Below are 454,917 nucleotides of genomic sequence, written 5' to 3'. Positions count from 1 at the left end.
GTGTAATTGATGGAATTCGAAGCAGACGGTAAGGGCAAAGTGTTTGCCTATGTTCATAGATGACGAATCCGCAATAAAAATTTGGGCCGTCTGTCCGTCTGTCTGTCACGTCGATATCTTGAGTAAATCAAATCCGATTTCAAAATTTTTTTTTTTCCCTGAAAGATAGTCAAAATAGTGAGGCTAAGTTCGAAGATGGGCGATTTTGGGTCGACCCCTCCCGAGCTGGGGCCCCATAAGTGATTTAACGTTTTCCGAAGATATCTCTGGACATTTACACTTGTAAGTGATACGTCAAATGAAAGGTATTTACAATACCGATCGAAGAAAAAAAAGTTTATGGAAATTGGATGACCGACTCGTGAGTTAGACCCCTTGGTGTGAACTAGGTACAGGGCGGCAACCCGTTTTTGCTTGAACGTTGGCCAAATTTGAACGGATTTAGAAAGATTTTGCTTTCTGAGATAGGTATTGACCGTACCAATCAGGGGAAAAAAGTTCATGAAATTCGGTTCACCGGAGCGTGAGCTAGGTCTCTTGGAGTGAGCTTATATGAGGCTACTCGGCCGTAGAGTGAATGTGGTATTTTTTGTTAATATCTCAAGTAAAATTTGACCAAATTTCATGAATTTTTTTTTGTTTGAAAGGTACTAACGAATGTAAAGCAGCCGTACTACTTTAAACCTCCTAACAAAATGGCCGTCGGCCGCCATTTTGGATTTTTGTAAAAACAATATAAATCGGTGAAAATAATTCTTACAAAGTTATTGATCAGTGGGAAGTGATTGGTTATGTGTGTGTGGTGTTTCAAGGATCCCAAATATGGATATCTATATAGTATATTGAGCTAAATAACGGTATAGATAGTTATTTTGAGCTATATACTAGCATATTTATCAGTAAATTGTTTATTTATAGGTAAATATAGGTTAATATAGGACTGAGGAAATTGTAGGTCAATTTGAAATTTGTGTTACGTTTGAAAGGAACATCGTACGGGGCTTCGTAATTGCGCTATGCGCAATTTTTAAGACGTACAAATTTCATAAGAATATTACTTTACCGACGTTTACGGGAAGAGTAGGGCTACGGACGAACTAGGGTCACGTGCGCAATAGATGTACGGGTTCGTATGGGGCTCAGTCGCAGCAAACGCTCCGACTGTACTGACGGCTCGTTTTTCTAGAATTTTGCGGTAACATTTTTGCTTTTATAATTTTTGCGTACAAGCGTAGAATGCGCCACCTACATCCTTAGACTAATCATTCGTCTAAGTCTACAACGATATCAGTTGTTTTGAAAGTATGATAAGGGACTTGAGTCATTTTTACTCTTTTTAGTGTATTCGAGTGATGATGTCATTGAAATTTATATTTTGTTTTTTGTCTCACTAATCACTTATAAACGCATCACAATTTGGGACGTATAACTTATAAACTTACGGCTTATAAACTTTTGACACATAAACTTATGAACTTATAACTTTTACCTTATTAGTAATCGACTTATAACTTATGACTTATAACCACGTGACTTATAACTTATAAATTCGGATTTATATGTCGACTTATAATTATATGTCATTTGCGCAAACTCTCTATTAAGGTTTACCAAAAATGCAGCGTAGCCTTTGCATTTTACATTTAAAATTTAGAAATTAGTCAACTGATGGAACTGCGGGAATCGACCAAGAAAACCACCTTTTACACCATTATTTCAATATTTTCGAAATTTGTTATAATTCCTTCAAATTGGAGTGTATTGTAGAATCTCCAGATTAGGGAATGTAATACCGGTGTTAATGCCGGAAAACCTGAATACCGGTTTTGACCAAAAATACCGGTATAAATACCGAAATATTAAAAGTATATTTTTGTTGGAAAATTTTAGTTTTTGTTTGCTTATTTGGCCTGAATACATATGTAACAACAAATTTAAAAGCTTTTATTAAGGACGTTCTGGGAATTTTAATTAATTACAAAATATATTTTTACTTCGCGCCGTTTGTTCTTTGTTTGAAATATAACTCAAGTTTAAGTCGGAATGCTACGCTGAAACATGTAAAGTTTGATCTGTTTGCTAATCTCTAATGTGTTGTCAGATGTATCATTTCAGACGTGATACAAAAACCAAAAGCTGCAGTGATTTTGAGAGAATTTGTTGTACCTGTCATTATTTATGTTAGGTGAAGTTTTCGTCTCACAATCGACTTTTTGTACCTAAAACTATATTTGAAATGAACTCTAAATTACTGTGAAACGCAAATTCGAAACGAAAATTGATGTACAAAAATAGAAAGTGTGTTGAATCTATTACTTCAACCAAATTCATTATTAAGTAATGTATTATCGCTTGTCACATGGCTTTCAATATCACACACTTGAGTGAACTTTTGGACAAAAAATTCTTCAATTTCTTTCCTAATTATCCTATCCTAATAATTCCTTCAGTACAGTTTATAAAGACCATCTTTGAGAGAAAATTAATAATCGTTGGGCTACCCTTCTAAACTCTAATTCACATGGTAAGCAGTTCAAGTTACACTCACGGAATTTTGAAGACCGACACATTATCTGTTTTGTGTTTTACTGACTTTTTCTAAATTTTGCATGTAGGGGAAATCAAAAAACCAAGCAAAACTCACAAACAGAAAATGTGTCGGTTTTCAAAATTCCGTTCGTGTATTAACTTTTCAATGAAAATATCCTAAAATTTCAACTAATTGTTCAGATTTTTGTGAATGAGGGCTCGTTAGAAAGCTCTAGCCAAGAACTGTGGAAATGGATAAAGCTTGAAGCGAAGTCAGTGAAAGTCATTCAAATATTGCTCCGGTAGAAGAATTCTTTGAATATCACACATTCTTTTTGATGGAAGAGGAGCACCACACACAAAAAATATCTTTCACGTTCAGCTCCACTGGAGATTCTGCAGTACACTTCAAATTGAAGGAATTGTAATAAATTACGAAAATACTGAAATAATGATCTAAAAGGTCGTTTTCTTGGTCGATTTCCGCAGCTCCAGGTGCATGATTCCACAAACAAAGGAATAAGGTGCTATTTTGACAGCGTCAAAACGAAGTTTGTTTGCTAGAGAGGGTATTGCTTAAAACCAAATTTCATTGCTACTTTGGTCATTACCTCCGATGATATTTAGCAATCAGTCATATGTTTGGTTATTATATACTGTTACTAAATGCACACTGTACGTACATCAAACCTATACAATACTATTTAAGCGTGTACGACTTAAGCCAACCAGAAGTTAATTCTTATTTAAACAGAAATTTTCATTTTCCAACGAATCTTATTTATTAACCTTCCAACTGCGTATCGTAGGTAAAAAGTACCTATTTAAAGTTACTTTCTGTGTGATGGGTCTGATGTATGTACGATAACTATATTGTAAAAGGTCTCAGTTTCACGTATATAGTCGTACTATCAAGATGTTTAGTTTCGTCGTCATACTTATCGTACTCTGCGTATATCTCAGTTACGTAGTTTTCGATCGTTTTCAAAAATTACAACAGTTAAAAATACCGAACTATCGATTCACAAATTATCCCCTGTGCATCGATATGATCTACACCCTCATCAAACTGGGCATTTCAACCCCCGAAGAACGATTCACAATTATGGCTGATATTTGCTGTCAGCATCCGGATCTAACGAAACTATGGCTGGGACCTAAGTTGGTGGTGTTTGCCAACCACCCACAGCGAATTCAAAAAATTCTTTTGTCTCAAAAATGTGCAGACAAATGGGAAATGTTCTATTCGTTTATGGAACGCGAAAATGGACTCATCTCAGCACGGACGCATTTAAAGTGGAAAGAACATCGGAAATTTTTTAACTTCTGCTTCAGTCTGCAAAGTATTGAAAGTTTTGTGTCATCATTTGCACGGTGCGGTGACGATCTGTGTGATACGTTGGAAAAAGAAGCTGAGTGCATGGAAATTGATTTTTTACCGCTGGTAAAGAAGCTCACATTCAACATGGTATGTGCAACTGCTTTGGATATGAGAGCAAAAGATGCATTTGCTGATTCAAATTTTGAGAATATTTTCGACAGCTTTGAAACGTGAGTGAATCAATCTAATACTTTCTATTCAGCGAAACTGCGAAACTTCGCGCCGCGTCATTCACAATAATTGAAAAAATGACACATTTTGTATAGGAAAAATGTCACTTTGTGGGTTATTGTGAATGATCTAATCATAGTAGGCACTGCTTCCCTTTTGTAAAGATCTTCTTTTCTTGTATGAGTTAACACATACAACACAAAAAATTCTAAGCGGCAGCTCTTATCACTAAAGCCTCCAAATTTGGCACCAGTGTTCATGCTGGAAGCAGTGCTGTGAGTCCATTAATACAATGATTTCAAAGGTACGACATCAGGATTGATGCAATTGAGGCGGATTTGCTATTGTTGTAAAAATGTTCAACTCAAAACTTTAAATTTTCAAATTTGGCCATAACTAGTCGCATTAAAATTGACCTTTGAATAATAATTGGCATGAATTCGATCGATTATTGTTATGCTACTGTGCCAATACAGGTTTCTTTAAATGTTTATTTTCTCAATGAATTTATTTGTGGGTAGAAATCGATACCAACAAATTATCTGTACAAATTTTCCAGGACCGAAAAAGCTCTGAACTACAAAATTGAGATACCCTTCCTGTATCCAAAAACTATTTACAAATTGACGAAGTTACGACGCGAAGAGAAAAAAGCACAACATGTGTTGGACGCATTTCGGCACAGCATCATGAATAAGCGGCGATCAATTATGGATGCTATGGAATCGACCAACAACAACGACTATAAAGGTAACAGAAGAGTAGTACTGGTGGATCACATCATCCGGCACGAGAACAACTTTACCAGCAAAGAAATCCTCGATCATGTGTTGACCTTTATAGGGGGCTATGAAACAATTGCAAATGCCTTAGCACACTGCATACTGTTATTGGCAATGCATCCAAAAGCTCAAGGTAAATTGTTCGAAGCTATCCAAAAGTTCATTTCTTCGGACGATGATGCAAATAACTCGGTAATTGTCAATGGTATAGAATATCTCGAATGCGTGCTACGAGAATCTTATCGACTGTTGCCCGCTGTGCCAACCATTTTAAGGGAAGTTACCGATGACTTTGAAATTGAACCGGGCTTAGTCATACCGAAAGGTGTTCATTTAGTCATAAACATTTATGCATTGCATCGTCAAATCAATATTTGGGGATCGGATGCGAATGAATTCAAACCGGAACGCTTTGCTCCGGAGAAAGCAGACGATCGTCATATATTCTCGTTTTTACCGTTCTCCGGTGGGTCAAGAATTTGCATTGCGAATAAATATTCCAACATTGCGATTAAGATGACGATCGTTAAACTGTTGAGAAGGTTCCATCTGAAAACGACAATGAAAATGGAAGACATTAAGTTGAAGTCTTACGTGTCATTGAAACTTTGTACAGAACATTCCATTTCGCTGGAACGACGAACACACTAAATTCTCAGCTCTAAATCCAAATTTGAGTGCAATAGATATATCGGAATCATTTTCTATCAATGTCCATTTCCATCTTGTTGTCAGATCACTTTTTACCTACGTTCCCTGTGTTTCAATGAGGACAGAACCGTAAACTCGGGGAAATAATTTGGCTCAAAAACGTGAGGTACTATGTACTATGTACTATCATGTGCCGATGCAAAGATAAACTCGAATCCACGCCATTAGTCGTATAAATCTATACGTCAGAGAGAGATTTTTTCTCCTTTGTTACGATCTGTCAGTTTTTCTATTTTGCGTTTTAGGATGGAAATGAAAACTAAAATTGAGATATCTTTGCTCTTTTAAGTGGTTTTTCATATTTTTTTGGATCAAAATGTTTTAAAATGTGTTTGAAATCGATTGGCATTAACAGATTGTGTGAAAAAAAAATTTCTACTTTATTAATTTGTTAATGTCAATCTATTCCAAACACACTTTAAAACATTTTGGTCCAAAAAAATATGAAAAACTACTTAAAACAGCAAAGATATATCTCAATTTTAGTTTTCATTTCCATACTAAATCGCAAAATAGAAAAACTGACAGATCGTAACAAAGGAGAAAAAAGCTCTCTCTGACGTATAGATTTATACGACTAATGGCGTGGATTCCATCTCCGAACTGATGCATAATGAATGAAAGTTAGGCTCATTTCACTTCAAGTTTTTTTAAAAATAAATTCCTCACTGAACAATTGTTATTGCTCCATCCAAAGCACCTAGCAGGGTAATAGAAAAAATTAAAGTAGTACTTTAATCGAAGTATGCGAATATTTCCATGCCTTTTTTTCTTAATGTCATTGAAAAATTACCGTTAATGGTGTTATTGGTATCAAAATACTACTCTATTTGACGTGTAAAAACCTCTATTATCCTGCTAGGTGCTTTGCTCCATCATGAATTGGTACCATTCACTGGTAATTAAAGCAAATAGTTTCCCAACACTTCGCCAGCCAGTAGTAAATAGATTACGTAAGTTTAAATCTTCCTAAATTTTCATTTTATCGAGTAGGAAGTGTATTCTATAAATTAAAGCAAATATGTCACGGTGAACTGACATTACATCGTTGTAACAATTTATTCTCCAGTTTGAAAAGCCATGAATTCCGAATACTTTGATGTAATAGCTAAATGAAATGAAACAAGAAATTAACAACAGCCAATTAGCATCATGGTGATATGTTTACTTTCCTTGTAAAGAAAATGCACTTACCTTTTTTTAGTTTTTATATTTGTAATTTTTAGTGATATTTTCCACCAATAAAATTCATTTGTAATAAATTATCAACACTAATTTATTAATTATGCTAATCGCTGTTTACGATAATATCACTTTACATATCAATGGGACAGACGAAGTTAACGAAATTTTGCCAAAAGCTGAACTTGCATAGAGCGTCTTTATTGGTTGAGTTAAATCACGACAGAGGAAAGTTAACCAGGCAGGAGCGCTGATTTGACTAGGGACCTGAATAATCTAGTAGCCCTATATTTTTTGCGAATAAAATTTTTCAAGTTATGTCAGTGTTCATTGAAGAGGCATCGGCACTTTTTCCTACCCGAAAACTGTCGATGTATCTCTTATATCTCTCATATAAAATGATCCGAATATGCTTCAGAAAGGTAATATGGACTTTCGCCGTTGGAATTGCGGTCTTACATTTTCCAGAAATTAATAAAATTTTAATAAAATAATGAAATTAAAGTACCTCTGTTTTGAGCTAAAATTTTCACAAAACTGCTCACTTTCCTCACAACACCAAAAATATCACAACACAAGAGCGTATATATAATATAGAAAAACTGCCACTGATTCGGTTTGAATTGCGGTCACAAATTTAAAAAAAAAATCTTCAAATTTCACAAATGTTAAAAAACAAACTTCAATAGGCTTAAGCATTATCAAAATATAATAAAATGGCGTCACACTAAATCGAATCATTTCCGAAAAATGATTTCAAAAATGATGTCATTTCGATTTAAATGCTACTTTCAGTAAAGGGGACATATTTGCCAAATTTTTGATCTAAATAAAAAAATAAATTTTTTATAATTTAAACGATTTCAGCCTTTACCAGTGCTGATTACCAGTGCATACATTGTAGAAGTTGATTTCAGCAAATAAGTAACAGAAAATCTACATATTTTAGTCAAAATTTTGTGTGTTCAAATTTAAATTATTGCGCTTTTCCGAATTTCTTAGTTGTTTTGAGTTGTGATCGTTGGATGGAGCAAGGATCAATTGTTAAGAAGAATCATGTTGGAGTGTGTCTTAGGAGGAACAATTATGCCTCTTAAGTTCATTTTCATGCAGTGTATTAGGTCCCTTATTTGACGTTTAGAAAATGAACCGCTTCTGCCTGGTTTATTTTACTCTGCCGTGGTTCTATTGCTTAAAAATTTGGCGAACTGAATGAAGCTGACTGAAAATGCATCATACATTGGTAGCTTCAAATGTAAAATTTTTCAAAATATTTTACAACTGTCTGTATACGTTCTCTATAATTGAACGGAGGACAGATCACGGCAGAGTAAAAGTAAACCTGGCAGGAGCGGTTCATTGTTGAAAAGTCAAATGAGGGACTACGATAATTCAGGTCCCTAGTCAAACAAGCGGTCCTGCCTGGGTTACCTTTACTTTGCCGTGAGGACAGATACATGCATTAAGCTCTATACGTGACAGTTCGAAGGAAAAGATTGTTTTGGTTTGAAATTCAATCTTTTCCAAGTGTTTTATGTGTGAAATTTTAACGTGTCATAGACGCACGCATATTAACAGTTTTACTATTCAAACTATTACTTCATTTGATCGAAGATTTTCGGAGATTGTCAGAAATCTTTTACTTAATTTGTTTTGAACATGCTTTTTGCTGTATAACACCTCATAGTCAGAGGTTGTCACTTATTATTGCTGTCGCTGTCGATAACAGATGAAAAGTCAATTTTCTCCTTGCTGATAAATTATGTCTGTGAAGTACCTGCGAACTTGAACCTGCGAATTCTACATTATAGTCCAGTCGTTGTGACGATCATTTTACATGACTTTCTGCTGATGAAAGTTTTGAGAATTCGCAGGTTCAAACCTGCGAAAAAAATTCACAAGTTCAAATTCGCAGCTTCACACCTGCCAAAAAACCAACGCAGAGCCAAAAGGAAAGCTGGAAGGTCTTGTTAAAAATTCGCAGGTTCCAAATGAAAATTAGGAGCTTTGGTTAAAAAATCGCAGGTTCAAAATGGAAATTGGGAGGTTTAGTCAAAAAATCGTAGTTTTAAACCTTCGGAAAAAATTCGTTCGTTCACACATTTGGATTAATTCGCAGGTTCAAACCTGCGAAAAAAATTCGTTGGTTTAAACCTGCGGAAAAAAATTCAAAGTCGCAGTCTTAAACCTGCCAAAAGACCATCGCGGGACCAAAAGCGAAGTTGGAAGGTCTGAATTGAAACTTTTTTAAACATTGACAACCTTGTTGCTAGCCTCATCGTTATCATGCCCGCACGTTAGTAAGCGGGCGTGACACAAGTCCACTACCAAAAATGTTTTAACAAATTTTTTTTGAGGACGGCGGAGCATATTAGGATATCTGGAATCTAGGAGTCCATACGAGTTCAACGAGCTATCACACAATCACACGTTACTGCAGCTTCAAAATTGGCCGAGATATTGAACTTCGAAATATTGATGTTTGTATGAAAATAAGCAAAATTTCGTTTTTTCAGATAACTGAAATCGCCTACGTTAGTTAGTTACTTAGTTCCTATGGAAAAGTGGATCCAGCAACTCCTAAACGTTTCTATAGATTTTCCTTAAATTTTGGTTATAGGCAATAATGGCCTAAAAATAAGAATGGAATTTTCAAAAGTTGGAAAAAACCAATATCTTGGGAGCTGGAGCTCTTCAAAGTCTCCATATAACTGCCATATAAAAGCCAATTTATATGTGTGCGTGTGAGTTGTATATTTTGTTGCATGATAAGGATGGTAATGTGGTGAATGTGTTGTTTTAGGATGTATTTCTTGTAGGGAATTGTTGGGATCATTAAGTATTAACTTTCACTAGGTCGGTTCCTAAATTTTGGGATGACAGGTGATTCCTCTGGCACTACCTAACTTCCATCGGATTTTTTCATGGATTTGGGTTATATTCGACATTAGTGAGGTGTTCCAAAGTTGGTTCTTAAATTTTGGAATGACAGATGATTCTTCTGGCACTTCCTAACTTCCATCGGATTTTTTGATGGATTTGGGTTATATTAGACATTAGTGAGGTGTTCCAAAGTTGGTTCCTAAATTTTGGGATGACAGACTATTCCTCTGGCACTACCTAACTTCTATCGGATTTTTCGATGGATTTGGATTATTTTCGATATAAGTGAGGTGTACCAAGATTGGTTTCTAGATTTTGGAATTCAGACTGATTTATCTAGAATTTTTTAATTTCCATAAGGTCTTTTGATATTGTCGAAATGACATACTTACAAAAATGGTGATATCAGTCAAAAAAACCCTTAAAGGGTAAATGTGCCGCAAGTCCTTTATCTTACTTACAAAATAACGGATATCGCTGAGGGTGACGCATTGTGCGTCGTACGCAAAAGTTTTATCAACAAAAATTGACCCAAAAAATTTGTGAAAGAAAATTTTACAAAAAGAAATTTGCGTCACAAGTGGCAGATAATTCGGTTTTCTTCCGTTTAAATTCTTTCAGTACATTTTTCAACCATTTTCCAAACAATACGTTCCAATGTTGATAAAACTTTTGCGTACGACGCACAATGCGTCACCCTTAGCGATATCAGTTATTTTGTAAGTGAGATAAAGGACTTGCGTCACATTTACCTTTTAAGTCCAGAGAGGACATGTTAAGCCGGCACAAAAATTTGATAAGTTCAGTGGTACAAAATTTTTATTACTCAGAATGTTCTCTTTCAAAATCGTAATTTTGTGATCAACTTTTCACCTGTTCTATCGGAACCTACGCATCTTTAATCTTTCAAAAACTGCTTGTGTTCAAATACCGCATAGGTCAAAGATAGGTCAAAGGACATTGACAATTATGTTCTGCGAGCAGTGAGTGATAACATCATCAAAATCATGCTCGCTTAATTTCAATAAGAATGTCCTTATATGTAATACAACCCTGTAGCGAAGTAATAACATATGCCATGATCTTACTTCATTCAAAATGTCATGTTTTCAAATTTTTCGAGCTCGCGCTTACAAATTAATAGTATATTACAGGAGAGACCATGTAAATGGTCAATAGACCGTGTGAATATAAATAATTTATTTTTAATTGATTTAGATTATTATTCTGTAGAACAAAAGTGTAAACAGAATATCTGAAAAATGTATGCTTGATTTTATATCTCACTTTAAAAGATGTAATTTGAATGAAATTAAAGGGATATGCGAACCATTCTAATTCATTCTAATTGGATTCTTACTAAGATTCTAATAAGTAAGATGGCATCGGGATGGCAACAATATTTTTCAATAATTTCTACTAAAAAATTAAATATTTTTTTCAATGGTTTTCATAGTAAATCTTCTTTTTATATAAATATGAAACTTTTTTCTCAAAATCGCACACGGTCTATTACAGTAAGCGCAGAGTTTGTAATATTTTATTACAGTTTTTATGTCAAAGTTGACCTGTGATGAGAAATATCTGTTCATCCCATCACATCATCGTAGAGGCATACTTACCGACTTAACATTCCATCTCATCATCATCAGACTCCACTTTTTGGTTGAATGAAAGTAATCAAGCAATCTACCGAAAACATGTTTTTCTTCGACGAAGGCTTGATATTACCAAGGCTGTAAACTTTGGACCTCAAAGTTTACAGTATTGGATTTTACTCGCTAAGAATTTTTTGGTAATGGAATGGAACTTCACGGTAATAGAATGTATTTTCAAATGAACATGCAAATTTTTTTCGCTGGCTCAAACCTGCCATTTTTTTTCGCAGGTTTGAACCTTCGAATTTGGAACGCGCGAATTTTAACCAAACCACCCGATTTCAGACCAAAACCTGCAAATTTTGTGTTTTTGTTTTTCGCAGGTTCAAACCTGCGAATTCGGAACATATGAATTTTTTACCATAAATACCAATTTCACTATGGTTTTTCGCAGTTTAAAACCTGCGAATTTTGTATTTTGCAGTTTCAAACCTGCGAATTTTTTGTAATTTCTAAAATCACTAAAAAATCATGTAAAATTATCGTCACAACGACCGGACTATAATGTAGAATTCGCAGGTTCAAGTTCGCAGGTACTTCACAGACATGATAAATTTAGCCTGTTTTTAGGCTTTGTAACAGGTATAACTCAAAATATTTTTTTTTCTGGTAATGTTTCTATTTCTGCGTCCGCCATGGTAATACCTTTCCAATGAGCTATCACAAGACAAGTTTATAAATAATTCGGCAAAAAAAAAACGTTTTTTTCATATTGAAAATTGTGGAAAATCGGACTTCGGCGAAACTTGATGACTCACAAAACTCGGCCAGCAAACTTTTTCATTTTTTTTCTTTATTATATGTTAGAGTGGACCTCATAGAAAGATAAAATGCTGTTTTAAGGTTGAAAAAAAATTTACAACCTGGTCGTGGTGGTTTTTAGAATGGGAAAAAATCAACTACTCGAAAATTTTCAAATTTTGATTTTTCGCCGACTATGTCGTGACGATAGTGATTTCTCATTTATTATAGATCGTCTTCCAGTTACGGTACTTTCACTTCTTTTTCGTTAAATGTTTTGTTCATTCATTACCTTGTATGAGTTTTTTTTTTAACGTGGATGTCAAACGTACTTTTACAAAGTTTGTATGATTGTTGGTTTGGTCAAGGCAGATGGTACATATAATGTGGAGAAAATTCCCTTCAGACAAGCGGCCTAGCACGTAAGTTTGATGCTACCTCAGTACAGATGGCACGAGTGTCTGTTCCATTTTTATTTTTAAAGACGGGAGGATATAGCGTTTGTATCGAACTTTCGTGCGTGGTAATCTGATTCGGTTGTATATAAGATTACCTGCATACTATATCCACCTTGGGTTAGGTTGCTTCACAATTACAGAGCTATGTTCGTTAACGAATTTTCTTCCACACTGTAATTGGCGCCATCTATGATGTATTAGCAGCAGCAGAGCTTTTGCAACCACGTTCTTCCAATCAACACACCACGCTCAAGCGTATCTTATTTTCGTAAGATAGCACATAACATAAATTAAACAAATATTAATAGATTGTGGAAATTGTTATCGTCACTACCGCAAAAATCAGCTGTGGCACTGCCTTCGAGTCGGTCTTTTGAGATACGAAATTTAAAAATCAAAATTATTTGTTAGGAAATTAAATTTTCGATGAAAATATTTTTCGGTGAAGTGACAGAAGTTAACGACTTGCCGACAGCGTCAATCATTGAGAGTCCTGTGAAATAGTGCTCAAAACCACAATCTATGCTCTCAACATTTTTTCTGAATTAGAAAAGTGGATCCGCAACAGTATAACTGTTCTTTTAGTCGTTTCAATTTTCTTTAAAAGAAATTTGCAATTTTTTTTTTATTAAATTATGATTTGTGAGTAAAAATATTAGGTTAATACAACAGCAAAGATTAAACTTAACTAAAACTATACATATTGTACAAGTACCCTTTTCCGCATTTCTTTTTTTTAAATTGAACCTAAAGATAGTATTTTTTGAAGCATTTCCGTCGTGTTGGCCAATATTATCACCGTGACACCATTTTTTGACAAATAGTCAAAGCTGTTTAAGTTGGAATCCATAAAAACGCACGGAGTCTCAATTTCGGGTGAATTCGAGTGCAGCCCACGTTCAGTTATGATTTCAAACGAATTTTTGCTTATTCTTTGTGATCGGCTGAAGGTTTGTAGTTTTAGTGATCATATACTTTGGGTTCCAACTAAATGTGTGCATCATGTAGCCTACAAACATAATAAGATATTAATTGTTTCTAAGTTTAAGTAGCAAATTGTCTCAAACCTATCCTTGCCCATCAACATTAATGGGACAATCTGTAGTGCGTATGCTAGTTGTTAAATAATAAAACAAAATTCTCAGTAAATAAAATGGTGATGACATTGTAAGATGACTTCGTTTTGCATGAGGTTCTTTTCGTCAAATTGGCTTTTGGAAGTAAGTTTTATTAGCTGAAACGAAAGTGAAAAAAAAACATTCTTTTTGAAGGTATCAAACCAAGGCAGCCTTGCGAATTTCATTATGCATCTCAAGCATTACAGCTCTTGACAACTGTCAAAATAATCTTCAATAATTAATGCTGGTGGTGTGTTGTAAATACAGCATTTAAAAAAAAATTGTTCAACAATTTAAAATACATCATCTATGTGTCGATGGAAGGAACATGTAAATGACAACTGGTTTCAACGGGTTAACATGAACAATTAACCAATTTGAGAATCCTTTCCCTTAAAAGAACATTCCCTCGAATTCCATGCGACTATAACTTTTTAATCACGCTCTCTCTGGCTATCTATAGATACAAGATACATAAAATGGAGGCCAGCACCTTTTATTTTAAGTACGATGGTTGTGTAATTCGAATTCAAGGACCTTTTTTTTAAAAAAAAAATGACAAGATACGGAACAGATTTTTGCAGAATTCTAACCTGGACATTGACCAATGGCCAATATTACAACAACCTTTTTTTGTTGACCCGTACAGGGAAGTAAATACACGCTCTAAATTTGTATTGCTGAGTTAGCCTAGAGTCTCACCTTTCCAACGATAGCAAACATGCTGTGTTTCAACATGGACCAATAACTTTCATACGGACTTAAGGGCTACCTACATAAAATATAAAATAAGGACTAGCTTAAGTCCGTAAGAAAGTTATTTGTCCAAGTTGAAAGACAGCATGTTTGGTATCGTTGGGAAGGTTACACCAAAAAAAATTAGATTTTGGATGTACATTAAAATCGCCGAATTTTAACGGGTAACTCGTAGAAAGTAAGCAAGTAAATGTACAATTTGCGGATGAGTAAACCATTGCTCTCATCGTGTTTTTGGTAGTTTTATCCGTACATCGATGTGATCGATGTACACTTGATCCGTACACTGCTGTACGATTAAAAGACACAACCATGTTACTGGCTTAATCAATGGTTCACTTTGCTTTTCAACCGTACATTATAAGCTGTTCGAAAATACATTCACTCTTCTCAGCAGCCCGTTAGTTCAGCTAGTACGTCTGAGCCTGGCAAGAGGTACCGGGTTCAAATCCAGTGCAGACCGTTTTTTTTTTAATTTTAAACATTTAAACGTCATTGCCTGTCTGACATTTACTGTACGTTTTAAATGTACATAGTGTACGGATAAGTAAACCATTGGTCTTATCGTGTTTTTGGGCAATTGAAACGTAGAACTTTTTTTTAGGTGAGGCTACCTCAGCAATACAAATTTAGAGCGAAAAAAAATTGAAAAAATCCCAAACATAGAAAAATTCGTCTATGTCAAAATTTTGCCATACACTTGATTTTTTAACACTTGATTCTTACACCCAAAGAAATCAAATTTTGGATGTACATTAAAATCGCCCAATTTCTACGAGTAACCAGTAGAAAGTACGTTTTGTATGTACAATTTACGGTTGAGTAAACCATTGGTCTTATCGCGTTTTTGGTGGTTTTATCCGTACGTTGATGTACACTTTATTCGTACATTGTTGTACATTTAATCTGTACTTATTATGTGACAGTTCAACTGTCACAGTTGCAATTGTGATTTCTATATTTCAACCAATTTGACCTCATTCCGCTCCTCAGATATCTTTTTTTCAATTATTTTCGACAACAATAATTTTTGTTGGTTGAATTAAAAATTAAATGAAAATGTTAAAAAATAATCTGACGCGGGTTTGAATCGAAATTACGCAGAATTCACGCCGTAAGTGCGGTCGAAATTCAAAATGGAAAGTGCGGAGGTCTTTCTAACGTAGCGTCATTTTCATACAAGGAAGCGTTGAAATGTATTTTTCGGTTCACTTTTTCATCGAATCGTTCACTTAAAATTCAAATTTTAGGCATACTTACGGCGTGAATTCATAACTTTGATCTGATGAGGCGGATCAAGGTGATTGATAAATGAAAGGTTGCTCATAAAATTTGCAAATCGGGAAATATTTAAATATGAAATAAAATTTTTACAAAATCTAGAAGTACAACCTACATTTTGATACGTCGTATCTGAAACTAAACAAGAATAGACCGGCTGAAGCCTGGTGAGGTCTTTTTTCATTTTTTCTTTTCAATTTCTGTTTACTACTCGGTACTCATTCAAGTACCACTTTGGTATTCAACTACCAAATTTTGGAATTATAAATAGGCAAGCGAGCCGATTAATTTCATCAGTCGGTGTGCAGCTCTCAAACAGTAAACATATCTACAACATCCGTATTAGTCAACTACCACTTTGGTAGTCAACTACCACTTTGGTAGTCAACTACCACTTTGGTAGTCAACTACCACTTTGGTAGTCAACTACCACTTTGGTAGTCAACTACCACTTTGGTAGTCAACTACCACTTTGGTAGTCAACTACCACTTTGGTAGTCAACTACCACTTTGGTAGTCAACTACCAAATACTCGATTTATAAATAGACCAGCAGGCCGAATAATTTCGTCAGTCGGTGTGCGTCTCTCGAGTAAGAAACATCGTTGCTGCTATATAGTTTGGGGGTCTAACTACCAACAACTACCAAATTGCAATGTCTGCTATGAGCGATCGGTTACCAGAAAACAAATAATAATTGATTTGCCTTGTGTTGGTTTGCTCATAGTAGCATTGCAATTTACCACCGTGGTAGTCAACTACCAAATATTTGAGTTATAAATAGGCAAGCAGGCAGAGTAATTTCGTCAGTCGGTGTGCGTCTCTCGAGTAAGAAACATCTTTGCTGCTAAATATTTTGGGGGTCCAAGTACCAACAACTACCAAACTTTCAAATTGCAATGTCTGCTATGAGCGATCGGTTACCAGATAACAAATAACAATTGATTTGCCTGGTGTTGGTTTGCTCATAGTAGCATTGCAATTCTAACTTTTATCAATCACATTTGATTTGTGACACAGACGGACGGACGGACGGACAGATGAAGTGCCCACAATAGGTCTTTTTTTCCTATGGAAAAAAGACCTAAAAAGCACCACTGTGCCAATCAATTATTTACTTTACTTTACTTTTCAACCGTCAATTAGAAGCTAGTCGAAATACACTTCGATTCTCTCAATGACCTGTTAGCTCAGCGGGAAAGTCTTAGCCTGGAGTGCGAGAGGTACCCGGTTCAAATCCATTGAAAACTTTATTTTTTGCTTGTAATATTTTTTCAAAACTAAAAAACAGATGATATGATATGATTGTATCATTACGAAGCACTAATCAGCTTTGATCTATTTTAAAATAGACAAATAAACGTCAAAGTCTATATGACACTTACTGTACGTTTTAAATGTACGTGGTGTACGGATGAGTAAATCATTGGTCTTATCGCGTTTTTGGATGATTAAAACGTAGAACCTTTTTTTGGGTGTAATCACGGGGCTGCCCTCTACTAAGATCAATAATAAAATTTCATGTGCCCGACATATCAGGTATGGACATTTTCAAGCTCACCGTGGTTTGTGTTCGAACACGAAGCACTGCCAAGTGATAATTGAAAATCTCAATAAAAATGATACTCAGAGCGTTGCTAGAAGAAGCTGTGTTAGGGTGTGTTGAATCTGATTTATGTTCATCTATATTTAGCTATACACAGCTGTATTGACCTATATTTAGCGATGTCTACTTGTATGCTGTGTTATTATATATCTATATATAACACTTCGGACGAGGCTAACGCGAGCCTGTTTACATTGGCAGTTTGAATGAAGAGATTTAAGGATGCATTAGCATTGTCTTTTATGGACAATTAACTATTGCGTGCAGCGTACACCCTTCGTACGGGCCACTTTTTATGTTTAAAATGAGGACCTAAAAATCACAAAGATATAGAAAAGACTCCCGACATGGGATTGGTGCAACTGAGATGTTCGATTCAAGATCTAAACTATTCAGTGTGCCTCTGTTTAATTAAGTGTGCTCAAATTTATGCTGATTGTGTTGCATGCACCAAATACTAGTTCTATGAAAACATCTCTATGTTGGCGTCTGTTGTTATTAATTTACAAACGGTTGCTGCCTTACTGTCCACCACAATCGTTTAAAGTTCACTTCGGATATGCTTTGAAATTTAATCAAGTAAACTTAATCGATATTTACACCAAAGTGGCTGCATAACATTTATTTATTTTACTCACGAGATACTTTTGTGTGTGGGGATCCGTTCAATGAAACCCCTTTTTCACACATAACGAACATCAAAGAGAATGTGTGGCAGCAGAAAATGTAAATTTGATGTAAAGTTACAAATACCGATGCTGTATAATACTGCGGAACAGTGGATAAACATTTGAAGTTGAATGGACGACGAACAACTGGTGGTAAAATTGGTTACGGAAATGAATCAACTTTATAATTAGCGAATAATGATCTCAAACGAAAAATAATTCAAAAACTCATTACGTTTTTCATGCCCAGCCCACGCAACATCATTTCGGTACTAGGAAAGAGAAGCTTTGGTATTCGAACTTTGAACCAACGAAATAGTTGCTAAATTGCGAAACACTGGAGCCGAATTATTTTCTTAGTTGCTTTCCTGTTAAACCAGGTATTAAGACAGGTACACTGAAAAAAAAGATTACGTCTGACACGTATAACGTACGGTAAGGAAGTTATACACCAGACACGTATGCGTACTAACACACGACACGTATTTCCATACATAGTCATTGTATACTATACGATGACTAAGGTAATAAACATGCCACTCGTATTTTATACAAGACGTATGTATAACAATACGAGTCGTATGTTAAGCATTCATACGTGTCTGGCGTATAACTTCCTTGCCACACTTTATACGTGTCAGACGTAATCTTTTTTCTCAGTGTACAAGGTACAATGTGGCTTAATATTAGTACACTATTGACCATAGAGTTATACTCGAGAGGTGGCATGGTGGCGCTGTCGATCAAAGGAAACCACAAAAATATGTGGGAAACCAGACATGTTGAAATAATAACAGCGCCACCTTGACATCGAGATTTGACGAAATATTTTCAAAGTTTTCTACGAGAATTAATATTAAAAGACGCACAGTGGACTGAAGGTAGTCCGAATGCATGTATTCGTATGGCCGTGCAGTTTTTTTTTTTTAAGGAAATTACTCACCAATCTATGAAACGTAAAATCCAACGTCGTTGGTAATTTCTTTAGCTCTAAGTTCACTGAAAGAGTCCTCTTCGAATCGAATCCGACTTTCATACGAGGGCTGATCATCGATGAAATCCAGTGGCTCATCGAAATTTGTTTCCAAAACACCTGACGGAAGCAGCACGGTTTCCGGACTTCGTTGCCTGCATGTTGGTACCACATCCGACAGTAAAATGGAATGGTCTAACGGACTTCTGAATCCATTAAGTTGAATAGAGTCGCGCGTTACCAGCGATGGACAGTTGCTTCTCGTGAAACTGGATGTGAGTAGTGATTCCTGCATGGTTTCGGTTCCATTGCATGTGGTCTCGGTGTACCACCGTTGACTACCAGAAATGCACTTTAATCGACCCAACGGTGTCAAACAGGGAATTACTAGTTTAAATTCCTTCCTAAAATTGTCGTTCAGCCAGGCGTACAGTATAGGGTTGTAACAGGTGGATGACATTGCGATACTGTGTGCAATGAAGAAGAGTACATTGTATACCTTCCATTCGTGCGTGTTCAGGTAAAAGTCATTCAAAACATTGACAACGTTCAATGGTAACCAGGATAAACCGAACACTGCAACCATTACGATTAACATTCTATTCGTTCGTCGCTTTCGATCCCGATCGACTTCCTCTTTTTTCGTTGTTTTCGCGCCCGGCTTCATTCTCGCGCGATAATTCAAACGAACCGAAACACAGACATAGCAAAATGTAACTATAGCAAACGGCAGCAAAAATTGCAGTGTTGTCGTTATGGATCCGTACACTCGGCGATAATGTTCACTAGGCCAATCCTCTTCACAATAATGCTCATATTCACCGGTGAAATTCAGTTGGGCTACTTGCATATACAGTCCATACGGAAGGGTTAGCATCAACGATATCATCCAGATGATAAGGATGATGACTATGCAAGCAATGACTTTCATTCGCTGCTGGAACGGATAAATTATAACAAAGAATCGATCGATAGCGATAGCCATTAGCGTCAACGTTGATGTATACACACTGACTCCCTGTGCGTATGGTACTAAATGGCACAAGATCGTTCCGAATATCCACCGTCTCAAGAACGTATAAGTCGGCGTAAATGGTATGGCTAAAATACATAGCAGGATGTCGGAAAGTGCTAAGTTTGTAATGAATAAATTCGTCACGGACTGCATTAAACGATTTCGAAATACTACGAAGCAGACCAGAACATTACCGAAAACTCCCATCGTAAAGATGAGGCAGTACATTACGATGAAAAACGTTTGGACCATTCGGTTGTGAATGTAATCCAAATGAGTTGTGTTTGATATCTGCAGTTCAACACCTTCGAAGACAATGTTCGGTTGTACAGTGGTGTAACGCGTGCTGTCATTTACCACAAAGTTTAAATTAGGTGATGCGGTCGTATTCATTCTGCTCGTGTTGATAGTTTTATTTTTTTTAAATTAAGTTAGAATGTTCATTCACGCCATCCACGTTATCAGAGCACTTTAGCATTAGGCACTGGAAATAGTCTTTTAATAAGTTTGAAATTTTTATACTCATGGTTTTGTTAACTGAATAGAAATTTCAAAGATCTAAGCTGTCGCCGATAATCCAGTTAGCGATTCAGACACTGTTCGACTTGCAATTTACTACCATTAGTCAAGTTATTTACGTTTTTACATTATCACATTTTCAGAAGTTTATCCTTATCAAATGTAATGCATTTTCATATAATTACACTTCTAGTACATTTCGTCATAAAATTACTAATGTCAACGATCCAACTTCATTGCTATGACATTTCATGAGTATTTACCAGAGTGAAGTTAGAGTCAAACCACATCGAAATTTTCTGTGGTGAAGTGACAGTTTTGACATTGACATTTTTGACGTTGTCATTTTTGACATATGAAATTTTTTTGTCATAACCTCAATTGAAAACGTGGACTGAACACAAAACTTGTCTTTAAACAATTAATTTTGAGTAATATTACAGTGTTATCGAGGGTTATCGTATCCTTATTGTAATATTTACGATAATACTGTAATGTTATTCAAAATTAATTGTTTTAAGACAAGTTTTGTGTTCAGTTCACGTTTTCAATTGAGGTTATGACGAAAGTTTTCATATGTCAAAAATGACAACGTCAAAAATGTCAATGTCAAAACTGTCACTTCACCACAGAAAATTTCGATGTGGTTTGACTCTTATTTCATCAAAAAATAGAGCGCAAAGAATGAAGTACTGAAAAAAAAATGGTGGCGCCTCTACAGGTCAACAGGGTTTTTCTGCAATAGAATAATGTCTACTGATTTGTTTTCAGTTAGCGATTTCATTTAACAAAACTCACCCACCATTCAATGATATTCTTTGATAGATGAGTTTGTTTAATGAAATCGCTATTTCCTCCAAGGCTGTGCACTTTGGGGAGGTCACGCAGATGCAGATACGCGGGTTACACACCACGTTTCATACAAAAAATTCACTACGCCATACAAATTAGATTTTGGTGAATTTGTTTGTATGGAAAAGGTGTGTTCCCGCGTATCTAATAAAATGGCGATCTGCGTGACCTCCCCAAAGTATACAGCCTTGATTTCCTCCGCTCCATACAAATTCTGACATTAGACCATACCTAAAGAGTATACTCTCATTACATATTGGGTCGTTCGTTCAGTACTTTGGAAATTACAATTTTTTTGCAATTTCCATTTTTTTCCCGAGTTAAACACATCGTTTTTAATAACAAAGGCTGGCGAAGTTTCAGCGGAGGGGAGAAAATGGCTATTTTCGCTCCTGCTTTGTGAAAAAGTATTATTACTCCGTATGGCATAAAAAAAACTACTCCATCCTTTCGTAGAAAACTTAGAGCTTGTGAACTGAATTGAGCTTGTAATGTTTTTCGACGGCAGTAGGTACGACGCTCAATATAATACTGTAAAGCTTCGCATCACCGATTCCTTTTTACCATATAAAATGTCTCCCCTGTATTCGTTACTAACTAATCACCCACACATAAATTGAATCACTGAATAATGCGATGCGTAATTATGCTTTGCTTAATTTGAAAGTAAATTCGCCATCATAGCAAAGAATATCAAATATCTTGTCTAATAGTGAACACATGCAGTGCTGTATTTATAAAGCTTCCAAAATGGAAGGAGGTACATTATTCTGTGTGTAGTGTGTACCAGTGTACCATCCAATCATTTTCATTAATTAAATTCAAGCAAACATTTCCACGTACTTTGATTAGCATAATGAGTTTTCTTTTAATACATTTTCAAAATGACCTACGAATGGCAGTTGATTTTGATCACTAAAAACCAGACACCACCGTTTGGGTAGGACAGGTCCCTTGATTGAATTTTTTTCGGTAGATTTTTGAAGTTTTAGTCAATATACCTCAATTGATTTTAATCTTAAAGGGGCCGCGAATCTTAAGTTTTGCTTGTTTAATTTGCTATAATCGACCCTCACACAAGTCCTTAAAGTTTAAGTTGCTTCGCTCTGACCACAAAACGAGGAAAAATTGGGAATTATTTGCAGACCAGTTGGTTTTCAAACTTATCCTGAGGAATGCAAATTTTTGACATCAATCGTTGGTAAGATCTCATCAAAGAATCATTGCAGCGTTTTTATTTTTGTATTTTAAAGTCGGATTAGCTCAGTTTTTACTTATTTGTTTCATGGTTAAGCTTATCGAACGAAGCTCTAAAATCGATTGTAATGATTTTTAAGTGGACCGGGAGGCTATAAATTCGCAATGAATGCGATTAGCCACTTTATTTTTCTGTCGATCAAAATCCCTTACCGACTTCCATCGTTACATTTTGTAACAGAACATCATGTCCGGAGCGATAGCGGAGGACTTGACGCAGTCTAACTTCCAAAAAAAGAACGAAGAAATTTTTTTGAGACGCGGCAACTATGTATAGCCGAACATTTCAGTTTCTGCCCTTTGGCCTGTATCACCACAAAACCTATTCTATCATATTCTCGCTTCAAATACGAGCAAAACGAGCTATCACTCGACTATGTAAATTTAAAATTGCCGGAGATACATCGTTTTGAAGTTGGTCATTTTGATAGAAAATGCACCAAATAAAACGTTAATTTGGTGCATTTCAAACAATCAAACAATCAAAATCTTTCAACTTACTCTGTATGTTTCTATCTATCTGTCTATCTGTCTATCTATCGACGGTCGATCTCGGAAACTAGTCAGCCAATCTCCATGAAATTTTGCAGGAACCTCAGGGTGGGCATAAAAATGAAAATGTGATACGCCATTACCCCAGGAAAAACCAGAATTTTGTTTTATTGGCCAAAAAAATCTGCGTCGCAAAGTGGCAAATGTTCAGGAACAGACCAGCAAGAAAATTTATCTGCCACATGCGACGCAGATTTTTTTGGTAAAATTTTGGTTGTTTCCAGTCAAATTTTTTTTGGTAAAAATTATTTGGCAGATGATGAAAAAAACTAAGCCAGCTTGTTTGAACTAAAATTGAGTGTACAATTTAATTTTTGCGTAACGAAGCTGAAAGCGTCAACTCTAGCGATATCCTTCATTTTAGAAATTGTACTTCAAAGACTGCGTCACACTTTTCTCGAAGAGATTTTTGTTGGGATTTGACACAACTACAGGTTTTCTCAATTTTTACTTTAAATTAATGTCCACTCAATGGACTCCACTGATTATGTTCACACTTTGAAGTATAAGTTAATCATTTAAAATTTAGGACTCTTAACACATGTTACTGCAATTCAAGAAATTTACAAAAGAGATTCTAATTCTAAGCAATTATACAACCCTTTTTTACTTCATTTCATTGGACGGCAAAGTAAATTACTAAAGATATGTAGAATCAGACGATAATTAAATTGGAAATCGAATAAGAAAAACTTTTCATATTGAACAAAGAACTAGTGACCGACTACCTCTGTTCCTGTTGCCACATTATTCTTGTATATTTAGATGCATTTTTATGACGAATGAAATATTCAATAGCAGAAAAACATCTAGCATTAGTGTAGAAGAACATTGCCTATCGAATAGACTAGTTACCGACGTGACTTACTATGTTTTCTATGTTTTTTCTATTTACTATGTTTGGTGATTTAAAATCAGTATAACAAAAAAATCATGTTCATCGCAGTATCTTTTAGATTTTTCCAATTGAATGATTCATTTAAAAAAATTAAACCACAAAAAACGTTAAATTTGTTCACACGCCGACTCAATATTCGGTTCCGTTTTTCAATAATTTTCTTTTCCGTTTTTCGTCCTATCAACGCGGAAAGCAGACTTTAACTACTCATGAAATATTTAACCATTTTTCAAAGTGTGAGAAATCATGATGTGTTATGATAATTCTGGCACGCTATCGGCATGCGTCAAATTTGTTGCGAATCTATTGTCGTTGCTTATGTTTTAAATTTGTATCATATTCTTCATTCTTCGTGCTCTATTTTCTGCTTTCACTCGGTAAAATCTCCATGAAATGTCATAGCAGTGACTGAGGCTGGGTCTTAGGGCGCTCTCATTAGTAATATCGACCTTTATGACAGGGAAATGTTCTTTTGTTCAAACTTGCGGGAAGTTTCAAATAAAGGAGAAATTATTTTGTATGAGCGTTTGACAGTTCCCGCAAGTTCTTCGTTCAAATCAAATTTCCCCTTCAAAACACTTCTCCGTCATAAAGGTCTATCCCGGCAAAAACTCTTTCAGAGCAAAGTTGGACGCAGTCTACAGTCTATAGGTGTGATAACTTCTAAAACAAGTGATATCGCTAGAGGTGACGCTGTCAGCGTCGTTACGCAAAATTGATTTTCACAGCCAATTAATTGAAATTAGCTGGCCTAGTTGTCCAAACCATTCGACAATCAATTTTTTCAGGAAAAAATTTTAACCAACAGAATTTTGACTGAAAAATTTTCAACAAATTACCAAAAAAAAATCTGCGTCGCAAAGTGGCAGATGCTCACGGACAAACCTACGAGAACTTTAATCTGCCACATGCGACGCAGAATTTTTTTGGTAAATTTTTGGCTGTTTCCACTCAAAATTTTTTTTTGGCAGATGATAAGATAAAACTAAGCCAGCTTGTTTGAACTAAAATTGGGTGTAAAATTTAATTTTTGCGTAACGAAGCTGAAAGCGTCAACTCTAGCGATATCATTCATTTTAGAAATTGTACCTCAAAGACTGCATCACACTTTTCTCGAAGAGATTTTTGTTGGGATTTTGATCGTTTGGAAAAAGTCAATTTGGTGTATTTTGTATGAAACATGACAGATTTCAAAACGATGTATCTCCGGAGCACATACGGATTTGCATGGCGCCACCTCAAACGAACTCATTTCTAGTGGAAATTTGCAAGGTTCTGAAAGAACAGGTTAAGACACCCACGAGGGCGGCTGACACACAAATTTTGATAAATAGATGCTATTTATTGAACATACTCATTACAGATTGTTTGAAATGTCAACTTGAAGAAAAAAAAAAGTTTTTATCAGGTTGACATTTCAAACAATCTGTATTGAGTATGTTCAATAAATAGCATCTATTCGTCAAAATTTGTGTGTCACCGCCTTCGTGATCAACGCAGATGTGTCTTAACCTGTTCTTTCAGAACCTTGGAAATTTGCACTAGAAATGAGTTCGTTTGAGGTGGCGCCATGCAAATCCGTATGTGCTCCGGCTAGAACAAATTTGAACGTTTGGCCATACCTATCTATTTACTTTCATTGCAGTTTACAACATGCATTTCCCTATATACCTCAAACTTTATATAAGTTAAGATTCTACATAAGATGAGTATATATACACAGTTTGTGAAAAATTTCTGACAAATACTTCAAAAATGCAAAATAGTAATCAAACGAGCCGTCAGAACAGTCGGAGCGTTTGCTGCGACTGAGCCCCGTACGAACCCGTACATCTATTGCGCACGTGACCCTAGTGCGTCTGTCACCCTAGTTGAAGTCAAATTATTAAGAAATGTGTACATATTACAAATTGCGCATAGCGCAATTACGAAGCCCCGTACGACGTTCCTTTCAAATGTAACACAAATTTCAAGTCGACCTAAAATTTTAATTTATTGAGAGGCCTAAGGCCTAGTTACGGCCTTAGTCCAACGACCCAAATTTAATTTTTTTTCAACAACATTCTATTCGGCCTTCGATTACCTTCCAAATGAAACAAAAATTAGGAAAATCGGACGAGATTTACTCGAGATATATGCAAAATACACTTAGGGCCGTGTAGCGGGCTTAGTCCAAGGACCCAAATTTAATTTTTTTTTCCAACAACATTCTATTTGGTGTTCGATTACCTTTCAAATGAAACAAAATTTAGGAAAATCGGATCAAATTTACTCGAGTTATATGCAAAACACACTTAGGGCCGTGGAGAGGCCTTAGTCCAAGGACCCAAATTTTAAATTTTTTTTCAACAACATTCTATTCGATGTTCAATTACCTTTTAAATGAAACAAAAATTAGGAAAAACGGATGAAATTTACTCGAGTTATATGCAAAATACACTTAGGGCCGAGTAGCGGCCTTAGTCCAAGGACCCAAATTTAATTTTTTTGAACAACATTCTATTCCTCGTTCGATTACTTTTCAAATGAAACAAAAATTAGGAAAATCGGATCAAATTTACTCGAGTTATATGCAAAATACACTTAGGGCCGAGGAGCGGCCTCAGTCCAAGGACCTAATTTTCAAACATTTTTCTCACCACATTCTATTCGGTATTCAATTACCTTTCATATAAGACAAAAATTAGCAAAATTGGATGAGATTTACTCGATTTATATGCAAAATACACTTAGGGCCGAAGAGCGGCCTCAGTCCAAGGACCCAAATTTAAAACGTTCTTCGCCACATTATATTCGGGCTTCGATTACCTTTCAAATGAAACAAAAATCACGAAAAAAGGATGAAACTTACTCGAGTTATATGCAAAATACACTTAGGGCCGAGTAGCCTTTCACTTCTAGGGCTCTAACTCACATACCATTCACCCGATTTTAATAAACTTTTTTTTCCTGGATCGGTATTGACATTACCTATCCTTTGCCGTTACATTTCCAACGTTTTTTTTTGCCATAAATATCCCCAAAAGACCTTAAAGCACTTAGGCGGCCCTAACTCACGAAGGGCCGACCCAAATATGCCCATCTTCGAACTTAGCCTCACTATTTTGACTATCTTTCAGGGAAAAAAAATTTGAAATCGGAGATTTGATTTGATTTACTCAAGATATCGACGTGACGGACAGACGGACAGACGGACAGAAGGACAGACGGACAGACAAATGTTTTATTGCGGATTCGTCATCTATGAACATATGCAAACACTTTGCCCTTACCGTCTGCTTCGAATTCCATCAATTACACACGGCATCGTAATCCTATAAGCCCCTTCGTACTTCGTACGGGGCTAAAAATGTTGACAAACCTGATATATAAACGCTAATTTTTTAAGATTTTTCATGGGCTTAGGATCTGTGTATGTACATTTGATGTCAACAATTTCCGTTGATACATTTTTATGCTTTTTTCACCGAGTCGGTCTTTTGAGATATTGTTCGTGTGAAGTGACAGCAGACCGACTTGGCGACATCCTGTGAAATCAAATCAACTATCTATTCAATGTCAACGTCTCTGTTTTCTGACATGTCCATATGATGCACAGAACGTTCCGTTAAAAATTAAAGTCAATCTTAAGAAGAAGAAGAAGAAGAAGAAGAAGAAGAAGTAAAATGACATTTTAGTTGTTCCGTACCATCTTCAAGTCATTTAAAATTTACGCTTTTATTGAAAACATAAATAAAAGCTTTGATACATCCGAAGTCTCCATCGTTTAACTGTGTGTTACACCTAAAAGTATCTAAGGGGTGCCGTTAAAAACTTCACAATGGCTGATGTTATGGATATATTAGATCTGCAGCAGCCTTCTTCGGAACTAACCAAAGGAGCTGTACTGAATAGCCGGAAAAAAGCTATTTTCGACCGGTGAGTTCAGAGACCCGAATCATTTTTTTTAAAATAATTAATTCTTTGTCAATCTATAGTGCGAGAGCGGTCAGACGGCCGGACGGAATGAATAGGGAAGTGTTCGCTCTTATGTACAATGACAACAAAGATGCACCGCCTCTTCTACCCACGGACACTGGTTCGTATTTATCGACAACTAACCGTGTCCTCTTCACATTTGAATCGAAAATGTATTCATTTCAGGAGCCGGTTACAAGCAAGTGAAGGCTCGCCTCGGCATGAAGAAGGTGAGAAAATGGGAATGGGAACCATTTACGAATCCTGCACGAAAAGACGGTGCTGTCTTTCATCACTGGCGCCGTACATCCGACGAACCGAAAGAATATTTATTTGCTCAGTTCAATAAGCAGCTGAACATTCCAACGTACACAGCGAACGAGTACAATACTCATTTGAAGTCGAATCCGATGAAATGGTCCAAACCACAGACGGTTGGTGTCGATTGTCACCAGAGATGACATAGCGTCCGAATGTGTTTTACGAAAATTTCCAATTGCAGGATCACCTGTTTGAGCTGGCATGCAAATTCGATCTGAGATTTGTCGTTATGGCCGATCGGTGGGATCGAGCGAATCATGGCACGAAAACGGTGGAAGATTTAAAGGAAAGATATTACGAAGTCTTGAGCATCTTAAACAAGGTGAGTGCGACCTCGAAGTACACTGATGCGGAAACTGTACTCCGGAAATTGTGTTTCACGCTTTTCGTTCCTAGGTCAAAAACACCGGCGATAAAAAGGCGTACCCTTATGATGCCGAGCACGAACGGAAACGGAAAGAACAGTTGACGAAGCTTCTCGTTCGAACACCGAAACAGATCGAAGAAGAGCAGATGTTGGTGAATGAATTGAAGAAGATCGAAGCACGCAAAAAGGAACGCGATCGCAAGACTCAAGACCTGCAGAAACTCATCTCACAGGCCGATCAGGTTAGATAGAACGACCAGAAAAATGAAATTCATTTTCGGAAGTTGACCGTCCAATCTTTTAACTTACAGCAAGGCGATCCGGCACCGACCCCACCCAGCAATAGAAAGCAGGACAAAAAATTGAATAAGAAGAAAATACAGAATCAAATTCGACCGTCGCGTGTGGATTCAATGGTTAACGTATGTCCTCATTACTCACAGTTTCGTTGAGAATTGCGCAAAAATTTTCCAATTCCAATTATTTCAGCTGGAAAGTGCTGGAATTAAATTCAATGACCTCCGTGGCACTGGTGTATCACTACGTTCGCAGCGTATGAAATTGCCAGCAAATGTGGGACAAAAGAAGACTAAAGCCCTTGAGCAGGCATTGATCGAGTTCAAAGTTGGTAAGGAAACATTTCTGAAAGCAATCGGGGCCACTGCGTGCCGTGCACTTGGCTAAAACCCTGTCCCATGTTCTTCATGTGTGTTCATTGTGTCGTCGCTCAATTAAGCTTGGATGTTAATTCCTTTCCCAGATCCAGCACCGCCACCGACTGATGAAATCTGTAATGTTTTCAATGAGCTTCGATCCGACATGGTGTTGTTATGCGAGCTACGAACCGCCCTCGCCGATTGTAAATTTGAGCTCGAAAGTTTGAAGCATCAATTCGAAGCCGTTTGCCCGGGTAAAGTGAGTATACCGTCGCGAATAACCTTATTTGCCAACCGGGAAAAACCCGATTTCAACACACTTACCTTTCAGACCTTGAACGTTCCGCTCTCATTGATCAACACGCCGGACATTAAGCAGGAAATACTGGAAGAGAGTATGAGTGTTGACGAGTTGTCCCAAACGCCGACAATGTGAACAATCATCTTGTTCTAACGTGAAGTGATGGAGAAATAAAACCAATAGTCTAATGTGACACGGCGCTGACGCTTTTATTTCATAAATTTCGGTAGGATTCTACATCTGTCCCATCGGTGGTGGATTTTGGTACATTGGCGGCCTTGGTGGCATAACGTTCGGCATGCCAACGTGTAAGTTGCGAAGGTTGGGCGGAGGCGGTGGAATCATTTTCGGTGCCTCTAATCGGAATGAGAACTGCAGGAAAAACTGTTTCGTGTCCCTATTCCAATGTGTCCAGAATTTGCCTTCCGTCTTCTCCACTTCTCGGCTGGGCACCTTGAACGCAATCGTTTCGTATGGTTCGGCTGCAAATAGCAAGTACTGCCACTTACGATCTGGTGGCTCCATTTTTTGCTCGTAGGCAGACATGAAACGATGCCGCGGAATGATGTTGTCGGATATTTCCGGATAATCGATTTGAAAGAGCAGACTCTGTTGTCCGGTTTCAGGGCATCGTTGCTTGGTCACTCTGTATCCTGGTCGTCCGATTTTCACGAACTTCTTCGGTTCGACTCGCGGCTTCTCCGGTTGTAACATTGTCGGCGCTTCTTTTGCCTCTTTTGCAGCACGTCTAGCCAAATTGGCTTGATGCTTTTTGCCTTGTGTGTGGGCCAAGTAACTGCCCTCATTATTGTGCAGCGTCAGACACAGTTTGCATTCGTACGAACCCAAGTGGTTCTTCATGAAGTACGGATCTTTGTTCAAGTCGATCGTTTCCAAGGCCAATTGTCGCAATCGTTCACGACGATCTCGATTCGTCTCTGACCATGATGCAACGCCTCCTCCACCGGTTTTGCCACCGGCACGATTTTGGAAATCCATTTCGTTGGAACTGTTAAAGTAAACGTTTAGTTTCGAGGTTATGTTTGACGAAAGTTAAGCAGAAGAATATAGTAGGAAGCGATGATCTGGTAGAAGGGAAATACAATTTGGGGCAAAAATCAAGACACTCACCAAAACCGAGGACTGTAGTCACTGCAATAATGAAATTAACAATTCAGGTGATGCACAACAAACAAGAACGAGTTGACAGCTGACTCTTATTTTTTTGGTACTCTAAAATGTCACGATGCTATTCAACTCATATGAACAGAACAGACAGAACAAAAGGGTCTAACTATCACCATATTGTAAACACGGAAAAATGTAAGTGCGCCAAAAGTTCAAAATCAAAAGCGTCAGAACCAAATCAAACGCAATTGAGAAGCAGAGTTTCTCAAACTCATTTTCCCCCCTAATAGAAAGTTATGATGAAAGAGAAAGAAATATTTTGACACGATCCCCAAGACAACTTTGGTCCTCTCGCTCTCAACGTAACATGTTGAAAGAGAAAGCAATATTTTGATAAGTACCCTAAGGCAAGTTATAATTAACTAGTCTTCGGTTCTCTCGCTCTGATCTTAAAACAGTCTATACTATTTTTTCAGAGAGTTTGATTGTTAGAGAGAGTATTGCACCAATTGCACCCAATGGGCCTGTTTCAAGGTCATTTGATCTGTCAAAGTGTCATCCATAGCTTAGAAGAATTATTCATTGATAAGGATTTCATACTGTAAAATGAATCTTCAACATCAGTTTGTATAACATGCATATTTCGTACGATTTTACGTAGAATTTTACACCAGCACAGCGTTGGCGTTTTTGGTAGTTGTCCGTTTAGTATTTTGAAAATTCAGTATCAGGAATGTAACAGTACATGACGTCCTTGTTTGGAAATTTTTATTTTGCCGATTAGGAGGTTTATAATCCCTCATGGCATAATAACAATCTCCAAACAATTACGTAAGGTATTTTACTTGCGAAGCCGTGCTAAAATGAAAAACGATGTGCCCCTTGCAGAAATTTAATTTTTGCAGGGTGCGGCAAGTAAAGTTTTGTTTTTATTTGATGTTCGGGACAATTTATCATTAATTTACTGTAAAAATATTGTGCAGACGAGTGTGGCTTAAGACGAGAAAAGGTCTCAACTTCCAAGTGTTTATTTTATGAATTGTATCAAAATAAGGAAAGCCGATTTCAATTTTTTTTTCCTGTTTTTTTTTTTGTTACAGTCTTTAACATTTTAAATGTCTCACTGTCAAATGTTTCTGAGAATTTCATTGTGTCATTGCGAATTCACAATGACATTCTTTGAAAAAAATTACAGTGAGATATTTGAAATGTTAAAGCCTGTATTATTCTCTTAAATATCAGAAAATAAGATGACCCTTTCATTTTATTTGGAGAAATAGGGCCTAAATTAGGATATTCGAGATTTCTAAAATCTGTAAAATATGTGAAACCCGCTCTTTTCCACATAACTTCCACGTAGGCTGTGACGTTCGCAACAATATATTCGCCCATTGAACTCGAAATTTATATTGAAAAACGTGAGTGTTGCCAACAGAAGGAAAAAAATTTAAAGAATTTTGAGGGGTAATTCGAAAATATTGTTTTTGGCGGAAGTGTAATTATTCAAATTTGTTTGCGTTTCCGGTCAAACAAAATGATGAAATAATTTTATTTTTGTATGTACTTTCATATGCCATCGTTAGAAAACAACTTCTGGCATTGTCTATTGTGTGAATTCGAAAATATTTTTTCACGAAAACCTATCGTGTATTTATTAATCCATTGGAATAAATCACTCTTTTTGGAGTACACTTCCGGTCTCTGAATGTTTCCAACTTCATCCCCAAGGTAATCGTTCCAATATTTTATTTTTTTTGAAATTCAAAAGATTTGTGTTTTAAAAAAAATCGAGTTCTTCGCGCTAATTCGCCCACCAATTCTCAAACTATGAAATATTTCGTATCGCCCAAAACCACTTACAGTGGAGGTGTGACGGTATCGGGTAATCTGGCACACGAAGCAAAAATATAACATTCTTAAAGTCCATTTTTTGCAATCTCGCACACGCAAATTTAATGCTATAAATGTTTGTTAGCTCTGCCATCAACTTAATTATTCCTTTTACGAAATTTTAGTGAAGCAAAATTGTGTGCGAGTTCACCTTTTACGCAGTTGAAAATTCCATTATTTTTGCACCGTGTGCCAAATTACCCCACGCCGGTGTGACGCAAGTCCTGTTATCCGCTTACAAAAGAACTGATATCGGTGTAGTTGACGCTTACAGATTCGACACGAAAAAAGATATGCGTCACAAATGGCAGCTGATGAGGAAAGCACGCGAAAGTTTAATCAACAAAAATTTTACCCGAAAAATTTTAGAAAGAAAATTATAACAAAAAAAATGTGCGTCAACAAGTGGCAGATGATTCGGCTTTCTTCCGTTTGAATTCCATTCTTTAAAGCAATATATTTCACAATTTTAAAAATTTTCCTCCCTCAACATCTTCAACTTATGACGCAATTTTTTTTGTTATAATTTTCTTTCTAAAATTTTTCGGGTAAAATTTTTGTTGATTAAACTTTCGCGTGCTTTCCTCATCAGCTGCCATTTGTGACACAAATCTTTTTGTAAGTGGATAACAGGACTTGCGTCACACCTCCACTGTAAGTGGTTTTGGGCGATATCAGCTCTTTTGTAAGTTGTGATTTTTTAGAATTTGGTCGCAGAAAATAGACAACCATATTGTGCAGTTTGAACGAAAATATTCTTCTTAGAAAACTATATGACTTTCTCTTTCATCTCAACCTTCCAGTGTTCATTTGACGAAAATCGAAAATTTTACTAAATTCAAAAATTTGACGAAAATTAAAAATTTTACGAAATTCGATAATTTGACGAAATTTAAAAATTTACCAAAAATTGCAAATTTGACGAAAATCAATAAGTTGATGAAAATCGAAAATTTGTCGAAATTCAAAAATTTTACGCACTTAAAACGCCCCTCCAAGATAAGGGACTTTTTAGGGAAACCACGAAACACGCATCGACTATAATCTAAAACTCTATAACTTTGTCTTTTTCTTTTATACGACGAGGTTTCTATGTGCCATATTTTCCGAGTTGTGGCTGACATAGCTCGCACTTAAAATACTCATAGCTCCCAAATGATCGATTCTTGGAGAAAACCATCAAACACGTGTGGACTAGAGTTATGGGTCCTATAGTTTAATAGCTTAAAACGCTCATAGCTCCGAAATTATAAGCTTTTATGAAAATTCCTTCAAATTAGTTTCTTAGAATTACGTCCTTGACATATCCTGAAAATTTCAGCCGAATCCATCGGTAAATTCAAAAGTTTCGTTGTAACAAAGTGACAAAGGGACAAAGTGACAAAGGTTGGTAAAATGCATCAATTTCAAAATGTATGAAAATCCATTTCTTCATGCAAATTTCTACAAATTTTCAAGTTTTGAAATTTAATATCTCGGCCAAATCTTAACCTTATGAGGCGTGTGATAGCTCGTTGAACTCGTATGGACGCCTAGTAGATTACGAATAAAATAAGTGGGGGGAAGTAGGAGCGGAGGGGAAAAAGTTAAAAAAAGTTGTGTATATATGTTCCTCAGTCCTACGAAAAAAAAAATTTCGTCAAATTTTTCAGTGTGAACGGACTTGCGTCACGGCCCTTCACTAACGTAGGGCCATGATTTGATGTCAGATGCACAATTTTTACGTAATTTCCAGTCTATATAATACGTCTAAGATCCATAGAGCCATAACCAAAAAAATTATTGTCGACAAATTGAATTTTGACATCTTTCACGGCGATGCAAACCAATTTTATTTCATTTCTAGTACATTTTGTCACGAAATTACTGCTGTCAGCATCGATCTATTTTTTTAACCAACTTCACTACAATGACATTTCGCTAGAGTGAAGTTATTTTACAAGAAAATAGAGCACAAAGATTGGAGTAGTGGAAAACTGTTGTGCCTCTACAGCCTCTAAACTGGAAAAACACATTTTGTGTAATATTAAAATTTAATACTTATTTACTTATCAATTTTAGGCCTAAAATAAACCGTCCACAACAGATGCGTGTACAACTTTTCATGTTGAGGACCTAAATTACGAAAACCTTCGTGCCCCCGACTACAGCAAAATATTATCTCTCATTGTAACGGCCATCGTCTAATCTCTAAACATTTGAGCGCCAAAACATAAATCTGTCAATTTCATTTTTCGATTTAAATGTAAATTTATTCCATGTCCTTTGATGTTCGAAGAATTTTATCAAAATCGTTTTTAAAGTGTAATTTGTTTGCGTTTCTTTTAATTGAAAAACCTTCACGCTAACATAATGCCGCGAAAAGTAACTGATGATAGCAATTTTGTGACCTGGATTGGTGAAAAAATTGAGAACGATAATGGTGTTGATTGCTACAGGTAAAGGAATTCAAATTGAATAAAATCGTGTTTAGTCTTTGGGCTCATTTTTATTTTGTATTTCACGTCTGTCATGGTATTAGTCGGTCGGGCAATCTAAATTCGTAATGTTACGTATAAATACACAACATCAACGCGCACATCCGACCGACCAAATACTGCTGCATTTTTATTAAATTCTTTTTTATTGTTTCATATTCGACTGTAGTGTAGAGTGCTATTTCATACACCGCGCTCAGTACAGTGACTTAGATCCAGCTGTGGAAATTGTTGATAAATTTTTGCGTATGTTTCTTTTGCTGTTGCAGAAAATGCATTGTAAATGAGTTCGTGTTGACGATCGGTGACTTTGTGTATGTTTCCAATCCCGACCAACCGAATGCAAAGCAGCTGGAAATCGTCAAAATTACACATTTATACGAAGTCCTCGATCCATTAGCTTTTGACTACAAATATCAGGCTGTTGTCGAGTCGTACAGACGGTAAAGTGTGCCAGCAGCTGGATACATTATCACGCAACTAACCAATCTTTACATTCAGGCCACAATCGCTATCCGATGATCTGGCGAACGACGTGCAGGATCTAGATTCCAGTCGTGAAGTTATATATGCCCCGGTCGATATTCCATTCTCGTTGCCATTAAATTCGGTGCGTGGTTATTGCAAAGTTATGTTTTCGGTACCGAGCCAGAGCGTAGCAGATGCGATGACCAGTTTGAATATACGAAACAAGCGACACGTTTACATATGCCGCTACAAAATTGTGAAGCGAAACGGGATACTGTCGCTGGTCGCCATTGACGATCAACATGCTGAAACACCGTCAAAGTTGACCGTTTCACCAATTAAAATTGTCAACCAAAATTCCATCCAAAAAGTGTCGAAGCTGTGTGAACAGGAAATTGAAAATGTTTCCGCATCCGATTCAGAGCTGGATGACACGACGTCGACTAAGGCGTACAAATCGCCAGCGAGTCATAACATTTCGTTCGGAGCGAGACGAAATTTGAATTCTAGTCTGAATGATGCTGGCGCTGACATGATGGGATCGATTGTGGTGACCCCACATCGGAAGAAAGATGAGCTGAAGATGACGATTAAGGTTACGCGAAAGGAAGATGTGTCGAAGAGAAACTCATCCAATACCCCGCTTAAAGCCATCCAGTACAACAACAACGAACTGGACAATTTATCGAAGAGACAATCAGCAACAAAGCGTCGATTACAATCTGGATCGCCGAAATCCCTTTCGTATACACCGACCAAAACACCGAAACGAATTGGGGATCAGTACGGAACGCCGAATCAAGAGAACCAGCTAACTGGCACGCCGAAAAGCATTTTGAAACCGTTTACCATTCGTCTTAGTCGCAGTGGGTGGATTACCTTTTGCTTTACTTTCACCATTAGTTCAATCATTATTCTCCTTCTTTCACAGCAATCGCGAGTCCTCGACGAAGCATATCATTTGCATTAAATTCGCGAGACACCGTTACATCGCCCACTACAGGAGAAAATGTTATTGCATCACCATCTCCCAAAAAATCTCCGCTGAGACGATCCAAGAGACGTTCGTCTATTCACCAGACAAACCTTGCCGAATCCCCACTCGACACCAGTTTTATGTGGCTTGAAGACTCAAATTTTGGAACGCCTGAAAAACAGCCACTAAAAACGCCGAAAAGTGCTAGCAAGGCGATTAAGCAGACGCCGACGAGAACACCGAAAATGACCCCCAAAAAATCACAAAATCGAAACGCACAATCCAGTAGATCCCTCGACCTCAATGACCACGACGAGTCACCAAGATCGATTGACGAATCGCTGGATGACACAATGGAAACTCCACCGAAAAGAACGCGTAAAACGCCGAAAAAGACGCCGAGCAAAACTCCCAGTAAGACACCAAAACGTACGCCATCGACACGGATCAGTGCAGTGGAACCAGTTATTGGTGAGCGAAAAAATCCGATTCGTAGAGATCGGTCTGACGTTCAGCTGGCGAAGGAATCACTGCATGTGTCAGCCGTACCGAAAACTCTACCGTGCCGCGAAAATGAATTCCGTGACGCGTACAAATTCATCGAGGGCAAAATTTTGGACGAAAGCGGTGGGTATGTACACACACATCATTCCCTTCGGACACCGAATTGTTCTTTACTTGACTTTTCAATTTTAGTTGCATGTACGTCAGCGGCGTGCCTGGAACGGGAAAAACAGCAACCATCACCGAGGTTATCAGAACATTACAACTCCAGGCGAAGCAGAAGAAAATCCCCCAGTTCGAGTTCATCGAAATCAACGGAATGCGACTGACCGAGCCAAGACAAGCGTACGTACAGATCTATCAACAATTGACTGGAACGAAAGTGACCAGCGAACAGGCACATTCGTTGCTCGACAAACGGTTTACCACTCCGAACTTGCATCGTAAAACCACCGTTCTGTTGGTAGACGAGCTGGACATACTGTGCAATCGACGGCAAGATGTCATCTACAATTTGTTGGATTGGCCGGCGAGAAAAGCTGCTCGATTGGTCGTCGTAACGATTGCCAATACGATGGATCTACCGGAACGGTTACTGATGGGACGTGTAACGTCACGACTGGGCTTGACTCGGCTCACCTTCCAACCGTACACACACAAACAGTTACAAGAAGTTGTGCAGGCACGATTGACCGGTACGAACATTTTCGAGAACGATGCAGTTCAATTGGTTGCCAGGTGAGATTTGTTGTTAAGAGTTTGGTGTGCTCGGTTCGTGACTCGAATGGATTCCGTTTTTTCATAATTCAGAAAAGTTGCGTCGATATCAGGTGATTGTAGACGTGCACTGGACATTTGTCGTCGAGCTACAGAAATTGCAGAGACTGACTGTAGCGGGAAACGGGTCATGGTTTCAATGTTGCACGTTCAGAAGGCTTTCAATGAAATGATTACCAATCCTAAAGTGCTTGCCATCAAAGGATGTTCGAAATATGAGAAATTGTTTCTGCAGGCTGTTGAAGCAGAGGTAGGTTGCTATAATTATGTTGTGCATCAAGTTAGATTAAAAGCGATTTGCCAACGATGAATTATAAAAATTACGGCGCTATCGTTTAGGTGATACGAACCGGCGTTGATGAGACTGTACTGTGCCAGGTGTATCAGCAATTAGAGTCGATTTGTGCGCTTAATGGTGCCAGTGTACCTGAGCCAGGTCAGTGTGAAAACTCACACAATTGCGGAGTATGTTTGGTGATAACTCTTAATTTCTTTTCTGTAGGAATTGCTTTACGGTTGTCATGTCGATTGGGCTCGTCACGACTGCTTATTTGTGAGCATTCTAACGCTTCCATTCATCAAAAAATTATGTTGAATGTTACTTCTGACGATATTTATTATGCGTTGCATGTGAACACTGAATGAATAAAAATTATGTTTTTTAGTCCTACTGCGTTCTCGTCTTTAGACTGTACAACTCAAAACACTTTCGCCACCCACCGAAAATGTCACAATTTCGCTAGCATATCGTTGGGTCAATTCGACTGATGTGATTCCATTTTGGATGTACAGTTGCTTAGTGCTCAGTTGAAGTGAGAGCTCTAATAATCGAAAGGTGGTAAGTTACGACAAACTTTTAAGAAAAGAGTGTTCACGGAGAGGCAGAACCTGAGGGAGGTGCGGGAAAACAGGAAAAGTAGGAACGTATGCAGTTTGGCTTGCTGTATCGCCAATAGCTACTGTTGTATGTACAAAACCCAATTTTCCTCAAAATTTAAAATTTTATTTCGTCTCGTCAATACCTTTCATTTGATGTATCGCACACAATTTTCGACGCTTTTAACAAAATTGCACCAGGAATTAAGGTTATCTCAAGTGAAAATTTTACGTTGCTTGGGTCTGCTGTAACCTTGGAAAGTTTTCGATGCATGGCAGCCAAAAAGCTCGAACTATTAAAGAATACTTTCGAAAAACGGCCAAATCTAAACATGCACGTTGCATATTTTTTGCTAAAAACAAATGCCCAAATTGGTATAATTTCTAAGAACATCACCGATATGGTCCTTCAACTACATTATAAATGAAATGGACGAACATTTAAAAAGCTGCATTGAGTCAATGTTGAATTGGAATTTAAATACAATGGACACAATTGACACTGCCAGTCTCAAAAGGTGGTCTCGGTTTAAGACGCATCAAAGATATATGTTTGTCAGCTTTCCTAGCGTCAACTTTCAGCGTGTTGCAAGTCGTCAAATCAATCTTATCAATAGACAGTGACGATTTTGAAATAAGCTGTGTAGAAGATGCTATCTCTGCTTGGAGACAATCAAATGCTGAAATTCCATTAACACAACATCTACCGATCCAAAAGAAATGGGACGAACTGAATACAAACAGAATCAACACTTTCCAAAATGAAAACAAGTCAAGGTTCCTTGCTCTTCAAGAAAAAGAATCGAATCGAATTAGCTTCAAGCATATCCATCGCCGAATTTAGGGACATTTTTGGACAATTCGACGTTTAAAGTTGCAGCAGCTTTACGCCTTGTGATAAAAATCTGTGAAAGCCATAAATGCAAATGTGGAGAAATGGCAGATAGTTATGGTTTTCATGCTTTACGTGCGCTGGCGTACATCCAAGGCATCGAGAGTTTAATAACATCATCTATCGAACTGTAAATACTCTAAACATCCCTGCATTCATCAAGGGAAAATCATTATTATGGGATGCAACATGCACCGACACACTTTGTCCGTCAAATATCAAGTCCACAATGCGAGTCGCAGGTTCTGCAGCGGAAAAAGCTGCTCGTCGGAAAAGATATCTTTACAGAGAAATGATCCCAAATTATCATTTCGTGGCCATTGCTATAGAAACGATGGGGCCTTGGTGTAAGGAATGCAAAAAATTGATTGAAAAACTTGCTTCTATGCTGAACGAAATGACAAGCGATCCAAGGAGCAGTAAATATTTAAAAGAACGGATATCTATCGCGTTACAACGAGGGAATGCAACCAGTATTTTGAATACAATGCCAGAAACAGAAAAATTAAATGAAGTTTTTTCATTATAATATTATCTGTAAATTATCGATTGAAAATAAATAAATAAATTGTAAATTTGAATAAATAAAAAAAAGATCGAATCAACATATCCAGAGATATGCTTGAAAAACAACGTGTAGGCGACTGTTTTGAGACCCAACATAATAAAATGCGAGTTTTACGTTGTTTAGGAAGTGCTCCAAAACAGCTACAGAAGTTTGGAGTCAAGTGTTTTTGTTTTTATTTGTTTTGCCTGTTTTTCACTAGTTTTTCAAGCATATTTTTGGATGTTTTCACTCAAAAATCGTGTGTGATATGTCAAAATGGAAGGTAATGACGAGACGAAACCAAATAATTAATTGATATGAAAATCGGGTTTGTCGATCCGTAGTTATTGGCAAGAAAGCAAGAACAAGAATAGACCGACTAAAGCCTGGTGAGGTCTTTTTTCTAATTTCTGTTTGGAACTACCAACTACCAACTATTATCAGATAACAGATAGCTCACAGTTAACATTGCAATTCGAAAATGTGGTAGTTAGTTGGTAGCTGACTACCAAGTTTATAATTGACTACCAAACGTAATATCTAGGACAGAGATTTTTACTATTCGACCGACTGACGAAGTTATTCTAACTGCTCGCCTATTTATAAATCGAAAATTTGGTAGTCGGTAGTTTTGTAGTTGTGAGCTGGATTGACATTCAAAATTGCAAAGCCACCATGAGCATATCAACACCAGGCAAATAATAATTATCTGTTATCTGATAACCGATAGCTCACAGTTAACATTGCAATTCGAAAATGAGGAACTACCAGCATTAGAGTTAATTAGCCTGGTGTTGATATGTTCATGGTGGCTTTGCAATTTTGAATGTCAATCCAGTTCACAACTACCAACTTCCAAACTACCGAATAACACAACTACCAAAACTACCAACTACCAAATTTGTTGAACAGACAGACAGACAGACAAAGCGCCCATAATAGGGTATTTTTTCTAGAAGAAAAAAGACCTAAAAACTGCATATTTTCCTACTCCGTCAAATTTAACTGATCTGTGGGTCGTGTAAGTCCAGTTTAAATTTCTGTGTAATTCCTCTCACTTCGACGTGTGTTCCACTGATTAGTTAAAATTAACTGGTCAGAAATCGCTCGCCGTGATCACTCTTTACAGTGTTAAAAGAGCGTAAAAACAGGGGAAAAACCAGTTAATTTAACTGTTCTCGATGTCAAAATTTCGACTCTCTTCTAACACTGTATAGTTAGCGTGATTCTTACTTGTATGGAAAATTTTTTTTGTCGATATTTGGAAATTACATACCATACAAAATATTGTGTTGGTATATGGAACATTTTTCTGTATGGACACGATTAAAAAAAAAAATTTTAGTGGTCACGAAAAATCACCGAAGTTTGTATGGCCTACTATGGGGGAAAATTTTTTTCCATACAAACTTCGACGATTTTTCGTGACCACTAGAAAATTTTTTTAAAAATCGCGTCCATAGAGAAAAATGATTATACCTAGGGGAAAAGTTCGAGAAATCGAAACTTTTTTTATAGAAAAAATATTTATTTCACCATGAAATCCAGTCAGTTTGACAAAATGTGTAAAATTAAGCACCCCTATCGAGGCATGTAATACTATTTAAAAAAAAATTAAATAGAAGCAAGTATCGAGATACAAATTTCAATCGTCGATGTTACTGGCATCTATCACCGTCCTTTGTTGCTTTCTGTCGTTTTCCACATTATTCATCACAGCAATACCCTCTCTAGCAACCAAACTACTTTTATTAAGGTGGTGAAAGATCAAGTAGCCTTTGGAATTTACATGTACAGTACAGCGTAGTCAGTCAAAGTGTAGAATAGTGTTTGTAGAATACAAAGAAATAAGGTGTGAATTCGACACAGAGAGCTGAGAGTTTGTTTGCTAGAGATAGTATCGATCACAGCAAAGATGACTTATCTGATCGGAAACTGTACTAGAACAATTACACAAGAAAATTGATAAGCGACTTTCTTCTGCTCTTCCGAAAGACCAGATACTTGTCCGAATTCACCATGTCCGGAAAATCCAAATACTCGGATGTTGCTCGGAAATATTGTATGGAAAATATCACTCTCCGACGCCGTGTACTCAGAGCTGTAATTTACGTGCGGCGAATGTTCAATGCACGATAAAAGAAAACAAATCGTGTTCTTTGTCGGATCGGTTATGTCGAATGGAATGGAGTCACGAAAACTGATCATCGAATTTCGAATCTGCTCATCGGTCATATCCTCGATGATGGTGCTGGCGGCCATTACTTCCGAATCTGCCCCACTAAACACCAAGCCGGCACACTGAATTTGAGATGTGTATGCATCATCGTCAAATGAAGCTAACGAATCCATTACGAGCCCACCGAATGCAACGCAGTTGTTGTGGTTTCTTTCCTTGCACACAGAAAGAATTTTGGATAATTGGGCGCGGGAGTGCGATCGAGAAAAGTACAAAATGCATTTTACTGGATCTTTGCGTCTAGCGTCGGCATCCGTCAGCGTCACGAGTTCTTTCAAACTTTTGAATACGTGTATACTACGGTTGCCGCGCTGTGTGCCGAGCAAGATATATGCTAGTCCGCAATTACCATCAAATTTATTGTGATGGACCTCATACACATGGTTATCGATTGAGCCACAAATGGCTGTTTTGGATAGAACATTCAAGACGGTACAATCATGCGGCAACTTCCTTTTGAACCATCTCGACCACATTTGGTGCTCACGACTTTTTACATTACCAGTCAATAGAAAAGCAATTTTCGGACGAAAGTGCAATTGATTAATTAATTCGCAAAACTTTTGTTGAGCCACATGAATTCCCAAGTGTACTGCGGCTCTTGCACCACTTTTAGGATGTTGAAGAAAGGGTTCTGTAATGTTATTCAATCGGTACAGTAAACATTTCGATGCCAAGCCATTCTTTCGACGCTCCAATTCGAGGATCGATAGTTCTCTTAATGCTCGACAACTTAGTGACAGTTTGTAGACATCTTTGTAAGTAAGATAGCTCATAATCTTGTCCATAACGATCTGAATGGAAAACAATGATTCAAAGTCAGTTCCGTTGATCGCACTAGAAAAAAAAATAGTAAATTGATTCGGTTGCGATCAACCATCGACTGTCGCTGACATACAAACTATTTCCAGCTATTTCGTTGGTATCATCTGCAGTATGATCATTTTTGGTTCCATTATCAGACGATTGGAGATTGCCAAAAAGCTTTTTTCGTTTAGCTTGCTTTGCGCTCATTTCGCATTCAAATGTGTGATGGAATTTCTCTTAAAAATGAAAAAGAAAATAGTTAGATAATTAAGCTGTTACAACGGATATAATTTTAGGCAATAGGACATGGATCTGATTGACATTTTCACCACTGGGCAGCAAATTTTCTGAGTGTTAGAGTGTTACGATCAGACCGAGAAACCCGAAGACCAGTTTAGTATAACTTGTCTTGGGGTAGTTGTCAAAGCATTTGCTTCTCTTTCAACATGTTATGATGTGAGTGAGAAGACCAGTTTATTATAACTTGCCTTGTGGTACTTGTAAAATATTCAGCTATGGGAACAAGGATGGTGCTTTTGTTTCAGGGTAAACTAGTATGAATTGTACTAGAAATATAAGAGAATTATACGAAAATCTATTACATTTGCTTTTTTGTTTCTAAACTGCGTTTTCCTATTGTTAACGAAAACAAATGAATATGGTTTGGTAGAGTTGTTCCCTAGAGAACTAGAAACATCATTTCGACCCGCTGACTGATCACAAAACTGACTAGTTCATAAAATTCCCGTGAATATTGTGTGGCAACAGATTTTTCGATCAATAGATATACACGATAAGATACCATTTAAGACACTCAAGAGGGACCGAACGTAAACATTTATAATGATTGCCTTTTAGGGGAAAAAAGAGTTTTCATTTCACACAATCTTTTTTGCGGAACTATAACCAGATGCTTTTACCCAAGGTTGTAGAGAAGGTTACACTCATACCGCCATTATTTCACTAGAGCCGTTTCGCAAAAGAATTCGATAACTTCAACTGCTCAAAAATTTAACAAAATTTCTACTGAAATTGTCTTCTTTCTTATAAGAATTACAACACAGTTACGCAGAGCTTTTTCGATAACAATCACAGTAACCTTATATTAAACTTAGCCATTACAATCTGCTTCGAATTCCATTTGTTACAAAGCAACATGTTGATCCTAAAGTATAGTTTCCACTTAAAAAGAGCACTCCGTTTACATGACAGTAGTAAAATTGAACAAAAGAACTGTCACGCAAACGGAGTGGAAATTAAATTTATTTCAATTTTTTACTCCGTTTACGTGACAGTTCCTTTGTTCTATTTTACAACTGTCATGTAAACGGAGGCTAAACGGAGTGCTCTTTTTAAGTGGAAACTATACTTAATAAATAGTCCACCAGTACCTCGTACAAACCAAAGTATATAAACCACTGAAGGTAATGCAGACCCTCAGCGGATCAGAGTTTTCACGTATCCAAACTTTGAGGTATGTTTCCTGTCCATACAATACATATATTTACAATGTTTGTACGTATGTGTATCGATATACAGTAAATTCACCTCAAAGTATGGATACGTGCTTAACTGCGAATTTGCATTACCTTCAGTGGTTTTATGTACTTGCCTCGTACGGGGCTATAATCATGTAATGTACTAGCACTACGCTTCTATTTCCCATTAATGGGAATCACCGTCTACTGTCAAAATGTCATAATCAAAACGAAAATTTGTACAAATCGCAGTCCACAACAGTGTTTGTGGTTGTCATTAAAGTTGAGTCACCACTGAGCTGAAATAGTTGCGATGTCGTCGTCTAACTTAAGAGAACTGGAAAATAAAATCGGGTATTTCTTCAAAAATCGGAGTATTTTAAAAGAAGCCACAACACACAGCAGTCTCCGGACTGCGAATCCTACCGTAAAATATTTCGAGCGATTAGAGTTTTTGGGTGATACTGTCGTACAAATGGCGATTACCGAATACCTGTTCAAATCCATGGACGGTGCTAACGAGGGAACTTTGAGTATCAAAAGAGCCAAACTGGTAGGCCGAAGCAAGCAAACCGAAATCGCCAATCAGCTACAGCTGAGTCACTACATAGACAAATCACCTGGATTACAGGAGAATTTCAAACGATACGACCAATTCTTGGAAGCGATAATTGGTGCAGTGTATGCAGATGCTGGATTCGGTGGACAAGGACTTGATGCGGCAAAATTAGTTGTTTACAAATTGTGGAAACTTCAGCCAACTAATACCAATGTTGAAACGAATTGTACTGTCATGTAAAGGATTACAGTTTTATTGATAGATTTTGTATTCACTTTCCCGTGTCATTGCACGTAGTTTTTTTTAAATACTTATTATAGACCGAATTGGCATTCATTTACCGAATTCAAATTGTCTCCGAGTCGTAGCAAAGAGTTTTTGTTCTGGTCGATAACTAACATTGATACAAAGATTTGTCATTCAAACTAACAGCATACAGTGTGATCATATTATATTTCTAAAATGGGTTCGTGAGACGAAAAAGAATGTAAAGTAAAATAATTTGTAGATACCTGGTATTGCAGAAAAAATCACTTACAAAATTCGAAAATAAATCAAAACATCTACACTGTAGATTCTACAGCTGTCACTTTGTTTACTTCTCGCACATCCAGCATGTGACATTTCGAACATTAGAGGTGTGTCGATGGGCTTAAATTTTCCAACCCGACCGGGTCAGTAGTCGCTATAATTCGTTTTGAAAAACCGAAAATTTATGCTCAGTGGGGATACTCATTTTAAAGACGAGAAACGCCAACCAGCAAGGAACCTTCTAATAGTGTGAAGATGCTATAATTGATTGGGGTCGATAACGGCACGTGGGAAATTATGGGAGTGATGAATGAAAGTATATTTTGTATTAATAACTTTAGACGATTTGTCGTAGCAAGTTAACGATGCCTCCACCATCGCGTACTTGGATTGGTGATCGGAAAAATCATCAACTTAAGAAAATTTAATGGGACAAAAGATACAAAGGCAGAGTAAATCAGCTCTTATTCTTTATAAACAGCAGAGAGACCACGTTTTGAATGTGAGTTCCCATGCAAAAATTGACGAATTCGACGCGTTTATCGTGCCAGGCGTCTTTCTGACATACTCTGATGCCGTACTAAGGTAAAACTGAGGTAAAACAATGGTCTGCTTGATAACATATTTAACGCGACATGAAATTTAAGATGATTTGACATTAGCCGATGTCGCATTAACTCGTGGATTGTCAAAACAAAAGTTGATAAACATACTGTCACCAAAATATTTTTTGTTGTCACCATAAAACACTGAAATACGTGGGATGCAGTGATGCAGTCTAATTTAGTTGAACTGGAAAATAAAATCGGATATTTCTTCAAAAATCCGAGTATTTTAAAAGAAGCCACTACGCACAGCAGCCTCCGAGCTACAAATCCTACCATAAAATGTTTCGAGCGATTAGAGTTTGTGGGTAGTACGGTCGTACAAATGGCGATTACTGAATACTTGTACAGATCCATGGACGGTGCTAACGAGGGAACTTTGAGCAGCAAAAGAGCCAAACTGGTAGGCCGAAGAAAGCAAACCGAAATCGCCAATCAGCTACAGCTGAGTCGCTACATAGACAAATCACCTGGATTACATGAGAATTTCAAACGATACGACCAATTCTTGGAAGCGATAATTGGTGCAGTGTATGCAGATGCTGGATTCGGTGGACAAGGACTAGATGCGGCAAAAATAGTTGTTTACAAATTGTGGAAGCTTCAGTCAACTAATACCATATATGCTAATACCAATGTAGAAACGAATTGTACTGTCATGTAAAGGTTTACAGTTTTATTGATAGCTTCTGTATTCATTTTCCCGTGTCATTGCACGTTGTTTTTAAATACTTATAGACCGAATTCAAATTGTTCCCAAGAAAAGAAAAGAATGTAAAGTAAAATAATTTGTAGAACAAGATATTCTGGTAATGATGGTTCCAATGGCATCCGAAATGCGGATGTCCAAGGTACTGACGCCTTGAAGTCCGTTGATGACCAAGCTGAGTTTACTGTCGAAGAGTTGTTGTGTTTGGTCAACTTAGAGAAGAGCAAGGCACACAGTGACGATGACGACGTACCTGAAAAGGTCTTAAACGACGTACCTGAAAAGATCTTGAACGGCGTACCTAGAGAGACCTCGAGTAGTGTGCATTTAGGCAAACCCGAGAAAGCCGAGAGCGACGGTGGAAAGAATGTTGGTTCGAACAATGGTGTCCCGTTGCGTGGAAATTTCGATGGAAAAGAAAACCGGTCCGAACGTAGCCGGGTCCGTTATCGTCGCCCTAGAGTGAAATTTCCCTTTACCGACAGTAACGGGAGGAATTTAGTTCGTCGTCGCGACGGTCTGCATGCGCAAACTCCGTACGGAAATAGGAGTTCTTATGTCGGTCAGAACCCGTACGGTAATCGAGATTCGGAAGGTCGTTTGGGTTTTGCGGGCTACGAGCGTGATGTCCGTGGTCGTCTGTTTGTTAGGCGGCTGGATTATTGACCCATGGGCTCATCATCTCTTTGTTAAGGTGTGGATCTTTGTGAAGACTTTTCTCTTCTTAGTTTCAATTTTCTTTGATTTTCTTAGTTTCAATTTTCTTGTAGTAGCAACCGTTGAAATTGTGTTGAGAATAAAATTTGTTCGACGATGAGTGAGTAGCCTTTTACTTTTACTTTTACTTTTGGTGTTCGTTGTCAAGCTGAGAAAAGGATTTCTGTTCTCGTGACTGCCTGAACCAGAAGTCGTGCTGTGTCTGATTTAGATCCGTGTCTGACTGTTTTTCTCCGTGCGTAAGTTTGAGCTCGTTGAGGTATCAGCGTTTGTTTAACTAGATCTCGACTTTAGGAATTGGTGAGATTTTTCGCGACGAAGCTGATAAGAGAAGTGAGTCTGAAAACCGGATTGTTTCCTTCACGAGAAGCGAAGTGAGGTTTTTCCTGCTGTTTGCGTGCGTGTGTCCAGCTTCGTCCATCTGTCCGGCTATTGATTTTGGCGTGCGTTATGAGTGAGACTGAGGTGAGAGATTTTCCTACTTTTTCCATTATGACTACCTTTTTCCATTGTAACTGCGTTTTCCGTCTGACATGGAGTTTGTCATATGTGTTTTTTGTATCGTTGTTGTGCGTTGTGGTGTCTTGCTGCTGAGGAAGAGACGATCAACCGTTCGATCGAAATTTCTTATTAATGTCATTTCGGACGTACGTCCAAATATCCTGACATTTTACACACTTCTCGTTCAATTGTACATGTCCCCTGTATCGATGGCACATTTAGGAGACCTCTATGGACTGTTTGCCACCGACTGATGAGTAGCAGTTCCTAGAGCTCCTAAATGACGAAACAGGTTGTCTCTGTTTAGAACTTGATTTTATCAAGATCACCTTCTCCTTAACGGAGTCCCATGTATAGGCTCCAACGAGAGTTCTTGTTTGTTACGTTTGTCTGAAGCTACATGTCATATTATACTTGAATGGTCCGTTGCCAATTTGCAACGTTAAAAAACTGAGTGAATTTGTGCACTCCTTGACAGGTTTGTTCCAAGTAACTGTAAACACGAACTTTGACAACCCGAACAACGACAATTTCATCCATAGCAACGTCGCTTACGTTATATTTCATACAAATCGAGCAACGTCGCCTACGTGATTTACACAGAGATATTATTGAGGTTATGGTTCTGTGGATGAAATTTGACAATTCATATGGCCTTGGAACAAACCTATTGCATAAAAAATCTCTTACAAGGTTTGTTCCAAGTAACTGTAAACACGAATTTTCATTGGTCGAACGAACACGATTTCATGCACAGAGATCGGTTTTTTCCTCCGATTTCCGGTATGCGCTTTAGCAAAAAATTTTATAACCTGTTTAAAGGGAGATCGTGATAATATTTTGCAAAATCTTTGAAGAGAAAGATTGATACTCATTAATGATGTAAATGTTATACAATCAATTCTAGGTAAATAAAGAAACTTGAAACTTGAACTTGAATTGATGAGGTTATGTCTCTATAGATGAAATTTGACAGTAATTTGACAATTCGTATGGCCTTGAAGCGCTTGAAACAGACCTATTCGGGAATAAATCAAAACATCTGCAGCTGTCACGCTGTTTACGCCTCGCACATTGCGTATGTGACAATTCGATTGAGGTGTGTGGATGCCGTGGATGCAAGGTTCCGAAAGAACATGTTAAGACAACTGAGTTGATGACGAAGGCGGTGACACACAAATTGCGTCAGCGGCTACGAAACCGAATCCCAAATTTTCCTAAAAAACATTTTCTTCAAGTTAATTTCAAACACAATCTGCAGATATATGACGACTAAGACACCGTTTTGACGTTATCTCTCTGACAATCTGTACTGAGTGCGTTTATGTATTTCGGTGTCACCCACCTGCGTCGCTGTCTTAACCTGTTTTTTCAGAACCTTGTGTGTCTAGAACAGGTATGGTCGATCGGCGAATTCGTTTTAAACGCACTCACATTATATGTCAAAATAATATGAAAATAAGTGCGTTTAAGTACGAAAATCAAATTTTTATGTCCTCCGGGCGGACAATAGACCATACCTGTTTTACACTTTCATTGGTGTGGATGTGCCAGAATTTTCCAACCCGATCGGGTCCGTATAATTCGTATTGGAAAACCGAAGATTTAGACTGAGTAAGAATTTGGCGAATCAACACAACGCTAAATTATAGCCTAAAGTGCGTAAAAATTAAATATTTTCAATGATAACTTTGTATCCGCGTCCTTTCTGGAGAAAGTGAGTCCATCGTTTTGTGTCGAGGAGAAGTGTTGGCTTTGAGTAAAAATAATAAATATTTGTTGTGGTGTAACCTACTACGCAATATTTCACGAAAATTGGCAGAAACTTTGACATTTCTCGCATAAGTCTACATCACCTCAAACATCTATCATTGTACTCAAAGACAACACATTTTGACACAAAATTATGGACCCACTTTTCAAGGACGAGAATACGAAGTTATCATCGCAGAAATATATTATTTTTTTCGTACAAATTTAGGCTACAATTTAGCGTTGTGTTGATTCGTCTTAAAGTTCATAGAAGTCGTTAGCCGAACGGCCGCTAACTTTAAATTCAACGGTAAAGTGAACAATAACAATAAATTCGCACTTGGTTACCGTTCGCTTTACCGTTGAATTTACAGTTTGCAGCCGTTTTGCTAACGACCCCTAATAGGCCAACCAGCACGATCATAACGCCTTCATTTAGCGTGAATATGCTGTAATCGGTTCGGCAAGACAAAAGATGCAAAGGCAGCGTAGACCACCTCTTGTTCTTTTTTAACAGCAGAAAAATCACGCTTTTAATGTGAATTCCTATACAAAAATTGTCGAATTCGACGCGTTTATAGTGCCAGGCGACTTTCCGATATGCGATGATGCCGTACTGAGGATTTCATGTCGTGGTGTCTAAGCTGTTGAGGAGGTAAAACAATGGTCTGCTTGATAACATATGTAACGCGACATGAAATTTAAGATGATTTGACATTAGCCGATGTCGCATTAACTCGTGGATTGTCAAAACAAAAGTTGATAAAAATACTGACACCAAAATATTTTTTGTTGTCACCATAAAACACTGAAATACGTGGGATGCAGTCTAATTTAAGTGAACTGGAAAATAAAATTGGGTATTTCTTCAAAAATCCGAGTATTTTAAAAGAAGCCACCACACACAGCAGCCTCCGAAGTGAAAACCCCAACATAAAATATTTTCAGCGATTGGAGTTCTTCGGTGACACGGTCATACAAATGGCGATTACCGAATACTTGTACAGATCCATGGACGGTGCTAACGTGGGAACTTTGAGTATCAATAGAGACCAACTGGTATGCCGAAAAAAACAAAACGAAATCGCCAATCAGTTACAGCTGAATCGCTACATAGACAAATCACCTAAATTAAGTGATTTGAAGCGAAACGACGAATTCTTGGAAGCGATAATTGGTGCAGTGTATGCAGATGCAGGTTTTGGTGGACAAGGACTTCATGCGGCAAAATTAGTTGTTTACAAATTGTGGAAAATTCAGCCGAGTGATTCAAAGTGGAAACCAGCATTTTGGGGGCTGATGCTTCTTGTAATTGCATGCTGTGCGGTCAGTAGTAATTTTTTTACAAATTTAGTTGTAGGTACTACTACGTTGATTCTGTGCTTTTTTTATGTGTATGTTGTTTGACAATACTGTGTGGCAGTGTAAATAAATACGAAGCACTCTCAAGTACGTAGATGTCGCGTTTTTTTAGTCGGTTCTATATTTTACATAAAATCATCGTTGAAAATAATGGTAAGTTGCAGAAGAAATGAGATGTTTGCATTGTACCACTGATTTTATATTGGCGTTCAAAATTTTGTTTGTTAACAAAACTTGTTGATCTGCTGGCATTGAAAAATTCTAATTAGCGTTTTTTTGACTACTAATTATGCTTAAAATTATCCCATAAAAGTTTTTTTTTATAAAGTCAGTAGGAACGCAAATCACTTTTTTGACGAAATTCCCCGTAACTAGAGGGTTTGCGTTACCTTCAGTATGTTTATATACCTTGCATTAAACCACTCGAAAACCAGTGCTTCCACCTACGTAATAAACACACACAACGCCAAAACACAATAGATTTGGAAAACTTTCAAATTTCATTCATAGCGCCATAGCCTCATCATCGATGAAATCATCTTCGTTCCGCTCGTGAAAATCCGTGTTTACAGTTATTAGGAACAAAGAAATACTAAAAGCCTATTTTCTTGATGGGACGATAATGATACATAGGTAGTTCTGAAGCGATTTTAAGAATCGATGAAGAATGCAGTTCAATATGTACATACCAGTCGGCCTATAGATGACCTCTTCGGTTGACTATTGGCAGTGTGATCGCATACCACTATTTGTATGCAAACTTCGGTCTGCATGCAATTTGAAGTCATTGTTCCCTTTTCATTTATTGATTTCAAATAAATCAAAACACAGATAGAAGGAGAGAGAAAGAGAGAAAAAATCTTTGAGTGCACTACAAATAACTCCATAAACCAGAGAGTCAAGCTTTAACTGTTGAAACGGAAAAATCAGTTTTCGTGTAACGGCAATGCATAGACATCAATGGCGTCAGCAGACGAGTCGATATTTTCGCATACAATTCGATCTCGTATTGAGGTTTCATCATTGACCCGACAATTAGAATGGAATCCGACATCGACCAATTCAACTCCGTCGATCTCGAAAAGAAAGAAATTTATGAACCATGTATCCCGTATTTCAGCACAAACTATAACATTGCTAATATAGAAGTGATTGGGCTGTACATCGGTGCCAGAGGCACGTTGTCGAAGTGTTTTGTGCAATTTTTAAAAGACTTTAAGATCCATCTGTCAGTGATAGAGACAATAGTATCCGTCGCTCTGAAGGTCGGAAATTTGATTTGTAATCAACATTTGTACTCTTAAACATTTCTCCTGAAATGTCCACGGATCCGAATCCATGTTTCATGAAAAATTTTGTCTAGAATACTGAGTCATTAGGCTACTTTGTGTAAAAGCAGTGTCAATAAAGTCTTTATATATAAGAGCTTTAACTGTTGGAACGGAAAAATCATTTTTCGCGTCAAATTAAAGTCTCACATAAAGATTTTGAAACTCTTTACAACGATCCGAATTCTGAACGGTTACATAGAAAATGCTCATGGAAAATTTAATTAAAAACTTTTAGTAACGTTATTTGAATTTGAAGTCAAGGAAAATGAAAGAATTGTTCGAAAAAAAATACTTACTTGTAGAATTCGTTTCTGCATTTATCAGGAATTTAATAGTCATTTGTGCACCTGTTTTGGACGATTGATTTTTGGAAATTTCGCGGAATAAAGCGAAAGTGCCTTAAATCAACCGTCCCAAACAGGTGCACATGTGAGTTTTCATGCAAAGGGCCGGAAACCCGAGAAAATTCGAAAAATTCAGCCCCGAAGCATGAAAATAAAATTCCGCTTTTGTGAGGTTAGCTATGATTAGTTTGCAGGTTTGCACACAAAATCGTCCGAAACCGAGGAGATTTATCGGAATGTAAAGGAACAACACACTGAACAAATCTTTCTCGTTTGATGATTACCTGCAACCGTAACATATTGGTCTGTCCCAAAACTGTCAAAAACTCATCGACAAAGAGCCATAGAGCCATAACCAAACTTATAGGTTTGTTCCAAATAACTGTAAACACGAACTTTGACAACCCGAACAATGACAAAGATATGATTCCTCTGGCACTTCCCAACTTTCATCGGATTTTTCGATGGATTTGTGTTATTTTCGATATTAGTGAGGTGTTCCGAGGTTGGTTCCTAAATTTTGGGATGATAGATGATTCCTCTGGCACTTCATAACTTCCATCGGGTTTTTCGATGGATCTGGGTTGTTTTCGATATAAGTGAGGTGTTCCAAGGTTGGTTCCTAAATTTTGGGATGACCGATGATTCCTCTGGCACTTCCTAACTTCCATTGGATTTTTCGATGGATCTCGGCTGTTTTCGATATAAGTGAGGTGTTCCAAGGTTGGTTCCTAAATTTTGGGATGACCGATGATTCCTCTGGCACTTCCTAACTTCCATTGGATTTTTCGATGGGTTTGAGCTGTTGTCGACATGAGATGCTTACAAAACTAGTGACCCTTACCCATAAACTTCCATAAGAACTGATATCCGCCAAAAAACCCTAAAGGGTGAAGGTGTGACGCAAGTCCCTGTTTCTACTTACAAAATAACTGATATTGCTGAGGGTTACGCTTTCTGAGGCGAAAGTTTTATCGACAAAAAATTGACCCAAAAAATTTAAGAAAGAAAATTTTAGAAAAAATTGGGTCACATGTGGCAGATGATTCAGGACATATTTTTCCCTGTTTTAACTATTTTCCTAACATTAGTTTCCTCAACATCTGCCACTTGTGACGCAATTTTTTCTAAAATTTTCTTTCTTAAATTTTTTGGGTCAATTTTTTTGTTGATAAAACTTTCGCCTCAGAAAGCGTCACCCTCATCAGTTATTTTGTAAGTAGAAATAGAAACAGGGACTTGCGTCACACTTTCACCCTTTAGAGTTTTTTGGCGGATAACTGTAAACACGAACTTTGACAACCCGAACAACGACAATTTCATCCACAGCAACGTCGCTTGCGTGATATTTCATACAAATCGAACAACGTCGCCTACGCGATTTACACAGAAATATTGAAATTTGATAATTCATATGGCCTTGGAGCAAACCTATGTTCCAATGTTATTTGAGCTGTCAAAACGTCATCCATAATCAAAAACTGACGTTATGTTTTGTGGATGCTTTCGTTTTCGTCGAGTATCCCGTTTTCAGCATGTCAAAAATCGTTTTTCGATGGAACAGACCTGTTATCTCCCAAACCTATGCCTTCGATTCTATCACGACAGAGTAAAGTTAACCAGGCACGAGCGCTGATTTGACTAGGGACCTGAATAATCTAGTAGCCCTACATTTTTTGCTAATAAAATATTTCAATTTATGTCAGTGTTCATTTGAGTTCATTTTCATCCAGTGCCTGCCTGGTTTATTTTACTCTGCCGTGATTCTATTGTTTCTTTTTACGTCATTAGTTTCTCTATCTGAATCAGTAGCATTTTTCCATTTTGGGTCCATTTTTTTGATAAATTTAATTTTGGTTGAGGATCAACGCGACGAGACGAGAATTTTGTTCCAGTAGAGCTACACACATTTTTTGGCAAGATTACCCTTATGGAAACGTTTGCTCCTAGACAAGACCAGTATTTTCGGTACCGATTCTCCTACACAGTCGTCTGACAATATCTCGGTATAAATGATACTTAGAGATTTGCTGCGAAAATGGAAATGCCCTCTTATAGTCATATAGGTAAATATGGAGATATATTGCTTATAAATACGTAGAAAAAAAACTTCAGACTTTCATCATTGCTGAAGCAACACGGTGAGCTTGAAAAAAGTCTAAATAAAAAAGTCGTTGCATACGAAATTTTTTTATGGATAATTATTTAGGACCATGCGACGAATTTATATCAATAATTAACAAAAAAAAAGTTACCGGTACTTTTTTGAGAAAAGTCAATTTGAAAATATTGCCAGCCCTACTGAAAGTTTTTGACTTGTGAAAGTCAATATATTTTGATGCCACATTCACCACTTGATAGCCTCACGTCTTACCTTTACAACGACACCTCATTTTCTCTTATCCGAACTGCATAGACCATGCAATTAGAGCTGAGCCACCAATAATTGGTCCTACTAAAAATGTTATTAAATTGATCAAGAAAGTAATTTTTTTACTCTATTTTCTTCGGATTTGCGTATATTTTTGTACAATACGTTAAATATGTTTGATTATATCCATTACTATTGCTTGCCAGTTTACGATTGAGCAAATTCTCAGTGGAAATTCTCGAATGCCTAAAACATTTTGTCGAATACTGTGACGCCAATGGGTTTTTAAACTGTTAATGCATGCATGTGGTTGATGGGAGGCTTTACAATCACAATAGCGCGAAAAAAATAGTGTTTAGAGCGAGCGTGGTAAATTTCTGCCATGCATAGAAGTTTACTGAGGAAAATTGATTCTCACGAAGAGAATCGTGAAAAAATGTGTTTATTTTGTTTAAAAAAAGGGACGGACTAGAAAGCCCAATTTTACAAACACTATGATAGGTGGAAAGGTGGAAATATTAGTTGGTCTTCTATCCATGGCAGAAATTTACCACGCTCGCTCTAAACACTATTTTTTGCGCGCTAATGTGATTGTAAAGGCTTCCATCAACTACTTGCATACACCAACGGTTTAAAAACACATTGGCGTCACAGTATTCGACAAAATGTTTTAGGCATTTGAGAATTTCCACTGAGAATTTGCTCAATCGTAAACTGGCAAGCAATAGTAATGGATATAATCAAACATATTTAACGTATTGTACAAAAATATACGCAAATCCGAAGAAAATAGAGTAAAAAAATTACTTTCTTGATCAATTTAATAACATTTATAGTAGGACCAATTATTGGTGGCTCAGCTCTAATTGCATGGTCTATGCAGTTCGGATAAGAGCAAATGAGGTGTCGTTGTAAAGGTAAGACGTGAGGCTATCAAGTGGTGAATGTGAAATTGACTTTTCTCAAAAAAGTACCGTTACTTTTTTTTTGTTAATTATTGATATAAATTCGTCGCATGGTCCTAAATAATTATCAACGACTTTTTTATTTAGACTTTTTTCAAGCTGACCGTGGCAATTTTAATAGAAGAAAATGTAAAGTAAAGACAATTTTAAATGCAGAGTATGCAGAATAGTTTCAAGTAGCACGACTATTATGATGGACAACTAACTACGGCCTACGTACGGATTCCTTCTTTGTTTTTGGGTTCTTGTTTCTTTGGGTTTACACTTTCGATTCAAAGTCAACTTTAAAGTGCAGTTGTTTCTTTGGGTTTACAGAAATAAATACAGGATTATGTTTGCTTCGTTTAATAACTATTCAAAACAATTTTTTTAGTGGCAGTTTGAATTGTGACTTTTTTTTAAAGAATCGTTAGATCAAACTCTCTAATTTTGACCCACGCACAATTAAAAAGATTTTTCACTGTGAAGCCAGAACCAGAAATTTTTGTTTAGAAGAAAATGTAGACCAATATTATGTTGGAGTTATACAATTAATATAACTCGTTCCTAGAACAAGTCAATCTCTAATAAACGTTCAAAGTGTGAACATCTGAGTTCTATTAGAAGTCCGGAGGAGGAGGTCAAGGTAGCACACAATGGTCAAGATGACACATGATGGTCATGATGGCACACAATGGTCAAGATGACAAAGGTGGTCAAGATGACAAAGATGGTCAAGATGACAAAGGTGGTCAAGATGACAAAGGTGGTCAAGATTACAAAGGTGGTCAAGATGGCTACTATTGGGTTCATGTACGAGTTATATGAATTGAGTGGTAGTGTTGGAGTCTTTTTGGACACGCTAGAATATTAGCCAAATGAAATGAATATCAACGTAGTAGACTTAGAATTAGGTATAAATGCGATGATTTGTTCATGGAACAATTCACTCTCTAATAAATGTTCAAAGTGAGAACATCTGAGTTTTATTAGAAGTCTGGATTGGAATCCGTGAAATTCCAACATATTACCACAACACTGCTCCTATAGCATTAATATCGAATGGCGTCACTATTGGATTCTTTAGTGATAAGAGCTACAGCTTAAGAATTTTTTGTTTGTATAGCTTATAAATGGACAGTCTTTCGCATAAAACGAAAACAATTCATCCATCTTTACAGAAGAAACATGGATTTCATTTCATCAACACTGGAATATTTTCGATATTATTGCTAGGAGCCGTGCTATGCCGTCTTGGCTTCACAGTAGTAAAAAGTCGATTCAAAAAATGCTATGGGTCAAAAACAGTTCACTCAGTCTTACGATTCCTTTTGATGACAAAAACAAAGCAGCAAAACAGACACATATTAGAGACTGCATAACATTCATTAACTTTTTGGAAACGTATCGTGCAAAATATAAACTTTTACGAAAAAATTATTGTGAGATCATTCTCGAGAACGAAGAATGCCATTTCCATTTACAAACAACATGGTTAAATTCATTTAAAAAAAATGGTCAAATCCAGAGTTGGTCATTGTGAGCGGGATGGTATTTTCTTTCTGTAATACAGCTCATGATGGAATTACAATTTATACGATTGCCGGAGTAGCAGATCAAAGTAACCGTCATGATCGATGGAGGCACTTATTCCTGAATAGTAATTTAAGAATTCTTCATGTGTTACCTGTAAATAACATAAAAAATTAAATAAAGATGAAATCCGACAACACCGTCTCGCCGTTGTACCTTAGCGTCTACATCACCTCCCTCTTCGAAAGTTGATAAAAATTTCTTCAAAATTGTTTCCTCTGTTGCTTCGCCACTGACGTACAAAGGATGATGTTTCACTGAGTAGACGTTCCTTAAAATAAAAGTGCGTTCATGTGATTTAGAGTCTTCCACTGGCCGCTTTTAAAATATGTAATTAAGAGACACGATGACCGGCTTTTCGTGCTATTCTAAGTATGTCCGAGATCGTCTCACAAACACTGTCAAATGAAATGATACATCTTTGATGGCACTACCTACGACCGAGTGGAACTAACTCGTAAGTAAATTAATAGTCTTCGCTAAAATTGTGGCATACATTTGTGTGTGTTTCTTATTTCCATTTTTCATGACATCTTTCCTGATCACATTTCCTGATCACATCTTTTCATGATTATCCCTTTGGATACGTGTTAGCTTTCAAATAGAAAATGCATTTTGTTGCAGCAGTTTGACTAGCTGGTCTAACTGCTAGGCCAAAATCTATTTTCATGCAGAGGGCCGGAAACCCGAGAAAATTCGAAAAATTGCCCTCATTTTCGGCCCCGAAGCATGAAAACCAACGTTTTCGTGCGGCTGATACGGTGCTCGTCATAACCTCACAATGTGTACGCGTACCGTCGAAAAAATAGTGACAGCTGGAACCAACAGAAATTCACGACGAATATTTCGAGAACATACTTCGGTGAATTTTTGGACGCTGTGAGCGGAATTTCTTTGCGAGGAGACATTAGGAAGGCTTGGCGAGATTGGTACTTTTCTCAGTGGTGTGTCACTGCCAGGACTCTTAGCTGCTTTGCCTCACTCGCCAGCTTTAGCTCTCGGCTGGTTCATGGTCTGGACACGCTGTCATTTCGCTTTTTGCACCGAAGGTCCTCGTCTCAAAGGTGGCTCGTCCGTCAGTCTAATTTGGAAGTAAGGGCTTTTGGGCTAAATAGTGGTAAAGTTTGGCGGTTGACCTTTTGGTGGCGTGCTGCTGGGTGGCGCGTCTGCATGGCTCGGCTTTCATATTGGCCCATTTCAGAGAAAGCTTACGTTCGAACGGGCTAGTCTTATAAAATATGAGACTGGACCAGGTCAATATCGTGCGGAATGTAAATCACAGGCTTTATCAATCCCAATGACAAGGACTGTGATTCGGGCGACAATGTTGCCTTACTCGCTGTCATTAGTGTAAGGCCTAAGATGTGAGACACAGCTGTCCTTCCAGTGGCTTTCTAGAATTTACAGTCTAATGAAACGAGGTTGACGCCAGTCACTCTTTGCTTTCTGCCCTAAGAATTAGCTATCATTTTGGTACCTAATCATAGTGATCAGTTTGCTCGCCTGGAGTGATTCGTGTAGAGCGTAAGGCATTAGGTTGAGAAGGAGATGAGGTCCTGAAAAGGGCTTCAAGATTTTCATGATGACAGGGTAGCACAAAGGATCCCATGATCTGTGTGCATTGATCAGAAATGATCACCCTAACTGATTAAATCTAAATGCTTTTCAGCAAATCTTAAACTCTGGAGTCCCAGGTCAACAGATCATTGTCAAATAGCGGTTGTTCCACATCTAAACCAAGTGCCAATTTCGTCCAGCTAACCGAGCTAGCAATTTTTTCAAACTTTGATGTTAGCTGGACGAAAATGACAATGGATTTGACATCTCAAACGACATTAAATTGACAACGATCTGAGAGTGACGAAAGTAACTAACAAGAATAGACCGGCTAAAGCCTGGCGAGGTCTTTTTTCTAATTTCTGTTTGAAACTACCAACTACCAACTATTTGACCTACCAAAACTACCACATTTTCGAATTGCAATGTTAACTGTGAACTATCGGTTATCAGATAACAGATAATTATTATTTGCCTGGTGTTGATATGCTCATGGTGGCTTTGCAATTTTGAATGTCAATCCATCTCGCAACTACCAACTACCAAAGCTACCGACTACCAAATTTCCGATTTATAAATAGCCGAGCATGTAGAATAATTTCGTCAGTCGGTGCGTAGTTCTCGAATAGTAAAAATCTCTTCCCCAAAAATTACGTTTGGTAGTCAATTATAGCCTTGGTAGTCCAACTACCAACTACCAAATTTTCGAATTGCAATGTTAACTGTGAGCTATCGGTGATCAGATAACAAATAATTATTATTTGCCTGGTGTCGATATGCTCATGGTGGCTTTGCAATTTTGAATGTCAATCCATCTCGCAACTACCAACTACCAAAGCTACCGACTACCAAATTTCCGATTTATAAATAGCCGAGCATGTAGAATAATTTCGTCAGTCGGTGCGTAGTTCTCGAATAGTAAACATCTCTTCCCCAAAAAATTACGTTTGGTAGTGAATTATAGCCTTGGTAGTCCAACTACCAACTACCAAATTTTCGAATTGCAATGTTAACTGTGAGCTATCGGTGATCAGATAACAAATAATTATTATTTGCCTGGTGTTGATATGCTCATGGTGGCTTTGCAATTTTGAATGTCAATCCATCTCGCAACTACCAACTACCAAAGCTACCGACTACCAAATTTCCGATTTATAAATAGCCGAGCATGTAGAATAATTTCGTCAGTCGGTGCGTAGTTCTCGAATAGTAAACATCTCTTCCCCAAAAAATTACGTTTGGTAGTGAATTATAGCCTTGGTAGTCCAACTACCAACTACCAAATTTTCGAATTGCAATGTTAACTGTGAGCTATCGGTGATCAGATAACAGATAATTATTATTTGCCTGGTGTTGATATGCTCATGGTGGCTTTGCAATTTTGAATGTCAATCCATCTCGCAACTACCAACTACCAAAGCTACCGACTACCAAATTTCCGATTTATAAATAGCCGAGCATGTAGAATAATTTCGTCAGTCGGTGCGTAGTTCTCGAATAGTAAAAATCTCTTCCCCAAAAATTACGTTTGGTAGTCAATTATAGCCTTGGTAGTCCAACTACCAACTACCAAATTTTCGAATTGCAATGTTAACTGTGAGCTATCGGTGATCAGATAACAAATAATTATTATTTGCCTGGTGTCGATATGCTCATGGTGGCTTTGCAATTTTGAATGTCAATCCATCTCGCAACTACCAACTACCAAAGCTACCGACTACCAAATTTCCGATTTATAAATAGCCGAGCATGTAGAATAATTTCGTCAGTCGGTGCGTAGTTCTCGAATAGTAAACATCTCTTCCCCAAAAATTACGTTTGGTAGTCAATTATAGCCTTGGTAGTCCAACTACCAACTACCAAATTTTCGAATTGCAATGTTAACTGTGAGCTATCGGTGATCAGATAACAAATAATTATTATTTGCCTGGTGTTGATATGCTCATGGTGGCTTTGCAATTTTGAATGTCAATCCAGCTCGAAACTACCAACTACCAAAAATACCAACTACCGACTGAGAGCTACCAAAACTACCAAATTTGTGGAACAGACAGACAGACGGACAGACAGACAGACAGACAAACCGGCCATAATAGGGTATTTTTTCTAGAAGAAAAAAGACCTAAAAACTAAAATAATTTTACTCGAGATGGGTTTAAATGAGCTTTTAGGTAAAACGAAATTAAACGATGTCGCTCATGTCTCACTGGTCTCTTAAATGCAATGGACCTTTTGCGAACTTGCAGCCTACATTTGAGTGGAAGAATATTCGTTTTTTGATGATTTCTTTGAACTAAAATCGTTTTTTGAAAAAGTTAAACCATCAAAGCACGTAAACAACCAATACTTTTCATCCTAAATTTAGGCTAAAAATTCGGAAAGGTTCAATTGCTCTGAAGACGAATCAACACAAGGCTAAATTGTAGTCTAAATTTGTTCGAAAAAATAATGCATTTGCGATGGTCCCACGTTGTCCAGAAAGGACGCGAATACGGAGTTATAATTGAAAATATATTTATGTTTTTGCGCTCAATTTTTGACTACAATTTATCGTTGTGTCGATTCGTCTTAACGTACGGCGAGATCCTTTCACTTACTTTAAGTCATCGATCGTAACAACTCCGTCACCAGTTTTATCTAGTTTCTTAAAGCACTGTTCAATGACCGAAATTCGAGCTTGATTCATCGGAGGCTAAAATGAAAATATTAAACAGTTTTTGGTCGTTCCTGTCGGACACTGTGAAGACGCACTCTTAATTGAATTAAAAACTCGGTCATGTCTATCGACCCTGAACCGTCTGCATCAAATTCATTAAATATATCCGTTGATTCTTCGACCGAGCAATCCATTCCGGTGTCATCGAGTCCTTTGATAAATTCTTCGAGCGAAAGTTGCTTGTTTCCATCATCATCCATGCGACGGAATGCCCTAATCAAATCTGAATTCAATTTTTCGGCGAATTTCTGTTGCATGAATAACAAGTGAAACTCGGTTACCTGCCTAGGCCGTATATTCCAGTAGCACCACGGGCCAGACACAATAGACGAAGTTTTTCTATTGGCTTTTTATTTTTACCGTTTGCCAGTGCACGACGGCTTTTATTCACCAAATCCGATTCGTTTTGTGTCATTGAACTAGTTGGACGATTTGCAATCTAAAATACATAAAGGAAATGTGGTGAATTCCGGGTCTAAGCTCATTCATTCACTCATTCATTGTTGTATTTGATGCTTTGCGGTTGGGTGCCTTAAGGCCGAAAACATGCTAGCAATTTTGCGTTGATGGGATCGACAATTATGCTGCGTTTTTCATTGCAATCCGATATTCACCATAGGCTAAACATTGGAAAACGCAGTATAATTGTCGATCACATCAGCGCAAAATTGCTCGTGTGACATGCAAAAATCCACCATAAGCATGTACAAATATTTAAGTTTGCCTGGATTATATAACAGCCGGATCCTTCCTTGCATTCAAAATGCTCCCCTATAAACATTCATTTGACCTGAATTTAATGAACAGAAATTTCTGTTAATTGAATGGTAAAAATCAATCAATCATTGCCACACGATGTACGAATAAAAATCAATTATCCCTGAATCGAGCAATGAAAGGTGCTACAAATTTTTGTTGTATTATCGAAGTGAATGAAATCTGGGTCAATCGATGATACCAATCATCAATGAAATGTTTGGATTTTATATTCTGCTATAAACTCTAATGCGTGTGTGTCTTGCGATGTAATAATACGCATAAATCCATAAAAATTACAATAAGTTGACACGTTTCGTTTTAAACAGGCCCATCAGTTTCTTCTTCCCATTTGTTCAACATAATTTTAAGACGAATCGACCCAACGCTAAATTGTAGTATCCTTTTCTGCGAAAAAATTTATTTTCGCGATGATAACTTCGCGTCCTTTATGCGAAAAGTGGGGCCATCGTTTTGAGTCACGAAGTGTTGGCTTTGAGTAAAGTTAATAAATGTTTGTGGTCGTGTAACTACAAGAAAACGTAATAGTTCACGAAAATTGGCACAAATTCTTAGTTTTCTCGTACAGTGAGTAAATCTCTAAAATGTTTGATTTCAGTATATTTAGCTAATCCTTCTGTCACATCTTTTGACAGCTTTTTACGTTTTAGTACGTTTTCTCTCCCAGTAGCAAAAACCCAATCCCAGCAAAAAAAGAAACTATATCGAATGCCGCAAATGCATTTGAAAACGAACATTCGGTGAAATACTTTTTTATCACACCAAATGTTTATCATTTTATACAAATATGTTCATCATTATAATAACATCGGTGAAAAAAAAAACCTAATTTTGTCATGCAAAAATATAGATAAAAATTGACAAAATTGCCGACCACAAAAATATGTCGTCGATTCTCATGCATTTTTTATGCATTGCAAAAGAAGACAGGATCAAGCAACGTAATATTTTGTCTCACATAAAAGTTCAACTTTCTTGTAAGACAAATATTACGTTGCTTGTTCCTGTCTTCTTTTGCTATGCATAAAAAATGCATATAAATCGACAACATATTTTTGAGGTTGATAAATTTGTCAATTTTACTTTTGTTTTCGAGATCTCAAAATTGTTTCTTCCCCCGAAGTAATCCATGAATCGTCTGTATTCAATTCTGTTTGCATTCAATGCAACTTTTTCTAAATCAACTAATCAAAAGTAAAAGATGCGAATGTGGAACGAGGACTCTTTCACTTTGGTACAATATAAAATAGTACGGTAGACGTTCTTCCCTTACACTTATGTACAAAAAGGAAGCCCCCCGGTACTTACTACATTCACAAAACCTTTAATCACGAATAAAATAGCACGACTCGTGCGAATTACGGCCCTCGCTTCGCTCTGGCCGCAAACTTCACACTCGTAGGAGTTTTAAAGTTTTCTGTTTGATTGTTTTTAGTGTCATTCCACACATTTGAATAACGATTCAGAAAATGGTTTTTCATAAAATTTTATAAATATTTTATGTCATCACGTGAAGTCTGCTACTTTTGCCCGTGATAGCTGACTATCCCTGACTATAGCCAACTATCACCGTGATAGCTGACTATCCCTGACTATAGCCAACTATCACATGACTATCCCTGACTATAGCCAACTATCACCGTGATAGCTGACTATCATGCGTGATAGATGGATATAACTAAGCCACAAAATCAAATTCCATCAAAGTAATCTTTTTCGATTGATTGAATTTCCAACAGAGTAAAATACTGTTTTTCTGGAATAACTTCCAGATCCTTAATCTCACATAGCCCATCTTCGAACTTAACCTCACGAATCGAATTATGCGTCGATTAAAAAATAAAATTAGTAATTGGTTAATAATTACTCAAGTTATCGTGTTTACCAGCAAAATATTGGGACAAATGGGATAAATAAAACAATTCCGTTTTTCATAACATTTCATACAAACATTTTAGGGTATTTTCCGGCATAAGACCCTGACTTACAGTCAAGGGAATTATTTATAATCCCTAAAAATAGGCCCTGCTCAGAACAGATCAGATCAGTTTTTTCTCATTTAAGGTTGCATTTTTGTGAGGAAAGAAAGAAAAATCCTGTAAGGTACACCTACGCCAATATACTTAATCACATGAAGCAATTGAATAACACAACCGATACACATGAATCACATACATTATTGTGTACAATAAAAATGACACACACAAAATGAATCACCTTCAACGATATCCGTGAAAACATCGGATCTGATTTTACGACACCAGTCAGTGACAAGTTCAATATTTTTTTAGATGACAAATCTTGAACGAACAACAGACTCTCTGAATTTTCTTTGAATTTATTCCACTAATTTCTTTTGGTATTAATACGAAACGTAAACCATTTCGAATCATGGTAATGCAATGATTGATTCAGTTCATTGCTGTGAATCAGATGTAAAAGAAAAAGAAATAAAACATTCCACCATATAACAAGGACTATCGATCGTTTTGTGAAAAGAAAATCGATTCAAAGTAAATAATAAATTGGTTTTGGCGTCTAAGCTTTACAGTAGCAACAATACCAGTTGCATGAAATTCCATTCGCAGTTTTTGTAGTTGAAACTACTTAAAAATAAAAAGTCACGTCAATCCCACTTAAATAGGACTCAGATGGGAACCCTAGCCGAATTTTAAGTGTGTGTGTGTGTGTGTGCACTGCACGGTTCATGTCATTCTACACTGACAAAAAAGTTTTCAGATTATTACCTCTACCTGTGACAGATAATCTTTCCCCAGGTAATGTAATTTCTCATACAAAAACAGCATTACCTGTCACAGGTAACGTGATTTTTATATGAAAATTACATTACCTGGGGACAGAACTGTCAACGTTTTTCTCAGTGTATTTATGTAATCTTTGACTAGGTCAGCAGTTACAGTAGAAATTGTAAGGACATGTTAGGGTCCTCTTTTGGGAGAAGACGAAGAAATGAAGTTACTTTGTACCAATTTGAAATAATATGTTGTTCATTCAGTGTCTGAGAAATGTGGAAGAATTCACACAGTTGAATTCATTTCCTTTTATCATGCGAAAATAATAAAATAAAAATAATTTTGCGTATGTACATATATATCAGTGTATCTCCTTCTATTGTAATTATTATAAAACTTATATTTAGCATTAGGTTCGTTATTTCTAACTGATTGGGTGTATATGACATGGCACGTTAGTTTAATGCACAGCACACACAATATACCAATATATCGTGTTAACCTCTGTAAGACCTTTTTCATTAATAAAAATTTCATGTGGTTACAATGGTAGAGAAAGGTAATTGCTCCCCAAACACGATAATATTCGGCTAACAAGTTTTGACGGAACTATGTCATGTGGATGGTAGTATAGGGAGTGGTATGGTGGTGATTTAATTTATTTTTCTGACTAAAACGCCCTTAGTATTAGTTCATTTTGGGTTAAATATACAACTTATACATTTCAACGTATTATATACGCACAGAATTCAAAGAAATTATTCACGAAAATTTTCAATTTTTTCCAATTTTTGTATAAGCATCAAAATCAATAATCTATTCTATTGTTGTTTGAATCCGAAGTTATTAAATTGTGATAAAAATGAAGAGTACAATCCAGGGCGTAGATTCTCGTAGCATTCGTAATATTAAGAATTCGTGATTTGACAGTTGCATGTACAAAAATCCCATAAGAACTGTCAAATTGCGAATTCCTAAAGTCATGCATGTTTCGATAATCGGCTTATTTTTAGGAATTTAATTCCATACAATTCCCTACAGTAGACGTCAGTGAACTTTGTAAAAAAAAATTGATTCACCAGTTTTCCAGCTGGTCTACTCATACAAATAGAACTGCTCATATACGTATTTATAAATGTGGACTAGTTACACGCACGCACGATTTTCCTTTTATGAGTGAACCAGCTGCAAAACAGCTGAATCAAATTTCTATATAAATACCAATGACGTTTACTGTAAAATCTACTTTTTTAGGAATTATATTTCTATAAATAGGCCCTGGTACAATAAGAACATTTAAAGAATTCGGTTTTTCTAAACGCCTTGTCCTCGGCCGCAGTCGTTACACTTAGTCAATCTTATATAAGTAGAATTTATAGTATTTATATCATTAAGAGCAATGGACCCTTTGCAAATTTGTAGCCAACATTTAGGCGGAAAAATATTCTTTTTTTTTGAGGATTTCTCTGAACCAAAATCTTTTTTTGAAAAGGCACGCAAAGACGTGTTACCTTTAAAGAAATAATTGGTTGGCAGGTTATGTAAATTTGTGTAATCTGGACAGATAATCTCCAAGTAGATTAACTTACAGTTTGTTCATTTCATTTTTACACAGTTTTAGATATGTCAGAGTTTTAAATGTACCCAGTCAATTAAGTTCTTCCCAAATTATGAATTTTTGGCGCAAAATTTAAAATTTCTATCGCGAATTCAAATATTGCGCAATTTGGGAAGAACTTAATTGACTGGGTACATTAAAAACTCTGACATATCGACAATCTTTAGAAACTGTGTAAAAATGAAATGAACAAACTGTATGACTCACAAACCAAATTTTCCTTTGAAAGTAACACATTTTTGCTTGCTTTAATCGTTGCACTTTTTCAAAAAAAAGATTTTGGTTCAGAGAAACCATCAAAAAACGAATATTTTCCGACTAAATGTAGGCTACAAATTTGCAAAATGTCCATAGCTCTAAAACAGAACGATTAATATTATTAAGATGCTTATTAAGCATGGTCTCTGGTGACCCATTATGCCGTTGGGCGTGCCTGACCAGTCTCATTTTTAACTTGTAAGGTACTTCTTCCAACAAAAATTTCATTTATTATGTGACGGCTATACACTTGGCTACCCTAGCGCTCAAAACCAAATGTCGTGTGGAACCAATGTTTTCAACAATATTAAAATTTTTTAGGATTTTGTTTGTATCGCATATTTTAACTCATGTAACGAAAACAAGTCTTCTATCTTTACAAAAGAAACGCAGTACCTACTGTGAGTTCATCAGCCTCCTAATATTTTCTATATTTATGCTAGGAGCAGTGCTGTGTAAAAATGGAATTTCGACGAAAATTTTCCCTAAGAATTCTACTTCTTAATTCGAAGTTATTTCTCCAATTTTAGCAAATTTGCAGTGCATTTCTATGGCTCAAATGTCTTAAAAATTCGAGGTTTCGTATAAATAAAAAATGTTATTGCTGGGTTAATTATTGTAAGTACTACATGCTTTAGGTTGTGCCTGTTCCAATTGAGTCAAGATTTTTCTAGCTCATAAATAAGAAAAATTGACAAAAACTACTGCAACAATTTATAAATCCACCTCTGCAATGGAATCTATTCAATTTGCTTTCACTTTTTGTGAACAAGCGCAGAAATAGCAAAATTATGTCACTTTTACTGCATTTGAGGAAATTCTTTGTAAATGAACTAAACCGAAAGCAACACCCATTTTGCTAGGCAATATCACCATAAAGTTAACCAGTTTTGTTGCATTTCAAGATTCATTTTTTCAGATTAAAGAGCATACATGATCCATCCACACACATCATTCTCTCGTACCACTTGTTGACTCTCTAATAGAATAGCGATGTCACACCGAAAGGAAAATACTTGAAATAATTTTCCAATAGACATTAATCTAATTATATTCACTGCTTGTCGACGTAGACAGTGAGCACATTACCAATAAAAAAAAACACAGAATTTCCACTCACCTAACAATATGAATGGGAAAATGTTTTCAAATTTTTTTTTTCCGTCAGCTCGTAGTCACTGGTATGGTTGTTGAAATGATTCCGATTCAAAGGCTGCGATCTTACTGTGTACACGGTTTAGTCACGTTGAGGAATAACAATTTTTGGTAACTGAGTATATAATAGACACAGCGAACAGACAAGGAGTATTCTTTCAGTGACGTCGTGTTTTGTTTCGATTAGAGTTGAAAGAGATGCGCTATGTGTTTCCGGGTATTATAGACATTATATGTACGGAAAAGAGGGTGAAATAGAAGAAAATTGAATCACGATATAGACAACATGAATTATGTTAAATAATATATTGGCATCGCGTTGCGCATACACCTCGATTACAATCATATTGAAATTGTTTTGCTGTTAGTTGTCGGTAACGTAAATCTAGATAACGATTTTGGAATTTAGTGTAATCAATTGACAAAAGCATTGAATAATGCAGTGCCCGCAACCCGGCAAATTATTCCAATTGTATACCAAATACAGGCTTATAGGATCAATCATTACAATTATACTATTCCGGAATCACACGTTACTGACATCACCATCCTACCCTCAGAGTATACAAAGATCAAGCCCAAATTCAAGTTAGCAATTACATTTTACTGGGACGTGCGGGAAAACAGGAAACGCATGTCCTTCAAAGACTTTTAAACACTCAACGAGCCGAATCAAAATATTCAATTTTTGAGAAAATCGGGTTTGTACAATAGTAGCTCTATTTGCCTCAGGGCTAGAGAAACAGTATGTTTTGCGTGTTTTCGCTTGTTCTGAATTCTTTTGTTCTATTTCTAAATGTGTTGAATATTAGGCTCGTAGATCAATAGCCATTGTGGCCGGAGTCAACAAAATAGCCTGTTTTGTGTGTTTTCGCCCGTTTTCTTTAGTTTTCATCGGATAACTTTAGAACAACCAGCATTGATGTGCTATTATCGAGGCTATTATGTCAAATGATAGATATTGCCTAGACCAATCAGAAAATCTATGATCTTTGAAAATTGGGCTCGTGGCGAATTTACTTTTTTGAGAAATTTTCTTACGTACATCGTCAGATGAAATAATTGTTGTAAATAGGGTTAACGATGTGAAAGTTGTTGATGTAAAATGGTAAAAAGGGTAATGGTAATCATCAAAATAAGGACAAATACAGTTCTCGATTGATCAAACACAGGGGCTCAAAGGACACAATCAAAACTTACATGTATTTACGAACGAAAGACATTACTAAAAAATATCGAAATACATTGAACTCTGTACCACGAGTCCAGCAGTAACCCGTCAGTCCGCAAGTCTACAAATGCATGCTAAGATAGTCGAGACAAGCTTTTCCAAATCCCGCAGCCGAGTTAATTCTCCTCACACTGACAGGCAACGAATTGTAATCAGAAACTGTTCTGACGAAAAACGAGCGATTATATTGTACAGTGAGGTGCCTTGGTACCAAAAAAACATTACTACGCGACGAGCTTCCGCGAGTCAGCTTATCAAATAAATACGGTGGATTTTCTGATTTGACAATGCTATGTAACGCAGAGCAGCGCCGGTGTCTGATGTAGGTCATCAGAGACCAACCAAAAATCTTATTTACATAATCTCGAGTGCTGTCATAGCGTCTGAACCCATACACGAAGCGAACACAGGTAGAGAAAGCTTTTTCGAGTGACTTAACTTCAGCAGCGCTAAGGTTGGTAGAGTAAACACACTCGCCATACGTGAAAGCCGGCACGATGAGGGTCTTGACCAACATCAGGCGCATTTTCGTTGAGAAAAGGTGACCGTTAGGCCAAAGGCTACGAAGCCTCGAGAACACGTTAGAGCATACCACTTTCACCTGACTCTTGAAAGAGAGTTTCTTATCCATGAGGAGGCCGAGATTCAAAACTTCATCCATATACGGTATTACGATACCATCATACGCGGAAACAATTGGGTCTTCAGTACCGCATCACTCAACTCAGAAAAAACCATTGCATGAGACTTCTTCGCGTTCAACGAAAGGCGATTCACACGTGCCTAGCGACTCACTGCATGCAGATCTTGGTTCAGCCTGAAAACAGACTCATTCAGATGACTCCTCTCAAACGAATCTATTCTATAGAACAATTGAACGTCATCAGCAAACACGTGGTGTGCAACCGCCCTCAAGCACGCTGGCAGATCATTGATATACAGCGAAAGAAGTGGGCCCAGGACCGAGCCCTGCGGTATACCAGACCTGTTGTGCAATGGCTCTGACACGAAACCATCAATGCTGACACACTGGTGTCGATCAGCGAGGTAGCTTCTAATGAGACTTACAGCTGAAGTCTGAAAGCCGAACCCAACAGACAACTTAGAAAGGAGCCTAGAGTGATCAAGAGAGTCAAAAGCTTTGGAGAAATCGAGCAGCACCATAATCGTGAGACGCTTCCTCTCAAATGATTTTCTGATCTCGTCGGAGACATGAAGTAACGCAGTACTCGTACTTTGTTTCTCCCTGAAGCCAGACTGATATTTGTCAAGTAAATCATTTGAGTTGAGGTACGCAACCACCTTCTCCTTCGCTAGAATCTCAAACACTTTTGATAGGCAAGGGAGAACACAAATCAGTCTAAAGTCATTTAATCCCCGAGATCTGCTCTTCTTATGAACCGGTAGCACCTTTGACAGCTTCCAGACACGAGGTACAGCAGATGACGTGAAAACGTGCAGTTAACAATGTGCGTCAGCGGAGGCAAGACGAATGGCAAGATCATTTTAACAAACATCAAAGGGACTCCGTCAAGTCCAACCGAATACGACTTGAGTTAACAGCCCTTTTATCCAGAAAAATCCTGATTTACAGGAGGTTAATAAGATGTTCGAAGTCTCATTGTAAGAGTTTTAGGAGATTTTAAGAGGTATGAGAGAGGCCTGTATTTGCGTACGAGAAGAAAACCTAATTCTCCTGTCAAGTTTGACAGTATAACAAAAGAAAAACTTTAATTATGTCTCATTCGCGTTGCAATGATGCCGTAAGAAATACTAACGTCTAATTTTTGTGCCATTTCACAGCACTGCTACTAGCACGAACATAGAAAATATTCGGAGGATAATGAAATCACAGTAGCGCACTGCGTTTCTGTTATACAGATAGATGATTTGTTTTCGTTGTATGAGTTAAAACATACAATACAACTCAGGCGATTTCACGACAATTCTGTAGAGTGGCGTACCATTGCGGTAATGCAGTGCGGTGTTAATGTAGACTCACACATGGAGACATTTTTAGTCGACTCCTGTCATTAATTTATTTTAGATTATTTGTCAACTTTGTCGACATGTTTCAAAATTCGGAGTTATTGATTTGTGAATTTATATGCGTTAAGATGATGTTGACTAAAATATGCGTCTTTCTCACTAAACATTTCAAAACATTTTTCAGCAAACTTACGACTCAAACTGTCGCATAGCTTATTCAGCACCAGTACAGAATTAAAATTTGCGAGTAGGTTTCGATCTTAAATTAAGAAGTGCGACTGTAGTGATTTGTGCGATTTATTGTTGGACGATGCCATGATCACCTACGCCTACACTTACGGTGGTGAACTCTATATCGAAGACGGCTGGACAGAGTTTAAAAAATTCTACGAGTGTATGCAGAAACACCCGCCGAATTGTTCGCCGAGTACTACGAAATTTTACAGAATAGACCTGAGATTCGACGTATACTGTCATGGATGCACAATGTACAAAAATATCTACCAACTCCGCTTAATGTCTACCGGAATGATACAAAGGTGTGACCGTTCAAAATTAATCCAAATGCAACAAATGTTCAACGGTCGAATGTTGGCATTGAAAGCTTGATTGTATCAAACGAATCCAAGCGGAACAACAAACAACACGATCGTCAAGCAATTATAGTATTGCACAACAGAGCCGTAAAGGTCGAGATGAAACCTTATTGCCCGTAATCTGTCATTCAAACTTGGATTAATCTGGTCAGCAATTGTTACCCGGTTCCCTTATCGGTAGATTGAATCGTGCAAGTTAATTACTGATGCGAAACCAATTCATATTTCGTTTCAAAGTGAAATTCATCGAAGAGGACGTCTCAGTGGAGACGGCAAATACAGCTCACCGGCATGGTTTAAGGACAAAGTGTTGCGATGACACTATTATGCGAATTCTTCGAATTAAACCATTCGTTCACTCAAACTATTATGAAGTCGGCCTAATTGAAAGTCCTTATTTAATAAAATCCTTTACGACATGCTCGTGTACGCATATCTTCGGCGCCAATTACATACCTATACTGAAACCGAGGTCCCAGTGATATCAGTATTGGAGAGGAGAAGAGTAAAGTGCTCGTCCAATTTCACATTTTTATTAAGGATACCGATTTCTGCTTGTCGTCTTCTGAAATACAATGCATCAGTAAGATTGTTCTGCTAATATCCCGTCGCTAGAGGATTTTGATCTCACTTCTACAATAACGTGAACTTAAATTTATGTGAATGGAAGCTATTAAAAAATGCCAGAAAACACATTAAAGTTTCGGTTTATTCAATTAATCTTCAATGACACAATCTACATATAAACGAGGCGAAATTTACTCATTTTCATATGGGTTGGGGCGACACACAATGTACTTGTTTAACCCAACACTCATAAATAAATACTTTTTTTCGATTTCAGTGACGTCTGCAAGAATCATTCGCTTTGTAGATATGACCTTGTCTATGTGGTGGATACTTTCGATGACTTCGTATTCTTGCAACATTACACAAATCCGTCCGTTATATGAAAAATAGTACTTGGCTGTTCCAATCATTCCGCTTGACAGTCCGATGAAATAGTCGATCGATCGCTTCGGCCGAGTGTACATCACACTCGTGAAAATGAGTTTTTCGTACCTGATCCGCTTATGAACGGATAGCGAAACATTGGAAAAACGCAAAACTGCCAGCAAACTCACATCAAAAACACGCCGCGACGATTCCTTTATATTGACCGGTTTTCCCAGCAAAATTTTATTGTTCTTTTCTACGTCTTTCGTACCGTCATCGCCGAAGGTTATTGCTTTGCCGAGGCAATATTTTGTCGAAATTTGATGCAGTACATCGGTTGTCCCAACTACCAATTTTAGCAGGCACCCGTTGTTCCGTTCGAAGGGGAACGCCGAGTGACACCACAACGGCCCCAATTCACGAACGGATTTGGCCATGTGTTTCACCATATGGACAACCATTACCATACTTTCTTTTCCGAACAGTTCCTGGTGCTGCTTTGCGAACAGATGAAGCATTTCTTCCGCTTTATCTACCTCTTCATATGTGATGATCTTCTGCAGTAATATATATACCGCTGCAGAAAAAAGCCGCAGATGTTTTACGTACTTATTCGGTACAGACCCAGGCAGGCACACCGGCAAGTAGAATAACAACATTGAACGATGTTCACTCGCCTTGAAATTCGGCAGTTGTGATAGTGGTCGGGGCTTGCGAATGATGCTCGAAGTCGGTTTGATATTGACGATTCTCTTGCTAAGTGCCTTTTTTTTCGCCGGTCCAATGTGATACTCCTTCTGAGAGTATTTCGGATTGAAAAACAAATCCATCAATCGCTTCTCCACACCGATTAGACACAAATGCATGTACTCAACTGATACACTCCAAATAATGTTGAAGTGTTCCAAGCCAACCAAGGGTGAGACGCCTGTTAAACGAAACAAGGTTGAAATTCTCTTTAATAAGGATATAAAACAGTGACTAACGGAGAGCACTTATAAGTGTTCTAATAACAACTAATAACACTAGGCAACAGAGGTCATGTACACGGATGATGACATAGTGCGTTTAATTGGTCTTGGTGCCCTTAATATGGAACACACCTCCGTTCGTCCCAGTGACGTCTGTATAGAGACGTAACTCACTCGAATACATGACAACGAAAGTGCACCGATCCGGTCGGCCGTTGGTGTGGTAAGGTATTCGGACCTCCTGAGTTCAAATAACAACTCCATCTCGATCATCTATCCTTGGTTCAGACCGGAATTTTTTTTTTACTGTGTGGGTAAAACGTTTTTCGGTCTAAGCCACAGATAGGTGATTGAGACCAATGGAGTTGTTATTTGAACTCAGGAGGTCCGAATACCTTACCACACCAACGGCCGACCGGATCGGTGCACTTTCGTTGTCATATATGCGAGTCGGTTACGTCTCTTCACAGACGTGACTGGAACGAACGGAGGTGTGTTTCATATTCAGGGCACCAAGACCTATCCAACGCACTATGTCACCATCCGTGTACATGACCTCTGTTGCCTAGTGTATTAGTTGACGATCATTACGTATTTCAACTTTAACTTTAGGTTTCCGGGGTCTACCCCAGAGTAGCACATACGTTATGAGGGATTTTTAGCCCCGTACGAAGTACTGGGGGCTTATAAGATTAATATGCCGTTTGTAACATGTCGAATTGGAAGCAGCCAGTAAGGGCAAAGCATTTGGTTATGTTCATAGATGACAAATCCGCAATAAAAAAAATGTCCGTCCGTCCGTCCGTCCGTCCGTCCGTCCGTCCGTCCGTCCGTCCGTCCGTCCGTCCGTGACCCCTCTAGCTAGAGTAAATCACAACCTTTTTTCAAAATTCTTTTTTTCCCCGATTGGTATGGACAAAAGTAAGGTCAAGTTCGAAAATGGGCATGGTAGGGTCGGCCCTTCCAGAGCTAGGGCCCTATAGGTGTTTTTCAGTCTTTCGCCGATATCTACCGAAATACGCACGCAATACCTGCTTGTGATATATCAAATGAAAGGTATTGACGAGTAGAACAAAGTTGCTGAACATTGTTTTTGGGTAAGATGCAATGTGGGCTTGTTGGGATGGCTGAAAGGTCGTTACTCGGCCCTCAGTGTTTTTTGCACATAAATCGAGTAAATCTCATCCGATTTTGCTAGATTTAGTTTTTTTTTATGAAAGGTAATTGAATACCGAAAAGAACGTTAAAGTTTCAAATTTGGGCCCTTGGACTGAGGCCGCTACTCGGCCCTAAGTAGTTTTTGCACATAAATCGAATAAATCTCATCCGATTTTGTTAGTTTTTGTTTCGTTTCGTTTGAGAGATAATTGAATACCGAAAAGAACGTGGCCCTAAGTGTTTTTTGCACATAAATCGAGTAAATCTCATCCGATTTTGCTAGATTTAGTTTTCTATGGAAGGTAATATAATACAGAAAAGAACGTGGCGAAAAAAGTTTCAAATTTGGGCCCTTGAACTAAGGCCGCTGCTCGGCCCTAAGTGTTTTTTGCACATAAATCGAGTATTTTTCATCAGATTTTGCTACTTTTTGTTTCGTTTGACAGATAATTCAATACCGAAAGAAAATTGGGATAAAAAAAGTTGTAAATTCGGATTCCTAAGATTACATCGTAAACTTTTGTTTTATACTTGAGAAGTACTTCGTACGGGCTTTTGTAATTGCGCTAAGCGCAATTTTAAAGATGAACGCTTACAGTTTACAATTTGCAAAAATAGACAATGATGTCAAGTACGCAATAAGGTTACGGAAGCATTTTGATATCGGACGAATAAGGGTTACGGGCTTATTAGGGCTATGGACGTATAATGGTTTCGGACTAAATAGGTTTACGGGTCGTACGGGGCTCAGTCGTAGCAAACGCTCCGACTGTTCTGATGCCTTGTTTTTTTAAATCTCGCGAGGTATTTTATTACCGTTAAGAGTTGCATGCAAAAAAATATTACAGATTCAGTGCGGGACCCCTCTAAATATTGGGAAAGATGAAATTAGGAGAATAAGATTTCTCCATTTTCAAACAAAGACAAAACTTCAAAAACAACTAAAACAAATGAGAACAGATGGTGGAGCTAAAGAATTGAGTCTAAAACAAAACTGTGACTATTAGGCTGACCTTACCCTTTATTCCATCGATCGATTCCTCGCCGCCATTTCCAGATGCAGTCAACATTTTCTGTAGCGTCTCAACTTCATTTCTCAGCTTGACCGGGTCGTCACTTTCAGTGTATCGTACACCATATTTCGGTTTCGTTGTTTTCCCTGCATTAGACTCAGTTTTGGCCTTCGGTTTCTCGATAACAACTTTTTCTCCAGCAATTTCACAATACGAACATGCGAAGTAGCCTCCAAACTGCTTTATCTCCTGGAGTTTACTTTTTGCTGGCAGGTCCACGGAGCAGTGTGTAATAATTGGCTTGAAATGGTACATTTCACGTTCAATTTCCATTGATATCGGGTTCTTCTTTAAATTGTTTAATTCGTCGACCAAAGGACGTAGGTATTCATGAAAAGCAAGTTCTTCATCGCTCTTGCTTTTGTGGTAGTACAGTCCGTTCAAAATTATGTTTTTTGGCAAAAATCGGCAATGCGGCGGCAAGTAATTCTGCATCAGCTGTACTGGCCAAACGGAAAACGAATTCGACTTGAACTTGTTTGCCCCATCTACATTCAGACACAACGATAAAATGTTTATATCGGAGGCTTCGTAATGTTGTAAAACTTGTTTTAAAATGTTCCCGTCGCGTACATCTCGATATGCTTCACAGTCCTCGGTATCGCAACGTATGTTAAATTCGCATATCTCTGCCCAATTGTCTTGAACACTTTTCAATATTTGTTGTTGCACAGGTAAGATCACGAAAAAATTAGTCTCGTTCGTTTTTAACAGTTTATCACAATGTATACACTTCAATCCTTCCTTCTGATCAGCTTCAACTTTCGTACTTTTTTTGCAATTGTCACATTTAATGAAGAGAAAAATGGTGGGCAAACTGTGGCTTTCCCAAAACTCCTTCATTAGCTGAACTTTTCCCGGAGGAAGTTTCTCATAGTCCTCAAGACGAGTGTTCAATAACTTGATCCAATCCATCAAACATTCCAAACTCATGTGATGCTGTAAGTAAAGGCTAATTACTTTTTCAAGCAAAGCACCGTCATCATCGCCTTGAGTCAGTCGAACGTTTTGTGATATATTTTCTTTGTCAATGCCGGGAATATCCACACTTTCTAAAAGAAGTTTTAAATAATAGGTTTAGGTTTGCGGTAAATAATAATTACAAAGTAATAACCGAAAATGGAATCCATTGAAACATGCACTGAAGAATTTGTCGAATCCATTTTAAAATCTTATCAAATCAATTCGAACTTTCAATTTCAGTAAAATTGTATAACTGTCAAGCACTGCGTTTGTAAACATCTTCATAGGCTTCATAGTAATGTGTTTTCGTACAGGTGGTATTGGTAGTGGTATTTCGGTACAACAAGTGTCGACAACTGCATAACGCGCAAAAACATCGTTGATGCTAGACGCACATTGATTACGGTGAAAAAAAAAATCGAAGCAACAAAATGAAACGAGCTGAGAAAAAGCAAATTGATTCAAAAAAAAATCTCAAACAAACTAATACGTTCAACAAAAACAGCTCAACATCAAAAATAAACGCTTATTTTAAGCCTGCGACAAAATCTTTCGATGTTGAAGCTGTAACCAAGGAGGAACATTCGGATGGCCACAAACAGTTCTACATTCAAATTCTCAAGGAGAAACTCCAAAGTAAGAATCCCTAAACTTATTCAGAGATTGTGTTTTCCGACTCCGATCAATTTTTAAATTTTGTGTTTGAGACTGTGTCATGAATAGATATGAGGTTATGTAATCAACAACAACAGAGTAGGTTATTTTATTGCAGGCATTATCGTTGATAATATTTACAATTTGACCAAGGTACAATTGAGTATTGCCATATGTAACCGAATAAGGCAAACGCCATCTCTTAATTTCTTTAAAAAACAACAAAAATTGCATAGAAACTCGGGCCATCTGTTTACAGATGTGCACTATATTTTGAGAAACGCAAGCAAATCACAGTCTACCATTTCTAGAAGCTTCAGTAGTATCGAACTAATATGATGGGCATTACCTTCAGTACCTTGCAATTGACATCGTGAATACGACACGGACTTTGATTTTTTGATTGTTATTATGGGATATCGAAGAGGCAGTAATCACCCATTACAGAGTAACTGTCTTTGTAATTTTACTGAATACATTTTCTTGTCTGTTTAAATTAAGCAATCAACGGAAGTGATGGCGCCGATGCGAGTCCAACGGATGGTGCCTGTAGTGATCGGATTGAAAAAGAAATGGATAACGTGCAAAGTCCAGGTGTCAAATGCTGCGAGTGTGAGGACAAGCGAAAAAAATGCACCGCATGCATTGCGTGGGAACAGAAATACAAAGACCTGAAGACATTGTATTTGCAGCTCACCGTGAATTTTTCCGAGCTAGACATGAAGCACAAGAACCTGTTGAAGAGAGTAACTGACAAACATGACCTCAATAATGGAAGCTCGACTGCCGTTTCAACTGCAGGTTCAGCTGCAGTTTCGACTGCAGGTTCAGCTGCAGTTTCGACTGCAGGTTCAGCTGCAGTTTCGACTGCAGATTCAACTACAGTTTTGACTGCGAGTACTGTTGAAAACAAAACGGACATATTCACACCAGGCGAACAAAAATTTTTGGATTCCATTGGACTCGAAAAAAGTAAGGATTCCACTTTCGTCCTTCAGTGTCTCCATTATCTTTACAAAGGCAATCCAAATGTATTGGCCACCAAGTCGCTATTCGGCACCAAAGATTCGATAAAATTTACAAACGATGGGGAACGAGTACATTGTCCGGGAAAACAACCAATCACTCCAACGAAAGCAATCCGAATCAAGCAGCTATTCATCGATCGTATTTCCAAATGTGATATCAACTCAGTCGAGTATGGGGAACGAATGAAGGAAGCATATGTTAACAAGCTGCTGGCTTCCGGAATTAAGAATATGTCGAAATAACATATTGGCAGCGATAATTTCGTTTTTTTACTAGTGCGATACAAGTACGGAGTTGTAAGGATGTAATAAGACCTAAGATGGGTAAGCGAACTTAAAGTAAATAAAGACAATCTGAAATGGATTTAGAATTCACTGTTCAAAAGGCATTTTTACTAAAGCTTAGGATATCCTGAAAGCGTCTTGCGGCTTAAAATTCTGAAATCTTTAATAGATCCGAGATTCAAAACTTTACTTTACAGAACGACATCCGACAAGTTGCTCGGTCCTTTTTATATATTAATCGAGTTGCACACGTATTATGGTTTAAAAACTAATCAGAGTAACAGTTCACCACATTAGAAAGGAATTGAACCGTAAAAAAAAGAATTTTGAAAATTAAGATCTGGATAACAGTAATAACAATATTAAAAATCCATTGAACCGAATACTCCGACAAAATATTATTTATGCCACTCACCCGAGTAAAATTAAAAGTCTCAAAAGTTCGAAAAGAGACGTCTCACGGTCTCAAATCCTTTGGATTGTGAGACGTGACACGTCTCTTTTCAAGCCTTTGAGACTTTTATTTTTATTCGGGCAGCATCATAATATGCAAAATTTGCAAACTTTAGATGCCTCGAGTACCTGCGGTCTCGAGTGACGAACTACACATCTACTGCCTAAAAAAGCATTCATCACTCGGTTGTATGAATAACTATTTCGACAGTTTTTTAGAAAAACTTATCAGGTAAGGTTCACTCAAGTGGTAGGATGTCGGATGTTTTTCAGTGAACAAAAACAATTTACCACCCAACTTATGCATTGTCATTAGAAACATAATAGCTAAACGGTCGATATGAAATTTCTTGTCTGCATTTAGTGCTGCTCATCTATTCGAAGCTATAGGACGTGTTTGTACGATTTCCTTACAAAACAACGATGGATTTCTCCGATGTATATTCAGATATATCACTAAGCAGCATCCTGGGTAATTTGCTCAATTATTGTGATCGAATTAAATGATATATTGATTCCGCCCTTCGTTTAATATCAATAGAAAGTGATGAAGATGACAGTGATCGGACGAATGGTCCGAATTCGACAAAATCATGTAAGGCATGCGAGAAACAAGTGGTCGATAAACGGAAGCTCGAAAAAAAATTTAAGAAACTGAAGAAGCGATATCTGGATTTGTGCGTTCGTTTCGCCGATTCCGAAATGAAGTGTAAAGAGTTACAGAAAGCCAATGGTGAAAAACCTCCGAATACTCCATAATGGAGGTTGAACGATTTTTGACAATTTATTGAAATAAACCGGTCCAGCGTGAAACTTCTGTTTTATTTATTTGTGTGTTCGGGGTAGCTACATAGCTATTTCCATGTTGGCTCTGTATTTTATGCAGAATGATTTTGCTTATCGCATCAAATTCGAGCAATAAAATGATATTGCGTTCTTCAGGCTTAACAAAGACAGTCAAAAATATGCTCAGACATGTCTGCCGTAATTTTTATAAGAAACAACTCACCGGGTTTTAACGATAGAATTTTGTTAAATCCGCTTGATTTGCTTCTCATGAAAATTACGACAGATGTGAACATCTCGTAGTAAAAGTATTCATCCTTCACGTTTGTGTTTTTCCGTATTCTCATCAAATTATGACACCTTTCGACTGTCTAGCGTTGACATATAAGTCGATAAAACAGAACTTCAGATTGTTTTCTCCAAACTCTCCACTTTTTTCAAATGATGGCAAAGTGGAGGTCACTTATGGTGCGTAGTGGTCACCGAAACGCTTGAGAAACAATCCTAAGCGGTAGCTCGTATCACTAAAGTCTCCAAATTTGACACTTGTCAATTCAGTGTTCATGCTAGTACAGTTGCTGCATGTTCGCCTGATTAATCGACCAAGCCGCATATTTTAGGTCGATCCACAAAGCGACATTGTCTCATAAATTAATTTGAACGGAAATTGTGACTTAGGACGTTAAATTTTAAAATTCAAAATTTCGTATCCGTATCGTACGGCTTTCTTATTACACACGGCTCTGCTTTATTCTGATTCCATTAGTGGTAACACTGTCTATAATATCTATTGTTCAGTTTACACAATACCACATGTCATGTCATAACAATACGTGTAGCCATAATAGATAGCGCAAGATTCTTCTCCAGCCGAAATTATAGAAAATTATTGATTCCGCGGTTGTACGATCTGGTGGAGAATGGAGGAATCCATCGACTTACGTGAGATTGAGCTTGTTGACGGGCAAATTATGAATATGGAAGATACGGACGGAAATTTGGAATCAATGGAGAATTGTGTATTCATTTTGTATGACGAAACGGATCAAGGTGCCGAACTTGATGCCGACGCGGTCATTGAACAACCAGATGAAAATAAAAAACCAAAGAAGCGTCGAGCAAACCTGACCGTGTTCAATGAATCCCAATCAACAAAACGGAAAAAACGAAACGGCAAAGCGGGAATTGACAAGCATTGTAAAACAGGTGTGTAGTGATACAGTGGTGAATTTTCATTCAATTTATTTAACACATTATTAACAGCTTGAAAAAATTGACAAACAACTCAACAACAAAGACGACAAACGCGCAACGATCAATTTTGTGGCAACGTTTAACAGCTTCCAGTCGAACCGTATCAGTACATTCAAATACCCCTCAGAAGCCGAAATCAAACCAAAGTTCTTGGACTTCGACGGTACCATGTCTGCCGTCAAAGTTGCTGTTCAAGAGGCAATGAGTGACTACTTTCCACAAAAACAAGTGGCGGCAACCGTCACCGCTCCGCTGGACACTTCAATCGATTTTACAACTCCCACAAAGACCATATCAGCGTTCACCACCATCCCATCTCCGGCCAACGAAAGGAAATCGTTGCCCACATCTTCAAAGAATCTTTGTGGGAGAAATGCTTGTTCGTTCGGAAAAAAAATCAGAAAGCCAGTCTGGGTCAAGTGCAGCTACGATGGAGGTGACGGAAAAACGTGCAGTTATTGGGTACATGCGGCCTGCATTGGATTTCCAGCTCTAAAAGAGGCCGACGCGAAATCATTTGGTGCATGGCATTGTCCGGATCACACTGAATCATATTTTAAACGCAAGTAATTTATTGGGTACGAATGATTGAAATAAACAGTTTCGAATGGCAGCTGGTAAGTTCTTCAATTCATCAAATTTCGTCCTCTTCATCATCGACAAGGTTGAACACTCGCCAGTATGTTTCTTTAAGTTTCTCTTTATCTGATGCTTTCAATTCCAAATTTATATCCTTTTGCAAGTCTTTGGATAAGTACTTAGCAATGGTTTTTGTCTCCGATCGAAGTTTTGTCACTCCCCAGCTATTAACTTCTTCTTCTTGATTGTCGTTTTTAAAAATTGAAATATAACTACCAACAGTAGCTTGCCCGGTCTTCACGACACCCTCATAGAAATGTTTTCGGTTCGATTCGGCTAGCAGTTGGCATCGTAGAATGGAATTGAATGGTTTGTTACCCTCTCGAATGCCCGGTAGAAAAGATATTTCCTTCTTTTTCGTGAGGTCTAGCATTCCATGGCGACGGAATAGGCCTCTTGCGGCTCGTTTTTCGAGAGTGAAATTTAGTTTGTGCTGGCAAGATGATGTGTGAAGATTCAACCGCTCTTCCACGTTTTCAATTATCTGTGTGTAGGTGAATCCAAATTATTGATGCGAAAATTGACAAATTAAGTGAAGAGTAGTGATAAAACTAACTTTGTCAAGTTTCTGCATTGACGCAGAAGCAGCCTTCCATTGTTCGCCAGTCGGAACTCCATTTCTGACGACAAAACTTTTCATTCTTCGATTTCGCTGCTCCAACAAAAAGTCAACACCCTGACCAACTTTACTCCCGGGAATTACCATTGACTCCCTATGTACTGCTTTTCGTATGGTTCCTGGCATTTGAATCAACTCTGCCACATCCAGGCAATTGATAAGTTGATATTTTGGGTGCCGAAACGCGTAAAACAAGCCGGATCCCTGTTCTCTTGCTTTTATAGCAACATCGAAATTGTTCTTACGAACTCCTCCACGGAACAGCAAAATGGAAAAACACCAGTAGTAGGCAAACTGAAATGCCGCTTTAGCATTTTCATTATGGCATTGATTGATTTGTTCGAAAAATCCTTCAACCGTAGGCTTCAGTTGAGGTGTGTTTTTCCGACATAATTCAATGTACGAGAACAGAAGCTCATCTGATAACGCCTCAAATGTGATCTACAACAATTTCAAAGTTAATAGAATTTAAGAGATGAAAATGATCTGTTTAGTTGTTACCTCAAGTATTTGCCAAGCTTTATGATGATCTGTACAATTTTCGACACACCACTTAGCTTTCGGTGTGTGAAATCCTAACAGTTCTGTCACTGGTTCCAGATACAAAGGAAACCAACCGGAAAATAAGGATTTTACCATGTTCATTTCGTAGTGACCTGCACCTATAAAAATATTCGAATGAAAATCAAAATAACCAATCAGAAGAGACGTTGTACCGGGTCTAAGAAGTATGTTATCGAAAGCTCTTCTCAGTTGGGGCGGGCTCGGCTGACCATGTGATATTTGGTAATGATTCGGTATATTCTTCTCCATCAGCACTTCATCGCAAATGTGGCCATAGACCGATTTACGGATAATTTCTTGCGCCAAAGAAAACGGAACTCCATCAACAACTATTGTGACCCATTTTCGCTTGTCAGATAAAGCCACTTTCTGAATATGCTGCAGAACCTCACGAACTGTATCGTAGCTGTTGGGATTTACCAGCAGACACTCCTGATCATAAATTTTGCAGAAGCTTGGATGTTCCAAGATATCTTCGTATGGCATGCCGCAGTTGTCTTTTGGTGGAAATTTAGAGTGGTCATCGACGTAATCCTTTCCGTTTTCAGGCATAGTCGACTCAATGTAAGTTATTCGGCGCTGAACAAACTTTACCAAATGTTGATTTACAAGCTTCAGAGATGACGATGTAAACTGTTGTAATTTGTGGTTTAGGGCTGAAGCGTCGTTAGGAGATATTTCGTACATCAGAGGAAAATTCATAGTTTTCTCTTGTGGGTTGTCGGCATCTAACAATTCAAAAGCTGCAAGTGAAGTGACTGCACTGATCTTGAACTTACAGTCTAATTCAACTCTATGAGCTTTTGCCATAACTTGATTGTTGTCGAATGCAACAACAACATATCCATCTTCTGGGAATTTCGGTGGAATTTTACTAATTTTCTGAAGCGCATGTTGAAGTGTGGTGCTGGTGCCACCACCGGTTACAGTTCCATAAATTTCGCATACTCTTCTTGAGTTCGACAGAAAGTACATGTATAGCATCTCGGATAACATTTTGGCCGAAGTGTAATTCAGATTTACGGCTGCAAAAATCGTCTCCATGGCATGAACTACCAAACGAATTCTACAGTTCTTGATTTCCTCTGTTTCCGTTCGCTTGCTGAAAGCAATAATAACGGGCATTGACGAATGTTGAAAAATGCAATTACTTCAAAAAATTCAACAGTAATATCTTTGTAAATAGCTGTAAGAGGGAAGAAGATTCATTTGTGAGCGTACCTTACTCCGTTCATCAACCCAATTAAAATATTTTTAAGAGGTGCAAACGCATTTTGCCAGTAAGACTGATATGTCATGCTCTCCATGTCTTCTAGCCGGTTACCCAAATTGGTTTTGTTCAGCTGAGCGACATGCTTGTTAGTAATTGGAGACAAACGCTCCCCAACAGCACGCATAAGTTCGTTTAGCTGATCGTCCGTCATAGGCATGGTTTTAATTTCAGCTAACAATCTGTCGAATTGATTGTTTGAACTTTTAATTGCTTGAGGCGATGGAGACAAGCAATTCTTAGTGTCAGCAATATTATCATTTTCGATCAAATCGTTCAAATGTTTGCAACATGCCAGGCAAAGTTTTGGTGTCGGTTTCTTAAAGCGACTCAAATTTGGCTGGTTGAGCAGAATTTTGAGTTTATTAAACAAATCTGCTGTGACATGGTCATAATTATTTAGCCGGATAAGATGCTCCGCTTGCGCGTTATATTTGTACTGCGCTGATTTATGAATAGATTCTTTCAAGAAACAAAACTCAGATTCTTTATCATTTGACGACATTTTGACTGATTATAATTTTACAGCACCCGAGCAAACGTTCTTCGCTTATAAGTCAATTATTTTTTATAGAAACACTTCGTTTTACTAGTAAAGGAAAAAGAACTAACTTTTGAGAGAAAGAAAACGTTTCTGAAAGTTTGGCTATTTTAACTGTTATGTACGGTGTTGCGACCTGGTCGCACGGTGAAAAGTACGTCAGACTTGCGACCTGATCGCACGGTGAGTAGTACTTTGCCCATGTCTACTGAGTTCATAATATGCGCGTATATATTGATCTTACGGTATCCTGGTGTTAACATCTACAAAGGGATAGTAAAGTCTTTTGATTTGCACTGTTCTTACAGTAATTTATGCTTTGAGTGGAATTTCGGGATGTGTTTTTGAGAAAGTCGCTCCACGAGACGGCTTCAGATTTATCGCTTATGTTAAATGTAGCTAAATAAAGCGACTTCCTAGTACATAAACTATGCGACGAAGTCGATTATTCAGGCGGTCATGCAGCAACTGTAGTAGCAGAGCTGTGGCCATTTATAAAGTTCTGAATTTCAAGCAGGGAAAGATACAAAATCATTCTATCTGTCCGTGAAGGCAATAACTTACCGTCCATTAAAACAATGTGGAAATTTGCAACAACAACATTCATTATATTCACCTCATTGGATAACAAGTTTTGTTTTTGTTAAGTTTATTTTTCAAACTTAGAATATTCCATTCACGCAGGACCAGCTTCGTACTTTGAACTTTTTGTTGATTTTTTAAACCTTAGCAGTAACACTTATAATACACGTAAAATATCACTTTTATGCTAATTAACTTCATTCCGAAATTTGTGAATGCAGATGAAACATAGTGGGGCTACGACAACAGTTTGTCTTTTTCCACGATAAGACCTTGATCTTTGTTCTTCGTCAAATTGGTGTCGAAGTTTTGCTGTTTTTTTGTTTTGAGAGTTGATGTGCGACCAGAAAAGTAGTCTTCGATTTCTTGTAGCGTTTTTCCTTTGGTTTCAGGAAGATACAGATAGAAGAAAACGGTTCCTGTTGAATGGAAAAGTGAATCAATTATGCTTCTAAGAGTGAAGTCTATGGTCTCGAAGACCCGGAATTCGTGTCAGAACTTTCATTGTGGTAGTACTTCAATTGAGTACTAAATTTCGTATTTTTGTCTGGCTTTACTCACCCAAAAACGATATGCATCCGTACATCATAAAAACCCCGTGTTGATAGAGAGCATGTGCCAGAAAAGGATACGTTTTAACGACAATGAATACGAAAATATGGGCCATGCATGTTGTCATTCCGCCAACAGTGCCTCGTACTTTTAGGGGATATAATTCGCCGATCATTACCCACGGAACTACCAAAAATCCCAGTGTACAAGTTATGGTGAAAATGAAAATGCAAGCGACTGGAAACCACGTTACACTCGGTTCAATTGGCGGATCAGCCGTCTTCCACTGATGAAGGAAGTAGAGATATACACCCAGTCCAATCATTGTCACACCACATCCAATACCTGTGGAGTTAAGGATAAACTTAGTTTGGCGATTTTGATTTTGGCTTCGTTTTTGGATTTACCGGAAATAAATGTGAGCGTCCGGCGTCCATATTTCCTCATAGCTATGCAAGCGATTATTGTAAATATTAAGCGCACAACGCCCAGCATTATCGTGCAGGTGGTTTTGTTCATCGTAGTGCCGGTCTCTTGAAAGATCTCAACAGCGTAAAATGTTATTGTATTCACGCCGCTGAACTGATACATCCCAAAGTATATAGTAAGGATGGCAAACGGTTTCAACGTGGCCGGGCTCAATAGAGCCGATAATGTGTCTCTAGCCGACGATTTTCTGGAAGCATAAACCAATCAAAAACGTTTATCTTCGGTCCGAGTTACTAACCAGAAACTAGAGATTTGTCTCTGATTCGGGGTTAGCAAAACGAACAGTTAAAAAAGCAAATTTACTTTGAATTTGCTTTGGCTTTGTTAACGGAAAGTTGCATTTGATCCACCTCCCTCTGAACATTGACCGTCGATCCACGCAATTTGGCCAAACACTTAACCGCTTGCTCCGGCTTCGATTTCGAAACCAAATAGTTGGGTGACTCCGGCATGAATAACATGCAAATCAACGCTAGCAACGGAATGATGGTCGACACGCCCGATAATACTTGCCATGTGACAAATGACCCGACTGTGTACTGAAACAAGACACCCAGACTGATTCCGACCGATGCAAACGCTCCCAACATGCCACGCAGATGTGGTTGCGTAACTTCGGATGTGTAGACACGACATGGTGCACCGACTAAACCACTACCAAAACCGACCAGGACTCGGCCAATGTAGATCATTGTAATATCGGACGCAAATGCTATCAGTAGCCAGCCAATTATCAGCGGTATTTCAATCATGATAAGAGTCTTCTTCCTTCCTAATCGATCCATCACATAGCCGCTAAGTAAGCACCCGAACGGAGTGCCAGCCGAGGAAAGCGATGCTAGAAACGTGGAGAAGTAAAATGGGTATTTATTAAGTGTGAATCATAGAAACGAATGAATGAAGGAACGACATTAAAGTGAAGCGTCTTACACGGACGGGTCTAAAAGCATTTTTGATGACAATTTACATGTACTCTTTTTTGGAATATTTCTTGGATTACCAATTTATTGTCCAGAGACAGTCTCAGAACAATGTAAAGTCAGTCAGTGAAATTTCAGCATGAATTTGCGTCAGGTGTTTTTCGGCTGATCCAGACATAGAATCATAACTGTTTATAATTGTTTATCCGGCTGAAGCTGCTACACGCACACAGACATTGTAGTGGTAAAACCGTATAAAGACGTATAAACAGTTTTAATTGTTTGTGTGGATCAGCTGAAAAACAGCTCAAGCACATTCATACTGAAATTTCACTGCCTCTAACTGTAGCAACCTCTTCGAGCAAAGAAATTGTGTCACGAGCCCATTGTTTCAATCAGTTTCAAATAAAAATTGTATTTCGTCTTACGCCAACCAGCATATGTGTTCTGCGCTTCAATTGACCAATCGAATTAAAACTAAATTCGTTAAATTCATCTTCTTAAATATTCCGCGGCTTGTGCAATGACTATTACTTATAGTGTTGCGTCTAACCGAGACATATTAGACAAATTAAAACCAAACGGATCGATGATGCTAATATTTCCAATGCATCCAAATGACAATATTTTGTCGGTTTAATTAAACTGTTTCACAATTTGTAACGAAAAACCACTTGCTGCAGCGCGCACATCAATTGTAACGTTTGTTTAAAAAGTAAATTAACCATTTCTCATTCTATTATTAGTGGCGACCATTTGGCTTCTATTTTTGCTTATCATATTTGTTCGCTCTTGTTTAGACGACACAACTGTGACCAGTCATATATGGTGTGTATCGCTAGAAATGTAAATTTTCATAGTGAAATTGATGAACAATTATGCAAATGATTGCTATTACTTTGAAATTCGATAGGAAAGCAAACCGTTTTTCAATTTTCTTTGCCAATGACAAGGTACATAGTACGTATATGTATATGTAATGCATACAACGAGACCAAACAAACTAATTGCGATAATAATACCGACCGACGTAAGGACATGCAATTAGACTGTGAAATATTAGCTATTTACTCGTGAAAAGTTGTAATAGTTCTTGGTATTATAGAATGCCTACAAATAAACTAACGAGAAAAGAGTGACGCAGTCCTTGTGTTTCAACTTCTATAATAAATGATATCTTTAAGAAAAATAGCGACACGCAAATTGCAGGTCCCAAAGGAGCATTTTTTTAATATTGAAGCTGAAAGCGTCACGTAGAGCGTCATCATTTCTTTTAGAAGTTAGACAAGAGCTGCGCCACTCTTTTCGCTTTAGAGGTTTTGTTGGATGCAATGAAAACATCGAAGAAACCGAAGAAAGATGAGAAATGCCAGAGAAATCACATCGAATCCCTAAATTTAGGAACCACCATGGGAGCAGGTTACTTATGTCGGAACTAATCCGAAAACATCGAAAAAACCGAAGAAAGTTGAGAAATGCCAGAGAAATCACATCGAATCCCTAAATTTAGGAAACACCATGGGAGCATGTTACTCGTGTCGGAACTAATCCGAAAACATCGAAAAACCCGATGGAAGTTGAAAAATGCCAGAGAAATTACCTCGAATCGAAAAATCTAGGAACCACCATGGGAGCAGGTTACTCATGTCGGAACTAATCCGAAAACATCGAAAAACCCGGAAGAAGTTGAGAAATGCCAGAGAAATTACCTCGAATCCCTAAATTTAGGAACCACCATGGGAGCAGGTTACTCATATCGGAACTAATCCGAAAACGTCGAAAAACCCGATGGATATTAAGCAATCAAGTCACATCCCAAAGCCTAGGAACCATTCCTCACGTCCAAAATTTTCGTCCAAAGCTACTTTATGAACGCTATAGCGAAGTTCTCGCTTATAGAATTGTTGGTTCTCTCATAATCGATGAATGACACCTGATTGTCGTGTTTCGGATTTTCCACCCATTTTCTTATCTGAACTGAAATGAGTTTAAGGCTATAGATTGTTGAGAACACTGAATCTATCGAAACACTTGAAAAAAGGCTTTCTATTCAAAAATAGGTCAAACTCGGGTATGGATGACATGCTCGCCATTATCTTTTTCCATTATAGTTTTTAAATGTTGATCGGAGAAGAAACACTCTCATTGCAGCCAGCACGTGATCGTTATTACACATAGATGCACACAGTACACAATCTTTTAATCGCAATCATGGGCCAATCTTATTATTCCAATGAGAGCTTAGCTACAGCTGCGCGGCTAAAAATAAGATTACTTATACTCTCATGAAATCACATCGTGACACTCATCGATTGTTTTTGCCATTGTTTTATTGCACTTTTGATGGCACAATTCAAGATATGGCGTGGTAGTTATCGCTTTGTATTTTGTAGATAAATTGACCGAAACGTAATTGATGACGCAAAATGAAGGTTAGTTAAAGATTCAGAATTTTATTCGTTTTCCTTCAATGGGCTGGGAGTAATTTGACTTTGGATATTAAACTCGATGTAATCTTTTGCAGTTTTAAAATTGGAAATGTGTAGAGCCACTTCAGAAATATTGACCCAATGATTACACGAATCGTATCGCAACGCGAAAACATTTAGTATTCATTTTATCGAATTGTTGTTTTTGAAGTGGTTACTGTATTTGTGCGGAGCTGGGAGCATTGAAGTATTTATCTGCAAGCGTTTGTCCAATTAAATTATATATTTTCATTTCAAGGGTGATTGAAGAAACGCGTTTAATTGTTTTGTTTTGTTTTTTTTTTATTTTCTTATTCCAGCGAAAAAAGGTATTTTTATGGCAGGTCCGGTGATATCAAAAAAAATACGGAAAAAATTGAAAAGTCATATCGTCTGCACTTGGAAAATATTTTGAGACCCTTGCTTGCAAAGAATGTGAACTATCACACGTGTGTAACACGGCGAGTTGGAATCCCTGAGTAAATGTAAACTGTCTGTGGATGCTCATATCAGACAAACTCGTTAGCAAATTAGCTATTTCAACTCGCTAACGGTTAAGAGCCATCGATGCTTTGCTGAAAAGCATACATTTGGACGTTTTTTTAAACTAGGCCCCACCTTATGGGTGGGTCACGTCCCTTGACTGACTGACTGATATTTTCTCAATAGATTTTTGTAATTGTTCCAAAACTATCATAGATTGATCTTGATCAAAGTAGCTCTTTGTCTTGTTTTGTCATAAATTGTTCGCTCCTTTTATTTTATTGAAAATCAAATTTCAGAATAAACAAAGGGAGCTTATTTTCAAGGTTCTCAACCTTGCTTATTTCTACATTTCCAAAAAAAAAGATGCTTCGATATTACTGTGTCTGCTAAAAGACTGAATAAATTTAAACTCGTGTGAGTACGGCCCTCGCTTCGCTCTGGCCGCAAAGTTCACACTCGTTGAAATTTTCTAGATTATAAGACTTTTTTAGCAAATAATTCTAAGGGAATATTTTCGTTCGACAAAGTTGTCGAATCAGCGTAGCTGAATGTTTCAAATGAAACGTCAAATATTTTCGATGTTCTACTGAAAATTGGCCCTATTTGCTTATGAATAAGGTATGCAACTCGTGTGCAAAGTTCACACTCGTTAATTTTTTTTTCTAGACAGCAAGCTTTTTCGGAATAAATCGCAGATTATTACTCCAGTATTTCGATTAACGAACTTAGCCCGAGTTATTTCAGTACAAACGTTTTTGGAAAGCTGTCGAAAATTACTAATATTTTTTTAAAATCTGTTTAGGATTACTCAAGCTATCGTGCTACCAAGCGACGCGACAAAAATTCTTTTGGGAATATCTCTAAGATCAATCGTTCGTCCTCAAAATTAACCTCAGGAATTTAATTCCTCTTTGAATAAAAAGAAGTTTTTGGAAATCCGTTAAGAATTACTCGAGTTATAATGTTATCAAGCGATAACTCAAAAATTCTTTTAAGAATATCTCTAAGATCACCCGTCTGTTATAGACCATCTTCGAAATTAACTTCAGAAATTTAATTCCTCGTCGAATAAAAAAAATGGAAATCTGTCGAAAACTACTCGAGTTATCGTGGAATCAAGCGACACAACAAAAATTCTTATGAGAATATCTCTAAGATCACCCGTCTTTTATAGTTCATCTTCGAACTTAACCTGAGGGATTTAATTCCTCGTCGATTAAAAAAAAGTTTTTGGAAATCCGTTTAGAATATCTGAAGTTATCGTGGTAACAAGGAATGAACAAAGTGTGACAAACATTTTCTGTATGTAAGGTTTTTGGTCATACATTCCATGTATTTTCAATCATAGTAGTGAACATTGTGTGACAAACATTTTAGAGTGTTTATCATTCGTAAGACCCATGACTTTCAGTCAAGGCAATAAGCAGCGTTTCTCAAACTTATTTTCTCCCCTAAATCGATTTTTTGAGAGAGTTTGGATGCTAGGGAGAGTATTGGTCAAGGGAATAACTACCCCGAATGTGTTAGTTTTCAACAGAAAATTGATTTGGTTGTAGCAGTTTGACCAGCTCTAAGGAAACTAAGCAGTTTATGAAAATTTAGTTAAATTGATGACTTTTCTGAGAGCTGATCAAACGACTTCAATCAAATCTATTTTTTGTTTACAGCTAACACATTCGTGGTTGTTATTGCGGTCAAATATTTTTTAGAAAGGATTCTGACGAAAAGATATCATCAAAAATGAAATACGAGTCGCACGAAAGTATGCTACAATTTTAACTAAGCATCGACGCCTCTTAACACACATAACATTATGCAAGAGACGTTATAAAATAATCAAAATAATTACTTACCAACCCAGGACTCTTGTGTATCGTCTATCGGAATAAGTGAGTCTTTGGCTTTCAATTGTGGAATAACAACGGCACTAAATCCAAACACCAGACCCGTATTTATTGTACCTAAGTTAGCTATAAAGGCTGCAATGACTTGTCGCAACGCTTTCCCTCGTGCCGCTTTATCCGGTTGCATTTCGACAATCGGACTAGTGGCTCCATTTGTGTCCGTTTTGATCACTGTTGGTGTTGACAACGTGCTAACGAGAAACCGTGATTCGTCGCTGAAATTCCGATGAAAAGAGCATAAATATTCAACGTTTTCTTCAATAGAGTTTTCGTAAAAACATGATCCTTGAGAGCACTAGAAGCACTATTAGCATGGTCTATCATAAATTTTCCACAATGTGAGCATGTTAAAGTTTAGGAAGTATTTGACACTGCTTGGAGAAAATAGAGAATGAATTAAATAGTGTCTTCAATCGAAATAAGCGGAAGAGAACAGTGTTCATATTTGCACAAAGAAATCACCAGAAGTATAGACTATTCCAGGGCCCACAAATTTATTGATCAAACCGAAATAATTATTAATATTCCGAAAGTAATAAACGATGAAAATGAAAAGAAATTTTCCTCTGTTTTTGATTTTTGTAGAGCGTCAATAGATTATCATAATCTGTCACACCAATTTCAAGTGTTTTAAAAATACTTTTCATTTCTTACATTTGGTTTTCATTGTTCAGATGATAAGCTCAAGGCTGCCTCATAGTGCAATCATGATGTATTAACGAGTAAAGTTAAACGTAAAAAATTGAACCTAGTATTAAAAGCCGAATTACGAGACGATGTGTGATTTGCTAAAGTCTATAAGAATAACAGTTTTACTATAGAAACGATTACTTCATTTGATCGAAGATTTTCAGAGATTGATTTCAGAAATCTTTTACTTCATTTGTTTTGAACATGCTTTTTGCAGTATGTAAGACCTCATCAGTCATAGCTTGTCTTTTATTATTGCTGTCGTTGTTGATAGCAGATGACATCCGCCTACAACAGGTTATGATATATTATTCTCCCTTTTAGGTCCGTGTGAAATACTAAATTAGTACTCGTATAAAAGCTTAACGTGTCATTAGTAACAATTGGACTTACAAACTGCGAACTAGGAGTAAGTTCAAATCGTTTACCTATTTCTATAGACATCAAATATACTGAACGAAAAAGAATCACTGAAAGCACAGCACTGATTCTATATTCTAACATGAACATAGAAAATATTGGGAGGCTGATCAAATCACAGTGGGCACAGCGTTTCTTTTGTACAGAGAGATGACTCGTTTTAGTTGTATGAGTTAAAACATACAATACAAGCAATACTAAGCGGTAGCTCTTATCACAAAAGCCTATAAATTTGACACTTGTCAATTCAGTGTTCGTGCTAGGAGTGCTGTGCTGAAAGGTAATCGCTGAAATTGTTAGGTGAGGAAACTCATTCGAATCGGACCCAATTGTATGTAGGAACTCAAAGTGGCCTATATGTTTGTAATTTAGATTGAAAATCAAAAATAAAGAATCTTACCCAGCCATTTTTTTTGTAGAAAATTTATATTTAAAAAAATCTAGTCACAGCGCACAGCAGTTAATGTATTCGGTTATGCACCAATAACTGATATTTAATGTTTTCGAAAAATTAAGTACTTCGATGATTTGTCAATGTTGAACAAAATAATATCACAGAAACGTTCAATTAACACACCACACACAGTTTATAATCCTCGTCTTTGTACATTTGTTTCAACTGAAATTCACTTTCAGTTCGATCATGAAGTAATTTTTTCTCGTTGTGTCGATTTTCTTTATCATGTTTTCCTCTTTGGTTGAATGTGCTTTAGTTGAACTTATGTTGTGATTCCGAAAATAGCCAAAAAAGCGATACACAGATTCAATGTTTTGCACTTGAATGTTTATTATGATGAGAAAAAGAAAACGAGTTTTGTGAGAACGATTTATACGAAAAATTGGCTTCGACTTAAAACGATAAAACAAGAAAAACTTTGAGAAAATCTTTACTTTTAGTAGTAATTATTTTCCGAATCGACCGGCATACCGCACAGCTGAATTTTATTTAATTTGAGTATAATTCAAACACGGTCATTAATTTCTGTCTCGTTACAACGGTTCCTTATCAAGTACTTATCAGCATAATTCGTATTATTGCCTTTCCTGATAACGAGCAGCAACAATAACAGTAAAAATGTCTTTCTATTTAACTTGATATGATGGTCGTGTGCGTTTCTTTCTTACTTTTCAGTAGCGTATACGTATGAAAATGAGCGTTCGATTTCCACTTGTTCATTTAATAATATTCAATTCTAATTTCCACTTTGGTGTAAATTTCTAAAAAACGAAATAGTATCTCGCCTTTACTGTACTAATATTAACACATGCCACCGTCGGTCATCGTGCAAAATACAAATTCAAAACCAAAAAGACACAAAACTAAAAGCACAAAACTGAGGATGATATGAGCAACAGTTTGATTGTAAATAACTGATTGAAGTGAGTGCTCGGCTTTCTTATAAGTAATTACAAAGCTGAACAGTTTGGCTGTATATTATTCAGTTCAATGATAATGTTAGGAAAATTCTGTTCGGTGTTGTTTAATGGTCAATTCTGTTGGAAAAAAGTTTTGTCCCCTCTCCTTGTGCATTATATCAGCCTGAACATCATGTGCTTAGAACTATATACACGGTTCGTCGTTTCGGTTTTTCATGTTATCCGATCGCGAATAATTTTTCGATGTTCGTTAATCGGTTTTTTCGGTTATTTTACGTGAACCACTCACTCTATATGCTAATAAATAAAAGTTCTCAGTTTGCTGATAACGAGAATGACAATTTGTTTATACGAACAATTTCTGATGAACGTTTCATTATGGGTTTTGATTGTTTGCGGGTGTTCGTAAATGACGACCTCTCGATATTGCGGTGTTGCACTTTATGTGTGCAATGGTGAGTGTACGTAGCAAGTTGTTACTTCGCGAGAGTTAACGACTTTCGTACCACACTATACTTTGTCAGACCGTGTAAACTGCAGAGGTCTAAAACGACCGTTAGAATCTATCTTAATTTGATCGTATAACAATCAATCATTCGTCTTTGATACTACTACAGGGCTCGATAAGACTTAAGAAAATACTGCAAAATGCCAACAAAGAAATCTGGAACAACTGATTCATTGTGGCTGATGAAGTTAGGGCGTTCCAAGAGCTATTAGAATCAGTAAAACTAATTGTTAAGGTTTTTACCCTAAAATAAAGAGTGTTCTGTGACAAGATATTATTGCGGGTCCCTTACAAATCAAATATTTTTAACTTAAATTTTCTGTTTATACTAAACTATGCGGTATTACGTGCTGGTATAACGGAAGACGGCCATCTGGATTCACATGAAAGTGTGTAGTCACTCTCTAATTGAATGCGTAATCGACAGTGTTATTAAAGCAAATATTTTTATAATTTTTTTTATCGCTTGTTTTTGAAATTGTTGGAATCAAATGATCGAGCAATTCATGTCGATAAAAATTTATATTTTCCATAGCCAATTGAACGTTGGAAACAGAACCAATTTTCTAAAAATAGTCGTAAGCGATAAGATGGGCCACGTTTAGAATTTCATTTATTATTATCAACAATAATTACAGCTCACGAATTCTGAAAGATGTTACTAATCGCCGTAGAATGAACCTACTAAAGGCTACGCAGACCTTTGGTATAGTTATAAAAAAAGTTAAATTTAATTTTTTATATCTGTGATAAAACTCCATACAGAAAAATATTTGTAAGGCAGTGCCTCTAGCAGTCATAGCAGTAATTTTTTCTACTGCAATGCAAGATACACTCTCTGATTGTTCTCTCACGTAGGCAATTCTCATTGTTTGATTGGCTTGGTTTTTATCCTATGCTTTCTGCATTATTTTAACACTTTCAAATGGAAGCTCTTACCACGTGATGAAAAAAGGTCATCTATTTACGTCAGCCAAATGCCGGTGGTTTAAATCTTACCAAAAAATTTATTTTTCTAACACTTCATTGCTAATTTTAGAGTGCCACGTGAGCAATTTACATTTTTTTTTAAATTTTCGGTAAGTATCTGATTAGCACGAACCGGAGAGGTACGTCTTGTTTACAGACTTTCGGATTGGTCCGTTTAAAATTGGTGCACATGGAGTCTAACATGTGAATTATTCGTAAATATTGTCCAGACAAATGACTGCATGCAGTATTACACATTGAAGATAACTTGTATGAAAGTTTCACGTACGTAAGATTGTGATCGCTTTGAAAGAAAACGATATATGAGCTGTTCAACACTTGATGCTTACTGTCAATGCGAAGTATTGGTTATCTTACCTGTTGTAGTTAATTTTTTCAGATGCATCAAGAAAACGATAGCGAAACGATATACCTCTTCCTCTTCTTTGCAAACTTCTTTGCCCATGACTAATGTTTTCGAAGATTTTCTAGTCATTTAGACTTTCAGGGTCAGCGTGGTCAGCCTTAAATATTTAATTTAATTTATGAATGGGATATGGTCATTGATCGTGACCCATTGATATCACGTTCGCAATTTGGTTCTTCAATTCTTGTGATATCCCGTATCACTGTTGTCGTTTTTCACCAATATTGTGAATATCACCAAAGAATGAGTAATCCATCGAAATATTTTTTACATGATTTTGTTTTCTCTAGGGCCGAAAGTGGCTTATTACACACCTATAGGGAAAACAAGGAATTTGGTTTAAGTTTCAAAAGCATGGAATAGTACATTTCGTACCTAGGACTAAAAGTCTTTTTTAGCGTGTGAGAAGTTTAATCGAATACGCTAAAAAAAGACTTTTAGTCCGTGGTACGAATAGTATTTTTCATATTGGACGGAGAAAAAGCACTTTTCGGGTCCTAGGTATGAAATAGTATGTTGTGTTACAAGTATTGTAATGTCGATTTGTTCAGCACTGTGCTGAAAAAATCTCATTACAATACGTGTAACACATCATGCTTTGTGCCAACCGAGAATTGAAGTAGACAAAAGCACAAAAAATCCTAATTTTCATTGTAAACAATCACTCTTCAAATTTGATCGATCATATTGCTTTGCATTTTCATACAAATTCCATATCAGCACTGCTTTGAGTGTTGAAATATCCCCAGGCGCGCCGACTTCTAGGTGGCAATGGGTGCCAGCGCACCCATCACAATTTGGTCTCACTTTGACTTTGTCGCAGTCAATACCAACAATTTATATGAAGTGTGTTTCTTAGCTTTTCATCCAATGATTTTAGAGAAAATATACAACCGATCAACCGATGAAGTTTTTTGATCCGAGGCGAAGCCAATTTTCTTTGTACAAAATGATTAAAGTTGAAAACTTGACCAGCATTGTAGTGCAATCATGAGAACAGAGCAGGAACTTCCTTTTATAAAATTGTTCGGAAAGAATGATTTTCCTCATACTGCGATCAACTTCCATTTTCCTGTCGATCAATTCCTCTTTTTCTTGTGATGAATTCCTTTTTTTCCAGCGATCAGTATAAACTCATGTCTACAACTATGGTCAATGCTTTCAGAAACCGTCGTAAAAGTAATAACAAAATGTTGAAAAGCCTTCCATAAATTATTTTAACTTTTCATTTGATTCTCTATGGTTGAACTCCAATCAAATGATTGATTTTATGGAACATGTTTATTTGAAAGTCACTTTATAATCTACCGTTACAGCGATAAATTCTTTAAATGACCGTCTTCTTCTAAATCACTTAATTCTCCAACTACTCTCATTTCTCCATAACGAATATATAGAGAAATGAGAGAAGAAAGAGAAATAAGAAATTTAGAAAAGGCGCTCATTTAGAGAGAGTACCGCTGTAATAATTATTGTAAAAAATATAATAAAAACACCCGAAAAACCCCCATTGACTTAAAAAACACCCTTCACCAATTCCATTTTTTAAACGAGATTTTATTGGAATGTTGGCATATTTGGTGGAAAAAGCCTTATATTCGAAAGCTGTCATAGGGTATAGCTACATGTGCTGTGGTATTGTTGCTTGGTGATAGAATCAATAGTTTAAAAAGCACTGACTATGGCAACGACAATTCATCGATAACGAAAACTATTCCATCATCCACGCGTCGTACTGTTTGTTATTATTATAAATCTGGTTATTAATATTTTGATGATATATTTTGTACCATCAAGCGAGATACATAAAAATGTTGTTGGTACATATTTATCACACTCGCATGTCAATTTGCACCTTTTAAATGTTTAAATTTTATTTTTCAATATTTTTGCTAATGTTCGACATGACAGGCAATTATCGACGATTATACCATACGCTTCACTAAATAATATTTGTTCTTTTGCTTTGCTCAACCAATTATAAAATGGAACTCTTTTTGATTTCTGAAAATAGAAATTTAAAAATTTTCTGATTTTGTAAACAAGATCATTCGACTTTTTAATACAGATATTCGTCTTCCGAAGGGTATCGATAATTTTGCCATTCGACAGAGCTTGTGTTGACAAGAAGTTATATGGGCTGTCTGAAGATTAGTTTATAGTTCCTTATTGATACATCATGATCAAAATATCGCAAGCGCAATATACAAAAGGTTTCACTTCTTATTGACAAACAGTGAACCAAAGATTACATCCAGAAGGGTTGACCTTTGAAACGAAAATTCAACTTTAGGTTGTCTGAAGATGGGTACCGAACAAAAGACGCGAGATCAACACCTCGCGAGATTTTTGACATTAGGGGAGGTCAAAGGTAGTCTATATGACTTCTTTGGGCCACACACTATTTTTATACCTTGTGCATTAATCAAACTCTGCAAAAAAAAAATGCGCAACCCGAGGCGAAGCTGAAGCTGACAAACGAACGCCGTGGGCGTATGAATGAATCATTTTAACCACATTAAGAGTACGATGTGTAAGGTTTACCATTTTATGTACTTCATATACTAAGTATTCTGTTATCTGTGTGTTATACTAAGAAGAGACTTCCCAGTAAGATCTTCATTTTCTAAACCGTCACATTAGTTCGTAAATATATTCCATTTCGGTTCTGAAAAGGGTCTCGACTAGAAAACCATTTTTCGATCAATAACCATGGTTTCGTTAATTTTTTACCATCCAATTTTCATGTAAACATTTCTTTTAACAACTCACTGTATTTGGTGTTATCTGTCTCGAGTTTTATTGTTTGTTTAATTAATCCTCATGGTGTGTGTATTTGAGTTTTATTTAGCAACCACCAAAATACGTAACATATATATTTTTGCAAATACGGTAAATTAGTACGAATTTACAATTTATTTACTTGCAACTTTAAATTTAGATAAATTTGATGAGGTTCAGCTATGAACATTTTTGTAAACGGGTGCTTGGGATGCCTATGCTTTCATAACATCTTTAGCTATAATTCAATAAAACTAAGATGTTTGTTTACAGTCTCGGAATTATAAGAAGTAACAATCGACGCTATTCATTCCACTCCGCATGCATTACCAACGTTACGACATTGACGTATGAAAATGTGTTATAAAGTGTAAATCGCATGTGGAATGAATAACGTCGATTGGATTGTAATTGTTGAAAATGTAACTTCTTATAATTCTTCCACCGTATGTGCTCATCAAACAAAATGGCAATTGAAGTTTACCTCACTTGTCGCCCATTTCGCTGAGTTACAAACGTATAACAGTGAACTGAGTGGTCCTTGTACTTCGTACCGGTTTCAATATTCTTTAGAGTATTTTGTTCATTCCACAGATACCTACGTTACGTTCTAAGAAATTTGTAAAATTCAACAGAAACAAAAGAACAAAAAATGTCTTTTGAAATTCTGTTGAATTTACATCAATTCTGAGAATGTGAAATGTATCTGTGGAATGAGCAATTTAATAGGTATTTTCAGTCACCTGATCTTCTGCTCTGATTGATTTATGACGACTATAGGAAAAATCAGCTGGATCTAACTATATTTTCAGGTGATAAAAATTCCAGAGACGTGATAACAGACGACCATCTCTGATAACATCTCTCTGGTAAAAATATCCACGAAATACAACAGAAATAAACGAAAATCTATTCACTAGTTTTACATGACAACGCATTACCGAGCTGGAGTGTCGCAACCCGTTTAATATCCCAATCTTGGCTAAACATACGAATTACTACTAGTTTGAAATGTATGTACCAATGTACCATCCCACCATATTATGTCAATATGCCAATCATCAGATTTTTTTGTGCCAATTGATAAATTAAACGTCTCACTCAATTTTAGAAATTTTATTTTAGCTGTGATCATTTTTCTTAATTATTAAACAATATGATTAACAGCAATTAATCCATCTCCTGCAACAATTAACTTTAGTTGGTGCGTGTGGGTAACTAAAATTTTAAATTTGAATCTAACTAAAATACAAAATTTGATATGCAAAATGTATATAGCTCTCTCTACCTGCCTCTATCTCTCTCTATCTACTAAATAACAAGGAATTGTTAGTTAATTTTACTCATGTTTTACTATAATTTGTTTTCCACTCCTGTATACATTCATCCGTGCTGTATCATACATTACCATCGTCACAAATGCATGGTATTCAATATTTTTTCTAAATTAACGATTCCGGATCATATTGCACCTTTAAATGAACAGTTTTACGAAAATGATGTTCCGTTTATGATGTAGTGGTACTTGCCGATGCCTGTTCGTTTTCGTCATTAGATGGAGAACGTTTCGGAAGCGATGCATTCAACTGTCTAACATTCATGGTGGAACTCTGTAAGTTTTGTTTTTAAATTAACGAAATGAAATCAAAAATCCAACAAAAGCTCTACAGCGAAAAGATGAAGCTTTTATCGGTGTCTACAACACTTGTTCAACTATTAGTAACTAAAAAATATAACGATATGTGCGTGCACAGCCAAACTTAACGAATTAGCACACACGGTTCTCGTGGGGAAAATTCCACGTTAAACATTTGATTGGTTTTTTTTTTGCCGACTAATAGGCTGTTAGAAAAATCAGAATTATTTGATTGCTGTTTTATGCGGTTAGTGAAGATACAAAATGACATAAACTATACGAGTTTCAATTTGAAACAAGGCATCAGAACAGTCGGAGCGTTTGCTGCGACTTAGCCCCGTACGACCCGTAATCCTATTTTGTCCGTAGCCGTAATACGCCCGGAACCCTAATACGTCTACAACCCTCTAATGCGTCTGTTACCAAAATGCAAGTCAAGTTGGGCATGGTCAAATTTACTGAAAGTGTTCATTTGTAAAATTGCGCATAGCGCAATTACGAAAGCCCGTACGAAGTACCTCTCAAATAATACCAACAATTTACAATATTATTTTAGAAACCCAAAATTTTTTGCCAACTTTCTATTGGGTATTCAATTATCTCTCAAATTTGAAACTTTTTTCGCCACGTTATTTTCGGTATTCAATTACCTTCCATAAAAAACTAAATCTGGCAAAATCGGATGAGATTTACTCGATTTATGTGCAAAAAACACTTAGGGCCGAGTAACGACCTTTGAGCCCTCCCAACAAGCCCGTGTTGCATCTTACCCAAAAACAATGTTCAGCAACTTTGTTCTACTCGTCAATACCTTTCATTTGATATATCACAAGCAGCTATTGCGTGCGTATTTCGGTAGATATCGTCGAAAGACTGAAAAACACCTATAGGGCCCTAGCTCTGGAAGGGCCGACCCTACCATGCCCATTTTCGAACTTGACCTTACTTTTGTCGATACCAATCGGGGAAAAAAAGAATTTTGAAAAAAGGTTGTGATTTGCTCAAGCTAGAGGGGTCACAGACGGACGAACGGACGGACGGACATTTTTTTTATTGCGGATTCGTCATCTATTAACATAACCAAATGCTTTGCCCTTACTGTCTGCTTCCAATTCGACGTGTTACAAACGGCATATTAATCTTATAAGCCCCCAGTACTTCGTACGGGGCTAAAAATCAAGACTGGTAGAATGAACTACCAATGGTAGTTACAACGTCCTCAACCTTAACTTGAAATGTGGTGAGACACAAAAATGTTGAAGATGAGCTGGATCAACTTTTCAGTTCGATGTTTACGTCGGTTCGAAATAGTAGGGCATATATTTATGCAATCTGAACGCATAAACAAGGTATCGCAATAAATGTGAGGGTCGTAGCACTTAATGAACGACATTTACTGAAAGATGAAATAAAATTAAGATTGTCCTAGCATCGGTTAATCTTTAAGAACACGGTATTATATCGTCGTAGATGCACACCTATTACTTCGATATTTCAATCTTCTTATGTAAAGTCTCAGGTTTATGGAATTTGCGATGGAGACAAATCGGCTACTTATTTCCAAGAGCCGATGAAGAACCGTTAGGGGCCATTCACAAATTACGCACTCACCTAAGGGGGAGGGGGGGTCAGAAATCAGACATTTTTATATGAAAAACGCGTGCGGAACGGGGGGGGGTCAAAAATTTACCGTCCACCGCGTGCGTAATTTGTAAATGGCCCCTTAGCTGCTTAGAAAAATTTCCGACAATAAATTGGAAAATGATGGCAAAAGCATCTTAATGTGTTAACCCTCGAAATGAAATTTCTACCTTTTTTCCCTAAGGGTAACAAATAGGCACCCGCAACGAAACATTTATTCAGATGTTCGAATGCGTTGATTAGATCAAGTAAAACAGCTCAAGCGCTATAACTGAACCACTTTAACCAAAACGTGAACCTCTACAACTTTTGCCACTCTTTGGATACATATTGGCAAGTGTACAATTTTTGATTGTTGACTTGCTTTACCAAAGTTGGTTTGGAAAGCAAGCTCTTTCAGGCGTGTTAATTAATGAGAGGACTCACATGCTCTGTGTACAGTATATTTCCCTGTTCAAGTGTTTACCGAATTAAATTATTGGGAGCCTGGGCGCCGATTCTCGAATCATTCGTAATTTTAAGAATTCGTCATTTGACAGTTCTCATGGGATTTTATACATGTACCTGCCAAATTACGAATATTTGGAGTTACGAATATAGAGAATCGTCGCCCTGAGCTCTATCTCTATGTTAGACATTAGAAGCAAACACATTATGTCCATTTTCAAATGATTCCACACCGACCCACACTCAATATATTCTGTCAAAAATAATATGTTTGTCAGATCCGGTTGTAGTGTTAATCTTTACTCGGGTCCAACCTACTAAACACGTCCACTAGTCATTACAATCAACGTTGTATCGAGTCACTAAAACGAACAGCGCATTCGGTCGATCACTCTACCCATCTTCGGTTCAGAATGCAGACAATTCCAAGACAAAACACCAAAAAAAAAACAGCGTGCAGTCGGTTAAAAGAAATTAAAACAACAAAATTATAACTTTTCACAAAATGTTATTTAAATAAAATAAAATCTTTGCTAAACAACATAAAGCAATCACACTAAAACTATTAAAATGTAAAATTTAACATTTTCGTCCTACGATCAAAATGATAAAAAATTCGAAAGGAAAATAAAAACAGAAAAAAAAAATATTAACAAACAACTACCAGCACTACGTCTAGGCAATTACGGGTTTTTTCTTTTTTTGCTTTGTTACCTGATTCGACCAATCTCCTGTGGGAACAGTAGCTTTATAGAAACGGCTACTAGTTTTGTTAAATATTGGCAATAGCTCATTGGCTTCATCGGAAAAGGCCTGAAAAGTAAATGTAAGACGCAATTTTTAATGTGACCAATGCATAGGAGTTTATAATAAAATTCTATAAAATTAGTCGACAACAAGTCCACTTATTTCCATTTGACCATCTTAAAACCTCGAATCTGTCCCAAAACTCATTAAAAAACATAGCTAACGCCGACCCGTACGAAACACCTATTCGTATCAAAAGCCTTTAATGTGAAACTCTTCATTTCTCTTACTTCATTTTCTTCACTGCTGAAAAACTATTCTTCCTTTTAAATCACTTACATTATCCACTCTTTGCCTTGTTATCATATACAATTAAATTGCCGGAGGCAATATAGACAGCCCCGTACGAAGTCAACTTTCATAAATTCCCATTTAAACAGCTATTTACCGCTATATTTACCTATAAATAAACATTTCACAGAGGAATATGCTATTATATAGCTCTATATGCCTGTATATAGCTCAATATAGGTGAATATAGATATATATAGATGTCCATATATGTAATGCCTGAAACACCCCACAAACGTAACCAATTACTTCTCTGTTAACAGAAACTCTCTAAGTACCATTTTTCACAAGATATTTCACTTTTAATAAAATCCAATATGGCCGCCGGCAGCCATTTTGTTAGGAAACCGAAAATAGTACCGACGCTTTACATTCGTTAATACCTTTCAAACAAAAAAAAATCATGAAATTCGGTCAAAATTTACTCGAGATATTGACAAAATACTCCACGTTCACTGTACGGCCGAGTAGCCAGATAAGAGCTCACCCCAAGAGACCTAGCTCACGCTCCGGAGAACATAATTTCATAAACTTTTTTTCCCTGATTGGTACGGTCAATACCTATCCAATAAAGCTAAAACAGACGAAATATGTTCAAATGTGGCCGACCTACAAGCAAAAACTGCTTGCCGCCCTGTGCCTGTTTCACACCAAGGGGTCTAACTCACGAGTCGGTCATCCGATTTCTATAAACTTTTTTTTTGTCGATCGGTATTGTAAATACCTTTTTTTTGACGTATCACTGACAAGTGTAGTGCTTAAATGTCCGGAGATATCGTCGAAAAACACTTAGGCACTTATTGGGCCCCAGCTCCGGAGAGGTCGATCCGAAATCACCCATCTTCGAACTTAGCCTGTCTTTTGACATTATCAAACGAGGAATAATAGATTTTTATTCAGACGGACAGACGGACAGACAAACAGACGGACATTTTTTTTCACTGATTTGGCATCTCTAGACAACCACAATAGGTTTCCCCTTACTCAGGGAGTCCAATTCGACGTGTTACAAACGTATGCGTAAACCTATAAGACCCCAGTACTTCGTACGGGTCAAAGTTAGTGCAATTCCACCCTACAAATCATCGGTTTTCAGGACATTTGATGAAAGTGATACAAAAAATTGTCCCTTTATGGTGATTTCGAAATTAGGTTCCAAACAAATATTTTTTTTATTTTTCTTCGGTGCAGAACATTATTATAAGATACTTTGCTTCGTATTATATGCCAAAAAAATGTTTAATTTTTTTTATAGAACACGCAAAAAATCATGAAAATTCGAATCGGAATACACTCCGGAGTGTATTTCGTTTCGTCAATTCGTTTTTTTCGTTATTTTTTGGGTTTTCAAAATGGTTTATAAAAAAAAGTAAACATTTTTTTGGCATATAATACGAAGCAAAGTATCTTATAATAATGTTCTGCATCGAAGAAAAATAAAAAAAAAATTTTTGTTTGGAACCTAATTCCTACTGAGCCGTAAGCCGTAATGTTAATTTTATGGATGGACTTGCAGGTAAAACGGGTGAAGAAAATTTAGACAAAAATTCGGTTGACATCAAATCTATTTTCATTCTTTTCAACGCCATGTCTATTTGCAAGGATCGCTAAGCTTTGAAAACAATTATTTAGCGCCGCAGACTATTTATGGCATTAGACATAGGGATGATCATAACGCCGTTCATATCTTTAAAAGTATTGGGTGCTCGAAAATCGAAAATCCGGTTTCAAAAACATCAAAAAGCGGGCTTGGTTTTTAGACGAATCAACAATTCAACATACAACACTAAATTTTAGTCTAAATTTGTGCGATAAAACAATGTCTTTACAAAAAAATTCTTCGAAGCTTCAAATGAGGCCATCAAAAACCGAAAACTTGCACTTTTCTTACAAAAATTTCTCCAGTCAAACGAGCCGTACAGGCCGTGTGGGGTGTCATTAGAAAGGTAATTGCATGCACTTCCGGGGCAAATAGGGTTTTATTGGGTTTAAACCCGTTTCGTGTACCTCGAGAAATTTCTGTAAGAAAAGTGCAAGTCTTCGGTCGAAAACTTCAACTGCACATATCTCAGTTTGGATGAATTTTAAACCCAATAAGTCCCTATTTGTCCCGGAAGTACATGCAATTACCTTTCTAATGACACCCCACACGACCCTGTATGGCTTGTGTAACTGGAGAAATTTTTGTAAGAAAAGTGCAAGTTTTTGATCGCCTTCACCAGCCACACAAACTTCAAAGAATTTTTTTGAAAGTAGTTTTGGCTTCTGGAGCCTTACTGGGCACATATAAAAAATTCCAATAGAAAATGCGCCCGATTTCGGTCTTCTGTTTTTACAGAAGAATCCCTCACCATCGTTTTGTGTCAAGTTTAGAACAAGATTTTTGTTCAGAGAAATCACCAAAAAACGAAAATTATCCCGGCTAAATCGATGCTTCTGTGTTGTATTTTTGTATTTTTGATATCCTTTCAGAAATAAATGTCTTACTTCACCAGTAATGCAAATCAAACACATAATCAACCTGTAATCGCACTTACGCGGTTTAGCCCACCGTATTTAACAATGAAAAGTGGGAGGAGCTTCCCACTACAGTTTTTCAATTCAATTCAATCGTTATTCGTCCAAAAAATGTCACGACGTCTTACGACCGAATTCAACACATTTTGAGATTCAGCTTTGTCCTTATCAAAACTTTACAACAAATGAAACAATCAACTCTATCGTGGAGAACATTTGCTAAGGAAGCGTAATAAACTGAAGGGAAAACGACGAAAACCTTCATTCGAACGGTTGTATGAGAACCGTTTTCAATATTTTCTGTTTTATTAAAAAATTGAAGTGTTGACGACACCCAAACTTACCTTCAAGTATACAATGGCGTCCGTTCCGTAACCTTCACACGAAAACAAAACGAAATCGCCATGCAAGTACCGTGCATACAGTCGGGATAATGGAAGACCATATCCGTATCCTAAAAATTTGAAAACGAAAATTTGAAAGTTGCACACCTAATGAACTAACCGAATATTACCAGCTAACGGGACTGTGTGCATCTCCGATTTTGATGGTTGCGGTGCTGTACTGTACATGTACTTGAAAATCTGATCAACTTGTGATCGTGGAATGCCGCCGCCTCTATCCGATATTTTAACACAAATGTCTTCGCGACCTCTAACCACTGTCACCTCCAGCGGCGGTATGTCTTCCAAATTTTGTCCATGATGTTCCATCACAGCTCGCATGGAATTCTTGAATACTTCAAATAATATGTGATATAAATGCGATGGCACGTATATCATATGAATCGGTCGATTTCCTTCCAGTTCGTTGTGTTGGACTAATTTCATTTCAGGACTAGCCAGGTAATATTGATCACAGAGAAATCGTGCACTTTCATATGCATCCAATACGACCGACGACGGATCACACATTGGATCGATGCAGCCGATGTGTCGTCCTTTCTGTGGTATTTCACTGAATAAAAGCGCTGCGGGAAAGAGAAATGTAATCGACACCGTGTTAATACGTAATAGAAAAACATTTATTACTGTGCTGGTTAATCAACATGCGGATGCTGATCCGGGACATGTAAAAGCGGTCAAGGAAATATTGGATTGACAGTTCCATCGGTGAGTCAATTTCACGGGATTCTTTCAATTCGATTACACCCTGTGCCATCGTCTGCACCACATCTTTATGTCGATCACGAATATGATTCAGATCTGAACAAAATCTGTTTTCGAATGCAAGATAGGATGAGACATTTTCCTAAAAATGATTAGAAAATCGTCTCGAAAAAGTTCATACGTTTCAAGCGTGCTGGGTGTTAGTTCCATATTCTCGTATCGGACCACCTCTTGGAAACTTTGTTCGTACCATCGATTAACCAATCCGACAGATGATGTGTGAAGTAAACTATCTGGTAGTAATGCAATTTCTTTCATAATATTAGCAAGGCGTACAGGCAACTCTTTTCGAAGGAATATGAAGGACTTCTTCTCGCACGCATTTAAACCTGTAAGAAAATAACAGGGTGATTAGCAAAGAGAAAGAGGGACAGAATGACAATGGTGAAAATAAATGTTTATAATAGTTAAATGGTCGATATATAATACGCTTTAAATTACAGCAATAAATAGCAATTTTGTATTGTTTGCTTAGTAATTATGATGTTTATGGACAACGTTATTATTATTCCACTTAAACGGTGACTCAAACATAAATATTTGTTACAGCATGTCGACATTTTCAATTCACACTTTTCAGTCTAACCAAACCAGTCAGATTTGATTTTTTTTTTTTAAATCGAAACTGACTTTGCATTCCATACAACTCATACCCTTCGGGGAGTATTGATACATGAATATTTTGAAGAAACACTCGTGTCAAAATCCTACCCACCCACCAATACATTCTGCTCAAGGCTAGCCGAATAATATATAATAATATGATCAGGTCAAACCTGAAAGGCTTCCCGAAAAATTCGTGTCATTTTGTTTTTAATTAAATTACCGAGATCAAAGTTGTTTAACGCAAGGTTCTGAAAGAACAGGTTAAGACACCGACGAAGACTGGTGGTATCAAATTTGTTAAACGGACTCATTTCATACTGTACGGAAAGTCAAATTGAAGAAAACAATTTTCTGTGTAAAGTTGAAATAGATCAAGAAGCACCGGGTTTCAGTGGGTTTTGAAATTTATTTTTTTCATGTTGCATATATTGCAGTGTCAAATACTGTCCAAGGTCTTAAATTTTGGCAAGCTGAAGTTCTTTTTCACCAAGCAGTCTGCGTAACAGCACATGGGGCAACGTAAAAAAAACAAAACCCATCAAAACCGGTGGCGATCCACTTATCAAACGGACGTTACATTAACAATTAAATCGCTTTGATATCAAAATTATGGTTTTTTTTTTTGAAATTGTACGATCAAGGCTTCAAATAAGCCTCATAACGTACTTTGCACCTCGATTGCATAAATAACTATTATTATCGAAATCATGGGCGCGCGTTAGCATAGCGCCCGTGACGCAAGTCCTATTACTAGAAAAAATTTCAAAAATGAAATTTTGTGAGTAGATTCTAATCGTCATTCTAGGACATTCCAGAAAAAAAATTTGGGGGGAACGGGCCTCGTTTGGGAGGTAGGGCTTCTCGAAGTTCCCATAAAGCCCCATATAAGAACACCTTCAAGTGTGTGTGTGTGGACATGTGTATGGTAGAACAAATTGGTTCGCCTTTGGTAAGCTCTGCTCACCTCAAAATTTCTTCCAAACTTTATTATTTTTAAAATTTTTCAAATTTTTTAAATTTTTTAAATTTTTCAAAGTTTTCAAATGTTTCAAATTTTTCAATATTTTCAAATTTTTTTCAAAATTTTCAAAAACTTTTCAAAGTTTTCAAAATTTTTTAAAGTTTTCAAAATTTTTCAAAATTTTTCAAATTTTTCAAAAATTCTAAACATTTTTAAAATTTCAAAAAAATTTTAAAATTTCTAAAAAAAATTTAAAATTTCTAAAAAAATTTCAAAATTTTCAAAGTTTTTCGTACAATTTTTGCGTACAAGCGCAGAATGCGTTTTTGACTGATACTAAATTCGTTTTGACATTAATTGTGAGCGGCAGCTCTTATAACTAACTGCTGATTTAGATAGCGATGTAAAGTTAACAAAGAATTTGTTTTCTTTTCAGCTCTTTTCGCTTTGTTATAAAATGTCAAACCTGCTTTTGCTGCTAAATTTTCTCTATTGAAATGAATCAATCAAAGAAAATTAGTTGCAAATGCAACGTTGACATTTTATGACAATACGAAAAGAGCTGAAAACAAAAGAAATTTTTCGTTAACTTTACATTGCTATGTAAATTAAGGTTAAGAGTCACCCAACTATAAATGCATCATGTGGACGAAAAAAAAATGGAAAACGTAATCATTTTTCGTTGTAAATAACAATTAAATTTTCCAAATCGCTTAAATCAAGCAGCAACTCGAGGGTATTCTTTCATCGTATCGCACCTTATCAATGTGTTTTATCAGTGCGGTATCAGCATTTCGGTTATATTGTACAGATAGGAGAATCTTTTTTTTTATTTTCATTGAAACGATTAAAGTATCGTTAACCACGTACTGTTTGTTAATCATCAAATACATTATAATCCATTCAATGCCACTAATTACTTTTCATTTTATAGGGACAGTGTGTCTGATACAACTGCGAAAAGGTCTTGTATGTCATACCCCACTTAACAAATACTTGTTGTACCTCGACCACCAGTCGAATGAATAATGAACAATGATTTATAGCGGTGAGTGTATTCAAGTATGTTATTGTTTGATTGTCTCAGATATCGAGTCTTTATTGTGACATTATACAGTTGGTTGTTATATCTATCAGCTCCGAAAAATGGATCGCACCAATGAACTTTCTGAAGTTTTATTTCTCAAAAGATGAAAGATGTTGTTGCGTTGTAAATAATGGCAGTGTTATCTTTACAACCACACGGTAACAATTCCCCAGATTAAGTGAATTGTTGTTCAAAATATGTGGTAGGGTATTCGAACTGTATAAAGTCATGACAATCTCATGACAATAGGGTAGGATAGCATAGCTGGATAGGTACGTATAGATTATGGTATCAGGCGAATAACTAAACATTCAACGCATTTCTTGTTTGTTCGATTTGATTTAACAAGGCGTAAATAAATTGCATATTGCACATCACACTACGAAGGAAACTTCATTGCGTCATGGCGCAGCTGCAACAGACAAGTGATAATTTTTTTTTTTTTTTATTTTAATCGAATATCCAACACAGCAGCTCGATGGATCGGTGAAAATAAATTTCAATTTATACTTAGGTTCCGTATGATTATAGGCATGAGAAAGAACGAATTTCCTCATATTAATTGGCAGTGACAAAGACAATGACGTCAGACGGAAAATTCCAAGGAAATGTGAAAAATACAGATTCGCATGTCTTTCTATATATAAAAATGAAATGAAGATGTGCTCGTCCGTCCGTAAATAACGTATAATGTGGTGTTTTGTCGTGGAAGCCCCTTTCTGTATGGGATACCCCACCAATAATACGTATGATAATCGCGATAGATAGATATGTGAAATGTAGATTCGTAGTGGAATTGAAGACTAAATAATTACTTGGCAGCCTACCTCAACAGAAGAAACATAATAACGTGAACGAAAACAAACAGTTTCGAAGGTCAACAAAACTTCACTGGACTCTGTACTAACACCGTTCGTGTAGAAAACACGAACGTTTTGAATTTTATTCAAATTATATTTGCATCGTTCTTTTTATCTCGAGTTAAACATAGAGCAAAGAGGTGAAGCATTTGACGTCAGTTTAATATTTTTTATTTTTTTTACGTTTGTAAGATCTGAGTTTATTTTAGAGACTGTATCAGGACTTATTTACTCTTTATTTAATTTGTAGAGAGAGATTGTATGTCTATCTACAATAAAACACGAGATGTGTCTTCGGCCGAAGCCGGGAATGGAATGAATTGTATTTCGAATGAACTCTGTATATAAAGGGAATGCAAAGGCAACATGATGCAAATCAATTCAATGGCAATTTTTGATGAATGCATATTGTGGAATCACCACAACTTTTTAAGAAGTCCACTGAATTTTCCTTTTATTAAAATGTGCAGAGTGGTTCACTATATATGCAGTAATCGAAGACCGTTATGACTATTATCAGTAACACTAGATCATAATGGCTAGCGTGCTGTTTATATGCAATACTTATATCCCAACAAAAATCTCTTCGAGAAAAGTGTGACGCAGTCTTTGAAGTACAATTTCTACAATGAATGATATCGCTAGAGTTGACGCTTTCAGCTTCGTTACGCAAAAATTAAATTTTACACCCAATTTCAGTTCAAACAATCTGGCTTAGTTTTTCTCATCATCTGCCAAATAATTTTTACCAAAAAAATATTTGACTAGAAACAACAAAAATTTTACCAAAAAAATCTGTGTCGCAAAGTAGCAGATTATCAGTAACAGACCAGCAAGAAAATTTATCTGCCACTTTGCGACGCAAAGGTAAAATTTTGGTAAAATTTGGGTTGTTTCCAGTCAAATTTTTTTTTGGTAAAAATTATTTGGTAGATGATGAGAAAAACTAAGCCAGATTGTTTGAACTAATTAGCTGTAAAATTTAATTTTTGCGTAACGAAGCTGAAAGCGTCAACTCTAGCGATATCATTCATTTTAGAAATTGTACCTCAAAGACTGCGTCACACTTCTCGAAGAGATTTTTGTTGGGATATCAGTCGTTTTAGAAGTGTAGTCAACACTGCTTTTTACAACAGTTTACAGCTCTAATTCAAAAATTTGACGAAAATCGAAAATTTGACGAAAATCGAAAATTTGGCGAAATTCGAACATTTGACGAAATTTGATAATTTCACAAAATTCGAAAATTTGACGAAATTTGACTAAATTCGAAAATTTGACGAGATTCGAACATTTGACGAAATTCGAAAATTTGACGAAAATCGAAAATTTGACGAAATTCAAACATTTGACAAAATTCGAAAATTTGACGAAAATTGAAAATTTGACAAAGTTCGAAAATTTGACGAAATTCGAAAATTTGACGAAATTAGAAAATTTGACGAAAATCGAAAATTTGACGAAAACCAAAAATTTGACGAAAATCGAAAATTTGACGAAATTCCAAAATTGGACGAAAATCGAAAATTTGACGAGATTCGAACTCTATCTGCAACCATTCAAGAAATAGCTGACCCACCCATTTCCAATTTTTGCCATTTTACACATATGCTCGTAAAACTCTGAGCTAAAAGATATTAGTCCTTTCATCCTACGCTCGAGTAGCTCAAACCTCTAGCTCAACCGGATCTGCACCAATTTTTCTAATTAATTTTTTGTTCGATTCGTGTGGCGAATACCTTTCATTTGATGGGTCTCACGCCTCAGTAGGTTTCAATACAGCTGAGCTACAGCCGAAAACGCGTTCCCAACCCTCGAAAACCACGCTCAGAAACCACTTTGAGGCCAATAAAACAAAATTCTGGTTTTTCCTGGGGTAGTGGCGTATCACATTTTCATTTTTATGCCCACCCTGAGGTTCCTGCAAAATTTCATGGAGATTGGCTGACTAGTTTCCGAGATCGTCCGTCGATAGATGGATAGATAAATAGATGGAAACATACAGAGTAAGTTGAAAGATTTTGATTGTTTGGGAAAAGTCAATTTGGTGTATTTTCTATGAAAAGTGACCATTTTCAAAACGATGTAGGGTAGGCGTACCAGTCCTCGGACACGACCCAATGCTCGAACACTTTGACATTGAAAGTAAAATAATTTACTTCAAGCTCGAAAATATTGTGGATGACTATCCTTCAGTTGTAATTTATAGTTTTCACTATCGATTGATCGTAAAATTGGATTCACTAGGAACACTGTGTAATTTTAATCATTGAAACAGTGGCACCACATACTGAAAAGTTTAATTTTCTACCTGAAAAATAGTTTGTGGGGTGATCAAAACACTTCTTTTTTCTAGTTGAAAATTACTTATATTGGCTTTGTTTTTGAGATTAATTAATGTTCAATTAAATATTATTTTCACTCAAACACGATTATAAACAATTATTTCTACTGTTTTTTGGGTGTTCGGTTGATACAAACATGATATTTGGTCTTGATTCAGTAGTCGGACTATATGGAAAACATATGAAGTGTCAAATTCAACATATGCCATGTTAAATACACCGAAAATGGTACCAAAATAGTGTGACTCAAAAATGCTTTGTAAATTGTAATTTAAACGGTTTTATCTATTTAATTTAGTGTTTTCACTTCATTTTTAGTGTATTTGAATGATTAACAATTGACTTTTCTTGTTTTATTGAGAAAAATCCGTGAAATTATTTAATTCAATTAGCGTCCGAGCATTGAAGAAGAGGTGTCCGAGCATCGGAAAAAAGTGTCCGACTATTGGATTTTCATGTTCGGCCGAATGAAAGTGTTTATTAAAAATAATTCGGAAATAAAAGATTTAATTAGTGCAAATAAAACGAATCTTAATTAAATTTGTGACTGTTGGAAAATACAATCTTTCCAAGATAATAGCTTGAGCCTTTATAGCACTTAATTGAAGTCGAAAAAAAAGTTAATCGTCCGAGGATGGGTACATCCACCCTATCTTCGGCAATTTTACACCTACATAGTCGAGTGATAGCTCGTTTTGCTCGTATTTGAAGCGAGAATATGATAGAATAGGTTTTGTGGTGATAAAGTTCAAAGGACAGAAACTGAAATGTTCGGCTATACATAGTTCGGCTTTGGACGGCAGGCAATAGAAGTCCGTGGTTTCTGTTTCTTTAACAGTTTACCATCGGCATTACGTGACTCGAATAGCGTAACAGCGTTCAAGCGCGATCTGAAAAGTCATCTATTCGATATTTTCCGATCATCTCTTGACTATGTCTTCAGTTGGTGAAAGTACAACTACGTCGTTTCTTGCGCTTAGACGCTATTCTGCTTTGGCTAGATATTTTTTTCCCCTGTTTTCTATTTAAACGAATTTCTAGTTTTAATTTTAATTTTAATTTTAATTTTAATTTGATTCATTTGATTTAGATATTTTTTTTTCTTTTTTGTTTAACTAATTTCTTAGTTTTTTTCGATTTATTGAATTAATTTTTGTTTGTTTTTTTTCGTTTTATTTTTCTATGTAATTGATTGATTTATAATGGATTTAATTCTAGTTGATTGAGAGTAGCATTTAAATGATTTAAAAGTAAACATGTACAGGCTCTGAGCCTTCAATGTTTTTGAATGGAGAATAATAATAATAATAGTTGCCGCGTCTCAAAAAAATGACTTCGTTCTTTTTTTGGAAGTTACCCTGCGTCAAGTCCTTCGCTATTGTTCCGGACATGTTGTATGATCATACACTGAGTTCCATAACTTGAATTCACGTTCAAAGTTGCTAAGGGCTGTACACTGACAGTACCTTATCGAAATAAGGCAAATTAAATCTCTCTAACTAAACAGAAATGTTTTTGCCACCTAGAAATATCATCGTTAAATGTTTTCAGAAGCGTATCGAAAATGTGTGTAAGCACACAAAGGAATGACGAGTCAAAGAAATAAGAAACAATAAAATCCATAAGCAAATATTTTTGCCAAATTCAGCAATTTAAATTCACAAAACAACTCAAGCTTCGTATCTGTGAAGTGTTTTTTTTTAACGATTTACGTCCATCATAACACGAACCGAAGAAAAAAATTCCATTAAATGATTTGTTTTTGTTTATATATTTTCAGCGAAATTCTTTTTTAATCTTTCATTTCGCATTCATCCAGTTGATGGCTCTGTTTTACAAAGTTAGATAGATTAGTTTTATCAGAAATATTACAACATAATTATAGAACCAGAATCACTGTTTACAAGGTCTTGATGATAGCGCTCCGTTTTCGTTTTCGTTGACACCCAATGTATGAATATACACATGTATAGGTACTGTACCTCTACTATGTAGTCGAATTGATTTATTTTGTTTTGGTTTTTTGATGATTTTTTTAGAGCATCACTTGATATTTATAATCATATGGACTATACTAATACGTATCTCTATCGTTCGAATTGCATGTTCAATGAACTATAATAGTGTTAATGGTGATAAGTGAAGTATCACATTCCATATGTGTAAGCACAAAACTTTTGTTACTGATTACATAAAGAGTCAAACGCGAGAGAAATAAATACAAAATGTTTAGTAGTTTACAGTTAGTATATTAAGTAGCCCACTGAAATATTAATTACTTTAGTTATCCTTTTCACCTTTTCATGGACCATTTCATGCACCCATTCGAATGACGTTCGCGTGTTTTTTTTCTGTTTTTCTATATTTTCCTTTTGGTCACAAGTGATTTTCATATCAACTTTTTGTCACTGAGTGACAAAATGGATTTTCACATACACTTTTGTCACTCTTTCTGAACCACTAACCGTAAACAAAACTTCTGCTCTGACCAAATTTCGAACCCCCGAGAGACCCCGAGCTTATCGAGCAACACCTCTAACCATTTGGCTATTGAAAAATATAAGCATTTTTGAAGCGCACATAAAAGCACTCTACTTGATCGTTCATACATTTTTTCGTTCATTCAGTGTGCATTCAAAAGTTCGCTTTTCGCACCTCGCTTCGCTCGTTTGATAACATAAGGGGCCATTCACAAATTACGCACGCTCTTAAGGGGGGTTTGACAAAAGCGTACGCTTCATACATTTTTGAAATTTTCTCCATACATTTTCGCGTGCAAGGGGGGAGGGGGGTCTGAAATTTCGAATTTGGTGCGTGCGTAATTTGTGAATGGCCCCTAACATCTGGTTACAAAACCAACCCCATTTCTCAACTCGTTGCATAAATTACTATTATGCTACCCGGTGATCAATGCCTTTTAGGTACAAGATGTGTGCCGCAGGCCGAGTGTGACAAAACACATCGTGTGCCTAATGAAGCATTGATCACAATGTACATCGTTTTTCTCAAAAAAAAAACCAACGAAATTTTCACTTTTCGTCACTGTGTTGCACAACTACACTGTCCAATAGATAAGCAGCCAATTCAAATGGTTTAAGTGTAATTCATATAAAAGCAACCAGTAAAATGTTTCAATTAACTCAAGTATTACGGCTGATCAGTACAGTCATCATAATTGAGGTCATAGCAGACAATTCGCTATCGCTATCTAATAATTATTTATGTTGGCTGTGTTTAGGGAATGTATTTCTTTCACAGTTTGCATCGCTAAAATAAAAATTATTACCGAGATACGTACATAATCCTCTAAATGTAGACTAACGTAGAAATTCAATGGTAGAAGTTGGTTAAGTAATGGTGTGAAAAAAGAGGAACCACAAAAATGTGACCTTGCACCTTACAGTAACTTATGCGTGCTAAATTCTCGTTGGTTGAGATAAAACTTAAATTCTAGGAACGACTGCGACGTTTATATATATCTACTAAACTGGTTTACTAATCAAGTTTAAAATATTAGTTTTTTAAAACTTACTTTATGATTCTAAGACAAGCTTCATTAAAAGTCAAGATATGCATATTATGAGAACACTAAACGCTAACTAGGATATGGGTCGACTTAGTATTGAACCGCTAATTTTAGCTACACATAGCAAAGCGGAAAGCGAAAGAGGCCTCATTCAAATTTGTATTTTGTTCTTCTTTCAAGTTTGACAGGTTACAAAAAAAATGAATTAGGTTTTTTTCGCGTTGCTATGTGTAGCGACGTTATTAACGTTATTAAATATATGATAGAAGCATGATAGAACGCCTTTGACATTTTCAATATTTTTTTTGTTCAAAATTTTAAGGGGTATGGAATACCGGAATCAGTTTCATATTGTTACATAACGTGCTTATAAACCTACAAAAGATTCGATTTCAGTTAACGAATTGACCAATTAAACGCTTCATAAAGGGGCCATTCACAAATTACGCACGCACCAAATTCGAAATTTCAGACCCCCCCTCCCCCCTTGCACGCGAAAATGTATGGAGAAAATTTCAAAAATGTATGAAGCGTACGCTTTTGTCAAACCCCCCCTCCCCACTTAAGAGCGTGTGTAATTTGTGAATGGCCCCAAAGATGAACTTCTGAATATGTCATTAGATGTCATTCGAAAAATAACAAAATCACAAGTTTACAAAATCATGGACCAGATCTGTCTGTTCATCAGAAAATTGAGGACGCCAGCTTTTTTGGACAAAAACGATAATGTCCAACTACTGTCCATACATCACGTTTCACTTAGACCAACAGGTCTACCCAGACTACTTGACACCACTTTCAAAAATCTACCAAAAAATACACGTATATGGAAGTTGTACGAGTGCACAATACGGTATCAGAACTGATACCATGGAATAGGAAGAATTTTTTTATCTGAAGATTCTGGGAAATCACAAGGTTTCATTTATCTGAAGTACCATGAAGTACCATCACAAAATTCGCGATATCTCCAATCCAAAATTACAGAAAAATAAATCCATTATTCGAGTTATCTGAAGATTCCATGCAACACAACAGTAAAATAAAAGATTTAAGATATTTCTGCTTGCAACGGGTAAATCCATTACGTAAAGTACCTCAAGGTTCCTTGGGTTGGGATGACGCAAGTTAATCTTGCCAAAAATTTATGGAACGAGTGGATTTTTAGCGATACTCAGTCAAATGCATGGCGATATTATGTGACAGGCCGAATGTCCACCTGATTTTCTGTTCCTTATCATTTCCTATGTAGACTGGTTCACCAGTGGTTTTATTGAAGCTAGAAATCCTCTAAGGCCTCATGAGCAGTTTTAAGTGCAATTACCTTTCTCTTTGAGATCTCTGTGTAATCCCAAGAGCAAGCTAAATTAAAAACAAGAGTGACAATATTTCTTAACAAAAAACTAAAAAGACACTGAGATACCGCGTCTCTATTTAATTAGCAAATAACATCTGTTTCCCAGTGAATTCATTCCATTAACTTACTCATATTTGCATTTTGTACAACAACCAGACAATTCGAGACTCATAAATAGAACGACATTGAGAATTTTTTTTATTTTTTTTTATTTAGATTCGAGTTAAATGAATGTAATTGAGTGTTATCTACTATAAATTGTAATTGCTATTTATTGTTTTGATGTGCCAGGCGTTCACTGGAAGTGTGCATATGTTTGAATAACATTTTTATAAAAGTTTTTACAAAAAAAACTGTGCAGTCGTGTTGTAATATATGCACTTAGATCAATGAAAATTGCATATTTATCTAAAGAGAACATTATTACATTGCATAACACCAGTCAATCAAATACAATTTAATGCAAAGCGGAAGGTATATGTTGATCTTACTGAACAAGAACCTCGCTGTCGCTCGGAATATAATTCTCTGTTTGCATTGTATTCATGACTTAATGAGTATGTTAGAAGACATGTTCTTTAATCTACTATTAATATCTCACCCTTAAACAAAGGTGCAAACATATAAGAGGCGATCTGGTTCGATAATTATAACAACGAGTGTGGTAGATATTCACAATTTTCTTTTTTGTTCACGTGGCCCGTTTCTCCCTGTAGATTGCAGATCTTTTGGGCGCTCTAATCCGTAGTTTTTTGGTCTAAATTGAGTTTGACATGAGTGCCAAATTATTACCTCGAAAAATGTTTGTCCCAAAAATTGTATGAAATGTTAAGAAAAACGGAATTGTTTGCCCCAATATTTTGCTGGTAAACACGATAACTTGAGTAATTATCAACCAATTACTTTTTTTTTCTTTAGTCGACGCAGAATTCAATTTTAGAGGTTAAGTTCGAAGATGGGCTATGTGAGATTAAGGATCTGGAAGTTATTCCAGAAAAACAGTATTTTACACTGTTTGAAATTCAATCAATCGAAAAAGATTACTTTTATTTTGTCGGTTAGTTATATCCAACTATCACGCATGATATCACGAAGCTGGCTATCACCAACTATCACGGGTGTGATTCGTCGTAGATGGAGATGGACTTACCTCACTAAGCACTCAACAGAACGGCACTGTTGTCGAGATATATAGCAAATGGGATGTTGTTGGAAAGCTGAGGCTACCAGCAAAACAAAGTTAATCAGTTTGGTTCCGAAAACTTATCATGAATGTAACTTCGGTGTCGTTGAGTTTCACAACTATGGTCAAATAACAGAAAAAAAACTTTGGACCACTGGAAAGTTGCTATTTAAAAAAAAAAATTAAGTAATTTTTTTGATATTGGTAGAGCTAATGTCCCTCTACTTGTACAACTAATTACCACCTCTGTGTCTCAAGTGCCCTCGCCTGTAGAACCTTTCAATGATCGTCATTTTCCAACTTTAATGAGTCGCCACCATCCTATCTTGCACCCACTGGACCAATTTTTTGTACTATGACCATTAGAATTCCATACCCTATCGATTGCAACCCCAATCAATTCTATCGCACCCACAGAGTACTCTAGGGAGCCTTGGTCCGGATGCTCCAGACTGTACTGATAAAAATCAAAAAATTTTGTGGAACGTGGTTCAGGGTCACGAACAGACTAAGAGTATCGAAAAATATCAAATTTGCGAAAACATGTTTAATTAAACTCCTCATGGGTCTACATAGGTCTACACATCTTGGGTGGGTCAAGGGTCAAGTCCCAGCCTCTTGAAGTAGTTGCAAAAAGTAGTTGCAAAAAAAAACGGAGGATGGCAACGCTGCAGTCAGACTAGAATGTAGGCTAGATACGTTTTTTAGCAACTACTTCCGCAATAACTTCAGGATTTTGGCTAAAACACTTAAATAGTTGCAAAAGTAGTGGTTAAAATATTGTTTTACAACTACTTTTGCGTATCTGGTTCAGCAACTAATTTTCAAAGTACTTTTGCAACTACTTTTGCTAAAGTGGTTGCAGAAGTAGTTGCAAAAATTTAAGAACAGATTTTGTAACAGTAGTTGTGAAGTAGTTGTTAAATCTGCAGGGCGATTAAAAACTCACCGTAGGTGAATAAAAAAAGCGGGGGTCCAGGGGGCGGCAGCCCCTTGGTATAAAAAAATAATTTGTTGTTGTCACATAAACACACTTCAGCCAAAGTAGTCGCAAAACTTTGAAAACTACTTTTGCCTCTACTTCGGCCAAAGTGGTTGCAAAAGTTTGAGAACTGCCTTTACCTCTACATCAGCCAAAGTAGTTGCAAAACAATTTTTTTGCCACTACTTTTGCAACTACTTCAGCTTTTTAGCCCATATCTTGAAGTAGTGGCAAAATGATTGGCAAAACGTATCTAGCCTACAATCTAGCATTGACTGCAGTGTTGCCAGACTAAGTTTTTTTTTGCAACTACTTTTACAACTACTTCAGCGGGGTGTCAAGTCCCTTGACGGAATATTGATTTTAAATGAGTTATTAATTTCACTTACAGCCTTGCAATTTTGAACGAGATTGGCGAAACATGTATCGTACGATATAAAACATTTCTGTACCAAAGTCAGACAGCCCAACAATGCACTGAAAATTTGACGACTTTCTGGGGAAATGACAAAATAGTAAGGATTTAAAAGGTACTGGCTTGTTCTCACAAATAACACATTCACAATAAAATCGAGTAAAACTCCTCTGCCGTTGTTATCAACACTTTATGTGAGCCCAGCGCTTTGATCATGAAAAGACCTACTCATCGGAAAAGGTTTCTAATTTTTCAAATCATTTTAGTTATTATACGTATTGGGTCGACAATCGCCCTTGACCAATTATTATACATTCATATTGCGTGATTTAGAATTATTCATAGACCCGATGCCTCACAGCTCATTTATACTTTCCGATTATTTTGTTAGTGTTCAATATTAAATGACCAAACAGCATCAAATTATTGGATTTTTTTTTTAATTTTCAATTTTGCTTCTTATCAAACTTACCAAAGTCAATAAACTGTTTGATTGACATCGGAGTTGGGTTGTACTGCGAATAATAATCCAAGAGTTTCTGGATGTTGGCACTGGTAAATCTAACTGGAAATAACCGCATTGTGGCAAATTTTATGCAATTTTTTCTTCTTCAAAATCTATTTTGTCACTCGCTTCAGCTCGAACTGAGTCTTGTCACACCGAACTAAACAAATAAATTTTTCTAATTGAAATATTCTATCAAAACCTAACGATTCTTGCACCAATTGCGTATGTTATGACGTTAAGATACAATTTTCCATTTTTTTTAAATATCTCATGTGTCCTCAAAAACACTTCACCGCGAGCTGATTTGATGATTTCAATCGAATATGGGCTCTTCAAAATTGTAACACAATCGACTCGGCCGTCAAACACTTATTAAATCGTAATATTAACAACCGACTGCGCTTTGATAATCAAATCCAATGAAAAATAAATTTAAAAATTGACTTTCTTTAGCGGAATGGAAATCGACCCGAACGGTGGTTCTTGACAGTATGTGAATGGAGATGTGAGTTAATATATGTTTTGAGATTGTTTTGGTTTTGTCAATTGCGCAAATTTATTGTAAAAAAAATCGTCCGATAAAAACAGAATCCATGTTCATGTGTCAACTGTTAAACAGTGTCATAACTGTGTGAATCCTGCTCGAGAAGAAAACACTATTATGTTCACTGAGTTACTCAATTACTTCTTTTAATTACGTGCAAACAATTGCTGTTCAACTTCCTTCATAAATTATGTTTATTGTCCTATGTATCACTCTTGGAATTTGCAAATTAATTAAGATGAGTACTCTCCTAATTTTAAATTAAAATGTAAATATGTAAAAAAAAATTGATGTGACAGTGTAGGCAGTGTATGTATCATTCTGTTCTGTAGTAGTAGATTTCAATTTCATTTAGATGTAACTGGCGCGAACTTTCAAATAGCAAAATCAATTGTAAAATCTTTAAGCTGAAAACAAACGAGACATTGAAAACGTGTTTTGGTCCTAGTTTTCATTGACAAATGCAGCAATCGTAATTTTCGATAGAGAAATTTCTAACTTTATTTGACAGTTGCGACAATTTCGTCATGAAAACAAGGACCAAAACATGTTTTGAATGCCTCGTTTGTTTTCAGCATTACTTGTGGCAGCCCTGACAAGGGTGCCTTCACGATTAACTACAATGGTTTAGATATTATTATTATATTCTCTTCTATTACATATTCTCAACGCCCTTTTTTAAATGCCGGTTGCAATAATCACGACGATTAGAGACTTATTTGGTCTGAGTTCTAATTTTAATTCGTTTCAGATCTTTAGTTAACCAATATTTTCAAAAATACGATGGAACGAGACCACATTGTTAATAAAGTGATGAAGAAATCATAGCATTCATTAGTGAGCACTAGTACTTTCAGAGAAAAGATATCCAGATGGCTTTGCATCTGGCGTACCGACGAATGCCATCTAGGTTTCAGAGATAATGCGAAATTTTCAAGTTTAAAGTTAACTTATAAGAGAAAAAACCGCAATCTCTTGATCATCTTTTTGAGTTCAATTTTTATTTGTCGGGTAGAGAGGGAAGGGAAAATCTGTATTCACACGATTCACACTAGTCAAAATGAAAATTTGGAAACATGGACGTATATTGTGCTTTATGTGGCTAAGTAATGTAAATTTGTAGTTTACATGATTAGCGCATCATTTACATTGCTGTAACACGAAAAGCAAATAATTGTAAGGTTAGGTGACCTATTTTTGGAGAAGACATTCTTCAAATCGACTTTCCACCGCGAGCCATGATGACAGATAACTTTCCTTCATTTGACCAAAAATTTACAATCGCTTTGAATAATATATTGGACATATCCTTTTGTTTGAAACTTTGTACTTAACCTTGTGTGACTGCAGACAGTCATTCCCGTCGGTTCGAGCTGTAACCATCACACTTGGCCGAATAAAAAGTTCCAAACAAGGACGAAATCTACTACTTCTTTTCCAAGGAACTTCAACGCCGCTAATGTATATTTTTCTGTTATATAGGGCGCTTAAAGTGACCGACTTCTGACTAGGTTATTGCAACTGGTCTCAGAAAAACGATAGAAATCGCGTACAAATTTATTTTGTTTGTAAACAGAGTTCGACTCTCAATTTTATTGTTCATACATGAATTTTTGACAGCTGAACCCGATACAAGATAAATCTAACTGGTTTCCCAGAGAGTTGCTAAACAGCCGTCATATTAGCATCTCTCTGTGATTTCCGCTCTCCTTAAACGCCCTGCACAAATTAATGAACTAGTACTTTTCAGCAAACATTTCAAACGTTTGACATTTTGTACGTCAGCAACTTTTGAACCATCTCTCAGTAGTGCTTATTTTTACCGGTTTCTTAAAGAGCAAACATTAAAAGTTTAATTTTACTTCCAATGTCTTCAAAGAAATTTAGTTTAATTGCAGCTGCATGTGAAAACATGGGAATCGGTTCCAAGGGCAGCCTTCCTTGGCGACTGAAGTACGTAAAGATCAAAATCTTAAACTTATCACATCGCCACAACGTATTTGACGGTGATAAGAGTGGTCGTAAAGTTTATTTAATTTTTTTTTAGAAACGAATTGAAATATTTTAATCAACAAACAACTAAAACGATCGATGGCAGTAAAACGAATGCGTTAATCATGGGACGAAAAACTTATTTCGGAATACCAGAAAGTAAGCGACCTCTACCCGGCCGACTGAACATTGTCTTATCGACGACATCGACCCAATCGGATTATCCAAGTGAGGTGTTGCTGTGTAAAACTTTCAACGAAGCCATGGAAAAGTTATCCGACCCAGTGCTGTCTGAAGGCATCGAAAATATTTGGATTGTGGGTGGTCACACTGTGTACAAAGAAGCAATGGATTCACCGTTGTGTCATCGGGTGTACCTAACGGAAATTATGGCCACATACGATTGTGATGCGTTTTTCCCAGCGATTCCTGCCGATTTCCAATTGGTGTCCAACGACGATGGTTTGCCGAGCGACATTCAGGAGGAGAACGGTATCAAATACCAGTACAAAATCTATGAGAAACTGTGACAATGTTGAACTTCAATTCCAATTTTCTTTTAATAAATACTTTTCGCTTCTACACACAAAGCCTATTCGTTTCAACTCTTCGTCCCATCGGGCTGTTCCTTAGAATTTTTGTCATCTGTCTCTCCAGTTGCCGCTTTCATTAATTCGTACAATTGAACGACTTGTTCCTCTCTCAAATCGTCCAACTTGTTCACCGGTAAATATTCACCGACCTTCTCTTTCGGCCTGCCTTTGATTCCGAGTCCAAGTTGATGAGATAACTGGACTGCATAGTTTGTCCATTCGACTAAAAACACTTGAGCCTCGGCTGGATTACAGGTTTTGTGTCTCTTGAACTCGTCTTTGGCATAACTGTTTCCTAGAGGTTGCAGTTCGACGGGAAGGCCTACAAGCGAGATTTTTTTATCAAGTTAAATAAGTGAAATGTGTCGGGATAAACCCACATACCTCTATGTAATCTGAGAATCGTTTTGTACAATAAACGGACTCGCTGATCATGACGAAGAGTCATTGTTATGTTTTCACGATATCAGAAGTTTAAAGATTTACTTTCGATAGATGTGACTTTGTAATCAGCTGTTTTTTTTTACATTGACTGTCAATAAACGTAAACATTACGTACGTAAGATCTCGTTACGTAATGGACAGCATTCATAGCCATCGGCGCAAAATGTACGTATGGTAGAATTGTACAAAAAATGTTCTAGTACAATGTGTTATTTATGCAAGCGATGCTGTATGATGTTGTATTATCGCACTGGATAGCCAATCGGCTTCGTCTCGAAAATATACCAGTATGACCAGTATACACTCCGTGTTGCATGCAACGTTATTTATTATTTATAAATCCGATATAACAACGCACTCCAAGAACAGGCACGAAAACAGATGGAGTGTGTTGGATATAATCGTTGTAGCAGAGGCGCCGACTTATATTTTGGTTGTTGGGTGCTTGCTTTAGGGGTCATTTATAAATCCCGGTAATATTTCTTTTCTAATATATCTACTACTGCTCTCAGTGTCGCCAGAGCAGAGGCGCCTCAGATGACAAGGAAGCAAGTTTCATTCAATTTTCTGTTCGACCGGGCAAGAGCTGGTTTGCCCTGGTGTAGTCGAGATCTCTGATTGTCTCTCATGTCCTAAAATATCGTTTTTTCAAAAAATTCATTTTAAAAAAATACTAAAGTCAAGTTGCGCCGCAGGCGATTTTTTTTAGATTTGCACAAGGAAACTGGTCAGTAATGCTTTGCGATCAAAATAAGTTGGGCACTTGATTTTGTTCCATACCTCACATCCCCATCCAACTTCTCTAAAGGCTACTGTTTCGAATCACTAGGTTTAATGATAACACAATCAGTCAAAAAACCCTTAAAGGGTAAATGTGACGCAAGTCCTTTATCTTACTTACAAAATAACTGATATCACTGAGGGTGACGCATTGTGCGTCGTCGTACGCAAAAGTTTTATCAACAAAAAATTGACTTAAAAAATTTGTGAAAGAAAATTTTACAACAAGAAATTTGCGTCACAAGTGGCAGATGATTCGGTTTGCTTTCGTTTAAATTCTTTCAGTACATTTTTGAACCATTTTCCTAACAATACTTTCCTCAACATCTGCCACTTGTGACGCAAATTTCTTGTTGTAAAATTTTCTTTCACAAATTTTTTAAGTCAATTTTTTGTTGATAAAACTTTCGCGTACGACGCACAATGCGTCACCCTCAGTGATATCAGTTATTTTGTAAGTAAGATAAAGGACTTGCGTCACATTTACCCTTTAAGGGTTTTTTGACTGATATCACCACTTTTGTAAGTATGTCATTTCGACAACATCAAAAAACCTTATGGAAATTAAAAAATTCTAGAGAAATCAGTCTGAATCCCAAAATCTAGAAACCAATCTTGGTACACCTCACTCATATCGAAAATAACCCAAATCCATCGAAAAATCCGAAGGAAGTTAGGAAGTGCTAGAGGAATCATCTGTCATCTCAAAATTGAGGAGCCAACCTTGGAACACCTCACTTATGTCGAATATAACCCAAATCCATCAAAAAATCCGATGGAAGTCAAGAAGTGCCTGAGGAATCATCTGTCATCCTAAAATTTAGGAACCAACCTCGGAACACCTCACTTTTATCGAAAAAACCCAAATCCATCGAAAAATCCGATGGAAGTTAGGAAGTGCCAGAGGAATCATCTGTCATCCCAAAATTTAGGAACCAACCTTGGAACACCTCAATTATATCGCAAATAACCCAAATCCATCGAAAAATCCGATGGAAGTTAGGAAGTGCCAGAAGAATCATCTGTCATCCCAAAATTTAGGAACCAACCTCGGAACACATCACTCATGACGAAAATAGCCCAAATCAAAACACTTTTTCCAACATTTACCAATCATAATTCATAATTACTAGCTGAAAAAAAATATTTCTTTTCACACACACACACACACACACACACAACACACGCTGTTATATGGCATTGTATGGAAACTTCCGGGAGTCCTAGCTCCCAAAAACGCTTGCATACCCCCATTTTTTAAAATCTTATTTTGATCTAGGGCCCGAGATTGACCTATAACCAAAATTTCAGGAAAATCGTAAGAAACGTTTAGGAGTTACGAAATCGTCCTTTTTCATAGGAACTAACTAACTAACGTAAGCAATTTGAGTTATCTGAAAATACGAAATTTTGCTTATTTTCAAACAAACATCAATATTTCGAAGTTCAATATCTCGGCCAATTTTGAAGCTGCAGTAACGTGTGATAGCTTGTTGAACTCGTATGGATTCCAAGATTCCAGATATCCTAGTTTGGGGGTCGTTGGAGTTAAGGGGGAGAAGTAAAAAAGTTGCTGTAAATATGCTCCGCCGTCCTCAAAAAATTTTTGTTAAAACATTTTTGGTAGTGGACTTGCGTCACGCCCGCTAACTAACGTGCGGGCATGATTCTACTCTATAAATCTAAAACAAATCCTATTCCGAAAAACTGTTTCGTTTTATCGATCGCTCCGTTGAAATGGATCCAGAGACGCCGACTTGTGTTTGGGAGTAGTGGTGCTCATACAACAAGCGAATCTGGGAGTAGTGGTGCTCTTTCAAGTAAAACTGGAAAGATGTAGTGGTGCTCATCATTCGAGTAGTGGTGCCCGAGCCTCGCTTGTCCTTAGAAGTCGGCGCCCCTGAATGGATCAGACAAGTCAGCGAGGATTGATAAGTCAGCAGTTTAGTCTCACAGATAATCAGTGTGTCCGGTTAGTTTTACAGATATTCAGAGCGTCAGGTGTGTGAGGCATCCAATTGAACTAATAGGAAAAGCCACGAGGTCTTGTTTCGAAACATCCAGATTAAAGATTTGAGACAATGAGAGTACTTTCTCTAGTCGACTTTGATCAGAAAATTTCGCTCACTGATTACAGAAAATCAATGTCAAATTGCTTTGCTCCCAACAAATCTCGTTGTTGGCTGCTTCCGCACCCAACGCTACCTAGAAGTCGGCGCTCGGGGCTTGCCGATGTTATCATATGAGCGAATGCAAGACAACAGTAGTCAATAATTTCCTATTTATCCTTCTAGATAAAAAATAGTGACTGTTATCGGTTTCTGGTTCTTCTTTAAAACAAATATTTCAGTTAAACTTTCACTTTTATTGATTCGTTGTCGAAGTATAATTCTTTGTTAACAGACATTACAAAACACGTCTTAACTACTTCAAATACGTACAACGAGTGACCTAACTCGTCCAAAGCAAATTGTACATAGAAAAAATTTCCCTATTTTCAGGGTTGTATAAACTAGCCATAATTTTGCAGAGAAATAATTTCCACATTTCTCCCCGGCGAATTCATGAAAATTCTAAAGAAAATTTTAATCAATGAAATGGCAAAAGCTAATTGAATTCAAAGCTAATTCAGGTCGATTAATAAAAAACTTAAAACAAAAATCAAATTTCACGTCAACTTCATCAGTAATGAAAGATAAATTTCAGTTATCAAAGAGACAAATCTTTGTTATCGGACGACGGTATGTATTTTTTGCAGTACGGACATCAACGACTCTAACTTGTCCATCAATTCCTGGAAAAACATTTGCAATAATTCCTCTTGGCCATTGACCTCTCGGTTGTTTATCGTCGACCATATAAACCAATTCGCCAATTTGAGGGTTTCTTCCTTGACGATACCATTGAGTTCGCTTTGTTAATGTTGGCCGATATTCTTTCACCCATCTGATCCAAAACAAATCAGCAAGATGTTGAGAGGCTCGCCACTGTTTCTTCAAAATCAAATCGTTTTTGTCGAAAATGCCCATCGGTGCTGAAGCTGATGATCGTCCAATCAAAAAATGGTTCGGTGTGAGCGTTTCCGGTTCATTCGAATCGTTAGACAATTCCAGCAACGGACGTGAATTGACTACATGCTCCGCTTCAGCCAAAAGCGTGACTAACATCTCTTCGGTGGGATGAACGGAATTCAATATTGCATAAAATGCCGTTTTGATGGAACCAACTAATCGTTCCCATGATCCGCCCATATGGCTCGCCGTTGGTGGATTGAAATGCCAGTCAATACGATGAGTTGTCATTGCAGCACGAATTTTGTCTTGGTCAAGGGCCTCCAAAACGGCTTTCAATTCGTTGTTAGCTCCTCGCAGGTTCGATCCATTGTCCGAATAAATTTCTTTCGGACATCCCCTTCTCGCAATAAATCGACGTATTGCCATAATGCACGAATCAGTTGTTTCCGATGCTGCCACTTCAATGTGTACGGCCCGTACTGTGAGGCATGTGAACAATACACCGTAACGTTTGTGTAATTGTCGTCCAATTTTAATCGTAATCGGACCAAAGTAATCCATGCCCGTGAAATGAAATGCGGGATTTCCACCTTCAAGACGTGGTCCTGGTAGCTGACCCATAATCGTGGGTTGTGGTCTTGCCTTAAGAATCTTACATTTCCAGCACTCGGATCGAATCTTCTTCAGTGTAACGGTAGCTTTCACAATCCAAAATCGTTGCTTTATCTCGTTCAAAACGGTGTCGTGCCCAATGTGGTTATATTTCTCATGATAGAATCGAATGAGTAGACGAGCATAACTGTCTTGACGATGAAGAATAATTGGGCGACGCTGGTCAATTGTAGAATTCGGAAGTCTATCTGCTCTACCACACAAACGTAAAATTCCATTTTCGTCAAGTTCTGGCGACAAAGTGTAAATTCGACTATTCGGATGTACCAATCGTTTTCGCAATAAATCAGAAATTTCTTGGGCAAAACTTCTCTGTTGTGAATGTCGAATCCATTTCATCTCAGCGTTGGTCCATTCATCAACATTCAACGTTGCTGAGAAAATTTTATTTCGGTTAGGATTACAGTTATTTATGTACCTCAACATCCAAGCGGTTGCACCAATCAATCGACGCCAGTTAGAAAAACGTTCGATTTGCGGCAATGCGAATTCAACCACTTGTACCACTTGACCCACATTTACGACCTCCATCCAATTTTCAACTTCGTTTGATATTCTTGCATCATTTGATTCAGGCCATTGTGATTGATCTTCGTAAAGGAAATCGGGTCCACTGTACCAACGGTGCGAGTTGACGAATTCCACCGAACCAAATCGTGTGCCGTCATCAGAAACGTTCATTTGCGTCGGTAACCATCTCCAATTCGCCTGATCAGTGAGTTCCCAAATTTCGTTCAAACGGTTTGCGACAAATTGCTCATATCGTCTTGTTTGAGAATGAATCCAATACCAAACCGCCATCGAATCGGTCCAATAGTAGCAATCATCGAAATGCAATTCATGTTCTTCCAGAACAAACTTGGATAATCTGCTCACTATCAGTGCGGCTTGCAACTCAAGTCGATGAATATTTTCGTCCGTGACCTCTTTCAACGGTGTGACTCTAGTCTTCGCTGTGATAAATTTGACCTCGACCTTTTTACCGACTTCGATTCGCATAAATGCGATAGCACAATACGCTTGACTGCTCGAATCTCCAAAGATGTGTAACTGTAGACTATCGTAACACTTCAAATTCGGTGAATAACAGCGATCGATTTGAACACTCCCAATGTTTTTCAAATTTCCGAGGAAAACTTGCCAGTCGTTGTTGATGCTTTCTGGTATTGGCTGATCCCAACCAATTTTGGTTTTCCAAATGTTCTTCATAATGATTCTGCCAGTGATGACAAAATGTGCAACAAAGCCCAACGGATCGTAAATTGAACTGACAATTTGCAAAACTTCCCGTTTCGTAGGTACTCTATTGCCATCCAATAATTCTTTGTCGATTTTCGCAAAATTTCCACTAAACGTGAAAACATCCTCATCTGGTTTCCATAGAACACCAAGAACTCTTCCAGGAATGTTTTCGTGGGCCAATGTCACAACAGAATTCTCTTTCCGACGAAGATTCTCAGGAATTGCTGCCATGACTTCTTTCGAAGAAGATACCCAGTTGCAAATTTCAAATGATCCTTGTTCGTGAATGAAAATGACTTCTTTGATTACTTTCACTGCTTCTTCAACCGAAAACTTGCTGTCCAGGTAATCGTCCATGTAATGTTTGTTGATAATGGCATTCACTGCTTCAGGATAATCATTTTCGTATCGTTTGGCATTTAGATCTTTGACGTAGATTGCTGCAGATGGAGAACATGTTGCACCAAACATCATTACTGCCATTTCATATTCGTCGGGTTCATTATTCCTCTCTCTCCCTCGCCAAAGGATTTTTTGACATTTGACGTCCGATTTGTTTATCAAAACTCGATGAAACATTTCTTTAATGTCACCAATGAACCCAATTGTGCCTTGTCGAAAGCGAAAGAGTACTCTCGAAAGCAATTTCAAAAAATCTGGACCAGATACTAGGTTGTCATTCAGACTTGTGCCATGAGATTTCGCTGCAGCATCAAACACAACTCGAATTTTACCTGGTTTCAACGGATATTTAACTGGGAAATGAGGTAAATACCAAATTCGATCGTCGTGTCCTTCTGTCTTGTCAACTTTCCGTAAATATCCTTTATCGATGTATCCATTGATGATGGCTTCATATTTATCGAAAAGTTCTGGATCTCTGTCGAATTTTTTTTCCAAATTGAGCAAACGATGGTAAGCATTCATTCTGCTTTCTGGCAACACAACATCAGGATTCCGCCACAAAAGTCCAGTTTCCCAACGACCACCAATATTGTGAGTTGTCGTTTCCAAAATCTTCTGAGCTCTCTCATCTTCCTTGGAACGAGTCGGCTGATCATTTATTCCACAATCGTTGATAATCATAGAAGATTTCACCAAAGCGTGAAGGTCCTCGTCAGTAATTGTATTTACGTTGATCATTTTTACTGACATTTCTGGAACTTTCCTTCCGTCATTACCGCTGATTGTCCAACCAAGCCAGGTCTTCGAAGCAATTGGAGTATTTTGAGTGTCGTGCAGTAATTGTCTCGTTACTGTTAGCAAACAATTATTCTCGCCTATCAATATCTCCGGACGAACATCGGTAAAGCTTTCAAATTCGACATCCCTTAAGTATGGCCATTGAGCGATCAATTTCTCTCGATTGATAGTTTGCTGAACCAAACATAATTTCTTGGCGGTCTGAGCACCAATCAAGCTGTACGTTTTGGCTCCATTGAAAATTCCCCTGATGCTCAAATTGACGATTTGTGAATCATTTTCCGTCGAAAATTCACCATTTGGCCACTGAAGAATTATTGGACTCGAGATTCCAGTAACTCCCAAACGATCGACCAAACTTGATGTGATCAATGTTGATTGCGAACCATTGTCCAATAAAGCATAAGTTTTGACTTCTCGACCGTTGAAACACACAATTACAGGCAAAATTCTCAAATTTGTCCGATGAGATGATTGCACAGTAGCCAATGTTATGTTGTTTTGCTGCTCAACTTTGCCTTCCACTTTCATCTTGTTGTGTAAAACCTTGTTATGGTTTCGTTGACACCCATCGATTCCACATTGATATAACCTGGTACAGTTGTTTGCGTTATGACCAGTCATTAGACAAGAAAAGCACAATTTCTTTTCTTTTATCAAATTCCAGCGTTGCTCAATATTCTTGTTCAAAAGTACTGCACACTGCCAAGGCTTTTGACATGAACCAGAGCAAAGGCGACAATTTCCAACTGACGATTTTGGTTCCTCGTACTTTGCAACCGTGTTCACAAATCCTTTAGTTTTTGTAGCTTTCTTCGAATTTTCCGGTTCAAATGAAACAGGATCCAACATAAATCGACGGCTAGCGGCTTCAGCTCGTCTTTGCATCCAGTCACTAAAGGTTTTCATTGTTACGCCTTGTTTGTCCACGACGTACTCCGACCACAACAAACACAAAGTTGTTGGGAGTTTCTTTTCTAACTCACTGAGCAACATAGGATTGCGTAAATGATCGTCTCGACCTAAATCCTCCAATGTCGCAACCAGATTTTGAATAACTGTCGCATAGATGACAATCGATCTTGGTTTATCTTCACGCGGTGATGCGGCTTCGGTTACTTCCTTTATTAGTGATTTAATGATGTCCTCAGGTCGACCAAATCGACGTTCCAAGATTCCCATCACAGCTTGTGAATTGTTCGGTGACACCAAAAGTGATTTAACGGCAGTAAGAGCATCTCCTTTTAGACATTTTCGTAATCTAAAAATGTTTTCTTCGCCGGTATAAAGGCACGTCGCTGTAGTCCTTTCGTATTGACTCCGAAACAGCAGCCAATCTTGAGGATCACCATAAAAATTGGGCAATTCTTTCCCAATAACTTGTCGAGCAATTAATCTTGTCATTATATCTGTGCTGTTACTTGGCTGTTGTGATAACGGCTGACCAACGTTTGAGGTTGGCGATGGTAAAGCACAATTCGATGATGTCAATCGTTGCCGTGGATTAGAGTTGTACGGTGTAGATTGAGTGAATGTAGACCCCAATGTTGGACGATTCTGAAGCTGACCAAGTCCGTATTGTCCAGAATATCCATCGTTTGGACGAAAATGTACTGATCGTTGGTTTCTGTAATCCGTGGTGCTCGATGGGGCATTCTGCAATTCGACTTTCGTCGAGCCCTGAACATCACGCGAGTTACTTCCACCAACTGGTACAGATTCTTTTCCAATTGAACTTACGTCCCATTCACGTTGCTGTGGCAAACCAGTAGACTGACGAAAATTTACCGATCGTTGGCTTCTGTAATCCGTGGTGTTCGATGGGGCATACTGCAATTCGACTTTCGTCGAGCCCTGAACATCACGCGATTTACGTTCACCAACTGGTAAGGATTTTCTTTTACTTGAAACACCAGTCGATTGTTGGTTTGAAATAATTAGTGAATCTGAATCTTCAGAATGTTCACTGTCATCGTCAAGATATTCCAGCTGGTTGCCATTTTCAGATTTCGAAAAATCATTGAGTTGTTCTCGTTCATCAAAAACTTGTTCGCTCGACCGAGCATCACTATCTCTGTGTATTGCCGATGCAAACCTTAATTGCTTCCGTAGTTGTGGAGGTGTTGCAAATAATCGACCTCTTCCCAATCCTAGGGAAAACGTTGCATTTGCATCAAATTCATTTTGAACTAATTCGTTTGTTGACATAACGTTCGATGACAAAGCTTTCCGTGACAAAGCTTTTATTGACATTCCCTGATGTCTTAGTTCGTTTCCTTCGTTTCGATCAATTTGATCACTGACGCCACCTTGCGCCAAAGCTATCAATCCCGGTTGGTACGACTGATATCTTTTCGGAGTGAAGCCCAAAAATGGCTCACGAGAGCTTTCATGTAAAGCTTGCGGCTGGAACACGTTTTCCGCCATTTCGTTTCTTTTTTCGTGAAATTCAATTTCACGCAATGTTCTCGATATTTCCGAAAGTGAATCCTCCAATCTACTTTTCTCGCGAATCAACAACTCTTTCGGCGATAACAACGGTAAATTGGCACTTTCATCTTCACTAACAATAGCTTCGGCCATTTTACACAACTTTGCAAAATGCCGATTCACTTCACTTATGTATGGACTGTATCAAAAATTTACGTTAATTTGTATTATCCGGCTCGAAGGACCAAAATGTTATCGGTTTCTGGTTCTTCTTTAAAACAAATATTTCAGTTAAACTTTCACTTTTATTGATTCGTTGTCGAAGTATAATTCTTTGTTAACAGACATTACAAAACACGTCTTAACTACTTCAAATACGTACAACGAGTGACCTAACTCGTCCAAAGCAAATTGTACATAGAAAAAATTTCCCTATTTTCAGGGTTGTATAAACTAGCCATAATTTTGCAGAGAAATAATTTCCACAGTGACGTCACAACATGATGTTGCGTCCTTAGACTAAATAGACTGGGCCTTCATATGTAAAACATTTTGTTCTAGCGCTCTATTTACTTTTGTAAATACGAAATGTCTAATGGTGTGAGTACCATAAACTTATAGTACCTACTCGAAAATCGGCACGAACGTTGATTCGTATGGATTATTTTTCAAATTTTGTTTTACGTTCGTTCGTCGTATGAATGTGTTGGTGTATTTTGTGTATGTTATACAGACGTATCGATTTACTTTAGCTTCAGTTTTACGTCTACGTATTGCCGGTCTATATCTATTTAGTCTAAGGTCATAAGTAAAAAAGCCCGCAGAGCCTAATAAAGTACTTTGCACCGAGACATACAACGATGGAGCATAGGCATCTAAAGTTTGGAAATTCGGCACGTTATGGTGCAAAAAATAGGTCTGCTAAATAACCTCAGGCTAAATTGCAGTTTAGTGGAACAACCCCGATTTGGACGAAAGTAGATGGGATCGAAAGGGAGAGGTCCCCTGATGACGAAACAACGAGATTTGGGGCGCGGAAGCCCCTCCCTGAGCCGCCAGGGCCCTCCAAAGTTTTCACACTTTTTCCAATTTTCACGTGTTTTTTTGACGGAATCGACAGTAGAAGGTCCATTGATGACAAAACAACAAGAATTAGGAAGCAATAGCCTCTCCTGTGGCCGCCAGAGCACTCCAAAATTTTCACACTTTTTCGAATTTTTGCTTTTTTTTGAAGGAATCGACAGCATGAGGTCCACTGATTACAAAACAACAAGAATTGACGCGCACGAGGTCCTTCGAAAGGTGTCTCGCCTCTCAGAAGAAATTTTCCTTGTACGAAATGCCTAAGACTAAAGCTTACGACGCCACGAAAACAACGAAAGACCAAGAACCCTCTACTGCCACCGACTCAGAGACGGAATAAGAATATAATGACTGCAACTAGATACATTCGTAATTTCATTGCAACAAGGGCATCAGTACATATAAAACACAAAAAATGACGAATCCGTATAAAAGACGCAAAAATTCGAAACACTGTGAAAATTTTGGAGGACCCTTGCGGCCAGGGGGAGGCTATTGCTTCTTAATTCTTTTGTTTTGTCATCAGTGTCGTTTCCGTCAAAAATTCGAAAAAGATGAAAAACTTTGGAGGGACCTGGTGGCTCAGGGAGGGGCTTCCGCGCCCCAAATCTGGTTGTTTCGTCATCAGGTGACCTTCCCCTGTCGATCCCATCTACTTTCGTCCAAATCGGAGTTGTTCCACTAAACTGCAATTTTGCCTGCCTAAAACAATGTAGGTGTGCCTCAGATGTCATCAACTTTTGCAGCTGTGGTCATATATCAGAGAAGAAATTTGCAGACTAATACGGAGAGAGTTACAAAAAGCATTTTTTTCTCAATTTTTAAACTTAAACGAGTCTCCACCAGCTTCTCTTGGTAACCATTGCATTCCCTACCGATTACAGCATCAATCGGTTCTCAATCGCTTTCCTCGCAGTCTATAAGCCGCGGGTTCCACTGCACCGAATACTATCCAAAAATTAAATCAAATTTGGCTGCACATGTTTAAATGCTCTAAGTGAGGAAATCAACTGCTAAGTCAATGCATTTAGAAAATCAGTATTTATTCATTGCTTTTTCGAAGATACAATCATAGGTATACTCCATTGATGATACATGATGGCATTGACTTAAGCGTTACACTTATCGGGGCAATTGTTTTCGCAAATATCACAAAGTGATTTCTCGTCCGTATTGTAGAAAACTCTAGATTTGCGCGCTGAAATAAAAAATAAAAAGTTTAATGAAGCCGCGAATTGGGAACAAAGCAGGTCAAAAACTTACTCGTATCGTAATAATCGTAGACTACAATTGCAGCCGGTTTCTGATGCGCAACCTTATGCGTTCGTATGGCTTTTATTTGTGGACAAATTTTATCAGCGGTCAAATGCTCAAAATACAAGACGATTTGCGTATCATCATTTCGTGTCTCCAATTTCTTAACTGATTGTGTCCACTGCAAGGCCTGTCGTTGATCTGCATCGAATTGATAACCACTTGGCAAGTCAATTTCCATTACAGCCATATTCGATTCACTGGCACCATCATCAGCGGCAGCGTTGGGTATGAATGCTACGCATGCATCGAATTCCAATGAGCTCGGATATGTGATTGGTTTGACGTTAGGCTCAATGGTGAATCGGGGCAAAGCAGCACTTTCGTTGACGTAGTACTTGTACGACAATGATAACAATGTGAAACCAGTACCGTATGCCTTGACATTGATCTTGCGCACCTGGCTCGGTATTTGGAATTGTTGAAAAACTTGGGCGTTGCCGGAATTTACTTCGATCGCTGTACTGTTACCATCATACGTTAGATCGACTTTAACGTCGTTGTCCGTTGATGAACCAGTCACTCTTCCAGCAACAGTGGCAATTGCTTGTAGTCCAACAATGGTATCCTGAGTAGAATGGAAACCACCGCGTTCATTACGTTGAGCCAAAAGCCACTTCAACACAGGCACCACATCGTCGGTACGATCGGCAAGCAAATTAGCCAACATAGCGTAGCCAGTGATTTCTGTGTCGATTGAATTTGGATAGTACGTCGCCCCTTCCGACTTTCGCGTGCTCCAGTATTTCAGATCCGATTCGGTTATAACTTTCGCATTCAAATCGCGTAAAACTCCATCTTTATTCGAGTCCTTAGCCAATTGTAGGGCATACGCAGCCAAACTGATGGAATACACATCGTCCAGAACGTCTAAATGCTTAACAATGAATTCGGTCGCTCGTTTGATATTGTCTTCGTAGTCGGGGAACGCTTCCTGATTTTCGAGGAATGCGATCAAAGTGTAGGCAGTTAACGCAACATTTTTATCTCCGCCGCCTTGAATCTGTCGATGAATCACGTCTCCGTATTCGGGGAAACTGCCGTTTTCTGACTGTGTCACATTCAGGAAATTTAATGCCTCGTTGATGATACGTGGTTCGATGTCAATATGCTTGGACGCCTGTTGGAACGATCGGGCAACGAATGCAGTCAGCCAGGTGCTGCCTCGGCGATCTTGTTTTCCGAATGCACTGAACGATCCATTGTAATGTCGATAAGCCAGCTGTCGTTGATAGCCAATTTCCAGATTTAAACGCGTCCTCTCTTCCAGATCATCGCTCAACTGATTGATTGCTTTCAAATAATTTCGCACCACAATGTTCGGTACAAATTTCAACATGTTCTGTTCACCGCAACCACTTGGCATGTGAATCAAGCGACCCAAATTCTTGACAGACGGTCCGAGAAGATCGCCCACAGCAGTTACTTGAATGAATGTCGAGTCGGGTACGGTATGTTCAGGTAAATCGACAGTAAATTCATGTTCGACGGCCGTTCCATCATCGGGTAGATTTAACAGAAGCGCTTTGTTTGCGTATTGCGGGACACCCTCTGGCGTTACGAGTAAAATTTTCTGAATTCCATCACCAGCGACCGCACTTTCGACAACGACTTTAATGGTTATTTGGCCCACCTTAAGTGGTCGAATCGAGAAAAAGAGACCGGAAGCGTCTTTGGACTTTACCGATACCTGTCGTTGGCGACGATGATCAGCATTCACAATTTCATTGGCTTCGTCATTCAGATCGACAAACTCGAATTCGTTGTCTTCATTGAAAAATGTTACGTCCGCATTGACCGTTGAGTCCAAATAATTGAAAATAGTCACCGGAATCGACAGAATTTCGCCTCTTTTTACCGAATACGGGAGACTCACTGCCAAGAAAAATGATTTGAATGTGGTCATTTTGGTCGGTTCTTTGGTTAACCCGATGCCGTTGTCCGAATTCAGCGAAAATGCCGTTATCACCCAGGACGTGATTGTATCGGGAACACGTTTTGTGAAGTGTTGTTCGCCGCTTTCTACTTGAACGCCATCCCAAATCCATGTTTCCGGAAAGTCTTTACGCACAGTTACACCAGCCGACTGGCCATCATTCGATATTGATTCCTTATGTACAAAAGCAGCAGAGGAAAAGGCGGAAACCTGCGGAGGTCCAGGGATTCCAGCAGAACCCATACCACCTCCAAATCGTACATAACTCGGCGTTGACTGATACGTGATTTCCTCAATCGGTCTCCGTATAAAATCCTTCACATTGCTCAGGACAAACATTCCAGCATTTTCGATGGTTGAAATTTCCTGCGACCAATAATATCGCTGATGGTAGTGGTTTCTTCGATGCTGCACCGCATTGTAACGATCCAATTCACCCGTAACATCATCAACCGATATATCATTTCCGGTTCTCAGCAATAAGACACTTTGATCAACGGCCAACAGTCCAACATATGAGTTCGGTGCAGTGACAATTTTCAAGTCATATTCCATGCCCGGTTCCGTTTCGTTGATGGCCGATTCCAAAGTAATTTGATTCGGGAGCTTCTTCTGGAGGAAAACAGTTCGGGACGCCGTATTCACATTGCCATCGTCGCGTATTGTGTAAACGACCACTTGTACGTTCGGCACCATGTCGAAGGTTGTGGTAAAATCGAATTCAAAGTTGGTTTGGTCGGGAACGGTTTGGGAATTTGAGATGAGAATATTGCCGCGACCGAACACTTGATAGGTAAAATGTTTGATCGGAACTCGTGACACCAGTTGCATTTTTACAGTATCACCAACGGAAACGCTGTAGACAATGAACAAACAAAAAAATTGAATTAGAATGGGTCACGCACACGATTCGAACAGAATCGGAACAAATGAATGCAAAAGGGTGATTTGTTCACACAACGTTGTACAAGCAAAAGTGATCATTCGATCATTCATCGCAATCGTCTCAGTCATTTGTTTTGAGTTACATCACAGCTCTACTAGCAGTGCTATGGTTACGTTACATACATGTTTGTATACAAAAAAGGGGCTACTCACTCTGTGTCATTTGTTTTCAGCTCGAATTCTGGCAACGTGGCCTCCTTGCCGTGATAAATCGATGAAGTGAAATGTCCCAATCCTTCAGCATGATCTTTATATTTTGCCATCAGATAAACGGTGACCTTTCCCTCCGGAAATACGAACTTCACATTCGCCACACCTTCGCTATTCGTCTGTACCGTTTCTGATCCAACACCGTCTGCTGCACTCAAATCGGTGCTCCACCAAATTTCCACCGGTTCATTTCGAATCGGTGTGCCATCGTACAATTGAACGCGAATATCAAATTCGAACGGTTGCCCATCGAAATATTCGTAATGGTACGACTGCTTGACAATGCTGTATCGGAATCGGTGCACCTGAATTCCCATCGATTTCGACTGTTTACGCCCGGTGAATTCTTCTTCCAGCGTACACTCCAATTGAATGTAATTCGAATTCGCATAATCCACTTCCAATTCGTCGACAATGTCAATTTCAAGTGATCCTTTCGTCGTCACTTTCACCAATTTATTGACTTGTTTGCTGTTCCAATTGGCCGTACAGTTGGCCTCTCCGTGAACAGGTTTCCCGAACGTATATTTTCCACGAACATTCGCACGAATCATTTTATCATTGTAGAGCACATGTTCCGGTGTTTCAACGAACACCTCGAATGTTGGCAAAACATACTCGCCCACCTCAAACGAGTGTGACTTTTCCTCACTTCCGCTGATAAATACTAATCTCCATTGACCCATAACTGGCGATTCGGATAACGGGAATTCATTCGTGAAAACACCGTGAGCTGTCGACTGATTAGCATACAATTTTATACGATTTCCGGCTCCATCGTAGACATTCACTTGTAACGTATCGATCAGGTCATGAGCTTTTGTATCTTTATCGATGACGACAACACGGAACCGAACCAAATCTCCCGGTTTGTACAGGGCCTTGTCGGTTTGTATCAAAAATGAAAAATACTTTTCCGACAAAGTGAGATCAGTTTCGTTGTGGAAATCAATTTTGTCGATGCCATCAGCAATCAATCGATAAAATGAATTCGGTTTCGATACAAACGTACTAGTCTCAAATTCAACCAATTCGGTGGTCCACGGTTGCACGGTAACTTCGTGTACGATTTCGGTTTCCGTCTCGTTGGACTCGTGCACCAATTTCAAACGAACGATCGCAGGTTCAGTAGTATTGTGGACGCTAACGCTTACGTAATATGGCCGATGATAACTGAGTTGTTGGGATCCAATGATTGTGTACAGACTAAAGGCGAAAGTAAATTTAGGAAAAAAAAATTGATTAGCTTCGGTTATCAGTAGCAAGAAGAGAAAAAAAAATTTCGTCGATTTAATTTTAGTCTTAGCCGCAGACGGCCATCGAACATCTATTTTCTTCCGAAGAAATAATTTTTTGTATGTAAATCGATTGAGATCTATTGAAAAGGCAGTCAAAAGTTGTGAGAAGTACGGGTGATAAATTATGCTAAGCCCAAATAGTGGCGGCGACACGTTAATCTAATGGATCGTTACTTTTCGAGAGGCTTTGGACTACTTAACGGCAGTTTTAACACTGTCTAAATTGACATTTTCGGTAATTTTGAATTCTGCGGGGCTTTCAGAGTGTAATTGTTTAGTCATTATTTCCACAACTGAGATTATGGACCTTGCCTTGTCCGCAATGTTCAATGTCAGCGGTCATATCGACGGAACATTTTTTTCAAAAACAAATTTTCTATTTTTATACACCCTGAATGGTCATTTCAAAAACAAGTTAGTTCTCTAATCGTATCTACTGCAACCGGTCAAATGCCAAATTTATTATCTTCAAAAAAAACTTACCCGGTCTGAGTTTTTTCAGATGCTTGCACAACAATCAACAATATTAAGACGGCAAAGACCGTTAAATTCAATGCCATCTTCTTTCTGCTTAAGTTTTAGGATAATTAAACACAAAACTAAAAAAAACACAAAACGAACGAAATCTGCGATGTAACCTGTTAGTTGAACAGATCACGACTGAACATAATACCCAAAGAGATGCTGTTTTCTAATCAAAACTAGCATGACATTGTAGAGTAGTACAGCGACTTGCGGGATTTTAATTTTGGAACAATTTGTGGTTTTCGGAACGAAACTTGGTTGTTTGAATTATTTGTGTAATTATTCTCCTCCTCTCCTAATATTGTGGCGAGGAAATATTTATTTTGCCATACAAATTATTTGCAATTCAGCATGTTTTATGACTTCAGTAAATTACGTCCTTGTTTAAAATTTTTATTTTGCCGAGGTAAGGGCTGCAATCACTCCGTAATCACACACAATTCTGCACAATTACGTAAGCTTTTTCACTCAGTAAGCTTTCATTGCTCATGTCAACGACTTATTTTCAGAGATGTAGTGACTAAGCTGCGTATATCAATCCACGCCATTAGTCGTATAAATTTATACGTCAGAGAGAGCTTTTTTCTCCTTTGTTACGATCTGTCAGTTTTTCTATTTTGCGATTTAGCATGGAAATGAAAACTAAAATTGAGATATCTTTGCTCTTTTAAGTGGTTTTTCATATTTTTTTGGACCAAAATGTTTTAAAGTGTGTTTGGAATCGATTGGCATTAACAGATTGTGTGAAAATATTTTTTTTTTATTTTGTTATTTTGTTAATGCCAATCGATTCCAAACACACTTTAAAACATTTTGGTCCAAAAAAATATGAAAAACCACTTAAAACAGCAAAGATATCTCAATTTTAGTTTTCATTTCCATACTAAATGGCAAAATAGAAAAACTGACAAAGGCAATACTCTCTCTACCATCCAAACTCTCTCAAAAAATCGCTTTAGTGGGGAAAATAAGTTTGAGAAACGCTGATTTTTAATATGGTTTCAAAACAACAACAACAACACGAGGGAACAAAGTAGCAGTGATTCATAAACGTATTTACCACCTTAATAATTGTAGTTTGGTTGCTAGGGAGGGTATTGACAAAGGAGAAAAAAGCTCTCTCTGACGTATAAATTTATACGACTAATGGCGTGGATAATGTGTATTTTATTCAACGTATTTTATTCCAGTTCAAGGCAACGATTCTCGTATTTTCATAACTCATAATATTCTTAACTTGACAGTTGCGCGTATAAAATCCCATAAGATCTGTCAAGTTACGAATTCTTAAAGTTACGAAATCGGCGCCCAGAGTATCAAACAAATCAGGACGCCGATTCTCGAAATATTCGTAACTTTAAGAATTCGTAACTTGACAGTTCTTGTGGGATTTTATACATGCAACTGTCGAGTTACGAATGTTATGAGTTACGAATGTTTCGAGAATCGTCACTCAATATTCAATTTTATAAAGTGTTTTATTTCTGACATTTAGCAAAGTTTTGGCTGTGGTACGCCATTGTTTTCGTGTCAACTTAGGACACAATATATTTTGAACACAGTTGAGTCAGTGTTATAACGAAGTGAAACACTCCATAAGAAATAATGTGAAAACAAAGTCTTTTCACGTTCGACAACTTTATATGTCTTATATATGTGAACCTGAATATACTCGACTATAGAATATTGGAATATCCACAGTGATATAACACTGATCTTTTGACTTTGGCTTTGAGTAATTATTTATTCATGGAAATAAATATGTATTCAAACACCGATCAGCATGCTGATGAGAGATTATAATAATGTGAACAACTACATATTCCGGAGGGGGACCTCACGTCAATTTTTCTCATTCTTTGTGGCTTTACACATCATCATATTACTCTAGCCGGTTGTGTTAGCATTTTTGACGAAAACAAATAATGAAAATTTATGATCATTTTGGCAACATGAATCTAGTGAAATTTGGCCATTAATCCATGGCCTTAGGGTGAATAGTCGAATCAAAAAAGTGTCTTTGCCAAAAATAAAAAGTCACTAAGAGCGTCTTTGTTGATTGGTAACAACAAAACAATCGCTCCAGTTAGGCCGAAAGCACACCGGCAATTTTGCGTTGATGTGGTGATATCGAATTACAATGAAAAACGCAGCATAATTGTCGATCCAATCAATGCAAAATTGATTGGGTTTTCCGTCTTAGGATATTGCTTCTTTTATTTATTTATTTATTATTACTCTGTTACAATTCATAATTGAATAAAAGAGTTTACCATATTGCTTCATATCTCGCTTCTATTATACAAAATTACATTTAAACAGCTGGAACGATTATTTTGTTATTTCCAGTGTTTCAAGATAGAGCAATGAAGCAACCAATGTAGGTAGATTCTCTAAAGCACAGCACTGCTACTAGCACGAACACTGAATTGATAAGTGTCAAATTTGGAGGCTTTAGTGATACGAGCTACTGCTTAGGATTGTTTGTATTGTATGTTTTAACTCATACAACGAAAACAAGTAATCTATCTGTATAACAGAAACGCAGTGCCTTCTGTGATTTCATCAGCCTCCGAATATTTTCTATGTTCGTGCTAGTAGCAGTGCTGTGTCTAAAGTTTATGGTTTTCTTTGAACGTCAAAGCTGTCATTACGAGTACAATTATGTTATTAAAACTCACAAATAATAGAGCTTAATTCAATTTGAAAATGTGATAAGAATTTGTGGTACACTCTTATATGTATGAAAGTTTCCCCTTCACAACATTGTTACTTCTTTGAATCGCCTTATCGAGTTATTGTAAATAGTTGGTGGGCTTCATATTCACTTTTTACTCAGTTTTAATTCCAAAATAGGAATCTTAGCTATTTGATCACAATTCAACGAGTATTTAAACAAACAAAATTGACATTATTTCTATGACGTTAATGCTTGGAAAACATGACTCATGCAAACATGTTGGGAATCCCCCAATCATCATTGTGATGATAATACCGTAACAAAATTGTTAAGCTAAATAATTATAATAATTAGCCGTGTTTCCGAAGATAACGATTTGTTTCCATCGTTTCAAGCTACATTAACAAACACGCAGAGTAAAAATTCATTATCTCTATGGTTACTAACGGTAAACCAAAAGTGTTGTATTGTTGTATTTTAGTACAAACATTTTTGAAATTAGTCGGGAAACAGCGACTTTTTACAATTTATTTTGACAAATAAGCTTATTTTAATAAAATAATTCTTCTACAACATATGACAAAAACACAATTTTATATTTTTAAAGTTGAAATGAAAATCTACAAACTCACATCAAATTGATACAACAATCGGCAATGTTATAACATGGCTCCGATGTGCCTTTGTTATTGTTTATGTGCCTTAGTAAATGAAGCTGCTTCGCGCTAATTTCGGCAGCTCATTTTTCATGAGAAATTGTTTAGGTTATGATGTCTATGGATGAAATTTGACAATTCGTATGACCTTGCAACAGACCTATAACAGACGTGGTTGTAATCAAGGCTGTATACTTTGATCATTCATACATTCGGGGCAATTTGTAGACTGTATTTTTTGCGTTGCAATTTGGCAACGGGCTACAAGCAAATATACAAAAGCTCCGACGGTGGCACAACTACGAATAAATTTTCAAACATCAGAAGGACAAGCAAGGGCCTAGCAGACAGTCACTAAAAACAGCGTTCTCCCGTAAATCATTTATCGAAACAAAATAAATTAGAACAAACAACAGTCTCCTTTCTGTAATTTTATTAACAAATGGAAAACGTACTCTTTTGCACAACTTTATTGATAAAACACATCCGCATCGACAAATTAAGAAAAAATGGGGGAAAATGGGTCATTCGTGGGGATAAGATACACTAACGAACGGATGAGAACAAAAAACGAACAGAGCTGTAGCTCTTCCCTTTCCCATGGGTCAGGGTCACGTTGAAGTGAAAAATTGAAAATTACTTTCAAAGAAAGGAAAGGTTGGCTGTTTTGACTTCGAGAACTAGCGGCGGAGCTTTGTATATTTGCTTGTAGCCCGTTGCCAAATTGCAACGCACAAAATACAGCCTTCAAATGCCCCCCCCCCCCGAATGAATAAATCTTTGTATATAGCCTTGGTTGGAACAAATTCGATTTTTCGAAAATGGACTTTTTCAACGAACGGAGCCTTTTTTTCTGACACAATTCCTTGGACGATTAGTCCGTTTTATCTAACGTTTATAACATTTGGTAACTTTTGCATCCAGAAAAGCATTCAATATTCAGTATAAGGGGATGACATTTTATTTAAAAAAACTGCCTTCACTGCACAATAACTATTTATTTCATCGTATTTTTTCTTACAAATTAATTGGGGATTTTCAATCATATTTTCAGTAAAATCAATGTCAATCTAAAGTGATCTGAATCATTATCCATATTGTGAAGAGATAAGCCCACAACCATAAAACTAGTATTCAGAGTACATCGGTCTGCAACGATATTTTGTGTTATTTTCCTTACTGTAGTGATAGCGTTCGATATCTCCGTGCTCTAATGTGGGCCACATACACTCGCAGCCATTGGCTATACGAAATGTTTCCAACAACCAAGTGTCGCTATCTGGCGGTCTGTGAGTAACGTGAATGTTTGCATACCTTTGAACACAGTGAAAGCCGGCCACTCCACATACCTTTTTAATGTTGATAGAAAGTTTAGGTTTTATTTATTAACATCACAGCCTGTTAAAAAAAGAAGCAAGAGACAAACGACTATGCAAAAATGACAAAACACAATTTTTCCATAAAAAGTTAAAGAAATCAGAAATAATGGCTACATCGATTGGCAACTAGAGATGTGCGGGCCGCCCGAAATTCACCTACCCGACCCGGCCCAGCCCGGCCCGACCGGGCTTGGGTCCGGGTTTCAAAAATTAGTCGGGCTCGGGCGGGCTCGGGTTTCAAAAACAAAGGTTCGGGCTGGCCCGACTTTCTTCGACTTTTAAAAAAATGTGAAAACTTAAACAAAAATTTAAAGAAAAATTGCAATACAGTCCGAGCGTAAGCTTACTTTCAAGTGTTCGATAGATTTGTGAAACTAAATTATTAGAGAGTTTGCACAAATTACGTATAACTTATAAGTAAACTTATAAATCAGAATTTATAAGATATAAGTAAGTCAGCTATAAGTTATAAGTCTTGGTCTTATAAGTAAACCATCTATAAAGTGAAAGTTATAAGTTCAGACGGTTATAGGTCAAAATTATGAAGTCGAAACTTATAGAGATAAGAAGACAGTGGATCATATAGAGCAATTAAACTTTAGGAACCAGCCTACAACGACGTCAACAATCCCAAAAATAAAGAAGTCAACTCACAAAATCATGTAAAATCCATCAAAATGCTGAAGTTCTTGGGCTGACAAGAACTTACGTAAAAAATCTGAGACATACCATCGAAAATGATGGTCCTGACTCTGTTGGCAGTTACAACTCTTCACGATGAAGAGCTATCAAAGCTTCGGAAGTTTGGTCGGCAAGTTTATCCCTAAAGTCAGAAGAATTACACTGAGCAAATTATTTTTCTTCGTTACCTATTCCTAACTCTTCTCAGGCCAAGAACTTCAAGATTTTGATGGATTTTACATGATTTTTTGAGTTGACTTCTATATTTTTGGGATTATGGACGTCAGTGTCAGCTGGTTCCTAAAGTTTAATTACTCTTTATGATCCACTATCTTCCCATCTCTATAACTTTGGACTTTTATACCCTTTCTTGACCTATAAACTTATGAACGTATAACCTTCACCTTATAGGTGGTTGACTTATAACTTATGACTTATAGCCACCTGACTTATACCTTATAACTGACTTGCTTATAACTTATAAATTCGGATTTATAAGCTGACTTATAAGTCATACGTCATTTGCGCAAACTGTCTATTATAACGATAGGTAACCGAACGATTTCCACTTGTTAGGCGCGCCAATTTTAGGTTTTTTAGCTCATTAAAAAAAATACGGGCCGAGTCGGGCCGGGCCGGGCTTTGCTACAAAATTCTCGGGTCGGGTCGGGCTCGGGCATTAAAAATTAGTCTGGGCCGGGCTGGGTCGGGTTTTGAAAATAGGTCGGCCCGCACATCTCTATTGGCAACTGCATTTATTACTCGAGTGGTTGATGTAATCATCGTAACCAACCTCACGCAAAATGACTACATACCTTGTTATCATGTTGGTTATAGGTTTCGTCCTGATCCTTATATGGATGAGCACATAAATATTCGTCAATTGTTTCTGGTCGATATTCGGATCGCAAATCATTTCGGATTCTTCGGGTTTTCCTTATAGTGCGACAAATTGGGACGAAGTTCTTCTAAGTGCAAAGCTCCAATTAAACTTAATTTATACTCAAGAGATTGAAGTCAAAAACTTTTGTTACGTTTCCCACACTAAGCTTCCCATTTGAAGAACGAAAAGGCGGTAGAAGTGGTTGGAATTCTCGATTGTTAACACTGTCTAGCAGATAGGCTGTGTCCTTTTCGTAGTATTTTCCCGGTCCATAGTTTTCAGCTGCAAAATTGTCTGCATCTGGTGATCTCATCTCGTACGCGTCAATATTGTATTTGTTTTTACTTCCACCATCTTTCATCATATCTTGAAAAAATATTTCGTCTGGTTGATACTTTGCTGATAAGTCCCAGTTCGACTGATAGGTTTTCGATTGACTTAGAGGCATATCATTGCTATTGGCTAGACTGCTCGTTCCAGCAAGTATTACTAGTACGCTCTGCAATATACATTTTATGCTGTTTAATGAGACGAAAAAGGAACGTAGATAGTAAACCTAAACTGGGGCTGGGCTCGAATTTTATTATTTCAACACAATTTTTCATGAATATTAAAATGATCCAAAAACGCTTTGTTTTTGTCTTCGTATAAGGAACAACACGATTTAGAAAGAAAATTTTACAAAAAAATTTGCGTCACAAGTGGCAGATGTTGATGACTCTATTGTTAAACGAAATGGCTGAACCAGGGAAAAATATGTCCTAAAAAACGGCATTCAAAAGGAAAACGAGCCGTCAGAACAGTCGGAGCGTTTGCTGCGACTGAGCCCCGTACAAACCCGTACATCTATTGCGTACGTGACCCTAGTTCGTCCGTCGCCCTACTCTTACCGTAAGCCTACTGCGCCCGTAAACGTCGGTAAAGTAAAATTCTTATGAAATGTGTAGGTACGTCTTAAAAATTGCGCATAGCGCAATTACGAAGCCCCGTACGACGTTCCTTTCAAAAGTAACACAAACTACACTTCCCACTGATCAGTGATTTTGGAATTATCATTTTCACCGATTTATATTGATTTTACAAAAATCCAAAATCGCGGCCGACTGCCATTTTGTTAGGAGGTGGAAAGTAGTACGGTTGCTTTACATTCGTTAGTACCTTTCAAACAAAAAAAATTGAAATTCGGTCAAAGTTTACTCGAGATATTAACAAAAAACACCACATTCACTCTACGGCCGAGTAGCCTCATATAAGCTCACTCCAAGAGACCTAGCTCACGCTCCGGTGAACCGAATTTCATGAACTTTTTTTCCCTGATTGGTACGGTCAATACCTATCTAATAAAGCAAAATCCATCGAAATACGTTCAAATTTGGCCAACCTACAAGCAAAAACGGTTTGCCGCCCTGTACCTAGTTCACACCAAGGGGTCTAACTCACGAGTCGGTCATCCAATTTTCATAAACTTTTTTTTTGTCGATCGGTATTGTAAATACCTTTCATTTGACGTATCACTTACAAGTGTAGTGCTTAAATGTCTGGAGATATCGTCGAAAAACAGTTAGGCACTTATTGGGCCCCAGCTCCGGAAGGGTCGACCCAAAATCGCCCATCTTCGAACTTAGCCTCACTATTTTGACTATCTTTCAGGGAAAAAAAAAATTTTTGAAATCGGATTTGATTTACGCAAGATATCGACGTGACAGACGGACGGACAGACGGACGGACGGACGGACAAATTTTTTTATCGCGGATTCGTTATCTATGAACATAGGCAAACACTTTGCCCTTACCGTCTGCTTCGAATTCCATCAATTACACACGGCATCGTAATCCTATAAGCCCCTTCGTACTTCGTACGGGGCTAAAAACCGAATCATCTATCACTTTGTGACGCAACTTTTTTGTAAAATTTTCTTTCCAAAATTCTTTCTAAAGTATAGTTTCCACTTAAAAAGAGCACTCCGTTTAGCCCCCGCGTTCATGACAGTTGTAAAATAGAACAAAGGAACTGTCACGTAAACGGAGTAAAAAATTGAAATAAATTCAATTTCCACCCCGTTTGCGTGACAGTTTTTAGCCCCGTACGAAGTACGAAGGGGCTTATAGGATTACGATGCCGTGTGTAATTGATGGAATTCGAAGCAGACGGTAAGGGCAAAGTGTTTGCCTATGTTCATAGATGACGAATCCGCAATAAAAATTTGGGCCGTCTGTCCGTCTGTCTGTCACGTCGATATCTTGAGTAAATCAAATCCGATTTCAAAATTTTTTTTTTCCCTGAAAGATAGTCAAAATAGTGAGGCTAAGTTCGAAGATGGCCGATTTTGGGTCGACCCCTCCCGAGCTGGGGCCCCATAAGTGATTTAACGTTTTCCGAAGATATCTCTGGCCATTTAAAGGCTACACTTGTAAGTGATACGTCAAATGAAAGGTATTTACAATACCGATCGAAGAAAAAAAAGTTTATGGAAATTGGATGACCGACTCGTGAGTTAGACCCCTTGGTGTGAACTAGGTACAGGGCGGCAACCCGTTTTTGCTTGAACGTTGGCCAAATTTGAACGGATTTAGAAAGATTTTGCTTTCTGAGATAGGTATTGACCGTACCAATCAGGGGAAAAAAGTTCATGAAATTCGGTTCACCGGAGCGTGAGCTAGGTCTCTTGGAGTGAGCTTATATGAGGCTACTCGGCCGTAGAGTGAATGTGGTATTTTTTGTTAATATCTCAAGTAAAATTTGACCAAATTTCATGAATTTTTTTTTGTTTGAAAGGTACTAACGAATGTAAAGCAGCCGTACTACTTTAAACCTCCTAACAAAATGGCCGTCGGCCGCCATTTTGGATTTTTGTAAAAACAATATAAATCGGTGAAAATAATTCTTACAAAGTTATTGATCAGTGGGAAGTGATTGGTTATGTGTGTGTGGTGTTTCAAGGATCCCAAATATGGATATCTATATAGTATATTGAGCTAAATAACGGTATAGATAGTTATTTTGAGCTATATACTAGCATATTTATCAGTAAATTGTTTATTTATAGGTAAATATAGGTTAATATAGGACTAAGGAAATTGTAGGTCAATTCGAAATTTGTGTTACATTTGAAAGTAACGTCGTACGGGGCTTCGTAATTGCGCTATGCACAATTTTTAAGACGTACAAATTTCATAAAAATTTTACTTTACCGACGTTTACGGGAAGAGTAGGGCTACGGACGAACTAGGGTCACGTGCGCAATAGATGTACGGGTTCGTACGGGGCTCAGTCGCAGCAAACGCTCCGACTGTTCTGACGGCTCGTTTTGTTCTATTTTACAACTGACATGTAGACGGAGGCTAAACGGAGTGGTCTTTTTAAGTGGAAACTATACTTAAGTTTTAGTTGTTAAAATTTTTGTTTATCTCCTGTAATGTCATAATATTCACAATTTGAGTGTCACTTTTAGAATCAAAATGGGCTAGATTTAAACACGTCATTCACAGAACGTACGTTTATTAGCTGAAAATTTCGATAAATGGTCATTTGCGCACGGCTAACTTCGATAATTTCTCATTTATTCACTGAAAATTGACAAATTCTTGACAGTATACTAGATGTGTGTTTAATTTGTGGGGAATATGTATGAGTGACAGCGTCATGGCGTGTTTATGTTTCAGTTTTTGATTTTTGAAATTTGTTTTTTATGGTGATGATGACATTACAGGAGATAAAACCTTGTTCCTTTCACGGTAGTAAATGGGGGTTTTGCGCACACGATGTGTTGCCGAACTCGCTTCGCTCGTATGGGCAATCTCACATCTAGTGCGCAAAACAATCCCATTTACTACCTTATTATGAAAATAGCTATTATAGGCGTCACCTACAACGATATGAGTTATTTTTTAAGTCAAGACGCGAGGGCTTGTGTTACCTTCACCCTTTAAGGGTTTTTTAACTGATTAAGTATTAATCCTGGGCTAACAGTTACAAAGTCATAAACGTGATCGTCTAGCGATCTGTACATTTCTAATAAGGACGGTGTAAAATCAATAGTTTCCTAGTCTACTGACCCTCTAAAATTTCATTTTAAAAGGGAAGAGAATAGAATGAATGCTTTTGTTTTCCCTAGAGTAGAGCTGTGCGGGCAGCCCAAAAAATTGGCCGGCTCGGGCGGGCCTAAGTTTTTCGCGCGCGACATTGGGCAACTAAATTTCGGCGGGCATCGGGCAGGCATCGAAAATTGGTCGGTCGTCGGATCTTTTTTGGATACAATTCATACAAAGAAGGAACAAACAAATTAAATTCGACGAAATACTGCGTAATGATTTGATAAAATTGCATAAACAAGGCCCCCAGTCACAGCTACTGAACAATTTTGGTACTATTTTGCTTGTATTAGTATTATTGGGCGGTCATCAGGCGGGCGCCAAAAACTTGAAAAGAAAATGGGCGGGCATCGGGCGGGCGTCAAAAAATTGTCAGGCGTCGAACGGGCGGGCATTTATTTCACTGCTTAACATCGGTCACGGGCGGGCGGGTATAAAAATTAGGTACGCCCGCCGAGCTCTACCCAGAGTCGAAAGTGGCTTGTTTCACACCTAGGGAAAACAAGAGAATTGGTTTAAGCTTCGAAAGCATGTAGAAGCTCCTTAGAATTACTATTTAGCCTACTGGAGCTACTCTGCATTAATTTAAATTTTATGTAAAAATTGCGATGAAATAAATAAATGAAATGTAATGTAAAATAAATCACAAAACTCAGGATAAAAAATGAAAACTCATGTCTTCGTGTGATTTTTGACCTCAGCTTCGTCTAGTTTTATATGCTGCCTACTGGGGACGAAAGTTGAAATATGTAAGCCCAATGGCCGAAAGTGACAGAAAAATGCCAAAGGGGCGAAAGCGAAGTTTTCAATGACACAACTCGGGATAAAAATGAAAAGTCTCGTTTTAGTGTATTTATTGACCTCAGCTTCGCCCCGGATCAACAAAATTCACACTTGTTTTTTCACTCTCATTCAAAATGATTAAAACAGCACTTTCTGAAAAGAATTGTCAAAAAGGACATGTTTTTGAGAGATTTTTTGCCAGCTGTTTTCATGATTGATCGTTGTTTTCATTTGTCGTTCTTAAATTAAAACGACATAAATAAACAGTGCCAACCTCCACTTTGGAGGAGTGTTTGTTTATATGGAAGACGTGCTTTACCTAATAGTCACCAATGGTCACCTCTGGCTACAAACATCACTCTTATTGCAATTTCCTATTTTATGCCCTCGGTAAACAAATAACTGTCCTTTCGCTTCGTCGAACACACTGTAGCTTGTTATATAGAATATAGGACGTGAAAGCCCGAATTTGAAACCGTAAGACCATCGACAAAAACAAAAGTGGCGTGCTTTAAATGTTGCTTAGACCTTTTTGTTGAAATTTTAAGTAGATTTTATCAAGAACACTTACTAGTAATACAACAAATATCATTATAGCAGGGGGTTTTATTCAAACTGCTAATCACTTTTAGTTAAAAATTTAATTTTATTTAGCACTAACAGCCACTGCTTCGTTATTAATGGTCATGTTCGACTCGAACAATTTTCCTTGATACTGAGATGCGGCACATGCGAACATTTGCCTTTTATAGTAAACAAAAGATGTTTACGAAGTACAGGAGTCTTATATATTTACTATCCCGTTTGTACCACGTCGATTTTGAATCCTTGAGTAAAGGGAAACGGTTGTCTAGACTTGGTTTATACTCGGGCAGATATGTTAGATGAGGAAAAACAAGAAAGATGTATGTCTCTCCGCACCTTAACTTCAGTAAAACACCATCAATTTCGATGATTTTTTGTTGTTCCTCGGACAATTATAAATTTGATAAATTTGAAGATAAGCAAAATCTGCAGAACTATGCAACAACGAGAGTAATTTCAAGCAAAATTGGGCTACATAGCCGTAGAATGATATGTAGCGATATGCAGCTAAATATAGTGGTATAAAGCTTTATAATAGCTATACGATAACACTAACTTCGGACAAGACTTTCGTACCTTTCGTACGGGGCCAATTTTTATGTTTTTAATTAACTAATTGTTAAGAAAAGACAGAATTGTCTAAAGCTCTCAAAATAATCCTTGCTGATCTCTTCTGTAAAAAATTATGGACGAGGAAAGTGTTTTTTTTACAATTATTTATAGACTGGTTACATCCACTCGAAATTCCCGAGGCGAAAAAGAAGCGTAAAAATGAAGGTAAACATCGACAATATTTGACATTTTCAATCAATGAAGCTATAAATAATTACTTCAAAATCATAATAGTAGATTATGTCAGTTATTAACGAATTTACTTTGTTCTGAGCACCCCTAAAAGGAAACCACAAGACAACTTGTTTTGTCTTTATTGAAAAACAAGAAATCCTATTTTTACAAGGGATCAAAACAGTAAAAAGAAAAGTTTTTTTTTCAATTACTTAAATGTTGTGAATTTGTATTTGAACGGTCAAAGATTAATTTAAAATGCTCGCATATTTACCAAACATAACCTAACAGTAAAACTGTTAAAGGCATTTTCTTAAAATTGGAAATGGAGGATATTTAATAAGGAATACAAAAACTGTTGCGTACACTTCGAAAAACACACAAGAAGCCATCTCCATCATTTGTACTTTTGACAAGTGAGGTATTTTAATATAAAAAAATTCTGGTAAAATTGCTGTCGAATCAAATCAACTAAAGTGAGATTACGTTTAAAAGTACCGTACACTGAGGATGATCTATTTTTGCGTGTGTTCACACATTTTTGAGATTGATTTTCTGAGTGATATCGCCAAAACTTGAACCAATTTTGGTGAAAGTAAGTACAATGGTTCGGCGATCCAGACAAGCTATAGCTCGTTTGAATCGTCTTTTAATTCTAGGAAATAGGGATCTTTTACTTTTTCGATTGGTATCTCTATCTCGAGCTATCACCAAAAAACTTTTTACACCACCACCCCTTGACATGATAAAACTTTTCACGTGTTCATTTCGAAAATGGGAAACCAACCGAAAAAGTATAAGATTCCTATTTCTTAGAATTGATAGATGATTCAAACGAGCTATAGCTTGCCTGGATCGCCGAACCATTGTTTTCAAATTTGTTCAAGTTTTAACGATATTTCTTTCTTCATAAAAAGACTGCTGTCACTGTATTTATTTATACGTTCTTTAACAAAATTAGTTTACAAATAATGTATTTCATTTAAATCCTTTGAATGTGGTAATGTTCCTAAAATGGACGCAACATTGCCACGTTGAATAACCAACCCTAATCTTTGAATTAGGTAGTTCTTCGCTCGTTTTTCGTATGTTTTTTCCGTAATTCTGCTGCCAATTTTTTTAATTAAATCTAAACCGCATTTGCCAATCACGCCAGAGGTTTCCGTTGCAATCGGAACGAATATGAATTGGCGATATCACTCAAAAACGCAAGGCAAATATTATTCAAAATATCTTCTAAAAATAAACAATTCTCTGTGGACTACTTTTTAAAATTTCATTTGTTATAACTTTGGCAAATGAGCCACATTCTAATTCCTCCAGAAAATTCTATACTCGACAGACTGTTTTAGTGCCGTTAAAATTTAATGTGTGCAATTATGAATTTGGCTAGTTGTTTCAAGCAAATTTCGATTTTTAATTGGCAGAGCCGGATTAACACGATGGGCTTTAGGGGCTTAGCCCGTTGGCGCTGGATAAAAGTGGCGCTGGAAAATTAATAATGAATCGTGTTTAGTTTACTGGTTTCATTAGAATAAACTACTTTTACCGATATTTTAAAAAAATTTGCTTGCGGCGCATTTATGTCATCTCTTAAAAAGATAAGGCATCACAGTTTTCACATTTTCTTGTTTGGAAATTCCTGATAGCCACTGTATCCAAAATACTGGGAAATCAGGAAAATTAAACTTCAAATTCTTGATTGGAATTTTATTTCCGATAAGAAAATCAGTTTTATCATCGGGAAATTTCAGCTCTCAACATACTCGTTTAGTAGTAGCATAAGTCATTTAGAGGTAATATCATGGCAGGATGTAAAATTGTTATTCAAAATCAATCCAAGATATCTGCTTGCCTCAAAAAAGGTTTTACTTATCGACGAATTTTGTGTAAGGCTAACCATGAAAGAAAATAAAGTTGCACACGGAATGTATAGTCTTGAAAGTTTCTTGATGGAAAGATTCTAAAAATTCTTTGCTCGCTTCGCTCGCGGTTACTTTCTCCTTCCTTTCACTTTTAAATGAATATCAGCAAAATGAAAAAAAAAACTAGGCCCACCTTATGGGTAGGCCAGGTCCTTTCACTGACTGAATTTTTCAATCAATTTTTGCGATTGTTATAAAAATATCATAAAACTGTTGCACTTTTCGGGTCCTAGCCTAGGTATGAAAAAAAAATCGAAATGATTTCTGGATTATTACTTAAATACTTTCCATTAACGAACCTAGCCTCAGAAATTTCAGTCCTCTCGATTCGAAAACTTTTTTGGAAATATACATTCAGAATTACTCGAGCTACCGTATTATCAATCTTCGAGACGAAAATTCTTTTGACAATATCACAGAGTTCACCCGTTCCTTTATAGCTCATCTTCAAACTTAACCTCAGGAATTTCATTTCTTGACGATAAAAAAAATGGAAATCCTCAAGTTATCGTGTTATCAAGAGACGAGACAAAAATTCTTTTGGGAGTATCATAGAGATCGCATCGCCCGTCCGTTTTAGACTATCTTCGAACTTAACCTCAGGAATTTAATTCCTAGTCGATTAAACGAGCCATCAGAACAGTCGGAGCGTTTGCTGCGACTGAGCCCCGTACAAACCCGTATATCTATTGCGTACGTGACCCTATTGCGTCTGTCACCCTACTTTGACCGTAAACCTATTGCGCCGGTTAATGTAGTTAAAGTAAAATTATTATGTAATGTGTACATCTTAGAAATTGCGCATAGCGCAATTACGAAGCCCCGTACGACGTTCCTTTCAAATGAAACAAAAATTTCAAATAGCCCTAAAATTTTAATTTATTGAGTATAAATACACATAGGGCCCTAGTACCGGCCTTAGTCCGAGGACCCAATTTTTTTTTTTCAACTACATTCTATTCGGCCTTCGATTACCTTCTAAATTAAAAAAAAATTACGACAAACAGATGAAATTTACGCGAGTTGTATGTAAAATACACATAGGGCCCTAGTACCAGCCTTAGTCCGAGGACCCAAATTTATTTTTTTTCAACTACATTCTATTCGGCCTTTGATTACCCTCCAAATGAAACAAAAGATACGGATAACGGATGAAATTTGCTCGAGTTCTATGTAGAATACACATAGGGCCCTAGTAGCGGCCTTAGTCCGAGGACCCAAATTTATTTTTTTTTCAACAACATTCTATTCGGCCTTTGATTACCTCCCAAATGAAACAAAAATTACGAAAAACGGATGAAATTTGCTCGAGTTATATGTAAAATACGCATAGGGCCCTAGTAGCGGCCTTAGTCCAAGGACCCAAATTTAATTTTTTTTTCAACAACATTCTATTCGGCTTTTGATTACCTTCCAAATGACACAAAAATTACGAAAAACGAATGAAATTTACTTGAGTTCTATGTAAAATATACATAGGGCCCTAGTAGCTTTTCACTTCTAAGGCCCTAACTCACGGTCCACTCACCCGATTTTAAAAAACTTTTTTTTCCTGGATTGGTATTGACAATACCTATCATTTGCCGTGTCATTTACATTTCCATCGTTTATTTTGCCATAAATATCACCAAAAGACCTTAAATCACTTAGGTGGCCCTAACTCACGAAGGGCCGACCCGAATATGCCCATCTTCGAACTTAGCCTCACTATTTTGACTATCTTTCAGGGAAAAAAAATTTTTTGAAATCGGATTTGATTTACTCAAGATATCGACGTGACGGACAGACGGACCAAATTTTTATTGCGGATTCGTCATCTATGAACATAGGCAAACACTTTGCCCTTACCGTCTGCTTCGAATTCCATCAATTACACACGGCATCGTAATCCTATAAGCCCCTTCGTACTTCGTACGGGGCTAAAAACATTTTTGGAAATCCGTGGCAAATTACTTAAGTTATCGTTTTATCAAGGAATGAGCAAAGTGTCACAAATATTTTAGGGTGTTTATTATCCGTCAGACCCATGACTTTCAGTCAAGATAATTATTTACGCCCGAAGTAAAACTTATCTAGGGTACAGAATGTTGCAATCCAGTTTACGTTCTTATTACCATTTCTCCTTATTAGGATATTGTTAGGATATCGACACTAATATTATTCGTTTATACGTTCACGAAAAGTAAAACCCATATTTTTGTAATTGGCGCTCGAAAACTAATAGCCCCGTGGCGCTGAAAACCTTAATCCGGCTCTGTTAATTGGTATTCGATGTTGACGTTGTATCCTTCTAACGTTCTCACATCAAATTATTGGATTGATGATTTTAAATCTACCCTCGCCTCGGCTGATTTTATGAGCTTATTGATAAGTTATACTTCCCAGAGGTGAACCCACGAAACGAAAACATTGATTCGCCACACCATTTTCGAAAGCAGAAACAAACTTACAGTTCGAATGTGAAAAGTTCGCTTTTATCCCCATCACGGGAGAGAAAGTGCTGCTTTCTCACTAGAAATGACATTCGACCAGTCGTCAAGAAAACGCAATGTTCTCAGACCTATTGAGCGGAGGAAAATAAGGCAAAACACAAAATGTGCATGAAAAATCAGAATAGGAAAAACAATCATTTTATTAACCGACTTTTCCCTGCTGTTGCAATTATAGAAAATTGTACAACAAATACTCGCAAATGAGATCTACAAACCCACACACGAAATGCCTCCTCTCTCCGATATCCGCTGTCGATAATCTAATATTTTTTAATTAATGCACTCAATATTTTGTAATAAAGCTACACCGAATGACAATAAATCCAATCGAAACAATTTATTATTATCGTTAGCCCTGTAATGGTACATCAGCCGTGGATAAATTTGTTGCCCCAATTAAGCAGGTAGTTCCTTGAACAATATTACACGATGTCGGGATTAACCACTTAATCGGGTGGAAAAAGAATGTGTCGTAGATAAATGTATGTATAATTTCGTGTATACAGTTCAAATCCGCATTGGCAAACCAGACAGTCTCGATTTTGAAAAAAAAAGTGTAAATGTTAAAATTACCTTTCTAATATCGTCATATAACATGGGGTATGGTTGATAACAGAAAATTACCATAAGAGTGTGCTAATCCCTTGGATTTTCTACAATTGTTTCATTTAATTAAAAAAAGCTGATATAAAGCATGGATATTCATTCGGAAAACGACAGTCGATTTTTACTATTGTTCGCATTTTTATTAAAGTTTCATCGGACGAAAAGGTTTTCATTTATTCCAACGCAAAAAAAAACTAAAACAACAACAGAAAACGTTATCCGTCTCCGGCGCATAACAAATATTTTTTTATTTTAATTACGTGAACTATAATACGAACCAATTTTTCCATATATGAATGTGAACGAGAATTTATGGTTTTAAAAATTTAGTTTTCTTTTTCGTTTCGGATTTTTCATATTATTTTTATGAGCTTTTATGAGCTTTCTTTTTTGCTCGTGGTGAACAATAAGAATTTATCTGATCTGTGAAATTGTTTACTAATTCAACAACAACAAAAATGGATAATGTTTTACGATGTTCAATCATTTTGGTAAGTTAAAAAAAATCCTCTGTATATAGTCGAGCGTATCGTTTATTATAGTATAGGTACGTACGTTAGGGTGGGTCGTATTTTCATTTTGTTTTTATTTTAAAATGCCTGGCCCCAGGCTGTACTCAGAATTGACCAAGGAATCCGAAACAGCAAAAAAAAAATTTAAAAATTCATTTTTCCCTTGCCTCTTGGCTGATTTTTGATTTTTGGGGTAGTAGCATGAAATTGCACACAATGTTGACAGATATCTCGGGCAGTTGGGAACAGAAGACATTGCTGCTAACTGTAGTGAATAGCTGAGGAGTCCAGCTATGAAATACCATAAGAACGTTGTTGTTCTTCGCCTTCACTCGGGCAGGGTAACTCTGTCAGTGTTCCCAACTAAGACTTTTCATCCAAAAATTTCAACTTTATTTGCAAACAAAATCGGCAAATGACGACATAATGCATCGTGTGAGGTATGTCTGAACAGGTAATCTCATAGAGAATCCATTGCAGAGAAGTTTTTTGATAACAAGTTGAAAAAACTCATAGGAGCTTTGTTTTTGAAGCCAAAAGTTGGCAATTTTTTGGTAGAATGAAAAAGTCAAATGAACAAAAAAAGCAAATTTTGAAATTTTTTGTCGAAAAGTCTTACTCGGGAACACTGACAGAGTTACCCTGCCCGAGTGAAGCTGAAGAACAACAACGTTCTTATGGTATTTCATAGCTGGACTCCTCAGCTATTTTATACAGTTAGCAGCAATGTCTTCTGTTCCCAACTGCCCGAGATATCTGTCAACATTGTGTGCAATTTCATGCTACTACCCCAAAAATCAAAAATCAGCCAAGAGGCAAGGGAAAAATGAATTTAAAAAAAATGTTTTTGCTGTTTCGGATTCCTTGGTCAATTCTGAGTACAGCCTGGGCCAGGCCTTTTAAAATAAAAACAAAATGAAAATACGACCCACCCTAACGTACGTTCGGTACGTTCCGTATACTTGATTGATTGAATGATATTTTATGGCAATGACATAATACGACAAAGTGGAATAATGCTGGGAACAATATGGATTTAACGTTCAGAAAAGAGTGTCTGCAAATTTCGGAATTTATTTCATCAATGGGGTTGAACTATTATTTTTTGAGTGGATTGGTTTTCCTTCGCTATGAAACTGTACGGAAAATTAGGGTGACTCTGAATTGAAAGTTTTAAGTAGCGTGCAAATAGGACGAAAAAGAGCTGATTGTCTATGAAACCATTGCCATTACGCCCATTTGGGTATAAATGTTTATTAGCATTTGACGATCGATTATTTTGAATGAAGACATGGCAAGCAAATTTTTGTTGACGTAAATCGAATGTGTGGAATTAGGTGCTTATAAACAATCAATAAATGAATTTGAGGATATTTCGGTGAATTTTTCTGTTGAGGAGAAGTGGGATTTTCTGACTTCAAAATTGAGCTCAAGTCTTGAATGTCGCAAAGTTTTGGTTCTGGAAAATGTTCATTTAACGACTGTTTTACAGAGCTTTATAAAATTGTAACGTCAATTTGCGGGAAATCTACTTTTGTGGGAACTCAGGAAAAACTTTAAAAAATATAGGAAAATCTTTTCCCCAAAAAAGTCCCTTGCAAATTGATAATACAACGATTCGCAGGTTCGCTTAGGAAATGCTTAAAATAGTGACGGAAAGACTAATGATATAGACCAAAACGGTACCGCACCTAGTTATACTATTGTACTGAATACGCTACCTCAGTACAATAAGAACTTTTCTGAGCAGTTATTTGATCACTTACACTTTATTGATTAAAAGATCACTTTTCACAAGTTGTTGTACAAACCCCGTCGTTGTCGTAGCATGATTTTTCTGTCGTTCAATGATTACGTTCATTAAAATTTCATTTTTTTTAAATTAATTTTTATTCCAAACTATAGTAAAACTGGTAAAAAGGAACTGAATGTCGTAATTTTATACATTCGTTTCTATCTAACTAACTACTTTCAATATCATTTCAACGTTATTCGACTGAAAGTGTCATCAAATCGAGATGCGGTTTGATTTGTCAACGAAATTCCCGGTGATATTTTCATTCAAAAATATTGGCCGCAACGAATTTTTGGCACATGTTTCTTGACCAGCCAATCTTTTTCAGTTCCTCGATACTTTTTAATGGTCCTTTAACGTTCCTAAAACCAACAAAAATGTAAAATTAATTTTAGATTTTTCAAGCGCTTTTAATCGATGTGCAAAAGACAAATAATGTGTGCAGGGAGTTGTTTGTCGAACTACCAACCAGCTCTGTGATTTGCAATCATTCAAGCTCATCACGGCACTTGCCAATAAGTAAAGAAAATTGCACGAACGACCGACGTAAGATATTCAGAGAAAACGTGAAAAACGAGTTGATGCTGCATAACAGATACGCGAGTGACGATCGAATTCCATAAAAAATATTCATCTCTTCATAGAGGACCAATTAGGTATCTAGTATGAAACGTTTGGTATAATTTCGACTCAACAAAAAGTACTCAGTGTGGGAGCCGTGAGAGAGCGAGCTGTCAAGTAAACAAAGCAAAAATTTTAAAAAATTCTATTTTGTCTCTCACACGGAGTACTTTTTTGATAAGTGGAAATCAAGCCTTAGGTTTCACCGCTTATCTGGAATAAAATGTCCAAGTTGCATGAGATGCAAGATTTTGAGAGAGTAAGCCTATGAAATTCTCACACAAAATCGTATTTTTTCACGCATTGTTAAGCGTGGATAGGAGTTGGCTCATCCGTTTACATGACAATTACACAAATTCCAGTGAATCGAAATGAATTTTTGAGAGAAAACTTTGTACTCAACGGTGACAAAATTAAATCGTGTAAACGGAGCTTATGCGATTCGTGCATTAGGCAGTATACAGTGTTAACGGAGAGAGATTTCGGATAAATTTAACTGGTCTCAAGGACAATGTCAAAATGACAATAGCTATGTAGCTATGAATATGCTTGTTGTCGTTGCTGGAACCTACTAATTACATAATGTGAACGGACTTGAGTCACGGCCCTTCACTAACGTAGGGCCATGATGATGCAAATGCATAACCCAACAAAAATCTCTTCGACAAAAGTGTGACGCAGTCTATGAAGTACAATTTCTAAAATGAATGATATCGCTAGAGTTGACGCTTTCAGCTTCGTTACGCAAAAATTAAATTTTACACCCAATTAGTTCAAACAAGCTGGCTCAGTTTTCCTCATCATCTGCCAAAAAATTTTCACCAAAAAAATCTGCGTCGCATGTGGCAACCAAATTTTATTGCTGGTCTGTTCCTGAACATCTGCCACTTTGCGACGCAGACTTTTTTGGTAAAATTTTTTGTTGTTTCCAGTCAAATTTTTTTTTGGTGAAAATTATTTGGCAGATGATGAGGAAAACTGAGCCAGCTTGTTTGAACTAATTGGGTGTAAAATTTAATTTTTGCGTAACGAAGCTGAAAGCGTCAACTCCAGCGATATCATTCATTTTAGAAATTGTACTTCATAGACTGCGTCACACTTTTCTCGAAGAGATTTTTGTTGGTATATCAGTCGTTTTAGAAGTACTTTTTAGAACAGTTGTAATTAAAAAATTTGACGAAAATCGAAAATTTGACGAAATTAAAAAATTTGACGAAAATCGAAAATTTGACGAAAATCGAAAATTTGACGAAAATCGAAAATTTGACGAAATTCAAAAATTTGACGAAGAAAGTAACTCTATCTGCCACCATTCACAAAATAACTCTAAAACTCTAATTGACCCACCCATTTCTAACTTTCGACATTTTTCACATATGCATGCCCCTCTGTTCTACTCGTAAAACTCTGAGACTTTGCCGAATAAAGTAACTCTCTATCTCTCAAAAGCCAAAAAATATTAGTCCTTTCATCCTACGCTCGAGTAGCTCAAAATTTGGTCACTCTGACCACTCTAGCTCAACCGGATCTGCACTAATTTTTCTAAATATTTTTTTGTTCGATTCGTATGGCGAATACCATTCATTCAATGGGTCTCCCACCTCAGTAGGTTTCAATACAGCTGAGCTACAGCCGAAAACACGTTACCAACCCTCGAAAACCACACTCAGAAACCACTTCGAGGCCAATAAAACAAAATTCTGGTTTTTCCTGGGGTAGTGGCGTATCACATTTTCATTTTTATGCCCACCCTGAGGCTCCTGCGAAATTTCATGGAGATTGGCTGACTAGTTTCCGAGATCGACCGTCGATAGATAGATAGATAGACAGAAACATACAGAGTAAGTTGAAGGATTTTGATTGTTTGGAAAAAGTCAATTTGGTGCATTTTCTATGAAAAGTGGCAATTTCAAAACGATGTATCTCCGGTAATTTTAAAGCTACATAGTGATAGCTCGAGTGATAGCTCGTTTTACTCGTATTTGAAGCGAGAATATGATAGAATAGGTTTTGTGGTGATATAGACCAAAGGGTAGAAACTGAAATGGTCGGCTATACATAGTTGCCGCGTCTCAAAAAAAATTCTTCGTTCTTTTTTTGGAAGGTAGACTGCGTAGTCCTCCGCTATCGCTCCGGACATGATTCTCAATAAATCCGTAAAACCTAGACCGTCCATTCAGTACGTTTTGTAAGTCGAAGTTCCCTTGTCAATAAGGTGACGGCTTTTTTGTTTGACTCTTACCTGTAGCTAAGAATTTGAGCAGCTGTTTTTATGCCAATTTTCGACAACTTTTGCAGGTCCCTTTCATTTCCGGTGTTGAGTATTTTCAAAATTCGTAGTCTGTCATCGGTTTTTTTCGGTTTCGATTTCAATTTTTCGCCAGCTCCTGTGCCTGTAATTCAAATCGAATTTTGGATGAATCACCCGCTTGCTTCAAATAATAAAATTCAAACCTACCAACTGTTCGAGTAACTTTACCGCGTTGCACTGTGCTCCTAGTTTCGGCCACAGCTTGACGCTTGCTTGGCTGAGAAATGCAACGCTGCTGCGGTGAACCGATGCGATCAACAATTATACGTGGTGATAACGGAAGACGATGATGTATACTACGGTTGGGGTTCCTTTTCACCGCTGTGCTCATCGGAAATTTGTGGGATGTGCGTGTCGGAGTTTCACAGAAGTGAGTGTAATCCACTGGTGACTGCACTTGCAGTGGTGGACGAGTTCGGTTGATCATTTCAACGGCGTATCGAGTGCTTTCAAAATCGCATGCAGGTGCTACCTTACGGATAATTAACTTTCCGATCGGGGTGCGTACGTTATCAACAGGAATCCTTTTTGTAATCTTCGGTGAATCAATTATCGTCGTACTGCTTACCATATCTTCTATTGCCTCTTCACTGTTCTGACGCATAGATTCGTGCCGAGCGTTGATAGCAAGCTTTCCACCCAAAGCCGTTCCAGGGAACGAGTCACACTTTCGAACAGTTTCACACTGGCTGGCGTTTCGCTGCATGGTTTCCGGTGTTTCCGAATGGACAGTACTTGTGTCGATAAATTGCTCGTCTACGTTGAACAGTATCCTATTTTCTAAGTGGTCGTAATTCATCGCCACTTTTACGGCTGGATCTAAAGCTTTCACCGGATTGTTTGCTGAACTAATCAAAGCACTCTGTTCGACAAGATCATTCAGTTCGGCTTCCAAGCAACTTGATGAAATCATATTTGGATTCGGTTCGTTGGTATCCATATCCCTGTCCGAAACTGCTTCAGTGTCTTCGACTACGGTTGACAGCATTGGAGACTGAATCAATGTTGCTGTTGAAGCAGGGCAAAACGATACATCAATGGATGGATTTTGAACGTTCAACCTGACCTTCAGCTGATCAAGCATCTCCCTGTTGAAGCCATAAAAAATTAGATTTTTCTTCTCCACATTTTCGCCCATCTAAACGTACGCAATTGCTGCTCGATTGATTTCTCTGCCGTCGGTCATTTCATCTTTGATTACATCCTCCAAGGATTTCACAATATTCAACACATCGTCTTTATCGGGCGGAAAGGTTGACTTTCGGATTGACCTCACTGCGTGCGACGAATCAAATCTATGGTAGTTGGCATCCTTGGCCATCGACGCTTTATTCCAATTCACCGATCCGCCAGATCCCATTCCAGTTTGACGGGTCGCAGCAGATGATGCTACGTTGGTGCTGTCAATGAGAATTGCTCTAGAATTCAATTTATAAATGCAGAGAATCGGGCACGAAGACATACCTCTTAACACCGACTGTGCTGGTACGGGCGTTTCGACTGGATGATAAGGTTGCCCTTTTCGCCTTTGGGTTCAAAACTGACTGTCTCGTGGTGGTGGTGAGTCTTCTCTTTGAAATCGAATTCCCGAGCGTTGATTGACTCGTCTGGTCACTTGTCAATCTGCTCGATAGCGACGCCCTAGTCTGTCTTGTAACTAATGGTGATTGTTGTTTCATTGACCGAAAAGATGAATTTGGCGTTTGATGGGACGTCTTGACCGGTGTGTTTGATTTCTAATTTTCCAGCTTTTTAAACGGCTGAGGGCTGACAATGAAAATGATCGTTACCTGAAATTCATCGATGATGGCATTCAATCGAGGAGTGATCTTGATTTGTTTGGCGTCAGCCACGAAATTTAGCGTTGACAACGTTTCACCATAGTCCCTTTGGAATGGGCTAACGCAACCCAATAATGTCACATAGCAGTCCTCTTTCAACGAGCCTGCAGATGGAAAAGGCAACAAAGAAAACATGTTAAACGAAAACTACAAGGCCGTACAACATGACTACCTCGCAAAATGTAGGTGATGAGTGAGTCTCTGAATGGTATATGCTTAGCACCACTCGACATAGCAACAAATACTCGTTTGAATGCTGACAAACTTTCATTAATACTTTTGCCTTCGGCATGCGCCTCGCCTATGGTACCGGTTTTGCGCACACCCTCCGATCCAGCTAAATCGACAAAATTGATTAGCGATTCCCTTTTAGTGTTCTGGCTGGACTCGATCCCAAGATAAATGGTAAACACTGCATGTGAACGGGAGCTGGCCGAATTCATTTTGGTACCTCGTACACGTCGATTTTTCGTACCTTGTACCAAAGTGGCATTCACTTCACATTCATTTTGCACCAATTTCTTGGTCGGTTCGCACGCTCTTTGGTCTGTAGGAGAAATAAATTCTTCAAGAAGCAGAGTGAATGAAACATTCGGAATGATTGTGTTCTTTCCGTTAATGAACGCGGTGTACAATGGTTCCGTCGCTCGGCTGTGTTTTTTGCTTTCGGCATGGAGGAGTGAGAGTTAATACAACTAGGGACAACACATGCATGACACGTCAACCAAAGCAAATAACACCGAAACTATGTAACCGACAACATTTGGCTATTTGAACTTGAAAAATGTTCAGGCAGCGACAGATCGAACAACTTCTGCATTTCAACAGTCAATTTACCCCTTTTGTAGAGTGCTTCCTGTGGATTTTGTACCAACAAATCAAACACCTGATCGTTGTACACTTCCACAAAAGAAATGAAGACCTGGACGGCCTTGCCACACGAGAAAATGGAATTCAGGGCGCGTCGAGTCATTCCACTGTTGTCCGAATTCATCTACGATAAAATGGCGAAAAGGGAACACGATTCCATTTATTTGGCATTCCGTACATTCGCAGTATTTTGTATCTTACACTTGCGTTGCTTTCGAATCCCATCGTGTATGTTTTGCCGCTGCCAGTCTGACCACTTGCCAAAAACGTACAATCGTAGCCTTCCAACGATTTTTTAACCATTGGCTCCACTAAAATTTCGTAGACTTTTTTCTGGTCTGGAATATTGATGACATGGTCGAACGTATAGAGTTTATGTTGACTGCCAAAGCTAAGTATCTATTTCCAACGGAATCCAAAATCCATTAGACCGTCAACAAAATGCAATTTACTTGACCTACTCACTTTGTCATTGACTTTTTCAAGAATCGCTCCATCAGCTGAAAGGCGCCACCTGATTGCCGTTCTAACGTGTTCGTTTTCTTTCATCGTTCAAACTATAAACGAAACTGACCAATACTTAGACCATCTTTTCTTTACGTAACTTTTTTTCTTCAAAGATGTCCAAAATTGACACCCTCACGATATCAAGTTGTCAGTTGACTCTGCAGACCAATAAGCATTCATAGAAACGAAAGATTTTTCGGCTGGGAAATGTACCAAGATTCTAAAGGAACAAGTTGTGAGTGACAAGGTTCAAGGTAATGAACAAAAACACAGACACGACACATTCATATCTCAATACAGTTTATCAAAGGCGGCACCGAAATTCGTGTTCGTTATTCGCCTAGTCGGTTGGCCTGTAGAGGCGTCACAATTTTTTTTTATAGTACTTCATTCTCACTGTACTATTTTTTGGTGTAACAACTTCACGTTGATTCATTCCCATAAAATGTCAGTGACAGCAGACTTTTGATGAAGAAAAGTACTAAATTGTAATAGATTTTACCCTTAGTTTCTAAACTCCATTCTCCTATTGGCCAATGTAGTTGAGTAGAGATGGCGCTGAATCGTCTCCGTACTCTGAAGTAAAAACATCAATTTAACTTTTGAGTTTCGTTGAACGTTTTGATTAAATTGCTTTCAAATCTTTAAAAAAACGAATCACCATCACTTCAATAGAAGATCGAAATTATCAGAAATAATTCTATTTATGTTTACGAACAATGATTTCATTTGTTTAGTTTACATCAGATTACACTGACGAGAACTGACAGGAGTTACGCCAACGACATTCATATATCATTTTCATTATATGTTACTCGTCAGCATAACCCCACTTTTCGTTAAGTTGTCATTAACGTCAATCAATTAACGTTAACTGCGTACAAATCTATCGTTCAATTCATTCGAAATGTCTTACAGTAAATCACACAGTAAATCTATTGACTTATAACAACATACTGTCAAGCACCGAAGCTGACTTTGACATCACCGTTAAAAAATCTGTTCTGGTGCTTGGCTCCCATCTATCGTCATTTGACTTTGACTTAACAAGCGTCAAATTTGGAGGCTTTAGTGATTGGAGCTGCCGCTTACGATTGTTTGCATTGCTGTTGTTTCTAATTACATACAAATTTTGTGAATGTACAGGTAATGCTACACATTTTTTGCAATCACTTTGGACTTGCGTCAATAAACCCCATTACGAACACGAATTACAAGGTCATGCGAGAAGAAAATCGTCTGGGTTCAATCTATTCAAATGAACGGGGCGATTGGGATCTAGCTCGGCTGAAATCGTAAGTGAAAATTAGTAATTAGCTAAAAAAAACTCGATTCCAGTAGTTCCAAGGGCGCTGTTATTAACCACAATAGGTTTCTTCCAACGTACGGTAAAAACGAATTTTGACAGGCCGAAAACAACCGACCGTCATCCACAGAAGCAAACATAACCACAACTTAAAACTTCAAAGTGAGGTTGTGTTGGCTTCTCTGTGGACGACGATTGACATTTTGAATGACCTTGGAAGAAACCTATCACTTAAGGACAACAGGCCTAACCGCAGCCTAATTGCTTGTCTCCAAATGGAGTCAGCCCACTTATCCCAAATGAGTCCATTTATAAAAGTTCGCAAGAAATTATGCCTCCATCTGTCGGTGAATGACAGTTTTACGATTAAGGGGCATGGTCGTTATTGCGGTCGTACATTTTTCAAAAACGATTGTGGTAAAAAGATAAAATACGTCACACACCAATGTAGGCTTTAATTTTACCGAAGCATCCATGCCTCTTAGAGGAGTTATTATGTAGAAACCATTTTCGCTCATAACTTGGAAAATCTGAAATAAACAATGGTTAACCTTCATGGATGGTCTCGATCCAATCAATAGAGAAAAAATCTGACGAACGAAAGAGCGTTGAAAATTTTAATTCTTTCAAATTTTCATAGACCCAAAATTGTTGGTAATTACGATTTCGATGATTACAATCATGGTGGTGAGGAGTTAGACAACAGTGTCCAGTACTACGACGAAAATACTCAAACTATGGACAACGATTTTAATGAGAATGACTACACAGAAGACGAATCTCTTATGTCAGCTGACAAACGGAGCCGTCATGCGGTGCGTATATTTTTACTTGAATGGTCAAATGTTACAATGCTTTTTCTTCTGAATTTTTCTGCAGCAACGTCAGAGTAAGAAGAGGACGGACAAAATCGTAGATCTGTGTCCGACCCGTGGTGTTCCCTATGCAATCACCGAGGATTGGAAAAAACGAGGTTTTAAACTTCAAGATGGAAGGAATTATACGGAAATAGTTTGTAACCATACCACTACGCATGATGCCTACGAGAGACAGTACAACAGAGTCAGTATACTCAGTATTCATCTTTGATTTGATTGTGGAATTTAATTGCAATTTTGTTCGGAATCCACTAGATTTGCTATTCATTAGGAAGGACCTTTGAATATGGTCAAGGAACGCACTGCTTTCAGCGTTACATCAGCAGAAATATAGATATTGAGTCAGTTCACGACAGTAATAATCGTAGATTCTATACTCAGGCATACTTTCGGCAAGGTTGCACCTGTGGATGGGCAACGGATGAGCTTGGATTGATTGACGATTATCATTCTGAAAAAATGTTAACTCTATGTTCAGAATTAGGTGGCCGAGCTTAACGTTGAGCTACTTATTGTGTTTGTAAAAAAAATTATTTATTTTTCGTGATTAAACATTGAATGTGAAAATAAACAAACAGAAATGTGTTGAATCGGCGTTGGGATTTAACAAAGATATTTGATATACCGTCAGGATACCGCGGGAAAAGTATCACCTGATTGTCAAAACTATCTCAAAACTATTTGAAAAAATTCCGCCAATTGAGCTGTTAAAGCCAAGGTTCTGAAAGAACAGGGTAAGACACCCACGAGGGCGGCTGACACACAAATTTTGACAAATAGATGCTATTTATTGAACATACTCATTACAGATTGTTTGAAATGTCAACTTGAAAAAAAAATAGTTTTTTACAGGTTGACATTTCAAACAATCTGTATTGAGTATGTTCAATAAATAGCATCTATTTGTCAAAATTTGTGTGTAACCGCCTTCGTGATCAACTCAGATGTGTCTTAACCTGTTCTTTCAGAACCTTGGTTAAAGCGTCATCCATAGAGCCATATGGAACAAACCTATAATTAGTCGTCAGTAGTCAGAATCTTTCATTATAAAGATAATTTGCCCCGACAAATGAAATAGTTATTTGTTCAACGAGGGAAGAGAAACTTGAAGAGATTGCATTTTCTCCGGTGACGTGTGACCCTCGATACACTCTGGCAAAAACAACACCCTCGAAATGTAATTTCCAACTTTTTTCCCGAGGTAAACACAATGTTTTTCACAACAAAGGCTTCCGAAGTTTCAGTGGAAGGGAGAAGATGACTATTTTCTCGCATGCGCTCTGAAAATTAAGCTTTTAATGTTGGAATATTGTCACTTAACTGTTCCGACGTTACAAACGAAATAAGGGGCCAAATAACCGTTAAAAAATATGTTCTGGTGATTGGTTTGCAGGGCATTGCTACCACTTATAACCGTTGATCAAAGCCATCAGATGACTCACAATGGTTGCACTCTTACCTGGCTCAATCACTCCTTCCGTTAACACTATATAGTAGAGTGGGGCATATCACTTTTATATTTCCATTTGTAGTGAGTGCGTGAACTGTACGAATTTAAAGTCTTTCATAGTTGCAATAATCAAATGTTGTTCTAATAGCTATTATTTGCAAAAATTTATAATTGTGCAGATTAGAAGAAGCTAACAAATCTATTTTTTAAGGGATAGAAGAGGATTTGCTGCGTAGGTCATTGCCGTAAATCCTTGTTTTTATAGTTTTTATTCCAAAAACGTTCGAAACAAAGCAATATACGATCCAGTGGCTCTCATAATCTGCAAATGAAGTTCAAAACAATTTTAGACACTCATCGGATCATCGTCGGTTCGTCGGAATTACCGTAGTAAATGTTTGCAAAGACGATTCAAAAAACGGCACAACTATTCCACACGGAGTCTGGGCCCGTAAGATAATCAAACCAATTAGACGTTGATTACGAATGTCCAGTTTGTACCAATCCAAAAAATAGGCGGCTTCACTTATATCAAAACTCTGGAAAAATCGCTGCATTCAGCAATCAATTTGTTCTTTTAAATGTCTAACCATAAGTTACAGCCATATTGAGAATCGTTCCACCCGCACAAAATATAAGAAGCTGAGTCAGCGCAGCTATACCATAGCAAATGTAAAGAATGGCTTCTGCGTCCTTGGCCTATTTTTTGTTTGTTGAACAAACGAACGTATTAATAAATGTATCGCAACTATTGAGGAAGTCAGATTGAAATTGAAAAGAACATCAAATTTAAATGTTATTTTAGTCGCGTCTAGGCAAGGCTGTATACAAGGTCACGCAAGAAACAGATACACTTGTTACACACCACAGTTGATGATAAAATAGCCGATTTCATACAAAAATTCACCTCTTGTGATGATTCTTGTCGTCTTGATGATGTGGTGAATTTTTTTTACATGTAAGATCATCAGACGTGGTGTGTTCCCGCGTATCGCGCGTATCTAATAAAATGGCGATCCCCCAAAGTATAAAGCTTGGCGTCTAGGCTATAGTGTGATTACTATTCTACTATTCTATCTAAAAAAGTAGTTTAATATAGAAAAACTGCAAAAATCGTCTCGTATTTCCAGAGTCGTTTAAGGCGAGTACACAGTTCCTGAAAAATGGTTGAAAAATTACTGAAAAAAGCAAACGGTCCCAAACGATCCACTGGCTGAAAAATGTGTGGAATTACCGTTGAAAGTTACCAATTTATTTACAAATACATTGATAACTTTGGAGAAATACCAACAGCACACACCCAGAAAAAGAAAATTCAGACAATACTCCGGGTATGTGTAAAATTTCTCGGAGAGGTGTAATATACTTCACTGACGTATATGATACATGGACACTGTTTTCTATACGTGAGACCTATTGAAAACGTAGTTACGTATTTCGGTTGTTTAATTTCAATATTCATGTGTTACGTATTGTGGTGGTGTACGTGGAATGTGAAACTTACTAGTGGGACGGAAGTTAAACCCTCACCACGTATGTTAAACGTATACAGTGGATGTTTGTCCTAAACAACGAATTTGCATCATATTGATATTTCGTAACACGAAGAAGATAAACGACAAAAAAAAAATTTTGTAAATTAAAAAAAATTCTCAACAATATTCTTTCAATTTTTATGAAGTACCTAGTTTCATTTCGTAATCATCTCAAAAAGTTGTTTAAGTTGAAATTATCTATAATTGATCCAAGTCCACAACTATCTTGCCACCAAGTCGTAACTAATTCTTCATTCTTTATGAACTTAAATTCAATTATGTTAAAAAAACGTTGTCATCATTGTTTATGTGCGTATAACGTGATCTAGGTAACTTATACGCCCCACACGTTTATGGCTTTCAAAGTACGCTGCAACAATAAGAAATGTCAACTAACACTACTGTATTGCAACATTAGAAAGATCGTTGGCTCATGATCCAGAGGTACCCGGTTCAATTCCCGAAGCAGTTAATTTTTAATTTGTAATATTTGTTACCAATAACTTCTGAAATGTATAATAATTACTGTCAACTGTTAATATGGTGTCTACCGTAGATGAATTCAATAAAATTTATATTTTTAAATCTTTGTGGAAGAGAAATACGTCTCGCACGTATTATATTCGAGCCCGCTGTATAACCTTACCACACTTTTTAACAGGGAGAACGAATGATATACGCATAGCACGTAGGAAATTTTGCTCAGTGCAATATTTGTATACCATTAAAATATAAATGGGTCACTTTTGACTGTTAGTCCACACATTTTTCAAATATTTTTCAGCCAATGGACCGTATTCTATTTTTCAGTTATTTTTCAACCATTTTTCAGGAACTATGTACTCAGCTTTAAAGTATGGTTTCCACTCAACAAAAAGTACTCCGTGAGAGGGCGAGCTGTCAAGTAGACAAAGCATGGAGTACTTTTTTGGTAAGAGGAAATTAAGCATTAGGAAAAACGTTGTTCCTAACGAATACTAAAATTATTTGTTGATCAAATTCGATTCCAGCCCTGTGACATTAGAAAAATTTACAATTTAGTGACAAAAAGTTATTCAATTGGATATTTAACAGCCCATGAAAAGTTGACATTCGACATCAAAATACTAAAATGTGCTCCCAGCATTTTTGTAGAAAATATTCGAATGACGATGAAATAGCAGTAGGGTGTATAAAATTCGACGACCGGTTTTAATTGTTTGACTTAGTAAAACATACAATAGACATATTCAAACAAGAAGTTCTAGATGGTTACTTATAATTTCCAACTTGGCGTGGGGTAATTTGGCACACGGTGCTAAAACAACGCATTTTTCAACAACGTAAAAGGTGAACTCGCACACGATTTTTTTATACCAAAATTTTGTAAAAGGAGTCATTAAGTCGATGACATGGCTAAAAAGCATTTGCAGCAATAAACTTGCGTGTGAGAGTTCACCTTTTACGTAGTTTAAAAGTGCGTTCTTTTGGCACCGTGTGCCAGATTACCCGATACCGTTTCTATCACTACAGTTGACAAACAAACAATCTTATGGAATAAAAAATCGGAAACCAAACTCTCTGTTCGAATCTGACTCACTCACTGTACTAAGTATGACTTACTAGTAGTAAATTGACAGATACACAGCACAGCACCAAAGCTGCTGATACAAAATGGGAAAAGATGTTTACTAAAAAGAGTTCGACCATATGATCGTTCATTTGAATTGTTTCCTGATGCTGACGAATCAGTACTTTCAATTTCTTGTTGAGTTCTTCATTTTCCGCTTTCGAATATTGAATCGTTCTCTCATTCTCGACTGATTAAAAAAAAAAAAATTGGCAAAGATAAAAAAACCCAAAACTGAACACATTGACAAACCGGTCTGCTGATCCTGAGTCAGTTGATCGAAATTCCGTTTAAGTATTCGAAATTCAGCCGATATATGCAAGCAAATTGCTACAAAAATTCCGTCCATTCCAGCCAAACCGAAGCAGCAGATTGTACCGGTTGAGCTAATGAAAATGTATGTAAATGCGTAAATCGGGTCTGCATACTCGTCGAACGGATATCTGTTAGAATTTTAGCTCGAGTTACTTTTTAATGACTCACAGCTGCTCACTGCTTGAGTACTATGACCATATTATGTCCACAATAATACTTACGCAGACTTGAACGGCATAGCCCGAACAATTTCTTTACCAGTATAATATTGCCGAACCATCGTTCCAAGTGGTCGAAGAGAGTACCCCGTGCTGGCCGTATTCGAAAAGCATATTAGAATCATTGCAGCCACCATAGCGACTCTAGTTGCTCGCAGATTTTCATATGATGATTCTGGTGATTTGTCTGCGAAGCTTTAAAATAAGTTGGCTCTTAATTTTCACGAATAGAAACAGCTGACCCTTTATCCATTTCTGTTTGATATCATTAAGCATTTTAGCCACTTCCGATCTGGTAAGCAACAGCATGATAAATTTCACTATGGTTACCCCTTTTGTCAGCGCTGGACATAAAGCATCCAATGCTAACGGTAAATTGTTTACATGTGTGTAGCTAAATGATACCTCAGCCGCCACTCCCAGTGCTAGAATCGTCAAACTCAGTATCGTAAACGGTAAGACTCTGAGGCTTAGCAATTTATCATGAGGCCAGTATCCAAGTACACGTAATGCAAATCGTGGTACTCGCAAATATTCTTTTTCGATTTCTTGTTCATCTAATGGCTTATCGGTGGGCGATGGTAGAAAACCCATGTCACTCAATAGCTGCTGGATGTACAGTGAAATTAAATTTGAACTCAGAAGATAGTTTTATAGAAAAAATTTCGGGTTTTATGTTGTGCTCGTTAAACATTCACCTCTCTCGTCAAGGCTTAAAACTTTACTTTGTTTGGAACACGTTTTATTCTGTGTCTTGAATTCTAAATATTTAATGCGGTTCTTGCCGGTAAAGTAAAAACTTTCATTGCGTACATTCTTTGTTCGGTCATATTAATGTGTGAAATGCGACAACCGTTGGTTTTAATATCATGTCACTTTCGTTTCAGGTTGCGTGAATCAAAAAATTCTTTAAAAGGAAATGAGATAAAAATTACGCTATTTCGGCGGAACCAAATGCATGCGACGCAAAAATCTAGAATTTTTTTACAGTGTGAAATTCAGGCTTTTAAATTTGTTTCAGGTATAAGGCAAGTCAATCCAATGCTGTATATGAGGAGATTATACCAATCGCTATTTTTTCACTGGGCCGTATCGCAAAAAAAAACTTGGCGGCTATCGCCGATATCGATGAATCTAACGTCGTAACCTCCAAAGTTCTGAAAGAACAGGTTAAGACAACCACGAAGGCGGGTGACACAATCCAAAATTTTCGCATTAAACGTGATAATATCATTCTAAAATAGTGAAAATAGGATTTAGGCTGTTAGAATGAATTTTTTTGTATTTGTTCTCTCTCTAAATATTCTTTACTATGTGTTTCTTTGACTAATAAAAAATACATTCGTCGAGTCTCTACCCGCGCGTGTTTGGTATCATTTGAAAGTAGAGACCCGCAGCAACGAGGTCTGATATGTTTTTCGCTTTTAAGCGGGTTTGTGGCGGCAACGGAGCCAATGAAAGTTCTCCGCAGTAGTAACATTTTCTCAATTTCTTGTCACACCCTTGGACAGCGACGGCCAACGGCTTCCGTAGTATCGTTGGACTCCTGGTGGACTGCTCTCTACTATCCACAGTCAAACTTTTTTGGTCGCTGATGTCCAAGAGATTCCGAAGCCGATAACCGCACACTGTATTTCGAAGTCTAGCGCTTCCACACACGGACCTTTCGACCCTTTTTGGGTATGTATCGCACCGTCTTTCTAAGCACAACAAATAAATCGTCTGTTTATTGGCCAGACAATTCAACTTTAAGTTCACAAATAATTTTTTTTCAACATACGACACAGCAAACTTTTTCAACTCTGCTGCCAAAAATAAAAAGACAACAAGAAAAAAGCTGTTCCACAAAATTGTCAAAATTGGCTTGAATTTGATTTTCATAAAAGCTAGATGAAGATTTCGCAGATTCATTCTTAAGTTCCATTTTACATATAAACTTCGCAGCCGTTGACGCAATTGTGTGTCACCGCCTTCGTGATCAACTCAGGGTTGTCTTAACTTGTTCTTTCAGAACCTTCATAACCTCAACATACAAAAATTCGATTATACCGTGCGTGCAACTACTTTACCCGTATAGACAAGTATGAGTGGAACAGCGTATATCATTCGTGCCCCCTGTTAAAAAGTGTGGTAAGGTAGTTATACAGCCGGCTCGAATATAATACGTGCGAGAAGTATTTCTCTTCCACAAAGATTTAAAAATATGAATTTTATTGAATTCATCTACGGTAGACACCATATTAGCAGCTTATAGTAGTTATTATGTATTTTAGCAGCTATTGATGACAAATATCTCAAATTAAAAATTGACTTCTTTGGGAATTGAACCGGGGACCTCTGGATCATGAGCCAACGATCTTTCTAATGTTGCAGTACAGTAGTGTTGGTTGACATTTCTTATTGTTGAAGCGTACTTTACGCCATATACGTGTGTGGCGTATAAGTTACGCATAGAACGTTATAAAGTATCGCACATAAATAATTATATGTCGTTTTTTAACATAATTGAATTTAAATCGACTTGATGGCAAGATAGTTATGGATTATCAAAATGCTTATAATCAATTTCAGATAAATCCAATTTAAACAACTTTCTGATTATTTTGTTGAGATTTCTCTAATTTACTAAAAAACAATTTTGTAACTAGTTGATCTTCTTCGTGTTAAGAAATATAAATAAATATGATCCAAATTCAATGTTTAAGACCAGCATCCACTATATACGTTAAACATACGTGATGTGCGTTTAATTTCCGTCCCACTAGTAAGTTATTCACATTGCACGTACATCACTACAATACGTAGCACATGAATGTTCAAATCTGACAATCGAAATACGTAACTACGTTGTCAACGTGTCCCACGTATAGAAAACATTGTCCATGTATCATATATGTCAATGATGTATATCATACCGTTTCGATGAATTTTACACATACGCGGAGTATTGTCTGAAGTTTCTTTTTCTGGGTGTATGTCTAAATTTCTTTGACGTTATATATTTCATTATAAGAAGCATGTAGGGCTGAGCACCTAGTCAGTTTTTAGGAAAACATTTTTTACCTAATAATTCGCGAATTTAGGCCACATCTTGTCTATCCAGTCCGATCTGGTCTTTTCCTATCGAGATACTTTTGAACTACAAGAATAGTGGGATAATCCATTCTTATGAATTCAAAAGGGGTTTCACCGTACGCCGGAAATTGCTCATTAAAACAGTCAACGCAATCGTCATACACATTTTTTTATTTGAAATTACTTTTCATAATCGAATCAAAATTTGACACTACCACGTCGTGATGTTGTTCCACGATTCGGAGAACCTGTGGTTGTGGTTGAAATGTATTTTTTAGTTGTCGTTGCCTTTGAAGTGGTTGTTCTAACTGCCGTAATTCCTTTGCTCGTTGTTGATGGTAACTTTAACTGCACCGGCTTCACTTTGTCTTGTTTCGCTTCGAACGAATCACAATTAGTAACGTTTTCGGCTCCATCGCATCCATTAATCAAATCGTTAAATGCATTCCCTTCGCCACAATTGTACATCCGTGGTCTTCCTTCCAAGCAAACGAAATATTTTTGACAACTGTTCGGTGACCGATAAAATCGAATTTCAGCCTGTCCCAAGCCAGCAACTTTTGGTTCGGGCGGGCAACTAAATCCTAAGAACTTTTCGGCATCACAATCGGGTACTTGGTCGGGCCAGTCACAACGATATGTCTCTTGATTGAAAGCCAAACCATCGGGACAGTCGAAGGTGTAACCGCGACCATCAGCACAGTTCATAAAATGGCCGCAATCGGTGTCATCTCCCAGACGGAAATAACCAAATTGATGTGGGCATTCTTCTGTGGCCTGAATGAAAAACAAAGAGCTTGTGAACATAGAATTTAGCGGTGTCAGATGGGAAAAACAACGGAAATATTTATCACATCAACGCACTTCAAGCAAACATGATCATAGTGGACAGCTGCCAAATGTTTTATAGTTGTGAGACACATTGTCAGGTTTCAGTACCCTGTTCAAAGTATTACTCATGCTTGATGGTTGATTATACTAATTTTTACTCAATGTCGATGCAATGTAATGTCTTTGCGATTTTATTATTGTCAAAGTTTAAAGCCAAATCAAATATACTTTAAGGTTGATGTTAAATGTAAAGTTATTCTACTGCTACTATTATCGTCGGCGGTAATATAAATTGTTCGACTTACTTGAGGTGGTTGAAGTTTTCCTCTAGATGAACAATCAACGTCTATCGGATATTGACAAGGAAATGTGAACAAATCAACTTTGTCATTGAATACCAAACCATCCGCACAAAGTTTCTCTTCAGGCTCACCGTCTCGGCATTCCACATATGCATCGCATTGTCCAGCTACAGTATAGCGACCATTCTTCTCTTCACATTTTCCATTGAATGGCTTCGCCTGTGGAGCTTTTTGTTCAACTTGTTTTTTATTAGAAGATTGTGGCTGTTGTGGTTGTGGTTGCTTTTTCACTTGTTCTTTTGAATTAGCCGCATATCCTGTTACGATAAAAGAATAATTCTATCAAATTAAAGACCGATCAACACTATGTCTTAACGTAACATTCTTTTTCTTTGACCTTTTCAGGTGTAGACAAAAATAGAAAAAAGTAAAATCATAATCACCAAGCCGTTATTATGTACAGTATATAAAAGATAACCTCGAATCAATTTTTATGCAAATTTTCGTTAAATTTTAAAATGACAAAAATGTTAAACGATGAAAGCGAAATTTGATGTTTTTCTACGAAAAAAAATATCTCGTTTTTCGGCTGAATAGGTAAATAGTGTCAAGTTCTTTTTTTAATGGTATAATATAACATAACATGGGTCTACTGATTACCATAGAGTGAAATTGGTTTCGTTTTTTTTTTTTGTATTGCTATTGATGTGAGCTGCAGACCTTCTGAAGCAGCGCGTGGAGCAATCACCTTTCCGGAAACGTTTGTTCGCAAAGTTTCGAGTTATTTTGGAATGAAGTCTTAAATTCTTGTTATCAAACAAACAGGAACGGCGACAGAATTCGTCGAAAAAAAGTGGATTCGTAGCTCATCATCCTGAAGAGCTCAGCTTGGAATGGGGTTGAGAGTGACAAAAAATGTTAGTGTTTCAGAATGTTTTGCAGGAATAATATGGTAATATTCTCCTTCCATTCGTACCACATGTAGAATTTTGTGGATTGGTTTTTGGGTTGTCTTCTCGACTTTTGAATATCGAAGTGTCAGTATGCTGCCTCCAATGGAACTCTACAGATTTAGAAATTCAGGATGGTGAGGGATTTTTCAGATTCGTTTTTTGGACGTTTGTCATTATGGAGGTGGTAGTCGGTTGGTTAATACAGAGCAGTTGACTCAAAAGAAAATGCAATGGGTAACGTCATCAATCTTCGACTTAAGGCCTTTATACGAAGACTCAAAAAATACTTCCAAAATTACTGTCTCAGTCAAAAATCTCTAAAAGTGATTCCAAAACAACCGATAACGCACACATTTTATCAAGAAAATCCATGTGGAACTTGTGGCCAAATTTATTTAGGTGAAAGCATGACATTCGGAAAGTTAACCATTGCAAGACATGTACACAACATCAATTGGAACGAAGGAAAAATAATAATCAAAGATTAGGAAAGATTAGGAGAACTTGGGAAAAGTCAAAGCAAGTCTCGCTATACAACAACGCAGGAAACCATTAATTAATCCCAACAAATATTTTAGCAATGCATGGACTCCAATAGTCCCAAACATTTATGATTTTGCTAGGTAGATGATTCGGTTTTCTTTCGTTCAAATTCTTTCAGTACATTTTTCAACCATTTTCCTAACAATACGTTCCTCAACATCTGCCACTTGTGACGCAAATTTCTTGTTGTAAAATTTTCTTTCACAAATTTTTTGGGTCAATTTTTTGTTGATAAAACTTTTGCGTCACCCTCAGCGAGTAAGTAAGATAAAGTACTTGCGTCACATTTACCCTTTAGAGGTTTTTTTGACTGATATCAACACTTTTGTAAGTATGTCATTTCGACAACATCAAAAAACCTTATGGAAATTAAAAAATGCCAGAGAAATCAGTCTGAATCCCAAAATCTAGAAACCAATCTTGGTACACCTCACTTATATTGAAAATAACCCAAATCCATCAAAAAATCCGATGGAAGTTAGGTAGTGCCAGAGGAATCATCTATCATCCCAAAATTTAGGAAACAATTTTGGAACACCTCACTAATGTCGAGTATAACCCAAATCCATCAAAAAATCCGATGGAAGTTAGGAAGTGCCAGAGGAATCATCTGTCATCCCAAAATTTAGGAACCAACCTTGGAACATCTCACTCATGTCGAAAATAACCCAAATCCATCAAAAAATCCGATGGAACGTAGGAAGTGCCAGAGGAATCATCTGTCATCCCAAAATTTAGGAACCAACCTTGGAACATGTCACTCATGTCAAAAATAACCCAAATCCATCAAAAAATCCGATGGAAGTTAGGAAGTGCCAGAGGAATCATCTGTCATCCCAAAATATAGGAACCAACCTTGGAACATGTCACTCATGTCGAAAATAACCCAAATCGATCAAAAAATCCGATGGAAGTTAGGAAGTGCCAGAGGAATCATCTGTCATCCCAAAATTTAGGAACCAACCTTGGAACATGTCACTCATGTCAAAAATAACCCAAATCCATCAAAAAATCCGATGGAAGTTAGGAAGTGCCAGAGGAATCATCTGTCATCCCAAAATTTAGGAACCAACCTTGGAACATGTCACTCATGTCAAAAATAACCCAAATCCATCAAAAAATCCGATGGAAGTTAGGAAGTGCCAGAGGAATCATCTGTCATCCCAAAATTTAGGAACCAACCTTGGAACATCTCACTCATGTCGAAAATAACCCAAATCCATCAAAAAATCCGATGGAAGGTAGGAAGTGCCAGAGGAATCATCTGTCATCCCAAAATTTAGGAACCAACCTTGGAACATGTCACTTATGTCGAAAATAACCCAAATCCATCAAAAAATCCGATGGAAGTTAGGAAGTGCCAGAGGAATCATCTGTCATCCCAAAATTTAGTAACCAACCTTGGAACATGTCACTCATGTCAAAAATAACCCAAATCCATCAAAACATCCGATGGAAGTTAGGAAGTGCCAGAGGAATCATCTGTCATCCCAAAATTTAGGAACCAACTTTGGAACATGTCACTCATGTCAAAAATAACCCAAATCCATCAAAACATCCGATGGAAGTTAGGAAGTGCCAGAGGAATCATCTGTCATCCCAAAATTTAGGAACCAACCTTGGAACATGTCACTCATGTCGAAAATAACCCAAATCCATCAAAAAATCCGATGGAAGTTAAGAAGTGCCAGAGGAATCATCTGTCATCCCAAAATTTAGGAACCAACCTTGGAACATGTCACTCATGTCAAAAATAACCCAAATCCATCAAAAAATCCGATGGAAGTTAGGAAGTGCCAGAGGAATCATCTGTCATCCCAAAATTTAGGAACCAACCTTGGAACATGTCACTCATGTCAAAAATAACCCAAATCCATCAAAAAATCCGATGGAAGTTAGGAAGTGCCAGAGGAATCATCTGTCATCCCAAAATTTAGGAACCAACCTTGAAACATGTCACTCATGTCAAAAATAACCCAAATCCATCAAAAAATCCGATGGAAGTTAGGAAGTGCCAGAGGAATCATCTGTCATCCCAAAATTTAGGAACCAACCTTGGAACATCTCACTCATGTCGAAAATAACCCAAATCCATCAAAAAATCCGATGGAAGTTAGGAAGTGCCAGAGGAATCATCTGTCATCCCAAAATTTAGGAACCAACCTTGGAACATGTCACTCATGTCAAAAATAACCCAAATCCATCAAAAAATCCGATGGAAGTTAGGAAGTGCCAGAGGAATCATCTGTCATCCCAAAATTTAGGAACCAACCTTGAAACATGTCACTCATGTCAAAAATAACCCAAATCCATCAAAAAATCCGATGGAAGTTAGGAAGTGCCAGAGGAATCATCTGTCATCCCAAAATTTAGGAACCAACCTTGGAACATCTCACTCATGTCGAAAATAACCCAAATCCATCAAAAAATCCGATGGAAGGTAGGACGTGCCAGAGGAATCATCTGTCATCCCAAAATTTAGGAACCAACCTTGGAACATGTCACTCATGTCGAAAATAACCCAAATCCATCAAAAAATCCGATGGAAGTTAGGAAGTGCCAGCACGGTGTGCCTTAACCAACTTTAAATGGAAGTGTCGCACCACATCGGATTTTTTTTGCTAATTCAATAGGGGGAGGTAGACTGGTTACAAAAATAGCAATAATAAGAAAAACGGCTGGGAGAATTTTTTTTGCGACCACTTTGAAGTCATTTTTCCATACATTTTCATGTATTTTATGAAAATGACAAAAATGTTTTTTTCGCCAAAATACGCATTCACAATTTTTATCATTAAAAAACATTATTTTTAGCAAAAAATTCTTCTACAGTATGCATCTAAACATTGAGATTTCGTTTATACAGCTTTTTGGATATATCAAATTCTGCTGGACATGAAAAATAAATTGGGTATATAAACGAAATCTCAGTGTTTAGAGGCATACTGTAGAAGAATTTTTTGCTAAAAATAATGTTTTTTAATGATAAAAATTGTGAATGCGTATTTTGGCGAAAAAAACATTTTTGTCATTTTCATAAAATACATGAAAATGTATGGAAAAATGACTTCAAAGTGGTCGCAAAAAAAATTCTCCCAGCCGTTTTTCTTATTATTGCTATTTTTGTAACCAGTCTACCTCCCCCTATTGAATTAGCAAAAAAAATCCGATGTGGTGCGACACTTCCATTTAAAGTTGGTTAAGGCACACCGTGCCAGAGGAATCATCTGTCATCCCAAAATTTAGGAACCAACCTTGGAACATGTCACTCATGTCAAAAATAACCCAAATCCATCAAAAAATCCGATGGAAGTTAGGAAGTTTTTTTTAATTGAATTGAAATCATTTATTTAGCTTCAGCTATTAATACACAATAATTTACATAATATCACAACAAGAAAATTTGACAAACAATTGTTTTAAAGACAATCATAATTTACACCTGGTATATCACCTGTAATCGCTCAATAAATTAGGCCAGAGGAATCATCTGTCATCCCAAAATGTAGGAACCGACCTAGTGGCAGAGGCGCCGACTTTGAATTCGTTCATGAAGGGCTCATGGGGGGCAAAGAGCACAAAATGATAAAAAAATTGTGAAAAACCCTAGGAATTTAAAGAAGTTTTGCATTGTCATGGGGGGGGGGCGCCCCCCTCGCCCCCCTATACTCGGCGCCACTGCCTAGTGGAAGTTAATACTTAATGATCCCAACAATTCCCAACAAGAAATACATCCCAAAACAACACACACCATTTACCATCAATATCATGCAACAAAATATACAACTAGCTCCCAAGTTATGAGTTTTTTCCAACTTTTGAAAATTCCATTCTTATTTTTGGGCCAATATTAGCCCATAACCAAAATCCAATTTTCCACAGGAACTAACTAACAAACAAACAAACTAACTAACTAACTAACTAACTAACTAACTAACTACCTAACTAACTAACTACCTAACTAACTAACTACCTAACTAACTAACTAACGTAGGCGATTTCAGTTATCTGAAAAAACGAAATTTTGCTTATTTTCATACAAACATCAATATTTCGAAGTTCAATATCTCGGCCAATTTTGAAGCTGCAGTAACGTGTGATAGTTCGTATTGATTCCTAGATTCCAAATATCTAAGTTTGGGGGTCGTTGGAGTTAAGGGGGAGAAGTCAAAAAGTTGCTGTAAATATGCTCTGCCGTCCTCAAAAATTTTTTGTTAAAACATTTTTGGTAGAGTACTTGCGTCACGCCCGCTTACTAACGTGCGGGCATGATGAGGCAATGATATGCAGAGATTTTTGGTCTATTGTTTAAGAAACGAGCCATCAGAACAGTCGGAGCGTTTGCTGCGACTGAGCCCCGTACAAACCCGTATATCTATTGCGTACGTGACCCTAGTGCGTCTGTCACCCTACTTTGACCGTAAGCCTATTGCGCCGGTTAATGTAGTTAAAGTAAAATTATTATGTACATCTTACAAATTGCGCATAGCGCAATTACGAAGCCCCGTACGACGTTCCTTTCAAATGAAACAAAAATTTCAAATCGCCCTAAAATTTTATTTTTTTGAAGGGCCTAGTATCGGCCTCAGTCCGAGGACCCAAATTTAATTTTTTTTTCAACTACATTCTATTCGGGGCCTTTGATTACCTCCCAAATGAAACAAAAATTACGAAAAACGGATGAAATTTGCTCGAGTTGTATGTAAAATACACATAGGGCCCTAGTATCGGCCTCAGTCCGAGGACCCAAATTTAATTTTTTTTTCAACTACATTCTATTCGGCCTTTGATTACCTCCCAAATGAAACAAAAATTACGAAAAACGGATGAAATTTGCTCGAGTTATATGTAAAATACACATAGGGCCCTAGTAGTGGCCTAAGTCCAAGGACCCAAATTTAATTTTTTTTCAACAACATTCTATTCGGCCTTTGATTACCTTCCAAATGAAACAAAAATTACGAAAAACGGATGAAATATACTCGAGTTATATGTGAAATACACATAGGGCCCTAGTAGCGGCCTTAGGCCAAGGACCCAAATTTAATTTTTTTTCAACAACATTCTATTCGGCATTCGATTACCTTCCAAATCAAACAAAAATTACGAAAAACGAATGAAATTTACTCGAGTTCTATGTAAAATACACATAGGGCCCTAGTAGCATTTCACTTCTAAGGCCCTAACTCACGGTCCACTCACCCGATTTTAAAAATCGCATTATTTTCATGAAAAAATTAATCTGTAGGCTCTAAAGATTAATTATAACGTTAATTTGCGTATTTTCATTTGTAATTATTTTCCAAAACTGATAAATAATGTAGCTGGTCAGGTACACCTGCACGGTCAGCTATACCCTCGCTTACCTTATATGTGCTTTCATGTGCATTTAAGAGTACGAAGACAGATTTTGTTAAAAACTGAGAGTTCCATTCTTCTCCCACGTCCACATATACTCACATTGTTTTTGGTTTACGATTGATAAAGTAAAATAACCGAATAAATACAAGTTATCAAAGTTATCAACCGTTTTATGGGTATACAAAAAGAGATAATAGGAGACCTTATCGAAATCTTGAGTGTGACAACCAATCACGACAAGACACAACTGATACTGGCTGGTAGCCGGTAGCCACGTCACAGTTAATAAAATAATTGCCTCTTTTTAAATCAGTTTCTACGAAGATTTCTATTAGAGCATTACTCTTTACGAAAAAAAAATGAACCCGAAAGTAGCTGTGGTTTTCTTGGCCGTCCTCGGTTTAACAATTGCCGACGACAGTCTTTTAGACTTAACGGATGCTGACTTCTCCTCACGTATTGCTGGCATTAATGCCGCTATGGTTTTGTTCTATGATCCTTGGTAAATACTCATTTGTGTCTAGTGTAGTGTCCAATTTCAATTTTTTTCGACAAAAAATATTCCATTGAATCATATATAAATAGGTGTCCATATTGCCCCAAAGGGAAAGAAGAATTTGAAAAGGCCAGTGAGGCTCTACGAGGAACAAAACAACCATTTCTTTTAGCTACAGTAAACTGCTATGAAAATGGCAAAGAAACGTGCTTAAAGTACTCAATTGAGATCGAAAACGATCCCATAATAAAGATATTCAGAATGGGCGAACTGAGTCAACAATATAATGAGGCAGAAGACGCGGGTATGTGAATAAAAAATCGAACCGCAAAAAGTTTCAGTTTTTCACGAGTCACGAATTTTCACTCATCCTATCCATTCTGTTACTGCATTAGTTTACAAATTTTGGTAACTTCCATACAATGTTTCAATTTCCAGCCGGTATTGCAAAGTTCATGAAAACTCGTTACGGTGTTGCCTCAACTGAGCTGCTAACTTTGGCAGAGACTGAAGAATTTTTGAAGGCAAAAGAACCAACAATTCTTGCCTTTTTCGAAAAGGGCAATGACCTCGAAACATTCTACTTCAAATATGCCGGACACTTTACAGGGGACTATCGTTTCGGACATTCAAGTGCAGATGAAGTTTTTTCGAAGTACAACGAAAAGTATGAAATATTGGACTTCTGGTCGAAAAAAAATTAGATTTTAAGAGCAATTTATAGTCTACATTTAGGCGGGAAATTTTTCGTTTTTTGATGATATCTCTGAACCAAAATATTCTTTCTTTGAAAAAGTAAAACCAATATAGATAGCGAAAATATGTTACTTTCAAAAGAAACATTGGTTTGTGAGTCATAACTTAATCCAATTAACGCCGTAAGTGTGCCTAAAATTTGAATGTCAAGTGAACCGAAAAATACATTTGAACGGATCTTTGTATGATGCTGCGCCAGAAAGGCTTGGGTTAGAAAGATTTTGAATTTCGACCGCACACATCGTGAATTGGAGCAACCTGTGCAGGTTACATAAATTTACACAATCTGCGCAGATTTCTCCAAGTGGGATAAGTTATCCCCCGAAAACCAATTTTTCCTTTAAAAAAAAATGTTCAGAGAAATCATCAAAAAACGAATATTTTTCCGTCCAAATGTAGGCTACAAATTTGGAAAGGGTATGTTGCTCTTTAAGACCTGACTAAGTAAATTTTAAAAACCTGACTATGATGATACCGAAAGCAGTCAAAACGTTTTTTTTTTATTTCAGAAATTCCATTTTGCTCTTCCGTGCTCCTCAATTCCACAACAAATTTGAACCGAATTGGGCTACCTTCAAAGGTGACACGCAAGAAGAGCTAACAAAGTTTATAAAGAAAAACTGGTATGGACTTGTCGGACACCGAAAACCCGACAACATCGGCGATTTTGAACATCCGAATGTAGTTGTCTACTACACGATAGACTATGTGAACAACGCGAAACAAACCAATTATTGGAGGAATCGGATTCTTCAAGTGGCAAAAGACAATACAGATTATAAGTTTGCTATCAGCTCGGACGATGATTTTGGATTAGAGTTGCTGAGATTTGGCCAGACCTATTTAGGGGAAGAACCTCTCGTAACAGCGTATGATAAAGACGGCCGAAAATTCAAAATGACTTCTGCATTTTCGTGAGAATGTTCCCATCGACACTATTTTTCTCAACTTAACATCCTTTGATTTTTCAGCGTCGAAAACTTGAAGCAATTTGTCCTGGGCGTCAAACAAGGAACAATTGAACCGTTTATAAAATCTCAAGCGATACCAACCGCAAACGATGAACCAGTAAAAATAGCCGTAGCCAAAAATTTCGACGAAATCGTGATCAATAATGGGAAAGACACTTTCCTCGAAATCTATGCACCGTCGTGCGGGTATTGCAGAGAATTGAAACCAGTTTTCGATGAGCTTGGTGCAAAAATGATTGACGAAGATGTGGAAATCGTGAAACTCGACGGTGCAAACAATGAAGTACCGGTAGTCTTCCAATTACAAGGTTTTCCGTCACTGTACTGGTTGCCAAAGGATTCTAAAAACAAACCAATTATGTATGTGGGAGGCAAGACTTTAAATGCATTTATCGAATACATTGCTGAGCATGCATCCAGCGAACTGAAGAATTTCGACCGAAACGGCAACATCAAGAAAAGTGAACTCTGAATGGTAACGTCCGTCACAAGGCAGGGGAGAGAATTCAATGGGACTAGATAAATTTGTCATTCGTAATTTTAGGATAAGTTCTTTACTTTTCGAATAATTTCAATTCTACTAAGACCATTCATTGTTCGGCACAATCAATCATACAAAATGATGTAAATACAAAAGTTCGTGTAAAATGGTTGCATATAAAGTTGATCGTTTTTTTCAATTTTGATTTGAAATATAGACTTTCATAGCGAACATTTGAATCATTTTTGTATAACTTTAATGAGATGTTTAACGTATAATATCGAGCTTATGCTTATGACCTGCGAGGCGGATTCGAAGCAACATAAATTAGTAAAATCATAGCAACAATTGTCTAGCAAAGTAAAAAATTATGACTTGTTCCAAAACAACTGATCGTCAGCCACAGAAGCAGACATATAGCCCCAACTTCTTTCGTTTAAACTTCAAAGTGAGGTGGTGTTGCGGCTTCAGTATGGATGCCCAATTGACGATTTGACTAATTGATTGAATTAAAATCCCAGAGTTCTAGAACTGGGAAGATGCTGGACCATGTGGAGTGTTTGAATTTTAGGAACGAGTACTCTACCAGGACAATAATCCTAAAAGTACCAAAGGAAACCCAAAAAAATTCAGGTACGTCCTATAAAGCTTTCAGTTCTAGAATTGAAAGCGGAAGAAAGAGGCCAGGACTATACGGGTTTGTAATTCTTCCTTATTTAACTTGACAAATGTAGTTCTTTCAAGAAATTCCTGAAAAACCAAAAACATGTGACACTTCCAACGCTCTTCCTAGCTATATCCTATCAGGATAATAAGCTAAGATGTGAGGTATTATTGACGAATCATGAAATTTTGGGTACTTTGTGCTGGAGAACTTTTGAAAGATCCAAATCCAGAACACAATCAAAAATTACATTGAAAAGTCGCAAAATTCCAGAGTTCTGACTTCTGACTGGTGGACCCTCTGGATGAGGAACTGGGGACATCACATACAACAGAAACAACTTTCTGTGTCACAACAGCAAGTTTCCTAAGAAAATAAAAATTTAACTTTTGTGAAAATCTTGAAAATTATTATTTTTTCATTTCTAGCATTATAATGGTAGGAAAGCAGAAAATCGGTTCCAGATCCGCTACCGTTAAAGATATGAAAGAGTGTGATACCTTATTTCCATAGAGAATTTAATGACGAACAATCCTTCTGAACATCGTTTCTTTGTAAAAATTAAATTTCACGAGTTATCTCATTTTGAAACTCAACCAAGAACTCAACTTTTTTTCTGACATTTCATAAAAGCTCGGAAAATGAAAAATTTGGAAAATCAAAGTGACACAAAAAAAACTTTGGACTTTCCTCTTTCATTTGAGCTATATATAGCTATGGTAGGAGTCATGACGGCTTCACAATAATTCATCAAACGTATCTCTGCACCGTAAACTTTAAAGAGGTGTGAGGAGAAGTGAAGGGGCTAAAATTTTGGGCTCCACATCGCATTAGACTCTCGAAGTCCATATTTACCGATGGTCAAATTTTCAGACCTTTGTCACAAAATGCACTATGCAATCGCTAAGAACCCCCACTAAGTAGTCGAAAAATCACGATTTTCAATGGGCGATATCTTCGAAAGGAAGCAACCGTGGAAGTTTCGAATTGTTGATATTGACAGAGGGTGAAAAGCCCTATGCACCACTAGTAACTAATTTTTTAGATGTTGTCTCTAATGGCCAATTTTTGACCATCTTTTTTTTGCAACCATCGGCGAACTTCTAGACTGCTGGAACACTTCCAACGTCATTTTTTTAAATTAAAGTATGTACAGTTGCTTAGCCCTAAGCTTAAGCTTTGTAACGATACCAAACATGATACGCATCGGTCGTGACGCGTACCCTTTTTGTTAGATTTTTTGTAGCGAGATCGCTCTACGACGAAATTTACAAACGAATCTAAAATTTCGATGTCGTAACTCAGCTACTTCTTTTGTTCTTGAATGATTTTTTCGTGTTAACAGACAACAGTTGAGTGTCGAAGTCGAAGAAGTCAAATATGGCTGATTTTGGTGTAGGCACGGCAGAGTAAAAGTAAACCTGGCAGGAGCGGTTCATTATTGAAACGTCAAATGAGGGACCTAATACACTGTATGAAAATGAACTCAAATGAACACTGACATAAGTTGAAAAATTTAATTCGCAAAAAACATAGGGTTACTAGATTATTCAGGTCCCTAGTCAAACAAGCGCGCACTCCTGCCTGGGTTACTTTTACTCTGCCGTGGTGTAGGTCATTATTGGGCTTATGCGGAATTCTGGTTTCTTCTAAAATTCAATTATTAGAAGCTATTGTATTTAAAGCGATTGATAAATCATTGTTGGCTCACTAAAAAAGACTTAAGGCCAGTTCATGGTCCCATATATCGCAAAAATGTATGCGAGTATGAACTGGCCTTCTTTAAGGCCAGTTCATGGTCCCATATATCGCAAAAATGTATGCGAGTATGAACTGGCCTTCTTTAAGGCCAGTTCATGGTCCCATATATCGCAAAAATGTATGCGAGTATGAACTGGCTTCTTTAACAGTTATTATATATGTATGCGAGTATGAACTGGCCTTCTTTAAGGCCAGTTCATGGTCCCATATATCGCAAAAATGTATGCGAGTATGAACTGGCCTTCTTTAAGGCCAGTTCATGGTCCCATATATCGCAAAAATGTATGCGAGTATGAACTGGCCTTCTTTAAGGCCAGTTCATGGTCCCATATATCGCAAAAATGTATGCGAGTATGAACTGGCCTTCTTTAAGGCCAGTTCATGGTCCCATATATCGCAAAAATGTATGCGAGTATGAACTGGCCTTCTTTAAGGCCAGTTCATGGTCCCATATATCGCAAAAATGTATGCGAGTATGAACTGGCCTTCTTTAAGGCCAGTTCATGGTCCCATATATCGCAAAAATGTATGCGAGTATGAACTGGCCTTCTTTAAGGCCAGTTCATGGTCCCATATATCGCAAAAATGTATGCGAGTATGAACTGGCCTTCTTTAAGGCCAGTTCATGGTCCCATATATCGCAAAAATGTATGCGAGTATGAACTGGCCTTCTTTAAGGCCAGTTCATGGTCCCATATATCGCAAAAATGTATGCGAGTATGAACTGGCCTTCTTTAAGGCCAGTTCATGGTCCCATATATCGCAAAAATGTATGCGAGTATGAACTGGCCTTCTTTAAGGCCAGTTCATGGTCCCATATATCGCAAAAATGTATGCGAGTATGAACTGGCCTTCTTTAAGGCCAGTTCATGGTCCCATATATCGCAAAAATGTATGCGAGTATGAACTGGCCTTCTTTAAGGCCAGTTCATGGTCCCATATATCGCAAAAATGTATGCGAGTATGAACTGGCCTTCTTTAAGGCCAGTTCATGGTCCCATATATCGCAAAAATGTATGCGAGTATGAACTGGCCTTCTTTAAGGCCAGTTCATGGTCCCATATATCGCAAAAATGTATGCGAGTATGAACTGGCCTTCTTTAAGGCCAGTTCATGGTCCCATATATCGCAAAAATGTATGCGAGTATGAACTGGCCTTCTTTAAGGCCAGTTCATGGTCCCATATATCGCAAAAATGTATGCGAGTATGAACTGGCCTTCTTTAAGGCCAGTTCATGGTCCCATATATCGCAAAAATGTATGCGAGTATGAACTGGCCTTCTTTAAGGCCAGTTCATGGTCCCATATATCGCAAAAATGTATGCGAGTATGAACTGGCCTTCTTTAAGGCCAGTTCATGGTCCCATATATCGCAAAAATGTATGCGAGTATGAACTGGCCTTCTTTAAGGCCAGTTCATGGTCCCATATATCGCAAAAATGTATGCGAGTATGAACTGGCCTTCTTTAAGGCCAGTTCATGGTCCCATATATCGCAAAAATGTATGCGAGTATGAACTGGCCTTCTTTAAGGCCAGTTCATGGTCCCATATATCGCAAAAATGTATGCGAGTATGAACTGGCCTTCTTTAAGGCCAGTTCATGGTCCCATATATCGCAAAAATGTATGCGAGTATGAACTGGCCTTCTTTAAGGCCAGTTCATGGTCCCATATATCGCAAAAATGTATGCGAGTATGAACTGGCCTTCTTTAAGGCCAGTTCATGGTCCCATATATCGCAAAAATGTATGCGAGTATGAACTGGCCTTCTTTAAGGCCAGTTCATGGTCCCATATATCGCAAAAATGTATGCGAGTATGAACTGGCCTTCTTTAAGGCCAGTTCATGGTCCCATATATCGCAAAAATGTATGCGAGTATGAACTGGCCTTCTTTAAGGCCAGTTCATGGTCCCATATATCGCAAAAATGTATGCGAGTATGAACTGGCCTTCTTTAAGGCCAGTTCATGGTCCCATATATCGCAAAAATGTATGCGAGTATGAACTGGCCTTCTTTAAGGCCAGTTCATGGTCCCATATATCGCAAAAATGTATGCGAGTATGAACTGGCCTTCTTTAAGGCCAGTTCATGGTCCCATATATCGCAAAAATGTATGCGAGTATGAACTGGCCTTTTTTAAGGTAAAACCGTGTTTTTGTTTGAGCCATGCGAATGCTGTACCTGACCATGTATTCAGCACAAATCTTCTGCAAGATAAAGAGTCGATACAAGGAACCACAGCTTGTCAAGGACGGTCTTGACGCATATATGAATATTCCCATAAGTGATTGTCTTCTGTCAGTTTGTCGCGCATGCACACACATCTTGTGTGTATTGGGGTATGTTGAAATATACTATTTCTGTAATAGTGAGAGTGTGTTGGTGCATTCCTTCCCAACCGTTACTTTCCTTCTCGACCGTTTACTTTTCCTACCGATCGATTCATATCATAGCTCACCAATACACTCTCACATATACAGAAAAATAATTTACTGACAGCCCATTCGAACTTCTTTTAGAGAACATTGCTAAAGTAAGTATTTAATTGGTAAGCTCCAGCCGCTACATCCATTTTAGCCTGGCTAAATCGTGATTGACTTTACCCTGTCACACCATTTGTTCATTTTAAATTGTTCCCCACATTTACCACACTACTAAATAAAACGAGTCGGACTGTATAATGACCTATGCTTGACGACGTTTGTAGCTGCAAAGACTGTGGCATTCCGATAAAAGACGATACATAATAAATTCAAATAAATAAATTCTCGTCAAATGAATCACGTAATGGAATAATGTTTTTTCAATTTGTTCTTTTAAAATGCTTAACTATATTATACAAGTACAACACAACTTGACCATTTTATAGAAGAATTATTTATTGTTGACAATAATTGCGCATCTGAATGCTAATTCTGTTACCTTACGTTACCGCTATATTATTTCCATCCAAAACGCTCAAGAACCAAACATTAAAATCGGTTGAGAAATGAGGATGTAGGAATTGTGATCAGAAAATTGATGGAATTTAGTTTTTTCCTTAATGTGAAGTGAATAAAATCACCGAGGAGGAATTATTGACCACAGTAATTAACATCTAGAAGTGCCGCGGTGTTATCTCTCTTATTTTAATAAGTGGGACTTAACAAATAAAGGAATTTTCATAAAAAATTTGGTATAGCTCAGTTGAAATAAAATCATTTAATCCAAAGCGAAAAGTTTAGTTGAAACAATTCCAACAAACATTTCCAACACATCCATAACATTTCGATCTGAGCATACGAAATTGGTTTTCCACACCCCCCCCTGAACAAAAATAAAGTTTTACCGAAAATGCACCCAAAAATTGATTGCTGTTCTAAATAGAGGGACCCTAGAGGAGTTCAAAACGATGGTCCGTTAAGCTGGACCAGATGCTTCCCCACAACCATACAACTAAGGAAAAAATTGTATAGGCTTTCTTTAGTAGTGAGGGAAAATGGACTTTTCCTCCTTCGTAAAGGGAAACGTCATACGTACTACACTCGGGAAATAATTTGATATTTCGTATCACGATGCGTAAAAGTACCTCGGGCTAAAGCCCATCTGGAAATATCAAATTCCTTCCCTTGTATAGTAATATACTATTCTATTCAAACGAGTGAAGACTGAGACGATCAAACACATTCAATGCACATCGTGTATTTTATTGAAGATGCTTCGTTTACTTCGATCGAAATGTTTTGTATGGCAGCGTTTCATTAGAGGAGCAAGAAGAAACATCTATATTCAAACAGTATATTGAACTTATTGTCTAAATTATTCATTAAACAAATGTTTTCTACATGTACAAGAATGCAATACAAACAAATGCCGAGGCAATACTCTCTCTAGCAAGCAAACTCTCAGCTCTCTGTGTCAAATTCACACTTTATTTCTTTTTATTCTACACATACTATTCTACACTTTGACTGACTGCGCTGTAATCTACATGTAAATTCCAAAGGCTATTTGATTTCTTCACCACCTTAATAGAAGTAGTTTGTTTGCTAGAGAGAGTATTGGCCGAGGTGCCCAAGAAACATTTATTTAATGAATAATTTAGACGATATGTTCAATAAATCTACTATTATTCACCAAATGATTTTATTTCAACTGAGCTATACCAGTCATCCCTACTAAATAAAGAAATTAATAGCTCGACGGCAATTTTAGGTGACTGTGATCGCATTCTTTCTCAATTATTAATATTGCTTTTCAATTTTATGCTGGTGCTGGGCAAGGTAAATAAATGGGCCGCCCATATATTTACCTTGGGGCTGGGTAGATTTTCGAGAACGCGAAACCCAAGATAAGTACATGGGCGGAAGGTGATGTCATACATAACCGAATCAGATGTGCAGTGGCACGAAAGTTTGCTATAACTGCCATCTCTCCACTTCATCAAAAACACAAAATTGCTTAGAAACCTGGGCCATCTGTTTTGTGATAGACACAATACTTTTGTGAAACACAAGTAAATCATAGTCAACCATTTGACAAGAAGGTGTCATTAGCATCGAACTATTGTGCTCTTCCGCGCGTCTGAATGGCATTACCTCCGCCCATTTATTTACCTTGGCGAAACCCAAAAACGTGATGATGGTACACTTTTGGTAAATGATACTAGGTTTCCCATTTCATCCCACAATTTTCACACTTCAATTATAAATTATAAAAAATTGATATTTTGTCACGAGAACAATTGCCACAATCTATGCTGAAGAGGCAATTGAGCCAATATTCGAAACGAAAAAATCTATTATCTTTGAATGGCAAAAAGCAATAAAAACTTTCTGTCTGAACTTATTTCACAAATTTCATATGCTAAAGTAACGAAAAACCAATGTGTACAAGGAGCTGCAAGAAGTCGAAACAATTTCTAATTATCATGCGAACTTCTTCCACTTTTTCCCCAAACAAAGAAGTTTGTTAACTTTTGAATGATTCTAATTTATATCATCTCTTAGCGAAATATAGGTAAGGTAAATGATGGAAAGTTGACCTAAATTGACAAGACCAAACTTTGAACTTGAATTTCTCATCGATTTTGGAACTATGTTACATTGAAAGATTTATCTTTTGTTTACATAATTAACATAAATTTTATTAATTATTGAAGATTTCGTTTAACAAAGTTAATTAATTTATAAAAATGCAGAGTTAACCTACGTGAACCGTGAGTTATCCGATTTCATATAAATTCAATAAATCGTGAATTGTCCTATATACAAACATCATAAGACAACTCGCGGTTTATTGGATGGTAAGTTGACCGATCATTTTTTCTTCATACAAATTTACACGGACAACTTAAGATCACTTTTCCACTAGGTCAACTCTCCATCATTTACCTTATTGTATATTGTGTGTACATATAACAACGTTCCATGCTTGCTACATATTTGTTTCACTATTTTCAGCATAAACTTTCCGTATTGATTTTGGTTTTCATTTTCATTTTCTATAAAACGAGTTGCAAATGCTGAACTTTTCCACCTAATCCAATTCTGAACACAAAAAAAAAGTTTCTCAGGGTGCTGTGGAGATGAAACACTCGTCGAATGCATCTAATTTAATTTATCGCTAGGTTTTTTTTTTGGAATTAGTTGAAACTCGGAAATACCATTACACAGCCAGCGGATTAGACCTTTTTCTCCAACTTTATTTCAATCAATCAGTAAAATGTTGAAAATAATGAGTGCATTTCAATTTGCTGGTTAAAAATGGGTTAACTTGAGCTGTTTGGTGAAGTTTGCTTAACATTTCAATTGAACCTTTTTAGCCCCGTACGAAGTACTGGGGGCTTATAAGATTAATATGCCGTTTGTAACACGTCGAATTGGAAGCAGACAGTAAGGGCAAAGCATTTGGTTATGTTCATAGATGACGAATCCGCAATAAAAAAAATGTCCGTCCGTCCGTCCATCCGTCCGTCCGTCCGTCCGTCCGTCCGTCCGTCCGTCCGTCCGTCCGTTTGTGACCCCTCTAGCTTGAGCAAATCACAACCTTTTTTCAAAATTCTTTTTTTCCCCGATTGGTATCGACAAAAGTAAGGTCAAGTTCGAAAATGGGCATGGTAGGGTCGGCCCTTCCAGAGCTAGGGCCCTATAGGTGTTTTTCAGTCTTTCGACGATATCTACCGAAATACGCACGCAATAGCTGCTTGTGATATATCAAATGAAAGGTATTGACGAGTAGAACAAAGTTGCTGAACATTGTTTTTGGGTAAGATGCAACGAGAGCTTGTTGGGAGGGCTCAAAGGTCGTTACTCGGCCCTAAGTGTTTTTTGCACATAAATCGAGGAAATCTCATCCGATTTTGCGAGATTTAGTTTTTTATGGAAGGTAATTGAATACCGAAAATAACGTGGCGAAAAAAGTTTCAAATTTGGGCCCTTGGACTAAGGCCGCTACTCGGCCCTAAGTGTTTTTTGCACACAAATCGAGTAAATCTCATCCGATTTTGCTAGATTTTGTTTCATTTGAGAGATAATTGAATGCCGAATAGTATGATGGCAAAAAATGTTTCAAATTTGGGCCTTTGGACTAAGGCCGCTACTCGGCCCTAAGTGTTTTTTGCACATAAATCGAGTAAATCTCATCCGATTTTGCTAGATTTAGTTTTTTATGGAAGGTAATTGAATACCGAAAATAACGTGGCGAAAAAAGTTTCAAATTTGGGCCCTTGGACTAAGGCTGCTACTCGGCCCTAAGTGTTTTTTGCACACAAATCGAGTAAATCTCATCCGATTTTGCTAGATTTTGTTTCATTTGAGAGATTATTGAATGCCGAATAGAATGATGGCAAAAAAAGTTTCAAATTTGGGCCCTTGGACTAAGGCTGCTACTCGGCCCTAAGTGTTTTTTGCACACAAATCGAGTAAATCTCATCCGATTTTGCTAGATTTTGTTTCATTTGAGAGATTATTGAATGCCGAATAGAATGATGGCAAAAAAGGTTTCAAATTTGGGCCTTTGGACTAAGGCCGCTACTCGGCCCTAAGTGTTTTTTGCACATAAATCGAGTAAATCTCATCCGATTTTGCTAGATTTAGTTTTTTATGGAAGGTAATTGAATACCGAAAATAACGTGGCGAAAAAAGTTTCAAATTTGGGCCCTTGGACTAAGGCTGCTACTCGGCCCTAAGTGTTTTTTGCACACAAATCGAGTAAATCTCATCCGATTTTGCTAGATTTTGTTTCATTTGAGAGATTATTGAATGCCGAATAGAATGATGGCAAAAAAAGTTTCAAATTTGGGCCCTTGGACTAAGGCTGCTACTCGGCCCTAAGTGTTTTTTGCACACAAATCGAGTAAATCTCATCCGATTTTGCTAGATTTTGTTTCATTTGAGAGATTATTGAATGCCGAATAGAATGATGGCAAAAAAGGTTTCAAATTTGGGCCTTTGGACTAAGGCCGCTACTCGGCCCTAAGTGTTTTTTGCACATAAATCGAGTAAATCTCATCCGATTTTGCTAGATTTAGTTTTTTATGGAAGGTAATTGAATACCGAAAATAACGTGGCGAAAAAAGTTTCAAATTTGGGCCCTTGGACTAAGGCTGCTACTCGGCCCTAAGTGTTTTTTGCACACAAATCGAGTAAATCTCATCCGATTTTGCTAGATTTTGTTTCATTTGAGAGATTATTGAATGCCGAATAGAATGATGGCAAAAAAAGTTTCAAATTTGGGCCCTTGGACTAAGGCCGCTATCGGCCCTAAGTGTTTTTTGCACATAAATCGAGTAAATCTCATCCGATTTTGCTAGATTTAGTTTTTAGCCCCGTACGAAGTACTGGGGGCTTATAAGATTAATATGCCGTTTGTAACACGTCGAATTGGAAGCAGACAGTAAGGGCAAAGCATTTGGTTATGTTAATAGATGACGAATCCGCAATAAAAAAAATGTCCGTCCGTCCGTCCGTCCGTCCGTCCGTCCGTGACCCCTCTAGCTGGAGCAAATCACAACCTTTTTTCAAAATTCTTTTTTTCCCCGATTGGTATCGACAAAAGTAAGGTCAAGTTCGAAAATAGGCATGGTAGGGTCGGCCCTTCCAGAGCTAGGGCCCTATAGGTGTTTTTCAGTCTTTCGACGATATCTACCGAAATACGCACGTACGTTTTTGGGTAAGATGCAACGCGGGCTTGTTGGGAGGGCTCAAAGGTCGTTACTCGGCCCTAAGTGTTTTTTGCACATAAATCGAGTAAATCTCATCCGATTTTGCTAGATTTAGTTTTTTATGGAAGGTAATTGAATACCGAAAATAACGTGGCGAAAAAAGTTTGAAATTTGGGCCCTTGGACTAAGGCCGCTACTCGGCCCTAAGTGTTTTTTGCACATAAATCGAGGAAATCTCATCCGATTTTGCTAGATTTAGTTTTTTATGTAAGGGAATTGAATACCTAAAATAACGTGGCGAAAAAAGTTTCAAATTTGGGCCCTTGGACTAAGGCCGCTACTCGGCCCTAAGGTTTTTTTGCACATAAATCGAGTAAATCTCATTCGATTTTGCTAGACTTAGTTTTTTATGGAAGGTAATTGAATATCGAAAATAACGTGGCAAAAAAAGTTTCAAATTTGGGCCCTTGGACTAAGGCCGCCACTCGGCCCTAAGTGTTTTTTGCACATAAATCGAGTAAATCTCATCCGATTTTGCTAGATTTAGTTTTTTATGGAAGGTAATTGAATACCGAAAAGAACGTGGCGAAAAAAGTTTCAAATTTGGGCCCTTGGACTAAGGCCGCTACTCGGCCCTAAGTGTTTTTTGCACATAAATCGAGTAAATCTCATCCGATTTTGCTAGTTTTTGTTTCATTGGAGAGATAACTGAATACCTAATAGAAAGTTGGCAAAAAATGTTGGGTTTCTAAAATAATATCGTAAATTGTTGGCTTTATTTGAGAGGTACTTCGTACGGGCTTTCGTAATTGCGCTGTGCGCAATTTTAAAAATGAACACTTTCAGTAAATTTGACCATGCCCAACTTGACTTGCATTTTGGTAACAGACGCATTAGAGGGTTGTAGACGTATTAGGGTTCCGAGCGTATTACGGCTACGGACGTATTATGGTTACGGACGAAATAGGATTACGGGTCGTACGGGGCTAAGTCGCAGCAAACGCTCCGATTGTTCTGATGCCTTGTTTATGGAAGGGAATTGAATACCGAAAAAAAGCGTGGCGAAAAAAGTTTCAAATTTGGGCCCTTGGACTAAGGCCGCTACTCGGCCCTAAGTATTTTTTTGCACATAAATAGAGTAAATCTCATCCGATTTTGCTAGTTTTTGTTTCATTTGAGAGATAATTGAATACCCAATAGAAAGTTGGCAAAAAATTTTGGTCTTCTAAAATATTATCATAAATTGTTGGTTTTATTTGAGAGGTACTTCGTACGGGCTTTCGTAATTGCGCTATGTGCAATTTTAAAAATGAACACTTTCAGTAAATTTGACCATGCCCAACTTGACTTGCATTTTGGTAACGGACGCAGACGATGGTTGTAGACGAAATAGGATTACGGGTCGTACGGGGCTAAGTCGCAGCAAACGCTCCGACTGTTCTGATGCCTTGTTTTAAATGAAATTCAGCGGTTCTGTAATTTAAGCTGATATCTCTTTAGTTTATCTATCAGTAACTTGTTGGTTAGTGTTCTGAATACCACATGAGGACCACCCGAGTCGTAGCTGAGGTCGAGAACACATCGTATGCGAGAAATTTCAGTTTATGCTGGAAATATGATTCTATGCTGCGATTATTCACTTTCATGGAATTTATACACGTAAATTAACGCATTACATAATAGCTATTTTGCTAACTAGTTAGTTAATGGGGTTATTTTAAGCACTAGACGTGAGAGAGGCGAATTAACACAATTCTAGTCAAAAGATTCGTTATTTTCATGCAAAAAACACATCGTAACTTTTACCAGTAGAATCCGTGAGAAAATATTAGATTTGCGCACGGACCTGTTAATGCCAGTGTGTAAATTACTACATTTAGATACTGAAACAGTGATATCAATTATGAATATTTATTGCATTGCGGTCTATATATCGACATTAAACACTGTTTTTCGGAGTTAACAAACATTATTTTTCTCAATTATTCCATTGATATGACGTCAATATTATTTATCTAGGTAAATATATCCTACATTAATATATCGATAAGTTGATCGTTTCCGCAATACAATAAAACATTATAAGGTACCAGTGAATATACCACGCACTATAACTCTTCTGTATATTACACGTACACTCGTTACACTCGTGTTTGTGCAATATACAGAAGAGTTTTAATTCTTGGTATATTCACCGGTACCTTAATGTACTATTTCACAGTAGATAAAACATTTTAAACAGCTCAAAATCCCAAACTGAATAACAACCAAACGTTTAGGTCACACAATATTGAGCAACTCGCCATTCGGAACTTATGAACGAAAAAGAACAACAACATATAATTCACCTTCGTAGGCCAATAATCCCAAGCAAAGTATTGCAGCAACTGTTATCCTTGACATGTCATTAATGTTTCTCATTTAATTTTAGTTTTACAAAAAAAATGTCACAACACGTAAGGTCTGGTGGACCGTTTCAATTTTTTGTTTTAAACTTTAAGATTCGCTTTAATGTATTTCTGTGAATGATTTTTGCACTTTAATTTTTAAAGATTCACATCACACGACGTCTGTTCATTGACTAAGTGCTAAAACTTTTAACATTTGAATCTTACATCGAAAAAGAAGATTAACTGGTATAATAACACATAAATATACGACTTTGATATATCAACAGTAGTTAAATATTGCACAAGACCTTTTCACGCTGCTCCTCTTCGCATTGTTGTATGTTAATGCGAGACTCATGTGTCGTATAATGTATATCAGTGCTAAAGATTGATCATTATATCTCACTCTGCTATGTAAGAACCTGTCGTAGGTTCATAATTATATAATGTGTAAAGTAACAGTCGGGCTTTCTTACCCCCTTATGGTGTTGAGGAATTTCGCGTCGCGTCATTCACAATAACCCACAAATTGACATTTTCCTTATACAAAATGTGTCATTTTCTCAATTATTGTGAATGACGCGACGCGGAATTCCTAGCAGCCTCACGATTCAGCCACTACAACTTTTTTTTACACAGAAACGAAACTTCGTCTATGATCGTAATAGCTATTTTGCCAACTAGTAAGTAAATGGGTTTGTTTTATGCGCTAGATGTGAGTTTCGGCAACACATCGTATGCGCAAAACAGTCCCATTTAAATGAAGCACCTACTACAATCCGTGCGTAACGGACCTGTCAATTTACACATCCATATGTGTAGCAATATGAATCATCTACTCCAACGGAGTGTATAATCTATGTACTAAGTAGATATTGAACCAGGGGTACCATACCAATTATGAATATTTTGCCAATAAACTGAATTGAAACTGAAATGTTGAGCATCCGAAATTTTCATACTTCAAATGTTCATAAAGGCAGTGGTATGTGCTTGTGTTTGTTTATACCAGCACTAGAGATGTTCTAGGATGTTCGGTTCTATTTTCATTCTACGTATAATTCGCTAAATGTGTACATGATAAAATGCATAAGACGAATGGATATTTCTGTTGGATTATGGAATTCTTATTTGATTGACACACTGTTCATATGCTCACTTTAGTTCGATCTGTGTAATCATATGTCAATGTTACGTTGAGAAATAAAAGTTCTTCTTGTTTGTACCTCCACCGGATAAAGATCGTCTTTTATTTCGCTGTGCATAATTCACAAATCTCACAATTTCAAACCTATTTCTAGAGCGAAATGAATATTACCTAGCGAATTGCTTAAGATTTTTGAAAGCCATAGTGAAAAATAGCCGCGCTGCTAATGATACACTATAAAATGGTTAGGAAAAATTTAATCGGGAAAGATTTTCCGGCTATAGATGAATTCACTTGAAAGTTGTAACCATATAACTGATTCTGTTAAAATCTTATATCGTTATAACTGATTGTTACCTGGAGGACTCATGTATGGATCTATTAGATTGTCAATGTAAACTAAAGTTGCTTATTAATCTGAAGAACTGCATTATAATTTATTTACTTGACTGTCTACCTTTAAATCTTTAATAATTTGAGAATTTGGTACCTACCAATTAATAACGATTTTATTTTTTAATTTATTGCCCGCACGGTAATACATGTGACGCAAGTCCTATTAGGAGAAGTTTGGGATCAGCCTAAATAAAAGAGCTCTTGCACTTTTGGGTGAGTAAGGTCTCATGACTAACGAATTTCAAACATTCGGTGAAAAACATTTTCCTATGATTTTGTTGATTTTCCCGTTTCTGATTTCTAACTTTTTAAGTCAAGGGAACGAACACAGTTTACATTTGCAGACTATGAAATATTATTACGGTACGTGGTAGCTCGATGGGTGAATAAATACTCGAAGCAAAGCCTGAATTTCTGCTTCTACACTTGGTAAGACAAAACCTTGGGTTGCTTCCTGCACAAATATGTTGATGACTGCTGAGTGAACAGCGTAGACTGTATGGTCAACATTATAGTATATTTAATAAAAGAATTAATAATTTACAATTTCTTTCAAAAACTAAGCTACTTAACGGCGACGTACGCCATCTTTACAAGCTGCAACCTGTTCCGCGGGAGCACAATCATTAATGACCTCATCGAAATAGCTTCCCGGTCCACAAATATTCAGTCTTGGTTTCCCATCAACGCAAACAAAGTATCGTTGACAATCGTCTGGAGCAATGAATGATTGGACTTCGTTACTGTCGCCAGTTATCTGCTCGGGACAATGAAAACCTAAGAATGCTTCAGCATCACAATCTGGAGCATCGCCTGGCCAAACACAGTTGTGCGATTTCGGATGAAATGCTAAACCATCACCGCAATTTTTCCGATGTGCTATTCCATTCTCACAGTCAATGTATGTGTTACAGTGCGCCGAATCACCAGTTCTGAATTTAGCAAATTGGTGTGGACATCTACTGGATGGCTACGATGATCATTTTGTTTAGTATTCAACATATCAATCAATTTTGTGGTTGATGTTCAATTACCTGTGCTGGCTGAAGGTTTTCACGACCTGTACAGTCCACTTCATTGGGATATTGGCAGGCATAGTCTCGTAAACGTGTCTTACTGTAAAACATTAATCCGTCTGGACACAATTTCTCGTACGCTTCACCCTTTACACATTCAACGTATGCATCACATTGACCCTCTACCATGTATCTTTCATCTGGTCCATTACAGACTCCCGGAAAAATTCGAGCATTTGTAGGAGGAACGGCATTTTCTTCAGCAAAGATTTCTGGAAAATTTTATTTTTATAAATAATTGGAGTGAACTTTGAAGTGTAATCTTGCCGATTTGCTTAAACTGAGCAAATTAGATCCGAACTTATTTAGTCAACTACGAATTATTGTGAAAGATTAAACATAATTTAAATGCAGGAACACCAAAGTCATTCGGAAGCAGCTCATTTACAATTATGCAGATTTAAAATGTTCATTTGAGTTACACATTCACACGCCAAAGCAACGTTTTATCATTATCAGGCAAGTGCAATCATACATCGACATTTGCCTTACAGGAGACAGTGCCGATCAGATGATAGTGTTTGCCTTACGAGAGAGAAATTTTCCGTTATTTGCACGTCTTTTACAGTTGAAAACTTATTGTATTTAATACAGTGTTAAAAGAGCATAAAAGAGAGAAAAATGACCAGTTGCTTACGTCAAAGTTTGTGTGTAAAAGTCCAGTTAACTTGGAGCAAACCGGTTCATTTAACTGAGCTCGATGGCGGGTGAACACCCTTTTTGTCATTCTCTTTTAACACTATATAAACCAATGCGAGATATACACGAAAAATTCCAATTTTTCTATAAACTTGATGGAAATTCGATAGAGCAATTTTTTTATTAGAAAATGTTTTAAGTCCTATAAAGGCTTGGTTTATACATCGAGGAAACGAAATAATTCGACAGAAACTATTATGATACGTACTGGATCAGTGGTGTAATTCGTGTAATTTTTTTTTGTTTAGTCTATACCAGGCTCAAATATCAATTGTTATTATAATCAATTTATTTACCAACACTGCATGCAATCGCTAAGCAGACAAATGTTGGAACTACGTTATACATGATCGTATCTTCAATTTTTCACACTATGAACCAATGTTATCAAACCATCAATTTTATCTAAATTACTGTTCACACGCCGACTTTCCAGTTGAGACTGATCTTTTCAAATCCATTATACTTTTACAACATTGGACATAACTTTGTGTTTAGAATATTAATTAAAATCCGAAAACTTAAATAGAAAAAATATTTCCAACAATTTATTGCCGGTATTTTTTGGGAGAATTACATCGAACCAATGATATTCGTCGAAAGAAAACTTGATTTTGAATTGAATCATCATTTGGCCTTGAAACGATCTATTTTGGCCGTGACATAAAAGAAAAAGTGTTATGGATAACACGTTAAACAAGAGAAAACTTATCTAACATGAGAAATGCGCATAATGTTATCATAATGCAGACGTGACGACCGATACAATCCGATATAATGATTGCTTCAGCGGATGGTTATGAAATTTTGTCAACAAAATGTGCGAAAACGCTAATGATTAATTATGTCGATATTCAAAACAGAGTGGATGCAAATGATATTCGCAAACAATTTTTAGATTTGTTCGGACATTTACTCTTCTTTACAATCTCTTCTCAGCAGTGTTAGAAAATTGCAGATTGGCGACGGTCCTAGGGCGTAACAAGTCGGAATATGTGCAATCGACAGCGAAAATAAAGTTCAGTCAGGTCTTTCCCAAGATAACCTTCTTTAGCGCACGTTTGATAGATTTTGGATAATATTAATCAACTTCGAGCGCTGATTTTCGGATTTTTGAAGAGTATGGTATGTATACCCATCGAATCCTTGCTTCATTATGAGTTCAATGAGCTACATCTCGTCTCTCGCGGAATTGTTGTTTTCGTGGTAGAGTAGAGCTGTTTGAAAAATCGGTGGTTTTCAGGTGGAAATTTTTTCACCCTGATTATCTCGGGTAATAAGCGGTCGATTTCGTTCAAATTTTCGGGGATTGTAGTGTTAGATTAGGCCGATCACACAAGACAAACACGTCGAATCGTTGGCTGTACTTTCTTCAGTGACTGTATTGACAAAAATGTTTTTCTGACCAGTGACGCCTGCGAGCATCAGCGAACCTGACGGTTGAGGGATCCATTGGATGGGAAAGACTCGCTACTTCCTAAAAGTATAAAAACTTGGCTGTAAGAGATGTAAATCTAGATCTAAAATGTCACTTAGTACTCCGAAGAAATTTCGACCGGTCTGTCGACCATACGAAGTACTGGGGGCTTATAAGATTAATATGCTGTTTGTAACACGTCGAATTGGAAGCAGACAGTAAGGGCAAAGCATTTGGTTATGTTCATAGATGACGAATCGGCAATAAAAACAAGGCATCAGAACAGTCGGAGCGTTTGCTGCGACTTAGCCCCGTACAACCCGTAATCCTATTTCGTCCGCAACCATAATACGTTCGTAGCTCTAATATGCCCGGAACCCTAATACGTCTACAACCCTCTAATGCGTCTGTTACCAAAATGCAAGTCAAGTTGGGCATTGTCAAATTTACTGAAAGTGTTCCTATTTAAAATTGCGCATAGCGCATTTACGAAAGCCCGTACGAAGTACCTCTCAAATAAAACCAACAATTTACGACATTATTTTAGAAACCCAAAATTTTTTGCCAACTTTCCATTGGGTATTCAATTACCTCTCAAATGAAACAAAAACTAGGAAAATCGGTTGAGATTTACTCGATTTATGTGCAAAGAGCACTTAGGGCCGAGTAGGGGCCTTAGTGCAAAAGCCCAAATTTGAAACTTTTGTTGCCATCATTCTATTCGGCATTCAATTATCTCTCAAATGAAACAAAAACTAGCAAAATCGTATGAGATTTACTCGATTTATGTGCAAAAAACACTTAGGGCCGAGTAACGACCTTAGGCCAAGTGCCCAAATTTGAAACTTTTTTCGCCACGTTCTTTGCGGTATTCAATTACCTTCCATCAAAAACTAAATCTAGCAAAATCGGATGAGATTTACTCGATTTATGTGCAAAAAACACTTAGGGCCGAGTAACGACCTTTGAGCCCTCCCAACAAGACCGCGTTGCATCTTACCCAAAAACAATGTTCATAAACTTTGTTCTACTCGTCAATACCTTTCATTTGATATATCACAAGCAGCCATCGCGTGCGTATTTCGGTAGATATCGTCTAAAGACTGAAAAACACCTATAGGGCCCTAGCTCTGGAGGGGCCGACCCTACCATGCCCATTTTCGAACTTGACCTTACTTTTGTCGATACCAATCGAGGAAAAAAAGAATTTTGAAAAAAGGTTGTGATTTACTCAAGCTAGAGGGGTATTTTTTTGAAGGGCCTAGTATCGGCCTCAGTCCGAGGACCCAAATTTAAAATTTTTTCAACTACATTCTATTCGGCCTTTGATTACCTTCCAAATGAAACAAAAATTACGAAAAACGGATGAAATTTGCTCGAGTTATATCACAAGTGTGCGGTGAAAATGGACGGTCGTGTTTTTCTTTTCGCTCCGCAATTTTTGTGAATTTCTCGGTTTATTTGGGGTGAAAATTGTTTCCGAGGGATGTGAGTACGATTTAAAGTTAGCTGGAACTGTCCAGTGTGTGAATAATGTGAAGTGTGAGCGTGAGTGCTGCGTGCATAGCCGGTTGAGTCGGTATTTGGCGCCGTGACAATGCGATGCAAAATGAGTGAACTGCACAATGCTAAACGCTGAAATTGCTACGGTATGGTATACGTTCGCCCATGGCATCGAAGCGAGATGCTGACGGATGTTTTGTGGAAGGAGGAATGATCTTTCTAACATGTATATTGTATGAAAACTGACCCCTCGACCCTACGTAAGAATCATCTCGAGCAAAGGCTCCGGCGAGCGGTTCATCTCCCTGCTGCCAATCTTCGGGTCTACGAACGTTGTTATTACCGTACCCGTAGGCCCGTCGTTGGCTAGAACAGTCGGCTTTATAAACGGACTCAGGTAACTGGACGAATACAGGTAATTTAATGAATGCAGTGGGATGACAAAGCAGGTAACAGGTAAATTTTCCTTGCGGCATTATATTGTGTCGGACTGTATTGCAAGCCTATGAATGATATATGCAAAAGTAGCTAGTCCAGTCACTTAGTCCGGCGACGGTGATTGTTGTTAGTCTTAAGTTTAACACATTTCGGATGGCGGTCCGGCGCTGTTCAATACATCGATACGATGTACACACAGAGTAACAAAGTATTGAACAAGGAGGGCAAAAAGGGGGATCCAAGTGGGTCATTCCACTGTGAGTGATTCAACGTTCAAGCTCTTCCGGAAAGACCAGAGGGTCCTATTCGAAATGTGCAAGGTCAAGGTCAAGGTGAAATTTGCTCGAGTTATATGTAAAATACACATAGGGCCTTAGTAGCGGCCTTAGGCCAACGACCCAAATTTAATTTTTTTTCAACAACATTCTATTCGGCCTTCGATTACCTTCCAAATCAAACAAAAATTACGAAAAACGAATGAAAAATACTCGAGTTCTATGTAAAATACACATAGAGCCCTAGTAGTGGCCTTAGGCCAAGGACCCAAATTTAATTTTTTTTTCAACAACATTCTATTCGGCCTTCGATTATCTTCCAAATCAAACGAAAATTACGAAAAACGAATGAAATTTAATCGAGTTCTATGTAAAATACACATAGGGCCCTAGTAGCATTTCACTTCTAAGGCCCTAACTCACGGTCGACTCACCCGATTTTAAAAAACTTTTTTTTCATGGATTGGTACTGACAATACCTATCATTTGCCGTGTCATTTACATTTCCATCGTTTATTTTGCCATAAATATCACCAAAAGACCTTAAATCACTTAGGTGGCCCTAAATCACGAAGGGCCGACCCGAATATGCCCATCTTCGAACTTAGCCTCACTATTTCGACTATCTTTCAGGGAAAAAAAATTTGAAATCGGATTTGATTTACTCAAGATATCGACGTGACGGACAGACGGACAGAAAAAATTTTTATTGCAGATTCGTCATCTATGAACATAGGCAAACACTTTGCCCTTACCGTCTGCTTCGAATTCCATCATTACACACGGCATCGTAATCCTATAAGCCCCTTTGTACTTCGTACGGGGCTAAAAAGTTTTAAATTTGCGTCCTTGGACTAAGGCCGCTACTCGGCCCTAAGTGTTTTTTGCACATAAATCGAGTAAATCTCATTCGATTTTGCTAGTTTTTGTTTCATTTGAGAGATAATTGAATGCCGAATAGAATGATGGCAAAAAAAGTTTTAAATTTGGGCCCTTGGACTAAGGCTGCTACTCGGCCCTAAGTGTTTTTTGCACGTAAATCGAGTAAATATCATCCGATTTTGTTAATTTTTGTTTTATTTGAGAGGTAATTGAATACCCAATGGAAAGTTGGCAAAAGATTTTGGGTTTCTAAAATAATGTCGTAAATTGTTGGTTTTATTTGAGAGGTACTTCGTACGGGCTTTCGTAATTGCGCTATGCGCAGTAAATTTGACCATGCCCAACTTGACTTGCATTTTGGTAACAGACGCATTAGAGGGTTGTAGACGTATTAGGGTTCCGGGGGTATTACGGCTACGGACGTATTATGGTTACGGACGAAATAGGATTACGGGTTGTACGGGGCTAAGTCGCAGCAAACGCTCCGACTGTTCCGATGCCTTGTTTTTTACCTTTTTAATTTACAGAGTTTCTTGATACCTCAGCTTTCCAAGCAGCCGAGTTTCTCAGACCTTGGGTCACACCGAGGGGCAAACCACTCAATTTGCAACTCTTTGCAACTCTTTTTTTTACGTGCAACTCCAATGCAACTCTTTTTTTCACGTGCAACTCTTTTTCTGTGCAACTCTTTTGCAATTCATTTGCAACTCTTTTCGTATTTATTTATTTATTTCATCCAAAAAATGTAAAGAAAATCAACAACATTTGTTAAAAACAAAAACAAAATGGAAAAACATTAAACGTTCCTAATAGAGATATTGTAAAATGCCGATATCGATGTTCCTAAGTAGCGACAAAAATATTCAATGGAACCGATAAGGGTAAAATTTACTACGATTATCGGTAAATTATCGGCAAATCCCATTGATTTCAACGATGTGGATTGCAAAATCAATGGGCGGGCATTCAAATTCAATTTTTCTCATCTTGATGGTTCTACTTTTGTCAAAAACGTGCATATATTCAAGGCACTTCAAGCATGAGCAATACTCTCAATAGAGCACTTAAAGTGGACAGAGTATCATATAAATTTTGGCACTGTAAAAAAATTTGGAAAGCGTTTCTATACAAAATAGTACTCTATGTGGCAGGCTGACAGCTGTCACTCAAAACACTTTTGCTTGAAGTGCGTTAATTTGATCAAAGAATTTTGCAGTGGTGAAAGAGAATGTAGAAACTAGTGTGCCCTCATCGAGCTCACTTAAATGAACTGGTTTATTACTAGTAAACCGGACTTTTACATACAAATTTTGACATATCAAGACTTGTTGCTTTCGCTCTTTTAACACATTAATAAAGTTCAGTGAACAGTGTTCCCTAGTTCAAGTAATCGTTTGAATAACATTTATTATTTATTTCTTCCGCGTGCAACTCTTTTTTTATTCTCGAATGCAACTCCTTTGCAACTCATTTTGAGCGTGAAACTCCGGTGCAACTCTTTTTTTTCGCGTGAAACTCCGATGCAACTCTTTTTTTTCGCGTGCAACTCTTTGCAACTCTTTTGAGTGGTTTGCCCCTCGGGTCACACATCGATATAATATACTGTAGATAATGAGACACGAAGAACGAAATTTCGGAAATTAGCACACATAAAAGTGCAAAAAAATCGAATCACAACATAAAACGAAGAGAAAAAGGAAATTGAGAAATGCAGAGTTTCAATTATTTTCAAATATTTGTATGACATTATTTCGCGCGCTTTCTCAAAACGTAAGTTACGTTACACATACATCCATGTGATCTTTCCGCATAAAATTGCTTTGACATTACTTATCTACCCTATATTATATCGAGGCGGTCACATTATGGAACAGTTTGCTGTGCCAAAAAAAAAACTAAATTCAAATGAGAGCGGTTCACCAAAGTATCGGTTGGTCACTTTTTACCAGAAATTTTCGTTTTCTACTTGCAAAAATGGAGAATTAAAATGAAAAATATTGTTTTTCCGATTGTCTCAGATTAGATTAGACGTTGGTGGTATAAATCCGTGCACAAAAGCTTCCGTTGAGTCACAGTAATTTTTAAGTAAATAAAATATTTCGCTTAATAGTTTGAAAAATAAACGTTACAAAAGACTCGATGCTCAAATTTGGTTGTTAAAGAATTTCAAACTACAGTCATGAAACCCCTAAAAGCGTCGCCATGGTATGCATCTCTTGATTTTATTAGTCCACTGTGTTGCACACATTGAATGCATTATGATTATGTGTGCTAAACAAATACGAGATCGAGAAACATGACAGCACATTTTAAGGAGTTCATGACTATAAACAAAAATAATCCACAGACAATATACGAAAGATGCTGTTTGACAATGGAAAATATTCGTCTGTTTTAATTTCGTCTCCATTTCTTCCCTGTCGAGTTCTTGATCATGATCAGCCTTGCATAATATGCAAGTAACATCTCAAATTTCTGTTTTGACATTTTGTGAAAATTTGATTTCACAATATACAACCCAACACATATTTCAGAATGTTCCGAATTATAAATCAATTTCGATTATCGAAGATGAACGAAGAGAAGAAGAAGAAGAAATTTATGAGAAAAAATTCAATTTAAAGTCACATCAACTGTTTGGTGACACCAACCGATAAATTCTTATAACCCAAACAACTCTTTCAATTTAAACTCGTTAACTTAGTACATAAAATATTCGTTTATATTTATTTAAATATGTTTCCCTTTACTTTACCACCCCTAAGCAAAAAGAAAAGAAAGGAAAATGTCTTTTAACCCGGCATGACAAACTGAAGGCCATTTTACTGGCAGACCATTTTACATAAATTTTGTTACACTCCCTTTCGAACGAAATACGTTCCAAGAAAATGGATGTAGTGCTCTCAGGGTTAGGTATACAAGTTAAAAAGAAATATACTAAAAATGATATCAAGAATTTCTTTATTATTTCTTCCTTTCCTATAGTTGTTATGATTGTTGTTGTTGGTGTTGTTCAATTTAGTTATTTAATTTTTTTTTAAATAAAGTGCGAGAATTTAAATATTTTTCCATATTGCATGAATATAACGGTAATATTGTACAAACATTTGAGGAGTGAAAAAAGAAAACATAAAAATAAAATAGAAGAAAATTTCATCGGTTCAAAGTTTTTCTTTTTCCTTTCTGCAACATACAAACAGTAGTATATTATATACAGAAAAGTCCTTATCAGTGTGATGTCGTTTATTTATACGTCCCCATAAATATGTCAACTAAGCGAAATATTGTACATTATAGATACCAATATATCAAATTTCAGAAATAAAAATATTTTTTTCTGGCATAAGGGTGAAAACTGGTTGGTCTTGACCTCAACCGAAACGAAATACAAGTCAACGCTGGAGGGGAGTGCAAATAAATCAAAGAGCATATTAAAGACGTTGTTTTCGTTTCCAGCTTTATCACCACAGTCGTAAAAAAATCGCAGCTCTATATTTGTCTTGTACTTAGGGGAGCTACCAACCATCTACCAATCGAGTTATGATGGATGCGCACAGAGCCAGTATAACGTTTCCGTATTCCACTCTCTTGAGAGATAGAGAGAAACTGATAATTCTCTCCCCGCTTTGCGCTCCTACTATTTTGCACACGCAAAAACATACGACGAAGAAGGGGTTGCCAATAGAGATGCTGACAAATGAATATGATACGGATCCTTGTACAGAAGCATAATAAATGGGAAAATTGGGACTGGGAAGGAAAAAGCAATGCAAGAAATTTTTAAAATGAAACCATCATACTCCTGGGGTGTTTGTTGTATTATGCTTCCCAGTTATATATATATATATGTCGATGGAATTCGTTATTGTGTGTCGCATGTCGGTGACGGAATTTTTTAGCCCCGTACGAAGTACTGTGGGCTTATAAGATTAATATGCCGTTTGTAACACGTCGAATTGGAAGCAGACAGTAAGGGCAAAGCATTTTGTTATGTTCATAGATGACGAATCCGCAATAAAAAAAATGTCCGTCCGTCCGTCCATCCGTCCGTCCGTCCGTCCATCCGTCCGTCCGTCCGTCCGTCCATCCGTCCGTCCATCCGTCCGTCCGTCCGTCCGTCCGTCCGTCCGTCCGTCCGTCCGTCCGTCCGTCCGTCCGTCCGTCCGTCCGTCCGTCTGTGACCCCTCTAGCTTGAGCAAATCACAACCTTTTTTCAAAATTCTTTTTTTCCCCGATTGGTATCGACAAAAGTAAGGTCAAGTTCGAAAATGGGCATGTTAGGGTCGGCCCTTCCAGAGCTGGAGCCCTATAGGTGTTTTTCAGTCTTTCGACGATATCTACCGAAATACGCACGCAATAGCTGCTTGTGAATATCAAATGAAAGGTATTGACGAGTAGAACAAAGTTGCTGAACATTGTTTTTGGGTAAGATGCAACGTGGGCTTGTTGGGAAAGCTCAAAGGTCGTTACTCGGCCCTAAGTGTTTTTTGCACACAAATCGAGTAAATGTCATCCGATTTTGCTAGATTTAGTTTTTGATGGAAGGTAATTGAATACCGCAAAGAACGTGGCGAAAAAAGTTTCAAATTTGGGCCCTTGGACTAAGGCCGCTACTCGGCCCGAAGTGTTTTTTGCACATAAATCGAGTAAATCTCATCCGATTTTGCTAGTTTTTGTTTCATTTGAGAGATAATTGAATGCCGAATAGAATGATGGCGAAAAAAGTTTCAAATTTGGGCACTTGGCCTAAGGCCGCTACTCGGCCTTAAGTGATTTTTGCACATAAATCGAGTAAATCTCATCCGATTTTGCTAGTTTTTGTTTCATTTGATAGATAATTGAATGCCGAATAGAATGATGGCAAAAAAAGTTTCAAATTTGGGCCCTTGGACTAAGGCCGCTACTCGGCCCTAAGTGTTTTCTGCACATAAATCGAGTAAATCTCATCCGATTTTGCTAGTTTTTGTTTCATTTGATAGATAATTGAATGCCGAATAGAATGATGGCAAAAAAAGTTTCAAATTTGGGCCCTTGGACTAAGGCCGCTACTCGGCCCTAAGTGTTTTTTTGCACATAAATCGAGTAAATCGAGTAAAACTTTGTGGCCTTATGTGGTTTTTGCTCATAAATCGAAAATATTTCATCAAAATTTGCTTTGTTTCGTTTGACAGATAATTCAATACCGAAAGAAAATTGATAAAAAAAAGTTGTAAATTCGGATTCCTAAAATTACATCGTAAACTTTTGTTTTATACTTGAGAAGTACTTCGTACGGGCTTTTGTAATTGCGCTAAGCGCAATTTTAAAGATGAACACTTACAGTTAATTTGCAAAAATAGGCAATAATGTCAAGTACACAATAAGGTTACGGAAGAACTTTGATAACGGACGAATAAGGGTTACGGGCTTATTAGGGCTACGGTCGTATAATGGTTTCGGGCAAAATAGGTTTACGGGTAGTACGGGGCTCAGTCGCAGCAAACGCTCCGACTGTTCTGATGCCTTGTTTTATTGAATTGTTGAAAATATAGTTTGATTCGATGGCCTTTGCATGTCATTGAAGAGTCAGTCGGTCATTTTGAAGAGATAGGCTTTTTTACATTTATTTGGTTTAGATAGTTGTGATTGGTACAATAGACTTGTATGTACGTAAATCTAAATAAGTTAAGATCCACCTGAGAGGTAGATCTATCTATCAACATTACGATTGGTTAGTTTGAGTGGGTAAGTCCTGTCAAATAAGGTCAACTGCAAAGAATACGAAAACCAAATTAATTCCAGTAATAACTCAGAGTAACGTAGATTCTTAGATATTAGTTTTAATTTCATAGATCATTTTCATGACCTTATAAACGTCAGACACGATCCCAGCTGTCAGACATGTCGAAACATATCGAATGAATTGAACGAACGATTTTTGTGTAAAAACCAGCAAATTGAACGCAGTCAACGTCAATTAATTGAGATTAAGGACTACTGGACGAAACATTTAGTGGGGTTACGTTGACGAGTACCGCAGGGCCTATTTTTTAGAAACATCGTTTCTAAAGTTTCTTGAGTTTCTCAAAGTTTCTTAAAGTTTCCTAAAGTTTCTTGAGTTTCTCAAATTTGAGAAACTTGAGAATCAGGAAATTTCAATTATTGTTTATTATGAAGAATTCAGCTAAATAAACACCAGACTTTATCATAGTTGAATGATTTCAGTATATTGTCGAAAATGCATCATACCACTCATTCTGCTTTGAATTTTAGCTTCTACTGTTCTTCGTTTATGCACAGGCTTTTGTAGATATAAGTTTAGTTTAATTCATTCATGCATTCAGCTTAATTTTCACTGAAAATGTCGAAGTGTACGTCTAGAAGTGTTACGATTTTCGACTGTAACTTACATTATGCTTCTCATTCGTCAAAGCTAAGTTGAAGTAGTACATTTTTGCGTGTAACTCGTGCAATATATAAGTTGGCCAATGGTCTTATACTGGCTTAGCTCACACATTGTCTGAATGACACAGAAAATTGTGCACTAGGAACTCACATTTCATGGATGAATGGAACAGTATGTAAGTTGTCATAGCCTTGGTCTTTATAAATAGAACTATTTTTGATTTCTTATACTTTTTAGATCGTATTTGGCTTACACTATTAATTTTAGGCGATTTCGCGAAAACCGTGAGATGTAAAGTATTTTGAACTATCGAATTTTAGGCTTTAGAAGAATTTTCAAACGCCATTTATTGAAATGGTGAAGAAATTAGGTCTTTACTATTTCTTTCCAAAAACTCAATTTTTCTTTGCTAAAAAATAGTGGGCAAGTGTGGCAAATCCAGTTCTTGGATAACGAGTCAGAAATGAAATTGGTTCCTTGATTAATGTTTTACGCAAAAAATTATGTATTAAAAATCGAAAAAACTTAATTCTGCTAGCTCGGTGGACATTTTCCATTCAAAAATTTTATTTAATACACAAACAATTCTGTGCTAAATTGATAGAAGCGCCACTGACTTCGTGATTAAGTTGAAGGTTTTCAAAGACGTGCTAAATAGAAAGGTGTTCGCGTTCTAGGGAGACGCGATTTTGACTAACCTGCCCAGAAGGAGTAGCGAGTAGCGTATCAGGATTGAATACAGTGAATCTCAATTATCTCAAATTATATTAATTTCACATACAATTGTATCAATAATCTTTAATTCATTGCAAATCTTTCACACGAAACGACAAGTACTTATTTTAGCTACATCGCTTATCATTAGCTTGTTCATCGTGGAATCACCACAACAATATGCATTTAAGATGTACATTTTAAGAAAAAAATGAATTTGTGCTTTCCAAAGTAACAATACCTAGATTAGTGGTGCACTCGACTTTTTTTTTTAAATATCACAGAATTCTAGGTAAATAAAAAATATTTCTGTGAACAGAAAATGTACAAAATGTGTATGTAATGTAATTTATGTTCACCCCAGTGCAATGATTCAAGAATACGAAGTTGTTTTTCGATATTGTCCACAAAAGTTAAATCTTACTTACACGAAAAACAATTAGGAAGAGATCTCCTTACTAGATATTTTTAATTTAAAATGAAAAGTTTCCTAAATTTCTCAAATGTTTCTGAAGTTTCTTTAATGTTTCTTAAGTTTCCCAAATGTTTCTCAAGTTTCTAAAAGATTCTTAAGTTTCCAAAAGTTTCTTAAATGTTTCTTGAAAGTTTCTAAAAAATAGGCCCTGGAGTACCGTATAATGAAAATGATCTATAGTCAAAATATTTTCGCACCATACCACTTCGGACTAGAATTAGCAAAGTCGTTTCATGGTATATAGGTATTTGAATCGTAAAATATCGTTATGACACATAAGTGTGATGGCCACGAGAACTCATTTTCAGTAAATTATTCATGGTTTGTTGAACATCATTACAGGACATCATTAATCATTGTACGAAACTAATTCTCTTTTTAATTAATAACAGGATAACTACACCGAGTCGCGATACGATTGAGACAGAACAGAAGAACATATCACCATCCCATACCGAACAACCATACAGACAACATTCATCTTCCTATCCAAAGCAGAGAGTAAAATTCCGGAAAATTTCTCTCAATTTACCATCCATCAACAGCAATCGACCATGGACCGTGCTGAATTTTCTCGCAAATTTTCCACAGCAAACATAATAAACAGCCACGTATACATACGCTTTTGGTTTTTGATTCTTTCACCGAAAATACTCTTCGTCGGATGGGGATTTTTTTTTGGTATATACATTATCATTCCCATTTCATTTCAACCGTTCTACGTACTACACACAGCATTCAAGTTTCAGTTGCATCCCATACGGCGCTTAGTATCGTTGGATGGACGGTGATACGGACATATATGTAAATTGTATGTGGAATATCACTGAATTTTTTCGGGGTGTGATTTCGGCTTCTAATCTAAATCAGTTTAGCAAAGGGGAACGCGGTATATAACCCAGTTCGTATAATATAACATGTCCAAGGATAATTGTGTGCGGTGGCTGATTGTTTTCGTTTAAAAAGGATATTTTAATGAAAACATGTGAAAAAAATGTACAAAAATGTTTTCGTTAAAATAATTACTCTTGTGGTATGCATTGTATAAATATACATACGTGTTCTTACTGACAAAATACACGCAATGAACTATGGTACTAACAATAAAGTCAAACCAGAGTGAATTTTAAGAGGAAAATATTATGAATTTTTCTTTTCGCTCGTCTATTCGCATACTCTTGTTAACCGAAAGTTCTCATTAAGACGAGGATCCTCATATTAAAAGCCAGAACATAATAGGGAAGTTTTTGTTGTTGTTGTTGTGGTGTATTATATTGGCTGTGTTGTTCCACTTACGTTTCGGGAACAAGAAGAAGAAGAAGTATTTCTATTTATTTTTATTAAATTCCATAGCAAGTCAATAAATATGATTTATGTTTTGTGGTGTGTTTCTTATGCCTCTATCCATCGTAATGACTAAAGTGTAGTGTACGCTTTTTGTGGAGTACATATATGTGTGTAAATAATTATGTGCGGTTTTCTATGGTTTAAATTTATTTAATAAACTCCCTCACATATTGTACATGAAACGTGGAACTATGTTTGAAACAACACGAGCGAATGGAGTTTTAAGGATATTTAACCATCTTCTAAGGATAAGCACATTAATAATAATTGGATGCCCGACAATGAATAATGGTTCGTATATGTTCTTGTGTGCGAAATGCGTCATTAAGCGTCAGAATATAATAAGTTTTTTTTCTTTCTTCCTTCGGTTCGTTTTCTATTTTACATCTTACATTATACCATATACCATATAGTACTTATATGTGATGCTTAGTTTTTTATATATATCTTTCTCGCCTTACACATTACTTTCATATTTCTGTAAAATGTACATTTTTCATGATATAGGCCGTAGGGTGTTTCAACTTTTTTTTGTTCACTGCTATTCCACAGTTTTATTTTGCAGTTCTCCTATTATACACCAATTTCGAACGTTTTTTCTTGATTCGTAATATTTACTGGGCAATATGGACACAATACTAATCATACTGATACTAAAAATGATTTTCGATATGGGCCGCTTTATATGAGATGAGATTTTAGACACCGTACAGGAATGGCATTCTTCCATGGGACCATTCAAATAGTACACATACTCACAATCTCACCGAAAAGACGCCCGCTTCCCTTTTCCACGATTGTGGAAATTCAAAGGCAGCCTATTCTTAGCCGAAAAGCTGGCGAATGAATTTTGATCGCACGAAAAAATCTGACTTTCGTTTGGTAAAAGTTTGGTCGAAGACATTTGTTGTGAGAGATGGAATTAGTAAGAGATGGAGCAGGGCCTATTTTTGGATTTTTTTTTTTTATTTTTTCCCAAAATTCCCAAAAATTGCCAAAAATTTCCAAAAACTGCGAACGTCCAAAAACCGAATTTTGTTCCATCATTTCGAACTGTTTTGCCAACTCCTGAACTCAGCCTTGCGTTTTAGCTGACTCTGAATTATTTTGTTTGATTCTTGACACTATCAGCTTTCAAATGAAGTCGAGCATGATTAATTAATAAGATGAGAGCGTCAATAATCAAACAAAATCATTGAGAGCCGGCTAAAACACAAGGCTGAGCTCAGTAGTTGCCAAAAGAGTTCGAAATGATGGAAAAATTCGGTTTTTGGGCGTTCGCAGTTTTTGGCAATTTTTTTGGAAATTTTGGAAAAAATTTCCAAAAAAAATTCCAAAAATAGGTCCTGAGATGGAGAGATACATTTTGAGATTTTTTGGAGTTTTAGGAGGTACCGGTACTTAGCTAAAATTGTAGTCTACATTTGTGTGCCTCATATTTCATTTTTGATTATATCTTTCCATCAGAATCCTTTTTCAAAAATGTACGACCGCAATTCTGAGCACGAATGTATTAGCTTTCAACAGAAAATACATTTGGTTGTAGTTGTTTGACCAGCTTTGAGAAAAGTGAGCAGTTTGACGAAATTTTCATAAACTACTCACGTTTCTCAGAACCGGTCAAACTGCTACGACCAAATGTATTTTCTGTTAAAAGCTACCAAATTCGTGGTCGGAATTGCGGTCATACATTTTTGAAAAAGGATTCTGATGGAAAGATATCATCAAAAGTAAACGGAAATCCAGTCTTTCAAAATCTAAGTAAAACTATTAAAGTAAGCAAAAATTAGTTACTTTTAATGAAAAAATTGGTTTGTGAGTTAACCCTATTGGAGAAACCTGTGCAGGTTACATAAATTTACATAATTTGCAAAAGTTTCTCCAAGTTGTGACTCACAAACCAATTTTTCCTTTAAAAGTAACATCTTTTTGCGTGCTTACTTAAAAAAAAAGATATTAGTTCAGATAAATCATCAAAAAACGAATATTTTCCCGCCTAAATGTAGGCTAAACATTTGAAAAGAGTTAATTGATCTTGAGTGATTCCCAGTGCATGATAATCCAAAGTATCGTAACATGGAAATACTTAATTGACTAGGAGCATCGAAGACTTTTACAACTTCAAAAAATCTCAAATTCATTCACTGCTAACAAAAAACCACTGTAAATTCTGAAAATCATTTTCCTTGTTCAATTTGATGATTTAATTATTTTGTTGCCTGTCCCCTCCGAAAAATTCGTGTTACATGTCAATTTGGCCCCCAGTAAAAGCAAGTCTTACATACGGGATTTGTTGCTATTTGTGTCCTATGCGAAAGTAGATTGTGTCCAATTTGTGTCCTAACTGAAAATGATATTACATGCATTGAATGTCATTGAATGAAATCCATGTGATCACTGGTGAAAACAGTATACATTGGGTGCTGCTTGGTAATTCATTAATTCGGAATCAATTTGTGATACGAGCCGAACTCACAAGTGTGTTTTAAGCACCAAGGTTTGAAAGCTGTTATTTTGCCACGGGTAGTTGCATACCTCGCTTCGCTCGGATATGCAAACTCTACCCTAGGCAAAATAACAGTTTTCAAACCTTGGTGCTTAAAACACACTTGTGAGTTCTCGAGTTCACAAATTGATTCCGAATTAATGAATTACCAAGCAGCACCCAATGTAATCTACTATTTCAATAATATATTACCAACAAGTTCAATCAAGCATATTTTAAATGATCCGATTGCAACAAAATACATAAACATTAATAATGACATTTCGGGAAAAAAAAAACAGCTCAACTTTATGTGCTTTCCCAAAGGGTAGTGTGAAAACTTTAATTGATTATTACTCTATGGACAAAATTCTATAGTTTCTGGATTCTACATGTAAAACTACAATATACCTATACTATAAAAATAAAGTTTTTATCAAATTTCCCCTCTGCTGAAACTTCGGAAGACCTTGTTGTGAAAAACGTTGAAAATTGTAACCACGCTCTACAACACCCTCGAAATGTAATTCCCGACTTTTCTTCCCTGGAAAGAAGGATATTGATTTTTTATAGGGCTTGGCATGAGTTCAGGTTCCTTATTCACGCCTGCGGTCGAAATTCAAAATCTTTCTCACGCAAGTCTTTCTAACGCAGCGTCATTTTCATACAAGGAAGCGTTGAAATTTATTTTTCGGTTCACTTTTTCATCGACTCGTTCACTTAAAATTCAAATTTTAGGCACACTTACGGCGTGATTTAACCTGAGGCTAGGGTACCTAAATCCAATCTGACTGTAATTTGACTTATGTAATTTTGATCTAACATAAAACTTGTCACTAATTCTGATTTTTTTTCAACCAGCAAATTTTTAAAAGTTCTGGTTCGGAGAATCATGAACAAAATGAAACCCAGGTTTGGGGTGAGTTTAGGTGTAGTGCTATATATTACGTTTGGTGTAGCGCTACGATTTCAATAGAATTGATGGAAGAACGTGGTAGCATCAGTGTTGGAAAATACTTCAACAATACAAAAATGGTATTGAAATTGTATACTCACGGAATTCACATTTTCTGTTTGTAGGTTTAACTTCAGTTGTTATTCACTTCGTTCGGGCTACAACTCGCTAAATTGCCTAAAATCTACCACAACATATACGTAAATAACTATTTAATGCGTGCGGCGTGAACAACTTTATTTTCTCCACTCAAATGCGGTAAGAAGATGGCGTTTTGTTGACTCTCTCTCTCTCTCTCTCTCTCTATGTCTCTGATGACAGTTCAAGTGGGAAATTTTTTTATTTTCTAGTTTCTCCCATGGGATGAACAAGAGCTTTTTCTTTACTTGTAACTGTCGCTTTGTTTTGGTTTTGAAAATGGTGAAGCAAACTGACGCGGATAAAAATGGTTATTTACTTATCTGTTGCGGTATATTTCAGGCAATTTCGCTAGTTGTAGCCCGAACGAAGTGAAGGCGACAGCGAAAGTGCCAATCTGAATACAACTTTTCATGCACATGGACTAAATTACGAGCAATATTCTGAAATTTAGTTCTCTGGCATGAAAACGGTTATTGACGCCACGGACGAATGAAAAGTTATGTGTTCACCTCGGGCCGCAAACTTTCGCTCTTGTTAGAAATTTCCTATTTTCTCCTCTTGGTAAACAAATAACCAATTTTGGTTTGACGTTATGAATAGTATCACAAAGGACTACTCAGTACAAATTGTACAAAATAATTTTTTTTGACTAGATTTTAAATAAAATTCCGTAAACCCTGCTTAAAAAGCCGACAAGTCATCTCTGTGCGCGTACACAAATTAGAAAACGGGAGTTGTATATTTCTCAATCATTATTCTGGAAAACATTTGAATTCTCAGTATAATCATTAAAAAAAACAATGACAGAAAAAAAACTCTGTTTCTATACGTGTGACGTGCGTCTAACATTTAGGAAAGCTTTTTCCGTTTATCATCTTGACATCCCTTGTGGCGACTGTGTCTATATGACATAAAGGCTCAGTCGGCATTTCTGTAACCAGAAGTTCTAATAAAAAGCAATGTGAGAATGACACCACGTGTCCACCGACCAAAAAAATATATCATAAAATGGATGTTAAATGGAAATGTGTACTGTACGTACCGTACATACAAAAGCAGTTTGTAGCATTTATTTCGATTGCTGGAGATGAGGAGCTAAAATAGGGGTGTGTGTACGTAATTTTTTCGACCGAAAAAAACGTCTGTTTCATAATTAATTACACATTATAAAGGACTAAATTAATGTTTTATATTTGTTCAAAAATTGCAAACTATGAAACCATGATCAAAATTAGCTATATGTTTCATGTCGAAGCAATGTACCTACTACGCCATCACAATTAATTTGATAATCACTGGAACAATGTTAAGCGTCATGTCCATGCATGCATGCATTATGTAAACTAATTTAAATAATTTGGGCGATTTGACGCAAACTTTAATCACTGAAATGGAATTTATTGAGTAGCCCTTTGTTTTCATTTAATTAGGAAATTCAGTATTTTATAATGCATCTGACCACTATACATTGTGAAAACCGGAAAAATCTACTTCTGGAAAATTTACAAAGTAAAGCAGACAATATCTTTTGTTTTGATAATAGATTGTGGATTTGAGCACTATTTCACAGGACCCTCAATGATTGACGCTGTAAGCAAGTCGGTCACATCTTCTGTCACTTCACCGAATGATATTTTCATGGACAATTCATGGACAATAGGTTTGTTCCATATGAATTGTCAAATTTCATCCACAGAACCATAATCTCAATAATGTTTCTGTGTAAATCGCGTAGGCGACGTTGTTCGATTTGTAAATATGACCAAAAACGTAAGCGACGTTGTTGTGGATGAAATTGTCGTTGTTCGGGTTGTCAAAGTTCGAGTTTACAGTTACTCGGAACAAACCTATGAGGTGTTAAGGAATCTCGCGCCGCGTCATTCACAATAATTCACAAAGTGACATCTTCCTTATACAAAATGTGTCAAAATGTGAATTATTGTGAATGACGCGGCGCGAGATTCCTAGCAACCACCTATGATGATCGAAAATTTAATTTCCTAACAAATGATTTTGATTTTTAAGTTTCTTATCTGAAAAGACCGACTCGAAGGCAGTGCCATCACTGATTTTTGCGGTAGTGATGATAACAATTTCCACAATCTATAAATTTTAAATCACTGATGTAGAGGATGTAGACGTGATAGTCCAGCCCACTGTGTCGTTTCGCTCGTTTTAAGTTGAAAGTATGGCTAATAGTGCGGCACATTTCCATAAAATCGTAAAAGTTAAAAAAGTGAGTCAGTGGAATACCTGGATATATATCTAAATAGACATACAGCCAAGGACCCAAAAACCAATTTTTCCTTTTAAAAGCACGTTTTTGCGTGCCTACTTTTCTCCTCGAGGTCAACACATAATTTTTCACAACAAAGGACGCCGACGTTTCGGCTGAGGGGAGAAAATGACTATTTTCTTGTCTGCGTTGTGAAAAGACTTCTTTCACTTAGCTGATGAGTTAATTCGTACCGATTAAAGTCGGTCGTAAAGAAGATAACATCATCAAAGTTATCTTTGACAGGATTAACTGATGAGCGACAAGAGTTAACGTCAGTAAATGAAATGTAAGCGCTCTGGAATCGGCTATTCACTCTCAAGCCATAATATTTTTCGAATTAATTTTCTTATTTATTTCGTAATTTATTTTTCGTTTACTGTGTCATAACCTCCCCAAGATTCCCGAGTAAAAATAAAAGTCTCAAAGGTTCGAAAAGAGACGTCTCAAATCCTTTGTATTATGAGACGTGAGATGTCTCTTTTCCAACCTTTGAGACTTTTATTTTTACTCGGGTTCACAGCCTTGAATATAATGACTTGAATATCATCTGTCAAATCGTATGGAAATATTGCATTTTGGTCATATGTCACTCATATTGTGTGACAGGGCCAATAATTCCCTATAATCATTTTTCTTTGAAATATAATTTGTCATAAGACAGAAAAATGCTTCATTACTGTCTTGGTCAAAACCAAGGTTCTTTCAGAACCTTGGTCAAAACCGGGTTTTCGCATTTTTCTGATCACAAGTGAACAAATTGAACCGATGCGTGTGAGAGGCGTTCCTCGCTTTCGGCTCAAAATACAACCTCCCCACACCTCTCAACAAAAAGTGTCCCAGCAAGACAGTGATGTACCATTAATGTGCTGCATTCATTATCAACGAAAAATGTATCTGATGCGATAAACCACACAGATGAAGTGAATTTCAATAAAACATCATAAAACTTTGCAAGAGCTGAATCAACAATTTATTCATAATCTATTCAAACTAATTTAAAACTCTTTTTTGCAAGATGTTGCACGCATAGAAACTTCTTCAATAAATAATCTAATCTTTACAATGAAGAACTTTATCAATTTGATGATTGGTGGATGGATTGATGGATATCGCATGTTCGGTTTTTGTGCTTTCAATTTTGAAAGTCGGGCTTTCAACAAAGAATGGCTTTCATGAGAAACGAAAAATGAAGTTGTTGTCAATTGAAAGGCGTTCATTTTTGAACTTCAATTATTAAAGTGGTGGTGGAAAGTAACACTTGAGTGCCAGTAGCAGCTGTATGATGAGTGTGCTATTTGCACGCGCATGCGAATAGCCACGAGTTGAACAAACTTTATACCACACCATCATAGCTGAACCTCATTGCACATTCTTATTAAATTTCCACATTTTGCATTTCGCCATGGTAGACATAATTTTGCTGGAAGAGACTAACTTTGCTAAGCCACATAAGTGGTGTAATTTAAACAATATCTACAACCACATAAAACACATACAACAGAGAGTTTTCTTTACAATATAAACTCAAATTAATTGCCACTTTAATTACAATTGAGGTGCGTCTTGAGTATCATCAAAGACGTATTTGTTTTGTTAAATTTTCATGTGTGTTGCAAATAATGCATTTTATATCTTCCATTTTATTATTATGAACAATGCAAACCTAATAGTACATTAAGGTACCGGTGAATATACCGAGAATTAATACTCTTATGTATATTACACAAACACGAGTGTAACGAGTGTACGTGTAATAATATTGTAGAAGTCTCGGACTCCTATCTAATACGTAAAATGAAAGGCCACTGTTCGACTTACTAATTACAATTTATTGAGCTCGTTTAAATGATGCTGACGCTATGGTGGTCGAGTGAATAAAGATCTTCGTCGTAACTCATACGCTCTAGTTATATTACGGTCGGTTAACCGAATATAACGAGAGAGTTCGTACTAAGAGAATGCGATGTTATTTGACATTTCGACACTTGTTACGTAGGGGTAGTGACTCAGTTCACGACCACTACATTATTCCCCTTTTCAACAAAAAAAAAAACAAGAAAAACAAAAAAAAAATTACAAACTACGAAAGGACATCCCGTCTGAACGTGTACTTAGTTTATAGCTATCAGCACAAGCCCACAACGACCAAAACTATCGAAAACTAACCGACTTCTTCTTAAGGACTTTATTATCCGATGCCACCGACAGAATCCCAAACGCTGGCTTTAAACGATCTATCGACACCGTATCGTTCTTCCCGTTAACGTGCAAAACGTAACCCTTCCTCAAACGTTTAATAACTTTAAATGGTCCGTCGTAACGGGGATGCAGACTAGGCTTTACCCTGTCAATTCTAACGAAAACGTGACTGCACGTACTTAACGCCTTGGGAACGCTCTCTTGAGCTTGTCGGGAAACCGCAGGCTCAACTGGCTTTACAGCACGCATATGTTTTCGCAACCTATCAACAAAATTAGAATGATCGAGCGGATCGGTCAGCGGTGTATCGACGAAAAATTCTCCCGGAATCTTCAAAGTTTGCCCATATACTAACTCAGCTGGTGAGCATCCTAAGCCTTCTTTCACTGTAGCTCTTATTCCCAGCAAGACTAGAGGCAACTCGTCGGTCCAATGAACAGTATTACATCTAGCGATTATCGAATCTTTAAAATTTCTATGAAAACGCTCTACCATGCCATTGGCTTGCGGATGATACGATGTTGTACGGATCCTGTCTGAGCCTAACAACTTACACAATTCGGCAAACAACTGCGACTCGAACTGCTTTCCTCTGTCAGTCGTGATTTCTAATGGCACGCCAAACCGCGAAATATACTGGCTAACTAGGCACCTAGCTGTCGTTTCGGCAGTCTGATCATGTATAGGATAAGCTTCTGGCCAGCGAGTAAACCTGTCTACGACAGTCAGAACGCTCGTGAAACCGTTAGAACAGGGTAGCGGACCAACAAGGTCAATATGAATGTGCTCAAACCTACTAGAAGGAGCCTTGAATTTTCCTAGCGGCGATTTCACATGTCTCACGACTTTAGCCCGCTGGCAAGGAATACACGACCTGGTCCAGTGGTTTACGTCCTTGTTGACACATGGCCAAAAATACCGTGATGTAACTAATTTTCGCGTTCCCCGAATTCCAGGGTGCGATAGTGAATGAAACTGATCAAAGATAGCTCTCCTAAGCGGTTCTGGTACAAACGGACGATTTTGGCCCGTGCTAACGTCGCACCATAACTTGCCTAGGGAAAGTGGCAAATCAACTTCTTTTAAGCAATATTTAGACTTATCGTCTTGCTTTTCTAATAACTCTTGGATCTCGTCGTCGCCTTTCTGAAGCTCGATTAGTGCTTTCAATTCTAAACTGGTTTTCAACGAAGCTACTTCCGGTTCATCGATCCGTGACAAAAAATCAGCGACAACATTGTTCTTTCCTTTGACGTGTTGAATATTCGTTGTGAACTGAGAAATGAATTCTAAATGGCGACACTGTCGCGGACTGCGTTCAGCCGTCGATGTCATAGCCGTGGTCAGTGGCTTATGATCGGTGTAAACGATAAACTCTCTCCCTTCTAAAAAATAGCGGAAGTGCTTAACCGATAAATATATCGCCAAAAGCTCACGGTCTAGAGTACTATATTTCACTTCCGCCGAACTAAGCTTTTTTGAGAAAAAACCTAACGGTTGCCAGATACCTTTGTGATACTGCTGCAAGACTGACCCTACAGCTTTACCCGAAGCGTCTGTGAACAAACTGATAATTAACCCTTTCTTCTTCGGGTGCACTAGCATCGTCGCATTGGCTAAAGCTTCTTTGGCTTGATTAAACGCGTCATTACAACTATCAGGCCAATGGAACTCTAATTTCCGATTCCGATTCTTTTTCTTCATTCCTTCCATTTCTGCTATATGAGAATGCAGTGGAATCAAAATTTCAGCCAATTTTGGCACAAATCTGAAGTAATAATTAATCATTCCAACGAAACGTTGGGCTTTCTTAAGAGAATCGGGCGCCGGGAAACTAGTAATCGCTTCCACTCTTTCTGCCGAAGGCAAAATGCCATTTTCGTCAACATAATGACCAAGAAATTCGAGTGCTTTCACACCAAGTACACATTTGGAAGGCTTAATACACAAGCCGTATTCGGCCAAACGTTCGAAAAGTGTGTCCAAATGAGCTTTATGCTCTTCGGGCGATTTACTGAAAATCAAAATGTCGTCAATATAAACGAACACAAAGTCTAGTCCTTTGCAAACTTCATTCATAAATCTCTGGAAAGTCTGGGCTGCGTTACGCAGTCCAAATGGCATCCTAGGGAATTCAAACAATCCGAAAGGAGTGATTATGGCAGTCTTATGCACATCCTCTGGTGCCACTGGAATATTGTGAAAAGATCTCACTAAATCAATTTTGGAAAAAATCTTACTCCCTGCCACTTTAGCATTGAAATCTTGAATGTGTGGCAGAGGATACCTGTCCGGAATCGTTATAGCATTTAACCTTCGATAGTCACCACATGGACGGAAGTCCGGACTTCGAGGTTTAGGCGGCATAGTTAATGCCGAAGCTGCTTGTGACGACGAAGGTCGACAAATTCCAACTTCATTCATATAGTTGAATTCGACTTGAGCCACTTTAAACTTATCGGGGCTTAGCCTGCGTGCCTTGGAATACGGCAACGGACCTTTCGTGTGTATATGGTGGACAACATTGTGCTTGACTGGCAGATTGAAATTAGGCGGAGCAACTAATGACGGATACTTCTTGAGAATTTCGCCGAATTCTGTGGCAATTGAATACAACCTAGGAGTTGGCTCATAGCAATTATCAGCCCTCATCGCGTTTATTACCAAAGAGGTTGCTGGATCGACCAATTTCTTGTTCCTCAAGTCCGGTAGAAGACCGTGCTTAGCTAGAAAATCTGCTCCTATTATCGGTTTGTTCACATCAGCTAGGATAAACTCGTGAGGATAATTCCTCCTTAAACCTAACTCAACTTCAACTACTTTGCTTCCGTACGTATTAATCACCGAACCGTTCGCAGCCGTTAGCTGAAAATCTTTGTTTAATTTGAAAAACTTAACAAAACTTTTCGGAATGACACTTACGTCAGCTCCGGTATCAATTAAAAACAGCAATTTATTCTTATTATCCCTAACAAAAAGGCGGCAAGATTTAAACAACATCCCACTGGTAGCCGCGTCTACAGCAGGACTCTTTAGTTTGGGTTACTCGCTCGGTCTCTTGAAACACTCGTGTCTTGGGATTTATCCACGAATGCGCAAGGCTTAGTACACTTCGTTGCTCTCTTTCCGAACTTAAAATGATCAAAGCAGAATCTACCATTTGGGTTGAACCGTGAACTTCGTGAACGATTTCTGCGATAATTGCTGTTTGAACGAGTGTGATTGTTCGAGCTTTCATTAGAGCAATTTCGAGAACGACTTCTGTTCCTATTGCGAGACCTATCAAACGAAATCTTTTCGATCATCATTTTTAGAGAATTAATTTCGCTTTTTAGCTCATCATAGATTGAAGATGGACCGGCCGGATGATTACTCACAGCAGAGATGTTAGCTGTTTTTATTGCTTCCCACACTTGGTCAGCCAATTTCATCAAGTTACCAATCTCATCGTCCTTTTGAGGAATAAGAGCTACACTGATCGCCTGAGGAAGTCTACCCATCCACAGCTTTTTCAACAACTCATCACCAACCGTACCGCAGTTGCCTGCTAAACGCTTAAGGGTCCTAAAAAACTCAGACGGCTTTTTATCGCCGATCTCTTCATCGGATGTTAACTTCCTTATCCGGCTTTCCAAACTCAATGAATGACGACCAATAAGCTCGTCTTTCAAATTCTTATACAAATCGCTCGCTGGGGGATTCTCTAAAATATCCGATACCGATTCGGCTATGTCTTGAGGCAACGTAGCTACGACGTAATTGTACTTACTAACATCAGATGTGATTTTACCTAACGAGAATTGTGCTTCTGCCTGTATAAACCAAGTACGCGGATTACTTGCCCAAAACGTTGGCAATTTCACTATAAGAGCGTTAATGTCGGTTGGAGTTTTTAACCCTTGATCAGGCTGTGGTTCTGGACCATTTTCACCTTGTAACTCCTTTTCGTCAACCATATTTAATAATTACACCGCGAAGTGTCGAAAAATTAATCGAAAAAATAAATCGCACTCACCCAGTCCGTTCAACAAGACTAATGATCAACTCAAACATGAAAAACTCGACTGGAAACTTTCAGTCGTTTCGGAATATTCTCAAATTAAAATTCCAAGAAAAATCAATTAAATGATCTCGAAAATGAAAGCAAAATGTTCTACGTTAAATGATGATCAAACAAAAGCTAAATTCCGAAACGCTGCCTAACCTTGAGCTAGTTTAGAAATTGATGGGTTTCGTTATATAATGCAAATGAAATGAGAACAATCTGATGAAATGATTTTATCAGTTGATTGTCTTGGGTACGTTGAGTAACTGTTGATTGTTGAATACCAGTGTGGATACCGAACAAAGGAATCGACGCGCCAAAACCAACGGGAATTATGTATTTTCTCGAACAATGTAGATTACGCGCCAAGATCCAGATTTTTCGATCGACAATTCAACGCAAACGATATAATTTCGGTGTGGCAATGAATTTATGACTAAGTCACGTACCTTTTATCCCCACAGGATTTGTACCTGTGGAGATTTCCAACCAACAAAGCCTGGTATTTCCAATGGTCTGCTACCAACGACCTTGACCGTAGAAGTTTTTTGTACCAATGAATTTCGTCCTTCTTGCAGACCAGTTTTACGGACGTGATAATGTTCCGCTAGCACACGCCACAATGCTTAAAATCGACGGCCAGCCAAATACTATGTCTTGTCACATCCACTTTGCTCTGAATGACCTCGACCACGTTGTTTTCTCTCGTGATAGCTCCAAACGATGATTTTATTTCGCGATCAACCAGGATTTAGCTCACGTTAGCTTTAAATCAGAATGGATAATCCTTTCTGCCAAAACTAACGGCCAAATGATGAACGCAGCGTTCGATCAGCCAAAGTTCACGTTTTATTGAAGTTAACGGCCAAATTGCAAATGAAAATGTCTCCGGTCGGCGTCAGCAAAAAATTACTTTTGTTTCACTTTTTCAATATCAATTTCACTCAATGAATTTAATTTAACTTTCTGTGTTCGTCGGGGTCACCAATGTAGAAGTCTCGGACTCCTATCTAATACGTAAAATGAAAGGCCACTGTTCGACTTACTAATTACAATTTATTGAGCTCGTTTAAATGATGCTGACGCTATGGTGGTCGAGTGAATAAAGATCTTCGTCGTAACTCATACGCTCTAGTTATATTACGGTCGGTTAACCGAATATAACGAGAGAGTTCGTACTAAGAGAATGCGATGTTATTTGACATTTCGACACTTGTTACGTAGGGGTAGTGACTCAGTTCACGACCACTACAATATACAGAAGAGTATTCGTTCGTGGTATATGCACTGGTACCTTATAATGTTTTATTGTATTGGCGCAAACGATCAACTTATCGACATATTAATGTAGGATATATTTACATAGATAAATAATAATGACGTCATATCAATGGAATAATTGAGAGAAATAATGTTTGGTATAATACTCCGAAAAACAGTGTTTAATGTCGATATATACACGCCAATGCAATAAACTAATTTTCAGCATTGGTAATGCAAAAAGTCAAATTATTATTTAATTATCAGTCATTTGATTTTTTTTAAAGAAATGAGAAAACTACGGTTTTGTGCACATAAGGTTTTTTTGTCAACGAACGCAGCACGCCGCCTCGACGAAATGAGGACGGAATTTAATTTGGTATGTTTACTTTGGAAATAATTCAGATAGATAAGTATGTGTAAGTCTGTATTGATTGAGGCTACTGATTTCTTGCCACCAAACACTAAAATGTTTAACGGTATAACGGTTAAAAAGCGTTTATGCAACTCAGTATCACAATGTTCGAAAACTTGGAACTTTAGATTTCTGCTGCATAAATCGTCGTATTAATCTCGGTACAAAGTACTGCGGCCTCGTGTCATAATCTAGAGCTAGAGCCTAATAAAGTTGTTTGCGCTTGATGTCATAAATAACCATTAATTCAATCTGTTAGTGCGAGAAACGTTTTATTGTATTTAGCTATAGTTGCGTTAGCAGTCCTAGCCACTAACACCGGAAATAGCAAATATTTTCCGGGAGATAATTGAGTTTGTGAACCAGAATAGAAAATTTTTCGCAATTTTCCGCTGGGCAAGCAATAGTCGTTTTAATGTGTCGGGGCCGAAGACGGGGGTTTTGCAGAAATTTTCTCAGGTTTTCGGCCTCCCGTAAATAACTATTCCAAGTTTTGTAAAGGATTTTATTGCATGCCCCATGTAAAAATTGATTCTTACATATCAATTTGGCCCATGCGAAAATGGTCGATAACATGAGGGATATTTGCATGACAGTCAGGGAATCTCTTTTTTCGCGGGGTACACAGGCATTCACGGAATACGAGTTTTCGTGTGGTGCAGCCAGATGAAGGAGAATGCATCATCTGATATATTATGTGCTTTTCAACATAAAAATGGCAATAATTATTGATGTTTTGCGTTTTTGGACACAAAAGCATTTAAATTGCAAAAAGAAAAAGAAAATCAAAAAAATTGAAGGTGCCTGCCATTTTTGTTCTAGAAATAATTTCAATGGATATAATGAGCACGTATGGCAAACACGTTTAGTTGCGTATTTTTCACGTTTATGAAACGAACGATTTTCGACCCGCCAGCCTGTAAAAATATTACAAAAGCTAAAACTATATTGTTCGACATATATTTTCCAAAAACTCTAGCGCGTTCATGACAGTTTTCATTTTATTTAAAACAATAAACAAAGAAACACATTTTGCGTTCACTGATTCGACAAGCACTGAAAATATATTTGAAAGGAACATGTTGTGTTGTACTCGATGTAGCAAGTTTAGTGATACAAAGTAATGCATTACTAAATTGAATGTGACATGTATTGGAATTCCGTTGGCAATCTATATTGGATGTTATATAACAATGCATATTACATGCTCTTTTGTTTAGTTTTCAATTGTATACACTGTATTTCAGTGCACTCTACTTGTTCTGTAAAATTGAAAATCTTTGCTAAATCAACTACAACTCAACAACATACCTCTTCAACAGCAAGACGATGAAGATCTACTAAGTTGTAGCCAGATTTTATATTGTTACAATTATCGTTAATTCGTTTCCATGATAATCATTCTGTGCAAAGATACCGTTATCGTCATCCTGTGAAGCCGTTTTTCCCTATAGAACTTCAAGCTAAAAGCCATAGAGGTAGACTACCTAGAGGAATTATGACCGAAATTCATTGAAAAATTATATCACACACACCACTAACACGAAAACGTCAACTTTGCTTTGTTTTTGACGTTATTAGTCCCTTTATCGATCATGGACCTCTTTAGTTGTAGAGTTGGAGCCCGTTTTGCTGTCCAACTTTCTAAATGCTCCAGTATTTTCCAACAAAGCTGGTAGCAAGTGTACCAATTAACGAAACGAATTCGCTTTCATCCGCTGCAGATTATTTTCATTCAGCCATTGTAATTGAATAAGTCGTGTGCCTCTGGCAATTATGTTCCGTACACGTTAGTGGTCAGTACAGCGATATAACCGTTGTTTAAAATAAAACCAAAAATTGGCATTTATGTGCAGTAAAGTTACTTTCATGTTGAGCAAATTATATTTTGCGCTTACAATGTATTTTCATCATCCTGCAGATGGTAACAGGATATAAAACTCACACACATTTTACACCGACCGAATTCCGTTGAGATGTATAACATGCCACACAAAAATTCACCAAATTATTTATTATCCTTGCACACTTTTACATGAAACAGTAGAAAATTATTATTGTTGTTTGGTCTGTAACTGTGGCATCATCTTCTTTTCGTGATTCAATCCAGATACACCCATGAGAGGATGCTGGCTGGGTGTAATTTTTCAAAATTAAAATTAAGTCCACGTTTTTCAAATAATACGGAGAACGTTTGCTTTATTCCCATTGCATATAAAATAATATAAAAACGGATCGTCATAATATCGAGGCAATTGCCGCTCATATTCACAAGGGAATCCTAATTTTACGAATTAAAAAGTTGCGCAATGTTTTGTTCGAAAAATTACTTGAATTATTTTGTGCAGAAATCCGAATCGAAAATCCGAGCAGTGCGATCGAAGTAAAGCGTAAATGAGTTTTCAAACATGCATAATGCTCAAAACAAACGAGGCATTGAAAACGCGTTTTGGTCCTAGTTTTCATTGACAGATGCAGCATTCGCGATTTTGAATAGAAAAAGTTCTAACTTCATTTGACAGTTTCGAAAATTTCGTCATGAAAAATAGGACCAACACACGTTTTCAATGCATCGTTTGTTTTGAGCATAAAGTGCGCAGGATAAATGGTACTTCCTCAAAAAAGGTTGCAAAATGACTGAAAAAAGCACAAGGCCCAAAAAAAAATTGAATTACAGTCCACAATGGGTTGTGACGAAAGTTCATGGTTTGACCGTCAAAACTGATCGCCAGCGTCAATGTCAACATTCTCTTTTTGATTTTTCACTTCAATGATCTATTGAAGTTGAGATATAGACTCAATAAACCAATTTATTCAACGTACTTATACTACATGCCTGAAACATAAATAGTTTCACAAATTGTGTATTTACTGAGCGTCATAGACCTGAAACGTCATTCTTCTTCTTCTTAAAATGGTGAAAATCACAACCCATTACCAATTTATATTCTAATGGTGTTACTGCCAGCAACGATGTACAGATGACACCGGCCTGTTCGCTATAATTTCTATTAGCTCTGACGGGATGGCTCAGTGGTTACGTACTAGCCTTCCACCAAAACGATCCGTGTTCGAATCCCGTGTCAGACAATTCCACATTGAATTTTTCCAACGATTATATCGCATTGGTAACGTCCTGAAGTTCACTCAAGCTTCATAATTTGGGTGGTTGCAGTGTGTTTGGTGGCTGCAAGATGTGCCCACTGAAGCCACTGAATGACTCGTATGACGTAACCCAAATACAATGAATTTGTGTGCATAATATCTAGCCATCATTAAGCGAAATATCAATTAAGCACCTAACTTTCCTCAGAGAGTATTTGCATACTTCAAGGCGTGGTTCGGAAATCATGTTAAGTCGGTGGTCCTGCACTTGTTTTTGGCTGTAAACGGCTGTAAGTGAGGTCTCTAAAACAAACAAAACAGCACATCGAAACTAAAAATCGACAGACTCTGAAGAAACGCCAAAATGATAATCCAATTTTTTTGAAGATTTTACTTTGGCGATACTTCACCACTATGAACTATCCATAGAATTATCAATGTATTCTAAGTTGTCCAAGTGCAGTCAAACACAATAAGTAAGTCATTTTAAATATGTGTACAATGAAGATATCCTAACTTTGTAAAATCCAGATTTTGTAGCTTCTACATCAAGCACATACGTGCTGCAATAAACTATTTCGTAACGCTTGATTGCTTGCATGATATGTTTGGTTTTGTAAATTGGCGTCACACTTTGAGGGTTTTTGACTGATGCCCATATTGAATAGAATTCATTTCCAATCTCTCAAATTCTGTGTTACAAGAAGCACATCGGCCGCCAGATACGAGTAAATTAAAAAAATATTTAAAAATATTTGAGATACTTTTAATATATTTCGGATAATCTTTGCTCTCTGTTAAATCGCCCGACTATTACAAACAATTGCGATATATTTAACAAACAGATTATGCGCGACTCTCTGACAAAGCGAAACAATTTTTTGAATGGAAGCTTCAGTAAACAAACGACTTAATAACTTCACAATCCTTATTGGAACCACATATTTATAATTGTTTTAGTCCAAATGCTATGCTTTAATATCCATGATATAAATTTTTTAATTGAAAAGAAAATTACTCATTGAAATCGGTATAATCGCCGTAAAATTGGAAAATATTATCGAAAGCTTTTTCCATTATTATGAATTTTGAAAATTTACACGAAAAAACCATTTATCGCAATTCGGTTACGATTCGTTCATTCATTCCCATTTTTTTATTATTTTTTTTTTATACAATGGCATTGGAGTGAATTCGATTTTGAATGGCTATGAATAATTTTTTTTTATTTTATTCAACTGACTATGATTTGTTGGCATCGGAAAAAACTTTGCCATTACGTGAATTGCCAGAATTATTTTTATGTTCGGCTCAAATATTGATTTTTTTTTGTCGTGTAATATATCACCGTAGGTGTGTAAATTCGTGTTCATTTAAATACTGATTTACGCAGTAGTAGAATATCGTAACCTCCAAATAAAAAAATTGAGGTTATGTTTGTGTTTCGTGAGCTCTAATAATGTTGTTTCTCGGGTTTAAGTGGTGTTTTTCATTGGTAATAATTCAGAAAGGACGACACATACACATGAGACGACAGTATCGCTTGAACGGTAAAATTTGTTAGAGTTTCAATTTCTGAAAAACAAGAAAAATTGTTTGAAGATAGACGTTTAATTCATAAGTACCTCCTACTTATTAGGTAGGCAAATTTTTCTCTCCTAAATTATTTTTTCATGCATCGAAAACCGCACGTTACATATTTTTACAAGCATTATTTTCGACGTCATCATCATCATCATGTAAAAACCGTTGCATAAAGTTTCGTTTACATGTGTTTATTGACCGGCTACGCCTCGGACCAACAAAGCGCACACGAAAATTATACTTTTCATCCCTAGTCAAGTAAGATAATATCAAATTGCTCCCAAGCTACATGCCTTGAAACTTTACGAGTCATTTTTACAAGCACTAGGTGTTTGTCATTCCCAATTTGTTCGTCCATCAAAAATTAGAATAGCGTAATATATACCTACTACGTAAGTTTCGACATATTTTTATCGTTTTTGTCGCCACGTTGAATCTCCCCATGTATACACTAGCAGGAACAGGTCGCGAATCATACATAACATGTGTGTTATAGCAACGCTTATCTTCATTATTAATATACATGCAATTTGAATGGTTATGAACTAGTATACATGTTGAACACACCATGAGTGAGAAACGAGATAAAATATGTTCTTTGGACGCTAAGACAATAACAAAAAATGTACCCTCAAAATATGGACTTTATCATTACTATACAGTGCTGTCACGACCTTTTGTGAGCACTTCAAAAAAGCAGCCTCCTCAAACATATCAAAAACTGTTTTCATCCATATATGGAGGTGATTGAACAATAACATTTTTAATATACCTTTCTCAAATCAAATGCACGCGACACATAAGTAGCACATCTGCCAGTATACTATTATTGGCAGTAAGCACAGAATCAGCTCACGCAGGGCTGAACGGAGTTGAAAATTTAACTGCGTTTCATGCATAAGCCATAAGGTTTCTAATAATATTTTGGTTGTTTTGTTGTTTATATACCACAAGCATTTTACGTCTCGAGTGTCTGTGAAAAGCCTGATATCATGAAAATGAAACAGTCGATTTGTATTATCGTCAAATTACGAAAAATGAACAACGAAAAAGTGTCTGATTTTGAAGAATAAACCAGTAATGTCATTTTTCACATACGCGCGATGTTCAGATGTCAAAATTACCTAACTAGAAGAATAATTCAAAAATTACACTTCAGTTCTATGTTGATGTCTCGTTTTCGCTTATGTGATAAAATAGAGTACACACTTTTCACTATCAATGAAAGTGTAAAACAGGTATGGTCTATTGTCCGCCCGGAGGACATAAAAATTTGATTTTCGTACTTAAACGCATTCATTTTCATATTATTTTGACATAAAATGTGAGTGTGTTTAAGACGAATTCGCCTATCGACCATACCTGTTCTAGACTTTCATTGGTCACTATCAGTCTCGACTTCTTCGTGACAAGTGTATAATATGTAATACTTACGAGTCGTCTTTGTTTACAGACAGAAGTTAAAGAATTTTCTTTACATAAATCAGTAGAAACACTCGAAATCCAGCCAGCAGACGCTTTACGTAATAGCTAATTGATGATGAGAGCACTCCCATTTTAATTTTCTACACGTTAAATGCCAATATTGAATGAGTAAATCGATATAGCATACACCCACTTTACCAGTCCGCTTTAAAATCCAAGTTTGGGTGGTTTTTCTTAACGCCTTTCTTTTTAAAGAAAATTAGTCGTTCCGATTGCAGATACGCCGTAATGAAACGTACCTTCAGTTGGTGCAGAGAAGACAAAAATCAATTTAACAGATGGCAAGTAGTGGTCACAGAGTTAAAGTTTTCAAGCAACTATATTCCTGATAGTTCAATTTTACTCAGTTCCACTTCCGTTTTTTTTACATTACAGCGACTAACACTCTAAAACCCGCTACTACATAGAATTTGATTTTTTTCTAGTCTAGGGTTTACCAGTATTTAAAATGTCAATGGTTTGTCTACTCATACGTTATCGCATGTGACAGTGACAATCACAACCGTATTAGATAATACTGCCTCCTTACTAATTAAAAAAGAGCAATCTAACACCAGGCCTTGGATACACCCTGAGTACGTACGAGACGAAGCATGGAAATATTTCAATAAACTAAAACGAATTTATGATGAAAGCACTTGAGTGCATAGACGATGAATGTAAAAAGATGATCCCGAGTGTAATTAATTGGATTGGAAGGTATATGATAGATAAATTGCAGAATACGATATTTTATTTTGCAGGATGTTGAAGTTGAACGATATGGTGATGTAAATATTTCAGCATAAAGACAGATTCTATTCAGATAGTTTCTCGAATTTCGCCACAAACTTACTGAATTGGAATTGTGACAAGAATATCATCGAATTTCCAGTTCGTTATTGATATTAATTTAATTATGTTTTCTGTCATCCAGTGGACCTTAGCTCGACAGCTATGCAAAGGTATATAATGTATTTAATTAAATGAAGATTCATCATTTGCAGAATATGGATGAGAAGTTGTCTGTTTAATTGTTTCTTTGTAAATGTTTACGATAAGCTAATTCCAAATGGAAAAGATTAATACTCAAAATGGTTCTGTGTTTCTTAGAAAACATACTATTTTCGGCATTGATAACCCTAATTGGACGAGAACTTACGTGTTGTTTTTTTTTCTTCTTTGTTTTGCAACTGTTAGTGTATTAGGACCGAACTTCAACCAATTTTTCAGAGCCGCGCCCACGAAGTAATTTTATTGTCATTTATGGTTATTTGTTTACGTTTACCAAGGGGAGAAAGTCAGAAATTCCAACAAGAGCGAAAGTATTATGCCAGAGCGAAGCTCAAGTCGTTGAGGTTGGAATATCAGTGAATATAATATTTTCTCACGGAGCCTCGGGGTCCGAGGTGAAAACATAAATTTTCATGCGTGCATGGCATGAATAACCATTATCCACGAAACAAACATCAATTTTCTTTCAAAAATTTTCAAAACTAAAACAAAGTGATGGTTGCAAGTAGAAATAGTATTTTATATAACTAGGGATAAAAAGACGAAAAGTCTCGTTTTCGTGTGTTTGTCGACCTCGGCTTCGCCTCTGATCAATAAAATTCACACGAAAACTCTACTTTTCATCTTTTTATCCCTAGTTATGTAATAGTACATTTCGAACCTAGGACTAAGTCTTTTTTAGAAGTTAAAATAATACGCTAAAAACGACTTTTAGTCCGTGGTACGAATAGTATTTTTCATATTAGACGGAGAAAAAGTGCGACGAAGTCGCACTTTTCGGGTCCTAGGTATGAAAAATACTATTTCTACTTGCAACCGTCACTTTGTTTTGGTTTTGAAAAATGTTGAAAGAAAATTGATGTTTGTTTCGTGGATAATGGTCATTCACATTCACCATGTTAAATTTGATCAGTCGTATAGTCATGGAAAAATTCATTCAAAACCGTTCTCAAACGATATATCGTAAAGAAATGAAATTTTTTCTCACACGATATATCGTTCGGGAAAAACCTGACATTTCATAACAAAACATAGCTAACGCCGACCCGTACGAAACACCTATTCGTATCAAAAGCCTTTAATGTGAAACTCTTCATTTCTCTTACTTCATTTTCTTCTCTGCTGAAAAACTATTCTCCCTTTAAAATCACTTGCATTATCCCCTCTTTGCCTTGTTATCATATACAACTAAATTGCCGGAGGCAATATAGACAGCCCCGTACGAAGACAAATTTCATAAATTCCTATTTAAACAGCTATATACCGCTATATACCGCTATATTTCACTATAAATAAACATTTCACAGATAAATATATGCTATTATATAGCTCTATATGCCTGTATATAGCTCAATATAGCTGTATATAGGTATATATAGATGTCCGTATATGGAATCTCTGAAACCCCACACACATAACAAATTATTTCCATGTTAACAGAAACTCTCTAAGTATCATTTTTCCCAAGATATTTCTATTTTACTAAAATCCAATATGGCCGCCGGCAGCCATTTTGTTAGGAGACCGGAAATAGTACCGACGCTTTACATTCGTTAATACCTTTCAAACAAAAAAAAATTCATGAAATTCGGTCAAAATTTACTCGAGATATTGTCAAAATACACCACGTTCACTGTACTTCCGAGTAGCCAGATAAGAGCTCACTCCAAGAGACCTAGCTCACGCTCCGGAGAACATAATTTCATAAATTTTTTTTCCCTGATTGGTACGGTCAATACCTATCTAATAAAGCAGACGAAATATGTTCAAATGTGGCCGACCTACAAGCAAAAACTGCTTGCCGCCCTGTGCCTGTTCCACACCAAGGGGTCTAACTCACGAGTCGGTCATCCGATTTCCATAAACTTTTTTTTTGTCGATCGGTATTGTAAATACCTTTTATTTGACGTATCACTTACAAGTTTAACGTTTAAATGTCCGGAGATATCTTCGAAAAACCGTAAAGCACTTATTGGGCCACAGCTCGGGAGGGGTCGATCCAAAATCACTCATCTTCGAACTTAGCCTGTCTTTTGACATTACCAAACGGGAAAAAAAAGAATTTTCAAAATCGGATGCGTTTTACTCAAGTTATCGTGCAGACAGACAGACGGACAGACGGACATTTTTTTTCGCGGATTTGGCATCTCTAGACAACCACAATAGGTTTCCCCTTACTCAGGGAGTCCAATTCGACGTGTTACACACGTATGCGTAAACCTATAAGACCCCAGTACTTCGTACGGGTCTAAAAATCGTGGCAAAATATTATTGTCGTATTTCAGTTGCCCGGTGCACAAAATCCATTTGCGCACTACTTCGCAATAATGAATAAAATACCTTCACAAAAACCTTTCAGGGATTGTAACTAATGAGTCAATGAGTGCAGGTGAACGAGAAAATTTGTAATTTTCAATTTAAGACACACTTAAGTATAGTTTTTACTTAAAAAGAGCACTCCGTTTAGCCTCCGTTTACATGACAATTGTAAAATAGAACAAAAGAACTGTCACGCAAACGGAGTGGAAATTGAATTTATTTCAATTTTTTACTCCGTTAACGTGACAGTTCCTTTGTTCTATTTTACAACTGTTATGTAAATGGAGGTTAAACGGAGTGTCTTTTTAAGTGGAAACTATATTTTACTCTCGAAATGCACTTCTACGCGGAGATCTGTTGAATATTTATGTAGCCGAAAATTGAAAAGTGCTAAGATTACAGGTGATGTCAGTGAAATTTAGACAAGACACTCATACAAAGAAAACATAGGTCTTTATACGATTTTACCATTCTAAAGAAGTTTTTTTTGTAGAACTTTTGTTCGTACGAATGGACCAGCTGAAGCAAATTGAAGCCAAAATTTCATTGACGTCCTCTGTATTATCATACGTCAAATTTTGTAATGTCGATTGTTTACAAAAAAAATCTGTTAAATATATTTCGATTTTGAATAAAAGATAAAGAGGCAATGTTGTCCTCTCACCCAATAAGACCAATAACTGGATCCTGTTATTAAATTAGCCGGAAGGATAAATTGAAGTTAAATTTATAGATTTGTGAATGGAATTCCGAAAATGTTTCTAAAACTTTCCCTATCAATATTTCCTTCGAAATAATAAATTTATCGTTACCAAGAAGTTAGAAATGGGAAAAAATATCCCTTTTCAAAGTCATGTCTTGACTTTGAGATAGAGGTATATTATACAAATATTTGATTAATCAGAAAATTACATGGAATATCTAAACATAGATGCTGATTATATGAGTTTGTGTGGTAGCTTTCCATATGCTTGAATCAGATTATATTTAACGTTTCCACGATATATTGGAAGTTGTGTGGGGTGTGTTTACATAAGGTGCTCAAAACATCTCACCTTGGTCGAATGATTTCAATTAATTAATTTTATGTATTTTTACTGGACAGTCACTTCTCGTGACTAATGAGTGGTTGACGAACATGATGTATTGTCATTCTCGATCTCGCCTCGGTTCGACAGTTTGACCTTTCTTAGGAAAGGTTGACGTATGTGACATTTTTGTGAAATTGCATTATTATAAGCCTCTTTGACTCTGTAAATGTCAACAGATATTAATGTCGAATTAGTTGTTAATGAATGGTCCGAAAGTAGCCATTTGAATGTTTTAAAAGGTAATTTTGTTCCAAGAACTGTCAATTCGTATTTTATTTTATTTGTCTACTTTGAAAACATGCAAAATTAACGAGTAAACCACAAACAAAACCGAAAACGTTATTGATCACTAAATGTAATAATATTTGTGGCTTAATTACATTTCTGATTGTAAGACAAATATTGGCATTTCCCGCAACTCCCAGAGTGCAAAAACATTTATAATAATTGGGCTTTCATAGATCAAGTCCAGGGCGAGGTCCAAGGTTATTCGCAACCTGAAAATATGTGCGAAGAAGCATGCACTTTGTTCGCGTTTGAAAATAGCAACAAATGTTTGAATGGTTTTCACGGTTTTCTTGTAGAGTATTGAGCTTAAACCCTAACGCCATACAAGAAACAATTGAAATTTCACCTTTTATACGTTATACATTGCAAATCTATTAAATTGAACGTTTTTGTAGATCCGGACAAAACATAAAATTAAATGACAGCACTAATTCCATGGAGTCATGGTAGACCGATACTTTGGGATGTTACCGTTAGAGATACTCTCGCCCCTTCTTATGTAAATGAATCTTCAAAGAAGGCTGGTGCAATAGCAGATAATGCGGAAAGACATAAGCATAATCATTACCAACTTTTAAAAGAAAATTACTTTTTCACTCCTATTGCATTTGAATCACTAGGTAGCATGGGTCCAGAAACTAGAATATTTATAAAGAAATTAGGATCATTGATGAGACGGGCTTCCGGTGAATCGCGTTCTATGGATTACCTATTACAGAAGGTTTCTATTGCCATTCAACGAAGGAACGCTAGCTGCATTTTGGGAACATTAGGAACGAATAGAATTGATGATTTTTATTTATTGTAAACTTGTTTTTTGAAAAGATCGTTTTTTTGCTGGTTGCGCCTAGCAGCCTTTTTTTTTCGCTATATTGAATAAATCAATGACAGCCCAATAATTTCAATTTTTTCACAGAGTTTAGGTTAGGATTCTCTATGGATGACGATGTTGCTGTCAGTGTTCGAGTTTACAGTTACTCGGACTTGATCTATAATCATATCAAACTTTGGTGTATTGAATCCCACCAATATATGCGACCAGTGAAGGTTTTTAGCCCCGTACGTTCAAACGTACATAGATGACGAATCCGCAATAAAAATTTTGTCTGTCCGTCTGTCCTTCTGTCCGTCACGTCGATATCTTGAGTAAATCAAATCCGATTTCAAAAAAAAATTTCCCCTGAAAGATAGTCGAAATAATGAGGCCAAGTTCGAAGATGGACATATTCGGGTCGGCCCTTCGTGAGTTAGGGCCACCTAAGTGATTTAAGGTCTTTTGGTGATATTTATGGCAAAACAAACGATGGAAATGACATGGCAAATGATAGGTATTGTCTATACCAATCAAAGGCAATCAAAGGCCGAATAGAACGTTGTTGAAAAAAAAGAAAATTTGGGTCCTCGGACTAAGGCTGGTACTAAGGCCCTATGTGTATTTTACATACAACTCGAGTAAATTTCATCCGTTTGTCGTAATTTTTGTTTGATTTAGAAGGTAATCGAACGCCGAATAGAATGTAGTTGAAAAAAAAAATTGGGTCCTCGGACTAAGGCCGGTACTAGGGCCCTATGTGTATTTTACATACAACTCGAGCAAATTTCATCCGTTTTTCGTAATTTTTGTTTCATTTGGAAGGTAATCAAAGGCCGAATAGAATGTTGTTGAAAAAAATTAAATTTGGGTCCTTGGACTAAGGCCACTACTAGGGCCCTATGTGTATTTATACTCAATAAATTAAAATTTTAGGGCTATTTGAAATTTTTGTTTCATTTGAAAGGAACGTCGTACGGGGCTTCGTAATTGCGCAATTTCTAAGATGTACACATTCCATAATAATTTTACTTTAACTACATTAACCTATTAGGCTTACGGTCGGCGCAATAGGCTTACGGTCAAAGTAGGGTGACAGACGCACTAGGGTCACGTATGCAATAGATATACGGGTTTGTACGGGGCTCAGTCGCAGCAGACGCTCCGACTGTTCTGATGGCTCGTTTATTTGCTAATTTCAACGTCCTTTTCTACGTGCCAAAAAATTATAAGTTTTTTTGTGATTCCACAATACTATACTACTGTATGACCATATAGAAATGGCTTCAGTTCAGTTGCTTAGTAGTTAAGACAGAACCCAATCCGTCCACGACTGTCAGAGTCGGATATTTTCCATGTTCACTGTCGATGAAAACTGTTAGTGTTACGGTTATGAGATCATACAATCAATGCATAATTCGCTTTTAATATTTAATATTGAAATGCAGTTTAATTTCTCCTTCTAATGTCTCTGGCCCGATGATGGCGTGATGCATTGCAACCAATGGGAACTGGGAACCGTTAACGTAGTGCTAAAGGGAGTTAAACATTTAACTGCTTTTCAAGCTTTATAATATGTCGTTTTCGGTCATCCAATTCATCAAATTGATTGTATATTTGTGTTTGAAATTTTAGGCTGCTACATCGACTGGACTACACTGATGTACACGTTATTGAATTTATATATAATCGTAACTTAAATACATAAGTTCGCATAGAATAGGCAAACACTTAATATGTTGGTGGATATGGATACGAATGCCTGCCAAAATTGTCTTATATCTTTACAGCTTCCGGCCTGGTTCAATTGATGGAAATAAGAAAAGTGATATTGTGGATGTATTATAATATGCAGAGAGTGTGGAGAGAAAACAGCAGAGTTAAAGCCAATATAATTTAATGTTTATGTACTTATTACGTAAACGTTTTCACAGTATGCCATATTGTGTACATGTACAAATGTATATATTTCGGGGCTGAGAATACACTCGAAGTGAAAACGAAAATGGAGGAAATTTCGTATAGTGAAAAGTTTAGCAAAGTACTTTTTTGAATGAATTTCAGCTTTTCGGTAAATATTTGTTTTATATCTTTGAGAAAATATTTTTTTTGCGTCATTTTCTTCTTCTCGCTGAAGAAGTTCACCGTCAGAGATTGATGCCGAAAATGAAAGGAAAAATAATTTCTTTTTGCAATTTATTTTCCCATTCGCCTTTTCTTCTTGTTTCGCAAATAGGACTAAAAGGCGTATTCAAATGTATCGTCATTCACCAGGCAACTAGGGAATGTGTTTGTTCAGGGTTTTTTTTCTGCTCCTAACTTCTCCGTTGAACTTTTTTATTTCTACAAAAATAATCTTCAACAGCTATAATTGCATCACTTTGTAGAAGCAAAAATTGTTTTATAATTCGCAGAAGTTTGTTAGTTGTCTTTAGGTAAGGGAGAATATGAAAATAATTGATAATATATCGATACGTTTCAGTTTTAACGGTTAGTTCACTTTGTTAGTGTTGGTGTCCATGTTGTTTACGTATCCGTTTGATACTGGACTGAGTGTAAGTCAAAGTCGGACTATCGGCCGTAGAGTCTTCAACCTGTTTCTAGAGAAACTTTGAAAGTTAGCAAAAAATTAGAGATACATTTTTAGTCCCCTAACGAAATGGCCGACAGTCGTCATATTGGATTTTTAGTAAAAATGATGAAAGTAAAAAATGCTATCAACAGAGAAGTGATTGCCTATATGTTATACGTCCCATTATTTTCCGCAATACGTAGCAATATTGTGCTGCTATATTGACCAATACATTATTGAGCTGCAAAATGCCTATTGTTATATAGAGCTAAATGTAATGATATATATATATATATATATATATATATATATATATATAGCTGTGTATAGTCAGTTTTTATCAGAGTTTATGACGGAAAATCATTTGGAATATTCGTAACGCAAAAGTTAAATGTAGAAAACGTACGTGACGCTGTTACCACGATAACTTGAAAAACTCTTAAGAAAGGCGCACACTTTGAAAGATCCATCTATCGGGCGTCGGTGAAAAACATCAAAAATTTGGTTTTAATCGACGAGAATGAAAATTATGAGATTAAGTTCGTAGATGAGCAATGTTGAAGTAGTGAGATGGGACTAATTCTCAACGTATGCTTTTCCTATTTACAACGAAGTTTTTGCGTTGATTGGTTGACAAAACATTAAGTTCTTGAAATTGGAGTTTGTATAGAGACGATTTTCGTTGAATAGTCTTGAAAAAAAAAAAATTCTTGAAGAGGAAAGCTGTTTTTACCTGTCAGAAAAACACATGTTAATTAAGCATAAAATCACTGGAAAATGGACAAAGTTTATGATGCGATTTTTTACCCATATTTTTAAAAAGAAAATATTTGGTTTAGAGGATATGTAATGTTATTCGTCGTCAGTACGTACATCCGTAATTGATAATTAGCATGCCAGAAAATGTGTAAAAAATGGAAATTTAAAAAAAAAAGTTCCCAGAAAAGGTACAAAGATTAAAGGAGTCAAGTAACCAAATTACTTTGGACAAAATTTTCAACAATGCTTTAAGCAATTTTATCACAGAATATCACAGAAGTTTAAAATGAAAAATTATAAATTTCTCGATACTTTGAATCCCAACAAAAATCTCTTCGAGAAAAGTGTGACGCAGTCTTTGAAGTACAATTTCTAAAATGAATGATATCGCTAGAGTTGATGCTTTCAGCTTCGTTACGCAGAAATGAAATTTTACAGCCAATTTTAGTTCAAACAAGCTGGCTTAGTTTTATCTTATCATCTGCCAAATAATTTTTACCAAATTTGACTGGAAACAACAAAAATTTTACGAAAAAAGTCTACGTCGCATGTGGAAGCTGAAAGCGTCAACTCTAGCGATATCATTCATTTTAGAAATTGTACTTCAAAGACTGCGTCACACTTTTCTCGAAGAGATTTTTGTTGGGATATCAGTCGTTTTAGAAGTGAAGTCAACACTGCTTTTTATAACAGTTTACAGCTCTAATTCAAAAATTTGATTCGAAAATTTGACGAAACTCGAAAACTTGATGAAGAAAGTAACTCTATCTGCAACCATTCAAGAAATAGCTCTAAAACCCTAATTGACCCACCCATTTCCAATTTTTGACATTTTTCACATATGTTCTGCTCGTAAAACTCTGAGACTTTGCCGAGGAAAGTAACTCTCTATCTCTCATAACCCAAAAAAATATTAGTCCTTTCATCCTACGCTCGAGTAGCTTAAAATTTGGTCACTCTGACCACTCTAGCTCAACCGGATCTGCACCAATTTTTCTAACTAATTTTTTGTTCGATTCGTGTGGCGAATACCTTTCATTTGATGGGTCTCACGCCTCAGTAGGTTTCAATACAGCTGAGCTACCCTCGAAAACCACACTCAGAAACCACTTCGAGGCCAATAAAACAAAATTTTGATTTTTCCTGGGGTAGTGGCGTATCACATTTTCACTTTTATGCCCACCCTGAGGCTACTGCAAAATTTCATGGAGATCGTCTGACTAGTTTCCGAGACCTACCGTCGATAGATAGACAGATAGATAGACAGAAACATATACAGAGTAAGTTGAAAGATTTTGATTGCTTGGAAAAAGTCAATTTGGTGCATTTGCTATGAAAAATGACCAACTTCAAAACGATGTATCTCCGGCAATTTTAAACCTACATAGGTCCAAAGGGCAGAAACTGAAATTCGTTCTTTTTTTTGGAAGGTGGACTGCGTCAAGTCCTCCGCTGTCGCTCCGGACATGATAATCTATGTAAAATTTACAATCAAAATTTACGTTCAAAATGACTAATTCACGCCGTGTAAGTGCACCTCAGACTTTGATTTTTTTAGTGCACGAATGCCTCGGAAAATAATTTTCAACGCTTCCTTCCTTATTATGAGAATGGGCGATTTAACGCTGCGTTAGGTAGACCTTAGCACGTTCCATTTTGAATTTGAACCGCACCTCCGGCGTCAATTAATAGATAAGGAAAAAACCAAATGAAAGCGCATTACAAACGTGTCTCACCTTTTTTCTCCTTCGCCTTTTTTTTATTTAAAATTGAGAAATAAAATTATAGTTTCCATAAAGAAAATGAAGAAAAAAGCTAGCTATAGAGAGATTAAAATAAATTTATAGTGGTTTTATAGCGATTTATTTCAAGCAAAAAACCCATTTCTATTTTCTAGGTTTATCTTCAATACACAGTGACAGCACATTTATAAACGGCAAGGATATATACCAGATTTTACCCCGAACAAACATGGAGCGAAAGAGTAATAATTTATTAACACACGAAAAAGAAAACTTCGTAACCGAGACTGATGATATGCAAGAAAATATTTACAATTATACACCAATGTATTTTGGTACAGTAAATTCAACTGTAGTGGCAACACAAATTGGAGCTACCGCACATTTACCATGTATCATACATCATATAGGAGACGGAGTTGTAAGTTGTTTTTGAATTTTAATTGAAATAATGCTTCTGCTGCTGCAATGTTTATTTAATTCGTATTTCGGGAAAATGTCTTGGTTTTGGTTGCATAAATATTACATCCCTGTAAACAATGCATCGACATTTCGTTGTGATGACGCAGGATTTTAGTAATTTCAAAATACGCTAACCGCTCGGGTTTCAATTAGTATTTCCGTCGAGCTGATTCGAATTCGAAGGGTGGTCAGAGAAGTGGAGACCATGCGTAAGTGACTCGCCTTCGGCTCGCAAACCGCAAATTTTGCGCTTATGTAAATAAGCCATCATTGTCTCGTCTAGCTTTAAAATAGCTCCTTTGATTAATTAATTAGCGTACTGGAGCTATGCGGTTTTTATGTTCAGTTTGGTTTTTTGTTAAATAAAGAAGCAAAACTGTAGCGACCGTGACAGAATTAATTCGAATTTGATAACTTGAAAAAAATACATTACATAGGTGTTTATGAGTCAATTCGCCAAAACTTCGAACAGCTTATATGGAATCGGGAATCAAGCCGACGGCGATCCAAACGAGCTATGGCTCAAATGAATCGTCGTTCAATTCTGATAATATCGTGGAAAAACTTTTTTTCCGTAAAAATTTTGTTGGGCCGTCATGGCCCTTAGAACAATTTTCTCCGAAGTGGTCGTGAAAATCGTTTTTTTATCAATTACTCCAACATGCGAGATGTGAATAATGTCAAATTGTGTACGTTTATGAAGGTCGATGAGCTGAATATTATTGGCCAACAAAATGCCGGAGTTCGACCCACCCAGCCGCCACACCAAGTGAAAAACTTCGAAAAAACCAACATTTTTGAAGGGCTCTGGGCGGTTGGGAAAGTTAGTTGCAGGAAGCTCTAATTTGGAGTTTTGTAGCTTACTTCTCGCCCTATCCATTGACACCCCACTCGACCATACTCACCGTCCCAGATAGAAATAGTTGATTTTTCACAATGTATCTCAACTCAACCCATCAAATTTTGGAAACTCTTCGAACTTTAAAGTTCCCCAAATAACGTTTTTACGAGCGAATTTTATTGATCATAGTTTTACTAGATAATAGTCAGTAAAACTATCGTGATACAGCCAGAAGATGAGCCATAGATCTTTTTTGTAGAGGAGAAAATAGTAAATCGAGCTCAAAATTGTTTTGCTGATCTGCACGATACAGTATCTTCCTATTTTATCAATTCTGTCTAACCAAAATACGTGAATTATAAAAATTGGCATTTCTCGATACATTGCATCCAGGTACTATATCCACATATATTGAAAAATGCAATTTTTCAAAACATATGTGAGTTGGTGAGACAGGAACTAATCAGAAAAACAATTTTGAGCTCGATTTACTATTTTCAAAAAATTGATGAGGTAAAATTTGGCAGTTTGGCCTCTACAAAAAAGATCTGCGGCTCATCTTCTGGCTGTATCACGATAGTTTTACTGACTATTATCTCATAAAACTATAATTAATAAAATTCGCTCGTAAAAACGTTGTTTGGGGAACTTCAAAGTTCAAAGATTTTCCAAAATTTGATCGGTTGAGATACATTGTGAAAAATCAACTCCATTTCTATCTGGAACGGTAAGTATGATCGAGTGGGGTGTCAATGGATAGATCTTAAAGTAAGCTACAAAACTCCGGGTTAGAGCTTCCTTCAACTAACTTTCCCAACCGCCCAGAGGCCCTTCAAAAATTTCTGTTTTCTCGAGGTTTTTCACTTGTTGCGGCAGCTGGGTGGGTCGAACATCGGCATTTGTTGTTCAATAATATTCAGCTCATCGACGTTCATAAACGTGCACAATTTGACATTATTCACATTTTGCATGTTGGAGCTATTGATAAAAAAACGTTTTTACGACAACTCCGGAGAAAATTTTTCTAAGGACTATGTCAGCCCAACAAAAAAATTTCGGGAAAAAAGTTGTTCCACGATATTATCAAAATTGAACGACGATTCATTTGGGCCATAGCTCGTTTGGATCGCTGTCGGTTTGAATCCCGACTGTTCGAAGTTTTGGCGAATTGACGAGTACACGATAAATAACTATAGCATTTTCACGTAGAACAAACAGTTATTTTCTAACACAACTCTCTGCATTATGTTCGGAAACTTCGTTCTTGTTGAAATTTCCATTTGTTCTCTCATGTGAACACAAAGCTTGCAAGAAATAAACTGTTTCGCGGGCTACGAAAATAAACACTTTTAACATCCTGTTTTCCAAAAATATTTCCGGGGGAAAACTAACTAACAATCCCATAATGTAACAGTCTCTCTCTCACACAGGCGTGCATAATTTTATCTAAACGATTATTTTCGCAATTGAAACAAAAAAACACTTTTTGTTTGTCAATCTTGAATTTTGGGATAAAATCTGTTTGTCTTTAACAACGTGTGGCAGATGTTCCGGATGTTTGGAGACTGTAAAATATGACTAAAAATCAATTTTTTACGGTACATTACTTCGTTGGAAATTTGTGGTTCTAATCGCAGGTTTGCATCTGAAGCATGTAAAATTAATAAATTATTGACGTATGTAAGCCTACACTACAGAATAGTGATCACAGCTGTATACTGTTAGGGATACGGAGGTAACGTCAAGAGTCGGTGCATTAGATGCGCTGTGACACCCAACATATCATACAAAATGATAAAACTCCTATGATGAGGTGAAATTTTTATATTTAAAGCAAGTGTCGGTGAGCATTTGTATCAACACCACATCCCCAATAGAACACAGAAAGCGATTGATACATAATTATGTACCTTGTACACAAAGTTTTGAAATGTTGAGCATCAACAAATTCCAAAGCAGTTCCAATTTACTAGATCGACACTCAAAGTGCTACATAAACTATAATCATTCTACGTTCGAGTAGCACAGTCAAAATCTTTCATTTTATTCACAACACACAACTCACAAGAATCTTGTGACAAGACAAAAAGCCGTGAATCTTAAAATCACACACCTCGTAACCTGTCGCAGGTTCAAGGAAACATTCAGCTGAAGCATAAAAGTGTAATCATAATGTTGTACCTCATCGTACGTACATACAATCACTTCCTGTATGAGTCTTTTTCTTTTCATTATTCGTCCGTAAAATTAGGTCTTTAGAGAAAATGGAATATACAAAGCTCATGACTAGCGTATATAAAACTTTGGCGTTAACTGAACAGAAAAGCGATATGTCGAGGAAAACATGTGGTATTAACCAACAGTTCAGCAATAATTCTATAGGCACACGCACTGAAGTAAAAACAAAACCGGTCATGTATTCCTTAGTATGAAGAAATTATCGTCATTTATATGATTTATCAAAGCATCATTATGATGTAGGAATAATCTTAGTGTAGAACGTGTTACCGTATGACAGCCTTATTAAAATTGTGATTTATATTGCGGCAATTAAGGAAAGTAATGGATCTTCATGTACAACTTCTATTTCCTAGTGTAGCGGTATTAACTACACCCAAGTTGTTTTAATCAACAAAAAATGCTTTTTGCTTCGTTCTTCGCAACCCACAGCATTAGGGTGTTCAATTAATAATAGATTTCGTCCGTGAGTCCAAAATGTTATGAAACAAAGCAAAAATTGAAAAAAAAAATCAATTTTGTCTCTCACACGGAGTATTTTTTTGGTAAGTGGAACGCAAGCCTTACATTGCCGTATCACGTAAAATTTGAAAATCATTTTATAAAGGGAAAAAAAGGCTGCAAAGTGCAACCAGTAAAAAAACGATCTTTTCAACAAACAAATAAAAATCATCAATGCTATTACGTCCCAAGGTCCCTAAAATGCAACTAGAATTTCTTCGTTGAATCGCAATGGAAACCTTCTGTAGCAGGTAGTCCATGGAGCGCGGTTCCCCAGAAGCCTTTTGCATTAACGATCCCAATTTCTTTGTAAATGTTTTTGTCTCAGGACCCATGCTACCTAGTGATTCAAAAGCAATAGGTGTGAATAAATAATTATCTTTTAAACAAATGTAATGATTGTGCTTAGATCTTTCGGCATTATCAGCAATCGAACCACCTTTTTTGGATGACTGATTAACATAAGAAGGGGCTAGGGTATCTCTAATGGTTACATCCCACAAAATAGGTCTACCGTGACTCCATGGAATTAGAGTCATACCATCCGGTCTTTTCCCGTCATCTCTAGAAATTCCCGGAGGCTGTACTAAATTCGGAAACCCTGCAGAAGAAAATGCATGAGAAAAGATTTTGTTAACTTCATCATGTCCAGGAATCCATCCTCCGCTTTTATTTCAAGACCATGTAAGCCATCCTTCTTAACGTTTTTACCACAAATGTTCTTCGCATAATTGACAACCTAGTCGAAGACCAACAGCAATTTGTGCAGAATTGTTATCTAATAATAAGCCTTACTGACTCGATGGAACTACTTGTAGCCACTTTGAAGATTCTTTAGTAGATGACGCAAGCAGTCGAGCACGAGCAGTTGGCTCACTAGAATCAAACATTTCCGAAAATTTACTTTTGATCCGCGGTAGGTCCCAATTCTTTTGCACTTTCTTGTGGGCATCATTATCTGGAATAAAATCTTGAGGAATATCCTCCATCAAACGTAAAATGTCGTCATTGATTATTCGTAAATTAAATTTTTCAAGTAATTTGTCGGACAGATCGGATGATGAATACACAGAAGACAAATATGCTGGCAATGCCAAATCCTCTATTTCCCTAATACCCATACCTCCAAAGGATAAAGGCAGCGAAGCCTGATCCCACGAAAACCCATCCACCTTCGTATTAGTAATAACTTCGAGTGTAGAACGGAAGATCTCGTCTACAGCTTTCAGTTTATCTAACAATAAGAAAGATCTACATGAGGGCAATGGATAATTAAACCTACAGCTAATCAAGGACTTCCTAAAAATACACAAAGCAGGATGAACATCCATCAACCTCAAACGATCGCACATCAAACTAATTGACTCAATCTTAGACGAAAACATCATCTCTAAACCTAATTCGAAATTGGTGAGCCTAAAATTTCAAGTGAAGACTCATCAACTTTCTTAATCCCTGGCAACAACGCTGAAATGTCAGCGTACATACGAGCCTCATCCTCAGCAGAAGCGTTAACAAAAAACACCTCACACTTGTTCGCATTCAAAGGCAAACCCGAGATGTCACAAAAAGACAACACCTTCTCAATATCTCCAAAAACAGCTGATAGTACATCACCAATAGTACCATCATCTAAATACCAACCGTTCAATCTAGAAGAAAGAGAATGAGTCATTCTCATAATACCAATACAGAACCCCGGACGACCCATAGGATCACCTTGCTGGTATCCTCTTTGAGAAAAAAGAGGCTCGTCAGTAAAGTAAAAATTCGAAGGAAGCCTATACGCCTGCTGTAACAAAGGCAGCAATTCAGGACAAATATCCTTCACTTCACCTAACATAAACTTCCTAAACAACATATTGAACGCATTCTTGAAATCAAACTTAACAAGCGCCATCGGTCCTTCATGAGTAGCAGTACAGAACCGACGTACAGCATGAACTAATGCTTCAGCGCCACCCCCAACGCCAAAACATAATTGGAACGGCTTCAACTGTTCAACTAATTTTTGCCTAATATCACTACACGCAATTTTCCCCGCTAAGCGTCTCCAAACCATCCCAACTGCTATCGGTCTGACATCATCCTCGCACTTCAAAAGAGCAGTCAATGAAGCACCAAAAAGTATTTTAGTAACTTCACTTCGCACCTTACCACCCTTAATAACGTCCATCAAAGAAGCAATCGTTTTCAACAAACGATTAGCTGAATCACCGCATGTAAAAGATGTTAAATCTTTAAGGTGTCTAGGACGCAATCCACCAATTCCCCCAGAAGAACTCAAAGGAAAGCTTCTAATAGCTCTAACAACATCCCCAACAGATTTGAGTTTGTTGACCTTATTGTTCCACACATAAACAAGTACGTAACAAAACGAATTATTACACTAACCTCGAACGTTTTCGATACCCAAGGTACAATACCATGTACTCGTCGATAAACAATCCATTCGTATAGTCACAATTGATTATACTCGTCACTATTGTCTTAATGTTCACTTGCAAAATTTGAAATGTTCGTCCGCCGCCACTGGACAGTAGACTTTTCAAATTTTGCAAGTGAACATTAAGACAATAGTGACGAGTATAATCAATTGTGACTATACGAATGGATTGTTTATCGACGAGTACATGGTATTGTACGAGAAGAATTTTTTGAATTTTGGATGACAGTTTGGTTTCGACTCCCGTAGATGATACCTTGGGTATCGAAAACGTTCGAGGTTAGTGTAATAATTCGTTTTGTTACGTACTTGTTTATGTGTGGAACAATAAGGTCAACAAACTCAAATCTATTGATTTAGTTCCGCAGTGCTCGTATTAATGTTTTATGTACAAAGATGTTTGTCATAAATGATAATGTGAACATCCCCAACCTCAGTCAATGGCAAGGATCCTTCAATTTTTATTTACTCAAAGACCTCACCATTATCCTCCGGATGTTTGGCTCTCAACTTCATCACAGTTTCAAAAGTTTGAGGCGCCACTAACTCATTCGAACACAAAACTCTTACAGCACCCCTCACTAACCTTCCTACTAGCAGTCTTAACAGCTACACTGTGTTCGATGGCCTTTAACTATAAATATGGTTTATATGTTGTAAACATCGATATAATATGCTGTAGATAATGAGACACGAAGAACGAAATTTCGGAAACATAGCATACATACAAGTGCAAAAAATACGAATCACAACACAAAACGAAGAGAAAAAGGAAATTGAGAAATGCAGAGTTTCAATTATTTTCAAATAATTGTATGACATTATTTCGCGCGCTTTCTCGAAACGTAAGTTATGTTACAAATACATCCATGTGATCTTTTCGCATATCGTTGCATTGACATTACTTATCTACCCTATATTATATCGATGGTTGTAAACTAGGTCTAGTGAGTAAAAGGTAAACGTAGGACGTAAAACAATCTTGGCGACCCAAAATAAGTGTCTACTGGTTGTGGCCTACCGTTGCAGAGAATATAATTTCCTCGACGACGCAACGTGTGATTTAACGTAAAATTTGGTTTCGTGGCGAAAGACATTAGCTCTCATTTTGAGTAAAATATCTTACATTTCAATGGACAAAATAATAGAAATGACTTTATAAGTGACTTTTAACTTCTTTTCGGCTGGGAACAACAAATTTCGCTCTCTAGAAGCATCATTCATCTGATATGTGATACCTTCCTGACGAAAATTGACCCCAAAAATCTAATTTTATAGACACCTTATTGCCCAAACCCACATTACTTGTACGTATAAAGTTCCATTCATTTTATTTAAAAGGCTCTTTCGAAAATAATAATAATAAATAAAGGTCTATTCCAAGCACATGCCGTTCGGTATAAGTGGTATGTATAGACTTCCACACTTCAGTCAAAATACGTGATTCTCAATTAATCTTCATCACGTGTTTAACAAGTACATCCACTTTTCATTTTGTGTATCATCCTCGAATATCCGCAACATTCTATCTGCACCATTTATAGAGACCATCATACAATTCAGACTCAATATATTTATCACATTCAGTTATGCACAGGCAAACCGCATTACGATTTTAAAAGTTAATTTATGCTCTTTAGTTTTGAAGGATTTTCATCTACTAGACTGTCTGATTCATTGTGTATTGTATACAATACCTCCTCAACTCAACATGCCATATCATATCATATTCTGTAAACGCAACCAACAACAACAACAAAATAATAATCTTCTTCGGTTATGGATTATGAATACATGAGAAATTAGATTGTTGCATGACAATACACAAATCTACATATTCCATTCCTGAGCACTAAGGTTTGAGGTGAAAATAGAATAAATTAATTAAATATAGGATCCGCCGCTCTCTAATCTAAATTCAACTTTATATCTTAATGTACACACACCAAAGTCAAAATTGTATTTTCAATCTGTAACGTTTATACATTCCTATAACAAAACGCACCAAACGCCCATTCCATATCTCTCATAAACTCCCACACCACAAGCCCGAGAACATCTCGTTTTCCAAATGAAATAAATTATTTAAATTATTCCAGGTATCCTGGATACGAAGGAAGGATTATCACTTACTGACTGTAGGATTAACAACGTACTCTAGTGACGAGCGCTACAGTGCCACACATTTGATACATTCCGAGGTAAGTTTTGTTATTAGTTTTTAGCATAAATTTTGAAATGTTTGCTATCGGAGAACAGAGCAGGGAGGATAAAGAAAGTTTTATCCGGAAAACGAAAAATCTAATTAAATAAATGCATTTCTGAGGTTTCATTTGGAAAACAAAATCTCCTCATTATTATTATTTTCGTTTCTGAACAGTGGCACATAGCGATGACAATGATAATTGGACGATAATTAATTCTAAAAAAAAATAACTTTCTCTAAAAAAAATCATTTTTATTATCCGTGTTATGGTTCTTTGTTTGGATTGGATTTAGTAGTTTTCCAAATTTTTAGTAAACCCAAGGCAGCTATCTAGCAACCGCAAATTTTGTACATAATCTGCATGCGGTTGCTAGAGACCGGCATTGTACATAAATAGATTATTAGTAGATCATTGTCAATGTCATATGATGTGTCAAATAAGCAGAGAGAAGCTAATATGACGACTGGGTCGTTGCGACGGATAGAGGTAATATGTGAAGTGGTTCTCTCTTTTATATATGTAAATTGGTTGCAGTCCTCTCCCATACGATTCAACTGAACCAAATGTCATTCACATGTTACCTCTATCTGTCGAAGCGACGTCCCAGTCGCCATATTAGCATCTCTCTGCAAATAAGCTGTCATTTTCACGAAGCTGAGAACAACGCCAAAAAAACTTTAGTTTGAAGTTTAAATTTTTGAGATTAGCTCGAGGGGTCACGCACTTCTTCAGATTTAATCCATTTAATCCAAGAAATACATGGGATTAAATGGATTTAAATCCATTTAATCCTTAGCTTTATGAAATTAACAGTTTATTTGAGAGAATAGTTCAGTCCGAGTAACAGGTTTACAGTTACTGGAAGAAGAAACCGCTAACTTCAACTCTACAAAAACAAGGCATCAGAACAGTCGGAGCGTTTGCTGCGACTTAGCCCCGTACGACCCGTAATCCTATTTCGTCCGTAACCATAATACGTCCGTAGCCGTAATACGCCCGGAACCCTAATACGTCTACAACCCTCTAATGCGTCTGTTACCAAAATGCAAGTCAAGTTGGGCATTGTCAAATTTACTCAAACTGTTCATTTTTAAAATTGCGCATAGCGCAATTACGAAAGCCCGTACGAAGTACCTTTCAAATAAAACCAACAATTTACGACATTATTTTATAAACCCAAATTTTTTTTCCAACTTTCCATTGGGTATTCAATTACCTCTCAAATAAAACAAAAACTAGCAAAATCGGTTGAGATTTACTCGATTTATGTGCAAAAAGCACTTAGGGCCGAGTAGCGGCCTTAGCAATGACATAATAGTGGGAGCTGCTTCAATTTGTAGGCATTTCAGCTTTAAGCTATTTCAATTTGTAGGCATTATTAACCTATTAGCCTCGTGCTGTAGGTGGTAATAGGTTGGTCTTCATCGTTGTTCGTTTAGTTCGTTGCTAAAGCGCAACGTTAAAAAGACCAGAAAGATGCTTTATAGCTATCTGATGTGAATGCGATGTAAAACTTGTAACGTGTATTACCGACTAAACTTACAATGATGTTGACCATTTCACGAGTCTTTACGGACGTTATGACTCTATGGAGAATTTGGATGGTAGGCAGCTACGAAACCACTTGGGTGCTTGTATGGCAGTTAAATAACGAAATCGGAGTTACCTGCAATCGGATATTGTCTTGAGGCTGATTCATTCGGTGTGGTGTTTTCATTTTGTTGACTGAAATTCGTTGAATTTCCTTGGTGTTTCATGGATTCTGGCGTGGTTTTCGTGTTTAAATGTGCGTATGCGAGCCAGGAGATCAATTTGGTGATTCATTGGGAAAGAATTTGGTTGAAATTGTGTGATCGTGAGTACGATGTCGCTGACTTTGTGTTTTGTTTGTTGTTCAAATGTGATGAATTTTCGCTCGTGTTTTTTGCTACATGTTGGGTTTTCAAAGTAGCCATCCATTAGTATCCGAACATTCCATCGAAGATGGCAATTTTTCTATGTAAATTTTCAAAACTTGTTCAATCGAAAATTTACGCTGTCTTGTGAACGAATACGATGGAAGCAACTGATGATGGACAGTTCTATACTGTCCTGTGACCACCATCGTATTCGGAGGTCGAAACAGCTTCTCTTTCATTGATTCAATCACTTAACGTGAACCGTGGGTAAGGGAAGAGCATAAAAGCTCTGTTCGTTCTTGCAATCAAGCTTTGACGATTCGTTGGCTGAAATCCCGAACGAATTTCAGTTGTTTAGTTAAACTTATGAGGCATTTCAGTTATTTAGCTAAATTCGTAGGCATTTCAGCGTTTAGTTATTTGAATTTGTAGGCATTTCAGTTATTTAGCTAAATTCGTAGGCATTTCAGCGTTTAATTATTTGAATTTGTAGGCATTTCAGTTATTTAGCTAAATTCGTAGGCATTTCAGCGTTTAGTTCTTTGAATTTGCAGGCATTTCAGCTTTAAGCTGCTTCAATTTGTAGGCATTTCAGCTTTAAGCTATTTCAATTTGTAGGCATTATTAACCTATTAGCCTCGTGCTGTAGGTGGTAATAGGTTGGTCTTCATCGTTGTTCGTTTAGTTCGTTGCTAAAGCGCAACGTTAAAAAGACCAGAAAGATGCTTTATAGCTATCTGATGTGAATCCCACTATTATGTCATTGGGCCTTAGTCCAAGGGCGCAAATTTGAAACTTTTTTTGCCATCATTCTATTCGGCATTCAATTATCTCTCAAATGAAACAAAAACTAGCAAAATCGGATGAGATTTACTCGATTTATGTGCAAAAAACACTTAGGGCCGAGTAACGACATTTGAGCCCTCCCAACAAGCCCGCGTTGCATCTTACCCAAAAAGAATGTTCTGCAACTTTCTTCTACTCGTCAATACCTTTCATTTGATATATCACAAGCAGCTATTGCGTGCGTATTTCGGTAGATATCGTCGAAAGACTGAAAAACACCTATAGGGCCCTAGCTCTGGAAGGGCCGACCCTACCATGCCCATTTTCGAACTTGACCTTACTTTTGTCGATACCAATCGGGGAAAAAAAGAATTTTGAAAAAAGGTTGTGATTTGCTCAAGCTAGAGGGGTCACAGACGGACGGACGGACATTTTTTTTATTGCGGATTCGTCATATATTAACATAACCAAATGCTTTGCCCTTACTGTCTGCTTCCAATTCGACGTGTTACAAACGGCATATTAATCTTATAAGCCCCCAGTACTTCGTACGGGGCTAAAAATTTAAGTTATCGAGTAGTCGTTCAATTTTGTGCTTAGTCCGTGTAAACACCATTAAAGCGTTTGTTTTTATTTTCAAAAGTGAACAAGATGGATAGACTGTACTAATTTTCAGGTTAAGTTCTCTGTGGATGATTTTTGGGATTTCGAATAACCTTGGTTAGGGTAGGTTAAGTTTGATATATATGAGTAGGTCTTGCGACCTTTCATTGTTACATATATACGGGTATATACGGATATTTATCCTAAGGTCCCTTTCAAAATAGCATCGAATAGATCAAGCACATCTTGAAAAACCTGTTTTCGATGTTCGATAAAAGTAAACTTTCGTCTCCAAAAATTTGAATTTTTAGACCCGTACGAAGTACTGGGGTCTTATAGGTTTACGCATACGTTTGTAACACGTCGAATTGGACTCCCTGAGTAAGGGGAAACCTATTGTGGTTTTCCAGAGATGCCAAATCAGTGAAAAAAAATATGTCCGTCTGTCCGTCTTTCTGTCTGCACGATAACTTGAGTAAACACATCCGATTTCTAAAATTCTTTTTTTCCCGTTTGGTATTATCAAAAGAGAGGCTAAGTTCGAAGATGAGTGATTTTGGGTCGACCCCTCCCGAGCTGGGGCCCAATAAGTGGTTTACGGTTTTTCGAAGATATCTCCGGACATTTAAACGTTACACTTGTAAGTGACACGTTAAATGAAAGGTTTTTACAATACCGATCGACAAAAAAAACGTTTATGGAAATCGGATGACCGACTCGTGAGTTAGACCCCTTGGTGTGAGCCAGGCACAGGGCGGCAGGCAGTTTTTGCTTGTAGGTCGGCTAAATTTGAACATACGTACCAATCAGGGAAAAAAAAGTTTATGAAATTATATTCACCGGAGCGTGAGGTAGGTCTCTTGGAGTGAGCTCTTATCTGGCTACTCAGCCGTACAGTGAGCGTGGAGTATTTTGTCAATATCTCGAGTAAATTTTGACCGAAATTCATTAATTTTTTTTTTGAAAGGTATTAACGAATGTAAAGCGTCGGTAAAATTTCCGGTCTCCTAACAAAATGGCTGCCGGTGGCCATATAGGATTTTAATAAAAGTGATATATTTTGGGAAAAATGGTACTTAGAGAGTTTCTGTTAACATGGAAATAATTTGTTATGTGTGTGGGGTGTTTCAGGCATTCCATATATGCACGTCTATATATACCTATATACAGCTATAATGAGCTATTTACAGGCATATAGAGCTATATTACAGCATATTCATCTGTGAAATGTTTATTTATAGGAAAATATAGGTAAATATAGCGGTATATAGCTGTATAAATAGGAATTTATGAAAGTTGACTTCGTACGGGGCTGTCTATGTTGCCTCCGGCAATTTGTTTGTGTATGATAACAAGAAAAAGAATGATAACAAGAAAAAGAGTGGGTAATGTAAGTGAAAATTACCTAACATCTAACATAGCTTTTCAGTAGAGAATGAAGTAAAAGAAATGAAGAGTTTCACAGTAAAGGCTTTTGATACGAATAGGTGTTTCGTACGGGTCGGCGTTAGCTATGTTTTTACATTCGGTTCCCTCAACCAGCATGAAAAACTCAATACGTCACACGAAAATGCTATGTCTTTGTGACGTAATAGTATTTTAAATTCTATTTCTTAAAATGGGTACTGGTACTGTATAGTGTAGTGTAGTGCCATCGCTGATTTTTGCGGTAGTTACGATAACAATTTCCACAATCTATTGCGATGATTGTAAAATGGCATATAAATATAACATTTCAAATTAATTTCGCAGGACTGGACACTGCAGATTAAATTTGTACAACTTCGCGACGCTGGGTTATATGAATGCCAGGTAATTCCACTTCGCGCTATGTTTATCGATTCAATTAATTTTTTTAAAATTAATTTTCAGGTGTCCACTCATCCTCCTACTTCGATATTTTTACATTTAAATGTTGTAGGTGAGTTGTGAAAGTAGAATTTTGCTAAACTTTACATAAAACAATCCAATTTATTCGTCTCAAACAAATTGCAAATCTAAATCCGACTGTAATTTTCAAGATAAAATAAATTTAAAAATAACAACCAAAGAATGTCGTTGCGGTGGTGTTTGTAAAACCCTTTTCGCTTTTTTAGACAGAAACTTGATTACATTGAATCGTTTTAACCTGTGCTCGTCGTTACTTAATCTCCACATCGAGTACAAAATGTGCCATTTCGAATTGCATTCCACAGTATTCAGTTGGTAGATGTAGACAGGAAAAATGTAGAAAAAAGATCGATTGAAGTGTGTTGCAAAAGCCGTGTGAAACGGTAAATTATTTGATCAAACAAAGTATAGGGCCGATAGACTCAATGTTTGGAAATTTTTTGCTACCTTATACAAGGTGCTTTATAATCACCATCTAAATAAGACCTGAAGAATTTCTGAATCGTTATTGTTTTGCTGAAAATTTATCAAAATTTTCTCTGGCAAGCCGGTTAATGTCCAATAAATTTTTGTCATATTTTCGGTAAGTCCCTTAACACTTCAGGCAAAAAGAAAAATGCGACGCAAATTCGTGTCCCTTAAAAAAGTTGTGTACCTTTTTTAATCCTCTTAAACATTACCTTGTCTTCAAAATAAAGTCACTTAACTACTTGTTTCTGTAGGGATTTAGTTATTCTCTTTTTGTAAAAAAAATCATAAATATGAAATTCCTTCCACTAAGGTGGGTTTGAACGCAATTTTGAAACAGACGATTCGTTTTCACAAATAAAAAATCGACTGAAAAGATTTTTTAGCCATAGGTTTAATAGGGTGTTCTTGATAATTTCCACTTTCGATTATTCTTTTCGCTGGTTACAGAGGAGAAGTATTTTAGAAGTATTATTACAAAAATCAATGTTCTATTATTTACGTTCTTAATTACTTAAGTCATTGAACATTTCTCGACGTAAAGTAATCTGGCACACCATCAACTTGCATGGTCACGTCTAAGGATACGACAGAGTAAATTTAACCAGGCAGGAGCGCTGATTTTACTAGGGACCTGATTGATCTAGTAGCCCTGCGAATAAATTTTTTCAATTTATGTCAGTGTTCATTTGAGTTCATTTTCATATAGTGTATTAGGTCCCTTATTTGACGTTTCGAAAATGAACCGCTCCTGCTTGGTTTATTTTACTCTGCCGTGCTATGGGGCGAATCTGGCACAGTCATGACTTTTCGTTACATGTAGTAAAAGGGCGCATACTATGATCGCGTATGCCAGATTCTCCGATGCCCATTTCTCACATACTTGTTCTTCTCTAACTATCGACACAATAACTGTACGGGACGATAAAATCGATGGATGGTATTATCGTTCTTGGTGATAAAATCGTTTTAAATTGAGCAAAGGTGTGCATCTGTCATAAGTCCATAAGTTCATAAGTCCACATCCAAATCGATATTATCGACCCAAAAAATAACATCCAGGACGATAATATCGTCTAAAAGAACGATAAAATCGTACACAAAATGATAATAACGATAATATCGTACAGCTGATATTTTTATCCAGGAATATATTGACCGTGTAGAAATGTTATTATTATTATTATTATTAAACATTTATTCATCAATCGGTTCATAAAATACAATTTCATAAACTATGCTGACAAAGATACAAAAAAAAGCATAAATTGAAAGCACGAGAAATGCGCTCACGGGTGACGATTATGCATCATCAGCACTCCATTCGGTTGCCAAGGACTTAATCCTGTTACGAAAAATCGTACGAGAGTCACTGCTTTCGACCACTTGAATAACTTTTTCGAATTCTCTGCAGATAGAGGAAACGGGTTCATTAAAGCCGTAGTCGGTTCTGTGAAGAGGAATCCGAAAAACGTCAATCCTGCGAAGGCTGTAGGTGTACGACGGCGTGTGGCGATACGATTCAAACATGTCGGACAAAACCGGAGCATCAATTCTATGATTCAGCAGGTCGTATAAAAAGAAGATACGGCTCTGCTTCCGTCTATGGGAGAGACGATCGAGTCCCAAGATCTTCCTTCTTTCGTCATAAGGTGGTAGCTGGAAATCGCTATTCCGTTGGATCGATCGCCTGAGTGCGAACAAAACGAACTTTTTCTGGATCGATTCTATGTAATCGCTAAGCGTCTTAGATGAGGGGCTCCAAACTACGGCAGCATACTCGAGGTGGGATCTGACGTGTGCTCTGAAGATGCTCGTTAAACACCTTACATCTCTAAAGTCGGCACAAATTCTTTTAAGAAAGCCCAACATCGAATAGGCCTTGGCAACTTTGTTGTCGACATGAGCCTTGAAATTCAGCTGACGGTCCATGAGAACGCCGAGATCAGTTACTTCGCCTACTCTCGAAATATTTTGGCCACAGATTGAATAGTCGAAGGCGACGGGCTGCCTGATGCGATAATAGGACATGACCTTGCATTTGTCCACATTGATAGACATGTGATTTCTTGTGCACCAATCCGAAAACGCGTAGATATCCATCTGTAGATCGATAGCATCTGCCGGCTTGTTGATCACATGGTGAAGCTTAAGGTCGTCTGCATAAAGACTGCAGTTCGATTTCTTTATAACTTCAGTTACGTCGTTGAAGTATAAAATAATGTCGTCACTGCTAACCTTTTTGGCCTCGAATTTCTTACGTTGTCAACTGCTTTTCTTTCTTGGTTTCTTTATCCATAGTATATGGGCAGCATTGGTCAAAAGTCATCCTCTCATCACATACTTTATTGAATCATCCCAGAGGACTCAAATCACACAGAATCATATAAATTGTATTTCTATTTTCTCATTGATAAATTTAAAAATTTTAATTTTGAGACACACCCTAAAGATGGTTTTAAGATATCCTGTGTAAATTTAGGTACATTTCTACCACATATTATCTACCATTGTCAAGTGTGGTCGGGGGCGAGATGTAAACCAAACATATATAATATGATTTTGTTAGCCTAAAACCCCCCTTTTCGAACAACGCTTACATAAAAAATCAACTATAACCATTTATTTTCATTCTTTTTATCCAAACACATTATACATGTAGCATGACTTACATAACAAAAAATTTTTACCCCTGTATGTATGTGTGTATCTATCCATATACCAGATATGTGGATATTTGTACATAGCATAAATGGCGTACAATCGCTAAGTGTAATGAATGTCATAAAAATATCCTTCATATTTTATAAAATATGAGCCAAGGAGATTTTGCCTGTCTTCATTTTTCAAACTCTCTACAACACAAGCAATTATCTTGCTCAACCAGGCGTCTTCGCAATTTCGCACTTTAGTTCGGTACAGGAGCACTTTTTCTTATTTTTCTTTTTTTTTACATCGTCGAACGAATGCATGATTTTTTATTATGATTTAAAAAAAAACTGTAAGTAAGACGTATCCGTTTTATAAGTTATTTTTTATCGTTATAAAGAATGATATTTAAGAAAAAAGATTGGTGGAGAGAAAAATCAACAGTAATTTGCTTTATGACGATGAAGAAAAACTTACATCGCTTACACCTTTCAGTTGTTTTCTTTTTCGTCTCTTCTCAAGCGATGTTGAAGGTAATTAAGACGTGCACGATGAACAAGGTTGATAGCAATAAAAGATTCCATATCATTCTAACACGTTTTCTTTTTGTGGGCAAAGAAAGTATGAAATAACCAACTCTAGTAAAGTTTATATAGTCTGGACGTTTAATGTAACGTCACAATTTAAATGATACTGGCGTACGATCATTAAGAGACATCGGTACCTAGCTAAAACTGTAGCCTACATTTGTGTGTCTTGTCTCCTATTTCATTTTTGATGATATCTTTTCATCAGAATCCTTTTTGAAAAATGTACTACCGCCGTAACGACGACGAATGTGTTACATTAAAATAAAAAATTAGTTTTAATTGTTGTCGTTTGACCAGCTCTGTCTTAGATTCTGAGTACAAACTTCCAAAGATTGACACAAGGTATTAAGAAAAACGTCTTTATTGATCGATGTATTAAAACAGAGTAAAATGAATTAGTGAATACTGATTCAAGGCTTACTAATATTTTTGATATGATTTGATTACTTGGATTACAACACAACCTCTTAATCCAAGGTGACACCTCCAAATTCCATTTTTAAATTTGTTCATAATTCATTTCCAATTTCAATTTCCAAATTTCCATTCCAGTTTCCATTTCCAATTTCCATTTCCAATTTCCATTTTCATTTCCACTTTCCATTTCCAATTTCCATTTCCAATTTCCATTATTACTTGGATTACATCCAACACTCTGAGCAAAGTCAGCAATTTAACGAAATTTTCAAAAGCTTCTCAGTTTCCTCAGGGCTGGTCAAACTGCTACAGCCAAATCAAATTTCTGTTGAAAGCTAACACATTTGTAGTCCTTATAACGGTACTATATTTTTGAAAAAGAATTCTGGTGGGATTTTATCGAAAATAATCTAAAATCCAGTATTTAAAAAATGTTTGCTTTTCAGCAAAGCATTGATGCCTCTTAAGCCTGTCCATGAGTCACATTATAGTTCAGTCTCCTTTATTTTCACTAATCGTAATCATGTCCGGGTCCATAGGTCAATACTTAAGGAAGAAAGGTTCCATAATTTGTGTGCCTTACAGAAATTTTAAGGCGGGATATTTCAGTGTGTACTGATAGGGCAGGAAAGCTGATGCTTTCCAAACACCTTAGCCGCCAATGGACCTGTTGTGCATTACTCATATTTTCGATAGATTTTACAATTGTGAATTGTAAATCTTATGATTCATCTATTTGAACATAGGTGTCGCTAGTAGTTGACATTTAAGAATCACAGATGGTGACTTACGCGTATCACGTACGAGAACTGTCTTTTTTGTTTGTTTCTTAGAGACCTATTACGGTCGATAGAGCTGACTAATGTTTACTAACAGCAGAGACTAAATATTTACGATTAAGGAAAACCCTATGACATTTACTGCCAGATATAGGTAGATTTGTTAACTGTTAACTATGTATAAATGTTTCTCCGAACGGAGCCAAACTATCAAACAATTTTCTATTTGGTATTACTGCAAATGGTCGTATGTTGTATTGATACTCGCATTAATCGAATGGCAGCAATAACATTTTCTTTACAATTTCTTGCGTCGTCATTATCAGAAGACGCAAAAGAAAAGTTTAATGGAATTTTCTGTAGATTGGATAATAACTTTTTCGGCGTTGAATTTATGCATGAGACATTCCAATAAAAATAATCTTAAACTCATAAATTTTGTTTAACCTTTTTCTGGGCGTTGATTGTTGTGTGTGAAAATGATAAAAGAAAAACAATTTTCTTTCAAAGTTTCTTAAGTGACCCCTTCACGATTGTATATTGCAAAAATGCTTTTTCTGTGTTAATGAAATCGCACTTACACTGCATAGTCATGCTGATGTCGAGACACTACGTTCAAGTATTTTGGAATTTGTTGCGTGTGGTTTTATTGCGCTCAATTGAGAATAGACATGCATAGAGGAGTGGGTCAGTCAGGACCTATGACACATTTACCTATTTGATTGTTTTTCCTACTATGTAAAAGCCAAGTTCCTAAAAGAAGGAATTCCTAAATTATCCCAAGTTCCGAAAATTAAAAAAAATAAACGGCCAAAGGAACAAACAAAACTGCCCCCAACGTTATTTTCCAATTTTTCTGAGCGTTACCGCTTAATTTCGTTACAATTTACAATATTGAAAACCATCTCTTGATTTTAAATGTCACGTTTAGGTCAAAGTATTTTTTATATTTTAACCGTTGAAACTTCGCGCAAAAACGAAAAAATATTTTTTTTTATTTGCATTTAAATTAACTTAGTACGATTACCTGTCAACATTTGCATAACTCAATTAAATTTGGTGAAGAAGAAAAAAAGGAAATTTTAATGGGGAAAATGAAAAACGACCAAAATGTAACGATTATTTCGGTTCGAACGTTGGGACATTTACACGGTCCCATATAATAGTAACCGTAAAACGAGAAATTAAACGAAAATAATTGGAGCAATACTTCATTGTGTCGCAGTGGGAAATGTCGATTTATTCATACGAAAAAAAGCTCTTTTATAGTCAAGGGAGTAGGGTGCAAATTTTACGTTGTAATTATTAGAATTTGTGGGAAAAAATCACGCCCTTTGCTACACTCAATGAAATTTTAATAAGTTTCGTACATAATATTGAAAGTCAGCATCTGGAGTTCTATCGGAAGTTTAGTGACTGTTTTCGTAAATGAAAAATAAATGAACAACTTATTCTTTCGAACAGAGTAATGTAGCATTTAAGCACAGCATAGTTGATGAGGGGCAGCTATTTGTAAATTTCGTTGGCAAAGTTTTTCAAAAAGACAATCGTCTGAGGATTTTCCTATCGTTTTCCAAGGATTTTCAGAGGATTTGTTACTGGATAGAATTTTCCAATTTTCAAAGATTTTTTTCCACTTTTTTTTGGATTTTCTTGAAACTTTTAACGAATTTTCTATGATTCTTTGGAATTTTCTTGGGGATTTTCTACGAATTTGAGAATTTTCTTTGGTAAAATTTTGATTTTCCGATTAATGTTTGACTCTATATAGTTGATTTTTGGTGATTAATTTTGAAATGAATTTCATTTTACGTATATGAAACCTTCAACAGTTTGCTGCCTTCCGCCATTCGGCATCAAGCAAAAGTGCTTCGAGTGACAGCTGTCAAATAGAGTTCAAATTTATATGAAGAAAATTTCCAGATTTTTTTACACTGTCCCGTTTCAGTAATCTATTTATGTGGGTTGGTTAAGATCATAACAAACGAGGCATCGAAAACGTGCTTCGTCCAAAATTTTCGTTGATTTTTGTTACTTAAAGGCAATGAACCCATTTTGAGTGTTTTAATGGTTTTACTTTATTTTTCCGCCTAAATGTAGACTACAAATGCCCTTAGGAAACTTAAACAAAGAGAATTTTGATCGAAATACATTGTCGATGCCTCGTGTGTTTTGAGCAAGATTTTTTGCTTTAATTATCTATGAAATATGGGTACAAAATCAAGATTTGTTCTTTCTTCATATTAAGATTGGTAATCGTGTTATCCAGTTATCCAGAACCTGAGAATTTTTTTTTTAATTTGAAAGATTTTACACTTTTTTTGGCTAATTATAAAACGCCATAATGAACTTTGAGTTCAAAGTTTTTACTTTAATGACGTTCTCATAATGAACCACACCAGGCGTTACTAGCTTTCATATATTTCTTGGCTCTCGATGCTAATTACATTAAAAGATTTCTTCGAAAAATAAAGTTTTCTGAAAATGCCTTTTGTTTAGTTTTAAATTATTTATTTTTTACGAGGTTTTAATGAAAAGTTCACGATCGATGGTTATTCGATTCGAATAGAATATTATATGCTATAAAATCGTTGTACCGTCTGATCCATCCAAAATATTATATTCATTTTTCGCTTCAACCTTACAATACGAGTTAAGGGAAAGCGTTCTTCTTTCACAAAAATATTTAAAATGATTTTTTTAAGTTTAAATGACCGTCTCGACTTTTACATTGCGTTATCTTGAAATGTTTTATTTTGTATTAAAATTGTTGGCCCCTTTTATAACATGAGTTTGGTTAAAACTGATCCCATAATGCAGATATAATCCAATTAACAATGTAATTGCTGATTCTCGTAGAATCTTATCACATTTTCTATTTTATCAAGGACAACTAAACTTTATTTTAATGCGTGTATTGTTGGTAAGATGACACCGGAAAATTGTCTAATGTTCAAAAAGTGTCATTTATAATCCCAACATCATCGTTTTAACGTTTTCTTTTCTTCTGCATTGTCAAGCCTTTTAAAGCCATCAATTCACCACAATTTAGTTGCTAGTCTAGTGTATAAGGTTTTTGCAGATTTCATGAGCGTAGAAGGTTAAAATTAGATTATAAATAACGGCTTAGAAAGTGATTATAGTTGATTGAAAACAAGAGAGAAAGAGGTGTTGATTCTGATGTTAGGGATCTTAACAATTGCAAATAATGTCGAATGTATGTTTACAGTTAAAGGCTTAGTAGCGAAAATAAATTCACATTCCCCACATATGTGCGTTGAACGTACCGTACTAGTATCGAGGTTGAATATTTGATGTATCCAGTTTGGTGTGTGTTTGACAGTAAAATAAATTTCAGCTATTGAGACCCAAATTTGAACAATCTGGGATAGATGGACTCAGTGCTGGGCTGACCATATTCCCGAAGAGCCTTTTGCCTTTTTATATGGAAAGAAGGTCTTTTTCGAATTGTACGGGTCTGTTTCCGATTTCCCCGAAGGGCCTTGTGCCACTGCGGCATATAATTCTAAATAAGTGTCGGACCACATGCTTGTATAGTATTGTATGGAACCGTCACGTTAATTAGAGAAACACCAGCGCCACCTTGACTGGATTTTTCCCATGAAACTAGACTATACCAGTAACATGAGTGCTTTTTCACCCTTCAACAACTACTGATGGTTACAGAATGCTAAATTTTGAATTTATTTGAGAATAGAGTATTGCCTAAAAAATTCTGTCAACACGAACTAATTCTATTGTAATGAAACGACGAACGACAGCGCGGCATCCCGTTCTTATCACATTATCTCTGGAGCCATACACAATATTGTGTGCGTTAGTGTATTTCTGCCATAAAGAAAATAGTTATTCACGTATGTGTCTTGGACGATTGATTTTAAGCTAGATTTGTAGCTATTACTACAGGCAAAAGTGGTAAGGGACAAAAACTCCTCACTTATTATCTGATGACTTCCAACGACAACTGTGCTGGACAGCATTTGTGAAATAGTTTTTCAGATCAAGATGATTTAAAGATAAAACTCTGTCCAGACCAGGAAATTAAAGTTCGCGTAACCAAGCTTCGTAACTTCCCTGCAATGTTCAATCAATTTTCGGGAAAACGAATTTGATTTACAAACTCCACTTCGAAAAGCCTTTAAGGGCTATTGATTTTCCACTCGACATAACTCCCGAAACTCCATTTATTTTACGTCAATTAACTTAAACAGTCTGTGAATTTCACAGTGTGAAAGGATTATCAAGTTTTTAATATTTCATATGACAACCGAATACAAATTTTCTCTGAATATCATATCTGTCTAGCACGTGCCGTGCAGCTGTTTAAAACTTAAGATTTTAAGAGCGAAACTATTATTTTTCGATATTAAATCGCTCCTCTTTACTGTGAATGAATATAGCAAAATAGCACGTGCGGGATCTTTTTTTTGAGCATAATGAACAAACTAATTAGAAAAGTTTACCATCTTGCGTCGGACAATGATGATATTTTATTGATTAATTCTTCGATAAGAAAATATTTTTTCGTTATTTACTTTGATTAATTACAGCCAATTTCTACGAGATCAGTATTTATGTAGATAAGAAGTTTATATATGTCGGGATACACCCGGCTTTGCTTGGGACAAAAAGTACTTAACACGAAGCTTCATTAGGATTCCGTTCAAGTTATGAAGTTGAATTTTTCTCATCCAAAAACATCCATTTCTTGCAACGAAACTTTCATGCGTCCAAAATAACGTTTTTAAGCTTTTTCAAAATAGTACATTTCGTACCTAGGATTAAAAGTCTTTTTTAGCGTGTGAGAGCCGAAGACGAGGTCTGGAATCGAATTCGCTAAAAAAGACTTTTAGTCCGTGGTACGAATAGTATTTTTCATATTGGACGGAGAAAAAGTGCGACGAGGTATGAAAATATTTTCACACGTCAAAATAAAAGTTTGCGAGTCATTCCCTGGCTTTAGTGGTATACTCTACTGCCTAGTTTTAACTATTTGTGTATCTGTTGGGGACGGACGGTAGATTTTAGCAACGCAGATCAAGCAAAAGTGATCATAGTCGACAGCTGCCAAATGGAGTACTATTTTGTATGAAATGCTTTTATACAGTTGTACAGTTGTTTTACAGGTGTACTGTCAAGTAGGGCGTATCGAATTTTTAGAATTTTAAGGGCCGCGATAGCCTGTGTGCGGAAAACGTAGATCATTGAAAACTAATTCCAGGCATATGGTTGATGGATCCGAAGGTGCCCGGGAAGAAGTCCCCCCGGACGACTTTAACTTTCAAATGGTCATAACTCGGAAAGTTGAGAGTATTTCTGAAAACAATGTTCTAGCAGGATGTAGAGCGTTAAAAACTCTACAAAACTGCCAAAGAAACCGATGGTCCAAAAGGTGTGTCTGTCGAGGTTTTGTAACATCGAAAGTTCGACATTTTCGTTTTTGACTTTTATTTCCTGAGAGACAAATTATTAAGTTTAGCTTTTGGCATGAGGCTTTAGAGGAGGTCGATTACTACCAGTACACTAGGCATTGTCCCGGTCGGCGATCCATCCGAAACCACTTTTTCAACATTAATGAATGAACTTTTTAAGTGTACCCACGTCGCCCACGAAGCCAGTGCAGACACTGTAACCGGTGTTGCTGAGTCGAGGTAACCTTGGCCAGTAAGTGCACATAATATTCCATAACAGTAGCTGAACTCTTTTACAAAATATTTAAGAATTCGGAAGTGTTTTATGCAAATTTTTAAATACTAGTCCAAAAAAAAAGTTTGCTGCTGTCTTGGGAAGGGTATCGATGGATACAACTGAGGATGGTCAGATCACGCTGGCGTGGGTCCGCCATCGATATCCGAGGTCGAAACAGCATTTGTCTTTTCTGTATCCTCACTTAACGTGAACCCTTGGGTACGTTACTCTATTTTCTGTGCAATGAAATGGAGCGCGACAGACGGCAGACAACGTTTCTCTTATTGTCTGTTCATGCAGATAAGAGGAAGAAGAAAGAGAACAAAATTCAGTGAATCAGTCAAAACTGGGTGAATACTACTGTAATTGTAAAGTGGCAAACTTAAGACCTTATGTGGAATTTGGTTGGGAAATGGCGCAAATCACATGTTTCACGAATTTATAAAGTGGAAAATCTTCCCGGTTTCAAGTTTTTTCGTCGAAAGACGAGACACGGGTATCTTTATTTTCAATTTTTAGCTGCTTTATGTAAAAAATTTGGGAAAAAAATCATTTTGGCGTAGTCTATACACTTATTATTTATAAATTCAAGTTTATCTAAATCTCTTATTTTCGAAAACCTTCTACTACGATCTCACTCCTACATCGAAGATGGACTAAAAGCAAAGGGAACGGTTATTGCATAAATCGAAAGATAATAGTAGTGAGTTTGCGTAAATGACATAAATTATAAGTTGGAAATAAGAAACCTGCAGAACATCTAGTATGAAGATGTGACTTAAAATTTCCGACTTATAAGTTGACTTATAGCTTATATGTCATTTACGCAAACTCACTAATCATTCTTGGATTCATTAAATTAGATGTTTTTAAAATAATAGGTCAGTGATTGTACATTCAAAATATAAAAGGTGAGATACGTCTCAGTTGATTCCCCTTGTAGAAGTGGTTGATACTTCAGATCGGAAGATAGTAATAATTCAGTGTTCGAAAAAAGGATTGCGCACGCTTTTTCAAATGTTTTTGAATTATTTTCGAAAGTTTAGATTTTTTGTAAATTTATCGGAGCGCCAATCGGCGCACCGCCGCCGACTATAAATTTCTCCCGGCGCGCCGCCGCCGATCTATTACCAGTCGGCGCACCGCCGCCGACTATTTTAAGATCGGCACACACCTCTAGTTGTGAGCCACACTGTCAATTGTCAGTAGCCTATTTAGAGTACAGCTCATGCTGGAAGTGAGTCCATTTAAAATACTTTTTTTACTAGACTGATAAATAAATTAATTATTAAAGTGAATGAAAGTCGCATCAGTCTCCTTCTACCGTCGTAATGTTGTTGTTTGTTTTTATTGAACATCGAAATCGAGAAGCCTCATCAAATAAGCGTAGTTTTATGACACATCTCATATTGACACCCACAAAACGGTTGAATTCGTAGAACATTATTGGAAAAAGTTAAAGACAAAATCGTTAATCGCAATAATTGCATCAACCAACTGGCGATCTGCTCTATATAATCTCATTTTATGCCGTAAAGTTTTCGTTGGGAATACAGAATCAGAAACATCAGGATTATATTCTGTCGTTTAGCGTTAATGACGGTAATAAAAGTTAAAAATAACCTTTTTAACTAAATAATAAATCTCAACACATGTTGTTACCGGTCACGTGCAATATTTATCTTTCCAACCATTTCTAAGAGACATCCACACATTCATTGAAACATTCCCCATTTTGGGGTAGCTCAGTTAAAAGTTCCATCCAAAAGGATAAAACATTTTGTGTGAGATTATAGGCGAAACGGCAGCATGAGTCTCAACAAAATATTAGGAGGACGTCCTATATATAACTATAATTGGGTATTTTATATACCAGCATTAGACATTTGGGCGCCTCGTGAATTTAAGAATTTGTGACTTGACAGTTGCCCCATTAAGGCTAAGAGGTTTCCATAAATTCGTAACTTTTAAGGTGACATCGACAACTGTCAAGTTACGAATCCTCGAGAATTGGCACCCTGTAAACGGTACTGCTTTACGGTCTTAAATATTACTTAAAAACAAAATTAGTGAAAAAAATATAAAATTTACTCAAGTTAGAGCCAAAGTGTGCTACGGCCCGACTTACGCTCACCTTGTGTTAATTAACCCTTCAAAATTGACTATACAAAATGGTTGGGTCAGTCAGCATGTACTAGACCAGCAAGTAGGAACAGTCTTAATTCATACGAACAAAGCTTGATAACTGCGAGGATAACTGTCTGTGAGAAAGAAACGCAAAGCCAATTCTCAAACTATCGGCATCCAAATATTTTCTCTGTCAATCATAGAAGCAGTGTTATGTTTTTATTCACTACGTCCCCGGAAAATGAGTCATTACTTCATTGACATCAACGTTAAAACTCATTTCCCGGAGGCCTAGTGAGTAATGGTATATTTCAATCTTGCAGTGTAATGTATATATCATTACATATAGGGGTGCAAATCTGTAAAGTAATACTGTAAACACCATTCAATTTTATATCACATGTGATTACATGTCGCGAAGACAACAACGGTCCGTTCCCATGTATCCTCTTTCTTTTTTGGTGTGTAAACCAATGGCTTTAGGTCAGACCATGAGAATTCATTTATTGAAACATTGGCAGTGAATGGATCGTGGTAATTGGGGTAGACAGGTTTTGAGTAATATTAATTGTAAAGGTACCATCAAAATTTGCCACCATAGAGAAGCTACTCACATGGGGCACACGATAAAACTGACAAGGGTCACATTGCAACATATCCATCATTACCAAATCTCGTTTGTAACAGGTCATGGAGGATACAATATACACGCAAAGACACATCCTTTTCATCCCCGCAATAAATAATTTCTGTTGCTTATGTAAGGTAATGAGGCTGTTAAATTAATTATTATTGTACGTTATCGTGTATATCGCTTTATTAACCATAAACTTGGTATAAAAATTACAAACTGTGACATTAACGCAGAAACCCCAACCGAATATAAATATTCCGAAATTCGTGTGTATTGTCTAGACTAAATTTTACTGTAACACCAAAAAAAATACATTTTCGTCTTCTCGGTTATCGCGCACCAACCCGAGAAAGACTCCCTTTTGTGGTGTATATTTTACATACAACTAGAACTTTTATGCATAAAGAGACAGATATGTTAGCTGTCGATTTTCTGCCGCTAAAAGTTTAATTATTGCATGATATGCATTTAGATTTTCCACTACGTTTTGTCTCCTCTCAATCTGTGTAAAGGGGTGTTCCTGTAAAAGGACCAATATGCCAAATACGTACTTACCACATAGCTAACTTTAGGTGGCATGTAGTTATGGAAAGCTGAAAATACACAAGCAATTTCCAGAGATTTGCCACTATGACGGCTGGGACGCCGTTTCGACGGATAGACTGTTATGATCAGAGCGAGAAAACCGAAGACTAGTTATTATAACTTGCCTTGGGGTCCTTGTCAAATTATTTGCTTCTCTTTCAACGTGATACGTTGAAAGCGAGAGGACAGAAGACCAGTTTATTTTAACTTGCCTTGGGGTACTTGTCAAAATATCTTCTTCTCTTTCATCATAACACTCTATAGAGGTAACATGTCGACCACTGCTGAAAAAAATTGAACCGTGCGCGAAAATTGAAAAATACATAACCACAGATTTTTTTAAATACTTCCAGCATCACCAATTTTAATGAAATAAATTGCTGACATGATCCTTGCTAGGCAATTTATCTAAAAATCAGATTTCGTATTTGTACACAATTTCCGAATAGAAAAATTCAGTTTTGGAGACCAATTGGAGACCAACGCGTATATCTCAGATAATACGAATACGAATAATACTTTTACGTTAATTTTGACACCGATGCAAACGTATTTCCATATTCTGTTTGTCGAATCATTGTAGTCAAAAACTAATTATTTTGTAAACAACCGACCAATTTTGGAAATAGTCAGCCATTTTTGACATTTCATTCGTTGTATGGAAATGGCCCTGGATGTTACCTCTATCGCCTCTATAGATCTCTTCGTTTGGTGAAACTGATGACGGAAAGGTGAGGAATGGTGGGGAAAAGTGTGCAAACTAATTGAAACCAACTTCACAATTTCACATAGTAATGAATAAGTGAGTGCGTCCAATTCTTTGAAATGAATGTAAATGAACTAAATACGGGGAATTCCCTTAGAAGCAAAGTTGGTTGTCATTAGTTTGCACACAAAACTGAACCGTCGATCGTCACGCCAGCGGTCATTTTAGTGATCTATCCGTCGAAGCGGCGTCCCAGCCGTCATATTATCATCTCTATGGCAATTTCGCATTGATGGGATCGATAATTATGCTGCGTAATATAACGCAGCATGATTGTCGATCCCATCAATACAAAATGGTTCGTGTGTTCTCCGTCTAATACGATGACCGTGCCGTTCAAACAGGAATTAATATCCATTCGGTGATCTGTTTTTGAGCATGTATTAGCGTTGTGTATGCTAGATCAGCTAACATTTCTGTTCTTTTCTGTAGTAGATATTAGTAGAAGACGAAATTTATGCTAACTGCACGTAAGTGTGCTCGTCATGTAACGTTATATCCTTTATGTATATACACCCCCACACAAAACACATATTTTCCCTGTTTCTCATTACTTAATTTGCTAAATCCCTGAAGCCTTGTTATATTAAAGAAATAAATATAATCGCGATATATACATTCCTTCTTTGTCTGTGCATTTCTTTTTCTATTCTTTTCGTCTTCTTTTTTCACTTGATGTTCTGCTCCAGATTGCCTTTGCTTTAGGGTTGAAAGTTAAAGGTGGAATGTATATTCAGTGGATTTAGGTTAGTGAGAAACATATTTTATAATATCGTCGAGGTATTATATCATGTATTTTAGCGAAGATTTCATACCTTGATGTTATGGTTTCAATGTGAACTTATTTACTTACATTTTACGTAAATTTAGTTGTATTAAACTGGCCAGTAAAGAGTTCCCGCAAGGAAGGATTGTTTGTTGTTCTTCTTGTTTTTTTTTTCGTTCGTTCGTTTGGGGCTATACGAAAGCGGTGTATATTTTCCGCTTTCGGCTTTTCTTTCCAAGTTTCCTCTTTTTAAATCGCTTTATTGTGTAAGTTTCATCTGTTAATTAAAACGGCATTTTGTTTGTTAAATTTAATTCTTTTTGTTCATTTTTAATTATGTAAAGATGGGGTGGTTTTTTTGTTGTTTAATCATAGATTATGATGATTTTTTCAGAAAAAATATAGGCAAAACCCTTTTCTCGTGTCCTCTATACACAAATCTCGTATTTGTATAATTATACAACAGTATAACACATGACAAGAGAAAATAGAGCTGTAGGTAGAGATTGGGAGGGGGTTGCGAGTTAGATCATTACAAAGAGTGTTGTGGCTTAGGTGTTCTTTAGATTTCTTTATTGTTATATGTTATGCAGTCACAACACCACGAAATATAAAAATAGAAATTTCATATTGTGCATACCCAGAGTGTCCGTTGTATTTACTTCCGAGTTCTTGTATCGAGTAAATGCGTTTCAATGTGCAATAGTTTCAATCTTTTGTATGAGTTGACTATTGGATTTTACTTCGCGAAATGTCGGTATACATATTGTTATACGTAAATTTGAGACGTGCTAGTAGAAATCGGCTATGGATCATCTTGAAAGACATTTGAAATGCCATCCACGTTAAGAAATGTCATCAACGTTTAAAAAAACGAGCCATCAGAACAGTCGGAGCGTTTGCTGCGACTGAGCCCCGTACAAACCCGTATATCTATTGCGTACGTGACCCTAGTGCGTCTGTCACCCTACTTTGACCGTAAGCCTATGCGCCGGTTAAAGTAGTTAAAGTAAAATTATTATGTAATGTGTACATCTTAGAAATTGCGCATAGCGCAATTACGAAGCCCCGTACGACGTTCCTTTCAAATAAAACAAAAATTTCAAATAGCCCTAAAATTTTAATTAATTGAGTATAAATACACATAGAGCCCTAGTAGGGGCTTAGTCCCAGGACCCAAATTTAATTTTTTTTTCAACAACTTTATTCGGCCTTTGATTACCTTCCAAATCAAACAAAAATTACGAAAAACGAATGAAATTTACTCGAGTTATATTTAAAATACACATAGGGCCCTAGTAGTGGCCTTACTTTAAGGACCCAATTTTTTTTTTCAACAACATTCTATTCGGCCTTTGATTACCTTCCAAATCAAACAAAAATTACGAAAAACGGATGAAATTTACTCGAGTTATATGTAAAATACACATAGGGCCCTAGTAGCATTTCACTTCTAAGGCCTTAACTCACGGTCCACTCACCCAATTTTAAAAAACTTTTTTTTCCTGGATTGGTATTGACAATACCTATCATTTGCCGTGTCATTTACATTTCCATCGTTTATTTTGCCATAAATATCACCAAAAGACCTTAAATCACTTAGGTGGCCCTAACTCACGAAGGGCCGACCCGAATATGCCCATCTTCGAACTTAGCCTCACTATTTTGACTATCTTTCAGGGAAAATTTTTTTTTTTGAAATCGGATTTGATTTACTCAAGATATCGACGTGACGGACAGACGGACAGACGGCCCAAATTTTTATTGCGGATTCGTCATCTATGAACATAGGCAAACACTTTGCCCTCACCGTCTGCTTCGAATTCCATCAATTACACACGGCATCGTAATCCTATAAGCCCCTTCGTACTTCGCACGGGGCTAAAAACTCATAAAAAATACTTAAATGAACGAAACATTTAACGAAACTCAAATGAAGATAAATACGTTTCTTATGTGAGTCTTGTCTTACTTTCCACGTTTGAGATTATTATTTGAAAAGTTAAGTTCAATGTAATTATCTCATTACATCTTAATTACCCGTAATTTTGCATTTACATAACTAATTTCTAATTATTAAAAAAGATCTTACCGAAATACGTTTAGGGTTAAAAAAAATTCTGCGAAATTTTTCTAAATTATTTTCATCTCTTGGTCGGGCATTAATTGTATGATGGAAACATGAAATGTGTACGAACTTGATTAGGTTCATTAATGCTTAGCTTAATTATATGGAATTTTCATCTTGAACATTTCCAAAATCCATTGCGACCAACAGAAACTTCAATAATGTGGTTAACTGATCTATAAAGTTCAATAGATATTTTTATTTACAATCAGTTTACAAAAATTAATCACATAAAAATCACATTACAAATATCACATAGTTACGCGATCAAATCGCAAAGTCTCACAACCGAACAAGACGAAAATAAGAGAAAAATGACAAATAGTAATGACTATCTATAAAGTTTGTTTAAGATTGTTCTGCCTCATTATGTTCATTCAATGAACTTAACATTTTATTGATTATAAGCAACATCCACGTAACGCTTAACCATAAGCCCATAATAATATATTGAAGGTTACTGAAATTCACCATTTAATATTGGGTGTTAACCGTGTTAACTGAGAAAAGTTGAAAAAAAATCGACGTGTGGCTCGAAATACAACCTTCCCACACGCCTCGACAACATATTGCCCTAGCAAGACAGTAACGTATTTTGTCAATATCTTGAGTAAATTTTGACCGAATTTCATGATTTTTTAGACCCGTACGAAGTACTGGGGTCTTATAGGTTTACGCATACGTTTGTAACACGTCGAATTGGACTCCCTGAGTAAGGGGAAACCTATTGTGGTTGTCCAGAGATGCCAAATCAGCAAGAAAAAAAATGTCCGTCTGTCCGTCCGTCCGTCTGTCTGTCTGTCTGTCTGTCTGTCTGCACGATAACTTGAGTAAAACGCATCCGATTTTGAAAATTCTTTTTTTCCCGTTTGGTAATGTCAAAAGACAGGGTAAGTTCGAAGATGAGTGATTTTGGATCGACCCCTCCTGAGCTGGGGCCCAATAAGTGCTTTACGGTTTTTCGAAGATATCTCCGGACATTTAAACGCTATACTCGTAAATGATACATCGAATGAAAGATATTTACAATACCGATCGACAGAAAAAAAGTTTATGGAAATCGAATGACCGACTTGTGAGTTAGACCCCTTGGTGTGAAACAGGCACAGGGCGGCAAGCAGTTTTTGCTTGTAGGTCGGCCAAATTTGAACATATTTCGTTCGTTTTAGCTTTATTAGATAGGTATTGACCGTACCAATCAGGGAAAAAAAGTTTATGAAATTATGTTCTCCGGAGCGTGAGCTAGGTCTCTTGGAGTGAGCTCTTATCTGGCTACTCGGCCGTACAGTGAACGTGGAGTATTTTGTCAATATCTAGAGTAAATTTTGACCGAATTTCATGATTTTTTTTGTTTGAAAGGTTTTAACGAATGTAAAGCGTCGGTACTATTTTCGGTTTCCTAACAAAATGGCTGCCGGCGGCCATATTGGATTTTATTAAAAGTGATATAAAGTGGGAAAAATGATGCTTAGAGAGTTTCTGTTAACATGGAAATAATGTGTTAAGTGTGAGGGGTTTCAGGGATTCCATATATGGACATCTATATATACCTATATACAGCTATATTGAGCTATATACAGGCATATAGAGCTATATAATAGCATATTCCTCTGTGAAATGTTTATTTACAGTGAAATATAGGTAAATATAGCGGTATATAGCTGCTTAAATAGGAATTTATGAAATTTGACTTCGTCCGGGGCTGTCTATATTGCCTCCGGCAATTTAATTGTATATGATAACAAGGCAAAGAGTGGATAATGTAAGTGATTTAAAAGGAAGAATAGTTTTTCAGCAGAGAAGAAAATGAAGTAAGAGAAATGAAGAGTTTCACATTAAAGGCTTTTGATACGAATAGGTGTTTCGTACGGGTCGGCGTTAGCTATGTTTTTTGTTTGAAAGGTATTAACGAATGTAAAGCGTCGGTAAAATTTCCGGTCTCCTAACAAAATGGCGGATGGTGGCCATATTGGATTTTAATAAAAGTGATGTATCTTGGGAAAAATGGTACTTAGAGTGTTTCTGTTAACATGGAAATAATTTGTTATGTGTGTGGGGTGTTTCAGGCATTCCATATATGGACATCTATATATATCTATATTCACCTATATTGAGCTATATACAGGCATATAGAGCTATATAATAGCATATTTATCTGTGAAATGTTTATTTATAGGAAAATATAGGTAAATATAGCGGTATATAGCTGTTTAAATAGGAATTTATGAAAGTTGACTTCCTACGGGGCTGTCTATATTGCCTCCGGCAATTTATTTGTTGATTATTGTCAAGTGACGATCTAAACACGACGAGTTCTCGGTAATGACTGACTGTTTATTGTACACTAGATGAAGAGGGTTTACAATATCGCACATACAGTGGTGTGCGTCCACTTACATGACAATGATAACAAGGCAAAGAGTGGATAACGTAAGTGATTTTAAAGGGCGAATAGCTTTTCAGTAGAGAATGAAGTAAAAGAAATGAAGAGTTTCACAGTAAAGGCTTTTGATACGAATAGGTGTTTCGTACGGGCCAGCGTTAGCTATGTTTTTTTAATGAAAACGGCTTTCCATTGTTGTAGCGTAAACAGTGAGTAAACAGAGGGAAGTGCGGAATGAACGGTAAACGTTTGACGGTGCATTCAAGCCTCGCTCAATCATCACTCTCAGTGTTAACAGTGTAGTCTGATGACATCAGTTTTGGTTTCTGTCAACAGTTTTGGTTGGTTGAAACAGTTTACAATATTATTTCTAATATTTTGTTAACACTAGAGCCGTTGAGAGCTATTCTGACAATTGCATTATTAAATGAGATCATTTTCCTGATATGAAGCTTTGCGTGTAGATCTGAACGTGAGACGTCGGAAAAAGACACTGTCATTTCTAGTAGCGAAAAGAAACAAAAAACAAGAAAGGTAGAGTCATAGTGCTGGAAAAATGTTGACAGATATGACCCTCAGCCATTCTTAAAATTTAAATGGCGAGGTTTTGTATTATTTGCGGTTATACGCAAAGAAGAAAGAAAATGTTGACAGTGTGGATAAAATAGCGGCAGTGTCAAGTTAACCAGACAATCAACCGATCTTAACGGATACAATTGCTGAGTACAATCGTATCATTGATGAATTTCATCTGGTCGGAAGGGTTTCGGCTTTCAAACAAAGGCTAAAAATTTAAGTTGTTGACGAGTCGCCTGACTACCAAATTTCCAAATTTTTATTTTCACCAGTGGGAAGTTGCCTTCGGCTCGGGCTATAATCCCACTTGCCAAAATAACAATTTGGAAGCAGTTACATACTATATTTTACCTGCTAGTGCGAAAAATCACTTTATCTCCCTGTAAAACAGATACATAAGGTCTAATTTATGTATCTGTTTTTCGCTCTGTTTCAAAATGATACTAGGTTGACGGCTTCCGCCGGGCTCCCAAAATATGGTGGAGCAATGTCGTCATCTGTTATCATTTCTCTATTTTTATAGCTTTCAAAGTGTTTTTTTTTACCATTTTGTCTTGTTAAATACCTTTCTCTTCCATCGTCCATCCGTTGAGCGTTGTATACTCTTCATGTACACATTGATCGATTACAAGCCTAAAACAACAGAATATACCTTTTTCCGATGCTTGAAACTATATACTTATATTATACACATAGTACTTTCATCGATAGAAAGACGAAACTGCCAGGAACAAAGATGAAAAATATGTTTTTGTGTTGGCGATTTTCATAGCGCAATCAATTAATTTATTTACCTCATCAATTTGCCAGCTGAATATCGTATTTCTTTCCACAATAAATAATAATTTACCGTTTTTACACAATCGTACGGAAATTGCTGTGTTTTAGTAAGATGAGTTACAAAACAGTTTTTGGGAATGGGGCTTTTTTCGGGATATTAATCCTGTAGAAATAACGAATGAGGCAAGAGTGAAATATTCATTGGCTTAATCAAATGTTTTATGGTTGATTGATTCTTGACTCGCACAATTTTCGTTTTCGAGTATAACTGGAAAAATCAATAATCAAACATTCTTCGCAAATTCCCAATTCTACTCAGTTAAGAAACTCGTTCCACAAAAAATCGTGTCGTAATATAAACTTAAGAAAAACGAGTTGGCTGCACAAGACCTGTACGATTCCGTAGCTGTCAAATAGAGTACTATTTTGTATGAAAAATGTTTCCAGATTTTTTTTACAGTGTCCCGTTGAGTACCACTCATGCTTAAAGTGCGTTGATATCAGTTTTCCATTGCATCGGATGTGATCATATGTAGAAATATCGATCAGTAATTTTTTTTTGCTCATTTCTGGCGTCGTATAGAACTTTCTAGTTTCTTTAAATAACGTTGCGTGCAAAATCCATCGTCCTGTGAAACTCTCTAAATCTATTGTCTGGAACAGTCCCTAATTACTTTTTACTGTTTCCAATGAACGTCAACACAAGGTATGGTCGAATGTCAAACTTTGTATGGAGCGGAGGACATAGCGATTTCATATAAAGAAACTCACCTCTCATGAGAGGTGAGTTTGTTTATATGAAATCGCTATGTCCTCCCCGGTTTGTATGAATAGACCATACCTGGTTTATACTTTCATTGACTGTTTTAGCCCACAGTAAGTCAACGATCAGACAATCAAAAATTTTACTGCAAATATGATCTAAAAATCGTTAATTTCCCTTCCCTCTCTTCCAATTAATCTGTTTTCAACGTTTTAAATCTTATGACAAAGCTATAAGGCTCTCTTACGTCGGACGACTGTTATAAAACTTTACCACTAAATCGACAAACAGAACGAAGCCTTTACGACAAACTTTCCACAACATCATAAGTTGATTAAAAAAATTCTTTTACAATTCGGTTTTATTACAGTTAGTTGCATGGGATATATTCCGATTGAATTGAGAGTTGTGTTATGTTTAGAGAAAAAAAAATAACTTGAAAGGAATTTGCGGAAAATTCGAAAAAGAAAACTTTTGTTTTTTGCTTGAAAAATAATAAAAGAAAATATTGTTCCATCTAAATTGTACTTATTTCTTCTGTGTGGAGAGTGCTTTTGGTATTTGCTGGCTGTTGAACAAAAAGCAAAAATAAATAGAACTCTGCTCTGGTTGGAGTAAAGCGAATCAATATTATGTACATTTATTAGACGAAACTCTTGCGACAATAAGGCGTTTTGTAGTTTTTCAGTAGAATAATTTCGGCCACAAATGGAACCTTATGTTAAGAGGTGTGGATGCTTAGCTAAAATTTTAACCTAAATTTGTGTTTTTCATATTTTCATTTTTGATGACATCTTTATACCAAAATCCTTTTTGAAAAATGTACGACGAAATTGTAAAACGAATATCACTAGAATTTTTCTCAGATAATTTTGACGGACTCTAGGACTGTATTATACAGCAGTCTGTATATGAAATTTGCTATGGATCCCTGCTTACTGATACAAAAAAAATCAAATACAGACAAAATTTCTGATTTTAAGAGGTAGTGCAGTTGATAAGGACCATTTATAAGAGAACGTTTACACTCGTATAAAAGCTGGGCTACCTCTCTAAAAGTTTATTTTTCTCATTGCAAAGCAGGTAAAATTATCATTAAGGAACCTACTGATAATTTTACCTACTTTACAATGAGAAAAGTTAACTTTTAGAGAGGTAGCCCAGCTTTTATACGAGTGTAAACGTTCTCGTATAAATGATCCTTATCAACTACACTAAGGCATTTGTGCTTTGCTGGAAAACATACATTTGGGCGTTTTTTCAATATGTACTTCAGTTGACGTTTGATGATATTGTTTCACCAGACCAGACCGCTTGGTCTGGTGAAAATATATTATTATCAACAATAATCTAAAATATACAGTCTCGGAATTATAAGAAGTAACAATTACAATCCAATCGACGCTATTCATTCCACGTGCATTACCAGCGTCACTACATTTACATATGTATTATAACGTGTAAATCGCATGTGGAATGAATAACGTCGATTGGATTGTAACTGTTGAAAATGTAACTTCTTATAATTCTTCCACCGTATTATTGAAAAAAAAACCGCTCAAATGTATGCCATCCAGCAACGCATCCATGCCTCTTAAAATCAGAAATTTTGTCTATATTTGCACATAGCGCATTTCATTGAGTCCTAGAGTTCGTAAGAATTAACTGGGAAAAATCCTACCACGTAGTGCGCATTCGTTTTTCAATTTTGGAAAATGTAAAATTTCTCAGTCATTTCGTACGGGGCTTCAGCTATTTGGTACGATCTCTACGGGTTTTTGGTTAAATTATAATGCCTCAATGAGCAAAGGATACAGTATGAGGAGGATATCAAATAGCAAAGGAATGGCACAGACACAGACATCACAACAGAGAATTTCAGTCAAATATTCAAAGATTACACCTCAAACGAAACTTGAACTAAACAGTAAAATGTTGTTAGCATGTTTACCATGTAGGAACTTTTTGCTTCGCAACTTTCTCTGTTATATTTGTTTAACTATATTCGAAATGAAATCTCTTCAGTTTCATAGAGTTCCCAAGATGTTCGTAAAAAAATCGTTTCGAGTTTGCATAATTCTACTTAAATAAAGTGAAACACTTCAATTGTTTGATTACTTTTAACAACAATTCTAAGGATTACAGTAATTAAAGGGTCAAAGTTTGTAACGAGACTATAATATGGTTGTGTGGGTGTGTGGTTTTTTGAACGGTTATATCTCTTTACACAACCGATTCACTGGTTAAATTATTAAGTATACTTAACTCAACGACCAAACACTTTTCGTTATTATTATTTTTCAGGTTCATTCTTTCGTTTTTTAGATTTTTCAGTCTTTCCTTTGAGTATAGGATTTTCTTCGTCTCTGTTTTGCCCCAAGTAGCCTTATTAATGATGCATAACATTTAAGACGATGAAATATTTCGCGTAGTATGAATAAAACGGAAAAACTTATACCATTCGGAAAGTGTACCACTTTTCATTTGTTCAAAAATTGTCACAAAATTCTGTTGGCAGCATGATTTGGTACGGTTTTATTTTTGTAGTGGGAAGACGATTAAATTAAGTACTGCTGACTCTTTAGCAGAGATGTCAGTATTAGACACAGTTTGCTTAAGTCTTGATAGTTGGAATGAAAACAATGCAAATGTCATTTAAACAACGGAAACGTGACATAAACGAGGGCAAAGTTGACGACTGTGAAATTCTCAGTGTGAATTCATTTCATTTCATTTAATTATTTCATCTTAAAAAAGTTCTGTTTGACATGACCTGCGTAACTCTAGTTTGTATTAAACAATTCAGAGGGATTCTTTTGAAAAACAGCCTACCGAAATCGGGCGTGTTTTCTAGTGGACTTTTTTATATGTGCCTAGAAAGGACTTCGACCCTAGAACCCAAAACCACTTTCAAAAAAATTCTTCGAAGTTTGTGTGGCTGGTGAAAGGTGATCAAAAACCGAAAACTTGCACTTTTCTTACCAAAAATTTCTCCGGGTACACGAGCCGTACATGGTCGTGTGGGGTGTCATTAGAAAGGTAATCACATGTACTATTGAGCCAAATAGAGACTCATTGGTTTTAAAATTAATCCGCACTGAAATATGTGCAGTTGAAGTTTTTCAACAGAAAACTTGCACTTTTCTTACCAATATTTCTCCAGTTACAAGAGCCGTACATGGTGGTGTGGGGTATCATTTGAAAGGTAATTTTATGTGCTTTTGGGCCAAATAGGGTCTTATGGGGGTTTGAAAGCATCTACAATGAAATATGAGAAGTTGAAATGTTTAATGACACCCCACACGACCATGTACGGCTCGTGTACCCGGAGAAATTTTGGTAAGAAAAGTGCAAGTTTTCGGTTTTTGATCACCTTTCACCAGTCACAAAAGCTTCGAAGAATTTTTTTGAAAGTGGTTTTGGGTTCTAGGGTCGAAGTCCTTTCTAGGTACCTATAAAAAGTTCCACTAGAAAACACGCCCGATTTCGGTAGGCTGTTTTTCAAAAGAATCCCTCTCAAAAGAGCTACTATAATTCCACTTTAGCTTTCTCTTACAATCTTCATAAGAGTTACATGTTCGACTAATTATGTTTTGTAAAGTGAGTGGTAGAAACCAAAGGAATTACGAGTTATCGTGGACTGCGCTATTTCAGATGTTGTCTGACACAGTTCTCGCAAATATTTAAAATCAAAAAATGCGATGTGTAATTTACATAAATTCTTTCTCTCACCGACCGTTAACTCACAAGATGAACTTTATCTTCAAATTATATCTATCAGAAAACGAATGATGCATTCATTGTTATCAAGACATTATTCCCAATCGAATTGTTATTTTTCTATGCAAATTGAATTTAGCCTTCACAACCGAAATGCCACTTAAGCTTAAACCATTTCTTCCAATCTCAATTAAGTTACTTTAGAATCAATCGAAATGGGGAGGTGTATGTGCGTGTGTGAGTGAGATAGGGTGAGAGTTTTTTTTCAGTCATAGTTAAGTCCTTAACACTTCAACGTCTCGAATAGTTTTGCTTGTTATAACAAACTGGAGACGTATACATTCTGTTTTGTGTCCTTCGACCGACACTTACCCCCGTGGCTATGATGGAATCGATGAAAAATGTCTACGTACATCGTTGGATAACTGTATTAACCGATATCGTATCTCTTATTATATCCATCTTATCTACTGATAATTTTTTTTTTGCCTTTCTTTTCGGTTTTGCTTCTTTTTTATTGATTTATTTTGTTCTTTTCGTATTAAAAACATTTTTATTCGAATCACGTGTATATGGCGAAAGCAAAGTCAATGATTTTATACAAAATTGTATTTCATTCCCCCAGTCCTTCAAGTATTATGTACTGTACACACTATATATCTGTCTATATGAAGATCCAAAAAAGATGAGAGGAAAAAAAGTTGAGGTTGATGATGTTGGGGTAGTTTCGGTTATTCTTTTTCTTTCTTTTTTTTGGCTTTTTTCTTAAGATACTTTTTTATTAACTTAATGGTCGTAGATGTTGAATTATAAGTAGTATATTAAAGCATGTTATAGATGATATGAAGTGAACGTGGTAATTGTGGATAATGTAATTAAAGTCAAAGATTTTTACTGATGCATGCGTGTGTGCTTGTGTGTTATGTGGAAGTATGGCGTGTAATGGTGATTATGATAATTTAATTTATCTATAATTCCGTGAGCGCGTTGGTTTTGAATTACGACAGTAAATTTTTATGTACATGCGGCATATACACAATGTTTCCCCATACTAGAACAACTAATGAAATGAAAACCACAAAAACCTATTTGAAGTCCATATTTACGTTAAATGGTAACCGCATTATGTGGGCAGACAGCATAATGGAAAATATTCTGTAAATTTTCTCATTTTTTCCACAGTTTTGTGTAATGTTTCTGGTGTACGGTGTAAAACAAAAAGTCAAAAAGTAAGGGAGATTGCCCCCTAAAGCAATTTTAAAATTGCAGACCATAAAATTTGTGATATGATTTGATGTTTCCCGTAAGACATAAAGTTTTTAAAACGTTATGGTTGTGGTGCTTTGTTTCTTAAACATTCACTTATCGCTGCAAACAGAAGTCTAGGACATTTTTTGTTGAGACGTGTGGGTAGTTCGTATTTCGAGCCGAAGGCGAGATTGATTCAAAACTGATTGAACCTAGAAGTTGAAGGACCCATAAGGAATAATCAGTTGATAGGAACTGACCTTTAATTACCTCAATAATGACATAAATCCAGAAAAACATGAAAAAAATTCGATAAAAATGCGAGAAATCTTTAGGTTCTAGAGTTGAAAAGACGGTGGAACATCAGGAAGGTGCTTAAGACAAATGGAATGTACATGGTGCAGTTAGTTATCACCATTTAAAACACTTCTGGTGTTAAATTGTCGAATTGATAGTAGTTTAGTGCAAAAATAGGGTTTACTCTGACGAGTTATACAAATTTGGGTATTGAATGGCATCCACAACATCCTGAGCTAGTTTTGTGACTAGGATTCAATTCTAAAATGATGTGGACAGGCTATTCTTCAAAATTCATCAGCAAAAATTAATCATGCGTCACTATTTTGCTCAGAAATAAATACCAAAGAATGTTGGAAAATATCAGTTCTAGGAACCGTGGAAATGCTGACTTATATCTCGATATCCAGGAAACAGCGTGAAGCCCGCCGGGCAGCATTCGAAAGGTACTGACTCTAGCTTTCTAAAGAATCCTCATTTATTGAAATCAGTTTCGAATTGACGGTGTGAGGTGAACTCAAAGTTTATGAATTTTACGGGTCATTTTTTGGGAAGATTCCTATATCGACGCCATTTTATTTTACAGAAAAAAAAGTTGTTGGTATTGAATCAGGCTTTCAAGGAAAAAAAGAATTTTTCAAAAAAGTTATCGCGTTCGGTAGATATTTGACTTTTAATTTTTTCATATAAACCGCTTTTCCGGTCGGAAAAGCGATTTTCCATTTTCCAGAAAAAAAATTAGTTCCATAGTTTTTCATGCTCAATCACATGAGATAAAGAAAAAATTCGAAAAACTTAAAGCGAGCGGATTGACACAAGGGGCTGGACTAGAGGATCTCATATTAGTTTATTTGTAGCGTTGGTAGAAAGTACGAAATTCCAGCAAGTGTAAATCCCCCGGCTTAAGTTCTTTTTATTTGCAAGTTTAGCAAAAATTTGTGTTTATCCATGAAAAACCAAAGGCCGAGTGGGGCAATACACATCATGCGCTACCTAAAAAACCATTTATCGCTGAATTGCGTACAACTTTCTTTAAAAAAGCGAACAAAAGCTTTAAAAAAACTATGAAATGAATGGTGAGTAAACGGACTGAAGTGAGGATTAAGCTTTACTTTTCGTCACTGTTGAGAAATAAACATTTCTGCAACTGCGCTGCGAAAACCCCGTTTAAGATAGTGACAATTTTTGTTGGACCCTTGGAATAAATAGTCGAAAATAATTATTTGCGCTCGGTTGTAAATAACATCTAGAATTTTTTTAATCAACAAGAATTCATGACGACCGACAGAAATAGATTAAGTATCGACGAAGTAACGACCAAAAATTCAAATTTACCGAACCCATCGTTTAACTACAAAGTACCATCTTCGTTGGTAAGTCATATTTCTGAGTCGATCAACAGCATATTCGTACGGTAAATTCTAGTCGGGAATATTTATTAAATGGAATGTACCAACGATGTCGATCAAATCTTAATTAAAGGTCGATTATTTTGAATTTTTAGTCGATCACCTTTCGGACGGTGAATTGTAATTTTCAGTCGGTAGAATTTCATTTTTTGTCGATCAAAATGAATTTTCTGTAGATCGGTTTATTACCACCCAAAATGCATTAACAAAATATTATGAAATGAAATGAATTTTATCACATACGAAATGTCACGAGGGATTCTTTTGAAAATCCACCTATCAAAATCGGACCCATTTCGTCTGGGATGGATATATACATGGTTTGAAAGGTGTTTGCCAGTAGACCTCAAAACAGGCCTCACACAGTCTCGAGCCACACCTGGTTGCTGGTGGAAGATCTCCGAAGTTGGGAAAATAGTGTTTTTTATCCGTATCTTTTGGCCGTTATAAATGATCGTTCCGGGTGATAGTGGTAGTGATAGTGATAGTGGAAAGCTGAGCTTAAATACTTTCGGGTCATGCCTAGTTTGATTAGATTCATTGATATATGTTTGCAAAAATTTGCAAGAAAAATTTTCAAAATCTGTGTGAACTTTAGACAGGTCTGGGCTGGTACTGATGAGGCTTAATTTGAACCTAACATGCTAGTCGTAACACACATTGTCTATCAATATTGCATGGAAGATCGAATAGGCCCTGATTTGTATAAAGAAAAATAGTTTGTTCAGAATAAATAAGAAAGTTGAAAGGGCAACACGCCCCGAACTAGTTGTTTATTCTCAATCGTTTCCCCAAAACCACAAATCGTAAGCTAGCTGGTAGCTAGCACTGTTGAAGACTCAACAGCTGGTGATTGCCAACATAACAGAATTTTATGTTAATACAACCACTACTTGTACTACTCCACAGAAGACAAATGCCACATTTTGTACAATGTGACTTATGGCAGTGTGGTTCTTCCTTCTGCAAAGTGATACAGAAAAGGTGTGGTGATTCCTTGTACAAAATACTGGTATAAAGATGTGATGCTTCCAAAATGACACGAAGAAGGAAAACTTTTTTATTTTTATCTCATTTGTCTTATTTCCTCAATAAAAAGTACAATTGTTTCAATTGCTCATGACTTTCATGTGAGTTTTAAATCAAAAATGCGTCAAATAATAAAAAATGGCATTTCCTGTTGTTATCAGAATTCACAATGATATTTTTTTTTTAAGTTTTTGTTGGGTTACTCAGTGTGCGAATAGTCTCTTCAATAATAGTTTGACTATTTGCACCCTGTGCACACGGTGCATATAGGGAAAGGAAACCGGAAGGCTTTTGGCAATACCGGTTTTCGGTATTACCGGTATTTCATCGAATTTCTATTTCTCGTTAAATGACAAATATAATCGAAGAAATTAATTTGTAGAATCATTTCAAACAGTGTTTCATGCTTGTTATGGGAACCGAAAGTAAAAATGTCATTGAAAGCTTCATACGTCACGCGAAAGTGAACGGTCTGCCACTTTGTGACGCAAAATTTTGTTGGTAAAATTTTGTTTCTAGAATTTCTTTGGTCAAATTTTTGCTGTTACAGTTTTTGCGTACAAGCGCAGAATGCGTCACCTCCAGCGATATCAGTTGTTTTGGAAGTATGCACAGGGACTTGCGTCACTTTTACTCTTTTCAGTGTTTTTGACTGATTTGTCTGAATTTCAAAAATTGTGTGATAGCACACAAATAATTTGTGCCAGCACAAAAATTGTCACTATCTTAAACGGGGTCTGCGAAAACTGAACTTTTTCATGCGTGATTTGGGTGGCGATCGAATGGTCTTTTTTCTCTGGTTTTCTATGTTTTACTTGTCACCATTAGCTGTGAAATGGATTTTCATGCTTTTCGTCACTAGTGGTGAAATGGATTTACTTTTCACCACTCCTTCTGTACATCTGAATCATTAACCGTAAATTAAAATTCTGCCCTGACCAAATTTCGAACCACCGACACCAAAACCCAATGCTTATCGAGCAACACCTCTAACCATTCGGCTATTGAGATATAAAATCGCAGTGAACCAATTTTTGAAGCGTACATAAATGCAGTCTACTTGATCGTTCATACAATATTTCGTTGATACAGTAGAATGTATGTTAAAGGTAGAATTATGTTTTGCATTTCAAAAGTTCATTTTTCGCAGCTTTTCGCAGCTCGCTTCGATCGTTTGATAACATCACATCTAGTGACAAAAACTACCGCTTTTCGCAACTAGTTGCATAAATTACTATTTCTGCACATGAACTGTCAATTCTCATATTTAGCGGCTAACATTATTTTCTCATGGCATTTGAGTGGAGAAAATAAGAGTTTTCATGCGTTACCCATGAAAGCAAAAATATACTCCTTGTGATGTAAGGATTAGAAAAACCGGTTACCCGAAAGCTAACATTTTAAGTACCCCATACCACAGCACTGCTCCCAGTTTGAATATAGAAAATATTCGGCGGCTTATGAAATGACAGTTGGCCATGTGTTTCTTTTGGTAAGCGGTAGCTCTTCAAAGCCAATTCAGTGTTCACACCCCCCCTGAACCAAAATAAAGTTTTACCGAAAATGCACCCAAAAATGTATTGCTGTTCTAAATAGAGGGACCCTAGGGGAGTTCAAAACGATGGTCCGTTAAGCTGGACCAGATGCTACCCCAACCCCATACAACTAAGAAAAAAAAAATATGGGATGGGGAAGCATCTGGTCCAGCTAAACGGACCATCGTTTTGAACTCCCCTAGGGTCCCTCTATTTAGAACAGCAATCAATTTTTGGGTGCATTTTCGGTAAAACTTTATTTTGGTTCAGGGGGGGTGTGTGTTTATGCTAGGAACAGTGCTGTACATTTTTGTACAATCCTACTTTCGATATTTATATGTTTTCCATATTACAAATCTATCTGAACTATTAGATGTGATATTCACATCACTAGTAATAAAACTTTGCTCATAGTTCTGCAATTTGATGTCTTGCTAATATCACAATTTTGAAAACCTGTGACATCAATTTAAAAAAAAGCCGACGGCAACTAGTCAGTTGAAACAAACCACTAATGTCTGCTAAATGATTGAGTTTAATAATACAAAATGTTCTAAATCAACTTGATTGGACCATATGCACTCAACATAGTTATCTATGATGAGTGTCAATACCTACCCAATAAAATTTACGTAATCTTTACAATCTCTTATGCCGACGTAATGGTTAAGATCGGATGATATGCCCTGAACCGCAAACATAATATTGTCAAGGACGTGCATAAAGGTTTAGTGTTACATAATACACCGAAAACTTAGAGAATGTTGGAATTTGGCTTCTATTGTATCTAATTATGTAAGCCTGAGTTCGAGTTGTATAGATGATATACGAAAACCTCTTCCTTCCTTCCACAAATCCATTAACAGTGTTTAACATCAACACAAAATAACATTGCTCTACATCTGTATACAGAGGCAAAATGGTATAATATTCCCTAAAACACAAACATTTTCCTCTACAAAAGGAAATTTAAATCCAAGGTTACAATTTAATGTCATTTTAATAAATCGCTTTCCCTTGGATGCTTTGCCTTTCATATATGGTGTATTACGGAGAGTAGGAAACTTTGCTACACACATATCTTTCGAAACGAAAACACAAGACTGGATTATCCCTATACCCACCACCTCTCCCACTGAACATGTACACCAATGTATACATACCACGACGAGGCGAAAAAAAAAGTTTTTCTCTTCGTTACCCTTAACATTCCCGTATTACAATCCACAATCGTCGCATTCACATTTACTGTGGCAAATATCGAAAAGGAAATAAGATTTTCTGTTTTGATATAAAATTTATCTTAATGTGAAATCTTTTGAATATATTGGTGTTAACAACTAGACTATGAAAAGAAAAACACACATAAATTGGATGAGAAACTATGGACGGTTTTTATTTCTTTTAGACCTATACGAAGAAGTGCCGGGGCACTCATGTTCTGTTTAAGATGCCAATCGTCTAAAGGACGTTCAATAGATCAGGTCCGAGTAACAGTAAGCCCGAACGAGTAACTGTAAACCCGAACACTGACAGCTACACAGTCATCCATGGAGAACCCTAACCTCAAATCTGTACATATTTTCAGGTTAGGTTCTCTGTAGATGATTTCTGACACTTCGAATAATCTTGGACTTGATCTACAATATTGCCCACTTTGCGACGGCGAAGTCTGACAAAGCTCGTGCACGCGCCATCTCTTATTAAAAATGGCATAAACAAACCAAGATATCTACGCGGAGAGTGCCATTCAGCAAAGTATATAAACACTGAAGGTAATGCAGACCCTCAGCGGATCAGAGAAATTACGGATCCAAACTTTCAGGTGAATTCATTTTCGTATGTTGTCTAACTTAGACTTGTGCAACATGACGGCCCTAAATCCTACCAATTCACCACTAAATACAACTTGACGCAAACGAATTTTATATGTGTGCAACATAACGTCGCTAAATCATTCCAAATTCACCACTAGATGCAACTTGACTCAAACGAATTCAATACGTGTGCAACATGACGGAGCTAAAATTCACCTGAAAGTTTGGATCCGTGTGTAACTGTGGATTTGCATTACCTTCAGTGTTTATATACTTTGCCATTCAGATGTGCCGAGCACATTACAAAAACATATTGTTTCTAACTCAGATGGCTCACGTTTCTATGCAATTTTGGTTTTGTTTTAAAGAAAGGGATAGATCTGATTCGGTTATGAGACATCACCTCTCCACTATTATGTACAAATTGACAAAAACTAAAATCTTATCAATTCGCCTTATTATAGAGTTAGGCATGTACCGACAGCTGACACCGCGAAGTGATCTATTCAATAACCCTTGTTTTACAGAATGTCTTAAAATCAACATATGAAGGAAATCATCCCTCGTGACTGAACCTCTATACCCCTTTCTGCAAATCAAGTTTGTTGTTTTTCAATAAAATTGATTGATCTTATTCACACAGCGAATACAGACGACTTGAAGACGCGCCATTGTTCAAATATCTCTGGACGATTTTTTTTCGTACGAGTTTTGTGTAGCTATCTCTGATTTTATACGATTATTTACTGATGCTTTTGCTACGCATTTAATATTTGTGGCGAAAGAAATATTTACCACGTTTAATGTTTACTTTGCGTGGGGATAATGATAATATTGTGTAGCAAAATGCTTTTAGACGAAAATTGGATTATTTAATGAGGTTCGATGGATGTTATTTTCTTCTCATTTATCCTTTCTACAGAGGCTAAAGCAGAGATCATAGGACCGTCCATCAGATATTTAACACCAGGATCAACATTAAAGTTAATGTGTCGTATCACGCAGAATACGGAAAGTTCGGCATTCATATTCTGGTATAATGACAATAGAATGATCAATTATGACTTTGATCGAGGAATCAACGTATCAACGGAAGCAGGTAAGCTCAATTTAAGTTTTATTGAAAAATAGTAATTTATGGCACGAGTCGGAGCTTACGAAAATTCATTTGCGTCACGCATTACACACTTCGTCCGGCCAGACCAACCCTAAAACAAACTTGTTCAGTGGAAATTTTCACCGTTACTGACCTCATCAATGAGCATAAGACATTATTTATAAGGAGTAAGATTTTTACCTATTAGTTAAATGGTACCCAGTTGAAGAGGGGATACTTTGCTTAAATTTTATATTAAAATCCATTTTGACGAAGGATTTTTCTTTAAAGTATAAATAAAATGAGAAAAGTTTGAGTTGTATTGACGAGAGATGAGCCTAAAGTTTTTCCACCTCAGTACCTGGATTTTTTTTTCTTTCGTTCAAATAAAAAATCTCCACAAATGAAAAGTTAAATGATTTTCGAACCATTCTGATGGAGGATTTTTTGCCGGAAGGGATCAATCCACAAAGAAGACGATCTACTTCAGTACAATAAACAGCAAAAATATTTCCCTTATTTGCTTATGCAATTCGTAATCTCTTAATGTTGGTTGCCAACACAACACTTATCAATATGTCCAGGTAATATTAATGAGTTATAGCTCAAATTAGTTACGTAAAAGTAATTGATTGATTAGCGACCGGGTTTCCAAATCAGCGAAAAAGAAAAACATACCAGCGACCCTTAAGTGTCCATTCCACTCAACAAAAAGTACTCCGTGAGAGAGCGAGCTGTCAAATAAACATAAAAATTCAATTTTGTCTCTCACACGGAGTACTTTTTTGGTAAGAGGAAATTAAGCATTACGAATCGTGCAATGTAGCTTGTTGTACTCAAAAGTCATATAAATATCTTCAAACTACACTGCAACGCTGCACATCTTCAAATCTCTCCATTTAAGCTTTTATCTCTATTTCTATAACGTCTGTCTTAAAATTGCTGACAGCGAAGTCAAATTTAACAAATGACAATTTAAGCGCTACCTGTCTAAATTTTGCAGTTCACATGAATTATATTGAAAAACAATGAGCGATAAAACAGTAATTACACAACGGTGAAAGTTCCTCATTTAGATGTTACAATTTGATAAAATAGCACCGGCTCAACGTAACTAGATGATTTAGGTCACACACGGACTCATTCCGATATGTTGAAACACTAGTTCAACGCCGGACGTAAAATAACCCCATAACACTGTGGTGATTCAAACCTAACAAAGAAATTTACCTCGCATTACCTTTGCACACATAAGTACATAAATCAATGGACTATTGTTAACGGATAAATCAACGTATATGTATACACCGTAAGGTATGACAGATTCAGTAAACAAATGAATGAAAGCTTTTCGTGTTGGTGCTGTAAAGTCGGTTTTGACATTTTCCGTTTTACAAAACGCCCCTCACAGTACCTTACACTAAAAATGGTTTTTCCGTTTCGACTATTTGCAGCAAATCGTGAGAGATGTTAACGAATGAATAAAAGATCTGTAAAAACATTTCAAACGAGAGAGAAGGAAAAAGGATTGTAAAAACGGGCAAATGTGGAGATTGATTGGATATCATTTATGTTGACCCAAGTTTCATTCATCAACGTTCATCCATCACGATATTGAATCATTTTTACAATTTTAAATCAAAATCTCATTCCAGTTTTGTCTGATAAAGTCGCATTTTTGTTGGTAAAATTAATTGTAGTAATTAGATTAAGCGCTTTTTGTGCTATTTTAAAACCTTACACTGATTCGCCAAGAAAGCAGTTTTGAATATTTACACTGTGGATTCCACAGCTGTTCATATGAATTAGATTTTTAAATACTAAATACTACCCATAGTAACGAGCGTGTCTTTTGTGCCTGTCTGGTGGCACCATCTATTTATTTTTATTTAAACTTACTGTACTTCCCGCCACTGAAAGCTCAAGTTATATTTTAATTAAGTTTTTTTTTGAATATTGGAATGTTTTAAACGGTTTCGTATTAAATTTCAAATTAGACATTGGAATTTCAGATTATCATTATTCGGAGCTAACGATACATCGTACGCGAAAAGAGCACTCGGGAAATTATACGTGTGTACCCAGCAACGCGCAACCGGCAAGTGTACTGGTACAGATTTTCAAAGGTAAGTTTCACAAAAAAGGCAATTTTCTACTGTACTCGATTCCGGATACTCTGGATACAAAATGTTTTTTACTCTAACCTTAAGTATGGTTTCAACTCAACAACAAAAAGTACTCCGTGTAAGAGCCGTAAGAGAGCAAGCTGTCAAGTAAACATAGAAAAAATTGAAAAAATTAAATTTTGTGTTTCACACGGAGTACTTTTTTGGTAAGTGGAAATCAAGCCTTATGCAGAAGGGAAAATGAAGCCGAAAATATGATTCCATAAAAACGGTAAAAATTCATACATTCTGGCGCAAATTATAAATCTACCAGCAAAGATATCGGATGGGACCGAATAAGTTATAATATACAATGAACGTCAACACAAGGTATGGTCGAATGTCAAACTTTGTATGCGATTTCATATAAAGAAACTCACCTCTCATGAGAGGTGAGTTTGTTTATATGAAATCGCTATGTCCTCCGGTTTGTATGAATAGACCATACCTGGTTTATACTTTCATTGATAATATAGGCTGCTAGATGACCCATGAATCTAATCGAACTAGGCATGACCCGAAAGTAATTGAACTCAACTTTCCAACGAGCCCAATCTCACCCGGAACGATCATTTATAACGGCCAAAAAATTCGGATAAAAAACACTATTTTTCCAACTTCGGAGATCTTCCACCAGCAACCAGGTGTGGCTCGAGACTGTGTGAGGCCTGTTTTGAGTGCTACTGGCAAAGACCTTACAAACCATGTATATATCCATCCCAGACGAAATGGGTCTGATTTTGATAGGTGGATTTTCAAAAGAATCCCTCCAACTTATTCGACAGTATTCTCAAACGACATTGACAGTGATCGTTCGTAAAGTACATTAAAAAGTATACATTTTAAGAAAACATTTTTATGCTTAGGATCTCCCTTTGAGGCGATGATATTTCGGTCCGGCCATTTTGACCAAACATTTGAAACCTGAACCGCGTTGTAACGCAATTGTAACGACTTCCGGTCTTGATTAATCGAAATCCACTAAAAGAAACTAACTAATTCTAATGCATGTTCTCATGGTATGTAAACGCCTTCATTAATTTCTTTCACATGTATGTGCACACAAATAACCGAGAAAAAATTAAATCCAATTCCAAATAATCCAGAAAAAACGGCTGTACCCAGAGTGGATGGATGCGAGCTTCCGGTAGCATTCAGAATAGTTGCAATTATCGTAACGATAACAGCCGTCACGCCGTAAATCAGCCAAGCCTTAAGGAAGGCAGTTCGTTGCTACAACACAAAATTAAAATGTTATCCGTCTTCACGTCTTCTCAAATGATTAAATTTACTTGATTCGCTCCTTTGAGAAGAAGTATGCCCATGAATATTCCGCAGAACGATACTATAAATACAAATGCCATTGCCGTCATGACGGCTCTTTCTACGAAAAAGAGAATAAAATGAATCCAATGGAAATAGTTCCAAAAATAAACCTATTGCTCACTATTTTGAATGTCTTCATCTTTGGGATCTAGACCAGCAACAGCAACAATACCAAATATAACGATAAATAGCAGCAAAGAATTACCAACCTACAAAAGAAATGGAAATCTAAACGATTTTGATAAAGATGACCAATCTCCCAGACAATTCATCGAACAAAAAAACCTATGGCAGATTGAGTTGTCTTTGATAAAAAATTAACTTTATAAGTTACACTCAAAAATCCTTCCCCTCGTGCAATTCCGTCCAAGAGCGCTTCACTCTGTCCTTACATTTTGTTGCAGTCCGAAAAAAAGAAACAATCTACTCAACGCTTATCTTCCACTTGTTCCACATTGCGTATGCTAAATAAAGTCGATATCGCGTTTGGAACAAGGGGGATAGACTTTGAATAGGCGACTTCTTATTTTTCTCGAACTTTTGCAGAAATGTCATAAAACCAGGGCCTATTTTGGGATTTTTTGTAAAATATTTCCAAAAGCTGTGAACGTCCAAAAATCGATTTTTTCCACCATTTCGAACGGTTTTGGCAACTTCCGAACTCAGCCTTACGTTTTAGCTGAGTCTTGATTATTTCTTGACACTATCAGCATTCAAATGAAGTCGAGCATGATTAATTTGAATGAGCGTCAATAATCAAACAAAATCATTGAGAGCCGGCTAAAACGCAAGGCTGAGCTTTTTAGTTGCCAAAACAGTTCGAAATGATGAAAAAATTCGGTTTTTAGCCGTTCGCAGTTTTTGGAAAATTTTGGCAATTTTTGGAAATTTTGGAAAAAAAATTCCAAAAATAGGCCCTGCATAAAACTCACACGCAGAAATATTGAAAAGTTTATTATTAATTGCATTTGTTTTTGATAATTTTAACTTACAATTTGAAACCAAGATATTATTCGAACCCATGACGAAGCTCCGCAACAGCAAATATTGCGTTCGTTAACCATTTTTATTCGCCAAAACTATTGATTTATGAGGTATTACTGGTATCGACAGACCCTGACACTGCATATATATAACTATTTTTGTGTACGAATTTTTCGTGTGAGTTTCGAGTTACATTTCAAAAAAAATATATTTAGATAACATATCTCTAATTAAATTCCGGTTATCTAACCACCACGCACACTATCAAAATAGTCTGGTATATTATTACAAACGAATGATTTCAATCTGATGTTATTTCTGAGGATTGCAATTTTTGACTCTAGCTGCTCGAAGGACAAGAGTATTGACAGACAGTGCCGCTTTTAGCTTTTGGGCGCCATCGGGCAATTGGAAAAATAGGCGCCAATTTAGTAAAGCTAAATTTTTTTTAAGGACCTCGGGCGCCATTTTTTTCTGCTCCACTTCGGGCGCCACGGGCATTTGCCCATTTGGCCCATATGGAAAAGGCGCCACTGTATGACAGAAATATAACAGATATAACAAAATATAAATTTGATTTGAAACCTAATTAGGTCTCCTTCGCGTCAAATTAGAAATCAATTGCAACATACAGTTGTCTTGCAAGTGTTTCAATTTACATTAAAAAGAATGGGGACCTTAAGTTCGAAAAATGTGAAATAAAAAGCAATACAGTCGGCGACTTTGAAGTAAGTGGTGCATATACTAACTGGACCTGCAAACACTTTTAATTCGTTTCATTTGAAAAATTAGAATTTTCCAGGTTCCGTACTGTTCGGGTCCCAAAAAAGCCTCAATCCGCACAGTTATTAATATTCAATATTTACAATTACAGTCAGAGGCAGTGAAATTTAAGCATGAATTTGCTTCAGCTGTTTTTGATGCAACCAAAACTGTTTATATGTTTCTATAGGGGTACTACTACCACACGCGTACATGTAGCGTTTTTATTGTATATGTGGACCAGCTGAAAAACAGCTGAAAAAAATTCATGCTGAAATTTCACTGCTTCTGACTTTTCAACGCCCTACTCAGGATTTCCACTTACGAAAAAAGCACTCCGTTTAGACAGTAGAAAAGAGGCGTGGTTTAGCCAAACGGATGCAAAACGGGTGGTTTTTTGTAAATGGAAATCGAGCCTTATGATTACGATCAGATCAGAATTAATCAGATCGGACCAGAATAAATATCCGCTATATGCAATTAACACGATCACAAGCGAGTTCAATTTATATCGAATAACACATTTTCTCTTGTAACATATTTTCCGAAATTGTTTTGTATTTATTTTCCCATTTTCCCTCCCATCATCATAATGAGCTTCGTCATCAGTCCTCAAAACGATGTGCTAATTCAAAATCAATACTAATGAAGTCTAACAGGCAATTTACTCGAAACCGCACATTTCTCTTGCTTGCTTCCTCAATCCGTCTGTTTATAATTGTGGCATATATTGGCTGCTTCAACTCGCAACAACCACAAAATCAAGCGATTTAGAACTGTGATAAATGCGTCCATTTCAACCGACTTGGATAAAACAAGCACACAAATGATAATATAAATAGATGCATATTTGATGAAAACAATTTAAATATGGACATTGTTTGGTCATACTCCCAATACGAAAACATAATTATCTATTTCCAGGTGACAATCCAGCGGCTATGTATCACGATCATCGAGGCTCGGCGCACAAATCATATCAAAATAATATTTTAACAAGCATAACCGCTTTGCTAGTAGCACTAGTGTACACGTTAAATGGATTTAATATCGAACGCATAATATAGTTTGGTGGGTGTGTATTTTTGGGCGTTATATATTTATGATCTACTATGTGTGTGGTCTAGAGTAATAAATAAATAAACGTAACGTATAAATGATACTTTTCGTCATCATCGTAAAACTAGCTTGAGAAAAATATAATCTAAACATTTAACGATAAAAGTACCTAAAACAAACTATAAACAAAGTTTAATTGCAATTTTTTTTCTTTCGTAGTCTGGTACTGTAAGGGTTTGTGTTTGCGCTAATCTGTTTAACTTTGTTGATAGAATGTGTACACAGAAAATTTGGGACGGTGGCTTTTTTTCCCATCATCTTCAATATAACTGGCAAAAGGCGTGGCAAAATATTGTAAATATTTTCATTATTAACTATGCGATTCGAAATAACATGGTGGTGTGTTTGTCTGCGGAACTAGTGGGTGAACAGCTAAAAGAGCTGACGTTTAACGAGGAGAGTTTCAATTTTTCGAGAATATTAGCCTCTTGAGAGTCTTAAGACTTAATCCCTCGTAAGCGTTTCTTTTTTCCTATATTAACTTATTAAGTTCCAAGGCGTCTATCACGGTATCAATGACTCCAATACTTTTTCAACTTCAATAGTCTTTAGACCAACGAACCCTTTGCAAATTTGTAGCCTACATTTGGGCGTAAAAATATTCGAACCAAAATCTTTTTTTGAAAAATTAAAACCATTAAAGCACGTAAAATTGTGTTACTTTCAAAGGAAAAATTGGTTTGCGGGTGATCCTACTTTAAGAAACCTTTGCAGATTGTGTAAATTTATGTAACCTGCACAGGTTTCCCCAAGTGGGTTAAGTTATCACCCGCAAACCAATTTTTTTCATTAAAAGTAACACATCTTTGCGTTCTTTAATGGTTTTACTTTAAAAAAATATATTTTGATTCAAAAAACGAATATTTTCCGCCTAAATGTAGGCTATAAAGTTGCAAAGGGTCCATTGCTCTTAAAGGTTTACGATTTCTGAAGAGTAACTTAACTACTAGAGATTCATAAAAATTCCAGCTCCACGAAATTTTTGCCCTCTTTAACTCGCAATTAATTGAAATCTTTGGTACAGAAAATCAATGGCGAAAAAGTTCAACTTCTGATTGAAAAATGAAAACTATCCACCAACATCCCGCAACTACGTAAATTACGATTATGATCAGGGTATATATTATTTACTGAAGATATAGTTGTAGTGGGCGTGTTAAAACAACAGCAGTTGCGTTAAAACTTGTTCATAATCGATGGTCTCAATCGCTCAAATTGTCTGTCAACCAAATGATGTTTCTCCTCGAGTGGAATGAGTTGACCTTCGGTCGAAAAATAAATAGCGCTCAATGATCGAAATCAACTATGTGATTGCTGTCATCCACTGTTAAAATCGTACCTTTCTTTGGTGGATTAGGTAGACCAATAAAAAACGATCTCGTTATTGAATTTAGATATAGACACGAATAAGGGCTGTATGCTGAAAAGTGGTAACAGGTGGCGCTGCACTGACCCCACAGACATGTATCATATTATCCCACAGTTATATTAAAGCACGGCAGAGTAAAATAGACCAGGCAGGAGCGGTTCATTTTCGAAACGTCAAATAAGGGACCTAATACACTGGATGAAAATGAACTCAAATGAACACTGAGATAAATTGGAAAATTTTGATCGCAAAAAATATAGGGCTACTAGATCAATCAGGTTTCTTGTCAAATCAGCGCTCCTGCCTGGTTAACTTTACTCTGTCGTGATTAAAGGGGGTGGCTATTTCGAAGTGGATGGTAATAAACGACCGATAATTTAATTCAATACTACCGATAAAAAATAATAAACTACCGATAAAATTAGCACCGATAAAAATAATAAAATACCGATAGAAATGAGATACATGTCGATGGCACCGCCACCTCTGTCTGTGACATTTTATTAGCGTGTTATTTTGTAAAAGGACTAATTATTAGACGGTGCGAGAGAAAAAAAAATAACTCCTAAGTTACCGACACCTTTCCGGCTCCCGGCTCGCATTGCGGCCCTCCGCTTCGCTCCGGGGCAATGGGCCGGATCGCTCGGCGTGTTAAAACGCTTTTTATGTACAATGAAAATTGGTATTGATTTTTGTAAAAAGTTGAATTCTGTAGGGACGAACTAAACTCCTTTACGTTACATTTCGTAAAAGGATGAATTCCCAAGGAATGAGCTAACCACATTTACGTTCCATTTCGTAAAAGGATGATTTCCATAGGAACCAACAAAACGCCTTTACGGCCTCAATCTTAACTCAACTCAACAAAATCTTGAGTTGTTCTAAGATATTCCACATCACGTTTCAAAAAAAAAGTATGTTGAGGTGGTGGAACTCATGTCAACTTCGTCGTCAACCAGCATCCAGCTGGAAGAGGTGCCAGCGATGTGTACTTCATTTCTATCGGTAGTTTATTATTTTTTATCGGTAGTATTGGATTTTTCTATCGGTCGAATATAATATCACTTTTGAAATTTATGATCGACAAGATCAATTGAATTGATTGATTTGGTTGATTTCACAGTTGAACCTAGATCGTAAGCGACAAAAAACGAACCTACTACGACTTAACATGATTAATATGTCAATGGAAAGGAGTGTAGCTTCAAATAAAAGCTCTTTAATTAAATTTCTATCTTCCCTGCATTGCATCCTAATTTCGGCTAAATTGGAAACGTATGTGTTGCTACATTCAAAGCTCAAATTCGTTTTTTTTAAATTATTTTAGTTCTTTACAATACACATCCTTATATAACTGTAATGTACTACTACATAACGCATTGCCCGACTAGAAAGATAAATTAGTAGATTAGGTACAGTAGTGGACATCAATTTTCCATTTTTTTATCTTCGATGTGTGACTATTTCATACATTACTCGTTTCTGTATATAAACTCTAAGCCATACGTTATTCTGGTTGTCTAGGGATATAATTTTATTACTCTTCTAGGGTAAATTTTATTTCCGTTTTTTATTTTGAAGAAAAAAACCAATGACCCGACGGAGATTCGAACTCCGAACCTCCTGCATATCAACAAACTACGCTAACCATTACACCACCGAGTCTTCTAATATACCAGATATGCATACTCTAATGTTGCAGCGTGGGACTCAATTTATAAAGTACATAAGCAACATGTACTACAAAATTTCGTGTGTGTGTGTGTGTGTGTGTCGACGCCATCTGTTTTTTTTTTCGTTTAGAACGAGAAAAAAAATCAAATTTTGACTAAATGGATTCTCTTCATTCAAAACTTCATTGTTTTGTGTTTTACCGAAGGATGTCTTTCGTAATTAGTTTTTCAATTGGACAAATATCTGCTGAGAAATATGCCTATTATATGCCTATATTGCATACGTGGTGTATCAATATGTAAAAAAGCGTAAGGTCTCAGTGCGCAGCAGATATTCGTTCGATTGGAAGTTTACTTACGATAAAGAGATCAGAATACTTTCTTTGCAATTTATTTTGATAAAACAAAATAAAAAAAAAAAAACAAAAAATGTTTGTTGCGGGAAGAGAACTCACGATCTTATGCATAAAAAGTTCACGCTCTAGCCGATTCGGCCATTGAGACTCATGATTACATTTGATTTTGTTGTCATGAAACCCCGCATGTATGTAGAACATAAGCAATGATCATATATGTGTTAGTGACTCTGTCGCAGGTAGTCTGATCATTTTAAAAAGTACATAAGTATTTAACATGCACGACAAAATGTCGCGAGTGTATGTGTGACTCGCATAATTTATTTAGAACGAAAAATAATCAAATTTTGACTAAATGGATTCTTGTTATTCAAAATTACGTTGTGTAGTGTTTTATCTCAGGATTTCGGTAACGCAATTAGTTATTCGATTGGACAAATATCTGCCGAGAAATGTGTCATTGCAAATATGGTGTAATCAATATGACAAAAAGGCTAAGGCCTCGGTGCCCAGCAGATATTTCTTCGATTAAAAATCTAGCTACTATACTGGAGATCAGTTTATTTACTATTTTTTGTGATAGAAAATGAAAAAAAAAATGGAAAAAAATGTTTGTTATGAGGATAGAACTCACGATCATATGCATAAAACTGACGCGCTCTAGCCGATTCGGCCACCGAGATTCACGACGATGTTTCGATTTGTTGCCATGATTTTGTTTAATTGTCACACATGATGCTTTTGTATACACATAAGCCAAACCTTTCAGTGGTGTTTGTATGTCTTCGAGTTTATATACAGAAACGCTGAATGTATGAAATAGTCACACATGGAAGATAAAATATCGTATTGCTATGTGAGAAAAATCTCGAATCACTTCTTATGTACATATTGCATACACACGCGTTCGCTTCGCTCACTTGTTATATACAATATGTACATACGAAGTAATTCTCGATTTTGTCTCACATAGCAATAAAATACTATTAGTCGTGGATGAAACCGGGTACAAAAGTTCGCTTACTCCACAATCTCAGAAAATTCAACAGATATTTCTTAAGGCCAGTTCATGGTCGTATACATCGCAAACGTGTAAAGAGCCATGAACTGGCCTTAGGTAAAATATATGCTGCGCAGTCAAGTATTCTGAAAATTTTCGATTTTTTTGAATCTGCATCATACCTAGTTCCACCAGACTTAAAGTTGAAGACCGTTTGGGACATTTGGTTAAAAAAAAACTTTTGTGTGCGCGGCCAAAGTGTTAACTGGGTGTTTTTAGTCATGAAATAAGGTGAAAAAACATTAAGTGGATACTGGTCAGCCCCAGGAAATTGGTCAAAATTGAATTTGAAAATTTCAAAAGTCGATATAAAGTCAGATAGGATTCGGAAACAATTACTTACTTCGTACTGTATACCTTATTTTCAAAAATCTATCGAAAAAAAATACAGACAACTCGGCTGGAATTGTACTTATAATTAATTTTGAAAATCCAAAATTTAAATATCGGATGTTAATAAACGATCCAAATAAAAATGAAGTGTACACTCGCTGAATTTTGAAAACCGACACATTTTTTGTGTTTCACTTGCGTTTCTGATTTCTCCACATAAAAGTACATGCAAAATTCACAAAAAAACCAGTAAACCACGAAACAGAAAATGTGTTGGTTTTCAAAATTCAGCGAATACAAATTTTATTTTCTGATTTTATATCGACTTTTGATATTTTTAAAGTCAATTTTGACCAATTTCCTGGGTCATGATTAAAAACACCCAGTCAACACTTTGGCCGAAATACTATCGTGCACGCAAAATACCAAATGCCCGCTGTCTATAAACCCTATATTTAATTTTGTTGCTGTGGTAGTTTATTTTAAACATCTCTCTATGGGAAATTTTAGTTATTTGCAAGGCTTGATAGGCTTGTCGGGGCAGTAACGATTTTGAAGATATTTAACATATCGGGCCTTTGACTCGTGATACTTTCCCCTTGCCACAAATGCGTAATGTAATATTTTTTGGTAGGCTGGACTATCAACCACGCGGAACTTTTTTGCAGTTTGAATGATTGGTAAGAGGGCATATTGTAAGAATTAAAATTACCCGAACTAATAAAAAGAATAATTTATCCCAGATTAAATACGTTTTTGATTGTTTTAAGTAATTTTTGGTAATTTTAAATTCCGTAAAATAGGTTCTACTGGATAAATAACACGACTAAAGCTGAGGGAGAAATTTTGAAATTATTTGTAAGCATAGAACACGTACGTTAGTCTGTACAGTTATTGAATAATAATAGAAATATAAAGATCAAAAATAAAGAAAAGCAGAAAAAATAATCTTATTTGTTTAATGACAATTATGTACCGTAACATAAAAATGTAAAATCAAAAGAATAATATTTACTTTAACAACAAAACCAAAAAAAAACTGTTCAAAATTAACATTTTATGAAAATGTGTTATGGATATAAATATAAAGAAAATGTTATCTCTTTTTGGTTGTGTTTGTAATTTATTAAACTATTAATTCTGTAAATATTTTTATACTCAAATAAATGAAAATTAATTATAATTGTTTAACAAAATTGTCTTTTTATCATTGAACCGATACCTCCTACGCTGCATGTACCCGATATTTACCTTTCACTCGTTTTGCTGTCTCTGGTGGATGTTTAAAAAACTAGGAAAGGATGCTGTTTTTTGGTTCTGAAATAAAGAAAGAACAAATGTAGAAGTTTCAATTGGTTTTCTGTTGTAACCTGTAGTCCTGCCGTTTTTTCGTCTGTCATCCCAAAATTTAGGAACCAACCTTGGAACACCTCACTTATATCGAAAATAACCCAAATCCATCGAAAAATCCGATGGAAGTTAGGAAGTGCCAGAGGAATCGTCTCTCAACCTTGGAACACATCACTCATGTCGAAAATAACCCAAATTCATCAAAACACTTTTTCCGACATTTACCAATCACTATTCATAATAATTACTAGCTGAAAAAAAAAATCTTCTGACACACACATACAATTGTGAAAAATTACGAATTATCACATTTTTGTTTTATGTGGGATCTGATATTACTAGTCCTACAGATTCTGACAGCTGTTATATTGAATGCAATTTTTGAATTTTTTCCAAGTCGAAATTTTTGTCGCACATGTATAACGACCAGTTTACTGGGATAAAAACCAATAAACCATTGAATATAGGTTTGTTCCGAATAACACTGTAAATGCGAACTTTGACAACCCTAACCACGCCGATTTCATCCACAGACGACATAACCTTTGTTATTTGCAAAAATTTAGAGGCGCCGTATACTTATAGTGACAGCTTTCAAAAAATTTTACGTATTGAAGCTGCTTCGCGCTAATTTCGGCAGCTCATTTTTCATGAGAAATTGTTTAGGTTATGTTGTCTATGGATGAAATTTGACCATTCGTATGACCTTGGAACAGACCTATCAAGACTGGCAAATTTGTGAATCTAGAAATTATGTTGAAATCTGTTGAAAACGAAAATGTTATAATTCGTTAATTTTGTTAAGTGTACACACACATAAAACATGCTGTTACAGGGATGGAAACTTCCGGAAGCCCTAGCTCCCAAACGAGGCCCGTTCCCCCCATTTTTTTTTTTGAAAAAAAAAAGAATAAGAGCCAGATTTTGCTAGGTTAGTATCTTTTATTGAGTTTTATCGATTGGCATACTCATTTGAGTGAAATGTTGCGTAAAAATTTGTTTATAACTATTTCACACAAATTAGTATGCCAATCGATAAAATTCCATAAAAGATGCAAACCTATCACAATCTGACTCTTATTGAAATCGTCTTTGAATATAATTAAAGAGTTTCTTTGGTTTTGTAGATTATTCATAAAATTTTTAAATTTTCAAAACATTGTATGTCCACTTTTCGTTTAACCCTCATTACCCCGTCCTTGTTTCTTATTTTTCTCTCGCTGCCTAATGTTGACGTGATTTATGGATGTCCCCTAATCGAATAACAAACACAACAATACTGCCATTATTCGCACCTGCGTGGGAATAGTCACTTCGATCTAAATAATCCCACGGTTAGTAACTACACAGAGAGCACCTGACCTACTTTATTTCCTGAATGTTACGGGTGTATGATATTTTTTTTTTTCGCAGCAACAAAATCGTGAGAATATTACGTGATATTTTGTGGCTTGAAATGGTTCTCGTATTCAAGCAACCAATCGGGCTGATAGGATTATTTTAATGTAAACGACTTATCTAAGTTGATGTAGGTAGAAAAATTTGTGCTACCCGGTATAACAACTTGATTTATATGTTTCAAAGGTAAATGGAAACCCCCATTGGTTAGCCGAAGTTGACTTTTAGTGTTGATTTCGTTTTAATTAAGTCAGTTACCTTAGGATTTTATGCAAATCTGAAAAATGCGCTGCTTTTTTCAAGGGTACTTTTTACCTATTGGAATTTTCTATTTCTATTTCCATATAACGAATATTCATTCCATGGATGCATGCAGTAATTGGAATCCAGTAAAAACAAAAATCTTACTAGTCGATAAAAATATGAAAAATAAATAAAAATGAACTTCGCAGTGGACACAGTTACGCAGTAAATAGAATGTTAAATTTGTACGTGCAACGCACTTCAAGCAAAAGTGATCATAGTGGTGAGCTGCAGACAGTACTCTATTTTACATGAAAATATTTTGACAGTTTTGTGACACACTTTTATGTTTCAGTACCCTATTCAGAGTACCACTCGACACTCATGCTTGAAGTGCGTTGGTACGTGCCAAAGAAACCACGCATATTAGACAATAGCCAATCAACAAGAGATGGTTCTTTTTCATCTACATTATGTCTACTCTACCGATAGAGTACGGTTAACTATTTCACTGAAAGATGTCGCTGCAACAAAACCAATGTCAATAGAAAAAAAGCACTCAGAACACAACCTAAGGACTCGGGACTCCGGAACAGTAATCAGTCACTCGGCCCTAAATTTTCTTGGAGATAAGCGTTTGAAAAAACGTTTCATATCGTTTCATCATATCCTTTTTTAAGACTAAGGCCAAATTGATGTAGAGCCGATTTAAAAACTAATTACTGTTCCAGAGTGTTGAGGTGACATTAAATGTCACTAAAAATTATTTATTTATTTTCTATTGACATTGGCTTGTTGCAGCAACATCTTTCAACGAAATAGTGAACCGATAGATCGGTACAGTTGACATAGAATAGAGGAAAAAGAACTAAACCCGTAATCACCTCAACTGGCAAAGGATACAAGCATTTATCCAGAGGTGGTATAGTCTAAAATACCGGATGCACAAATAAAACCTCTCCTCAAATATATTTGTAGAAGAACATGTGAATCAACCAAATTTATACAAAAGAACTGGTCTATCTAGAGTCATTTCAAAGTGATCTTCTGAATGTCACGTGTTGCTGTACATTAACAACGTTAAAAACTTCCTGCACTGCCTGGACTGTGTCGTAATTGTCGTAATAATAAAAATATCGAATGTCTCGTCTCTTACATGCACATCATCTACAATTACATGAAAACAGGTCTTTATATAGATCCCATTTTTATATTAACATCGTCCACACATTGTACATTTTTAATAATTCACAAGAATGTGGTCACTGGTTTGGACGGAATCACCGTTCAACATTCTAGCAAACATTCCATTTTATCACTCAGAGATTCATTTTATGGACATCGTATGTCTTTCGGAAATAAAGAGTAGAAGTAGATGAAAAACCGTCGGTCACGAAAAAAAAGTTTGAAATGTACATCAAGTGACTTTGGTATTCCTAGTCGTATGATATATAACATGTATCAACATCGACAAAAGTAGTTACTTGAAAAAAATAAAAATAAATAAAACGGAAGAATGTTGAAAAGGTAATAAAAATTGTTAAATTGCTCAGTTTTATTTGCGATAAAATTCTTCGATAAATTTACGAATTCTGAGAGTTTTTCCGGCAATGGAAATGTTCGCTTTTTTTCCTTGACGCGTAATAATAAGCTTGCTATAAGCATATAACGAATAAAATGTTTATGATTACTCTGAAATATTGAATATCAAGTGCAGATACGATTCGACAAACAATAAAAATTACACGTTAAATATTATACGACATTGAACTGGAGTATAAGTACATCTCGTTCAAGTTTATTTATTCAACTTTGATGGAATTTTGCTTAATATTATTACTTTGATAATAAAAAAGATAAGTTAACTGCTCATTTAAAACGACAGCGTTCATAAGGAGAGAATGAATAAGATTATTTTGGGAATAACTGGTGTGACCGGACAGGGGACTCACCTTCACTTTTATGATGGTACTGTAAGCATAATCACATAAGTGAAATGTCATTTCAACGAAGATTTGTAAATTCCTGTCACTCTACTAAGCCACATGTAAATCTTTTTCTTGCTCTGTGCAGTCACTGGACTAAAAGATACAAACAGAGTAAGAGCTGTCATTTTCATATGAAATTGTAGCTTAATTTCAGTTCAGTTGAAATTGTGCACTTAAATGCAGTTAGAGTTACAGATAGCAGCCACTTTTTTAATACGACGATCGGATATAACTTTGGCCTAGAGGACATTGAGATATTTTATAAACTCCGTTATTTTTATACAACTTTGATACAAAGCGTGAGTGTTCTGAATCTAAATCGACAATACCTGTTTCATACTTTCATTGGAACACAATAATAAACAAAATTCTGAAAATGTAAAGAAGTGATATACTGAAAAAGCTTTTCGTCGAAAGCAACATGTGAACTGTGTATGTCCGTTACAAACTGTCTGGCAACAGGCACACCGACAACACTAATAAAATCATAAACATCTCCAAATTGAATTTTCTTGATCGTTAAATCTCCACTTAACATTCATGTAATCACATAAATATTTCAGCGTATCACACACATTTGCCATTACACGGAAAGCAACTGAAAATGTACTCGAAATTCACTTGATATATAAAACGAGAGCCAGCAACAACACGAAATACGGCATCAACAAGCGCTAACAACAAGTTAATAGCCCATGTAAATGGTGCAATAAGAGCACAACAAGCAGAAGATTTTTATAAAAAAAAGTCTTTAAATTGCTTGAACCCACTGGAAGGAAATGGTTACAGACAACTTCGCTTTACTGAAAAATGAACGCAAGGTGTAATTGCAATTTCAATAAATTTCACCATCGACAACGAACATAAATATTGTCTCGTATGGACTCTGTAACTTCAGCAAAACAGAATGAGAAAATTGTTACGAAAATCTTTTGACTGAGTAGTGGTGCTCAGTGTACTTTAAACTCGCAGGGCGTTAGGACTTGTGTCACTTAATATATGTACCTATAAGGTGTAAGGTGAAAATGGTAAATGCTAAAATCAGTCATTTGGGCGACTGTCAATTTAATGCATCTCTCACCAGTGTAGTGTGGGTACTTACGTTCAGCTGAATTTTTTTATAAAAATAATTTTGACAGTTCAAAACACATTGCAGCACTCAAAAAAAGTACGAGAATTTTTTTAGGAGGAGCTAAATTTCAAATATTTGAACCCTCCGAATAAAAAATTACATACATTTTTTGAGTACTGTAATGTGTTTTGAACTGTCAAAATTATTTTTATAAAAACGTCATCTCTTCGCTTCGTTAAAACCAAAAATTGAATAGAAAATCGGGCCATCTGTTGTGAGATATCAACAATATTTTGTGTGGCCATCTGTTGTGAGGTAGCACTTTAAAAAAAGATGTCATTAGCATCGAACTTATGTGCTACACCGCGCGCCTGAATGGCACACGGAAAACTCATATATGCACCCCAGACGAAGAAATCGGGAACAGCTTCACGATTATAGAACATTAGTTGTGTGCTGCATATTGATCATACAATGCCCGCCTAATGAATATTGTTGTTGTGTGCTGGATATTATTTTTCAGCGTGCAGGTCTTAGCTGTATGCCTGTTTTATAATATAAAATGACGCCATTTTTTTCAATTCAATAAACAACCTAATTTATCGTTTAATAGAAGAAATTGATTTAATTAACTTTATCAATTTTATTTGCGCTAGCAAAAAAAAAAAAACAAAAAAATTTTTTCAATTTTTTTTTTTTTATTTTCAATTTTATTATTATTATTTGTTATTAGCCGTAGATTTATATTTAAATTCATCATATTAAATTGCTAACAGAATTTTTTTTTTTTGCTTACGTTTTTTCCGGTCACCCACCCAAGTACGGACCGCGACCATCGATGCTTAACCTCAGTTTCTGACTGCCAACGACTTTACCACTGCTGCTATACTGCTTGCATATAGTGGCAGTCTTATTTCGAACCGTTGTTACTTTGCTTTATGCAGCACACAGGCATATTTATACCTGCATGCTGAATATTGACTAAATGAATAAAGTCGTCCGTATTTAGAATGGGTTATACAACAACATTTAATTGAATTTATTTTCTATGAAATGTAGTACTTCTCCCCACTAAGCAATGTCATCGGATATTATTATTTTAATTCTGAGCCTGGTTCTGAATTAGAGGTTTTTTCAATCGTTCTACAAAAAAACTGTTCACATTAATAGTGAGCATCTATTACGCAAATTAATAAATTAAGATTGCCTCACCTAGTTTGTGTATATTACGTAGGTGGAAGCACGGGGTTTCAGGGGGTTTCGAACATTTAGTTTTTTCATGTTGCAGATATTGCAGTGTCAAATTCTGTCCAAGATGTGACATATTTGCAAGGTATTGGCCTTTTTCACAAAGGATAATCAGCGTAACCTTCGTAAAAAGAATCTTGAATCTGACAAGAGCACGTGTGCCAACGTGTAAAAAACAAATGTTCAAAACCCCTTGCTGAACCGTGGCGATCCTCTTGTCAAACGGACAGTACATAAACAAATTCCATCATTTATTGCTGAATACCACCAACTATTTCTGTTAACATTTCAAAAGCCTTTAACACCGAAAATGGATTTAAAAGTTCGTTCGTCAAAATTTCTATTGAAATACATAAATGTAACATTATCATTGCATATTAATTCGGTAAAAATAGAAATAACTTTAAATGAAGGAATAAAATTAGATTTGATAATCATCTTTATGCGTATGTTCTTGAGATCTTCCTTTTATTTCATTAAAACAATAAATTTATTGTTGCATAGTCCATTCTAAATACAGACGACTTTATTCATTTAGTCAATATTCAGCATGCAGGTATAGTTCGATAGTACCATTTAGTCAATATTCGGCATGCAGGTAAAGTTAAGTAATACATCCCACAACTAATTTGAAGATATAATTCAGCACACAGCAAATATATACCTGGGAACCTCACAATATTCCTACGAGCTGAATAATATTGTTGCCGGAACTATATTTTGAAAATATTCATATTACATGTTTATTGTAATACAACACACGGGAACATTATTCAGTCTGCAGCAAATATATGCAACACACAACAAATGTCGAATTTGCCGAATTTTCCGTGCATTACCTCCGCCCATATATTTACCTTGCGTGTCAAGATATACTTGAAAACCATATTTCGTATTTCGTATTTCATATTTCGAAAGTGTGGTTCCTCAGTTCGATTAGGTAACCTCAGATTTTTCGACGCTAAATGTAAAGACGGTAACACTAACGCTAAATGTTTGAATGGTAGACCAGGGGCTATTTAGTTGAATTAATTCGCTTAAATTCTCCAAATTCGTAAAAATTCGCCAAATTCGTAAAAATTCTCCAAATTCACCGAAATTCGCCGAATTCATCAAAATTCACAAAAATTTGCCAAATTCACCGAAATTCGCCAAAATTCTCCAAAAATTTACCCGACTTCCTAGCTTACCAAGGAGTACTGTTATATTCAATTCGACTGTATATTTGCCCTCACAAAGAAACTCAAGAAAAAACTAAAGTGGGATATTGTTCTGACATTTAATTTTAAGAAAATATTATTCACTATTTCCATAAATGGAACGACTTCTATTCATTTAAAATACTTGAAAAGTAGAACAGCTCTACTCGAATATTTTCAGAAGAAAATCGAAAAAACTTAGACAGGATTGTCTACCGAGTCGCTCATTTCACCATCAATCGAACTTCTGATACGTTGATCGTTGTCATCCGTTCTATCGTTATCGTTCGGGCTTTAGGTTCAAATGTCTAAAGCTTTAGCGCGACCAAAATAACAACCAAAATTTAGGAAGTCACAGTAACGAGGGAGAAAATGGATATTGAACTAAACAATAATAGTTGGCAGTGTCGAAACTCTGCAATATGTCAATTTCTAAATTTCTAAATTTTGGGATGACAGATGATTCCTCGGGCACATGCTAACTCTCATCTGATTTTTTGATGGATCTAGGTTATTTTCGACATGAGTGACGTGTTCCAAGGTTAGATCCTAAATTTTGGGATGAGAGATGATACCTCAAGCACTTCCTAACTTCCATCGCATTTTTTAATGGTTTTGGGTTATCTTCGACATGAGTGAGGTGTTCCAAGATTTGTTTCTAGATTTTGGGACTTAGACTAATTTCTCTAGAATTTTTTAATTTCATAAGGTCTTTTGATGTTGTCGAAATGACATACTTACAAAAGTAGTGATATCAGTCAAAAAACCCTTAAAGGGTGAATGTGACGCTAGTTCTTTATCTTACTTACAAAATAACTGATATCGCTGAGGGTGACGCATTGTGCGCCGTACGCAAAAGTTTTATCAACCAAAAATTGACCCAAAAAATTTGTAAAAGAAAATTTTACAAAAAGAAATTTGCGTCACAAGTGGCAGATGTTGAGAAACCTATTGTTAGGAAAATGGTTAAAATTGTATTGAAGGAATTTACGGAAAAAACCGAATCACTTGTGACGCAAATTTCTTTTTGTAAAATTTTCTTTCACAAATTTTTTGGTCAATTTTTTGTTGAGAAAACTTTTGCGTACGGCGCACAATGCGTCACCCTCAGCGATATCAGCTATTTTGTAAGTAAGATAAAGGACTTGCGTCACATTCACCCTTTAAGGGTTTTTTGACTGATTACGACTTTATCATCTTAGGAGTCAATTCACCAATTTCTAAGACAATTGGAAAACTAGCTCGCTCTGATATTATTGAGTTATAGCTCACTCGATTCGTCGATCGATTCTAGCTAACACGAATATTCCATTTAAAAAAAAAATAAATTTCACTTTGGGTTTTGGGTGTAATGTGTCTGTCATGTGATGTCAGGGGGTGGTCAAAACACATTTTTAGCAATAACCTGAGGAATGAGCAACCCGAAAAATAAAGCTGAGAATTCTGAATTTGATTGATATAGGCCTTTTTTGTCTCAGTAGATTACGTTTCTGTACTTAAAAGTACTTTTTCGCAACAAGTGACGAAAAGTAGGACTTTCCGTTGCCTTTATTGCGAAAAACGTTGTATACAACTCGATGATAAATGCTTTTTTAGGCACAAGATGTGTATTGTCACACTCGGCCTGCGGCCTCGAGTGACAATCTAGACATCTAGTGCCTTAAAAAAGGATTTATCACTCGGTTGTATAAATAACTATTTCCTAACTAGTGTCGTCGTCGTCGCTCATTTTCCGCGTCGTTTAGGAAAAACGTTATTCCTAACTTATGCTAAAAGGCATTTTTAGCGAATTTTACTCCAGCACTCGCCTCCGGCTCGAAACGTCTCATTCGCTAAAAAAGCATTTCAGCATGCTTTAGGAAAATAACTAAATCGATTGTGAGGTCTTAGAGATTTTCGTGAGGCTTTATCCGACATCATTTTGAGATATCCTTGATGTTGGTGAGGTTTTATTGGACTGTTTTTTTGAGATTTTGGAGATGCTCGTGAGGTTTTTATGAGACATTTTTTGAGAAGGGAATTGAAAATAATCGTAAACCTAAGATAGATATTTATATTTTTTTCTGAAGATATTTTGGATAAGATTATAAAAAAATATAATCCAACAATGAAATGAATCAAACGCTTGGTTAAATGTTATTCCATCCAAACACATCGGTACGTTCCTCGATAATAATTCCGTCAGAGTATGTATGGCACTTAAAATCGGAGCTCATATTTGCCGTCCTCACATTTGTTCGTGCGGATCTTCAGTGAATGAACTCGGAATTCATGGTTTGAGCTGTCAAAAGAGCGTTGGCAAGTTGTCAAGACACTCGGAGTTGAATAGGATCTTATGTCAAGCGCTATCTCCAGCACATGAACCACCGGGCTTGTTTCGGGATGACGGCAAGAGGCCCGACGGATTGACTTTGGTTCCTTGGTTGAACGGGCGCTATCTCGTTTGGGACGCCACCTGCTGGGACACTTTGGCTCCCAGCCATCGCGACATCTCGTCTAGACAAGCCAGACGCACCGCCGAGCTCGCTGCCAGAACAAAACACAGCAAGTACACCGAACTAAAAGCCAACAATTACATCTTGAACGCCTTTGCCGTCGAAACTTTCGGCCCTTGGTCGTCCGAAGCAATAGACTTGATAAACAAAATCGGTCCCATGCTCAACGAAGTGAGCGGCGACCCACGTTCTCACAGTTATTTAGTGCAGCGCATCTCCCTCGCCATTCAGAGAGCCAATGTTTCTTGCGTTTTGGGCACGATTCCCCAATCTGCGAGCCTTAATCAGATTTTCTATTTATAAATTTTGTAAACACAACCTGTATGTACATGAATGACCTCAAATAAAAAGATTTTAAAATCCAACAATTTTTTAATTATAAAGAAAATTCGTCAAAATTCGTCAAAATTCGCCGAAATTCACCAAATTCGCCAATTTGCCAAAATTCTCCAAATTAGTAAAAATTCGCCAAAAATTCAACTAAATAGCCCCTGTGGTAGACTGTCATCTAAAAAATAGTTAAATTTTAATTCGACAGATTTTGACCAAACACATTGCCAGAGTGAAACGCATAATCTCAGGACTCCGGAAAATCAATAAATTTTTCAATTGGACTTATATCGACTGTGTGATAAGACTTTAAAAATTCATTTTTTTTAAATTACGTCGTGATTTGAAAGTCTTATCGCACAGCAGATTGAAAAACTAATTTTTTTACCAGAGTCCTCACTCTGGCATTGCCTTTGGTCAAAATCTGTCGCATTAAAATTTAATTATTTTTTAGATGACAGTCCACTATTCGACATTTAGAGATTAGCGTAAGTGTTACCGTCTTTAGATTCAGCGGTGAAAAATTTGACGTTACCTATTGTACTAAGTTTCATACCAATAAACAAACCAATCCCATCATTCTTTCTATCCGCATTTTAAAATATTTTTCTGCACAGGTCAGGTCGCGCCAGTTAGTTTTCGTTTTTTTTTCCTCATCAACTCTTTTCTTTAAAATTTCCTGCATTCTTATTTTCATATTAATGGAGTAGCTTTTCCGATCACATTTTTCAACAGACTTAACCATACTGACTACTCGCACATATTATCGGCTCGAACGTGCGAGACTACAAAAGGAATTACATAAAAATAACCATAAATGTTTGAAAACGATGTAATATGTTTAGGGGGTGGGGTTTTTACTTTTGATGTCATAGAGCTACATCATAATTCGTGTTGTTCTTTTTAGAATTTTGCCATTTGATAGTGTAACTCGCAAGGAAATGGATGAACAATACGTGACGGTATTACTAAATGCACTTCTATATATCACATCCATCTCTCTCTCTCTCTCACACACTATATTTTTTTCCGTCATTTCTCGTTTGAGCGAACATCATTCATGATAAATATACTTATATCAACGTACTTAACTCTTCTGGTATATCGTTATGACAAGGATCATATAAGGTATATAAAATACAGAGCGAGTTTCAGCTGTCGGGTCACCGGGGTGGCACTTGGAATGCTACAATTTGTTGATATCTGATTCATTCGGACGTAAAATTACTTGATTTCACAATTTCGTTCCTAATCAAAATATAATCGGATGCAGTTTAACATAAATTTACATGCTTTTGTATTTCCTAGGGTAGAAAGTGGCTTATTACGCACCTAGGGAAAACAAGAAAATTGTTTTAGGTTTCGAGGTACATATCCATTACATCGGAATAAAAATGAAACGTCTCGTTTTCGTGTGTTTTTTTGATCTGGGTAGCCTGATTAGCAAAATTCACAGTAAATCTCTACTTTTCATATTTTTTCCCTTGTTATGTAATAGTTATTTACATAACAAGTGATAAAAGGTTGAAAAGTAGAGTTTTCGTGTGTTTATTGACCTCGGCTTCGCCTCGGATCAAATTGACTTCTTTGGGAATTGAACCGGGGACCCGGGATCATGAGCCAACGATCTTTCTAATGTTGCAGTACAGTAGTGTTGGTTGACATTTCTTATTGTTGAAGCGTACTTTAAAAGCCATATACGTGTGTGGCGTATAAGCTACGCATAGAACGTTATAAAGTATCGCACATCAATAATTATATGTCGTTTTTTAACATAATTGAATTTAAATCGACTTGATGGCAAGATAGTTGTGGATTATCAAAATGCTTATAATCAATTTCAGATAATTCCAACTTAAACAACTTTCTGATATGATTACGAAATAAAACTACTTCACAAAAAATGAAATTATTTTGTCGAGATTTCTCTAATTTACTAAAAAACAATTTTGTAGTTGATCTTCTTCGTGTTAAGAAATATAAATAAATATGATCCAAATTCGTTGATGATGTGCTTTTAATTTCCGTCCCACTCGTAAGTTATTCACATTGCACGTACATCACTACAATACGTAGCACATGAATGTTCAAATCTGACAATCGAAATACGTAACTACGTTGTCAACGTGTCCCACGTATAGAAAACATTGTCCATGTATCATATATGTCAATGATGTATATCATACCGTTTCGATGAATTTTACACACGCGGAGTATTGTCTGAAGTTTCTTTTTCTGGGTGTACTTTCGACGCCCTCAGCATGTAGAATCCATTACATAACTCGGGATAAAAATGAAAAGTCTCGTTTTCGTGTGTTTATTGACCTCGGCTACGCCTCGGATCAACAAAATTTACACGAAAACTCTACTTTTCGTCTTTTTATCCCTAGTTATGTAAAACCTAATGCTTTTGAAACCTAAACCAAATTTCTTGTTTTCCCTAGGTGTGTTATAAGCCACTTTCAATCCTAGGGAAAACAAAAACATGTAAATAACTATTGTTGACGCACCTACCGCAACAAGAAAATTAAGTTCCACAGTTTAATTCCGGTTTGTTATACACAATTACACATATAGGAGAAAAGAACTTTTTTTTTACCACAGTCTCCGAATTTGAAATGTAGGTTTGTTCCAAGTAACTGTAAACACGAACTTTCACAACCCGAACAACGACAATTTCATCCACAGCAACGTCGCTTAAGTGATATTTCATACAAATCGAGCAACATCGCCTACGCGATTTACACAGAAATATTATTGAGGTTATGGTTCTGTGGATGAAATTTGACAATTCATATGGCCTTGGAACAAACCTATACTAGGCTTAACCTTAAAGTAATTATACCTAGAGAGCAGACCAAAAGATGTACGACCAAATGTGGTTCCAACATCAGTTTGTATAAGATGCGCATTTCGTATAACTTTACACCAATACATGTATGCCCTTTTATTTAAGATGGTAAAAACATATACCAATAAACATTTCGTATTTGATGTTGGGACCACATATTTTACGTAATTTTGTTCGAAAATTCCTCTCTAGGTATAATTACTCTTAGATCTGAACTTAGATTTCTTCGAAATATCGTAATAGGTAGTAAATTGTTAAGTAAATTGAGCCCTCACCATCGAAATCTTAAACTTTCTCCAATACAATTACCGCGAAAAAAAAACTTTTTTTTTATTTTAAAACCTTTTCAATTAGAGATGGGCGACAGGGTCTATTTACGATAATTTAAATTCTCGAAATTTTCGAAAAATTCTCTAAATTCTACAAAAATTATCGAAATTCTCAAATTTACGTTTATAGGCCCTGATGGGCGACGTTCAAAATTATCGATAATAGCAATCGAAAGAAATTATCGATAATCGATTAATCATATCGTTATCGATAATTTAATAATTATAAAAATATCGAAATTCGATAATTATCAAAATATCGATATTTTGATATTTATCTAGAATTCATGATAATATACCGATATATCGACAAATATCGGATTTTCGGACTGAATAATTATCGATTATCGATTTTTTTTTGATTATCGATAATCATTATCATTATCGCCCATGCCTATTTTCAATTAAATGTCATTAGTGCTCCAATTTAAATTTGCAGTCAGATACAAAAGATAATCCGATTAGATCTTCGGTTCCGAAAAATAAAATTTTAACTTTCTAAAGAACACTTATTAATGTGTATTTTAAAATGAAAGCAAAATAAAATGATTGTCAAAAACCAGAGTCGATCATCTTATTTTGCTTTTACCTTATTTTCCCGTATTTACTAAAATTTCGATTTGTTTTTAGAAAAATACTACTTATTTTCTCTTATTTTACACATAAAAATTCCTTATTTTACTGTCAAAGCCTCCTTAATTCCTTAATAAAGTGTCGAATATTTGAGTGCGAGGCCTGAAAGTGTCATATGCGTGTGTTTTGGGCGAAGTACGTTTTTGTGTGTTACACACAAAGTATAATTTTACAAGTTTCTGGTCAAGGGAATAACACTTGACTGTAAGTCAGGGTCTTATGCCGGAAAATACCCTAAAATGTTTGTCCCAAAAGTTGTATGAAATGTTATGAAAAACGGAATTGTTTGTCCAAATATTTTGCTTGTAATCACGATAACTTGAGTTATTATCAACCAATTACTTTTTTTTTCTTTAATCAACGAAGAATTCAATTCCTGAGGTTAAGTTTGAAAATGGGATATGTGGGATTAAGGATCTGGAACTTATTCCCGAAAAACCTCATTTTACACTATTGGAAATTCAATCAATCGAAAAAGATTACTTTGATGAAATTTGATTTTGTCGGTTAGTTATTATCACGCATGACAGTCAGCCATCACTACGCATGATAGTTAACTTACACGGTGATAGTCAACTATCCCGGTAGCAGATAAGTAGCAGATTTCGCGCCATATCATAAAAATGTACAAAATTTTATGAAAAACCAATTTCTGAATTGTTATTCAAATGTATGGAAGGACATTAAAGAACAATCAAACAGAAAACTTTAAGACTCGCACGAGTGAGAAGTTCCCACGAGTCGTGATATTTTATTCATGATTGGAGGTTTTGTGAATATAGTAAGTATCGAGGGACTTTCTTTTGGTACATAAGTGTAAGAGAAGAACATCATACAGGTAGCTATCGTACTTTTTATTTTGTACCAAAGTGAAAGAGTCCTCTAATCGTCCTACATTCGCAACACTTTCTTCTGATTAACGTTAACAATAAGACGATGAAACAGAATAATAGACAACTCATACGAGTGGGACGTAATTCACACGATTTACGTATTTAATTTATGATTTATGGTTGATTAAAATTGAGACTCCAAAAATTACTTTTCCAAAGAATTTGGACTCAGGCGACGGTTTTTGTGATGCTACGGTGATTTGTGATGCTTCGGTGATTTGTGATGCTTCGGAAGTTTAATAACGATAAATAGAATGAAATTAATTTAAAATATAATCATAAAATTGTCAGTCAAAGGGCATGACCCGCCCAAAAGGTGGGGCCTAGTAAGTTTTAAACATCAAAAGCAGGTTGTATAATCAATGAAAAATTTATCGGTCACTCTCACCCGCACTCGCTTTTTCTGTGGCAGTCACCTATACCTTTTTGTGTAACAAAAATCTACTTTGTAGTGTTATAATGTCCAAAGTGTTACTGTTGACGTAGTGAATTTACAGCGAAAATGGCTTGTGACAGTGTGTCAAACGGATTATTTTGAGAGTGTTTAATGGCATTTTAATTGCAACGGTATAGTGAATGCAAAATGCAATGAAAATTGTAGTCAGAATTTCTCATAAAAAATTAAAGCTTTTAGCGCCAACATTTCGTTTGTGTGCTACATTGACACCCATCGATTTTCCTCATGGATACCTTACATTGAGTGTGATTGTGATATTGATAGAACGGAATGGTGTCTGACTTGTACTAGATAAATTTTAATTGCGAGCAAACCGTGACATTCGTAAATATCAATCTTTTTCTTCTGTTAGCACTTAAGAATAACACGTTATTCCACGATTTTGTCATAGCCGGCGAAAGATGCCTCGATGCTTGCTGGTCTTATGTACAACATGCTTTGATTAAAAAGGCCCTGATTAAATAAATCCACACAATCAGCGCTACACGTTTGTATATGTCAAATCGAGCTTTGTTATCCTATGTTTGTTAACATCAGTTTTTTCGTGATGTATTCAATTAGTTAGGGGTCATTTCGTCAAAAAAAGTGATTTGCTTTCCTATTGATTTAAAAAAAACGTTTTTTTACTGAACTCACAGGATCGCTAGAAACGAAATGCCCCCTAACTAAATTTCGTTGGGCCAAGACTTTTGAAATGTCTTTAGAATCGATTGGTATAGCAATCAGACAGAATAGCAAAATAATGTACGCAATCTGTTGCTGCCAATCGATTCTAGACCCATTTTCAAACATTTTGCTCATAAAAATGAAGAAAACGCCTTTCCTAAGAAAAATATCTTACTTTTAGTTTCCATTCCCATACAAAATCATGAAACCAAAAAACTGACGTTTGCAAACAAAGGATAGCAAGCTTGATTTGACATACACATGTAATGTATAGTACTAATTGCGTTTTAACGCGGGTTTTGAGCAAGACAGTAACGACGGATTTTCTGACTGCAAGACAACAAAGAAGTTTACATTGGTTATAGTAACAATAGTAAAATTGACTAAGTTGCTAACCTTTATCTTAATCGATTTCAATAAACTTCTATCAGACTGTTGGATGTCAGAATAGTTTGTCACAAAAGCACATCTGCAGTAATTTTCAAAGTAAAGTTAACTCTTTTTTTCAAAATATTTATTCTAAGAATGAATGAATTGGAGAAGAAACTTAAGAGTCAATTTGCCAAAACTTTGAACAAGTTGTATGAAACAGGAAAATAAGCCATCGGCGATTTTTGGAGGGTATACAGTAATTGAATCAGGGGACCCTTCTGAGTCATTTGCAACAAAAAAAAAATCCTCGAAGTAATTATGTTTTCACGCCAGAAATCATGAAAAAATGGTCTGCACTAGGGTGACCAAAATAGTTTTTGTTGCATATCACCAGCAATACGTGATGCATTTATCTGAAATTATGGTGGTTGGCAGAGGTGTTGAGGACACAAAAGTTCTCTAGAATTCCAATATTCTTAGGGTCTAGTTTAATTTTTCTGACGAATTGACATTTTTAAGGCAGGGTTTTACTGCCAACTTCCGCTTCTGGAAATTTCGTTTAGGGCCTACAAAATATGAAAAAAGTCAACTAATTCAATTTTGTCGCATAAAAATTCATCTGTGCTTACTATTATACGGAAAGTAATTGGATATCTCGTATCAAAGTAAGTACACCTAATTACTTCCCTTGATGGTAATTTACTATTATTTGCTTCATGATTAAAAATATTGTGCTGACAAAAATATTTACTAAAACCGAACCAAACACAAATATTTGTGGTGGCAGAAATATTTGTGTTGCAACGAAAAAACTTGACGAACTTAACAAATTTTTGTGCTGGCACTTAAAACGGGTTGGACTGTGATCGCATGTACCTCGTTGTTACAGTACCATATTGTTAATATTGTTGTATTAGCACGTGCCTGATATCTGATATTGAACATACTCTTGTCAAATCTTTAATTAAAATATTTAAAAAAAAAAAATCGCAAATGTATCAGTTCAAGGCATTGCTTTTGTTTTCAATTCGAAGCAGTTGCGACATCAGCCCCGTACGAAATAATCGAGATAATGTACATAACAACGAAACCTGAGGCAACAAGTGAACCAAATGCGATACACATAATTCAAGTGATAAGTACAGCTACTGCCGAAAAAAGGTATCCTAACAACTTCTGGTTACAAATCATATCAAACTAATTATTTGCCGTACTTTGTACGGGGCTAAAATGATTTAAATAGAAAATCCAATACCAGAAAGTTGATCAAAGAAGGGATTCTCAAATTTCTTTTTTTTACGAATCGTTATATATGACATATAGCTTTATGTTTGCTAAAATGTCAACGGCGCGGCATATGCAACGCAATATCTTTAGTTATTTGTGAAAGAAAATGAAATTTAGATTATCACATACGCGCGGTGTTCGGATGTCCAAATTACTTAACTAGAAGTTTAATTCAAAAATTACACTTCAGGTCTATGTTGTTGTCTCGTTTTCGCTTATGTAATAAAATAGAGTACGCACTTGTCACTATCAGTTTCGGCAAGCCTCGACTTCTTCGTGACAAGTGTGTAATATATATTGCAGAAGATGTTTGTAAAATTTCGTATGAATTTGCTTTAACTAGTTACATAGAAACAAATCTCATCATACGTCGTCTACTACCGCATGCGTACGTGTAACTATTTCACCCGTGTAAACAAGTATACCTGCTGAAAAAAAGGTGAAGCAAATTCATATCCAAATTTCGCTGGAAAAATTTGGTCACTTTTCGATTTTCGTCAAATTTTCGAATTTGGTCAAATTTTTGATTTTCGTTAAATTTTCAATTTTCATTAAATTTTCCAGTTTCGTCAAATTTTCGGTTTTTGAATTTCCTAAAATTTCCAAGACGAGTGATATCACAACAAAATCTCTACGAGAAAGGTGTGAAGCAGTCTTTGTAGTACAATTTCTAAAATGAACGATATCGCTATAGTTGACGCTTACTCTTTGAAAGCCAATAACCGACTAAATTGTGTCCTTGCTTTGCAGAGATGTTTACTCTTTGACAGCCAATAACCGACTAAATTGTGTCCTTGCTTTGCAGAGATGTTTACTCTTTGACAGCCAATAACCGACTAAATTGTGTCCTTGCTTTGCAGAGATGTTTGCTCTTTGACAGCCAATAACCGACTAAATTATGTCCTTGTTTTGCAGAGATGTTTACTCTTTGACAGCCAATAACCGACTAAATTATGCCCTTGCTTTGCAGAGATGTTTACTCTTTGACAGCCAATAACCGACTAAAATATTTCCTTGTTTTGGCAGAGATGTTTACTCTTTTACAGCCAATAACCGACTAAAGTTTTTCCTTGCTTCGCAGAGATGTTTACTCTTTGACAGCCAATAACCGACTAATATATGTCCTTGCTTTGAAGAGATGTTTACTCTTTGACAGCTGATCGCTGATTAAAGTATGTCCTTGTTTTGGCAGAGATGATTACTCCTTGGCAGCTAATAACCGACTAAAGTATTTCCTTGTTTTGGCAGAGATGTTTACTCTTTGACAGCCAATCACCGACGAAAGTATTTCCTTGTATTGGCAAAGAGGTTTACATATGCACGAGTTTGAATGTGTGCGCTCGTATATATCATCGTGTGAATTATTCCACTCGTTCCGCCTTCAGCTCCACTCGTTCCACAAACTTTCACACTCAGATATATACTCTCGCACACATTCAAACTCGTGCAATCATGACTCACTTACTTGACCAAGTATGTAACATACTATCTTTAACATTTAACAGGCATGTTCCGCTAAATTCAAACTGATATCAAATTGCTGTAAGTTCAAAAAATTTATAATTTTCAGCATGAATCTAGTTAGCAAAGACAGTCAATTTACATACTAAAATTTCCATGCGCATAAGTTTATATATTAATTTAGTTGAATGCTTTAAGCATTTAACCAATTTACAGAATCCTACTACGATCATGTGTAGCTGGATTTTGTGTTGATGTGTTTTGCTTGAAAACTGTGAATATTTCAACTAACAGTAGATAAAATCTTGTTGCTAACACGTTAGTAAATGGGCTTGTTTTGCGCACACGATCTGTTGCCTCACATCTAGTGCGCAAAACAAGCCCATTTACTAACTAGTTAGCTAAATAGCTATTTTATTGGCACAAAAGAATTGATTATTGTTGGAAGTAAACAATTCTGTTTTTGTTTTTTATTTTCTATTCGATTGGAGGAATATTTATTGGAACCTAAATATTTTTATTGGAAGTCGTTTAATTATTTATTGGAAGGATTATTAGCATCCATAAAAAAATCAAGTCACATTTTCCCCAGCTAATCAAATTCTATATTTTCTTACCAGACACCTACCTCAAGCACAAATTAAACAAGATTGATTGATGCGAATGGTCGTTCCACTGTAAAAAATAATCAATATTCTATAAATGAATGTCCTTTTTAAAGGAAGTCAAGGCAATCGTACGCACATACACCTAAAACGTGTATCATATATATTTGCAAACGTTTTATTGACTGTTGGTCTTGTTTGGATTCCATTGTTTGGTGTTGTTTGTTTGGCAAGTAAATCCTATTTGCGTTGGTACGATAATGACAAAGTAGCACGCATATATGTAGGCGATGTGTCGAAAGTCCGCTCAAAATTCACTTAGTAGATATTAATTTAATTACCTGAACGGACGAAAACCACTCAATTGTACGGACAATCATTGGCTGTTCAATTTAAAGAAAATGTTAGTCAAAGAACATTTTAACGTGGTACTGATAATATTTCAATCGCTTGGTCTGGCTACTATTCCCGTTATCAAGAAAAGCTCAGCCTTCAAACATTTCGTCAATCACATTCCAACAGTTTTAGCGGCGGCTATAAGTTCAACCATTGCAATTTACTTAATATTTTTCCCACATTTTCAACCTTTCAGTCCCATTCACACCATAATTAATTTCGCTTCTCTCATTGGCTTTTTACTCGTGGTACTTACCGCCAACTGCCAATGTTATATTTACCGTAACATTTACCAGAACATTTACCACCGTATCGGTCAAATCGAGAACCGATGTCGACAGAAATTCCTCGCGAAATTTCCAATGAAAATGGCAATGCATTATCGACTGAAGGTGCTGTTAATATTTTCACTGTTCTTTGCTTCGCAAGGACTGGTATTTGTCGAGGTTTTGCACTTATCAGAAGGCCGTGGTATGTTTTCATCTTTACTCACTTCACTGTTACGATCAATGTTCCCAATTACCATACTACATGTGGTACTGCATAGTGATGTGATTACCATGTTCATCGAAGAAATTAACACTCAAATCACATATTCGCCGAAATGCTACAACGCAACCAATAAAATTGAATTTTTGAAAAATGTAAAACTATTGCACATGGACTTGTGGAAATTGGTGGGGCAATTGAATGTGTTCTTCGGATGGAATTTACTGGTTCTCATTATTAATTCGTTCATTTATATCACGTACCAGTTGTATTGGATATTTCTTGCGTTAGAGCTTAGATGGCATACGTTGGGAATGGTTGGTAAGTGCGAATATAGTTAAATATGATTTCAATACCGCCCTACGGTTCTCAGCTGCAGTTCTTGAAGACCGGCTATAGACATTATCCAAAAATCTCTATATCCAATATATTATGTTTTATATTACAGAAGGTATAGCTTCGTTGCTGTATGGTATGGTCAGTTTATTCGTTTTAGTAAATTCGTGTCAATCTGGTACGCTCAAGGTATATTTCGCAAACCGCTGGTTTAAACACAGTAATTGAAAACATTTTTCTAGATGAAGTATTTGGTCGAAAGCATTGAATTGTACGCGTTTTGGACTACAGACAATGTGCATTTGCATCATTTGAAGCAGGAAATCTTTAGTCAAATTTCGTATCTTCCCATTTATATAACAGGAAGTGAATTTTTCACAATTGATAGGAAATATTTAGCAGGGGTAAGTAAGCGCAAAATTGAGGCAATAAAGCAAAACTTAGAAAGGCCTGTCGTGCCAGACGATTCAAATTTTAGGATTTTTAAGTTGTCTGGCACGACAGTCTCTTCAATAAATATTTTATTTTCATTGTGATATCAAATTTGGATTTTGTAACGATTTGTGATACGATGTCACTTAAGGAATAACTAAGTTTTTCTGAGCTACAGTCGGTTTTTTTTGGCACAAAATTCAAAAATCTCTTATCGGATTGAAATTTCACGCGAAAATATCATAGTGTGGGAAGCACTTTATTGACTGGGAACATCGAGTACTTTTAAAACTCTGATAAATCTAAAATTGTGCTTTCTTATGTCCAAAACAATTGTTAAATTCACCACAAGCGCTGTTTTGGAAGTTTTTAGAGCATACTGTGAATTCAACACAAGCGCTCTTTTGGAAGCTTGTTGATCACACTGTGACTTTGTATTTATGTTTTTATCTACACTCGCGGAATTTTGAAAACCGACACATTTTCTGTTTCGTGGTTTACTGTTTTTTTATGAATTTTGCATGTATTTTTGTATGGAGAAATCAGAAGCTCAAGTAAAACACAGAAACAGAAAATGTGTCGGTTTTCAAAATTCCGTAGGTGTAAATGATCAGAAAGTTAGGGATAAAAAGTTTAAGAGTTCAGTTTTCTAAATTCGAGGCAACGCAGTCAACGAACCGTGTTTGTCGCAGTGTTTGTTAAACACTCGAAAACGTCTGACTTTCATTTTTGTTCTGAGTATTAGTGGAAAAAAATTATTCGTGTCGCAGTGTGCGAAGAACAGTTCAACCAAAGTAAGCATGAAGGTATTTCCTCGCATTACATGTCGATTGTGAACCCGAGACGACGCCGAATTAACTATCCGAACTAAAACATCAACTAATTCTTTATTCCCTTGACTGAAAGTCAGAATCTTACACCAGAAAATACCGAAAAATGTGGGAAACAAAAAGGTTCACTGTGATTGAAAATGTATGAAATGCTATAAAAAACGTTAAATGTGGGTAACAAAAAATCGTTGAGGGCACGATAACTTGAGTAATTTTTAACCAATTTGGATGATTCTTTTTTTTTTTAAATACGTGGAATTAAAATCCCGAGGCTAAGTTCGAAGATGGGCTATGTAGGACTAAGGATCTGGAAGCTATCCGAGAAAAACGGGATTTTATACTGTTGATCATAGCCTCAATTAAAAAAGATTACTTTGATGAAAGATTTTGTTTGGTAGTGTGGGTAAATCATATAAGTTTGCTTTCGACGTGCATGAAACTAGTAGGAAGAATAATTTCATCATTCTATGCCCATCTTCTAACGTGTAAACATCTCTTGCTAACAACTTGATAGTTGACTATCAAATTTGATAGTTGACTAACAACTTGATAGTTGACTATCAAGTTGTTTGTCATTTTGCGGTTTGTATGAAGTTTGCCAGAGCGAAGCGAGGGCCGTAATTCACACGAGTCGTGACATTTTATTCACAATTGAAGGTTTTGTGAATGGGATATGGGAAATCGAGGGATTATTTTTGATCGGTCTACCAATAAATTTCTCCTTTTACAAATATTTTTAATCCCTTTACCATTATAGAGTCGAAATTGGTACCAATTTACCGAAAATATTGGTAAACTGAGTTATTTTTAACGATTAACCAAAGGTATATTAAGTACCGGGGAACTTCCTTTTTTTACGCAAAAGTGTAAGAAAGGAACATGTATCGCACTTTTTTATTTTGTGAAAAAGTCCTCGTTCCACATTCACAAAACAAACTTCGCATCTACTCTGATGTAACAAAAAAGCAATAAAACAGAATAATAGACAGCTCATACGAGTGGGAAGTTAACGGCCAGAGCAAAGCGAGTGCCGTAATCTACACGAGTCATATTTTATTTATGATTTGAGGTTGATTGAAAATCTTGAAAATTGAAAATTTATAAGAAAATTGAGAGCTCAAAAAGCGGTCAAAAATCATTCCACCTTACGCTCGATGGTTTCCAAGAAAACATTTTTTGTCAAATTTTACTGTCATTTGCATGGAGTCATTAATATAGTAAATATATTATGTATTAAATGTGATGACACGTTTTTATGAATACGTCAAAAATACATTTAGAGAAGTGTCAGTCAAGGGACCTGACCCGCCCAAAAGGTGGTACCTAGTATACAAGAAAAATGTAAATGGTTTTTTCGAGCCTAATGCGGGCAATCACTTAACCTTATACAGATTTTTAAGGGGTTGAGTTTGAATGAAAAGGTTCTTTTAGATTGTATCGAATTCGGATATAACAATACAAGCAATGATCAAGTCTTTATCTGCAATTGTGTAAAATTTCTAAAGTGAATTGGATCTCTTTCTCTCTAATTTTGAATTGACGTTTGAAATTTTAAAAGGCTCCATCAATCCCATCAACAGTTTGGCCAAAATATTCTCTTGCACGAAAAAAGGTATGCGTAAAGGATGTTTCCTCAAAAAAAAATAATTTCCTTTTGGTTCTAGATTGCCGCCAATTGCTGCATGTACATCATCATTTTCATACAATTTTTTGTTACGTCTGACATTTAAATATTTTGTTACAAGCAGGGAATTATGAAAACCGACACATTTTCAATTTCATTGTTTTTGATTTCTTCAAATTAAAAATTCACAAAAAACCAGTAAACTACAAAACAGAAAATGTGTCGGTTTCAAAATTCACTACGTGTATGAAAATAAAAATTTGTGTTTTCGATTCCTCGAAGTTTTTGTATTTGAACAGTGCCGTGGGCAAATGGCATCACGTTATTTCAATGAATTTCTCATGGCAAATATCGGTAAACAAATAACTGTTGTGTTAAACTTTTTATAATATACCAACCAATATATCCGTGAGTATGGTGAGTATCAACCAACATATACCTCTTATAAGTTTTTTGCAGTAAAAGCGATGCTATTCTACTAGGCTGTTGTGAGCTTTAAAGCTATAATAAAGGTAGTATCATATGTACGAATCTTCCCTAATATTCGTGCGACTACCACATCGATTTTCGATTCTATTGAAGTGCTTACTGAAAGCAAATAATACTGATCGATTTTGAAAAGAATACTGAATTCAACAGTCATAAACGACGTTTATTAAATGTTCACAGCGAACACTTGAACCATTTGTTCAACACACTGTCTAGCAAGCAAACTTCGTTTTGACGCTGTCAAAATACCACCTAATTCCTTAGTTTGTAGGATCATACACTGTTGACTAATTTCTGATTTTACATGTAAAATGCAAAGGCTGCGTTGCATTTTTGCCCAATAACAAAAGTAGTTAGGTTGCTAGAGAGGGTATCGATTTGTGCCATTGTTATAATGTTTACGGTGGAATAAGCAAACTTGCAGACGCTCCATTAAAAACTATTTAGGCTATACGAACTGCAAAATGGTATGTCGCATCGAGCTGGAGTAAATGGTTCGAGACGACGAAGTTGAGAACCTAGTTTATGACACCTTTACAGTTCTAGTGTAGAATAAAATCCATTACATAACAAGGTTTAAAAATGAAAAGTCTTGTGTTCGGGTGTTCATTGATCCCGGTTTCGTCTCGGATCAACAGATTTCACACTAAAACTCCACTTTTAAACTTTTTATCCCTTGTTAATGTACATAACTATTAATAATAAAGGCAATGTCACGGAAAAAAGGTAAAATTGTATCGGTCTGGGTGTCCCAGTAAAATCATTTTCCTATGAGAAAACATTTCCCTTCCAGATGAACAAATCTATCTGCATTCATCAACAACAAAACAAGCAGAACATTTCCTCCTTTTTCCAGGTGAACTCATTACTAATTTTTCATTTTACTTATTTAGACAGCATTTTTACATTTAACCGGAAACAAGCTATTTGTATTTTCTTTCTGATATTTTTCTATAATGTACCTTCATTCGTTCTATTGTAATAAAATGTGTATACTCTCGGTATATTTATACAAGTAGGTTGGCGTAGTGGGTAGCAGCGACTTTTATAAATGTATACAGGTAACATATCCGCAGACATTTTTTTCGATGCGGGTTTGAGGATGATTTGAGGAAATGTGTAAAAACGTTATACCTGCCAAGAAATGAGATATTTTTATCAGAGAACATGGAAAATATTTTAAACAGCTTTGCCATTCAAATTTTTTTTATAGATTTTTGGACGTAAGACACACGAGAAATCTATTGGAAGCATTGTTTTGAAATGTGCAGTGTATTACTCCTAACGAAACTTTCTTCTGTCCGTTCAATCACGGATATTATTCGCCAGTAAATTCCCATATAAAGTGGAATTGGGTTGAATATGGAGTCAAATTAAAACTTACGTCTCTGTCTCGCGATGTATTAGATAACGAAAAAAATAATATTCGGACACGCAAAGGATCGATGTGAAGATCAAATATTGGAAAGTATTTTTTTTTAACAGCCTGCCATAATATGACAAATTTCCGGGATGAAATAAAAAGATAACAGAGAAATCTATCACTTTCATTTCTCATCCTAATAGAACCAATAGGAGAGAATTGTACATTGAATGCCTGAGAAATGCTGCTCGCGAATGCACTGGTCTGCCCTGGATTTAGTACATGTCGTACTTTTCAGTATTTGAGCGGCTAACCCCGGGGATGAGAGACTGATTCCTCGGTAGATCAGTGCCAACTAGGAAATCGTTCAAAATTACAGAAGCGCTATCAGTGGGATTATGTAACAATCAATCAAAACAAAAGAATTTGACTCTTTTTTTTCTTCTATTTCGTCATGAGCTTAAGAGCAATGGAGGAAAAAAAACGGAATACAATTTTCAACTTCACTGTGGATCATAGGGACGATAGGGTTGATAGGGACTGTATGGTTGGTAGGGACTGTATGGTTGGTTCATCGTGGGATCACCATTGGATCATCGTTGGATGATTTTGACAAATTGTTTCTTGAATACTTTTGCATTTTTTCTAAATTTTCTTTTTTTTTAAATTTCTTGAAACGAGATATAGTTGTGATAATTTCGATGGAGAAACTGCTGGACTGAATCTTGCCCCAGCATTTCAATACTGCCTTAGCATGTAATAATAGTATGTTGTGTTACAACTGTTGTAATGTAAAAAAAATCTCATTACAATACGTGTAACACATCATACTTTGTGGCAACCGAGAATTGAAATAGATAAATGCATAAAAAATCATAATTTATGCCACTCGACACCATAATATGCAAAATTAGCAAACTTTAGATGCCTCTGTGGCATAAAATGTTGTATGAATCTCGATGCGAAGTAGGTCTCACGATGTGTATGTACCTACTGTCTGAATCATAATTACACATCTAGAGTCTAATAAAGTACTTCGCACTTGATGTCATAAATAACTATTTCATTGTAAAGAATCACTCTTTAATTCTCGGTGGTTTTGTAATAATTATTACTTCATGCTAAGGCAATTGCAAATTTCAAGCGCTAAATGTGCCAAGATTTCTTCAAGTAGTTTCTCCATCGCAAAGATTTCAATGTGAAAAATTGTTCGTTAACTAAATGCTGAATATAAAAACAATAAAAAATTAAAAGCAAAATTACGGCAAAAAATTGTAGACGTAATAAAATGAAGGGCCAAAAAAAACTGAAAAGCCAAAAAATTAACGGCAAAAAATCCAAACTGTAAATGATATCTGAATTATGAAATATATCGTTGATTTTCACTGAAGCTTGGACTAGTACTTCGTTTGTTAATAGTCATTTTCATGCTTCGGGCCAAAAATGAGGGTAATTTTTGATTTTTTTCTCGAGTTTTCGGCCCTTTGCATGAAAACTCACATGTGCACCTGCTTTGGACGATTGATTTTAGGCACTTTCGTTTGTAAGCCTCATTCCGTTCGGCCTACAATCCGCGAAATTGCCTAAAATCAATCGTGCAAATCAGGTACACAAAATATTGTACGAAATGAAAATGCGAAGCAGAGACAAAATACTGTTTCTGTAATGAACCTATGCAAAATTAAAGAAAGAAAGAAACTTTCTAATGCAGCACACAATTCGAAATTTAAATATCGACCGTCAAGTCGTTCAACCAGGTCAACGCATCAGCCGTTACCGAATGTATTTCCGCGATGTTTCCTTGGAATCTGTGTATCATGCACTCCTCCACCAAATGTTTCATAGTTTGCACTTCGCCGCACTGGCAAAGTGGAGATTCGATTATGTTCCATCTATGGAGCAGGAAAGCGCAACATCCTTGCCCAGTTCGGATACGGTTTAGACGCAGCCACGTATGACGGGGTAAGTTGAAACCTTCCACCTCCATTGTCGGGTCGGCTATTAACTCTTTGTTGTGCATCGTCACATTGCTCCACCAAACTTTCCACCGAGTCATTCAATCGTTTTGACTGTCTGCGTTACGGAAGAAAACCCAGAATGGCGAACGTGATCTTAGTCGTAAGTTAGTAGAAGCCGACTCCAAGTCATCAAAGATAGGCAATTCTGAGTTGAATTTTTCTGGCCTCCCTCAATGCCGACTCTTCCCGTAGTACGTGTGCTGGCGCAATGTTGCTAAGAATGCTCAACCATTCCACTTCAGTCGATTGTACGGCCCCGCAGATCAATCTCAGTGCAACATTGATTTGAGTGTCGACGAGTTTGGTGTGACAGCTCTTCATCCAAACTGGCGAGCAGTAATCAGCGACCGACATTTGTGTTGATTGTGTCGATTGTGTTGTGATCCTCAAGGTTTTCGCTGAACAGCGAAATTATCAACTTTCGATGTTGGTATAAAAAACATATATAAAATGTAAATCAATATGTCATCACATTCCATCAATTACACCAAACGAAATACATTGTTCTTAAGTACGTTTTAAATGTCACATGACCTCAACACACTGTGTGACAGCTGACATTTCAATCCGCTATTTGAAAATGATCTTCACACTGTACATAAATTCAATGCTAATAAAATGGCGAGCGGCGTGACCTCGCCAAAGTTTACAGTCTTACATAAATTCACCCGAAACTTGGGTTCCATCCAATGGTCACTGATGTGATCGTAGTGACAGCTGCCAATTAAAGTGCCTACTATTGCATGAAAATGTTTTCCAAATTTTTTTACAGTGTCAAAATTTCTATGACACACTGTCCTGTTTCAGGACTCTATTTAGAGGGCTAAATTGCAGTTTAGTGGAACAACCCCGATTTGAACGAAAGTAGATGGGATCGACAGGCAGAGGTCCCCTGATGACGAAACGACAAGATTTTGGGCGCGGAAGCCCCTCCCTGAGCCGCCAGGGCCCTCCAAAGTTTTCACTTTTTTTCCAATTTTCGCATGTTTTTTTGACGGAATCGACAGTAGAAGGTCCACTGATGACAAAACAACAAGAATTAGGAAGCAATAGCCTCTCCTGTGGCCGCCAGAGCACTCCAAAGTTTTCACACTTTTTCCAATTTTTGCGTTTTTTTGAAGGAATTGACAGTATGAGGTCCACTGATTACAAAACAACAAGAATTGACGCGCACGAGGTCCTTCCAAAGGTGTCTCGCCTCTCAGAAGAAATTTTCCTTGTACGAAATGCCGAAGACTAAAGCTTACGACGCCACGAAAACAACGAAAGACGAAGAACCCTGTACTGCCACCGACTCAGAGACGGAATAAGAATATAATGACTGCAACTAGATACATTCGTAATTTCATTGCAACAAGGGCATCAGTACATATAAAACACAAAAAATGACGATTCCGTATAAAAAACGCAAAAATTCGAAACACTGTGAAAATTTTGGAGGACCCTGGCGGCCAGGGGAGAGGCTATTGCTTCTTCATTCTTTTGTGGTTCAGGGAGGGGCTTCCGCGCCCCAAATCTTGTTGTTTCGTCATCAGGTGACCTTCCCCTGTCGATCCCATCGACTTTCGTCCAAATCGGGGTTGTTCCACTAAACTGCAATTTTGCCATTTAGAGTACTACTCATGCTTCAAGTGCGTTAGTTCCGTATTTTTTGTGACCCGCTGAAGATTTGCATTACCTTCATCGTTTATACACCTACTTTGACTTTAGTGGAACTAATAGAATTTAATTTTCAAATATTTTAGTTAGATTTAAAATGTTATCAATTCGTTTGCAATCAAGTGTATGTGTATACCCACAACCCACATAAATTGTGTCATTGAATTTATTTGCGAAACAAAACTCCAAACAAAATGTAAATCATCTTATCGCGTTTTTTATTTTCATTTCTTTTACAGAAGGGAAATGGGCCTCGGTCACAATTAACATTGTTGAAAGTATAGGGTAACAACTACTCTAAATAAAGTTCAACAAAACCTCGAGCCGGATTGCTACAGTAAAATTGTGCAAATATTTGGAATTCCGGACCCAGCGGAAATTGAGATTACATCCTTGCAAGATTTAGATTTGAATTTAGTGACCTATTCCCTATAACCCAAGAATTCAGGTAATTCAGAAACAATTCAACGAAAACATAATAGCCACAACAATTTTATTCTGCAGTGAACCCTATAGATACGTTTTTGCGACTGTTCATGATTATAGTCTAAAATTTTTGCTCCAATTTAATTATCAATTTCGTTTAAAATTAACTGCAAACAGAGCGCTTCTCGTCATATCGTGAAATGTAATTTGGTCGTGCCAGTAACATAAGCCTGTTACTGCTGTTTTGTTAGTGATCTCGTTAAATAAAAGATTTGATATGAGGTGGCTTACATTGTTAATCGTAATACTTGTGACCGTACCGACTGTACTAAGTTATGGCATACAATCTAAGGGTATGAACTTAGGCAATGTCGCACTTGTCTTTGTGTAAATACATTAGTTTCTTACAATTTGCAAAATAAAATCTGTGTTGTAGATTCGTTGAACAAATTTGAAGATGAATCACAGCTATTTACTAGAGATAGACGGTCAATGCCTTTTCTGTCGAATCAACCGAACAAAAACTATCAGGAATGTATAACGCCTGTCGGAAGTAAAGGATATTGCAAGCACGTACAACATTGTTCACTTTCCGAATTTAAGCAAAATTTTTGGCGGTTCCTGAACTACTTGTGCATTATCGAGACATTGTGAATATGATTTTCAAATTCTTTTAATGAATGCTAGCTAGATCCTGTATGTGAAACTTTAAGACAAAATTTCAAAATTGTAGAGCTGTATTTATACAGTGGGAGTTGGTGAAATTTAGATAGGAATTTGCATCAGATGTTTTTCAGCTGGTCCAGTCAAAGAAAAAAAAAGTTTTTATACGTCAAGGGAGAGTACTGATAAAACTGCATCACGTATGACCAGTTTTGTTTGTTTGAATTGGCCAGCTGAAGCAGACTTAGATCTAAGTTTCATTGACGTCCACTGTAAGATTTTCACATTCATGAGCCACGTCAAGTTTCGTGAACAATACAGAGTGAAGTGAAAATTTGTCGCATACTTGATGCTAGCATAAGACTCTTAAGAATAATTTAACAAAAAATCCTTACGTTCTATAGCTCAATAGGTGTTTGCTGTCCCAGTGAAATATCAGATAAAGCTAACGCAGTAAACCTGCCTGAAAGTGGTGATTTTGATGCAATAGTATGGGGTATCGATAATGATGAATCGAAAGCAGAAGCTATTATATCTCGACCGGAAGAAAGAGGTTGGAAGAATAAAATTGGTTTTGTTTTGTTTATTCGTTTTTTCTTCAATGTGTGATAAGCTCATAGAGCAAGGTTTACGTTAATTTATCTATTAATTTTAATCAATTTATTTATTTAATCAGTCCAAGTTCAATTAATTAATTTTTTTTAATTCAGTCAAATGTACAAAACGAGCATTAGCTCACCCGGCATGATATAATTTTTTCTAGAAGAAAGCCTGATGATGATCCCTACCAAGGATCGAAATATAGCAAATTAACAAAAAAAAGTATTTCTTGAATTACACTTAACGCCGATTCAAACCGAGAACCAAACAGAAACAGGAAGAATAAACTTAACACACTCGATTCTTCGCTCTGACACATATTATCGTTGAACGTATTTTTATCTTCAACTTTTTACTTAGGTTGCGGACTTGCTACCAAATCTTATCCGAAAATTACTGGTGGACATCCAGCTGATCCAGGCGAATGGCCCTGGATGGCCGCATTACTTCGTCCTGGACGTGGAAAATCATTTTGTGGCGGTGCTCTTATCACAGATCGTCATGGTAACACTGCCAAATATTGCCTCAATTGATTCAGGGTTTTTAATGGCCAATTTTCCAGTACTCACGGCCGCACATTGCACATTCAAGTACAATGTCGACGAGATTTTCGTGCGGTTAGGTGAATACGATTTTAGCGTCTTTAACGAGTCAAGATTTCGCGACTTTCGCGTATCTGATATCCGGCAACACATTGATTTTGATGGTACGACGTATGACAATGATATATCGATATTGAAATTGCAACGGGCGACTTTATTCAATTCTTACATTTGGCCGGTCTGTATGCCACCTAGTGGCGAGTCATGGGAAACGTATCAAGGTGTTGTGATTGGTTGGGGAACTCAATTCTTTGGTACTTTTGCATTGAATTGTTATTTTGAAAAAAAAGGAAAGAAAAAAAATTCATCCCCATTCCATTTACATAAAGGCGGACCAGCGTCAGATGTACTAATGGAAGTCGTGGTGCCAATATGGACACAAAAACGATGCAAAGAATCATTCACACAAAGAATTACTGAATCCGTTATTTGTGCTGGAGCTACAGAGGGTGGGCGAGATTCGTGTCAAGGCGACAGTGGTGGACCACTTTTAATTCAGGTGAGTAAAGTTGACAAATTTTCAATCAAACAAGAATCCAACGTCATCAATAAACTTTCATGGTTTTGGTTGTGGTTGTGGGAAACCACAAACTGGGAGTTACTCACATCGTCCACACCGAGTTTCGGAAGCACATTGGATAACATTATAGATCACAGTAGTTCCTTTTTTTCTTCTGGATATCCAAATCTTATTTCCGGGTATAGGACGATGTTTCGAAAAGTTTACGATTTCCCAGTCAAAAGTTACGATATCCAGATTAAAAATAGACTGTTATGATCAGAGCGAGAGTTCCGAAAACCAGTTAATTATAACTTGCCAAAGTATTTGCTTCTCTCTCAACACGTTACGACGCGAGCGAGAGAATCGAAAACCAGTTTATTATAACTTGCCTTGGATACTTAAAATATTTCTTTCTCTTTCATCATACAGCGATAAACTCTCTAAATGACTATCTTTTTCCAAATCTCTTATTTCTCCAACTTCTCTCATTTCTCCATAACGAATTTATAGAGAAATGAAAGAAGTAAGAGAAATAAGAAATTTAGAAAAAGACGGTCATTTAGAGAGTTTATCACTGTAATACTTTATAAGATTTTCTTTCAAAAATGAGTATTCCCAGTAAATTCACAATATATTGTTCCATCTCCCAGTTAACCTGTTACAGTCGGCTGTCATCTGTTATCGACAACGACAATATTAATAAACGACAATCTATGACTAAAGAGGTCTTATATAGCAAAAAGCATGTTCAAAACAATTGAAGTAAAAGATTTCTGAAATCAATCTCTGAAAATCTTCGATCAAATGAAGTAATAGATCAGATAGTAAAACTGTTATTATGCTTGTCGTCTGTGCTTAACCTGTCTTCGATTTTTCGAGAAGACTTTCATTTCCAGATTAGAATTCTATTTCACAGTCGAGCTATTTTTACCCGATGTGACTCAAATGTCACAAATAAGTAGCCTTTCATTGAATTTATATATTTTCAGTTACCTAATAAACGTTGGGTCATCGTTGGAATCGTTTCGTGGGGAATGCGTTGCGGTGAAGCTAATCATCCTGGAATTTACACAAGGGTTAGTTCATACAGTCAATGGATAATTGAAAATTCAACTTTTTAAAGAAAATATTAACAAAGGTGATGCTTTTTTAATTGTAAAGTTAAATAAATCGTGGAAATGAACATCTTTTGACTTGTCTCTTACTATACTAAATTTTGTACCTTAGAGTAATTATACCTAGAGAGGAAATTTGTACGACGAAATGTGGTCCCAACATCAGTTTGTATAAGATACACATTTCGTATAATTTTACACCAACACATGTATGCTTTGACGTTTTTTCGCTATTGATATTTGAATTTGCCCTCTTAATTAAGAGGGCAAACACACATACCAATAAACATTTCGTATTTTATGTTGGGACCACATATTTTACGTAATTTTGTTCGAAATTTCCTCTCTAGGTATAATTACTCTTAGTTTTGTACCTCCTCCTCCGTCTGTACGATCTCATACACTTTTCAGAAATTCATCTTCTCCCTCTCTCTCCCTTAAGTTTGTCTTTAATAGATGGTTCCGTACAGAATTGCGATCAAAACTGTCTGATAATTCCACTCATCCTCGCTCGGTAAAGGAAACCGATGTTCTATCAGTTTCCATCGATTGGAATGAACTCTGAAAGAGACTGAAGAACGTTAGGCCAAGTAATGAAATCACAATCTTGATGTTGTGCCCGAAAACAATGATAAACGTCTAAATTCTGTAGATAAAAAAATCCGAAGAGTAGCTCAACTGTGGGTTATGTATGATAGCAAACATATTTATTAATGCGAATGTATGTACTACTCTGAACGTTGCTCTACGAAATTATATAATCAAACAGATCTTTATAGTGCACGTCTTGGAAACTTCGTTATCGTGCCACATTGTAGCAAGACCCGCAAGCAAAAGTTTCCACCCGAAGCGAGTCATATTTATTTCGTTGAATAATCATGCTAGTCTAGGCACATGTGCTTTTATTGTTGGAATTTCTGAAACGAAATAATTTAAAGTTATTTATTAGAAATCTGTTTAATGTATTGTTGTCTATCGAAACGGTACCTATCATTATAACCGGCTTCCCATTGCCAACGATGGTGGTAGTTCATCGCTTCTGGACTAATGCTATTGCTGTACACAACATCGATTTATTATCATCGAAGAAAATAATGTCAATAGATGGGTTATAGTCGTATATTCCCGTAAGAAGCCAGTCAAAGTTAGTAGATTGTAATTCCATTCCATAGTAGCATATTCAGTCATATAAATATATATACTGAAATATCACACATACAAAAATTGTGCCTGATGCAAACACAAAACGGTGGTAAGGTTATAAAACATTTTCTGGAGGAGTTATAAAGTGGAAGAGAGTGTTGGTATTTAGGTCTTTATTTACATTTTGAATAATATAATGTGTTTCAACCTAAATAGCTGGAAACCATAAGTTTGGCAATGGGTTTTGCCTTTTTTATATAAATAATACAGTTACCAGTCGCATTTATCTCTTAGTACAAATATACACACACAACGAAAACAGTCACTCCAATGATGTCTAGATAGGCATAGGCCCATACGAATTGTAGTGATTACAATGTTTTAGAAATCGTTTGATGTGAGGTAGATCACTTGAGCGCTATTCCAGCAGTCATGGATTTGAAACGCAGAGAAAGTTAGAACTGAAAAGTGAAAGTCTCCACTAGAGAACTAGATGCAATAAAAAGAATTAAGAGCCTGGAATAGTTATAACATTTGAAAAGATATTCTGGAGAAAAGGCAACTCTTGTGGAAACTCTCAGCTGCCAAATAGAGTACTATTTTGTATGAAACCGTTTTTTACAGCGTTTTCGAGTTATATACACTATTAAGTTTCAGTACCCTATTTAGAGTACCACTCATGCTTGAAGTGCGTTGCTTTTGGAAATTTTGTAGTCAATTTAGCATCACCTGTCGAAAATGATATATTCTGTGAAACAGAACAGGCCTGACATTCAGCCCTAAATCAGACTGGAAATGCACTTCACCGTTCTAAGCATCGGTTAATTACAACAATGAAAACTCCGCCTATATTCTATTCTTGAAACGAACTGTCACGTAAATGGAGAGCTAAGTGGTAAGGTTCAAACACATCGCATATGGCTAAAGGGGGTCTTTCATCAATGACGTATTTTTATCGAAAAAATGAGTAGTTTTGCTTGATGATTATTTTTTGAAATAAATTCAAATCAGTCAAGCGATCAGACTCGCCCACATAGACAAATGCTATTTGTAAACTAAAGCTCAATTTTTTGTGAACAAACTTCATTTGATGGTGATACCTGAGTGAAGTTATTTCACCAGAAAATAAAACGGAAGTAATGAAGCATTGAAAAAAGTTGTGGCCAATGGTGATTCCCTATTGCGGAAGCAAGTTCAACGGGAAGATACATCATTTGAAATCTCCCAAAAAGCTAGCGACAAATGAAAAGAGCCAGCGAATCTCCATACTGAGTTGGGACGACTGAAAAACTATCAATTTATGTAATAAAGATGACTGTGGAGAAAGGATTCATCCAACGCACTGTCTAGCACCGAAGCTGACTTTGCCGTCACTCAAATAGAGGACTGAACCGATCAAAGTTGGGTATTCTTTTTCATACAATGGCTTTCAAAAATTTTTACAAAATAGTCAACAGGTGTTTTTGGCCTTCTAATTGAGTTATGTCAAAGTCAGCTTCGGTGCTTGACAATGCCTTGATTCATCCGAAAAGTAATCGTAGACGACAACTGCCAAAGAGTATTTTGTATGAAATTGTTATTTACAGTGTTTTACAGTGTCGTACACCTGTTTAGAGTAACACTCATGCTTGAAGTGCGTAGATTAATCGCGTTCAACGCCTCGGTTTTCGAGCGTACGGTGTCTGTGTAGCCATATATGTTTTCGCTTTGCGTTGTGCTACACTGCCGACAAGGCGAACTGATAGAGAATGTTTGGTTCTACTTTCTGCGGGTATACGTCACTCAGTATACACAAAAAGGCCTCTTACTGATGGTAATTTAACCAAATTTTCTTATTGCATGCATATAAACCTACCTACTATTTTCCCAAGCACATTATGAGTGTAATAAAAGAAAAAGGTGGATAAAAGTATATTCGTATACGTCGCCGTCTTTGAATGGAATGGCAGCTTGATGGGTATATGCATGCATAGTACAATAGACATATAATACGATATACCTACCGTACGTATTCGCATAAGAATGAAATATACAATCAATTGTGGCTTGTCTGAAAAATTTCATGACAAAACTTAAAATAACGAATAAGTGGTAATATGTAGCTATTAATTTTATTTCCTCTTTCCTCAGTTTTATAGCGTTGCGTGGTGGGAATGACATCTTTATCAATGTGTAATATAAATTTGGAAATTTTTATTGTTGAAATGGGGGGAGTCAGGCATTATAATAAAAGACAAGCTTTATGTAAACGCATATTTATCGAAATTATTTAAAATGTTCGCATAAGAAAGAGTAATTTTGAATAAAACATTCTTTTTGTGAGTCAGAGGCGCCAACGTCCACTATAAATTATCATAACCGGCAAACACATAATTCCAATGAATAGTACATCACTTATCAATGGGGGTAAAGCTACTAACATATAAAATATTCGGAAGCTGATGAAATCGCCGTATGCTCCATATGTACAATTACAATATACAATCTTAAGCGGTAGCTATTGATAGAGCTTCCAATTGGACGCTTGTTATTTCAGTGTTAATGCTAGGAGTCAGTGCTATGCAATCGACAAAATTGTTTGCTATCTTGTTTTGAGACCTCAGATCTGCGATAAACTCACTTAGAGACATTCCTTGTGGAGTTTTGTCTCTCACGGGAATCGAGAACCCGGACGATTTATATATCTATCGCTATATTGACATGTGAGGTACACTGAGGAAAAAGTAGTTACCTGCTGCAGCTGCGATCTGTCTCCAGCTGTAGTTTTTGAGAAAATACAGCTGTCACAGAAAATATTTCGGCCCGTAGCTGTCACAGCTGTATTTTTCTACTTGCTATCAGAGCTGTAGTTGTGATTACCTACAATAGCTGTGTGATTGCCAAGAATCAAAATGTTGTGATCGATAGGCACGGGTTCGAATCATGTCGGATCCTGTTTTTTTTTTTAAATATTTTATTAAAAATAAATTTGGTTTCATTTCTGATAAAAGTCAGTTCAAAATTAACTCAATAATTTAAAAAGAAAATATTTCTGGCCTTTCGGAGTTATATTTCACAGTACTGGGGAGTATTTTGATATTCTGTTGTATTACATCCGACGAGTTAATTTTGAACTGAATTTTAGCTGAAATGAAACGAAATTGATTTTTTATTAATAATTATTTGAAATAAAAACTTGCCTTGTTGGGCGCGAACCCGGGACTTCTTGATCTCCAGTCCAGAATAACCCACCTGAGCTACGGAACATGTATGCTACAAATGCCTTATGTTAATGTAAGCTACACAACACATATTCCCGTTGATAGGTAATATACATCCCTGTAGTAGCTGTATTGTGGGTGTAACATTACCTACATGAGATACACATATGAAATAGTATGTTGTGTTACAAGTATTGTAATGATGATTTTTTCAGCACTAGACCCAAGTTTTCCGTACGAGCGGAGCGAGTAAGGAAAATTGGGTCGTGTGCTGAAAAAATCTCATTACAATACGTGTAACACATCATGCTTTGTGCCAACCGAGAATTGAAATAGACAAATGCCCAAAAAATCATAATTTTCATGGTAAACAATCACTCTTCAAATTTGATCGATCACATTGCTTTGCATTTTCAAAAACGAATGTTGTAATAACTCATACAAATTCCATAACAACACTGCTTTGAGTGTTGAAATATCCCATCAAACGGGTGCTGAAATAAGTCACTTTAGAACACTAAAATGAGTGCTGAAAAGAGTCGTATTTCAATTCTCGGTGGCACAAACTGTGTATACAACACGTCATGTGTCATGTGTCATTAATAATTGAAAGATATTATTGCGACAATATTGATTCACGTAAAAAAGAAAATCATTTTGAAAATATTAAGGATAAAGTCTGGAAAAATGGTTCAACAAGCACAGGCTAGAGACCCGCCGACACTTTTTCACCCAACCGAGTCGCCGGTTGTTCTTAGATTGCCTCAGCCGGAAGACAAAGTTTTTTTTTTTTAAATAAAATAAATTTCGACTGACCGAAATCGGCTCTATTTTTTCCGGGACTTTTTTATATATGCCTAGTTAGGCTTTGGGGGGATTGGGTAATTAGATAGGGTAGCATCTGATTGTATGTGGACCGAGGGTGTGGATGCACGGGGTCATATACCGGATGTGTAACTGTCTAATTATCAAGTGCTCTTTTTACGTCCCCGTCGTAGTCCCCGGGAACTCATTTTCTCTTCGGAGTATTTGTGCTAAACTTAAGAGTGCTACCTGGTGACTTGCCTACGGGTTACCGGGGAAACGGATCAGTGGGTTGTGGGTGTGGCTAGCCACCATACCACGGAAAAAACCGCCTGGTTATGAATTCAACAACACAGCCTCGGATTGGACAGGATAAACGGCAACGACTTAGGCAACGGAAAAAGGACAACGATTTGAAATTAGCTACATGGAACGTGAGATCTTTGTTGCGACCAGCAGGATTGAGATCGCTCACATGTGCGCTACGTGCGACCAAACTCGACATTACAGCGGTGCAGGAAACAAGGTTGCCAGGGAAGGATTCTATGATCTGTGATGACTTTACGTTTTACTATAGTGGTAAAAGCAACGACAGTCCAAGAGAATACGGAACGGGCTTCATGGTTTTCGGCAAAGCAAGAAACGCGGTGATTGGTTTCAATCCTGTTGACGAACGGTTGTGCACTCTACGGATAAGAGGAAAGTTTTTCAACTACACTCTTATTAACGTTTACGAGCCGACGGAAGAGAAGGACAACGAGGTGAAGGAGCTATTTTACGAGAAACTAGTGGAAGTATACGATGGAGCACCGAAGCGTGACATTAAAATCATACTTGGAGATTTTAATGCCAAGATAGGTCGTGAAGTCTACTACCGCCCCACGATTGGAATATACAGCCTGCACGAGAACTCGAATGAAAACGGAACGTTGGTAATTGATTTCGCTGCATCGAGGAACATGGTTGTCAGTAGCACCTATTTCGAACATAGAAACATCCACAAAGCAACATGGGAATCACCTGATGGACGTACCAAGAACCAGATTGACCATGTGTTGATTGATGGACGACACTGCTCGAATGTATTGGATGTTAGAAGTTGTAGGGGACCGAATATTGATTACGACCACTACCTGGTAAAGGTGGTTGTTAGAGCTCGAATTTCGATTTCACACGATCGACAACCGGCATTGGAGAGGTGGGATGTTGAGAAACTGCAAGACGAAAACGTGAAACGTCAATACGCGGACTGCCTGGAAAGGAACATTATTGACGAAATGGTGACTGAGCAACAAAGCGTAAACGATGCGTGGAATCAAATTAGACGGAATGTAGAGCGCGCCGCAGCAGAGACAGTGGGAACGAGAACGGGAAAGAAACGGAACAACTGGTTTGACGACGAATGCCAGGAAGCACTGAACGATAAAAACGCGGCTCGGCAAAGGGTTCTGGATAGATACACCCGAGCAGGTTTATTGGAGTACCGTTCGAAAAGAAATTTCGAGAGAAAACTGTTCCGAAGGAAAAAGCGACAGCGAGATAAGGAGGTTTTACTCGAAATAGAGAAGTTTGGAAATAGGAAGGAAACTCGGAAATTTTACCGGAAAGTAAACGAGTCTAGAAATGGTTACAGTCAACAACCTTTGCTGTGTAAAGACAAGAGTGGACTGGTCTTGGCAGATGAGGAAAGGTGCATCAAGAGATGGGCTGAGTACTTCAGAGAGCTGCTGAATCCAAACACACCACCCAACCGGAACGATGGAAACAACGATTTGCCATTCCAGACAGCACAGCCATACGTATCGGAACCAACGCTACAGGAAGTCGAGCGAGAAATTTTGAAGCTCAAAAATTTCAAAGCCCCGGGAACTGACAACCTGCCCGGAGAACTTTTCAAACACGGTGGTAACGCGCTATGTATAGAAATGCATGAGCTCATCAAACGCATCTGGAAGGATGAGGAGTTGCCGGAAGAGTGGAAGGCCACCATACTCTGTCCGTTATACAAAAAAGGAGACAAATTAGATTGTGGCAATTATCGAGGCATTGCTCCCAGCTGTTTAGCATTAGACAGATTTTGGAAAAGTGCAAGGAGTACAACATTGAGCTACACCAATTGTTCGTTGACTTCAAGGCAGCATACGACAGTGTTATCAGGAAGAAGTTATGGAGAGTCATGGAGGAATTCGGCATTCCCGACAAACTGATCTCACTGACTAAGCTGACACTGATCGGATCGAACGGCCGAGTAAGAATTCGGAATAAATACTCAGACGCTTTCGACATAGAGGAAGGACTTAGACGAGGAGACCCTCTCGCGACGCTGCTCTTTAATTTGGTCCTTGAAGCGGATGTCCGATCCATGGACATGGATACCAGCAGCACCATTTTCACCAAGTCCAGTCAATTACTTGGTTTTGCAGATGATTTGGATATCGTTGGACGAAATATGGAAGCTGTTAAAGAAAAGTTCGTGGCCTTGGATACGAAGGGTACCGACCTCGGGTTGAAAGTTAATGATGCGAAAACGGAATACATGATTATCACACCATCGAACCGACAACAAGAGCAGAGCGTAACAATTGGCACACACACATTCAAGAGGGTCGATAAGTTTGTATATCTTGGATCGCAGCTCAACTCTGACAACAGCATAATGGACGAAGTCAAGCGCCGTATAACTCTCGGAAACCGGAGTTATTACAGTCTGCTCAAAATCTTGAAGTCCAAATCAGTGAGCCGCAGTTCAAAATGCACACTATACAAATCTGTGATCAGACCGATTGTAACGTATGGCTCTGAGTCGTGGTGCTTGACACAGAAAGAGGAACAATCGCTGCACACGTTCGAAAGGAAGCAGCTTTACAGAGAGTCGGACATCGTCAGAACAACAAAGGTGAATCGGCTACGATGGCTCGGTCATGTGCAGCGTATGGATGATGATCGTATTCCAAAGAAAATTCTGAAGTCCAAACCAGAAGGCAAAAGAAGTGCAGGACGACCAAAGTCCAGATGGTGCGATGCAGCTTTTGCCAATTTGAGATCGGTCGGAGTAACCAGCTGGGAGACGTTAGCTGCGGATAGGCCCAGTTGGAGAAGCATGTTGGAGACGGCCAAGACCCTTAATGGGTTGTAGTGCCGGTAAAGTAAGTAAGTAAGTTAGGCTTTGGTGCTTAGGCCCCAAAACCAGTCTCATATATTTTTGATATTCCATAACTGGCTGGTGGTAAGCGGCCAAAAGTCGAAAAATGAGGTTTCGTAGTCCGGATTTCATTTCCGTGAGATGATGAGGACACGGACGTGTATGGGCTCGTTGGAAATCTGAGGTCGAGTACTCTCGAAGCAAATATTACCTTCATAAAGTTTGATGATAAACGGCTGAAAATATGACATCCGAAAAATTTCTCAGAATCGATGGAACCTCGGTGAACTTTGACGAGGGCTGTGACCTAACTAATGCAATTCTTTGATTATTTTATATTATGAATGTGGAGGACTTCAGCTTTAAAGAATGACTAATATGTAGTAGTTTGGCGGGGTGGAACACACAGTTTTTATCTGAAAGTAGTCACGTGCCAAACTACTGCATATTGGTATTGCTATAAGGCTGACGTCCTCCAGATTCATCAAATAATTGCATTAGTGAGGTCACAGCCCTCGGCAAAGTTCACCGAGGTTCCATCGATTCTGAGAAATTTTTCGGCCCATTATCATCAAATGTTTTGAAGTTAATATTTGCTTCGAGAGAAATCGACCTCACGATAAAGAGATCCGGACTACGAAACCTCATTTTTCGACTTTTAGCCGCTTACCACCAGCCAGTTATGGAAAATCAACTAACTATCCATTTATAAAAAAGTAGAGGAAAAAATAGCACCGATTTCGGTCAGTCAAAATCAAAAAAATCACTCGAAATAAAATTGAACTGAAGAAGCAGGTCGAATGACTTCCATATTTCTGCAGCGTGTAGTCTATTACAATAACTAGTTCCCGCCAATTGCGTTTTTTTTAATTAAAAATTTCGATGAGCGGACAATAAGTAAGTTGTGTTAACGTTTTATCTTAATTTTTGTTGTCCCATTTTCTCGAAAGATTTCGTTTTTTAATTTTAAAACGTTTCCTGAATATGCAGAGCTGCTGGAAAAACCCAACATTAGCCGTAGCAGGTAATCATTGAGAGCGGCTGTTATAGGTAATTTCTTAAAAAATTACCGTCATTGAGTAACTTTTTCCAAAATTACTCACCACAGGTAATACGTTACTTGCTGTGGGTAATTTTTCCAAACATTACCAATTACAGCTGATCTATTACCTACTGCAGCTGTAGTTTTCAAATCTTTTTCCTCAGTGTATTTTACTCAATGAGACAAGATAGAGTTTCGCCGTGAATGCCACACGGAAAATTCGTGGATTTCGATAAAGGCTGTTGTGGAACTTATAATATAGCTGAAAGACTTAAAAATATAGCTACTGAACGCATATTCTATTAATGTTGGTAATTTACGTGCAATATGAGTTACACAACTATATTATGGATCACACAGCTACATTATGCATCGACAACACATGTTATAGCTAGGATTTGCATATTGTGGCTGTGTACTCTATATCATAGCTGTGTAACGCATATTTGACGTATGAAAAATATAGCTGTGGGCTGCATATCAGAAAATGTATGGGACCATGCATTCAAGTCATCCGTGCTGATGTTCAGTGTTAATAGATAAAGAAAAATCGCACCAAAAACTGTTCTAAAATAACTTAGCTGATTATAATGAGGTTTCTTCATCAGGTTAATGGTAACGCCTCTTCAATAGTCAGAATCCGTAGAAACACAGACGAATGAAAATATCAGAAATTTCACTACATTAGAAACGAATTAAGTAATTAGCCAAGTATTGCTCCTAAAAATCAAAATCGTCATTTCACAGAAAATAATTGAATTGACGATTCTTCAGAAAATTTATTTCTCGTGAAAGATTTGAAATGCGGCTCACAGCTATAATATAAGTTACACAGCTATTTTAACTACAGTCTTCGCAATATGCATTACACAGCTATATGCCAAAAAATGGGGGTGCTCACACGTATATTGGGATTTTCCGTGCATTTTATCTCACTGAGTAAAATCTTTGACTTAATTTGACTGTCCAAGCAGCTAGACTCGACTGGAAGCTTTATTATCATCAAAATAAATGTAGTCGATTTTTCTTTCACAAATTCTTAAACGTATTTAATCTGTCATTTTAGCGGTGCACTAATTCTTTGCTCGTTCCTGCTAATGGACATTTTCGTGTTCTCATTATTTAATGTATCTTGTCATCATAAATTTGATAAAACGTGTAATAACGTTGTTATACAAGCAAATTATTTAAAAAAAAAGAAGAGGAAAGAGAAAATGAAGCTATATACGTTACGTTATGCATACATCGACAGAGTAAAATTAAATGAATTATTTTATCCTTTAAAGCACACAGCGGGACATTTTAGTGGGTACCTATCTAATGATTCTAAGGGGTCGTCTACAAATGACGTTACCGAAAATATTGGATTTTTCAACACACATCACAAAGCCCCGGGCGTATTTTCCTGAAATTGTTTACGAGCATCAAAGAACTTAAATCGGTATACGCAGTCTGTTTTAGCTATCTAGGATGCCTTCATTTTTTAAATGTCAGAACATTTTAACACGTTTTACAACTGCCTTCGGCGCGGGCAGCCACTCTCTTTGTGATCCAAATAACTATTGACGAGCGTATTGTGCTCTGTTTCTCATTTTCCTCGTTTTGTTGATCACATTTCTAGTCGAGTCACGATAGAGAAAACGTTGTTCCTAACTTATGCTAAGCAAGGTTCTGAAAGAACAGGGTAAGGCACATACGAAGGCGAGTGAAACACAAATCTTGACAATTTAGACATGTATATTGTTTGAAAAGTCAACTTGAAAACAAAAATTGTTTGTTAAGTTTAAATCGTCATACATAAAATTTTCCAATCGTAGTTGGCGCTACAAGAAAATTTTGATACCAACGCCTTTGTGATCATCTCGAAAATGTCTTAACCTGTTCTTTCAGAACGATGATGGTAAAAGACTTTTTTAGCGAATGAGGAGTTTTCGAATTTAGCATGCGTTAGGAAAAGTACTATATCTCTCTCTCCGTGAAAGTGGACACAGACGCCATTTGTGTACGCGGCCCAAACCGCTGGTGCGTTGATGATAATTACAGAAATTTGAATGAAATTAATGAATTTATTATTCAAGTTTATCAAAACATGAAAATTTGTTTATCAGCTATCGGTCACTGAAAGGCTTCAACAATTTTAACTAATGGATTTATACAGAAAGTAGAACTAGAAATTGAAATAAAAACAATTTTTGCTTTAACGCCCCCGAGCAGAATTCGAACCCAAGATTGTTATACCATGAATTGACTATGAGTCGAGCGTTCTGATGATTCATCTACCGGGTACCAGCAAAAATGACTTACATTAGGGGAATTCCGTTCATTTTATTTATACTGAGTATATCGCGTATATTCTGAGTATATCGAGTATATCTTCGATATTCCGTATATCGAGTATAAGTCGCACGTGTTTGACAACAGCCGCATGTAGAAAAATGAAATTTTTTACGCGACGGATTTCGATCAAACAAAATGCCAGTGTGTAGCTTGTGATCTCAGGAGTCTGGCAAGGTAATTAGTTTTTCAATCGGACGAATATCGGCTGAGCGATAAGACTTTGGAAAATGTTTGTTTTTGTATGTGATTGGCACATGATTTCATAGTCTTATCGCTCAGCCGATATTAGTCCGATTGAAAAACTAATTACCTTGCCAGACTCCTGAGATCACAAGCTACACACTGGCATTTTGTTTGATCAAAATCCGTCGCGTAAAAAATTTCATTTTTCTACATGCGGCTGTTGTCAAACACGTGCGACTTATACTCGATATACGGAATATACGAAGATATACTCGATATACTGGATATACTGGATTTATATATATATAAATAAAATGAACGGAATTCCCCTATTATCCACTCTTTGCCTTGTTATCATATACAACTAAATTGCCGGAGGCAATATAGACAGCCCCGTACGAAGTCAAATTTCATAAATTGCTATTTAAACAGCTATATACCGCTATATTTACCTATATTTCACTATAAATAAACATTCCACAAATGAATTTGCTATTATATAGCTCTATATGCCTGTATATAGCTCAATATAGCTGTATATAGGTATATATAGATGTCCATATATGGAATCCCTGAAACACCACACACATAACAAATTATTTACATGTTAACAGAAACTCTCTAAGTATCATTTTTCCCAAGATATTTCTATTTTACTAAAATCCAATATGGCCGCCGGCAGCCATTTTGTTAGGAGACCGGAAATAGTACCGACGCTTTACATTCGTTAATACCTTTCAAACAAAAAAAAATCATGAAATTCGGTCAAAATTTACTCGAGGTATTGACAAAATATTCCACGTTCACTGTACGGCCGAGTAGCCAGATAAGAGCTCACTCCAAGAGACCTAGCTCACGCTCAGGAGAACAAAATTTCATAAACTTTTTTTTCCCTGGTCTATACCTATCTAATAAAGCTAAAACAGACGACATATGTTCAAATGTGGCCGACCTACAAGCTAAAACTGCTTGCCGCCCTGTGCCTGTTTCACACCAAGGGGTCTAACTCACGAGTCGGTCATCCGATTTCCATAAACTTTTTTTTGTCGATCGGTATTGTAAATACCTTTTATTTGACGTATCACTTACAAGTGTAGTGCTTAAATGTCTGGAGATATCGTCGAAAAACACTTAGGCACAGACAGACAGACAGACAGACAGACGGACATTTTTTTTTCACTGATTTGGCATCTCTAGACAACCACAATAGGTTTCCCCTTACTCAGGGAGTCCAATTCGACGTGTTAAAAACGTATGCGTAAACCTATAAGACCCCAGTACTTCGTACGGGTTTAAAAATTACTTCGTCTACCCGAAAATGTCAGGGACGAAGAACCTCGCACCATGCGAGTTGGAAGCCTGCAATAACTTTGTGTCAAGTGATTAAAAGAAAATGAAATAAAAAAATCTTTTATTTGTAAGGATTCATGGACAAATCACTTTTACACAGTGCCGAAGATTGTAGTAACCATTTTTCGGCCTAAAAATGTACGCTAATGCTGTTAAGTCAGCCAGAATACGACCAAAACAAGTCTAAAATGTTCGGTTTCCACTCACTACTTTACAACTTTTTTCACACTTTTTTTCGACAAAACCTACTCACCTTTCACTTTTTTCGGCCAAAATTTCACATGCATCGCTGGTTTGTTTATAAATCACCTTCAAGGCCGTTTGATATAGATCATTTTCATGACCATGTAAACGTCAGACACGATCCCAACTGTCAGACATGTCGAAAAATATCGAATGAATTGAACGAACGATTTTTATGCAAAAACCAGTAAATTGAACGCAGTTACTGTCAATTGATTGAGGTTAAGGACTACTTGACGAAAAATTAAGTGGAGTTACGTTGACGAGTACCGTATAATGAAAATGATCTATGCCATCTATGACGTTAAATCTCATACAAATGAATGAATGAACGAAACTTAAGTGAGGTTACGTGTGAAAGTACCGTATGTTGAAGATGATCTACACGGTTTTAACTGAACAACCCGCTTTACCTTAAGATCTCCTGGAATCCTACATTTTATTTATTATTTGCCTTGTTCTGCGTTTTATGTAAATTTTTATCAATTTTCGTAAGTTTCACTAAAATCATAGACAGTGCCTCATGAGTTAAAAAAAACACGATCCCTTATCAACTCGCCATCCCACTCAAAAATCCATAAAAGTTTGCTCTAGAAGACCCTAGGGTAATGGAATTGTTACCTTGAATGGAGATTACATAACTCAAGATAAAAATGATGTCTGACTGTGATAACGCATCTCAGCCTGATCTGTTGTTATAGACTATTATGATCAGAGCGAGAAAACCGAAGACTAGTTAATTATAACTTGTCTTAGGGTACTTGTCAAAATATTTGCTTCTCTTTCAACATGTTACGATGCGAGCGAGACGACCGAATGGTGTTGAGGAATTTCGCGCTGCGTCATTCACAATAACCCACAAAGTGACATTTTCCTTATACAAAATTTGACATTTTGTCAATTATTGTGAATGACGTGGCGCGAAATTCCTAGCAGCCGACCGAAGACCAGTTTATTATAACTTGCCATCATCATAATCATAATAGTCTATAAGATCGTATAAGTCGTACACATTAGACAATGATACTGCAATGACTTTGTACTACACACTTATCGATTATTTAACCCAGACATACGGTCACAAAATTCTACCTCCCGTCTCTGGTCTGGAAAGACAAGTGAAAGATTAGCTTCGCATTAAATAGCAATTTACATACTAATTGACTTTTCCTTTATTCAGCTCAGAATTAGTTAATTGATTTATTGACCCACATAATGGACTCCAAATAAACAACAGAGGAAAAAATATGTGTGTGGTGCTGATACTCTGGTATCCAAGTTTAGTTGTTCGTCAGATTTCTTTTATGGGGACATAAAACACATTCCACAACATTACCAGTAAACATCAATTATAGGACATGTGTAATTGTGAATCTACTTATTTGTGGAGTAGAAAGTTTTCTGCGATAATGTATTTGAGTTAGAATATTTCATTCAAATAGATCAGTGTCAAATAGCGGTTTCTTCTCTCAAAAAGTGTCAAATGAGTTGTCAATTTCACAAAGCTAACCTCAAAAGATGTTTCGTTCACAGAGCCGCCCCTTGAAATGTATGAAAATTTATGCGGCGTCTCACCATCCAATACTTTTTTTGTTCGATTTGAGGTTAGCTTTGTGAAAATGACAACTTATTTGACAGCTCAAACGACATTGACAATGATCTATAGGTGATGGAATATGTTTATGTACTGTCCGTTTGACAAGTGGATCGCCACGGTTCAGCAGTGGGTTTCGAACATTCGTTTTTTACACGTTGGCACACGTGCTCTTGATTCAAGATTGTTTTTACGAAGGTTACGCTGATTATATTCTGTGAAATATACCTTGCAACACCAATAGATTGCAAATATGTCGCATCTTGGACAGAATTTGACACTGTAATATCTGCAACATGAAAAAACTAAATGTTCGAAACCCACTGAAGCCCCATGCTTCCATGTACGCAATATAAACATACCAGGTGAGCCAATCTTAATCTATTGTATGACTTCAACACATGAAACGGAAAAACCTTTATTTGCGCAGTTCACGCAGTAAGTGCGGTCGAAATTCAAAATCTTTCTCACGCAAGTCATTCTAACGCTGCGTTATTTTCATACAAGGAAGCGTTGAAATGTATTTTTTGGTTCTCGAACAAATATGGTTTTGCGTCTTTAAACGGGTTTTCCATTACCAAGCACATGCATGCATTTTGTTCTCCCGTATAAACAAACGTCTGCTTGTATGAGTGGATAAGCTGAAAAACAGCTGAAATGAAATGCATCACTTATTATTCGCAAACAATATAGGGCTACTAGATTATTCAGGTCCCTAGTCAAATTGGCGCTCCTGCCTGGTTAACTTAACTCTGTGGTGATCAAAGTAATCTTTTTCGATTGAGGCTATAATCAATAGTGTAAAATTATGTTTTTCTGGGATAGCTTCCAGATCCTTCGTCCCACATAGCCCATCTTCGAACTTAGCCGCGGGATTTTAATTTAAAATGAATAATGAATCGATAGACAGAGTTTTTGACATGAAATATTTAGGTTTTATGATTAACTGTAACATGAAAATGAACTGCCACCATGAATATATTTGTAGAAAGATAGCTAAAAAAATCGGCTTCTTTGCTCGAATCAGCAATAAATTGTCCATCGAAAATAAAATAAAAGTGTACAAATCCATAATCGCACCTCATTTTGAATATTGTTCATCAATATTGTCATCGTTCAATGTAGGAGAATTCGACCAACTACAAAAACTACAGAACCGGGCGATGAGGATAATTTTGAGATGTAAAGCGGATACAAGCGTCAATGTGATGTTGGATACCCTCAATTGGATGAATGTTAAGCAGCGGATTATGTTAAGAACGATGATTGTGGTGTTCCAGATCAAGAATGGATTGCTGCCTAATTATCTATGTAGCAAAATATCATATGTCGGTGGCAGAAACCCTTACAACGTTCGCAATGCAAATGACATCAGACCAATCAATGACGCAAGCACACCCCCCCTGAACAAAAATAAAGTTTTACCGAAAATGCACCCAAAAATTGATTGCTGTTCTAAATAGAGGGACCCTAGAGGAGTTCAAAACGATGGTCCGTTAAGCTGGACCAGATGCTTCCCCACAACCATACAACTAAGGAAAAAATTGTATGGGCTGGCGAAGCATCTGGTCCAGCTTAACGGACCATCGTGCATTTTTATTTTTGTTCAGGGCGGGTGTGCAAGGAACACAATTTTCTATGATGGAGTGTTAATGTTCAATGGAATGCCAGAGGAAATTAAAGGTGAAAATGATTTTAAAATATTTAAAAGACTGTTACGTGATGAAATAAAAAATAAATTTGTGATTTAATGAACCTGTAAAATGAATAAATAAATGATTAAACGATAAAATTAAATAAGAATAAATATAATTAAAATACAAAATGAAATAATGAATGACTTAAAATAAAATTAAGAATTATAATAATTGTAAACTAAGAGAAAGGAGAAACGGAAAATGTAAAAAAAGGAAAATAGCAAGGCTAAATAAATAAACATACATACATACATACAACACATTTAAAAAAAAGATTCATCCAAATTGGTTGAGAATTACTCAAGTAATCGTGTCCTCAACGAAGAATTGTTACCCACATATTTCGGTATTTTCTGCTGTAAGACCCTGACTTTCAGTCAAGGAACTGTTCAATGGTTAACAGATCTTGATTTAAATCTTTGAAGTGGTTCATGAACCATTTCTCCTTTTGATGTTCTATGTTTTTTCTTCACTGTGGCTATTCGCACGCGCGTGCGAATAGCCATAACACTTTGGTTTTGGTATCTCCAATTTTTATTTGTCTGTCGTCGTCAATGTTTGTCATGATTTTCGTTTTAGATAAGTTCATCTTGAGACCAACTTTGTTAGCCTCTTCATTTAACTCTTCTAACATGACTTGTACTTGGTATAGATTTAGTGCGACTAGGACAATGTCATCTGCGAAACGGAGATGACTAAGGAATTCTCCTTTTATGTCAATTCCCTTTTTGCTCCAGTCTAATTTCTTGAAAACACTCTCCAGGACTGATGTGAACAGTTTCGGTGAGATGGTGTCACCCTGTCTTACACCTCGACCTAGCCTGAATTTCGTCGTGTTCTCATGAAGTTTAATACATGACGTAGCATTTTCGTACACATATTGGAGCACCTTGGAGTACCTTGAGTCCACTCTACATTCGTCCAATGAGTCCCATATCGACCATGTTTCAATTGAATCAAAAGCTTTTTCGAAGTCAATGAATATCAAGACTATGCTAATCTTGTATTCGTTGCATTTTTCCTGATCTAAATCCACCTTGTTCGACTGGTTGGTAGAAGTCGAACTTTTTCGTGTTCCTTTTTGTGATGATTTTCATGAATCGCTTGTACAGTGTTGATAAAAGACTTATGGGCCGGTAATTTTCTAGCTTTGTTATGTCCCCTTTTTTGTGCAGTAATGTGATCTCTGCATTTTCCCATGCTTCCGGGATTTTTTCCCATTGGAGGCACTGATTGAACAAAGCCGTTATTGCACTTAATAGGGAGTCTCCACCTACTTTAATGGCTTCGATGGGAACACCATCTTCACCAGGTGACTTTTTGTTTTTCATTTCGTTGACTGCAGCCTTTACTTCTTCAACAAGTATGTCAGGCAGATCTTCTGATCCTACGTTCCTAACGACTGGTCTGTCTTCTTCTGTCGTAGAATTCGGATTGGGACGTTTCGATGAAAACAAATCTTCGTAATATTCTTTGGCGATATCTAATATCGTATTTCGGTCCGATTGAATCGTTCCTGTTTTGTCTCGTAATTTGAAGATTTCTTTCTTCACATTCATCAGTTTGAATCGTAAGACTTTCATGTTGCAATTCGCTTGAATCGTATTTTGAGCCAGTTGGACGTTATATTTCCTTAGATCTGATCTCATTGCCTTGTTCATAGTTTTTGTTAAGTTTCGGTATTCTACTGAATCTCTCTTTCCGTTTTTTATCAACTCTACTCGGCTAGCTATTAAATCCAGCGTTTCTTTACTCAGTTTCGATTCATTTAAATGAATAGATTTGCATTTGATCCAATTTGAGCCATTAATGGTAAATAATAATTCTGTTCTGAACAAATTTTGAACACATGACACTAAAACCAATTGCTCATGAAGCAACAACTCTAACCATCACGTAATTTTCCGTACATATGGTTAAATGTATGGCGAATGTAGTTCTGTGTTTTCAAACAACCTTGTATCTAACACGTTGCGAAACCTCTTTTCGCAACTTGTTGCATGAATTGCTGTTTGTGTATAAATGAAGACATTCTTACATTTCCGTTTGTTGATCTATCAGTTTTACGAGTACTGGCTATTCGCACGCGAAATCGAGCGCCCATGAAAAATACGAATATTATTTTCGCGCGAAAATCATATTCGTATTTTTCATGGGCGCTCGATTTCGCGTGCGAATAGCCAGTACTCGTAGGCTTAGCTATTCGCACGCGCGTGCGAATAGTTAAATCCAATGTGAAATTGCTATTCGCACGCGCGTTCGAATAGTCTTCTACAGTGTGGAGTGGCTATTCGCACGCGTGTGCGAATAGTCAATTACAATAAGGAATGGCTATTCGCACGCGCGTGCGAATAGCATCAGCCTTTTTTCTTTTCCTTTTTGATGTTTTTTATTATACGTAAAATAACAAAATAAACATAACAGTTCATCAATTCATCAGCTCGCGAACATTGTTTAGATTAACCCTTCATAGGACACCGGCAGAAAGACTTTAATCAATCAACAAAATGTCGAAAAAGAAAATGAATAAAATTCTGCAAGATTTGGAGCAATTTGATAATTTCCCTGATTGTTCTGAGGATGATTATGATTATGATTATGTCGATCCTCTTTTGCTACAATCTAATGAATCGAACGAAGTGTGTTACCTATTTGAGGATTCAGGTGAATCCGATTCAGATACCTCACAGTACGAAGAAACCGATTCGGACATGGAAGAAATGGAATGGAAGAAAACAAAATTTGATGAGACTCATATATCAGACTTCGATGGTGTTAAAATTGAACCAGTTAAAAGCTTAAATTTTTTTCAAAAAAGCACGCCAATTGAATTTTTCCAACAATTTTTCAATGACGACGTTATGGAAATGATTGTTACGGAAACGAATCGCTATGCTCGGCAGTCAAAAACGAAGAACTGGGAGCCGGTTTCTAAAATGGAAATGTACAGCTTTTTCGGCATGCTCATACTTATGGGAGTTCATCCATTACCTGCAGTTGATTTATATTGGTCAAGTAATCCTTTATTCTATGTGGAGCCTATTGCAATGAATATGACATCAAAGCGATTCAAGAAAATTTTGTCCAACCTTCATTTGAATGATAATGACAATATGCCACAGTCAACAGATCCTAATCGTGACAAGCTTTTCAAAATTCGCCCATTGCTAGATAAGCTGAATCAGTTGTTTGTTTCTACTGCTGTTGGTACGCTCTGCCAAAGCATAGACGAAAGTATGATCCTGTTCAAAGGTCGAAGTTCTCTCAAACAATACATGCCAAATAAGCCAAAAATAAAACGCGGATTCAAGGTATGGTCAAGATGTGATTCTAGGACCGGATACCTGTATAAGTTTGATGTCTACACTGGAAAGCTTTATACTCTACCTGATGGAGGTCTAGCAGCTGCTGTCGTACTATCGTTGTGTGATGACATCAAAAATCAATTGGTCCACGTCACTTTCGACAACTTTTATACGTCGTACCATTTAATGGAAGAACTTTTGTCAGATGGAACATATTCGACTGGAACTGTTCGTAGCAATCGAAAGGATTTGCCGAAAATAGCCAAGAACAAAAAGAATGACATGAAGAGGGGTGACTCTAAATGGCGTGTGAAGAATAATGTCGGGTTCGTGCAATGGATGGATACAAAAAAAGTCAATGTTTTGTCAACTGCATTTAATCCAAAAACTGTTACGTCTGTTTCGCGTAAACAAAAGAACGGTGAATCAACTCTCATTGCCTGTCCGAACAGTATCTCGCAATACACGTATGGGTGGTGTCGACAGATTCGACCAAAAACAGGCGATCTACACAATTGGTCGCCGTAGCAAACGTTGGTGGCTACGAATCTTTCATTTTTTTCTCAATGCCGCAGTGACGAATTCGTCACAACATGGTGTGGAAATAATTATTATGTAGCAGTAGTGGTAAAAAGAGCATTACACTTCTGTACATAACACGAACGAGCGAAGTGACTCATCAGGGTCAGTGTTTTTTTTTTCAATTATAATTAAGAAGTCAGAGGCCAGAGTAAAACAAAAGTCCTTTGAGCAGCGCTCTGTACATCAAGGTTATGAAAGAACAGGTTAAGACACTTTCGAGTTGATCACGAAGGCGGTGTGATCAAAATTTTCCTGTACAGCCGTTGAAAAGTGAAAACTAACATGTTTTCTGTTTTGGGACTAGTTTTGGGTTGAATTGTGGGACAAAAATACTTAATTTAATGAACAACAGTGGCGCTAGTTGTCCAGCAAAGTTTTTATTCAATAAAATTCTGACACTTTTGATTCGGGGTGCTCACATTCGCACCATAAAAAATTCAAACGAGCAGTTAACAAAATCGAGAACATAAATGTACACATTTTTTGCGATGCTGACCCTTCCCAAGAATTGTTGACATTGTATCTTGAAATACACACAATATCCTCATATTTATTTCTGAAATTTAAAGTAAAATTGTGAAATCTTGATGCATTGGAATTGAAGCTGCTGGTCACATTTTTAAATGGTACGGTAATGAGCAGCCAAAATTCAAATGTCAGAACCACTGTTCGCGTAGTATTGTTCTCGCATTCATTATTCATGTGTCAATTTGATTCGGTTGTGATGTGAGAAAATTTCTGCTAAACTTTGTGCATTATTCGCGATTTTCAAGTGCGTTAAACATTGCAAATAGCCAAATATTTTTGTTATAAGTGTGTGGAAGATACACATCAAAACATTGCTGTCGGTTTCAAATTTAAACTTCCACAGCCAATGTTTTGATCGTGTTTTCCCATACAAATGATACGAAAAGTGAAATAATAAATTAACTAAGTATTAGGTCGCGGTTAATTGCTAATAATTTCTATTTTCTAATCGAAAATCTTTAAATCGAAGAATTTGACTTCGGAGGAATTTTCTGCTTTTGATGTGGTCAGAAATAAATTATTTGTTTTTCTTCATCTAAAAAGGTTTTTTTTATCAAATTTTCAAAAGAAAGTTATCTTGTTCAAGAAGCTTTTTGAGTCTCTGTGTGCGTCAATATTTTCGAAATATTTAATAACACATGGAAATGTGCATCAGCATTTTATATGAACCGTACACTGATATCAACTGTTAGTATCTCTCACCGAAAACAAGAGCTTAGCAAATCGATGCATGCTATTCGAATGTTCGGTTTGTGATCAATACTATGTTCTAAGAAGTTCTTACTCAAAAGATCAAGTCTTAAATGAGGACGTTTGTAGTTGGCAGCGAGATCCCTTTCAAGTCATCAGACTTTTCATTATCTGGGAGTTTTTAGTAATACAAAGTTCATAACAGCTGAATAATGATTTATCAAAATAGACTAGGAACAGGAACGCATTTATAGCAAGTTATATGAACGATTTTCGTGATGTTAGAGATTTTCGAACAGAATCAATCAACCGTATAGTTCTACCAAAAGCATGACAACGTTTATGAGAAAGTACTATACCGTGGTAGGTACAGCTGCACTGATAAAGTCAACTTACACCTTGGATATTTCACTATGCAGCATGAAGAAATGAAGGTACCCATTTCTAAATTATTTTTTTGATCGACCAAAATCTCATGACTGTGATCAATTCAGTCAATACACGTGTAGCGATTATAACACACTCAGTTCAGTGTTGCTCTCAATACGTGGTTGACGATACAATGGGGCGTGAAGATTCTCGTCGCCGTTATGATGTGAATTTTCAAGTCACGCAGATCTTCCCAAAAGCTTACAACCTTGACAATTCTTTCCTTACCAATTTTTACTGTTGAAGTAATTAGTTATTTGTCGCTGTTTTGGACGACTGATTAGAGGCAATTTCACGAGCTGTAGTTTGGGTAGAGCAAGGTCCACAAGCGAAAGTGCCTCAGATCAATCGTCCCAAACTGGTACACAAGTAATGTTTCATGTAAACGGCCGAAAACCAGATAAAACCAAAAAAGTTGCCCTAATTTTGGCCCCGAAACATGAAAACATAATTTACTTGGAAATTTACTTACTGACCTGGAAAGGGGCTAATTTTGACATTTAACAAAGGCAATTTTTTTTAACCAAGCGAGAATCTTGGGTGTCAAGAAGAGAGATCTTTCATTTTTTAAGTTGTTTCTCCATCTTTTAAGGAACCGTTCAAAAATTATCGCATTAACACGAAATCAGCAATAATTGAATCATTATTTTCACGAAATGAAGGTAAAGCGTTCACCACATCAACAAAACCTCGATTACTAAAACGTAGAGGATTGATGAACTTAAACTCGTCTAACAACCGGCAGCTGCTTTATCTTGATTTGAAGGAAAGTTTGATAAAAAAAACCTTTTTAGATGAAGAAAAGCAAATAATTTATTGATTATTTCTGACCACATCAAAAGCAGAATATTCCTCCGAAGTCAAATTCTTTGATTTAAAGATTTTCGATTAGAAAATAGAAATTATTAGCAATTAACCGCGACCTAATACTTAGTTAATTTATTATTTCACTTTTCGTATCATTTGTATGGGAAAACACGATCAAAACATTGGCTGTGGAAGTTTAAATTTGAAACCGACAGCAATGTTTTGATGTGTATCTTCCACACACGTATATTTCCGAAATTTCCTCAACACTTTTAGCCGTTCACAAAAATATTTGGCTATTTGCAATGTTTAACGCACTTAAAAATCGCGAATAATGCACAAAGTTTAGCAGAAATTTTCTCACATCACAACCGAATCAAATTGACACAAGAATAATGAATGCGAGAACAATACTACGCGAACAGTGGTTCTGACATTTGAATTTTGGCTGCTCATTACCGTACCATTTAAAAATGTGACCAGCAGCTTCAATTCCAATGCATCAAGATTTCACAATTTTACTTTAAATTTCAGAAATAAATATGAGGATATTGTGTGTATTTCAAGATACAATGTCAACAATTCTTGGGAAGGGTCAGCATCGCAAAAAATGTGTACATTTATGTTCTCGATTTTGTTAACTGCTCGTTTGAATTTTTTATGGTGCGAATGTGAGCACCCCGAATCAAAAGTGTCAGAATTTTATTGAATAAAAACTTTGCTGGACAACTAGCGCCACTGTTGTTCATTAAATTAAGTATTTTTGTATTTAAATCACTTTTATGGGATGTAACAATACGTGATACTTTGGCTCCTTCATACATCAGTGAATCCTCTAAGAAAGCAGGGTCTATTGCAGATAAAGCGGAGAGATTTAAGCATAATCATTATATACGTCTTAAAGAAAACTATTTATTTACCCCCCTTGCCTTTGAATCATTAGGTTGCATGGGTCCAGAAACAAGGAAATTTATTGACAAGTTGGGATCGTTGATGAAGAGAGCATCAGGGGAGCCACGTTCCAAAGATTATCTGTTGCAGAAAATTTCTATTGCTATACAAAGAGGCAATGCGGCATGTATTCTTGGAACTTTAGGAAGTAATAGAGCGGATGATTTTTATTTATTGTAATATTTGTTGATTGAAAAGATCGTTTTTTTATTGACTGCGCCGTATGCGAGCAGTCTTTTTTTTCGCTTTGAATAAATAAATAGATTTTACTAGGTTTGGAAAATTTTATATGACGATTTCAACTTAACAAAAAAAAAATTGTTTTCAAGTTGACTTTTCAAACAATATACATGTCTGAATTGTCAAGATTTGTGTTTCACCCGCCTTCGTAAATGTCTTAACCTGTTCTTTCAGAACCTTGCTGTACATAAGATTAATGTACGACATAATGGTATATAAGCATTTAGAAGCATTTAATGTACCCACGTATGCGATAAAAGATTTTACCGCAAAATAACCCCAGATTTGAATGAATGTCTCGATGAACGTTAATCTCTTTAATCGTTTATAATCCTTCAGATTACTGGTCTCGGTGAAGAATGATTAATGAAACTCTTTCAATAAAACAATAGAAGGAATTTAAACGCGATTGTTTTAACAAGTTGATTAATTGTGCTGATGATGATGATCGCCTCCTCTCTGGTGGAGCGGTTTCTTTTACAAATGTTTTGGTTTGCAATTCTAAATTGAATTAGGCTTCATACTCATGGATTTGTTTAAAGTAACTGTCAGTATTTTGAGTTGCTTTGGTTTGTTTACACTTTTTTGCAATGAAAATGTGCGAAAAACCTCTTTGTTCACTCATTGAAATGTTATTCAAAATCAAACAGAGAGACAGTCGAAAATCTCGATTGCCGTACGCGCATATATAACACGAATAAACAAAACACGAATTTCAACTATTGTATTGTAATGCAGCACATAAATGCGACAATTATTGCCGGTCTGCTGTTCTCTTTGTTCCCACTTCGCTTGTTACGTGTAAGTATACGAGGGCTTTTGTCACAACAGGAAGACAATGTTTCCTTTGTATATATTATTATATGCTACACACCCGTCCATTTCCATTTTAGATGTTTGTCAAGATAAACATAAATTCATTCAAGTGGCACAAATGCGAGGAATGCCAATTCATGAAAATATTTTTATGAGTCGTCACCTTTTTCTCAGTCGAGTGTAGCGCACATTAAAAATCACGGTTCGATTCAGTGTCAAGTGGATTTGATGTGGTAGTCCGACGTGAGTGCATGGTGGCGCCTATGTTTCCACTTTATGTACAATTTGTTGATAGACGTGATACGTGATGATTTGTATGTCTACATACCCACCCGAGTGCTATATATATGTACGTAACAGAGTGTGATGGGTGTCTCGTGTCTTTTGATAAAAGTGAAATAGTTTTTATTTGCATTCTTTGCACTCCAGTTAGATATTTCTGTTTGCTAAGTAGTCATAAGGAAGAACTCAAATAATGCGCACGCTATAAATTGGCAATGTATGAGTCCCTCTCCCTCCTCTTTACACGTTTTTGATGGTTGTAAATTTGTGAAGGGGGATTTCTTGTACAAACTAAGCCGGTGGGTTTGAAATTTCACAAAGATGGGTCAAAAATACCGATTACTTTTGAGTGTTTGCTAACTTCCTCCGATATTATCTCCCAATCTATGACTTCGATCGTATTATTATATGCACGGTTGTTCTCTATTCATATTTATACTGGAAGTAGTCGCCAATTTTCTTCTTGGACTTAGCGGCGTTGTATAGAAAGAAAAGGAGGATTTTCGCAATATTTCAAAGCTATTTACAATCACATGATGATTGTGCAATAAATTTGTAAATTTTATGTTTTCATTTTAGTTTAGAGCCTGATGAAGAGGTGAACAAGCCTCGAAATATTGCGAAAATCCTCGTTTTCTTTCGTCTATACAACTCCGAGAAAATTTCAACAGTACGTATACGCAAGGCAAAGAGCATGGCAAAAGTAAGCATTATAAGCTTATTCTTAGAAAACGTGCAACTGTTTTCAGAGTATATTAAATTTTGATTGCAAATATTTTGCGGATGAAATTGATGTTTGTATGTGTTTAATTAACAGTGCTGCTAAGCTAGGAAAGCAATGGTATATGCAATGTTTTAGGTCAATTTTGATATACCTCCAGACTCTGGAGTCCAGAGGCAAATAAATGTTTTTTCCAAGTCGTATATGGACCTGAATACAAAAGTACTGGGTGTGATAGTGGGTGAGCAAACCTACAACACCCCATGTTCAGTTCCCCGGAACATCCATGTTGGCGCATAATTTGCTATATTTTTGGTCATAACTCTCGTGGACCTACTTGAACTTCACGTTGACTTTTCAACTCTTTACACCACAATAAAAAATTAATTTGTTGTCACTCGTAAAAATGCAATTTATAACTTTTTCCCGAGGTAAGCACAACGTTTTTCACAACAAAGTTCCGAAGCTTAAGCGGTGAGGACAAATTGTAAAATCCATAAATGCAGCCAGACACTAGGTCTCACCCTTTAGTCTTCCAAGTCTATCATTGCATTTTTTTTAAAACACTCTCCAAAAGTTGGAATTTTTTCCCTCTAAAATAGCTACTACACCACATACACGAAAAATTTCGAATGTTTTAAAGGCCAGCATATGCGGCGTCAACACCTCTACCAATGACCATAATTTCAGATAAATGCGTTACGTACTGTCGGTGATATGCAACAAAAACTGTTTTAGTCACCCTAGTGCAGACCATTTTTTCATGATTTCTGGCGTGAAAACATAATTACTTCGAGGATTTTTTTTGTTGCAAATGACTCAGGAGGGTCCCCTGATTCAATTACTGTATTCCCTCCAAAAATCGCCGATGGCTTGTTTTTAAGTTGTTCGAAGTTTTGGCAAATTGACTCTCAACAATTTTCATATAGCATTTCATACATTCAATCACAGTGATACCCACATTTTTCGGTATTTTCTGGCATAATACCCTTGACTTTGAGTCAGGGGAACTAGGTTACTTAGCAGTGGCATTTGATGTATAATGTTCTCCTACAAATGACGTATTCGAAGTTTGGATTTTGTGGGAAAAAAAAGCGCCTTAAGGTTGTGTGACGAACGCTTTTTTTGAAACAAATGTTACTTTTTTACAAAATTTTTTATTTTGTAATGAATAAAATCCTCTTACAATTTTAGTTTGATGAGGATCAATCGTTGTGTCACTCATATGCAATTTTTATAATAGCAAAAACCAGCCAAACAAAATGAGAGGCAACCGAAAAATCTATTTCAAAATATTTTACCTAAATTTTTCGTATTTTCTACTGATCTTTAGCCTAAAATAAGCGGTACCCTGGTGGATTGGTCATTAGAACAATTTTCTGCAAGGCTCTATTGATATGACCCCATTTCTTTTCCGTCACCACATTCTGTAACTCTTCCAAAACATCTTTCTGAATTTTATCTTCGTACATTTTCTGCAAAACCTTCAACATGCGACCGTATTGCTGGTTCATGAAACCGTGCCAAAGTGTGATGAGTTGCACCTATATAGTAATACACATACAGTATAAATTTTCGTTTCCGTTAAAATAACTTCGAGAAAAAACGATCATGTCGACGGAACCGCAATCATTTAGTGTAATTATAATTTATTGATCGTTTCCTCCTGTAGTTTACGTCACCGCCACGCAATACTATTGTTATATGGACTCATGCTTTTCGTAAAATTAGCAATTTTTCAGACTAAATCCGTTACTTTCCTGTTTCTGCAAAGTTAATTGGTGAGATTAGTGTATCAGTGGATTTGAAATGACAGTAACTGTCTACCAATCCCGGTAGGGCCTTGATCGATGCGACTCCTCATAAGATACAATCGCTAAACCGAACTGGTGTGCATACGTTATTTTGCACCAGCTGGTCCCATTTGGAATTGTATGTGACCAGCTGGTGCAAAATAACGTATGAACACCAGTTCGGTTTAGCGATTGTACAGTCATTTGAAAAAAAAAATCCATTTTGATTGCTGGTGTTGACGTCGGATTCAGCCAAATAGTGTTGCAATTTTCCTCAATTTTCCTCTTGAAATGCACAAATTTGAAAACCATATTCATCGTCAACACAAGCATCTAAAGTGGTATGGTATTTTTTCAATTGTCAAAATCCTCCTTCCGTCTGTAGAGACCTTTGTTGCAGAAAACAGAACACTTTTTATATTTTTCAATATTTTTTCGACTTAAACCTCATCATTTTTCTATACGACAAAAATGATAGCATTGGTATTCAATCACCAGTATGTTTTATTGGCGCAGTGCAGTTCTTTTCGGATTTCGGTCCCACTATGCTGAGTCAAAAGTTTATTCAAAATCTTACTTATTAGCACTTCAGGAGACACATTACACTAAAAGATTGTGGTTGCGGTGGCATGTACGTCAACAAAAGAATATAATTTTTTGTGCTATGCATTTTGAATACATATATTGTCTCCCCGAACATTACAAAACTTTTCTTTTATGATTTCTTTTATTTTCTCGTTCAAAAAGAAGCGTATGAATGGAGGAATGGAAGGTGAATGAGGACACAAACATATAAATGAAGATATTTTTTTTGCTTCTCTCTGAAATTAAATTCACGGAAATAATACCAACCTTCGCATCGTAATAGTCTATAAATTTTCCGACTTCCGTATAAATATTGTTGAGTTCATCTAATGAGTGGTTGGTGCTTTCATCTGCGCTCTGGAATGTTTCAATCAATTGCAGTTTCGACAATGCTACGGATTTTTTAACGTACGCTTCGAGCAGAGTGAATTTTTGTTTGTCCATGTTCCTATACCAAAAGAAAAGAAGTGGAAAAAAATTAAAAAAAGAAGGAAATTCAATGAACGGTTCATGGTTCGCAATTCGTTATATAAAATCGGAGCATATTTTAAGAAGATTGACTTTTACTTTGTACGGTCGCATAGGGTGGGATTTATTTGATAATAGCAACAGTACCACAATTGGCAATCCTATGTGATGAAATGAATTTTCTTTTCAAGAAATTTTTAAACTTGACTTTTCAGCACATTTTCATTGCAATTTTATTGAATAGTAGAAAAGTACAGTTTCTAAAATGGGTTTCCCACTCATGTACATAAAATATTGTTCCTCGGCTTCGGCCTCAGGTTGACAAGTTTTCCATCTATTACCTCCTCTCATATTTCCGAATGTAAACTTCCTGTGTATCAAAGTTAACAGTCTCGTTGAACTCGTCCCAATGTCGAGAGTTCGAATTTTAGTGCAGGCGGTTGGAACAAAGGGGAAAAATTGATAAATTGTGTTTTACATTCACATACTTAGACGTGTGCGCCGCCGAAGGCGCGCCTGCGTGCCGTGGAAAAAGGCCCACGCCGACCTCTCGCCGCCGCCGACAAAATATTGACCACACCGCCGCCGCCGACTATTTTTCAAGTAACAAGTTTAAGTCTAAGTCTTGTTACTGCTGTGTATCAACTATTAGAGTACTAGCTTCGAAAACTTAATTACATAAATCCAGATAATTATTGTTTGCATTTGGAGTTGAGCCCGGAATCACCGGTGAATGAGTCCTATACTCTTCCTCTGAAGTAGATATAATTACTCCAGACATTATAAACAAGGAAGGCATACCCGTTACTAATTTTGTAGGGGAGTTAAGGAACATATTAAATTTAGTGTTTAATAGGGCGTCTAATTAATTACTTCTGTGAAGAATTGAAATGGATTGAGGGTCCCTTCAATGGACTAAAATCAAAAACAGTTAGGCCTCCAATGAGCCCATTGTGCTAACACAGGTACATAACTTAACATAATTAGAAATATTTATGCTAAATGAGAGTAGAGTGTCTTCTGTTTAATAAGAGTGAATTTGACAAGAGTTCGATGGAGATGTGCGATCCCCAAAAGTTCTTGCTTATTCGAACCGCTGGACCTTACCAATTTCAGTCTGTGTCAGGGAGATGTTGAATGCGAACCGGTGAATAATGATTTTTTAGAATAGCTTTGGCAAACGAAACACAATCCATATGAAAATTATGGGTTTTTTGGGGGGCAATAAGGCAAAAAAAGTTTGCTTCCAATTTTTTGTCTTGACTAGTTGGTAGGTTGTAGCACTAGCCGAAGGCAAGGGCTATAATCTCACGTGTCAAAACAAAAATTTGGAAGCAATTACGTACTTTATTTTACTTGTGTAATGTCTTTTTCACACTAGTTAGAAAAAATAGTTCTAATGCAGAGGGACGAAATCCGCTTAACGAAGCCAGCATCCTGACCGTTTTTTTTAAATTTCTATAATTTATATCGTTCACTATAAAATAAAGCTACGCCGTCGAAACGCCACCGGCGCGCCGCCGCTGTCGATTTTTTCCTTCAACTATAATACCGGCGCACACGTCTACCCCCATACTGAATTAAAGCCATATGCTACAGAAAATGTCAATATCTCACAGGTCTGACTTTTTCTTCAAATTTCAGGACAGCTAACTTCTTTGACGTTGAAGACACGATGAAGTTTACGCTTCTTCATTATGTTTTCCGTTCCGCTCTTAATGCAATTCTTTGAGTACTTTGTTGAACATATAAATGTGGGGGTCGATTGGATATACTTCAGTACCACTGCTTTCATAGTTTGCACAATTTTAGTTTTTATCTTTTTCGTAAAATGAAAAAAAAAGCTTCAAAGGTCTCGGAAAATAAATTTCCTATTCCTCATCTACTATGCAACATTTTCTTGTGGTACGATTCAACATTAAACGTAATGAAGTTATGTGGTTTGTTGACACATTATTCCCATCTTATGATATGCATGGGTGTGGGCGATTTGTGGGTGGCTCAAACTATTTTTGTATTATGCAACATTAAATGATGTAGTATGCATATAATTGATGTTATAAGGAATGAAAATCATGCTGATGATAAGTGGATGAAAGCGAACACAGAACAAGAGCAGTTGTAAATGGATGGATGGCGGAAAATCTTAACTGAAAAAAAGACGAACATTTTTTTGCAAAGTTTTTTTTTTCCTCTTGTGATGCATAGCAAGAACAACATTTTTAATTAAATAGAGATTCGAATTTCCTTAACAATGAAACGTTGAAGTTTCGTTTCTTTATTTTATTACAGAACTGGGACAAGACTAATGATTAAAGTTTTTCGTTAGTCTCTCAGAATAGTTTATAGTTTTGTGATTAGAGTATAAAATAGCGCAGGTAATTACTAGCTCGTTATTGGATTATAAGAGAAATAAATGGCAAAATGTTTTACAAAGTAATAAAAAGTCAATAAGTCCTTCGATAAAGAAAAAAAAACCTCAACAGTTTGAAAGTGAGCTATAAGCCAAATTCTTGTCTATTTTAGTGCTTATTATTCCTGCGATGGATTTAAAAGTTTTATTAGTTTGCAGATATTGTAATAAGAGAGCGTGCACAGTTGCACACACATTATTAAGGTTACGAGCCAGAAAATTGGATTCTAAAGAACTGCTATCTCTGGTTGCTGATGAACTTTTCAAAAGGCAGTAAGTTAAGACGTGAACCAACGAATGTAAATGAGCATGACAAACCAATCTGAATTACAAAAGCTGGGCGCAAAAGAAATATTTTTAGAAGAAATCTTTTCTTTAAACTCGTCTTTATCATGCCTCAAAACGGATGTATCAGTGAAATCATTACTACAACATAGAGTTAATAGTTAATAATTGAGCTGTTAAACGACAACACCATAGCTTTTTTGGTGGTTAAAATCTACAAATCATGACATACATTCGGCGACTTTGAGATAAGTGACGCATTTTCTTTCAGTTGATCCACTCATTCAGACAGATGTGCTAATGCTTGTTTATACGGGTGACCAATAAACACAGTTTCAACCGTTTAAAGACGTAAAAACATGTTTGCTTGTATGAGTGAAAAACAGCTGAAACGAAATGTGTCACTCAAAGACGCCGACTGTAAAAGTCATTCAATAGAAATCTCTAACATATGCGTTGTTCTGCTTAATCAGTAGACTGTAATCACAATCTCAATCTACTGCCACGAAAATCAAAAATCCATCCGTCTTCAGGCATAGAAAAACGAATTGAAAAGATTATTTCTACCCTTTCTACATTTCAGGTACAATTTACAATTCGACCCATCCTAATAACAAGTAGATTTATCTGAGCAATCACAACGGTAAAGGTACTACTCCATATAATGATTATCCAGAAAGCACAATTTCGTTATTAGTAAATCGAAAATTTGGTACAATAAGCTGCTTGCCTATTTATTAGAGAATGGTCCACCAACACTTCATCTACAATAAATTTTACTTTATTTTATAACAGCGACTACCGTTTACATTCCGAATGGTTTGTTGGCATTCCGGGAAAATAGCTAATTTCGAATTTAGTTTAAAAAAAACATGAACTCAGAAGTGCTAGAAATCAAAGCTGAATTTCCAACCGGCGTTGACAATATTGGTTTGTTTACTAAAGAAAGATAATATAAGTTCCAAGAGGAGCAAAGTCCAGAGCGAATCGAAGTGGAACTTCATATTTTTCCGTGAGTTAAACACATCGACAACTCATCCCATTTTGCCTTCATATCAAAAGGATGTGTGTAAAAATGGAGGAAGCACATGGTAAACCTCAGACTCGAACAACTTTACCCTCTTCTTAAATCTTCTACACAACGCTGCTAAGCACATAAATTTTATCACCAAAAGTAAAGTGTTTCGACGCAAATGCCGAAAATATCCCAACACTACACTTAAATGACGATTTTTCACGCAGTTTTCGCATCTGAATTACAAGAAGAAATATGTGAATTTGTTCCAACAATTTTATTTTTGTTTAAATAGGAAGAAAAAGGACACAATCAGTCGTAACCATAAAGGTATGACGTATTACGTATCCCATGGCTATAAGCCATCATAAATGATTTTGTATTCGATTTGATTTGTCATCGAACTATAGACAAAAAAAATGTTTACCGCTACCGTAATAAAGCAGCAATAAAATAAGTAAATGAAGAATTCTCCCTCTAATATTGAAAGCTCATTTCCTTAAACAGGTCATATACGTTTTGTAAGTATATTATTGATCAGTATACATTGGATCTCTAAATAAGTTACTGCACAATAAGAAGGGTTGTCGTTGTAACGTGAACGTGACGCTACGAAAAAAAGGTTCAAAGCGAAAAGTTTTCCAACTTTGGTATTTTTAATATCATTTATGTACCGTAAATTATGTTTTCAGCTTGAATACTTAGTCATTCCAAGATCCATTGTTACTGTTAGAAAATAAAGAGTTAAAAAAGAGTTAAAAGAAAAAACTTAATCGATGCATCTATTCAACAAGAAGTACAGATACCGTACCGGTATTTATGCCACTCAGCATCATAATATGCAAAATTTGCAAACTCTGAAAAGTTGTAGTTTTTGTCACTAGATGTGATGTGATGTGATCGTGTGACAAAAACTACCACTTTTCTCAACGTGTTGCATACAACGTTTTCTGCAACAAGCTGCGAAAAATGAACTTTTAAAATGCAAAACATAATTCTACCTTTAACATCCCGGCAAAAACTCTTTCTATATGTGTGATAACTTCTAAAACAAGTGATATCGCGAGAGGTGACGCTGTCAGCGTCGTTATGCAAAATTGAATTGCACAGCCAATTAATTGAAATTAGCTGGCTTAGTTTTCCAAACCATTCGACAATCAATTTTTTCAGAAAAAATTTTAACCAACAGAATTTTGACTGAAAAATTTTCAACAAAAAATTTACCAAAAAAATTCTGCGTCGCAAAGTGGCAGATGCTCACCAGAAACATACGAGAACTTTAATTCAAAAATTTGACGAAATTTTAAAATTTGACGAAAACCGAAATTTTGACGAAATTCGAAAATTTGACGAAATTTGAAAATTTGACGAAATTTGAAAATTTGACGAAATTCAGAAATTTGACGAAAATCGAAAATTTGACGAAATTTGAAAATTTGACGAAATTCAAAAATTTGACGAAAATCGAAAATTTGACGAAATTTGAAAATTTGACGAAATTTAAAAATTTGACGTAACTTGAAAATTTGACAAAATTCGAAAATTTGACGAAATTCGAAAATTTGACAAAATTCGAAAATTTGACAAAATTCGAAAATTTGACGAAATTCGAAAATTTGACGAAATTCGAAAATTTGACGAAGAAAGTAACTCTATCTGCAACCCGAAATTATGGCCCGAAATTTCGAAAAACGTTGTATCTAGCACGGTAGGTATGCCGGTATTTTTTCGCACACGACGTCTTGTGGACCTCGGTTTCGCCTCAGAAATAACTATTTCGGATTTAAAAGTTGTCATGAACTATTCAGTATCGGTTATGATTGTGTCATGGCGTGTTGATGAAGTTGAGTAATATGTCAATTCGTATTTTTTGGGTGATTTTGACATTACAAAGGATAAAATCTTGTTCTTAGCACTGTAGTAAAGTGCGGTTTTGCGTAAATTTTTATTTTTATTAGCAAAAAGTATGTTCAGAACAAGTGAATTAAAAGATTTCTGAAATTAATTTTTGAAAATCATCGATAAAATGAAGTATTAGATCAGATAGTAAAACTGTTAATTTGACTGCTGTCTGTGACAGGTTAAATACTCTGACTAGAAGAAAAGCCGTTAGTCGTTACGAATCATTTCGCCTTTTATTTCTAAGCAAATTAGTTGATCGAACTTCGTTTGCGTTGTATCATTTTAGTGAAACGATTTCATCACTGCCCAAATGCCTCAATCTAAGATCCATGCATTGGCATTCTTCCCTCATCTTTTTTTTCATTCCAACGCGAACCCAAATCTTTGCGCAACCAACATCAGCCACTTAAGTATGTGGAGTAAAAGTCTAAGCTCACATATCGGTCGTTCTGTAAGTGCCCTCATGAATAGAGCTGACCAAATGTTATTTTAGCAATTTATTATAACATCAAGAAATTAATTAATTTGAAAATATTAGAAGCGATTTTTTGTAATTAGCGTGCATGTCGATTGAAATTGGTTTTGAGCCTCAAATAACTTTTCATGGGAATTTCAATTATAAAGTTAAATAATTTTTTTTATTAAAGCAGAAATAGGTTGAAAATAAAAAGAAGAACATTTAACTTCCACGTGCCGATATACACATATATATATTCAATCGTGCTAAAAATTGCAATTTTTTAGTGTTAGGAAAAAGTTTCTGTAAAAATTTTCAACATTCGGTTTATCGCCAGAGGTTGCGGTTGTTAAATTTCGCTTATCCGTTACGAAATTCCATGAAAATTTAATGTTGTCTTGACTTTAAACTCGCTTATGTTTTAAACAAGAGATTTTACAGCTATCAAATTCATGATTTTTTAATAGACCCCGTTTTGTTGAACAGCGTTGAGACAACATGTGAGCTTTTTTTCAGTTATATACATTGCTGAGGTGAGGTTATATATAAATGTTGGACTAATTTTGATATTCGCTACCTTCAACATTTATGCAATTGACCAGTTATATACAACTTTGAACATCTCTACATCTCTGTTTTTCATCAAATCATCAAGAGGTCCGGATTTCGACGTTACCTTTCTTGCCCAGGTGGAAACACAAACGATTTTTCTTTGGGACAATCTACCTTTGCCAAAGAAAAATCGTCTGTGTCTCCGTTTGTGTTGAACATTCGGTTTCTGTTCGAAAAATCTGACGTTCCCTATTGTTACAGGTTAATACGTTTCGCATTGACTTCCGGACTTACGCCTTCCTGTTTCTACGAGCACGCGTAGAGCGAGACAACTGGTGTAACATACAACCGTGACATCATACAAGTGTAGAATTTATTCACATTAGTATGCCACTGCTAGAACATAAAAAAAACAATCGAACACATGAATTTCTTGCTGCCAAAATTGAGTTAATTGTAGTCTGGATTTCGCAAACATATTAACGTTTTTGTTATATCGCCAGACCTCTCAAGTGTGCAAAAATTGTAATCAAATTAATTGTCTCTTGGTGGAAGCTACTCATCTTTTGTCAAAACAATAACAGATCCACAGCCAAAGCTACCATGACATAAGCTGATGTTCATGCACTGAAGGAATTCTTCATCTAAAAAATCTACCATTTTATGCACTAGATTTTGTAGATAAAGTTACAGGTTCACGATGTCAAAAATATTTTTGTTTCAAAGTGGAAGGCAAGGTGGAAGGAGTACTTACTACATGAATTCCCTATATTTTTTAACTCGGAGCGAGGATGCTTCATTTTCTTGATAGAACTGGGAAGTCATAGTCAATGATAATGATCATTACAATGTGGAATCAGCGTGACTACTTCCGAACTTTATAAAGTAAAGTGTGAAATTAGTGTCAAGGTGTTAGAATAGGAGGCCTGCTCCCAAGTTACTTTATAATACGATTTGATGTGTGTGCTCGTGCTCATTACCCAATTTTAACAACAGACCGATTTTGAATTTTGTAAAAAAATTCCCGCGATTTGATTTGAATTTTTAATAAAATTCGTTGGTGCCTTTTAACGCTTGACAATACCAACGACACTAGTTCCGATGTTTTCTTTTATTAAAGAATTAAAGTCGTACACGTTTGACTCAAGCCATAATTAAGGTTCCATTGTGCCAGGATTATGGCTTAGCCTCATAGACTTTTATATAATCGTCATTTTTATCCACACTCTCATATATATTCATCTTTTCTCTTTTGTTCGCTGATAATCCTTTTGTTAAAATCGACGATAAAACATAGACAGAATAGAAAAAAGTCTCGCAGAAGTGTTGAACATTTTCTCGTATTAGAAAATGAATAGAGAAACACGCGGGGTACACACATAGCACCAGAGATTAAAAACAGGCAAAATGCATTTTCTATGAAAGACTAAAATTAAATAGAAAGAAAATTTTGTATAACACGCGAACGAATGGATCGAGAGGACAAAGCGGGTAGGTGAAACGATAAAAATTTAATTTTCTTTTGTTGGCGATTGTATTGTTTGGATTTCAGTTTTATTTTATTTTTTCTTTCTTTTTTTGTGTAAAATTGAAATAAAAATTTATTATGCCTGCCCCACTCGGTCGAATGTAGTTGTGTGGACTGGACTGTTTTTAGTCTTGTACATGCAGTATAACATTTGAAGGAATAATTTCATTCAGATTGGAATGAGTAAAACTCCCTGCTCTGTTAATAAATACCAATCGGGTCATTCCTGAATTACGTAACCACAAGAGATGCGAAATTACATATCCGTGACGTTGGTTGAAGGTGGCTATCATAAGAAAAATGATGATTTTTAAGCTATGTAATTTATGAAGCTCAATCGGGAAAATACAAAACTGTAAATCGGTCCAGGTGATTGTATAAGCTTTGACAATCGACTATTGTCAGAACCAAACGTTGCGGACAACCATTGGTTGTCTCTTTATGTTTGTAATAGTACTTCCGTCAGCGTGTTTTATTTGTAGATTAAGGTACCGGTAAAAATTGCGAAATATTTACTGGTAACTTATAATATTATATGCTATTGCTAGAAATCGTAGGGGTCTTTGCATAGTTGGCTGACTGTACATTGAAAATGTTCCCGTTCTGTTTTGCTTATTTCACTAATGGTAATGCTGTCTCTTTTGTGTGAGAACAATTGTTAAAGCCGGCAACAAGATTCAATTGAAAACGAGCCATCAGAACAGTCGGAGCGTTTGCTGCGACTGAGCCCCGTACAAACCCGTATATCTATTGCGTACGTGACCCTAGTGCGTCTGTCACCCTACTTTGACCGTAAGCCTATTGCGCCTGTTAATGTAGTTAAAGTAAAATTATTATGTAATATGTACATCTTACAAATTGCGCATAGCGCAATTACGAAGCCCCGTACGACGTTCCTTTCAAATGAAACAAAAATTTCAAATCGCCCTAAAATTTTATTTTTTTCCTCAGTCCGAGGACCCAAATTTAAAATTTTTTTCAACTACATTCTATTCGGCCTTTGATTACCTTCCAAATGAAACAAAAATTACGAAAAAGGATGAAATTTGCTCGAGTTATATGTAAAATACACATAGGGCCCTAGTATTGGCCTCAGTCCGAGGACCCAAATTTAAATTTTTTTTCAACTACATTCTATTCGGCCTTTGATTACCTCCCAAATGAAACAAAAATTACGAAAAACGGATGAAATTTGCTCGAGTTATATGTAAAATACACATAGGGCCCTAGTAGTGGCCTTAGTCCAAGGACCCAAATTTAATTTGTTTTCAACAACATTCTATTCGGCCTTTGATTACCTTCCAAATGAAACAAAAATTACGAAAAACGGATGAAATTTGCTCGAGTTATATGTAAAATACACATAGGGCCCTAGTAGCGGCCTTAGGCCAAGGACCCAAATTTAATTTTTTTTCAACAACATTCTATTCGGCATTCGATTACCTTCCAAATCAAACAAAAATTACGAAAAACGAATGAAATTTACTCGAGTTCTATATAGAACATATATGTAAAATACACATAGGGCCCTAGTAGCATTTCACTTCTAAGGCCCTAACTCACGGTCCACTCACCCGATTTTAAAAAACTTTTTTTTCCTGGATTGGTATTGACAATACCTATCATTTGCCGTGTCATTTACATTTCCATCGTTTATTTTGCCATAAATATCACCAAAAGACCTTAAATCACTTAGGTGGCCCTAACTCACGAAGGGCCGACCCGAATATGCCCATCTTCGAACTTAGCCTCACTATTTCGACTATATTTCAGGGGAAAAAAAATTTTTGAAATCGGATTTGATTTACTCAAGATATCGACGTGACAGACGGACAGACGGACAGACGGACAGACAAAATTTTTATTGCAGATTCGTCATCTATGAACATAGGCAAACACTTTGCCCTTACCGTCTGCTTCGAATTCCATCAATTACACACGGCATCGTAATCCTATAAGCCCCTTTGTACTTCGTACGGGGCTAATAAAAACGGGCTGTTTATTTCCTGCACAATTTATTTGTTAACAACCTCCGACATAAATAAAAATCGATAATTATACATAAGATCCATTGTGTATTTATGTATAGTATGCTGTGAGCAGCCTCGCAGCACAGGAACTTTATTGTCATGGACATAGTTCAATCCGATCCAAATAATCGATGTTTATGTTGGGGAGTAGAACGTGCACTGTATGTGTACGTTGATCAGAAAAACGACATTTGTAACAACTACTGTTGCAAGTTCGAGTGAACTGATACAGTCAATCAAAGGGTAATAGTTATTCTAATACATATAACGTCCACAATTATTTTAGAGCCTAGACAGCAGGCGCAGTAGGCTTTAGTAAACTTCTGAATTTTGATTCGCAGAGTTTTTACGTTTTAAGATTTTGCTTTCTATTCAGTTTTGGGTCAAGAAAAAAAAACTGAACACCAGCAACTAAACTGAAAATGGACCACGCACAACCAATTGGACGTTGTAATTCTTCCAAACATTCATCGTTCTATACAACATACACATCGCTGTGCAAAGACAAAAATGTGCCAGCGATTTTGGAACTAATTAAAAGTAAAAACAAATTAGATTTTGCTGCCGATCGAATCAGAACGGACCAATGGGATATGATTTGTAAGGCTTTGGCTCAGGACAACGCATTAGAACTTTTGGAAATCCGATCCAGAAAATGTGGTAAGAATAAACCAAGTTTGGTCTGAAATTCTAGTTATGTGATCGAAACATGTTAAGCAGAGAATGAACCGGAGAAGAAACTTAGCATAATGTCATCACTAATTAGAGCTGTGTCTGGATGCGTGATACGTAATTCGGTGTTAACAAAGCTGGCATTGGAAGGATTGCCGTTGGCTGTTGACTACGTTCAGATGATCGCGACGGTAAACGGTCAAGGAACGACTTTCAAAATTTATTTTAAGAAAACTGTCAACACTACAGGCTATCTCTCGGAGCAGTTCGATGAAATCTATAAGCTTTGCCCGTAGCAACATATTGGACGAAGGTTGCAATGTGATTTGCTGTACCATCCGCGATTTGCCTAACATTGAAAAACTGAATCTTTCACATTGCAACTTAACTACCACGGCCACCGACTTTATCGGTGAACTAATTAAATTCCAAACGATCAGCCGAAATTCTGCGGGTTGGATGAAATCACTTCGCTACCGCGATGTTGATGTCGATTCGGTGCCCGGTTTAAAGTGCTTAATTTTAAATGGAAATCAGTTGCTGGACAGGGGTTTGGAAACTATTACATCTAGGCTGAAGGAGGATATGTGGATGAAAGGTTTGTCATATTGGTTTCGTCCTAGTCTTGGATTTCAATCGGCATCGAATTCAGCGAAATTACGTTTCTTTTCCATTTATCCAAAGCGATTGAGGTTCAAAATTGTGATATCAGTGATGTAGGCGGTGAAGCCATTCTAGATTGCCTTAAATTCAACAAAACGTTGGTAGTTTTTGATGCAAGCCATAATTACAAAATCAGTCATAAAATACACAAGAAGATTCAGATGATACTCAACACTGAACCAGATAATTATGAAACGATGCCAAAAGTTACGAACTCCGATTTAAGGTAAAGATCAATCTCACATACAACTTCGACGTAAAATCACAGGGTGGTATGTTGGCTCTCAAAGTTATATTTAAGCCGTTGTGTTGTTGTTTCCTTTCACAAGTCCGTAGTATTTAGTGACTTTGACAATTTCAGAGAAAGAATGGAATTTTTGGAGCAACGATTGCAACTTGAAACATTTAATCGAGTCCGAGCTGACGATTTAAATATTCAGCTTCATCGAAATCTTGTTAAATGCGATCAAGAAGTGGCTGAAAAAATGTACCAACCTCCGTCTGGTTTCAAGCTGATTGAAAGTGGCGAACTAAATGCATTGTATAAAGAGTAGGTCAACTAAGTCTCGTTTGCACTGAATTGCTCCTTTAAATTGCTTCACTTTCAGGATAGAAGATTTGCAACGAGAAAAAGAGATATCGCGGGAAACAGAAGGTGATCAATCTTGTTTTGGGGAACAATTTGGCATTGGAGATCGGTTTGGATGGGGAGATCGGTCTGGACTGCGAGAAGAGCCTGGATTTGGAGAAGAATCTGGATTGGACGAAGAGTCTGGATTGGGCAAAGAGTCTGGATTGGGAAAAGAGTCTGGATTGGGAAAAGAGTCTGGATTGGGTGAAGAGTCTGGATTGGGTGAAGAGTCTGGATTAGGAGAAGAGTCTGGCTTTGGAGAACAGTCTCGCTTCGCAGAACAGTCTCGCTTTGGAGAACAGTTTGGTTTTGGTGATACACTAACATCTTCCGGAGATAAATCCTATGGCAGCTTCAATTCATTTTGTCCAGAATTAAGAGAGACACCACTGGATACCACCGTCCGTTTTACTCCTTATTCACAGGCATCATCAGGTGATACATCCTCTAAATTCGACGACGATATGATGACTGTTAATTCGGAGGATGTATATTGTACCGACAATCGAAATTCTACTTTTGAGGTATTCGTCGGTTATATAGGCGCTATGTTGTACTATATACAGAATGAATTCCGTTTTAGGAGCACATTGGATATGGTCAACTCAAGCAACAACTGTTTGGTGACGGACAATATCAACAGGTGTTGGATGTATTTAGTAATGCGAAATAAACGAAAATTGCCAAATTAAAAAGTTTCTTTGTTTCCTGTGATGTTACCGGACGAAATAGAAAGGAATCAAGATTAAAACCACCAGTGAAAATGTCTGCGAGCTCACGATTTCTCTTCGAAATGGTTACCGAATCGGAAACAAATAATTAAAATGAATCTTCAGATTCTTCGTGTGCTTTGCGAAATTATTGCTAAAACATTAATCTGCCGTTCCAAAAAAAAGGGGGGAACTGAAATATGAATTGGTATCAGTGCCGAATATAAAACCGCTTAATGTCAACCATAATTTTCTGTGAAAAAATCTTTTCTTTAAAATTCCCTCCGATAATAAAAAGTTAACTTCACGTTTTTCTTTCTTCGTTTTTTTATTCTCTTCTTTCGCTGGGAAAGTTTTATCGTAAATTTCGACGTCAAATTAAATATTTAAAAGCAGAAAGAGAAGAGTTATGATTGAAAAGCATAATTTCAAGTTAAGCTTTTATATTTTACGTGCCCACCGCACATACACACGAAACATTTTCACTCCGTTTTCCATTACAATGCAAAGGCGGCAATGGATGTTTGAATTTATTATTCCAGTCAATTATTCGACATATTATTTATCTAACTCTTCCTTCCCGTAAATCGCCTGATCCCATTGCACTGACTGTAGCGAAAAACAATGGAATTATTACAAAACTTCCGCTTTACTGAGGAAGTTATTAATGATGTTACGGTCGTCATTGTCGCAGAAAAGAATGGAGGGAGAAAGACGAGTTGAAGGAGGAGCAATATAGAAATATATTGTAGACAATTTTAATGTAATTTCATTATATCGTATAAATAATAATAATAATAATAATAATAATGTGGTGCACGTGATTAATTATCGATAGATGATATTGTAAGACAAATTCATTTATATGAAAATTATCTTGTCTCGAAAATCATCTCTTCTGCCTTTGTCAATATTGGTGGTGTTTCGCTGTTTTTCTTTTCTTTTCTTTTGTCATTATTACATTCACAATATCATAAAAGCAGATAGAAGAAACAGTTTCGTTGCTGCTGAGTTCATCGAGAAATATGACGGAAAGACTTGATACGACACTAAACCATAATCCTATTCTACGAAGAACCGTTGCTCTTTAGGGTGGTTCGAAAAAATATCTGTTATGCTCTCTTCTTAGTACGTCACTGCGTACTAACTGGCGATGTGTTGAAGTCAATATCCATTCACGATATTCTCATAAAATGAAGCGTCAATAGTTATTTATCTACCAAGGTAGGAATGAAGGTATTTTTTCGCACTAGATGTCGATTGTCGACCCGAGGCGAAGCCGAGGTCGACAAGACGTCGTGTGCGAAAAAATACCGGCATACCTACCGTGGTAGATACAACGTTTTTCGCAATTTCGGGCCATAATCACCTTTCCAATGCAAAACATGTCCTACATTTTGTTCTAAAATTCTTGTGTATACAGAAATTCATTTGAACGATCAAGAAGGCTGCATTATAATACACATTGCAATGTGATGTAAAGAGACGCGTTGAATGAAATCGAGTAGTCAATGCTTAGTATATACGCTTCAACAATACGTTCGGTATAATTGTGTGACTCTATAGCCGAATGGCTAAAGTCGCTGCTTTGTGCTCAAAAACCTTTTGGTGTCGGGGGTTCGATTTCAGGTCAATTCAAGATTTTTATTTATAAAAATTTAGCCTTCGTTGAAGGTAATAGGTTCTTTAGCGTGCGAAAAAAAAAGTTGATAACGCACTGCGTGCGAAAAAAAAGTTCATATTGCGCTGTGTCCGGGAATACAGTGAAATAAATACCTTCAAAACGACATTAAATGGATGCATGGAAATGTGATGATTATGGACCGGAATTGCGAAAAATTTATTTTTCGGTTTATTAAGAGGGATTCTTCTGAAAAACAGAAGAACGAAATCGGACGCGTATTCTATTGGAATTTTTTATACGTGCCCAGTAAGGTATTCGACCCCAGAGCCCAAAACTACTTTCAAAAAAATTCTTCGAAGCTTGTGTGGCTAGTGTGAGGTGCTCAAAAACCGAAAACTTGCACTTTTCTTACAGAAATTTCTCGAGGTTCACAAAATGTACATGGTCGTGTGGGGTGTCATTAGAAAGGTAATTACATATACTTTCAGGAAAAGTAGAGCTTACGGGAGTTTGGTAGCATCTACGATTCAATATAGGCACTTAAACCTTTCAACTTCTCAAAATTCGTCGTAGATGCTTCCAAACCCCAATAAGACTTTCTTCTTCATGTTCGTAAGAATTTTCCCCCTCTGCCGGTTTCAAGCCATCGCAAGGTGATGGAGACCACCCTATTTTTAGTATCAAACGATCAAAACTTGATAACGCAAATCACGAAATCACGGATTTTAACTTTATACTTTCCGAACTAAATAAAAAAGGAAACTTTTCTCTTTTTCCCGAGTTTTTCGGTGCAGTTTAACATTCAAAGTCCAAGACAACATTATAAAATGTTGCACTGTTATACACACAATGGGGCATATAAATGCGGTAGAAATATAACAAGAAAGTAAATAAAATTGGAAAATGCAATAAAGGTTTGAAAAAGTAAAAATTTTGTTGCAAACTCTGGATGATTAAAATTTCATGTCATTCGCAATGTATATAACAAAATAACTTTTCCACCGAACAAACTCTCGAAAATATTATTATTCAATGTTTAACATTTTCCAATTTCATTTCTCCGTTCCCGTTCTTATTTTCATCATCATCTACTTTTCAAGTTTTCTGACACTCGAAACGAACATTCTTTTTTTCAGTTGTTATCCGAACAACTAAAAAAAGTTTGGGTAGAAATTTCTCTACTTTTTTTCATACATTTTTATTGAGTATTTGCATTCGTTGTTCTGTAATTTATATATACAACCGAAAGAGCAAAAACATTTTTTTTATTCACATTATTGCAATTTTATTTTGTATTTCGTGATTATTACCGGAATGTTTGTCAGTGGGATTGGTTTCATATTATGTCACGTATACTGAAATTGGATTCATTCAATGATATTTTTCCTAAATTTTTTTTATTTTAAATTGAGTTTTCATATTCAATAAGTTGAGGCAAGTGAATGAGAATGTATTTTGAATATTTCATCAAAGATGAACGTGTTCACGATCCAATTTACAATAATATTTATTTTACATGGACGTGGTTTTATGGATGGCCTATAATTGGATCGATAAATTAATTTTGCGTAAAATAATTCGCTTTAAGAGCAGCTAACTCTCTTCTCTTTCTACTTATCGCACTCGCTACGTGTACAAAATAGCAAAACTGCGTTTTGTCCAAGGTTCTGAATGAACAGGTTAAGACACTTTTGAGTTGATCGCGAAGGCAGTGGGACGCAAATTTTGAAAATTTAGACTTGTTGTGATAAACACACTTACTACAGGTGTCAATCGTCACCTCGAATATCAAGGCTTGATATTGGTTTTTCAAGGCTTCTTTTCGTACATTCTGTTATGGTTTAACAAAATCTGTCTATTTGTCAAAATTTGTGTGCGGGTGGCCTTCGTAAGTGTCTTAACCTGTCTGTTCAGAGCCTTGGTTTTGTCCCAGTTTTCACCATTCATTGAGGTAAATACTAATTTAGTTTGTTTACCTTATGGGTGTTCGCTCCTAAACTGTAATAAAAAAGGTTTGCCACCGTTTAGTTGAGACTTCTAAACAATTTCTGAACAAAGTGAGTGCGATTCAAACTTAAATTTGTACGAATAAATCATTGACAAATAGCGGGTTCTACCGAGGTTCTGAAAGAACCAGGTTAAGACAACTCTCTACTGAGTGCGTTTATCAATTTCGGTGTCACCCGCCTTCGTGGGTGTCTTAACCTGTTCTTTCAGAACCTTGGGTTCTACTCAAAGTCTCTCAAATTAGTTTTCGAAATTCAAATTTTTTTTAAATTTTCAAACATTTAGCTGGTTGAAATTGACAACTAATTTGACGACATTGACAATAATCTATTGAAAATATTAAATTCAAATTGTCGCCGGCAGTATTTCCTTAAATTTCATGTCAGCTTTCGTTAGTAAAATCTCAGTGCTATAGCTAAAAAGATGAATCAATCATTAATGAAAATATCAATTACGGATACAAGGAAGAACCCAATTCCTGCCATCGCTGATAAATTAGCTGTCAGTTAAATTTGACAGGACAAAAATTGGCCCGAGGCTAGAGGAAATCTGAATTTACTCGAAAGCTGGACGACTTTTTATTACGTGTTACGAAGTTGGTTGTCCAAAAAAACATATTTGTGAGCTTGCTTTTATCACAAAACTGTTCCTCATGTAATTAATTACTTTCGCAGCATCGAATGTAATCTACTATTATGATTGATTGATCTGATTGAGTTAAACTAACAAACAAAACCTAAAATAATTACGTGGGTGGTGTAACTGTCGTTCCATTTAGTAGAAATATTACATTCTACGCCAGATAATTGCATCAGCATATATTTAGTGCAGTGTGGGAACAGCATTTCCGCAAGAATTTTATTCAAGTTTTAATGGTTTTAAATCGACGCACACGATAATTAATTCAAATTTTTGTAAGTATATCATCATCGTGCATAATTGCTGGCATAAGACTGGGTGTACCGAGGCGACTGTACGGTGTTCGTATAGACGATGTTAAACTCGTTTCGTATTTAAATGTCTGAAAAAGTTCGTCATTTTACTCGTTTTGCTTGTGAGTATGTTTTCCCTTTTATTAAAACTGTTTGCTAAGCACTTTGGAAAATTTTATAGACAGTAAAGCGGGTAAATTGCAATATTCATGGAGTTTTATTTGCAAATTTGTAAAATGTGTGAATTTTCCTTTTAACAAAAAAAAGAGAGAAAAATAAAAACCGAATACACATTTACACACAAAGCAAAGCGAAACAATGTTTTTGCTGTGTAGTGATTAAGGTTATGGACGTTTGAAAACATTGATATACTGTCGGAGCCCATTACACCCAGCTATTTTTACCATTGATTTTACCTTGTAAACCAATGAAGCTGAATAACTTGAAATCACTGATTGATACAAGCAATTGGTTCCACAAAATAGTAGATTACATTGGATGCGGCGGAAGTAATTCATTACATGATGGATCAATTTCTAATACGAACCAGACTTAAGCAACAAGCTTCGGAAACTGTAATTTTGACATATCCGAGCCGAAGACGATTTTGACTGTCAAAATAACAGTTTCCGAAGCTTGTTGCTAAAAACGCATGGTTTTCATAATCAATTACTTCCAAGCATCCAATTTACGTTAGTTTATTCACTGTCCCATCCGGCACATTATTGCATTGATTTTTTCAATATGCTCACATCCTTAAGTTGTTTAAGATCGAGAAAAAAGAAACGAAAAACTATATAGTCCATTAAAGCGGACTTCATACTGTTAACTAGAGGTGGGCGCCGGCGCCAGCCGCACCGAGCGCCGCCGAAAAAAAGAGCTAAAAAGGACGTCGCCGCCGCCGAAACATTAAAAACGGCTAGCCGATCGCGCCGCCGCCGGTAAAATTAAAACACTGCGCCGCCGCCGCCTTGTTTTTTTAAAGTTAATTTTCAACGCAATTTACTAATGTTGCGACTTTATTTAAAACCAAAGCACAACCTAATATTTGTAAAACATTTCTCCAAAAATTATCAAAATTTGGAAAAATGTTTTTATAATGTTTTTGAGTTATTTACTTTTCATGTTTTTTTAGTATTTTTTGTATCGACTTTTTTGTGTAACAATAGGAATTCTGAAAGGCCATGGCCATAAACTAAGATTGACACAAAAAAATTGAGCACTTTTTCAAAAGCTTGTTTTTTTTATTAATAATAAAAAGCTGTGAACTGTGACTACGCCTCGGGTGCCCGATTCGCACACAATATATCAAAATCGTATGCTACAAGTGAAGACCGTGCAGAAAATACCACACTTACCGTATTGGCTACAGCTGGAGGGTAATGTGTCCATTTTTACACTGAGGTTGCACTCCTCTAAAAATTTCAAAAAACGACAATTCGCACTTCGTTAGTAATGCAACGTCATTTAACTTCGATTTTGAAAAGTCTACATTTGCCTCTTTTTTCACATTTTGATTTTGCGCTAAACAAAAAAAGCGGTCTATCTGTTTTTTTTTTGTCAATCTTATTTTCTGGCCCTGGCCTTTCAGAATTCCCAAAAAGTCGAACGAAGTGCTTTTTCAACCCCCCTACTACATACTGTCTCAATGGTACAAATGACAATCGACTCTTTAATCTTTTTTCTATCGGCAAAACGATTTTAGGATCCTATTTTGACGAAACAGTAGTCTCAGACTTCTTTATTAAGAGTCATCTCTTTTAGCAATATTCTTCAATACGAAATAGACAGTTTGGATCTCATCAAATGGCTCAAATCTATGACTTGGATCGCTACACACTGTCAATTTGAGGCATGCTAGAGTTAAAGTCAAGCTATAATTATACTCTCTTATAAAGAACACACTATTAACTAAAATAAATGTAAGATTTAACAAATTTTTTCTGCAACAATTTTCCGTTAAACGCCGTTTTTTGGGCCAAATGCGCCGCCGCTGCCGCCGATAAATATTTTGACATACGCCATCGCCGAATTTCGGAAAATCGGCTCAGCCGATTCAAGCCGCCGCCGATACTTTTAAAAAATTTTACAGCCGCTGCCGAAAAATATAGACCGGCGCCCACCTCTACTGTTAACTCGTCAAAATATAAAGGGGCACACAAGGACGTAGGCTCGGGAAAAATAAAAGTCCCGCTTTCGAGTTATCCCCGTCCACGCCTCGCATCTACAAACCATAGCCACAACTTTTTCTCCCTAGTTACGCAGATCCCTATTGCAAGCTGAAAAACTCAAATATTTTCCAATATCTGCGATTCATGGAGAATCGTTAGAAAACTTCAGGTTCTTGTGGTTGAAATAAATATATGAAATGTCAGCCTTCAAAGAGGCGTTTCTGAAGAAACTTTATGGAATTGATGGTACCATTTAAATCATTCGTTGTTTTGAATTTATCGGAAGGAATAATAAAATAAAAATTATTGGGATTATCCGTACGTTTCATTAAATTGTTCAATTGGTTGCCATTTCTGTAGTCATTCGTTTTTTTTTTCAAAATTCCCTTCCACCTATCATTAAAAACGCCAACCCAGCAATTGTAAATGTCACACGGCCAATGAATTATTGTATTTGTTTATTAACGCAATTAAAACCAATTTTCTATAGATATCCACTAAAAATGGATGAATGAGTGATTTCGGTTTTCCAAGCGCCCATTTATAAATTGTTGTCGCGGTTGAAGTAGAGATTAATGGCAATTCGTTTATTTGATTTCACCATTGACAAAATATAAATTTAAAATATGCTCATGGATGATAGCGCATACTAAAGGTGACTGAGCATGATAGAAGCTTTTCAATATTATATGTTTTAAATGACAATAAATCACCATGTTACCAGTTGATGTGGAAGACAGACGGTTAAGTGATTTTTTAGATCAATAATATTGTTACATGTGAAGACGAAGAAGGATGTAACATTCATTCTCAGGAATATAGTTTTTTTTCACATTTTATGGTTAAAATGCCGCATAAATTAAACACTGTACACCGCAGATTAGAAAAATTATTGGAATTAAATTATTGTCAGGTAAATTTGAGTGGGGATCCCGCATAATTGTACTTAAAATTTCAAATTTAATTTGCAAGGTACCAAGCATTGGAAGATGCTTTTCAGCTCCAGGTATTTGTTACGAACTGCTCTTTACTAATTCAGGCAACGGCTGTCACATCTTTGATATTAAACCAAAGGACAGAATGTAATTAGAACAGGTATGTACAAATAAAGAAAATTCACACAAAGTAACAACCTGTAAGCGCTTTACAAGAGGATCGATGCACCCAAATGATTATACAAAGCCACATAACACTGACAAAAACGTTTCGAAAAACTCAGCTGTTGCAGGTAACTTTGTCTCCAGGTAATCTACATTATCTGCCGCAGCTGTATTTTTTGTATGAGATGGGGCGCTACAGTTGTGGCAGCTATTGTAGATTACCTGGAGACAAAGTTATCTGCAACAGCTGAGTTTTTCGAAACTTTTTGTCAGTGTATCGGCCGGCAGTAGGTATTGTAATGGTTACAGTGTAAGCACACATTTTTGTGGAAATTTTACATTTTTAACCTTTTAGAGACGACTAATCATCTGTTGTCGATATCAACGATAAAATTAAGCGATAACCTCCGCGTAATGTGATTTTATATAGAAAAATGAGTGTTGCAACAAATGAAGTAAAAGATTTTGTACCAATCATTTGATGACAGTTAAAACAAAAGAAGTAGATTCAATGGTTATAAGGCGAAACGTCTGCCGTTTCTGAAAGGTTAAGACAAGTACCGAATTCCTGAAAAAGGTCTGAACCAAAATAAAACCGTGTAGTGCAAATTGATTGAAAAATTTTGACAGAAAATGTATGAGCCATCTGTCAAATTTGTTCTTGCATGTAAACGCTAATTTTTGAGATATTTTCATGCATTTTCTCACTAGTCTTTACAGAGTTCCAATGATTTCTATCAGTTAGGAGCAATGAACCCTTTGCAAATTTGTAGTCTACATTTAGGCTAAAAAATATTCGTTTTTTGATGATTTCTCTGAACCAAAATTCTTTTTTTAAAACCATTAAAGCACGCAAAAATGGGTTGCTTTTACAGGAAAAATTGATTGGTGAGTCATAACTTAACTGTAAAATTTGTGATAGATTTCAACTAAATCGAATCGTTCATGAAGTGGAAATTTTAACAAAAGTGAGGGTTCATCTTTGAAATGAATCTCATTATGACAAGTTATTCTACAACAGCCTTGGATTCGAATTTCGAAATCCATAGATGGATGTGGAAACTTCGAGGTAAGTAACAAAATATGGATCTAAAGTTGTGTTAATTTGAACTCCAGAACTCGTCTATGAGTGGAGTGATCTAACGATCACTGTCGACAATGGTCAAAAAAATGTACAAAACATGAGAATGCGAATGAAAAAAGATTCGCGTATCGTAAAATAAATGGAAGTTTCCTTTCTGTACTCACGTTTTGATTTTGGCAGCATCCGGACGAGTGTCGGTTTTTAGTCCATAGTACGCCAGCAATGCATTGGAATCAGTTTCACCAATCACCATATCACAGAGTTCAATAATCCGCTTTAAGGTATCCTTCGTTGCATCGAGCTCGTCGACGGTCAACGCAAACGACTTCTTATAGGTGAAAGGCAATTGATTTTTAATTTCGGCCGGATCCAATTTCTGGCAAAACGATACGTGGGCCGGAAGATAGTTCGGAAACATGTCGATAACACTCTTGTACACTTCTTCGGCTTTGGGTAGATCTGGTGTGAGAACAAAATTGTTAAATTGTACGGCCATGCGGCATGATTGCATTTTACCTAATTTCGGTATCATTCCGAGCTGATAGTCTCGTAGACCCTCCTTGAACTCGTCAAGTTTGTTTTTATTTTCTTTTGGCGTACCGTTGGCTTTTTTGATCGGTGGACCCTCGGTGAGGATGTACTTAAACACGTACGAGTCAGCTTTTCGAGCCGATTCATCTTTGGCAAATGTTATCGTTCCTTCCAGCCACGAGCATTGATTCGGGATACCTCCTTTGGTTAATCTGCAAAATGAGAAAGTCAAAAGCAACGTGAGCTTTCCGGAACTTTCTCTGAACAGAATGACAAAACAACTTACTTTTCATTAGCCAACGGAGCGACATAAATCGGCCTCGCACCATGGCTTATCTGCAACGTACCACACTTTTTACCGGCTGTGACAGCACTCTTATAGTTGGTATACGTATCCAATGTGATCGAAGCGGGTAATTTAAATGCAGCTACCATTACAGCTTCACTAACTTTTTCCAGCAACTCCTTTTTCTCGTGTCTAATTTGCAGACGCACCACATAGTCCCCTTTTTCCAATTTATGATACGTTCCCATCGAATATGCATCACCACAAGCCGTTAGCATTTTATTGGCATCGAATACCATCCAGAATTGTGATTCAAATTCAGATTCGTAGAGGACATCGTTTAACAATGGAGTGTGCAGTGCCAGTTCCTGCATTTTAGTCAGATGGAAATTGTACGTGAGCAAATTCTGGTAGATCTGTCGTTCCGGTGGTATAACGTCTCTGGTGGTTAGTGGTAAAATTTTGGATTCGGTCGGTTTCAGTACCATAACGGCTGATTTTAGTTGTATCGATGGTTGAACATCTTCCGTTGTCAGTGTTGTCAAGTCGATGCGGTGAATGCCATTCGCACTGTGCATTGTATCTGTATTGTTGTGGAAAATTGTAAAGGAAAATTAATTGTTAAAGTTTTTCACCCACAGAACGGTTCGAGGGGAAGAGCACTGCCAGAACTTATGGGACGAGCATACTTTTGGAGCCCAAAAAAAATGTGTGGATGGATTGACTAGAACATAAATTTGCACGTTTTGGAAGACAATTAGGAATTTTATTCTATTTAGCGCAGTCTTACGTTCGCAAATGTTTTTTGGTCATTTTCTTTATAGTTCGAGTCTTGAAGTTTTTCTAAAGCTTTTAGAAATTGGAGTGTTCGGAATGTGGTTCAAAATACCGTGAATCTGCGTTAAATGGCTAAGAGCGCTTTCCCCCTCGGTGAAAATAGTTTCCATTTACGATGTAAACTTTCGGTTAATATTGTTTACTAACATCGCAGATGAGACATTGCCGCACAGAAATTCTCTATTACATCGTGGTGCTGTGCACAGCAATAAATCAGACAAAATTTGTTAATTAGTTGGGTCACCTGCTGTTTTCGAATTTAATAAAATCTCCGCTCATATTTTATGTTCAAAACAAGAAATTAAATTATCTTCGGTCGAATTGAATCATGTTACAATTGCATTGTGGGCAATTTTAATAGCCTCCATTCTCCTACACCCAAACACCCCATTTTCCGCAAATGCAATTAAATTATGACAGAAATGCCCCGTTTATTTTATAGGTCACTTCCCTGTTACAATATTTATTTTTTGATTTGTTATGCTTATGTGGGCATAGCCAATTGTAAATATATGCAAATTTAGTCTAGATAACAGTCCATGCGATACCGAATGAATGAATTACACACGGTTACATTTTTTTTGTGTGTGTATTGTTTCTTCCCTGTCATTCGAATTGGATTCCGTTTTAGGTTTTAGTTCGGTTGCGATATGCAACATAATTTAAATATCTTTAAAATCATTCATTGTATCCAGTGCAGTGCCACCAGAAGTGGGTAAAATTGTTCACTCGTAAAGTGGTACAGAATTTTCTATTCAATATAAGGGAGATGCAGCACACAGTGCCAAAACTTAATTGCCGGTTACCAATCAGAAAGTCACTGAACGCGTAAACAATACAACAATATAACCAATATAACCGAGCTATGGAAATTGGTAATTCTATTACCGGTTATACCGCATTACCATTTAGTGTCATTATCATTATCATTTACATTACCGATAATTTACCAAAATCATAAAAGGCTCATAGAACGCCATTTGAAACTTAATTTTTCAATTAATTCTTGTTCGAATTGCTCTACAAAATCAACATTTACTCAACTTAGCATTATTATAACAGTGCTCCCTGAGTGTGCTACTTTTCTTCCTAATTTTGTTTTTTAAATTTGACGATAAGTTGGCTGATATAAACAGCGGGGATATTTGTCCTGTTTAGACCCGTACGAAGTACTGGGGTCTTATGGCTTTACGCATACGTTTGTAACACGTCGAATTGGACTCCCTAAGTAAGGGGAAACCTATTGTAGTTGTCCAGAGATGCCGAATCCGCGAAAAAAAATGTCCGTCTGTCTGCACGATAACTTGAGTAAAACACAACCGATTTTGAAAATTCTTTTTTTTCCCGTTTGGTAATATCAAAAGAGAGGCTAAGTTCGAAGATGAGTGATTTTGGATCGACCCCTCCCGAGCTGGGGCCCAATAAGTGCTTTACGGTTTTTCAAAGATATCTCCGGACATTTTAACGATACACTTGTAACTGATACGTCAAATAAAAGGTATTTACAATACCGATCGACAAAAAAAAAGTTTATGGAAATCGGATGACCGACTCGTGAGTTAGACCCCTTGGTGTGGAACAGGCACAGTGCGGCAAGCAGTTTTTTCTTGTAGGTCGGCCACATTTGAACATATTTCGTCTGTTTTAGCTTTATTAGATAGGTATTGACCGTACCAATCAGGGAAAATTTTTTTTATGAAATTATGTTCTCCGGAGCGTGAGCTAGGTCTCTTGGAGTGAGCTCTTATCTGCGCGTGTGGAAATTCACGCCATCCGCGGTATCCTGGATACCGGGAAGTTTTCAGAAAAATTCTTTAGATACCGGGAAATCGAAAAAGTCTTGAAAATATGTGGCGAAAAATCAAATCAGATTTTAGATACAGGGAAATTTGACTCTGATACCGGGAAGAAAACAAAATTTCCACACGCGTCATCTGGCTACTCGGCCGTACAGTGAACGTGGAGTATTTTGTCAATATCTCGAGTAAATTTTGACCGAATTTCATGAATTTTTTTTTGTTTGAAATGTATTAACGAATGTAAAGCGTCGGTACTATTTCCGGTCTCCTAACAAAATGGCTACCGGCGGCAATATTGGATTTTATTAAAAGTGATATAAAGTGGGAAAAATGGTACTTAGAGAGTTTCTGTTAACATAGAAGTAATTGGTTACTTGTGTGGGGTGTTTCAGGCATTCCATATATATATATATATATATATATATATATATATATATATATAAATCTATATTCACCTATATTGAGCTATATACAGGCATGTAGAGCTATATAATAGCATATTCATCTGTGAAATGTTTATTTATAGTGAAATATAGTTAAATATAGCGGTATATAGCTGTTTAAATAGGAATTTATGAAAGTTGACTTCGTACGGGGCTGTCTATATTGCATCCGGCAATTTATTTGTTGATGATAACAAGGCAAAGAGTGGATAATGTAAGTGATTTTAAAGGGAGAATAGTTTTTCAGCAGAGAAGAAAATGAAGTAAGAGAAATGAAGAGTTTCACATTAAAGGCTTTTGATACGAATAGGTGTTTCGTACGGGTCGGCGTTAGCTATGTTTTGTGTTTGTAATGTGGGTAACGTTTCACGGTGGCCCCATAACAGTATCAACAGCAACAAATTTTTAAGTAAATTGCTCAATTGCAAAGGCAGCATTGGAAAATGCGAGTTCACAAAGAGAAAGTAATTCTTGCTGCAGCTATTCAGCGAATAAGTGAAACTAAAACGGACAATTTCAATAATGAAAAAGCATTCAAAAAGTACGTGATTATCGGTAAAAAAAAGAACAAAAGAATTCTTTTGTTCGAAACGGTATGATTGTTTTCCTTCCGAATTACGGCAGTCTCGGCAAAAAAGTTTACTAAAAATAGGATCAAAATTAAACGATGAAATGCCCAATCCGCTTGTCTATGAATATGACGCTTTAGAATTTTTTGCAAGGAACTTAAATTCTTGAAATTTATTGAATTTCGATTATTTTCGTAGTTAAATTTTTTCCGGTAGTCCCTTCCCTAAACCGACTATTACTGTTCTATTGTTCGAATATCTATAATTGTCCTATGTTCGCATGTTCGACTACACTGTATTTACCCATTCACAGCGCTCGGATTTATCCTCCCGCAACGGGTCGCAGATGGAGATTTGTGTAAAATTGTTTGATTTTACAAAATAAAAAAAAGCATTTGTTTGAGAAACTCCATATTTATGTCAAAATTGGTCAAAAGCCAAATGACGATTTTGCAATTCGAAAATAAATTTTTTGTTACAGAGGCAAAATTTGACTTCTCATTCTCAGGCACGCCTGATCTTTTCACAAAAATTTTATTATTCATTTGGCCTTCATACCTTCGTTTTGCACCAATGTGGAGGTTCTGCGGTATGTGACGGCTGAGTTATACGTTAGAACTTTACCTTCGTTAGACGCTGTACTTCACTTGACTCAATTCAAGGTACTGTTCAGAATTCACTGTACTAACGAACGACGAATAGTGGGCCATTAAATTCAATCACATCAGATCAATGAAAGTCGGGGGATAACATCCCCGAATAGGTCTTTCATTTTAACTAAACATTTGGCGCAGCTGGTAGGATTCAATAGTACACCACTCTCCATCCTCGACCGGAAAATTTTCTTTGTCATAAAGACTCAAATTTCCCTCAACCTTTCATCCAATTTTCGTTTAAAAAATTTCAGAAAAACTGATTTTAAACTAATCCAATATTAGGTACTTATCCAAGTTAGGTATACTTACGTAAGCCGTTCGACTTGATTCCATGGAATTCGATCTTAAAATTTAGATCTGTTTCGCCAGCATTCGACCAATACTTTGCTATGCACACTTCAAGCACATTATCGCCCTAATTTTTTTTTCGGAACAGAGAAAAGAAAAATGTAAAACAAACCATCAGCGCCAAAACTATTGACAAAAAAAAACGTGGACCTCACCTCACACTTGAACAGATGAACGGTGGGATTCTCAGTCGAAACGGAGTACAGTTTTTGCGTTTCCATGTGCTTACAGAATTTCATCGGAAGCAATTGCAGCGTATGAACGAAAAATTTTGCAGGCTGATTGGACGTGGTTGTTTCCGTTGTTTGCATCTCCAATGCCGCCCATGTTGCACCCAGTGGAACATTGACAAATTTCCGTACAATTGTATTTGCGTTGAAAGTGGTTGTGTTGAATTTGATCGAACGAGTTTTCTTCACATCGATTACATGCGGCACGACGACAGTGACTGGCACCTCGAACAGAACTCCCTTAGCGATATTTGTTATGTCGTAAGCCTTTACACTGAAATATTTAGTTTAAATATCCGGCAATCTGCTTTGTGAGAGACTTAATAAACTGAACACTTACGCTGCACTATGAACACCAATGGGCAAGGCGGTAGGATCAACTTTAACCGAAAATGATCGCGATGAATAGCAAAGATCTAGAAACTGTGGCGTTTGCACCCATGGCTTAGTCGACACCATAGTCAGTCTTAGATTGAAATTGATTTTTAGTTTTGGGTCTGAAAAGTAAATTAAATGTCGTTAGTAAATTAAAAGACTAAGAGAAGAAAAAGTGACTGTCTTCACAGACGAATCGAAGACCGGTGAAAGGACAGGAGCGGGATCTGAGGACTTTACAATAATAGAGGTTTCTCAGGAGACTTTCCGCTGGTCTCAGAAGTACAGACATTCATATGCACCTGTGGCATTGAATGGTGTCAGAGCATTTAATTAGTCAAAATAAATTTTAAATTCCAATTTGAATAGAAAATTTACCAATTTCCTTATCGTTCAGGAAAACCGGTTCCACCACCACTAAATTGTCTTTTGAAACGGTTTCAGCGTGGCGTAAATGTATGCCTTTAGCGTGGTTCGTACCAACCGAAACAGCAAATCTACAAAAGCAAATTGTATGACAACGAACCACTTTTCAAAATACATTTTTCGTACATACCTCACATCTCTGTCCGGCGCTTCAGCAAATTGTACGAGATGCTCGAACGATTTTTCCACATTCAACAGTCCATTACCCTGAGCAAATGGATCCACATGACTCAAATACGTTGCCGAATCCCATAGAGCTCTCTTAACACTGTACGGTGAGTAGGATAGGTTTCGATGAATCAAACCAGATAACAGAAGTGCAACTGCACCTGCTACATGAGGAGACGCCATTGAAGTGCCATTCATCAACTGCTGTTTGGCTAATGTATACTCGGGAACGGATGCGATTGCAGCTCCCGGTGCGCAGACGGTTACTCCTTGTCCACCGTCGACGCACGGATCACGAGACGTCCAAGTGTACACATTAGGTGGCAGTTTTTGACGTAAAGTGTATTCTGCTTCCATCATCTCCGGACTGACATAGGCGCCAACGCCAACTAGACACGGTTGAACGATGTCTGGTGGCGTTCCGATAGTACTCAACGCAGGACCATGATTTCCGGCTGCTGCGACCCTAAGGTAAGACCAGGCATTAATCCATTAAATCTGCAGAGAACGAAGATTCGTTTCGATTGGCTTACCAAACAACGCCATATTTGTTCACCACTTCGGTCATGAGCTCCCCAACTCGACCGGAATTCGACCACGCCGCGTGCTCTCCATAGCTCATATTTATGACATGCACACGGCGACCATCCCGACATAATTCCATCACTTTAATCATGGCTCGTATGATTGCTGCTCCCGTTTCCATTGAGCCCAATCGATTGTCGCCGATCGTGCACGATACAATTTTTGCTCCCGGTGCAACGCCATCCAAATCGTTCCCGTGGTTCGCGGACGCTATTGCTGACACATGAGTACCGTGACCGGAACACATACCGACCAATTCAAGGACATTGCCGTCGTCAAAAACATTCATCGTAATCGACAGATAATTATTGATGCTTTGAACGTCATGGTATTTGGTATATTCACGCAAGTACAGCGCATTATCCAGATCACCATTTTCATTCACATCAATCACTGCCACCCATCCGTCTTTGCTTGCATAAACGATACAATCGAAACTAGTTCGGACGCATTCAAATTTCTTGTCGAACGTTACCAGATACTCTTGGGCCGCCTCCAAATCCTCCTTCTTCAATTTGTCCGCTTGAGACAGAGTGTTGCCTGTAAATAAATTTGAAATGTTCCCATTGTAAACACGAATCCATTGCAACTATTGGCAAACGCGACATTTTTTATCAGTTTTACTTGAATTGATGCTGTTCGATGCATTGAATTCCTCGATATTGCGTGCAACGTCGACAATCGCCTTCTTGTGCGGTTCATCCCATTCGTTCAACTTCATGTCGTTCAGCACTTTCTCCTTTATTTTCGACGGATACAAATCGTACACACTCTTGATGCCGATACGGTAATCATCACCAGCCACATTCTCTGCTTTCATCCGTTTCGAGATCTTTGATGTAAAATAGAAATCATGTAATGGTTTTGACTAATTCGGCTTTTGTTTAGGGCGCACCTTCAGCGTTCTACCCGATAAACCCAAAATCGTTCCATCCGTGGACGCTGTTATTTTCTTTGATATGTCGACATCACCACTACCCGAACAATCGAAACGTTCGATCACTTTTGGTTTTCCGTCAGGTGTGGTCTGTAAATTGAAAAGAAAAATTTGAACAGAAGACAAGAAGTGTTGACGTCGGAAAACACGAACGTATTTTCCGAAGGTTTTTTTTTATTTTCTTGAAAGAGACATATTGGACGTGGCACAACTAACTTCAAAGGAAAATGTCTGATATGTGGCCCATTATCTAACATTGTCCTCTGCATCTCGAAGTGCTAAACATCAACTATCGAAGAATTGACAAGACGAGTTTGAAGTGACAGGTTGTCAAGAGACGCACTTGGGTAATAAGAGGTTTACGCTTCCTACATTTGTGCTTAACTTGCGAACACTGTAATTGTGATCTTGTTTACGTTGAACAGACTGCAGAAAGGTCTCAATACTCCGAAAGAGAATTCAACCGCTACAGAAAGCAGCGAATCATAAACGAACTCAATATAAATTCTGGACATTTTGGTTCACATCCGAATCGAAAACACACAATATGGGACAGCGATGCATTTGAAAAATGTAGAATCTGTCACATCATTAGCAAAATATGGCACCAAATGACAAAAAAAAGTCTGATCCTGTGCATCATCCACATTGGATGGACAATGGAAAATCACTGAACCGCAAACTCATTTTGACTAATTTGCATAGTCATCGTCGGTGAATTTTGTCGACTTTTTTTTCTGTGATCATCCTCAAGACTGTTTAGTATGATTTATCGCCCTCACCTGCAATCCGGTAGACTTTGGATCGACTCCCGAATCAAATATGGCAATGGTAACTCCTTCACCATTGTAAGTTGGGTACTTTTTCAGAAAATTGAGGACACCCGTCTCATTTTTCGGTACCAAATTTTCAGAAGGAAATTTCTTATCCACAACAACATCCATGATCGTAAGAACACAATTTTTGACTACACAACTGTTCAATTTATGTTTGACATACAATTCATCCACTGAACTCTTTTGTTCCCAAACCATCAACACTGATGAATACTCAAGCGACTTTCTGTTTATTTACACACTAAACATTGCATATACGCAAAGGTATAGTCTTTGGTATACGCGATGTGTATAATTGTAGGATGGGTCGAATTTTATCTTAGCACGGTGAGCTTGAAAAAAGTCTAAATGAAAAAGTCGTTGCATACGAAATTTTTTTATGGATAATTATTTAGGACCATGCGACCAATTTATATCAATAATTAACAAAAAAAAGTTAACGGTACTTTTTTGAGAAAAGTCAATTTGAAAATATTGTCAACCCTACTGAAAGTTTTTGACTTGTGAAAGTCAATATATTTTGATGCCACATTCACCACTTGATAGCCTCATTTGCTATTATCCAAACTGCATAGACCATGCTATTAGAGCTGAGCCACCAATAATTAGTCCTACTAAAAATGTTATTAAATTGATCAAGAAAGTAACTTTTTTTACTCTATTTTCTTCGGATTTGCATTTATTTTTGTACAATACGTTAAATATGTTTGATTATATCCATTACTATTGCTTGCCAGTTTACGATTGAGCAAATTCTCAGTGGAAATTCTCAAATGCCTAAAACATTTTGTCGAATACTGTGACGCCAATGGGTTTTTAAACTGTTAGTGTATGCATGTTGCATACAATAACGCGCAACGACTTTTTTCAAGCTCACCGTGTTAGTTTTTTTGTTTAAACGCCTTACCACTGGTTGCACGCAGATTGGTGTGCAGAATTTCTAAAAGAAGAAATCTTGTTGGAAAAAATGAGAGATCTTGATTCGGTAGGTGTAAGTCTGCCTTGAAAAAAACTAATGCGCTAGGCCGCGCGTCCCCTTTGTGGTCTTTAATGTTTAAGGCTTAAATATGGGGAAAATAAAAGTATAAATGTTCACGCGTAAGGATTGTTCACTAATAAGGGTTCGTAATAAACGGCAGATATTAAAATAAAAATAAAAGTTTAAAAAAATCAAAAAATTACATTCAAAAACATTTCAGAATAAAGGTAACTTATTCATACATTTTCAAATAACAGATGCTTCAGTCTTATTCACGCCCTAAGTGTGCCTAAAATTTGAATTTCAAGTGAACGAGTTGAAATGGAAGCGTTGAAATGTATTTTTTGGTTCACTTTTTCATCGACTCGTTCACTTTAAATTCAAATTTTAGGCACACTTACGGCGTGAATTTAAAATCTTGTACTTCACCCAGAGCTTGTAATTATTTTTGTTGTTGTTATCGACAACAGATGAATAGGTGTAGCAATTTTCCCTATTTTGACAGTAAACTTTTGATGTGATGCTTTGACCACGCGATTTGTGGATGCTCATCGTCAGCCTTTTCCATATTGCTTTCGTTATGTTTGGTGCCGTAAATATTATAGTGAACTCAGCGTTACCAAGTCTGAACGTTTTTTGGAGGTGACACAGATGCAAATAGGTCATGTAGTCGCAGATGCGCAGGTGACATACCATGTTTCATACAAAAAATTGACCACACCATAAAGGTTCCATTTTGGTGAATTTGTTTGTATGGAAAAGCAAGGCTGTATACTTTGGGGAGGTCACGCAGATACAGATACGCGGGTTACACACCACAGTTGATGATAAAATGGCCGATTTCATACAAAAATTCACCTACTCTGATGATTCTCGTCGTCTTGATGATGTGGTGAATTTTTTTACATGTAAAATCATCAGAAGTGGTGTGTTCCCGCGTATCTAATAAAATGGCGGTCTGCGTGACCTCCCCCCCAAAGTATACAGCCTTGTGGAAAAGGTGTGTTCCCTAGTATCTAATAAAATGGCGATCTGCGTGACCTCCCCAAAGTTAACCGCCTTGAACGTATATCCGTAACGTTTAACTGATTTTATGTCATAAAACCCTGACTTCCAGTCTTTATCTTTATATACATTGATCTAAATAGCCACAACTTAAAATTCTTAAAAAAATTCCGAATAATAAGCCCTGATATGAGGCATGTATGAGTGACAGTTAGTGTAAGAATTTACATTGCAGTCGATCTGTTCTAAACGCATAATTGTATTTTTTCAGATGATAAACGTTATAAACGCGTTTTATAATTATTCCAAATTACGCATCACTAATCCCTAATTTTTAATGTGATGTGTTATCATTTTTGTAATTTTCCACGTTGCTTACCACGTTAAGCCAAAAATTGCAATTTATCTATTCGACCGATCGGGTCCATTATGATAATCGTGACCTGTAACAATATATAGTTAAACCTGATATCAGTCTTCCTTCAAATTCTCGACTGCGATGGATATTTCTGTTATTGCTGCCTTGTTGTTACTTGCGCCTGTGACATATTCAGCCGAATCGGTATTCAAAACATGTTTCTAATTTTAGAAAATTTGCACATCTTAAATCAAGCAAAAGTGATCATACGACACTATACTGCCAAATAGAGTACTATTTTGTATGGAATTGTTGTGTGACACACTGTCAAGTTTCAGTACCAATTATGCTTGAAGTGCGTTGCTTAAACTCATGAGCCCGATACAATAAAATCAGTTAAGCAAAACGTAGAAATCAAATCAAGCGATGAGTCGAAATAGTTATCTGTTTCGTAGACTGCAGATTTTAACGGACTTTAGAAGACGGAATTTTAAAAAAATCAAAATTTTATTCTTACAGAGTCGTAGTATTGTGCTAACCCGAACGATTTGTCACAAAAACGATAAGTATGTCGATAAGTTCACGTCGCCACGTAGACCAGTCAATCGGACCACATCGGTTACATCTGTGGATATATATTTTCAACCTGGTGTGGTGCTGAAATCACCGATTTATGTAATTCGAGTTGTATTCCTGTCACCGTTTATCAACACTGATAAACAGTTGTCCGGGTAAATTCGTAATAGACTCGAACTCGAGGCAATTTTGTAGTTTATCGACGACTTATCAGCACCAATAATCGCTGATGGGATAGTAACTGGAACATTATTTTAACCGTTAACGGTTTTTCGTTGAACTGAAAACAACCCTTAAATTTTGCAGGTTTCCTTTACTGCTAACAAGAGATTTAACGCTGAGTACAAACCGTACATGATCAATTTAAAATACGAGCTGTGTGACATTTTCAAATTCCGAAATAATCCTTTGTTCAAAATTGCTTTGGAAATTGCGAACAGGAGCGAAAATAATCTCTTAGATCCATGTCCGTTGAAGGTAACAGTCAAAGTCCAAGGCCTATTTAAGTGAATTAAATTCACGAAAATTTTTGAATTCTGCTTTCTCCTAAGGCCAGTTCATGTCGTCTTACATATTTGCGATAAATGCGACCATTAACTGGCCTTAAGATGAGTACAAATGATGTTCGTACCACAAGTTACAAAATGCATGAAATAGTTATTTATGAAACTCGAGATCATAATGTTCGAATACTTAGAGTTTTAGATCCCTCTGTTGCATAAAACGTTGTATGAATCTCGGTGCGAAGTACTTTATTAGGCTCACGATGTGTATTATGACACACGGCCTGCGGCCTCGTGTCATAATTACTCATCTAGAGCCTAATAAAGTACTTCGCACTCGATGTCATAAATAACTATTAGAAAGGTTTGGTTAGCGAGTTGGTTAGGTTGTAATTGGTTCACATTTCGTTCTCACTTGTCTCGTGTAAATTACTTAACTTCTACAATACAACCTAACCCTGTGACCAGCCTGTGATGTAAGGTAACTTGTTATTTTCGTTTCACCAGCTAGTTCAACTATTGAGAAGCATATTGCAGATAATAGTTATTCATGAGGAAGATGACGCATAAAAAGAATGTTGAAGCCTACACCTCATCTTCAAGTTAAGGTACTTTCCGAGGTACTTTCAGACGTAACATCACTTAAGTTTCGTTAAATGATTTCGTTCGTTCGTTCATTTGTATGAATTAGTTTTTACTTGGATGGCACTTCTTAACGGACAAAAGTTGTGTCTTTGCTTCTTTATTTGGACTCTTTTTTGTTTTCGCATTTCGCAGGGACATAGATATGTGAAGTCTTACTACACCAGCTATGATTCAATACCGATGATACCGGCTGGTTTGTGGAGGTGTGACATTGCCATTACAATCGAAGTGGACAAGAAAGTCGAAGAGATTTTACGAATACAGAATTTTTATGAAGTTACAGAGCAGTGAATAATGTTGTAAAGGGATTGGGAATAATGGAAAAATAAATACTTCCTTACCGTGTTCATTCGTATTTATACCTTCTTGAATTTCGCCTGACTAGTCGAGGTTTCAAAAATTTCGTGCACAATAAAAATCCATGTGACGCTCACTGCAATTGTTGTCATTGTATAAGCGGCGGATGTAAGGAACGAATCCGACGTTTAAAAGTCGGTCAACTTTTGCCTGGTAGAGAGCCTTTGGTAGTAGCCGTAGTAGCTAAATATATACTTATATAAGTAAATGAATTAAACTGTGAAAGTGAGTGAGCACAGGTGAATAGTAGATGGAACTGACTGAATACGGCGAAGACTGTCCAAAGGACCACAGAAATAAGTGAAACAAACGAGATATTGATTTTACACCTGTTTTTTGTTTATGGCGTTACGTTTATTGGTCCCCTTACGTCTTTTCTGATTGATTCACGAAAGTGTATTGTTAAGCCCGTTAACACTTTTACATCAAACGCTCATCTTCTAAGCTCTTTTTTCAGCGGATGCATCCTTAGAGTTAACAGCAGTCTTTACATAAATTAGTATCCCAACAAAAATCTCTACGAGAAAAGTGTGACGCAGTCTTTGAAATACAATTTCTACAATGAATGATATCGCTAGAGTTGACGCTTTCAGCTTCGTTACGCAAAAATTAAATTTTACACCCAATTTCTACCATTTGGTCTATATCACCACAAAACCTATTTTATCATATTTTCGCTTCAAATACGAGCAAAACGAGCTATCACTCGACTATGTAGGTTTAAAATTACCGGAGATACATCGTTTTGAAGTTGGTCATTTTTCATAGAAAATGCACCAAAATGAATTTTTCCAAACAATCAAAATCCTTCAACTTACTCTGTATGTTTCTATCTGTCTATCTATTTATCGATGGGCTATCTCGGAAAGTAGTCAGCCAATCTCTATGAAATTTTGCAGGAGGTTGGACATAAAAATGAAAATGTGATTTGTGATACGCAAAATAACTATTTGACTTAAAACAACAAAAATTTTACCAAAAATATCTGCGTTGCAAAGTGGCAGATGTTCAGGAACAGACCTACGAGAAAATTTATCTGCCAAATGCGACGCAGATTTTTTTGGTAAAATTTTTGTTGTTTTAAGTCAAATAGTTATTTTGCGTATCACAAATCACATTTTCATTTTTATGTCCAATCTCCTGCAAAATTTCATAGAGATTGGCTGACTACTTTCCGAGATAGCCCATCGATAAATAGATAGACAGATAGAAACATACAGAGTAAGTTGAAGGATTTTGATTGTTTGGAAAAATTCATTTTGGTGCATTTTCTATGAAAAATGACCAACTTCAAAACGATGTATCTCCGGTAATTTTAAACCTACATAGTCGAGTGATAGCTCGTTTTGCTCGTATTTGAAGCGAGAATTTGGTAAAATAGGTTTTGTGGTGATCTAGACCAAATGGTAGAAACTCAAATTTTCGGCTATACATAGTTGACGCGTCTCAAAAAATTGTCTTCGTTCTTTTTTTGGTGGTTAGACTGCGTCAAGTCCTCCGCTATCGCTCCGGGCATGATAAAACTGGAATTTTCTTTGGAGTTCACTTTTCGTATCGCTATAAACTCAGTAGATATTAGTAGATATCCAGCACCGAAGATAAGAGTTACGTCAGCTAAAGAAATAGGAAGTATCAAGCAAATCTTTTTCTTTTTTTCGTACTTTTGAAAAAGAAGTGAAAAGAAAGTCCAACATCAATATTGCAACGTTCCAGCTTCGAGTACGCAAAATCAATGTTCTTTTCGATGTTATTTCAGACTGGCTTGTCTTCAGAATGGTTGATTTTTCATTTCTTTATTGGGAGCGCTGTTCGGAGACGGGAAAACCAGAAGTTTGCCCATCGAATTTGTTGCGACTGACTGCCTACATGACCGGAGGTGTAGCCTCGGGCGCAATCGCCGGATCGTATGTGCTACCATTCATTGGAATCGATCCGTCTGGCTTTGTTGCAGGGGGCTACGCTGCCGCATGGCAAGCAAGCATAGGAAATATCGTTGGTGGAAGCCCAATCGCTATTTTGCAGTCTTTAGCAGCAACTGGGAAAGTTGGCCTTTTAATGGGTGGCGTTGGCGGAGGACTTGGCGCTCTTGCAGCGTTAGTGAACGCTGACAAATTGGATTGGTGTACATGCCAATACAACAGCGGAAAATATGATAATTTGTTCAAGTCAAAATTGTGATCGAAGGACGAAAAAGAGGTTACCAGAAAAAATTCAACTACTGGCAAATGAATAAAATCAAATTTTAATTTGTGCTCACTTCTGTTTAATGAACATTTTGTTTTAGATTTTCTATACGCTGGGCGACACCAATTTACAAGATTGACTCTCATCTGGCTATTCATCCGGAATGACCTCCAGTCCCTGTGAATACAAAGAGAAATTGATTTTCTTTTCGACAATTTTAAATCATTTTTGCTACAATTTCATACATTTTGTATGTATGGGTTCGCAGTGAGTCTACGATCGCGTTGATAATCCATGCGATTGTGTCGTTCTTCCATTCCACGGCGATATGGCTGCGAACAAAATAGTAAATACAATCGTACAATATCGTTAGCAATTAGGAATCTAACATTTAGAAGATTAGCGATCTTCAGAACAAAATTGTAGACTTTCCACATAAGTGGATTACATTTGATACAATTATTTCTACTGGTACGCATAAGTATTACTGTCGTGCACTTTCTTAAAGTTCGGTTCCTGCTTGAAAAAAACAAAACAAACAGTTCAGATCGTATTCGGCTTCTTTCAGATGATGGTCTTTCTAGTTCGAATGTACATTACGCCAGATGGGATACGCAATTGGTCCCACACATAACCTCTTTCGATTGAAAGGCCGAAATATGTACGAAGCAAACTACGAAATGCCCAGCAATAAGTGAAAATGGTCAAAAATAACGTAACTGACTACATGATTTCGTGTCGAAGAAAGTGCAAGCGAAATTCGAAAATTTACGCAAATCGATGAAAAAAAAAATGATGCAGCCTAATCTGACATCAGCATCGAGCAGAATTGCAGAATGGTGAATCGAGTTGTGGACGACGATGTGCTGATCGTCACATTGCGCTCATTCTAAAGACACTTTTTCATCCCAAAATCATTGACTTCTGTTATGTAAACCAAGAGGCCCCAAATCAATTCGAAAACAAATTCACTCACATTTCCTAGAGCGAGTTTGTGTAATCCATAAATGGCGTATCCAGGAGCGGCTAACGCCAAGGATACAATTGCAAATGATGGTATAATCTCGAACCACATTTTGTCGGTAAGATGTTACTCTTTTCGATTAATTTACCAGTACTCGAAGCAATATTTTCCTTTTATTTTTCGACGTCTGAAATGTCAATGAGAAATGTCATTCATGACGATTGTACTAGTTTTATTTTTCATGATCCACAGGGTGTTCATTCGCAATGAAAATAGATACAGGACAATACTCTATTCGCCTAGTCGGCCTAGTCGGTTGGCCTGTAGAGGCGCCACATTTTTAGACCCGTACGAAGTACTGGGGTCTTATAAGTTTACGCATACGTTTGTAACACGTCGAATTGGACTCCCTGAGTAAGGGGAAACCTATTGTGGTTGTCTAGAGATGCCAAATCAGTGAAAAAAAATGTCTGTCTGTCTGTCTGTCCGTTCTCTAACTTGAGTAAATCACATCCGATTTCTAAAATTCTTTTTTTCCTCGTTTGGTAATGTCAAAAGACAGGCTAAGTTCGAAGATGGATGATTTCGGATCGACCTCTCCGGAGCTGGGGCCCAATAAGTGCCTAAGTGTTTTTCGACGTTATCTCCAGACATTTAAGCACTACACTTGTCAGTGATACGTCAAATAAAAGGTATTTACAATACCGATCGACGTTTATGGAAATCGGATGACCGACTCGTGAGTTAGACCCCTTGGTGTGAAACAGGCACAGGGCGGCAAGCAGTTTTAGCTTGTAGGTCTGCCACATTTGAACATATGTCGTCTGTTATAGCTTTATTAGATAGGTATTGACCGTACCAATCAGGGAAAAAAAGTTTATGAAAATTTGTTCTCCTGAGCGTGAGCTAGGTCTCTTGGAGTGAGCTCTTATCTGGCTACTCGGCCGTACACACACCCCCCCTGAACCAAAATAAAGTTTTACCGAAAATGCACCCAAAAATTGATTGCTGTTCTAAATAGAGGGACCCTAGGGGAGTTCAAAACGATGGTCCGTTAGGCTGGAACAGATGCTACCCCAACCCCATACAACTAAGAAAAAAAATGTATGGGATGAGGAAGCATCTGGTCCAGCTCAACGGACCATCGTTTTGAACTCCCCTAGGGTCCCTCTATTTAGAACAGCAATCAATTTTTGGGTGCATTTTCGGTAAAACTTTATTTTGGTTCAGGGGGGGTGTGTACAGTGAACGTGGAGTATTTTGTCAATATCTCGAGTAAATTTTGACCGAATTTCATGATTGTTTTTTGTTTGAAAGGTATTAACGAATGTAAAGCGTCGGTACTATTTCCGGTCTCCTAACAAAATATTGGATTTTATTAAAAGTGATATATCTTGGGAAAAATGGTACTTAGAGAGTTTCTGTTAACATGGAAATAATTTGTTATGTGTGTGGGGTTTCAGGGATTCCATATATGGACATCTATATATATCTATATACAGTTATATTGAGCTATATACAGGCATATAGAGCTATATAATAGCATATTCATCTGTGAAATGCTTATTTATAGGAAAATATAGGTAAATATAGCGGTATATAGCTGTTTAAATAGGAATTTATGAAATTTGACTTCGTACGGGGCTGTCTATCTTGCCTCCGGCAATTTAGTTGTATATGATAACAAGGCAAAGAGTGGATAATGTAAGTGATTTTAAAGGGAGAATAGTTTTTCAGCAGAGAAGAAAATGAAGTAAGAGAAAGGAAGAGTTTCACATTAAAGGCTTTTGATACGAATAGGTGTTTCGTACGGGTCGGCGTTAGCTATGTTTTTTATAGTACTTCAATCTCACAGGCCTTTTTTTGTATAACAACTTCACATTGATTCATTCCCATGGAATGTCACAGCAGTGAAGTTTGTTCATGAAAAAATAATTCGGTGACAACAGTTTTTTTATGAAGAAAAGTACTAAATTGTATTAGATTTTACCCTTAGTTTCTAGACTCCATTCTCCTATAGCCTATAGGCAATAGGTATGGTCTAATGTCCAAATTTGTATGGAGCAGAGGAAATATATGAAATCGCTATTTCCTCCGGTTTGTATGGACAGACCATACCTGCTTTGTACTTTCATTATTTATTCGATTGTGAGGTCAGAAGCAAAAGCATATAGTTGATAATAGATGGCGTTACTTCCCCATCGCCAGGTAGCGTTTTCACCGCTGGGTAAAAACCGTAAAAACTGAACAAATTGAACGATATGCAATAGAAATCAACATAACCGCAAATTCGAAAAAAAAAATTAAATTGCTTTCAACTCTAGCGATTTTAACAAAACCAACTGCTATCAGCATGTTGTTTATGACAGAGAAATCACAACAGATTGCGCTGCGCATAATATTTCAAACAACGCATCACATGTTAGACCTATTGTTTGATATGAACTGTTAACTGTCATGAAAACGTAGACAAAACGGATGACTCTGAGGCCACCTCAGACACTCATGATATCAGTAACAACCTGAATTTGATAAATTCAACAAACCTGATGATGCTTTCACCTTATAAATTTTTTTAACTTGTGGTATTTTTCATTCCGTTTATGCTGTCACACATCTACGTATCGCATATAAGACATACTTAACAAAGGCTCTAATTTTTAGTGTAGAAAGTGGTGTGACACCCTTATCATAATCTCTTTCTCATTGGTGAAATGTACGCTACTCTGATGCTTGGCAACCATTTCTAGCTATATCACTTTGGAGTAGTATTGTCACTTTTGCTTGTAGGCTTATAAAAATATAATGAGTCCACTGGAAAATGCGACTGATTTCGGTTGGAATCCCGATGAAAAAAATCAATAAGAAATTCGCATCACATTTATGAGTCAGTTTGGTCAGTTTCTAATCTTACCAACACTCCCTGAATTTAAAATATTATTTACATAAATTAAAGAGTCGCCGTCAAAAGGTCAAAAGGATTCAAAAAATGTGTATTATTTATATCTTTCTGATGATACGTTTTGGAAGAACACAGGCTCATGTACAAAAGGCGGCATGTTCACACTCGTGCCATTGTTTAATTAATCTTGTACGTGGCGAAAGCGAAGGTGAGAACAGAATGGAAATGCGAGTACCATAAATTTATGGTATTTGAAAATTGGCCCTTACTTCGTTGGATTATTTGTCAAATTTTGTTTGACGTTCGATCGATATATGATTACTCCAACGTGGAAGCTAGAGGAAACCTCGGTTAGCCTGTGGAGGCGCCACAATTTTTTTCAGTACTACGGCATTAATGCATTTTTTGCACACTATTTTGTCATGAAATAACTCTGGTAAAATCTACATGAAATGTCATAGCAGTGAAGTTGGTTCGCAAAAAAAATAGAACGCTGACAGTAGTAATGTTATGACAAAATGTCCTAGAAATGTGTATGTGTATAGGTTTGTTCCAAAGTAATTTCGAAATGTCAAATTTCATACACAGAAGGCAACTTAACCTCAACTTTCAGGTTGACAAAAATTGTAACAAAAAATTTACAAAGAAATTTGTTGACGTTTAGGTTATGTTCATCTCTGTGGATGAAATCGTCGTCGTTCGTTTTGTCAAAGTTTGGTTTTACAGTTATTTGGAACAAACCTATTAGAAATTTTCAAAAATCGAGCCTTAGTTTCCAAATAGCCTTTTCTTGGAGGACGAATTCCGCTTGTTTGAACAACTCCCTATCCACTGGCGCGTGCGTACTATTTGAATGACCCCTAAGTGTATTAGAATTAATAGAAAATCGCATAAATATATAAGCCGAAGAGACATAATGCCTATGATAGTGTTTTATTGATTTGAATATTGGATTTTTCTGAAATTTCGTCAATCGAAATTAAAACTTAGCCGGTTTCATTGTTGTCAAACATATCAAAGTTATTTTCTTATAAAAATGTAAATAATCTGAATTTGCATTGCTATTTTTTATTGAAAACAAAAAATCAAGTTTTTTTTGAAGAAGATATTCAAAAAAATTTGCTCTGGGTGACACTCAGAATTTTCAAGTGTGGGTGGAAATATATTATGGATCATGGAATGGTAAAATTCGAATAGATGATAAAATTTCAAAATAATCGGTATTATTCACGCTGGTCGGACACTTTATTGTATATGCGGGAACCTTTTCCATACAAACAAATTCACCAAAATCGAATTTGTATGGCATGGTGAATTTTTGGTATGAAACGTCGATTGTCACTCGCGTAGCAGGGCTCCTACACAAATAGCGTCCGTCCGAAGAGGTGGAGAGTTTCAAATTCAAGACAGGCGTAATCAGCAATGAATGAAACCAGGTATTGTCTGTCCATACAAACCGGAGGAAACTCACCTTTCAATGATTCTCATTGAAAAGTGAGTTTCTTTATATGAAATCTCTATTTCCTCCACTCCATACAAATTTTGACATTAGATCATCCCTATAGAGTTTACTTTCATTGGTAATCAGGAGGTATCTAACTTTCACATGCGTCGAAAACTGATATTTGTTTCAACCACTCCTAAACAAAATTTTCACGAAAACTGGACCTAGCTACTTTGTGAGCTACACTATTGTGACCTCCAACCTATCAACCAAGAAAAAGTTTTCAAATTTAATGTATAAGTATTCACGATTAAATCACATTTAAGGAGGTGTTCCTAAAGCGATGTAGGGCATTCTTCCAGTATATAGTTAAAATAAGTCGAAATTGCAATCTCCCCTTTTGTTAGGATAATGTAAATAAATATTGAATGTAAAATGTAAGTATTGTTTCCTAAACTGATTTTCTATCGAAAGAACATATATCTGTGGTATATGGAGCGTGATATCAAAAGTTTTAGTTACGATCTAGCGAGATCATTTTTTGATACATTCCATAGAATGTGACGTAATTTTGGAATAATAATTCGAATGTCTGCAAATTTCCATAGTTCTCTTATTATTAACAGACTAGATTTTAATAATAAATATGGAGATTTTATTTGGTATTTTTGTTTTGTTTAGGAATGTAAAACTCGGCGCCAACACGGACACACCTAATCAAAAATCGTAATAGCAAAATTCTGGAAAAAAAAATATTCTAGTTATTTACGCATGCAAAAACAGCCAACCTTATGTATAATATCGGCAAAATATTATTAAAATTCTATTATTAATACACACTAAGTGATAATGATTTGTCCAAATTTCTTCAAATCTGTACACAATTTAGTTAAGTGCATTTACGCTTTATCACTGTCCAAGTGTATTAAACAAAGTAAATTACGGAATCTATGTTTACGTTTCTGGTGCTGTAAGTAATTTAAGAATTTATTTATCTTTCGGTGTCGGTTGTTCAATGTTAGGTCGGATATCTCGAGACAGAAAGATAGATAATTGTCATCAGTTTCAAATTTATTGAATAAATTAGCATTTTTGGCATTAATTTGTTGAATTGAATTTTTGGAGTTTTATTTCGAAATTGGAATTTTTGAGACAGATTTTCGGCTGGTGAATGGCTACCTCGTTCGTTTAAATATAAGGCAACGATTACAAAAAGTTTCATCGAATAAATTTTTGAAAAAAAGGCAGTTCAATTTTACAGATTTATATAAAAGTTAGATGGTTCGATATATTCCTATTCCAATTAATACAAAACCAATTAGTTGAGTTGCTCTGTTGCTCAACATCAATACCATCTCTTCTACTTTGCTAAGTGGAGACTCAAACCAAACGCAGGCAAAACGACATCGATTACATTTCATCTCAACAACCACCAAGCCAATCGGAAGTTGAAGCTGAAACTAAATGGAAAGAAAATTAGGCACGACAAGTACCCGAGATATTTGGGCGTTATTCTAGACCGCAGCTTAACTTACCGACCACACCTGGAGAGCGTGCAGAAAAAACTGAAAGACAGAGTCAACATTGTGCAAAAACTTACTAGAACGAAGTGGGGATGTTCAGCGAAGACTTTGCGTATATCTACTCAGTCTCTGATCATGTCCGTCGCAGATTATTGTTCTCCAGTGTGGATGAATAGTTGCCACACTAAACTCGTTGACACGAAAATCAATGTCGCGTTGAGATTGATTTGTGGGGCTGTACAACCAACAGAAGTGGAATGGCTGAGCGTTCTCAGCAACATTGCTCCAGCACACATTTTGCGGGAAGAGTCGGCACTGAGAGAATGCAGAAAAATTCAATTGTACACGGAGTTGCCCATCCACAATGACTTGATTTCTGCACCTGCAAATCTTCGACTGAGATCACGTTCACCTTTCTGGATTTTTTTTCGCAACGCTGGCAATCAAACTGACCGAAAAACTCGGTGGAAGGAATGGTGGAATGCCGCAACAGTACAAAACAAAGAGCTCATAAACGATCCGACAAAAGAGGTGGATGGCTTCAACTTACCTCGGCGCACTTGGCTCCGATTAAACCGAATTCGAACTGGTCAAGGATGTTGCGGCTTCTTGCTTCACAGATGGAATATTATAGAATCGCCGCTTTGTGAGTGTGGTGAATTACAAACAATGAAACATCTGGTGGAGGAGTGCCCTATACACAGATTTAACGGGAATATCGAGGAGATTCACACGATAACGACTGCCGCCTTGGAATGGTTAAATAATCTGACCGTGGATATTAGCTAGAGTGGCGGGTGCAATATTTTTGATGACAAATTTGTAAACTTGTAAATATTTTCCAGTCATTTTCAAATAAAAAAATAAATACCCTCTCTAGCAACCAAACTACTTTAGCAACCAAACTACTTTTATTAAGGTGGTGAAAGAATCGAGTAGCCTTTGAAATTTACATGTTCATTACAGCGTAGTCAGTCAAAATGTGGAATAGTCTTTGTAGAATACAAAGAAATAAGGTGTGAATTTGACACAGAGAGCTGAGAGTTTGTTTGCTAGAGAGAGTATTGTCAACATGCAAGAAGTGAAAATTTCATATGGCACATCCTTTTTTAAAGCATACAAGAAAAACAAAACGTTTCACGATCTCTCTTCATCGCGTATGATTAATTCCATTGTAAGTGAAGCTGGATAAATTTGCAAGTTTTTACTCTCGAGAACTTTTTAGCTAGAATGTTATGAATACTCATTTTGACAATTAGATTTGAAAATAAGACAGTTAAACTGCTTCATCCGGAAATCGAACCCAGGCCTTCTGTACACAGATTTCAGCTTTCATTACCTATTCTTTAAAACTACGTAGCCGCCTCATTTTTAAATTAAGAAACGAGCCGTCAGAACAGTCGGAGCGTTTGCTGCGACTGAGCCCCGTACGAACCCGTACATCTATTGCGCACGTGACCCTAGTTCGTCCGTCGCCCTATTCTTGCCGTAAGTCCACTGCGCCCGTAAACGTCGGTAAAGTAAAATTCTTATGAAATTTGTACGTCTTAAAAATTGCGCATAGCGCAATTACGAAGGCCCGTACGATGTTCCTTTCAAACGTAACACAAATTTAAAATTGACCTAAAATTTCCTCAGTCCTATATTTACCTGTAAATAAACAATTAACTGATAAATATGCTAGTATATAGCTCAAAATAACTATCTCTACCGTTATATAGCTCAATATAGCTATATATATTTATATATAGATATCCATATTTGGGATCCTTGAAACACCCAACACACGTAACTATTCACTTCCCACTGATCAGTGACTTTGTAAGTATCATTTTCACCGATTTATATTGATTTTACAAAAATTCAAAATGGCGGCCGACGGCCATTTTGTTAGGAGGTGAAAAGTAGTACGGCTGCTTTACATTCGTTAGTACCTTTCAAACAAAAAAAAATTCATGAAATTCGGTCAACGTTTACTCGAGATATTAATAAAAAACACCACCTTCACTGTACGGCCGAGTAGCCGGATATGAGCTCACTCCAAGGGACCTAGCTCACGCTTCGGTCAACCTAATTTCATAAACTTTTTTTTCCCTGATTGGTACGGTCAATGCCTATCTAATAAAGCAAAATCTATCAAAATCCGTTCAAATTTGGCCAACCTACAAGCAAAAGGGCTTGCCGCCCTGCACCTAGTTCACACCAAGGGGTCTAACAAACGAGTCGGTCATCCAATTTCCATAAACTTTTTTTTTCGTCGATCGGTATTGTAAATACCTTTCATTTGATGTATCACTTACCAGTGTAGCCGTTAAATAGCCAGAGAAATCTTTGGAAAACGTTAAAGCATTTATGGGGCTCCAGCTCGGGAGGGGTCGAGCCAAAATCGCCCATCTTCGAACTTAGCCTCACAATTTCAACTACCTTTCAGGGAAAAAAAAAATTGAAATAGGATTTGATTTACTCAAGATATCGACGTGACAGACGGACAGACAACATTTTTATTGCGAATTCGTCATCTATGAATTCGTACTTCGTACGGGGCTAAAAATAAAAATACAAAAACTTTTCAAGCTAAAACACAGGGCGCGGAGTACGGCACAATCTATAAATTTCCTAGATACAAACAACAAAACTCCCACCGAATCGAAAAAATACACTTTATTTGTTTTCAATTGTGCTAAACAATTTTTATTAAAAATCCAACAGCGTTTCAATTGCTGAGTAATCATCGTCATTACCTATTGACGAGAATACCGACGTTCCTGCTCATCAAAACAAAAATTTAGAACCACGGACGCAATGTACTATTATCATAATTGTATTATGCTATGGAACCGTACTATTAATCCGTTTTCATACGTGCATTTCTGATTTATAGGAGACAAGTCAAAATTTATGTTCCTCATTTCCTGCAGAAAATGTTTTTGAAATATTTTCACTATGGACCGGCCGAGTTACTACAGTGGCGTCATGGTTGTATTAATTGGCTGCTTGACCATATAACGTTCATAGCGTAATTGGCTAACGATCAAGCACGTATATGGTTTACGACAGGCGCGTATTTGTGGTCAGATTTACCCACTTTTTAATAATGACACCTTTCCTTTCGTTTGATTCAATGCAAATGTTGCTTCGGATGCAATTGGAAACTGATATCCATTCTAAGAATAAATGGCTCGGTGAAGGTCGCAAGACAAAATTGTAAATGAAATATTTTTGTCGAATTAATTTGTTTTTTTTTCGTATCTAAATTAACAATAATGTGATGAAATTCGCCATGTAAAGTAGTTATTTGCTCTATAGTGTCAGATGTGTAGATAGAGGTTTTGTTATTAACTACTTATGCAAACCTAGAGCAAAATATAAAAAAGAAATTAACATCCAATCATCACCACCTCCAAAAAAAATTTTGTCAAATCTTTTTTTTCTATCCAACTCAGAATTGTTTGATTCTTATAAATACGGCGTGAAATCATTCACCGGTAATCATTTGTGATCGTCAATAGTTCTAATAAACATTCAGTCAAATCAATTTTTGGATATATTTTGGAAAATATGGTAAGTGACGAAAAAAAAAGAAGAACGAATAGAAGGAATCCAAAAAAGTTGAGGTTGGATAACAGCCAATTTATGTGCGGGATATCTTCTTCTTTGTTTGTAATGCTTAAATTTAAAAAATCAATAAATTTCAAGATTTCGTTAAATTGACTGGGTAAAAGTGACAAAATGATTTGAGAATTTGGAATGAAAAGTTTGTTTATTGTGAGAAGTTGTGATTGAAAGAAAAAAAGGAAAATTTTTTGAGTCTTGAGTGTCAATTAGTAAGGAAGCACTTCCTGTGGTATTTATGCAAGTGTCACTTTTATTCATTGTTACTAGTCAATAAAACACTTAGAATTTCCAAAGGTCACAGATCAACAAAAAGCAATGCTCTCTCTAGCACCTGTCTCACAGTCAGCTTCGGTGCTAGAGGAGCATTGAAGAAATTTTTGTTAGTTGAAACACGGCAGAGTAAAACCAGGCAGGACCGGTTCTACTCTGCTGTCACAGTTACTTCGTATTAAATGCCATGGAAAGATGACAGTAGTTTATGCTACACAAGAACCTTAAAGGGCTCTAATGTGAAAGAAATGGTAAATGATTCAGGGCGACGTCGGGCATCATATATTTAATCGAAATTTACGAAAATTGAAAACAAATTCACGCCGTAAGTGTGCCTAAAATTTGAATTTCAAGTGAACGAGTCGATGAAAAAGTGAACCGAAAAATACATTTCAACGCTTCCTTGTATGAAAATGACGCTGCGTTATGAAGACTTGCGTGAGAAAGATTTTGAATTTCGACCGCACTTAGGGCGTGAATAGACACATAACCGAGAATTCAAATAAATAATCCCAAGTGGGAGAAAATAAAGAAGTCACATTTGCAACGATTACAATCAACGCACTTGAAGCAAAAGTGATGTCGATAGCTGCCAAATAGAGTACTATTTTGTATGAAATGTATGAAATAAATAAATAATTTTACAGTGTTTTAGAGTTGTGTGATACACTGTCAATTTCAGTACCCTATTTAGTACTTGAAGTGCGTTCTTACAATCTTATTGTCGCTACGATACGAAACGATTTTGTTATTTAAACAAGTTGTAAAGGTGTATGCTGAATATCCTGATAGTTCTTAAACGCTTAACTCTCTAGATATTGTTTGCCATCAACGTAGCAAAGTCCTTCTTAATGCATTTGAACTACCATAATTAGATTATGAAGACTTATGGAACCTACCTTTTTTCCAGTCTCATTTTCTTGCTCATTTGCAAGCAACATAGTGGTCAAACTGTCACCGTACAAAATATTACATCCGATTTTTGGCACATTGCCTCCACAAGTCGTACGATATTTCCATACAAAAATCACTAACACTGAGGCCAATTCGAAAATTTACACTGAATTGATATTGAGTTTCTCGGTTCAGTTTGAGAGAATTACACTGCCCATAGTATTGAGGCAAAGACCATTTTTGAAACAAAGAAAAGTTGGATGAGAAATGTTGCTTATTTATCTAGTTATCGAAGATTTTCGTTTTCGGTAAAATTTCCGGAACCAGAACTGCCGGTTCACTGGAGCCTGAAAAAAGAATTTAGTTTCATGCTTCTATCACAAAGTACAGGCTAATTCCGTAATACTTTGGAATATATTTGTCTTTTTCACGCCAATACGGTCTCCATCTCCTATTGTCACAAGCATTCTTGCTAGTGCGTTATTAACACGGACAACTGTGGATTGAGTCACATTATATCAAAAACTTTGAATTCGACTAGCTGACATAAGCACTCGGACTAAACTTGTAATTGATTAGCTGTTTGACTCAAATTCATGTTCAGAAGAGACCAATAGAATACGATATTAAAGGCTTAATATTCGTTCAATTTTTATTGTTTAGAGAGTTGCCATTGTTTGCCTTTTGGCAATTGGAGCTGCTAGTGGTGACGTATCGCATTATCTCCAAGGCGGAAGTCAAGGATATGATTATCCAGTACCTGCTGTAAAATTCCTCGAACCTGATAACAATTACCTTCCACCAGTACAAATTCCACCACAATGTCCTTCCGGAACCTTTGGTCAATACCCAAATTGTCAACGACCAGCTCCACGTAAGATTTTCCATAAAACCTAATACATAAACTCATTGCGAAACATTATGCTTGAGTAATAACTTCAAAATTATGAATTACAGCAACTTCATCACCCCGTCCACCACCACGTGAGTAATTTTCGATGCATCTGCTGCTGATTGAATTAAATGTTTTTAAAACGTTCATTACAGCATCTATACAATGCCCTCAAGGTACATTTGGTCAGTATCCACAATGCCAACGACCAGTTCCCCCACGTAAGTTTGCTATGTAGAGTCCTTGTACAGGTCAATACCTAATTATTTTTCACACTATAGTCTAGAGTTAAATGGATAGAGGAATTGTGAGATGAAATTCACTGAAAAATCATGTCACACTCCACTAACAGAAATTGTCATCTTTACTTTTGTTGAAATATTTGCCACATCTCCAACACTTTTCCATTTCCACATTTTTCCAATACCTATAGCGTGTCACACTTTTACTTTTGACTTTTGCTTATTTAATCAATTCATATTATTTCTAAATTTGGTTCGGACTCGCGAGAAAACCCTGTACCTATTCTCTATCCTTATTACATACATAAAGTGAGTGAATTGAGATTTCATAGAACCTCAATTCCCGCCGTACCTATAAAATGTGAATATATTTCAACGTTTCCTTGTATGAAAATGACGCTGCGTTAGAAAGACTTGCAAGAGAAAGATTTTGAATTTCGATCGCACTTACGGTGTGAATTATAGCTATTTTCATAATAAGGTAGTAAATGGGATTGTTTTGCGCACTAGATACGAGCGAAGCGAGTTCGGCAACACATCGTGTGCGCAAAACCCCATTTACTACCGTGTTAGGAACAAGGTTTTATCTCCTGTAATGTCATAATCACCATAAAAAGCAAATTTCAAAAATCAAACTGAAACATAAACACGCCATGACACCGTCACTCATTCATATTCCCCACAAATAAAACACACATCTAGTACACTGTCAAGAATTTGTCAATTTTCAGTGAATAAATGAGAAATTATCGAAGTTTTCCGTGAATAAATGTGAAATTATCGAAGTTAGCCGTGCGCAAATGTATCGAAATTTTCAGTTAATAAACGTACGTTCTGTGAATGACGTGTTTAAATCTAGCCCATTTTGATTCTAAAAGTGACACTCAAATTGTGAACCTTATGACATTACAGGAGATAAATAACTTTTATCACATACGCGGAGATATTTCATACATTAAATGTCTCTGTATATAAACTCTAAATCGTACCTTAATTAATAACTTATGACAACAATTTGTCTAAAAAAAAATCGAATTGCAGCACCTCCACCACCACCACAACGACCACAACCTAGACCTCAGCCGCCGCCAAGTGAGTAAAAAATACTAATAATTTATATAAAAATTCACTTTAACTGTAAGAAGTAGCGCTAGGATACATATGTTACAAACAAAAATTGAGTTCTGACAACGCACTTTAAACATAAGTTTCTGTTTTAAGATCTCAGTTCGGAAATCGGAACAAAAATTAAGTATGGATTAATGCAACGCACTTCAAGCATGAGTGGTACTCTAAATAGGGTACTGAAACTTGACAGGGTGTCATAGAAGTGTACAACACTATAAAAAACCATTTCATACAAAATAGTGTTCTATTTTGGCAGCTGTCGACTATGATCACTTTTGCATTTCGCTTGAAGTGCGTTGATTAATATGATATTGTGTTTTCTGGATGCTGCTCACTTATATGCGTAAAAATTTGAAATCATCGCTGAGCATTGTGCTCATAATTCATACTTATCTAATTGTACCGTGATTCGGTTCATACGAATTTCTGAATGTTTCTCACCTTCGCTATGTATTACACTTTAGCTCGTGAATATATTCCACCTGCGCCACAAGCTAAACCACAATGTCCATCGGGAACTTATGGTCAATATCCGAACTGTCAACGACCAAATCCACGTAAGCTATTACTTTTAAATACAACATTTTCTAGAAGGCAATTTAGTCTAGTGTTAATATAACATTTATAATTGACAGCACGCCCACAACCTCCTCCACCTCCACCACGTAAGTGAATTATGTTACTGTTTCTTAGAGAAGGACTTGGTTTCTGGTTATATGTCATTGCGTGTTCGCTGTTCGGTCATTTAAGTTTTTGAATATAATATTATAGGACTTGCGTCACGGGCGCTATGCTAACGCGCGCCCATGATTCTGAACAGTTATTTTAACTTCTCTTGCAGTGCTGCCGTAATTTGCATAAGAAACTTAGTGAAAATTTTAAACAAAAAAATTATTTTATTGCCGTAATTTGCATAAAGGACTTAGCAAATTACGGCAGAGTGTACACACACGGAATTTTGAAAACCGACACATTTTCTGTTTCTGTGTTTTACTTGAGTTTCTGATTTCTCCATAAAAATACATGCAAAATTCACAAAAAACCAGTAAACCACGAAACAGAAAATGTGTCGGTTTTCAAAATTCCGTGAGTGTATGTCAAAATGACAAAGGCAAATGTCAATAACAAGTTTCCCTAGTTTTGATTTCTCTATAATCATAACTCTAGCTACACATAACGACGCAATGACGACCTAATTATCAATAACACTTAATAACACTGACATATTTTTGACCGAGAAATTCTTCTATACGGTTTTTTGGCATGGATCATTTTTGTGCAAATTTACAAAATTGTGGATCAGTGTCATTTGGAATTAGTATCTAGTATCTCACATTATTTTGTCTTACAGCACAATGTCCTGTGGGCACCTATGGTCAATATCCAAACTGCCAAAAACCAGCTCCACGTAAGTTGAAACCACTTTCTTTACTCTAAAAAAAGTCATTAAATTTGTATTGTATATTCCAATGAATGGGACTTAGGCTCTTGATAACTGGCCCGACTAAAAATAATAATATTTACTTTACTTTACAGCCCCATTGCCGTCACCCAGACCACAGCCACCAAGTAAGTATTTCTGACTTTTTATTCTTCAAAAACTTTGAAAACATTTTCGAATCAATTTCAGCTCGTTCATACATACCTCCGGTAACACAACCTCCACCAAAATGCCCTGTGGGTACCTATGGTCAATATCCAAACTGTCAACGGCCGGCTCCACGTAAGTTTATTGTATTTACAACTCACTGCTGACGATAAAATAATACTGTTCGTAATATTCAGCTGTCTTGTAAAATAGTTCTGCACCGTTGACAAAAAAAAACGTGTTTCATAGATTCCATAGATGTCATATTTTCAATGTGTTAATACCCAAAACATTTGTTTTTACAGCACCACCTACGCCACCACCACCACCACCACCACCACCACAATGCCCTCCAGGAACTTATGGTCACTACCCGAACTGCCAAAGACCTGCTCCACGTAAGTCATGACAAACGTTACATTAGGATGTGGTACCTATTAAACAAATAAGAACAGGTCTTGATCGAACTGTTGGAATCTTAATGAAATTTTGACCAGAACCGTATTTTTAAAGTTACAGGAAACGTCAATGAAATTTATACATGAATTTGATTAGGCTGTTTTTCACTACTTTCACTACCACGCGAGTGAAACTGTTTCATAACGTATGAAGACGTAGAGCAATTTTGTTGTATGAGTGGACAAGCTGAAAAAACAACCGAAGCAAATTCGTGTGTAAATTTCACTGACGTCGACTGTATAGTGAATACGAAAATGTCATAATCAGGTTGACCAGACCACAGAAGTTTCAAGTTTTTAATCCATTTCTCTTCTTAGCGAATTAGAATTGGTCAGCCCTAACAAATGAAAATTAGAAATCTTCTTAGCGATGCTCTAGTATAAATGCGACTTAAATGAACTTTAGATTATTTTGGATTTTACTTTTGTTCCTCAGTCTCAATTGAATGAAGAATTCAATGAAGAAAAACTGCTCTTATAAATTGCTGAAAGAGATAATACCACAGAATAGTCTTATTCAAGATTTTCACTAAGTGAATTCTCATATAACGTTTGTTATTATAGCACCAACCGCACCACCACCACAATGTCCTCAAGGAACGTATGGTAACTATCCGAACTGCCAGCGACCAGTACCACGTAAGTTGTTCCGTTAAGAATATGGTTTAATTTTTAATATCGATCGTTGTAGAATATTTTTGTCTTTGGTAGATTTGGTAGAAATGTTTAGAAATGTTTTTAGAAATTTAGAATGGAACTGAGTTCCATCGGTCTTTTAAAAGAAAGCATTTACTATAAATTAAGTCCTCGTATGAGTTCAATTACTGAAAATAAGTACATCCCATAGATGTACCTTCGCGCACTTAAGCAACCCACTCCAAAACAGGCAGAAGATCAGATTTAAAATAAGTAGTGGCCTACTCGACGCAGTAGTTAGTATTATTATTATTTATGTTGGTATAATACCACTGCGGGGACCAAAAAAAGAGGCTTTTTGACCCTGTTCTTGTGCTTCGCTAAAAAAAATCTATTCTTGTGCCTGTTCTTGGAGTGCGTTGACTTACGGGAATCTGAATTACGTAAAATTCAAGTTACCTTGTACATGAAAACGACACACACATTCAGGAGATGATTTTCATTTTAATTTTTTGAAGTAATGTTGGCCATAATATGGACTAAAAGAACAAATGCCACAGAACAGTCCTATTCAATAATTTTACTTTATGCATTCGCACAACATTTGCTTTACTATTACAGCACCTCCTCCACCTCCACCACAATGTCCTCAAGGCACTTATGGTTACTATCCGAACTGCCAACGACCAGCTCCACGTAAGTCCTTGTTTTAAGAACCTGATTAATTAATTAAAACTGTAAATATTCTGATCGGGTATTCAACGATCGTTTTATGTCATCTTTTTGAACATGATTTGAAGAGTAAACAAGTCCCTAACTGTTATAAAAACAAAAAAGAGGCAATGTGAGTTTATTTAAACTGTTTTCAAACCAAGCGTTTTCAAATAACAAATGCTACAGACTAATCCTATACTAAGATTTTTACTATGTGATTTTTTATTCATCATTAAAGCACCGCCACCACCTCCACCTCAATGTCCTCCAGGAACGTATGGTCAATATCCGAACTGCCAACGACCAGCACCACGTAAGTCGTTGATTTACCAATATGATGTTTTATTATGTTTTATGTTTTATCCGACAAAGATCATGCCTTTCCTAACCAGACAAGCCCCGTTTAATACGTTACGACTAGTTTATGACTATACATTTTTAGTGCATATTGAGGGGCAAATATTCAAAGAAAATTCTTTTTCAGTCCAAAGAAAATCTTGCAAAGTCTTAAGAAAAACAATCCTCGAATTCCAAAACCTTCCAATATCAGTTCTCTGAAAATCCTTCGAAAACGATAGGAAATTTCTTGAAATCCTCAGAAAGTTGTCTTTTTGAAAATCCATTGCCAACGAAATTTAGAAATATCTGCCCCCCGGTGGGGATTTTGATGGTCAAGTGTCAAGCTTTCTCGAAACGAAATGAAAACGTTAAACTTTGTCAAATCTCCTAATGTTTATTTATATAGCACCGCCACCACCTCCGCCACCACCACCTCAATGTCCTCAAGGAACATATGGTCACTATCCGAACTGCCAACGACCAGCTCCACGTAAGTTATCGCATATGTAAAAAAAGAGAGAATATCTCTAGCTCTAATATTTTCAACTTGCAGCACCACCATCACGACCTCCACCACAAAATGAATATTTGCCACCAGCTGCAGATTTCGATGAGCAAAACGGCTACAGTTATCGAGTACCAAGTCAGCCGTTTAATTTTTAATTTTTAAATTTAAAAACGATATTTTGGCATTACATTTTGTCAATGTAATGATACAAAATACAAATTTCTGCAAACAAACGATTTTCTCTAGGTTTTTCTTTTACGCTGAAATATACCGTAACCGTACACATGGCGGTTTAAGTAATATTTTTCTCATCCAAAATATTTCTGATGCCTGTGGCCAGAAAATGTATTATTTGCAGGTTCGTCCAAAACCCGGTTTCGCATTATTCGGCGAACTACAAACATTCTACGCTCCCTAACAACAAATATCTCAGCAAGACAGCAATGAACTTTTAGAAAAATTTGGTGTACATATTGAGGTGTGTTGTACGAACGTTATGAAACCTTCTGTTTTGTTTGATAGACCCATTGATTTTTGTTTGAGCGCTAGCTCGTGTAAGCGGTTCATCTACCCGTTTCAACTTAGGCCGAGTGTCCACCATCTCCCTGTTTCAACTTAGGCCAAGGGTCCACAATGTGGACCCTTTGTGGGTTAATTTTTGATTACTGTGCGCATGTGCGACTTGTCAGCTCAACCTAAGAAACAAAGTTGCTAATTTTTTTTTTAGTTTTATTATTGGTTTATCCAAATTGGTGAGGGTTTGACTCCGATTCTTGCGAGATGTTTATACAGTAAATCGTGTCCAGTTGCTTTTCTAAAGTTTTCCACGTAAATATTGCGACTTATTGATCGAATGGATGATGGATTTATGTCTTGCCAATTTTTTCCTATAAAATCGTGTTCTTGCCCCAATTTTAGTTGATGTCCAATCGTTTTTTTTGATATTTTGTTTTGTTTCCGATTTTTTTTTTTAATTCGCGACAATTTTTTCTTGAAGCAGAATCTCCATACTTTTTCGTTTGACGCCAGGTCATATTTGTCGTGCAAAGCTCGTATTCGGTGTTCAAGCTTCTCATATGTTTTATTTTTCTTTCTGTAATATGTTCAACTTGATGAAGTCAAACACTCATCATGAAAATGAATGTCAAGAACAAGCACTTTGGGCCATGTGTCACGAATAGAAACATAGTGTTCAACTAAAATTAGAATCACATTGGACAAGAATAATTTAGTGACTGTAATTGACTAAATGGTTTGTATGTAATGTGACTTGGTAAGGTCAAGGTCAAAGGTTTAACGCATTGCAAATATTGAAAATCGGCATTTTAGTAGCTATGAGTAGTAGTGATTGTTTGTAGTCTTAATTGCACTGCATGACTAGTAGCGCCCCAACGCTGTTTTTGTCACGAACACCCAAGCTATGGATGACTGACATCAACTGTGAGTAATTAATGGTAAACTAAGTGGCCTGTCCACTGTAATTGTTTACACGTTCATGCTCTCTGGGATTGTGCTCAGGCACCAGCTCGCGTATGTTGCAAGGTCAAGGTCAAGGCAAGTGTTACATGGAAAGGTCCTCTTGATTACATGTAATTTCTATGAAGACTATATTCAACTGTATTGAGACGAATTTTAGTAGCTAGTGCGGCCACAAGTCGAGCGACGTTGGTTGTTGTTAGTTTTAAGTTGTACATGTCAAGTTGCGGGCCAGCGCTGTTATTTTTGGACTCACATCCATTATATATTTTGGAGGATCAAAAGATGGTTCTGTCGGTAACACTTTGTGCTACAAAAGTTCCAACGTTCATATCCTTCTGGTCGTGTGCAAAGGCACCAGGCTTGATTGTGTCAGGTCAGGTCAGGAAGACAGTAATGAACGTTTAGATTTTAGTGAGACTGCTGATCAATTTTAAACTTCTGTAATACCAATAACAATAACATAGCCGATGCACGCACACGTTAAAGTAGATATTTAGGATGTGGCAATATCTTAGTTTGAATATTGGCCGAGTATTTTAAAGCAAAGGGTATTCAATTGGTCGTAGGTATGTGATTTGACGTTTTAAATCACAGTTTCATCTCGTGCGTTTGTCAGGGCAAATCTACAAGACCAAGTCGACGAAATTGATAAATGCTTGAAAAATCGTTTGTATTGCGTTCCTCGGCACCGGAAATGTTCAGATTTTTCATGCAAAGAGAGAAACACTTCCTGATTACGGAGAAATCAATATTTGGTCAAAAAAAAACACAACTCCTGCGATATCGGTTGCATGGAAGTGACAGAGTGTTGCATCATTTTACCATTAAAGGTCATTAAAGCGACGTATATGTCGTCAGCGCCCCCACCTTTTTGGGCTGGGGTTTTCGTTGCTGATTATTATGAGCTAGGTTTTGTGCTTTCGAATGATGCTACCCAAAAGTTTTGTGCTGCTCAGGCACCCGAGCACAAAACTACTTTCTGGTCAAAACATGTCACTTTGTATGGGAGACCCCTAATATATCAACTTTACCTAAAATACAATTCCAGTACCGTAATGTACACATTATGTGCTGACGATATCACCCCACCAATAGTTTAGTGCTGCCACCTGTGCCCAGCACCAAACTACTTTCTGGTCAAAACATGTCACTTTGTTTGGGAGACCCCTAATATATCAACTTTACCCAAAATACAATTCCAGTACCGAAATGTACACATTATGTGCTGACGATATCACCCCACCACTAGTTTAGTGCTGCCACCTGTGCCCAGCACAAAACTACTTTCTGGTCGAAACATGTCACTTTGTATGGAAGACCCCTAATATATCAACTTTACCCAAAATACAATTCCAGGACTGAAATGTACACATTATGTCCTGACGATATCACACCACCACTAGTTTAGTGCTGCCACCTGTACGCAGCACAAAACTACTTTCTGGTCAAAACATGTCACTTTGCATGCATGGTAGACCCCTCACAATTCTCAGAGTTTGTCTTGCATGCAACAGAATTCTTGCACAATAGTCTGAGTCCATTGTGCATGTAGCAAGAGGCTTGCACAATAGCCTGAGTCCATTGCGCATGTAACAAGAGGCTTGCACAATAGTCAGAATCCATTGTGCATGTAACAAAATGCTTGCAGAATAGTCAGAGTTCATTGTGCATGCAACAATAGGCTTGTACAATAGTCACACTTCATTGTGCATGCATCTCGATGCTCGCACAATAGTCAGAGTTCATTATGCATCCAACAGAATGCTTGCACAATAGTCAGAGTCCATTGTGCATGTAACAGAATGTTTGCACAATAGTCAGAGTTCATTGTGCATGCAACAATAGGCTGTTGACTATTCTGCAAGCATTTTGTTACATGCACAATGAATTCTGACTATTGTGCAAGCATCGAGATGCATACACAATGAACTTTGACTATTGTGCAAACATTCTGTTACATGCACAATGGACTCTAACTATTGTGCAAGCATTCGGTTGGATGTACAATGAACTCTGACTATTGTGCAAGCATTCTGTTGGATGCACAATGAACTCTGACTATTGTGCGAGCATCGAGATGCATGGACAATGAAGTGTGACTATTGTACAAGCCTATTGTTGCATGCACAATGAACTCTGACTATTGTGCAAACATTCTGTTACATGCACAATGGACTCTAACTATTGTGCAAGCATTCGGTTGGATGTACAATGAACTCTGACTATTGTGCAAGCATTCTGTTGGATGCACAATGAACTCTGACTATTGTGCGAGCATCGAGATGCATGCACAATGAAGTGTGACTATTGTACAAGCCTATTGTTGCATGCACAATGAACTCTGACTATTCTGCAAGCATTTTGTTACATGCACAATGGACTCAGGCTATTGAGCAAGAACTCAGTTGCATGTACAATGAACTCTGACTATTGTGCAAGCCTATTGTTGCATGCACAATGAACTCTGACTATTCTGCAAGCATTTTCTTACATGCACTATGGATTCTGACTATTGTGCAAGCATCGAGATGCATGCACAATGAACTCTGACTATTGTGCAAGCCTCTTGTTACATGCGCAATGGACTCAGGCTATTGTGCAAGAATTCTGTTGCATGCAAGACAAACTCTGAGAATTGTGAGGGGTCTACCATGCATGCAAAGTGACATGTTTTGACCAGAAATTAGTTTTGTGCTGGGTACAGGTGGCAGCACTAAACTAGTGGTGGGGTGATATCGTCAGGACATAATGTGTACATTTCAGTCCTGGAATTGTATTTTGGGTAAAGTTGATATATTAGGGGTCTTCCATACAAAGTGACATGTTTCGACCAGAAAGTAGTTTTGTGCTGGGCACAGGTGGCAGCACTAAACTAGTGGTGGGGTGATATCGTCAGCACATAATGTGTACATTTCGGTACTGGAATTGTATTTTGGGTAAAGTTGATATATTAGGGGTCTCCCATACAAAGTGACATGTTTTGACCAGAAAGTAGTTTGGTGCTGGGCACAGGTGGCAGCACTAAACTATTGGTGGGGTGATATCGTCAGCACATAATGTGTACATTACGGTACTGGAATTGTATTTTGGGTAAAGTTGATATATTAGGGGTCTCCCATACAAAGTGACATGTTTTGACCAGAAAGTAGTTTTGTGCTCGGGTGCCTGAGCAGCACAAAACTTTTGGGTAGCATCATTCGAAAGCACAAAACCTAGCTCATAATAATCAGCAACGAAAACCCCAGCCCAAAAAGGTGGGGGCGCTGACGACATATACCTATTAAAGCGTCTGCACACAGATAACATAACATAATTGCTGAGATAAATTTTTGAATTTTTTTATTCGAATTCCATTTCTTGCTACATTTAAACTAAATTTAAATAAAAACTAAACAAAACAACATTATTATAACAAATAACTGCGACCGGTGCTATAAATCGTTTCTCATTTCATTGCATGGACAACATAGCATTCGTTTCAAGCACTCCAAACGAGTGAGTTTGAACGCCCCTCACTTCGCAATTTTCTTTATAAAACTGACAGTAGCCGTGTGAACTTTAGCCGCTATCAAAAACCCAACAATTATGGCTGCGAAACCCAAGTAGCTGGTGATGCCCTCGTAAATGAATTTCGGTGCAAAGATTTTCCAAACCATCAAATGGCGACAGTGGATCGTGCATGCCAGCATTGAGCAAAATATCTGTCCGAAATGATTAGGCGTTACATTTAATGAAGAAAAAAAATATCAGTCATAAATACCCTTAGTCCCAATATGACCACCAGTGAAACACCCGTTTGAAACAGCGTTCCAATGAAAATGTACTCGTTCTCAATTAACACAATACATCCCCGATTAACATCGAAATCATGCATTGGTTGAACTACTTTCTTCGATTTATCGCTAAGCATTTCTTGTGGATTTTTCGACTTTCCGTCGGTTTTCGGTGGTTGCGGTACTAGTGATCGATACTTTGCAAACAAAGTTGGACCGGTGACCATAGTGAGTGGATACAAAAGGTAAATCAAAATTGGTCCCCCAAATGTGTTCAACAAAACCATCACTACTGATATGCTATTTGTATGGTCGTGTTGTATTGACGCCTGACGGCCGACAAACGCTGCATGCCAATCGATTTGCGACAGGGTTGGTTGATGTGATGTTGCGTAAAAGGCGTATTGGGCGAGAAGAGACCATGCTACCGTTGTCAGTGCAATTGGCTGAAGGCATTTGTCTACAAAAGGAAGAAGTTTTTTTTTGGTACTTCAATTGATTTCTTATGCTAAATTTTCTATTAAAAACACTTGAAATATAGAATTGATTAGACTTATTAACCTGTCACATATGGACATTCATCTGTTATCGATAACGACGACAAAAATAATTACAAGCTCTGGATAGTATGGTGTATGGTCTTTTATATAGTAAATGAATGTTTTAAAAAAATGAAGTACAAGATTTGAAATCAACCGATTAAAAATACTTTGATCGATGGAAGCAATTGACTCGATAATAATACCGGTCATATGCTTGCTGTCTGTAAAAGGTTAAATAAAGTCTCAGAAGAAAGGCAAAGTTGGAAAAAAATATTCCCATACCGGGAGTCGAACCCGGGCCTTCTGGGTGAAAGCCAGATATCCTAACCGCTAGACAATATGGGACGTGGCTTCACTAGGCATACAACACACATATGTCAAACTGGATACGGGAGAAGTCACTAAAAATGTAAATAGGATCTAATTCTGGTTCACTTAACAGAAAGATTGCTGCTTGCTCAGCAAAAATCGAGATCATTCTAGAAATGTTAATCAAAAATATTGAATCCGACGTAGTTAAATCCGAATAATAATAAAAAAAATTCCCATACCGGGAGTCGAACCCGGGCCTTCTGGGTGAAAGCCAGATATCCTAACCGCTAGACAATATGGGACGTGGCTTCACTAGGCATACAACACACATATGTCAAACTGGATACGGGAGAAGTCACTAAAAATGTAAATAGGATCTAATTCTGGTTCACTTAACAGAAAGATTGCTGCTTGCTCAGCAAAAATCGAGATCATTCTAGAAATGTTAATCAAAAATATTGAATCCGACGTAGTTAAATCCGAATAATAATAAAAAAAATTCCCATACCGGGAGTCGAACCCGGGCCTTCTGGGTGAAAGCCAGATATCCTAACCGCTAGACAATATGGGATATAGCTACTGTATCTCCTATGAAAAACTGAGGAAAAATCACTTCGCATACATAATGAACTGAAAATTTATTAACTTTTCTCAAACAACCACTTGCTTATGTTTGCGAAGCAAAGCAAAATTTTATTTTTAGATTGTGTGCGCTTCTCTCGTAATAAACTTGATAAGTTAACGATGTAGTTTCTGCGTTTCTGGTGTCAACTATTCTATTTTACGATTTTTCTACTAAATTGATTTCATTTTGTTTAATGAATAGTAATATGAAATCAGGAAAAAAAAACTCTACCAGGTGAAAGTGACGCAAGTTACAACATAACTGATATCGCTGAGGTTGACGTGACGCATTCTGCGGCTGTATGCAAAAGTTTTATCAACAAAAAAATGACCCGAAACATTGTAGAAGAAAGATTTACGTCACCAGTGGCAGATGTTGAGGAAACTACTGTTAACCGTCATTGGAGCCAAGGGGGAAGTCAAAAAGTTGGTGTAAATATATTCCGCTGTCCCAAAAAAAAAACTTTCGTCACGCCCGCTTACTAACGTGCGGGCATGATCTGCACTGTAAAATAGATCACCAAAGTTGATATACTTTTCGCAAATTTAGTGCGGCTACGTATTGTGAATTCTGTCCAGCGGTTTGCTATAAATGTTTTTTTAGTCTCAAATTCTGGGCTAGGTCAAGCTTCAGAATCATTTTTTTAGCTATCGCAAAACGAAAATGTTTAAAATCTCTCGAAAAAATTAGTCTTTTTCAAATAACGTTTTATGGAAAAGTAGGGTGACACCAGTCAAGTCATGCACCAATCTATTGAACTTAAATAACATTTTTTAAAGCTGAGATCAGAAGCTGTCAGATGTGCGGTAATATCAATATTGGAAAAGAAAAATGCTTTAGCCTTTCATGTTAGTTTTCCAGCAATGCATTGGAGTCGAGTGTATGTACGACAAAATTGTTGCCTCGAAGGTCAAAAATCTAGGTCACATCACTTTACAAATTGGATTTTAAAAGAAAGAAGCTTCCTATTTCCGGTTCTGTCTACTAAAAACCAAAAAGATAACTACCACTTACCCAATCTACGTTCCGTCTGATATCTCAGCACTGCGTTCAAAATTGCGATTCCAGCAGCCGTGTACAATGACAAAAACAATCCACCAGCCGCATTCGGTCCCAACAACAGGGCGACCGTCAAAGCCACACACGAACCGACCGAAATTAACACAGATGAATGGATCGTGGTGAGTCCATGAATCAATGGAATCTTGTACACATAATCGTCCCGAACGTTTGCAAATCCATTAGCATTCAATTCGTTACGAATTTTGTGGAAAATGTGCGTAATACCGTTCGCTGGTAGTAGCGACAGACCACTGTCGTCTATGTCCACCAGAAGCGGTGAAATAAGCAGAAGAAGAATTTGTACGGCAGAAAGGCTGTAAACGATCCAAGCTAGTGCATCGATGTGCCATTGATTGACACCATGGGTTGATGTTTGCGATAGAATGAAATAGCTGCCCACTGCAGTGCCACCCAAATATGCACCGGATTGGGCGAAGAATACGTGAAACGAATGTCCTCGCAAATTTCCGCATGATTTCAGATGCAAACGCGTCAAAATGATGAAAATAGCCAGCGCTAGAGTCGGATGATAGATGCTTGCGTCACTGTTGCTGGCAGTTGATGGTCTTCTGTCACTCTCGTAGTAATTGCTGACAGTTTCAAAATTAGTACAATTACCCTGCTCCTCTCGACACCGGAAATACACATGAGAATTTCGCAAAACGACAATCAGAATCGTCGTCAACAGTGCTAAGCGTGTGAATGGGGCTCCAAAAATGGTGTTCAATTTCCATTTCGTTCGCAAGTCGAACAGGCCGCCTGTTTTCCAGATGGAATATAGAAATGCCAGTAACACTCCTGCCAGCATGTAACACAACACCTGTTGCTCCTGTACTATGTAACTGTTCGAGAAAAACACGGACACCGACGCTACAAGCAACAAACGCGCAAACGGATTCGTAAACCGAATTTCACTGAGACTCTTCGCTATTTGGGGCCAATTGGCCATCACCAAGACGGCAAGAAAGCCAATATTGTAAATGGACACCAACACAATAGCCGCGTGTTCCGTCGAACTAAAGCCAAACACTTGCCACGTATACTGCACCACTACCGTTGCGATGAACAGATCGCTGATGTACGCAAAAAACAAAATTTTACGAGAGAACACTTTCTGCAGCTGGTACACTTTCAGGTTGCCGATCAACAGTGATATGAAAATCGTTTCGAACGCGACAAACAACAGTCCTTGCATCATTTGGCCCGGATCGAATTTCACCCAAATGTCGCTGCATATTCGATGCACATCGGCTAGGTACGCATGCAAGTCCTTATGGTAATTGTCCTGTGCTGCCGGCGAATACAACGAAATGGCGCGGTAAGAGAGTACAATGAATTTCGTGTAGTGTTGCTCCAAAATGTCCTGTTCGAACAAAGCCTTGGCATTATCGGTGATGTTAGCGAGATACCGGCGTATTTGGAATGCATTATGCCAAGAATGCATCAGAAATTGTTGACGTTGATTGAAGTGTTCGGTGGGTACGTCGGGAATAATGTTGTAGTTGATGGTACCAAGATTCGAAAATGGAATCGGAACACCGAGTGTGATGGCAAGTGTGGGAACTAGATCGATCTGAAATGCACGCGAAAAGATAACAACTGCACTGCATATTTCATGCTGATGACATACGTGCTTAACATACCTGTTTCATCTCTTGCGACGAAAATTCCGGATCGTCGAAAAACTTTCGTTGTTTAGAATATGCAAAAAGTAGTGCATTCACTTCGTCCGCGGAGTCACCGCCATGATCCCCTGTCGATTGGATTGTTCATTATTTTTGGTCACCGGAAAAGTGTATCGTTCATGCGACCTACCTGTTACCGTCATTCCATGGTCACCGATAACGTACAATGTGGTGTCGTCGTCCATCTGTTCGATAACCTTCTCGATTTCCTCGTTCATTTCGGTCAACTTTCGTGACATTTCGCTGTGCAATGGCCCGTATTTGTGACCGCAATGGTCCACGCCCAGGAAATGTGCAATCATCACATCCCAGTCATTTCGCTTTAATTCGTTCGGCAGAATTTTCCGTATTCCTGTATTTCCAGAGCAAAATGAGAGTGTGAGGTTTAGGTTGTGGTTCAATGTTCGTTTATGTTGTACAAAATAGCGGCAACTATTTTTCAGAAAAAAAATCGTATACCACGAATCAGACGCTTCTGGGCCTCTGTAAAATACATCGATCTGTGACGACGCACAACTAGGGTATGTAGACCTCAAACAGAAACAGATTTCTCTGAAAAAAATCCACTTAAACTCACTTTGACGAAAAGCTCCGGTATTAGGTGTATAGGTGAGACAGACAACATGAGAGTAAAAAAAAATTGATGCCAAAGAAGAAGAAGCGGCAACGATTTCACACACAAAATTCCAATTCTTGGACTTTCACATCTACCATCGTCTTTGTCAACATCATTCCCACAAATCCTATCTTAGCCATACTAACCGTTATCGACCGTATCGAGATCGTAAATATTGAAGCTGGGAAACGGATACTGTCGCCTGAAACGATCTGGGAACAATTCCACCCACGTACTGTCGCCCATAAAGACAATTGATAAATTCTGGCGCACCATTTGATCGATAATGTTGTCCTCGTTAATCTCTGGCGTTGCAAAGTTCGATCCAATGTCGATGAATGTTGGCAAACTGCCAGTGGTCAATCCTTTCAGACGTTGCATCGTCGTTGTCGGTGGATCGGCTTTGAAGCGCAACAGCCGCGCATGATTCGGATCTTTTTCCAGCAAATCATGCATAATCGGTAGACGATTTTCGTGTGGCAGTGGGTCTTTGTTGTCTGAAAAAAGAACTCGATGCAGCGATACATTTGGACGACAAGTGTCGGTTTCGGTTCTACCTTTATCGTACAATCCAAAGTCATACTTTAATGCATCAATCACCAATAGAATGACCTTCGATTTTTTCGGTAGACAGAACTCGGTAGATTTGTTCAAATCGTTGAACATTCCATCCAGTTTCGATTTGGACAGGCACTTGTCCTAATAAAAGGAGACAATTTGAATAAAATGCCGTTTGTAAACAAAACAATTTACATTCTCTTCGTCAGCGCATCGTTCCAGTGCTGTACAGTTTGTGTAGTAAGTGTTGGTAACACGGGACAACAGGAATCCTTTCGAAAATATGTGAACTCCGGCAGATAAGGTTAACACTAGCCATAACAAAACAAAAAAATACCGGCACACGTTACCCCAATCCCCATGCATGTTTTAACCCAGAATTAGCACGGGCAGTCAGTGTAACTGTTGGAATTACAAGAAATTTCCGGCGAGATCTGAGACACTCGAATTAAGTTGCACGAACACAGAACTTTTAAGGTTAAACAACGGCAAAGATTTCATCACATTTACGTTCCATCACACAACAATAAAATGCCGCAACTTTATCTCTCGAAAATCTATTTCTTTTCTGCTTCTACGATTAGTGAAGCCGAGTGGTTGTCTCTGTTTTTATTTATTTAATGTGATACTGACACACAGACCGATGTTTTATTTTGTTGATAAGTTCGTTTTGAGAGGTTTGACAGAATAATGCACTTTCACTAGAAGACTTGCTGGTAAATACTAGAATTAAACGTCTCTTCTAGGTGATTTTTTAGATGGTCCTTAAGTTACATTATGTCACGGGGTGTTCAAGTATAGTTAACTACTTAGAGTAATCATACTCCAAGGTTAACTATAAATAACGTTATTTATGTAACAAGATTCGTATGGGAGGTATATTATTGCACTAAATGTCAGGTTGCCAATCCGAGGCGAAGCCGATGTGGACTTTGTATGAGTTATTACAACATTCGTTTTAGAAAATGCAATGCAGTGTGATCGATCAAATTCGAAGAGTGATTGTTTGCAATGAAAATAAGATTTTTTGGGCATTTGCCTATTTCGATTCTCGGTTGGCACAAAGCGATCCTTTCAAAGGACAAAGCAAGATGTGTTACAAATGTTGTAATGAGATTTTTTCAGCACACGACCCAATTTTCTACCCTGTGCTGAAAAAATCAACATTACAACACTTAGCAACACAACCTCCCCGATTTTACAAATGTTGATGAGGTTATGTCTCTATCGATGAAATTTGACAGTTCGAATGGCCTTGGAACAAACCTACACAGGTCGCCGTTTCTTCAGTGCGGCAGAAACCCCAAAACCCCGAAAACGTTCATAATTTTCCCAAGGCTTTATAATAGCACTGGTAAATCCAGTGAGTGCGCTTTGAATTTTGAATGAACAATTGAAAAATAAATTTCAATTCACTCTTGTATGAGAATATCGTGAATTTGAATGATTACATGCTGCAATTTAATTCAGAATTTATGATAAACAAAAATTCTGAATTAAATCTTTTTATATGTGCGTTCCTCAGTTAGTGCAAATGTGCTTCAGAGCCATAAAGTCATGTAATTGCCACATTTATCCAGAGCCGGCTTAACACGATGGGCTTTAGGGGCTTAGCCCCTTGGCGCTGGATAAAAGTGGCGCTGGAAAACTAATAATGAATCGTGTTTAGTTTACTGGTTTCATTAGAATAAACTACTTTTACCGATATTTTAAAAAAAATTTGCCTGCAGCGCATTTATGTCATCTCTTAAAAAGATAAGGCATCACAGTTTTCTTGTTTGGAAATTCCTGATATCCACTGTATCCAGAATACTGGGAAATCAGGAAAATTAAACTTCAAATTCTTGATTGGCATTTTATTTCCGATCAGTAAATCAATTTTATCATCGGGACACGAGGGGTAACCGACTGGCCAAAATGGTGGCAAATCAATTTCTAATTCCTTTCAATTCCGTTTAATTACCTCAATTACCGGACCAACTCGTCTAATTGCCGGATTCGCTCTATTTCCTTTCAATTCCGTTCAATTCCGTTCAATTCCTTTCAATTTCCTTTCAACTCCCTTTCAATACCCTTTCAATTTCTAAAGGAACTTCCTGTCAATTCCTTTTAATTGCTCTTAATTCCTTTTATTTCTTTAATTAACGGATTAACACCACTACTTACCGGATTCGCCCTTCAATTCCTATAATTTTAATCAATTCCTTCAATTCCACGAATTTGAATTTTCGAAATAATTGCTCGATATTTTCAAATACAGCCAAGGATAGTCAAAAAAGTACATTTTTATGATTTTCGTGTTTATCGATTTCAGCTGTTTTAACAATACAAATTACAATGGCAAAACAGCGATGAAACACGTATAGAATAAAAATGCACTTTTTTGACCGTCCCAGGCTGTAGATATAAATTTAAAGTCAAAGTTAAACCCTGGAGCATTTTGGAAAAAGAATCGTCAGACTATATCAAGATAAAATTTGAAACAACTATGTTGTCCAACATTTGTGACTTTAGAATCTTTAATTTTTACTCATACTTTTAGAAGAGATTTTTCAATTTCAATTTAGATTAAACCGTCCAATTGACTCCAGTTTTGTTTAAAATGATTTCACATCGCACATCATTGTTTATTTTAGATAAATAGTATTTTTCGTACAAAGCCAGGAAATGGCGAAAAACTTTTGTGCATCCGACAACTGAAATATGACATATTTTGCCATGATTTTTCATTAGGAAATGTCAGTTTTTCCCGGACTATATATCGTGCAGGAATAGTTTTTTACGTATATGTTGTGGACGGTATATTTTAGGCAATTTCGCGGATTGTAGCGCGAACGAAGTGAGGACGAAGTGGCCGAGGTGTAAGGCAGGGTGACACCATTTCACCGAAATTATTCACGGCGATTCTGCAGAGTATTTTTAGGAAGTTAAACTGGAGTAAAATGGGAATAAAGATAAATGGAGAGTACCTGAGCAATCTCCGCTTCGCTGATGACATTGTACCGATAGCAGCGAATCTAGGTCAGGCTCAGCTTATGCTACAACAGTTAAGTGAAGAGGCGAGCAAAGTTGGCCTCAAGATGAACTTATCGAAAACAAAAGTCATGACCAACATCGGGGACGATAGAGAAATCAAAATTGGTGACACTGTCATTGAACGAGTCGGCAGCTAAAATAAACCGTCCACAACAGATGCGTATACAACTTTTCATGCTGAGGGCCTAAGTTACGAGAAACATTCCGTAATTTATGCCCAAGGCATGAAAAAAACTTCATTTCTTGACGATTTATGGTGCGGGAAAGAAATTACATGAATTTTTCCATGACTATACGATTGATTAATATGGTGAATGTGAAGTGTGTTTGTTTTCAAGTAAATTGCTGTGTTTTGTCTATTTCAGTTGTCCGATGCACAAAACGTTGTTCGTACCTCGACAGGAAATGGATTTGTTCAGCACACGTCAGCAAAAGCCAAAGCACTCAATTTTTTGTTTCGTTCAAGTGATCGACATCGTAAGATTTTAGGCTTTTGAAAAGTTGATGTCGGTGATGCCTTTTTTTGTAAATTTGATTTGAAACTAGAGCATTTCGCATCGGCAATGCCCCAGCCTAACATTCCCCCGATGAATATTCACTTGTTTGTTGCGGCTCAAACTCTTCCGTATCTGATTCACAAGAATCCTCTGAAGAAGAATCCTTCAGTGTGCATATTTTGAACATAAAAGGACGTTGGACCTGTTCTAAAATGGAACTGATCAACACTGTACACTGTTATTTATTGTGCGGGAGCTTTTAAAATTAAAACAAAAAGGAATTAATGTGGTTTTGCATTCGCTGGTCCTTCTTTCCGATAATCACACTTATCAGCATTTACACTCATTTACTTTCAATTCCTTACAATTCCACATATTTCCAGTCAATTCCTATCAATTCCGATCAATTACTGCCAATTCCGATCAATTCCGGTCAATTCCAATTATTTACCGGATACTACGGCAATTCCTTTGAGGGTGTGTAGTCAATTACCCGAGTCGGTTACCCCTCGTCGGGACAGCTCTCAACATACTCGTCTAGTAGTAGCAAATGTCATTGAGAGGTAATAACATGGTAGATGTAAAATTGTTATTCAAAATCAATCCAAGGTATCTGCTTGCCTCAAAAAAAGTTTTACTTATCGACGAATTTTGTCTAAGACTAGCCATGAAAGAAAAATAAAGTTACACACGGAATGTATAGTCTTGAAAGTTTCTTGATGGAAATAATCTACAAATTCTTTGCTCGCTTCGCTCGCGGTTACTTTCTCCTTCCTTTCACGTTTAAATGAATATCAGTGAAATGAAAAAACTAGGCTCCACTTTATGGGTAGATCAGGTCCTTTCACTGACTGAATCTTTCAATCAATTTTTGCGATTGTTATAGAAATATCATAAAACTGTCCTTCGATTCTCATGTGATCGTAACCATAAATATTCGTAACTTGACAGTTGCGTGTATAAAATCCCATAAGACCATACAGTCAAAGGCAGTCAATTTTCAGCATAAATTTTCTTCAGCTGTTTTTCAGCTGATCCACACATACAATCAAAACTGGTTTTCCTTGTTCATACGGTTGAAGCTACTACACGCACGCGCATGATAGTGGTAAAACCGTATAAAGACGTATAAACGGTTGTGATTGTTTTTATGGATCAGCTGAAAAACAGCTGAAGCTAATTTATGCTGAAAATTGACTGCCTTTGACTGTAAGATCAAGTTACGAATTCTTAAAGTAACGAAAATACGAAGAAGATTTCTTGCTTATGTTTTGAACAAAAATGAAACTCGTTCAATTTTTTTTACAAACCACGAAATCACTCAAAAAAATCTTTTCGAAATGATTTCTGGATTATAACTCCAATACTTTCCATTAACGAACCTAGCCTCAGAAATTTCAGTCTACTCGATTCAAAAACTTTTTTGGAAATACATTCAGAATTACTCGAGCTACCGTATTATCAATCTTCGAGACGAAAATTCTTGACTTGACTTGACTTGACTTGACTAGAACATAACAAATTGGTGCCTGTGACGAAAATTCTTTTGACAATATCACAGAGGTCACCCGTTCCTTTATAGCTCATCTTCAAACTTAACCTCAGGAATTTCATTTCTTGACGATAAAAAAAAATGGGAATCCTCAAGTTATCGTGTTATCAAGAGACGAGACAAAAATTCTTTTGGGAGTATCATAGAGATCGCATCGCCCGTCCGTTCTAGCCTATCTTCGAACTTAACCTCAGGAATTTAATTCCTCGTGGATTAAAAAAACATTTTTGGAAATCCGTGGCAAATTACTTAAGTTATCGTTTTATCAAGGAATGAACAAAATGTGACAAATATTTTAGAGTGTTTATTATCCGTCAGACCCATGACTTTCAGTCAAGATAATTATTTACGACCGAAGTAAAACTTAGCTAGGCTACAGAATGTTACAACCCAGTTAAACAACAACCCGGATTGGTTTTCAGTTAAAACAATATTTTGTATAGGACTGCAACCTTTGATTTCGAGAGTTTAAAGAAGACTTGAATGTTCCTTTCAACCACAAATTTTCCACTCGACATTTAAAAACTCGCACGAATTGGATAGCATTTATACATCATCGATCTGAAGAATATTTAGGTTGGGACGAAAAAAGATGATGCAATAATTTCAAATATTTCGTTTGATCCTATCACTTCTTTTTCTTATTACTTGAACATTCATAAAATTTATTGCGTATTAAAAAAAATAATTAGGGAATAAGGAAAATCTACAACTAATAGCTCTGATGATAGTGAAAATGAAAATGTTAAATTTACTGTGTGGAGGATTTTGCATTCAGTAAATATGTAAATAATGCGTTGTTTACACTCCATCGACGCCATCTATGTTAAGTGGCGCAAAACATACAAACGGAAAAAGGGACCCGCACGAAGGGTGTTACGCAGTTTAATTTTTTAATACATGAAAATCTACAAGGCGACATGAGAAATTAAATTGATATTTTTTATTTTGAATGTTGTATTGCTTCGGTGGTGTTCCGAACATTGAAATAATATTTTATGCATGAAGATTTCAAGTTACTTGACAATGAAATTGAAATTTGGAAATAAAATTTTTGTTTTACGCGCCCTGACGAGATTTGAACCCCAGACCTCTTGCGTATGAAGCAAGCGTTCTACGTATCAAACCACAGGACTGAACAATATGATGTGTTCAGAATTCTCCAGCTGGTCTGACGAAATAATATAACTACAATAGATCTCATCGGTTGGCGAAACTGATGACAGCACAGCTCAGTGCAGTGGATTACTTTGACGATTTTGTGTGCAAACTAATTATCACCAACCTCGTAAAATCGGAAAATTATTTAAATTCCTAAAAATGCAACAACAAATTTTAGACATTTTTTCGAGCAATTTAACGCTTTTATTTTCCTTCACTTCAAATATAAACATTTCACGGTTACTAAAAGTGTCTAATTCAATTTTCCATTATCATTTTCTATATTACCTTGCATTACCTTCAGTATGTTTATATACTTTGTGTTGTCCAATGAACGTCAACACAGGGTATGGTCGAATGTCAAACTTTGTATGGAGCGGAGGCCATAGCAATTTCATATAAACAAACTCACCTCTCATGAGAGGTGAGTTTGTTTGTATGAAATTGCTATGTCCTCCGGTTTGTATGAACAGACCATACCTGGTTTAGACTTTCATTGGTGTTGTCTAACTCAAAGTATATAAACACTGAAGGTAACGCAAATCCGCAAGAACACACGGACCCCTACTTTCGGGTGAATATAGTTTTTATAATGTTGGACACAAGTCAAATGCACTTTGTTAGGTTGCAACACATGCCAAAACTCAATACTAAACAACACATTTCCAACAACATTATCACGCCAAACGTCACGGATGCAACATAACAAATCTTATATTCACCCGGAGCTTGGGGTCCGTATTTCTTGCTATTCCCTGAGGATTTGCGTTACCTTCAGTATGTATATTTACCTTGGTCTAACTTACACTTGTGCAACATGACGGCCCTAAATACTTCTAATTCACCACTAAATACAACTTGACGCAAACAAATTCAATACGTGTGCAACATGACTGAGCTAAAATTCACCTGAAAGTTCGGATCCGTGTAAAACTGTAGATTTGCAGTGTTTATATACTTTGATAAAATCAATGAAACGCAGTTTGTTTTTTTTGTTGGGTCAAGTTGAATTTCAGTGTAGACACTGGCTGTAACCACCGTAAATTACCAACCCATTTGACCGATTACCAGCTGGTCCACGGGATAATACTCGTTAAACGCCTGAGCTTCTTTAATTAAATTAATTAATTTCTGATTTTATTGTTTTTTTAAATCTTTGAAACGAATAAAACAATTCTTATGATCTGGAAGTTCCAACTATGGGCGGTGTTTACTGTAATGTACCATCCGCCACCGGTTCGAAATCATTTCGGTACATCTGTGGTATTGTCGGTAATGAGCTGGAAGGTATTACCCGTATTGTACAGTTTGTATATATGGAATTTAAACCTAACAGCAATTAAAAAGGCTGCTAGTCGGTCTACCAAAATATTGTGTTCGAAGTGTCAAACCCCAGTTTATTAGTAATCTGTGCACTTTCTCGAACATACGTAACACGTTAAAATTATGACACCCACGAATTCGTACGGGTCTGAAAATGAACGAAATGAACGAAATCGCATGCGACAGATGCGACAGCACAATATAATGTGACGACACAACGACAAGCGAGACTTTTGTTCATTATTCACAATTTCAAAATGGCCAAAAATTGAAAGCAAGTTACTATCCGAGCAAATTGTTTATTTGAAAATAATGGAGATTAAAAGCGTTGAATTTGACAAAGTGACCAAAATAACAAAGAATCTATTTCCAAGATCAGCAAAGTACAATCATATTACTGCGATCACGAGTGCAAAGTGTTTAAATCCATCGAGAAATAATCGACTTTCTTGCCGTAATAATTCCAATTGCAATTGCTGTCGTGTGTGGTGTAACAGTAGACGACTTCAAAGTAATATTGTGAACAAGACTACATTTTTTCAAGGACGACGACTATTGTGTTTGATGCGAATTCGTAAAGCCTTGCACCAAAAAATGTTACAAATCGATTTTCGTTCGAGTGTTGATTATATGGACAATTATTGATAAAATATTCGGTCAACATGACGTGAATAAACCACAAACAAGACTATTCTGTAAACCAAAAAATAAGCAAAACATTCTGTGCTATTTGTTAACGTGCGCTTTACTAATTTTTTTGTGATTTTCATATTTTAGGTGAATTTAAAATTGATATAATTTTAGTGAATTTACTGCAACTAAATAGCCACACATAAGCCCAGCTAAAAGTTCCAATTTTATTTTTATTTTCTGCAATGGAAAAATATCGAAACAGCTGCAATACATCGTCGTTGAACACAACGTATCCGTTGAGCACCAGTCGATTTTTAAACACAGGACCATTGTACACAATGGGCAGCATGGCAACCAATATACAACAGAAAAAACAACACGGTCCACAATTGCTAATGAACACCAACTCAGTGGGCACTGCCACACAATTCCAATTTATTCCAGCTAGATATCGTCACGCCACAACCACTGTTCACACGCCGTTCCAATTCGATATCGGCATCAACATGGCACCCATTTTGAACAGCGTCAAGACATTCTTTTCGAATTTACTGAAGCCAACCATCCGAATGGACACAACGTATGCAACAGTTGGTGGTGATACGGCCACCGAAAAAAGGAAGTGCAATTCAGCGCCCAACATTTACATGGGCATCATGTCGGACGGTAAATGTGCCGGAGATTTTGACAAAAGTTGTTTCGTTGATACGGTCGACTACGAAATGTTGTCCAAATTGACGTCGAGTACAAAATCATTTTCCGATTACAATTTGCCGATCAGTGCGGTGAAATCCAGCAGTTATGGCAGCAGTAATCTGAACATACCAGAGTCCACGGATATAGTGCCGGACATGATTACAAAGAGCTTTGAGCAGCAACCAATATCACCACACCATACAACCAAAGAGTCCAACGTTAAAATATCACCTCCTGCGTCACCGATAGCTGTTCCCCTAATGCAACCGCAGCCGATCTCTAGCATTAACATACCAACTGTGCCAAACATGACACGAAGGGCCGATAAAAAACGACCGCTGAAGGAGAAAGGCAACAGAAAGGCAAAACGAAGAAGCGGAAAGAACCAAAAAGAGAAAGGCAAACACGCACTGGCACTGAACATCCATGAAGACTGTGTAACAGAAACCGAAACAATGTCCATGGACGAATGGGACGAGCCACTTGTGATCATCACCGCTTCATCAGCAGCAGCAACAACACCTCCATCAATCCAACCATTAACTGATTCAGTTACCTTCTCCACGGACGATTTTCCCGCTATGCCAGCTCATTGCCCACCAACGAACTTCGGCACACAGACATTGCCCAGACTGTCACACTGCGTAGCAGCACTGATCGGAAAGCGTCCCCAACGTCAGTTGTCCGAATGTGACAGCGAGGACAGTTTCATTGTGTTCGACCACGACGACAAACTAACGCCGTCGTCGGTCGAGTCGAATCTATCGATTTGTGATCGAATTCGCAGTCGATTGTCGGTGGGTGGACGTCAGAGACAAATATCAGAAAGCAGCGATGACGATTTCATTTGTTTCGAAATGGAAGAATCAGATACGGATGGTGATGATGATTATGATGAGTACGATGGTGAAGACTGTGACGAAGAACCAATGACGTCGGTTTCGGATTGTGAAAGTGAGGTGGATGTTAAATCGTCGGGAACCAATCCACCCGATTCGGGTTTTGAAGATAAAAAGGTGAGTGAACTCTGAAAATTTTGGTTTCATTTTTTCTTTCTATTTCTTACGGACCTAATGTTCTCCTAGTAAAATTATCTTTAACATAAAATTATCAGTTCACCGAAATGGTACGATAAAAAATGTTCCCATTCTACCGACCTTGACCTTGAGGAGGCTACTTTGAGAAATGGTAACACATTTTATTAACCGCGCAACGTTATCTATCATCGGCGTTAAACCGCATTAACCGAGATAGTCGATGAGTTGCTACGGGCGCAGCGGTTCGTTTGCAGTCCATGTAATTTCATCATTTTGGAATTTTTTATGGATTTACTATTCTGATACAATCGATAAGGGTTTTTAGCATTCATCTCTTCAGTGAAGGTGTGCGTAGGCTAATAAAAAGTGCCGGGCATACATAGTAGCAAACTATCCGAAAATTGTCAAAATTTTGAGATTTTTTTTCCCACTCCCGCCCATACTTGTATCTTGCGCGCGCGTATCTACATTTCACCTCAATTCCTCGTCGTAGAGGTTACAGTTTCTTCTAAAAAGTTATTTTAATTTTCATGACGCACAAGCCAAGGTAAAAATTCCTTAAAACAAAAGCTCTCATTACGAATTCGTTCCCAGTCTGCGCCGTTCAAAACAACATTTGCTTACTTAAGTTGCTTAAACGCATTTTAGTTTCATTTCCAACTGTTTTAGTTGTATACCGTTCTACGGAAATTTTTGCAGTCATAAATTTTATGGCTTGCAAACGCGACATTTATTCTACTGTCATAAAAATACCAAAAATCATTAAATAAGTCTGTATGAACGGACATAACAGGTAAAAAGAGCCAACAAACAAAATTTGCAACTACAACAAAACCAACTGCCCACTTACAGATCGTCATCATTTTATGAATCATGAGTCAATTTTTGTTAGAATGACGAAATGTTTCAGATGGAAACTTATATTGGACGATCAATGTCGTCACTATTCACTAGAATTTACCATCATCGGTGTAACTAACTCTCACGTTTTTGTTTTTCGTTCTCCGAATGATGTTTTGGTTTACGTGCCTCCAGTCATGTTTACGTATTTATGAATTCAATTTCTCTCCTAATGTGACTTCGAAGAATGAGACTTTATTTTGCTTTTTATCTGTTTCGTTTGTGTTACATTACTGCAATTGTAATAGTCAACCTTGGGCTCTCAGTACCTACAAAACATTGATTATTTTGATTACGAAAAGTCATGCACCTGGAGTGGAGATTATATCTGTCTATTTCGTATTTATTTATAGTCGGGGGCCTTGTGTCGAAACGTTGTCACTACATGTACTAAAGACTACTGTAGCAGCATAAGTAGAATTGATTCTGTGATCCATGAGAAAAATATATTTGACATAAGATGACAATTTTTCACATTTTAACGCACCAACTGCAACCATTTTCAAAAGTGAGCCTCTTTTCGAAATTTAGAAAACTTTTGTACTGAAACCATTTTTTTAAAACCATTTTCGATGGATGCCACCCAAACTACAAATAATTACAAAGAAAGACCAATAGCCATCGAGACTTCGGATGTTTCTTCAACTTCGTAACTAATTGTAGGCGTATCAATGTCTTAAAAAAAATCCGTTACTTTGAAATTGTGTCGCTGTACTTACAGCCCTTTACTTGTCAATTGGGACGAATAATAGAAAGTGGCCGTCTTGTGTGAAATAGAATCCCCTCGGATCGGTAGTACACGAAGTAGGAAGTATACTATTACCATCATTTACCTTATTGATAAGTAAAGTATAGTTTCCACTTAAAAAGAGCACTCCGTTAAGCCTCCGTTTACATGACAGTTGTAAAACAGAACAAAAGAACTGTCACGCAAACGGAGTGGAAATTGAATTTATTTCAATTTTTTACTCCGTCAACGTGACAGTTCCTTTGTTCTATTTTACAACTGTCATGGAGGCTAAGCGGAGTGCTCTTTTTAAGTGGAAACTGTACTTATTGCTATCGTAACAAATACAGTAAACGTCGACTATCTTTATTGATAAAGTTTATTGGAAAATAGAGCGTTGATACGTCTAATTCAAAATGTATACAAAGAAATACGTTGAGCAGACTGTGCTAGTTTACAATTTTACAACCATTTATTCATTATTTGGTGACGAAATTCTTCAGAATTTCTCTTTTATAATAATTTCCATTCAATTAAACTCAAATCGTAAGTGGAAATGACGCGAATCCATTTCACTTGCACTGTTGTAGTAGGGGAAAATTTCGTTTCTAACCTTTCTAAGTGCTGTAGATACACATAGCAACGCCAGTTTGTCATAAAATTATTTTGTTTTCAGGCCTTTTCCGATTTTATTGAAGTGTCAAACTTGCAAAAGCTACGCAATTTGGTCGATTGATTTCAATCCTCAAAATCGCGTAGCTTTCCCAAGTTTGAAATTTCAAAACAATTGAAAAAGGCCTGAAAAACAGAATAATTTTCTGTCTGCTTTTAATTTTATTACCATTAGGAATAGAACCAATCGAAATTGTTGTGGGTTAACACTAAATATAATGGTACCATGTATATGTGGTGTTGTCTTCCCATTTGTTTCAAGTTTGAGTTTCATCCGTCCTATCGAGAGAGAAAATATTTAAATATTAGCTCAAATTTTTCATATAAACCTGCTGCTGAAACTCAATTACAAGGCGATTTTCCTTTTGAGGTTACTGTTTATGAGAGTTAAGTACCGATAATTTGGCCTGATTCAATTATATTAGATTACATTACTTAGTTGAAATTACTCCAATGCTTTGGAAAATAACATCATTTATGTAAACAACTATCGTTTCGATTTCAATTTTGTTATTGGTTACGGATTCCATAAAATTCTTTCGAAATTAAAAGTTTTGTTTCAAGAATTTTGTATTAACAATTCGAAATTGCGAAAACGTATGACCACCAGTTGCGTTTAGTAGTAGATAGCCAGTGGTTTTTTTTTAGTCTGTGTCCCATAGCCATTACGCTGCATAACTGTATGGTTTGGTTTTTGATAATTTTTATACAACCGCTAAATGTGGATGTCCACAATGACCACAACTCATTAAATTAACGTGAGATTTTGCGTTCCAAACGTATTTTGTATTAACAACACCTACGAGGTAATTGTATTATTGTTTAGATATAGTGACAAGTTCGTTTGAGGTAAACTGAAAATTCAAAATTGTCAGCGTGCTATGTGTTTTGATCTCATAATGGACTCTTCCAAAGTTGTTAGTTTCTTTCTGTTGAATGTCTCACACAAGATAGCTAGTTGGATTAAATGCGAATAAACAAATCGAAGCGTGTGCGAAGGTCAGCCCATGCCGAAGGCAATAATAGTCAAATTTTATTTTAATTTAAACCAAATAAATTTTCGAAAATAAAATTGATGAACGTATTCAGTGACAACGTTGCACTTTTTCTCATTTCCTATAATAGAGATATATAAAAATGAATCATAATAATCTAATCACAATTCGTTTTCAGTTTATTTGTTTAATAGCCGCACCACATAAACAATCCGGGAATGAATTTATACGTCCGTCGGCATAATAAAAATTTGAGAAATAAAATTCATTCCATTTCGTCAGCATATTAATCGCAATCTCAGCAAATATTTTGTCAGCAATGTAGCTTTTCTGGCATGTAAAGTATTTGTCGAATTACGATTGATTTTTTTTGTATCCTGCAAACCTACTATAGCAAGCAACCCGATCTCATTAATTACGAGCCATTGCTCTTTAGTAAAATTGAAACAAAAATTCTGTTTAACATACTTTCTTATCTAGAAAGCAGAACAACAGTGCACTTTTTTATAAGAATTTCAATTTTATGACTCAAAGTGTGCAAATTCAAAACAGCTGCTTGACTGACTGAGAATTTCATTTTGTCCTTTTTGCCACTTCAACCGTATAAACAGTTTTGATTGTATGTATGGACCATGGACCAACTGAAAGCTGAAGCAAACTAATGCTGAAATTTCACTACCTCTGACTGTATACCAATTTTACATGCTTATGCACGGTAAAGTGCACCTTTCATCACTGCTTGTGACAGGAAAAATGCACTTACCGTCCACAAACATGTAAAATGTGTTGCGTCACTGCTTGTAAATGCTTGCAAGTGTGAGGTTTGCGGAACGAGCCGAGTATTTACAAACAGTGACGTATACGTTAACATACTATAAATGTTACTTGCTCTAAGCTCTATGAATATTTGAACAGTGTGTCAAGTAAAACAAACTCGTAGATAAAGTGTTTAGACTTAATTCATGTAGCATTGTTGCAGTACAAATAATCCGCTGAACCGCAACCGCACTGTTATTCTGATATAAATTTTTAGTACAGTTTCAGTTCAGCTGAAATTTCGTTTGAGTTGTAAAGACGAGTAAAGCTTACTCTTACAACTTTAGATATTTCATCTATCGATTTTATTGGCATAACAGCTTCAAAATTTGTTGGAAAAAATCGCTGATGTCCACAAATGAAGACTCGCTGTGATCAAGTTTACACATTCCATTTCCCACATATTTTTCTCATAAATTTCAGAAAGATCTGAATTACTGGATTCTCCTTCAAGCAAACATGATTGTATCTGCATCTGAGCTGTAGCGTTGTTTTATAATCGTCCAAAACATTCACCATTTCCACTACCCCTCTATCATTTTACAGCAAGAAAATAGATGTAATCAATCATCAATCACCGTAGTTGCACATACTTCTCCCTTATTACCTTCATGTATATTCAACACCACAAAAGCCTAAAACAAATCTCTCTACTTAATTCCAGGTACGCTTCAACTTAAAGCCCGTCGTACATGTCCTGAGAACGTGGAGCTTCGCTTATCAACAGGCGCGTAAAGGTGAATGGGAACAATATGGACGAGATCGCGTACGTTTCTGCGACAGAATAAAACGCTTAGAATCAACATTAGTTCCCATATTAAATTCCGACCATAGGCAAAAAATCTACTGTGATCGATTTCTGCAAACAGCAGTCAATGATACGTCTGCAGTTGGTGCAATAGACAAGCAATGAAAAGAAAGTAAGACGTCTGTCTGTACGTGTGAATAAAATAATATGTTATGGGTGTATTGAGGATAACACAAAAAAAAAATCAAATTACAAAAGTGAGATAAAGAAAACAAAAAAAAGATTAAAAAAAATTTAAAAAAATTCGATTTTCTTCAGTCTGTTATGGACTTTTAAGCAAAATTCATTTAATTCGTCAAAAAGGGGGAGCGTACTTTTTTAGTTAAAATTCTGTTTTGATTACCAAACTCTGGTTAAAATAGTCGATTGTTTGTAATTAAAATGAAAATCTATTAATATATTTAAAGCCACAACAAAACATTTTATTTTTCTCCCATTTCTCTTACAATCGGGGAACTCTATTACATTCTACGTAAGTATTTGTTGTCCAAACCAAATCGAGAATACGCATCCTCTCGTTGCAATACTTTCTCTGCATTAGACAGAAAATCTATTTGAAGGAGTGGAGGGCTGAAAGTCAACATGTGCTTAAGGTTACAATTGCATCATAATACTTATATTAAGGCAACGGATATTGAATCGTGACGATCTTCGTGTATATGTTCAAATCAACGGTAGGTATAATGAAGCGAATATTTTCAAGCAAATCAGAAAAAAATAATTATTTACCCTTCCGTCTTGATTTAATATCCGGAAAAAGTGATATGAATTTACAGGTGATTTACCTCCGATTTTTTTTTTTATTAAAAATTATTTAAAATTCAGTATTGCCGAATACCGGTTTTCGAAAATGGGCGCTAAATAGATTCCGTATATAAATACACATATGACAATTTTTGCGCCTGACGATCATAATTCGACGCTTTTCGTCACACACTCTAATGATGAAATGTGCGTTTTTTCGGTAC

General features: G+C 36.7%; 29 protein-coding genes, 6 long non-coding RNA genes and 3 other non-coding genes across 59 annotated transcripts; 15 read left to right on the top strand and 23 right to left on the bottom strand.

Moving 5' to 3' along the window:
• Positions 1-2,119: 2,119 nt before the first annotated feature.
• LOC119084860 (probable cytochrome P450 313a4) lies at positions 2,120-5,763 on the top strand. The gene is made up of 2 exons (XM_037194994.1): positions 2,120-4,080; positions 4,641-5,763. Exons 1-2 carry the CDS (start codon positions 3,446-3,448, stop codon positions 5,512-5,514), a joined length of 1,509 nt encoding a protein of 502 aa, XP_037050889.1. The 5' UTR covers positions 2,120-3,445; the 3' UTR covers positions 5,515-5,763.
• A 13,108-nt stretch (positions 5,764-18,871) lies between these two features.
• On the bottom strand, positions 18,872-20,443 carry LOC119084867 (prolactin-releasing peptide receptor-like). Its single transcript, XM_037195004.1, has one exon. The coding sequence runs from the start codon at positions 20,303-20,305 to the stop codon at positions 18,872-18,874; it is 1,434 nt and encodes a 477-aa protein (XP_037050899.1). The 5' UTR covers positions 20,306-20,443.
• Positions 20,444-27,651: 7,208 nt separating this feature from the next.
• Positions 27,652-29,787, top strand: LOC119084868 (DNA methyltransferase 1-associated protein 1). Its single transcript, XM_037195005.1, has 9 exons — positions 27,652-27,908; positions 27,968-28,068; positions 28,134-28,381; positions 28,450-28,590; positions 28,665-28,877; positions 28,947-29,057; positions 29,125-29,263; positions 29,396-29,550; positions 29,623-29,787. Exons 1-9 carry the CDS (start codon positions 27,811-27,813, stop codon positions 29,725-29,727), a joined length of 1,311 nt encoding a protein of 436 aa, XP_037050900.1. The 5' UTR covers positions 27,652-27,810; the 3' UTR covers positions 29,728-29,787.
• On the bottom strand, positions 29,778-35,079 carry LOC119084891 (splicing factor 3A subunit 2). 2 transcript variants are annotated; one of them, XM_037195039.1, is made up of 2 exons: positions 34,960-35,079; positions 29,778-30,601 (listed from the first exon to the last, which is right to left on the bottom strand). In XM_037195039.1, the coding sequence occupies exon 2, from the start codon at positions 30,589-30,591 to the stop codon at positions 29,827-29,829; it is 765 nt and encodes a 254-aa protein (XP_037050934.1). In that variant the 5' UTR covers positions 30,592-30,601; positions 34,960-35,079; the 3' UTR covers positions 29,778-29,826. The 2 variants fall into 2 exon arrangements, with proteins under 2 accessions (XP_037050934.1, XP_037050933.1); XM_037195038.1 differs by lacking the exon at positions 34,960-35,079 and adding an exon at positions 30,724-30,865.
• LOC119084839 (origin recognition complex subunit 1) lies at positions 34,808-38,476 on the top strand. Its single transcript, XM_037194936.1, has 8 exons — positions 34,808-35,048; positions 35,357-35,530; positions 35,589-36,421; positions 36,487-37,162; positions 37,228-37,773; positions 37,846-38,062; positions 38,152-38,248; positions 38,315-38,476. The coding sequence occupies exons 1-8, from the start codon at positions 34,963-34,965 to the stop codon at positions 38,455-38,457; spliced, it is 2,772 nt and encodes a 923-aa protein (XP_037050831.1). The 5' UTR covers positions 34,808-34,962; the 3' UTR covers positions 38,458-38,476.
• Positions 38,477-41,668: 3,192 nt separating this feature from the next.
• On the bottom strand, positions 41,669-45,913 carry LOC119084871 (F-box only protein 22-like). 3 transcript variants are annotated; one of them, XM_037195009.1, is made up of 4 exons: positions 45,723-45,913; positions 43,265-43,409; positions 42,030-43,203; positions 41,669-41,850 (listed from the first exon to the last, which is right to left on the bottom strand). In XM_037195009.1, exons 2-3 carry the CDS (start codon positions 43,378-43,380, stop codon positions 42,048-42,050), a joined length of 1,272 nt encoding a protein of 423 aa, XP_037050904.1. In that variant the 5' UTR covers positions 43,381-43,409; positions 45,723-45,913; the 3' UTR covers positions 41,669-41,850; positions 42,030-42,047. The 3 variants fall into 3 exon arrangements, with proteins under 3 accessions (XP_037050904.1, XP_037050905.1, XP_037050903.1); XM_037195010.1 differs by lacking the exon at positions 45,723-45,913 and having other exon boundaries at positions 42,030-43,160; positions 43,244-43,492; XM_037195008.1 differs by lacking the exon at positions 45,723-45,913 and having other exon boundaries at positions 43,265-43,492.
• On the top strand, positions 45,127-45,450 carry LOC119085487 (ribonuclease 3-like). Its single transcript, XM_037195902.1, has one exon. The coding sequence runs from the start codon at positions 45,127-45,129 to the stop codon at positions 45,448-45,450; it is 324 nt and encodes a 107-aa protein (XP_037051797.1).
• Positions 45,914-57,600: 11,687 nt separating the features above from the next.
• LOC119084895 (calcyphosin-like protein) lies at positions 57,601-68,926 on the bottom strand. Of its 2 annotated transcripts, none has more exons than XM_037195046.1 (6): positions 68,770-68,926; positions 62,525-62,682; positions 62,279-62,456; positions 62,125-62,219; positions 58,127-58,241; positions 57,601-58,064 (listed from the first exon to the last, which is right to left on the bottom strand). In XM_037195046.1, exons 2-6 carry the CDS (start codon positions 62,656-62,658, stop codon positions 57,963-57,965), a joined length of 624 nt encoding a protein of 207 aa, XP_037050941.1. In that variant the 5' UTR covers positions 62,659-62,682; positions 68,770-68,926; the 3' UTR covers positions 57,601-57,962. The 2 variants fall into 2 exon arrangements, with proteins under 2 accessions (XP_037050941.1, XP_037050940.1); XM_037195045.1 differs by lacking the exon at positions 68,770-68,926 and adding an exon at positions 65,238-65,423.
• A 13,159-nt stretch (positions 68,927-82,085) lies between these two features.
• On the top strand, positions 82,086-82,789 carry LOC119084921. Its single transcript, XR_005089165.1, has 2 exons — positions 82,086-82,133; positions 82,191-82,789. It is a non-coding gene; the product is annotated as an uncharacterized LOC119084921 (long non-coding RNA).
• Positions 82,790-86,398: 3,609 nt separating this feature from the next.
• On the bottom strand, positions 86,399-95,827 carry LOC119084853 (facilitated trehalose transporter Tret1-2 homolog). Its single transcript, XM_037194985.1, has 6 exons — positions 94,726-95,827; positions 93,165-93,430; positions 87,741-88,275; positions 87,356-87,624; positions 86,958-87,293; positions 86,399-86,815 (listed from the first exon to the last, which is right to left on the bottom strand). The coding sequence occupies exons 1-6, from the start codon at positions 94,731-94,733 to the stop codon at positions 86,634-86,636; spliced, it is 1,596 nt and encodes a 531-aa protein (XP_037050880.1). The 5' UTR covers positions 94,734-95,827; the 3' UTR covers positions 86,399-86,633.
• A 5,759-nt stretch (positions 95,828-101,586) lies between these two features.
• Positions 101,587-123,323, bottom strand: LOC119084872 (pyruvate dehydrogenase (acetyl-transferring) kinase, mitochondrial). Of its 2 annotated transcripts, none has more exons than XM_037195012.1 (7): positions 112,377-112,396; positions 109,017-109,224; positions 108,758-108,942; positions 108,241-108,696; positions 108,071-108,180; positions 104,826-104,924; positions 101,587-101,997 (listed from the first exon to the last, which is right to left on the bottom strand). In XM_037195012.1, exons 2-7 carry the CDS (start codon positions 109,151-109,153, stop codon positions 101,896-101,898), a joined length of 1,089 nt encoding a protein of 362 aa, XP_037050907.1. In that variant the 5' UTR covers positions 109,154-109,224; positions 112,377-112,396; the 3' UTR covers positions 101,587-101,895. The 2 variants fall into 2 exon arrangements, with proteins under 2 accessions (XP_037050907.1, XP_037050906.1); XM_037195011.1 differs by lacking the exon at positions 112,377-112,396 and adding an exon at positions 122,690-123,323 and having other exon boundaries at positions 101,590-101,997.
• Positions 123,324-125,012: 1,689 nt separating this feature from the next.
• On the top strand, positions 125,013-125,851 carry LOC119084901 (dihydrofolate reductase). Its single transcript, XM_037195055.1, has 2 exons — positions 125,013-125,222; positions 125,317-125,851. The coding sequence occupies exons 1-2, from the start codon at positions 125,137-125,139 to the stop codon at positions 125,789-125,791; spliced, it is 561 nt and encodes a 186-aa protein (XP_037050950.1). The 5' UTR covers positions 125,013-125,136; the 3' UTR covers positions 125,792-125,851.
• Positions 125,803-126,413, bottom strand: LOC119084907 (succinate dehydrogenase assembly factor 3, mitochondrial). Its single transcript, XM_037195062.1, has 2 exons — positions 126,239-126,413; positions 125,803-126,176 (listed from the first exon to the last, which is right to left on the bottom strand). The coding sequence occupies exons 1-2, from the start codon at positions 126,300-126,302 to the stop codon at positions 125,863-125,865; spliced, it is 378 nt and encodes a 125-aa protein (XP_037050957.1). The 5' UTR covers positions 126,303-126,413; the 3' UTR covers positions 125,803-125,862.
• Positions 126,414-137,743: 11,330 nt separating this feature from the next.
• On the bottom strand, positions 137,744-143,100 carry LOC119084832 (CD109 antigen-like). The gene is made up of 4 exons (XM_037194916.1): positions 142,909-143,100; positions 141,071-142,333; positions 137,986-140,828; positions 137,744-137,920 (listed from the first exon to the last, which is right to left on the bottom strand). The coding sequence occupies exons 1-4, from the start codon at positions 142,983-142,985 to the stop codon at positions 137,832-137,834; spliced, it is 4,272 nt and encodes a 1,423-aa protein (XP_037050811.1). The 5' UTR covers positions 142,986-143,100; the 3' UTR covers positions 137,744-137,831.
• A 4,196-nt stretch (positions 143,101-147,296) lies between these two features.
• On the bottom strand, positions 147,297-154,804 carry LOC119084892. 2 transcript variants are annotated; one of them, XM_037195041.1, is made up of 4 exons: positions 154,676-154,804; positions 149,381-149,728; positions 149,162-149,314; positions 147,297-147,635 (listed from the first exon to the last, which is right to left on the bottom strand). In XM_037195041.1, the coding sequence occupies exons 1-4, from the start codon at positions 154,694-154,696 to the stop codon at positions 147,414-147,416; spliced, it is 744 nt and encodes a 247-aa protein (XP_037050936.1). In that variant the 5' UTR covers positions 154,697-154,804; the 3' UTR covers positions 147,297-147,413. The 2 variants fall into 2 exon arrangements, with proteins under 2 accessions (XP_037050936.1, XP_037050937.1); XM_037195042.1 differs by having other exon boundaries at positions 149,162-149,311.
• Positions 154,805-160,612: 5,808 nt separating this feature from the next.
• LOC119084890 lies at positions 160,613-171,714 on the top strand. The gene is made up of 5 exons (XM_037195037.1): positions 160,613-160,989; positions 170,102-170,250; positions 170,902-171,076; positions 171,141-171,323; positions 171,395-171,714. Exons 1-5 carry the CDS (start codon positions 160,957-160,959, stop codon positions 171,635-171,637), a joined length of 783 nt encoding a protein of 260 aa, XP_037050932.1. The 5' UTR covers positions 160,613-160,956; the 3' UTR covers positions 171,638-171,714.
• LOC119084840 (kinesin-related protein 5-like) lies at positions 162,882-169,121 on the bottom strand. Its single transcript, XM_037194937.1, has 10 exons — positions 168,914-169,121; positions 168,650-168,847; positions 168,416-168,572; positions 167,751-168,125; positions 167,528-167,682; positions 167,202-167,473; positions 166,886-167,137; positions 165,885-166,825; positions 165,669-165,819; positions 162,882-163,167 (listed from the first exon to the last, which is right to left on the bottom strand). The coding sequence occupies exons 1-10, from the start codon at positions 168,995-168,997 to the stop codon at positions 163,068-163,070; spliced, it is 2,685 nt and encodes an 894-aa protein (XP_037050832.1). The 5' UTR covers positions 168,998-169,121; the 3' UTR covers positions 162,882-163,067.
• Positions 171,715-172,831: 1,117 nt separating the features above from the next.
• Positions 172,832-177,245, bottom strand: LOC119084912 (odorant receptor 22c-like). The gene is given in 7 exon segments (XM_037195068.1): positions 172,832-172,911; positions 172,976-173,128; positions 173,190-173,288; positions 175,727-175,923; positions 175,986-176,176; positions 176,270-176,433; positions 176,435-177,245. Coding segments are annotated over 7 exon segments (1,284 nt in total). The 5' UTR covers positions 176,861-177,245; the 3' UTR covers positions 172,832-172,857.
• Positions 177,246-179,491: 2,246 nt separating this feature from the next.
• On the bottom strand, positions 179,492-203,202 carry LOC119084886 (protein obstructor-E-like). Its single transcript, XM_037195033.1, has 3 exons — positions 202,953-203,202; positions 180,478-180,791; positions 179,492-180,118 (listed from the first exon to the last, which is right to left on the bottom strand). The coding sequence occupies exons 1-3, from the start codon at positions 203,023-203,025 to the stop codon at positions 179,540-179,542; spliced, it is 966 nt and encodes a 321-aa protein (XP_037050928.1). The 5' UTR covers positions 203,026-203,202; the 3' UTR covers positions 179,492-179,539.
• LOC119084864 (protein disulfide-isomerase A3-like) lies at positions 187,625-190,140 on the top strand. The gene is made up of 5 exons (XM_037194998.1): positions 187,625-187,833; positions 187,917-188,131; positions 188,266-188,494; positions 189,093-189,497; positions 189,555-190,140. The coding sequence occupies exons 1-5, from the start codon at positions 187,691-187,693 to the stop codon at positions 190,024-190,026; spliced, it is 1,464 nt and encodes a 487-aa protein (XP_037050893.1). The 5' UTR covers positions 187,625-187,690; the 3' UTR covers positions 190,027-190,140.
• LOC119084922 lies at positions 191,466-212,823 on the top strand. Its single transcript, XR_005089166.1, has 4 exons — positions 191,466-191,619; positions 198,678-198,686; positions 206,125-206,130; positions 212,808-212,823. It is a non-coding gene; the product is annotated as an uncharacterized LOC119084922 (long non-coding RNA).
• Positions 205,036-206,763, bottom strand: LOC119084894 (protein obstructor-E-like). Its single transcript, XM_037195044.1, has 3 exons — positions 206,609-206,763; positions 205,572-205,825; positions 205,036-205,507 (listed from the first exon to the last, which is right to left on the bottom strand). Exons 1-3 carry the CDS (start codon positions 206,658-206,660, stop codon positions 205,106-205,108), a joined length of 708 nt encoding a protein of 235 aa, XP_037050939.1. The 5' UTR covers positions 206,661-206,763; the 3' UTR covers positions 205,036-205,105.
• Positions 212,824-219,162: 6,339 nt separating the features above from the next.
• LOC119084880 lies at positions 219,163-305,347 on the top strand. 2 transcript variants are annotated; one of them, XM_037195025.1, is made up of 8 exons: positions 219,163-220,039; positions 250,431-250,696; positions 258,863-258,964; positions 264,010-264,069; positions 264,130-264,178; positions 298,245-298,421; positions 300,431-300,544; positions 304,580-305,347. In XM_037195025.1, the coding sequence occupies exons 1-8, from the start codon at positions 219,925-219,927 to the stop codon at positions 304,720-304,722; spliced, it is 1,026 nt and encodes a 341-aa protein (XP_037050920.1). In that variant the 5' UTR covers positions 219,163-219,924; the 3' UTR covers positions 304,723-305,347. The 2 variants fall into 2 exon arrangements, with proteins under 2 accessions (XP_037050920.1, XP_037050919.1); XM_037195024.1 differs by having other exon boundaries at positions 300,416-300,544.
• On the bottom strand, positions 287,619-294,733 carry LOC119084928. Its single transcript, XR_005089172.1, has 3 exons — positions 294,723-294,733; positions 288,438-288,441; positions 287,619-287,824 (listed from the first exon to the last, which is right to left on the bottom strand). It is a non-coding gene; the product is annotated as an uncharacterized LOC119084928 (long non-coding RNA).
• Positions 301,591-303,070, bottom strand: LOC119084902. Its single transcript, XM_037195056.1, has 4 exons — positions 302,902-303,070; positions 302,031-302,118; positions 301,876-301,967; positions 301,591-301,816 (listed from the first exon to the last, which is right to left on the bottom strand). The coding sequence occupies exons 1-4, from the start codon at positions 302,971-302,973 to the stop codon at positions 301,598-301,600; spliced, it is 471 nt and encodes a 156-aa protein (XP_037050951.1). The 5' UTR covers positions 302,974-303,070; the 3' UTR covers positions 301,591-301,597.
• A 34,057-nt stretch (positions 305,348-339,404) lies between the features above and the next one.
• Positions 339,405-360,171, bottom strand: LOC119084828. The gene is made up of 3 exons (XR_005089154.1): positions 360,161-360,171; positions 343,321-343,323; positions 339,405-339,661 (listed from the first exon to the last, which is right to left on the bottom strand). It is a non-coding gene; the product is annotated as an uncharacterized LOC119084828 (long non-coding RNA).
• Positions 340,669-344,061, top strand: LOC119084827 (trypsin-1-like). Its single transcript, XM_037194908.1, has 7 exons — positions 340,669-340,857; positions 340,941-341,154; positions 341,572-341,720; positions 342,128-342,271; positions 342,330-342,623; positions 342,699-342,868; positions 343,861-344,061. Exons 1-7 carry the CDS (start codon positions 340,782-340,784, stop codon positions 343,990-343,992), a joined length of 1,179 nt encoding a protein of 392 aa, XP_037050803.1. The 5' UTR covers positions 340,669-340,781; the 3' UTR covers positions 343,993-344,061.
• An 11,086-nt stretch (positions 360,172-371,257) lies between the features above and the next one.
• On the bottom strand, positions 371,258-403,881 carry LOC119084824 (tripeptidyl-peptidase 2). Of its 2 annotated transcripts, none has more exons than XM_037194904.1 (14): positions 403,667-403,881; positions 402,843-402,974; positions 402,554-402,779; positions 401,896-402,487; positions 401,325-401,828; positions 401,147-401,265; positions 400,734-400,890; positions 400,319-400,667; positions 400,125-400,230; positions 395,512-396,094; positions 395,211-395,437; positions 394,859-395,153; positions 372,718-372,898; positions 371,258-371,616 (listed from the first exon to the last, which is right to left on the bottom strand). In XM_037194904.1, the coding sequence occupies exons 1-14, from the start codon at positions 403,826-403,828 to the stop codon at positions 371,407-371,409; spliced, it is 3,843 nt and encodes a 1,280-aa protein (XP_037050799.1). In that variant the 5' UTR covers positions 403,829-403,881; the 3' UTR covers positions 371,258-371,406. The 2 variants fall into 2 exon arrangements, with proteins under 2 accessions (XP_037050799.1, XP_037050800.1); XM_037194905.1 differs by having other exon boundaries at positions 402,572-402,779.
• Positions 383,396-385,761, top strand: LOC119084826 (protein Cep78 homolog). Of its 2 annotated transcripts, none has more exons than XM_037194906.1 (7): positions 383,396-383,757; positions 383,818-383,963; positions 384,022-384,370; positions 384,457-384,661; positions 384,797-384,985; positions 385,044-385,590; positions 385,650-385,761. In XM_037194906.1, the coding sequence occupies exons 1-7, from the start codon at positions 383,523-383,525 to the stop codon at positions 385,737-385,739; spliced, it is 1,761 nt and encodes a 586-aa protein (XP_037050801.1). In that variant the 5' UTR covers positions 383,396-383,522; the 3' UTR covers positions 385,740-385,761. The 2 variants fall into 2 exon arrangements, with proteins under 2 accessions (XP_037050801.1, XP_037050802.1); XM_037194907.1 differs by having other exon boundaries at positions 383,396-383,760; positions 383,821-383,963.
• Positions 403,882-406,593: 2,712 nt separating the features above from the next.
• Positions 406,594-408,104, top strand: LOC119084823. Its single transcript, XR_005089153.1, has 3 exons — positions 406,594-406,737; positions 406,945-407,115; positions 407,919-408,104. It is a non-coding gene; the product is annotated as an uncharacterized LOC119084823 (long non-coding RNA).
• Positions 408,105-410,371: 2,267 nt separating this feature from the next.
• LOC119084822 lies at positions 410,372-411,501 on the bottom strand. Its single transcript, XM_037194903.1, has 3 exons — positions 411,304-411,501; positions 410,573-410,659; positions 410,372-410,504 (listed from the first exon to the last, which is right to left on the bottom strand). Exons 1-3 carry the CDS (start codon positions 411,400-411,402, stop codon positions 410,478-410,480), a joined length of 213 nt encoding a protein of 70 aa, XP_037050798.1. The 5' UTR covers positions 411,403-411,501; the 3' UTR covers positions 410,372-410,477.
• Positions 411,502-413,166: 1,665 nt separating this feature from the next.
• On the bottom strand, positions 413,167-444,642 carry LOC119084819. Its single transcript, XR_005089150.1, has 3 exons — positions 444,611-444,642; positions 443,878-443,892; positions 413,167-413,312 (listed from the first exon to the last, which is right to left on the bottom strand). It is a non-coding gene; the product is annotated as an uncharacterized LOC119084819 (long non-coding RNA).
• Positions 420,612-428,687, top strand: LOC119084815 (extensin-like). 13 transcript variants are annotated; one of them, XM_037194890.1, is made up of 16 exons: positions 420,612-420,721; positions 422,603-422,813; positions 422,897-422,923; positions 422,987-423,052; positions 424,115-424,165; positions 424,666-424,758; positions 424,837-424,866; positions 425,553-425,609; positions 425,738-425,770; positions 425,832-425,924; positions 426,095-426,187; positions 426,812-426,886; positions 427,505-427,537; positions 427,869-427,910; positions 428,343-428,426; positions 428,490-428,687. In XM_037194890.1, the coding sequence occupies exons 1-16, from the start codon at positions 420,719-420,721 to the stop codon at positions 428,597-428,599; spliced, it is 1,101 nt and encodes a 366-aa protein (XP_037050785.1). In that variant the 5' UTR covers positions 420,612-420,718; the 3' UTR covers positions 428,600-428,687. The 13 variants fall into 13 exon arrangements, with proteins under 13 accessions (XP_037050785.1, XP_037050781.1, XP_037050782.1 ...); XM_037194886.1 differs by having other exon boundaries at positions 427,505-427,579; positions 427,836-427,910; XM_037194887.1 differs by lacking the exon at positions 424,837-424,866 and having other exon boundaries at positions 427,505-427,579; positions 427,836-427,910.
• LOC119084805 (GPI ethanolamine phosphate transferase 3) lies at positions 433,242-439,784 on the bottom strand. Its single transcript, XM_037194876.1, has 8 exons — positions 439,292-439,784; positions 439,096-439,237; positions 438,685-439,035; positions 438,053-438,274; positions 437,881-437,990; positions 436,190-437,810; positions 433,684-434,156; positions 433,242-433,624 (listed from the first exon to the last, which is right to left on the bottom strand). The coding sequence occupies exons 1-8, from the start codon at positions 439,460-439,462 to the stop codon at positions 433,436-433,438; spliced, it is 3,279 nt and encodes a 1,092-aa protein (XP_037050771.1). The 5' UTR covers positions 439,463-439,784; the 3' UTR covers positions 433,242-433,435.
• On the bottom strand, positions 434,512-434,583 carry Trnae-uuc. The gene has a single exon. It is a non-coding gene; the product is annotated as a tRNA-Glu (tRNA).
• On the bottom strand, positions 434,781-434,852 carry Trnae-uuc. The gene has a single exon. It is a non-coding gene; the product is annotated as a tRNA-Glu (tRNA).
• On the bottom strand, positions 435,050-435,121 carry Trnae-uuc. The gene has a single exon. It is a non-coding gene; the product is annotated as a tRNA-Glu (tRNA).
• Positions 444,643-446,881: 2,239 nt separating the features above from the next.
• LOC119084812 lies at positions 446,882-454,362 on the top strand. The gene is made up of 2 exons (XM_037194884.1): positions 446,882-449,010; positions 453,806-454,362. Exons 1-2 carry the CDS (start codon positions 447,541-447,543, stop codon positions 454,052-454,054), a joined length of 1,719 nt encoding a protein of 572 aa, XP_037050779.1. The 5' UTR covers positions 446,882-447,540; the 3' UTR covers positions 454,055-454,362.
• Positions 454,363-454,917: the final 555 nt, after the last annotated feature.

This window comes from Bradysia coprophila, unplaced genomic scaffold (assembly GCF_014529535.1).
Source record: "Bradysia coprophila strain Holo2 unplaced genomic scaffold, BU_Bcop_v1 contig_94, whole genome shotgun sequence".
Classification (NCBI taxonomy): domain Eukaryota; kingdom Metazoa; phylum Arthropoda; class Insecta; order Diptera; family Sciaridae; genus Bradysia; species Bradysia coprophila.
This window is presented reverse-complemented; position numbering and strand designations above follow the sequence as displayed.

What these genes read in the sequence shown, in the direction of transcription:
- LOC119085487 (XM_037195902.1), top strand. Translation starts at nt 45,127, where the DNA reads ATGGCGATTACCGAATACCTGTTCAAATCCATGGACGGTGCTAACGAG.
- LOC119084832 (XM_037194916.1), bottom strand. Translation starts at nt 142,985, where the DNA reads ATGGCATTGAATTTAACGGTCTTTGCCGTCTTAATATTGTTGATTGTT. An exon ending in TCTGAAAAAACTCAGACCGG is followed by an intron (nt 142,334 to 142,908) that starts GTAAGTTTTTTT and finishes TTTCGCCTTTAG; the next exon opens with TCTGTACACAATCATTGGAT. An exon ending in CTACGATTATTACGATACGA is followed by an intron (nt 137,921 to 137,985) that starts GTAAGTTTTTGA and finishes TTTTTATTTCAG; the next exon opens with CGCGCAAATCTAGAGTTTTC.
- LOC119084860 (XM_037194994.1), top strand. Translation starts at nt 3,446, where the DNA reads ATGTTTAGTTTCGTCGTCATACTTATCGTACTCTGCGTATATCTCAGT. An exon ending in ATTTTCGACAGCTTTGAAAC is followed by an intron (nt 4,081 to 4,640) that starts GTGAGTGAATCA and finishes CAAATTTTCCAG; the next exon opens with GACCGAAAAAGCTCTGAACT.
- LOC119084853 (XM_037194985.1), bottom strand. An exon ending in TACACAAGAGTCCTGGGTTG is followed by an intron (nt 88,276 to 93,164) that starts GTAAGTAATTAT and finishes CCACGTTTCTAG; the next exon opens with CATCGCTTTCCTCGGCTGGC. An exon ending in GACGCTCACATTTATTTCCG is followed by an intron (nt 87,294 to 87,355) that starts GTAAATCCAAAA and finishes TTAACTCCACAG; the next exon opens with GTATTGGATGTGGTGTGACA.
- LOC119084839 (XM_037194936.1), top strand. Translation starts at nt 34,963, where the DNA reads ATGCCGCGAAAAGTAACTGATGATAGCAATTTTGTGACCTGGATTGGT. An exon ending in ATTTTGGACGAAAGCGGTGG is followed by an intron (nt 37,163 to 37,227) that starts GTATGTACACAC and finishes TTTCAATTTTAG; the next exon opens with TTGCATGTACGTCAGCGGCG. An exon ending in TGCAGGCTGTTGAAGCAGAG is followed by an intron (nt 38,063 to 38,151) that starts GTAGGTTGCTAT and finishes GCTATCGTTTAG; the next exon opens with GTGATACGAACCGGCGTTGA.
- LOC119084871 (XM_037195009.1), bottom strand. Translation starts at nt 43,380, where the DNA reads ATGAGCGCAAAGCAAGCTAAACGAAAAAAGCTTTTTGGCAATCTCCAA. An exon ending in GAAATAGCTGGAAATAGTTT is followed by an intron (nt 43,204 to 43,264) that starts GTATGTCAGCGA and finishes TTTTTTTTCTAG; the next exon opens with TGCGATCAACGGAACTGACT.
- LOC119084895 (XM_037195045.1), bottom strand. Translation starts at nt 65,261, where the DNA reads ATGTTTTCACGGATATCGTTGAAG. An exon ending in TTTCACGGATATCGTTGAAG is followed by an intron (nt 62,683 to 65,237) that starts GTGATTCATTTT and finishes TATGTATTTTAG; the next exon opens with ATTGCAAATCGTCCAACTAG. An exon ending in GGAATATACGGCCTAGGCAG is followed by an intron (nt 62,457 to 62,524) that starts GTAACCGAGTTT and finishes AGATTTGATTAG; the next exon opens with GGCATTCCGTCGCATGGATG.
- LOC119084886 (XM_037195033.1), bottom strand. Translation starts at nt 203,025, where the DNA reads ATGAGAAACATTAATGACATGTCAAGGATAACAGTTGCTGCAATACTT. An exon ending in GGGATTATTGGCCTACGAAG is followed by an intron (nt 180,792 to 202,952) that starts GTGAATTATATG and finishes TTATCGTAACAG; the next exon opens with GATATGCGGCTAATTCAAAA. An exon ending in GAAAACTTCAACCACCTCAA is followed by an intron (nt 180,119 to 180,477) that starts GTAAGTCGAACA and finishes TTTTTCATTCAG; the next exon opens with GCCACAGAAGAATGCCCACA.
- LOC119084894 (XM_037195044.1), bottom strand. Translation starts at nt 206,660, where the DNA reads ATGTATAACGTAGTTCCAACATTTGTCTGCTTAGCGATTGCATGCAGT. An exon ending in AGCGATTGCATGCAGTGTTG is followed by an intron (nt 205,826 to 206,608) that starts GTAAATAAATTG and finishes AAAATTTTCCAG; the next exon opens with AAATCTTTGCTGAAGAAAAT. An exon ending in AAAACCTTCAGCCAGCACAG is followed by an intron (nt 205,508 to 205,571) that starts GTAATTGAACAT and finishes TGATCATCGTAG; the next exon opens with CCATCCAGTAGATGTCCACA.
- LOC119084812 (XM_037194884.1), top strand. Translation starts at nt 447,541, where the DNA reads ATGGAAAAATATCGAAACAGCTGCAATACATCGTCGTTGAACACAACG. An exon ending in CGGGTTTTGAAGATAAAAAG is followed by an intron (nt 449,011 to 453,805) that starts GTGAGTGAACTC and finishes ACTTAATTCCAG; the next exon opens with GTACGCTTCAACTTAAAGCC.
- LOC119084827 (XM_037194908.1), top strand. Translation starts at nt 340,782, where the DNA reads ATGAGGTGGCTTACATTGTTAATCGTAATACTTGTGACCGTACCGACT. An exon ending in ATCTCGACCGGAAGAAAGAG is followed by an intron (nt 341,721 to 342,127) that starts GTTGGAAGAATA and finishes CTTTTTACTTAG; the next exon opens with GTTGCGGACTTGCTACCAAA. An exon ending in TCTTATCACAGATCGTCATG is followed by an intron (nt 342,272 to 342,329) that starts GTAACACTGCCA and finishes CCAATTTTCCAG; the next exon opens with TACTCACGGCCGCACATTGC.
- LOC119084901 (XM_037195055.1), top strand. Translation starts at nt 125,137, where the DNA reads ATGTCTTCAAAGAAATTTAGTTTAATTGCAGCTGCATGTGAAAACATG. An exon ending in AGCCTTCCTTGGCGACTGAA is followed by an intron (nt 125,223 to 125,316) that starts GTACGTAAAGAT and finishes ATTTTTTTTTAG; the next exon opens with AAACGAATTGAAATATTTTA.
- LOC119084868 (XM_037195005.1), top strand. Translation starts at nt 27,811, where the DNA reads ATGGCTGATGTTATGGATATATTAGATCTGCAGCAGCCTTCTTCGGAA. An exon ending in GTGTGGATTCAATGGTTAAC is followed by an intron (nt 29,058 to 29,124) that starts GTATGTCCTCAT and finishes CAATTATTTCAG; the next exon opens with CTGGAAAGTGCTGGAATTAA. An exon ending in AAGCCGTTTGCCCGGGTAAA is followed by an intron (nt 29,551 to 29,622) that starts GTGAGTATACCG and finishes CTTACCTTTCAG; the next exon opens with ACCTTGAACGTTCCGCTCTC.
- LOC119084902 (XM_037195056.1), bottom strand. Translation starts at nt 302,973, where the DNA reads ATGGTTAACGAACGCAATATTTGCTGTTGCGGAGCTTCGTCATGGGTT. An exon ending in TAATATCTTGGTTTCAAATT is followed by an intron (nt 302,119 to 302,901) that starts GTAAGTTAAAAT and finishes TTTCTTTTGTAG; the next exon opens with GTTGGTAATTCTTTGCTGCT. An exon ending in AGATGAAGACATTCAAAATA is followed by an intron (nt 301,968 to 302,030) that starts GTGAGCAATAGG and finishes TCTTTTTCGTAG; the next exon opens with AAAGAGCCGTCATGACGGCA.
- LOC119084815 (XM_037194886.1), top strand. An exon ending in CTGTCAACGACCAAATCCAC is followed by an intron (nt 424,759 to 424,836) that starts GTAAGCTATTAC and finishes TATAATTGACAG; the next exon opens with CACGCCCACAACCTCCTCCA. An exon ending in CTGCCAAAAACCAGCTCCAC is followed by an intron (nt 425,610 to 425,737) that starts GTAAGTTGAAAC and finishes TTTACTTTACAG; the next exon opens with CCCCATTGCCGTCACCCAGA.
- LOC119084867 (XM_037195004.1), bottom strand. Translation starts at nt 20,305, where the DNA reads ATGAATACGACCGCATCACCTAATTTAAACTTTGTGGTAAATGACAGC.
- LOC119084864 (XM_037194998.1), top strand. Translation starts at nt 187,691, where the DNA reads ATGAACCCGAAAGTAGCTGTGGTTTTCTTGGCCGTCCTCGGTTTAACA. An exon ending in GTTTTGTTCTATGATCCTTG is followed by an intron (nt 187,834 to 187,916) that starts GTAAATACTCAT and finishes ATATATAAATAG; the next exon opens with GTGTCCATATTGCCCCAAAG. An exon ending in AAAATGACTTCTGCATTTTC is followed by an intron (nt 189,498 to 189,554) that starts GTGAGAATGTTC and finishes TTGATTTTTCAG; the next exon opens with CGTCGAAAACTTGAAGCAAT.
- LOC119084890 (XM_037195037.1), top strand. Translation starts at nt 160,957, where the DNA reads ATGGATAATGTTTTACGATGTTCAATCATTTTG. An exon ending in ACAAACGGAGCCGTCATGCG is followed by an intron (nt 171,077 to 171,140) that starts GTGCGTATATTT and finishes ATTTTTCTGCAG; the next exon opens with CAACGTCAGAGTAAGAAGAG. An exon ending in ACGAGAGACAGTACAACAGA is followed by an intron (nt 171,324 to 171,394) that starts GTCAGTATACTC and finishes GGAATCCACTAG; the next exon opens with ATTTGCTATTCATTAGGAAG.
- LOC119084805 (XM_037194876.1), bottom strand. Translation starts at nt 439,462, where the DNA reads ATGCATGGGGATTGGGGTAACGTGTGCCGGTATTTTTTTGTTTTGTTA. An exon ending in GATGCGCTGACGAAGAGAAT is followed by an intron (nt 439,238 to 439,291) that starts GTAAATTGTTTT and finishes TCCTTTTATTAG; the next exon opens with GACAAGTGCCTGTCCAAATC. An exon ending in TGGTCATATTGGGACTAAGG is followed by an intron (nt 433,625 to 433,683) that starts GTATTTATGACT and finishes CATTTCGGACAG; the next exon opens with ATATTTTGCTCAATGCTGGC.
- LOC119084891 (XM_037195039.1), bottom strand. Translation starts at nt 30,591, where the DNA reads ATGGATTTCCAAAATCGTGCCGGTGGCAAAACCGGTGGAGGAGGCGTT.
- LOC119084824 (XM_037194904.1), bottom strand. Translation starts at nt 403,828, where the DNA reads ATGGATGTTGTTGTGGATAAGAAATTTCCTTCTGAAAATTTGGTACCG. An exon ending in TTCATCTGTTCAAGTGTGAG is followed by an intron (nt 400,231 to 400,318) that starts GTGAGGTCCACG and finishes AAAAAAAATTAG; the next exon opens with GGCGATAATGTGCTTGAAGT. An exon ending in GATGCTGCCAAAATCAAAAC is followed by an intron (nt 372,899 to 394,858) that starts GTGAGTACAGAA and finishes CTTTTGGTATAG; the next exon opens with GAACATGGACAAACAAAAAT.
- LOC119084822 (XM_037194903.1), bottom strand. Translation starts at nt 411,402, where the DNA reads ATGTGGTTCGAGATTATACCATCATTTGCAATTGTATCCTTGGCGTTA. An exon ending in ACAAACTCGCTCTAGGAAAT is followed by an intron (nt 410,660 to 411,303) that starts GTGAGTGAATTT and finishes TTTTGTTCGCAG; the next exon opens with CCATATCGCCGTGGAATGGA. An exon ending in CGAACCCATACATACAAAAT is followed by an intron (nt 410,505 to 410,572) that starts GTATGAAATTGT and finishes TTGTATTCACAG; the next exon opens with GGACTGGAGGTCATTCCGGA.
- LOC119084892 (XM_037195041.1), bottom strand. Translation starts at nt 154,696, where the DNA reads ATGATATTTGTTGTATTACTA. An exon ending in TGATATTTGTTGTATTACTA is followed by an intron (nt 149,729 to 154,675) that starts GTAAGTGTTCTT and finishes TGTATATTGCAG; the next exon opens with AGCGTACTAGTAATACTTGC. An exon ending in ATAACCAACATGATAACAAG is followed by an intron (nt 147,636 to 149,161) that starts GTATGTAGTCAT and finishes AACATTAAAAAG; the next exon opens with GTATGTGGAGTGGCCGGCTT.
- LOC119084872 (XM_037195011.1), bottom strand. Translation starts at nt 122,798, where the DNA reads ATGCGGTTATTTCCAGTTAGATTTACCAGTGCCAACATCCAGAAACTC. An exon ending in CATGTTGATTAACCAGCACA is followed by an intron (nt 108,697 to 108,757) that starts GTAATAAATGTT and finishes TCTTTCCCGCAG; the next exon opens with CGCTTTTATTCAGTGAAATA. An exon ending in ACGCCATTGTATACTTGAAG is followed by an intron (nt 104,925 to 108,070) that starts GTAAGTTTGGGT and finishes TTTACTTTTCAG; the next exon opens with GCCTTTTCCGATGAAGCCAA.
- LOC119084880 (XM_037195024.1), top strand. Translation starts at nt 219,925, where the DNA reads ATGAAACGTGGAACTATGTTTGAAACAACACGAGCGAATGGAGTTTTA. An exon ending in ATCATATAGGAGACGGAGTT is followed by an intron (nt 250,697 to 258,862) that starts GTAAGTTGTTTT and finishes AAATTATTCCAG; the next exon opens with GTATCCTGGATACGAAGGAA. An exon ending in ACTGGTACAGATTTTCAAAG is followed by an intron (nt 300,545 to 304,579) that starts GTAAGTTTCACA and finishes ATCTATTTCCAG; the next exon opens with GTGACAATCCAGCGGCTATG.
- LOC119084840 (XM_037194937.1), bottom strand. Translation starts at nt 168,997, where the DNA reads ATGAAAGAAAACGAACACGTTAGAACGGCAATCAGGTGGCGCCTTTCA. An exon ending in GATTCGAAAGCAACGCAAGT is followed by an intron (nt 168,573 to 168,649) that starts GTAAGATACAAA and finishes ATTTTATCGTAG; the next exon opens with ATGAATTCGGACAACAGTGG. An exon ending in AGCACAGTCGGTGTTAAGAG is followed by an intron (nt 167,138 to 167,201) that starts GTATGTCTTCGT and finishes TCTCATTGACAG; the next exon opens with CACCAACGTAGCATCATCTG.
- LOC119084826 (XM_037194906.1), top strand. Translation starts at nt 383,523, where the DNA reads ATGGACCACGCACAACCAATTGGACGTTGTAATTCTTCCAAACATTCA. An exon ending in ACGTTCAGATGATCGCGACG is followed by an intron (nt 383,964 to 384,021) that starts GTAAACGGTCAA and finishes TCAACACTACAG; the next exon opens with GCTATCTCTCGGAGCAGTTC. An exon ending in ATCGAAATTCTACTTTTGAG is followed by an intron (nt 385,591 to 385,649) that starts GTATTCGTCGGT and finishes ATTCCGTTTTAG; the next exon opens with GAGCACATTGGATATGGTCA.
- LOC119084907 (XM_037195062.1), bottom strand. Translation starts at nt 126,302, where the DNA reads ATGACTCTTCGTCATGATCAGCGAGTCCGTTTATTGTACAAAACGATT. An exon ending in GATTCTCAGATTACATAGAG is followed by an intron (nt 126,177 to 126,238) that starts GTATGTGGGTTT and finishes TCTCGCTTGTAG; the next exon opens with GCCTTCCCGTCGAACTGCAA.